Source organism: Labrus bergylta, chromosome 9, assembly GCF_963930695.1.
Source record: "Labrus bergylta chromosome 9, fLabBer1.1, whole genome shotgun sequence".
In the NCBI taxonomy this organism is placed as follows: Eukaryota; Metazoa; Chordata; class Actinopteri; order Labriformes; family Labridae; genus Labrus; species Labrus bergylta.
In genome coordinates this window covers 18692253-19267557 of record NC_089203.1, presented here as the reverse complement: position 1 = coordinate 19267557, position 575305 = coordinate 18692253, and the positions used below count along the sequence as shown (strand labels likewise).

Here is a 575305-nt window from a genome sequence, read left to right as displayed (position 1 = left end):
GAGGAGGGGGGGGGGGGGGGGGGTGCATGAAGGTTTACGATAATACCCAAACAGATGCTCTTGTTGAAAAGTCTTTGAATTGCAAGCAGGGCCGCCTGCCAGGAGTCCAGGAATCAAAATACCAGCTTATTAGGGGAAGTGGATGAAAGAAGGGAAGGTGTGAGATGAGGTTCATGCTTTTCCTGCTTTTGTATCTCCACCAGCTGTATGAACCTTTCTTCCTCACTCTATTCTTTACCCACTGCGGCTCTGGTAGGCCCCATCTAGGTAAAGGTGCGGCTTAAATCATTCCTGCTGTTTGAAGTTTCAGCCCGTTGACACTGGGAGTAACCGCAGGAAAAAACGTATCAGACTCTGCCCGATCGCAACGCTCAAACCGTTTGTTCCGACGCCCCTGGAGTCATTTGTTTTATTTTGTTACACACAGATTGTATTCTTTCCATGAACAAAGGCCGTAACATAATCACCACCCGGCAAGGCTATAAAATAAGACCGATTATTTATTTAATTTGTTTATCACACAATAAACAGGAAAGGTTGCATTTCTCGCAGTGAATTGTGAGAACTGTAAGCAGGCACAACAAGTTTCTTATCACGTGAAGCCACAGAGCGACATCAATGCGACGATTTCTACATCCCCTCTTGAGAAGATATTGTTGGAGGGCGATAAATTTTGTTTAAACTGCATGCATAAAAAAGAAGGAAACCATGAACTCCACCCTATTACGACATTTAATACTCAGCTCCAGTACAAGCAATCTATAGAACCAGTCCAACAATCCCTCGATGAATTAACAAATCAGCGAGAGTTTTGAAATGTAAGATAGTTCACTTTTTTTATTTAATCATTTTAAAGGTGTAAATTTCTTAAATGGCCTTAGTTCACTGTGGGCCCATAGAGTTGAGTCCCAAAAGAGCTGCAGTGACACATGATGAATGGACCGCCTTTGGTCACAACCTCCAGACACAAACCCCCCACTCCGCAGCCTTCCTCACACCCCCATTTCTATGTGTTGTCACTAAACAGTCACTTTAGTGGTGTAGACCTGAGAAGAGGGGCCCTGTGACCCTCAACTCCGCTGCTCCTTCTTCACACAGCCCGCCCATTGTCTCCCCAAGGCCCCGGGTCCCAGAGGGCAACATGTCTGTGCCACCCACTTGAGATCCAACAACAAGAGCAGCTTCCATTTTTACACGCAGCACTTGAAGCCTTCACTTCATGCAAAGCAATCCTCTCACCTTAGGGGTGGCCAAGCCCCTGCGGCTAAAGATGCTTATCCAAGCCTGTCCTTTTTTTAGCCGAAAGATAATTCTCCCAAGTGCCTTTAGAAGAATCCGTTCACAGTATTTTCTCAAAGGTGCTCACTGATCACTCACAGAAAGCATGACCGATTCTTTCCAATTGTACATAATGAGAGATAGTGGGGGTTATAGCGCCATTACCAACCCACTTAGTAATTAGGAGTAATTCAAAATTCGATTTAGTCCGACATTCAGGAATCATTTTAAAGCAATGTGGGATACTGCCTGCAGAGTTGTTTTAAATTAACTGCTAATGCGGATATCAAAACTCAAACTGAGGCCATATTCAGAATGAATCCAGGTGCTACCCATGATAATTTATGACTGTGGCGTTACCAGTCATTAAAATGTCCTTTGGACATGGATAAAACGTGTGAGACATTGTAAAGTTGGCAGTCCAGGCTCAAACATTTGCACTCTATTAGCTTTAATTGTCTTAGCTTGAAGCAAAGCCTGCAATGAAAATGTAACAGATGGTGTTTCCTCTGAGTGTATCAGTGGACCGAGTGTAAGCCGGTGGAGGATTGCCTTATTTCTTTTTTCACATCTAAGGATGTGGAGCAAGACCTGGCAACCTGACAACAGACAAGAGGACAGCAATACAGTCACATGTACCTCAACACGGGAAATACTCGGCTGTTTACAGGAAGTGTTTGATGAAGGAATGCGGTGTATGTCTGGATTTGGTCCCTGCTGACGACTTTTCCTGATATTCTTAATAAACAGGCAGGCATTCCTCAGATAAGCGTAACACAGATGATGGAAAAGGTATCTTTGCATTTCCTCTGAGCAACCTTTTCTCTTCAAATAAATGCAACCATTACTGCAGAAACTGTCAACAGGTGTCCTCTCAGCTGTGCTTAAATTAGTCCCCTGATCTCAGAACAGATTTGCTGCATTATTTACTGTATTCACAATTAATGTGCTTCCTGTTTATCATCCGCTTCTATATTAAGCTCCTGATTTCTAAAAATGCTAATGAAGTGTGCGGATGTTTGCTTGCATTGTTGTTTTGATGATTGAATGAGCAGCAGCAGGCAGCTCGTGTTGTTGTTGTTGTTGTTATACAAAAGTGAACTCCACATTTCTGTGTCTGCTTCCGTTTCCAGAGCATTCATCAGATACAGCGCAGCTTTATTAAAACGGTAAACAAATCAAACCTCTGTCAGGATAAGAACCACAGTCAACAGCCTGAGCAAATGCAGAATGTCAATGTGAGATCAGGTCATGCTTGCTAATTAGCTTCTCCGGAGAGATCGGCAATGAGAGAAGAAAGTGTGACATCTTCATTAGGACGTTTCAAAGCCGGAGATTCCGAGCTGTGTTTGCACTCGTCTGAGGCTTTAAACAAATGTGATTCTGCCCTCAGGCGCCCTTGTGCTTCATATCATGAAATGTCAAGAATCAGAGACTGTGTGGATTAACTTATCTGCCTTTAATCGTGACATTATCAGCCGCTCTGCAAATTCAGCTGAGAAGTGTTCTGTGCTCGCCAAAGCCCCCTGGAAGACAGGACAGCAATTGCCTTGGAGCAGCCACACACAGACGCACATTTTCTGCATTTTCATACTTACATGAATAGACTTCTAAGAAATAGCTAATAGACTGTAAAGATCTTCTGCTGCATGTAAATGCAGCATTTAACAATTATCCTGAAGCATTTCTACAATTTTTTATTTTTTTTTCATACAGATAACAAAGTGTCATTTTGGGAATCATTTATGAAAGTATTGAGGTCTGTTTACCCCGTCATTGGAACGCCAGCTTGGGTTTATCTTCTGATGTCGGACAGGCTCTGAACTCTAAAATAATCCGAAACTTTGGACGTCAGAGTCCCGCAGTTCACAGAGAAGAGCAGTTTACACAACAGTAATCATGTAAATACTCATTTATTTCTCATCTTCTTCCCTTTCTTCTTTCTACTTTGACAGATTCATGTTCAACAACTAGAAATGATGACATTTTTCATCATGAGCTTCCTAATTGTTTTCACTGCTGCTCCTCTCCTGAATCCACCAGACAAATGATCCTCTGGGATTCCATGCTGTAGTATAGCGTGACTCCCTTACAGTGGCCCTATAATCAGTCCAATATGCTGTATCATTCTTTGAAAACACAGCAGCCTGCAGATTGGAGAAAGAGATGCGCCGTGAGATGACAATTCACTTTACCTGCCAAGATAAAGAGGCTACTTTTTTTTATTTCCAGGGAGCTTTTCTTTTTCACCAGCAGGTTTATTAATCACAATATCCCTGTCAGGTGACTTCAATCTCAGTGGATTTGCAGGCACAGAGGACAGATTTTATCCTGTGATGTTGCACCTGGAGGACGTTTGAGTTCAAAAAAGTCTATTCACATCACGAAATAGGACTGCAAATCATGGAAGTTTGGTATTGTACCGAGCATTTGTCATTCTGGTTTGCAGGAAATGGGCAGGATCAAACTTAAATAGCGTGTAGAAAACACGCCGCACCCTCATAAGCCTGTCAACCCTTAGATTCCCCAACGATACTGTGCAACAACAAATGAGGGAAGTCTTTTGATTCGGTCTGTGCTCTCTCTGCGGCCCAATCAGAGATAAGAATCTTCTGAGGGTTTTTCTCCAGGTGGCAGGTGATACCAACACAGCTCCCTGACATCACCCTCAGAGCTCTGCGAGTGTTGAATGCATCTTCAGTGTTTGGAAACTTCCTTAAGTTTGACTCCTCACCTTTGACTTTGAGGCTAGTGGTGGCTTGTACGCTTTTTACATGCTCCTGTGCACTTAAAAATGACAATCATCTGGTCCCTGAGTGCACTATTCTCCAGGAGTGATGTTTAATTGTCAGTAAGCAGAAGATATGGAGACCATCCATTCCTCTTTTATTGTAGCAGAGGATCAGAAGGAGTCAAAACAAACTAAAAGGCATTGGTGTTAAATCGAAAGCGGGTATCTATTATCTCCCACTCTAATATTGTTGCAGTTATCAGGAGTTTGATCTGTCTGAGTATAGAGGCATGCAGTTTGGAAATGGCTGATTTGTTTCTTATGGACCTTTTTTTTTTTTTGTTAAACGCTACAGACTGAGCGTGCCAAGACTTGGTCTCACTGACATTAAGTCAGAAATGGGACTTGACAGATGAGAGATAAGGAAATGTTTTCAAGGGGAGAAGACAGACTCTGAAAAACAGACAAGGTGTCTTTGAAAGCTCACAAAGCCTGAGTGTGTGCTGTGAGGTGACTGAGCTGAAGATCAATGTCTGCCGGATACCAGCTCACTGAACCTTTCACTAAAATGTTTTCCGCCTTGATGAAAGTTTTGGGATGTTTTAAGGAGCAAGAGGAGTGCTCCTTGAAAAAAAATGCATCCCAGTTGTTATAAAAAGCAGATTTTTTTTGTTTACCTGTAAGAGAAGAATCTGAACTCCTGAAGAACTTTGCTGTAGAAGTAGGTTTTCATTTGTGCACCTCAATGTAAAACATTTGTATGTCGACACATTGCCTATAAGACGATAAATCAAAAACAAATCTCACACTTCCACCTATAGAGAAAATGCTCTGATTGCATTTTGGATCATAACCTTGCGCAGCTGTACATATTAACAGAGAAAATATGATCTTCTTGTCAGGCTGCAGACATGCTATACTTTTGTTATGCCCAACAAATCTTGGGTGTAGACCAAAACAAGCAATGCATAGGTTAGCAAACCTCAGCAAGCTTATTTGTATTTATTAAAGACCGTAATGAAATGAATGGGTCAAAAGTATACACTTTCTATTTGCAAAAGGCTCAGTTGATTCAGAAAGCAGTTATGCATTGTAATGTTTGATAAATATTACAAACATGAGTAAATAGTGCATTAATTGTGGCCTATTCTTTACTGGTTGAATAATAAACATTTGCTGCATAAGTCAGAATTAAGTCCAGTAAGTTGGTCCATGTGGGATGGATTCAAATAAACTAAAATGTTCAGGATGTAGCTCATTGGTGTGTTTTTTTTTTAAAGTTTTTGGAAAACAATGGAGGTCTATATCAGGCTTCAGCTACATTGGACATAGCCTTCTTGTTAGAAACATCAATTTATTGTTGATTTAACTCTGTTCAAGAGATTTGTTGATGATGAGGAAATGTAGTATATCAGTATCATCAGGGTTAGATTTGGTCACATCAGCATTAAATAAGTGATAGTTTGCAACACAATTGATCCGTCCTAGGGAAACTGATGTGTTAGCATGTTGTAGATTTTTCAACATATTGATGTAAATATGTGCAAACCTTTCACCTTGAGTTGAAGGATGGTTCACTATAGGACTTTAAAAAAATAAAGAACCCAAAAGTCAAAGATTGAAGATAGCGTATTAGCTGCTAAGCACCACTTACTTTATTTGAACTCCCTCACTAGTAGCCAGACTATGGGCTGCCACATATGAAGAATGGTGCATAGAGATAGAAGATGTTCTAAAAGAAAAGACTTCTAACACATAATTTAATGAAGTTTGGATGAAATGAGAAGATCACTTGGAACAAAATTCCAGGAGAAGTAAACAAACCAGGACAGGAAAACAAATATAGCAATCAGATTCAGAATCATAAATACTTTATTAATCCCAGAGGGAAATTCGGTAAGGAAATCTATTTTTATTGTAGCCTGGCTTGTTAATGTTGTGATGATCAGCTAACGGCTTCAGTCGATAACCAACTCTTCAAGTTGTTACAACACGAACAAGCTTCTGGGCACACCGATGAATTTCCCAGTAGTGTTGCTTCCAGCTGGGGCGGGGCTTCTATCACCACAGCCAAGGAAATTCAGTTTTTGTGCCATCTGTTTGTTTATCAGCAATATTGCAAAAATAAAAACTTCTAACTTGATCTTTTTGTAATTTGGTGCGTGAGTCAGTGAAAAGCCAGTTAAATTTGAGACTGAATCCTGTCTTCCTTGTGATTTTGATAACTAGCTGCCGCGTTCATGTCGTTATTTCAGTCCAAGCTTTCAATAATTATTCATGTGTGCATGATCATGAAGTGTCTTCAGTTTTTCTTGAAGTGCTTACTAAAATAGTGGCTGTTTTCCCATTGAATAAGACTTTATAAATGCACATCTCAAGCAAGGCACAACCATCGGTTTGGAAAAAACACTGCAGACAAAAGTGAACTGAATCTGTTTTATTTTGCCCCTATATGACTCAGATTTGGGGGTTTTTATGACAGTGTGAACAGCACAAGTCACGTGGAAAATCATCTTTTCAAATCTGATTTGGGCCACTTTCATATTTCATAGGAGTCTGATACAGAATTGATTTAAAAAAGCAAAGCAAAGATCTGAGCGTTAAGGCTTGCAGTGGGAACGCAGCCTAAGATTGCCATTACTGTCTTTCTATTCATTAATTGAGAGAATTAATCATAATACCACACATATAGAAAGCAACCACAGCATGTTAGCATGGGGATATCTGATTAATGCATTAAACAGCTTAATTGTCTGTATCATTAGTAGGATAGTTTGAAGCTCTCTATGCCTCTCGTTCCCACTGTGATCGATTTTTTTCACACTTCTAGACAGTATAATACAGTGTGCTGCGTCTTAAGGCTGTAAGACTTTGAAATGCCACTTCAAATAAATGGAAAAATAACTTCTTTTACGACTGACTCCTTCTATATAAAGTGAGCAAGTACAGAAAGCTGCGGGTTAAAGAACAAAGTGTAAAAACTCTGGCGATGTTTTGAAGTCACTGTTCTTTTACTGTCTTATCTATCTGTAAAATTTCTCTTTGATGTCTTTTCACCTTCTCTATTAAGAATTCTCTTTGCTCTTTCCGGGAAAGAAAAACCCCACAACCCTTCATTTAAAAAAAATGTCCCTTTTTATTTTTCCCCGATACGTGCAATCAAAGTAAATTATTCATGGCCGCATAGACTATAAAGTTTTAGCAGATCTGGTCACTATTTCCACAGCTGCTATTGTTATGAATAAAAGAGAAAAAGGGCAAGAAAAGTCAACTTCATTAATGACACATTATGTTTTATGGTGTACTTGGAACTTCAAGTATCCTGAGCATAATTTGTTTCTTTTTTATGTGAGTCAACCGCGGTCCCCACCTGCCTCGCTTGGGGTAGATGAAGGGCATTTCTCGACATGAGCTTTGAGACCCATTAAACAGGCTTTTATATGCACCTCAATGACGTGCAGACGGAGAGCACCTGACGTTTGAATGAAAGCTCATATTCCTTAAATTCTCTTTCAACAATACGGTGTGCTTACTTGACAAATCTTTGGACACATTATTTATGGGTGCTATGGAAACAGATTGGGAAAGTGAAAGAGTTAGTGATGCTTTTCCAATAACTTGCCATTCAAAAAAGAGAAAGAAATATCGTCGCTTCTTTGTGTTGCAGCCATTTAAAAGAAGTTAAATACGACTGAGAAAGGAGTTTAAAAGAAGAAAAGAGACAAGAAAGACGAACAAAAAGGGAAATGGAGCCAGCAAGGATATGCTGTCCTTTGTACTTTAAGCGTGTTGGCAGCACTTGATGAATGGACGTCTGTGAAGGAGCCGCGTCTCCTCACTGGGAACGCCTGACCTCTCTCAGTTACGTAGCAACTTGGTGTTAGGGAATTGTATTTCACATCATTTTTATCTATGAATGCACACTGCCATAAATCTAAAGCAGACATGAGTTCCATGAAAGAAGAAGGATAACGTTTTCTTAACTCCTTCTCTCTCAACTCTTAAGCTTGTGTTTAGGGTCAATTGAACAGTTCCTGCTATTTGGTTTCACTGACTGCCAGGCATTATTTTTTCTGGCTTAAGATCTGACAGAGTCCAACAAATGGTTAATGCCTCAGTATAAACTCTCCCCAAAAACACATGTACACACACAACCACTCTAGCATATCAACACTTGAAGGCTAGAGTCTTTAACGCCAGAGCCAAGCCTTTGTGCTGTGATGTCAACACATAGCTACATACAATTAACACATTTCCACTGTAACAAATCACTCAAACATTTGGTGATGCTTTATTCCGAGAAGAAGGAAGGACAGCCAAAAACGAAAATAAAAAGAAAATAGGCACATTATTTCAAATCACAGTTTGATTCAGTCGCTTCAGGGAACCATTGAAAGTAATTATGTGAAAATGTTTTGTGGTTGTTGCACAGCTCATTTCAGTCTCTTCTGACTTCTTGAAATATAATGAGAAAAAACTGATAAGGAAGATTAAATTTAAGAAAAAGGTTTGAGGAATACTTTATAAACAGCACATTGGGAAATATTTGGTGGTTAAATATTTGGATTAAAAATAAAGAAACGCACTCATACTATGAGCAATCTACTTTTAAATTGTCAATCATTGCTTAGATGTTAAAAAGTTAGGAGCGTGACTCTGATTACCAGGCTGGTATTCATAATGCCCCGTGAGGTGTTATGTTTCTGGCTGTACTTGTCTGTTGGCGTCTGTTTCTCCAGCTTCAGGTTTCAGATGTCAGAGACATTTACCATTCCTATCAAACCCTGTAAGCTCACTATTGGCAAGACAGATGAACCCAAACACACTTACCTCACCACCCTGATCACAGTCATTTGTGTCTGCAGTCTGGTTGGGCAGCAAATACACCTAGAAATTACATCTGTACTTGATGTTGTTGCAACCGTCAATTAACGTCCAATGAGAGATGGATGTGTGGTTCAGAGACTGTGGTGGCGATTGGGTGTGTAGCATGTCTGACTTCAAATTTCATGTTTGTGCTCTACTGTGACAAGCTAACCGTTGTAAGAGAGGTTTGGTTGTTTACCAGCAGTCATGTCTCCTGCTGTCCATACTGGCCATTAAGAGTTTCGTTTACGCAGCATTTCCAATGTCAGCAACGATAAGGAAATCCACAGACTTTGTAAGTTGTCCCTTTTTTGGGGAAATATTCCTTATATTCCTTTTCTCATGTGTTATTGCTGATGTGTGAGCAAACAACCTCAAGGCAGTTTCATCACAATAAATTTGAAGGATTCAATGTTCATTTTCTCTTAAGCTTGTGTCCAGTGCCAAGCATGTGTAACATTAGCACACTTTAAGTTATACTAATGCTGCTAACTGAATTGGCTGGTAAAATGGCTTGGTTGTGTTTGCATATTACTTGGTCAGCTAACGTTACTAACAACCAACTCATGGAGTTTAGCTTAGTTACAGCAAGCTTGCTAACCTAAACGAGCTAGCTTACGAATCTTATTGTTTGTAAAATATAATTGAGAGACATGTCAGTTGACTGCTTTGTGGATTACTTCACCATTAAGTGAAAATATTATAAAACAAATAACTAATTATACAGTTTATACACATACCTTCATGTAGTTTTGTATATATTTTATATTTTAGTTTCAGTATCATGTTATGATAAGGCAACAGTATTTTCCTTATAGTCTTTGAACAGGATTTGAGCAGATTAAACCTTCACCCAGTCGAGAACTTGTGATTTTATGACTGGGAATTAAACCCAGATCCCCTTGAGTTGAGGACAAGCAACCACCCACAACACCAGCACTTACAGTACAGTACATAAAATTATTTCTACCACCTGTGTACCAACTGTTTTTACTCAAATTTCACATAATCTGTTTCTCTTTAAAACATCTCCCTTCAGAAAAAAGTGCCACACATGCAACACCGGGTCTTACTTTTGAAATCTGTCATACGTTATAGAAACACAGATTTGCAGTACATTACTAGTTTAAAAAAACAATAAACCAGCTAAACATCCTGGAATCGTTGAGATTATATCAATATGTTTGCCCTCATTTTCTAAATCATTTCTTCTGGAGCTCTGTTTGTGGTTAGGTCTTTCAGTATTGTTGCATGTCTGGATTTCAGCACCAGCACCAGAGCTCTCTGACAGTCCTGCCTGTGTGAGTTACCCTGGGAAATACAGCACATGATGCTCAGTGCAGCACATTCCCCTCTATGATCACCACTTCAACCGCTTTAAATGATATGGAGATACTAAATGAGAGCAGTGAGGCTGAAGCATTTCTCCTCGCTTGTCCTGATGTGTTTGTGATCAAATGAGCGGTTGGGCCCCTCAATGCTCGCTCATTATCTGGACACTGAGCCTGCTCTGCGCTGTGTGAGGCTCTCCAGCTCAGATAAAGCTGGTGTGCTCAATGTTTGGTGTCACTTTAAAGCGTACAGTGCATTTAAAGTGGTGCTTCTGCTGTTTGAAAACGTTTGAAAACAACTCTGGGACATTATTATCTGCTTTGGGCAAGTTTTAATAATTTTGAGTTAGGATTAATCAAAGAGGATTATCATTATAAAGAATAATGTCTGTTATCATAAGAACACAAATCCTCATTATGAAATGTCTTTAAAAATGGTCCCTATCCTGTATCTTTCAACGGTGTGAAATGAGCTTTATTTTCTTGTTTTGTGACGCTTTTTCAACCCATATAAAGTGGTTTCACACTGTGCTTCCCTTGGCAGCGGTTGCATTGTGCCTCTGTGGGTTGCTGCAACGGTTTGTTTGTTTGTTGCACATGAAAGAAGCGAGTCTGTGCTGTTTTCTGCTGATGTTTATTCACCGTGGCACTGCTTCAGAAAATATCCACAGAGACGGCTCTCTCTGCAGTTTGGAAGTGTGTAAATTAATTGATTTATTTGGTTTGGGGGAAGATTGCACGCGTCACATATTTGGAGCAATCAAATCAGCAATTATGTGGTTTCAAATTTCATGTTTGCGCCCAGCTGTGACAAGCTCGACTGTCCTCAGAGATGTCTGGATGGATTTGATGTCTGTTGAAAAAGGCTGATTGCCTGGCATCATCATCATCACAACCGATAATGCAAAACAGTAATTTGTTGACAGGACAGAAACACATACTGGTATTGCAAAAATGCAGTGAAATCTCTTGCATATTTCATAAAAAAATCCTAGTATCTATACAGTTGAATCACTTATCATTATAGCTGGGCAGTCCTTCCAAAGTCAAGGCTGTACACTTCCCTAAAAATACATAGTGAGTGAGGAGAAAATATACTTTTAAAATTCATGAAGGAGAGGTATTGTATATATTTTCTTCTGTGCTGGTATGAGACATTAAGAAATAGAATCCCTTTTTTCTAATCTGTTTTTCTTGATGGAAGACTTGGTTCAGTATTGTTTAATGTAGTCTATAAAACCACTTCAATCGCCATGGTTCAAAAGGTTTGGGTCTATGTAAGCTGTAATACATGTAGAAAAAAAAGAACTGAGGAAGGTGAAACAAGATTGTTGCTGTGTTCTGCATGTCATACTTTGTGATTTTAATTATTGTACTTATTGCAGTAACTCTTGAAAAGCGTGTACTCTGCATGTTGTATACAAGCTATTGGGACATTTGACTTAGTCTTTAACATTGACCCTCTATCTCATACATCCTGTGCGGTCCATAGAGCAGAATCTGAAAATGCGTTGCACCATTTATTGAACTCTCTGTTAACCCTCTACTTTTTTGGTCAGAAAGTTAAAAACTAAAACAAAAAAAACCTGTGGCTTGAATATTTTCCGAATGCAACTTGATTTAGTAGCATATCCCGGTACTTTGGGCATTCTGCATGACATGAGGCCTAGGGCTGATACATTTGAACTCATATCTACTGCTGCCTGTTGTCTTATTCAAATCTTCTGCTCCTTTAATGCTCCAGCAGGTAGTAGTGCTTGCCTCTGCCCCAAGGGCAAACAACGATGGGGGTGGGTGGACAAAAGTTTGGTGTCGGCCATCTGTGTGCTATTTAGTCCAGTCTCGCAAGTCATGGCTGCTTAATTCAAAAACTGTCAGGGAGTGTCATTAGGTGCAGCCATTTAAAGGCTTCAGATTTCATTAGGCACAGGAAGGGCCACATTACCCTCAGGATTAATGTCAGGTTTAGCGGTCCAGTGCTACAGCAGTGGACTGCATTAATGTGACTGTGTTGACCATCTTCTTTAAATACACCCCAACCCATTAAGCATTATGCAGCCCTTAAATAGCCAGTGAGTTATGGACATTTTTTTTACATGCAGCATTGTTTTTACACCTCGAAAATCTAAAACAAAAACACCCACCTCTTCCTGCTTCAATCTAAATCTTCAGCCGAGAGGAGATATCTGCCATTCCTTTGCCAAATGTTTTGTTTATACTCTTTAAACCAGCATTGCTCCCAGTGTTGCATCATCACGACTGTTTCATAACAAGTTGTGCTCTTCAGTGTCTTAATGATGCAAGGTGGGCGGTGGCACAGGAACTGTCCTGTCAGGCAGCCTGAGCCACTATCTGGAGGAAGACATGGAGAGCTGAGTCACCCCATAGCGAGACGCCCAGTAACAATAATTTACAGAGGATGAGCCGAGTCATCACTTCCCCTTCTTTAATTAAGCGACATGGGCCCTTCAGCAGCCAATCGCATCATCTGCTTCCTTCCCTCCAAAGACCAGACACAGACGGGGAAAGCTTCTTGTATTTCAGCAGCTCAGTTGCATTTTTTTTGCAGTAGGTTTCAATATCATATTCAACCTCACTTGCTTAATAATGAACATGAATCTGTCAGCACCAGTGAAGTACCTAATCGCACAACGTGCTGCACTCTCTGCAGTTTTGCTTCATCATGTTGACTTCTTTCCAAGGCCAGGGGCTGTGAATATAATACATTTTGTCCTCCTGAGGGGTGGCAGCACTGTTTGTAAGGGGGTGGGGGTGGCGGGTCACAGAGCCTCTGTGTTTCATCACTTGCTCATTCATCACAGTGTCACCCAAGTGCCTGGGTGTCAGGACTCTCAGCATGCTTTACCAGGTGTGAGAGACATCTGAATTTTCAGTGCTCTTAATCAGGAAATGATCACAACCAGCCATGATTCATCGTGTGGTCTGGTTGTCATGCTTTATATGTTCAGCTCCAGAAGCAGCATTTTAAGGTTGAAACGTATACTCTCACTCCTGAGAGCTGTACCTGCACCGATGGGTACGGCTGAGCTCACTTCTCCCGAATTTTGACAGATCTCTAGAGGCTGAACAATATAAATGTTTGAAATGCACTTTGGACTGAATTCCCTTTCATCTTTTTTTTTCTCCTTCACATGAAACTTGCAGACTGTTTTCTGTGTCAGCCAGAGGGGGTTAGACCTGTATAGAGTAGCAGCAGTCCAGCCATACCGCTGACATGGCAGTGAATCCATTTTTGGCAATTAACACTTTTTTTGTGTTCGCACTTTGGTGCCAAATGAGCTCTGAAGTAAGCACATAATCTTTAAAGTGGTGGGGGGCATCACAGTTTAATGCCCTTTATTACTCAAGTGCAGCTCAGTCAATATCTCTGTCAAAGCAGAGAGTGTCACACAAATATGCAGTCAGCGTGTTCAAGATAAGTCTTAAAAGCGTCAAGACTAAACTCACTGTCAACCATAGACTGTTACCCAAGATTATTTAGCAAATCAAATGGAGTTTAAGTGCTGCCAGTAACATGAAGGGGTGTGTGTGTGTGTGTGTGCGAGTGTGTCTGAGGGGGCGGGGTTGTCTGTCTTTACAGACATGTGTAAGATGGTAAATTCTTTCTCTCATTTTGGTTTATCCATTCAAATTATGGAATGATGTCCATATAAATAAAGAAGCTAACAGCTTCAGGACATTTCAGACCAGTTCAGAGGTAGTATGAGCTGCCAGCGTTGGTGGCTTTGTGAATGTACCCCTCTTGTCAGTTTTAAGCATCACAGTTTGGTTATGTTGAGGGACTGAATCTACGAGGTTTGTTTGAGGAAAAAGAACATCGTTTGGGTTAAAAGTAATAAGACTTGTATATTGTAAGCATGCAAGGAAATATAATCGCTACCTCCCCACTTAAAATATTCAACATTCACAAATTGTTTCCCTTTGATTAAAGTTCTGTTTGTTTGACCCATCCATTGGATCCAGTTGCCCTTCCTAATGGACTTTAATGTTTTTATACAATGCCAAAGCAACAAGACAACGTCCACAGATTACTCTGTAATTTACCCTGCTGCATCATACTTTACAGATTTGGCCACTGATCAAGCTGCTGACATTTTGGAAGATAAAAATGGTCCGTCAGAAAATAGATTCCATTGGTAAATGGAATAATATACTCAACACATAGGATCCTGCAGTTTTTACTTGGACTCTTAATCCTATTTTTTTAAATTATTATTTTCAGGACTTTATGCCTTTATTGATTTGTATACATTAACAACGTCAATATTTCATTTTTAGTCTTCAAAGCAAGTTTTATTCACACGCAACTCCTTTGTTAAAACAGTAGAAAAATGGTGTATTGTGTTGTGAATGATTGTGTTCTGTGTGCTTTGATGTATTCTGAATGTCTGTGGATAGACTGGGAAAGGACAATGTTGTGAATGGTAAGGACCTTGACCCACTTTAAATAACAAAACGGTGCTGTGGGAAATGACTGAAGAACAGTTTAAAATAGAGGTGAGATGAAAGAAATACACTTGAGAAGCAAACAATGCTTCTATAGTCTTACTTTACTTTTACCTATTTATAGAAACCAACAAGTAGTGTACTGTTCACTACAGTGGAAAAATCATAATGATGACGACACTTAAGTGTGAAGAGCTTATTGAGTTTTCCTTTGGAAGCCTCCCCAGTGCATCGTTTGGAGCTGTGCTGTAGGCAGTCATTGCAGACTCCAATTACTTCCAGGTCCCAGCTGGCTGACTTCTAACTGTGACCAGCAAATTATAAAGTGAGAGGGAGCCTGAGAGAAAGGGGCAGAAAAAGCATTTAAAAAGCAAGACGAAAGTTTTGGTTGCAGTGCGATAGTGGCCAACAGGAAGCCAAAAAAGACAAACGTCATGCAGGGTTTAGTGCATTGCCTGAGCTGACGGGGAGATAGGCAGCTCTTTGTTCACGAGTTGGACACGCTCCAAACGCCTGCTTCATACGATGTTCTCCGATAATCCAGCAGTGAGCAGCTGATTTATGACCCGCATTAATTTTCAGACTAAACTTCCTGAACTGAATCTTTTACTATAACCAATCCAAAGGGACAGGGAGTGAGGAAAATATCCAGCAGAAATATAGGTTTCCTAGAAAGCACATGAACGGGATTTGTGTGGGCTGTAGCATTAGAGTCAGAACCAGAGCAAAGACATCATTATTTAGATATCTATACATGTACATATATTTATTTATACTTGTGCTTATCTTAACTGAAATGACCAAATATTAGATTTATTTTCAAAAGTCTTTTGATGGTGGTCTTCTCTGTGTGTGTTTCAGGTATAAAACTGTGACCTGCTGCTGCTGCTAACAAGTGTTATAATATTGAATCTTTTATAATTAACTGAAATGTGGAAGGTTTTTGATTGAAGCTTCATGGGATAATGAATGATCAGTTATCTAGCTAAAATAATCAAGTGGGCCACAAGTTCTGTTTTGACTTTTGCACAAAAAGAATAAATAAACACATTTTAAGAAGATGTATTGATGACAGTGGAACCTAGCTCTACTGCATCAGCAGTAAAAGAAGAAGCATGTCAGTGCAACATGTCATTCATAGAGTACGTGCAGATAAGCACATGCTCGTGTGGTGCTTTGCTAAAACTAAGGAACTGGTGAGATATTCTTCCCGCCTCTAAAACATTTGCGCAACATGTGTGACTCATAGTGTTGTAGTGACTCACTAAACCACGGTTGTGATGAAAAATCAGCTGAAAAAAATGTCTACCAAAACCAATTATGTGGAGATTCAAAGGCCGAGAGCAGCCGCCTGTTGTAAAAAAAGAAAACAACAACAGAGGACTGTCCTCTTTTTTTGTGTCACTGAACACTTCCAGTCAACTTTCAGCCCATAACTTTACTCTACTCTTCTGCTGTTTTGTCTCAATATCGTGTTTCTCATGACAGCAGCTCTTACTCTGGGGACGGGAGGTGGATGTGCCGCGTTTGACATTGAAGTAAGATTACTCTGTTCCCTCCAAGCAGACACATTAAACAAGAGGGAGATCTGGGAAGCAGGAAGGCAGATGAGAGGAATCCGTGCATGCGTGCGCTTCTTCCACATGGGGCTTGAGAGGCAGAAAGGACAGCTGGTTCACTCATCACTACCTTGCTGTGTCCTGGGCTTTTTAAATCCACAGGGACCGATTGTTTCTGTTGAAGGGAGATGCTCGCTGTATAGTGACTGCTTAACAAAAGACAACAGGATTTGTTTTTATGTAGCTCAAGGTGTTCTCTATTGTTCCACAGTAAAGATGGAATTTAACACAAAACATGTCTTTTTCTGTCTGCTTTCATCAGTTGAAGCCAGGTGTTAAAAAATTGTGATTCATTGACTTTTGAAAATCTGCGGCTGATTATTTGTAAGAAACGTAGAAAGAGGAACTTCAATATGGTCATGCTAAAAGATTGAGGTTAAAGCTGCATGTTGTTGGCAGGCGGTATGTATGAGTTTATGGTCCACGTGGAAATAATATAATTAAATATTATGAATTGTTCTTGTATTTCACTCTGGAGCTAATCAGTCCATACGTAAGGACTATATATGAAGGCTAAGTGATTAAGTCGGACGTTGGCTGGGGTTGTTTGAGTGTAAATATCTTAAAGGCCATTAAGGGCATAAAAAAGTTAGAACTAGCCTTTAACACAGAATTCAGGGGAAAGTTTCTGACCTCTGTTGGGTATCAGTCTATGGTTGACATTGCTTGTTTAGAGTGTGGTTTTTATTTATTTTTTCAAACAAATATAACAATTTCACACACAAAATCCGTTCACTGGTAAAATGTTTCCTGGTCTTGGGAGCAATACTGGTTTGGGTTACTAATGGGGTCTGTTAGCAAGTTACCTGAACATTAGGGGTGGTAGAAGAAATTGATTCTCTAAAGTATCTTAAGTTTTTATTAGACAATTTAATAAATAGATTTTTTTTCCCCTGGGATACATGCTTGTGAGCTGATGAGCTTCAGAATAAACATTCACTTATTTAAGGAAAAACCTGGAACATATGCTGCAATCCACCAAAAGCAGATCACAGTGTTTGGATCCAGTGAAGCGCTTCAGGTTATTGAAAGTGTTTGTAGCAGAGAGTTGCTGAGGTGGTCATTGATTAATGTTAGCCTGCTAGCGTTAGCCGGGTTTAGCTTGCACGTTATGTAAGTCTCAGAATCACATACTATTATTTTTTTTTCTGCTTATGGCTGCAAGAGGATTTTTATCATCAGCATTTCTATTGTTTGCAACTTGCTGTAAATAACAGACCAAGCTGAACACAGCTTAAATAAATGCAATAATTACATTTTAATAAAAAAAGATAATTGCTATTTTTGTCTTATTATTTGTTGTTTTTATACAAATTATTTAAAAAGCCTGTGATGTATTCTACAAGTTTTAGCTTCTGTCTCCGTCAGTGGAATGTGCCTCTAATTAATCATGATGAGAAAGTTTCATGTCAGTATCACTATCTCAGTGTGTGGGAACTTTTTTGGGGATGGATGAGACACATCTCCTGTTCTGACCTGATTTTTGCTTGCTTATCTTTGCCCAATCAACATCTGCACTTTGCACCAAACAAGAGCTGCAGTTTTTCACTCCCACAGGCTTCGGTGACACTTGGACACATTTTTTTGTCTTGTCGTCAAGTTTTTTTGTTTTTTTTTTAATCTCCTTAAAGGGATTAAACTGCTGTTCATCTTTTTTCGAACGACATATCTATAATTCCCATGTTTTTTTGTGCTACAAATTAGCTAAGAAGAGCATATTCAATTGTATGAGCTTTAAGTAGATTTAAGTAATTCCTGTGATGTGTACAACTTTGAAATATAATTCTTCTTCGGAACTGCTTATGCATTGTGAGTATAACTTAGGCAATCAAAAAAGAGTCTCCATGGTATCTATCACATTAAAAAACTGACAAGTATAGCTGGTGAGTCTGACTGACTTGTTGAGGTTACCACTCTGTCTGTTGTCAGTGCACCTCTCCTTGTGATGAAAACATCCAATTGGCTCCTCACGCATGGCTAACTCAGACCCATCACAACAAATCTGTCTCTGTGGGCTTTCTAGACATTGCGTGTGTGTGTGTGAGATGGCGTGTCAGACGAGGGACTGATGGACTAGAAGCGACATATGACCCCTGAAGCAGCCAAGGATTAATGGCTTCAATAGCCAGACTCCTCTGGAAGGATGTGGACTGGTAATAAGGACTTCCACCGACCACAGAGCATCCATCCATCCATCTGCTCCTCCGGATCCACACTCTACTGCAGCTGAAGCCTCCAGATGTGGAGCCGCCTGTGGAAAGAAAGGGACACTGGTTTCCTGCTACAGAAGCAAGACTCTTGCTAAAAAATAATTTAAACTCAATTCTACCCTGATGTTTGTGTACAGGGAACAACAATTTGAGTCAAGGGCACTCTTGGTGGTCTGAGTCTGAGAAGGTTTTCAGGTGAGGACAGCTTCACCGGTGGCGTGACAGTTAACACAGAAATAGGGGAGCCAAGGGATATAAGACTCTGCAGGGACTCCAGTCAAGGTCCACAGGAAAATGAAACGTGGAAAATGTCACCAGGGTATTCTGACATTTTGCACTCTGAGCAAGTCTGAAAAGATTCAAACGCCAACTGAGAAGTGAACGTGGCAGCCATAAACATGAGTCACCTGCATTAGAGGACATTTTACACTCATTTACCCCTTCTTGTGTAAAGGCGTTCATTTATACATGGAACCTAATCTGAGATATTGGTTGGAAGAATTAAATTGGACTGTGGGTGGCAGAGTGAATTTTCAGGAAAAAGGATTGTTTATAATCACGGGTTCTTGGTATTTTGTCTGATTTTGACCATAGGTGGGAGACATTTGGAAAATCCCTTATTTTAGTGATCACTGCACCCGCTTGATGTACAGTGTCTACAGGTTGATCAGACCACTCCTCAGCAATACTCAAAATTATTTAGTTGTAATGAAAAGGTCAGGTCAGCAAAAATCCCCCACAAAATGTTAGTACTCACCAGACGTTATATATACTTACAGGACCCTAAGCTACCTTTTCATATGAGAAATGATTGTGCTGCTGTGCATTCATTGGCTCCATTGGAAGTCGTACCGAGCTGTCATGTCAAAACATTTGCCTCTTCTTTAAACTTTAAAAATTTAGAATTATCGGCTCCACTTCCAATGCTGAACAGTGTTGTTCATCTGAGAGAGTCACAAAACTCTTCTGTTGATGCATTGACGTTTATGAAACATTTGGTACTTACAGGTAGTATTTGAATGATTAGCAACAATGGAAAAACAAATATTAATGTCAGTTTACAGGCAGATGCAAGGGAAGTGCAGGAGACATCCCAGCTCATAATAATAGCCTTTGCTTTAGGTTTTCAGACATTTTTGAGATGTCTGCTATCAATTAAACGCAATGGGTGAGGAGGATTCTTGTTTGTGCTGTTCAAAGTTTGACATTTAAAAGAATTGATGGCAATATGCATCTTTCTTGCAAATGCTAGTAGTTCTTAAAAACAATCAAAACTTCCAGTCCACTGATTGGGTCTTTCTGGAGGTTGTTAGCTTTGGTGAACTGCATTGAGTCAGCCTCAGAGTTTGCATGTCAGCCCTCTAATCGCCATGAAAAGTGATCAAATCCCATCCACCAGTGAAGACCATGTGATACATTCAAAGTTGTAGAGTTGTGTCCAAACAATAGAGCTCAGTGTGAATAGACTTTATGCCCATTATTTTTTGATAGAAAGTGGTTTCACTGAAAACAATGAGGATAGTGTCTGTTGTCCTTTTGGAATTTGGTCAAGCTGGCGAGATAATAAACATATTTATGAAGGGATTTGTTCTGGATTTATCACAATTACGGTATTATAATCTTAGTTGTGACGATCATTTTTTAAATCTGTGAAAATTAAGAGGTGATTTGCAGAAAAATCTTAAAAGAAGTTATACTTAGGAAATCCACCACAGAATGAGTTCCTGGAACAATTTTGTCTTTTTGCACATCATTTTTGTTATAATTGTGAACACACTGGTTTTCCAGTGTAATGGCAGATTATTGAAATCAATGGTCAGTAATTGATACTAACAAAGCTATAATGACTGCTTCTGTAGAGCCCATATGATGTTCTGCTAGCTTGTGAGGGAAAACGTTTAGAATATATAATAGAAATGGTGTCTGGATGACAAAAATAGGATCCCAGTTTGAAAATATTGGATTAATCCATTGATGAAACTGTTTGCAATAACTTGAGGCTTTCTCCTGCCCACAAAACTGACTTCCAGGAAAACATCCTGTCACTCTCTCCTTCAAGTCGCTGTGTTTGTCTGTTGCCTTTGCGGCCTCAGTTAGATGAAAGTGCTGCCATAGGACATCAAGGAGGCTAAAGCACCTGCTGTCACCATGTCCCACTCTCAAACCCAGCATGAACACACAAGGTCAAACACCAGCACTTCATGTCCCAATCTTTCCAATTTTCAGATGCTTCGCTTTTCACCAAGATCAAATCACTTCCTGCCGACCAGATTAGAGGTGCTGGTGGGGGGGGGGGGGACAGGGCTAGCAGGCTGATATTAAAAAGGACCCATGCTGCTGACAAGTCTTTGAACAGGAGGGAGTTTCAAAGAAAAATTGTTCCCAAAAATGCTCTGAGAAAATGTCCTTGTGACTTCAGTTACGTCTGTGTTTTATCTCCTTCGTGTTTGATTGGTGCATTTGCCGGCATATCTAAGTCATCTAGATTTTCATACTCCTGCACGCTTTGGAGAACTTCTGTTAGTAGTCACATGAAGAAAAGGTCAGATTCTGCCTAACATCCCTACGTCTAAATTAACCCTGAATACAACTACTTAAAAATGTGAAAGCAACGATTACCCGCAATCATTTGAAGAATATCTTTCTAGGGAACTTTTGCTCAAGTTAGAAATGCTCATTTGCGAATGTTCATTTTAATGTGACTGATAATACTGAAGCTAGGATAGCTCCAATTAAGAGGGCTATAGAGTCACAATGTTCAAAGCTCTTACTTCAGATTCCAATGGAACAGATCGTTTTTAATAAATGAATTCAAGATTATTTTTTTTATATAATTTGTCACATGCTCATACAGATGTGTAGTGAAATGTAAATCAATCGTCAATATTTTGTGTCAAATTTTCGGTTAGGTGAATTGCTGTTTAACAAGCATGACTTAATAATAGATAGATAGATAGACAGATACTTTATTGATCCCGAGGGAAATGAAAAAAAAAAAAAAGACTAACTCTTACAGATATATAGAAGAATAAATACATAACACTTGTAACTGTTGGGCTGAATATGGGCGTATTGTAGATGTTTATCACAAAACTATTTTGATTCCTCAGGAACTTTCAAAAAAGCCTATGAAACCAACACAATAAATCATAAACATGGACTACATAATAGGTAATATACATCTGAGCAAATGCTACTCTTAGGGAAAACGTGACCCTAAGTTGTAGCATTAGTATCAAATTTGAGCTTTGCGTGAGTGTAAGGAAGCTTATTTGGTTTAAATCAGTATTATTAGAACATTATGTTCCCTTTGTAATCTTATTCTAATCTAAAGTAATTCAGCATTTCCAATTGGTCTTAATCCCAGGACCAGTTGACCCCTCTTATCTAGTCAGTTAACTAATTGTTTAATCCAGACTCTGAATCTGGAGACATGTCTTCCTATTTGCGTTCTTTCGGGGCTCACAGGTCATCTGTCCCATTGTCCTTCCCCCTTAAAACAATGCCCACCCATCAGACCTGCCTTGGCCACTTAAAACGCTGCTATCAAACTGACTCATTGTAAAATGGGAGCGTATGTTTGGTTAATGAGGCTCAGCTGTCCAGTCAGTTTCACTCAGGTATACCTCCTAATCTGGGGATGGCTCTGCGCGGATAAAGAGGGGGGATTTCAGACGCGATACAAACAGACAGATAGCAAAGTGTGTGGCAGAGGCCTGGCCCAGGATGTCAGCGTTCAGGGTGGGTGACAGTGTTATTCTCTGCCATCTGTTTCCCAGGCGGCGGTCCAGCAGTGCTACGTTGAATGCACAGGCGTGAAGGAGTAAGGAGCAGCCCACCATACCGCACTATTGGCATGTAGCATTTCAAATTAACATAGCAGTTTGTAGGGGTGAAATGAGTTGGGATCAGGCTGAATTAAAAAAAGCTCTCTTACACTCAGACTTCCCATCTGTCTATCGTCTGTCTGTTTTTCATGTCTGTGGCACTCTCTCAAAGTACAAGGATTGGCACGGCCACAGATTGCTCCATATTTCAGAGCTATGAAGTTACAGAGTTCAGACAGAGAATGCAGAAAAGGGAGATTATTGAATTAGTGGAAGTACAACTGTTTGTTTTCTCTCTGCATTTCAGGATAAAAGCTCTCTGTCCGTGTGAATTTCCCATGAAAAAGCCACTTCTGCAGGATGCCGAGCAGCGTCAGTGTTTGGTGACATGGCAAATGCAATAAATGGCATATCATTTTCTGTTTGGGTATGTTACCCAAACAACAAAAGAATGTTATGAGAGCAGTGGGGTCTCATCACTCAACCTTTTATGAGAAGAGCGCTCACAAAGGGCCTGAATCACTCTTCCTCTCTGTCTCTGCTGTCACCCTTGAGAAAAGTGAGCGTGCCGTAAATCACCTTGGCAGCTCTGTGTTTTGGAGCGGCAGACTGCCTGTAGCCAGTGTCATTTTATAGCTTGTTATTTCACTCCATGTTGTAGAGCTTTAAAATCATGTTGCTTTAAAAGCTGAAGTGTTTTCTCGTGAAACAAAGTTGGGATGAATGGAGGGACATCTACAGAAAGAAGGCCAAAACACACTGGGGGAACCTCGATCCAACCTTTGTCCAAAATCTGAACCTGGAGGAATTCAGCTAATTCTTTTAGTATGGAAAGTGGAGGCTTTATTGCATTCTTAGAGGATGTGAACCTGAACGTCGAAGTGTTGACTTGAATTAACATGTGTTCTTTATGTACAATGAATCACTTTGTGTGAGGGCTCAGGGAAGCGGTTTAGAGAGGAAAACCATAGAGAGGTATGGTTTGGACCATTCCTACGGAGATCTGGGACATACTCTGGGTGTCAAAGTGCAATAATAAAGAAACCGAGAATAATAACCTCACTTGGAGTAGAACAGGATTCTATGCTCCAGAGGCCTAAATCAGTTTCTTTTTTTCTTTTGCATGTGCAGGTTAAGCTGTTTTGTTTGATGATGTCTCAAAACATTTAGACACCAAGGTGACGTGTCATAACTGACCATGCTTGCATGCATAAGTCTGCACAAATCCCCCAACAGTCTGTTCATAAGCTCCAGAGAGGGAGAGAGCTGGATTATTTCTCCCTGATGCTCTTTGTTTGAAGAAAAAGGTGTTGACTGACAGCCGAGCTCCTGGACCCCGACTCAGCCAGGGTTCAATGCGGATGCCTGGCTAATGAGGTCGACTACAGGGATTATAATCAGGCAGGGAATATTAGCCTTCTCATGTGTCAGTCAAGACAGGAAAACCTCCCAGTGTTGCAATGTCAAAATGAGCTTTTCAGCTTCTGATTGGTTCATATTTACCATACAACAACACAGAGCCATGTCACAGTGTCCCCAGGGCGGCTTTAAGGGCTCCAGGTCTTTGACAGTTAATGGTAGGAGTTATGGTGGGAAATCTCACCATGGGTCCAATTCCAAGTCCCCGGTGGACACTGAGGGCACTCCAAAACGTACAAATTATCTCCTGTCGACTTTTTGGCAGTAAAATGTGGTGGTTTTAACCTCACAGTCTTTAACCTCACAATAATCATTCAGCGTTAGGTAGACTTCAAGCTGGGACTGAATTCTGGCTTTATGCTGGAATATATTAATGGGCATCGTGTTTGACCCTCTACAACCTTAACAGCACTCACCTCTCCCTCCCTGCTTTGGTCATTTTTTAGAGAGCAAAACATAGAAAGAGATGAGAGATGGAAAGAAAAACAGTAAAAAAAAAAAAAAAGGCTCACAAGAACGATGTGACATATGGAAGCCATCACAGGCCTGGACTCCCATCTGTGTCGGCAGTCGTGGCCTGCTGGCACCCACCAGCCACTGCGCAGGATGGGAATAATCCAAGACAGAGGAATTGTGATAAGAGGAGTCCGAGAAGATTTTGAAGCGTTGGGGGAGGGGAGGGACGTGCTGCGAGTGGAGGGTGTTATTGTGAGGTGCAAAAGCTCGCTGCCGTTTGCAGAAAACAGGTGCCCGACAGCTCAGTGGGGTTCAGCTGGGTTTACTAGGGCTCAGTTTCTCATGTTCTTGTCTGCAACAAATACCCCAGACACGCCTGAAACTGCACTTCCTTGATTTGCATCAGCCTGTAAAAAACTGTAAATATAAGCGACACATTCCTTTGACGTGGAGCAGTTTGTAGTCTAAAGCAATTGTGTGTTTCCTGCCTCACAGTGGCCAACATAAATTTAATTTATTTCTGTTTGATTTGTGTTTGGATTCCAGCAGCACTTTTGGCAAGTGTAACACACTGGAATAAAACTCAGTAGAAAGGTGTAATTGGAAAAGGAAATCGGTGTCTCTTCTTAATTTACATGTTTGCATTGTTCATTTAGCCTAAAGGGGTGAAATTAAAGTGTGTTATTGTATGTCCCAGATTTGAACTGAGGGGTTAATAAGGAGTCTCCTGACCGCATTCTTCAAGCTAAATATCCTGCTTCACTGCCGATCTAATCAGCAAGTTGAATGATAGTCACTCCCTCCAGTCAGGTTTTATTCTGGTTCTTTAATCAAAGAAGGTAAGATTAAAGTTCAAACATGATGTTAACAATTTTGGTCGCAGATTATATTCACTTTGTGCTGTTTTTGAGGTTTCTGAAATGTGTCTTGATGTCTACGCCTTTGCTCGACTTGACCAACTGGCATGGTCCATTTTTTTTGTCAGTGAAAAATTTATTATAAAGTACTGCATATTTTATAATCCCTTTTCAGAAGTCCCTTGATGTTCAGCTGTTTCAATCTGGGATAGAATGCCCCTCAGCAAACATGCTCCGATACACACAAGATTCAGGGAACTAGAAAAACTAGCATCTTGTGTACTTTGAAAACTTAGCTTTCAAAGAAACAAATGAGCACCCCATCTTTGAAATCCAAGCAACAAAATAAATGCAACATCTGATCTTATGTGACAGAGAGCGGTCGGGTCTCTGGGGTCCTGCACCCTGTACAGCTCGTTGTAGCCCCCCAGGCCATAGAAGGCAGGACCCCTCAGATTTAGCACCTCACAGACACGAACAGCTGGGATTTATTAACAATCGAGCCCATGTGGCTGCATGCAGACAAAAAGTCTCGGCCAGTGTCTCCAGCAGAGAAGAAAAGTTGTTACTTTCAACCTGTTTCCTTTTATTCTTCTTTACCTGCATTTCATCCGCCTCCCTGGTGCTCGTCCATCTTCAGTGGTGTGTGGGGAGCAGGGGGAGTCTTTTCAAGCTTGACTAATGTGGTTCATATAGCGTGCAAGAAGACGGTGGGGGAGCTCCTCGATCTGGGCCATACCTTGTTTGCTGTGGCGGCTTTGCCTCAGACGATTCTACTCTTCTTTTTTTACACTTCATTGCTGCACTGCTTCAACAATTCATCAAATAAAACACAGCTTCCTGACCTCTTCTAAACCTGAAACCTTTGAAGCACCATGCCTAGGCATGTATGTGCAACAGGATGTAGGCCTTGTCATCATATGTAGCCCCTCACTTGAACAAGATCTCCTATCATACGATGAATTCCTGCGGAAGATAATTAGTTCTGTTTGTTGCTTTTGTGTTTCCTCCTTTGAAAACAATACAACAACATGAGGAGATCATGCAGGGGAGCATGCGGCTGATGCTTGCTGCTGGAGGTGACACAGCATGCTGAGGTACAGTAATGGAGTCATCCATCAACAGGCCCCATTAAAACACTTTGACAAGCCAGCTGAGGCCACTCCAGTGGCCATGGTGACCGGTCCAAAGGGTGATGTTTGTTCTCAAACCGTGGCTGCAGAAATACTCAGTGTAAAACAGCCACACTGACATGGAGCGGTTGTTTGCAGTGTTTATTGTTGTGTTTGGAAAACGTTCCATGAGTAATCTTTTCCTGTCGCTACAGTTTAAGGGAGTGTATTCACAAAGGACATGCATACCTGAACACAATATTGGGAGCAAGCTATCAGATTGTGAGTTAAAAGTAAATATTTCTTCATCAGAGATCTTTGTCATGCTTTGGTTAGAGGGGGTGAAACTACATCACTAGTTCCTCATGTTTTCAAACCGCCCATAGGGTGGTGGGACCCACTGAAGCTACAGACCTATTACAGATCAGTGGGTGAGACCTCACTCCCAGAATCTAAACGCATGCGTCCGCCATCTTGCTTGGAAGCTATGCTAACAGGCTCTGTGGAGAAAGCTGAGAAGAACCGACAATGGCAGAAAGTATGTTTCAACTTCAAACTGATATGGATGAAGGGGATTTTGAAGGTCTTGTGCTCGAATCGGATGTTCATGGCTATCTCTTCGAGCCGCAATATAGCGACGAGCAGTTGAGGCTGATGGAGGAACAGGAGGCGGCTGCTGTGCATTCTGGGAGTTGTTGTCTTTCATCCAAATGAGCCAAAAAGATAGTTTCTGCCTTATCTCGACCATGAAGGCACCGACTTCAAAATGTATTTCACATTTCTACTACATAAATGACCCAATTTCAATACAGATTCATGTTTCAACCGGTGAAGTATCCCTTTAAGTGTTTTCAAACTAGCAGGTCTTCATGGGGCATGAACACAATTAAAATAAAAAAATCACATTCATATTTAGAGAATTTACACGTTGAACAAAACATTTTTTTTTTCTTTTCTTGTTGCTGTTTAATCGCTTTCTTGTTCGTTCCCCTGCACTTTAATTCCTCTGAAAATTCACTCAAGCTGAGACTGAGCAATTATCTGCAATTTGAGCTCTCAAGCCCATCTCCAGCAATCTCCATGGAGATATTTTAAAATGTGGTTAGAGTCAGATGGCAAACACAGAGAGTGGTAATATGTTCCTTTTTCTGATCTCCCCTCTTTGTTCTCTTGAAGTTTAAACAATTCATAAACAAATACATCCTTCCTCTAATCCCCCTGGCAGATTTAAATTTTTCATCACGTAGGCAAATTGAGAAACAGTCACGACCGGATGGCTTTAATTTATTGTATTGTCTGTTTGGGATAAACAATAAATCCCAAATGCCCAGTACAGGAGTGTTATTCCTGAAGATTTTAGGTTTTATTTGTACTATAGGGAGCAGCTGAAAAAGTCCCAGCCATCCCTCAGTGTGTAAACTATCTTTGACCAGTGATCAGGATCCTATTCAGAGGAGCCTATCTCCTCCATCTGCGACATGTCGACTGGCATCCTCCTGCATTCCAGTTCTTTTGTTTGCAGAGGTAGGGGAAGGACATTAATGAGTCTTCCATTCACTTAACATCCTTGGAAAGTCCGCTTTGGCCTCACACCTGCCGCTTATAAGCCCTGGAATCTCTGGACCATCAGTGGTGAGGATGTGCTGCCTGGAAAATATGCGGGCTGCTTCAGGCTCTTGAGGTAGCTCAGCATGCGTCGAGGAAACGGTGAAGAATGACAAAACTGGACAGCGCTTCAGCGTCCACCAGGACAGCCAAGAATGCAGCCATTGTTTAGTGAAAACAGGCTCTTCATCTCTGATATTGAGCACCTGTAGACTTAATATACTTAAAGCCCCATTGTTTTTTTGTCCTTGTTCTTTGACTGGGTTGCTGAGGCCAGGGTCAAGAGGTACGATGACAGAAGAGTGATGAATTCTGGAAATATATCAACACAATGAAACTGATATGCTGGTGATGTTTTTAACACTCAGTTTAAAACAGTGGCATACACTCTATTTGAGATGTGTACAATGGCTAAAAAAGTGCAAAAAACAGCACACATGGATTTTGTTGGGCAAAGCCAGGCTAGCTATTTTCTTCTGTTTCAAGGTGTAAAACTATTTTAGCTAACTGGCTGATGTCTGTGTTTTTATCATTATGCTAGTCCACACCCGAACTAATGGTCAGTTAGATGTAATATTAAAGAGCCCATATTATACCCTTTTTGGGGTTCGTATATTTAATCTATGTACCTACTTTTGTACGGTCACAATAGCTAAAGTCCGAAAAAAAAGTGTCTGTTTTCATGTACTGCTCCTCCTTGCTCCCTCTACACTCTGAGTCCGTCAGCTACACTCTGTTGAGCCCACACTGTTAGACCCCACGTGGGCCAAGTCTGCTCTGATTGGTCTGCCGATCCGCTCTGTCGTTATTGGTCAGTTGCTCAGCACGCGTCTCGGAAATTTCAACATGAGCTGCTTGGCTTGCCACAATGAGCCAACGGGCTTAGATCAGTGATCTCACACTGACAATGACGCCGCACTGACACATTTTTATCGAGGGGGGCTAGAACTGAGCGTTACATGCGGCTAATGTTACAGCTAACAGGAGGAGGTAGGAGAAGCCGCGTTTCCACGGACTTTGAATTTTTGCACATAGATGTGCCTAAACATGCACAGGACACTTGGAAAACACACTGAAGAGCACATAAAACCAGAAAAAGCATAATATGGGACCTTTAATATTTTTTTTAATATAGGCCCAAAATGTTGTTGGGTCTAAGATTTCCACAGCTACCTGCCTTAAGCCGGAGCTACGGTTCATATCTGCCCCAATATAAACTAGCGCAATGGATGGATAGCATCTCTTAGCAGCTATGCAGGAAAACTGGCATATACTGTAACATGCATTGCCCCACTCAGCAAACCAGTTTGACATTGTGAACCTGCAGAGTAATGTGCTACACATTTCAATGACATTTAAAATACCAATTTTCAAGTCAATTTCATAATTGAAGACTGGGATGGATTGTTTCAAAAAGCAATTAAATAGACTTCAAGAAATGTTGTTTAGCCATGTTAAATAAGTTGTGCTCAATTATACTGTTGTCTGAGTGTTTTGCTAACTTCAGACCAGTCGACTTGTCTGAATTTAAATTTCTGTCTGTCCACAGGGAATCTAGGTAACATCGTTATTTGAGAAATGGTTTAAATACAAGCTTTTATAAAGACTCAAAAAAGGACAGAAAAAAGTCAGCGAGACTGTTTGAACCATCAAGTTTAAATATTTGATTGTGACTAGGTCTGTCAAACGTTCAACACAGTTAATCGCTAAATTTCAGTAGTTAATCTCGATTCTTCTCATTTTTTATCGCATGTTTGAAATTCCAATATATCGCATTTAAAAATAAGAATTGTTAGATTTCATCTTCAATTTTTGTCTTAACTGTCTTAAGCTGAGAGTGCTCTACTTGCTGTTTGAATTCAAACCTGCTTTTATTAAAAAATAAAGTAATGACCTTTTGGTAGATCAAAGGTTACGACATTCAGTTAACTAAGGAAGGAGAAACTCATTACTTGCCAAAAAAACAGCCAAAAAGGAACAGTAAAGATTATTATTACTGTTGACTCATCAGCTGAGCAGTCTGAGAGTTGTTTTAGAGTGACATGAGACACTTAAAGATGCAGCAGTGTCGTACTTTTCCAAGGAAGACACTGCAGAGTCTTATCCACGGTGCGCCTAAAGGGACAAAATACCTACAGTATATAGACCTTAGTTTATCCTGTTTTACTATAATGATGACAGCCCTAGTTGTAATCGTTTTGATCATGTGTCTCAAACACAGATATACATTTCTCTGCTTTGGCCCTGTATCTGTTTGAATATCTGTGGCATTGATACCCAACTGCATTTGACTTTGATATTTGAAGGCACCTTTCCTGATCCATGAATCACAGCTGGCATTTTACCTCTGACATTAAAGCTACTACTGTACATCTGATCATTGCTGTTACTGATCTACTTTGTCTTGGTGAAACAGGCTTAGGGGGGAAAAAACTCAAGACTCCCTATTAAGGTAATATGGAGCATCAAATCCAGAGCTATCAGCATTTAAAACTGTCGAAACAGTTATTTAATATGACATATATACAGGACTCACTTCCCCTTTAACTCTTAGTATCCACCACAATGTGTTAAGTCTGCAATATGATTTAAATGGCCGTAACAGCTCCACAGACACCTGTGAATTTTATGCTACTTGAACTGGTTTATTTTACGAGTCCTAACAGACGTAAAGCTCTCTTTGACAGCTCTACACAGCTCAGATAACACTATTTTCTGAAAACAGTGCCCTCAGATAGTAAAAGAGAAATATGTCTTATTGAGGTTTTGGGTTTTTCAAAATAAAATGGTATCGTTTTCTACTAAACATATCTTTCCTTCTCTTTGAACTGCACTGTCTGTAACATGAAAATACATCCCCTCCTCATGTTATGCACGGCAGGCCATCACAAAAATCGCTGAAAGGTTAGACTTACAATCAGGAAATTCGCCATGATGGGTTGCAGCAGCTCAGCAGGAGTACAGACTTCCCTGCTGTTACAGCGTGTCATGCCTTTCCCTTTCCCCCCTGACCCCCAGACCCAGAAAGTACCACACTGCTGTGCTGCAGCGATGGCCTGGAGGATCTCAGAGGGGCCTCTGGGAGATTTATGAGCACCATGCTTTTGTTTGGCTAAGGCGTCCAGCTTATTTTGGTTTCTCTGTTAGAGACTGCAACTCGAGATAATGAATCAAGGACTGAGGTTATATAGATCCACAGGGAGCAGCTTCACACTGGTCAACTGGTTTGACCATTTTGTTTAGTTGTGGTGGCTGTTACCTCTTATTTAATTCAGAAAGAATAGCTGTGTAGATAAAGCTCAAATACTTAACCAATATTCTAATATTCATTGTTAATGCAATAGGATATGGATCCAGCAGCCACTTAGAGAAGTATCCATGTTCTTACATTCAGATAGAAACATTTAGTTGGAATAAAAAAAGAATCCCCCAAAAAATGCATCAATTTACCTGCCCATCCTAAAGATCAAACATGTTTGAAATAAATCGGCAATCGCCGGGCAGATAAGAGACGTCAAGACTGGATCTTTGTACCACTCACACGACAAGATAATCTGGGCAGATAATCGGTTCCGAGCAGCCTTGAGTCGGGAGCGACCCTGTGATTGTCGGGAAGGAAGAATCGGAGCTCAAATTGGCCCGATTTTCCTGCAGTGTGAGCCAGGCTTAAGTCTGTAGCTTGACTCTTCTCTTCTGTCGCCTCACGGTGTTAAAATGTATTACCCACCTCCATTTCATCTGCAGAGTCATTTTCCACCTTTAAGAAAATGCGTAAGACCCAGCCCTTTCATGCACTTAATGATCTTGACGGGACTCATGATGGTATTGATGATGATGACGATGATGATATTGGTGAATGTGTTGATACTGATAAGAATACTCATGGGAAGCTGTAGATGTCATTGATGATAAGGACGATGTATTTAAAAATCAACTACTGTGCATTGCCTCAGCACACTTCCTGTCAGCGCCTGTGTCCCATCGGACTGAAAGCTGTTTGTTAGCTTTTACTGATGTTGTTTTGTCCTTTATAGATCCTTACTTGTGATGCACTTTTTCTCAGATGTATGCCGCTTTGGACAAAGGAATCTGCTAATTGAATTGTAGAATTGTAACAAAAGTCATTTTAACAGTGTTCTATCACGTTCAAATATGTGACACATTTTGCCAGACCAGGTGTTAATACACACACATTTGGTCAGCTTGCACTACTTATGTTCACCATGCAAAGCCAGTCATGTTGAATCAAAAGCAAATTGACTCAGAAGATAAAGATTGATTGTAGCCTGCTCAACAACGACAGTGCACCACTATGCAGCTTATTTGTACCTCTCTTACACCTCTTACAATAAAATAAATCATAACAACAGTGTTTTCCTTGTTCTGTTCTTTTCTCACGATTATACAATGATGTGCTTGGTTGTCAGACTGTCAAGAGTCGTCAGATTTGAAAGGCTACCATAACATTTGTTCCCAGTGATGAGCCTTGATAGGGGCTGGTTTAATCACTTTGAATTGTAGATAAGGGTACAGTGAAAGCTATCGCTCTGTAATAACACAGCTGAAATGGGCTATAAATAGAATTTGTCATCAGAGCTGGGGGAAGAAGGTGTTTGAACTAGCGGGCCGACTGGATGATATGTCGACTAAGGTCAGTGTGTGCGTGCCGACTGCAAGAGCCCCATTTTTCCATTGGTCACTGCTGACATCCATAAAAATCGTGCACATGACAGGGTTGCAGCAGCAGGGTCTAATCGCCCTGAGGTTTGCTTTAGTTCTCCTTCCAAGAGAGGCTTTAAAATCAGAGCCTCGAGCTGAATTCCTTATAAACTGTATTGTTTTCTCAGACAGCAGTGACGAGTTGAGCCAACTAAAAGTGTCCTTTTGATTCTAGTGCGCAGTATATGCCAGTCAGTATCAGACGTTTTGATGTTGGATTGATTTATTGACACATAGTAAGCATCCAAAATATAAAAGTATTTCTGTCTCCCATTTATTCTTAAAAGAATAACAGGTTATTTTTTCCAATCCAAAAAAAAAAGGTTTAATCCCCTGAAGGCTTCTCCATCAAGTTGTCTGCAGGTTCCCTCATTATTTTTTCATGACAGCTTGAATGCTGGATTTTGATGAGATTTCTACATTTTTACAAGCACAAAAATAAGGATTTATATTGAAGCTTCTCATCTAGATTTCCCCTGCTCCCCAAATTCTCTATATCTGCAACAAAAAAATCATCTCTCGGGCTTAATGCTTTCTGTGACAGCAGCTTCAGCTCTGTTTCACTGTTTGCTGGAGCACAGCTTAACCCCCAACCAGTGCATATAATGGGCCCACTTCACTGGCCGATTTTGACATGCAGTCCTCCCTTTGAACTTGGGGTCAGAGCCTGACTTGATGAAGCAGTTTAGAAGGGAAAAGGAATTTGTAAAGACAATACAAAAGCCCCTAAAACCGAGAGGTGGCTGCCTTTTTTCGTCTGCAGTCTGTTCCCAGCTGGCAGAAGCCTTATTTTGAAGGGTCGCGAGGTCAAGTTAGGCACCACACTAATCCATTCACAAGCTTATTATGAGCTCCTGAATATGCGGACACGAGCAGTGCAATACTTTAAGTCGTAAGTCGAACTAAAGCTCATCATATACTCTCATTGTTTCAGCAGCCGTATAGGAAACATGAGGCACTCGTGTTTTCGGTTGAGTTAAGAGTTCTTTGTATTTACTGCTTTGCATTGACTTGTGTATACACAACATATTTAATCCTGCAACAACTGATCTTTTTGTAATACTCATTGCTAGCTTAGGATTTCAATGTTAGTACAGTTGTGGTCACTATAATATACATTTTATTCACATTTGAGTTATTTTTACCCTTTATTGTTTTTTTTGTCTACAATTGAGTTATTAGTCTTTAAAAAAGTAATTAAATTAAAGTCATTATTTTTATTCAACACTTTTTCTCTTTATTAAAAGGAGAAAAAAGTCTGCCTCAACTAAAAGGACCATTTTGATTCTATGCAGCATATCTGTCTCCTGTTTGGTAGAGTGCAGTAAGTGTCCACTAAGTTTTTTTTGGGATCTTTAAAATCAGTGCTTAAGGACCTAATTGATGTTGATGAAAAAGCTTACAGTGAACCAAAATTAAAAGCTTAAGGCACTTAAAGAGCTGAGGAGCTGCAGTCCCAGTTTTAGAGTTCATCACTACATCTGATTCTTAAAGACATTAAACAGTTATTTGATACATTGTCGTCATAAAAGCTATTGTTTATAGCTGCTTTAAGCAGAATCAAGGCTCATTAACCTGATAGTCTGCAAATGTTACAATGATTGCTCATTATTTTTTTTACCCATTTGATTCCCACCTCCTGTTCCTAATTTACCTAAAACTTATCCATGATTAAGGATTAAAGGAAAAAGAAGAATATCCACGACTTATCAAGCTGCAGGAATGGTGTCTTGTAAAGTCTGTGTGGGACTTCAGGAGCACCCTTTTGTGTGTGATCCATTGGTCATCCATGGAGATTAGCGAGCACAATAACATTCCTTCAAATACAGTAATATCCTAGATAATTAAAACAGAGAAAATTCCAGAGTGCAATTAATGATACCAATTATAGATCGTTAAACAAACAAACTGACACAATGACAGATTCACTGACTCAGACGCACACATAAACACACACAGGATATCCGAAAATAAGGAAGCGCTGTGTGTCAATAGGAAACAACACAGCATGGGCCGGAGTGTGTCCCTTGTCCCTGAAGGCACCGTGCACTTGAGCCAGGTGCCTTCCTTTGTGAATTTTCCTGTTTACTGGCTCGCCTGCCTGCTTGTTTGGGTGTTTTCTTTTGGTCCCTTAAGTCAACATCTTCCTGTGGACTGTGCAGCTCCTGCCTGACTTCACTGCTCTTTTCTGGCCACCGGAGGTCATTAAACAGGCTCAGAATATCAGCCAGGGGAAGTCTGATGGAGTCCAGTGTGCTGTTCATTGTTTTGAAACCCTGCGGGTTTGGGCTTTGGCTATTTCTGGGGCCATAGAGCAGTCTGCTGCACATCAACTCTAGTCAACTGTATATTTATTTTCCACCTACAGTACACCTTTATTGCCAAATAAAACAATACAATTTCCAAGGACTTCCCTTACAGTAGGTATAAATGTATTTCCTTTCTCTGCTGTGACTTTTTTTTTTAATCAATAAATCATACAAAGGAATGTTTTTAATACTGTGTTGCATTTAAACAAAGCTACGAAACATGATATATTTGTTATCGCTTTCCAGTAAAACTTTTGATGAATTTATTGTTTTATTCTGACTACAAATGTATTTAATTAGTCCAAGAATTAAAATCTTGGGTAGATTCAACAGTTAGCCAATGTCCATCTGTAGTTGTTCCATACTATTCTCAACGAAAAGCGATTGGATGGATTGCATGTTGTGTTTTCCATACAATAATGTTTGTTGAATTTGCTGTAATGCTGTCTTGAGATAAACACTTGCGTTTTTTAGTAGATGTGTCTGCAACTACTAGATGTATTGTTAGGAAATTTGGTACATTTATACATCTACTGTCATCAAAAGGTCACATTTTGAATCTATTCAGTCCTACAAAATGCAGGTTTAACAATACCATACTAAATGAAGCTTATGACATTCCCATCAGCCTCAGCTGAACCAACCAGAGCTTCTTGTAACAAGATGCTGAACATGTTAAACATTGTGCATGCTGATCGTCAGCGTATGATCTTCACCAATGTGAGTAAATTGCTATTGAGAAACTTTGGCACAACACTACTACATCAACTTTAAGAATGATTTAAGCCCTGAAACCCCCAGACACAAAAATACACTTCCTCACACATTCTTAAAATGCTTTTTTAATGAGAATTAATTAACCAGGCAATAATCATTACTAACAATGATGGCCTGGGAAAAGGCAAAGCCACTTCGGGCAAGGCGGTAAAAGCTGAAAAATAGATTTACAAAGTTGAATGACAAAATCACTTACACCTCTACTGATATGAAGCAAGAACCAGTAACACATCTGCCAAAAAGCAGTGCTGAAAAGACTGCAAGTCTTGCACCCAAGCATCCACAGGGAGATAGCAGGCAAATAGACAACAAAAGAATAATAATGGAAAGTGTCAGGTGCATGTTTTTGCTCTGAAATGACTGCTAACTTTTTCATTCAAACTTTTACATTTGAGTATACACCAAATGTTCAGATAAATGATCTCATCCCTGACCCTCAGGCAGTGATGTTGCTCAGATTTGGCTCCCTTACACCCAGAATCTGTGTCACTGACTTCATAATGTGACCTTTGTTTTTGTTATCAGACACACCAAAAATCCCAGACAGCACAAATCACATGCTCACACTCAAATAAACAACTCTGCCTGTTTTTCCTACACACCCTAAACCTTTGCTGCTTTAATCATGACCTAAGATAACAAAGGATTAGTCGGTCTTGTTCAGAAAAACTCAACTGACTTTTTGCATATCATACACTCGCTCCAGCTTTTATCAGGCCTTTATCATTTCAAACCCACTACTCTAACACTCATCTACTGTACTCTTAACTGATACCGTCCTCCCCTCGCCTGCAGTGAGTCGGGTTATTCCCTCAGAGGTTTGGAATTTGACACTGATAAACAAATGGAGGCGTAACAAGTCTCTCGTTATGATGGTCCAGAGACCCGTAGGATTGGAACAAGACTCTGTCACCTTACACCAAGCACACACTGTTATCATGCAGCACTCTGAAAAACATGCCACCACTTCACCTGCTGCACTGGGATCAGCCAGCATTTTTTGAGCCTCCCTAATGAGAGCAGCCCGGACAGAATCACTGTTTAAGCTTTTTCGATAAAAGTCGAATCAAACACTGAAAGCGACTTCGGGACAGACACTTGTCTGACACTTGGCGAGGCTGGTAAATTGTATGCTGGCCTCAAAATGAGTCTATCAATGTGGGCATGATTACTGTCGAACAAATCTCAAATATTGTGTTTCCCGCCTCATCTTACAATGAGTTACACCACAGCCTTGAGCTGGAATGGTGTCTGCGGTTGGCAGTCTTTTGATATTTCATCACTGAAGCTTAGCTGTAAGTGGGAAGCAATTTTGGGGTTATCCCAGGATTGTTTCAGTTTTTCAAGGTTTTCTGAGGCCTCAATCATCAAATGAACCATTTAGAGCTATTAATTCTTTTCACAAAACCTTTACAGGGATCAGGAATTCCCACACCAAATATCTTCTGACACATTACACCACCATGCTTCTTCTCAACAGAACAGTATTTACACAGTAGGTATTCATGAGGGTCTTTGGTCTGTGGAAAGTAGCAGATTGCATGTGATGGTCTTGTTAAGGAACATAACTCAACCGTACCACAAAGTTCTGCAAATTGCCCTAGCTATGCTGTCTCATAACCTAAAAGTCGATTACATTATTGAAGACAGATTGGAGGAATTGCAGGCTCCGGCCATTTTTTTTCCCCAGAGCCCCACATGCTGTTTTACTGTAAAACGTGATACCTCTTCATTAATCCTGCTGATTGGAGCGCAGCCCGGTAGGATGTATGCCGTTTGAGATCTGACTGAAAAGTGTGTGTCGGTGTGCACACTTGTATGCACACATCTGTTTTATTGTGAGAAAGTGTGCATGTGTGTTAACAATCCAAACACATGTGCTCTCTGTATAATCGTCAGTGAAGCAATGGCGCCCCGGGACTCATACCCCTCCACCTCTGAGAGTGTGTGAGAGATTTGAGCGCCAAAGAAGTCTTGCATCCATCTCATCTGACAGCCCCCGACCTTCCAGTAATCCCAGTATTTCTAACTATCTCACTCCCCATTACCTCACACATGCATACACATTCACAGGGACAGCAGGCATGTGACCCGATGCAGCATCAAAGACAGCCGCCTCATTCATCTGCAGCTGAATTGACAGGCGATCACACCCAGAGCTCCATCATCAGCTACTGGCCAAAATCTGCTGTCGTCCTGTCCACATTCCTGCTTTAAGGTTTGCCAGCTCATGTTATATCGACTACACAGATTTCGTCAGAGTGGAATTCATTTGTTTTCAACCGCAGGAGAAATGGGAGACTCCTCATGATTGCATTTACTTGCAAGAGTGAATTTCCATTTCATAAGCCTTGCTAGCTGCATAGCTCGAAGGATGCAAACCTGATCTTTGTGTTGGCTAGTCCTTTTTTAGTGAATATGCATGTATGGTTCCTAAAGAATAAATCCAGATGAATTTTGATTCCCCGGTCTATGTTTTCACCTATTCCATAAAATGTATAAAAATCTACCTCTTTAATTAAAAGTAACCTTAGTTCTCTGGAGATCATTTGACTTTAAATTTTGCAACACCAGGAAATTGTCTTACAGTATATTGATCCTCTTCAGTTTACATATCAGCCTACCAGCGGTGTGGATGATGCCCTCACCTACACGCTGCAGAGAGCCTAAACACATCTGGAAACCTCTGATGCAACTGTAAGGATCATGTTTTTTAAAAACTTTTTTTAGCAACTTTAACACAATTCAGCCAAGGCTGCTTGGTGAAGATGAGGAGGATGGGTTATGGATTATCTTTCCTGTAGACCAGTATGTGCATCTTCAAAACTGTCTCTGGAAGAGTCCTCTGTAGTGCAGGTGCCTCACAAGGAACAGTGTTGTCTCCATTTCTGTTTACTCTTTACACGTCCAACTTCCATTACAAATCGGAACTGCCTTCTCCAGTAGTTTTCTGATGACTCAGCAGTTGTGGGATGTGTAAAGGGAGAACATGAAGAGGAGTACAGGAGCACTATTAGACCACAACCATCTCAAGCTTAACATCACAATGACTAAAGAGATGGTTGTAGATTTCAGAAGGAAGTGGCCAAAACCATCACCAGTTTATATCCAAGGTACCGAGGTGGAACTTGTTTCCAGCTACAGATTCAGAAGTACAGCTGGACAGTAAACTGGACTTGTCCATCATCATGGAGGTGCTGTACAAGAAGGGACAAAGCCGGTTCTATTTTATATGAAGGCTAAGGTCCTTTAACATCCATACAGTAGGACTCTTTTGTGCACCTTTTATCAGACTGTTCTGTTCAGTGCCATGTTCTTTGGTGTGGTGTGGAGAGGGAGATGGTGCTGGCACAGACGACAAAGAAAGAAAATGATCAGGCAAATAAATAGCATATCTTAGCTCTGTGATCATGGTTTACCTGCTAAACTGTTAACTTGGTATAGAGTGGCTAATCAACATATTCCCGTGGTGGAAAATAGGCCCAGTCTGGAATGATTACATTTTATTACACTGTTTAAATGTAAATACAATATCTGACAAACCCTGGAGGGACATGAGGCCACATTTTGAGGTAAACAACTATTTTTACAAGTCATTAGGTCCAAACTGCTCAGTCCCAACCTCTTGCACATGCTAGCATTCAACCAAATATAGCTACACTGTAATGTTAGCGAGGAAGCGATGAAATGCTAAATTGAGCTGTTTTCTCATGGTTACTAATAAAGATGTTGTTTTACCTTCAGAAATACCTTCAGATTTTGACTATTCACTGACAATTCAGATGATTTGTGATTTTTTTTCACCGTTTCAACAATTTGCAATCCTTAGATATAGCAGTTCACACATACTTCAGTTCATACTAGATATAAACGTCATACCCCCATATGAATGTGGTGAACAGACTCAAAATGTGGTTCATCTGCTGCGTACGTCATGATTAACCTTTGCATCAAAAACATTTGCACAACCTTTTAAACGGAGCATATTTTTACAGAAGCTATAACTCTCCTGGTTGTTGCTACCGCAGGAAGGTGTTACTCCTGTTCTATCTGTGAATCTCTGGCTGTGAACCTTTGTCTCCCCACTGTGTTTGATTTACCGCCTGTTATCTTCTGCTTCCTCTATCTCTGCGCACAATCTGGTTTCACTTGGACTCCTAGCTCTATTTAAGAGCACTTTGTCATCTCAATGAGAGGAGGAGATATTTTCCCCTGCCAAAGCACCCCAAATTATGTATTGTGTCGTAAAGGAAAAAAAGATGGCAAACTATTTTATACGGCTGGTGCTGAAATGTCCTAATTTCTTCAAGATGTTGGGATTCTTTACAGCAGAGATAAAAAGAAGTATGTTTTTTTTCCATATAAAGCTTGTATTTATAGATATCTGTCTTCAACTTGATGTAGAAAATCTTTGGTTATACATTTTCTAAATGTTCATTAGAAATGATTCTGTAACATCTATCGGACATTCATTTCTTTCTTTAGATCATATCTTAAAGCTCCTGTAGGGATCTTTTGGTTCAAGTCGATTCTTGGTGCCTCCAAGGATCTTTTCTGATATTTGTTCTGAACATGTGTAAGTAATGTTTTCCTATCGAAAACTTCATCCTGCTTTCCTTTAACGATGTTGTTTGCTTTTATTGCGGCCCATAGAGATATCAGTATTCATTTCAATCTGCTCCATTACCAATTTAAGATTCCTCACAGGAGCTTTAAAAGAAACCACTTAACTGTTAATAAGTGTGTAATAACAATGAAAAAACATTTATAAAGCAAGAATTAATCGTGCTTTTGAATGCTTATATAGTATACATTAGTTTCAAACTATTTTTATTTAACTCACTATTCAATTGAATCATTTTGTCGTTCTCTCTTTATTCGTCATTCATCTTTTCTCTGCTTTACTTTTAGTTTTTACATTTAACTGGACAACAAGTCTCACTGTCCATTTTATTTACTTTCATCCTTTGTTCCTGTGTGTAACTCTGTCTTCACACCTCTTTTAGCAGTGTGTGGTAATGAAAATGTAAACACACCGTATCACTCTGACACAACATAGCCTTTTGGTGCGAATATGAATTTAGAAAATCTGCCTCAAAGTGGTGCTAAAGTCTCCCTCTATTACGTCGCTGTAATCTGTGGAAGTGGTGAGATTTGTAATCAGCTTCTCTGGGCCTCTGCAGTGGCACAGCAAACAAAGGCAAGCTCGCAGATTGGAAGTGAGTGACCCCAACACGCCAGTTGTTGTTTACTTTATCCAGAGTCTGACGGCAGCATGCAGGACTGCACTGTGTATACGTGACTGTCTGCACAAAAGCTCCCAATACTGCCGCATAACGCAGCAGGACTGCAACAAGTAACAGTTTTTATTCCGACTATTTACAGTCTTTCTCTTTCTTAATTTGTTTTTTAAGTTTCCCCATTATCTCTCACTCTACACAAACTTTAGTATCTCTGTAGACCGCATTAGAAAGACTGGTCTGGCTCTGGAGGCTGGAGTCCAATGTATGCAGCAGTTTAGCTGATTTATATCCGGATAAACACCCAACAAATCCACAATAACCATTATGGTCAATTTAAAAATATCATACTCTCCTCAGAGACACATGAGAATGTGCATCCCAGCAATCCCACAGCAGCAGGGGGGAACCACCCATCTTTTATTCCCTGAACTGTTTACTGTACTTTCATCCTTTATGTTGTGCACTTATCATTTCATGTAATTGCTTCAGTGTACAGTGCAGTGGGTTTGATATTTGTTGACTTAAATACAAACAAATGTCTAATTGCTTATTTCCAAACTCCTCCAAATTGTTCCTTTACTGTAAGGTCTCTTTGATATAATTATTCCATGTTGATCTGATCATATTGAAACCAAGCCTCGGAGGTTAGTTTCTTCCAGAGAGCATCCATGTTCAGCCACCGTGCCCTGCCTTCCCCTCTGCTGAGCTCCTCTGACTCACACACTGCACACTGTTGCCAGGGCTACCATTTATTAATATTGGTCCATAACTTTGAGCCTCATCACCAGGAAACGGCATGGCCCATGGATGACACAGGCGCCAAGTCCATTGACCAAAACACAGACACAGACACACACACACACACACACACACACACACACACACACATACGGCTTTGTGTCTGGTTGATGCAGACTGTGAATGAGAGCACCTAAAGGAGCGAGGTTACTAAAGAACAGGGTGTTCAATGAGACTGGGGAGGGAATCAGAAGTAGCACAAGTTGGACCATAATGACCCCTTGTGGTCATGTTTGATAAATTGGTTTGGTCCTGTGTCTTTCCAAATCTACACACCATGCTCAATATAATCATATTCTAATTGTTCTTTTTACAATTAAAGGTGACCCCCAAAACTGTAACACTTGACAATGAAGAACAAAATCTCCATTAGAAAAGGAACTAATGCAGAGGAACCAATCAGGAATAATCTCATTATTGCCAAATGACTGAATATAGAATAAAGATAAACCTTCATTGATCCCACAACGGGGACATTTTGAGTTTTTACAACATCAATTAATTAGAAGAAGATGTACTTTATTGATCCAGGAGGGGAAATTCAATTTTACACTCTGTTGTTGTTCATGCTTCACACTCATAGGCTGAAACACACACACATGCACAAACAGGATCCTATGGACATGCACTGATGGAGAGATGTCAGAGTGAGGGGGCTGCACACAGCGAGCGCTCCTTAGCCTGTTTGGCTGGATTGTCAGAATGAAAGCTAATATGAAAAGGTATCAATTAGTTAAGAAAAAACTGTTACATAGGCAACTAAGACATTTCAGAACCAACTTTGGATGCAGCATTAATTAGAGGTTATGTCGTTATTACTTCAAGGATGTCTAATTCGACAATTACAGATGTTGAAAAACAGTTAGCTGGTGAGCTTTTACTGAGCAATTCAGAATAAGTTCCTTCTTATTCTGTTAGAATATGAAACAAACACAGCATCAAGTCCAATGATCTACACTCTATCATTAGTTAACCTTCTTATTTGCACAGGTAAAGGGGCTCCAATAATCTCACTAATGTTTCTTTTCACCTTTTGTTGTACAAATACTTTCCTTATGCAGGGTGGATAAAAAAAAGTGGAGTTAACGAGATATAGAAGCATGTTTTGATTGATTACTTTTTACAATTTGTGTTACCTTTACTTCACACAATTACCTAACTTTCTTCTGTTCAATTTAACTGAAAATTATTTTATCTACTGTGGTGTCCATGTTTGCGAATTTTACATTAAGATGCATATACTTCATTCAGAGGCATATTGTGATAAATGTAACTACTAGGTGTACTCTTCATTTGTGTGTATATGTGTTAAAACACACATATAGAGATTTGGCATGAAATTTCCTGTAATGGATTTTTCTCTGTTGATTCAGGAAATAACTATGGAGCTCTATCACCCCCAGCTGGTCACCTGGCGTACTACAAGTTTGATTATGCAGCAAAAAGTTTCAGTTGAAGCTTAACAATTTCAGTTTTGAAATTGAGACATAATGAAGCAAAGCATTAGATTTTAAATATTGTTTCTAATATATTCTTTTCAATTGATGGTCTTGTGCAGATAGTTTATTTCAACAAGTTGCCCTGCCTGAATATGCTCACACTCTTCTCTTCATTTACTTACTTTAAACTTGACTTAAGCATTGTTCATTTCAAACAACCTTTGAATTATAATTGCATTATGTATTTTACTGCTTGTCCATCTGCGTCTTGTTATTATGTGTTATCATAAAAGTATGCAAACTAAACAGGCTTTATGACTAATACTGGCTTTTATTGACCCACATGCAGTTCTCCATCCGCATGCACTATAACAGATGGTGGCCAAACATTCACAGCTGTGTATAGCAGTTCTCTGTTCCCTCTGTAATGCAGGTTTTGATCCAAGGTCAAAGCAATGGAGACAATTAAGTGAGATTGTTTAGTTTAGTCTGGTTTCAAATCAGAAAAGCAACTGAGACCTTTATTGTAGATGCTTTTCTGCTTTTCTGATGCTTTTGTCATTCTTTGACACTAAACCTTAGCTTTAAGATATTGGTAGATCATTGATCTGCATATCTAGTGATTGGTACACAGAAGGAAGTCAGTACATATTATTAATGCAATAACTTAGCTTATGTTAGTGCTGTTTTGTCAAACACTGTCAAAGCGTGAGCCAAGAATTGGAGACAGTTGAAGTTAAAAGGCCAATGAGCACAATTATTTTTTATTTACTGTCTGAAACATTCATTTACCAGACCTGAAGGGGGACCTGGCTTTTATTTGAAACCTGCTTATTGACAGGCTTGGACGTATGAAGTAACATGTTTCATACATACAGTGTAACAACCATATTCAAGTAAGAAGTTTCCTTGTAATCTGATTTCTGTCTTAATTTAAGTTTTGTACAAAATTAAAATAGCTTCAGCTTATGTTTATTTGTAATTCAAATTTCCATCCATCCATTATCTTCCGCTTGTTCGGGGCCGGGTCGAGCAAACTTAAAGTCGCCCAAGAGGTCCCTCTCCCCAGCAATGTTTTCCAGCTCCTCCTGGTGGACCCCAGGGCGTTCCCAGGCCAGAAGGGATATATAATCCCTCTAGCGAGCTCTGGGTCTACCCCTGGGTCTCCTCCCAGTTGGACATTTTGGTCAAGGGATTTTGTGCCTGTGTCATCCATCCTGGAAGACGCAGAAGCAGCGGCTCTACTCCGAGCTCCACATTTTTTCCCTAAGGCTGAGCTCCTCCTCCCAGCTGCGCTATGAGATTCTGTCCATGAAAATCACTAACAATGTTGGAGACATGGATCAGCCCTGGCGGAGGCCAGCATGCACAGGGAATGTGTCTGATTTTGTTTTGTGCTGAGAATACGGGCAAAGCTCTCACTTTGGTCAAACAGGGAAATGATGGCTTGCAGCAACAGCCCTGGGACCCCATACTTCCGCAGTACCCCCCACATGACTCATTCGGGACATGATCACAGGCCTTATCCAGTATTACAAAACACATGCAGATTGGATGAGCATACTCCCATGCCCCCCCCAAGAAGCCCTGCGAGGGACACCTCGCCCGGAAGTGGGAGACCACTCTCTGGAGCCAGACCTGGGAGGGGAGAGCTCGAAGGCAACACCTGCAGAGATGGTCATGGTGGTGGGCTGCAGTATAGACTGGGTGGCAGTCGAAGGCATTGGCCTTGGCGTGCTGATCCCCAGCAGTGAAGACTGGCTCTTGGTTGGTTCTTTGAGTTTCTCTCATGCTATTTTATTAGTCTATTAATGAATAGCTTTCTTTGAGCTGATTAAGTACAGAAAGGCTCAGCATCACTTTGCAGGTTTTCAACGATACATATTCATCCTGTTGGAAAGAGAACTGCCTGTACCTCATTTTATGGAAAGTTCAATATTGTTAAAATATTTTAAAGGCAATAGTCACGTGCCTGTCAAAAGAAGAAGTAAGCACTATAGGATGCAATAAAGAGGGTACTGAACACCAAATACAAAACTCTCATCCAACATCATTTCAGCACAGGAGGAAAACTGCTCTTGTAGTTTAGTTATACAAGAATGAGCCTTACATTGTTTTTTCCAGCTTTGGTCAAACAACACTGAAATCATACAACACAGTCATTATGCCCAAGATACAACATCTAACCATTGTAGATATTAAAAGAAAAGTTGCCCTTTTTCAAACCACTTTTTAAACAGGGAGTGCAATACAACTTGCTGCATATACATTTACATATCACAGGTTTTTGTTTAGTCTGTTTAAAGTGTCTTAATATCAACAGCTTTGTTAAAGGACTTGTGTGAATGTTTGAGGAATCACAGGCTGAAATTAAACAAGTTATTCATAAACATGTTTTTATTATAATCAACTGAAAATTTGTTTAGTTGTTTTTTCCCCGTTCAGAATGAACGATTAATATCTTCAAAGGTAGTTTGTTTCTTTCAAGAAGACAACAATGGTTCACTGCCATGTTGCTGAAGTATCAAAGAATTGACAACTCTGGCTCTTCTGAGTTGTATTTTCTGTGCAGGCTTGATGGCTCCAGTAGGTTCTCTTACACATTTGGAAAGAGAGGGTGAGGGGGCTGTTATCAGTTGATTGTGAAAAGCAACCTCACTGCTGCTAGTATATAAACACAGGGCTTCTTTTTATTGAATCAAGTACTGATATTTACTGGAGGTCGGTTCATCTCGCTCTCTTTGAGTTTGGTCATAATACATTAGTCCATCTCTGGTTTGATCAGCACCAAGGAAATATGACATGTTTATACTTCAGTTCTTTACTGCAATATATTTTTCAGAAAGATTTGCAGTTGGAAATGGAATATTCTTATAATGATAGATAATAAAGTAAGTCAGACTTAAGTGAAATTGTATGCAGAAAATCTGTCATGCTCTGTCACCTCCTCATGTCAGCAGCTACTGTACATCTGTCAGTCCACTGTGGCTGCTGCACATCAGAAGCTTGTATTAACAATGCAACAATAAGAACTACACATGCTTGCAAATGCTGAAATGCTTTTTTTAACCTCTCAGTGAAAACAAGATGTGATACTTCCTTTTTCAAAAGCAGCTCAAAGCCCATTATCAAATTCCTCAATCAAGTAAACCAGGCTAATTCTAATTATTATAAACAACAGGTCAAAATGTGACTTCCTCGTCTGTCTTCTTCAAATGAAAAGGTAAATTCTTTGTTTTTCTGTTGTTATGCTGTAAGGGCTTCTTATATATCAGCTACAGTTAGCCATGTCTAATTTAATTTGAAAAGCCTTGCAGATTTAAAATATGCGATTTTACTCTGTGCAGCTTTCACATAGATAAGAACGAAACAGATGATTTGCAAAGTGGCTTTTTTCTTAATGTGATAAAACATTTTCAGACTTAATATCTGGGTCACTTTATTTCTAAAAATACTTTTGTGGGCAAAACAAAGCAGACTCTATTAAATGAATTTCTTCAGTTTGACTCTTACAACAATTACATATTAATGCATGTAACAATATTTTACCATCAAATAAAACCATGCTTGGATTGGACTGATGAGCAATATTGTATGTAAGTGCATTAATTAATTAATTCTTCTTTTCTTTTTTTTACCTCAAACTTCATATATTTAGTCAAGCCTGACCAAATAATCAGCCAGCCTATAATATCAGTCGATATTAGCATATTCAGTGACTATCGGTATCAGCTAATTCTATCTCAGATATATGCCCATATTACTAGATTTTTCCATATTGGTCGGGTCCTAATATTTAGCTTTTCTGACGGCATGACTTAATGGGTAATGTCAAGTTTTTAGTCCACCATGGTAACGTTTTAATATCTCAAGACCTCTTACAGCACTTTAGTAAAATAACTCAGCAACCATTGGTTGGATTGCCATAAAAGTGTTACAGATATTCACTTTTCCATTTGTCTGTGTTTCGATAACTTTAGTGATTAATTTGTCTATAACCTAGCATCTTTATTGGTACTTCTATTCATGAATGATTCCTGTAAAAGCAATATTTCTTGCAGTGCAGTTTCACTTTGATCTTGAGCTAATGCGCAAAAGATTAGGATATGTTAAACAGAGATGTTAGCATGGCTGCAGACTAGTTGGGTATTTAATGTATTTTAAGTGAATCATAGATGATAACCTTAGGAATTATTTACAGTTATCTATTTCTCTATTAAAATGGTTTAAATCATCCTAAAGAGTGAAAAATTAGAAAATCACGATTTAAGGGACTCCTTAGTCTTAAACCTAACCAGCTTTACAGTTTCCTTTCATGTCCATTCATACTAAGCCTCTTTGTAACTTACTGAGATATATCGCAATTTATTCCTAATGGTTGAAGACAGCGCTGTGATCACTGTACATCACTCAAGTCTTATTTTAGCTCCACAGTCCTGGAGTCTGAAGCTCTGCCAGGTTTTGAAGTCATGATCAAAGCAGGTGGATCCCAATGCACCAAGAAGGTGTTAGCTTATAATAATGTAGTCACACCAGGGAGCTGCAATTTCAGTTTACACAAGCTGTATGTGCATAAAACTGCTGCGCTGGATTAATAAACCAGCAATGGTCATTTTAGGGTTTACAGTTGTTGACTTATTGACCCAGTGGTTGTTTTAAAGTCATGTCTGTTTATTTGATCTGAATAAGAATCTGGTTTAATGCCAAGGACATTTATACACATACAAGGACTTTATCTTGGTGTTTTTGGTGCGAAGTTAAAAAAGTTACTTAAAGTATCATATAAAAGATTAAATCTAGTTAAAATTAAATTATAAAATCTAATTCAAGCTTTAAACAATAGGAGTCAAGGATGAACATGTGCAGGAAGGTGCAGGATGATGTTTGGTGTAAATCTTATAGACAGTATAGAATGTTATACAATTAATCATAATGATAGTGAAATGTATTCTTATCTGCAGAGCACTTAAAGGTCACATGGAAAATACACTTTACCCTGTTTTTATAACACTAATATGTGTCCCTAATCTGTACAAAACCCCTTATTATGAAAAAAGTGCATCCTCTTCATCTTTTGCCTGCTTCACTTTTCAGAAAATGTGTTCTCAAACAGGCTGTTTAGAGATTTTCCCTTTGTGACATCACAAAGGGTGGTAACCCCTCCCCCAGGTGGTTGACACTCACAGCTAGGTGTTTGTTCTGCCCTCTGAGTCTGCCTTCTCACCATAAACAATGGAGCATGGTGCAAGAAAGCCACCCAAGCCCTTCCAGAGAGGGGCGTGGTCAAACACAGCTCATTTGTATTTAAAGCTACAGACACAGAAACAGCCTGTTCTGAGCAGGGCTGAAATAGAGGTTTTTTATAGGCATGGAAATTCAGGATCAGAGTGGATTTATTACAAGAAACTTCAAAGACATGTTTTGGGAGCTCTGACAAACTTGTTGAAAATGAGGATAATATCTGACCTTTAAGTAACAACGCAACAAAGCAAAGGGCTTTGGTGGCAACAAATACAACACAAATGATGAAAGGAAATGGAAGTAATTAGCAAACAAGTGATATCAATTTATATTTAAATGTAATATTATTGTGCCTGTTTGATAAATATAAAGCCACTGCTAGCAGTTGGTTAGTTTATCTTAGCATCAATAGCAATAACAATTTTATTTATATAGCACACAGATAAGCTCAATGTGCTTTACATTGAGGTTAAAAACTAAATCAAAACACAGCATACAAAAGAAAGATACACATACAAAAAATAACTATTCATATGCTTTGGAGAACAGGTAGGTTTTGAGTTTTGTTTTAAAAGTAGAAACAGTAATGATGGACCTTAGGTCAGCAGGGAGTTTGTTCCATAGAAAACGACCACAGTAACTAAAGTCCCCCTCTCAGACTTTGATCTGATTCTGGGTACGGTTAAAAGAATGGAGACGGGAGAAGACAGCTAGCCTGCATCTGTTCTGTCCAGAGGAAACAAAGAGAAATCCTGCAGCTCTTTCAACTTCACCTTGAGAATTATACTTAAGTAGTCAGCTCAAGAGGCAGAGCCAGGCTAGCCGAAGATGAAAGCCTCAATCTTTTGTATTTCTGATTTTAGCTGTAATGATGATTTCTTAAATATGAGCTACACTGAACCACAATACATTTCGTTCAAAAGCCTTCTATGTGACTTTTTACTGCTTGGCACACTGGCAAGAATTCAGCTATTATTAATACATCACTGCTAAAACAAATCTCCTGGTTATACAATCTCTTCCCGCTCTCTCTCCTCCTTCTTTTTGCTAAGTGGGATTATTCATTTGACTTTAACACAAGGATTTAGAAATAATGAAAGCACAACCGTTTTATGGAAATCTTTGCATGATTGCAATGTCTTCTCTATTGATCTGCAGATGCAGAAATGTAAAGATTGAAGGATCTACATTTATAAGCTCAATGTATATAAACACATATAATGATGTTTTAATGCAGGGTTGGTGTCTTTAATCGTATTGCAATGCTCAAGGAAAGGCTTTGTTTTTATTTCTATACACACATGCTAGATGATCCTGCATCCTAGAGGGAGTTTCCCTGAGACACAATTGTGTGTAAATTTTTTTTTTAAAAAGATAATAATAGAGAAGACTCAGTAAGATGTGCAGGAAGGAATTATGAATCAGGTGGGTGGTCATTGTGTTTTTGGTCAAGAAGAAAATAAATGTTTCTGGGAGCTGAAACTTCTTCGGAAAAGCCTCTGCACATGATTCCTGTCAAAGGTCCACGGGGAGAGGAAATAGTGAGCGGTGGCTGAGGAGGAGGAGGAGGAGGAGGAGGAGGAGAGAGAGAGAGAAAAGAGAGAGAGAGAGGACAGTCGTGCATTTACAAGCAGACACCCACACGTTATTTCTCAACAGACTCCCACACACACTTTCTCACATTTGACGCGTACACATCAGAGCACCTGGTTTGTAGCCACTCAGTGTTTGGTTCCTTTCCTGTCAACATGCTGTCCTGTGTCTGGCTGTTGGCTTTGTGGCTAACAGGTAAGAAGTTTATCTTTATCATGCATTCTTTATGTGTCCACTCAGTGTGAAGTCAAAGTGGTCAGTGTGTGAAGGCTTTCCTCCATCTGCTTTGATCGTCCTTCTATTTGTTCACAATCAGGGCAGCAGCTGTGCGGTGATTTCAAATGTAGAAACAGATGATGTGTAACAGTTTGTTTCAGTAGATCCAATCAGTTTGATTGTTTAACACTTAAAAAATCCCTCATAGCTAGAAGAGGAAGCATGATAAATTATCATCTGCTCTGAATTATCTGATACATTTCAACTTTAAAGGAGAGCGCGGCTCTGTTTCATGCTCTGCCTTTTTATTTGTATCAAATCTTTTTTTGAGCGTTGTCACAGTCTCTACTGAGTGTGTTACATCTCTTAGAGGAGACATGTTTCTGTAATTTATTTATTTTATTTTCTTGCACAGCTGCTTTGTGTGTCTTTGCACTTGTTTTTTTGGCCTCACTTTGATTGAGCAGACGTTTTTTTGTCCTCATCAATCCAAAGCTTGGAGATGAATTGATTCGGCTCTGACAGTCACTTTGTCTGAATGATATAAATCCCCGAACAGAAGAGCTTCGTTTTTTTCGGGATCTAAATATGTGCTTACATAGCTCAGCTCTAGTGTCACTTTCCAAGGTCTCTATGTCACTGTGCTCTTCTCATTTCAGGACACACTCTCGCTGTTGTGTTATCCGAGCAAACAGAGAGGAACTGCTCGCTGTCCCCACCGGTGAGAGAAATCAACATTGTGACTTTAATCAATACGGGGTTATCATTGAGATTTGGAGAAAAAAAATACAAATAAGTCTTAAAAGTGTCCTTGAAGACATAAGACAGTATTTTCTATGTTATAACATGTTGCATGAGTTATATAGTAAATGATTAAAGCAACCTCTCTGCGGTGAATGATTACAAGGGGAGATAAAGAAAGGGATGAATCAGCAGTTTAATTAAATCTCAAGACTTTTAACACTCTGTATCTCTCTCTCTCTCTCTCTCTCTCTCTCTCTCTCTCCTTTTTATTGTGTATGTGTGTGTGTCTGTAAAACAGTACCTCCCCAGCACAGCAGTAAATACCACCCTCCAGCTGCAGGAGTTACGAGAGCTAATGCGTCCCCTGAATATCTCTGCCTACATTATCCCTGGCACTGATGCCCACCTGGTACATCTGCTGTCCATCATACTTATTTCATCTGAGTTTAACTGGTTTGTGTGTGTGAGTGTGACACGTGAGAGAGAGAGAAAGGGATATTAACCTCTGTTTTTTTCCCAACAGAGTGAGTATATCGCACCACGTGATGCCAGGATGGCCTTCATGACCGGCTTTACAGGCTCCGCAGGTACAATCCTTTCCCACCTCCTCGTCTCCTTCATCCCCCTTCTCCTTTTCCTCCTCCTACTCCTCCTCCTCTTCCCCATGACTCAACTCCCCACGTCTGAGAAGCTGCGATCATGCAGCTTCTCTTCTTTCATCCCACATCCTCGCAAAACAGCCGTCCCCTCCTTGCTCACTTAGTTTTATTGCTTCCACTGGCTGCATCATTGCATCTGATCATCCATCAGCCTTATCCTTTTCCACATAGCTGGAAGATTAAATCATGGTGTCTATTTTCAGGCTGGAAATGATGATCAGAATTAATGATCGTGCATATTTCTGTACTAAGCTCTTGACTGAATCCAAGGAGAAAAAGACTTCAAGTAATGTTTACACCAAGCTTGACTCCACTGAGAAAAGTCTAATTTCTTGTATGTCTTGTAAAATGTATATTCAGGGATCTGCTCATGTTTTGCTACTAAAGAGTCTCATGTGAGGATGAAACCGGGGTATGACCATGTATTACCACCGCTTCTCCTGAGTGTTTTTTAACAATCCTGTTTCTCCCCATACACATATATTTCTGTGAAATTGCCTGTACCATCATGTATTGCTCTAAGTCAACATTGACATTTATAGGCATGATTTGCTGTCAATGCGGCTCTCTCCATATCACAGCTGCTCTCCTATTCCTCCCCAGGAACTGCCATAGTTACCCCGACCAAGGCAGCTCTGTGGACAGACAGCCGCTACTGGGTCCAAGCCGAGAGACAGCTGGACTGCAACTGGGAGCTGGAAAAAGACGGTAGGGGGGGGATAACATTTGGTCTACTTGTTTTGACAACGCAGGACAAATGGATGCCAATCAAATATTTGTGGATTTGACGGTCTCGTGTTAAAATATCCTGACAGGCTGCACCCACAATTACAGGATTCTCATGATAAAAATAGCACTCAAACAACAAAACCAAAAACACTCCATGTTTTGTCTTTGAAAAACACTTTGAACATGCAATGCTGACAGGATGTTGTGAAAATTGTCCACCAGCCACTCCAAAATAAAAGATGTCTCAATTTACCAGCGTTTAGATGATGCTAATTTCCCAACTGGATGCTGATGCTCACACACTTAAAAGACATTAAATATAAATTGAAAAACACAGCATCTGTCAAGGATGCACAAAGACGAAGGAAACTCACTCCACTGTAACTCGAAGTAAAATTCAGTACTGCGAAACGAAACGTGCTGAAAATACAGAAAAGGGAGAAAAAGAAACATGTCATTTCTAGCTCCATAAGCTGATGAATAATGATTAGATGGTGATATGGATGGTAGTTCACATTTGGTCCATTTCGGCTTTCTGAACGAGGAAAATGCATCGGCTCTTGAATTTTTATCTATCTAGTTCTGTCGCAGTGTTAAAATGACCCAGTTTGTACACCTAACAAAAATATTAAAGAAATGCCTCTGTTTCTTTTCCAAATTCATGAGTTAATTAAGATTTTTGTCTTTGCACACCAAAGGCTTGTTTTCTTAAAATGTTCTCAAAAAAGTAATTTAAAAGAAGTGTTAAGTAAGTAATCACTAAGTAATTCATCCACACGAGACGTGTGACGTGTCAAGATGCTTTTAAACAGCATCATGTTGCAAATCGCTGGGGGGGGATATCGACAAGTGTGCCGCTGAATAGAATTAAAATCTCACCACGATTAGTGGTTTCCTGAGTTTTTCCTGAGGATTTCTCTGGGTGTTTGCGTTTCCTCACATTTAAGATAGGCACCCCTCTGATACAAACAGTCAAATATTCTGTGCTCATTTTACTGCTCACGTTGACATGACATATTTGTCAAAAAATAATGACATATTTGGCTGTTTTGGGAAATAAGTACAGTTCAAAATGTAAAAAACAATGGTTTATATTTCAGCTTTAGTTCATCAGTGGGATCAAATGTAAGTGAGGTTGAGTGGCACAGACACAGGAGCATGTTACAATATAAAGAGTAGTTCTTGTGTCTTCATGTGATCTGTTCACAACAATAAAAACAGCACCTAGTGTTTTTTTTTATTTCAGGGCATTATATTTACTAATAACACAGCTTTGACACAACTTTACATTTTACTTGCACAACATATCTCTGGCAAAGTTGCACACTTCTTCACCTTCATTGCTGAGTTACTCATCATTGTTTTGTTGTCGCGTTCCGGGCTACCTGGTTGATCCTGCCAGTAGCATATGCTTGTCTCAAAGATTAAGTCATGCAAGTCTAAGTACACACGGCCGGTACAGTGAAACTGCGAATGGCTCAGGGGTCTGCCACAGGGGTCACTCCTTTCTGAACATTTAAAAGAAGACTATAATCTGATCTTTCACTGTCAGTAAATGAAATGGTTTGTATTTTAGTAATTTTGAGTCTCTATGTATTGTTTGATCTTCTCGTAATGATATTAATTACATTTGTTGGATTACTTTTTTCGTTGTTTTCTCGTGCAAATGATGAGAAGTTTAATCTCGTAATCCACAAATCCTCATAAAGCAAATTGTGCTGATTTGGACGGATAAACGTTTTGTTCTCAAAAAATAACATTTCTAAATTTTCAAATTGTCTAAAAAATATAACCCACTGTTAGATATATTGGATTTATTGTGTCACATCTTCCTATGTAAATAATATTTTGAATCTGTCATGTGTGATGTTCTCCAGTGTCCATCATCAGTATAGCAGAGTGGCTCATCTCCGAGGTTCCACCAGGCGGCGAGATCGGCTTTGACCCCTTCCTCTTCTCCCTTCGTAAGTCTCTTTTATCCGTCCCGCCTGTCAGTCCGCGTTAACATCAATAAAGCACACGCTCAAGTAGATGGAAAATAACTGATGGAGCCTGCAGTCGCCACACAGACTGTTTACTTGAGATTGATTTGCTCCTATGTGTGCAATCATCCTTTGTTTCCGCCATTAGAAACACAGGAGAACTACAACATGAATCTGGAGCCAAGCAATCGCAGTCTCAAGTCCATCCCTGTGAACCAGGTCGACAAAGTGTGGACTGCCCGACCGCCCCTCCCTCTTGACAACATCACCCGCCTGCCCGACAGAGTCATACGTAGGTTTGCTTACATGTGTTTGCGTCTCTAAACACACACCCTGCAGCCTGCTAGTCTGCCTGTTTGGTGCCCTTTAGCTCTTTATCAATGTGCTGATAAATACCTGCAAACTCCCAGTGATAAGCAGCTCCACAAACACAGCCATAAACAGCCTGTTCATGTTTGTATGACTTTATGGACGATCAGACATAGATCATGTTTAAGAGATAGAAAAGTCTCCTGAAAAGGAAGTTGTCTGGACACTCGTGTGTTTTATTGGTCTTTATGGTTGGAGAATAGACTAATGGAACTAATGGAGCATGTCATGAATCTAATGGTGTTTGTTTATGTTTGTGTGTGTTTACATTTGACTGTCGTCTGGATAAAGGGCTTCTGGTACAATGTTTTAGAGCTGCTGAAAAACCCGACCAACAGTAGCCAGCTATAAATAGGTTTAAATCTAAATTTACAATATTGTGTTAACATTCCTGATATTGGGTGTTGAGAGAACAATTCAAAAGAACAATCATGGGGCAGCTATTCCACTGTTTCCACCCTACGTCATTATCATGGTGAAAACGAGTTCCACAACCAATCCAATTATACGTTGAGTGTTTGTTGTCATGTGGATTCAAATAAAGATAATATGTGGGTGTTTGCAGAACGGTCCTGGCAAATAAAAGTGGAGGACATACGGGATCAGATGAGGGACAATCCATACGAACCGACAGCTGTTCTGTTCTCAGCACTGGACGAAACAGCCTGTAAGTTACTCACACTTTGTCGATTCAGCAGTTTCAGGTCATAATGTTGCTGATTTATAAATAATTATAGGGAATAACTTGTGAATTCACCGATATAAGCTGTTTATATCAGCACCTTAAATGTGCAATTCAGCTTATCCAAATCTCAATGACTTCTGTACAATTTGTGGTTAAATCTGTTTGTCTGTCCGCCTGTCTGTCCGCCTGTCTGTCTGTCTGTCTGTCTGTCCGCCTGTCTGTCTGTCTGTCTGTCTGTCTGTCTGTCTGTCTGTCTGTCCGCCTGTCTGTCTGTCTGTCTGTCTGTCTGTCTGTCTGTCTGTCCGCCTGTCTGTCTGTCTGTCTGTCTGTCCGCCTGTCTGTCTGTCTGTCTGTCCGCCTGTCTGTCTGTGTGTCTGTCTGTTTGTCTGTCCGCCTGTCTGTCTGTGTGTCTGTCTGTGTGTCTGTGTGTCTGTGTGTCTGTCTGTCTGTCTGTCTGTCTGTCTGTCTGTCTGTCTGTCTGTCCGCCCGTCTGTCTGTCTGTCTGTCTGTCTGTCTGATCTTTTCACTAAACTGAATCATCCTTTATTACAGAGATAATCATGTTTTTTGAACTTTGGATGTTTGGTGTAGCTCTCTGCCAGTTCTCATCAATAATTCAAAGCATCTTTCTTGTTAATAAATGACTCCTGAGCTGCAGACCCCGTCTGACTTCAGATATCTAAATGATTGAGCCTGTATTTAATGACAGGGACTCAGAACGAGTCACATCGAGTACTTCAGACACACGCTCAAGATGTAAACATCATTTCCTGGCATTGAGTCATGTAGCATATTATGTGAGTGACTGTAAAAGGTGCTGCGTAAAGTCAGGGGTTGTGTATATCTTTTCAGGGCTGTTTAATCTGCGGGGCAACGACATCCCATACAATCCCTTCTTCTACTCCTACACACTCCTCACAATGGATCACATCTGGTGAGTCCATTTTCAGTAATTACATGTTCAATTAGTATTCTTTCAATGTTTCTTTTCTTTGTCCCTTCCATAGCAGCTCCCATCACATATACTGAGATATAAGGACATACAGGATTAGTCCCATGAACCTCTCCTCTGTTTGACCCTTATCTTCGGCTTTCCATTTTACCACATCTACCCCAGGCTCTTTGTGCACACGCACAGAGTTTCAGAGGAGCTGAAGGTGTACCTGAACGCGTCCTGTGAGGGGTCGCTCTGTGTGCAGCTCAAAGAATACGACACTGTCAGAGACAATCTGAAGGAGTATGTGGCCCAGCCGGGCGTTAAAGTGTGGATCGGCACTGAATACACAAATTACGCACTATATGAGATCATTACACCAGAGGTACGACAATTCTACTGTTCATTAAGTGTGCGGCATAATTTTGCTTCAGTTAGCATGAGAATCTGATATTTTTGCATCTTAAATGTAAATCACTGGGCACATAGAGTATTAAGATCTGTTTTTACGGCTGTTATGTTGCTGCATTGGCTGCAGTGAGTCATGGCTGGGATGGACGTAATCCAAGATTCTACAGCTCAACTAATCAATATTTTTATATAAGCGAGGGATCAAATGAGTTTGTGAAATGTGAAAGTGGTCACTCTGGTGAAGAAACGTCTTCAAACTCAGACTTTTCTCAGCTCTGCACAGTCTGTGTCCATGTTTTTAGAGACTATATATTGAATATATATTTAATCCCCATGCTCCATAGTTAGTTTATAGAGTCAACATCGTCCAGTAACTAATAAGTACCGGTAACTATTTACACCCTATGGTATTAAACTATATGCAGTGTTTAGCAGTAAATGATAAGAAGAAACTGTATATACTGTTTGTTCTTCAGTATGTGTGTTTTGAAGGGGATTAAAGGAGCACAATGCTTCTCTCTGATTAACTGATATTGTATTTTTTGTGTAAATTGTTGTTCTTTGCATCGTTTAGGAAAAACTACTGACAAGCTCCTACTCTCCTGTGCTCACAACTAAAGCGGTGAAGGATGAGACAGAGCAGCGGATCCTAAGGGACGCTCATGTACGTTATCTGCACACAGACGTGAACATGCACACATGAGCACATGTGGCAACTTAGAAAGAGCACACCTGTTTTTTTTTTTGCTTTGTTTATGAAGTTAAATTAGCAGGAGACCAGATATGAGCCCAAACCATTTATGTTTGACTCTTACCATTCAGGGTATTCATTCATCAGTCTTCACTGTCAAACTGGTGGGACATTAATGAATGACGTTCAGTGAACACACACTCTGATATAGTTATTACACTGTCCACACTGTTCTGTACAGCATCTCAACATCAAGTGTAAATTGTCATCCTGTAGTTTTAGTGTTGCTGTGATTGATGCAGAGACTCTCCTGGTCAGTGTGTCTTTGTGACTCTGTGCAGGTGAGGGATGCAGTCGCAGTCATCCAGCTGCTGATGTGGCTGGAGAAGGCGGTGCCACAGGGGAAAGAGACCGAGCGGACGGCTGCAGAATACGTCAATAAATGTCGAAGGTGAGTGCACATGCAAGAGGAAGGAATTACAACATTTGCAGAGTCTTTTTTTCTATTTCGTTGACAAGCCAGAATATTAGAGCCTAGAAATGTTATTATGAAGCAAAAAGATAAGGAGGCTTAAGGACTCTGTTAATGACATGTTGATTTAAATACACTATGATTTGGAATAGTTGTGATAACAATTATTTTAAAGTTGATTTTTGAAGTTAATTACAAGATAATTTCAGCAAACAGAAGGACAGCAGAGGCCCGAGCTTTGAGACCATCTCTGCAAGTGGACCCAACGCTGCACTCGCCCATTACAGGTAAGATTGATTCAAATAATCCCCTCTTCTTTTGAAATCAAATAACACATCTTAATTACTGTATTTTATTTGTCTAAGTACTAAATTTTCTTTTAGGATAATGAGACACCTTTTTTTTTATTATATTTTTAAACTTTGATGCATTTATTTGATAGGACAGTGGACAGAGTAGGACACCAGGGAGGGAGTGGGTAATGACATGACGGAAACAAGCCACAGGTCAGATTTGCACCTGAGCCGCCCGCTTGGAGAATGATAGCCCCCCCTACATTGGCACACCCACTCTTTTTTTCTTTAGTTCTTAAAACTACTGCTATTTTTTTTTTTTAAAAGCATCCCATAAGATTTAAAGCAGCATGCATTTGTTTTTCTTAGCCACTCTGCATTTCCACAATTCCAGAGTGTTCTTCTCTCTCTCTCTCTCTCTGAGATTTTGTCTTTCTCTTAAAAATTTCCTCCAGCAACATCTTTAGTCTCTTAGCTTGTACCGTGTTGTTCCACTTGAGAATAGCATGTTCAACTAGCAAGAAGGAAATTTTACCTTCTGCCAAAACCCTCATTCTAACTTTCTCCTGTCCACTTAAATCAAAATACATTGTGCAAGAAGAAGCATAACGGGTTAAGAGTTGTAATAAAAGAGGTTAAAATCTTCTTATAACAAGTCACTGTACCACTGTAATGACTTCCAGGCTCTTCTTTTAAAGCTTACTTGTTTCATGATGCTTTTTAAACTGATATTTTTACTTTTGATTAGAGAGTGGAAATCATCGCATTTATGCTCACGAACAAAAAGCAAATGGTGACATGGAAAGCGTTAAAAAAAAGGTTAAATGTCTGATGTAGCTTTGCCCTGAGTACCAAGGGATTGATTCGCTCACAAATATAAAATATAAAACGAGACATGCTGTTGCACTCTGACATTTATATGGTTATGATTAACAACAGAACTCAATTTAAATGATTACATAGCCATTCACGCTTTCACAAGGTAACAGAAGCCACCTGGGGAATAAGAAAGAACTGTCTCCCCCTTCTGGTTGTTAGTGTAGTGACAAAAACACAAGTGCACATTACCTTCATAACATGCATAGTCTTGGAGAGTCCCAGGAATCACCAATATTTATCAGTCAAACATGCAGTCAATGGTTTTTCTGTTTTTATTTACTGTAATCCTCGCTCTGAACAATCTTTACTGGTTTACCTAAAACATCACTAGTGGGGCAAATGCTAGGAAGCAAGTTCATCATACCCAGAATGTCTTTCAGTTATCTGGTTTCACTGACTACACAGACTTTTTTGATCATAACATGCTCCAGGGCAGGCTAGGTGTTCAGCATAGTTACCATGGTGATCTACGCTGCGAAGAAGTGAACCACCTCTGTCGTCCTGAAAGCCCGGAGTTAATCCTTCTTTGTAGTTTGCCACCCTGGTTGGATAGCACAAGACGGTCAACACAGACAGCAGATTTGACCCACACAAAAAAAACCTCAGTCAAATTGTGAAATACAAGGGATCTACTTGATGGTAATAAGCTTATTCAGCATTATGTGAACTGGTTGGACAAGAGCTTGACTTTATAAGATATTTATTCATATGTAATAGTAAGCTAGTCCAGATTTGATGCATTAGAAAAATGTCCTTGTGATGTTAGGTGCCATCAGAAAGCTGTTTTCTGTGTTTAGTCCTCCACTAGAAGCAAGCCGGAGGTTGACAGTTGACGAGATGTATCTGATCGACTCAGGCGGGCAGTATCTGTGAGTCAAAACACACATTTTACTGAGAAACTCTCTGGTTTCACATCACATCAGAGGCATTTGAAATGAGTCAACCTCTCTCTCTCTCTCGCTCTCTCTCTCTCTCTACAATCAGAGACGGGACCACTGACATCACTCGGACAGTTCACTGGGGAACCCCTACATCCATGCAAAAGGTAACATACAGGCTATAACAATGAAAGTGTGAATGTTTCAAAGGATATTTACATTTTCTCTCTCAAAATACAAGACATGGCTAATCAACCACAGAGCTGTGGATTACTTTTCTTTCTTCAGCAGTGGGATATTGGATCCCTATAGAACTGAATCATTATAATGAAATTGAATGATATAAGCAAAAAACGTTTTTTGACTTATGGTTGTAAAAGAAGTTGCAGAAATATACTCTCACAACATTTATTATTCCAACATGAAACAAATACTCAGTTCTTGCTTCACAGGACGCCTACACTCGAGTGCTCATGGGAAACATTGAGCTATCACGAACCATCTTCCCCTCAGGAACAAGAGGTAGTAATGAAAAACAGTCATGCACGTTTGAAATCAACTTTTACGTCTACCCTGAAATACACGGTTGTACCACAAGAGAGCCCCATTTCCTCACTGGTCAGCGTTAGTATATTTTGTTTTTGATTCAAACACCTATCTGTTTTTTGTGTTTTTTTAATCAACAGGTGTAAATATGGAGATGCTTGGCCGCAGGGCATTGTGGGAGGTCGGCTTGAACTATGGCCATGGCACAGGACATGGTGTTGGAAACTACTTTGGAGTTCATGAGTGTATGTTCCTCTTTTTATTTTCCAGAGTTTACAACCCAGTATGAAACTGATCAAAACTGTACTTCCTTCCTCATCTCGAAAAACACGTTCTAAAGCACGAATCCATCCTCCTGACAGATTTCTTTTCTTAACGCATGACAGGCATCAAAGTGAGTGAGTCATTACACTGTGGCACTTTTAAATAAGCAGGTGCGATCATATTTACGAGCTGGATATACACTCACATGTTTGAGTGCTCCAAACGCACACATTTTATAAGAGTGGAGCAGGCAAAAGACAGAGAGGATGAACTTTTCTCATATTCAGGGGGTTGTTGACAGGCGAGGGACACATGTTAGTGTTAGAAAAACATGGTAAAGTATATCTCATAATGTGTGACCTTAAAACATTTAACAGAGTAACGTCTTTCAATGTCTTTATTTTTCTGGTACAGTAACTGATCAAATAACACTTAAGAAATTCCCTGTATAATTATCTTAAAGTGTGCCAAATTCTGATACTGCAGAAGGTTTTGAAAGTGTGGGGTTGTCCAAAGGCAGTCAATTGATCCTCCAACTATTTGCTGATAATTGCTAACTAATTATTAAATAACATATGGTTGTAGCGCTGAGTGTAAACATTTTGGTGTTTTCTGGCGTGATTTTTACTCTAAAATGTTTATTTTGTTTCAGGGCCAGTTGGCTTTCAGGGCAACAACATTCCCTTCAGGTCAGGCATGTTTACATCTATAGGTAAGGTTTTTTTTATTTTCAAAAGTAAACTGATACCAAGTAGCGATAACAAACAATATGATCTTTTTAGATAAATAAAGTTACATTTCATGTCTGACAAACTCTAAATTGGTGATGTCTCCCTTGAAGAACCTGGGTACTACAAGGAGAATGACTTTGGGATCAGAATTGAAGACGTTGTTGTTGTTGTTCCTGTTCAAACAAAGGTAAAAAAAAGAGCGAATCATCAGGGCCTTTATTTGATTTCTGGCATTTATTGCTTGATATAAAGATTGTCAATGTGTACTGTTTTTTCCCTTTAATGTGTACTTTAAATGTACTTTTGCTGCCCTCAGTACGGTCATAACTACATGACCTTTGACACCGTGTCGCTGGTCCCATACGACAGGAAACTGATCGACACCTCTCTCCTCAGCTCAGAACAGGTAATCAATTATATTTGACTACCTAACCGATAACCTATTTTAAAGTCTGCATACTGAGAAGTTTCTGGAAATTCATCATATTCTTAAGAAGGTCTTAAAACGTCCTGAACTAACACAGTCATCATCATTTAAATCCTCGGAAAACACCTTGAAGGAGAACCCTCATTTGTAATGTTGCCGAGGTATGGACAACAATATAAATCATCTTGTTACAAATAAAACAAGAGAACAGCAAGAATAAAACAGGAATTGCACACAGTTAAAAGGCAAGAAAATACAATGAAATGAGAGTAGAAATAATAAGTAAGAACAATTCAATTATTAAAAACAAAAAACAGTTCAAATCAATAAGAGCAGAAATCAAAACTTGGAATTGTTTCAGTAATATTAATGTGGATACCTTAAAGTGGTGCGTAGTAACTAAAAGAAGACCTTCCTAACTCTGAGTGGATTCTAGGATCCTGCAGGGTGAGCCATGACTGTGAGTGTGTGTTGTGGCTATACCATCTATCTATAGTTGATAGATACCTTTTACAGTTCATTTAAAATGGCTTCATAAAGAAATAAATGTGCTGCTCTCTTCTAAAAAGCAGGCAGGCCAGTTTTTTCTTTTTAATACAGAAGACAATGATGTGTCCCATACTTGTCTCCTGTAATGAATCCCAGTGAAACACTGCATCCAAAGGTTTGAAAGTAGTGCTGGCTGCAACCATGAATAACATCCCCATAATCAAGAAGAGAAAGGAAAACAGCCTCAATGTTTGAGGCCTGTTGATGGCCCGTTAGGCTGTTTGAAGTGTGAAAATCCCCTTTCACACTACAGGTCAAAGCAGCTCAGAGATCACAACAATCTTGAAGAAACAAAACCACCCGTGAAATCAACTTCTATATTTACTTTCTTTTTATCATAAGAGGAATAATTTCACAGAAACAGACGCACTCAACCTTTCTGTGCCTGTGAGACTTGAGATAGTAGTCTTTTGTCTGTGCAAACAGCAGATCTTAGATGAAAAGTTAGATAACAGAAACGAGTTGAAAATCAGTGATGGAGAAGTGACCAATCATATTTACTCTAGAGCTGCACAGTTTAGAGGTCGAATACTTCACTTGAGTATTTCCAATTTATCCTACTTAATACTTTATACTCGACTCTTCAGTTTAAACACGTTCACTTGTTGTTACTTTTAGATTGTGAAATTATATCCATTGTCAGATTTTGTTTTTTTGCATTTATCAATTATTTCATTACCCCTCTACGGACCTCCTGAAGTCCCAAAAAGTAAAAAATATATATATTTATATCTTGTGCTCACAAATAATTATTTTGTGCTCATAATATATACATATAATACATTTTCATTTATCTTTTTTTACGTCTAAATTAAAATAAAGTTCAAGTTTTATATCTGGACTCTTTTAATACCAGCTGCCTCTTTACCTTAACTCGTAGTGATCTTATTTCCCTCCAGCTTCGTTGGCTGAATAATTACTATGACACTATCCGGAGGCTGGTGGGTCCTGAGCTGGACAAACAAAAACTTCACGAGGAAAAGGACTGGATGCTGAAAAACACAGAGCCCTTCAGTGCATCTGGTTCCTCTGCCTCTGTGTGCTCCTCCTCGCTGACCCTCATAGCTCTGACCGTCACTTTTCTCCACAACATCAACTGAACATCTTCATCTCTGCTCCAACTCGCACACCAATGTTACCCCTATGCAGTCTCTGTTGAGCAGCTATACCAGGTTGAGAGTGCACTGCAATTTAGCCTTTTCAAAATAAAAAGGCTACACCTGTTTGATTATTTAAATTGTTTAATTATATGGAGAATATGCTGATATTGTATAAAAAGTTAGAAAATGATCGTTTGTGTGTGATTTTTTTACGTTTTAGCTTTGTGGTTTGTAATTGGATGTTTCTATCACCAGCTGATATAATTTCTATTTTATTAAAGTAACACTCCTTAAAACAATATTGTAGACTGAAGTCATCCTCATTTCAACATGAAAAGATGTAGATCAGTGTTGAGACATGATGTAAAGTTTATTTGTGTCCGTATTGTTCATTAGATCAGCCAATTATATTATTAAGCTAATATGAATACCATAAAGTGAACAAACCCACAGTTTCATAAAATCACTCAGTTCAAAGTGAATACCAATGATTGAAAATCTATGCTGCTCATTTTTCATACATCCTTAAAGTTCCTGTTCAGGCTCTCTTGAGTGAAACATTGATACCAGCTCGTATGTTTTTAGTGATTAATGAGGATTTGATTCCAAGTGACAGTCATCCTTTCTGAATTGTGAAATGATATACAAACAGTTTCAGGTATGTGTTCACAGAGTTTAAAACTGTCTTTATCGACAATAATTGTTCCACACTTGGTGTTTTCTGCACAGAGAAAACAGACGGTTTTCACTATGGCTATAAAATGCTAACCCCCAATACCGCCAATCTTTAGCGAAAGAAAAGACAGATTGTTGGGTCCAATGTAACAATAGATATTTAAATGTGTGGTCCTTTTGGGATAGGCGTTCTGTCAGCAAAATAAGTGAGAAAATAAGGTTATGATTTTAAAATAATTACAGTGACAATGTGGCTAAAGTTTATAATGTCATGGCAGAATCTGATGGGTCACAGAACATGTGTAGCACCCGCAATTGAACGTTTTAGTGCTAAGCTAAGCTAGCTGGCAGCTAGCGGTAGCTTCATATTTACAGGAGATAGATCCTTCTGTAAATCTGCTAATAAGGGGATAAAATATAAATTATGTTGATATTTTGAATTTTACTTCTTCATCATTTGGAGAGCTCGTGCCCACAAACGTTGATTGCCAGGGGACTGTTCTTACAGCTCATCTTGATGGTGTGAACATGTTGCCCCACACCCTGCCTCTGTGCACTCTCATCAGACACGTGCATCACTTAAATCACATGGCATCTCAGTTTATGTGGGACTGCTTTCAGAAAAAAAGGCATATTGGTCCATATCCGTTCTGCGTGTTTGGTTGTGGTAAGAGGCAGTAAAAAAAGAGGAACAATCAGCATGAGATCATTGTTTTCTATGAACAAAAGCCTCTTTTTCTGATAGCTCTGTAGCTAAGTTTCAACATCTTCACATGTTTTCATCTGTGTTGGTCAGCGTCCTCCTGGCACGATAGAAAGTAAACGAACATCACATGAGATGATGGTTAATAAGCAATGGTGCATTATGTTTATATGAAGGGTTACTGACCTACATTCATCTTGTGTCCAAAGAAACTGTATGAAGTTCTTTCCCTTTCATAAAGAATTTGCTGAGCAGATTTGAAGAATTGTCAATTCTGTAGTAACATACTTACCAGTGAGCAGTCTTCTTCTTAGTCCTATGTGCCTTAGTTTGTATTTCTCTGCCTTTCTACCAGCTGTCCATATAATAATACAATAAAACTGGCATGATGTGAACTGTGTGTGAACCGCAGAGTGCAAACAATACAATGGCCCACTTATCAGAACATTGCTCTATAGCACAACTAGTGGTTAAACAGTAATCAGGGCACCTTTAAGGGTTTATTACCAGTCTCATTACCCTTTACCTTACACTTATAGTTCACTGTTGAAGGAAATTTGGCATTCTTTTACTCAAAACCCATTTTTTTTATTGTTACTTTAATTATGAGTATATTTGCAGATGTTTTTCGGTTTATGAAAAACATCAAATTTGTATAAACACCATTGCCTAAAAACTACCCTCACAATATCTATACTCATAACAATAAAATGTATACATGTGTCTACAATGTTATGACATATGGTTATAAAAGTATTCTTAACATTCTGCATATTGATTACTTTTATCTTTAATGCTCTAAATGTTTGTTTTCCTTTTCAGATGTGTCATGTTTAGTTATAACACTTTGGTAGTGTGGTATTTCTACTTTTACTTCAGTAAAGAATATGAATTTTCTATTTCATGTGTTGCTTTTTTGTTTTTGACACACTGTATACGATGTGCAGACGGATCAGTGTTTCTTGCCAGTCTTGACTCGTGTGACAGGAAGCTTAAATAGGGCACCCTCTTCGTATCATGTGGTTTTCTTCTTCACCAAAATAACAAGCTAAACTTGACTTTAAGTTGTACTTCCCTCACTGCCAGTGTTTGACCTGTCCTACAGTCAGAGGCACACACATTTCTGTGACTCACTCATGTTGCTTATCTTTAGAGTCTACACTGTCGGAAGTGTTAGCTAGTCTCTCATTTGTCTGATAAAACACTGTTTAGCATTGATTGTCTCATCTCATCCCCCTCCCTTTACATTACTTCTCTGTTGTATTGTTCTCTTAGTTTTTGCTTTGTTTTTTTTGTTGTTGTTTCCTGTCACAGCGTCTTTGAGTATTTAGAAAGGTGCTATATAAATCTAATTTATTATTATTATTTTTACCTCTGTAAGCTGCAGCTAGCCTCGCACTGCAGCTGCAAAGCCCATACTGAGTTTCTTTCTGTCATCTTTAGATTTCTTTCACTTCCACACTTCAGCTGTGATGACAGATTCAGACTCATTTGACAACTATAGTTAACAAGTTAAAAAAAAAAACAATCACTACATGTTTGGCACTGGACATTGCAAACACACAGAGCTGGATGAAAAACTCAAAACCTGCTGTGTTGCATGATAGAGATCTTTTCTGTTAACAAATTTACTTCAGATTTCTGCTGAATTGTAAAACTGGTGTCAGTGGGAGTGTGGACGTTGTGCAAACTGTAGGATTTCATGCTCTTACTAATGCCAAAGGTAACATGCCTTAAATCATGCTCACGATATCCCTACACTGAGTTGACCTCAAACAGTTATTCATTTGATTAAAAAAATCAACTTTTTGTTTTTGTTTTTGTATTGGTTGGATCATTTATGTCTTGTTTTTCCTTTTTTTTTGCATTTGCTGGGTTTCCAGTGTGAAGATAACAAACTCTGTCCTGGTCTATGATGAAGTAACCACAGTGTTTTCTGATTTTTCGGCCAAATATCTTACTTAAAAACAGGAAAAAGGATTTTTATTATTTTAGTTTTTATGCTAAAAGTAATCAGTAGATCATTGGTTTCAGCTCTATCTGACAGAACCAGAGGTAAATAATATTTTTAAATGTGAGGCAAGTTTGAAAGCGAAAACGATTTACTGTAATTTTTAATCTAAACAGTCAAACTAATTTGCTTGGACATTTCCGTGTGCTGTTTTGTGATTGTCAGTTCTGTTTAGAGCAACAGAGACTTCTAGCTTGCAGAGCTGTGTGTAAACCTGTGCTCTAAAAACAGGGGTTGACGCTTCAGTTTCTGTGTGGCCATGTGACTTCCTCTCTGTGCTTCTGCACTTCTTTTAGCTGTTGCAGAGTGCCGCTCTACCTCCCGCTGTGTTTTCTTATCTGACAGCTCTGGAACTGACAGCTCGGCGATAGAAATCCTCTCTGATTGAGCCTGGTGTATCGTTCTTTTGGTCCAGAGAATTCTGAAGGACCACTGAAAAAGAAGATGTTGAGGCGACGGCCTTCCAATGCCTCTGAGAAGGAGCAGACGCAGAAGAAGAAGGTGAGTTCCTTTGTTTCATTTTAGACAGTAGGAAAGTTTAGAGGTTAAGCTCTCAAATTTAAAATTATTCATTAATGTAAATATTATTGAGTGATCCTGGAGAGGTCTTTGCCGTACCTTTGAAACACATCCAGCTGTCTCTATGTGCACATCTTTTCAACACAGGATGTCTGCTCAAGTTCCTGCAAACTTTGTGGTTAAGCAGAAACCCACACACATGAACACACAAACTTAAAGGATTAGACCCTTAGTACCTTTTTAAATTCTTGAATTTATTTGACAGCTAACTACATTCTTGCTTCAAAATAATCATTGTGCTCTTTTAGAAATGTAGAGTTCCTCTTCTTCTAGCAGGGTGAATCATTGCACTGCAGATGTTATTTGACTCACAGCAGACTTTGTGGCTTTCGTCTTTAGCAGCCATCACCATGAGCGTGGGCCTCCATATGCCCTTATTCCCATCCACATCTCCCCACATGTGGTTAATTTCACACACAATCTTTACACATCTTGGTTTTCTCTGCAATCATCTCCTAGCATATAAAAGTCACCGGTAATAACTAAGGCTGCAGTCTAGTCTCTGTCCTGCAGAAGATGGATTTTCTCAGAAAGCTTTGTGGCTTTAGAAACATTGTGGCAAGAAAACATGACATTCAAAACAAAACTCATAGAGGCCTTGTGGTAATAAAGGCCATTTGTCCCCTTCACTGCACTGTAGGTTTTAATTCTTCAGACGCAGAGACCTTCTGCTGCACTCACTAACTACACGTCTGCAGTGACTCGCTGTTGGCAGTTGCTTAAGCTTTGTCCGTTTCCTGTGGTTTCAAGCCAGACTCGAGAAGGATGATCAGCGATAAGATAATGCACAGTGACATGCGGTTAAGTGGAAAATAAGTCGGAGAATTTCCACTACAGATAAGAGAAACTCTCAAGAGGAGATAACCATGTCAAAGAGGAGGGAACTTCCCCTGTTTCGCTCATCTGAATTTGTCATTTTTGAGCATTATGTAGATGACAGTCTGATTTTTGTTCCATCGTCAGCTCTTTTGAAAATGATTCATTGTTGTGTGTTTCAATAAAAAATAAAAAAAATTCAACCCACACAAATTAGAGGCCTTTTAAATTAAATTAGACAATTGTTAGAATTATTTATCATTGAGGTGACCCAATTAATTGTTTTTGATTGATTGACAAAAACAATCAGAGGGTTAGGTCAAAAAGAAATAAGCTGAAGCTCCACAACATGATTTTATTTCAGATTAATGGTATCTTTGCTCTCATCTATCATTCTAGAAACCTGCATTTTCATACTGACTTTAACATACATTTAAATAATGAATTCACCTTCTTAAAAACATTAAATGTTCCTGTCTCCTTGCTAAGTTTAAATGTCAGAATTCTGAGTCACAACCATAGACTTTAAATATGAAGATCACAACTATCGATTACAGTTTCTATCAATTTGTATTTTTGTTTCAGAAGCAGCTATACAGGGACGTCTGCAACATGCAAATATTTAATGACCTAGATGATTTTATTTTGGATCACTTTGTGAAGGGAGGTTGTCATTTCTTCTGAGAAATCCCTCTGTGAATGTTAACAGTTCACATATTTTAAACAATAAAAAAAATGTGCAGAACTGTGAGATGAGTGTTATCAGTGTTAAACCCCCAAACAACAAACCAGTATCAATGTGCCTGTGCTGTTAGTAGTTGCCTGGTTATTAATTTTGTTCTTTTTAAATAATTGTAACTTTTTGTGTGTTTCCAGCTTTCCCTGCAGAGGTCCAGCAGCTTCAAGGATTTTATGAAGCACAAACCTGCATCTCCTGTTGCGTCAGACAAGGAGTTAAACTTTGAGGAGAATGTGAGTCGGACTGTTCCTCTTAAACACCTTCCTAAAACACACGAGCCAGTCATTATGAACATAAAACATCCTTGTTTCGAAAAATAGAAGTAGCTATTTTCTGAGCTCTTTGTTTTAAGTTCCTGCAGAAGAGACCAGAGTGCAAAAATGTTGATCCGTTACGGATGTTACAGAAGTCCACAGTTTGTACTTCCTGATTTATCAAGCGGCTGCACGTGTGGGTGGATGTTTTAACACAACTAAAATACTCACAGAACTTAAAAACCTTTCCAGTAAGTTATCTCTGTATGTGAGTGGAAGTTGGAAGAGAAAGAAGCGTAGAAGTGCAGAAGTAGAGAGGAAGTAAGCAGAAGAAGCGTTGCACAGAGCCAAGACGTCAGCAGCGGGCAGACAGGATGTCCTCTACACCATGAGCCAGTCAAGCACAGAGCCTCAGCATCAGGCAGACAGCAGAAGCAGCGAGCGCTTAACAAAGAGTCTGGTGGTCATACCCCAGTGAATTCAGACATTTTTGATCAAATGTCATGCATTTTTATTTCCATACTCAGCTGCTACATCCCCCCCGGTCTCTGTGGTGGTGAGACAGGTGTTTGTCATCTCAGTTATTCAGTTATTTACTGCATGTTTCACACTGCAGCTTCTCTCTTCACTGAAGTGTTTCACAGAAAATGTTACAAAAGTTTTGGGTTGCCAGTTATGATCTCTGTCTACAAGTGCAAAGAAAAACTTTAAAAAATGTTCAGTTTGAAATCAGGATTTGAATTCAAAGTACTTAAAAAGTCCTAGGGAGCCATCATCTCAAACTATCTCTCTAAATTAACTTTGTATTGTCTCTAAATCTAACGGTTCTGCTTCATTTTCCTTGCAAATTTAGTGGACTCGACCTCTATGTCTGTACCCTCATAAAGTATTGTTACATCGTTAGCTTTCAATACTGAGTCTACCACCCACAATAAAGCACAGGTGTGTGTGTGTGTGTGTGTGCCTGCCTCTGAGTGTGTGTTGTTACTTTGTGGTTGTCAGCAGTATGTGTGTAGTCAAAACATAACTACCACAGAGTCTGTGGGTTTTGTGAGCCTGGGAGTTGACTTGTAACAGTGGCAAAGTCGATGTTATACAAAATGTAAATACACTGAGTTTGTTTCACATGTGATCTAACCATCTGACATCTTTTGAGACTTTTGAAATAGTGATTTATTTGACTTTCGTCTCAGGTTTCAGACAGTGTAACAGCAGAAGAGGCAATGAAAAGTGGAAGCAAGTTGGGCAAGAAGTGGCGCAATGTCATTTCTCGCACAATGACCCGCAAAACATCCAAGATGGTGCAGAAGGCCCTGGCTGAGGAGGGGGTAAATCCTGTTCACAGTACCTTCAACACTAATCTGAATAACATATAATAACCACCGTATAAAAACAGTAACGATTTATACATCTAAAACTAGGATAAAATATCTGCAAGGTTTTTTAACTAAACAGCTTTATTAAAAAAACATAGCTTTTTAAGTTAGTACAGTGCTGTTGTTGTTTTTACAGAAATATGTAAATGTCTCCATCTAGTGGACAAATGTCTGTACTGTTATTTTGTGCTGTATTTCTTTTTAGACAAAGGTATCAGAATCAGATTCAGAAATACTTCATTAATCCCAGGGGAAAATTTCGTGTTACTATTTTGATCATAGCTTAATTGATTCAATGTTTTTTATTATTTATTTTTTACCAGATAAAGTGTCAGAAATCTCAGATTGCAGCTTGTTCAGTGTAAATATTTTTACCCTTCTACAGCAATAACGAGTATGGTTGGGATGTGGTTAAGGATGTAATCTTGAACTTTGGAAAAAAACTTGATTGTCAGATTTTACCTTACATCAATTGACCAAAACTTCTAATTGTTAAGTATCTTTTAGTAATAATTAAGAATATTTCTTTCAATCGACAACAAATAATAGAACGCTCTCACTGGGTGATATGTCAGTACAGTCATTGAGTTCATTTATTTTTCTTTATTCCGAGGTAGTTCATTTATATTTGGGCCAATTGTAGTTATCATTTTAATGTCTTTAAACCTTTTTAAAGTTTTACATTTCATAGCTCCGTGTCAAATGTGACATTAGTGTACAATAATGGCTTCTCAGGAAAGCTCTGACCTGCTCTGTTGTCCTCTCTCTCTCTGCAGGGTGAGAGTGGTGAGGAGTCGTCTCCCACATATTCAGATTTTCTTCCTGATCTGAGCGCAGGACAGAGGACGTCTGTGTGCTCATCGGGGTCTGAGGACACCACACCCAACCTCATCAGCCGCCAGCTCTCAGGAAGTAAGAGATCCTCAGTGTACTTATTAAGCAGACGGGTTCAAGAGCGAGTCAGGGACATGACCAAGTCCAATTAATTTATCTAATTCTTTAATGTGGATTGGGTTTCACAAACATTTCCACTTGTGGGATTAATAAAGGATAAATTATTATTATTATTATTATTATTATTATTATTAAATGGAATCGCCACGTTTTAATAAGTGATTCAGAATCAAACTTATCCAGTGACTATGTGTGTCCATTTATCCCAAATACAGTGTGCTAAAATTACGAGGAAGTTTTAGTACATCAGGATACATTTTTGCATTATGCAAGCCAGCTGCTTTTTTTTTTTTTTTTATGAGCTATTCTGACCTACTTTCTTCTGCCCGACGGAAGATTTGACTACGACTGAGACTGATGTAGGGAAAGCAAAGTTAAAGTTGCAATGGTATGACTAATCATATCCAAATAGTTTGCATAAAACAAACACAAAAATACACTTTTTGAATGCAGGGACTGACCACAGTATACTTCCTTTTGTCAAAAAGCATTAGCATCATGGACCACTAAGTATCATGGAAACTAAAGTACTAAAAATGTAGGACATGGTTGTCCACCAAATAGAGGCCACTGATAGAGGTGACACATTTTTGTTAAGAGTAATTATGTAACAAGAAAAGAAAAAAACATTTTGACGTACAAAATAATGTCCGGCAAGATACTCGTTATTTAGACACTTACATTCTCTTCTGTACATTTTCAAGCACATGTTTGCATTATGATTAATATCTGTTGAACTGTATCTAAAGGCTAAAAATGAATCTGACGCCGCTTCTCTTCCTCTTCAGGCAGTGACAGACAGAGCCTGGACAGCGGTTACTGTCAGAGAGACAGCATGAGGCTGGAGGAGAATGGCCTCTCTTATAACGGACCATTCTGTGGCCGTGCTTTGGTCCACACTGACTTCATTCCCAGCCCTTATGACGTGGAGTCGCTCAAACTTCAAGTGAGTCTCTGTTGCCCCTCAGCCTCTTCTGCTGTGTCACTGAGGCGTCCTCTGAGGAGCTTGTTAACTTAGAGTTAGAGGCGGATCGTTTGATTAGTATTCTTTATGTTGAAGTTAGACTACATGACCCTTTATTGACTGCTTGTAAAGTAACATACTACTGTAAAGTTTGTGTAACTGATTTATAAATGATACAGGAGTCCACAAAGAGAAAACGTCTGGAGTTATTGAAATGTTTGATTTTGAGTCATTCCGCCTTTATTCTCGTTTGCTTTCTTCTGAACAAGTTTGAATCATTTTGATAACCAAGAGATGTTTGTAAATCAAGCAGTCAGCTCAGAAGAGTATCAAGAGTTGTATTCCCTGTGCACCAAAGGATACCCGGTTCAAGGTTGGGTTTATTCAGCCTTTCATTATCATGATGACTAAACGTGGCGCTCGGCGTCATCTCTGTTACAGAAAGGTGACATCATCTACATCATTGAAAAGCCCCCTGTGGGGACCTGGACAGGGAAGCTCAACAACAAAGTGGGCTCCTTTAAGTTTATCTACGTCAACCTGCTGCCAGATGAGAGCCCCCCCAACAGGAGAAGACGCTGCAACAGCAAGACCAACCGAGGAAATTCCAGACCTAAAACCCTGGAGGAGGTGCTGGACGGCTTTGGTCTTAACGTGAGCTACACTCTGTTTGTATCATAAGACATGTTGGAGTCGTCATGCTCTTGGAAATCTGTTTAAAAGTTTCTATTGTTGTGTTTCAGGAGCTGAGTTCACTGCTGTCCATGCATGGTTTCCAGACTCTGGAGGACTTTGCAGGACTGAGGGACTCTCACCTCAATGAGCTGAACATCACTGACCCAGAGCAGCGCTTCAAGATCCTGAACGCCTCTGAGCTGCTAAGAGACTGTAGGTTAACACACAGTAAAGCTTTATTCATCTCAAATCATGAAAAGGCTAGATTCCCATTTAAAATATAATTCTTCTGAATTAGTATTTTTAATCTGAGCTGAATGTTCCAATAAAAAGTGGTTTCTTATTTCCATGTCACTTTTCACCACTCAGACGTCAGGTTTAAGCAGCTTAGAAAATGTCTCGTAAGGTTGAACTTTATGCTGTTGTATTTTTTTCCACCTCTGCTGCATAATTTTTAAACATTTAATGGCTCAGTTGCACGGTGTCACCTCTACTATGGGTTATGAAAAGCACTTCAACACCTGTAGTTCTTGAGTCCAATAATACCTCAAAGAGAAATAGAGAGTACACCAAGTATATTTATTTATTCTCTGAAGGTGCACAAGATGAAAGCATCTGTCAGAGTCCTGGATGAATAAAGAAGAGGTTTTATTTAAGCTTTCTGTTTAAAAAAAGTGATTCTCTTTGGCCCTTGTAGCTGAAGAGGAGTCAGAGCCAGAGGAGGAGGGCAGAAGTGGAGAGGTCTCCAAGGAGCCGAGGGATTCAGGCTGTTTCGAGAGCTCAGAGAACCTGGAAAATGGACCAAAAACAGAGGAGGAACTCCAGGCTGAAGCCGCAGAGGAGCAGACAAACCAGGAGGAGGACAAACATGAGCAGGAAGAGGAAGACCAAACAGAACAGCTGGATTCTGTGCAGGAGCAGCTGCAGGAGCTGACTGTGGATGAGGGATCATGAGCAGTGGAGGAAATATACCCAAAATCCTAAAACTCAAAAACTCTGTGGACTGAGGTTTAATGCCATGAAATGTCTCATCATTATAAGACGCCAAAGAAAAACAATGTAAGGTTGAAATAATGTAGAGCCATGATGTGGTTTTACTGAGTTTGCTGGCACTGTTGATCAGGCAGCAGAATCTGTTAGCATCTGCTACAGTTAAGTCAAATCATTTGATGTATGTTTTGATGGATTTAATGTTGTGGGAATTATGGAACTTTTTGTTGTTTCTGTTTTCATGTAAGGAACCAAAAAAGCATTTAATATTTTTTTTCTCCGTTCTTTGTGATCCTGTGGTAAATGTTTTCATGTTGTGCAGTCTTCAACAAATAGGATTTGAACTGAAACTGGATTGTGTGCTTGAACCTGTTTTAGGAGGTACATTGTGTCATAATGAGGAATGTTAACAGTGCTGTAAATAGATCTTGAATTAAACTTTATTCAGGTGTTTAAAATGTTATAATCTTATTATCTCAGCCAACAAGGTTTGGTGTTGTTTGGCTCTTTTTGCAACATAATTTCAACAAATTAAATTCTCACAGTTTGTATAATGTATAGTATTAGCAAGCAGGGCATGGACCTTTATTCTTTTTTTTTTTACACTATTCTTTTATGGTTTAATTGACAATCCAATCACATTGATTTGAATTAATCTATTAGTACTTTTATTGGACTGTAATCAACTGTAAAAACAGTTATATATATTTGGTTGTCATCTGCATACATAGAGAATCTGTTGTTCTGTGGGAACATGTAGATGATGAACTTAAGTGGCCTAGGTATGAAGCCTTGGGGAACTCCAAAGGTCATTGAACACAAACATTTGTAATTATCAATCAAATGAAAAGGGGTCACATTGCTTCAAACAGCATCCAAAACCAGTTTATGCCTGAGTGAGAAAGATCAACCCAGTATTTGAGTAATTTATGAGGTTGAGGTAAATGCAAACAGCAGTGTGCTACATGCATGACAATGTTGGTCTTCATTTAAGTTAAGCTTGTTAGCATACTAATATTGGCTAATTAGCTCTTAAGACAATCTACAACTGAAGCTAATTGAAAGCTACAACTAAAGTATTTGAAACATTTTAAAAACTCAATGATGGTTACCCTGGTTGAAGAGTGAAATAATTAAAAAAATGATACAGTTTAGTTTACACTGAAGGTATTTGATGCTGAGGGCTGCAATGCAAACTTCCACATTAAGAAATGTAGTGATCCCTAAAAAATAAAGACGAGGAAAGCTGTTCTGATTTCTCGCTTCCTTCAAGGGTTAGGGTAACCCCTAACCCTTAAAAAATAATATTTATGCCCGGTATAATGCTGTTTTTCAACATGAAGACCTCAGGAGGAGAATTAATTAATTAAACAGTTTGGGGAACATCTATATGTTTATAAATCAGTCCTTGAATATTCAATAATAATAAACCGAGAGAACAGAGAAGCATTAACGTCTACGAAAGAAAACATCCTTAATAACACAAGTAATAATAATAAGACAATATTGTTTATTTACCAGACACATTGATCATGTAAAAAGAAGTGAAGTAAATTGAATGAAATACATATAGTCACAGTGTCGATACTGAACAAAGTGAATATAAATAAAGAGTCCCATCATGTTATATTACTGTATCTGTATACATAATGTAATAGATTGATCAGAGCATTCAGATCTGACCACGTCATGGCATTTTAACACAAGATTCATACATACAGTACAAGAGCTACACTTTGGCTCTACAGTCTTTAGAGCTCAAACTCAAAGTTCAACCATCCCTCTAAGATCTGCTTTGTTACACATTTATCAACACAAACGGCCCTTCATTTATCGAATATCAATCACATACATTCTCTGTGGCAGCAAAGCAAAGTAACCAAATACACCAAACTGTCTCTAAATACTTCCACAGACGCTTCCACTGCTTCTTAGCTCAGCTTTAAAATATGATCTTTGTTACTCATTTGGAATTTTTTCTGGTCAAAAACTCTGTTTTCTTTTTACTTCAACCGAACAATAGTGCCACTATCAGAGATGTGTTAGTTCTCTCACCTTTTACCTCCAGTGTAGAGAAGTAAACACATCTAGAGCTCAAAATCGTGGATTCACCACTTGGTTGATTCACAAATACCTGATTGTCTCTTCAATTTTAATTGTCAGTAATTTGTTAACAATTTTATTAAGGAAAAAATAGATCTGAATTTGCATGTTCCAGATTTCATCATTTTTGGTAGTGAATTCGACTGTATTTTATCTGTCAACACATGGAGAAAACAGTTCATCAGATTATCAACAAAATCCTCCACTAATCAATTTTTTAAAAAGTTACCTTGAGAAAAGTTTTATTACCTTTAACTGTCTAATCTGGGTCTTGAGGTTTACATTGCTTCAACATACAATGAAAATCATTTCACAGCTTTCCACTACAGCATCTGCAGTATCCTACAATTCATTTCCTTCTCTCTGTTTGGCCTGAGTTTTTAAGAGTTCAGATTTTTAGGTCATCAGGAGAAACTGTGAGCAGTTTGAGTCATTTCTGCTGCACTGCTGTTGACACACTATAAATCCTACATAATTATATTTCACAAACACCGACTCTGTCTTGCATACAACACAATCACTTTTACAAACTCTCGCTATCAGCTAACATCATATAAATACTTAGAATATACTTCATTTCTTTCTCTCGCTTGTCCCCTCCAGTGATCTGTGACCAAAACGAAACAAAGTCTGAAGAAGCCACATTACAGGCTGTGATCTGTCTGAAACACACAGACGTGTCAAAATAAAAGCATTGGACGTCTTTCTCTCTGCCTCGGCTTTATTCTCGAGGATAATAAACCTGCCACAGACAGCTGCAGGGGCCTCAGGCGTACTGTAGGAGTGACTGTCACCGCAAAGATGTACAGAGAAGGAGTTAATACGAGGGAGATCTTTAAGGAATGAGGAGATGACAGGAGGAGAGAGGAGGCTGACGATGATCTGCTCAGGAGTGATTTACAGGAAGAGGTGCTCAAGCTCACAGGCAGCATCATTAACAGTGTCTGCACTTACACTTCAAACTAAATTAATTCAATTTAACTTTCCTCCTCTCAAGTTAGCTGAGAGGTTTCATGTCAGCATCACTTGATCAAACTATTTACAGTTAAAGAATGGCTTTGCTTAGTTTTTGCTTCATGAACTCTGATTCAGTGGTTCCCAACCTTTGGAGTCTTTGACCTCCGAAACTGAAGAAATATCTTTTTTCACAGGTCACAAGCTGTGATCAATTCAACAAATATAAATATACATTTATATAATGAGGAAAATGAACATTGTTGCATAATTGAAACAAATCATTTCTCTAATCAGATCAATTATTTTTATTTTCCTTTTTAAAAGAAATACCTAGACATTTGAGGAAATAAACCTTTTAACTTATTTCCTGTGTAGAGTTTAGATAAGAGCTAGCTTAGCATAAGGGCTAAAAAGGGGAAAGCAGCTAGCCTGGTTCTGTCCATAGTTCAGAAATACAGCTACCAGTAATAATAAAGATCGTTGATTTTGTCTTGTAAAAAAAAACAGAAGAAAGTTAGGAAGGAGTTCCAGACTTTCGTTAAAACTAAAAACAGCTTGTTATTTGTACACAACAGTGAATAAGTAGTACATAAGGCAGGCAGGCTCATTAAGGGGAAAAAAGACCGTGGAATAAATTTTTTCTTCTAACTCCTTGAAAAAAATAAAGCCAGTAAACTTTTTTTTTTAGTTTAAAAAAAATTAAAATCGTTATGGTTAGATGTGAAGCATTGCTGACGTCACATGTTCAAGTCCAATCTTTGACATCGACCGCACATCATCCCTAACTCTGTTCTTCCTGTCAGTCTTCACTGTCCTGTCATAAAGGCAAAATGGCCCAAAAAAATCGCTTTAAAAAAATCTTATGACAGCTTAGATTAGCTTCAACCTCTCATAGGGGTCTCAAACCCCAGGTTGGGAACCACTGGACTAAACATTAGCAATTCATATTTAACACTGTATCAGCGGTTAGAACAGATTTCAAGGGCTTCTCTGTTGGTCTGCTTTTGATAAGGCACTGGTAACACTAGTGTCTACTATCATCAGGAGTCCGGCTTTCTCAAACTCAAACACTTCAGCTCTGCTAAAGCGATGAAGCTATTTCATGTGTTTCAGAGCACCGACATCTCACTACATCCTTGATTATATAAAAATGGAAGGACTGGTCTGGATCATATCGCTTTGTGAAAAAAAAGAAAGATAAACCCAAGTAACAGTAGTGAATGCAGCAATATCAGAACACAAGGTAGGTCGAGACGTCACTGGAAGGATCAATCAGCTGAGAAATTGCATGTCCCTCCTTTCTGGAAATGCTCTGTACTCATAAACTCACATCGGTGACCCTTCTCATTAAAATGCTGCTTGTTTAGCCTTCTCATGGTTTGCATAGGGCATGTATGGGCATACAACAGAAAACTGACTGTATGAAGTTTTTACATGTCCAGGAGTTATATTGTCTTTGCCAGACACTTGCAAGGAGTATACTGAACGGGCCTTTTACAGTAAATGTTATTACGCAGTTTTTAAATAAAGAACAAAAACACTTAGAGCAGCCCACAGGGGACCTGTTGGGATGTCATTAGCATGAAGAGGTTTTTTTTCTCTGCAGTTCTTCCTCTGTGTGTCTTTCCCATGCAGTGTTCAGAAGACAGAGGAAGTTGCTGACTTTCCATTAAATCCCTCCTCCTGCTGCAGGAGCAAGTGTCAATCAAAAAGCTCTGCAGCGTCTGCCGCGAGGAGGAGGGGAGAGAGGAGGAGCTGCTGCAAAAGCTCCGCTCTCCTGGTGGAATGTAGGGCAGGAATAACAGAGTCACCTGCACAGTAATCACATGTTGATTATTAATGTTTCAGGATGCTGGAGGAGGGGCTAATGACAAGGACCCGCCCCCTAAATGCAGCTAATGGATCTTGTCCTTGGCGAGGGCGGTTTCAGCGTCGGTCTCAGGGGAAGCCAGGGGGGGGACCTTCTGAGCAGGGGGAAGCTCCTCTCTGGGGGAGGGGCTTTTCTCTGCTGAGTCAGCAATGCTCGGCTTGGCATCATCAGGTGTGTGCTCATTGGGGATGAGCGGAGCTGTGGTTTTCTGTAGGCAGAGGATAACATGATGAAAAGATGCAAATGCAGAAAAACAGTGCCACAGCACAGCTTCAAAGGAATAAATAAATTTATTGAGATTGTTTGTGGTTAGCTATATATAATTTACATTTTCTATTTTAGTTTTATAACACATAACAGAGCTTATTTAGCAATAATAAGAATTTAAAATGAACATTTGATCAAATAGCCCCTAAATACTGTTATAATATAAATATGTTTTTGTGACAGTTGTTTACAGTTTGACCAGTACATAACTACTTCATCTAGGGAATTTGCATGAATCATTTCAATGATCATGTTAAAAGGTAGAAGAAGAGGAATTCAGAGTTACTTTTCAGCATTAATAGATTCAATTCCATTCACAAATCTGCATGTATCGCACACTAATTGCTATAAATGTAATGCACATATCCAGGAGTTTAAAAACAGGTTTGAGTAAGTCCTAATCAGCAGCAGTCTGTTTATTTCTGCAGTCCTGATCAGGCAGGATTTAGATATCAGGCAGGGACGGTGACTTCTGCTTAGATTTGCTGTGCTTATATCGCAGAAGGATTATCTTAAAAAAAACATAGAGTCACTTTACACGTCTACAGGATTAAGTGTAATTAGGCACAACATCTTAAATAACTGGCTTTTTAAAAAAAGAAAAAAAGTAATAACACTGAGGTGAAGCTCAGTTTGTAGAGAAAATCAAATATTCACTCATTCAGTACTTGATAGATCCAAAACATTTGGGGAGGAAGAATCTCAGAAATGTCCATTTTAAAGAAAAGTACAATCATGTCTAAGAATCGATCTGTTCTATTAGCAGAAAAGCCACTAAATGGCTCCACATCCAGATCACAACATGGATTACAGAAAAGAGAAGTCCTCTTTGCCCTCCTATACTCACTGTCATCGCTATTCTGTGCTTTGCAGCCTCTATCCACTTTAATGGAAGTATGTGAAGGGGTTCTGTGTGTGTGTGTGTGTGTGCGTGTGTGATCGCACCGTGGTTTGTGGCACTGGGTTGCTGCTGCTCAAGGAGGAGGAGGAGGGTGCAGCAGGCGTTGCAGAAACAGGCATATCGTCCTGCATCAGTCCTCTTCTGTCCAAGACGCTGCAGAGGGAGACGAGGCAATCAGTCACTTACTTCAGCCTGATCGTTATTCACCAGAGCCATGCACAGGAGAGCGATAAATCTAAGAGTCTAATCTTTCACAGACACCGATACAGGACTTATTGATAACAGCAGGAAAACAGCAAAGACATAAACTTTAGCATGATGATGAATTAAACAACAATAGATGTGACATTCTGATTCAAGCCAGGTGTTTCATACAAAATAAGTCGCCCAGTTTCACGTGAGACCATGTTGAGCCTTGGATCTGACATTACCTCGGGTATGTTGGTCCACAGAGAACCTCACAGCAGTTTTTGAAGATGTTCTTGTGGCTATACGGGTTCTGGACTCTGTTTTTTCCCGACCATGATCCTTTAATCTGAGAAATACAAATTGAACACAACACTGGTCACCAGGGCATCAAACATTCAAAAACCATAAACCAACATCCCAAACACTTCCTGTATGTGTTACACACCCACTCTATTCACTTTTTAAAAAGATTTCCCCCTTGCTTATGTCTTATTCAAAAGCATAATTCCATTTTTAGATGTTATTCCCACAGGCTTGGCTTTGACCTACTAAAAAAGATTTCGTCAGAGATGTAATGATTCCTGGTTTAATTGGAACCCTGAGCCAACAGGTTCAAACGAGCAAGGCGACAAAAAAACACTAATAATTCATTGAAAAATCTGAAGATTAATTCAAAGGATTCCACCAGCTATGAAGAAAGTTATTTTACACTGTGAGGGGTTTAAAGTACAGCATGTAGTGGTAATTTAAAACTCCAAAACATCAACTCCTTCTTCCACACATTTTGCATTTTTAACATACTCTTATTACTGCCTGCATCAAGTGAAATAATTGAACACAAGACTTTATGCTTACAGTATTTAATCAAAGGTTAATTTTCTAGATTTTTTGCTTTATTTTATTAAAAAAAATTACACAAAACTCAGCGAGACATTTTTGCTCCCATTTTTGGGAGCAAAAAAAGCATCCCCAATTGTGGAAAATTCACAAAATACTTCCTACAAGGTCGTAAAGCCGTGCTCGGCATGGTTAAGAAGTCCAAATATAGCGGGGGTCCTAAAGGCAGAGTTGGAGGAGCGGCGAACAAACTCACAAGTGAAATTCCACATGAAATACCACACCCACGACATCGTTGGTGCAGAGCTGGTAGAAAGCATACCCCCCCTTTAAGATCTAAAGATTTTGAATGATTTCAGCTACATAGATGTGTTCCCTCTGAAGATGGGTGGAGACGCGCTGTGCCACTTTTCTAATATCACATTTCGTTCCGCTCATTATTGTTGTTAAATATGGATTTTCTGAACACTGACATCATACTGGTTGTGTGCTCAAGGTAATGAGCAGTTCAGGCAAACAGATTATTTTTGTCCCGCGCTTCATCTCAAGTTACAAACACAGCTTGAAATGAATACCTGCACAAAGGACGCAGGGCTAAAAAGAAATAAAACCCACCTCTTCCACATGTTTCTCAGATTAAAAAGGAAAAAATACCTTAAAACACATTTTTTTTAAAGTTAATAATCTCCCAAACAGATTTACTAGAATAAAACACCAAACACAGACAAGGCGCAGTGATGTTTGTAGTAAAAAGTAACAACTATATTTACCATTTCATTTGTGTCACCGCAACAGCAATACAGTCAAGGAGAACATATCTTTAAATGTGTCATCATCATGCTTTTCAGTTAAGTTATTTTCTCTTTAAATGTTCACAGAAATAAACGTCTGTAAAGTCCCTATTTTTCAATCAGGTAACACAAGTCATCAAGTCATCAAGCCAGTGGTGCTCTGCAGTTGGGTTGATGACTACAATACTAGAATACGCACGAGCAATGTATTGTTTTCCTGGTGTTGTGAGTGAACAACAGCTTCAGTTTCTGCTGTTGGTAATATATAGTCCGTAGTTATTTTGTGATGATTGTGCAAGACTGACTTAAGAGTTAGTGTAAGTAAAAGATTTACAAATAAGGTGACATACCATTTGACCTCGACAAACATCCAGAATTAGAGATAGTTTTCTGATATAAATAAAATAAAATAAAATAAAACGCATGTAGAACTGACCCCTACACTTAAGTTTGGCTGCAGAGCAGAGCTTGTACCGAGTGACCCTCCAGCAAGACAAAGACAACCGCTCTTTTTTTAGATGCAGTGGATATAGGTCAACAGTCTGCCCGTGAGGTACTTCAGTGCTGCATGCCTTTGTGTACGATGTGTCTATCTTAGTGTGTGTGTGTGTGTGTGTGTGTGTGTGTGTGTGTGTGTGTGTGTGTGTGTAGACAGGGCATGTGTCATCCTATGGGAGACCCGAGCAGCTACAACACTCAAGGTGCCTTCTCCTGTTCTCGCCCTTATTCCACCCCCTTCCCTCCTCACTCCCCTCTCTCACTTACTCTCCCCCCCTCCCTCCTCCACCTCTCTGCCACAGCAGTACTTTTTGGCAGCGTGCCTGGCCCCTGCAGGTATCGATGCATCTATTATTAGGCCAATCACAGATATTGAAACTGCAGGGTTGACAGCCATTTGTTTCAACTCGTGGAGCAACATCAGACTGTAGGTGCACACTGCAGAGCTTCAAAAAGAAAAACAAATGAGGCCAGACATCCCACAGGAAGGAAAAAAGGAGAATTATAAATTAATCATTACAACAAAGTACGAGTGCACTCTCTTGCTTTCAGCCATCTAGAACCTCCCACCACATGCACCATCTCTGCTGCTCTCTGTTTCACGTCACAGCGTCTGCAGGCAGATCTACGCTAACAATGCTCCAATATGGTATACACAGTGTTAACACTCCTATACACAGACAGGCGCAACATAAATGACTCCCTCTGTGGATTCATCTACAGCTCTTCACCTGCTTTACATCAGCCTGAATGTGTCTGTGTGCTCACTAAATAAAGCAATCAATTGTTTTTTTTTTCCTCATTTAGCCTCGCCAGCTCCCTCTAAAAGTAGCTGGCAGGTTCAGTCAGAAACCAAACGTTGTGTTTTGTTCTTGTTTCACAGTTTTTTGTTTTTTTAAAGAATATGTCGTGCATATTTTTAGAACATTACACTTTGTCGACTTTGTGCACAGTGAGGAGTCCAAGAAACGGCTGCCTCAAGCATTCAAAGCCTTAACAAACCAATTTGTAGAAAGAGAAGAATAAAAACTGTTCCTGCTGTACTGAACATATTTCCCTTTGTAAGGAGATTTCTGGTCTCAGTTATCTGTACTAAAAAAAAAGGACATATACAGGAAGATTGGCAATCTCTCCATGTGGTCCTTCTGCCTCATTTACTTATTAAAAGTACAAAGAAATGTGACATACAGCACAGAGACAGCCAGTTTAAGCTGCAGAAAGAGATTCTTTTTTCCTCTCAGTGTGCTGTTTTATTTGAGTTCACAACACTCTCTGTGTTTGCTTTACTACAGTTTACAATATAATAGTCTTACAAGCTGCAGTTTACCAGCCCTCTGTGAGGAGGTGTCGTTGTCAAGGAAACAGCACTGTAGTTTTAGAAATTGTAATGTTTACACGTCTGTGATGTACGTTTGTTTATCTTTCCACTCACATGAAGCCAAGCCGCCTGATCTCCCAAGATGTACCAACATGCTCCTAATAATCTGTACTCTCTAACTATTGAACTTTTTTAATTCCAAGCCAAAAGCATTTTGGGTAGTGAAGTATCTTTAAAATGATACTAATGGCTTTGATTTGGTCTCTTAATGATCTTTTTTATTGATGTATTTTATACAAGTGAAACGTCTTTTTCCAGCATCTCCCACAGTAACTGTTTCATAAGGATTCTAAGAAAACTGATTTCAAACCTTGTAAAAACAAGCGCTGTATCATGAATCACTTTATCTTGTCATTCTCTGCAAATACTGTCTCAATTCCCTGCATAGTTCACTTCATCATTCATTATATACTGTATATCCCCCTTGTTTTTATTTTTATTTATCTTATCTATTCTGTTTAAAGTGTATTTTTGAGCTTTTTTTGTCTGTGCTGCTGCAACGCCCGAATTTCCCCTCTGGGGATCAATAAAGTATTATCTTATCTTATCTTAAAATATGTAAGATCTACTCAGATATCTCAATTTGAGAGGATTTGATTTGTCTTCAAATGGGATGAGGCAAGACATTTGTCGAAGATGCTTTTTGGAACCTCTTTGAGTACATATTGATGAATGAGTTAATCCTATTGGTCCATTGGATCAAGGGTCAGAGATCATTTGCATCAAGACAGTGCGCTACATAAACAAACTAGATGCAAAGTACAGCACTGCCACTCAGTGAATGATTCAGAGTGTGAAAGCCCGATGGTTGTGACAACAGGATCTGTCTGTAGCTTTGTGCTATTTTAGTGAATTCATGGAGTTATTTTATGCTACATCATCATCATCATCATCTTTATTGACTGACTCAAGAGTCCATCGGAAAACATATTTTTTTCCAAACTAGATAAAGACAAACAAGGTTAAAAGACAAACAAACACCAATATGATATCAGACAGCTGTTCCAGTGTCTCCACAGGGATGACGGGAATCACACAGAAACATAATAATGGAGTTCTGACAATCCTTCAATTGGAAGACAATTTGTACATCATGTTTCTTATAAGAGCATGAACAGTGTTAACTCCTTCATTATAAAATACTTCACTTGCAATAGTCTATCTTTTTTTATTATAGTATCCTCATGGAGTCATTGCAAGCAAATTGAAGCTTTTGTAAGCTTGCCCTTTTATACCTGGCCCACAGGGGGGCAGTATGAAGAGCAGTGCAGTACTATAAGGAGCTTTATCTTGACATATTGGCCTGAGCATATAATATTCTGCACCGTCATCGTCATCTTAAAAAATAGAACTTAATGTGTTTAACAGTTGTTTTATTTCAACTCTAATGCACGTCAGATATCTCATAGTAAAATAACCTTTCTGATCCGTATTGAAGTCTCTAAATATTTTTTTTGCTGCTGACACTAAGCACCTGCCCTGACAGGTAAAACTTGGTCCTTGTCCCCTTTTGTTCTAAATATCAACATAGCACTCTTTTTAGCATTGTATTGCACGTCATATGTTCCTTCATAGAACAATTATTCAGCTGCTGACACCCAGAAACTGCTAGGGGGGGAAATTTGCCATATCATCAGCATACATAAGATGATTGATTGAATTGTTACCCAACACACAACCAGTTTTGCAACCACTCAGTTGTTACCAGTAAGCCAGAAGCCATACAATATTTTAAGGAACCCCTTTTTACTTAGTTACATAAACAGCTTTTGATGGTTGACACGGTCAAAGGCCTTTGAGGCGTCAATGTATCATATAGGGAACTGTTCCTTCTATAGAGCTCAACAGCTTCTTTCAAGGCACAAATACAACGATCATTACCATGTTTAGCTTTAAAGCCACACTGGTTATCAGTGGTACTGATATATTCAGATAACTAAACTATAAGAAATATCTTTAGGACCTTAGATACCACTCACTTGCTAGAGCAATAGGCCAATAATGATCTAGGCTCCCAACCTTGCCAGTGTTGTCCTTGATGACAGGCACCGCAGTAATGGATAACACAGAGTCTGGTGGCAGGCCGGGAGTCATTAGACCAGTAAAACAAATATCAAGAAGAATAGCAACATTTGTGCTCGCAAACTCTAGAAGCTCTGCAGTGATCTGATCTGAGCCACTTGCCTTATTTTTTAGCAAGCTGCAATATTGCTTGATAGACCTCAGTGGCTGTAAATGGCTCTATATCACTACTAGCAATGTTCCCCATTCAGGCCCCTGTTCGCACAATTAAATAAAGCATGGTAATGTTGCCTCCATAACCATAACTCCATTACCTCCAGAAACTCTCTCTGTTGTGCACGGTCGCACGATAGAGCATGTTTAGGGAACATGCAGAAAGATGTACTTACGTCCTCATTGGTGGTCTGGTTGAGGGAGATCAGGTAGGTGTGGAAGCCGGTCAGACCCACCACCGACCACAGAGTGAAGAAACACACCAACACCTCCAGTACAGTGGACACGAGTTAAGAAAACAGCAACAGAGGATTTTGACATGACACATTGTCACTGATGAACCAGTGGATAGAAGATAAACGCAAAATGGCAGATAATGCTGCAATATAGTTCATGACAGTGACGGAGACTACATTTATATTAAAAAGGTCAAGAGGTCGAAGTTCGCAGCCTTAATGATATAAACAAACAACTAGCATACGTTTCACACAATGCTGATGTTAGCTTTAACAATAAAAGTAGACAGGAACATCTTCCATTATGTAATTCATAAACAGGGAAATGGACGTTTCAAATGTAGCGTGAACGGTAAAAAAAAAAAAATGGTCATGGAACTGTGGAGATATGTATTGTCCATAAAATTACAGTAAGAAAGGTAGGTTTTGAGGACTATAAAAAAAAATCTGTGAGCTGTTAGAAAAATGCACTTAATATTTTGACAACAAAACCTTGCCGAGTACTGAAAAACCTTTAAAATGATCCCTAGTGCGACACGTTATTGAGCTGGGAAATATAGGACACAGAGAGGACATATTTGTCTCCATGAAATACAAAATGCTTCTGCTGGTTTTGAACAGCTTGTTTTGTACCATAAAACCCCTCAAGCTAATGAAGGTAGAGCATGTTGGTCTTCAAAGTAACACGAGGTTAATACTGTTGCTGTATACTCATTGCTGTACATGTTAAATACTGCATCTAGCTTTAGCACAGAACAGCTTGCATAAATTATTTATTACACTTTTGCACTTTTGTTCTTGTTTTCCAAAAGGCTAAATAAGGACACTTCTTCATCATGTGATCAAATCCAAAGCTTGACAGGTATACTGTGAGCAGAGGCTAGGCTGCTATTAAAAACGGAAATCGCTGTTCATGGAGAGGTTTAGGAAGAATCATAGCCTGCCTGTTATGCCTTAAAAGAAACTAGATTTTTTTAATGTTTTCTATTTTAGGAAATCTGGCTCACATGATGTATACTGCGGTCAGAGCTTAAAAGGATATGTTCCAGGTGTTTCCTTCAAAGTGTTCAGAAAGCCATTATCCACCGAACCTGTGAAAGGAGCAACACAGAGGAGAGTTGAGAAGGACACACTGTCTAGAAATCCTACTGCTTCATTATTCATTTTTCTCAAATGAAAATGCAAATTTTTCCACACTTTACTTAAGTATTAAGATAACAAGACAAGAGCTAATTATCCTGACTAGAAACACTCCTGTTTCCTCGTCTTCTTACTGAGTGTATTTTGTTGAACAAGGAAGCAGGAGAGACGAGGATAAAAGAGGAATCATGTCATGTTGTCTGTTCCTGTTGAATGTCATGTCATGCTCCAGGAAAAGCCTGGTCTGAACAAGGTCGTAGTTTCAGCACATTCACACAAGAAGCTGCAAGTGGGTCTGTAACACAGGTCGTTCTTCCTGCTTTTCCACATTCTTTAAACTCATCATGTATCATTCTGCACGTTGCACATGTCTGTTCCTTGAGATCAGACCGTCAGGATACTCACGCATGACAACGTGGACGATGTCGAAGGTGAAGATGTAAATGGTGAGCAGGGAAAGCGACGTGGTGAACAGGTAGAAGTATCGGTAGTTCCTCTTGCCCACGCAGTTGCCCACCCATGGACAGTGGTGATCGAAACGATCTGGAGAGTAAAGGAAACATCTCTGTTTACAAATGAACAGAGGCTGCATACAAACTTTTTTTTTTATAGAAAAGAGACTTTCAGAAATCAAACGCGAGTTAAAAATAAAAAAGGCCTCAGATGCAGGCTTATAGGCAGAAATAGCTTTGTGCATCAGCTTCTGTAAACCTGCAGTCTAAACATAGTGATCACTTCATCTTTGCCTCTCATTTTCTGTTATTTGGAGGCGATTCAGCTGAATGCAGTCAAGGGTCAGGAGGACAACAGGATACATGACGCTGCGCTCCCTGGATGGACTTTCACAACAGTTTACAGTAAACAATGAGACACATGTGTGAGACATAAAGAGGTCCATGGATCACTTTCTCTGACAAAGAAAAGTTTCAGTCCTGATTTTCAGTTTTGAGAGCGTTCACATACACTTTTGGTCAAGAGTATGGAACTCCCTAAAAACTATTCAGGAAGACAAGGTCTACTAGTGAACAAGTGTTTATGCAGTTATTGCCAGCTGGGATCATGGAGAGGTCGGCAGCTGCCACTGACTATATCACATACATGCCTTAACTAAACAACCAGTGAACGACCTCTATAGCTACATAAACTTGTATAAACAATGACGTTGTTCAGTGCTACCTTGCAGAAGTAAACATGCTGAACTAAGACAGTGACCTGTAAAAATGGAACCGGCTAAAATTCAGTGTTGTCATTTCCATCATGTAACAATGCTAACATTAACATGGAGCTCAAAGCAACGCAAAGTACAGTCTGACAGAGCTGCTAGCATTGATACAGACTACATGTCTTATTTGTACAGTATGGAGAACATTTTTTTTTCTCTATGCTCATGATATTAAAACTAAAATGCTCTAATTACCTTCTGCATCACTGAAAAAATATAACTAAATGTGTTCAGTAACTCTGCACAGAGCCAAATATATATTTTTTTTTTTACTTAAATTCTTTTGTACGTTAGTAATCTCATAGTATATAAACCTGAAAGGCCTCAGGCATAAACAAATAAAATCAGCAAGATGACTTTGGTGTTTTTTTTCTTATGCAGCTTATTCTGTGCAGGACTTTAACCTCTATAGAAGACGTCAAGATGAGCAGGAACAGATATGACTGCAGTAAAACAGGGACTGAGGCGTGCTGCCGTGTCATGTATGGACTGTGTGTGTGTGTGTGTGCATGTGTGTGCATGTGTGTGCGTGCGTGCCTGTGTGTGCATGTGTCTACAGCAGGTGGACACAGATGAACCAGTGTTCACAATGACTGAGCGTTTATTCCTTCACTGAGCCTCCACTGTCTCCTCTCATATCTCTTGAGTCTACGCTCTGCTCAGATGCTTTCCTCAATCATCAGAAGCCAAATCACTGTTAGTCTGCAGGGCTGACAGATGACACACATACACACACACACACATAGACACACACAGTTTCCACACATACATGCGCTCACACACAAACACACACACACGCATACTTCACCACTGTCAAATTATAAAGCAGGTTTCATAAAACAACTGTGAGGTTTTTTTTGTCTGATTTGTTCAGTATTTATTTTCTTTGCCTCCTGTCTTCTTGGTCCAACATGTATTTATAAAGCTGTGATTTTTTTTATGATTTAATCACTGTGACAAATGCATGTTGGGAGGTCATTTAGATCCAGGCTTTAATAAAAGAAAATCATCACAGTCAGCAAGCTATTTTTCCACACTCACCTTTCTATTCCTGAAAGCTGAAACAAACCGGCTTCAATGAGCCGTCCTGTCACGTCGTAAAGCTCGTGTTTGAACATCAGATAATAGGAGACGTCTTACCAACACAGTTGTCGCAGATGCTGCAGTGAGATGCTCGGGGTGGTCGGAAGATCTTGCACGTGTAGCAGTACTTCAGTTTGACGATCTGGTTGTTGATCTGAACGTTGCGGATTCGAGGCGGCGGTCTTTGCCCTGCGGGGACATTCCCATTGGCGGCCTCTGTGGGAACAAATAACATTCATTAGAAGGTGTTGGCAGTCCTGATCACTCTGGAAATTCCTCAAAAAAAAAGGTGTCGTTAAATTCCAATCCAACTTAACAACACTAAAATAAGATCTCACATTGGGAAAACAACGCATCCGACATTATTTTCACACATTTTAAACATTGTTAGCTTTACAGCAGGCACAGTTTATCCAAGCCTTATTCCATTACACGATATTGAGGGTCAGAATAGTGACTTTGCCAGCTCTATATTTTTTTCAGGCAGTGTAAAAATGTGAGCGTCAGTGACAAGGAAAGAGAAAAATGTCCCACAAATCTATGCACCTGACCCATGAGGGTGTCAGTGAACAAACATTGGCTCAATAGGGTATTGATAACTCTTGATTTATATGGGATCACTGATGAGCTGTAAATATCTTTTTTTTTTTAATCAGAAACGTTACATTGCAGAGTCCTGCTCTGTTTGGCAATCAGCTTAGCTTCCAAACACTGAAATGACAGTACTGCGCAGCCGTAACTTTGGTTTCTGCCTTGCAGTTATATCCTCATATATTCACATTTGCTGTCAGTCCAGATCTTTGTGATTATGTTGCACTGCAGGAGCCGAGAGGTTAGAGCGGCTGGCTAATGGTGCAGGAGAGGCTGTGTGTGTGCTGGCTGGAGTCTCAGAGGAGAGCAGCTGTTAGGGAGAAACTTTCCATTAACCTGCTGCAGTGGGAAGGCATGAATGTAGAGGTGACGGGAAAAAGAGGGAGCATGCTCATTAGACTTTCTGGGGACAAAATTAAGATAATAAATGTGGTGTTTGTGGAAATCTAATTATCTGGGCTGCATAAAGTGGTCAGAGTAAGAAATGTTTTTGCACATTTACAAGCTTGTATGTAAACCATAAAAAACATCTTCAGACATAAACAATATTTTGTCTGACAGGAGAAAAAAATGCTCTGTGCATTAATGCATTATGAATCTACAGAACGTAGGATTAGTGGCTTTCAGGATAAACCAGCGGAGGATAAATTAGTGAGTCATCACTCACAGGGAATGATGCCACTCCCTCGGGTAGCAAAGCTCTGTGTGTTAGTCGCATTATATATTCCAGGAGGAAGCTTCTACTCGTATTAGCATTCTCCCTCGGGACCGGTCTAACATGCTGAGGGGGACGGAGGATCGAGGCAGCAGGAGCTTCATCAACATGCCTGCCTCGGCCTCAGAATCAGATCACGCATCCACACCATTCATAATCGCAAACAGTTAGCCTAACACATTCAAAAAAACATACTTTGTTAAAGCTGCAAGTGTGGGATGGAAGTTGTTAAACCAAGTGCTACATTTAAGCTGCTGCGGTGCATATTCTTCACATGGGCGTGTTAGCATTTAGGTGAGAATATTTTGCTATTTCAGGGGAATATTCTGTAGTGTGAAATGAAAAAACATATAAACCAATGAAAGGATAAAGACGGAAAATAAGCATTGGAGGCATTAGGTGGCCAGTTCTGAACCAAATCATAGTAAACATGGACAATTTGCAAAATTTTTATGCTTGAATGTGAAACAGGACCAAAAACATCTAGAGACTTGGAGAGGTTATAGGTCAAGTTATCTTAGCGTAGCATAAGGAGAGGACACAAGAGGATTGACTTTGTCTAAGGTAGAGATATCCAAATCAATAGTTTTGGTGTCTAATAATATAAAACATGCTTTGCAGCAACCGGTTTGGCAAGAAAGCATTGTCGTACTGAAGGGTTTCAGTTGATGTCTTTTTAAAATCCCAACATGAATAAATTGTAACAGAATTTGTTTGTGCCCTTTGATTTACTTATGATAACATGTAAAATGATATGCAATGTTTGTCTATGAAAAAAACAAAGTATCCATTCGTTAAAAAACAGAAACAAACTGATTTATGTATGAGGGGGAAACTGCTGCCTAGTTTATTTTTAAGGAAACACAGCGACACCACTTCCAGAGGTCTGTGATCTAAAAGAGGGAGCCTTCACAGTAAAATGAGACGACGACAAAAAAAAAACACAGAAATCCAGAATAGCTGCCAAAACAAGACTGTTTTTCTCTCTGTCATGACAAAATTCAGTCATGTATCTTCACACATGTCCGCATTCAACAGCTCCCTTCCTGTTTTCTTTGTTTGATATCATTTAAATTAAATATATGTGGATTAACGACTGCTGGTTTGATAATATATCACTTGAAGATTTGGATTCTGATCACTTGTGAAGAGAACTTTTAACAATTATTGCCTATAAAAAGACAAATTAATCGGTTTGTAAAAAGATCAGCATATTGTAAAAATAATAATAGCTGCAGCTTTTTTGCCTCATGGGCTTTCATAATTTCCAGTGAGATTTTTAAATTTAAACTCCATGCAGGATTTGTACATCCTCCCCCAGGGTCATCATGAATAATGCTGGTAAGACCCCTGCTGTCATCCAGTATATGTGTGAGTCACTGTCATGATGAGAGAAGCGCTGCATGGCTGCCAGATAACCCATCCTCTGAGGAGAAAAGTGCCTCAGCCTCGCTTTTACACCACCCCTCTGTCCAGAGACAAGACCAGTCCCCCCCCCCCCAGGCCCACAGAGAGGAGAGAGAGTACGAGTGATGGCTGAAGGACACAGTGAATCTTTAACAGAGACAAAGGGTGAACACACAGCAGACACCCTCCCAGACAGGGAGGGTCAGGATGCCCTAAGCTCAGAAATGATGGGATAAAAGCTTATTCCTTCAGATAAAGAGGGTTTGGACAGCTCAATGCCATATTTGTTGTTCATTTTTGTTTGCAAAGGCTTTGTTATCATTATGCTGCAGGGTAGAGTTTGTTCAATGTAATGAGACAACAGAAGCTCTTGTAATGATGTGCCAGGCCGAGCTCCTGCATCCACACAAAACCTTCAGCATCATAAAGCACAACAAACATGAATAAACAAACAGCACTGAGTCTGTCTGCTTCCTGCTTGAAGTGCATATATATACTGAAGTATTTATGTCTTCAGAATGCTTTCACTTCAGCTGACTAATATTCAGTCTGTGGTTGTTATTCCATACAAAACACAACAACTAACATAATGGAGCTGTCACAGCATGTTCTCTCAATGTTCAACTTGATGTAGATAAAGAAGCCTGGTTACATCATCAGTTACTGATAGTGTCTAATATCTATGCACACTTCAGGGTGAGGAGGCGGACTGCAATCACTGTAGAAAAAGTGAGACTTTTTTAAACTGGACAACCTCGAAGTACTTCTGAAGAATATGAATATTTCATAGCCCTACACTGTCTGATTTCTATATAATTTCTTTATAAAATGTCTATCTTTAGCCACTTCTTCTTTTGACAGTATATATTGTCATTCATTTACCAAGACAGCAAAAATCCAGGTATGGAACATTTTGAGTCCTGCTGGGGCATTTGCTTTCCTTTTAGCTCCATTTTTGGTCTCCACCACTCCTGCGGGATATAGCCGCTTAATTTGCTTGTAAATGTTCTACATTGTTCACCAAATTATTTTCCAAATAATTTACTTAAATTATATCGGTGAGCAAGTAGTGTTATATGAATAGGCCAGTGTTTCCCCTACCATTATATTGGGGGGGGCGAAATCTTTTTAAAGATTTATTCTTGGGCTTTTTGTGCCTTTATTGTAGGGATAGGATAATGGATAGAGTCGGAAATCAGGGAAAGAAGTCATTTAAGGATACCTTTCCGATAGAAAAGGACAGCTGTCATTAAAAGTAACGCATGAACACAAAGATTCCTTCAAGTGTTTGTGTCGTTGTGTCGCCGTGTCGGCATGTCGGCTTGTCCCCCCCCCCCCAACGCTGTAAACCTAGGGGAAACACTGAATAGGCTATTACAGATTTTGAACTAACAGCTGCTCCCTGTGGTCCAAACATTTTGGTCACATTTAATACTTAAGAAAAAAAAGATAAAGCAAAGTTTTGAGAGGAAGACAAGAAGACAAACTTATTTTAAGACAAACTGCAAACTGTCCCTGTAACTCACCAATTTCCATCTCAATAAACGTGGCCTCTTCTGGTAGAGCCCGAGGCAGCACCCCAGGGTCACTGAAGCTCGTCCTCAGAAGCATGGCGATGACAAAGAGGAAGAGCAGGGCGGCAAAAAATGGGATGGTAGGGGACAGATGGATGGCCAGGTATGGACACCTGTTGAAAAAAGGAAATTAGTCCAGAGAAGTTTCTCATAAAGATGACAGGCAGTGAAATAAAAATTGTGTCTGCTTTTCTTTGTTGGCCTTTGTGAGGGGAAACATTTTGTGTCATCAACAAAAGCTGCAATTGAATTTGATTCATTCTTCACAAGCAAAATAAATGAGCAATTTGTATTTCATAGCTGAGAAAGTTTCTTTTCAGCTTCTCCAGTGTGCTTATTTAAACCATTATTTGTTTTACATCACAAGAAAAAAAAATCATATGAATATATGTTAACTGAAGGTTGGACAAAACAAGACTTGAATTATAATGTAAGGAAAAGTGAAATTAAGAAAAGTCCAGCCCTTGATGTCAGAGCAAAAATAAATACTCGATGAATAACTTTCTTTGTGTTTTCTTGAAAGCCACACACTGAAACACCCGCTTAAACTGAGCATGTGCAGAGAGGGCACGACAGGACAACACACATACTCTAAACTGTTGTCCATAGCAGAAGGTCATGAACTGTGAGCGCTGCCCTTACTCTGGACCATGCCGAAGTCATGACCGTGAACGAACAACGTCCCCTCACCTTCTGGAAGAAGGAAGAGAAATTAGCATAGATCAGTTCGAGATTAGAGCCAGAGGGGGCCTGCTGCTTAGTCTGATAACAGATGTGAGCTGCAGAGTGAAATACTGCAACAGAACAGAGCAGCCAAAAAGAGAAAGACTTCTATGTGCTGTTATTAATAGTTAAACTGGGCTGCTTCATCACCCTCCCATGAGGCAAGGATCATATATTCATAATGCAACACTGATGTTACACTACAGGACTGCAAGATGCCATACTGTTCCACATCCTGTACTTGACTAACTTTATTACTGCATGTTGTTAAAAATAGAAAACAAAACAGGCAAAACTCTCTGCTGTATTATATAAAGATTGAAGTCTGTATTTTTCCAACCTATATTTAGAAAGACAAATATTCAGAACTTTCCTCTAAATAGACGGATCCGTTCTTTAAAACCCTTGGGCTGCATTTCATCCACACATGATTCCCTTTTTGTTGATGCAAACTGAATGTATTTCACAGAATTAGACCTGGAATTTATCAAGCTTGCCAAAAAGTAAATCTGCAAATGTTTTTATTTCTTTTTCAAGCAAAAATCCTTCACGGTCTTTGTTTCCTGTAGTTCAAATGCATTCCTTTATTCCAGAAAAGTATCCTGATAAACTATATCTTGGGGTTTTGTCAAAACAAGACATTTGTGTTGTTACCCAGGACATGACCAGGCATAAAAATAGACAAATACATATACATATTAGCTGCATAATAATAATAATAATAATAATGAAAACATAATTTATCTGCACAATATAAGAAGGTGCAGCTGTGCTGAAAATATCAACCCATGACTAGAACCATTTATATGTATCAAATATCAGCTGCCTCTACTGTTACATAAATGAGGTTATCAATTATTTGGGTTCTCTAAACTGCTTTAAAGAAGCTCTAATGCTTGTTGATGTTTTTGTAACTTTGTTATTCCTTCTGGTTAAGTAAGGATTTGAGTTTTACCCTGAGAGCCATCTCTGTGATTCCATAGTACAAAACTGACTAAACAAATAGACGTTATCTGTCCAAATGCCTGTTCTCCTGCAACGTACGTCTAAAATATTATCTTTTTTAAAATGAGACATCCAGTAAGAACCAGAGCTCTCAAGTTAGTATCTTCGAGGATTTTCAACTTCTGCATGTTTTGTTTATTTTGAATTGAATATCTCTAAGTTTTGAACTGTGGGTCAGACAAAAGAAGTAGTTATTTAATCATACAGAGGAATCCATTGTTTTGTCTTGTCTTCTTCCATTTTCAACATACACACTAACACACACAGACCCTCACACACACACACACACACACACACACACACACACACACACACACACACAAAGAGCTGGGAGGAAGTTTAAAAGGCAAGGGATGTAACTGAGTAAACAACTGCCAGTCACCACAAACATGACAGAGAACAAAGTTCACCTGTTTATGGCTGCGTACAGTGGATAAACCAGGGACATCTGCATACCTGAGCACTGATGACAACACACATGACACACAAACACACACACACACGCACACGCACACACACCACCTGCTGGACTGGCCTGACCAGTTTCCCTGCAGAGTCTTTTTTCACACTAATGGAAACTGGGAGCAGAGATCAGATCAATAGAGATTTCCACCGGAGCGGGCCTGTGAAGTTGTTTGGCTCATTTGTTAGCCCAGAGAGCAGCCGCTGGATTCAGACTGAAGGGAGGCGATCCGTCGATGAAGCGTAATTCCAGTAATGATGACTGGTAGGTATTCGAGGCACACTCTATCATCGCTTCCCATCAAGCCCCCACGTCCTTCCTGGACGTGACTGTTTCCTGTGCTGCTGAGGAGCAGGGTGGTGCCGGCTCAGTGACGCTGAGTGCTCATCAGTCACCACAGAAACTGGACTTAATCAAAGCCTGTGTCCATGTGGGGAAAATGTTTTCATCAGCGAGCTGATCAATCAGACCAACAAATGACACCCACATGCCACCTACACGTTCTCCTTCTTTCTTAATCAACTTCCTGCTTCTCCTTTGAGGCTCCCAACAATGAACATGGTGGGGTAGCTAAGTGTATGTAGGAATTCATATCAATCATCTATTCAACACAGCATAGCTTGAGTTGCATTGTGGGTAATGTAGGACCTAACATTTTTTTTTTAAAAGGAGGTTTTCATGAAATAAAAAAGATGAAATTGTTGACTTCATGGACAGTTACTTAAAATAAATAAAATACTTTTGGTTATTTAAGCTAAACAAAATCTTAAACATAGCTCAACTAAGCATGTTTCCATGGTTACCCCCAAACAGCTCATACTTTGTATTCAAACCAGGAGATTTTCCATAAGCTATACTCTAATTTATTTACATAATGGGCCAGTAATAAAGTCATTAAAAAGTGTCCAACAGGCCGAGTTCTTAGAAAAGAAAAGAAAATCATTATTTTATGATATCAGGTGCCTTGCCTTTTAAACTTCCTCCCAGCTCTTGTGTGTGTGTGTGTGTGTGTGTGTGTGTGTGTGTGTGTGTGTGTGTGTGTGTGTGTGTGTGTGTGTGTGTGTTGGCTTTATATGCATTAGGGTGTGTCTGCTGCAGACTTTCATCCAGAGGATTTCCCCTCTAAGCTCAACACGACACGAGCTGAGCGATGAGAAGCTTTTTTAAAAAAAAAGAAACATCCCTGACTTAAATTTACTTACACCTTACACCAAAAAGAAACCCCTCCTGTACCAAGGATTAATAAGTCACCCTGTCACCCCACAGTGACTCATGACATTTTCAGCTTTGTTGAACATTTCCAGCCCTTCCTTTATTAATACTTAACAGTTGTAAGCTGTTGCAGATCTGCATGAATCATTCTACAAATAAATGATGCACTTGCTGTGCAGATGGATCCACAGTAGGACACAGACACAGCCCCTCTGTCATACTCACATCTGGAGACTGTGACTCTGCCTCTTTCTAGGGCACGGGCAAGAAACAAAGGCTCACAAACTCCACCTGCCCTCTCTGGTCTGTGTCACAAAGCTCGCTAGATAACGTTTTCAAAGTGGCTTTTTAAGTCTGCAGCACAAATCTCAGACAGCTTTTGCCCTTTTCCACAATTGTCGGCCACTCCAGTTTGTGCCTCTTGTCAATTTACATCACAAAGTAACGCAGGAAAGAACCTGTTTTTCCTGACAATCTTCAAAAGTCCAAATGGTCATTGAACAACACAAAGCAACACTCCAAAAGGGCTTCAAGAAACCTTCAAGTATTCTTTAACCATCAGAGAAAAATATTCAGTCTCTTGCATGATCAACACAGTTTTAAAACATGTCCAGTTAAAACTGTTCTCAGATCAGTTAGCCATAACTGACCAATATCCTTTTGATCACAGAGAATAATGATTTAATTATCAGTGCATTTATTGAAATACCCTGCTCAAACAAACAGGTTTAACATCAGTACAAACATCGTCCTCCAAAATGATTCATTTTATTAGATATATCGTTAAATAGAAACGTGACTGTCAAAAAGTTCTGTCATTAAAAATAAGTCATCACATACAGCGACGGAATATAGTTTTAACAAGTTTTACAAAATGTTCTATCAAACAACCTCCACATTTATCCCGATGGTTAAAAGACTCTTTAAGAACAGTTCCACAGTAACAGCTGCTAGCCTGAGGATCGTCACCGTTCTGATAAATTGACAACCTATTCTTGGCCTTTGGTGACCATCAGTCACAGCCACTGTTTCACATTTAGAGAGAGGGACACTTTTATCTGTGCTGCATTAGTAGTAAGGATTAGACGGGTGGGGGGGGGGGGGGGGGGGGGTGTTAGGTTCAACTTTAAAGGATCTGTGTAGAACATGAAAAAATCTGTACTGTACGGTTTATTTAAATACCAGGAATGAGAGGTGGATATTCATTCTGTGACGTTTATGGTTGAAGAACTGCACATTTTGTTCAGTTATTGCATTAAATTATCTAATTATTTTTATCCCATTTTTAGTATAAAGCTGATATACAACTGTATAGTTCATTAGATGTTCAACATGTAAGGTGGGTAAATAATGTATCTTCAGTTTTGGATACAAAAGAGCTGATGGCTGGAGACCAGCCTGCATAGCCTGACACCTCTATACCCCAGCACTATGTGTTGTCAAACAGCGTTTTATGTTTTTTTTTTTAATCATATATTATATCAGGTTTTTAGAATTTTTGTCTCCAGAAAATGAAACATTCAACTCTGTAACCTCAAATGTGATAGTGTAAGAAACATAAGAAGCTGTCTAGTTTAGACTTCTCTCTGGACTACAAACATCTGACCGGAACACATCCTTTTAAACTCTTTGAAATCCAATGAAAGAGGAAGTTTCAAAGAAGGTTACCCTAAAGCTTCAGAGGGTGCAATCTGTTGTGTGATTTAAATCAGTCCTCCTTGTTATGCAACACTTAAATACCATATGAGAGAGAGGAGACACAGAGGCCAGGGCCACGCTCCTCTTACAGGGATTAAAGCTAGGATTACTGATGTTGCATCACAGAATATGTACTAAGTGAAATGAAGAATAATCATACATTTGATGATTTAATTTTTGTCACATGATGCAACAATTCTAGTGATGAAGAGACATCTTGTTTTCTACACCACAGATGTGAAAAGTGGAAAAACGTGGAAAATATGAGGACGACACAAAGTGTGGGCAAATAAAAAGCAGCCCTCTCCTCCAGTCAGAGAAGCTTCCAGAGAACAAAGCGAGCGTATCACTGTCACTGCTAATGGTGCATCCACTCTGAGCAGGATATAAATCATGTTATTGCTCATTTAGCCAGGGCAGCTTCTTCCTGATTGGCTAACAGGGAGACAGGGTGGGGTCAGATGCTGAGGGAGACTCAGGGGTCGGTTACAAGATCTCCTCTGGCTGCAGCTGCTCGCTCCACAAGCTCGGCCCTGCACTTAAACTTATTACACCTTCACATTTTACAGAGTCAAGGATGGGCAGTCACTAAACGCCTCGATTCCTGCAGCATATGCAAGGAAGTAAATGGAAACACACACGCACACACACACGCACACACACATACAGGAAGAGAGGAAGAGTCAGGGCCGTTACAGCGACATATGCTTCTCTGGCCTCGCAGCCCAGCATCCTGCAGTGGACAGACAAGATGGCATACTGTCCTTGTGTCCGGTTTCTTTTTCTCTGTCATCCAAGCTCCATAGGTGGCTACGTACATGCACATAAGCACGCACGACACGCACACATTTACGCAAGCATATAGAAACAGGAACAGAAGCGTTGAACCTCAAACTGTGAGGAAGCCATTTGCGCATTTTAGGCAAAGGGACAACTGAAGCATTGTATGCATCTTGTACAAAAGCATCAGAAGAAAAAAGACATAAAGTCCTTAAAATGATTCCGCCTCTAAAGGATAAAACATACCGGCACACCTCTGCAGTGAATAATCTGTTTAGCTGTTCCTAATGGGTCTCTCCAATTATGTATTCAGCTGCTCATTTCCCAAATTTAGCCCAAATTAAAGCACAGAGACGTCTCCCTGCACAGGGGGCCTGTGGTGGCTGGTGGTAAAAGTGAGATGTCTGCTCGGCTGGCTCTGGTTATGAGCCAACCCACGCCAAGACACTGCCCTCTCTGTTCTCCCCAATAACACCACAGCATGCAAGGATCCAATCCTCTTATACAGGGAATCTACGTGTTAATAATAACAGAATGAGCACCTGCAAGTCACACCTTAGCTAGCTTACACAAAAGAGCTTTACTGCTAAAGAATATGATTTTAACTCTGCAGTGCTGTGAATGCTTTGTGTGTGCAGTAGACTGAAGTACAGTTTAAATCAATGTAAAGCCTGTTACAAATTGAGTTTTTGATCAGTTATGGCCACAACACAATGTTGGAAAGCTGGTATAAAACATAGGAAGAGCTGTGGCAATTGGTCAACTGAGTAGAAGTAGTTCATCGACAGAATCATAATGAGTAATGACCTGATAGTTTAAAGTCTCATAACTGGTTTCTCTCATCTTTAGCACATAATGAGTCAAACAAGGCACTCGGTGATTTTTGCTTAGACATGATGCTAACAGCTATGTGCGGCGGTAAAAATCTCAAATCTAACTGAATCACACTTGAATGCTAAAGAGGACAATGCTCACATGCTGGTTGGATGATACTTTTGAGTTAACTGTGTTAGCATGCCAACACTTTCTGATTCGAGCCACGCCAAGCAAAGTTGGGGCGGGGACAGAGTTAAGGTTTGGCTAACCCCGGCGACGTCATCAGCATTGTTGTTGTTTAATCATATCACATTTTTTTCGGGGCAGCTTGATGCATTTTTGGAAACAACCAATATAACTTCAGATAATGTGGAGATTTATGTTTCCCATCAACAGTTTATATAACAATCCTAAGTGTTGGCTGTTAATCATGTCATACCAAGCGTGAATTAAAAGCCATATTCAATATGATCTGGATAACAGAAGTATAGCTACCTAGCCTATAGACACACTATGTTGTTTTATTCTTTGCACTGATTGGCTGTAGCATCAAAAGCATTAAAGTATGCATCCCTTTGTGAAGCCCCATGGAGATCAAATATCACTGAGCGGTTCCAGACTTGCATCTCAGCCCAACATCCCTTTGTACAGTTTGCTGTTTTTGTTTGTTTTGCATGATGATGAGTATTTCTGTGTTGATTCCAATGCTCATGGGCAAAACAACATTTGAATGAAAAACCTCATTAGCGCTTTTTTATATAGAAAAAAAATAGAAAGAACCCATTTAATAAGCTGATAAACCTAACTGCAAGTATACTAATAGCAAGAAAGGCTTATTGTTCCAATGCTGATGCATGTAGCTGGGAATGGGTGGCTTGAATGTAGTAAACCTCAGAGCCTTTTCACAGCAAGCTATTACTCTGTCAGAGGTTTCAATCAGATATGGAGTTTGCCTCATAATAGCGAGTTTGAAATTTATCCCCACACAGTCAGGGTCCAATCTCCACGTTAATATCCACCCCACGAGAGATAATTATGTTCTGCTGTAATATGAACATGGCATGCTAACAACTCTTCAGCCATTAGTCACCACAATGCCTCCTCTGGGCTCTGGATGTCCACTGTGAGCAGTATCATCTCGGACAACAGCTGCTCCTGTCCGTTGTAAAAGGGAAAGCTGGAGGCCATTAAAGTGCAGAGAGGACAGTGAGAGGAAGGGCATGGCAAGATGTGACAGCAGCTCCTTCTCTCTTCTCTGCCATGCCACCAATCCATTTGGCTTGGTAGCTGCTGAATACACCCACAGTTATGAAAGGTTACAGTTTTACAGGGCAGGGTTTTCAGCTAAATATCATTCTCCCGGATTTGTAAGGCAAGAAAAGAGACAAACAGAGAATGAATGTGATCTAAAAAGAGAACCAGCAGTGCTTTATGATCATCATTCAGAGTCACGTACTTCATTTTAAAAACAAGCCTGTGCTGACAAGACTTGGGTGTACATGCGGGCAGTGTGTTTGCAGAGCTAATGAGTCCACTGGGCTGTCTGAGTAGTGACTGGTTGGGACAGAAACGCTGAGACTACAGAAAAAAAGAAAGCCTTCCTTTCTTGGAGCACGGGGGAAAGCAGGACAGCTATGGGTTATTAACTATTAAACACCTCAGTATGTGGTCAATCATAAACCTTTTCACGGACAGCGACTCAAACCTGAGCAACAAAAAAAAGGTGGATCCACAAAGTGTCTGTGAGAGCTTATCATAACAGAACCTCTTGATTGTTACAAATGAAGGCCAAGCACGAGACTATATGCATCAACTCACTATACCTTTAAGTAACTTTTAGAAGCTCCAAAACAACCAATACCATCTAAAACCTCTTGTGATTAAATAAGAATCTATTTGAGCCAGACTGACAATTGTCTTAATACAAAAATAAACATGATTATATCCTTGTTTTGTATGATAGTAATGAATTTGGTTTTATAAAAATAGATTTTTTTAACACACGACCTAGGTTCAGGGAAGGTATAATCTGCTTTTATGTGTTGCTTCATTCAGAATAAACCATCATTATTTTCAGCCCCCAAAAAAATCCCAAATTATTAGGGTTGCACTAATTAGCCTATTGATTAATAAACAGTAAGAGTTCAAAAAAAACTAAATGCAGGCCTATCACATCTTAAGTTCAAAGAGTCAAATATTCATTGGCCAGAAACAGAAATGTAATTCTTTTAAGTCACATAATACAAAGGAAATAGAAATGTATTTAGAATTTTAAATTGGGAAAATAAAACCTGACTGACAACTCACCTTCTAACTAGTTTTTCCAATTAACTAACCGACCAATCTTCGTCACCTTGGTTAAGGTAACTAGCCCACTAAATACGAGCTGCTGGAGGAATATTATGCATTTATGAATAAGGAAGAGTCAAAAGTGTCCTAGAAGAGACACTTCCTGGAGGAAAATAGCAATTTTCCTCATGTGTGTGAGGGTCGTTAGAAGCCACAGGGAGGAAGGTGTAGCCTACTTACTCGAAGGCGAAGAAGAGGGCGCAGGTCCCGACGATGAGGAAGAGGGTCAGGTAGAAGACTCCTTTCTGCCGGGCCATCATCACTCGACCATCACAGCAGAAAGTGTTCTTACCCGGGAGCTTCTCCCATTTCCGCACCTTCCGTGTTATCATCACCGCAGACATGGTGCCCTGTCTGCTCGGAAGGATCGGTCCTTCTTCCTTGGGTTGATATGAGCTGCTCTACTGTAAATCTGTTCACACAATAACCTGGTGGGTTTGAGGGGATCTTGTGCTCTTAAAGATGCGGTTCAGACAATGTGGCACAGTCCATTTGGGGGAAAAAACAAAACAAGCGAGTAACACCGAAATGTGAAAGACTGCTGCACAAGGCGGCGACTGTCAAGCATTTTCCTTTTTCATTCTGGAGAGTCGCACTCACATCATCAATGCTTCCTCATCCATATTGTTTTATAAATTCCACTTTTCCGTCTTTACTGCAGCATGTCAATCCCACTACGACGAAGGATCCCAAGCTTTCCCTACAACCTCAACCTTCCCTCACACAGGTAGTAAAATACTGCAAAAGAAAAGCAATTCATCCAAACGCTTGCGGCAGATGTTCACCATCGGAAGCCTGGAAATGCAGCCGTGGCTGTTGGATCAGGAGAGCGGACCATGACCGACTGAAATTCATATCATCTCGATAATAAATCATAAATGATAGTACAGTCGTGCTGCTCCAGATAGTAGACGGTGACCACGCTGCTGTAGCCTACGTGGACATTACAAAGCAAAACAAAACAAAAAAAATCCTGTTAAAAATGAGGAAATATTCGCCTGTATGGAGGCAAGCATGTAAAGCTGTTTGATGTGCTTTTTTTTCCCCGCAGGATGCCAGCCCTCGGTTTTAGTCAATGGCAGCAAGGAAACACGCCTAGATTGAACTGTCTAATCTTAAAGGGGCAGGACAGGTGAAACAAAGAGGAACAAAGGACGCATATAAAGGTCCTGTTCACATCACATTAGTATGCTCTCATCTGGAGTATTACCCCAGGGATGAGGCTGTGAAGGAACGTATTCATGACGATAATTGGTGAAAGACACCAGATGCATTAATCCCTCAAGTGTTGGAAGGCTCCACGGCAGCAGAGGTAAACACTGCAGAGGTCTTCGCAGGAAAATCACTTACACAGGGACAAAAGGAACTAGATTCGGACTTAATAGAAGTAACCACGGAGTAGAACTACTGTGGTTGCCTTCATTTAGGTATCACGCATTTCAAATTCCACCTGCATTCCAAATTAAGGATCAAAATGCCAAACACTGTCATTCTGGAGAAAGGTCCACTTGTGTATCTTTGTTTTATGAATCGAAATCTGCAAAAATAACTAATCATTTAAGTAATCAGACACATTTCAAATATTAAAATCAAAATTTTCCATTTAAAATAAAGTGACGTCGACGTATTAAGTAGCTGAAAAGGGAAATCATAACTGTGAAGAACTGAGATGAAATTAAGATGCCATAACTTTTACTGTTTATTATTCGATTGCTTCAATGGCACAGCATATTTCCAAGTTCCTAAGTACCATAGTTAAGCACAAAGATTAGTACATTCTGTGACATGAAAGTTAAACTTGAGTACTAAAAATATGAGTCCTTGAATTATTGTTACAGCGATATGATTAGCACATGATGATGTTAAAGAATATGATGCATTGCTGTAGATTAAAGTCCCCAAAAGCGTGTAGTGAAATAGACCCAACCCTCATGCAATGCTTTAAAACGAAACACACAATAAAAGAGGGATTTGAACAAAAACATAAATCTCATCTCTACGCTACAGAGTGACTTCAAGTGAATTATTCCACCCTATTTCTTCTTCACGAGAGCACATTTGGTTGTCTAACTTGTGGAGGAGCTCTTCACAGTGAGTATTATCATTTTTACATTGAACAGATTTCTTCTTGTGCGTCATGATATTTATAGTTAATTGGTTTGATGTCATTTCTCTTCTGTTGGCTCATACCCATATCCAATATCCTCCTTTGTGGGATGTGTTTTCTGGGCTTTGAATATCTGTTGTATTAAGAGCAGTGAAAAAAACAGTAGGCCTACACTTATGTGTATATTTAAAAAAAAGTGATTGACTGTGATTCATTATCCATCTCAGCAAGGACAATTATAGGATTATAATGTAGACAGTATATATGAGGGGTTGATTGTGGTTCTTGACCACAGAAGTCCCACACCAGTTTGTACTTTTGAACATATGAAACTGCATTGTCACTCTGAATTCAAGAGATTTATTTTTTTTAGAAAATGTTTCAGTAGGTTATTGAATATCATCTACAGAATGACAGGTGAAATCATCCATTTAAAAACAATTTATATAGTCAAAAAGATGAAAGAAAAGATAAGATGTGAACAGACTGTAACCCAATTTTAAAGCGTGTTGTGCATAATTGTTCGTCTATAGTATCAATGACATTTACACCAGCCATACAGGCTATAACAGCATGTGCTAAGTGTCTTTAGGTAAAGTCATAAACACACATATTATGATGGTTCAATATTTGCTTAGCTTAGTCATACAGCTATTATAGCCTGCTTGTAGCTACACATAAAGGGATGATAGGACTTTACAAGGCACACAGCCGGGGTGGACTGGATCATAAAAAGAGTGAACAACTCATCCTTTATCAAAGTCTTAAGTTATTGACAAGATATGACAATCTACATCGCCACCAGTCAGTATGCCTGCCTCTTTATATGAGGACATCACCTGACCTGTTAGAAGCTGCTTTGACTGACCTGTCAAATAAAGTTCAGATGTTCTCGTGACTGTTTGACAGATTCAAGTCAGAAATCGGACTTTTGTGGAGCCACCTTTCATTTCACAAGGAGATCAGACTTTTTATTCTAAATCTTAGGGCAGTATGACTGATCTCAATTGCTTTAAAAAAAAATGAAGAATGGTGTGACATTTAGCCTATACGTATACTCACTTACTTCACGTGCATCCTTTTCAAATCAAACACTGCATCACCTCAGACGGCTATAGTTTACCTTTATTTCATGTCTTTCTGTGTTCTTTTCTGGTTCATGTTTTGATAATTGACTTTTGAAGTAGCCAACCCGTTTAACTATTTTTTCTTATTAATGCACCAAAATACTCACTGGAATTCCTTCGGACCTAAACAGACAAGTAACTCTGATTTCACGTATTAAAATTAAAGCAGTCATTATTGAAATATGGCCTGAAATCTTACGAGACATGTGTAGGCCAAAGTAGACTATTTATCATTCTACACCCTGCACAGAGAGAATTAGAAAACCCAACATGTGTATTTTAGTAAAACTAGATTTTATAATTGACAAAGAGCTACCCCCCCCATGGGACTCCCATCGATTTAGTTCAAGATTAAGATATTGTACATAACTCTTGCTTTACTTTGTTTACCTTTCTGGGTTTGGTTTTGAGCCTTTTGTCTCCATCTGTCGGCAGAATGGTGAAACGTGTCCAAACCATAGACTGCAATGTCTTCCTTATAATCAAAACTACTACATTTTTTTATTTATTTAACGGTATCTATAAAATGTAGACCTCTCTTTATAGTGACCAGAAAAAAACGTCAAACCTTTACCCAAATTAAAACAGGTTTGTTTCTGAATAAAGTTTCATATTTTGAATTGACCGACTTGGAAACCGGAAACACGCGTTGTGTGTTGTGTTTCTGGTTGCGTTGTTATTAAACAACAACTTCCTGCTGCCTGTAATTTTCGTTTTGAGACGTAATTATCACAATTCTTGAACCACATGTGTTGATATGTTTCCTCGTAGATGGACGGGATCCCCTTTCTTCGTGTGTCGCAGTGTAACGCACAGAAATTAAGGTAACCCAGCCGCCTGTGCGTAAACAGCAAAAGCTAAGTGAGCTATCAGTTAGCATAGGAACTAAAGAAATGCAAAAGACAATAAACAGTGTGTGCACTGAAAAGATTGTGTGATAACTCGTTATTGTTTATTTTCTTCATCAAACTGGATTGAACTTTTTTTTTTTTTTTTTTTTTTTGGATGTTTCGTCGTGCAGAAAACGCCTCCAGTCCAAAGGAGCTCTGGACTTGAGTTTGTGTGTAATGAAAGACTCGGATGAGACTGTCCTTTTGCCCATTTCACCATCTTGTGTGTCACATGTTGATCTGCAATCTCTCAGGAGTATGGTGGCTTCAGACAATGCCTGTGAAGTCGTTTGGAGTCAGGTAATACAAGCAAATCTTCACTGGAATACCATCAGCAACACACTACACTGCAGTCCAGTACTATTATAAAGATCTCCTGCTTTCTCTCTCTTGTTTCTTTCCACAGTCTCCTCTGTTGCCTTATAAGAATAAAGGAAAGCCAAGTGGTAATAAACTAGAGAAAATCCTGCAGGAGCTGTTTCAATGTCATGGTGAAAGATGGTCGGAGGAGCTGCGGGCAGACCTCCCTCGTAGCTTCCAGAGGCATGGAGACCTAGTCCTGCTGGGAGACAACAGTTTCAACCTGCCACTGTGGAAGAAAATGGGTACTGTTACTGTTTTACCAGGAGTAAAAAAAAAAAAAAAAAGATCATTCATGAGGACTTTAATTGATCTTTTTTTTTTTTTTTTACTTTATGTAAGATCCACAGCTGTGGAGTGCAGTGGCCAAAGGACTGGGGGCTCAGCGCCTAGCCAAGATTAGTCGAATATCCGGTGATGGATTTAGGTCTCCCATGGTGACGATGCTGTTGGGAGAGCACAGCTGGGTCCAACATGTCGACAACAGAATTAGGTAAAGCTACGTTACAAACATTTAGAGCCATTTGTTTTTCTCCTTGAAAAGGTCTTAAGCAGCAGGGTTGACATATCTGTCCTTTCTACTTCTAGGTAATTTAGTTGGTATTACTTGAGCTTATTGGAAATTGAGCAAAACATTTTTTGAGAAAGTGTTCTGACCATAACCAAAAGAACAGCCTGCATCGTCACAGTTTTAACATCTCTTCTGGATGCTGGACAGGCACAGAATTGGGTTTTTTTTTTTACTCATTTCTAAATCTTAACAAAATGCTTTCAGGGACAAATCTAAGGTAGCTCTGTAAAAGTGATAGTAACACGAGTATCAACTGCAGCTTTAAATCCAGACTGAAGACATATTCTTATCAAACATTCAAGCTTAATATTCTAAAAACCAGAAGGCTCTATTATATTTTTTTATTTTTTTATTTTACTTCATTAAGACATATTCCTTTGGTTGGTTTTAATTTGTTTAAGTTTTTATTTCTCTATTGTTTTTAATTTCTCTTTAAAGCACAATGGATCAACCTTTTGCATATGGAACATTTTTTTTTTTTTTTTTGAATGAAGCTGCCTTGCTTTGCCTTCACTCTGACAAGAACCGGTGTTAACTTGTAAAGTTTTCCCTTTTTTGCTTTCAGCTACGAGTTTGATGTAACAAAATGCATGTTCTCAGCTGGAAACATAACAGAGAAGCTCCGAGTAGCAGCATTTGACTGCAGAGGGCAGACTGTGGTGGATTTGTATGCAGGTGGGATAACTATCATTCTGTAACAGATTTTTACACTCTGTAGGGGTTCAGAGAGAAAGATGGTGGATTAGATATCATCTGAGGTTAGTCTTTGAGGCCTGAATGAGGTGTAATCCCTTCTCTGAAACTGACCCATTGTGTTTATTTGTATTGTTTTACACACACTTTCTCTCTTTAGATGTAATGAATGGTTACCTGCCTTGTGTTAGGTATTGGATACTTCACCCTTCCATATCTGGTACACGCGGGGGCCCATCACGTTCACGCCTGTGAGTGGAACCCTGACGCAGTTGAAGCTTTAAAGAAAAACCTTGTGTCAAACAGGGTGTCTGACCGCTGCACTGTTCACCAAGGAGACAACAGACAAGTAATATTTGATGTGCATACCATCACACCTGTGGGACATGTATTGTTTTGCATTTTCACATACTACTATCCACAAAGTTCAGGACATTAGAGGCATCTTATTGTTCTCCATCACCTCATTTAAAACAGCACGATCTTCTTTGTTTTAAGATATCATCGTGCAACCTCTTTTTCTGTATCGCTGTTCCCGATGATCTAATATTTCACGGGTAAAATCATTGTAAGTCATTTGCCTTACTCACAAAACTTCCCCCCAAAAAATCTACGCTCAAAGTGTGGTCTCTGAAGAATGCCTTATTTAAGCTGTAAAAAGGATTACGAAAGTGTCAAAAAGATTTACAAAAAAATGTAGATGGCAATCTAAAATAGCTTGTTTTATTTTATTTTTCAGCTCCAGCTAAGTGACGTCGCTGACAGAGTGAATCTGGGTCTCATACCGAGCTCTGAGGACGGCTGGCCTGTCGCCTGCAGGCTGCTGAAGAAATCCACTGGTGGTATTTTGCACATTCACCAGAACGTCACCTCACCATTCTCGAACACAGCAAACTTTCCGGCAACTGATGACGCCACCACCCTGAGGATATCTGGAAGGACAAGTGACAGAGAGATTTGGCAGGCTTGGGCCGATGACACGGCAAACCGCATCCGCTGTCATTTAAAGGACATCAGTGGTACAACATGGATAACAAACATCCAGCACATCGAACACGTGAAGTCGTACGCACCTCATGTTAACCATGTAGTGCTGGACTTGGAATGCAGACCAGCTTAAGCTGTGACAGATCCTGAGTGGCATTAAATCGGAGACATTTTAAACTGTGTACAGAAGCTGAACAGTACACCAGCTAGTTTGTGTGATTATTTCATCTGTCAGATACCACAATGTTTTCATACACCTTTGTTTGTCATGGGCAGGTTCTCCAAGCTAAGATGCAGCCTGCCTCACTCCCCATGCTGTTATAATCCCATCGAGAACGTGCAATGCTTTACCACAACCACAGTCTTGTTTGTCACTGGACCGCTGCTCTGGAAAAGGAGCTCCTTAAGCGTCATGCTCAAGGGGCGCCGTAATGTTTTGACACTTTATCTCAACCCATTGTTAGATCACTAGACCCTCTTTGCAGGAAAAAAACTAAGCTGAACACTGAAAACTACCAGAGCATGAGTTAATCTATACGATTCTTAGGTTTGGTATTGTTGGTACTCAACAAGCAAGTTGTATTAAATTGATATGTAAATACATTACATCTTTTGGAGCTTGAATCTAGTGCAGGCATTAAAAAAAAAAAAAAAAAGCATTTCATATTTAAAACAACTCTCTGGGGACATAAGTCCAGTATCTGTTTCTGTCATAATTGAGAAAGGTGTGAAGTTAAGGGCAGAGTCTGAGTCAAAGAGTTGAGGAACAGAATGCAGATTCTTCCATACATGGAGGCTCACTGAATGTTTTCATGCATATGGAAGTGGTGTGAATCATATGATGTGGTCTTGACAGTCATCAGGTCTGAACACACAAAAACATCTGTGGCATAACTACGGACCCAAATAAGGGAGTATCTTCTGCATGAATGATGTTAATCCATCCAGTAGAAAGCCATCCCCAGGAGGATCACTGAAGCTGTTATGGCAGATCACAGTTGTTGTTTTTCCTCACCCATTTCCAATCTGCTGTAGAGTTAGCTATATGGCTACATTTTCATAGAGTGATGGCCAACATTAGTTTCCTCTTGTGTAGAAATCATCAACTCAGTCTTTAAGCCAGTAAGCTTGAGTGTAACTTGGAGGTGCGAGGGTTTAGTCAGGTCAGATTCACATGTTTTTAATATACCGTAGACTAATTAATTAATTGGATGATGCAATGGAAGACTTCATGAGAAATTCCCGTTTGGAAGTAAGAATTCATCACACTGATTTCATTGATACCAGAGATTTAGTAAAAGTCTCTCAGACTGTCAAGCTTTTATAATGAGGTTTTATAGGTCTAGTGACATTTTCATTTACAAGGTTTTTTTTTTTATCTACCATTAGGCCACTTCGCTCAAGCTCTGACATGAATAAAGGCGTGTAAACTCTTTATGGATTGCCATTTTCTTCTGAGTAGCTTTACAAAGCTTATCTACTGTACGAAGGAAAATGCAATTTGCAACAATTGCTGTCGACAATTAAAAACGGTAAGAGCCCTAAACTTCCTCTCAAGTGCTACGTATAAAATAAGTAAGGCTATTTTGTTGCTGTTTGCTTTAGGAGAACAGAGCTAATTATTAGACTGTTTCAATGGGTTAAATTTTTCCACAACCAGCCCTCTTTGGTAAATAGAGCTGAGGAAATGCACCTGTCATGGAAAAAGTGGAGACTCGCTCACTGCCTGCGATGTCTGCTGCAAACTTTCCCAATCTTCCGGTAGTCGGGACTCCTCCAGTTCACTAAGTCAATAAGTTTTGGAGACGGGAGACTAGAAGAAGTTGGAGGGTAGGGTTATGATTGTAGCTGATAAAGAAAGTGAGTAAACCTGTTTTGTTTTTTGTTTTTGTTTTTTTTAAACACGGAAATTTCAGCTGGCAATCTCGAAATGCAAAACTGGCTTGCGTGCTGCTTTTAACAACGTTAAGGGAGTTTTCTGGGTGGGTTTTCTGCCAGGATCTCGACGCTTGTTGCCCCGCACGACACGAGCCGTGGAGCAGGGTGAGGTCGACTTTTAACAACAGGTGCATTCAATTGTCTTTTTTTAATGAGCGAGATTTTTGTATTGTTGTCACACGGATTTTTTTTAGTCTCTTCAAAATCTTCCGGCTTCACCATTCCAGCTAGTCAAACCAAGAGTCTTAAAACACATCGAGTCAATTTTATGCCTGCTATCGCACAAGTACTTTTTTTTTGTTGTTGTTAAGGATAATCCCATGGATGCTATACAGAAACTTGAACAATGCTTATTCTGTCAAACTCTGTGTTGTGCTTAAAAAAAAGATTGCCCCTGCTAAGTACTGCAGTATCTCTGTCATCTGTTTCAGACGGATGCGCCATTTCCTTGAGGGTTAAGTATTAGCCAGACAAGTTGTCTTCAGTTGCAGGTATTATTAAACTCTTAGTAGTTATAGCTGCCCTCAGGCATTCAAACAATGAGGAATAAAGGGCCTTGGTTTTTGCAGGCAGTGTAGAATTTCAGTTTCCCCCACCTGTTAGTTCCTTAGGAGGCACAATTCCCTTAACTACAACTTCCTTTTGATGTAATTCAAATGAAGCATGAAGTTTTAGGTGGGAACCTTGACAGATGACAAGCTTGATGTAAAGCTTAAGTAAATGGTTAAGCTGCTGAACTCCACCCGGTTCTCTGTATCCTTAGAGGGTGGGAACCTGCGTGATAGCCAAGTTCATTTTGTTGTTTTTGTTGCCTGTCCTTTTCAAAACAAGCATTCACCCTGGCAGAGGCTTTCTGTGGGATTTTAAAATCCTCCAGCATCCTGGTCCCTATGAGTCATTTATCATTTAGGGAATGCAAAAGAGACGAGGTCTAATTCCTCTTCTCAGGTCACAGAAAACATGTCTAAAGCTCAATCTCTGTTTGCTTTGTGACTGTGTAGATTCCCCTGGGATATATTTTTTTGACTGATGGACTTGGGAGAAGGAGGCTGCTAGTCTTATCATTATAAACCATCCAGTCATCAAGTTGCTACACTGTGGCTTCACTGCAAGGAGGACAACAGGGGAGAATGAGGATACATGAGGATACACTGCTGTTTCTGCCGTTCTTTATTTTCATCACTCCATGGCATTGAGTGACGAAGTTCCTCTTTTTGCTTCAGAGTTCTGCTTTGGTTGCTGCTGGGAGAGAATAGAAAAACAAACATTTTGAAGTGAAGTAAAAATAAAAGTGCTGCTCATCTCTGTAAGCTTTCTAGATTTTGAGTCATTTTGTATTTTAATTAGTTTAGATTCAAGGTTTTTTTGTTGTTGCAGGAAACAAGAGTTTTTACCCTTTCCAGAAATCTTGTATGTTCTGTTTTGCTTTCAGGAGAGTTTCTTTATGCAACAACTACTGAGCTGAGCCAGTAAACCTGCGCTGAAAATTATTGGGTAAAGGAATAATGCCCCAGCCCACAGACATGATCAATGTTGGATTCCTGTCCGAGTCAGAGCAGGAGCTCATCCTGGAGGTGTTGCGACGGGATGAGGAACTGAGGCAGGCTGAGGAGCAGCGTGTGCGGTGAGTATGTAATATTAGACCTGTTGACTTTATTTTAACACATTGTCAAGATAGCAAAAGATGTAAGGTATTGCCAAGGTGTTCATTTCCAGATGAGGAGTCAAAGTCATGAGATTGTGATTTTTATTCCATGATTTATCTGAATACTTTTAATCTGATTTTGTTTTTAACCTCTAATCTCAAAACATTCCATTAGTAACCACATCGTTAGGTACATTTTGCAGAAACAACCACATAGACTGAATCGAATAGATTTCAACGGTCTTCTTGAGTTGGCGTCATAACTGAAAAATGTTTTTTGACCATGACTGATCAACTTAAAGGCTGATCACAACACAATTTCACAAAAATGTCTCATAAAATAAAATTATGAAGTCATGACATTTTAACCAAAAGGTCAGCGTCGACTTCCCTGTGACATCATAATGTCCTGGAAAATCGATGCCTCAGTGACGGATTAGTGGATAATCTACCCCTTGTACCCCCTCACATACCTCTTAGTTTGGCTGTAGAGAGGGGGGGGGGGGTCTACTGACAGTCACACGCTCTGTAGAAAAACAGTGAGGGAGAGGGATGTTCTCTCTGCTTTTGAGTGTAGGACTACTTAAGCTGTTGATTTGTTTTGGGGTAATGTTTTCTTTCAAATATTCAATGACATGTCTAAACTTTAATCTCATTTGTCTATTATGTTGTCAGAGAAAATGTCCTGCATTGCTGTTTTGTCAACACTAAGAATTGCAGATGTTTGGGGAATTGAGCTAAATTAGAAAAAAAGACAAAAAATAAAGTCGTGGGGGAAAAAAATCCAATTTGGTTTTAGTACTTATACCGTGGGTATTAACACAAGTATTAACCTTCAAAATGATACTCAACGCTTGTTTCTGTCAGCATGGACAAATTGAAAAGGTCTGGTTATACGCACAACATGTCGGTGTCGGACAATTCAATAAACAGCAGACAAGGAAAATTCACAGATACTCGCTCCAATGCAACACATTTTTTAATACAGTTTTTTTATTGAATCAGTGTTTCGAATTTGGAAAACGAGGGCCACACTTTAAAAAAAATGTTTTTTATTATATTCAAACAAACAATAAAGTTAATAAAAAAACAAACAAATATAAAATCTCAAATGTGGAATGAAAAGTAGCATAAATAAGACTAATCTTATCATATCTGCCCCTCTTTCACAAAGCATTAATTAAAAAAAAACACTTAATTCAAAAACAATTCAAAATAAAATAAATTGGCTGCAGGCAAACATAGCCACTGTCAGCCCCATCGTAGGTCCTTGTTAACAATTCATTTTAAACCATACAAAGCATATCACAAATACATTTGTGTCACAGCATCACGAAACAGAACAATACATCTCACATCCATTTATATCGATATGTAGATTTCTACACCAATAGGCTGATAGGAACTATGATGGCGGGCGTGGTACTATGAGGGCAAAAAAACAAAACAACTATGAATTGATCGCTTGTTCTAGGAAAATGTAAAAAAATATTCTGAATGTTATCAAGGGTGCTACAGGGAAATTAGATAAAAAAAAAATAATCAATCACAAGAGTTAGGGATTGAAACCAGAGAGAGAAAAAACAACTGAAGGTTAAAATGTTAAACATCTTGTAGGGGTGAGACAACTGAAAGGTTTCTTAAGGGATTATTTTCCACTTTTTATCAGTGTATTTTTTGTGTTTTGCTCTTTCTCAGGAAGTTGAAGGCAGAGCTGCTTGATATAAAGAGGAGGGGAGCCAAACGTGGCAGTGGAAGATACAGTCAGCACAGTTGTGGCAGATGCCAGACACCTTTGAGTCGACTGTCGATTTCCTCCAGCCAGTGTAAGATGTGCAACCACAAAGTGTGCAGCAGCTGCCGAATAGTCTTCCCGGACGGATCCTGGCTGTGCAGTGTGTGTGCCAAAGAGTCGTAAGAACCGTTTTTGTTCATTCTCTTCTTTCACTTCCATAATAATCATATTTTAGCAAATGTCTGCATCAAAACATTTTGACTGCTAGGATGATATAAATTTGAATTTAAACAAATACAATGAAAGGCTCTTAATCTATCCATGGCTTTTTGATTAGGTCTGCACGATGTGATGGAAAATATGCAATGTCCAGTAACACTGTTCAATATGCAATGATTGTAATTATATTTACTTACCTCTTCTTACTCAGCCATCACACAATCTCACCCCATGAGCAGTAATACGACCAGTTTAGATACATTTCCCATTAATGACCAAAAAAGGGGAAAATAACAACTGTTAAATATTAAAATAACATGGTTTGTCCCGCATAAAGGTAGAGTCAGAAGAAACGTTTGTTGCAGCTTGTAAACACATTTAAACTGCGTCCCTCCTCCTGGGCTCATTGCCACTACAAGCTGACGCCCACTGCAGGGTTAGCGTCTACATTTACTGCCTGTACCTTCACTTTAAGCTACTTAAAAAAATATTACGTTTGTTGTAATGGAAAAGCCGATAATTTAGCTAGCACCCAAGTTAACCACCTGCCTGTCCAACAGAAAGAATTGGTTTCTGATGCACGTCACTTTGGACAAAAGCGTCTGCTTAATTAATCGTAGAAGACAAGTAAGTAACTAATTAAAGGAAGAATATGTGATTTTTCACACTTAAATTTAGCAGAAATCAAATATATCCTCTGAAAATAACTCTGAGTGATGACTGTCTACAGTGATGTGACACCCGAGTCCCACTGTCTGTGATGCTTTCGGAGCCGTAGCTAAACTTTGTTTACATGGACGGGACAGCCTGCTGACTCCTCCCCTCACGAATAAAAGTTGTTTAATTGAGGGACTAGAGAAAAGAAGAATAACATACTGTACTCACTGCTTAACTGTGTTTCTAGATCACGCTCATTTCAGGTAAATTTACATGCAGTGTGAAGATACCAGCATAATAAAGATAAACTTTATTGATCCCCCCATGGGGGAAATTTGTGCATTACAGCAGCTCCAGAAAACAGGGGACGGGAATATACTTATTAAAAATAAAAATAGAAGTTAAAGTTAAATATCGCTAGCATTAGCATGCTAACACAACAATGCACCGCAAGTTGTTTTGGTTTCATGCTGGTGCTCAAGGGCGACATCTGCTGGATGAAAAAAATCGCATGTAAATCCTTTAAGTAAGACAACCTAAACAGCACACTTAGACCCAGAGTCATTCCTAGTTCTTGCAGAGGACGCATGATAACAGGAAGCTTGATCCTCCAACTGCTCATGCAGCCACAAATTAGTTCCCCCAGTCCCAAAAGACTAAATTTACAAAATAACAAACATACGTACATGTCTAAACATTAAACGTCACTCAAAATGTCCAACCATAGTATGTGGTGATCTTGTAGTAGATACAACATTTAAGGCAATAAAAATGCCTTCATTCTGGATTTCAGGGATATAAAGAAAATGACGGGTGACTGGTTCTTCGATCAAAGAGTGAACCGTTACTCCACAACGCCTGGACACGACTTAGTGAGAGTCTCCATGAAAAAGGACCCTCAGTGTGAGTACAGGAACAGGAAGTGGGTATCAACTCTTCAACAGGAATGTAAACAGCTCTCTTGTCTGGGCAGAATGAAATGACCACAATCAAAGGAATGTCGCTCAACAGCAGCAGCAGGAGTGTGATGATAACAGCTGCAGTGTTATGATAGCATTTTGTTTGACTCGTACAGGGGGGAGTTTTAAAACGATTTGTTCTGTGTTGTAGTGAAGAAGCGCGAGACAACAGGAGAGATGCTACTGAAAAATGCTGACATAAAACCAGACCAGCCCCACCCTGTGCCTCGAGCCAGACAGAAAAATCAGACGGATAGCAAAAGGTGTGATGTCATTATTCAAATCCAGTTTGTCACTTTTAGAAATGTTAACGCATATATATTCATGTCACTCAGATTAAGATTTGATCAACCTCTTTATCATATTTTATTTTGACAGTCATCAAAGTAATAACTCAGGATCGTTACCTGTAAGTGACTCATTTGAATCAAAGGAGGATGTCGCACCAAAGCAAACACGCAGTGACACAGAGTCTGCAGAAAATGGCAGCATAATAAGCAGTCAAACTGAGACCAAGTCCAGCCATGTGACTCCTGAGCCACCAAGGTAAGCTCACCTGTAGTAATGTCAAGTTACACACACTATGGGCAAACTCAAAGCAACAGAAAGTGCGTCTTCTAACAGCTGGTCAGGGTATTGCACAAGTCGAGTCTGTTAGTAGGGATGAAATTATGAACTTCATGTTTTCCCTTTAAAAAGATAGTGTTGCAGTGGGACATAATTTAGAATTCCAAAATATGGGATGTATAGGGCAGTATATTTAGGTTTCATTCAATCTTAACCTGAGAGGAGTTGAGTCTATTGTGAGTGTGACCTTGTACTTTGCGATTGTTCTGCTGAAATAGAAGAATGAATCACCATTGTAATGGAAAGCAACATTTCTAAATCATGAACACAACATCCCTCTGGTTCAATCATTAACCCATGCACGGGGCTCACTTTTACTATTGTTTCCTGTTTGCACATTTAGGAAGCTCATTTGTATCAGGCATGAATACTTATTGATTTAAGGTGCAGTATGTCACATCCCTGCATTAAAAATGTCCCAAAACTATTGTCCCTTTTTTTTTTACAAGTTTGATGGCAGACTTGTGATTTTGGGTAATTCATTAATTTTAGTTGTATCATCACACAGGAGGGAGATCCACTCACGGCATCCCAGCCCAGATGGAGCCAGTGTTTCCAGCCTGACCATCCCAGTGAAAACAAATCTAGTCAGCGATGACAGCTCCAGCACAGAAGCTAAGGCTGTACGATGCTTTCAAAGACACTTGTTTCTGTCTCAAGACTTTTATCCTTCATTCTCTGACTCTTGTCTTCTTACTGTAGGTCACCGAGGAAACATCCGTCAGTCAGAGCCCCGAGTTGGAAGTTGATCGACTCTTCAAAAAGAGCATCAGACGAGCCCAAGGGCCTTCTGGTTAGCATCTTTTTAAATCACTTTCTGTGATGTTTTTCTGACAGACTCTTATAAAAACATTGCATGAATTGCAGCTGAATTAAAGATCTACATTTTTAATTTTTGTAATAGAGTTTGTGTCAACACTGGACCTGCGTAATAGACCTGAGACACCAGAGGCCTCGATGGGAAACAGAAGCCGTTCTGTACCAGGTCTAGACATACAGGTAATATTGACTTTGATGTCAGGACACAAAAATGTGTTCAGTGGCACTTAACATTTACAGTCTATGGTTATGTCCTGTGTGATCGGTTGCATTTTTCTGCCAGAAGCAAGAATCTCAAAAGAAGCCCATCCTCTTCTAGCTCACACTTTCACTTTTGGTTAAGAAACCTTGATATTGTTAAATTGTTCAAATTAAGCTTAAATCTGTGTTTCTGATATTTTAGTTGGTTCTTCCTTCACACCATTTCGACTATTATTTTTCAGGATCTGTGAAAAGGCCGTGAAGCTGGTTACTTGGATTTTCACAAAGATATGCATTTCTAGGAAATCAGACCTGTTTTGTTTTGTTTTGAAACACAGTCCTTATTGTTGTTTACATGCAAGTCCCACTCTTGTGTGTATGAACATTGACCGAATGTGTATTTTAAACCACAGGAAGACCGAGAGGAGGATGAAGATATTGACAGCTTGGTTAACTTTCATAAAAGGACGCTGGCTTCGAGCTCCTCCAGCCTGCAAAGCTCGAAGGTAGAGTACTGAAATCTCTCACAGCCTGCGTTAGAATTTCTCACAGCCTGCGTTAGATCTCTAAATGCTCTTTGAAGAGACGCTCGTTACTTCTCTCGGAACGGAAGTGATTTATAAAAGTATCTGATCAAGCATCTACAACCTCAAGATTTCCTCCAGCAGTCTACCAAAGGGTTTCCATAGTTACCAAAGGCTCAATCCAGAGTGACAGTATGAAAGTTAGCTGGCTTTATCTGTGCTTTACCTTAAGAAACATCTTGATCTGTATCTTGTTTTGTTTTTTTTGGTTCTGGCTCATTTTCTTTTAACCCTCTTTTGTTCTACTTGTCATTTCAAGCTTTCAAAACTGTGACCCACTGCTTTAAACCATTAGATAATGTCTGTTTAAATATAAACTTTATGTCAATATTTGTTGTAAGTAACACTTAAACAAAAAGAAAATAAAACAATTACTTAAAGGAGGTGTCTGGTTTCTCCAGAGCACATTGGGCAGCCTGATGAGTATTTACAGTGAAGCCGGAGACTTTGACAGCGTGGAGGTGAGCGGAGACATCACTTTCTCCTTGAGCTACGATGAACAAATCCAGAGCCTCCAGGTCATCATCAAGGAGTGCCACGGGCTGGCTCACGGCGATACCACACGGCACCTTTCCAACCCGTAAATATCGAAAACTTTCCTTTTATGACTTCATGCAAAAGCTCCACTAAACAAACATAAACTCTGACATTTACTTTGAGCAGGTGTGCTGAGTATGGCTCGTTACACACCTTTCTCCTGCACACACACGCTCACATCCTTCTTGTGATGTTAACACAGCTTTGATCAGTTTAGATAAGAGGTTTCTGTGTTTACAAAGTCACCATAATCACATCCCACATGTTATTGCTTTAGCTTCACAGGAAATTGAATTTTTCTATAGAAATACAGCTCAAGCCATTCCCAGGAGAGCACTAATTTATAATTTTTTCTGTCCTTGTGTTCCAGTTATGTGAAGTGTTATCTACTTCCTGACAAATCTCGCCAGAGCAAGAGGAAGACCGGCATCAAGAGAAACAGTGTGAACCCGGTTTACAATGAAACGCTGAAGGTGAATGTTTGTAACGGATGTTTCTCTTCTAACTGTTACACCTGACATAATGCCTTAAAGACTTCCTTGTTAGTCACCTTGAGTCACGTCTGATGTAAATAATGACCACGCCTGCAGAGACCTTAAGATTGTTATTGACACTGAAGATTAGAATAGCCATTGTCAATATTGATTTTGGTCCTGGCCTTTGCATGTAGAGTGAGCTACATGCCCCCAAGGGATACAGCAACAACTCAAACTGAACGTTTGGACTGCTCCACCAATGTAACTGTACTGATACAGGCCTTTCATCCATCCCATCTTCTCTCCCTCACCTCCCTCCAACAGTACTCCATCGGTCGCTCCCAGCTCTTCACCCGCTCTATGCTCATATCAGTGTGGCATCATGGTCGCCTCAGCCGCAACACCTTCCTGGGGGAGGTGGAGATCCCTTTGGACAGCAGAGACCTTAGCTCCCCATACGAGGAGCGCATGGCTCTCATGGCGAAGGTAGGTCTGAGAAACTGGCGCCAAGACCAAAACAAATTACGTTTAAAATCAGAGGCCTAAAAACAATATTTTGACCCATAGCAGCATATTTTAGGGAGAATGGATTTATTTGTTTTTGTCTGTTTATCCATTATGTACAAAAATCTGATTCTGATTCTGAAAACAAACTACTCAAGGAAAAACACCAAAAGATGTTTCCCACACTTGTGTTTGTAGCCTCAAGTTACAACAACATGTAAGATATGTGACTGCAATGCTGGTTCATGTCCATAAGTTGTTGTTTTTTTGCTAAATTTGAGCGTAGTGATCACTGCTGATCAGATAACGTGAAACATTTTACTTACTGATGTTGATTGGCTGTGAGAGGAAGAGCTCAACTATTACAGACCTACCTAGTGGTTCTCATGTGGCCGTCGATGTGTTGCTCAGCAGATGTTGCAGCACATAGAAGTATGAAGATTGTGGTGTTTTGATTTCTTGCGTCCTAAATACATTGTACCTTTCTCTGTCAGGCCTCCTATGCTGTGCCAGCTTCTTCTTCTTTTGTTCAAAACAAAGGAGAGTTGGTGATCTCTCTGAAGTACGTCCAACCTAAAAAGCCAACAGCTGAGAGAGTAAAAGGTGAGACTACGCTAAGAAAACGGCATTTCTCCTCTGGCTGTTTTTGACTTTGCCTTTAATTTTTCTGTGTTGTTCTCTTCAGGAAAAAAGCAGCTGGCCGAGGAAGGAGGAGAACTGCATGTTCTAATTAAAGAGGCGAAGAATTTGATGGCAATGAAACCAGGAGGCACCTCAGACAGCTTTGTGAAGGGGTTAGTGATATTCCCTCCGAAGTCTCTGTTCATATTCAAGCTTTTTTTTTTTTCTGTTCAAGACTTGTGCTGTGTTTGTGGTATTGCAGGTACTTGTTCCCAACCAAGGCCAAGGCCACAAAGAGAAAGACTCCAGTTGTGAAGAAAAATCTGAACCCCCACTATGACCACACAATTGTGTACAAGGATCTGACTCTGGAGCAGCTGAAGGGGATGTGTCTGGAGCTGACAGTGTGGGACAGAGAGAGGCTGAGTAACGAATTCCTGGGAGGAGTTCGTCTCAGCTCTGGAAACGGTAAAAGTTACAATTTAATGAATCCAGAAATGTTCTCTTTATTTCACATGGCTCTCAGGGCGATTCAGTTTCGATTCTTGGGGTCATGATTCCATTCAGAATCTATTGTCGATTAAAAATGATTCTGGATTTATGATTCAAAGTCTGTTTTTGAATTAGTACATACTTCAGGATCTACTCCTGTCATCTGTGAGACTGGCTGAATTTCTTGCTGCTCCATTTTGCATTGACTGACCAAAATTTGTTTTTTGGAAGTTATGAATCCATTTAAAATCTCAGAAGATAAGAATCTCTATCTTTACATTAAACAAATGTTTTACCCACCTGTACTGTGAACTGATCTAAACCACTTGTGCAAAAGAACATTAGCCAAGACAACATATACAGCACCCTGTTCCTGTTGCTCATATAGGCTTTTGTTAACGGTTTCATTTATAAGTTGATGTGGAGCGGTAGCCTGTGAAGTCGTCAGCAGATTAGAAAAAAAAGATGAGGTGAAAAACAAGAAAGCAAGAGAAGAGAGTCTATAACCAGTCAATAACAGGTGATAGTCTCTGCACTAATTGTGTCTTCATTGTCTAATGTTCACTCCTGCAGCCACTGTCAAAATGGGAAAAGAGGAAGTTGAAATGGACTCATCTGGCGAGGAGGTCAGTCTTTGGTATAAGATGATGCAGTACCCCGACTCCTGGGCAGAGGGCACCCTTGTACTGCGCTCAACTATGGGAAAGGCTACGAGCAAATGAGGACAGCCCAGGCCCAGATCCATAGCCAAAAGGTGGACAAAAAGTGCCCAACAAACAGCTGATTGGCTGTATGCAGAAATGCAGTTCATTGGCCAGCTGGATACCAAACACCTGTACACACCGGTCTTGTTCTATGGGGTTAACTTTAGCCCGGACTGGTTAGAAATGTGCGTGATGTGTGTATTTATTTTAAGAGCAATTATGTTGTCATTTTATGTATATTTTTCAATAAAATTATTGATAAGTTATATAACATTAATCAAATGCCTGCACAGCACTTAGCATAGACTCACAATATGTTACCCCATTCTCTTTAACTGTGTACAGAATTATACTTATTAATTCTGAAAACTATTATACTGAAAACAAGTTACTGTTAACAGACATTGTTGTGCACTGTTTAATATACACAGTTATATTTTACATAAACACTCATGTCAAAAGATATATTTATACAAGTTTTACTTTTTATTATAAAATGTGTCTTTTTGCGGATATAAATGTACACTCAATAAAACCAGACAAATTAAAAACATGCTTGAATGTCTCAACTCTTTAACATTTGAATAACACTGAGGCTCCTTTCATCTGGTATCTAAAGCTCTTAATCGTTTTTTACAAAGTGTTTCTGCTTTATTATCTGTCACTGTTCTCTGGTCCCTGTGACTTCCAGCTGATTATTTGATACATAGTAAACAGTGCTAGTACTTCAGTGTAGTATAGTGATCACATTTAAACAAACCCAGTTCCCTCTGTCCTCTTTCAACCTCCTGATGTCCCTGTGGGCCTCTGGTGTCTGCTCGTTTGGCCTTTCTCATCTTGTGTTAGTAATGCTGATGTGTTTATCACCGTGGGAACCAGAGTCAGTAATTTAATGTTCGTCACAGAAGTCTCTGTGGAGCTCCAGCCTCTCCCTCTCCTCTTCGTCCATCACGAAGCTGTCGATGTAAGAGAACAGCTCATCTGACCCCAGCGGGGCAATGAAGCGTTCTCGGTCCAGTCCGAGCTCGTCCAGCAGGACCATGCTGAAGTAAGTTCTGGAGATTCTGAATATTTGTCTACAGATACACACAAATCAGCAGAGAGATTATTTAAAGTTATACTCCGCCATGCTTAATAACATTACAGAAGATATAACCATCGTTAGTAACAAGTTAATAACTCACTGGATAACATGATGTTGGGGCTATTTGTGATAAATTGAGAGATAATTATGCTTCTCAACAGTTCACCCCGATCTATAACCCTGTTTCGATGCTAAACAATGAGCTGACAACCTCAAACTGAAGGGAAAAACTAAACATCCACACAAGCCCTCTCTTTCATTATTCACATAGTCTCTTTATGACACATCATTTGAGAATATTCCTGACTTCAGGTCTTTGTTGATGTTCACTGCATGTTTTGTGGAAACACTTTGATGATGCTTGTTTGTTTACATTAGTGTTAAACCCTAAGGAATGTCTCTCTAAATAAATACTTTCCATGTATGTTTTCTACTGTCAGATTGCCTACATTTCCCAGAATGTGCTCCAGTATTTTGATGCTCAACCTCAGCAGTGGGATTTGTGTTCAGTGGAGAGTCTTACGTTTTAGAAAGAGACTTTCCAGTCTGGAAAAAGTGAGCCATACCCCTTCCTCAAATTACACAGAAGCTGGAAAAATCTATACACTGTATCTGCCGGTTCTATGATTAATGAATCCTTTTAAGCTCGTGTCTGTATCTGTTACAAAATGATGGACATTTATAGTGTCTGGTATCCATTGATTCCCCTTAGAAAAAAAGCCAGATGTTTACTATTGAATTTGTTCTTTCAGTCCTGTCAAAAAAAAAAAAACACATTACTGCAACCCTGGATTTAGTATTTCCTTTTAAAGCCAATCTCACAAAGGCTTCATTTTCACTAGGAGGCTCCTGACATTTAAATAGTAGAGGAGAAGCAAACGTACTTAATGAAAATGAAAGGTGCATGGAACCATTTCAGGAGGGACATTTCATTTGAGCTAAATCCTCCTCCAGAAAGAACCATAAAACTGCTGAGTAGCAAAGTGATTGCGCTTTTATAATACTATTACCTCAAACCCTCGATGACTTCAGGGCTGAGCATATTTTCTTTAATACGTCCTGTCTCGCGCGGCGGGGAGCCTAGGAGCTCGATCACAGTTACATGTCGCAGGTCCAATCCACAATCTGCTTTCTGTTTCAAAAAGAAGAAAAAAGGGATTGTGATTCAAACTTCCTTAAAGCTTAAAGGTTCATGTTGTGTCCGGAGCTGAACGTCTCCTCACTTGTATCATGAGGTTCTGCAGCTGGTAGTCTGTGTCTGATATGTTGGGCGCAGACATAATCAGCAACCTCCTCTTTTCATGAAACTGATCCAGAAGAGCAGAGACCGTCTTCACGTCTGATTTTATCTCCATCGCTGCAAACACACAAGGTCACAAACTGTAATTTTTAAACCACATTAAAAATGTAAACTATATGCAGGAAATGCCACTTTGATGCAGACTCACGAACACACTCAGCAGGGGCTCCGTCCCAGTTGCGGTTGAACTGACAGACTCGACTTGATTTCCCACTCAGCTCGTATCCTCCGTCACAGTGATATGCACACGTTGCACCGTAGTTATTTCCATCAGAGGAGCAGCTGAGGTAGCCGTGCATAGGTGGAGGCAAAACTGGACATCTTCTCACTGGAAGGGGGAGTGCAATAAGAAATCCAGAGCTGTGAGGGAATTCAGCTTTATGGGTCCATCAGCATCTAAACTCATTCAATAGACAAATGGCAGCTTACCTTCAACACGTACAATAAACTTGCATGCAGCTCTGTTCCTGGCTTGATCGTACACTTTGTAACGAATGATGTTTGCTCCCTCCTTAAAGTCAGTGCCTGGCTCCTGGCCTACTAATATTACACTGCAGACAGACAGTACAATATAACATTAACAATAGAATCATCTTTATTTATAGAGCACTTTTCAAAACCAGTGTTATAAGTTAAGAACAGAATTTAAAACAAAATCCAAAGTGAAATAAAAGTAAAATCAAGAAGCGAGCGACATACTCGAGGGATTTATCTGCAGTGTCAGTCGCAGCAGGCGGGTCCCAGGTCACCACAGCGGTTAGTTTTCCAGGCTCTGCGACCTTGAGTCTGGATGGGGGACACTTGATCTTTGGAGGATCAGTGTCTGAAATAAATAGTTGGGAATAAATCAACAAAGTCAGAGGTTCTCGATTACAGCCCAAAGCACAGAGGAGCAGGAAATAAACTTGTTTTAGTGTCACTGAAAGTCTGGATAGAATAATGAATAACTTGACAAAAGTACAGATGGTCTGAATTTAGGTCCATGTTATTGCAGTAAGCTCAATCTCTAGTTCAAAATATCAGGCGCAGGGTTTCAGAAAAGATATACCAAAGAACTTCAATTCATAGCCCGGGCTTTATTTACTTCAGTGTATGAGACCCTGTCTTTATTTGGGACTTAGGAGACAAGCCTCTAATTATTTTCAAACAAATATCAAAGATAAGAAAGAATATAACATTGTTAATTTACACCAGAAACTGTGCACAAAGTTAGGATATCAATGAACACATTAAGTTACAAATGAAGAATTTGATTTGACTTTTTTAGACAGTATGCTAACCTGGTGCCCGTCTAGTATACATACCAGCACTATTCTGTCTTTCTTGGACAAGATGTTAAAGTTCATCTTTATCTTTTGTGTCCAGCTGCTTTTTCTCCTTATCTTAAATCACAAACTAATCAGCACTAAATACACAGGGGCCTTTATTTGTCAAAAAATGCAGCTATACAGCAGGCAGGTTAAGTGGGCCGAGGCCAATGGCTTAAATTGGGATGGGCTTTTATTCAAAGTTTTACAGTATAAAAAAAAGACCTTTTAAAGTACCTGCACAAAGTGGCGGCACTCCGCTCCACGACCCCCCATGCTGACATGTGCGTGAGTGTTCCCCCTCGATGCGATAGCCTGGGTCACAGGTGAAGTCACACCTGGAGTCCACCACTAGGCCATGAGTACATGTGTATCTGCCGTGTGGGATGAGATTCAGGACATGGCAACGCATCTCTGAAGGAATATCGCCATGCAGACAGACAGACATCACAATGAATTTCAGGGGGAAAAAAGTAAATGAGAGTATAAACTGCTCAAAGGTTAAAGTTATTACATATCACATTCTTGACTAAATCCAACAATAGGTTATTTCTTCACTCAGTACTTTATAATATCTACAGAACCCTGCATTCAGGTGGTGTCAGAATATTCTGAAAATGAGTCCTCAGCTTAAAAAAATCACATGGAAACTGGGGAAAATAAAAACTTAGAAAGTCTGACTACATTTTGACATTACTACAACCTTGACCCAAACAGCATCCTGTCTGGTGGTTTGGAGTGTTTTTCTTCACCTGAGCATTGAAAATGTTGAAATCTTTTTAACTTGCATTGTTTGCAAAGACAGTTGACAACTTCTGCCTACAATTGAACCACCTCTGCTTGGTGTCAGATGCCGCTTGGGATGTTTGCCAGAAACGTCAATTTTCAACACCACAAAATATTTTTTAAACACTTAAAATGTTGTAAAAGCTGTATCACTATTTGATTATCAGAAGAAAAAAAACTTGTTAGTTGGGTCAATTGTAGATTTGGCGGGTTCATTAGATTGGCTTAATATTACCAGATTTATTCTCATATGTAAATCTAAAATCTCAGCGTCCACATACGGCGACAGAAAGCCGTCCCGGACCAGCGTCGGTTGGCGAGGCACTGGATTGAGCTCCTGCCCAGCAATCGGTATCCTCGATCGCAACTCATCTCACAGCGGGTGCCCAACGTGCTCCTGTAGGCCCCGCCTCGAGGTGAGTGACAGGTCACCTCCCCATTGGTCAGGCCAGGAGAATGACACCAGTGTGGGTCTGTGTTAAAAAGTGACAGAACACAAATATGTGTGAAGGACTCGTGGTGCAAAGCAGAGTTCTGAAGGGATACCTGTTATAGGTGATGTCACCTCAGACACTTCAAACATAAAAGTTTGAATTGAGGTCTTTAAAGCAGAGTAAATGTTTGGATACTGGCTCAAAATACACTCATTTCAGCAGGAGATTGTGTTGAGAATTTGTGTGTAGATGTGGGTGCAGATGTTAGTGCTGTGGTTAGATGTGAATGTGTAGTTGTCTGTATCTATATGTCAGCCATATGATTGACTGGCGACCAATCCGACTCTCGCCCAATGACTGCTGGGATCGGCTCCAGACAACAGCGACCTCGAACTGGAAAAAGCTGTATAGATAAAGGATGGATGTGTGTGTAGATAACAGCAAATCTGTGTTTTGTTGTATACAAACAGTCATCCACAGTGCGTTGCAAATATTTGTTAGTTTAAATGTAAATTCTGTGCAAACCAGATTCAATTGTATATAGCCTAACCATAAAAAAAGATAAAGGGAATGAAGTAAAAGAATCCCAATATAAAACCATTACAATCTGAGCAAACATTTACAATGAAGCCAGAGCTGTAAAGAAAAGGCCAGATCAATCATTTTAAGGAAAGTTTTTCTTTTTAGAATGAAAGTACTATCACAAAAAAAACACACAAAGTTAGCTTTTAGATTTTTGTCTCAGAAAGGCTTTAAGTCAACAAATGTGTTCATACTGTTTATCCTCCTGACTTAAATGTGTGCGACATTGCAGAAGTTGTTATACTGGGATGAGAGACCACAGTGTATAAGGTGATGTGAAAATGAAAACTCATAGACTGTACGTAACAGTCTGTGGTCTGATTGTTTAAAGAGACATTGCCCTCTCCTTTCCATACCTTTGTAGTCTAGTTGAGGAGTGTGGTATTCCTCTTCAAAGTCATTGTATACTGTGGTGCCAGAGAGGGCTGAAAAAAAAAAAACACATGTCAGAAGTCAAACATGGTTCTACAGTCAGTCAAACAATATGAATATAGGTCATTCAGAGACAGGCTGGCACAGACACAACTCTCTACACAATCCTTTACTTCCTCTCAGGTTTCCTCTAACACAAGCTCAATAACATTTCAGTGCACAGACACCTGGATTTACTATCAGTGATGCTAATGGAAACTCCAGCAGGGTTTGAAGAGTAGAGAAACATGGAAATCTCTCAAATGGAGTAGAGATTGTTATCGTGAGTTGAAGGGACAGAGCTTAAAGTAGATAAATGAAAAGAACAAGCGAGCTGAACTTGATATGGTGAAGTCTCCTGTAGCCTCATGGAAATAGCAGTAGTATCACCACAAACTAGGGCAGACAGCATATTTTAATTGCTCACTCAGAGAATTTCCCTCTTACTCATCCCACTTGTGTGCAATACTTTGGCCTTTATTCCTATTCCTTTTCTGTGAATTCATCACTTTGCACAGTATACACTATCTAGTATTATCCTCCTTTCTCAGAAGTTGAGGTTCAGTCACATTATCCCTTTTAAAAATCCCTTTTGAGAGTGACTCTGTGTTTAGAGCTGAGTGCCAAACTTTCCAAAGTTTCTGTCAACCTTCCAGCCCCTTCTTAAATCAGTTCCTGTTTTCTTGCACAGTTTCCCTTCAGCCTTACAAAGTTCACTTCAACACCTTTTCTAATAATAATAATGAGGCGTATTAAACTCCCCTCGCTGCTTCAGATTGTTCCAGCGGCGTGTGGATTACAACTATCGTCAGCGTTTTTCTCGTAACGATCCTGATGTTCCACTCAGTAACCTTTCCCCAGACTAATATTTCTCCAGTCTCCCTCACAGAGAATTAGTCACAGAAGAAATAAGCAAGCTCATCAGGCAGCTGCTCTGCACTGCAGGCTTTCAGGTAAAGATATGACCTCAGGTGACATGCATCATCATGCATATGGCAATTAAAAAAACTGTACTTTTCATTACTTCTAATGCAGTTCTTACTTCTGCAGCACTATGTCAGGCGTCTATTTTAGTGCCACTACATTAATGGACAGATATATAGCCTACATTTAGGCCACTTATTTGTTTTATGCCATCTTGGATAAAGCTTCTGTAACCAATTTAAGAAGGATTTTTAATCCAGGAATTTTACTTGTGATGTGTTGTATTTTCACATTCTTGCAGCATTTATTTACTCAATATAAGTAAGCTATCTGAACGCACCTTGAACACAACCTTAAGTATTTAGGTTGTAGAATACGAAGACACTGACACACACTGTGCGTCAGATCAGACATCACTCATGGCACACAGACGTGCAGATAGAAGCTGAGTCATACCAAAGTGATGTGTGTAGTTTGTCAAAAAGGCCTCATGTAGCTCAAATGACAGAGGGAAGGTAATGACCAGCAGCCTTTTCCCCACTCTGCTTTGTTAACCCCCTGAGGTTGTATGTGTGTCTGGGTGCTTACTTGGTCCCCGTCACCTCCCAGTAATTGGAAGTAATGTGTTATCAAAGCAGACAGAGTATCGCACCTGAAAAGAAACAACATCTTCTGACTGGGTTGTGGCCAGTTGCATGTTGGGAAATGTTGTGAGGGAACTTCATTCCCAACTTTTCATCCCCAGAGGGAAAGATTCCACTCAATTTGCATTCATCAAGTCGGCCTCAAATATTCAGCACATCTGCGTCTCATACAATTGTTGATCCTTCAGAGATGAAGGTATTTCCCAATCGCAGGAAAAGGATGTGGCTGTTTGAAGTCATGCATACAAAAAGCATTCGCATTAAAATACAGCCAGCTTTAAGAAGGCCTGAAAGTCTTGGGCAAAAGTCCCATTTGAGAACGGTATGCTTCTATATGACAGTTTTTGTTTTGTGTGCCACAGTCAAGAAAAGGTTACAATATTGCTTGAGCAATATTGAGCTTATTCTTGAGCCTATAATAAAAAAAAGTAAACTACCCAAGTAGAATAACTCAAAATGTAGGCTATAGGCAATAGTACCCTATTTAATACATTTTCCTATTTCTACCGCTTCTCAGAAGTGGCTTGACCGAGTTTTTTTTCCGACTTTTACTGTTCAGTCTTACCTGTGAAGTATAAAATGAACACAGCAACAAAGCAGCTGAGCGGCATGTCAGAGACACAAAGATGACTCTCCAGCAGGGAAAAAGTTTGCTGCGCAGGTCAGTTAAGATCCTACAATCCAACAAAACTAAAGTAGCATCAAATGTATGCGCAAGACAAAGTCAACAAACGAGATACAGGCTTAAAAAAAAAAAGTTGTATTCCATGTTGAAGACGAGAGGAATACAGTTTCCAGCAGAGTCTCCGCAGTTTTGAAGAGCGGGGATCCTTCTGGATCGTCAGCAAAGTCAAAAGCCGCTTGGTGTCGCTCTCGGGCTCTTCATGATCACTTGTTTCCTCCCACTGCTGCATTAAACATGATGACTGCCATCAAACCCAACCCCTCTCAAACACATGGAAAATATTCAAGACACAATGATCACAGGTTAAATGTAGTTGAAAAATAATCGCTCTTTCTAAATTGACAGAATTATTAGGCTAATGACTTTAAATTACTTTCATTACTTCCAGAGATTAGGCTACACACATTTTTAATTTCCCCTCATTTTAGCCTCATGGTTAGAATTCTATTTATATTTATTGGCTATATAAACCTCAAGTTTATCTAGTTTTTAAAATATAGCCTGCTTAATTTTTAAAAAAACAGCTTCACAGCCATGAAATAGGCCAGTCTCACACAATAAATTCAAAATGTCTAAATGGTAAGATCGTTTGAGTCACCTCAGTGCCATGTTATAGTGATTTACTTACACGGTTAACATAATTCAGTATAGCCTGTACTTGTTTCTTTGTGGTCTATCTGTGGCATATAAAAGTAACGTGTCACATCATGAAAAACACGATAGACTACATCTTATCATAAAATCAGACAGCATGTGGCAGAAAATGAAACGCCAAAGCCTTTTCTTTTTTCAAAATAAAGCATTCCGTTTCCAAAATAAAAGAAAGTTTCAGATTTCAAAATATGTGGGGGAAAGTAGACTACAGGCTACTTTCTGGTAGGCATGATTAGTATTCAAATAGCCTTTGTGTCAAATGTTGTCATTTTTTAAATAATGTAAAAATGGTTAGACTTTTAGGTCTATCCTATCTTAAAGCTGGATTTATGAATACCTATTTTTTTAAACTAATTAACTATTTAAATATACAAATTTAAATCCTGCACGCTGCATAGCCTACATATTTAACTGTAGACTGCGTATCAAGCACTTCATACAGTAACTGCACACACTTGTTAGAATACTTTTGGTTTATAGGCTATCAATAAAAATTATTATTATGCTTACAGAATAAAATGGAAAAGTAGCCTTCGGAAGTCTTTTATTTCCAGGGTCATGTATGAGCAGTGTGTATTACTGCTGACTTGACACAGCTCTGGATCATGGAGGAACCATAGGGAGGAAATCTGCCTTCAGGAAAGTGATGTGTGTTAGTGACGACACTTCCCCCCTCTTTCCTCTTCTTGGATTTTATCCCCGAAGTTTTTTTTTTTCTCGCCTCCAGGGCGCTGTGAAGTAAACTTTTCTCCCCTTTTTTTCCTCCAGTTTAAAGTTAGAAGAACACTAAAAACAATCACCAACATGTCGCCGCCGTCTCGACGGCTTCAAACGAAGCCAGTTATAACTTGCCTGAAGACTTTCCTCATCTCCTACAGCCTCATATTCTGGGTGAGTTGTTTGTAACATAATGGGGGACGACCAGCTACAGGAGCAACAATGGGCTAAAAGCGGCGCTGCTGCCAACAACACTAATAATGCTCAAACCACGACAGTGACACGAACAGGGCTCAATATGTTGAAAGACGGCTTACTTCCGTAGGATAAAAGCAGAGTTGTTTGTGTGTGTTGACATAAAGAGCCACTTGTTGAGACGTAAAGACCGTCGCTGTTGTTCAGATTTATCCACGATACGTTATTGTAACACGACACTGATTGAGAAATAAACATATTGTATCGAACTAGATCTTAGTTGTTACAAGTGTAACACTTTCAGCTGAAGGTCAGATTCAACACACAGATGTTGTTCAAATCGGTTTTTATCATAATTAAGCGTAAACGGCGATTCTTCGATATGTCGATTATTACGATTTAGTTTTGAATGTGTTTTTTCCCCTTGCAATGTTAATTCTTTAAAATTGGTGAATAAGAGTCAAATAGTAGGACTGCAACAAGCTGATTAATAATGCTTCTAAATGTTGGCTACACCAGTCCTTCAATCGGACCAAATTATAATCTAATAATAATTATCCTATACGATAATAATAATAATAATGATAATAATACAGAAATATTTTACTTCTACAATGATGCAGATTCGCCTTATTTTCTGTTGCTCGTCTTGTCGATTCATAATGGAGCTGAAGTTTCATAATGAATCTTATTCTTTCTTTGTTATGATGATTTTATAGAACACATGAGACTGCAGGACATATAGCCCACTTAAAGCTTTTTTTACTGTATTATTTTATTTTATAAACATAATTCTTAACAAATAGACTAAGTTTCATGTTCGCTATGCTGCAGCCCCGGTTGCTTATGGAAACTGTAAACTTGAGCATTCATGAGAAAATGAGTCCTTATCGTTGTTTTTCATCTTTGTACTGAACAAACAGCCATCTCATCCTGCTGCTGAAACAAAGTTCAGCTAAGTGCTTTTATCTGGCCATTTATTGCTCTCGCCTGGTTTAGCTGATGTTTTCCCTTCAGGCTAATGACATGTGTGGGAAGTCCTAAAGCAAAAGATGCAGTGCTGATGAAACCTCAGGCTGATAGTCAGGTAAACCAGGTGTGCTTACCGGGATATTTGCAGGTGAATAAAATGCGTCACCACATGAATCATCTACCCTTTTGATGAGAACAGAAGAAGAGTTTGTCAAGCCTATCGTGTTTTTCCCCTTTAAACCTTTCTGTTTCTCCTCATCAGCATTTCTTCCCCAGAGAACAGTCTACCTTTAATACGAGGAAATCAAAGAGGCAAATTGTGTTTGTGCTGGATTCAGCTCATCATGGTTCTTAATTAAAGGTGTCCTTGTGTATTTACCAGGTTCGCTGAAGATTCAATTCCTGTCGTAGCTTGTACAAAGTGACAACTTTTACTTGAACTGCTCTGTTAGGAGAAAAGAGTATTCCTAAGAAACATGATGAGAGAGGAGGACAGCTTGTTTTGAATGCAGGTTTTAATCATTTCAATATCCATAATTCTTTTATTGATATATTTCAGAATCAGAAATCCTTTATTAATCCCAGGGGGAAATTTATTGGGATGTCTTGATTTTGAAGTATTGTCTAAAAAACAAAGCAAAACAAACAAGTTCGACAAAGCCATCTCATGTTCCCAATAGAATAATAATACACAACAGAATAAAGGGATGATTTGTCTTTTCGCCGCTCTGCCACAGGCACACCTAGTGCTCAGTGGTATCACATTTATGTTTTATACGTCATGTCAGATAGTGTTACTCTGGGAATGATACCGTTAAGTATAATTAAAAGAGTCATTTCTGTAAAATACATGCACACTTATCAATCAAAGGTCAAAACATGACTGAATCTGTCTGATTGAATGAAGCCAGAATGATAAGACTGAAGAGACGCTGTGGCTCTTAGGACTGAGCTGAGTAAAGTGATCCAGATCACACACTGCTTTATGTTATCTTCTAAATGCTTGTTTTATACAAATGTTTTCTGCTTCACCTTATTACTACTTCACACTTGATTGTTTGTAGAGATATCATCAGAGAAACATTACGTGTGCAGAGGTGATGTTCCTGGAGCACAAAGTGTTATCTTCAAACTGCTTTTTTTGTTCAACCAACAACCTCAAAATATTCTGAAATGTGCTAAAGAAAAAAAAAGGTAGAAATTGAAGAAATCATCAAATCTTTATGATTCTTTGCTTTCACAGAAAAAAAAAGTCATGTTCAAAACTCCATTTGTTCATGTTTGGAATCTGATAACCATATTCTTTTCAATACCAGTTTGAAGTTTGTAAAAAAAAAATATATATATTGTGAAATGTTAATCTGTCAAATCCTGATTTGACCTGTTTGTTTTTAGAAACAGAAAAGAACGGACACAACATTCATGCAGTCGTTTAGATTTTTGTCACATTCGAGTGATATGGACATTTTGACATTTCTCCAAACCTGAGTAAACCTGAAGTTACTTTTTTGTTACTTAAAGTAATTAAAGGCAAAACCTAAAGAGTGAAGATCTGATTGAAAGGTGCCTATCTAGTGTAAATGGTGTTCTGTAATTAAGCTTTAAATCTTAGGTTTTGTGTCAGAAGCAGCTCTAAAAACCTGCTCATCTCTCTCTCTCTCTCTCTGGCCCTTTGATGCCGGAGCTTAACTCACCCTGCTGTCCTCCTCAGGTCACAGGGGTGATCCTGCTGGCCGTCGGGGTGTGGGGGAAAGTGAGCCTGGAGGACTATTTCTCCCTCTCCTCCAACGAGAGCAGCACCAATGCACCATATGTCCTCATCGGGACCGGAGCCACCATCGTTATTTTCGGATTGTTCGGCTGCTTCGCTACGTGCCGCGGCAGCCCATGGATGCTCAAACTGGTGAGTGAGGCTGCAGTAACTACCCTCACAAATTCTCTTCTTCACATGTGAGCCTGTATGACATTTGTTCTTCTTATTGCTTCCCTCAGTATGCCATGTTTCTGACCCTGGTGTTCCTTGCTGAGCTTGTGGCTGGTGTCTCAGGCTTTATCTTCAGACATGAGGTGGACTACTCTCCCAAAACATTACTGTAATAAAAACAAAACAAAAAGGATCACATCGGCTCACTAAAATGTTTCATCATCTTTTTTTTTTTGACTCACCAGATCAAGGCCAAGTTAGATGTTGCCTACAAGCACGCCGTTGTGTCCTACAACAGCACAGACAGCAGCAGCATTGCCGTTGACGCCATCCAGAGGAATGTGAGTGGGAGCTTTATCAGTACACTTGTGATGTCGCTCTTTTCTGACTTTGTTTGTGTCTCACTTTTAAAAAAAACAAAAAAAACAATACCTCCAGGTTATATAAACTCAAAACCAGACAACGGAGAGCAGTAAAATGTTCGGCACTGCTTTCTGTGGGTTTAAACTTTCAGTCATTCTGCTCTCGTGTACAAGAGCAGATGTTTTCTCTAAAAGTGACACTAAACATCTGCAGTGAGGTCACTCATATCGATAAAGTAATATCCAACTTTTCTGTTTGTTATTGAATCCCTTTCCCAGGTCGGGGAATTTCTCTAACTTTTGTTTCTATCTTTTTCCCCGTACAGTTGCATTGCTGTGGGGTGACAAATTACACTGACTGGGTTAAAACAAAATACTTTGCAGAGAAAGGAATCCCTGCCAGCTGCTGTAAAGACAGCAACAACTGTAAACCTGAGATCCTGAAGGACCTCGACAAGGTTCAGACCGAGGTGTACAACACGGTGAGCTCAGTGGTGTCACCAACAGCATGAGATTTGTGTCGTTTTAATCTAGCTAAATGGCTTTATGTTCTCACTCAATGCAACAACAACAGAAGTCATCATCATCCATCATTTGTCTGCTTCGTAGGGTTGCTTTGCACTGATGACCAATGTGATGGAGGCCAACCTGGGAATCATCGCAGGGATCTCTTTTGGAATAGCATTCTTTCAGGTACATAGCACCCTGTGCCCTCCTCTACATGTTTCTCCATACATGATATCATCTAATAACAGTGAATGATGTGCAAAAATAAACCTATAGAATGATTAAATCCCCAGTGTAAAATCGTTAAAGATGGCCTTTGCTGTTTTCTCTGTTTAAAAAAAACTGCTGAATGGGGCGCTGGTGGCACAGTGGTTAGTGCGCGCACGCCACATGTAGGCTGTAGTCCTTCAAGCGGGCGGCACAGGTTCGAATCGGACCTGTGGCTCCCTTCCCAACTCTCTCTTTTTACCTGATTTCCAGCCTCATCATATTTTCCTGTTTGGTTTTTTTTGTCTCTAACCAATCACATGCAGGGTTTTATGTTGACGTGTTTATTAATAACTGGGTATGGTGTCTTTGTGTTTCATGTATCAGCTCATTGGGATCTTCCTGTCGTGCTGCTTGTCTCGATACATAACCAACAACCAGTATGAAATGGTCTAACAGTGATATTTCCACAGGTGAGTTATTTTTCATGCTGCAGTGATTCCATGTCCAGTATTTTCACAATCGAAGGCGTCTCATGTGTTTTCTGGTCTCTCCACAGGTTTCTGATGAGCAGCTCTGAATGCAAACAGAGTTGAGAAAGAATCTCCTGTGATTTTCCTTTTTTTTTAAATGTGTATGTGTTAGTTGATATTCTTATTTTAGAGAGGGGAAAACACTCACTGCTTCTCCTTTTAATTCAGTGTCACCCATGAGAAATGAGCAGGAGGGAGTCAAAAAGGGATAGTTTGACCAAAAATCAAAAAAAGGGACCTGGACATTTCATATCATGTCACTTCAGGGATTAGAAGAGGGATTTCCATTTAGCATAGACAACCTCTACAGTCAACTTTTCCATTAGGTTGTGTCCTTTTTTAATGCAGCTGCCTTATTTAGTAACCGTTCTTAAATGAGTCTGTAGTCGTGCAGATTAAATCTAGAGAGTAAGCTTATAAATCTTTAACTTCTCTGCAACACTAAGTGATCTTCTGTGAGGGAAACCCTCGTAGCTTTAAAGATGGACGAGCGATAAAGAAAGGGATTTACAGTAAACCGAGCTTTACTGATTCTGTAGCCAGTATTGTTGACTGTTCAGTGTGTGCTGATACAGTCGTCCAGCCAACTTTATATTCTGTTTTCAGTGTTAAATTGTTATTCTTTTGTGGATGCATGTGAAATTCTTGAAAAATAAAGACAATATTTAGTGTCTTTAACTGTGTGTGCTACCAATAATTTTATTTTTTTGTTTGTTTAACATGGACATACAGTATCAATGGTGCTGTAACATTTAACCATGCACAAGTCCCAGATGCACTGCTTTTAGTGTTTTTAGCAAAATGCTAATTTACAACACCTGTTCACGGGAGGCTTTTAGAAATAAAGACAAATAAATAAAAAAGAGGAAAATGAAAACAGTTCAGTTATGAATGCAACAGGGATAAAATATGATAATGATGTGTCTCATAGCTAAACAAAAAGAAAGACAATGACTGCACAAGATTTAAGTTGGAGGAAATAATTTAGTCATTTTGGTTACGAGTATCCCTCACAAAATACAACATGTGAAAGGCATTTCATTTTTTTAATAAAACATGTTTTGTTTAACTTCTGCAAAATATTTAAGGATAAAAACAAAGTTAGCATGGTACTATGGTAAACTGATGTTTTCTATGTTGAAAATATAAGTTTATTTTATTTATAAGGGGACCATGTACACTGTCAAACATTAATGTTGCCACCTGATGCATTTGACCAGAGTTAGTTAGAAACTCATTTACATCAGCAGAATAACATCAGTTTTATGTATATAAACATCAGTTTTAAAAAAATCACTGAAAAACTTAAGACATCACAGAATCACAGAGCAGTAAAACACACATCAAGAATATATTATTCAGCAATGTTTCCGTTTGTTTTTAGAGCTGCAGACAGAATTACAGTTCTTCATGTCATTGTCAGAGTGTTTCAAAGAGTCGGGTCTTTCACAGAAGAAGCCAGCAGTGCGACCAAAGGGTACAGAATCATCCTCTGTTGAAGATTTTGTATTTTCTCTAGAAGATTTTGTAGATTCCTCTGAACGAAACTTACTCGACATAATAGAGGTTGGGCCAAGTCATTTAAAATCTTAAGCGTAAGACATCAACTTGGGGCGCTGGTGGCACAGTGGTTAGTGCGCGCGTCTCATGTATGGAGGCTATGCTCCTCCAAGCGGGCAGCCCGGGTTCAACTCTGGCCTGTGGCTCCTTTCCCGCATGTCATTCCCGACTCTCTCTCCCTGATTTCCATCTCTATCCACTGTCCTATCTCTCAATTAAAGGCACAAAAAGCCCAAAAATATATCTTTAAAAAAAAAAAAAGCATAAGACATCAATTTGAAAATAATCAAAACCCTCTAAACTCAGGAGATGATGCTTTTCAAGAATCCTATGATATTGAATACATCGTTTTTCTGGAGTTATTAAGGTTTGTGTATACAGACACTCCAGCTTGCCCCCCAACATTAAACACAGTATGAAATATAATCCTTTTATGCCCAAAGGTCTTCGCACTATCCATTGAAGGTCACTGTTTGAATTGAGTCTCTAACATTTGCTGTGTTGAACTTGATGACTTTCAACATTTAGGATTTGAATCTAGTATTATGCCAAGATAAAATACATTTTTCACATGGTTTGATATGCATTGACCAATTCATTCGTTTCAATAGACAACTATTTTACTAAATGCTCAGAGGAATTTTGATATAAAAAAAAATTAGTCAACAACATCTGAATAATTTTAATTGTTGGAGGCTTATGGATAATTTTCTCATTTAGGCCGTTAGTTGTCTAGTCCTTGGTTGACATCAATGCATGTCTTTTTTTGTTCACAGCTAAAATATGTCAAGTGTCATGGAAGGGAAATAAACTATAAAATATTCTCATTAAAGGTGCACTATGTAGATTTGGTAGTGACATTTGAAAGTTGGAGAAGTGAAACAATTGTATGCTTGTCTGAACTCATTACACAAACTTAATTCAAAGAAAAATAAAATGGGGTCTCTGGATCAAAGTTTGGAGCTAAAAAGTTACTGTTTCACTGTTGCGGACCCTCCACCATAATTTCTCACCTGGCATTTTATCTTCAAACATTGTTCCAGGGACCACATTTCCCCCTGAGGACAGTTTGTGTATAAAGTTATGTAACATATACCACAGAATCTGTACATTTCTCTACCAAAACTCCATAGTGCACCTTTTAACCTGGAATCAGATTACCTCCATGTTTTTTAATATGATAAATTAACCAATTGCACATATCTTCACAAAGCCTTTAGAGTTGCAGACAAACTGCTTAAATCCCCATGTGCACTTCGTTCTTTCTTCATGAGCTTCTAAATATGTCTTAAAGTGGCCTACTATCATCCTGTCCCACTGCACATACTCCCCACAGCAGGAAAAAAAAAAAACTAACCAGGTGTAGTCTGTAACATTAATGAAGCAGCCTCCTCATCATTAATTACCCTTATTAAAAACACCTGTGCAGTGCTCGCAGCCCATATCAAACCTGCAGGGACCTCGTTGTCACAGAGCAGCAAACAAATCCATCTGGTAAGACAACGACTTCTTCAAGAAAAGAAATCAAGGTTGTGGTGGAATGAAGAAGCATGATATACTTCAGGTGCAGCGATTGTTGTACATTTAGCAAAAAGGTCCACGGCAGAAAGATTTCCTAATCCGGCCACCAGATGGCAGCGCTGTGTAAAATATCTTTATAGCAGCTCTGTGAGCAGAAAAAAAGAAACTAAAACATAAAATCTTTTAAAATGTCAATAATGAATAATCATTTTTTAAAAGATGTGAAACGCACACCCGACACTTAACGTTGCTACTGTGCCAACTTGCATCACTTGTTGCCTTCAGGCTTCAAACCGCCTGGAAAACATGCAAAGGTGTCGCCAGTAACAGCCAAATTCGTTAGAGTGACATCTTCACTGGGGTTTGTCATTGGTGCGTTTCGGATCAGATGCTCTCAGAGTCCGCCCTCAACCTCCAGGCTGCCCAATTGACTCGCCTGAAATATACTAAGAGGGCGGGCTTTCTATTCTTTTTCAGCCCAACCCGGCTCATCGGTTATAAAACAAGGGTGCAGCTGCCAGTCGTTTAAGGAAATTTTCACTTTCCTTCACTGCTGGTAGTGCGAAGAGCCTGAGAAGACTTTGGTTAACTAAACCACACGCCAACTAAGCTTTTCCTCAGGTTACATCGTGCTTCAGGTCAGTCTGCATCCTCTGGTTTTGTTTTTATTTTTTTTATCTAATAGGCCTCTAAATGTAGTATTCAGCAGGGGTTTTAAACCAGGAAGTCAAGGTCATATTGATGTTATTTTAGCTTTAATGTTCACCTACTGTGACTGTTATTTATGCGGAAGTCGTGATGTATTCTGAGTTTTTTTTTTTTTTTTTTTGGGTGTGTGTGCAAGAAGTCCGGTTATGTTCAATGGATGAGATGAAGTACGAGCTGCCATCTGTTACATCAGATGTCCTGTAACCAAGCTGCACTCCTGTGTGGTGTGTACTTTTGCAGCCATCTTTATGGGGAACGATTACTTTTTGAGTGTAGACTTTTTTTTTTTTTTTTTTTTTTTTTTTTTGTTGCAAAGTTGAGACTTGATTTTTAAAGTTCAGGTTAACTTTGGTTTAATGCCCTCATGAGTAAATCGTGTGGAAGGAAATAATTGAATTGCTTTTGAAAATGTGTTTGAAGTAGGCTACTTAAATATGGGATTTTTCTTTTAATATTTAATGTATCTTTCCTGCTCTCTTCCTCCTTGCAGCTCATCCACCGTGTGAAACTCCCAACAAGCACCCCACCTGTCAATTTTATTCTTTAACCAAGCCAACCTAAAGCCTTAAAATGATGCAGATCAGCAGCGACTCGGCCAGCAACAAGCACTCTCTCATCAACGTCATGCACCGCTTCATAGCAGCAGCCAACAACATGGACGAGACCATCATGGTGCCCAACCTGCTGCGAGACGTGCCTCTGGAGGAGCAGGCCAACGCTGCTGAGGTGGAGACAAACAACAATCTTGAACTGTCCTGTCCAAACAAGCAGAGGGACATGTATGAGCACTACCTGCTCCTCAAGTCCATAAAGAATGACATGGAGTGGGGTTTGCTGAAGAGGGAGATGAGCAGCGGCGCCAGCTTCCTGGAGATGGCGGTGAAGCAGGAGGAACAGCAGCCGGTCACCGGAAACCTGCCCCTCGACAACAACTCAGACCTGGAGCATCAGTTTCACTATCACCTCAGGGGACTGTTTGGAGTGCTGTCCAAGCTCACGCTGCAAGCCGACCACCTCACCAACAGATACAAGAGAGAAATCGGAGGAGGAAACTTCATGAGATAGAAGTCGCTACTTTTCCTCCTTTTTTGACCTTGTTACTGTCCTTTTCCCTGCTTGACTTGCACATGGGCTGTGTTGAGAAGGGTCCAACATTTCTATCCAATAGATCTCAATGGACAGTAGACTGACCAGGCTAACCACTTTGTGACTTCTCTCACTCCTGATTAGCGACACTCCGACTTCCCTTTTTTTTTTTTTGTTCCCAAACTGACCTGAAGCCAGTGATACCTGCACAGGTGCCTCTGTCTCAGTGCAGAGGTCGACCCTCAGTGCACGGTGGAGGTTTTATTAAATCAAAGTCCAGATGAAGCGTAGCTCTGGTTAATTCAGAAACCTCCCCCCCCCCCCTCCTTTTTTGGTCTTTCATTTTCAAGTTTAGAGCTAAATTTGTCACCAGATTGTGGAGAAGAGAGGAAAAAAAAAAAAAAAAGGTCTCTGACTGTAGGAGAAATTGAATGCTGGTTATTCTGTCCCTCCTGTACATTTCTTATTTTAACGCTGAGCTGAAGGGCTCTCACCCTCAGAGGTTTTAAACGTTTCCACTATTACTGTAACATGGCGTGCCTTGACTTTTATATGCCCTGTTCAGTTACCCTGCCCAATGTTTGACTGCTTTAATTGTTCATCAAGGTGTTCATGATGAATTTTTTTTTTTTTTTTTGTCCTTGGGTATTTCAAAACCAATTTTATATTAAAATAAATAATTTGACTCTTGCTGTTGTCTTGGTTTGGTTTTGTGCATGACAGGTTTAAAGGTAAAACCCTAGCTGCCTTGTTCTGTTCTTCTGTAGGTGATCAGCTTTATGTAACGTTGGGATTTAAAGTGCTTTAAGGATTTACTTAAAGGAGGACATCTTAAAGCGGCGTTACAAAACAGGTCACAGCTCTGATGCATAATTGTTATCTAAAACACCTTCTCACACTAAAACACACCGCTCAGAGTCAAAACACCTTGAATGTGTTTGCAGCAAAATAGAATATCCTGCTCTTTATTTGCTCTCTAGGATACAGTGAAGCAGTTTTTGATGCTTGTTAACAAATAACTATAAAGGCAATCCAAATGAAAAAAGTTTAGCTTTTTTTCCCACGCAACCTTTTATGAAAGATAGACTTCACTCATATCGGTTTCACCAGCTTATATCAGCTGTAACAACAAAACATTTAGCACTCAAGACAATTTTTTTTTTTTTTTTTTCCTTGGCCCAGTAACAAGTCTGACTATTACAGACAATTGAGTCACCCTAAAGGGTGGGAATGATATGAGCACTGTCAAGTGTTTTGACCTATCAAAAGTGATAAGCCTATACCATTGAGACTATAAACTGGCTGAACAAATTGGGACCTGGTGGCATCAAGAACATGATCTTTGTAGAAGAGGTTTTCAATTACATACTTCTGCAGCTTTGTCAAGCTGAACATGATGTCGACAGTATGTAAGTGGACATTAAATTGATGTATTGGCGACGTTGCTCAAAACTGGTTTCACCCAACAGCTGCCACATCTATCCATCACAGGATGAAACCCTCCCCTTAGCAACAGTTCAGCCAGATCATCCAATCCGGTTGCAAAGGGTTTTTTTCCCCGCCCTCTCATAGGCACAGCAGTGATTAAGAGATTGCAGTGGGATGAAGGGCATCCAGGAAGAGAGTGGAGGGCAGGCATGGTCAGACAAAATGATGCTCCTCTGGCCAGCTTTAGCGAGCACGCCAGGGCAGGGAGTTTGCATAAAAAGTGCTGCGTGAGCCCTGCAGTGCACAGAGCTGCAGTCTCTTTCCACTCACAATGGTCCATACAAACGAACTGCATAACAAAATGGCTGTGCTGGTCAATGTGCCTCAGCCCACTCAGATAAAGTGGGTCAACCAAACTGGTGACAGCTGGCCAGACGGTATGTGTGAATGGAAAAGGAGTTTCGACCCATAGATTTAATTTGATCTGTTGTTAAATCTACAATCAGCTAAATTATTCTTCATGTTTCCAAATTATTTGAGATGCGGTTGAGTCCTAGCTTAGAGGACTCACCTACAATCCGGGCAAATTTGCTTTCTTGCTAAGAGTTAGAAGAGAGGATAAAACTTCCCTATGTTTCCCTCATGTTAATTTCAAGGTTAGACATCATAGTTTAACCTTAGCGTAGCTTAGCATAAACTCTTGGAACAAAAGTAAAAGATAGCCATTCGTAACAAAAATTACCCAAAGGCACTACAACCGCTTACCCATTTAAGCATGAGCCTACAAATTGTTATATACATTCAAAAACCTATGTGGGGTGAAAATAAACAGTTCTGCAGGGCTTTATGTGTTAAACCTTTTGTTGGCTCGGAGCACTTTGAAGTGCTGCGAAATCGTTGATTTTATTTTTTCAGGTTGTATATAGATTAAAGACAAGAAAAAACATTTCACCATTTCATATTTGGGCAGTGCAAACCAGTTTTTTTTCCTGGTTTTCAGTCTTTTGGCTACTCAAAGTGTACACAAGCTAAATGGTAATTATTAATCAGTGTCTATTTGCACTCAGGCAAGAAGAGTCAATCCAACCCTAGCTTAACAAAAAAAGTAAACATTATGTTGCATAACTAACCTAAGCAAAACATTGATTAGATAATATGAAATATAAAAAAAAGCCAAAGGGATATTTGATTATTTATCCAGACAGATATTTAGATGAGATTAGATGTTTATTTCCATTTGCACAGGTACAGGTCTTTACAGGTACTTGGTGTAAATTTGTTATATTTCTTAGGAGTCATGTTTTTTTCAGTTGTACTTTCTGTTGGACACTCGTGCCAGAGTATCAAAGGGCTTGCGCCATGACTGGGTTATTTTTGTAATACTGATCGGCCGGCCAGCTTGCACAAATCAAGCCAGACACATTCATGTCTTGTGAAACCTGAGATCAGATGATTGCAACCTTGCAGAACATTTCAGATTTGAAATGGCTACAGAGTTGCGAGGATGTGCCGTGCTATTACATGCATCAGCGGTTTATAGTGACAAAGTCCATACTCCAAAAAAAAAAGCTTTTGACATTTTATATACAGCAGGGACTCAGTTTATTTTGCAACACTCTGAAGGCTCTATAAAAAATATAGAAAGCCGAGGAAAAAAGGAGTCTTGATATTTTGACAGGGCTTGATTTTGTGAAGGCTTTTGGGTTCAGGTTAATGTAAATACAGATCTTTGGAAGTGGGTTAGGGTGACTGTTGGTGTTGAAAGGTGTCTTGAATCTCTGTAGGGTTGGCCAGTCTTTGTCCCAACCCGCCTGCCAGCACGACTCGGCTGCATGATCACTGACTTGGCAGAAAATGGAGGTGCCTGCCTTTTCTGGCCTCACCTCAGCAGCTCTGTCTGTTACCTAACAGCTGTAAATATAAAAAACCTGACTGGTTTAAAGCATCAGAACACCACATTGAGCCAGGTTATTACTTTATGATGAAGGTCAACCTGAGGAGCTGGAGGGAGGGGGGGGAGGGGGGTGATATGGTTGATAGCACAGTTCTAAAATAAGGTTTGTGTCTCCTTTGCAGCTACAGCGATATTGAATATCTGGCTTCTCCACCACACCTACACCCTGTTTGTTCTTATCACCTGGTGAACTTTCTATGGTAACAGCACTGCTCCCTGAGTAAACACCTTTGTGGATTCAATGTTTTACTGGCTTTGAAATCCTGACATGTTTCATTTAACCTTCGAGTTACCTGTGAAATCAAACGGAAAAAGTAAATATTGGATGAGCTTAAAACTGTAAGTGAATGAGAGTTGAGCGGATCAAATTGTTTAAGAGGCCTCTAGTTTGTTTTTTACAAACTTAAAATGATGGAAAAAGAAGTTTGATGATTTCAACCAAAGTAGTTTTATATAATAGATGTTCTTAAGTTGCATTACGTTTTTTCTCAAAGAGGTTTTCTTGAATTCGAGGAACGCTTCTTTCATCATGGTCACAACTGAACATGGCTGCTGTATTTACCATTAACTGTAAATAAAGATGGACGATAGGGATCCAACTCTTCTGTTTGAACAAAAGTGAAGCCAAAATACAATGGTAACCAAAACATACTTTAACTTAAACAGCAAAGATCCCTCATGTCAGTACAGTCCATTGCACAACAGAATCATTCATTGATTCGAAACAGACACACATGGACTGCTTCCCCTTATGTCAGATCTCGCTGTTTTCCTTCTGCTAATCTGATGCACACAAGTATTTGTCAAAAATGTGGTGGATGTACAAAGTTGCATAAAAACAACACGTGTGTCCACACTGTTGCAGTACTCGAGTGAATGTTAACTCATATTCTATTACCTAACTATGAAGGGGACGTGTCTCGTGTTTGTTTGACTTAGTCTCAAGGTGACTGTTGTTTGAGAATAAAGCAGCTTTGTTGTTGTGAAATGTGATGAAGGTTGCCCGAATGCAGCGGAGTTAGCGTTGCTTAGCATTACGATAGTTTAAAATCTTCTCAAGGGAAAGACGATGAAGCCCACATCGTTGTCTGCCAGTCAGATACACAATATGTTGTCTTGTGCTGCCAAAGTAATGAGAACCAGCACGCTCACTGATGACATTAAGATGTCTGTGTGTACAGGAGCTGCATGGTTGCAGAAAACCTGAGAGAAGATAACAGACCTCATTTGTGTGAGGATTTTATAAAACAAAGAAGTTTATCCTCTATGAAGAATATACTTTATGGCACATTATGTAAGATGTACAACTAGGAAAAGATGAACCACATACAAGGAAGTGAAACACTGTGCCTTGTTTTTGTGTATTTTCATGTGATCTTTCTACTGTGGTCGATTAGGATACTAATGTGTAACATCAAGTCTGAACACGTTTAGCTGCAGCACACAGAACTGGTTTCATTAGGGCCCAAAGTAAAGATCGAGAACAAAAAAGGTGAATTTATTTTTATGTGGTATACTAAATCAGGCACAGAGGCATCGGGCACATTTGTAAAATTACTGAACGTTTAGAAGTCGCTTTTGTTGTCTGAATCTAAATCGGAATCGGAAAAGTTAGAAGCCCTGGTTCTTCTTTAAATGACAGGCTCATGTCAAGGTAGGCTATATTTTAAAGAGTCATATAATAGCCCCCCCATCCCCTTATAGAGGGGAAAGATAACCACACTAAAAAATGATTATTTTGTCATCTTCTGTAGGAATTCCATGTGGTCGTTTTGAATGAACTATTTTGCTGATTTTCAATTCTTGCTGTGGTTTGATTGACCAACAATAACAGTTCACCTCAAACAGAGGTCTGATCTGTGGACACACAGGGGCCAAGCAGATTTCAGAGTCAGAGTTACCCTAAGCCCCCCCTCCCCAACGCCCCTTGCCCAGCTGCTGTCTGGCACAAATTCAGCAACATGTGATGGTTGGGCTCCTCAGCTAATAGATTGGATTTTGACTAGCTCTGGCAATATGTTAATGTTTCTTCTCTTGCTGTTTCCTGCCCCTCTTCATTGTCAGATGAAGGTGAACATGGCCTCGTAGAAAATGAATAATGTGGCAAACTACCGAGCACAACTAGTTTCTTACATGTCGAGTTTGTTTTTATCATTGCATAAATGTGATCAAATACTTTTGATTTTGTCAAAAAGTCCCAGGGATGCTTTAAACTCTGAAGATAATGATCAGATTATTTTTTTCAGAAAATGTTTGATGTTGAAACATTGATTTATTTAATACAAAGGACACATGTCGTGGTGGAAGGTGTTATCCCAGATTAGGTTGGGTACGTGGTGACTGATAATGCTGAGCTGTTTGTCCTGCAGTGATGTAATGGACATGAGTACTGAATCAGAGCACTCTTTCAGCTAAATGAACTTCACTCCAGTATTATTATTTTATTCTACCCCTGCTCCACTTTGTGACAGAGGCAAATTTTTAACTTTTATTACTCTACATTTTATATGACGGCTAGACTTACTGATGACTTTACAATTCAAGATATCACAAAATACAACATATTAACCTAATTAACCTGGATTAACCTGATTGCTATTATATAAGTAGGTAGGGTAATATTGCATTGACCAGCAGCAACATTCATTCTGTATTAATCTAAGTGCATCAATAAAAGAAAATCAATTGAGGAATAAATTGAAAAGTGATTTTGATTTATGTTTTATATGTTTTATAAAGCCCTAGATTTATTTCAAAAGGATTTTGAGTTCTTCTTGTTTTGCATGGCAACATTCATGCTGTTATTCTCTACAGACTGAATGTTTTGACTACAGATATTCCAACATATCATTATTTTGTCTTTAGCATGAGGCCTCTGTCTGTCTGGCACCTTGAATATGGCCCTAAAAAATTGAAACTGTAAAATTATGTGCACTCAGTGACTGGTTCCTGTCGTCTAGTGTCAGATCAGCCTTGGGTCTTTTGTCTTGTCAGGATGGAGAAGCAGATGTGAAATCGGGAACACCATGTTCTCTTTCAGGCTATTCCCACTGAACCCCCACAACACACAGGCACCACCCACCAGCTCCTTACTCCCTGCTTTCCCTCTCAGCTTAAGTATAAAACCAAGGTCTGACTGATATCTGTGTGCTCTCTGTTTTTTTTTTTTTTTGGAAAATAACCAATCCTTGTTTTGTCTGGGCTTCCTTGCTGGTGAAACCTGGCCCGCTCAGACAAGAGGAGAGAATACTAAATCCACTCAGAGCACAATGAGGCACTGAACAAACCCCGTCTACCCACAGTGTAACACGCCACTCTGCCATCATTGGTGAACACCACACCACAGTCAGTATGTGCGCTCTCCCATATAGAGGGAGGAATGCACGAGGTTATGTAAGAGAAGTGGGTGTGGAGTCCAGCTGGAGCAGCCTGACACAGACTGTCTCTGAGAGAGCTGCAGCTCTCTCCGCCCAGCCTCCTCTGCTGCTCACACACTTCTAACTCTGTGTTCTGATAATATAGGTTAAGACAAGCTCTGCCCTGCACAACACGCATATAGATGTGTACAGGATCACGTTTAAGACGCTGTGCATGCTAGATGAAATGTATACCTCTGTTTTTTTTTTCTCCAACTATTGCAGCTGTAAACATTTTTGCAGTGATGGAAAAATGCTTGAGAGCTTCTATAAAGGAGATATGAGCAAAAATAGCACTTCTGCTCTGAAAATGTAGTTCACAAATAATGTTACTTTGTAAAAGTTACTTAGTAAAAGGAAAATACACAAAATGCAGCTAAACACACTCAAACAATCAAATGCTAATTAGTCAGAACTGTGTTTAAAACAGTAGTGGGAAAGAGATACTCGGATATTTCACTCAGATAAGTTTCGCAATTAACTCTAGTTTGTAAACACAATATTTGAGTTGGCCGATCCTCCCGGGGTCAACGACCTGAATGTGTGCTTACGTGCTTAAGGGATGACTAGATTCTGTACACTGTTTGTATATAAACTGACCTTTGGGCCTTTTTGCCCTTAGTAGAGAGGACTGCTGAAGAGAGACTGTGTTGGAATGTTGGGAGGAGAGAGTGGAGGGTGACATGCAGCAAAGGTCAGAGGTCGGATTTGAACCCTCAGCCACTGTGACTTGGACTTGAGGCATGCAAACATAACCGCAAGGCTATTAGGAAAATGACAAATGAACTGAATCATAAATCTTAAATAAATCATAAATTTATTTTTCTGTAGCTTTGCATTTCTTAAAAAAGGAATCTCAAGTTTCTATTTATTTATCATAATGCATCATATTTTAGAAGGTTGATTGATTGTTTTGTGGTAAAATATGAATCTGCAAAGAAGCCCTGTGACTGTAGCTGTCAGATAATTGGAAGGAAGTAGAGGAGTAAAGAACATAAACATGTACTGTATGTTTTAAGGTGCAAAGTTCCCAAATTAAACTGGAAAATAAATGTCCTTGGTAACTCTCCTCCATTTTCCTTGTATCCATACAGTCATAGCACTTCTGTGTTAGTCGCTGAGATTACTGTGATTATCAGGTATGAAGGCGATAACATCAGAGTTGTCGCTCTCGGCTCTCTGTCAGCAGGTCGCACAGCGAGACAAAGAGACGAGGACTCTGCAGGTCAGCGCTTGTGTCCCACTCTGACCGGCTGCTGTGTTTAATCTGATCTGCAAGACAAGAGGGACAAGACAAAGGCATGGCTGTGTGTGTGTGTGTGTGTGTGTGTGTGTGTGTGTGTGTGTGTGTGTGTTCACTAAGAAGCCCTCTTTTGTCTGTGCAGCGATTGGGAACAAGAAAACCCCAGAGAAAACACAGGGATCAGATTTCCAACATCACAGTGCTTGATGCGGCACAAAAGATCTAGATGTATTTCTAACGACAGAGCTTTGTTGTTATAAAGTGTTTTATTTTATTAATTTTCTCGTACTTAAACTGCCATGAAATAAACTTTGACATGAGACAAAGAAGAGATAGAACTGTTGTGACAATTGGCCACAGATTCTTCAAAGTGAGGATTCTTCAGTTTCAGCCATGTCTTGTCTGGACAGTGGAGTTATGTAAGACATGTCCAGGCTGGCTGAAATACTGTCTGCAGCAAGTTCACAGACAGCACTAAGTGTTACAAGAAGATTGAAAAGGCAGCTGCTGTCATTCCATCGACAGTTTGAGTCTTTTATGGATTAGTTTTTTTGGCATTCCAACGATGCACAGAGAAACACAACAATGCAGGTGCAGAGGAAAAGCAGGAGAGTGATTCCATAGAAGTATGGTTGAAAACAACACACAGGTCAAATGTTAAGAAAAAAAGTTTTATAAGGAAGGAAGTGAGCTACCCACATTTAAGAGAGCCAGAGGATTTACACAATGCAGTTTGTTGAGAAACACATCTTCAACTTGTTCTTTCAAGCACGTAAGTACAAACTAGCCTTTCAACTTTCTGCAGCACATAAAATAAAACATATTCAGGTCTGTGGGCATCTCAGGTTTGTTTTCAGTGCCATCACTTTAACTAACACTTCCGCTCCTGTCAGTGCACACACCTTAGCACAGATATCTCTGCGCTTGAACTTGAACTGAATGATCTATTTCTTATTTATTTTTTAAGACCACTCATAACAATTATTTATGACCTATCATGCTTTTAATAGAGCCACTTGTATGTCTGTGTTTCTGCTGTTGTTTTTGTGTCTAGCTGTATACGTACTGATGCTCTTTTACACAAATGAAGTTCCTAACGGATAAATAAAGTTATTTGAATTGAATTTGAATTTGAACTCCAATCGTCCAATCATCATTAATCATTCCAAATTAAACAACACCTTTCATCTCCCGCTTTTCAACTTAAAAATTCAGATGCTCTCAGTACTGCTAACTTACAAACTGTCAACTAAACCACTTCCTACAACTACATATCAAGATGATGTCTGACTTCAATAGAAGTCAATGGGTTTCACTCAAACTTTCCAAATGACCCTAAACTCATTTTAGTGTTCATGTGTCAACCTCATTTAGAGCTTAAAATTAAATTACAACTACCATACAGTCCATAACTATACAGATGCAATAAATTACATTTGTTTTTAACTTTTTAACATCTTTGACTTCTCTTCCAACTTTGACTTCATAAACTGTTTAAGTGTTTTCAATGTCAACCGATATATCAGCTGTTTTCAGCTCTTACAATTCATCTGACAGCTTTTATTCTTCAATGTGTTTCAATTCAACTCACAAGTTTCACTTTTTGCGGCTCTCATCTCAAACACTTCACTAACAACTCGCCTCATTCCAGCGCCTCAACTTGATCTGGAAATGTAACTTTGTAAGAATTTAGAAGTTTCACTGTTACACTTACACCTCCATCACCAAACTCATGATGATTCAACTTCATGTCCGCGTATTTCATTCCTCACACATTTAGCTGACAGTTGAATTGCTAAATGCGCCAACTTTTTATTGGTGCCTCATAAACTTCCAGTGCGATAATAACATTAACCCACCAGACCGAATAAATACCTCGACATAAACGTCCAATCTCATACAATGCTTATCATGCGACTAACAATTCAAATGCTTAAAGTGCTTTCCTGTAAGCTGAGGTTTTAGTTGCTTTCATGTCCAAGAGATTTTGCCTTCAAGTCAAAATATTTCAACTGACTGCTCAACTCCTCTTATTTTTACAAATGTAACCTCCCAACAGATCAGCTAGTTTCTGATAACCGTATGTGCATCTTGGAGCGACGGCCAACTTTTCGGGGCTTCCTGTGAAGCCGGCAGGAAACGATAAAAGAATCAAAAGCAAACTTGCCTTTCTTACAGTCTGACTAGCAGTGAAAATGGAGTTTGAGTTGAGAGATCAAGATTCTGCATTGATGTGCAGTTTCTATGAATAGAGATTACTTAAAATAAAGTTGACACTTCACCCTGTAAAAAAGTGAAACCTCACGTGAAACTTCAACGTGCTGTCAATACAAAAAACATAACAAGTTTATAGAGTCTGCAATTTGGATAGTTTTAGGCCCTATTTTTACATCATGTTGCATTAGATAAAGTACGAAGATGTATTTTTTACCATAAACTTCATAAGAAGTGTACAAAACAACATAGGTCCTAACCACGTCTACTCCATGTTAACAGATGGGAAATTGATCCAACGCTAAAATTAAAAATTACACGTCAAAGAACTTTTTCTCCGACCCGTATTTTGTTATTATCGTTAGTTATTATCATTCTGATTTATGTCCAAGTGTTCGTTTTTCTGGGAAGTTTAGTTTGAATGAGTTATTTGATGTGGATATAATGTCATGATTGACAGCTCTGAAGGGGATGGAGACACATCGTCCATATTACAGTCAATGGTATGAACCATATTTTATTACTGTGTCTGCATGAGGGGGTTTCATGTTGCTGCATGCAGCACTCGCTGCAGTACATACTGAAGCTAACTCCCATGTCTGGGAGGACAAGGTCCTCTTTGCAAAATAGCGGAGGCTTTGCATGACAGTGTTATTTTCCAAGAGCTATATATATAGCTGCAGAGATGGAAACATTAAATCAAGGTTTCTTGACTTGGACCATGGATCTACAAGATCATGTCTTATCAACAAAAGCAAAGGGAGTTTATCACACCTCCTGGAGTGCTATATAAAGCTGGTATGATTTATCATATTGTTCAAATATAGAGCCAAAGGCTGACATAAAACAGACTCCTGCATAAAGAAAGAGCACATTTGTCTAGCTGATCCAGCTGATGATAACAAAACGAGAGCTCTGTTCAGTCTCAGGGGATGAAGCAGGTTTGATCTGTCTGAAACACTCAAACTTTCCTAAAACATTAAAAGCACAAATCAGACAGATTACAACCTTTTTTCTGGTATGTTTACGATTCTGGTCAGACGCACAGCAGGCTGTATTCAATGAGAACTGAGGAAAAAGGAAATGCCTCGTCTGAGCTTTAGATGCAATTGAAGTGAACAGGACTTCCCCTTTTGACTTTTTTTTTTCTTAAGAGGGCAGTTACATAACCTTATCCAAGCACCGTTAGCAACAGTCAACAGAGGCAACTTAAGAGCCATTTAGAGGAACTGGTTTTCATCACAGATGAAATGCAAATGGACACAAAATAATTATTAACAACCTGCAAAGCCTTATGTTGGACTGTGTTACTTTGTTAAGATTTAAAAGCAAGGGTTAAGTTTGGCAAACATAAAGATCTGAGGTGTTTTAATAATATAAAACACAAAGACATACTCCTCCACTTAGTGTGCAATCACTTGATTAGATTTATGGAACATCTGTTGTTCAAAATGTTGTTTTCCTATGCGTCCCTTTGTTTCCATGTAAGGCCCACTCTTCCTCTTTGCATGTCAGTCAGTCAGTAGGTCTTGTCCAGACTTGCCCTCGTTTTTAACCAATCAGATCCTCTTGCCCTACAACAGGCCGGCCAATCAGTTGCAAGGTAAGGCAGGGGCTTGGTGAGAGGGACGGGCCTTGGCATGCTCAGCTCCATGTGTGATGTAATAAGGCTTGATTTAGTTGACAGTTAAAATTCCCCAAGACTTCCCCCTTTGAAACATGTTCAATTAACTTGGAACAGCTTCAACAGTCTGGACAAAGTGTACCACCACAAATAAAGACCACAAAAACAGCAAACTTTAAGCTTTGTACGCCAAACTTCAAAACAGCTATTTGAAGTTTGGTGGACTATTTTGGGATCTGTTCTAATGTGTATTTATAAGTAGGTCCAGAGATGATTACACCTGATAAAAACAGTGTAAAATCATGCAGCAGACACATGCTATCAGTGTGGGGAGGTGACGCCCACCAGCAGCAGTGGCTGAACTCCAGTAACCCCACAGGGCATGTACAAACTGTGGTTGGGACCATCTGTACCATGAGGCCCTGTGAGAGGCAACGACTCCTATGTCAGGTCGCTGTACAATAAAAACAGTCTCGCCGCTTCAAGATCCCACTGAGATATCTAACAGACAAACATACGCTCAAAGGAAAATGTTGAAAATCAGAAAGTCAACGTTTTTCAGACTTTTGGTTTTATTTTAGGGCGAAACATGATCGTGTTCTGATGACTTCTGATTTGCCCTTGTTGTTGTGGATATTTATCATAAATGATCGTAGTTATGATACTGAAGGTAAATTCAGGATTAAAGTGATTAAATGGAAATTTAAAATATTTGTGTCCTCTCAAAGTGTAAATATTTCAAAGAAATTTGTGAATTTTAAATCTTTTACTCAAAATCTATTACATTATATGTGTCTTCTATCATGTTGCATTACTCTGTGCTTTTTCATCGCTCCTTTTATTGTAAGAGTGTGTATTTTTACATGTTTTATTCGTTACATTAATAAAGTATTTCTGATTCTGATCATCATTTTTGTCCCTTGAAGCGCCTTAGTGTGTGAAATGTGCTGCATAAATAAAGCTGCCTTGCCTGACCCTCACTACACCGTCTGTTCTGCTGTTTTAAATGATAGAAAAACAACATTTTGCATGGATTTACTTCTTTGAGGTGTTTAGTCCCTGCAGGGCAGATTTTCCCAAACATGAACGGCTGCACTTCATGCTGGAAGAAGTGAGTTGTCTCACATGATGTCTCCTCCTGTTGTTTGTCTCCGTTACATAACAGCATGAGGCTCCAACATGTCATGATCCTGCCATTTAAATGTCACTGATTTCACTAAATGCTTCTTTTATATTTCTGTTGGATGCTTGTTTGTTAGAAAGATGCTAGATAAATAACATATACAGTATTATGATTGTTGAAGAAGAATGTGAGAACAGAAAACACAAGATGAAGTATCTGAAGGGACTAAAAAAGTTGATTTGATTTTGGATGATCTCACACGCTCAAAGTTTTCTGCGCAGTTTAATACTTTAAAACAAACAAACATTAAAATAATGTCAAATCATCAAATCATGACTTTAAGCTCCCTAAAACCAGATGTAATAAGAGGAACAGGCAGCTGATTAGTCCTCACAGTTTAAAAATGAACTGAATCACTGTCATTGGTTCCCTCTAGTGGATAGAAATAAAGTCAAACTTTGAACTACTATGAAAATGTAAATCAAATCTTATCATGTTGTCTTAAAATAAGATTATGTTTTTGGAAACACCAGCCACAGATGAAATATTCTTTAGAAACAGTCTTACTAAATCATGGTGCCTGTCAGTACCTATGTGACCGATCAGACTTAAAGCTGTTTGTTTGCACTGAAGTCGTTTCATCTTCTCTAGATCAGTGCTTGTGTTGTTCTTACTCTCTGATGTACGTCTGATAAATACATTTTAGAAATGTAGATTTGTAGCATTGAAGGAGGGTCCTAAAGGGAGTGAACAGAAGAAGTAACATCAGTGACAAAAAAAACTTGTATGTTGACTTTTAACTTTTGACACATTTGTAAGAGTATGGCTGTATTATGTGAGAAGTTAAATATTCTCCCTTTAGAGGTGGAGCTGTAGGTAGTTTTAAAGAGCTATCTGGTGCCCCCCAAGTTCTTGTATTTTACCATAGAAGTGTGACTAATAATTCTAATACAAATAAGGACACAGCTTTATAAGAAAGTCTAAAATCCTCCTGGTTGACTTATCTAAAGGTCACTGTAAGATAAATATATTGCACTAATACTAATGACATCTGCAATAATGTTATTAAGTGTTCTACGGGTTATGAATATGGCCATGCCTCAAGGTGTCTGAAAAGCATTGTGAAAGTGCGAAAACATGAGAACCAGGAGAAGTGTCAGACAGTATGGGCTTTCTCTGCATTAAAGCATGGAGAGACTAAAGGTTTCAGAGGCAGTGCATGGAATATCAAACGCTCTGCAGGAACTGGAGGAGCTGTATCCAAAGCAAGATCAGCCAGAGCAGAAGTGATCACACCTTCATCAGATCAACACATGAAGTCAAGTTGAGGATGAACTTGTATTTCAGGGTGAATGAAAGGGAAAAAGTCTGATTTCCTGCTGAATCCAGGTTTGATATCTGAGGCAGTGATAGAAGGGAGAGTGGATTTGATGGTGTGTAACAAAACGACAGTGAATCATAGAGGTGGGAATAGTTGAGTCAGATGCAACAAAAAGACTGCAACCTAATACTGTTTGGTTTGTTTCTTTGTGGAGTTGATTCATACTGCAGCAGGACAATGACCCCGAACACACAGCAAAGCATTACAAGATTTACTCAAAGACTAAGACAGACCAACTTCACTCTTTCCAACGTGTTTGATCGCACTTGAGGGATAGAGGCAAAGTATTTCTTAAATATTCGAGTCAAACTTTTGCATGCACCCTTCCCCCATGCCTCTCCCTATGGGTGGTGGGCCTATAGGGAAGCAGCTCCATGTGGTTGTTTCAGGCTGAGCCCGATCGGGCCCCATGGAGGAGAGCGCGGCCACCAGACGCTCGCCTTCAAGCTCCCCCCCTGGGTCCAGGGGGGTGCCCCGGTTTCCCTCTTCTGGGCTAGGTGGCTTGCTCCAATGTATGCTGCTTCATAGGGGTATTTGTTGAACCGCTCTTAGTCTGGCTCTTCTCCTGGGACCACTTTGCCTTGGGAGACCCTACCAGGGGCTAGTACCCCCGACAACACAGCTCCCGGGTTCACCAGGACATGCAAACTCCTCCACCACGTTAAGGTGGCGATTCTTGGAGGAATCTGGACATTGTTGGGCTGTCGTGGCTGACACGCCTTTTCAATGTTGTGTGGAAATCTGGGACAGTGCCTGTGGAGTGGCAGATCGGTGTGGTGGTTCCCATTTTCAAAAAGGGGGACCAGAGGGTGTGCTCCAATTATCGGGGTATCATACTTCCAGGGAAAGCTTACTCTAGGGTGCTGGAAAGGAGGCTCCGGCCGATTGTCGAACCTCGGATACCAGAGGAACAATGTGGATTCCGTCCCGGCCGTGGGACAGTGGACCAGCTCTTTACCCTCGCAGGGCTTCTTGGGGGAGCATGGGAATTTGTTCATCCATTCTACATGTGTTTTGTGGATTTGGAGAAGGCTTTTGACCGTGTCCCTCGGGGGATCATGTGGGGGGTACTGCGGGAATATGGGGCCCTGGGGGTGATCTTCATGGACAGGATCTCAAGGAGCAGCTGGGGGGAGGAGGGTTTCCAGTCTGGGGACCTCAAAATCTCGTCTCTGCTTTTTACAGAAGATGTGGTTTTGTTGGCTTCCTCAAGCTGAAACCTCCAGCAGGCATTGGGGTGGTTTGCAGCCGAGTGCGAAGTGGCTGGGATGAGGGTTAGCACCTCCAAGTCCAAGGCCATGGTTCTCTGCCGGAAAAAGGTGGATTGCTCTCTCCGGGTGGGGAGTGAGTCCTTGCCCCAAGTGGAGGAGTTCAAGTATCTCGGGGTCTTGTTCACGAGTGAGGGTAGGATGGAGCTTGAGATTGACAGACGGATTGGCTCAGCGTCAGCAGTAATGCAGGCGTTGTGCCGGACTGTTGCCGGACGGCAAAGAGGGAGCTACGCCTGAAAGCAAAGCTCTCGATTTACAGGTCGATCTACGTTCCAACCTTCACCTATGGTCATGAACAATGGGTAGTGACCGAAAGAATGAGATCGCAGATACAAGCGGCCGAAATTAGCTTCCTCCGGAGGGTGGCTGGACTTAGAGATAGGGTGAGGAGCTCGGACATTCGGGGGGAACTCGGATCCTCCGCATCGAAAGGAGCCAGTTGAGGGTGGTTCAGGCATCTGTTAAGGATGCCTCCTGGACGTCTCCCTTTAGAGGTTTTCCAGGCACGACCAACCAGGAGGAGACCCTGGGTCAGACCCAGAATGCGCTGGAGGGATTATGTATCCCGACTAGCCTGGGAACGCCTCGGAATCCCCCAGGAGGAGCTGGAAAACGTTGCTTGGGAGAGTCTGGGTTGACTTACTGCGCCTGCTACCACCACGACCCAACCTCGGATAAGCGGAAGAAAATAGATGGATGGATGGACTTGCAACAGAACATCACAGGTTAGTAGACAAAGCGGAACATAAAACGGTTGACACTATATTAAGAAAAGGTAGAGCACAATCCTCATGAAGTCTGCTTTCTTTCCCACTTCAAAAAACAAAAAGCAATATTACTGCAGAAATGTTTGTTAAACAAACATTTCAGAAATGTTTGTTAAACATTTCTACTGGAAACATCTGTACTGGTATTAGCCTCAAAAGTCAAATCTACAATTCTACAATTCACTTAGCAGACGCTTTTATCCAAAGCGACGTACAACACAAGCAAGGATCTAGAAAAAAAGGGACCAATGTCAGTAAGAGCAAACGATCAGCTTTGAGTCCGATTGGACACACAGGTGCTGACAGGCATTGCACAGAGGCAAAGCACAACATTGACGGCAGTTCTTGAGAGCTCTAATCAGTATAGAAACCATCTTATAAGTCATTGTTATCAAACAAACATAATCGTCACAACCATCATCATCATCAATAATATCGAGACCATCATCATTAAGTAGGTATTCATGAAAGAGCTGGGTCTTTAGCTTTTTCTTAAAGGTGCAGAGGGACTCTGCAGATCGAATGGAGTTTGGAAGTTCATTCCACCACCGGCGGGCAACAGAGAAGAAGAGTCTAGTCAGAGACTTAGCACCCTGTTGTGAAGGTTGGATCAGACGCCTTTCATTGGCAGAGCGTAGCGAGCAGGAGGGAGTGTAGACCTGGATGAGAGAGTTAAAGTAAGGAGGAGCTGTTTTAGTCGCTATTTTGTAAGCGAGCAGTAGAGTTTTAAATTTGATGCGAGCAGTAACTGGGAGCCAGTGTTAGGAGAAATCTCTTTCTGTCTCCATCAGTCTACATGTATAGTGAAGAAAATATAGTATTTAATAATAATATATGTCTTGGTATCTATCTGGGTAGAGATTTTGGACTTTCTTTCACACATAACTCATAAAGTTGACAGTATGCCCTAATATATGTATCCTTGGAATTCTCCCTACAAACTATAAATTGAGCAATACGGATAAGAAATTTATTATTTTCTGTTTACTTAAAGTGAAACATACTATAGACACGTTTTGGAAAATCAGTTAATAGACCAAGCCTACAGAAGTAGCTCGAGGGATTATTGTAGTCTTGATTTAGAAAAACTCACTTTGATGATTAGGGGAAAATATTCTAAGTTTAAGAATATATAGGGTTCTTTTAAGGAATTTAAAAAAGGGAAAAGTATGTTTGCCTTGATTAAAATAATGTATGTGTTTTTCTTTCTTCAATATATTGCTGTCCTTGAGGAAACTAACTTGTATTTCAAAGCCTGGTATAGCACCTTGTCGTGAATGTTGCACCTTTATTGTTGGTTGGTCTGGATATCTCTGTAGCTTTTGTTATATTGAAAGTATAATATTGAAAATCACAATAAACACACTTTAATTAACTGGGGGATAAATCCAACTTTGATTTTAACAAATAATCTGTATCTTGTTAATCATTTAATCATTCAATTACATTCCTAAAACCAAAGGTGAATAAAAGCAGAGAAAAAGGCTCCGCCCTGAACATTCATGAAGCTCTTATAATGACTCTTCTGACACACGAGGGAGGAAATAACTATGATTCACAATCATGCTTTATTCTTGTTGATTTCTTATAAAAGAACCAAATAAAACTGTATCTTCTCGACCTCACACACTGCTCAGTCTCTCAGTCTTGATGTATCCCGTTGTCTTAAACCAAACTATACTTCTCTTTACACCTTAAGTCTCTTCATCTTAAATATCTTTTATTAGTTTGTGACTCAAACCAAAACATCATTGATTGTCAACACAAAAATCGGTCGTAGCACCAGTACAATAAAACTGTACTTTAGCTGTTTTGAAATACTGTTTTTGAATGAGGGAGGAAAATCTCTGAATAAAGGGATCCTAATAATAAGTACATTTTCAAAATGAAGCACCAACCATACAAAGCATTTTCTTTTCATAGATAAGCTTGTCAGATAAACAAGAGGTCAAATATATTAATGACTATAAATTAAGCACAACAAACAGTGTCAATCAAACACTGCAACACAAAGCACTCTGGGATCTGGAAACACTGTATCAGGACGTAAAGAAGAGGGGACCGCTGTGGCTGCAGTTTAGAGGGCCACACAGGATGGTAACTACTTTTCCTCTGAGAGAGATCCACAGGATTCTTTATCAGTTCAGGAGGAGTGCATCCTGGGAAATGGGGAACTCTACAATCTGTCCAGGTCTGTAAACAAACTCTAAATGTCAAGGTCTAAAATGACATGATTTCATCCTTTGACTTCGTGATCCTGCCTGCTTCTACTCTGTGAACTGAGGAGGAAAATTAATAAACAGAGGCTATCAGGTCTGTCCGGTAATGATCTGTTTAGTGAGTGATGAGAACATGTAAATGAGCCTCTGAGCAGGGCCGGGTGATTATGTGTGAACGTAATGTGCCATGGTCTTCTCTCTGCAGGTCCCCACGTCTCCCAGGTTGACATAGAAACCATCCGGGCCGGTGGCCTCCCTGACATAAGCGTCTGAGCTTCACGCAAGAGTTCCCCGAGATAAAAGACTCGGATTATCTCCCATTGAAAAAAAAAAAAAAAAAACTATTTTCCTCAGAAACAAACACAAAAACTCTTAAACATAATCCATCCTTTGCCACAAGAATACATTTATAGAACCAAATGTGTTAACCCTGATGGCAAGATAAACATTTACACTAACATGTACAGACATAATTGATAAAAAAAGGTTTTCTCAATAGTTCTCCTGTAATCAAATATACCTATAGATAGGAACCTGAAAGCTGCTTTGCAGCACCGACAACTCCTGTGTGCAGGTCCTTGTGATGACTTAATCACCTTCTGTCTGAGGTCAAACGTTAAAGGTGGAGTGTTGAGTCATTGCTGGAGTTCAAACTCGTGTTATGACGGACGGAGAGGTTTCCTTTCAGCTGCTGCTTGCAGGGAAGGACTCGGGCAAAAGGATGACATTTAAAAAGGGAGGCTATCGGCTGCGAGACTTCCCTGTGTTTGTCAGTGTCTCCTTCTCCTCCTCCTCCTCCTCCTCCTGCAGGATGTGGATGGAGGAGCCCAGTAGTCTCTGGAGCTCTGGTACACATCGCACCAGATCCACAAGTCCGTCTTCGGCCTCTTCCTCATCTGTCTCTGCCTTTTTCTTGCTTCTGTGGGATGGTGAAAAATCGGAGCTCAGCTGGCTAACTGACACCTGCTTCCAAAGCTCGGAGCGTGTCAGGTGAACCACCTCGAGGTGCGGGTATCTCGCCCGAAAGATCCGCTCCGACATCTTCAGACGCTTCAGGACGTCAGTCAGGAGGAACCAGTTGCAGAAACTGCAGGAGAGGAACAACATGATATAAGCTGTAGACTAGAGTTAAAAACTAAAGATTTATATATCTTTTCCATATTTTCAGTAAAAGTACTCTCAAACAAACACATAATCATCCCAATAGTTCACATTTTCTGTTTCCTATTTTCCCATAGTAAACAAGTCTACACCTTTCTAGTAAAGTTTAAAACAAGAAAATCTGTTTGGATAGTTTTGGCAATCACCTTCCATTATTTCTCTTTAATTATTTATTTGTGCATATTTGCATTTACTGGTAGGACAGCTGAAGTTAAGGGTAAATGTGGGGAAGAGAGAGTGTGGTAGACAAGCATCAAAAGGTCGTGGTCTGGACTCAAACATATGAATGATATGTTCAGGACAACAACCTCTGTTTGAGGGACACCTTCTCTACCGACTGGGCTTAATTGGTGCCTCACCTTCTATTGTCTTTTGCCAGCTATGTAAGTATGTGTGTACTCACCCCTGTGTTAATGACACCTGAACATGATAGCAGGCTAAGAGAGGCTCAGAGGAGAACTCAAACAGAAGGAAGTCTTTATCAGAGTCCGGCTCAGTCTTCCCCGTCGGTTCCTCCTCTAGATCCTGATTCTGCTCCGACAGCAAGAAGTCCCAGCACGGCTCCTGCTCCGTCTCTGTGGAGGAGAGTTCACCGAGGTCAGAAAAAGAGGGTGTCATTCAATACAGAGGGTGTGGACGCCCTCTAGTGGACAGATCATTAAAACAAAAGTCAATATTTCTTTCTGCGAGAGACTGAATGCTGTGAGCAGTTAAAGTAACACTAATAATGAGTGACAACTAGAACTAAACAACAGCCGACGTCCAGACAAATGGAGATAATAATAACTCAAAGACGGAATATTGAAGGATTTTAACGGAAAAATTATTCTACATATCTCCAGTGATTAGTAAATAATTTGATTCTTTCCTTAAATCAAACCTATTTAACAGAAGTATCTTTAATAATATATTTTTTTTTTAAAACAACAACAACAAACTGTCATCAGGACAAAGTGGAATCTCTAAAAAAACGATGATTAGAAATGTGTGAACACTAGGTGGTGAGGTGTTTTGATGTATTTCCTTTTTAATTCTGATCATTAAACTCTAAAATAGATTACATTTTTGTTTAATTTCAATTTCATTAAAAACAAAAAACAAAGATGAAGCTGTAAGAATGATTAAGGAAATACAGAAACTGTAAAATTCTGAATGTGATTGTACAAAAAACGATGTATAAAAGTCTTTAACTGGTTTAAAAATATCTTTTATCCGTGAGGACACAAACTGCACAAATCAACGATGAGTAGTTTATAAAATACGAGCAGATAGATGGAAGACAAAGTGATAACTCAAACTATTACAAACACAACTAAATGTATTTTTATTGAAACTCTTTTCTTCAACATTTAGATCGGAATGATTTTTAGATTTACGCTTCAAGATAAGCTTTGTAGCCGTAGGAAGAGAACATTAACACAAATATTTTTTCCTTGACGGTAGGACAAAGCAAAGGTAGTTTTGAAGCTCACCATTAAGCAACCTTGTGAGTCCTACAGTTTATCCAGAAAGCTGCATTCCACTTCCTGTTTAGTCTCCCTCAGTTCTTCCACTGAACTCTTAATCCTGTTCTTCCTCCGCTGGACAACTAGCTCCCTGTGGCTGTTTACAACACAACACTGCTGCTGGTACACAAGACTAACATCCATTTATGTCCCAACAGCAGAGCCTGAGCCCGGCCAACAAACTGATTTCCCTGCGGCTACCTGGTCGTTTGTCAAACAGGCCTCGACTCGACTTCCTCACAGCCAGCGCGGGAATGAGTTTCCTACCAACAACTGTTTACAAACTGAAATAACACGTGTGATTGATCAGTGGCCTGATGGATTGGCAGACAGAAACACAGATATTCAAATACTGTCCCAAGGAGTCTTACCAAACAGGGAGCTGCTGTAGAAATCCCAGGGTACACTGGGATCCTGGTCCTTGCGGCCTTCCAAGTCTGTGAAATATTCTGTGAAAAAATAAAGCATCATGTTTTACACATTGTGTCAAGTCAACAAGTCCTTACTGCTTGATTATGTTTAGATATATGAGAATATGAAGACAGGCTGCTTGTAATGTGTATCCCATTAATAGAACAAAATAATAACACTAGAGTTCAAGTCTGTCTTTATGGCACAGTCCTGTTGCAGCCGTCTGTGGACTTCCAATTCCAAAAGAAAACTGGGCATTGTTCCTGTATTAGCTACTGAGCCGTCATCTCTCTGTTTACCTGAGATTCAATGTGTTACACTAACACACTCAAGTAAACACTGACACTGCAGCCCAGTTGATAATGGAAAAGATACAGCAGCAGTGAAGGTCTAGCTCATGTTTCCTCACTCTACAAAACCAGGTGTTGGTTTGTGCTGCAGAACCGATCCTTACAACTGGTCGACATCATCATCGGTGATGTGAAAATAAATAACAAACTAAAGACACAGTGGGCCGTGTCTGTGTGCCAGGTGCAGGGGTCTTTCCTATTTTTCTCCTGATGCAGCTGTCATTTTAACGTCCAGTGCTCACTTTGTTAAAATGAAAAATGAACTTGCACCCCCGTTAGCACCCTGGGGTGTGTCTGTTTTAAAAAGGGGTGTGGTCAGGCAAAAATCTGGCGCGCCTTTCTTAAGGACGCAGAAAACAACTGCAATTTAGACCACCTAAAACCTGGTCTAAAGTCTAGAGTCTGATGAAGTATGTTCCTGATATTAAGAGGACGCATTAGAAAGACGGGCATACAAGTTCACAACGCACGCCCACTGAATTTAATCCACACACACACAGGATGCACACCAGCGCACCTATTCCACAGTTTGATATCAGTGCATTTGCTGATACAACTAAACTGAGTTTTTAATGTGACAAAGGACTCAGAGACGAAAAGCTTGTTTCCAAGTACTCCTCCATGCGTGCTCGCTCCGTGGTCTCCACGTCTGATATACACAGAAACACACACTCACACGCTCTCGTGCAACAGAGACTTGCATTCATAATAAATCTTACACATAACTGAGTGCCACAGACAACACAGCCCAGAGTTATTAATTCGGACTGTCCAGTGTCCATTTCCCACGCATTAAAGAGTGTAACCAAGGATTCCAGCAGAGAAAAGCAGGTAATGTTTACATCCTACCTTTATTTGATGTTAAAAGCACAAAAAGTTAGTTAACATAGATCCTGTCTGTTCTGTTTCTGATGTTGAGGGAAGGCTTCAGCAAACTGTAGCTTAAGTCTGCCATCAACACATTTTATAAAGTGTCATGTGTGTGTTCAGGTGCACGATGACAGCAGAGAAGTTAAATGAGATGGCATTGAATGTTTTTCAAATATTCATGTGCCTACATATCCCAGGATGCATTTCTTCAGGCGTAAACTCTCTCTTTAGATAATTGCCGTAACATTCAAGTCGAGCAAAAATCTGATCAACGTCACCGCATCAATAAATTCCGTTTGTTGTCATATTTTGGGATTGCATTTTTTTCGCTGCTTGGTTTTTAACTCGTCTGTAAACGACAACAGTAATGTCTCTAAGATCAACATAGCAGTTTAACTTAGCTGTCCTGCAGGGGCGAAGAGGACATGAGCAACCACTACAGCTGTGCCTCACACCATATGTGTGACTCAGAGAGATTGAAATATCAGCTATTTATTCCTTTTATAGTCCCGTGTTTCAACACACAAAGTGCCTGTTTTCATTCAATGAAAGCTTCATTTGAACTGCCATGGTTGTTTGGACACCATAGCCGTGTCCTCACAAGACTGTCAGATTTTTTTTTTTAGTAACAAGAGCACGCTGGCGTTGTCATGACTCATCTGCTTTCTCTCTCTTCTGTTACTTTTTACTTATAGAGATTCAGATGATCTTTCTTTAAAGGGTGGTCACTGCAAGGGGGAAATGGTAACAGAAGATCCAAAAAGGCATCAAGGTGAGCTTCACGTTTCACTGTGCTGCTCTTGTAATTCATTAAATCTGTATCTATTCTAAAACTGAACAGAAATGTAAAATAAACCAAACGAGCAGCTTAAACTCCACGCTGCACTGTACTGATGCTCCAAATGTTTAAGACAACATCTTCAGCTTTCAGACAACAAAACAGTCTGAGTCATAAGGATGTTTTTTAACTACTGAATCCATACATTGTCATTTTTATAAATCAGTGTGCCAAATGTAACATAGTGGAAGAAAGGTCTTATCAGTATGCGGACATGTTGTTTTAATCGGTGGCATTAGTCAAAGACAAGCTTTATTTATTATTTTTGTTTTTAGCATTTACCTTAGCTTCATGGTGGCTTCTTCACAGTGTTGTTTATTGAGTTTCAAGTACGGTGGATGTTGAGATGGGAGAATCAACTTCAGCCTGGAGTTAAACGGCACTCCTAAAAATGTGCTGAATTTAATTTGAAATAAACATATACTTGTGCCATAAGGATAAGTGCTCAGTGAAGAAGCCCCTCATTCCAATTAAGCCCCTATGTCCTACTGATAAGTTGCTTAAAATACAACACAGCTCTTAGTTGCCACTGCAACCCAAACAGCATTTCCAGCGTTAACAATAGGCTCAGTTTATGCAAACTAGACAGATAGTGGCAACGCCAATACCAACTACATGGCCCCTTACTGGTCACCACAACTCAACCCTGTAGACCGATGGGCAGTAAGAGCTAAGACATCACAGGGGGAATCTCTCTTCACCAGTGTTTCATAATGATAGTCCCACAACTCCTAAGGGAGGATGGACAGTGAGCTCAGGCGTCCCAGAGCCAACCTCCCTCCATGCAAGCTCTCACCGCCCACCAAACCTCCACACAGCACCCACTGCTATTTCTTACCCACGCCTAAAAACAAGGTTGTGCTTACCTGTGAGGAAGGTCTTCATGCTCGGGCTGTGGGCCAGTTTGACCGGGGTGTGTCCAGAGTATGTGGCCAGAGTTGGATCTGCACCGTGGTTCAGAAGCAACCAGACTATTGGAAGGTTATCGCTCGCCACGGCATCATGAAGGGGCCTAAAGAAAGTCCAAATAAAACACAAATGCCTTTTAAATGATTGTACAACTTCAGAGTCTGTTTGATAACTCTCTTTTTATCAAACAGCAAACATGTGGAATGAAATACAGAAAAATGGTTTTAAAATGAGATAAGACTTTAATACTCTCCGTTGTCTAATTCAGATTTATGTATCTGATTCCTAAACAGGCTCAACAGAAGAATACCATTAAAAAAAAACGATGAGCAGGACATGCAAACACAAAATGATCTTTTAAGACATCAAATACAATCAGTCAGTAGGATGTTCAGAACTGCTACTAACACATGTTGAGGCTGTTTTCGTAGAAGTTTTAAAAAGAAAATGCACACTGTAACAATAAATGATACATGAGGCCAACATCATATACAGAAGTCTCCAATGTGCTCGACCATATTTCAATATACGATAGTAAACCACATTTTCTTCTCTGTTCTCTCTCATGATATCCCCACCAAATTAATCTGAGGATAGCTAACAGCTTAATGGGGTCTCTTCTGATTGGACAAATAGTGGGAATGCAAACTTAATATTTTCTGAGCTCAGTGTGATTGGTCAAATCTTAACAAGTTGAGCATGATGTAATTCAGGCAGTCCTTTGCGATGTGTTTATCGTGCTAGTTTGATATATGTATTGTATTGATCTCTTTCTATTGTAGTGGTTAACATATTTTATCCATACCATGCTTTGGACATACCCTTATTGCTTACGGTCAAGCCAGTAGACCATGATCAGGGTATTTTGACATTTGGTTATCACCCTTTTTTTTTTAATCACAAGAAAATCAGGACACAGAAATTTAGCTAATTAGAAGCAAGGCTCTAAACCGTGTATCGAAAAATTCTCACCGTGTTCCATCCTGAGCGCTGCAGTTGACATCAGCTCCGTATTTCAGTAACATCTGGACAATCTGCGTCCAGCCTCGAGAGGACGCCTCGTGGAGGGCCGTGTAACCGGCATTATCACGCCGATTGACCTCCCTGATGTCCTTCTCCAGACAATACTGAACTACATCCTTTAAGAGTAAGGGCAGAGAATCTGTGTCAGTTAACATTATGAAAGGGCAGTATTCAAATCCATTTAAAAAGACAGGCAGACTCTACCTGATAGCCCAGACGTGCAGCACGTTGCAACAGGGTCTCCCCGGCATTTTTATTCACAATCAGCCGACGGACCTCTGGAGGAATGGGTCTTTTGGGCGGAGACTCTGAACTGATGCTTTTTCCTGATGAGGCTTTTTTATTGGTTGGAATTGATGGCACGCTTTTCGGAGCTGGTGGAGGGCCGTCTGTTCTTTTGACATCGGCCCCATCGTCATCTAGGGGAAGTGAGGCGCCACGCTTCCCTAAGCAGCTGCGTTTGGTTTTGACCTAATATAAAGATTTGTTGTTAAGACCTCTGTGTGAAATTGAATCACTTGTAATACATTGCCAAGTAAGAGCAATGGCTTCCACTTATCATGGACCTGAACAGTATAAAACCAGCTGCCCTCATAAATGTGACAAACATCTCATTTATCTAGCCACAGGGGGGCACTGTGAGCTAATATATTCATGGCACTATGTACTTCATTCCTATGAACCTTGTACGGGTTAAGATATACTGTGAGCCCACAGCAGCATCAGCAAGTGACTTACCTTCTGCTCATCATTGTCAGATAAGTGCTTGCTTTTGAACTTTCTCTTCCCTGAAGGCTTGTCGTTGCACTCTGGAGACAGATCACTGTCCTGGTAACGGACCGGCCCTGAGCGAGTGAACGAGGGTCTCCGTGGGGGTGGCTCTGGACTAGAGGCAGCTGGACTCAGACACTCCTGTTCCTGTGGATCTGTTATGACAAATTACATCTGAGGTTATGCCGACCGGTATCTAATAGGTGGACAAAAACAATCTTAGAATTTCTTCCATTTTGTCTGGGATGCACTGATTCGGCTCATTGTCAACTGCTTATCCAAACACAGAGCAGCACATGTTTTTGGTGCCTTTTTGAGAAATAAAAAAAAACGAACAACAAAATCACAGATAATAGAGTCTTTCAAACCAATGTTCTTTGGCTTACCCATGTTATATGCTAAAATGTGCTAAATGCTGTCTATGATATATTGCCCTCTGCTTTTTGCAGTCATGTACTCAGCATTCTGTAAATTCTCAACAGAAACATATTTGATAGATTTCTATCTGCGTCAAAGTATTTGCATACATGAAGCGACATAGGGACATTTGGTCATATAGCCTTAACTCTCAGATCTATCAGTGAAGTGTATGAAATCAACTGCAGTCTGGAGTCTGAGTTAAAAGAGACAAACGGTGACAGCTGTCTCATAACCTCTGCAGGTTGAACGTGCATTCAGACACCCATATTTTATATTTCAAATTCCAGAAACAATTACTGAGAGAGACAATTCAGAAGGAGCTGGATATTGAACAGAACATGTCCCTACTGCCCCTGCCCAATTCTAAGTCCTTGAATATAAGTTGCTAACTGAATGAATTCTATCTTTTTCTTTTGTTAGATTTTGGTTTTATCTCAACATTTTAATTGTGATTATTCTTCTTAATCTGGTCAGCAGCCACTAAAGGATTAAAGACACATTTTATTTGTTTATTTTGGGGAATGGTATTACTAGAAGAACTCATTCAGGCTTATTGGTGATGTTTTTATCAGCTCATGTTTTGTAGTCAAAGGACTTAAAAGCATTTGTATTATTAAAAACACATGATGTATTGTAGTTTTCATTATCACTGGGGTTGAACATGATTTTTTTTAAATACTGATTAATTCATAGTTTGCTTTATTAAAATGTAAGGAAACTGCATTCATATCTAAACAATCATCCTTATTTCCAATAGCGCTTGATAAAAGTTGATAAATGTGAATGTCTTTTTTTGTCTCAACAGTGGCTACAAATGTGAAGACATGCAATCTACACAACGTTCAATCAAAACCCTGAAGAAACTGAGAATTATTTGTGTACGTATCTTTGCTGGAAACTGCTTTGACTATTAATCCTTTACCAATGAAGTTGCATTTTTTTGTTAATTAACTTAATTGAATGATTTAAAATTGCAGCTCAGACAAAAAAATGTCTATCAATCAACGACTCACTCACATTTGAATTTTTTGGCCTGAATTGCAAAAGAATATTAAGAAACAGCAAGTCCTACTCAATCTGACTTTTCATGTTAATTAAAAAACGGACTGATCTCCAGATTCAAACTCTGTACCTGCTGGAGTTCCGCTGTCCTCTCTCATGGGGTCTTCGTGGTGCTTCCCGTCCTCCAGCTTGTCTCTCTCAGTGATGTAATCTCCCGTCTGGTACTTTTTACTACGACATCGCCGGCGTTTCTTATTAGCGGGCGTTTCACCCTCTGTACTGCCACTCTTGCCTTTGCCATGGGATGCTCGCTCTGGCAGAGGGTTGGACCGAGGCCTCCCTCTCGGACGGCGGGCTGGCTGGATGGGGGATTGAGGGGGCGACAGAGAAGCTGGGGGAGGAGGCATTGGCGGGGGTGGAGGGGAAGGCGTCGCAAAGCCCCAGAGGTCAAGTCGAGCCTCATCTGCTCGCCGTCGTCCTCTCCTTAGTCTCGGGAAGGAGTTCTCTGTGGCGTCGGCCTCCTTGCTGGATACAGCAGAACTGTTTAGAGACGCTTGTGTCTCAACACTCTGAGGACTGCTGCTGCAATCTGCAACTGATTAAAATCACATTTAATCGTTACACACACACACACACACCAGCTTCAATGCAAAGATATATGAGAGAGACATCAAAAAATGCCACAGAGACAAGATGTGTCACATTTTTTCTGTCTGCTTTATACACAATCTACTGTACTATTGAGGCTGACTGCAGGCTATTTATCTAACAAAGTAAAGCTGTGAGATCCCACTTTAATCTAACTGTAAGCACAATAAAAGACTTCATGTCTGACACAGCTGAAAGCATTACGGAGATTGTTACAGATGTCACAAATGTGTCCATGTCAGGGGAACAACTGTGACGTCTATTGCAAACAGACAGGACTGTTTATGTCAATGAAATATGCCAAACAAAACACTTTACCTGCTTTCTTGGGGGTTGGTTTGACCACCTTGTTGAGGCTGATCTTGTCCCTTCGAGTCGGCTCCTTACTCGGAGGAGAAGGTTTCCCAGCTAATAGATTCTGCTCCAGCACAGGTGCACATTGTTTCTTCTGCTGAAATACACAGGGGACAGTGTGAGCATGCTGTATCGGAGGTTATTGATCACAAAGCTTTCATGGTGATGAAGAACATGTTACAGACTCACAATAGGCCCTTGAAAGTTACATCATCAGTCATACAACTGTGGATTAATGTGATAAAAGTGAACTATATGTGACCATAGCTATCTTATTTATTTGTTTATTTATTTATTGCAACAAGGGGATTGTTTTTAAGAAAAATAAAAATTAATGACCTTCTTTTGGGGAGACGCTTTGGTTGGAGTGTTTTCTGTGTCTTGCTTCTTCTTTCCCGCAGTCTTCTTTGATGATCCTGTTAGTGACTTCTCTTTCGCTGGCTTCTTTGGGTTACTCTTCTTTTGTTTTATGGAGGCAGCTTTTGCTTTAGTAGGCGACTCCCCTTTGGTTCCGTTTGTTTTCTTCTCAAACTTATCGCCTCCCCCCTCGCCCTGGCCCGAAAGAATAGACGCGACCATGCCTTCCAATTTGTCACTGGGAGTAATATCTGATGCCCCACTTTCTGTTTTCGATATCTCCCCCTCTAACACCTGGGCTAGTTTGCTCTCCATCCTGTTCCCGTTTGTTGATGCATTGTTCCCAAAGAGATGAGAGCGGCCAGCAGGCTTTGAGGAGCCCTGCTTCGCTTTCAGTCCCTTGTGTTCTCTCTCAGTGGTGTTTAACTTAGTGTTATTCTCCAAAGACTCGGTCTCATGTCTCTTCAAAGCTTGAGTTAAATCTGGTTTTGATGGAACACCAGCCCATTTATCAATAGACCAGTGTGATGGATAGTCAAAGGAAGAAGTGTGTTTACATTGGGCGTCTTGGCTGCCAAGATTGTCAGCTTTTCTAGACCCAACGGGTGAGGTTTGTGGATTAGTCTCTCCCGTCAGTGCCGCTGTTTCGAAGGCTTGCTGCTTTACAATGGATGCAAGGTTCGACAGGGGCGACTTCAATTTCTCCCACTTTTCATCCTCAGGTTTGGACGGGCTATGATGTGCACTCTGAAACTTAGATCCTTCAGTAAGTGTGGTTCCCTTAGTTTTTGGAGATCCTTGTGAGATTTTCCTCTGAGCGGACGAGGCTTGGTGCGGGAGATGGGACGGCTGTTGCCAAGCTGGAGTGTTGGAGTACGGCACTGCTGTTGTTCCAGATATCTGAATCTGCGCATTAGCAGAGGCTGACAGGGCTGTTGTTAGAGCTCCTTTTGAGGGACTGTTCTTTGTTATGGCTGTGCTGGTGTTTTTAACAGGCTTGACCATGTGAGCATGCTGGTTGCCCTTCATCAGACAGGATGGCTTTTTTCCTCCTGAGGCCAGATGTTCACCTTGGTCAATTATAGATATAAACTCTTGCTTTGCAAAACTCTGAAACTCATCCACAAATGTCCCTTTCCCGTCTTTACCCCGTAGAGTGGAAGCCAGAATGGGGCTTGCCACACCTACATAAGTTCCAGGGATGTTTTTGATGTCTTGTGAAGGTCCCTTACCCCAGGTTGGTTTTGGATCTGGGCCCTGGTGATTCTGAGCCTTTTTTATTTGCTTTTGGTGAGATCCATTTCTGTGGGTGTAGGGTAAGTTAGGGTATTGCACAGTTGGGCTGTAAGTGGCAGAATGAGCCTTCTTGGAATTCAAAAAATCTCTCTGATTTGACTCGTTACTATGAGGCTCAACCGTTGGAACTGGAGGGTCATTTAGGCATTTTGGCCGTTTTGATTTGGCAGATAAATCAAGAGGTACATCTCTTGATTCCGCTGCGCAGAGAGTACTGTCCTCTGAAGAAGCGGGAGATGTTTTAAGAGAGCCCATGGAAGTCTTGTCTACGCTATTGCCTTTCTCCACATGGTTCAGCAGTCTGCTCTGAGAGGTGATGCTGGCCAATGCAGATCCACAGCAAATGGCAGCAGTGGGAGACAGCGTGTAGCAGGTGGGTGCAGCAGAAGTTAGTGATGGGTGCTGCAGTGGTAGGGCAATGGCTGGTGAGGCTACCACTGACGCTAAAGATTTATGCTCCACCACTGATTTAGCATTCTTACTGGATGAATGGTTGGGTTTCAGTTTTGAGGTTGATGTTCCTGCTTTTATCTCTGCGGCTGGAGTCCGGCCCACAGAGAACGGATAGGGATAGGTCCGTATGAGAGGTGTCCCTCCGACACCTGAGCTTTGAGGCTGGATTTCTTTCTGAAACTGGCTGGCTGAGGCTTCTCTCAACGCAGTAATCTTACCCAATGCTGGTGGAAGAGTAATTTTACAAAGTGGGGAGGGAAAATTAGTGGCAGGAAGGAAGGCAACAGGCTGTACTGGTTTAAACATGGCAGAGCACTGAAACCCAGGTGGAACACTTTGCACAGATGGTGTTTGCAGGAGAGATTTCTTACTGGTTGTCATGTTGCTTTGACAGGGGTTTAGTGAGTCCTCTCGGTTGACTTTTAAGCCACTTGACCACTGAGGAGCTGGGACTGCTACGTCAGTCTTGATTTTAGGAGCTTCTGCCCTTTTTTCTTCTCTCTTCTCTGGATTAGTGAGGGCCGCGCAGGATGTTGGCCCATTGATGGGCTGTTGAGGTGGAGAAAGCTCAGGGCTGTGGTTGTAATTGCTAGTGTCCAGGCTGGTTTTTGCTGTCTTACAGTCTGTTGTTGGAGTGCTCTTGTTTTGCTGACTGAGGGTAACATCTCCTCGAAACTCGAGGGGGAGCGTCTGGGGGGGATTTCCCACCATGCTAGCAGACGCTTTATTTGGAGCACTGATCTCTCTGCTCACCGTGCCTCCATCCCCTACATTCATTAGTGTAGGATCCACCTGAGTAATAAGAGAAGTTCATTAGGGCAGTGTTCATTTTATAAGAGGAAATAATGCTCTAATCTTAGTAATCAAACTGTAATAGGAGAAAAGATTACCTGCATAGGTGTTTCTTTAACACAACATGCCTCAGGGGTAGCTGAGTCCGTCAGGGGAGAGTTTTCCTTGAAATGAATGATGTGCTGTAGAACGACAACAAAAGAACACTTAATGTCATCACTGTAAATGCTGCTGAGACTTTCATTGAAGAGATTAGACCTGTTCTGTGCAACAGTAAATGATTTAGAGTAACAAACATTGGGAAATTGAAAGCTTCCTTTCTGTGGGCTTGGAGGCCAGATGTGTTACAATTTCCTACGAGCAGGGAGACAATTCAGCGTAGCAGAGAGAAATGTGGTAAACTGAGGAACGTTTTGTGTTGTTCCCTTTGATTTTATCTGTTTACACACAGGGAATACTAACAATTTATCTGCATCGATTGATCTGGAAAGTGAATAAGCATGAGTAAGATTGGTTAATCAGTGAGTGAAATGAAACACAATTCATTAGTTGCAAACGGTTGGATAATGAGCCAACAGGTTCCTTGCAGAAACACATAAGAGGCCTCTATTTCTTCATACAGTTTGCAGAGCAACTCCTCTGCACAGAGATCATACTCAATACTGTATCATACAGGAAACATTAGAGAATATTCAAAAAGACTGACGATGACGATGAGACTGCATCAAGAAAAAAAAAACAGGTTTTGAGTAAGCTGTCAGGCTTTTCAATTAGGAACACTTTTGACAGTCACACAGACCCTTGCGTTCGCCCTGTGACCCCCTGGGTCTGTGCCTAGTGGGCTGGATCATCGTCTCTCCATGAGGTAAATCATCTGCGACACTCAAGTGATCTTTTATTATTGAGCGGCTACCTAAATGTGTTATGTTCTGAGAGAGACATACACGCTGAGGTAAAGGAGATAATTATATTTAGTCGAAGGTTTCTTTACTTGCTTGAAGGAATATTTATCATTTGACATGATATCATTACAGTGATTACAACAGAGCGAAACCTATACCCCAGTTAAATGCATTTTAAATGGGTAGACCATGCAGTTTGAGTGCACCTCATTCAAATCTAAAATAAAGACATGAAAATCCTCATATATGAAAACTTACACACAACACATTCCTTCTTTCCCAGACATGCTAAGTATGCACACAACGATGATGTATAACACGCAAACATTTGAAATACTTTCATACACACAGGGCAGCACACACACACACACACACACACACACACACGCCAGAGCAGCTCCTGGTATGTTGAGAGAGTTGAGCGCAGGCGAGCGCATCTGCAAGTAAATGAGACGACTACAAACAGGGGATCAGGCAATGAACAATCTATGTCAAAGCTTCAAACCTGGGGTCAGTGAAACATAACGAATATGATGCACGTAATGACTGACACGCCAATCTCGGCTGCAATCTGCGAGCACGGCCACGCAGACAGTTGCAAGGAGGGTCTGAATTCATTACCGTGAACAACAGTTTGCTTACAGCTAGTTTGCCTTTGTGCAGCGATCATGCCGGCTCTACTCCACCGCTACGTGTAAAAACCATCCGCTCTGCTTTACGCCGATCAACAATAGTCAACAAACATTGTGGGCAACTTAGTGGACAAAAAAAAAACAAAGACGACAATGTATTCTGTTGGAGAACACTTAAACAATACGGTCAGCTCAATGTCCACAAAGGACACACGTCCCACATGTTTGCGATGGCAGTGAGGCACTCTCTAAACAATGTGCTTTTTCTGTGTTTGAAACATCAGCACGGAAAAACTCTGGAGAGCTCCAGGTCTCTCTCTCTCTCTCTCTCTGTCTCTCTCTCTCGCTGGAGATGGCGAGCAGTCACCTTCATGTGAGCACAGCAAGCTGGCTCTGCGATGATGCAGCCGGGCTTTTCTCTCAGAACTAAAACACAACACGTAGCATGGATTCACATTTTTCGGAGAGCAGATGTTGGGGCGTATTGGTGACAAGACCACCTCCACCATGAAAGCGGCTTGCAGGGGACACAATGTGGCAGTGTGTCACATCTCAGTCTGATAAGGTAAGTCAACATGAATGCAAAGCCACACAGGTAACACAAGGCAGAGTTAAAAAAAAAAAAAAAAAAAAAAAAGCAAACACAACTCATCAGCTTTACAAAAAAAAAAAAGGCTTCCACTGGATGTTTTTTTTTTTTTTTTCTTCAAACAAATAATCGATTTCACTGATAACGCACAAACCGGCTGCTCTGAGTTGAAAATAGTAAATGGAAAAAGTAACCTACCAAGGTTGGGAAATTAAGAGAGTGGGTGAGCTAACTTAATATGAAATTGCCCTGTTGGAGTGGCCACAAAAAAAAAAAAAAAAGGGGGCAACATCTAAAAACTCCACCGACCACCTCCAGCAGCTCTCAGCGCATCGGAGTCTCCGCGGAGCCCGTCTCGCAGCGCTCCGCTCCCGGTGGTTTAGCTTACATGGCGAGGCGGGCTGCTCTTATTTATCAACCGGCCGACTTGACGTGAAGTGCTCCAGTCTCTGATATCGGCCCTCTGCTTGAACTGACTAAACCACTCCGGCGTAGTATATAAAAATGACCCCACCGAGCCTCTCTTCTCCGTTTAAAAAAAAAAAAAAAAAAAAAAAAAAAGACTCCCTCAGTCTCTGTAAGGCTGGATAATTCCCGAGCTAATAAGCATGCGAGATAAAAAAATAAATAAAAAAAAAAGATGTCTAGTGACAGAAACACTTACTAACCAGCTCGAGATGGCACGTGAACGACGAACCAGGCACGGCTCGGATACGACCGTGTCCAGCCTTTCGCCTCTGCCGACCGCGGCTGCTCACTAATCTCGACGGTTTTCGGTTCTAAAAGTCCGGGGAGGGAGGGAGGAGGGGGGGGCGGGAGGGACATTGGGAGAGAGGAGGAGGAACAGGAGGGGAGGGGAGGAGGGGATGAGGGGGGTGGGGGGGGGTCGTCAAGACAAGTCCGTTTCGTATCGCCAGTCTCCAGTCTGGTGGGAGAGGGAGAGAGGGGCAGAAGGGTGACAGCATGGGAGATGTAGTGCTCGGCTATCCACGCCCAGGATTACACGCCGGAGAGGCTGGGAGGGGTGAGGACTGCAGGTACCGGCATGCAACGCGAACTCCAGCCGCTCAAGGGGAATAGGGAGGGAAGGGGAGAGTGAGGGGGTCGCGACCAAAGAGTGTAACGGTGCGCTAAACTGAAAGAAAAAAAAAAAGCGTATCGGGGTAACGAAGTAATAAAAGTGTATTTCTTTAAACCCAATGAAAGCTGGCAGTATCACTGAGCGGATATTTAGGTCTCAGGTCAATTAAAAGGGGCCGGTCACAAGCGCAAGGCTACTAAAAGGAATTAGGCCCACCAAAAATGTGCAAGAATAAATAAGAGAAAAGTGGGAGAGGTTTTGGGTCTGTTGCAGGAGAGTGAACAGGAGGAAGCGAGACTCGGGCTCTCCGTGTCAGGCTGTGGCTGCAGGCAGCAGCTTCAGGAAGAAGATGGGGGAAACACTAATCCCTACTGATGTAGAGGATTTTAAAACCCAAACCCTAGACATTTTGTCTTTCAATAGCCATGTTTTGGGTCATTTATGTGAATGCCAAGCACGTTGCTTCATTAACACCTGCAGAGGTTCAGTTATGTCACTTAGAAAGACCCAGAAATGCAAAAGACTGTTTCCATAAGGTTTCCAACTTTGTTTAAAAAAAAAAAAAAGAAAACCTACTCGTGTTTGTCAAACTGTATAGCAAAGCCCATTTCCACTTTACTGTTGAAACCACAAGGAATATGAGTCAGTGTTATTCATCTGCACAGTGCCCCCCAAAAACAACTGCATGCACTTCTCTGAATTCCCCCCATAACAACACACAATGCATCCACAAACCTCACGACACATGTAGGCTAACTTTGCATCCATGTTGAACACTTTTCCCAGATTCTCTGTGTTGTTCTGTCACACATTTACTCCACCCTTGCTGTACTGAGCTAAACAAAAGTGTAATTTTTTTTTTTACAGGATTTCCTTGGTTAGTTGAGTCTTGGGGTATAATGGTACATGATGACACTTTGTCAGCTGATGATCTCTGGTTATCAGTATAAAAAAAAGTGCCACTCTCTCGGCATTGTGCATCTTCTCTTCACTGTCACTCATTTCTTGCAGGTCAGTGTGTCAAAATCACACTTACTGATGGTATCAGGTTAGGTTTCATTCACATTATCCTCCGAGGACTGGGATTAAGCCAAGCTGCTCAAAATACTTCAATTAAGACTTAGAATTTAATTTTAATTTACCAATATTCTGTCAGAATTTACACAAAATCAAGATGACAAAAATCAACTTCAACCTATGCCTACTGAAATAATCTCAAAATGCTCATCACAGTTAACGTCATACTGGCTTTTTTTTTTATAAAGAAAACATGTTACAATAATTTCTATAAATAAGAAGCATTGACATAACATTTCTAATTTGAACCCACAAAGGAACCTATGGGTGTAAGATATTTACGTCACAACATCATTTCAAATACAAAATTTTACTTAAGCAGCTGACTTTCTCTTGAAAAAGTACTCCATGATCATTGCTCATGTTGAAAAACAAAGAGAAGAAGCTTAGAAAAAAAATCTAGGTTTTAACAGAAGTTTACATATTGAGTTTTGAGGTGAATGAAAACACATCAGCAACTTTCAGTCACACACACACACAGACCATAGTTCATACAGCATCAAATCAGTCTGTCGATGAGAGGACCTCTGCACTGTCTGATTCGCCCTCTGATAAACAGCTACAGGATATTTAGCTCTGTTATGCCATAATCACATTTCAGCACAGTGTTTAAGCAGTAAGGTTACCCTGTACTGTAATTAGGCCACTTGTCTTACCTGGATCATGAAAGCAGTGCAGGCCTGCTGTTTACGGTTGTATCTACTCCTCTAGGCCAACAAATTTCCTACTTTTCTCAACACTTGTGGTGGTGAGGAAATAACCGTACAGACACACAGTTACACACGCAGCGAGGCTGACATCGTCGTATGACTGAAAGAGTTTGTTTACTACCGTGCACGATCCGTGTTGGTGCAGGACAACGATCCTGACCGTCTTCAGAGAGCAGTCACTGCTTGAACGAGCTCAAACTATTTCGCTGCTTGTCTATCGCGGAGAGGATCGGTGTGTGTGTGTATGAGTGTGTGTGTGTGTGAGAGAGAGAGAGAGAGAGAGAGAGAGCCTCTAACATGCCCTTCGCCATTCGTTCAGTAATGGCTGCGTGCAGGCAGCCAAATCGTTGACAGATGGCCAAACGTGAAATTGGGAAACCAGAAAAACGCCGATCAGTTATGAAAAAGAGGAACGGTGTGGGGATCCGTGTCGGCATGAAGAAGCGGGAGTATCACAAAGTGGGCAGCTGACACATCGCATTGTGTCTGAGCCAGGGGTAACCCGGAGACCTCAACGACCGCGCAGGAGCTATCCCGGTAGTGACCGGCTGCTCGGGGCTTCACCAATTATAGAAGAGTTTGCTTCACAGGCTGCAGATCGGGTTTGTGAATATGTGGGGTTACACTAAAACTTGTTATGCGTGCATTTATAAACCCTCGCCAGCAGGGATGTGGTGCTCAGCACATGCACTATGACAACTGCGATAGCACACATGAAGGCACGTTGTTTATTTCGAGGCCTGATTTTTTTTTTTTTTTTTTAAAAGAGATGAATGTCGTCTCCAAAGTGAGCTTACATGGTCATCTGTCTTGGAGTCTTTGGAGATTATCGACACTGTTTAGGCCGCCATGGTTTACGGCGACGAGGATGTCCCGTCTAAGTTGGTGGTTCACCTGGTCAATACTGAATGTCGAGGCAGAGGAGGCGGTGGTGGTGGTGGTGGTGGTGGTGGTGGTGGGGGGGGTTGAACGCCAAAATGGAAAAATCAAGCGTATAATTCTTCCATCTTGGTGTAAGTAATGAATTATTCTGCAATAAATAAATGCAGGCGGGATGGCAGCCGATTTCGGGAACAGTGGAGGGTGATGTTCTTGTTTGTCAGGTTAATGGATGGCCCGATGTGCCCGTCCAACATGATGTTCAATGTGTCTGAAATGAAAACGCATCACTTCATGTATAGTTACCGTGTCAGCGTTTGGATGGTCTACCGCATCCACGGCAGCCACGCATGGACAGCAGCCCCCAAGTATGTCATCCTGATACACAACTTGGCTGTCCATACATGTGACACGATCCTACATAATGCCGACGGAGAACAGCGAGACACCGCCGCAACTACCGTGGCTCCTCCAAGACACCGACAACTCGAAAATACAGATTTCCAGGTCAAAGTTTGGCAGAGTTTTACTCGCCCTCAATAGCGTTGTGCAATGCCCCCTTTAATGCCCCCTGCTCGCCCGTAACGCCTTTGTTATTAGTAATCGCATGGTATTGCACCGTCTTACCTTGCGCTCCGAGCTGTCTACAGTCACAAAGCCAGCACACAGCGCAACAAGCTATTGTTGTCCGCACGGAGTCTTCCGTGTGGGGCCAGGGATGCTATTTTCAAGTAGAATGAATACAGTATGCAATTTTGGCTTGTCCTCGCGATCTTCGCTTATTGCCAGTTTTCGGTCTGCAGCAGCTGGAGATGAAAATCGCGCACCCTGGGTCCTAGCGCCGGGTAAAGCCCTACAGGTGAATAACAAACACGCTGCTGCTCGCTGGGATTCAATCTTTAATTGCAGGGGACCGCGCTGGAGTCAGATAAATATACATCGTACAGCAGACTGTCTCGCTTTTTACACCCTCACAAATTCAACATATGGGCGTTGAAGATATTTCCCCTAAAGGACACATCTGAAAGGTGTGAAATAATTGTTGAATGTCCGGTCACACTGATCAAACATGAGTGAAGAATATATCCTCTCTGATGTCAAACTAGAAACTATAGGCTGTTATTAGCTAATTGTTTAAATGCCACGTTTCAAACCCCTTCTTTACAATCCTGCACAGCCAGAATTTTCTTAGCTCACTGCAGACTATAATTTAATATCTGAGGGATCTAGCTGTGTTTAAAAAATAAAACGATAGGTGGGTAAACTGAGATGTTCAACAATAATTATGTAAAGACAGTTGTTCATTTATGCCAACATTCAGGTCAACATTTTTCATTATGCTTCACTACTGAAAAGAAGGCACAGATATAGGGGCTTACAAAGCTTCTATTTTGATTTTCCAAATTAATATTCCTTCTTTGAGAATCCAAAAGTATTTTCTATGAACATAGAGGCTCCACCCTCACCAAATATAACCTCGTGCATCTATTTATTAAGAGAAATCTGCACAGTCCAGACATGTAAAGGCTGTAGAGGGTCAAGTTTATCGAGGGGGATCAAAGTGTTTGTGACAACTTGTGTATTCAGGAATAAAAATACCTGCATCACCACAGTTATATCTTGGTATGTTTCCTATAGAACCTGCTAGATAAATCATTACTGTTAACATACCCCTGAAATGAATTCATTGCACACAGGGGCATATATCAGCTAAAACATTAGTGAAGAAGTGCCAGAGATGTAACACGAGCATGTTGCATCCGTAGAGTTTTCATCACAGACAGTTTATAAAAGTGAGTATAATCATGATATCATTCACTGATTTGCCTTGTCCGTTTCTGTTAAGTCAGATGTGACAATATTTGGATGAGGGATGGAGTCTGAGAGTAGCAAGGGGGGGGGGGGTTGGTAAATTTCATGTCATCAAAACTATACAAAAAACAGTCTACAAAACAATGGCTGTGGCTAATTTGTTAGGCAACATGTTTGAGGAACAAAGGAAGTTCTATGTTCATTACAACACACTGGTGTGGGAGAGCAAAGAGTGTCTGAAGGAACTTTAAGTAAACCTCCTGTAACTATACAGAGCAACATGTTTTCTGCAGGGGAAGCGAATAACAAAATTGACTCCCATGTACTGGCTGCCAAACAAAAAAATAAATGTATAACAAACGCACTGAACTAACTAAACAGCCTGGTATACGCATGGACACTGATACCTGCTTTTTAGTTCCTCAAAATAAAAAAAAAATCAGACAGTTTAACTCACCAAAACAATGTGGAACAGACTTCTTAGATGGTCTGTAAGTGCAAACAGACTGGAAGAAATATTATTTGATTTTCAAATAAAAACCTTCAAAGGAACAAACATGGCAGAGGGTTTGGTGACTAAGTTAGCATGTCATCTAGCTCGACAGCATCCAGTATTCACTGTCACTCAAAGTGGCCAAGCCCATAATTAATATTTAATATACTTTTAAGTCTTTATCAAAATTCAGCACACAGTTGCCATGAAACGTCTGTCTTTGTACCAGGCTAATGTTGAGCATTTTAACATGGGGCCTAATGAGGGTTGACTCCTTTTTGGAGCAAGCCTCAAGTGGCCATAAGAGGAATTCTTTTGTTTGGGACTTGTTCGTTTTATTTGTTTTACAGCCCTTTTTCAGGGGTTGTCACTTGTTTAATTTCAACCTAAGCAATAGGTGACACTGACGCTTCATTCAGATGCCGTTTAACCGTTGCAGAAGAAACAACAGCAAAGGGTGATTGTCCTTTAAAAAGTGATGCTGAAAACATCTGTAGAAAAACACGAGAGAGAATTAACAGTCATATTGTTTCATCAATTTGAAGATCAAGCCAAACACATCAGATTTTTGTCGTAAGGTCCTGACAGAAATTAGTAATTCATGTGCTCTGAAAAAGGAACATAGAGAATCAGTCATCTGTCCCAGTTGTAAGCATGTAAAAACTTTGAATAACGTCTACCACGACGAGGTACCAATCTTATGAACCAACCACGCCTCCCTGTCTCGCTGCTCGTTCTCTACCCCTCGCGTGCACCAGCCCACACTCAAAGCGTGTTATACTGTGAGTTTACTCTCCGCTGAATAAGACATGAGACGACGTAGTTTCTACACAATACAGGCGATGAGCTGAGGTCCGTAAGTGAGGGGCGTGGCTTTTGAGGGAGCACAGAGGGGAGGGGGTGGGTGTAGATGTAGCACTGAGGGAATGTTATACTTTCAAAATCATGCTAGTTTAAGATAATTACCAACCCTGCCTTTTACTAAATGCACATTAACATTGAACTTTGTTTAAAAAAATGACAATACCCCATTTGTTTCATCCTCCAAAACTTTACTAACACATATCTAATTTATTTCAAAACTTTGGGGCTTTCCATTCAAGTGATTCATTAGAATAGGAAAACAACCATCTATCCATTATCTCTGTTTCTTATACACACAATGTCGCTGTGCAGCTGCATGTGATCACAACTGAAACTGGGCAAAAGGTTCACCTGGTCAGGTCATCAGAGATGACAATAACCCATAATTTATCTTTATCAAATTCACCAAACATGCAAGTCTTGTAATTATGGGAGGAGGCTGGACTACCCAGAGAGAACCTACACATGCACTGGATGAACATGCAAACCCAAACACAGAAAGGCCCCTACTGCCGAAATCCACAGAAAAACAGTAGACTGAGCACCCCCTGAGGGTCACCATTTCAAAGTTTGACCATCAAAAAGTAGTGATATGTTTATTTTCCATCTTAGCCTGGACAAGTTTTGGTTTCTATTATTTCAAAAATCCTGTGTCAGTTGTGTAGTTGTTATAATGTATTGTGATGTGTCATACAGTGCTTTGCATAATATTCATGGAGAGGGGTGTAAGTGTGGATTTGCTGTGCAGGAAGCTTTAGACCTGAGTAAGGCAGCCTCTCTTTATTTCCTGTGTGAATAAAAATCTGAAGGTCAGGTGAAAAATACAAAATGACACTGCAGATGGAAAAATAGGCAAGGCAGAGATGAAGTCGTCATTCATTGGGGGCGTCTGTGTTTGTACCTATATGAACTCGTAATCAGTCTATGTTTAAAAACATAATTTAACACTTCAACTTTATGAACACGTGTACTGAGATGATGGTATTACTGTGCTAATGTACATTGAACAAATCAGAAACAGCTAGTCTTGTTCCAAACAAAATATGTGTAACTAAATCATAAATATAGAAGATGCAAAGACATTAGAGAACAAACAAGTCTTGAAAAAATACTTGAATGGTTGAATATTTTCGTTTTTTAACACTCAAATCTCTAACAGAGACACCGCAGCTAGATTTGAGGTCAGGACATCCTGGTAACTTGTTAGAGGCTTGTAAAATTAGCTTAAGTCAGTGAACAAATCGGGGCTGCTGCGAGTGAGTTCAAGGCCCATTTAAAGGCTCAAGACTTAACCAGTGGCTTGTGAGAATATATCAATAGAAAGCAGGCGATGGTTTAACCTGAGGAAGACCAATTTCCATTACAACAAGGGAAGATCACAGTGGGTCACTCTAAGGGTTAGATAGACCCACTGGTTAGAGAGGTTAGCTGCTCTGTCAAGGCAGAGTCTTGCTCCCTGTGACAATACAGGAGAAGTACACCTGACGTGGCCTCTAAAGATTTTGCACATATACTGTCAGAGACTGAACGGCTAACTACAGGCAGCAGCCACAGCTGCAGATCAGTGTTTAGGACACCTATCCCCACCATTACACTCAATGAGGTGGTGTTGAAGCCATGGCCCACTGAAGTGAGTGCACAAATTGATTCTGCAGCTTGATATTGCATATTGTGACTGTTTATGAGAAAGATCACAGTCACTGAACCTTGCATGGTCATTTAACTAGTGCACAAATAGATTCATAAACAGGTATAATTGTACCTGTGTGTGGTGCAGTCATGAAGTTTGCAGGCTTTCAGCTATCTGCTTCTGACATTTCAACCCACTCCAATACGATGATGTGAATTACAAAACACTAGCACATTGCTTCCAGTGACAATTTTCCTAAACTCCCTCTGGATAATCTATAGACTTCAATCTGAGCGATTATAATAGGAAATACTGCACTTCCTACAGGAACAGACCCAAAGAAACTGTTGACAGTGAGGTCTGGATTATCCTGAGTAACTGGGACACTGCAGCAGAGTTTTTCAAATTTGACTTTCAAACTTTCGAGCACCACAAAGAAACTCTTCTCATACTGATTCCATACAAGTGTTGTCAGAAGTGTCAGATCGGGATAGTTGAATACATTAACATTTAAATGAAATCATCAGCATGGTCAGAAAACACTTAAATTAATTGATAACATTTGTGTAAGTAATACCAGCCAGGTGTCTAAAAGGACAAGTTTGAGTAGTGCTGTTGCTGCCACTAGGGATGGCATGCTGTCTGTGTCTATAGAGGCTAAGCACACCAGCATTTCAGCAGGGTCCATACAGTTATTAGAATCCCAAGTGTGTGCAAGAAGAAGGCTATTAATATGGCCACAAGCTGTGAAACTGAGAAAGCAATGCACGGTCTGAAGTCCAACTGAAACATATATTCACCAATATTCATAAAGTATAAGCATTGTTTTCCTTCAGTGCATCAAATAAAATTCAATATTGGAATAAAATTAATCATTAAAAACATATCTGCATCCTCATATTTGACTTTTCATCGATGTAAATCATATTGTATATAAATATGAACTATCTAAATACATGCTAAAAATCTACAGGTTCATTTTGATGTTTGGGTTGCAGTGATTTGAAAGACATCCAAATGCCAAATAAGGCTTTTGTCTCTTTAGCTCCCACATCCGCCTTAGAGGGGCGACTTCAGAACAAAGCACTCAGGTTTCACTCATATGTAGTAAATGTTGTGGCTGAAATCAAAGTTCTATACTGAAAACAGAATTTTCATTTTTTATCTTGCTGCTATTCACAATGATCTGAATCAAATCAATTTGAAGAAACATGATTGCGCAGACGTGTCAATCACTGAGCAAAATAAGAACATGCAGCTTGGTGCTGAAAACATATATGTTTCCAACGCAGTATTTCTGCTATCAACAGAGACACTCAGACACTGGTATATCCACACAGAGTCGGCACTGCCCACTATTTGCATGGCAGTTAACACACTTTATGTTATAGTATAGATGAACGACTGAAGATCCCATTTTGCCAAAAACTCACAATTGCTTTGAACACCAGACTTTCCTGCTCTTGCTTCAACAGGCAAATGGACATATATGAATGGGATAATGTAGTTAGTCAGTCTAGACACAAATCTGAATTCCCCGTGATTGTGTCGAGTGGCAACCTCTGGTGTTGAAGAATTTAGCAAAGTTAAAAGTGCAAAAGCCTGCAGTTCCTTGAGTGTCCACTTGCGGCTGGATGCAGAAGCTCCAGAAGTCACATTGAAAAATGTCTGTTTTTACACCAGAAATTAACATGTTTAAAGCCTGGTCCAAAAAAACGAATTTGGTCTGATTAGCTATCAGCACACACTAAAGCTGAAATAACTCCCATGATTCCCCACCAGCCTGGACGTCATCCTTTTGTTATCGTTTTGATTGAGAGCCCCGTGGCGGCAGAATGTACATACTGTGCGTTTAAGACCCGTCCTCAGCTCCAGATCTTTGCCCCGTTTTTAAGTTCTCCGATGGATAGTTTGAGTCAGCATTTCCAAAAAAGGCTCTTTGGATTTGGATTTTGTACACCTGTCACTAAAGACCCACATTTAAATGAACAATGACTTGTGTTTTACCACAGGGAAATAAAACTGGACCTGGTCATAAAAATGAATAAAAAAAAAATCCCTTTGACATCTTTCGAACAAGAAACCACAGCAGGAGCTGAAGAAGGCAACAAGTTAAAACAGCTAGCCAATACTGATGGAAATATTCAAACTTTAAAAGGGTTTTCAAATTCACCTTTCTGAACAAGTTTAAACTTCAAGGACAAACAATGTGTTTTTGTTTAGAAATACTGACCACCAAAATAATCGTTAAAAGTAGGTGAAGAAACTGCTTACATTTTAAGTGTGCTGGTTAGACTGCTACTTAAAATTTCAAATAGGGATTTAGCAAAATGTGACTATTGTACTATTTTCTCAAACGGTCATTCTCAAACGATCAAGTGAGGAAATACTCATCAGATTTATGGCTAACAAAAGTAATACTACAAAACAGCTACTGAATGTTTGCTGATTCATCTTAAGTCTAAAAAAAATGTTTTTATTTTCACACTGACATGCTGAAATCAGTCAAACTCGGAGCCTGTGCTATGATTCTACCCAGCATGTTTAATTTGATCATGCCCACATATGAATCTGTCTATTGATTCTGGCATGCTGTGTTGGAGCCAGGATCAGTGAGGAAACTAGCCCTGGCTGCCTCTCAAGGTGTGCTATTGTACCCCACATGATAAACAGATGCAGCTGTCATCCCCACATTTTTCCAGCGCACGCCTTACTGCCCTTCCCTCACTGGCACCTAAGGAAGCCGGAGCGCTCTAGTCAAAGTGGCTAAAAATGGAAAGACAGTGCTGAGGAAGGAGAGGAAAGTCTTTGTCACTGATAACAAACCCCACATCAGTTTTATTTGGACAATTTGACATTTATGTAGAGACACTTTGAGGAGAATCTGAATGTTTCTTGTAATTAATTCTCATACAGTAACAACCACTCACAGCCAACAACTTCAGTGGAAGAGGAGTATGATTTCATGCAGAGGCTACAGCATGAAACACGTGCAGATACTAGATAGACAATTAAATAGGGTATTGTTAAATGAAAAGGCCAACTGCACCATGACTTTACAGTTTTATGCTTTTAGCTGGCTGATTTAATAATGACCATACCCGACCAATAAGGACCTAAATAAATGTACTTTGTGAGGCAGTTATTCTGCTTGAACACATGTCACACACAATGAGTGATGTGCAGTGTTTACATTTTTACGTTGAATAATATTAAACTAAAACTAAACCCTATTTTTGTCAAGCACTGTATGCTGTATATAGGATTTGATTTGATAAATTATACCGTATATTACAATGACAACAGTTGGACTAATCTATGCTCCGGAAATAAGGTGCAAAAATAAAATCCCAAACTATTTAAAATATATAGTTTTAAAGTAATGTTAAAAATGCAGCCTAGATATTCCTCTTTCTCAGTTGTATTTCTTATTAAAGTGTAAATGCTTTATATTTGGGGTATGGACTAATCTTTAAAGACACTAAAAAGATCCATGTGAAACTGGGATGGACACTTTTTTATTTATCAATAAAAGACAACATATTCCAGGAAATCATCTTCATCCAAATCGTTAATGAAAACATTTTTTAGACAACTTAATGTCAACTCTGATTTCTGACAGGTGAATATTTAAAGGCTAAAGGTGACTCAAGATGACAAGCAGATAATGAAATGTTTGAATACTGCTAGAAACAATTCTTTTTTGCTCCTCGCTATGTTGATAAGCCCCAAAAATAAAGCTTTTTAACTTAAAAAAAAGTGACTCTTGCTCTTTCCTAACCATGTCGGTCACAGCGCATGTAGGCTGCAGGCTGAAGACAAACACGGACAGATGTGGTTGACTCGGTCGGTTCAGAGCTGGCAGCTCACTTGCTGGATGTCTGAAGGATATCAGCTTCCGCACATAGTGCTCGACCACAACGACTCGCAAACGGAGAGAAAACACCAGCAGCTCAGGCGTCACGCAGGATCCGTACAAATGCCGGGAGACTGATCTGTCTGTGTTTCCGTACAACGCAGCCCAGACACAAGGAAGAGACCTCAGTGTAACTGTACAGGACGGATCTATTAAGGAGAGCTGACTGTCGACGACGAGATGTTTATCATATCAGTATAACGAATAGACATCTTATAGCGAACAGATTTTTATGATGTGAATTAATACCACAGTATTTTCAAACTACGTCAGCTGGTTCCATAGTGTAGCGGTTATCACGTCTGCTTTACACGCAGAAGGTCCTGGGTTCGAGCCCCAGTGGAACCAAGTCTTTTTTTTTTTTTTGCCCATTAAATCTTAATATCTTACAGAAAACAAATCCTAGTCATAGAAAGGACCTTCATGTATCACCACCAAAACGAAATAGGCTACATATTTGGTAAAGGTTGTAGTTTCATGTTTCTCATGGTAGGTATTGTCTGAAGTAATATAATTTTAAAGGATGTGATTTTTCACATAATCAATCAATCTATAAATCATTATTTGTATAGCGCCAATTCATTCAGTGTTATCTCAAAACATAATGGTTACTTTGGATAACCAGACATTATTGAAGGAGTAGTCTGCAAGTAGTGGACTACAATTTATTTACTTTTTTTTTTCTCTCACTATCTTTATTACAAAATTACCCAGACAAATACTATTTAAAATATTAATAAACCGGATTCTGACGTTAAGCAAACCCATTTACAACCCCTTAAACAGGTTATAATAATACAGTACAAAAGCCCTACCACAAAGTTTGATATAAAAATATGGACGAAAAACAACACTCTTTGTGAAATATAAGTTATATATTGGATTGCAATAAGCTGTACACTTGCCTGTCATGATAAAGGCCAGGTTCTTTATCGTTTTTTTGTCATGTATGAGATAGTAATATAAATGCCTTATCACATTATATTGCTTTTTCCAAGACGTATTCCTAGTTATAGACCTACGCTGAAATATTCTCACTGTTTTCCACGACACAGTTAATAGATTAATTTGATGAGTTGATCAACAAAACATGAATCTGTCAACAGGTCTACAACTTATGCACCATTTATATAAAGTGAAAAGTGTCTCACAGTCATAGACACAATTTGAATGAGTTATAACTTTAGTTATGTTTCGCACTGCCTACTGTTATCACAATATCAAGAAATGATGCATATTTTTCATATATCATGCAGGCCTTAAACCTATGCATTGCTGAACTACTACTGGTAAAATCAATGATGTGCCATGGTGCAAAACCTCACATCTCAACTTCTTGTAAGCCCAAATCTATCATTCATGTAACATTAATATTTCTGAGATTGTGATTTTGTTAGCATAACCCAAACTACTGTCTCTAACAGAGTCTGAATAATAGTTGGGTCCCATGTTTTTTGTTTTTTTTTCCCAGTCAAACAAAAACAACCAACTAACCAAGAGTCTCTGCAGAAGAAACAACAAGCAGGTACCCAGAACAAAGCCTATTAGTAAAGTCATGCTTAATACTGTTTCTTATGGATGTATCAACAAAAAAATGCAGTTTTTTTAACACTCAACCAATGTTAACATACAACTAAACAAAACCATATCCAAAAAGTCATTTAAAGACAAAACAATCATGCCTTTAACAATAAACAGGTGTGTCCAAGTGAAGCTAAGACATCATTATCTGATGTCTGCTTCACTGAATGCACTGACAATGTAGCACTAAAAATACATGGATAACCACTTCTTAAATCAAATGTGACATTAATGACCTCTTTACTTTAAGTCACTGGTTACAAACACGTGTGTTTCAGCAAGCTTTAGCAGTCGTATGCCGAGTAATGATAACACATTTTAAAGTTGTGTTAATAACACTGTGAGCCTCCAAACACATAAGTAATTAAGAGTTACTTACCAGGACTTCTGTTGTTGACAAATTGAGTCTTTGGCAACATATTGAACAAGTTTATTAACTTGTTTGACCTGCTAATAACCAGGTTCTAGCATTCCTAAAAAAAAAATTTAAAAAAAAAAAATAAAGAAAAGGAAAGTAAGCTAGTTTGGCTGATTTAACAACGTTTACACCGGGGGAACAGCGCCACCTATTTCCTGTCAAATTTAAACAACTTGTCTGATCTTCATCGAAACCCGCTTCCATTAATTACATTTACAACTATTAATTATTATAATATACTTGATATTAAAGCGACAACATATGTATTAACTATGAGTTAAGAGAAGATGGCAGTACCCGGTGTTTGAATGTGGCACATTTACCGGCACACGGATCTTGTGTCTTTTTGTAGTTTCCTGGTGTCACAAACATTTGTGTCCCCCCCCCAAAAAAAAAAAATGGCGAACGTAGCTGCCGCTGCGGCTGCAGCCGCCGCCGCCGCTGCCGCCGCTGCAAACAGAGACCCAGCCGTCGATCGCTCATTACGGTCGGTGTTTGGTAAGTTCGGTCACCGTTGTTTGTTCGGTTACCCGGTGTTTTATGACCGGTGTTGTTTTTGTTATAAGGCGCTAACATCCTGCTAGTGTTCCCGTTAGCTAGACAACGAGGGAGCAAAACTTAACCTGAGTGCCGCGAAAACATCGAGTGAGAGAGAGTTCATTTAATCTTTGTCGTGTTAACATTTCTCATTATTTGTTAGTGGGGAATATTCCTTACGAGGCCACTGAAGAACAGCTGAAAGACATCTTTTCTGAAGTCGGGCTTGTTGTCAGCTTCAGGTGAGTGAAAGACTTTCCATTCATTTTGTTTATGTGAAGTTAGAAAAACACAAGATGCTCCAGTCATGTTTTATCTCTTTCTCATCGTGTTTTCACGCCACACTCTCTCCTTTTTTCACAATGAAAGCTTGTAAATCTATCTTTTCTGTTCTCTATTTCTTTGTAAATTTTTGTTTGAACTTTTCTGTGCCCGTCTTGTTTTCAGGTTAGTGTATGATCGGGAGACCGGGAAGCCAAAGGGATATGGCTTCTGTGAATATCAAGACCAGGAGACAGCCCTCAGTGCCATGCGGAACCTGAACGGGAGAGAGTTCAGTGGTCGAGCTCTCCGTGTTGACAACGCAGCCAGCGAGAAAAACAAGGAAGAGCTTAAAAGTGAGGGCTTATTCCCTCTGGATGTCAATTCCAAATAGGGTGTTTATCTGATTTGATTGAAAGGTGTCGGTGCAAAAGCAGCTGTTTTCTGATGTTCTTTCTCTCACAGGTTTGGGAACTGGAGCTCCTATTATCGAGTCTCCTTATGGAGACACCATCCAGCCACAGGAGGCCCCCGAGTCCATCAGCAGAGCCGTGGCCAGTCTGCCTCCTGAGCAGATGTTTGAGCTGATGAAACAGATGAAGGTAGGCTAGTTGAATGCCTCAGGTTTTTTTTTTTTTTTTTATCTAACAAGCCGCTATTTCAGACCCGGACGGAAACAGAATCATCCCTAGAATGTTCTGATGAACTCCTTAACCGTTCTTTACTGGTTAAGAAAGGTCGAAAACCAATTGGTCCCGACTTCCTGTCAGTCAGTGCCAAAGGAATTCGGTCTCTTGTGTGTGTAGAATCTGTAGTAGATGAATGAAAAGGTAGAAAAGACACACACAAAAAAGTCTGACGTCAAAACTAATTCAGATCTACAAAACTACGCAATACCTGCACGCAATGTTCCCGTTTGAAATCCCGATCCACCTGGAAACGTGTGCATGTGGATCAGCATCATTATTTATTTAAATATAATTATTATTATTTTTTATGTTATTGATGCAAATACTTCATAGATGTCACTTAAAGGTTGAATCAGAGTTCTGAAATAATATTCAAAGAAACAGTGCAGATAAAAGCATTCGTCTTAAGTGGAGCTTGTTTTTACATTTTTAGATCATACATGTTCTTGTTTTATTTTCGGAGTTCTGATGACAAAAAAACAGTTGTTGGATGTGTACAGTCACGTGTAATGAATCAGTCCCTGAAACTGGTGCATCAATGGAAGATATGCATGCAGATGAGTTTATGCACCGGTCTTTTAAAAGGTAAATGAACATGAGCTTGTGTAGCACTTAAGCAGTCTTGTTTCTACACTGAAGGTCACACCTACACATTCACACACTGATGGCAGAGGTTGCTATGCAACGTGACCGTCAGAAGTAACTAATCCCATATTCATACGCATTCATACACCCACGCAGAAGCAGTGGGAGCAACTTGGGGTTTGGTGTCTTGCTCAAGGACACATCAGACGTGTTCTGCTTGTGCAACGGTACAATTCTAACTGAACGCAGCATTTCGATTTAGGGACGTGGTTGCTGCTTTAAAGGCAGCCACAATAACAAACATACTTGTTTTCAGCTTTAACATTTCAAATAGAATTTAAAAAAAGCATCAAAGCAAAACTTAAGACCAATAAAACAAATACCACTATTAAGTCATTATATTCAACAAGGATGTTTTGGAGTTTGTCCCGGAGGTCATGATCTCACACTTTATGTTCAATTCTTCTTTTATCTTTTTAAAACTCCATATACATTTCTCTTTAACTTCCTGGACATGATCTGTATGAAGATCGTCCTTCTTTCTTTTCATTAACAGAGAGGCTACAGTCTGTCTCTCTGTCCTGCTAAAGAAGCCTCATCTCTGCACATCTGGCTGTTTGCTTCATTAGGCTCAAAGAAACACCACACTGCAGACGTTTCCTCCCGACTGGAGGAGTGCTTTGTTGCACCAAAGCTGTTTTCAATACGACAGCTCCATATGATGCTGCAGATATCCTTGCATGCCTTTATTTGAATGTTCTGTGCAGATGGTTTGTTATGTTTCTGGGGAGTATAATCTACGACGCTAACGAGCTCTTTTGATGTAAATTATCTAAGAGTTTTTCCTTTTGCACTGCTTGCTTGTAAAAGACATGCATCAAATTTCTGATATCATTTTCTCTCTGTCCAGCTATGTGTGCAGAACAGTCCCCAGGAGGCGAGGAACATGCTGCTGCAGAACCCTCAGCTGGCCTATGCTCTTCTTCAAGCCCAAGTGGTCATGAGGATCGTGGACCCCGAGATAGCCTTGGTAAGAGAACAGTAGCTGAACCGAACATCATTTTGTATTTATTTTTGTACTGGGACCTTGTGATAAGTTAGAGAACCTGAAAGCTAGTTTGCACCATTAACCAGCATGTACATTTAAGTGATGATTTTCTGTGTGCTCCTCTTCAGAAAATGCTCCATCGTCAAACTGCAGTTCAGCCTCTGATTCCTGCCGGGCAGGGCGGAGGAGCACCACCCGCCAATCCTCCTGCTGCGCCGCCCAGCTTGCCTGTGTCTCAGCCTCCGCCTGGGGTAGGTGGAACAATCTTTCACTCTCTAAAGCTGAACATTGCCTCTCTATCCAGTAAAATCGCCCTGAAATAAGATGCAATGTTGCAGCTCTGATGCAGGCCATGAATATTGATGCAAACAATGTCTGCAATGCTACTCTTATAACCTGGCTGAAAGGTCAGTGTGAATTAGTGTATCTTGAGGACTGCAATTAAAAAGGAATATGAGATTGTGTGTAATATGTCTTTAGATCACATACTGAATGTTAAATTCCTTAATTTCAAACCCATCATGTCTCAATCCTCTCATTCATCTCAATTTCCCTAAAAATGAAATGAGCGGGTAAAATCACTTAAATGAGTAAATGATGAAGAAAACATCTTTTATGTACAGTCATGCTCCTAAGTTTACATACCCTGGCAGAATTTGTGATTTTTTTTTTTTTTTTTTTGGTCATTTTTCAGAGAATATGAATGATAATACAAAACCTTTTCTTTCACTCATGGTTAGTGGTTGGGTGAAGCCATTTATGATCAAACAATTGTGTTTGCTCTTTTTAAATCATAATGACAACAGAAACTATCCAAATGACACTCGTCAATAGTTTACATACCCTAGTTCTGACTACCGTGTATTGCCCTCTTTGACATCAGTTGCAGCTTGAAGTCTTTTGTGGTAGTTATGGATGAGGCACTTGATTTTCTCAGATGGTAAAGCTGCCCATTGTTCTTGGCAAAAAGCCTCCAGTTCCTGTAAATTCTTGGGCTGTCTTACATGAACTGCACGTTTGAGATCTCCCCAAAGTGGCTCAATGATATTGAGGTCAGGAGACTGAGATGGCCACTCCAGAAATTTAACTTCTTTCTGCTGTAGCCAATGACATGTCGACTTGGCCTTGTGTTTTGGATCATTGTCATGTTGGAACTTCCAAGTACGTCCCATGCTCATCTTCCGGGCTGATGAGCGCAAATTTTCCTCCAGTATTTTCTGATAACATGCTGCATTCTTCTTGCCATCACTTTTGACCTAGTTCCCTGTGCCTTTGTAGCTCACACATCCCCAAAACATCAGCGATCCACCTCCGTGTTTCACAGTAGGAATGGTGTGCTTTTCACCATAGGCCTTGTTGACTCCTCTCCAAATGTAGCGTTTATGGTTGTGGCCAAAAAGTTCCATTTTGGTCTCATCACTCCAAATAACTTTGTACCAGAATTTTTGAGGCTTGTCTCTGTGCTGTTTGGCGTATTGTAAGCGGGCTGCTTTGTGGCATTGGCGTAGTAATGGCTTTCTTCTGGCGACTCGACAATGCAGCCCATTTTTCTACAAGTGCCTCCTTATTGTGCATCTTGAAACAGCCACACCACTTTTTTTTCCAGAGAGTCCTGTATGTCAGCTGAAGTTATTTGTGGGGTTTTCTTTGCATCCCGAACAATTTTCCTGGCAGTTGTGGCTGTAATTTTTGTTGGTCTACCTGACCGTGGCTTGGTTTCAACAGAATCCCTAATTTTCCACTTCCTAATTAGAGTTTGAACACTGCTAATTGGCATTCTCAAATCCTTGGATATCTTTTTATATCCTTTCCCAGTTTTGTAAAGTTCAACTACCTTCTCCCGCAGATCCTTTAATAATTCTTTTGCTTTCCCCATGCCTCGGAATCCAGCAACGTCAGTGCAGCACTGGATGAAACATGCACTCACTGACTTTTTATACACACACACTGATTACAAGCAAACGGATCACAGGCGAGGCAGGTTACCTTCAGTAGCCATTTAGACCCGTGTGTGTCAACTTGTGTGTATGTTATCTGGCCAAAACCTTCAGGGTATGTAAACTTTTGATCAGGGTAATTTGGGTAGTTTCTGTTGTCATTATGATTTAAAAAGAGCAAACACAATTGTTTGATCATAAATGGTTTCACCCAACCACTAACCATGAGTGAAAGAAACATTTTTGTACTATCATTCATATTCTCTGAAAAATGACCAAAAAAATCACAAATTCTGCCAGGGTATGTAAACTCATGAGCACAACTGTATCTCACTGGCGTAAGATTAAATCATATTAGCTCATCTTGATGACCAAAGATGAGCTCTTAAAATGTGCTCTCCAAACTCGTATTTAGGTTGAAATCCTAATTCATCTTTCATTTCATTAGCCTGGAATGCACGTCAATGGAGCCCCTCAAATGATGCAGCCCCCCAGCATGGGTGTCGCCCCAGGACCAATGCCTGTACCGGGACCTGGACCCGGACCAGTGCAAGGACCAGGACCTGTGGGACCTCCAGGTAATCATCAAACTGCATGCATTCTTACATCTCAAGAGTGAACATCTTTAATGTTCATCATATCAATATTTAAGATCATTGATGGTAACATCATCAGCGCCCCCCCCCCCCCCCGGCAGGATTAACTAATCTGATCACAAACTGTATAACTAAATGTATTTCACATTTTAGTTTTAAAAGATTGCATGTATTCTTCAAGTGTCAAACCAGCCTAAGCAACACATGAGCATTCCCGAGCTTGTGTTGCCACACTTTGATGGCGGTGGTGAGAATAGCATTCAAGCTGATATATTTCTACAAGTGAATAAGTGATGAATCACAATCATTCATGAATCAGAAGCAAAAATAGACTACATTTACCCGCGATCTATGATGGTGACACAGAAAATAGATTTGTGTGGAAAACAACAAACATTAAGGGACCTCCTAGATACCACGCATCATGTTTTCACATCTTATTAAGAGGAGCTAGTTTCTCTCATAGTTGACGTCCTATTTGCCTTCTTTTCTTACTCATAAGATGAGCAAAGTTTTGAATGAGAATAAGAAAATGAATGCTGTTTCTTTTCTCTTTTTTTGTCAAATTGAGCCTGTTTCAGTTATATTTGAAAGCAGTGAAACATTTCATTTTACCTCAGTGTAAAAATGATTAAAAGTAATGCGTATTAATTTGTTGATGACTTTCTCAGTGGCAAACCTAAAACAAATGCAGCCTTTAGGCTTCCTTAATAACCTGACATGTGTAAAATATTCAGTTTTCCTACTTTAAATGCCTTTAAGTGTATCCTTAGTTTATTTTTAAGCTTGAGCACATGCCATGGCTCACTTGAATCACTAGGTGTCACCACAGCCTTGTAATTAGAGGAGGTGCTGTATGAGCGGCCCATTGTAATCGACTCCCCTGCAGCAGCCTCTGCCTCAATGTTTATGTATGTCTGTGTGTCTTCATCATACTGTAGTATTTACTAATGTCCGGTTTCTCAAAGTTCCCTCTTCACCCCTCTGTGTGTGTCTGTATGTGTGCATGTCACTGGCAAGCTTCAAACTGCTGTTAAAGTGCTGCTTTGCTCTCTTGAGTCTTGTGTCTCCTGTTCTCTTCACTTTAATGCTGGCTCAGGAAACCTTCAGCATTCTCCCACAGGAGCGTCTGGGCCAGCTGCTATCGAGCGGCCTCAAGGTATCACTGTACTCCTTCAGTTCTCCAGTCAGGTCATAGAAGTGCTATGGAGAGGTCACAGTCCAAGTGTATAATACCTCAGGGGTTAGGTTTTAGCACACTACAGTTTGGTAAACTGCACGTCCACTGTCGGGGAAAAAAAGACCTTTACACATTCAGCTGTTACGTTATTAGTTATTAGGCTTGTTTGTATGATTAAAAACTGATCTGTGATTATTATCTTAACAAAAGCAGAGTGTGATCGGTCATGAGGGTGGGAGGGTGGTGGTGAACCTGCATGTGAACAGATTTGGTTTTGGGGCAGCTGCCAAGAGTCAAAGTATTTTTTGCATGATTACTTTAAGCCCTGAACCAGATAGAGGGATGGAGGAAATAACCGAGAGACGCTGGTGGAGACAAACAAAACAGGGCGACAACAACAGAAGATAATAGAGACTGATGGCTACAGTGTCAGTGATAATGGTAGAATAAGTGCAAAATTAGCAGGGGATTAGTTGCGCTGACTATTATAATAGTGATTATATAAGTAAGAGTGATATTGAGAAGTGTAGAAGATGGAGTCAGGCAGTTCCACATCAGCTAGCTGTCTGCATCAACCAAAGGGAACTACAAGACAGGGGAGCTGAATTTCCCAGGAAGCGAAGTGGTTAGTGAAGTTAACGGGATGCAAGGATTTAAAGGTAGATGTGTGACATGAATGCATACATATGTTCACATGTTCACAGGAAGTGTAATGACGCTGTTTGTCTTTAGAAGAACACAGTTGTAGGATCCATCAAAGAAGAATTTTTTAAAGACGAAATTACCCAAACTGGCTTGATACACTTAGCGTGCTAAACTTTTATATGTGCGAAATGCACACTGTTTCATGATAATGTACCATTGTAAGAATATTTTGCACGTTTAAGTCAAAGCTAGGGAACAATAATACAAATTCAGCGGATGCCAGAATTGAAACAATGCAGGCTTGTCTCCTGCTGCGGTTGGACTGCATTGTTAAGCCTGATGGCTGCCAATAGAAAATGCATGCGTGAAACACTCGCATGTTACACTTTTAGATGGTGGGAGGGCACACCTGGCTGTCACTCCAAAGCATGTTGATTGTCTCATGTCAAGCAGCACTGTGTGACTACAAGTGCAGGTGCGACTGAGTCAGTCGTTGGAAACCTGACAAGTTTTTTAGACCTTTAATAACTTGGTTCACCTCACATGGCTGTTTTAGAAGTAAAAATTAATCCACAAACGTTTCTTCAAATGTGGAGAAACCACTAACATTATCCATGCAGACAGGTGCAATTGTTTATGGGTTGTGCTGTCAGCGTGACCTTTTGGATGTACCGTCAATGCACTTCCTGGCACCGTCTAGTCACTATTTTGACTCCGTGGTTGGGCTGTGTGTATAATTCCTTATTTCATTGTTATAGCCATATGAACATGGGGGAAAAAACACATTGCATATGTCGGGATTTTTCTAAATGAATAAGAAAGATTCATTAATGTGAACAAATAATACTCTCTCGCTTAGCTTGTGTATATTTTACCCATGAAGCTCAAACTGGCTGTCAGCTACCCTCAGATCAACAGGGGGCAATTAAATGGTGGAACAAAAGCGATTTGGATTCAGGAAGGACACGTTGCAAACAAAAGCAGGTTGTGTAAAACATGAACAGCAGGTAGACATTGAAACTGAGGGTTATTGCAAATGTGAACCATCTAACATTTATTGATTTATTGCACTTCTTATTGGTATTGTTAAATTATGAACTTAATTTCTCACTTCGTGCGCTCCGACTGGGTTTACTCTGCAGACTGCTATTTGTAGTTTCAGGAAGTCTGTGAGAGACTACAGGACATCACCAGGATGTAACATGTTGGCAGATGTTGTGGTGGATGCACTTTTTTTCCCCCCTAATAAAGGCCTTTTCATTCTCATATACACTGTTAATGTGCCTTTTTTTTTTTAGCCATGGTGTTGTTGCCAAGGCAGTGGGCAAATTGAGGCAGTCATCCATGGGCGAATACTTGTGTGCAGACATCACAGTCTACTGCACCTGACGAAATTCAACATTGCCTTCAGTTTGTCAGCAAATTAAAATGAGATGTATTGTTTGGAAATGTGAAAATGCAGGTATTAATATTCATACCTGGTAGGTTTTCAAAGATCTCCCACTCCTGCTCTGCATCATCAGTACAACATCATTTTATTTCAGCATGCAGGATTTGGCTTAAAAAAAAAAAGAAAAGCCCACCAGGAAAAGGAAAACGACTATAATGTCGAGTAAAAATAGAAAATTAGACGTCGAAATTAAAACGAGAGGTTGCTGCTTCTATCTTTCAGCTTTTTCAGTTTTAGTTGCAGCGATGTGATTAGTCATGATGTTGTCAGTAGAGATAAAGTTGCTACTACTCTCTGTTTATTAAAAAAAAGGCCTTGTTCAGACTGCAGATTTGTCCGAGATGTTTCTCAATCCGAACCTTCAGCACCACCGACTGTGCTCTGGTATGACAAGTGATTTAATCCCATATACGTGTCCAGGCTTTGCCAACCCTTCCCTATGGGTTGCCCTGGCAACAATGTAGGAGTCATTTCGTATATATCACTATGTGACTATCAAACGTTAGAGCATAGCAAATGGAGCGCTTTCATTTTGCCCACTAAGCATATGGCGGAGAACTCCTCTGTCACGCTGGAGAAACTGGGTGATGTCGTTTACCGTTCTGCTGCTGCGATGCACGTCCGCCTTTTCGTTGTTAATGTACATGTACATGTTAATGTAGAAGTCACTTTTGAGTTTTGGAAAAGTAAAGCCTTGGATTGATTTGTCAAACTCTTCAAGCAGCATGTAACCTTTTAGAAACTGGTCAATCCTGCTTTTGGTTGCAGTGCTTTCTCCTGCCCTTGTTCTTGTCAATACGATAAAGTTGGCTTAGCTTGTCCCAAATGTTTACCATTTATTCCACTGGCAACAAGAATCTAACCAGCCCAAAACGTCTTTTCACCTCATTACGTCTTCTAGATGCTCCTTTACATACCTGGACTCTCTTCAGTATAACTAAATGCAGTAAAACTTAAAAAAGCATCACCTCACGTTGTTTGTTAGATTTCTACCTCGCCTGCCCATCAGAAACTTGAATCAGTTGAGAATAAATTAACCAAACCCTGAGGACGGAAAAGAATACATGTAATATTATTAACCTGCATTGAAGTGAGACACATTAACTTCACTCCTAGCTGTCTTTTGACTTTAATTGTGTAAAGTTATCTATAAATGACTCAACTAGACTATTAAAGCTGTAAAGTGAATTAGATGATGAATAATTCTTGTGTGTGATTCTTGGAAAACTGCCCTATTAACCCAGGGCAGTTAGGCGTTGGTTAATTATTTGTGCTGTTAGACTCTTGGTTACCTCGTAAAGCTCTGACACACCCGCTGTACTTGAGTCTCTCTGCATGCCTCCCATTTTGATGTCCTTATGCTCACTAGAGTTACAACATACAAGTAGGAAGATGCTCTGAATTCCAGCCCTCCTTATCTGTGATGTTAATGTTTTTTCTGTGTGATTTGAACCTTCCTCTAAATGTTGTTCTGCTCCTCATCACACTCTTCACATCATCCCTGTGTGTTCCATGTGCATCAGACTGCTCCATTGTGTAGTTCATTGTGTGCTGTATCACCCAATCAGCTCTGTTTCCTCGTGTGTCTTCCTTGAGCAACCACACAGCGTGTAATATCAACATGTTTGTTTGGCAGCCTTTACCTGGAATTCAACCTAACCAGTTACAGTCTATTTTGTAATGGATTCGTCATGAATCATTTCCTCCTTCTAATGAATAGGATGAATAACTTTTTGTTGTTTTTTTGTTTTTTTTTAATGTTTGATTTTCTCCTTCCAGGACCTGGAGGTATCCCGCCCAGAGGCCTGTTGGGTGATGGTCCTAATGATCCCAGAGGAGGGTCTCTTCTGTCGGTCACTGGAGAGGTCATGGACCCCGGGTAAGATGTTCACAGAAATCCTATCACAGTAATTATACACTACATCTAACTGTTACATCACTACCAAAAAAAGTGTCATTACTGTGCACGTGAAGCTCATGAATTCAGCTCAGGGATGGTAGACTCAAAACTATCGTGTGAAGAGGTTGCACTGAATGCACAACATCAAATTGCTGTTGAAGAACAAAAGCAGACCTAGAAATAGCATGAGGACCTGATCAAGACTGTCAGGAATATAGATTTTATTGTGTTAATTTAATTTTCATGTTGGTACATTGTTGTTGTTAGAATTTTTGTTTTTTTTAATTCCAGGGTAGCTACACTTTAGCTGAAACTCTGGGAGATATTTACCGTTTCCAAATGTTTAAATTTTCTGTGTCTGTGTGTATGCAGCCGGCCTTACATGGGAGCTCCTCCACCTCACCAAGCCCCACCTGTACACATGGCCCAGATGGCAGGGGGACCCCCTCCAGATATGAGAGGACCTCAAATGGACATAAGAGGCCCCCCAATGGGTGAGCCTCGAAACATGATGGGTGACCCCAGAGGGCCCCCTATGATGGAGCCAAGGGGACCCCCCATGGAGACCAGAGGTAACTGCTCTAATAACTCATGAATTGAAAACCTGAGCTTTACTCTTACAAAGCTGAACATGTAACTGTGTTTGTAGCTTAGTTTGTAACAGATCTCCGTTCAGTTTCAGTCCCAGCCGGCAGAGAAACCAAATGTCACTGAAGCAAGTGTAATGACATTGTGAAATGTTTGTACGCAATATTTGTTATCACTATAAATGGAAAGATGGAAATGTGTGATTAAACCTTCCTTACTTTTTTTCTTTCTTTCTTTCTGCAGGGCGGGACCCAAGAGCGATGGACGCTCGCGGCCCAGTGACTGGGCAGAGGGTTCCCATGGCGACTGGAATGCCAGGCCCTGTTCCTCATAGCATGGGCCCCAACCCTCCTCCTCCTGCAAGACCGGTAACCGCTGCATCCGACATCTCTGACTTGAATTACATTTATTGAGTTTATTCCAAAGCAATTCACAATTAATGCATGCAACCTTTCAATAATCATCAATGTATTCATCAAATGAGAGTGCCACAATTAGACAAGAAGAATAGAGAGAGGTGTTTTTCTTGTATCTAGTTTAGAAATATATTTTTTCTCAAGAGAGCATCAAGCATCTAAATTTGAGTCTTGCCTACTTTGAATCATCAATTATAAGCATATAATTACCCATTCAATGTATCACTTAAAATTCTTAAGAGGACACATCACATCATCGTTACCCTGCTGATAAACAGAAAAATCTAACCGTGTGTTGGTTCTGCAGGGTCCTGGTATTTCGGGCGTTCCTCCATCTGGAGGAGGTTTCAGTCCTGGGCAGAGCCAGGTCTCTACACATGACCAGGAGAAGGTGGGTTTGAACAAACTGGACCTTGGGTCACTTTAAATGGATCTCTTTATGTCAAAAGAAACAAACAGCATTTCAATGCAGCTGTCAATCTGCAGGGAGATAAAAGTGCCTCTAAGCAAAACCACTCTGTCACTGATTGCAGTCATTATTTGCATGTGTGTCATGTATCACCCGAGGCAGAACAGCTTTTACGGCTACTGTAGAGATCGATTGACTTAAACAATAGCCAGTGATGTTCTAACACATTTTTAAGATTATCAGAGGGTTTAGGTTCCCTGTTACTAAAGAAAACCAGAGGAGATATCCATCTCGAAGTCAATTTAATTGATTGTTTTTTGGTTTTTTTGGGGTCTCTTTCTAGGCGGCCCTGATTATGCAGGTCCTGCAGCTGACCCCAGAACAGATCGCCATGTTGCCCCCAGAGCAGCGGCAGAGCATCCTTATCCTCAAAGAGCAGATTCAGAAGACTGCAGGAGGAGGACCTTGATGGTCTGACTGTGGAAAAGCCCTCAGAGAGCCTTTCAGGTAAGGAGAAAATGTTTTGTAATTTGATTCCATGTCAGACAATTTGAATGGATGAAAAAAAAAAAAGTGATTTGAAAGAATTCTGTAATCTCTGTGTTTAACTTTCTTCTTTTACCAATTTTCAGGACAGACTGGTCCAACCTGTCACCGTCAGCTTGAACCGGTCTGAGGACGTCTCACTAGTTTGGATTCATGTATAGTTTTTTAAAAATCTGTTGTCCATTTCCTGTATGAGAGAGTAAAGTTTGTGCTTGTGGGTTCAAAATTTAGCTAAGCTGTTGAGCAGATGATGAACGCACTACAGTTCACTACTGGATTGTCAAAAGGCTTCTTTCTATTCCTCTAAAGTCAGTTGACTTCTTTTTCTTTTTTCACCTTTGGCTCCAGAAAGTGTCTTGATATTGTTTTGTCAATAAAATAAACATAAAAACACATCCATTGTAGTGATTTGTTTATTCAAATGAGGTTAGAATTATTTACAAGAAAAGGGCTTAAAAAAGTAAAAAAAAAAAATACCAGAAGAAAATAATACCCAGAAGTCCTTTCACTCCTTGAGAAGATGATTAACCTCTGCCTACGTGACCTCATCACTTTTTGTAATGGTGATGTTGTAAGGTAACAATAAATCACAGGTGGTTTCCAAGAAGCATGTTATCTTAGCAATTGAAGCCACAGGGGAAAAAACTGACAAAGATTACACTTTCACAATTTTGGAGCTAAAAAAATGTCAATGCAAAACTACATGACATATTCAACAACATAACAGTGATTTACAGTACAACACATTTTGTCTTTGGTCCATTCTTTTGTGGAAAACATTTACTCAAAGATGAAATATTCCTCCTCTCTCTCTCAAGAAAAAAAAGAAAAATGTGATAATGGCAACACTCTCGGTTGCAGTCCTTGGTGGGCTGCTGTAAGAAAGTATAAATTTGTCTTTAAGACAAAATATTAAATATCTGTTCTGTTCTGATTTCATTTCATTTGTTTTATTTAGTTGAATCTGTCTTTAGAAGTACAATGTGGTCAATCTTTTCACTGCAGCATATACAAAGAAAGAAAAAGTGCTGGGATTTATTTTTTCATGTTAAATCAACAAATTTATTATAGACACAAACTCCTGGAGATGCTGATCTCTGTGTAACAATATTTCAAAGCTTGTTCAAGTCTTAGGAACTAAAAAAAAAAGGCTACACAAGACATACAGATTAAAATTAACAGTACAACTAATCTAGCAACGTCACTGTGACTCCACGTTTAAACCATGAGTCATTGTGAATTATCAGCTCACGCTTATTTATGGTTTCATCATAGTCGGAAAAATCTGAATGAAGAAAGAAAGTCCCTGAGCAATGCTAGAAGAACAACATGTCATGCTTTTTTGTTTTGTCTTCTTTTGAATGAGTGCATTATAGTCAAGTGTTTCCAAACACACCCAGCTCGAGTCACAGGCTGTCAGGCTGCTTTGTGTTTGTGCTAAGATACTGCATGAAGGAAATTCCCCAACAAGGGGAGTCCTCCAAACTAAAAAATAAATCAACAAAAAAACTTTCGGCTTTGCTGTCGAATTTGTCTCAGAAGTTTTCCTTGTTGAAGTAAAATTTAGTCTTCCGAGGATCCACGTCTGAGTATTTGGCACATTTCTTTTCCAAAACTTTAGCCAGAGCAGCAGGGCCACATAAGAAAGTGCCAACCACAGACCTGCAAAGAAAAATAAATACAACATATTTTAGGTTAAATAATTCTACACATTATTCAATCCTTTTACAGGTAAGCTAGAGACACTAGACTTTCAACCATGCTAGCAGGCACTTCACTAAAACACACCCTAGTTTAGGTAGCTACACCTTTGAAAACATCAGTTCAGGGGTGGGCAACTGGCGGCCCGGGGTCCACATGCAGCCCCCATCAACCCTCAACGTGGCCCTCAGGTCAATTTTTACATTGAAAACATGACAAAATCTGCCATGAAATCATGAAAACCAGAAATATGTCCATAATATTTGATCACTGGTATATGTTGAGTTAAATTTGAGACATTATTGACTGTAATCGTTTTTGCATGCTACAATTTGGCCCTCTGGCAGTGAGAATTAAATGAATGTGGCCCTTGCTGTGAACGAAGTTACCCATCCCTGGTTTAGTTAAAGTTAAACAGAAACCAGGTCAACAAGATTATCGAATCTCCTGCTACATGTAATTAAAAAAAGATTGCTCACCGTGCTGTCAGTGGGGCTGTACCAAGACAGCTTACTTAAGCTAGCTAAATCTTGAAAACAGTCACGAAAAAAAGAAGCTTTGTGCAAAGTTTGTTTGAATGGGGTTAAGATTTACATAAAAAAAAAAAAGGATTCAATCCTCTGGTAAAAGGAAGTAAACCACTTTAAGCTACATATTCAAGCTAATTCAACTCTTAACACAACATGCTAATGTGCTTACAGTGACAATGCTAAAGCGCTGAACTAATTGTTGTTAAGGTGATGTTTCATGAGAAATTAAAGCTGAGGAATGTCATTGATGTTGCAAGTTTTTTGGTCATAAAATTAACTGAGGGGGGTGCAAGTATAAAGGTGGGCAGAAATAAAATTAATGCAATTCATCCTGAGGGGGGAAATAAACAGAAATAAACTTCTGGATGAAGTTTCAATCAATGTCAATCAGGCAATCAATCTAATAGCTCTGAACAAATATTACCCATAACCCCAAATGGAGGTGCTATAGGAGTAGGGGTCAACAAATTTGGTCGGCATTAATTATTTGGGACCATGCATTTCTTGACTAAATATCACAGCTTGCATCTTGTACTTTTCCTTAAAAATCTCAAATGTGGAGCTCATGAAAGTTACGGCGGGAAAGTCAGTCAGGCCTCAATTCTTTGAGGACCACCAATTTCTGAACCAAATTCCAGGGCAGCTCACCAAACAGTTGTTGAGATTTTTTAGCCTGGACTAAAAAAGGGGTGAAATAAAAATGAATAAGCTAATAAAACTCCTTCAGGACTTTAACTTACGTGGGGTTCTCTTTACGGACTTGTTCAAACTCCTTGTCCCAGGCGGGTCTGCCATATTGCGTTTTCTGTTTGAGCCCAGTGACCACATCTGTGTTCTCGTCGAAGTGAACCCACGCATGATGAGCCTGCGACAGAATGTGGGGGGGGGGGGGGGAGAAGGGAAAACACACGAGTTTTAGATGAAACAAGCGCTTTCAGTTTATCTGAACTTTGGACTATGACTCGAGACGACGGATTAACACTCTCATACATGGCTTTGATCCCAGCCGGTCAGAAAGAGTTTGTAGGTGAGGAAATCAGCCATTCCTCTCTCCTCCATCTCCCTCTCCAGCACCTGAAGAAGGTCAGCGAACCATTCAAAGGCTTGTGTCTCCCGGCAGAGCCAATAGAAGTATATCTGAAACCAGGAAGCAGATGCAGTCGATTTGAACAATGATCCTTTTACGGAAGAGCTGCAGATGACTCGTCCTCTAACATTGCTGTGTTGTGAAATCACACATTGTTCTTTATTTCAGGGACAATAACAGGTCCTTTGTCAGAGTAGTGACATTGATTTAAAGGTTTAAATGTAAAAAACAGGCTGATTGTGAAACTGTGTGGACGTTTGAATTGTTACCTTTCTGGTGCGTAGTTTAGGGTTGGAGTCTTTGAACTTATACCAGATAGACTTGAGGATGGAGGCAAAGGGAGTGACTCCAATGCCGGCACCGACCAGCATGCTGACCTCATAGTCGAATACATCCTCACTGGCTGTGCCGAAGGGTCCGTCCACTCCCATTCTGCAGAAAAACAATACACACATTGTGTTATTAGGACAAATAAGTTACAGCCGACAAACAAAACATGAACAAGTTTTAAAAGCTACAACTGCAGTCACTGAACATTTACATTTTAAAAGATCAGTCTGGGTTAGATTGTGTTTTTTTTTAAATGCAATTCCACTTACGGTTAAACGTTATTACACAATTTGTAACTTCCTGTGTCACTGACAATCATTTAGAAAGTTGAATGATAACTATTTTTTAAATCTTAAGACGATATGCTTAAGATGCAAAATCCCATTAGGCCTATTTAAAATGAAACACTCACTTTGGTCCCTGTGCTCCCTCTGGCAGCTGCTGCATGATGCTGATGAGTTTGTCTGTCCAGTCCCCGGCCGAGCGGATGTGGACGCTGAAGAAGTCCTCCTCGGGGGCAGAAGTCATGGTGAACGGGTGCCACTCTAGCTGGGAGATGGCCGGGCAGTTGAGGAAGACATACTGACCCACCTCCATATTGAATCCGTTCTTCACCAGCTGCAGCTCCAGCACCTTCGACGGCCTCATCACGATCTAAAGAGCAAATCCAGGGGATTAAAGGTGAGTTAACATAACCTGCCGAGCAAGTCGTATACAAAAGATGAATCACGAATCAAACGTACCTTTCTGTAACTGACAGTCTGCATATAGCGAATAAAACGCAGCAGACGTTCACAAATGTACAGAATCATGGGGCCGATCACATACATCCAGGTCTGGAACAGACAGAATATACAGACAATTAAGTACACTTTTATTTATACAAGAAGCTGTAGTGAAGTAGTAGTTTAAATAAACATTTAACAGCTATACATTTTCCTGAGTATAAATATAAAAGAAGACAAACCTGTGGAAATCCTCCAGCAAACTGCGGGATGGGACACTCAGCAATCTGGCCCCACTGGTCACTGCGGTCCTTACAGTAGGTGAAGTTGTGTGGAGGAATTGTTGGCTGTTGGCTCCTCACAATGCGTCTGAACATGACAAACACAAGTTAAACCTGTCGGCCCTTTGATTCAACACAAACGTTCCATGCAAGATAAAGCTGATTCCTTATACCCTGCTCCATGGAAGACGAGACCAATGAAGAAGATGATGAAGAGGTGGTGGGTGTACCAGAAGACCTCGAAGTAGCTGCGTCTGATGAACTCCATGGAGGAGGTGATGATGAGGATGAGGGCCAAAGTGATGATGACGCCTGTGATGCCAGCGATGGTGGTGAAGACAAGGTAGGTCGGACTCTGCTGGGCATCCTGAAACACAGGGAAGAAGGAGCAGATAGTGACAATTTAGACGCGAGAGATGAAGGACAATGATTTAAAAGATAGAGCACTGGAGCTGATGGAGTTGGCGGGGGTCCTGAGTCTGGACCAGTTGAGAACCACTACTCCAACTTCCATTAAGTTAGACAAAAAGCATGAGAACAGCCCACATCCAGTTCTCCATATGTCACTGTGATACTTGGACTGAATTAAGTTGAAAAGACTTACGACATTTAAAGAGCGGATTGGGTTCAGGTAGGTGGTGTTGTCTGTGTCTTCCAGGTCGGACAGAGCCGTGCTGAGTTTGTCGTAAACTCCTCGTCTGCTGTTGTTGTACCACTCCACGTTCAACAAGTGGGCGATTAAATGAACGGCTATCAGCACACACACAGGAGACAGGTTACCACTGCAGGTTTACCACATTTTTTATTCATACTAACTACAAGGGTATGCAAACTGGGGAAAACAACTGCTGATTTCAATTCAAATATTTTCACATGATAGTTTAAAAAACAACAACTGTGTAATACTGTTTCAATTTTTTTTGAAAAATGTAAGATTTAAACATCTGCAGTGGCTGCACTAGAGGTCTATATATATATATATATAAAAAATATGTCTGATCTTGAAAGAATGAAGAAGAACTCTTTTAAATCCACTATTGGTAAATATTTATTTTAGACTTAGTTTACGTCCCTCTCCTCTTTCCATTCCCTGACATGACATGTTAATCTCTGACCTCTGCACTTGTCTGTCTGTCTGTCTGTCTGTCTGTCTCTTTTCAAGTTTTTAGCGGAAGGAGGAAGTACTCTGGGTTGGCAGAAACATTTTATGTTCCACTGAACCATCAGGAAGGAGTGATAACTTTGTCCTCCTTCAACAACTTATCTAAAAACACTGATAAGCGTCAGGTCACACCATTTCAAGGCTTAAGCACACCATTTCAAGGCTTAAATAAGATGATGTCACATTACTTTAATTGATTCCTTCTTTTCTTTATTCTGTCTTAAACACCCCTCACCCTCACACCTATAACACTGGTCAATTATGAACTCCGGGTGTGAACATAGCGAATTACAAATGTTCAAATTACTGTAATTAAGTCGTTTTTTGGGTACTTGTACTTCTATGAGTAGATTTCAAGTCTGTACTTAAGTACTCATTACATGATGTGATCTACTTAATTACTTTTAAAATCAAAATGGAGTACTGAATGCAATTTGAATTAAAGTTGTATTGTGTAATAATCATGGGGATTTGCTGTCAGAGAGGTGGATTATATGTCTTTTGGAGAATCTTTTTATTGGCTAAAATCCCCTGAGAAAAAGAATAGTTGTGTTTTTGTTACCTATAAGAATGAGAACTTTTATCTACAGAGGGAGAATGTCTATTGTGTGGCACCACCTTGTTTCTAAAGTCGCCCAGAGCGCACAAAGCAAACACTGGCTCTAGACAAAGCCTTTTGCAGTTTGGGAAAATTTCACAGCCACTGCAGGTTCCCCTCCACGCTTGGAATGAAAAGATGCAGAGACATGTATGCAACATGTGATTAACTCTGTGAAATGTTTCATGGGACATGAACCTCAGTCTCCTGAGTGAAGTCCATCAAACCACCTCCAGCTCCTCCACCTGTGGACTTTCTCACTCTTTATACTACGCCAACAGCCCGGGCAGTGTCATACAGTCACAATGGTTTTACATTGAAGTTCCTTAAAAAGCCCCCTGCGTTACATTCAGACTTGAATGAGTACCGTCTGTATGAGTTGCTAAGGGGTGATGACAAATTGTTGATATGTGAAATTGTGTGAAAAGTGTGAATTTGAGAAGACTGCTTTCTACTTTTATTTCAGTAGTTTCCTAGACCATTACCTCAACTTGTAACTGAGTAAAATTTGAGGAATCTAACAGTTTTTGTTCTTGAGTAACTATTTTCAGAACTCTTTACACCTCTGGCTCTGACATGAAACTCCAACCTCAACTGAGGTCATTGGCATTTCAGCATAGCGCAGGTGAACCACAACCATCACAGAACAATAGCTGAGAGTGAAAGAGGTGAGTTCACCTGTCATCAGAGCGATCATGTAAGCCACCAACTTGTGGAAACTCAGATTTTTGTCCAGCTGTTTCCTCATTGTTCTGCCGCAACACTGAAAAGATAACAAACAACAGAAAGAGAAAATGTGACACACGGGCAAACGAGTTCTTTTCAAGGCTGTGACAGAGAGTTTCCCAACATGAGTCTATTTCGAGAGGAGGGGGCCGCATGTAAGGGGCAGGGTGCAGATATGGAAAGACAAATTGTAGTATTTTTGGGCCATAGCATACACATGCAGCAACTATATTACTCACCTGTATAACTGGTTGTTTATATGGGGAAAACACACTATATCACCCTAAAAAAAGTTAAATTTTGGGAACAATTAGTTATAAGAACAACAATGTCCCATTTTTTAGAGATCATTTTTTGGGAGTTGCCTTACAGCACCAAACAGCATCTGGATCAGAAGTCCAGCCTGCAACCATTGGGAGGTCTGTAGCCTCTGCATATTGGATGCCTATACCGGCCCCCTATTGGTAAAGCATTATTGAAGCAGACAAATAGTTTAGAAGCAAAGAATATAAAAAAGAAATGCTGGACAACAATACAAACTCGTAAAAAAAAAAAAAGGCACAAAAAAAAAAAAGGCAAATGATGGCTAGTGGGAAAACGTTTCATGTGAAACTATCACAGATGAGTTACCTGCTCGTGCAGCAGTCAAACTAGTTTCTATTATTTGCATGCAAATACTCCACCTTAAAAGGATAATTGGCATGTATAGAGAGCACCTCGCCCTGTTTGGAAACGTGAGCATCACAATCTTACCACGAAGGAGCCGCGCAGCAGAGACAGCAGGTTTCTGCACACCGGCAGCAGGATCAGCAAGCAGTTAAAGTTGAGGACAGCAGCGGGAGCTCTGGCCCAGGGCAAGGCAGCCTGAAACATTTTTTTTTTTAATTCACATGAGTTCAAATGAGATTAAAGTTTCCGAGAAAACGTCAAGCTGACTTCCACGCTCTTTCTTACCCCTAAAAGATGACGCGTGTAATAGTATTCATCGTTCAAATCGTACAGGAGGTAAAACCGGACGAAGAGGAAGATGTTGATGCCCATCCAGACCACCTGCGAAACACGACAAGAAACATTTCCCCGTCACCGCATGGCTCTTTCATTAAACAAGTCATCATAATAAGTCTCATTTGATATGCTCCATATATCTTTAAAAAAAAAGAAGAAATGCTCAATGTTCTCTTATAATTCGTTTGTTTTACACTTTGTTATAGTAGTCCTGATGTCTTGTGTGAATCAATTGGAATAGCCTTGCTGCTAAAATGTGCTACTAACAAACTTGAACAGCCTCGCCGATTTGGGTTGAAAACGCACGTTTACGCATTTATGGTTCGGTTTCTACGCACAACACCTGTACGTAAATCTTACCCTCACCGTTATAAATTCCTACTGATATTAACATTTATCAACGTCAAACACTCACCAATATAAAGGCAGTAAGTCCATTGTTGATAATCCAGTTTGCCATGCTGATGACTTTATCTCGACCCGCAGCAATTTCCCTGCATTTTCCAGCTTTGCAACTCCTTTAAAAGCCTCCTGTCCGGGGCTCCTCCCTCCTCTACAGGTGACTCAATACACAAGGAAACAAAAACCTGGCGGCTTACGAAATGTCTCTGTTGATAAAAGTTTATAGAAGAGGTTTCCCTCTTGTAGTTGAATGACCACATTCCCTGCTCGCCGGAGAAAACAAGTGTGGACGTACAGGAATGAGGAAGTTTCACCATGCGGGAAATTTTACTCTGCTGGAAGTTGAGGCAATAATTGGAAGCGTACAGTTTTATTGTGTGTAAAAAGAAGGAGTGAGGAGTCATGTTTTATTTTTATTCATGAAAAGGTAAACTAAATAACATGAGGACATTCAATTCTTTTATGTATCTTTCAAGTAAACAGCAGTAGTCAAGGCACACAAACAAACGAGACAACACATTAAAACCTGTGAGAGCACTTTGATAAAGTTCATTCAGTGGCAGTTTGGTCGATGCATCATCAACTTTAAGGTTAACTATGAAAGACAAACACCTGATAGTCTGAACCAGGACCTTCTTAAAAAAAAAAAAAAAATCAAAAAAAAAAAATCAAGGCAGTCAGGCTGGACAGCGAACAACACAAGGCATTCATCACAGCAGGTCAGGGTATGAGGAAGATCAATTCTTTTTCTGACCTTTTCTCCCCTTCCTGCTTTGTTTAAAAGGAGTCTGTTTAGCGCTGATGCAAGCATGTGCAAAGGGGAGGGGGGGGGGGGATAAGGGGAGGGTAACCCTGAGAGGAGGAATACTGGGGGAGTCCTGCTCAGTCTTTCAAGACTCTTCGGACACACTTGGCACGTCTCCCTGCACACCTGGCTCAGTCCTCCTGAGCATGACCCCACTGCTGCTCTCTCTTAAGCTGGTCTTTGTGCATGGCTGCATATCTCAGCATGCTACATTCTTTTCGCATTCTGGGGCCCCGTGTTGCCCTGACTGTGTGTTTATCATGCTCCATAAAGACATCAGTAAGGACCTAAATCCAGTTCAGAACCAAAAATGTGTAAAGTTCTGCGCACTCAGGAGTAAAAATGCAAATCTTGGTTTTCATCATTTCATCATCAATTCATCATTTTGCTATCTCTGAAACACAAGGACGCCGTGGTTCGTGTGTTTAAAGACTCGTTCAGTGTTGCAACCAGCTTGGATGCACTTTTACATCAGAGCATTCAGTTAGTTTTATTCTCCATTAAGCCATCTTCACGCTGCTTCCATTATATCTTCAATAATAGCAGTCTCCCGCTCTCCCAGCTGACTGGTGAGGTCTGGGGGTTCGGAGTTTCTGGGGTCCAGCAGCTCCAGCGGCTCCTCCGGCACCAGCACCATAGTGCCCGTGGTCGAGTATGTGGGCTGTGGCTTTCGTTGTCTCCCCCCAGCCCCCTCCCTCCCTTTATGGCAGCAGACGCAGTGCAGGCAGTCGTGGACATTGTACTTGAAGAGGCGTCTGCAGGGGTGGCAGAACTGGTAGAAGAGCAGCATGAAGATCACGGCCAGGCTGTAGCCGATCAGCAGCTGCACCACCAGCAGCGGCGCACACACGTACTCGTAGAAGTCTGATTTGAATAAGTACCACAGCAGGATGAGGAGGAAGTTCTCCACAAAGCGCCCGCAGTAATAGAGAGCAAGGCGGCCCCAGTGCTGTTCCCTTTCGATGAGCTCCTTGTGTGTGAGGTCGAGCTGCACGGCCGACCAGCAGAAGACGTTGATGCAGGCGTAGAGCAGCGTGAACATGCACAGCACCACCGTAGTGCCCAGCTTGGAGAAGTTTTTCTCGACATCCTCCGTCAGCGAACCTTTTCTGGCCCAGAACTCGGTCCAGGGGAGGAAGAAGAAGAAGAGCAGGTTGACAAAGCCGACGAGGATCACCCACTCCGTGAGCGCCGTGCTGAAGAGGACGAGAGCTGTGATGCGCGTGGCGATCTCCAGGCCCCTCCACGCGATCATGCACAGGTACGCTGCAGGGCGCAGACGCACCTTGTATTCATCGTATCTGATCTGGATGGCCAGAACGCTGCACACAAGAGCCCCGTATGTGATGGAGATCAGGGTGATGATCATCAGGGCCACTGTGAAAACGAAACACAAGTGAACCGTCACAAAAAACATCCACATCGAAGTCCCATTGAAACTCGTCACTTTGATTGACGCTCTCAAGCTCGGAGAAGGCTTTGCATCCTGAACATGAAGTCCTCATTATTCAAAACAGAATATCTCCAGTGTTTCTTATATAAATCAAACATCAGTCTCTTTAAAAAATACATCTATTGTAACGCAGTGGTATGGAAATGTTTTAGAATGCATTTCTTAAAAACACACCATCAATACATCATTGAAGTATGTTACAATCATTACTTTATGGCATCACTTTTCCTCTAGGGGCATCTTCATGTCATATTACACTATACTGGAGACACTCCCGACAAAGCATCAACTGTACTGTGTTGACTGCTTAACTTGCAAGGCGTCCATGCTAACTCACTAAACTTTGATCATTAACACTGTAAACATTACAGAGTAGCATGCTACCATGCTGGATTAGCATTTACAGTGATGCTAGCAATGCTGAATACACTTAGTTGTAAGCCAATGGAAAGCTTGAATTTTTTTTCCTACTCGTATTTTAGATTGCTATCACTGAGCACTCCTCTTAAAAAAAAAAAAAAAAAAAAGGACTCATCTGCTTTAACATTCACTCATTTTGGTATTAACTTTTGATTTGACCTGTACAGTATTAACTCTCCAGGATGAGTCGCAGTCCTGAAGAGCTTCTAACCTCAAAAAGGTATTTCAACATAGCTAAGTTTGAAAGTAAGGATGCAACAGTGTGAACATGTTTCAAGATCTCCACGTGGGTTGCATGAACCGCTAACCCCTCTCACATGCTTACATCTTGCAGGGAGGAAGTACTTCTCCTGGATGGTGGCGTACAGCTGCAGCGTCAGTTGAGGCGTGGAGCCCAGAAAAGCCTGGATGACCGCCGTACGCTTGAAGGCGTTCCTATGTGTGGCCAGGGTCCTCTCCGATTGGCCAATTTCCAACTCCATAGGCAACCCCTGTCCCTTCTTCAGCTGGATCTTCCTGGAGATGGTGACGTAAGGCTCCTCCCTGTGCCCGGCCTTGAAATAGACCACCAGAGCCTCGAAACACCTGGGGAGGAAAGAAGAGGAGTGACTGAGAGTGAAGTTACATTTAAACACCAACAGAGGGCAGTGCAATGCCAGGTTTGAGTAACTATAATAGGGATTATATGTTTTCTGCTTTTATATCAAAATGTATTAATCATGGTGTGAATATGTGAAGCAATATGTAGCGATCAAAGCAATAAAGTAAAAAAAATAAATAAAATAAAATAAGAAAAGTATCAGGGGTGACATCTCTGAAATCTGTTGATTCAGCCTGATTTCAATGCAGTTAATTAGATTGGTATTAAAGTTACAGGCACAATATGATCTCAGAAATGTTCTACCTTTAAGAGAGCCGTCGTAAAGAGGCCTTTATTTGTAAATCACCGTTCAGCAAACAGGAGCACAACCCTCACCAGCCACCAGAGGGCAGCCACAAACACATGAAACACAGATCCCTGAGGCCTTAATGCACACTGTGAAAAACTCTGGGTGTGGTTCTTTTAAATGTTTGCAAGGTAAATGCTCCCCGTGTCCGGTCACCGGCGAAGAAATAAACACTATTCATAAAGATGGAAACATGTTTTTTTTTTTCTGTGAGCAGTTTCTGTGTAAGAAGTGTGTGACTGCTTCCTCCAAAGGGAAGTGTCTGAATATTTCAGGGGGGGATTAAAGGGGATTTGTGGCTAATCTAAGTTTTTCTACATTCAAATGATAACTGGAGTGTTCCCTGACTGTAAGCCAAAATGACACAAAAGGACAGCCAAATAATGTCAGAGCCATATACAGTAATCAAGTTGCAACACGAATGCTACCTTAACTGGAAGTGCAAGGTTTCCACCTGCCGACAAACAACATGTCGGCATGTTAATCCCTGAATGATACTTGTGAAATGACCCACACTGCTGCACATCTGGGCTTCACCAAAAAACACAAACCCCACCCTCTCTGAGGATTCCCACCCCAGCTCTAAAACTCACGTCACCGCGCTGGAATGTTAACTTTTCCTCTGAAATCTCCGACTTTAACACGGACAGAATCAAGACTCCCACATAAATCCACTCCTTTGCTGTATGACTGTGTGCAGCTCTGACACTCAGGAGTCGGCGGCGGTCTGACATTTTCACAATCTGTAGCTTCAGCTGCTGCTAGCGGGCGAAACTGTGCACTTTACTGATAGTGCAAACAGGGCACAGTGCCAGGCGTCCACACATGCCCCTGAACTGTGTTTGACCCAAATGTTGGAGCCTGGCTGGGGGAATGTTGTCGTTACTTGGACACACACTCCTATCTAAAGACCAGCACACACTATATTTATTTCTGTCTACATTACAGTTATAGCACAAAAAAAAAAACCTGATTAACTGACATCCTTTCCACAGAAATCTGGCAGCACAACAGGCTGAGGAGGCAGTAAGAACTGGAGCCAGCGTGCACTTAGGATTCTGTAAAGCAACCGAGAGGCAGACTGAATTTCACTTAGAGGGAAAGGAAAAGCAGCGCCGATGAATGCATTAGCCGAGAGAATCGATATGTGCTGACTTCCAAGGCATCAGCTTATGGATATTTAAAAAAAAAAAAAAAAAAAACACACTGGTTTCTGCTCTGTATTTGCAGTCTAAACATGCAATCTGCTCACCTCAAAGTGTGTGAACACAGCAGTGTGGTGCAACAATTGACACAGGAAAGAAAAGGAACGGCCTTTAAAAAGCAATTCAAAACAAAGTCAGTTCTTCTCTGGCAACTCTAATACTGAAACCTTCAGAGTGACGGGCAGCAGACTGAGCAGAGCATTCAGGAAATTCTTCCAATAGCTCTTTAGCAAGATGAGATGGTTTTGGTCACCTGAGGCTCATCGCGCTCACTAACAGATAGGTCTTGAGGAGTTTTACCTAATAGGAAAAGACACAAAACGAGAAAAGCTGCGTGCTCAGGCTGGTCCAAGCTGACAGAGTAATAATACAGTTTGTGTTGTTGCTGCTTCAGGATCAAACACTTAACAAGACATGTCAGGACAAGCCCCCCCCCCCCAAACCCCCTGTGGCAGAGAACCTGACCCCTTCCTCAAAGTTAGCATATTGACTATGTGGAAGACGCAACTTTTTCTTCTTGCAGACAAAACTAAACTAAACTAAAACGAGGCCCTTGATAAATACCAAATGTTGATCTACTGTTATTTGTAAAAGATAACAGGTTTTAATTGGTTAGTTTGAATGCACACCCACAAGATAGCCAGCCACATCCCTGAGTCACACAGGAAGCCTCCCATCTGAGCCAAGACGCAGCAGAGGTGATTTGTGTACAGAAGCACAGTGTGCAGTAAGACCAGCTTGAAATAAAACAGGAGGCAACAAAGAACAGAATGAAATGTTCTGTAATAAACAATCATAGTATTCGTTTCATGGCCCAACTACAGCATTTGGCATGTGTGTGTCAAAAGGTGTTAATCTCAGTGTTGTGTTCAGCAGCTGGCATAGCCATATTAAAATCTGTTTCATCTGGTATGGCTGTTTTAAATCACTCGCACCACGAAAGCATTCTTGGGTGGAAGATGTGTTTAGGATCATGGGAAAGGTGAGCGTGGCCGATAGATTACAGACGCTTTTGGTTTAAGAAGCTTCAGTGGAACAAGTCCTGGACAGTTTTAGCCATGCTAGCAATGTGGCTGGGTGTGGAAGTTAACGTCTGCATGGCCTTTATCTGCCCAAGGTGAAATATCTCAACATCTTTTGGGTGGATTGTCATAACATTTTGTTTACACTGATGTTCTCCAGAGGATGAATCCTACTTTGGAGGTCCTCTTACTTTAAAGCTTCGGCCGTATTTTGTGTTCAGTGTCAATATTAGAATGCTAACAATCTTTTCTTTGATGACCAACATGTACAACCGTTGCATTTCAGCATTTGACTTGAACATCATTTAGCTCTACTATTAACTGACCCTAAATTAGCAGCTAGCATGGCTGAAACTCCTTCTTGTTATATTCTCCCTTTTTTTCTTTTCTGGTTCTATCGTGGCTTCAAGTCCTTTCTCCATTAGCGAGTGACCGGCTCAGAACTATGACACTGTCAAATCGTGAAGAACAGAAGTGCCATTTTGGTCGGTCCACATATTTGCAGAGCTTCCTGTTCGGCTTTCCAATACCTAATTGCAATATTGGCGACATACAAATGTTGACACAAACCAAACATGGTCACTACAGGGAAGAAATAAGCTAGGACGTTGATCTGTAAGGAATAGCACCTAGCTTCTCTCTGTTGGAGTTTTCTATTGGACGTTGGTGGGCAAGTTTGCCTAACATGGGACGACACTCATTTTATTTGTTTATTTAATATGGACATACAGTAACATTGGTGCTCTAACATTCACAGGCTCCAGATGCACTGCTCTTGGTGTTTTTAGCAGAATGCTAATTTGCAACACCTGTCCACGGGAGGCTTTTAGAACTTTACCCTAATGTGACGCGTGTAATGTAAACGCTCGTTTGGTGACGTGTGACGTCAAAGGAAAAAGGTGTCCAATCCCTTCTTTTTATTCCAATTTTAAGCTCCTTGTCGTCTTCCACACTCACAAAGGATGTCTGAGGTCATGGATTCTGGTATCAGTCCATTTCAATGAACCATCTTCAAGGAAGTGTGTCAAACACTTGACTTCTTTATCCTTCAGAATAAAAGTAATTTCTGTTGCGACTTTCTAGGAAATTAAGTCACACATCTCTTATCGTCAAAATCTTTTTCTCTGCTAAGATTATTAATGAAGTACATCATAAAAACTTTGAAGCCATGAGGCAGCATCAAACCATGTGGATAAATACTAATAATCATAAATCATTCGTTCATCAACCAATGAATTCAGGCACACCTTCAAAGCTTTAAGGCTGAACCCCATCATGTTATACAAACCACCTTTCTGTGAACTGACTGAAAGTGCATATCAACACTACCTCTCTCACTACAGACTGAAATAGACTGTGGAGCTGCAGGTGGTCAATGACATGTGGGGCTTTATCACCAATGAGTAAGGATAAGTATAGAACAGTGACCTTGGTCCAGTTAACTGTGGGAACTCGGAATCTGCATGGAACAAGGCTGCATTAAACGAAGGATCCAGCCTCCTCACCATTACTGAAGCAAGTTTTGTTCTGTTTTCTGAAAGAGTTGTATCTGTGCTCATGCTCGACATTACACAGCGGATGAACTCAAATCAAAACTGTTAGCTCAGCGCTGACAATAAGATCATATCCTGAAATCTGAACGGCCAAAGAAAAGCATGTGTTTCATTTGAAGCTCTCATTGATCATTTCATCAAAATACCTCTGTCTTATACCTGCAGACCGCCGCTTTGAAATGTGTTTGACATCTTATGTTCAAGGCTGCTTCAAAATCGAGTCGTTTAAACGCCTGTAAGTGACACTTATCCTGCGAAGAGTTCTCCCTGCAGCATGTAACCTGCACAGAGCTGAAGGCAAAGTAGAATTTCTTGCCTTGTAAAAGAAACACTCCCTTAAATGAAACTCTTATTGTGCTATAAAAATAGAGGGCAGCACCTTAGGGCAAACTGCGGTATCAAAGTTCAGAGAGAGAGAGAGGGAAAGAGAGAAAGAGAAGTAGACTATTACGTTTACTTTTGAATTTCAGAAGAGTCTCCGCTTTCATCATGAGTCAACATTTGCCAAACAGGTCCCTCACCTGAGATTAACTGACACAGGAGAGCCAACTGGCTTCATTAAACAGAACACCTCCCTCAACAAAAACATTCAAAACAGCATCTTAATGTGTATCCTGACTAAAATGAGTTAGCTTCATTTGTAGTGCTCCGTCACATTTTTTTTTTTTTTTTTTGCTGCTTTGATTTTCTCCCAAGTCTTTTTGGAAAACGTCTCTCCCACCGTTTTCCTGTTCCTCTCTCACCTTTCAGGAGAGCAAGTGGTCTGACTAGTCTGCCACACCGAGGACCTTTGGGTGTCATAATACTGAGGATGAGGTCATACAACTGAGCAACTTCCTAAATGTGAAAGATGTGTAACTAGGGGGGTGGCGGCTCTGCAAAGTCATTTGACCGACTTGTTTACAGTCTAGACAGGAGCAGGTGGGGGTGCGGGCTGGAGGGGGGGGGGGTTCCCAGTGTGACCCAGAAAAGGTGAGCACACAGTAATGGAATACTTCAAATCAAAAGAAGCTGTGTAAAGTAAAAGCTTCTTGTGTCATTTTGAACATAATCTTTATGCAACACTTGAGATGACGTGTGAGGTTGTTATGTTCTGTCTCCTGTTCCTCACGCTGGACGTGCTCTCCATCTGGAGTGTGATTCAGTTCATGAATACTGAATCTGAAACTCTCATTCGATGGAAAAAAAACCCCAAAGACATAGAAATCATGATCATGCTTTAACATCTTATCGTATCATAAAATAATTCAATTAGCCAAGATACTTAAACATTGTAGACAAGGGTAAAAATGCTTCTTGAATTTCCCCTACCTTTAAAATGCTACACTAAATATTAAGTTTACAGGATGACAAGTATAACATCTAATCAGCACATTGGGAAGCAGATACCATGAAGACATTTGGCCTTTTTGCTCAAGAAATGAACAGTCTGTTAATTGAGATGAGTAGCACATCTATAGCTGATCTTGGGTGATGAGCATCTATGGGTACACAAAAAACGTTTCTCTAATGAAATAGTTTACAAAGACATGATTTTTGTGGGACTTCACAATCTAACAATCTTTTTGCATGTTTGCTCTGCAGATGTATCGCTGTCTGGTTGGATAAATATCCTCTAGTTTAAAAATAATGCTTTCAAGAGAAAAGTTGCGACTGTTAGAGAAGTGTCATTACCATACCAACCACCACCCCCCACCCCTCCACCTAACCCGCACCTACCTGATGACGGGGCCGAGCAGCAGCAGGTGCAGGAAGAGCACCAGAGGCCGGTCCGTGCCCAAGTCCCTGTGAATGAAGGTGAGCGTCAGCTGGATGAGCACGGCGGGAACCAGCATGAAGGTGATGGTGAAGGCCATCCACATGCCGTCGTTGGTTTTATGGTACATGCTGCACAGCACGGCGGCCGTGATGAACTCGGCGCAGTACAGCAGGGTGGCCAGCACCACGCTGAGGGGGGCACGGACGTGGCTGTGATTCACCACCAGCATGACCCCGTTCTCCGCCGCAGAGGGGCACTCCTGCGGGTCTACGTCGGAGATCTCCCTCTCCTGCTCCTCCACGGCCACTTCGCACATTGTTGTATCAAGTTTGATTTGTGTGCCACGCTGCGAGAAACGTCACAGGACGCTGAACCGAGCTCACGCCTTGTCGTGTCGTGCTCAAACAAAAACAAAAAGCATCAATTTTGTGAAGATTTCGTCTTCTCTCCCAACTTTCCACTGAGTCGATCATCCATGGCTTCACATTGCGTTTCACTTTACAACTCAGTAACTCAAGTCCTTAAAGCTTTTCGTTTAGTTGTCTTTTGTATCGTCCCGGCCGTACGTGGCGTTTACCACCCTGTTTTATTCAGTGGTAACCACCTCACTATTCCGCAGTGATATCAGCGCCTTTTCTGCACCGTCAGTGTGCGAGAGGATCGGGAAAGTTCAGCCTCTGTCATGCAATCCCGTTTTAAGATAAACTCAGACAACAACCACTGTCCAAACTCTGATGTTATCTGTAGTTTAAAAAAAACTCTTGTTCGTCGTCGAAAGCATAACCCTGTGGAGTCTGACTGCAGGCTGTAGGAGGTCCGGGTTTCTCTCTGTCGGCATATTTCTGTGCTTGCTTGTTGATCGTGTCGTTCCGATGCTGTCAGTGCCACAGCGGCGTAAAGTTACACATAAACACCAGGGGAGATACAGGAAATGATGGGCTGCGGCTTTCAAATTAAGAGCGATAAAGCGATATAGGATAGGAACCCATTTACAATTCCTTTTACACAGACATGTCTGTAAAAAGAAAGTAGGCCTGATGTGTAAATAAATAGACCAAGAAAATAAACTAAAATGCTGCCTCAATAAGAACTGAACAGAGCAAAAAATATCTGGAAGCCTAATAAATATTTGATCAAAATCTGACACTTCAAGCCATAATTAGCAGATTTTTTTTTTTTTTTTTTTTTTACATATTTAATGAAGTTAAATATACTACATGAACACTAAAATAAAACATGATATATTAATATAATAGTACAAATGAAATAAGGGGAGGTGCAATGTGAATGTAGTTAAAAAACATTGGGTATTAGTTACAATACTCAAGATTATAGTAAACTGTACAAAAAGGTGTATTTACTATGAAAAAAATCAAGCCAAGGGATACCTTATGGAATACAAATACCAGAGAAAACCTTTAGTTAGTAATAAATCAAAACAGCGCAGAACATAAATATATTTAGTATTAGTGGAATACAAAAAGAAAACACTGAAGGGGTCGATTGCACTTCATTCCACTGTTGTATTTTATGACTTACAGTATCCGTCCTGTCCAAATGAAAACACTGTAGAGGCAAAGCAAAGAGGGATCAGATTCTGTGCGCTTCCATTTTTAGTTTCCACCAGCAGGGCCGACTTGGCCGTGTTATGTTGACTTGTTTGTGAACAGGTGCAAAACACAGATTGAATAATAGTCTATTAAAACTTCCCACTGTCTTCTCAGGGATAATTTAATGAAGATTTAGTGATTCATCAAAAATGATACTGTTTGATAAAGACACCTATTAGACGAGACAACATTTTCAGTTTGTAAAAAAAAGGGTGTTTTGGGAGTCAGTTGGGTGTTTTCTCAACCACTTATGCAAACAAGGATAATCTGTTTCAAAGGTGCATGGGAATGTCAACAACTTGTATTGACATACAAATGCTTTAGACGGAAAAAACTATTCCCCTCACGTGACCCATCACCTAAAATAAGTCCCAATCTTGTTTTAACAGAAGTTTGAAAATGAATCCCTCAAAGACCATTTAGTTCCAGGATGGTACACAAAGCTGTTATTTCCTCTCCAACTAAAACAACAACAAAGGAAGTTGAACTGTGGTACAGTTTCAACACAGTCGACCCCAAACATGCTGACCTCTCCCTCCCTCCCAGAGCAAATCCAATCGAATTCTGTGACATCATTATTGACAGGTCACATGAATATGAAGGCTTGTCATTACTAATGCATGTGATTGGTGAAGCGGCGGTGTGGGTGACTGACTTCAGACTGCAGATTGCTGTGTGCTCTGTGGACGCTAAAGGGGAAATGGAAGATGGAAACATCATTAGCAGCAGACATGCTCTGTACACATTCAGTGATACCGGCCTTTCAGATCTGTGTTTGAAATTCTTTGCAGTAGTCCTTTGTTTCTTTAAAGCCAAGAGGGGATCACTTTCACTCATGTCTGTGTATTCAGTGTAACACTTTAGCTGGCAGCTTGTTAGCTTAGCATAGCAGAGAGAATAGAAAAGAGATGTATGGGGACACTGCAAGCTTATCTTTGATAAGAGGTAACAAATCCGCCTTCCAACACATCTAGAGCTTAAGTAACTCATTTGATCTGAACCAAATATTTAAAAAAACAATGGGATGATTTTACCACAGTTATGTGTTGGGCTTCTTCTTTTTTTTTTTATCAGGCACAGTCACTTCCTGAATTCTCTGCTTGTCACCTGGCTCATAACCGTTGATATAACTGCAATGATGTCTTTTATGCATGTTGCTGTTATAAAAGTGATGTGAAGCCGCACCCTTTTGTTGTCTGTAGGTATTGTCTCAAAGTTTGTAGCCTGCTTTCCTTTCTACCCCTTGGTTTAAGTACATTGAAAACACAAGGGAGTATCATTCTCATGTAAGCCTTGTCCTAACTGATTGCGAGTGCATGTGTGAGGATTTGTATTACTGTTGGACACAGACTCTTTTGATAGTCCTATCCTTTCCCCTTTCTGTCTGTATATTTAATTCACATGACAATTATACAAAGCTTCTAATCTAACTTTGGGAAAAACAATGAATATATGCATTTCCAAGAAGGTTGAACAATTCCCTCAGTGTTACCATTTGAAAGCAGAATCTCTGAAGTAGTCTGACAGTGACCCAGATGACAAATTCAAGCCTTTCGGAGGTCTTTAGAACATGTTTGCAATGTGGAGAGCAGGCAGGAGCAGATGGGGGCGCGGCCCTCAGCTGCTGCTGTTTTTGTACTGTGAATGTGTGTGTGTGTGTGTGTGTGTGTGTGTGTCCGTGTGTTTGTTGTGTGTGTAACAGCTGACACAGGGCTGTGGTCAGTCTGGGATGAGTCTACTCAGCAGAGCAGGGCAGCGCCTGATTGGATGTTGGTCTAAAGACATAATGAGATCAGGCATGCACACAAACCATTGCTCTAGGTCAAAATAATAATTTCATTTTATCAGACGATGCTCTACAATTTTGCCTACTGTCTTTATACTTTATACTAATCAAACAGTACACCGTGTAGGCAGAACATGATAGAAGAGATACATTCATAATTACAATACATTCATTGATGATTCAACAGAGATTTAAGCTTTAGTATAAGTTCCTCTCAGCTTGTCAAAGAATACAACATAGAGCTATTATGTTGTTTAGAGACTTTCAGATGCAGTCATTGAAAATACATCCTGTGAGTGTGACGCCATCTAGTGGTGAAGCATTTCAAGATGGGTGTGACCGGCTTAATTAGATGATTGTATTAAAGCGTTATGTAATGTGTTTACCTGCCCTTAAATGTTAGAGAGAACCAATGCTGCACCGAACATTTCAAATTTAAAGTCTGATCATTTGTTCCCCCCCCCCTTTAAACACATTTTATTTACTTGTGTATGAGATGAGATGAGATGGTTTTTATGAACACATTTGCTTCATGCTTCAACTCCAACATCATTATTATCCTGAAGGAAATTAGATCTGCAGCAGGCTTCAAGACACGACAGAAACACGAAAACAACAACACCTGGAATATTATCTGGTTTCCGTCATGATAATTGAAGTTAAACAGTATTGAATTTATTTACCGGTATGTGTATGCCTCTGCTCAATCTTTATTATTATTGATTCATTTTGTTGTTGTTGATGAATTATTTCAGCTTATTTTTTTGGTCTTACCTTAAACTGAGACGAGTTCACCTATGCTTACACACCTCTTATTTCATCAGTGTTTGGGTTAAAGGCTGTTTAATGTGTGTGAAAATTATAAGAATAAACATACATTTAGAGAAATAATAAAAAACAGTTATGGATTTACAGAAAAGAAGGTTAATTATCTTCTTATGTTGCATCATATAAATCCATAAATGTATTTATACAACACAGTAACAAAGTACATTATACATCCACCAACAAAGATAACTACAACATGATAGCATCTAAATTCCATGGTAACAAAGTTCTTCTCCAACCACCAAGGTGCATGAAGAGTGAAAGGCTAGAAGAGGTCAAAAAGCTCCAGCAACACTTGCAGTATTAAGATCAACTTTATTAACAAATTAGACCGATGCGTCATCCTGATGACAGTCTATGTTTATAGCTTCAGTTCAAATACAACTGCAAACATTGTCTCACACACATCAGTGTGACAACACCGGGCCATTACTAATGTGATGTTGTCATTATCCTCTTGTGTGACTAAAGTTGTCTAAATCTGTTTAAATTGTCTTTAGGTGACGCTTCAGAAGGAACAGAAGATCACGTCACACATCACTCCATGAGACAAATTTAGTTCTCCTGGACAGATATACACACCTTCGTTTTGGTCTCGTTAAAGAGGAACCACGCCGTCCAATAGGGTTAGTGATCGGCTCAGGGGACACTGCGATTGGCTGAAATACTAAAACACCACTTCCCAGTTTGTACCTCCCACATGGGGTGACTAAAAGCTTAGTGTGAGCCTGATTAGATTTGTAGCTGGTGGGAACAAGATGTTAACAGAGAGCAACACCCAAACAAATGCATGGACGTAGACTTGCTTCTGTAAGTATTCTTTATATATCTGCTCGTATTCTTTCTGTAAACTAAAGTAATCCTGCAAATATTCAGATTGGTTTAGTCTCTCAACAGTATGGTATTACTAGTTTAGTGTCCAGTGAGTTTGAACTACTTTGTCAGTTGATTCACTGTGTTTACCCACATGTGTGTATGTAGCTCATTGTATTTTTAAATTCACACTGGTGCACGGTTATTCAAAGTGTTTCTTAGAAATATGAACGAAACACATCCTTTCTACCAGTTATAATCACAATGTTATCGACTGTCAGACTGCTGTGGGTTAGATTTGGAGGATTCTCTGTGTTTTTACTCAAGCTTTTAATTATCAACACATATATCAACACATATATCTTTACGAGATGTAGACTAGAACCAAACTTGAAATTGAAACAAAAAAAGCTCAGTAACCCGCATCACTTCTAACATAGCACAACCACATGCATCTTTTAAATTCAAACTTTGACGCAGCTCACAATTTGCACGCTCATTCCTGTGGACGGTTGATATATCTTGTTCACGGCTAACAGCTTATACTTTCAGTTGTACTAACTTGCGACTTCATATGCCTTGTCAATCATGGGAAAAAAAGCATCCTTACTTAAACTTTAGGGACATGGTTACTTACATGATTACTTCACTGACTTCCTCAGTCAAAACAAAATGGGTCAGCTTGTTACCATCACTGAAAGCAGGCCATTCTTAAGCGACTTGAGCAGATTACGCAGCCTCAGCAGATGCTCTGTACGAAGGATTGAAGGATATGGAGGTGTTTTTTTTTTTTAGCACATGTCCTGACGCACCTGATGCATGTGTATTACAAAGCTAGAGCAGATAGTCATAATTCCCCAAACATGGTAGAAACTATGCCTGGACATCATCATCAGTGGCAGAGCAGATAATACTGAGATTTACGGAGAAAATTTTGAAAAAATGATCATAATTAAGATTGGCAGCAGATATATATATATTTGTAATTGAATGCTTCTGATTGATTATTGATAAGAGAAAGAACTTTGAAATTAAAGCATGTAACAGAATGATAGCTTATAGCTATTTTTAGATTCTAGGACTACAGAGAGGACAAAACTTGGCAGTCAAAGCGTTACCTAAATGTCCGACCATCTGACCATATAAAGCCTCCTCAGCCCACAGCAGACACATAGCATCTCTTGGTTGTAGCTGCGCTGTACTTTTGTGTGAATGTTTGTGAGTCATACCAGAGATGACTCTCTGTCTGCAGGTACCAGTTCCAGAGAAGATGGTGGCCGCTGTGCACACCTTTTTCACCGCGAGGAAACATGTTCAACTTATTGAGCAACTGCTGCACCTGGGTCTCCAAAATACAGGAGCCAGTCAGGTACAAATAATGCATGATCGATTGATTTACATACTCTTACAATACATTGGAGCATTCCTGGATGTGCTGTATATGTAAAAAAAAAAAAAAGAAATTAATGATTACATTTACAAGCTATTAGATGGGTCAGAGCCTCCAAACGTCTTATATGAATTTGTATGTTCTGAACAGTTCATTGATACCATCTGTTTCCTGTAATTTGCTTAAATTTGTCAAGCATAGCCTTATCCAAAGTTAAATTCTAAACTGCACAAACTTCTCTGCAGGAAGGCAACCATTCTGGTGGTTGGTCTTGACAAAGCAGGAAAAACCTCCTCCATCAGAGGGATGTTAAGAGGTAATTCAACAAATCAAAAGTATTTGTCTTTTTAAATGCTTATGGAGGAAAAACCACAATTTATTCTCTTGTCTTTCGCTTCAAGTCCCCCATGGTGTGGAAGCAGGACCCACCCAGGGCTGCATCAGACATGAGCTCAGAGTGGAGAACTACCTGGTCAACCTGTTGGATGTTGGAGGATCAGCAGAGGCGAGAGGGGCCTGGAGGGAGCTCTGCGGGGAGGCCCATGGGATCATTTTTGTGGTGGACTCCAGTGACAGGCAGAGGATAAAGGAGGTCAAGGAGGTCCTTGTTGAGCTGCTGAAGCAACCAAGAGTGGCAGGAAAACCTCTTTTAGTGTAATCATATTCAACTTTATACTTTCAACTTTCAAGTGTGATCTAGAATACTGTGCAAAATGTATGGCACCCTCTGGTGGCCGAGGAAGTAAACTTCAGGGACACTATCTATTTTTCAGGTTGGCAAACAAACAGGACAAAATGAACGCTTTGCTGGGAAGTGAGCTGATTGAGATTCTGTCACTGGAGAATCTGGTTAACCAAAGCCGCTCTCTTTGCCATATCGTGAGTGTTGCTCCAAAATTCCTACCTGAATTAATATAAATGTCATTATACAGGAACAGAACACAGATAAATACAGAATTTCCCCTCGCAGGATTAATAAAGTATAAATTATTATTATTATTATGGCTATTATTATAAAGACAGACAGATACGGAACTTGTTCCTTTCCCTCCCAGGAGCCTTGCTCAGCCTTAATGGACCTGCGGCGCTGGTCGGACAGAAAGACCCTACGAGGCCTTCGCTGGTTGCTGCGTGCTGTTTGTCTGGATTATCCCGAGCTGTGTACTCGCGTCGCCCAGGACAGCAGGAGGCCTCTGGATCCGAGGGAGACGGAAAATAAATGGAAAACAGAGAAAAATCGCAGAAAACCTAAAGGGGAACGGTAAGAGGTCTATTATTCACATCTTTCTGTCGCACAACTATTTTACAGAGCCACATTAACCTAAGCACACTATGTATTATTTGAATGATTTCTCACCATAGGATGCGATCCAGTAAGTCAGATCTTCGCAAAGTTCATCGGCCAAAAGAAAAGGAAAAAAATACAAAGGGTGAAGGAAAGATGCAACCCATTCGGAGCATGCTGCAGAAGGTTAGAAACACATCCTTTTTAAAAACAACACTCAGTTATCACTTCATTACCACTTTGAAGGGCTGCAACCAAAGGAAGTTGCATCATCACTTAATATGGTTTATTATTTCATTCATTCAAAATTTGTTCCCTTAATTTTATAAAATGTCAGGAAATAGTGAAAAGTAGTTGTCTGCATTATCATTCACAGGAAACCTCTCTGAAGAAGAAGCTGACCACAAAGAAGAAGAAGAGGCCGGTTAAGGTCAAGGAAAGTGAAAAAGAAACAGCGAATGATCCGGAGGAAGATGAGGGAGACAGCAATGAAGGAGAGCATGAAAACTTGGGTCACAGAGAGAAAGCCAGCAGTGCCCTGATCCCCCCCAAAAAAAGCAAACCCAAACGCAAAACAAAGGTGAAGGAGGAGACTCTGGACATGCCAGAATCACCTGGAAATGAAGAAAAGCCAATCAAAGGTTGACATAAATCATTAAGTTCTCTTGTTTGGGTTATTTGCTGTTCAAAAAGAAGAAGAAATGTAACATGTCTTTAATCTTGATTTCAGCCAAAGGGGAGAAGAAGAGGAAAAAGAAAGTTGTCAAAGTAAAGAGGAAAAACAAGATCAACACAGAGGAGATGTCTGGAGTTTACTCTCAACCAGTGGACCTGTCTGCTACCTTTGGTGAGCCTCATCCACTTCTTCCATCTCCAAATCAAACACACTAACCATGAAGTCACAGCTTTCATTTTTAAAAAGATTACCCTGTCTCCTAATAGATCTTTACCGAAAAGCAATACTGGCTCTGAAGGAACGCCAGGATCAGGGAAAGGGAGAGTGAGAACCTGGGTGAGGATGTGATCGACAGCAGAAATATACTGGTTTCACTACATCCCTGTACAAACTGTTGTATTACCTTTTATTATGAACCCCTTTTTTTTTTTTTTTACTGCTGCTTACTACTAGCCTACATGTCTTTATCACAGTCTATAGACTCTGGACCTGATTCCTGAACCTTTGGAACGAATGCAAATTCCACTGTGTAGTGAAGGGCACGCCTGCATAAACATGTAATGCCAGAAATGTTATTGACATAGAATAAAACAAAACATGTAAACCTAGGATTAATGTAGGCTATATATAAAGTATAGACATTTTATAAGCTAAATGTGGGACTGTGCACCTGGCCAAAATGTTAAAGAATATTTTGTTTGTATCATTCTATGTACATTTTAACTGTATTCCCTTTTTTATTATACATGTTTGGACATTTTCCAGCAATAGACAATGTCATAGTATGGGACATTGTTGAAGTAAGATTCATTAAATTATACAATAAAATTGTTTTTCACTGCTTGTTTTGCTTCTCCTAGGTGATTGCATTATAGTAGAAATAACAGCAAAGTGATTATTTGAGCAACAAGTTATTTAGATTGACACTGACAACAAAAAAAAGAACATGTCTCTAGTTTAAAGGTATAACCACATAGACAGGGTTGTGATGTTTTACTGGACTCGGTTGAAGGTCTCTAATTTGTGTCTTTTCCAAAACGCTTCTTCAGTTATGACCACAGACTGTACATATTAAGGTTAGGATTGCCTTTGGGATTCAACTTTTAAAATTCCTCTCTGCAATACGGTTTTCCACATGGCCCAAATTGCTGTGGTGTGTTGTCTCAGAGTCAACATCTTTCTCTTCTCTTTATCTTTAAAGTGAAAGATAAAGTATTTTCTTACTTCTCGAGAGTAAGATGAGATAGGCCTACACAATAACAATCATATTTGTTATGTTGGCCTAAAACAAGCAGTTAGCTTAATGAGCCTGGAAGAAAACAGAGGGAAATAGCTAGAACAGGGATGGGCAACTTTGGTCACAGCAAGGGCCACATTCATTTTATTCTCACTGCCAGGGGGCCAAATTGTAGAATACAAAAACAATTACAGTCAATTATGTCTCAAATATAACTCAACATATACCAGTGATCAAATATTATCATGGACATATTTCTGGTTTTCATGATTTCATGGCAGATTTTGTCATATTTTCTTCATGTTTCCAATTAATTGACGTGTAAAAATTGACATGGGGGCCACATTGAGGGTTGATGGGGGCCGCATGTGGCCCCCGGGCCGCCAGTTGCTCACCCCTGAGCTAGAACAATCAAAAACAATTACAATATTTAACTAACAGCAGCTCAAAAACTATCTTATCAACATTTATTCAAATGAATAATTAATATTTTGGAAGTAGAATCGCACATTTATGGTTCTATGACTAAACTGTAGGTGGCGCAGTGACTTTCTAGAGTCGTTGCTGGTTTCCTGGCAACCTCAAGATAGGCTAGAATTATTGAATTATCTAGCCTACGTAAGGCCCTTACGGTCTATGGCAGGGGTGGGCAACTGGCGGCCCGGGGGCCACATGCGGCCCCCATCAACTCTCAACGTGGCCCTCAGGTCAATTAATTGGGAACATGAAGAAAACATGACTAAATATGCCATGAAATCACGAAAACCAGAAATATGTCCATAATAATATTTGATCACCGGTATATGTTGAAGTTAAATTTGAGGAAAAAAATGACTGTAATCGTTTTTGTTCGTTTCGTTTTTGTATCCTACAATTTGGCCCCTCTGGCAGTGAGAATTAAATGAATGTGGCCCTTGCTGTGACCAAAGTTGCCCATCCCTGCTCTATGGAAAGGCCCTCGCATGGCCTAATCGGTTCGTATTTGATTTTTCCGATCAATAAAATACAATAATAAAAAAAAAAGGTCACTCATTCATTTTTAGACCTTCTGACTGCTGCCCCCCCCCCCCCCCCCCCCTCTTGACAGTTAAGCCTACTGGAGTATTTTTGTAGTAATAAAGTCTATATAAATCGCCTATGACGGTGAGGTTTTTGTCACCAATAAATGAAACGGCATTAAAGTAGGTGTGTTTAACTTTGTACATAAACTCCTGTCAGGCTACAGTTGTCTCCTGCTCTTGGATGCAGAACAGAAGGGGACCAGCGCGACGCCATCTTTGTCGTTCTTGCAGAAGCCCATCCCCCTGGTGCGTCTGCAACCCGTCCGACTTCCATTCATTGGGAAGCGCCAGCTGCCAACACTGTGGCGAGAAGATGCCCTCACCAAGGACAATAACCATCGTTGCCCTGTCTTTTGCTTTAGGTTTATTTTTTGTGTTCATGGGGACAATTAAGCTCACGCCGAGACTAAGCAAAGATGCATACAGTGAAATGGTGAGTAAACTCGTAACGACACCACTGTCCGCATCTTGTTTGGGGGGGGGGGGGGGGGGTGTAAAAGGCCATTGTTCTGTGAGTAGGTGCAGACACAGGCTCTCATGCTCAAATAATGTGTGCAGATGATGACCTCAATGGTTAAATATACGGGAAATGAATGCTTCCGTTAGAGTTTGGTCTTATTAGTCTGCCTCTGTAGAGTAATGTCACAGAGGAGAATCAGTAGTATAATAAAATGTGCTGTCCTGATAATAGTTACTGTCTGAAACATCACAGTTAGCAGATATGCTAAGGCTGCATGTTTAAATACCATGTAATCGTTTAAAAAAAAAAAAAGGTAGCGTCTATGAACCAGAAAACACTCACGCAACAGTCTGAATGTGTTTGCCATTTGCCCGAAAAAAAGCGGAAACGGATGATTACGGAACATTGAATTCACCCTGTTTTTTTTTTAAAGCATGTCATTATTTTTTGCTTAAAGGCGCTTAACACACAGTGTGTATTCGTCACACAATGCAAGTTTAAACTTTCTCGTTTTTTACGTGATAGCTTGCTTAGCTTCTCATTTATTACGAGTATGTTAAGCAATGGCGGCGTGTTCGAGCAAATTCTGTGGGATGCACCTGCAGGTGGTGATGCTGAAATATCCGGTGGGAAATTTGATAGCTTGCATGAATATAGGCTTTATGCGAACCACAAATTGCTTAGAAGATACTTTCCTATAATAATTGGGTTTGGACAAAGATGAATTGTGCTGAGCAACAAAGTGGTGAAATTTGCCCTAATAATGGTGACCCTACATGGACCTTTGCATGGCTTCACTATGACATCTGTGATGGTGTTCTGTGATCTGTGAGATTTAAAAACCATCAACAATTTTTTTCTTCTTTCAGAAAAGGGCATACAAGAGCTATGCCAAGGCATTGCCAGGCCTGAAGAAGATTGGGATCAGCTCAGTCCTGCTCCGTAAGATCATAGGCTCTCTGGAGGTGGGCTGTGGCGTGGTGCTCACCCTTGTGCCCGGCAGGCCAAAAGATGTGGCCAACTTTCTGCTGCTTCTGGTCATGCTAGCGGTCCTGTTCTTCCATCAGCTAGTTGGAGACCCCCTGAAACGATATGCCCACGCTCTAGTCTTTGGTATTCTGCTCACCTGCCGACTGCTTATTGCCCGCCAGAGCGATGACCGGCCAGAGAGGGAGGACAGCAGAGAGGAACAGCACGTCAACGACCAGGAAAAGAACAAGGTTAAGCAATCTTAAGGTCCTCTTCTACCTTGGTCTAAGCCACAACAAAAAGGACCCTTGTGCGCAAGTATGGATGGTAATAAATCAAGCTTTGAAGGAAACAGTCACTCCCAGTAATAACAACCCGCACACATCTACTTTTCCGTCCTGCTGGTTGAATGACTGATTACATGACTGATTAACTGTCATCTGCTCCTGTGCACTCTTAATGTGAAACTGGGTACTCTTAATCCATACATCCCTTATATAGCCATGGACAATCATACCAGTGGAAGCTTTGATGAGCTCAGCTCTTGTCAGAATAACCCATTTCCCCCTCCATGTATTTCAGCCCCTCACTGTGCAAGGTGTGTGTGTTTTTGTTGAAATGAAATGTGAATTTTCAGTTTTGTTACACAGGATGTTATGTTGATTTGAGAATGCTTTTCATGAGAAAGTCTTTGTAGCTTGTTTTTTTTCTAATTTGGTTTTTTTTATACTGTAGGTAGAAGTGACTTTTAATTTATGAATTTCAAATGTGAAGCATGCTTCATTTGGTTAGCAGTATAGAATATAAACCAAAATGAGCAGTGTTGAGATGTGTATGAATTATGGATTAACTCTTTTAACATATCCACATCTTATCTGATGCAGAAGGACATTTTCATAGGAAAAATATAGAAATCCAAGATAATTTAACATCCTCTTGTTACATTTTTAAAGAAGTACGCATGAAATATTTTCTCCCAAAGTAAGGTAAACAGGTTATCCTTTGTCTCCGCTCAGTTCAGTTAATTTTAAATTCAAATTGTTTGTTGGGAAGGGACAGTGTTTCCTGCCTCAGGTGTCTGATTCCAGCTTTTACAGCAGAATTGAACCAAATTTCTAATAAAATAATCTTTTGCCTGTTTAAAATGAATATTTACCTTTTGTAATTTACAGCTGTAGTCTTAAAACTCGTCATTGTCTTCTAAAGAGTCTGCTTATCTGTTTTTTTTTTTTAATTCCCTCAAAAGATATTAACAGTTCTTATCTGTGTTCTTGGTGGATGAAACCTGCTTTAAAATGATGTGAGTTAGTTTTGAGATTCACAGAATTTCTGTAAATGATGTACTTAAAAATAATAAAATTGGAGATAAGACTGACTAAATAATGTTTGTCTTATTAGCTCACTTTCACAAAGCCTACATTAAATTTGCCTAACTGGTTGCTGTTATGGGATTTTGTGTTGCTATCTTGTTGTTGTTAACAAAATCTTGTTATTATTAAACTTAAGTCATCTCAGGTGAACTCAAGTCAACAGTTAAACGCTGTTTTTTAATGCAGACAAAACAAATTGCAAATAAAAGCCGAATTCTAACAAAATTTGGGATTGTGCTGTAAAAAACTTAACTTAAACCTAAAGGCCTGAGCTCCAACCTATTTTTCAACCAAACAGTATCCCTCACTTATTCTAGTCCACCGCAGAGCGAACAGTGAGGGTGAGGAGACAAACTGTCTTTGAAAGGATTAATCCTTCCCTGGTTTTGAAGTTTTTTTTTCAGGTGAGCAGTGGTTGTTTTTTTAGATCACCAACATGTATTTAGATTGATTCCAGAGAAAACGTGTTTGTATTTGTAATCTTTATGTTAGTGAACTGAAAATGGCGTTTGACATTGTGATGCGTCAGACAAAGCCTGAATGTTTGAATGTCAGTATCTTCAGAGGAAACCATTATTTAATGCAATCTTCAGTCAATTAATTGATAATAAAAATGTCATAGGTGCCTCACAACAGAACCCCCTACCCTAACATACACACTCAAAAACTCAGATGGAGGTAAATTAAAGGACATTTATTTGATTGTTTACCGTTCAACCAACTTATGAAACTCACATGAAGGTAAATTAAATTAAATATTTTTTATTGTTCAACCAATTTATTTCCAGAGGCAGTGTCCCACTTATTCTCAAAAATTCATTGACCTTCTTGTGAAAAGTTTTGCAGCTACTTCCCAGTAGAGGGAGACTGAGAGCCTGTAACACGTTAGTAAAATCTTGTTATTCATGTCTTAGATATAGAAACACATGTCTTAAAGGAATTGACCTATTAATTTAAATGTCACCAAACAAATACCTTTGTTGTTGTTTTTCTCTCTGATTATTTTAGCAGTCTTTAAGCCAAATTTACATTTATTTTTTTGTCCTTCCCGGACACGGAAAGGATTGACAGATTGATAGCTCTTTCTCGAAGTGTTCCTGAAGTGTCTAAAAATGTAAATTCTGGTTGGAGTTTTTTTGTTTTGGATTTTGAAAATTAAAAAAAAAAAATCAGAGAATCGAAAAAGACCAAGTACTTTGAGTTTTTCTGTCGTAGCTTTCATCACTACACTGATTTACACAGGTGAGTAGTGTGTTTCTACTACTCTAGAAACACAGTATTGTGGTTTAATGCACAGTGTCAATCAATTTTCTGCAAATGACACATTTCAGTGCTGTGTGTGTGTGTGGTGTGAGTACCACTGCTAATTTAATCAAGATTTGCAAGTGTGTGCGTTCTGGCGAGTTAATTTTCATTAATTACTAATTAATGAATTACTAATTACTAATTCATTAGTTAATTAATTAGTAATCAGCGTTACTGAGCAGCGTTTAAAAACTTTAGTCGTGTTCTTTTCTCTTGAAGCATCGCGCTACACCCTTGACGGCATCACAAGCACTGTAGTCTTGGTAACGGTTGACTTTTCGGCGGTTGTAGGACGAAATGACTACATTTCCCTCGAGGCAACCGAGCGGAAAGACACTACTGCGCCTGCGCAGGACAAACGGTCGCGCGGAGGATTTGAGTTTTGTTTGAATGGCCGAAGCTGAACACAGACACAGCGGAGGACGGTGTTTTCAAGTTTTAGCAATGTAGAAATGGCAACAAAGCTAAACCTGTCGGAGCAGCCGGATTCGGAAACATCGTCTCTAAATGATCAAACGGTGTCCAGCCGAAGCAATAACAGGAGTTTGAGAGTCGCGGAAAAGGAGAGAAGGAAAATCGAGGCGGAGGACCCGTTTGTTCTGGCCCTGAAATACTTCACTGACGGTAGGACCCAGAAAGAAATGCGTCGATTGAATATGGTTTCATAGCTGTAGCCTCTTACCATCAGTTTTAGAGTAGTTAGCTGTCCCGAATTTACGTTACATTGAAGTTAGTGTTATACGTTAAGTGTTGCCGCAAAGAAAGACTGGATGACGTAAAAAAAAAACAAGGCCAGAAAAGAATCGCATAACTTTAACGTTCAACTTTAACGTTGAGATTGTAGCTCATCTCTGGCAACACTGATAGCAATTGGTTGCTTAATTGTTCACCAGGTCTCTGCCTAATGTCTGGGATACTTTGAAAATAACTTTTGAAATTGAGTCTGTTCTGTGACGTCATGTTACCCGTGTTTGTGTAGTCAAGCTCATGAAACACAGTCGTGACTGTTTCTGACCTAAAATGCGATATTGCTTAGATGTAATAGATTTCACATGTGTGCGTCTGTACTTCAATACACCAATCATGAACATTTTTTTTTTATAGTTTCTATACAGTTGTTCCTGTTTTCCTCTGTATTCTAAAGCCTAAGCAGGAACATTTACAGCTGTCTTCCCTTATGTAATGGTAATACTGAACAACATCTGTGAAGGTAGACTTTGTTTACTTTTACAGTTTACAGTACATTTCTTAGTTTAAACTAGTCCCCCACATTAGCAAGCATATAATAATTGTTTCAGGGTTTACTTTGCAAAACACTATCTCCATTAATTTATGTGGTTTGACCATCTTTGCTCAATTCAGTATTCAATAGTGTTGAAAGATGTTGCATGTACCTGAAAAAGATTAGTTTAACAGATTACCACAAGGTTACAGGTTACATTACTCCTATGTCCGTAAACAAGGAATCCAATCAAAACTCCTCAATAGTTTGTGATTGGTTTACACAAAACTACATTTTAAAAGTTACTAGTTTGCTGTACAATTGAGTAAGCGTTTACCTAAAACATGTTTTCTGTAAGAAAATAAAATGTATTCTAGCACCCAGATTTGTAAAGTCCCTTCTCATCTGTCTGATCCAACATCCACTTAAGTAAAAAAACATGTTTTATAACTCGTGTCTGTTTGAAAATACTGTGGTATTTACTGATTTTTAAAAACACATAAACTTTCTGATGTCCCGTCTCTCCTCTTTAGTTGAGGCAGGTACTCCTGTGACCGGAAACGATGAAGTGGAGAAACACCTGGTGCTGGTGGAGAAGGTGGCTTACAACAGAGGACTCTCCCCTGAGGCCATCTCCAATATGTTGGAGTTTGCTATGAGCCTCCGCATGGGTAAGATTGTAACATTAGCTATGGACTGGCAATTAAGCATAAGCCCTTTTCAACAAATTAGTAAAAGCGTTGTCACAAAGTTGTGCCTTCATTATGCCTTTGTAATTAGACATTGCATCTGCAAAGGCATAATATTGCTGTCCCAGTGTGTGATTTCAACATTGAGTTACAGTGTTGCAGGGTGGTGAGAGCCACGGCATGTAAACACACAGCAGGAGCTTCACATACACACAAACTCAGACATGCACACACACAGCCCTGTTCTGCTCTTACATCTCTGTTACACATTGCAAATGAGGCATAACAGGGGTGTAAGTGTCCCGCCTTAAACTGGCAATATGTAAGTGCCAATCATTTTATAGCAGAAGAAATATTCTCGTTTGGTGGGTACCCAGTTGTACGGGCTTGAGGTTGTCCCATCACACACAGCAAGCAGAAGCTCACCTTGTGTGGAGTTCATCACAGGACGACAACTGTCTAGTTATTAGTGTTCTTCACACCCCTGAGTCAATCTAAATTACTAGGAGAAACTTCCATTTTAATTTTAATCTAGCTGAACCCCGAGGACAAAGCTGTACTTCTCGCTCGGGACGGGAGCAGCAGTGTTTTCTGCGAAAAATGTTGTCCTGCTTTCTTTCAGCAATCGATCTTATCACTCACTCACCGTGAATCACTGTTGTGAAAAGTGTAAACAAAGACGGCATCTTGCAGTTTAAAGCCTTGTCTGACTGGTGGTTTTGGTAGGAGGCATCAGTATTATTTAAATCAGTTTTATAAGCAGTAAAAAACTTCTCACATGAGCTTAAACATAAAAAAAAAGAACATAACTTTAATTTCTATTCCATGTTGAATTTAAGATAAATTTGCACACAGGCTCAGACAGCCTTCACTGGGGATTGGCTGTTTAAACCACCAAACAGTTAAGCTCTCCAAAATGTAACACCATCTGGTAGTTGTGTTTAAGTGCAGCACTGGAGACAAACATTGCTTGTGTAATAGATGTCTTAAGAGTTAAACATGATCACATTTCTCAGATAACTTAAACACAAACATTGTTTTATTCTTCAAAAAAGTCAAGGACACTTGTTTAATACTGAAAGTGTTTGTAATGTAGAGAGCTTGCATGTTTCTCAGTCTTCAAGCTTACATTTTCTGATTCTATTTCTATTTCTAATTTCTCTTTGTAGGGACAACTCTGTGTGCACGGGTGCTCAAATGTCTAATCCCTGCCACTGCGGTGCCACAGGAGGCCGTTGTTCGAGCCGTGGTTTGGCTGGGTGTTGGAAAAATACCGATCACCACACAGGTAAGTGCAAATGTTCTTATCTTTGTATCTACAAACTTCTTACCATACTTGTCTTGCAGTTACTTCCTTAAGTCATGTGGTTTGGCTGTAAATAATTTCATGGTGCAAATAATTTTTATCTGTTTTCTATTCATAATCCCTCCAAGATGAATTCTGTTATTCTAATTAACAAGCATAAATGATGAGCCATTTTCAACAGAAATCCCTTTGACACTGCTTTTGATTCCTTCAAAAAAGGACATATTATACCCCTTTTCCACCTTTTCAAACGGTCCCCTGTGGTCTAAATGAAACATCTGTGCTGTGCTTTGGTCAAAATATAACATGAATCATAGACCTGAGGAGGTTTGTGACCCTGTATAAACCAGCTCTCTCAGAATGCTCCATTTTGGTGTGTGTTTCCCTTTAAATGTAACGAGCCCCCCTCTTGAGTTTTCCTGTTAGCCATCACTCCTTCACTAGCGAGAATAAAAATGGTGGACCTGCGCACAAGTTTTGTTCTAGGCTGGGGGTGGAGTCAATGGGTGGAGATATCAGGGGAGGGGAGGGGATTTTTTATCCCACTGTGATGTCACAAGGAGAGCAAATTTGAAACAGAGCATTTTTCTCTGTTTTGTAAGACTTATGCAGACCACAAACAAAGGACTGGATGTTTTTTTTTCCCATTTTGTGGGTCGGTAGACACTCGGGTTACTCAAATATATGTTCAAAAGTAAAAGTGGATTTTTCATAATATGTCCCCTTTAATGTTTCCATAAATATAATTAATTCAAGAAAAGCATTTAAGAAATAAGTGTCTTTGTTGAGATTGTACCATAGATAATGATTTAATGTGTGTACTTGCATGTTCATTGTATCAGGTTCTTTTCATAAAGTGGGTGTTGACCGTATTTGACATGATTGATGCAAAGGACCAACTTCGAGCAATCTACGGCTTCATCTTCAGCTTTCTCACAGACGAGAGTCTGGTAAGTCACATTTGTACAGAAAGAGTTTCTGAGCAACACTTTAAGGGTCCACTTAGAAATGAAACATTTCTTACTGGGAAATTATGAAGAGACTTGTTAATTTTATGTTATCTTTATTAATTTATATTTGAGAAGGGTGCTTACATCATAATTTCTGTTCATGGGCCAGTTTCAGCCCCTAAGGTAAATTGTCAGTTGTAGTTATTTGAAATGAACGAGTTGATGGGTACAATTTACAGACAAAAGCGACATGCCCTGAAGACAACAGTGGAAGCAAAGTAAGCACTCTGAATGCAGTGCATAACCCATAAAGAGCAACAGAAAGCAACTGTACATAGAGGAAAACTTGATGAAACAGTGCACTTACAACCTTGTAAAACAGTGATATCAAAACATAATCATATAAGCTATGTAGCACAGATGTTTTCCCAGTGTAATGAAATGACTTCATAACTGCAATATGACATTTGGCCTACTGAACTGCTGCTGATGTGAAGCTTTTTTTCTTTTGTGACATTTTTTTTAGTGTCCTTACATCTGTCATCTGTTGTACCTTTTGACCAGAAAGGAAAGTGGTAAGTCAAAGATTTTAGCACCTAATATGATCCACATCTTCTACACATTTGTTCCATGTTTTCCTGCATTTTTTTCCTCATCTGTTCTGTTATCTTCATTAACTGGTTTCATTTTTTTTTCCCTTCACATTTTAGTACGAGTCTTCAGAGTCAGAAAGCTACTGGAGCTTCAGTCTAAACTGGTAAACATCCTGTACCCTTTAAGCCATTTATCAAAGCCACTACATTATGTCCCTCCTCACCATGAACATCAATGATGAATTGCTGTTACCATTTCCATGTCATTGGTTATGGTTACATTCTCTATTATTAGAAGACATCAATCAAAAAGGGAGATCGTGTACGGAGATGTGCTGTGTGTTGAGCGTGCTGATATGCTTTTGTCTCCTTAGGGAAGGCAGCCATTCCTCCTGCACCTTCTGTCCCTTTATAAAGTGTTTTGCCCTGAACTGGTGACACTCTCCATTCCATCACGGATGAGGGTGCGTACATGGACCATTCAGTTAATCCTCATTCTACTGTTATAAGACCCTATGATTACCATCTCTAGAACACCCATTAAACTGTGTTTTTTCTTTTTGTTTATTTTTGCAGAGTGGGTTTAGGAATCACAACTCCCCATGGAAGTCAGTTCTGATTGGTGTCCAGAAGAGGAATGGGTCCCAGGTGGCCTCCAGCATTGCTCCATCAGCCTCCATGGTTAGAGATAAAACTAACTCCAGAAAACGGGTATGGAAGCCTATTTAAGTTTTCATTTGAAATGCTTACTGTGTCTGCAACCTCTCCCGCCACACTGCAGCTGCTGCTGTTTGCCAATTTATTTTCAGCTTTTTATTATCCTCACCCCCAACCTGGAATTAACCTGAAAGCTTAACCTGAAAGTTATCTTCAGGGGCCAGACTTATCACTTTGCACTTTTTAAAAGTCTAATCTTAATGGTTTTCCCTCCTGTGTTTTTGACTTAAGTATTGCAGATTCAAAGTGTTCGTCATGAGAATTTGTCTAAGTGCCTTATTTTTTTAATCTGTGAAAAAATAAAAACCAGGATGGTAGTTTTTTTAGTTCCCTTTTCCCTCATGGCTTAAACATGTTTTCAGAGATTAAAAAAAAAGTTTAACTGGGGAGATGTTTTAATAAAAAAAATGTCACAGACCAAGACAAGATTGGGCACCAAAGATAAAGTATCTTGGCGAATACCTTCATATGCTTTGAAACTTTGGAAAATTTTGATCAGAATGTTTTATTTTTCCACTTGCCTCTAAGATACAGATTACTTGGAGTGAGTGCAACATATTTAATAAATCAGTTTTATCACCTTTTTGTGCCTTCTTCCTTTTTCAGGAGATACATTTTATGCTAGTCTAGTGCTTTTATTTTATTCCCTGCTCTACTGTCCTCACTTTTTTTTAGAAATACCGCCACCTGGAGATACCTGCATTGAACTGTGTAGTCAATAAACCGGCTCAGACTGGGACGTCTTCCTGTAGAAAACTGGTCCCCGTGGTGCAGCTCAACTCTTTTGCCCAGCTTCTGGAAAATATGCACCATATAGAGGTAAATCCTGCCACTGTTCAATCTCTGTACTTCTCGGTCTTGAGCCATTTTTCTATATGCGCTCCTGATTATTTCTTGATAAAAATTCAGGGCTCTTAAATCTTCCTGACTTGCTTGTTCCACAGCAGCAGTTTCATTACATGGACCAGTCACAAGCAAACAGGAAAAAATCTGGTTAAAGCCAAAGTGAGAAATTCAGCCGTTTGTATTCACTTATGAAGCTCACCCAGAACATTTCAGGAAGTTTGGTTCATATGTGAAAGCACTATTGGAATCTTTTTTTAAATCTTCTCGGCTTCAACAGTTCGGCTGTTTGTCCCACCACAGTCCCGACACACCTGTAATAGGAACAGATTGAATGTCATTAACCCATTCAACCAATCATTTATCATTCAAGCAGCTAAATGAGTTGCGTTCCAGTTTCCTAATGACATTTGGAAACCTAACAAGTGTTTTAATTGTGATGTGCCCTTACAGCCCCTTGGTGGTGCTGTATCACTGTTATATTTCTTCCAATGACAGAAAACCCACAGCACACATGGCCTCAAACTTTGATTGGTTTATTAGATTACAGCGTAAACCAGCTTCATGGGCCCAGAGCTCATCATTTGTTTGTTTTTAGACAGGTTATTGCTCTTTAATCTATTATATGTTTAAGGCTCAGTCCCATTTCACTCCTTTCTTTATCCATCATATATGAGTAATGAAAGATGTGGGCTGGAGATGAGATTTACCTGATTGATGCACTGGAAGACGTTCCATAGCATTGGGTCATTTAAAGAGCAGGCCTCTCTCCATAAATGTCTTTTTGTCCTGCAGATTTAGTGTCCTGAAAAACTAATGTAAGTCATTTTAAGCGACTCGCAGACTTTTATTGGTCAAGCTACATAAATAAACACTTTCAGCACCAAAACAGCCAACACAGCTGACAGCCAAACAGCCAACAATTAAGACACATCCTGTGTCTTAATTGTTGTGAAACCTTCATTTTTCCCTGTGCTAGGAAAGACAGATGAGTACCGTCAATCACACTCATAAAACTATTCAGCAAAAGGCATTGACAAAACGATCATTGACTATTTCCCTCATTGCGCCGCACTCGAGTTGTCAAAGCTGAATGGAGCCTTCACTGTTTAATGATACAGTCTCTCCATAATTATCGAATAACTGAGCTGTGTCCATTCACATTCTGTCTTTTCCTCATTCTAATTTATTTATTATACTGACAGAGTCTCCATATTGTGAGGCAGCTGCTCACACACAATAAGGGACTGTATAAACTATTCAGTGGGAAGGGATTCATGTCCCAGAACGGGCATTATGGGGATTACTGGATGCTGAAGAATTAGTCCAGTGGTGATTTCTGGCCCACTCAGTCAACAGAAGGACATGAGCATCAGTTTATTTTTTGGCTGGTTAACATATTGATGTTTAACTGATTTGAGATAACTAATGCACCATGTTGTCGAGTTGGTGTGTGCAATTTTTGACCTTGTGTATCGTTACTTTGCAATATGATGTTTGTTTCTTATCTCTTCTCTCTGCTCATCACTTATTTAAGCTTCTCACTCATACTTTCTTGCATGTGTTTTCTATTTCTTCGTCTTACCTCCACCAGCTGCCTGCTCAGATGGGCTCATTGCTGGGCTCCAGTCTTGCTCTGCAGTACCTGGACTTTGTTCAGGATGAGTCCGCCCTCCTACGCCTCAACTTCTGGCTCGGTTATGCCCTCCATGAAGGTAAGGGAGGAGAGAAGAGACTACCAAACAGCTGTGGCATTGTCTCATTGGAGAGATTAGGACAGTGGATAGAGTCGGAAACCAGGGAGAGAGAGTGGGGAACGACATGCGGGAGGGAGGCCACAGGCGGGATGTGAACCCGGGCCGGGTTGAGACGACAGCCTCAATACATAGGGCACGCACCCTAACCATTGCGGCACCCGCGCCCCCTCAGACGAAGACTCATCTAAAGCAAACCTGACCTTGACTTGAACCCTAATATATAACCCAGTTGGCATATCAAAAGGGGTTCTTTGAGAGTAGGGTTTAAAAGAGACCAGGATGGGTGGGGCTGGGATGGGATGGGTTTTGATATTGCAAAAATCTTGTTTTCTTTTCATCCCTTTGCCTTTCTAAGTCTCTTAAATACTCTACTTTTTTTTTCTATTTCTGTTAAGAGCTTTTGTTCTGCAGTGATGGAGGCGCCTCTCAGAATTCAGAAGAAGCTGTGCAGTTTCTGAACAAGTTGCTGTCTACACAGCACTTTCTCCAGGTGAGTTTAACATTTCAGACCACTTCCACATGGACAGGTTCTGGTTTAAAAAAGAAATAAGTTATGTCTAGCGTCCACACAACTCTGGCAGTTCTTACCCCCCAACATGGAGGCAATCGAAAATTCTGCGTGTACGGGGCAAAACAGTGACTGTGACTCAGTGGCTCAGACGTGCACATTGCCCACCTGACATCAATCAGGACGGGCCCATTTCTGATTTAAACCAGTATTATGTGACCCTTTCCCAGAAGAAAACAAATGACATGAATTAGCAATTTTCTTCAACTTTAAAAGCAGATCATATGAATTGTGGACTTTGTTGTACATGCTAACAATATCATTATATATAGCAAATATGCTTTGTTGACAATCTGATTCCTGTTTTTGACATCATTTGCATTCCGAGTGTTTTGTAATGGTCAGATGAATTGTGAGGTGTGCAAGTATGGGCAGAGGTTATTTCTAATAGGGTGCTGAAATAGGATATTTTGTTTTAAAACAATTTCAAATGAAAACGTGTGAGTTTGGATGTTGCCTCAGGGCCTCTCTAACTCACATCTGTCATTCAATATTTCCTGTATTCATTTACATGCACCCACATGCTTAGCTGACACCAAGCACTGAATTTAGAATTTTTTAATTTTGACATATTTCCTAACCACAGGAGGGGTTCTCGAGTTCAGAGGCTTTTCTCTACAAGTTTCTCAACGTTTGGGACGGCTCGCTCTTTCGCCCTGAGATCCTCGGCCTGCTGAGCAACATCCCCGTCATCCCCAGCTCTCGTGAGTTCTGTCTGTCTCCATGTTTTTTTTTGGTGTAATATTCCAAAACGCACACACAAAACAGATATCCTCCTCAGGCTTACTCTACACAAAAACCCTCCTATGTTAGTGAGCCCTTCGTTATTTTTCCCCACATTGTAGGATATGCATCATGGCACGTTGAATTGTAAGGCTGAAAAAACTGTAACCTTCTGTCTTCTCGCTGCAGAAATAGGATGTCTTCTGTTTGAGCCCCTCAAGCAGCTCTTCTTCACATCCTCGCTGTTTTTCAAGGTAAGCCTTACTCTCTGCGGCACAAGTAGAATGAACTTGCTGCCGCTGCTCTACTTAAATTACAAAAACCTTCTGCTACGAGTTAATAGAGGAGATAAATAGTGTTTGCCTTGTATTATAAAGCAGTCATTAGGGGTCTTGTATTAGCTTAGTGTGTAAATTGGTGTACTTACTCATTTTCCCATTTGTTGTGTGTGTGCAGTGTGGACTTATGGAGTGTCTGAACAATATGCTGTTAAAGTGGCTGACCTGGCACTCTGTGTACGCTCTGGAGGATGACCTGGACATTAGCCTCAACAGCCACACCTCCATGTAAGTCTCACATCTACTCGCTGCTCCTTGTTTATGCCCTGAGCATAAACAAGCAATAGACCTGAAACACCAGGGTCATTGCTCTTTTAGCTTTTACTTTCAGTTGGAGAAATGCCTCCTCAACCCTAATCAGTTCTTACAGATTTAATGGAAGTGTTAAGATGTTGCCTGGGCTTTTTCCCCTGTGGGTTAGGGTAATGAAAACATACTAACCTTATTATCTAATCTTGTGACAAATCAGAGGCTTAACACATCTATTCATTTAAGTTATTGTCTCATTTTGTTTTGAGGCAAACATCCTGAACAGCATTTTGGACTTGTCCTGTTGTATTCCATTCTTTTCTCCTCATTACGGTCTATAGAGAAACTCTGTTTTTGCCGTCTGTTTAACACAAGCAACCGAAGCAACCCATCACGCCAGAATGGTGCAGAATATATTTACACATGTGGGTTAGCCCATTTATTCATCAAATCCTATAAATTTAAATTTGTTTGTAGACTAGAAACAGCACTATTATCAAGTTAAACCATTTTGAGCTTCTGCATAAAAGGGTGGAGTTAGTGTTGATTATGGTTTAATACCTGGTTTCATCACTATCGAGTCCTCGTTTGTGTTGTCGAACAATAAATTATCCAATTAGTGGAGAGAACTAATTGGATTGACTCCTCATTAAACTCACCTCTGATATTTGATTCAATACAACTCTGAGAGAAATCATTGATTGTGTTCCCTTAACAAACTACATTTTTGTATTCAGTGTTTGTCCTTTGGATTAGAATAAATTCTAATAAAACTAGAATAAAGTCTAATGCCTCACTTTGACAACGTTTATCCACCTCAAGGATGAAACAGCTGACTGGTGTGACAAGTTTCACTCAGCATCAATCCTTGAAGACTAGCCCTGAAATCCCTCCGATTTGGTTGTTCATATATGCACCTCACACTATCCCTGTCGGACGGGAAGGGCAAAAAGACGTAAAAAGAAAGAGCCAAAAGTGGAGGACGAAGCAACAGAGTCCACCATAGAAAGCTACAATGAGAATTCTTGCCTTAAGATGATTGTTATGTGTAGTTAGACAGATTCACAGTATCAACAAAAGAGAAATGAAGAACATACTGTAGAACAGAAAACAAAGTGGAGCAGTTTAATCACGTGCACAGAGATCGTAACTGTTACGTGTATACATTCTATGGTCACCACCCCCTCCCACTCGCTCGAGGTGAATTTTCCTGAAAGTATCCTGCTGCGTTCTCACATCAGCTCACCTGGACTTCATGTGGAAAAACACTAGGGGAATGGGAGGAAAAACCCCGGATAAAGTCAGAGTTTGCGTTCACAAATGCAGCTGAACCTGACCCTCACCAGTTTTCCAGGAGTTTTGTGAAAGCGTGAACAAGGTTCATGACTCCCTGCTCTTCTCTCTGTCGCAGAAACATGACTCTGTCGGGATTCAAGGATTCAGTAATGGAGCTGGTCCTCTTCGTGGGTCGGATAGCCTCTGTGGGCCTTCAGCTTGAAGGCTGCCACTCTCTCCTCCTCAGCTTCATTCTGGACTTCTACGAGACGGTAATTAAAATTTTCTTTAGAGAAAGACCCCCTCTACTCAGTCAGTTGTCATGGAAACTTCAATCCACCCGTCACCCCTAACAACTTCTTTCCCTCCTCCAGGTGTGCGACACGTTTCTGAAGTATGGCCTCCCCCTTGTGCTAATGCCTCCACCTGGTGTTTTTTACCCTGCCTTGTTTGCCACTGACCCTGTTAATGTGGACAGACTGGCCTACATCATGTATAGGTGGGGACTCTTCATATCTATGCAACAACCCGCATATCACCGTGCAAACACTATTAACCATCATAATGTAGAATGCCCTGTATATACATATTTGATGACTGAACATTCTACCTTTGTCTTTATATAATTTAGAATCATAGAATGGTACAAGGAAAACTACTGAATCCCTCTGCTCTTTTTATCTAGAATTCAAGAGTCGTTTATAATTATATCGTATATCATTTAATAACACAAATCATCACAGTGACAGTTAATTGTGTACACCCCAGGGTGCCGGAATAATTTGGCCTAAACTGAGTGTTAAAATGCCTTGGAAAAAGGAAATAAAACGTGATTGCTTGATATTTCTGAAATATATTTTTGCAGTAGTTCATGTTCACAGAGGCCACTTGTCTTTTCTGTTTTTTTTTAATTCAGGTTCAAAGTGAACTTGACGTCAGCCAAGAGTCAAGAAAAAATCACACAGGTAAAAACAAACTAACTTTCTATGACTATAGAAGAATCCAAATGAATCCTGCTGTAATTTGTGTTTCAATAGTTAGAATGTCAGAATAGTCCATTGCACAAAGTACTTGACAAACAATGCGGAGGAAATTGTTTTTTTTTTTATCAGCAGTGATACTTTTTAAGGGCTAATTTGTAAGTTAACTCGAGTCGTGGATTTGAATGCGTTTCTTGGTTTGTGCTCTCTTTCTAAGTGACCTTCTATTTATTTTCATTTTCTTTAGTTTTTATACATTTTACATCTCTCACTCCGGGTGTTTGAGAATTCACAAGCACCCAGCTACAAATGACCTTTCATACCCTCTTAGATTAGGGACCTGAAAGGTTGTTGATTTTCACACATCGCTCACTGAGAGCAGCGAATTTACGAGCCAATACCGATCCGCCAGAAATGCCAGTGTTACTTTTGACTTGAAGGAAAGAAAAGAAAAATGGCAGCTGACATTCAAATTAATCAACACAACAAACATCAGACCGCAAACTAGAGATATGAGATATGAATGTTGGCTTCATACCTACCCTTTTTTTTCTTCTTTTTTCTGATTCTGTTTTTTTTTTTCCCTTTACAGCAGGCCTTTCATATCAGCCGTCAGACGTTCCAGGAGTTCAACAACTATGTAGTTGTGATGGCAAACTGTCTGTTGAACTACAAAATGTTCCACCCGGGGATGGGTGTACAGCTGGGAGAGGAGCTGCTGCTGAAGAGCAATGTGCCGCAATACTGGGCGAGCTACGACCTCACCCGCCACCCCGCCTTCATGAGCTACGCCATCGACTTTCACCAGAAGGTGAGTGTGGGCCGTGAACGATGTTCTGATTTGTGAGCTTACACAGAAATAAGGTGCTGCAGAGATGATGGAGTTAGCATTGCCCTGTGCCTCTTGATGAAAAGTAAAAGGTAGGTCACTGTGATCTTTTTAGTGGCTGCAGCTCAAAAATCCATATGCTTATTATCAAACTATTTGACCAAATGGTTGTAGAGGTCTTAAAGGAAAAAAAAAAGATGAAATCTCTCCTAAAAGGTTATATTGCCACTTATCTGTAAAGTGTGTCTTCCTGAAAAAAAAATCCCCACATCTAAAGCAGATATTCCTGTCCTATTTTTGAGAATGTGATACCGCTGGACTTTCTGGAGGGGAGATCTGATTGTTACTTCTTTCGTATGCTGTTGCATGACCAGTCTACTGTTGGGATTGGAAGTCTAACATGCTAACTCATCTTTGTTTTTAAGACTCATTCCTGGAGCTTTGTGTTTCGGTTAAACAAACATTCTGTAGAGCAGATGCCAACAACATGCTCCTTTTATGTTCCTTTAAACCAAACCTGCTCCACAACTCATGATTATTCCAATCTGTTTCAAGTCAGTGATTTATCAGCACAGAGCCAGTCTTCAGAGTTTAGTTAATAGACTTGCAGACAAGACTGGAAGACAAATCTAGTATTAATGTCTCTTTCATAGAAGATACATGAATACAGGGGGACTTTAAAGTATTAATGGGTGCTGCATAAGACGTGGGTTTTATCATGTTTAATAATACACGCACCTCTTCTTGGTTTGGCCCAACCGCAACATCCAGCGGTGATCTTGTGACATTTAACAATGGGCTGACAATGAATATTAATGTTGTCTCTTTATCAGTGTTGGCCAGGGAGAAAGGACATGGACCTCAATTCCATAAAGGTATGACGGGTCTCCTTTTCATTCCTGCATTTATAATCCACCTCGCATGTTGTTTTGATGTTCATCAGTCAGACTTCAGAGATAAGCATAAATCACCTGGTTGATGAAGCAAATCTTCAGGTGTCTTAGATCTGTTTCTCTGTGTGTTTCAGCACCCCAAGCCGTGGAGCTGGTACCTGGAGTATCTGTTCACCCAGGGCTATGACGGCCTCAAACAGTTTTGTCAGGGCAACATCAGCCGGCAGCAGACGGCGGGTGATGGGCAGGGCGACAGTGTGTCCTCAAAGCAGAGGTAGTGGCTTTACTCAGTGGAGGGGAAAAAACAACCACTTGCTTCCTGCCAATTTTTAGACTTGTACATATTTCATGTCCTTCTCTCCTCAGAGCGAGCAACATGCAAGCGATCTGAGTATGTTTTAGTGTACAAAGATTTATATGTGTTTATTACGTTTTCTCTCTTGTACTGTTGTATTTTCCTGAATAATAGACCCAGATGCCCTGGCTGCTATTTGCCTAAAGCATTGTCAGTAGTCAACTAAACAAACATTTAACAAGAACGATTGTATGTTAATTGCCAAAAAGACAAACAAACGGGGATCATTGTAATCCACATCAACCTCTTGCGTCAGTGAGGAATATCTACATAAAAAAAAACCCTGTAACTTATTTTTTTTAGTGTTTTTTGGTTGTTGTTATTTTGCATGTCTGGAGCTTAATGTGTATCTTTTCTTGTACAGCTTTTTATCTGTAAACCCCAATGTTGGCACATTGTTGGAAATAAACAAGTGAGATTTTTTACTTAAGAAGCAAATAAAGTCCATGTCTTGTGTCTAAATAGCATTTAACTTCAGTATGTTACAGTCTGAGATAGGTAGGTAGATGATAGATATTTGTATTAATCTCTGGGGGGAAATGTGGCTGTTGTAGCAGTCACTTAAAGTTGCAATGTAGGACAACAAGAGGAAAAAACACTAAACACACATGAGGGTGAAAAGATACAAAGATCTACAACTAGGAGCAATAAGATGCAGACAGTAGAGAAAATAAAATAAACAGGCGAGTGAGCAGAGTAACGCAGTGGTGATGATATTAGCCAGTGACATACACCAACACATATCATTAATCTCATATTTTCCTGATTGAGGTTAATAAGAAAGACCTCCTGCATCTTTCTTTGGAGCAGCAGGAGTGGAGTGCTGATATTGCACTTCAGATTGTCCGGCATGTTTTTGAAGACGGTGGGAGACATTGTCTATTATTGTCAACAGTTTGGGGCAAGCAAGACACAAGGGAAGTGTCTAACTCGGTTTCTCTCTGAATCTGTTTTTGCCCCTCCATCTTATTGCATCAGTACATTAATTCATATTCTTAGAAATTGCACTTATTCATTCTGACATGTTGAGCACAGCATTTTGCTTCAAAGGCGGTTCTTATAGGCCCCTGGCTCCTCTGCTGCATTTGAAAACACTGCATACAATATTCTACACAATGATTCTGTACTATTCATGTTAAACAGCCTTCATATCTTTATCATTTGGCTATGACATGAAACAGGACGTTTTTGCTAATTTTAACTTCTTACAATATTTGTTTTCTATTGATCTGTTAGAACTTAGATTAGAGTGATCTGATTCAGCTCTACATTATCTCTCTAAACCTTTAACCTCTAAACCTCTAACCTCTAAAAAAGATGGATCCCTCCAAATGTTGCTGATGACAAACCGCACTCTTAGAAATTCCCCCTGTTAAAGAACGGTAAACAACTGGCAGTAGGGTTGCCAGGAAGTTACTGTAAAATTAACAGTATATTGCTGTTGCTGAGATTTACAGTTTTCTACCGTTTTTGTAAATACAGCAAAAAGCTGTTATTTTAAATGTTAACAGGAAAATACTGTTGAAAGGATTACCGTAACTGTTTAATGCTGTTATTTTACACTTAAAATGTTAAGACAAATAATCAAACTTCAAACTGTCTTCTCAACGCACATCTGTCTTTGTTGAAACTGAAAAAAACAAAGAAAATCCATTTTTAGAACATGAAGGTTAAATAGGCATAAAATATAGCACAAATATTTACATTAAGACATTTAGCAAAGGCCATTTCCAACGTATAAAAAGTGCATAAAAGAGTTTTGGTAGATACATTTTAAACAGAGAAGTGAAAAAAAATCTGTTATAGAGTCATAACTGAATAAACACCTGCACCTCCCTCTGATTGCTCCTTCCAGACTGAAACTGCCACAAGGATTCTGTAAAGGGAAAAAACATTAGAACAAAAGCAGCTCCAGCTGAACAGTGAACATTAACATATGGACAATCCTTTCTGAATATTCTCCATATACAAATAAATAAAGTAAAAGTATGAAGTAGAACTAGTATGACTAAAAATACATCCTGGAATTACTTTAAGTACATGAGTTCAGGATGTATGGCAGCAGCTTTATGTGTTAAAATAGAAAAAAACAAAAAACATGCTTCAGGCCCATTCTGAAAGTCTCACTAAAGTTTCCTTTTGTACATTTTCAAATACTGTATATTATATTATTTATACTATGGCCATATTGTCGAGTAGGCCCAGCTAATCATCATTTCTAATTCAATATTTAATCAATAGTCAGTGTCAGTTGAAGCTGAAAGAAAGAAAAAGTGACTGTTTTTGTTAGCTAACCTTACCATTCTAGTACAACCAGGCAAGCAAGTCAAGTTCATTATAGCCCAGCCACTTAGTTAACCACATTACAAGAAAATGTTTGGTTTTTTGTCCCATTTAGCAACTGTTAAGATCTGTATTTCAAGCTAATGTTAGCTGGCAAAGAATTCACTCACTTTGTGTGTGCCCGCCTGCAGTGTAACGTTATCTAACGTTAATCTTACAAATGACTTCAAACTTAGTAAGTGATGGTTTTTGCCTATTCTAACTATCAAAGCAGTAAGGCACTCACCTCTTAATTGTCAGGATGGAGATGGATGACAATCTGACAAAGCCAACTCCACTGTCCTTTCAACCATGTGGTCTCAACTTCTTTTTCCCAAATTGCATTGCAAAAACTACGGTAAATTACTGTTTTTTTTTTCCTTCAAGCAATAATACAGTAAAATATTGTTATAAACTGTTATAATACAGTAATGTCCTGTATTTAAACATAACAGGATCATACTGTTGAAATTTCCTTGTAAATTTACAGCAATTTCTAAGAGTGCAGTCTGTAAATGATGGTCACACATGGCTCTCATAACCATCCATACATTATGACAACTTTTAATTTAGCTAGTCTGATGATATCTGTTAAGGATGAACCGCAAATGTACATGTCACGTGACCACATGTTAAAGCTTTTTGGGGACAATGATAAAGCAGTGATTGCCTTGATTTTTTTTTTTTTCTTTTTAGTCGAGGCCCAAAGTCCTAGAGCTGAATTACCTCCTCATTGAAACCAGCTGTAATAATCCAAATGTGTTCACTTGCTGTCATTTCACACTTTAACCATTCAGATTCTAATGTTGTGAGTGAAGGTGCTTTTTATTGTACACTGGATGGTCAATGTCAGGTTAGGAAGTTGTGATCTAGTTTGCTTAAGTCTAATCACTATAATAGCTGGACATGTAAACCATTTTCTACCACATTGAGCGATATTTACAATAATTTTTACTATTAGTCACAAATAGTAAACCCTGCCCACAGACTGTTTACCCTCCTGCCCTCCGGTAGGCGCTTCAGAAGCCTCCGGACCAGAACCAGCAGACTGAGGAACAGCTTTTTCCCCAGAGCTGTCTCTCTACTGAACTCTACCCCCCCGAACTCTGAACTCTGTCTCTCTCTCTCTCTCCCTCTCTCTCTGCCCCCTGCTGACCCCCCTTTCCCCTGCATATCACCTCACACCCATCATCCCCCCACCACTCCTCCTGGTCACACACACACATCTCTCATCCATCTGTATTATTGTATTATAGTATGTTCATATCACCTCAATAAGTTATCGACCTGTACAATATGTCCATATTCTTTATATTATCTGTAAGCTAGTATAGCATGCTCACTGCACCTTAATCTGTATATTATAATCCTAAAAATACACTTATATTTATAGCATTTATTTATATTTATAGCATCCCATTAATCCAGCCATCCATATATACCTAATAATTCACTTTTTTTTAGTCTACATCTGTAAATTTTGTAATTACTGTACATAGCACAGACTCTTGCACTTTCTGCTTATTTGGACTTCTGGGGAGATGCCAAACCTCATTTCGTTACTCTATACTTGTATATGTGTAATGACAATAAAGTTGAATCTCATCTCAAATGGCTCTTTAATCGCAGGCACTTGTTATTTGTGTCAAAAGACTCATTTTGGCTGAACAACTTCAGTGTGTTGCAGGCTTTAGTCCACTGCTGGGAAAGGTGGAGAGTTACTCAAAGGATGTGTTCTCACAACCTTGAGCCAAATGTCCTCCTGACAGGTTTTTTTTTTTTTTTTTTTGGGACGCGTCCACGCTCAGCTACGTCTCCACACTCTCCCTTCCTCTCTCCTTGCGCACCGCGGAAGTTTCCCCGTTTTTCTTTTTCCTCCTTCAATTCAAACTCAAAAGCGGATAACACCACATTGCCGAGATGTTTCCCAACCAACAGGCGAGGCAACCCTCTGCGTGTGGCGTGCCTCTGGTGTGAGTGAGCGGGAACCACCTCACACAAAATCGTCACAGACCCACCGACCCCTCCGCCGTTCCAAATCTTCCTCTGCGCTGCTGCTGCTGCTGCTGCTCCTCTCACTTTTCTTCAGCTCATGTCTCGACTACACCCCCCCCCCCACACCCCCACCCCCCCGGAGTAGCGTATACTAGCCTCTTCACCAACACAATCAGCTGAGCTTTGCCAGCCTTACTCAAGCTCCATCCGTGCCTCGGGAAGAAAAAAAGGTAAGATTGTTCAAGGCTGCTGCTTTTTCTTTCTTTCTTTTTCTTTTTTTTAAATGTTTGCTGCAGGAGACGTGTTTTGAGATGCCGGGTAACCTTACAACACATGCAGGGCGCAGAGGGGAATGGTGGTGACAGTGTATATCAGGCTTCTTCTATCGCCTTTTAGTCACTCCTGTGCATGTTTGATGCTGTGTTGCTGTTGGGATGTGCTTGTTTTTGGTCACAGTTTGCTGCTGGATTTTCTCTTAAACAAGGCGACACCCGTGTGAAGGACGGGGCTTGCCTGACGAGCTTGAAACTGTTTGTGTGTGTGTGCGTGTGTTCTTTTGGTCGATGGTGAGGTTGACGAAACCATGGCTGCTCAGCTGGACGTTTTGCAAAAACATTTGGGAAAACTCGTACATTCAGAAGAAGAAGAAGAAGAAGGAGAACAAAAAATCAGCTCACTGGCCAGAGTGAAAGATGCAAAGAGTACAGCATCTCCATTCATTCATTTATAGCCATCCGCCTCAGAGGAAGTACAAATGCACCGACACTGATGAACTGTGCACTCCGCTAAGTGGCTGTGTTTTGGAGCAAGATCTTTCTCTGCAAGTTTCCTCACAAGTCTTGCTTTCTGTGCAAAAAAAAAAAAAAAGCCGCATATTAAAGGTTTTTTTTTCTCCCTCCCCTGCTTTACGAGTTGTATTGGTGGAGACTGGCGTGTGATGATGGCAGACTGAGGTGTTGAGCCGGATTTGAACTCTGGATGTCGCGAGTAATTATAGCTACTATACACGGTTTGCGTCTTAAGCCCCAGGGCGCATCACAGTTTGGCAGTATGGGATCATTTAGAGACATATTTGGAGGGAGGAGTTATCCTGCTTGTGTGGACCTGGCAGCAGTAGCCTGGGTTTAAATCCAAAATAAATAGCATACCCATTAAGGAACACACAAGGTCCCTGTGGAGTCTGATTGACAGGTGTCAAGAAAAGGAAACAAAGGGGGCTAGATGGAAGATTGTATGAGTCCTAGCCTGTTTGCAAACTTGTCTTTAAAGTGTCATATTTTCCTGTTTAGTAACTTCAAATGTTTGGATTTTCCTCATACTGATATCATTTCACTGGTGTAGTGATTTACTCAAAAGACTGGCTAAATATTTGCACTGTGTCTAAATAGGCTTTAATTGATATAAATACAGTTCATCAGTTCAACTTATCAGTTATGTGTTGGTCAGTGTATTTGATCGAGATGTAAGCCGTGTGTTCGTTTTAACAAATTGATCAAACGCAGTAACTCCATTCATAAAAATGTAATCATCTCGTTTCAAAAGATCAAAAGCGTTCCCTTTGTCTTGCCTAACAGGCTGCTTCTGCATTCTTTCATCTTTGATCATAAAGCCGGGTATTTCTTTGCGTTCATGGCTCTGTCCAAGATTAAATAAAAGCTCTCCAGAGGCATTAAATGGCTTGTTTTGTATTTAAAATAAATAAATAAAAGAGCTGAATAGTGTCATTCCCAAAGGGGAAGTGATGTGACATGCTGCCTCATAGAGCAGTTCCTCTGAAAAATGACTTGTGTTGTCATTCACAGACGCAGGACCTTTCAGCATTACCAATCTGCATTCATTTAAAATAGTTTCAAGTCCTTTCCACGGACAGCAATCTTTCTGTACCTTCACCGAGCAATCATTTTGTGCAGGAGAACCCAAAACCATCGGAGCACATTTGAATATTCTTCAGGCACTCCAATTAGATGTGATGATAGGATTGTGTGCCTTTTGATCTTGAATACTGCTGCATAAGAGCAAAGCAAAATCTCAAAAAAATCCAGACTTATAACACAGCAGATAGTGGGAATAATTGTAATCATGAAGAAATGTGAGGGCCATAGCAGCTTTGGCATTATGTATTGCTCTTTAAAAGCAGATTTGGTGGAGGGAAGCTGTTCTTCTTAAGGCTCCACACAGTACTGAACTACAATAGTGAAAGACGCTAAAAGGATTAGGAGGATGTTCTATTGTCACAGCATCTCTCCATCTACAAGCCTTCTGGTCATGTTTTATGTTATGCATTTTCAACACTCCCCCTCCAGCTGTGTTTTTGGAGGACGCAGATTAAACTGTACAGCATCATCACATTTTAAAGTCCTTTTTCTTACTCTTAAGATGGCAGCGCCACTGTCACTTGTATCAGATAATGTGCAGCGAGTGGTTCTTAATGTTTTTGTTTTCTTTTTTTGGTCTCGACTCCCACAGTCCTGTCAGAATAGCTAAACAACCACATCGCAGGCACCGCCTTTCAAGCTCCACGCGTGTTTGAATTCATGTCATACGTCAGGCTGCCGGATGTCATTTAACACCCTTTACTGCTTATCGATGAATTTGGATTCAAGTTTGCATTCTCCCTTTTCCTTAGTTAGTGAGTTACAGATGATAGACATTTAAACAGATCTCAACTTTAAGCTATCTTTGTTAATCATATTCTAAGTTAATTCCAATAAATGAATGAATATCTTATTGAATTAACCTATTATTAGCTAACTACTTTAACAAATTATAGATTTCTTTTAGCCCTTTCTTTCAGACATTCATTGTTTTAATGTGGCTGTAATTCAACCTTTTCATCTTCACATTCAGAAAAATATCGTGACTGTTTAGTCTTTATTTTTAGCAACTGTTAATCAATTACTTTAAACTAACTAACTCTGTCATCTGTGTTTAGCTGGCCATTTTGTTATTCAATACTTTTAATTAACACTTTTTATCTGCTGTGTTGAGCGAGAGAGTTCAACAGTTAAATCAACAGTTTATGCCATAGACTGTAAATTCAAATGGACAGCGTCCCTCAGTCTGCTCCCATTGAACAGGATGAAGCCAAAATTCAATGACTCTTGTGTTAGTGTTTGTTTTCTTTTCTCACAATGCTCATCTGGTGCACAGCGCCACGGGAGCCGCATTCGCCAACACAGCTCTCAATCGTGGCATTTTATACTATTTCATTGAATTGAATACAAGACTAAAAAGAAACTACTCTGGGGCACCAATAGTTAGGTCTAGCGGTAACGTCACACGCTCATGTGCTGACGTCCAACTTCCACCAGATGCTTGTTCGGTGCGTCTCCGCTCTGTTAGCGGAGCTGATCAATGTGTGTGCTTCCACTGGCTCCGCTGCATTGCATCTCAGCTCCGGCAGTCCGGTGCCCTCCGCATCTGATACGCAGGGCTTCTATTTTTGGCCAGATGCTGGAGCACGACGCGTCAATTTAATACAGAAAAGAACAAGCGGGACGGGAAGTCAGACACCCAAAAAAACATTAAAACATCCAGTTTATTTTCAGAATAAAACACTCCGTTTTGACGGTTCAGAAAAATGACGTTTGTGTGTTTGTTTATGTGTTTATAAGGTTTCTACAGAGTTTTATACACCATCCATTGTAATGTGTCGCGCTGTTGCGAGAGAATCTGTAAAATTACCGCAGGAATTCCTTTGTCTCAGCACTCCAGCTGCGCCGGAGGGTGCACAGAGCCGCAACGGACCGATACGACAATTCACACGTATCTGGTGGAAGTTTGATGTGAGGCTATAGTCCTCCAAATCTGACCTCTGCTCTTTGCTGCTTGTCATCCCCAACTCTCTCCTCCCAACATTTCCTGTCTCCCTTCAGCTGTCCTATCTTTTAAAGGCAAAAACGTGAGAAATATAACTTAAAAAAAAGAAACTTTTCAGAAAAAAACAAGACTTGAACACAACATGGGATGATAACTATCATGATGAAACTGAGTTTGAGAAACATTATTTTGACCCATGTCCCATCTGTTACCATAGAGGAAGTGGGTTTATGACCTATACAGGAGCCAGTCAGCAGGGGGAGCTCTAAATGTTTTGGCTGTTGCTCTCTCCGTTTAGTCTATAGTTTATGAGCTACTATTAGCTCGCAATTTCCTCTTTTAACCAAGTGTTTATCCTCTAAGCTTAGCCGGCTATTTCATCGTTCATTAGTTACTTTTTGAACCAACTCTTTGAATACCACGTTAAGCTTACATGTCAACCGCTCATTCATTGATTTTAGCTAACTATCTTATAAACAACTATGCTTAACTATTTGTTTTAAATGTTTTTAGCTTTTAGCTAACACACTGTTTATTCAGTACTTGAAGCTTTGTATTTTAACTGTTCATTTATTACTTTTGGCCTTTTTAAAATGTATATCTTTAGCTAACTATTTCAACTATATCTATTGAGAAACTTTTTAGCAAATCTTTTGAGCTGTTTTTAGCTTGTGATTTCAGCTGCTTAAATGTATGATAATAGTAAGTTTATCTTATCTTACTTTTCAGTGTTTCCCCTACCATTATATTCAGAATGTTTTAATAAAAAAATAAAAAATTCAAGATTTATTTTTGTAGGGATAGGATAGTGGATAGAGTCGGAAATCAGGGAAATAAGTCTTTTAAGGATACCTTTCTGATAGAACAGGACAGCCGTCATTAAAAGTAACGCATGAACACAAAGATTCCTTCAAGTGTTTGTGTTGGCATGCCCCCCCCCCCCCCCCCCAGTTAGTTTTAAATCAACACTTATGGATTTATTTATTTACACATGAGGAGTTTTAGCTTCTCTCTAGACTTCTCTACTTGTATGCAGACCAACGTTTACTCACTCCCAATGTGAAACTAATTAGTTGATTACTTGTTTTCTCTCAAGTTTTTCATTAAAAATGTTTGAGCTAGAATACCTCCAGCGCTGCAGAGCTATCATTTGGAATAAAAAATAAGCCAACCCTGGTTAGGATTCATTGTGTTAAGACTTTTTTTAATTTCCACATTTTTGGGTGCAGTTCTTTATGTCCGGGAGCTGGCTTCTTTCATGGTGTGTTTCATCACCTCTAATGAATAATAAACATGTACTTTGGGATATCATATTATATATCGTTATGGGTGGGAGCAAGCAGTGTTAAAGATTGTCTGGGGCATGTTTTTTTTCTTCCCTTTTTTTAAATTCAGGAGAGTGATCTGAAAATGTCATCCTCTGTTAAAGTCTGCCCGAGGTCTTTAGTAACTCTAGCGGAGCGTTAAGAATTAGCAACCTACCAACTGCTGCAGTGACATTACATGTTCTTACTGAGAAGATTTGTCTTTATTTACAATGAAAAGGTGACTGTGGGTCAGAGGCTGTAGTTAAATTTAACCATTGTGATCATGGATAATTATTCTGGTGTGTCTTTCTTTTTTCCACACAGTGTTAAACAGTGATGAGTTTACAGGTTGTGACCTCAGCTTGGCCTCACGCACTCAAACTGGTCAAACTAATTTCATTACAGCTGACCCATAGCTTGACCTTATTGATGTGACATGGCTCTCCAGTGAGGCAGATAAAGACCTCAATGATTTGTTTTTCCACATTGCCTTGTATTGCTGACTGAATATTCTCAGTAAAGGACCTCTATGACTCAACTTTTCTCTGTATTTCAAGGAAGTCTTTGGTTTGCAGCATTCATCTAGACTCCCCTTTTTCTTTACACAAGTGCAATTAGCAATATGGTACTGTATTCCCATTGGAGTCTGCCAACAGCATTGCATAGCTGCAGATATCAGGGCTCATTTCCCTCCCTTTAGAAGAAGCAATTTGTTGCTACTCACTCCTGCACAGTGTGAAAAACAACTTACAAAATGCTCAAAAATCCACTGAGCTTTTGTCCCATGAAGCGTTAATTAGGTTTAGTCGAGAGGTTCACGACTGTATTTCGTCTTGGTTTGATGTTTGAATTTCTAACCATGCATGCAGAGAGCTGAGAGCATGTCAGACTGTCTCACTGGATAAGTTAGCCAATGTGTGTGCCAGTAGGAGGAAGGCACACCAGATTAAGTGCTTGTGTATTTTGTGGTTGAATAAAATGAATGCCTGGCTGGTAATCAGCTGAATAATATGGAAGCATGGAAGTAAAAAAAAATGATATATAAATATATTTTGTCAAGAAATCCTTTGGAAAGACCATAAGCAAGAATTAATTGATCTGTCATCCACCCCCCAATAAAATGTGATACAGCATTTACCCCTTGTATTGCTGACCTCCATTGCTGTCCAGAATTATTCAGCACACCTCTATTAACCTTCATCTTAACAAATATGGACACCGTAGTTCACATTGAGTTGATCTCACACTTGTCCTGCTGCTGAAAATACCTTCTAAAGATCCAAAATCCATGCACAGCTGAAAATAGACCACAACAAACACATATTTGTGCAAGTTTCTAAAAAAAACAACAATGCCTGTTTCAAAGAAATATTAACATGAGGCCTGTTTCAAACTGTGCTCAAAAGGCCTTGATTCACTTTTCTCTCAGGTTGAACATTTCAGGTTATTTCGCGGCAGAGGTGTGCTCGCTTGTACTGCTCACCACACCGGGAGGTAATGTCAAAGGCTTGTGGTTTACACTCTTACATCAGTGAAGGAGGGTAATAAGTTAAACCTCAGAAGTAAAACAAGATATTGAGATGACGACGAGATTTCTGCCACAGTAAGCACAAAGAGACAGACTAGGCAGCCCCGGCTTTTTATTTTTCACATGTCTTAAGCACAGGTTTCCTTGAAAAATTAAGATAAATGAAATGCTTTTTTTGAAAATGTAATTACACATGGAGTTGCGAAATGACTTTAAAGTAATTAGCAGAACAAAAAGCTTCAAATTAACAGACAAGAACATTGCTCTGTGAGCTGTACAGCGGTTTCCATGCAACAAAAGCACCTTTTCAAGGTTTTGAGCTGTCATTTTCCATATATCCAGCCGTTTACAACCTATTTTAACATTTAGGACCACAGACCAGCTATTTCTTGTTCATCTACAACTTCTGTCCAAAAAAAGGTGCCACTGATCAAAACCAAACAGCCCCAGCCCTGCTGGAATAGAAATATCTCAGTGCCCTGTCAAGTGGCTTTCCCTCTAGAGACTCAGATGGACGGATAGTTGTTGTACACCTTGGAGCATCATCATCCGTAGCTTTGTGGCCATAGGACAGCTGTGCTCAGTCAAGCAGGCTGCGACAGTGCCATCATCTCCCTGCACCTCTCCATCATCCCAGACCTGAACTGAAAGATGGCAAAATGGACAAATGGGGGCAGAATGGGGATAGAAAAGCAATTTGCTAACTCCATAAATTCCTGTGCCTGCGGTACCTATCCTTGGCCACAGTGACTGCAAGCTATTATTTAGAATCTGGTAACCGATGCTTTCCTATTAACATTAAATGGGCTGGTGTCTGCGGGTTGTCTCACACGACACGTTTATAACGGTTATTTACTGCTTGACACTGCAGGCCTTGCTCTCAGAGCCGCTCTGAGGGGCGGATCACTATGTGGCCCCGTGTGGCAAGTCATCCTTAATATGGCTGGATGGGAGGAGAAGACACCAGTTGCTTAGTGTACACATGGAAACCAAGGACAGAGGGATGGTTGCCAGTGTGTTATTAAGGCGATATGTAAATGACACCGAAAGAGAATGCATGAGATTATGTGATGAATGTCATGAGTGTGTTTTGTCTTAGTTTTCTTCTTGAATTTTTGGCCACACCAGGTTCAAGTCTGTAAAACATCAAGCAGCATTGCTGTGGTGGGGGAGAGTCTGTGGTGTAACATTGTTAGTGGGGCAATGGTTTCATTACTTGTGCACAACATTTTCTTGTGTTTTTAAAGCATGGTATCCGTAAAGTTGGACAATTAACACTACAGTTCTCAACAGTACAGAATATAACCTGGAGCAATTTAAAGAGGCATAGTCGACCAAAAAGACCATGGCATAGGAGAAACAGTCAGTCCAATAGAGTGGTAGCAAATCATTATAGAGTCTTGATGTTGAGCCTAGTACATGCGATTCAATGATAAATATTGTTTGAGGAGAATGCAAAAAAAAAAAATTGTGGGCGTCAGTGCTGTTTACTGTTCAAGGTTGCCGCTGTGTCCTGCAGGCCTCACCTAAATGTACTCTCCGAAACCACTCAATGATATGATGAAGTTATGTCTGGTTTGCAGTCTATCACCTGTCTGAATCCTGATAAAGACAGCACACCATCCATACAAATATATCTTTAAAGACCTTCGTAATTCGTACCAGTTTGGAAATTTCCTGGAGAAGTTGTAGGCAACTACTTTGGTCCAGACAAAAATATCTGAACGATGATAGGATGTGTTTTGGGAAATTTTGTTCAGACATTTGGGATTTCCAAATAGCCTATAACTTTTCTCTAAGTGCTGAAACATTTTGTTGTCGTATTCTCAGGGATATCTTAATATCGACTTGGTACACAATTTGGTAGAAAAACTCATGATCCCCCTGACTTTTCTTGTAGCACAACCATGAGTCTGACCTCTGTGGGATTTTTATTGAAATGGCTCTGAAACTTTTGGTGGGTTTCCATTATTTTGTACACACGTTAAAGGACCACAAACTTTTTATTCATCACCAATTTTTGTACTACATTTTTATTTGCCCATTACTTCACAAGATAACTACAGGATGAATATAATTTCTGTCACTAAAGTGAAAATGAACAGAAGTTAGACCGCTATAAAAGATGGAAAAATTTTTAAACATTCAATATAATTAACATGAGCATTGTTACATTGCCATTGTGCTCATGTTAGCATGCTGAAAGCTCAAAGGGCAGCTGTGTCTCAAGTTCAGTCTCACTGATCCGCTTGCATGGCCGCACACTCTTTTAACATTTCTCTTGGTGAAGGGAAGATGAAAAGGCCCCACTTTAGAAGAGATCATACATTTTTCCCCAGTGCAACTATCAGGTGGCAGTGCAGTGAGCTACAGATGTGATGGTGATGGTATATCTTAATCCTGTCGTGCTCTGTGCCAGAAAACCGTGGCTTTGGCTGCTTTGCCTTTTTATCTGTGTTTGTCAGCATGTGGGCCGGCGCTTTGACGAAATATTCTTAAAAGAAAATGTGACTCAAATTTCTGTTATGCTGAGTAACACTCAATTGCACCTTCTGACAGCTACATCTAACAACAACTGAATGGTTTAACACGCAAAATAGTCAATAACGACCAATTGATGCACTTTAAGGTTAAAATCAGTTGTTTACAAAAATCGCTTCAGTTTCTAATCATTGCTAAGTGATTTCACTGCTGCTTTCGTGATCCAGTCTAGCTCAGTTAAAAACTACATTGCATCTTTTTAAATAGATTCTCATTTAAAGAACTTCTCAGGGTAGATCTTGACACTCTGCTCCATAACATTACACCAGTGGTCCTCCACAGCCCCTCCACTCTTACTGGAGCTTGTGGCTCCGACACTCAGTTCAACATACTTCTAATGGCTTCTGCTGAGATTGCTTCTTTGGTAACAACTGTTTTAGTGACAACCATGCTGAATAACTCAAGTGCTGCTCCACTGGCTTCCTGGAAAATTCCCCATTCGTAATTGAACAGGTCGTTCCTTATGTGTCGGGTCTGGTTAGGGTGACACAGCCTCTGCTCTCTCTACTGGTCACACCTCATCTTTTGCACATGCCCTAACATGCTCCAATTAAAGCTGACACTGTCTGAAGCTCTGATCACCCTGATGTCACATCTGGCAGTTTGACCTCAGGTCAGCATTCATAGCTCGCTTTCTTAACTCCATCTTTGTGTGTTTTGTTCCCCCAGCTCACTCCTTAAAATTCCTGCAGCACATAGTTGATATTCTGCAGCAGATGTGTGTTGTGGCTCTGGCCCACACCTCACACTAGTTAGAATTTATTTTCCCTTTTTGTTTTTCTTCTCCTATTTTTAGATTCAGGAATTGGGATGGACTTGTTTGGATAATTGCTGCGAGTCTTTCGAGACACAATGCAGTATTAATACCTATACAAGATGATGAACTCATTAGAAATGATGACTACCAATCTTTCCTCTCTCCGTTTTAACCTTCAGGCTATGAATAAGGAAAAAAATAACTTTTACAGAACTTTTTTTGGGAAGTAATGTTTCTCTATAATATTCTGATCATCATGCAGTCACTTTCATTTAATGTTTTTGCATTCAGTTAATGTGCTTATGCAGATTTTTTGTTTTAAGTTTCTGGTAAAAGGATCCTTGTTAAGTCCTTGTCTTGTTTCCTCTCGATTATTTTATCTAGTGTTATTTACTCATACTCTGCAGAGATGTGGTGACTCCAATAATGACAGTTTTGGCTCAGCATCCATTAGGGTGAGATACAAAAGCACAAGCCTGTGATTACAACAGTCATTGTGTTGCCATGGCTTGATTTCCATTCCTCACTATTGCATTGTCGTCAGGAGGGGGATTACCTTTCTGTGGCAGACTTCGAAGAAATAATACGTTTCTAATTAAGGTCAGTGTCCTCGGGTTCAGAATGTGATTCTGGCTGTGGTGGCTCAAACAGGGCTGGACAGGTCAAATATAGCAGCCAGGTGAAGTTATCGGGTAATAAGAGATTTGGACAATTGAGAGAGGTGTGCCTTCCTGTGAGTGGGTGTGGTTTCAGCACATTCAACAGACACGCCCACAGCGCCCGAGAGCAGAGATTACTGCATCCTTTTTCATCTTTTGAAACTTAATTTATATACTTTTCATCAGTTAAACTTGCCCTGGCTGATAACTAAACGGTCTTCTGTTGGATAACAAATTAAAATGCGTATATATTTGTATTGCTTTACGCTGACTTTAATGTTGCTTGCTCTTTGTTGACAGCATTAGAAAGCTTTGATTAATGGGGCATTTCTGAAATTGAATATTTAACAACTTATGATTTAAAAATCATCACATAAACAACCAAAACCAAGTTAAATAAAGCCCAATTTTAAATGAATGTTGTAGAATCCTTATTGAGAGTTTGAGTCCTTTTTAAAAAGTTAAACACATCTCGTCTCACAGTAAACTGTTAAAAGATTCTTCTCCCCTTTCTCCCATTCTGTTTGATCTCCCGAGTAGACAATCCTTTGTAATCTGTGCTCAAATATCTGTCCTTGTTTGTTTATCATACAAATTTAATAAGAGACGTTATGTTTGCTCTAACACATGGCAGAAATAATGAATCAAGTCAAAACAGTAAAGATCAACTCAGCTCTGACTGAACGCTTGTTTGTTGTTACCTTTTTTTATTTAAATTTGTTGGTTTGTAAAAATATATTTTCATTCTTCCAATTCAGTTTTTTGCTCTTTTAAAGAGCTGCGACACACATTCATGCTGAGTTCATGACCTTGTATTGTACACTACATAAAAAGATAATAAATACAAACTGCTTCATCATGAGGAAATCACTTTGGAATCACACTTGACTCTCTTATCATGTTTCACCTTGCAAATAATTCCTCCTCTCTAAATCTATGATCACCTTATTATGATTACTGTAATAGTCTTATGAGTTGTCCCTCTCCTGATCGTTCTGCATTCAGGAGCGGGACAACGCATGTGATTGTCGATGAAGAAGTCCTTGTCCTCCTGACATTGTTTCACAAAGCCAGTGCAGTAAGGTTTTCCCCTTAAAAAGAACCTGAACTGAACCTAATGATGGTCTACATTATTCACAGTCCAGGGAGCAGTGTGACTTCTCCTGTTGGAGCTTAATTGTGCACCACGGGAATGCTCCTCTTTTTCAGAATGATAAAGTAGGATTTTGACTTATGACCAAAAAGTGCTACATGTCGCTTTCACATTTCCAGCAGAAAAGGGTAGAATAATAAAATTGAATGCCTGCTTGGCTGTATATTTATATGTATACTGTATATATGTGTGTGTGTTTACATTATATTTCCTGCAACTATAAACTAGTCCTGTCGATTCTTAGATCTGAGATCATTTCTCAAAGCTGTGTATTTCCCCTCTGCTTACGACAGTCTCCGAGGCCTTATGATTTATCAAAGAGAAAAGGTCACTAAGCATGCTGCAATTAATTCTGCCTGCTTTTATTAAGTGCTGTTCAGGATGCTCGCTTCATTAACGACATGTGTTATTACGTGGCCTGTCTTCAATAGCGGTAGAATTCACATGAAATAATGCAGCGGTTGTATCACTCACAGCACAACATTATGTTTTTTTTTCCGAGAGGTGTTGAGTAAATTGTGATTCTTGCAAGAGCAGTATTGTCGCAGGTCATTGGTTTGAACAAACCAACCTTTGCTGCATGTCGTCCCCCACTCTCTCTCCTCCCAACATTTCCTGTTTTTCTTCAGCTGTCCTATCCATTAAAGGCAAAAATGGCCAAAAAATATCTTTTAAAAAAAGGTCATCAAAAGTTGTTGTTATATAAAAATATATTTCACAATAATAAAAGAAAATGAATGATTTGAATAGTATATAGATAAAGTTAGAATTTGTCAGTCAAAAGTGATTTGTTAGGGATCTTTTTTATGTATGTAAAGAATCACTTGACTTAACTACATTTTTATACACAAATGTCAAGTAAATTAAATGCTTGTAGTGAATTCCCCCTACAGCCAATACATCAGCCTCTTTTCATTTCACTAGCTCTCTTTTCTGATGGCGAAGACTTTCCTGTCTTAGATTAGGCAACTCGCCCCTCAGGCTATGTTTATTTTGGTGATGTTTGTGCTGTAGGAATAGCCTGCACGATGAAACATCTGACGTTATCTCAGTATATTTCATAAAGCTAGGTTGAAGCCCCTCTTTAATTAATGCCTAAATCATTTCCTGTGCCTTGTGGCTGTGTTTTGAACATAAATAGTCTCGCTTCTGCACTTTAAGCATCTCATCAATCTGTCTTTTGTGCTGATAGCTGCCTCATACTTTGTTCCTATGGAAACTGCAGTGTTAAGAGTTCAAACTTATTGCTATGCAGACCAATCCAACAGTCGTGAAATGTTACAAGACTGGAGAACTCCTTGCCCTGGCAGATGGCGTTTCTTCATGTTAAATCCTGTTTTTTGACACAGTGCAGCAGGTCACCACACTGAAGACAGCCAGTCTTAGCCAACAGCTTAAACTCCACGTTTATTCCCAAAGATTGAATCGCTGTGGAATAAACCTGGACTTGGCTGCTGTGTTTCAGATGTTTGATTATTTTACAGGCCTGACCTTTCAGATTCTCTCCCATCATGTTGACCTTTCCACATGCCAGAGGATGTGGCTCTTATCCTTCCTAGTTAACATGCCAAATCCAGGGCGCCGTTTTAGCTGAGTCAATAGAGCAGGCACCTACATGTACAGAGGCTAACGTCCTCATTGCTCTGATCACAGGTTTGACCCCCTGGTCCTGAAGCTCTTTTGTGCGTGTGATACCCAACTCTCCCTGCACACATTTCTCGTCTCTCTCAAGCTGTCGTACTCAATTAAAGCATAAAAGCCAAACAACAACAACAACAACAAACAAAAAGCATGTGAAATCCTTACATGCACTCCAGAAATCCTTGTTCATATCGGCACATTTGCACCCAAACCTTTGTGCGAGCATGTCAATGATCTATTCCTTGCCTCTGTGTAGCTCATACAAAGCCGGGCCTTTTTGAAATTCCAGTTTGATGGAGTGTTCTGACTGGTTCTTTGTGCTTGATGCTTCGGTACTGTGTCGGTACCAGGGCGAGATGTATAGTGTGTGAGAAAATGCTGATGGTGTCTGCCTGCTCTTTATTTTTAGAGTCAATCTCCTGTTGGTGTGAGGAGGCAGTGACTCATTTTAAAGCCAATGAATATGAAGTGCCAAAACCCATGATTTGATAGAAACCTGGCATCTCCAGACTGTATTTCGTGGTTGTATTAAAACCTCTCTTCATCTCGACAAGATACAATATGTCGCCTTGATTTGTAAACACAGAGCCAGCGGATTCTGCGGCGGCTTTGATTCATGTTGTTTTGCGATGACGTGACTCTGGGTAAGGACTACGTTCTTTGGCTCCATTTGGCTTTTTGCATCACAAATTAGTCGGAGCAGGATGATCGCTAAACATTTCATACGCCTACTCACTCATCAAGCAGTGCCTTCTTATTCCTCCTGTTGATGCATATTTGCTGCCTGCAAACCGAATGATGCACAAAGTAATGATGCGTTCAATGACATTTAGCATGAGAGGAGGTTTTTTTTAAATCAACATTTACCAATATTTTTATTGGGCTTTCAGATCTTGAATCAACTTTTCAATATAACAAGTCATTGCCAAAGTATGAAAATACTTTCCAGTTCCAATGTAATAGTATTTTTTTTGGCAGTTTTTGTATTCACCATGTTAGTTCAATCAAAGTTTTGGTTCTGCACTTTTCATGAAAGGGTGCGTGCTGTCAGGTACAAGTAGTTTCTATGCCAGTGATTCAGTGGGTAAGCTTTAAGCTCACATTTGACTCCCATTTATTTGACCTTTCTTTGTTTGTCTGTATGACAAATAGCAGAAGGCTGTTCAACAATGACGCTCGTGTAAGGTTTCTGCCTGTTAAAATGAAACGTTAGCTCATATAAATGAAAGCAGATTAACTGAAATCACAGCATTTCCACTTGTTAATTGCAAGCATTGTTTCCTCTATAGGACCACGTTTACGTTCCACTGACCGAAGCATCAGGGAGTTTTTTAATGATCTATTTTTAAACTCCAGTTACAGTTGAAACGCTTCTTGGAAAAAGAGAAATGGTAATTATGTAGCTGGTCATATCTTGAAGGCACCTGAGGAAAACAGCAGGTCTGTTATCAGTGTTCTTTCCTCTCATTGTGCTTACAGTGATGTTTGGTACTCAAGGCTTTCAGCTATCATAACTGGTTCCCTTTTTATGAGGGAACTTTTTTATTTTGGTCTTTAAGTCTTTTTCTTATTTCAAATCTTACCCCCCTCCCACTTTCATCACACTCTGGGTCCAGCCCTCTGTCAGCAACTCTCTCAGACACACACACACACACACACACACACACTTGAAGTGCGACATGTTTTCATGACAAACTTGTGACATGCAATTGTGTTACTTATACGTTATCAACCACCTTTAACGATGCTCCGTCACAATCACGGCATGATTGCCATTGCACGTCCTGCGATATGACTATTGCACATCGCAGTTGGGATGGTAAACAGAATATTGTTCTGCCCAAATGCAGAAAAATGCTACTACAGACACTTAAAACGTGATCAATATCAAAGTATTTTTCCTAAACTTTCTGAGTGGATTTACAAACATTAACATGTGATAAACAAATGATTACATGCCCATGTTGTGGGTTGTGTTGACTTAGATATTACTCATAAAAGTTTAATGTTTGAGAGACAGACAGTGGACCTGATGAGTCCTTCACAAAAACATTGACAGGGAAAGTTCCCCCCCCCCACACACACACACACACCTTGCCAAACAAAAAGTTTAAAAGCTGACTTCTTCTCTATTTCCTGGCAAGTGTATTTAAAACCACAGCTCTGGAGGACCCTCCACTGTAAGTCCACATGTCTTTTTGTCCGTGCAGGACGTAACTCCGCTGTGGGTTGTCAGTACGTCTGCTTACTGTAGCTTGTCTCTGTTATAGTGTCTTTACCAAACGATAAAAAGTCTTCCCTGAGGCGTCCTGCAGAGAGACATGAGGACAGTGGTCCAATGGGATACCTGCACAGTCTTTTAGATCCACAGTTAGCTGGATGGAGGGAAAGGGGGTCTTTGAGTCCAACAGTTCACGTATCATGTCGTGACGTCAAAACGTGATAATTTTCATCGACTGGTCCTCCACTGTGACTAGCCTTTGCCCTTTAGTCTGTTCTAAAACCCTTTTTATTTCAGCTGGAGAGAACAGACTGTGTGACTCCTCCTTTGAGAGGAGGACATAACTGTCCCCCTCCTGGCTCCTCTGTTGCTCTGACAGACTTTGGTGTTATTGTTACCAGACCCTTTTCTTTTCTGTGAGTTCTTCAGATCATCATCATCATCATCATCATCATCATCACTCAGCATCTCCACAGCCAAAGCCTCACACACAGACAGTGTCTCCTATGCTCTCATCATTTGTTCAAACGTTTCACTTCAGTGTCCTCAGTCACTTTATTTATGTCGTTAAGCCCTGCTGCCGCTTCACTCTTGTGACTGAGACACCTGCTCAGTCCGAGGCGGGCTGCGGATGTACCCCTCCGGCAGCAGCAGCCCCGGACCAAGCAGTCTGCGGAGGCTCCTCTCTGGAGGCAGCAGGAGAGGGGTTCAGCCGTCGGTTCGCTGCGCTCCGCTCTTCTCCGCGCAGGAACAGATCGCATGGCCCTCCGCTTCACAACCCAAACACTTCATAGTCTCATATCATCAACTCAAAGAAAAAAGGACATGTTCAGACCACTGGTGGAGTCTTATAAGATCATGTACACCTGTGTTCGGTGACATAGTACGTCTGACTTTGCCGAGTAAATTCATCTTTATTTGGGGGACTCGTTCCATGAGCATCTCATTCTTAATAAACGAGGGAGATTAGAAATGATCACTTTGGTTGGGCTGACGAAGGGGGAAAATAGGAGTAAAAGTGTTTTGTATCTCCACCAGCCCGCCAACCTGAGCTGTAGCATTCAGGAGCATGACAACAGCCCCCTTCATTCTAGAGGCCGTCTTCATGGACTCATAGCCGACCACTTTGCCCACAACCAGCCCGGCCTCCATCACCAAGGGCACCAGCGTTAGCAACTCACGCCACACACCACAAACCCTCTGACACGCACACACCTCCAAACTACACTTTCCCCAAACAAACAACAACCGGAGACAAAACAAAAATATCATCACAAAAAAAAGTAAGCTACTGTGAATTTTGCAATAAACTCCCTGGTATGGAGCCAGGACAGTGACAGCTAAATGTTAGCATCGAAAATAACATGTGGCATTGAAAACACACCTGAACTAAAATAAAGAAAGATTGACATTGAAACACTTGTATTGTAAAAATGTGTATTGGCACTGAAACAGATATTGGCGCTGAAAAAAGTTTCAATGAAGAGCAAAGAACATGCATTAAAAAAATATTACATTTTATTTTGATAGCTTTTGCATTCTTGTGAGTTTTTCAGTGACACTCTTCGGCTGTTTTCTCCATGACTTTTGTTTTCAATGACCGATTTTATTTTTTCAATGACAGATTTTTTAAGTTTAAGGGGAGGGGGCAATGAGAGCGTGATTTACATATAACCTGCATATCGACGACAGCCGACTCTGTCTATGCTCTGAACCCGCCGTCCGCTCTGATACCTCTGGCATGAATGCACTCTGACGACAGTGGCTTCTACGAGTTCACCTGGAGCTCCCAAACTACAGGTGTCAGGTGAGTCCTTTTCTCTCTGCTGTTGTCTCTTCACATAGAACCGAGAATGTACATTATGCTCTGTGGTTTACCGGAGGTCCGCTGGAACAAGCGCTAATGTCAATTTATAGGCGTAGCCATCTAACCTGTGGCCGACGCTAGTTAAGCCCCCAGCCCTGTGGGGACTTCTTTTTTTCTGCAGCCACAAGTAAACTTTAACCCTTCTTGGTTCTATATGAAGAGACAACAGCAGAGCAAAAGGGACTCACCTGACACCTGTGATTTGGGAGCTCCAGTTGAACTCGTAAAAAGCCATTGTCGTTCATTCTCCAGTCACTTCATGCTGTAGATATCAGAGCAGAAGGCTGGTTCAGGGTCAGTTCTCGTCGATATGCAGATTATATGTAAATCACGCTCTCATTGCCCCCTCCCCTCAAACCCTTCCCTCCACGCCAGGAAGGTGACAGAGAACTGAAACAGAAAACCGCACACAACATAAAAAATCTGTCATTGAAAACAAAGGTCATGGAGAAAACAGCCGAAGAGTGTCACTGAAAAACTCACAAGAATGCAAAAGCTATCAAAATAAAATGTGATATTTTTTTAATGCATGTTCTTTGCTCTTCATTGAAACTTTTTTCAGCGCCAATATCTGTTTCAGTGCCAATACACATTTTTACAATACAAGTGTTTCAATGCCAATCTTTCTTTATTTTAGTTCAGGTGTGTTTTCAATGTCAAATGTTATTTTCGATGCTAACATTTAGCTGTCACTGTCCTGGCTCCATATCCCTCGCGCTTGTAACATAACAATGAGTAAGGTCTTTTTTCCTGCTCTTTTGTAATGTTAACAGACAAAGAGTAAGGTATTTTACCTGCTTTTTGTAAAGTGTCTCGAGATAACACTTGTTATGAGTTGACGCTGTACAAATAAAAATTGATTGATCGATTGAATCCGCTCTCGGCTCCACGCTCAATCCGCCATCTCAGAGAGAAAGAGCGAGAGAGAGATTTGATAGTTTAAGTTTTAGTCAAGTTGTCAGCCTTTGGCCATAGAAGCTTGTTGAGTTTGAAGTTATAAAAGCTGTTCGTTATAAAAGCTAACTTTATTCTATTAAAAATACATGCACTTTCATCAGGCTTGAAGCTGCGAGTTTTGCAAGCAGAGAGTAACATATAGGGAGTGCTTTTGGTTAAACTGCAGTGATTTGCTTATTAATCTGAGCAAGCAATAATTTGTCATTGCTGATTGAACTTTCATGACTTTAAATACTTTAAATATATTCACTCTAGCTCGTTCTGAGGTTATTAAGACACTCGGCTTCTAAAGATTGGGCTAGTTTTTAAGAGTTGGCTGATTATACTGTAAGTACTGAAGTTAAACTTTTGGTGGAAACACTGTTAGTGAAAGCATTAGCCGCAAGGCTGCAAGTGGGAAAGGTCTCTTTGAAACGGTAAATGAAACTCTGAAAGCTTTTGCTGATTCATGATGATTCACATGTGGCCATAGTCACAAACCTGAATGCGATCTTAGAATGTAATTTAATTGATGCTTCACATTACCTTCATTTGAATGTAAGTTAAACTTCAGACCTCAGGTGTATAAAGCTTGACATCTTTGGGTACATGCTTCTATGCAATTTGGATAGTTAGAAAAAGATCACAACCACTCTCTTGTCTTCTGCTGTTAGAATGACTCAGGAGCCAGGCGGCAATGAGCCTGGTTTAGCGTAATCCTTGAACAAAGAGGAAACAGCAGCAATAGTTCATGTCTTTTTATTTGGCAATATTTCCCCCAAGTTAGTTCAGATAGATTTGAATCTGTAATGGTGGTTGTTAAACATTGATGGAAACAAATTCCCTTTATTCGATACTGCTTCTTACATCAGTAACTTTTGACAATGATCAGACTAAAATACTCCTTGTGGCTATGCAGAATTTTAAGCTAAGCTAATGACTTCTTGGTTTGAGTTACTTGAAGGACAGACATGGTGACAATCATGATCTACCTCTTAGCGAGCACTGTTTTTGGGATTATGAGATTTGCCCATTGGCACAAAGCCCCCCCCCACTTCTCTTACATCAGAGAAAGGCTCACAGTTATGTCATATGAGGGCATTTATTCATCAGTTTCTTGTCTTTTCGTATCTCTTTTGAGGTGTTTTATGTCTTTCGTCTCATAATATTTGGCATCCCTTGGGCATTTTGTTTGCCGTTACCCCCCTTGACCTGCTTGACCTGCTTGGCCTCTTGGCCTGTGTCCTGTAAACCCTTTCATTGAGAATTCAAATAAATACATATGCAAACAAGAACTGACACAGTTATTTGCCCTCTGCAGAAACTTAGAAAGGTATGGACTTAGTTTGTAACTCTTGTTTCGAAACAAAATCTGATATTCTTTCTCTTCAGTTGCTTGAAGAACTGAAACTGTCTTTTTTTTTTTCTCATGTCAAAAAAGGCTCTCAAACAACTGAGCTCAACACTCAGATAAAGTCTTTTCAATTCATTCCAGTCCTTCAGAGAATCCACCTTAAAATACAGCTCATCATTTATAAATCACTAATGGTTAGAGACCAAAATAAATCTCAAATGTCTGCGACAGTATCTACCAGCAAAGGCTGACTGAGACTGTTCTGATGATTGTTCCCACAATTACAGTGTTGGTCCAAACATTAGAACCCCCCCCCCACCCCCACCCCCCCATTATAAATGAAAGTCAAAGTTTAATATCTTTACTATATAATGTATTTTGGATTAAATTGTCACATTTGAATACATGTTCTAAAATACATTTATCATTTGTAGATTTTACTGTCACTGATTTCTCACCTTTCTTGTGTACAGGGTCAGATGTTGGTGGATCACAAAATGCAGGTGTTTAGTCAGCATTGTCGCTTTGATCTAGGAGGTCTGAGAGCTTTTTCTTGAAGATAATCTCATAGCGTTGGCATGACAGAAGCTCATCTTTAAGGCAGAGTACAGGTGCTGTGTACCTGAAGTTGTTGGTTTGTTTACGATGTCCTACTTTTGAGCCACTTTGTGTCTGGATGATCCCCATCTCCCTTCATCTTTCACCCCCCCTGCACCTGTAGTGGTTAGTATGCTGACCCCAATGAGTGTTACACTCGCTTTTCAGATAAGTGGTGACATCGACTATTTATGGGTTAGGGCGAGGATATTTGCATTTAAAAGTCTAGCACCTGAATATAAGACAATCTAACTTTTTTTGGCTGAATCTGAAGTAAAAAAAATCTGTTTTATATACGAACCAGTACGCAGACAAGAGAAAGCTGCCTCAAAGATCAGGGGCTCGTTTCAGTGTATCTTCTCGTGTTATTTCCACTGCTTTGAATCAAACTTTGGTCTGTTTTCAGATCTGGAACTTAGATGTTGTGCACTTGTCAAATGTTATGCTTTTTGAATTCTTGTTTTCTTGGCTTTGACTTCTTCATCTGAAGTTTGATGAATTTCATGCTTTTCCAGTCCGTTCTTTTGGTCTCACGTAATCAATTAAAATAGCCGTGTGATGAAGTATGCAGAGTTAGTATGCCTTGCCTTTCGAGAGAAGCAGCTAAAGGAAACCCAGACATACATTTGAGAAATGCTGAACCTCAACAGAGTTCAACCTAACTGACTAAAACTTGAGCTCCTTATTGTCTGGTTATTGTTTTAATAAAGGCAGCAGGCAGAAAGAAGACGAAGTATTCAAGGTTTCAACTCTACGTTCAAGAAATGCTTCAAAGAGTAATTTGTTCTTAGATCTCTGACTATGCAAATTAGTCTTCCATAAAAAAGACATGGACTGTAAGATTGCTGCTTAGATCAATCACTGACTTTGAATCAGCTGAGCAGCATACTGTTCAGGTCTGCAGATTGATAGATAGATGGAAAGGAGTAGATGACAGAGGGAAAGAGGTGCCGAACTAGAAAGACACTGACCTCGATTGCAGCTGGCTGTTTATGTAAAGCTTTCATGGCTGCCATTATTCTGATTGTCAGCCATGTCTTTGCTGCATACTCCAGAGTGCGATGGCATAGATGCAACCTCAACGTCAAAACTTATCTCTGGAATTGAGACTGGCAGTCCTTATCCCTGAACTCTTTCATGCTCTTATTCAAAACTCAAGAGGTTTGATTCACTCTAGCTCTTTAATATGGTCCTGAGAGAAGATTCAAAAGAAACCCGCAAGATTCCCTTTTTTGTTACTTTGAGTAAGGGTCACTTTGTGCTCGAGTGTGCATGATTTATAGAGAGAGAAGAAAGAAAAGAAGAGGGAAGAAATTAAAGAAAAGACAAAGGGGCAATCTGGAATCATACTGCCCCAGAGATGAGTATGTGTTGCTATCTTTATGTAGGACTGCATGAATCCTGTCTGCTTGAATTATAAGCAACTGTGTGCGTGTTGGTGTGTGTGTGTGTGTTGGTGTGATTGCGGCGTGAGGGAGCCTTGGGCTGTCCACGTGAATGATAAAGTTTTAGATTTAAGAGTTTAAGAAGTCTATGCGGGGTCAAGGTAAAAAGAGTCACAATGTTTAAGACATAGCTATTATCACACATTTCTGAAATACACTCACATACACAAGTTCGATTTTGATTACATTTTGAATACTTCTATTCAGAGAGTACAGCTTAAAAAACGCTAAGATTCTTGATTTTCGGTCTATTATTTGGATATTTGGATTCAACACTCTGCTATGGATTGTGTTTTTGAAGAGGGATGACGCAAGCAGAGGAAGACTTGGTTTGTATTCAGCTTCCAGTCTTTTGAGGACTCAATCTTTCTGAAATGTAGCAGTTTCAACCATCCATCGAGCACTTTTGTTGGCTTGTAATGACCACCTCTAAAGCTCATACTGACTCCGACATTTTCAGCGGTGCAATTCAAAAACATGCTCTCTGCAATCTGGATCCCAGTGGTGAGTTGTTTGATTTCTGTATTAGTCATGTATTGATCATGGTGAAGCAAAACATGCTTCCAGAGCACTTCAGAGTTTAGTCTATCTAGTGTACATGATCCCAATGCAGCGTGACAGACGTGGAGCAATTTTGTACGGAATGTAAGGAAAGGCAAAGAAACACTCAAGATTATATTCTGACATCAACTGTATGCTGACAGTGTTGCCTCTTTGAAAAATTGACATAAATGGAATGAACACTGGTACAAAAGATGTTGTTTTCTTTCATATTTGTACATCGTTAAAATCTGTTTGTGTGGATTTGTTTTCACTTCGATGCTGATTATCTTTTTTTGTTGGCCAATGTTAAAAAAAAAAACTTAAATTATCTACTATGTGTTAGTGTTGTGAAAACATGAAAAATGCAACAATAGAAAACAATACTTTTTTTTATAGACACAGTAAAGTATAAAAAAACATCCAAGAAAGAACTCTGCATGAGAAAAGTCAAAAAAAACAACTATAGAGAGAGCGTTTTAGAAATTCTGCAATTCATTACAATAAATGGAGCCCTCCTGTCACTGAAGTATTTGTTTACATGTTATGACTGGGTTTCTTGAAGGGCCTAAGCCAACCTACATATAAAGGAAGAACTGGGTTCTAATCAACTGTTCTTTTTGTTGAAAAAAGAACAGTTGATTATTTTCCCACCTGTAACAGATTATCATGAAGTCACTGAAAATATTTTTCTACAATAATTTTGAAATTGTAGCTTCACAGTTTCCCATAAATATCCAAGATAATCTGTGGGGCATCTTTTATGGGGTTAAGGGGCAAATCTGTGGTTTCCACACTGGAAGTATCCCTGTGTCCCATGTGTAGACAATAGAGTTTGGCGGTATCAACATTTTTATACTGTTAAACCTCGCCCACATTTTCCCAGGGTATACGGTATAAGCATTTTAATTAAAAATCATGTTGCAGGGCTTTAGGGGAGCCGCCTAATTTATTAATTTATATAGGCAGCATGCTGTCAACTTAATATTGAAACAATAACTGTATCTGCACCAACCTTTTTATCCATGTTACAATGTTTGGATAAAAGCAGATGCTTTTATCTAAAGCAACGTACATCAGAGAGTAAGTACAACACCATTCATACACCGCCACCGAAGCAATGTGGCCTGTCTTGCCCAAGGACACATGGGACATGTTATTCAGCTTCCGGTTGAGAGGCGACGACTCTACCAACTGACCCACAGCCGCCCGCTCTATCCATATAATAGAGAGAGAGAGCGAAGTCAGCTGGCACCCCCACCCCCCACAATTTTTGTTCACCGATCAAGGTGCAACACCTCATCACAAAACAGAAGCTTTTTGTGCCTTAGTTTTAATATTTTTCTGCAGCTGCTTGTTTTGGATGTCACTTTGTTTCTCTGCTCCTGTGTTTCAGAGACTTCTCGACTCTGACTTCTCTTTGTGAATCTGCATTATCTCACATACCGTGTTCAGTTGCAGTTTGGTTTTTGTTTTTACGGTTATGATATTGATACCTTTGCTATTTTAAAATGCCGATTGGATACTGTATGACCGCCCAAGCCTAGTATCCTGGGGCCGAAAAACCAAAGTAAAGCTGTTTGCAGATGAGACTGTTCTCTTCACTTCATCTGACCATGACCTTTGATGTTCAGTGAAAAAGTTTCAAGCTGAGGATGAAAATTATCACCACGGAGCAAAAGACTCTAATTCTGTCCTTGACAAAATAAGACTGGACTTACTTTTTTGTTATATTAAGAAATAAGAAAGGTTTGATGAGTCATTGGGGATTTCCTATTTAGAGCTTTGAAGTGAGTCGTGTCTTGAGACGTCTCTTTGTTGGTTTCCAGTTGCTGGTGAATTTGATTAGATCCTTCAGGGTACACCGAGGTCATGCTGGAGGTGCAACAGTACCTGCTTCAAGGTGTCCTATCAGTGGTCAAGCCAGGGGGCAGCCTGTGGTTGCCACACCTGGCCAAAGTATGCCTGACCTAGCACTGGCATACTTTGTGTTGTACCTCTCTGCTCAGAATGTACTCCCCACCAACAGTGAAGGGGTGTTTAACTCATTTCTCCTCTGGACCCCTCTTACTTTCTGCCACTGCACTTTTAGTTTTTCCTTAAATCTAAAGAACAACGTCACTATTCCTTTGCTATCATTCCTTCCTGTGATGAGTCAGGGATACACCACCAGAAGCTGTCGAAAATATCAGTGTGTAGGAGTATTTTCTTTGCCAAAACAAAACCTTTTGACGACAATAATGGTGACAAAAAGATTTTGATTTCTCCTGGCTGCGTCACAATAACAGCTTTCTAGTGTTTTGTATGATTGCATGCTGAAGTGAAGGATGAACAACAGGAAAGATTTGGTTTCATCTGACATTTGCCTTTAAGCATTTACAAATCCATTGTGTTGTAGAGCACTGACCCAGCTGTTGAACAAGAGCGACTTTTCTTATGTTATGAGTCTTTTAATAATCAGTCAAACTAAATGGAACAACAGCTGCTGTACATATAACCTAACATCTCTTTGACAGGAAGTTGAACTGAGCCAAGAGGGCTTCAGTTGGTTGACCATAAACATCTTTTACAAGATATACTGAAATCTGCTCATTATAATGTTAATTAAGAAATAAAATGTAATGACTCTCATTCTCTCTCATTACCTGAACATCTATTGGATTACCAGGGGCTTATCTTAAATGTACTCACTGCAAACATAATGTAACGTAGATGTAGATTTCTGTGGTGAGATCTTGGGGAGACGCATACTACGGTCACTCGTCTTTCCCTTTTGTCATGACAATTCTGACCAGCAGACATCACGTAAAATGAAACCATTGGCAGAAAATTTGTTTTCTTGCAGACATACTCCAATTAACCACTCCAATATAAAAGTAATGATATATTCCAACACTGTTATTACCAGAATGTTTGATGGATGATTTCTGCAGCTGAGGGCAACTTTCATCTTATTATATGGGATGCAAGACTCCCAAACGCTTTTCATGCACAGACACACTCGCTCTCCGGCTCCGGCTCCAGCTCCAGCTCCGGCTCTGTCTGACAACTACAATAGACCTGGCCAGCTTTGCTGACATCATGGCGTCTTATATAATGTAAAGGTCATCCCCGGCATTGTGGTTGCAAATTGAATTGAATTTAAAGGTGCCTGCCCTTTCCTCTGAGTTCTCCTTGCTGTCGTGTTTGTTGCGCATTTTTCCTTCTTGTATTCCCAGGATTTGAACTCTAAACTTTCACTTAGAGAGGTGCGTTTTATTCAAAGCGTATTGATGACAAAGTTTAAGAGAGCACAAAACAAATTCTGAGAGCTACTCAGTTTTTAAGTCAACATCTGAGAGGACACAGGCGCAGGTTGTTGGGAGCAGAATCAGACTGAAGCCTGTAATCCCAATCATGTTTCACTCCTTTCAGACTCTCTCATTACCCGCAGCTGTTCGGCAGCTTCTGAGCTCTTATGATTGCAAAAGGTCATCTGTCGACCATTTTAACCAGCACTCAGCAAAGACACGCCTTCTCCTAGGTGTCAGGGTCATGCCTTTTTCGAAGTTAGTCAGCACTACACAGGAAGAAAGAATTGTTTTGAACAAATTACTTTTCTCCAAGGAGAATGTGCAACGATGACCTGGCGAACAACCTTTTGGAATTTCTTTCTTTCCCACAAAAAAACAAGAAGTATTAAGACCAGGACTTCCAAGTTCAAGAACATCCCACCCCTTAAAACTGGCTGGCTCCATAGCATAAACAAAACACTGTAGGCCACTGAGCAGGTTGAAGGATTGTGGGACAGATGTTTTTAAAACACTTAAAGCACTTTTAATGCCAAATGAACAGAGGCATGTGCTTATGTTGAGTACTTATTGTTTTAGTTTGAAATAAACATGCTCTGTCTGTTTAAAAGAAAAATGTTGCTTACTGTTTTCTGACCCAGGACCAGTGGATACTTGGACTGCTATACAGACTCGTACACATTGTGTGCTGTCTTTTCAGTTGATTTTATGTTCTCATCATTCAAGTTGCTGCTATACTATCCATCCACAGAGCACTTTGTTGGATGCAACAGTGGGATTTGTAGATTTTATTAAGTGGGTTGTTTAATGTTTGAATTGCCCCCCGGGGACAAATAAAGTTTTTTGAATTTAATGTTGCCGCTAATTCATCAGTTTTTTGTATTTAATCTGTGGTTTCCTTGTGGTTGGTTTATTTTACCAATTAGTTTTTTTTTTTTATTATTAGATGTTTGTGTCCCTTTGTAATATAAATGTGTTATACTTGATTCATGTTCTACATGTTTCATGAGTGAATGGTTTTACTGTTTGTGTCTTTTACTTTTATTGTCTGCAGCTCATGATTTGATTTGGCAATAAAGGATTCAATCGTGAGTCTTTTCCTATAAACTGCTAGGCTTGCACTTCCACTGAGCTTGTTCCACACTCAGGATGCACAACAGCGCACTTTTACAGCCTACCTTTATTTGATGTTAAGCACACAGAATATTAGTTCACATAGATCTTTTGTGCCTCTAGGGTCTTTCTGATCCTTTCTGATGTTGTGGGAATGCTTCAGCATAAAATAACTTAAATCCGCCGTCAACATATTTCAAACAGTATCCTGTGTGTCCTGTGTGTGTTCAGGGGCACAATGAAAGGAGAGAAAGTTAAAAGAGTTGGCTGGAGTTCCGTCTATTTTAGAATAAAGACTGAATCTGCCTTGTAAATAGCCTGTAGGCACACTTGGCTGTTAAAGGGAATGAGAACTAACACTCTGATTTGTTTGATTCGCGTTAGGCCCCAAACACACCTACGTAGAGCCCGACCGATTAATCTGCCAGCCGATAGTATCGGCCGATATTAGCATATATGTATTGGCTAGTTTTTAACACAGAAATGTGCAGCTGTTACAAGATGTATTCACTAGTCAAATATCACTAATTTGAGTATCGTTATATTACACTGGCAGTTCATTTTTACCAGCAGAGGGCGCTATAATCATTACAACAACCATCATCACGCTCCGGAGTATCAAGCGGTGATGCACGTACATGTGCAGTTACTTTTCAGTTGTGTGACCATCTTGACTATACGTTGCAGTGTATATCTTTTCCACAGGTGTTTGATAAATGCATTAGAGGGATTAACGTAATAAATGTCTATATCTATCTCTACAGATTGAACAAAGCTCTAAGAAAGATATCGGCCGATACATTGGTATCAGATTTTTTTTTCCTCCCCAATATCAATATTGGTATCGGCCCCAAATATCTCACATTGGTACACCTGTCGTATTGGATCATCCATTGCTTCTTGGTCAAGTTTAACATAAAATCCTCTGCTTTCAACAAGCCAACAGGAAGTGTGCGAGGCTTCATAGATATTTTGACATATTGGCCAAATTGTGTAATAACAATTTCTGTGATGCTCACTGGCCCAAAACGATATGATTTTAACTACGTTATGAAAGAGGTGGCTGTTGTTCATCACTTAACTTATTTGAGGTACAGTACCTTGCTTTGTTTGTGGGGTGGCTGCGGCTCTGTAGGTGGAGTCGGTTGTCTCTCAACTGAGGGTTGGGGGTTTGATTCCCAGTTCCTGCAGCCACGTCTGATGTGTCCTTGGGCAAAACACTTAAACCCAAATTGCTCCCGCTGTATCGTATGGGATTAGTTAATACTGATGGACACTTTACATAACAGCTCTGCCATTAGTGTTTGAATGGTTGTGAATGGGAAGCTTTGACCTGCGGCTTGAGTAGTCAGAAGACTAGAACACACATGATAAAACACATTAACAGCCTTCATTATTGTAAAATTAATAAGCAAGGGCTATTTTCTTATCTGCACAAGTCACCAGAGCCAGAGATGCTGAGAGGCAGAGTCAAAGGATATTCTAGTGCTTGCTTTTGTGTGCTTACTCTACCATGCAGAAGCTATAAGATCCAGGAAACTAACATCTAACACTGTATCAAGTTTCGTTATGGATTCATGGTTTGCACAGGCCGCTTTGTTCATGACGAGTGGAAGTATCCGTGTTGTTTGCCCAAAAGTATGGACACAATGCCTTTTTGAATGCTCACTTCATCTGTTGCACCCACAAGTCTGTCCTCTGTTGCACACAAATCAAATCCTGCTCTCACAAAGCCGAGTTCTGTCAAAGGTTGGCTTCAGCTCAAAAGCTCTCACATTTGGTGTATACACTGAACTCTTCAGCATCTGTATACTTCCATTCTTTTTACTATGCTGTACCTGTCATTGAATACACTCCAGTTTGTTTTATTTGTTTGTTTGTAGTGCGGGGTAAAATGATGCATTTCACCTTTTTTTTTTAATGCTTGCACATACAGAGGAGCTGTAGCTCTGTGTACAATGGACGATTAATTGATCTGCTAGTCCCAGAGGGCAACGCATTCTGCTGCAGATGAAATGAAATTCGTCAGAGGGGTTGGTGTTATTGTAGGTGTTTGTATTTGTGGTGAATACAAGAGCAGTCTGAGTGAAGAAAGGTGAATTTGTGGGCTTTAATATTTAAGAATCGGGCACACAAAACCCATACCAAAGTTAAACCTTGTGATTTGTTTGCACTTACCTGTGGTACAAATTAAGGTAAACCCCCTCTATTACTTTTGAATGTGAATGAATGTTTCATCAGACCAACTTGTCACTTATATGGTTATATGTAACAACACAACCTTCAACCATTTTTATATTCTAAGATTTCGTAAACTGAATTTCAATCTCTTTCTGCCTTTCGCCGAGTCTCATTCTGAGTTCTCGTAGAGGCAGCTGGGTGTTATGAGGGAGGTGTTGAGAGTGTGCAGGCAAGAGGGAACAGAAGGAGGGTGACTCGGAGGTCTTAAGTGGGGTGTGTATGCCCTTATCAAAGTCCCGTCCTGGTGAGAAAGAAAGCAGTCAAGATGAAGCTCAAATGGTGCTGAGTGCCCCCTGTGTGGCCTTTTCATATTCCCCCCCTCCTTCTCTTATCCTTATTTCCTCCTCTCAGTGGTGTGTGAGTAATGAGCCTTAGGCAGGGCTGGCTAATTAGACCTGACATCACACCATAACTCGCACACTGCAGCTCCTCTGGACACTTTTTGACCTGTGAAGATATCCACAGAGACATACACACACATAGCCACAGCCGCCACACACACACACACACACACACACACACACACACACATACACACACACACACACACACAACTGTATTGTACGCGCAGGTATGCTAAAGCACACACACCCAAACAAATACTTCCTCAAGTTTCTTTGAGTCTGTCAGGCCCCCATGCTGCACAGAGGTGCTGCTCACATCTAAATGTTAAAGCTGTGAACTGAGCTGCATTCACCTATCTAGCTAATCTGTCTTAAATCTTAACATCCGTACAAGACACCCAGAGGGGACCGTGGGTGACAAAGAAGGGGGTTAATGTCAGAGCTCTAAGCTTAGAATTGGCACAGCATGTCTTAATAACGTCCCTGTCGCACACAGCACAATGCTGGATTCATACCTGACTGTACTCGCTTTGAAATGGTTCCTTCTTTACTTTGTTTTCCTCGTATCTGCAACCTAAACACTTTCTCTTAGAACATCAGTCAAGGTGATAACAATGAGGAAGTAACCCCCCCCCCCATAAAACAGATGGTTACAAGGGGCTGGAGTCATGTCTAGTTGTGCCATGCAGTTCAAAAGAAGCATAGTAGTTGGTCAGTCATGTCTGTAGTCAGAAGTGTTTTGGCTATAACCTTTCTTGACTGCCCACTTACTGTATAGGTAAAGACAGGACAAGGAGTGAGAAAGAAACCCATTTAAATATGTGAATAACGGAGCACACTCTGACACAGTCACACATGGATTGTTTTCACTGAGCCGAGCTTGTATGTTTACTCGTCAAATGACAGAAGTCGTGTAAAGAATAATAAAGGAAAGCTGTCAAACGCTGCTTTCTTTCTCACCTCCTCTCGTGTTCCCTGGGACCTCAGTGATCCCCTGACTTGACTTTCCAGTTTACACGTGTTATAAAACATCCTTAACATCGCACAGATGGACCTGCAGAGACCTTACAGATGATGTATCATGTAGTGCATAGTTTTGAGTGAAATGTGCTAATTGCCACATCATTTGTTTCAGACATTATTATTCTTCGATATTCACGACCTCCTAACTATATCTATACCATCAGCAGGTCAAAATGTAATAAGGCCCAGGCTTTGGTCAATACTGTTGTTGTTTTCATGAACCTCAGCCAGACCTTGTTTTTCGTTGTAATTAGTGCAAAGTATTGTAAACATGTAAGCAGGGGAATACACTTAATCTAGGAACACAGAATACATACCTCCTGATCTGAAAATGTTTAGTTGTCATTACCAGCATTAACATTACACACATTAGTATCTTTCTTAAAGCGCCACAATCCAGCCCCACAGACCCGCAGCTCTTTTAGAGTTGTAGGTGCCATTTGGAGTCAGAGACCAGCTGTGTTAGAAGCCAAGAGGACACTCGATTTAGCCCGCTCATCTATGGGTGGGAGGGGATGCAAATGTTCAGATTGTGTTGAGGAGGGCAGAATTGTTGTGACAGGTTGTGTGGTGCCCTGAAGTTTATTTGAATCAGCTGTTGCGAAAGCGAATTAGGTACATGTGATACAGCCAATCCACTGCATCTTCCCTCTATCCAGCTGTTAAGATGAGCTGATCAAAAGTAAGTCATGAGCATGTCCACTCATCTGTATTGCCACTTAAAACAATATACAAAAATCAAAAACCAAATGAAGTAGGCAAGAACAGCTGACAAAAGATGACCATGCTGATTCTTGTTCCCTACAAAACTATGGTTGTCGCCTGTGCACTGCTCCTCGCTGTCTTTCTGTAATTATGTTGTTTTCACACAGCCTTTTTTTATCTGCTGCGGATGTGTTTTTTAATTGGCGAAGATGTTTTTCGTAATTTGCTTGTGTTCTGTCCCTTATGCTTATGTTTTCATAAGCAGTGGTGTTTTAGGACCACAGTAGGATTTCAACGACACTGCGATCACATAAAACATCTACACACAGTCGCTCTAATTAGAGAGCGTCTCTGAAAACAATCTGCTTGGTTTTGAGGCTCATAGTAAAGCACTATACAATACCTTCATTTATGTTGGCCCTATAAGCAGCGATGAGCAGGTTTTATTTTATTCTTCTAGCATTTTTCACTTGTGATGCATGATCACACAAACGCTATAATGTATTCCTCTTTCATTCAGGCTGTTAGTCCAAATTATTATTTTTGCTTTGGGTTTTGTTGAACCTTTTTCATCTTCCCAAATGGAAAGCAACCATTTCTAACCCGAGCATTTATAAGAGGCTGAAGCATTATACTGTTCAACTTCATGACACAAAAACCCAGTCTCTGCAATATGTGTTACCTCTCCTCTGCTGCCTGCCAATCGCTGGTTATTACAGCTATTGATTTGTAAAGCAGAGAGTAAATCACTGGTATGACCAGTGAATCTCTCGGATTTTCTTCTCACTTCCAAGAGATCTTAAACGCACCACCAACTGGTCCCTGGAGGAATATTACAGTTTACAATAGCTACTACAGGAGGTTCCTGCTAATGGTGAGGGAAGGGCAAACGGGTCAGAGAATGAGGATGTGAGAGTACATGTCCCGTTGACTTTGTTCTTTGAGGGCTTCCAGAAAATTGATCCGTATTGGAAGGCTAGGAATGCAGTCTCTTCTTCCTTCAGAAAAGGGTTCATAATGACTTCGACAGTGGCCATCACATCGCCATTGATCTCTGCCGTGCTGCTTTCAAAGCCCCAATTGAGGCAGTGAGGGGGAGAGCTGTGAAGAAGACACCTACAGCAGCATCTGCAGCTCGAGGACGCAGAGAGGAATGGAAATAGGGGGGTGGGGGGGTCATGAGATGGATAGAGACAGAGGGAGGAGTGAAGATAGTTTTGTGCTCCCTGATCTGTGGTGGCTGTGCATCTTTGCAAAAGTCTGGCATATAATAGATAATGTATTTTGCTGCCTGGTGGCTTGCTGAGCTGCTAAGAATGTGTGTTGGTTTATGCATGTGTTTGCACATTTGCATGTATATGCACAAAATGATCGAGTGGTAGATTTTTCCTTGTACTTTTATAGTGGTTTTGTTTGCGCGAGTGCTCCATCTGTGTGTAAAGACTCACTGCTATGAAGGATTTCCAAGTAAAGTTCAGCCCTGGTCATCTCTATAGCAACTCTCTGTTCCTGTCAAGACTCAACGATATGCTGAATATAATTAAACTGTGGCATGTAGGAGGGAAGAAATTGCAGTGTTTCATAAATGAAACTAAATGTTCTAATTACATCTTAGGCTTTTTAAATACAACAGGGGGATTTAATTAGGGGGAGAAGGCGTCCCAGTCAGTGTCATCCAGAGGGAACACTCCGCACAACTTGAAAGCAATTTGTTCCTGCTCTTCCTTCATTCCTCAACCCTGAAACGGCTCTGATAGCGCAATGAAATTAATGTTTGGAATAAATGTTGGTGGAATTTAATAAAGGCAATTCCCCTATCCTAATCCCCCTCCCTCTGTCTTACACACTCTGTCCTTTTATACCCTTTGCTTTCACCACAACACACATTCACAAACGTTCCCAGTCATCCTTTTAGGAAAGCAAAGTCTCCTCCCCCCTAATACACCACCATTTGAATTTATTTCACTATAGTACTCAACGGCAGAGAATTACATGTTTTACCTGTTTGAATTGTCATCACTTACACATAAACATGTTTGCAAATTTAAAATATATATTTTCAATTTCTACAAAAGGTTAAGTTTTAAATTCATTGGAAATATAAGCAGCCAAGAAGTATCAGCTTCAAACCTGCTGGATAATGGTAGCTGTGCAGCCATCACACTTTGATTACTTTACAATCTAAAGCTCTGCATGACAACCATGAAGGTGATCACAACACAAAACAAAACAATTATTCCAAGTCACCAGCAGTCTTTGAATTTTCTATACCGTGCTTTAAAGGTGTGGTTGTTCATTAGTAAGCCTCATTGACTTACTAACAAACTAAACTTTCTTTGCTTAAACATCCAACTACATGCTTTGGAGCCTTCACAAAGGGCCTGAGCAAGTCCTGTTGAGTTGATTGGTTAGTTCTTGACACGTGCTGCGTTTAGCTTGCCACACTGAAAAAAGTGGAGGACGAAGTTCTCTGCAAATCTATAACAAATATGCACTGCAAGAGCTTCTTTTTTTGAGTGTGCTTGTGAAGTGTCTCCATAAAATATTATGACTTTGTATGAGCATAAGGCGAAACATCTGAGCGACCTACTTGACTGTGAAACACATATTTAATTAGTCTATTTATCTTAAAGGACCTACTTTGCTCATTTCTATTTATTTTTATTCTGGGAGACCATTAGAGAAGCTTTGCATGGTTCAGAGTTTCTGTGTGGATCCTCTTTGCAGCCCATCAGTTTAGCTTCTCTCTGAAACAGGTGGTTTTAGCTCCTGTCCCTTTAAGGCCTTTAAACCACTATTATGAGAGAAATGTTTGTAAAAGTGTGACAGGTCATCTCAAACTGAAAACACTCTCAACAATGTCTCTTTTTATTTTGTACATTTTTATCCCATGGAGGTTTTCTGTTTGTCAAACTTTTCTTGTGCTGAAAGAAGTGATTTAATCATCCATAGCTTTATCTGAAGTCAAGGGCTGAGCACAAACCTGAGGGAATCATCTGAGCAGGCTTGATTGCCAGAATTACAAAATGCTCTCAATTAAACTCTAAATTATGTGCTTTAGTTATTTTCAAACAGCTCCCTAATGAAGTTGTATTCAGCAATCACTAAAGGTGCTTCCTTAGGCAACCATCTAGCTCTAATCAGTAAAAAAATAAAATAATTCAGTGGACAGTTCAAACTGTATTAAAATTGATTAGTCTGTTGACATTGACTGCCTTGTATACATATATTTGAAATAAGGACCCATTGTGATGCTCTAGAAAGAAGGGCGGGGGGGGGGGGTGTAGCTCTCTATATCCCAATGATCTAAGGTTTGTTTATGCCTGATTCCCTTCACAGACTCGTCTTTCCGCTTAGTGAATATGACAAGGCATTGATTCTGTTTTTTTGGCCAGGGGGTGAGGAGGAGTTTGGAGTTCAATTTTCATAAGCACCAAACCCTGACATCTCACAGAGCTGTGAATGAGCAATAGATGCCTATGGGGAGTTGCCAGGCAATGAGGGGCTGCAGTCTGCTTGGTGCAGTGCTGTATGTTTACAATAAAACGCTTGCTCAGTGGTTTATTGAGACCTTTTGAAGTGAGATACACTGGCTCATCAAATATGAATGTCATACCCCTGCTGGGGTAGAATTGCATTTGTCATTAGGAAATTGAAGTTAATTTACAGCTTGTGTGTTTGCTCTGCCGGGATGTGACACTGGGATTTGCTCCAGGAGAAGCTGATCAACTGGCAAACACCTTGAACGGAGAAAGAAAAGAAACAAAAGATACTCTCCACATGGCTGCAGGGGCTTAACAGAAATACACAGCAAATAAAATGTTCTCGTAATCTTAATGCAATTACTTGCACTGACTTAATATTCCGCTCCATAGCTGAAGCTATCAGGGCCGAGTTCATTTCAGGTGCCCTACATTATACTTTCTCATCATATTACAAGGACAAATATATGAAAACACATTATCATCTTGTAATAGGAGAGGAGGAATAAATCCAACATTCATATCGTACCTCTTCTGGTGAAACTCAGCTGAAAAGACACCATTACAAAGGTTACACAACTTTAGGAATTCATTAGGATAAATTATATACCATAATTGTGATTATTTATCCGAGAATGACTCATAAAGTTTTCTTTAAACAGTTTGCCTCAACATTTTTCAAAGTTTTTAATTATTTCACAGTACCACATGATGATGCAATAGTGCTTTGATTAAAATTAATACTTTACTATATCTGGGGAAAACAGGTTCAAATAAATTGTGACTGTTGAAAGTTGTTTTTTTTAATTACAATTTTTTCTTCTAGGAAACTAGATAACACATGATCCTATTTGGGGCAAGCTCAGGACCAGATCCTTTGTCTGACATCTCCGTATGGTCTGTCATTGGTTACAGTTACATGTTATTTTTCCTGCACAAAGTGGTTCTTTGGTTTAGGTGATGAATCCCTCTCCTTTTAAAAAAAACTCCTTTGCTTGCGGCTCTAGCTAATTTGTCGGATGCCGTAAGCCGTAAATGTTCTGACTAAAAATGTCACCTTGAATGTTCTGGCTTTTTCCACCCCGCTTTACCCTTCCCAGCTCCTGTTAGGGCACTAGTGCCAAAGCTAACAAGCAATTCACTGCCCCATGCATGTTCAGTGTGCTGCAAAAAAAACAATAACAGAGGGGAAAGAGGGAAAAAGCAGTGCTGCCTGAAGCTGTGAAAATGTAAGTTAAGTGCTGACCTTGGTGGCCTAATGGCTCTAAATAGCGTCTGAATGTCAGCATGGACCAGAGAAGGGCAGCTCCTGCCCAAGGGTAATGGGTAAAGCAGCGCTTTGAAGTTGCGAAAGGGGGGGGGGGGGGGGAGGGGAGGGGCGAGGTGGTGGGAAGGGGCTGTTAGATGAATTAGAGAGGATGGAGCTGATAGTGGTGGGTGTGGAGACGGGAGGGTAAGGGAGGTGTGCTACAACTCTCATTTTCCATGAGAGGCTCTGCACCTCCACTTTCACTTCAGAGAAGAGCAGAAAGTCAGAGGACAGACATAAATAAAGTCTTTGTTGCTATAATTTCAAGTGGGCAACAAAATAACTTGTTCAACCCCCTTTTGTAGAAAAGTACAGGGCTCAGAGATGGGCAAGATACAGTTTGACAGATTTTCTTTTCTCACGCTACAAATTCAATCCTTCATGCTGCTGCAAAGATGTCATCAACTGGGGCTTGAAGAAGATTGATTTGAGATTGTTTGCTAACCCTTGTTTGTTTGTTTGTTTGCTTGTTACACCTGTTAAGTTTTCTTTTCTTACACGGACAGTTCACAGCTTGCAGTAGCAGACCTAGAAAATCTGTTGTCCTTTTGTGAACCAGACAGAGTTTGTACATTTCTAACCATCTATAGCACATAATGAATGAAATATCAAAAGCATTTGCTTGTTGAAAAAACTACTGTCGCTCACAGTTTTTATCAGCTGCTGCTGCTAGCTAATGTAGGGAATTGAACAAACGTTAGCTCCATGTGTTGATTGAAAATGCCGAGCTGCAAAAGGGGGTTTAAATATGGACTGATGGCTACATCGTGGGCATGTGTTCATGATAGAGAACGAAGACTTGTTAATGTAGCAAACTGACCTAATGCTTGTTTAGTGAAGGATTTTAAATATGCACTTAACGGCTACAAGAAATGCTAAAACAACTGAGGTCGAATCTGACAGTCAAGGCAAAAGTCTGTAAGTGAAGAAACAACTTTGATCCTGTGTTGCTTTGAAAATCTCTATAGCATCAACATAAGGCACCATTTTAACTTTTCTGGACTATCATGTACGCTATTTAAACCTTTTATTAACATATGTAATGGCTTTGTGAAATTAGGACTAATACATCTGGTTGGTAACTGTAGCTTTGGGTCGTTGTTCTGTCAACACCCAAAACAAAAGAAGGAAACAGAGTAGGACATGCTAATGTTAGCCTATGTGCCGTTGTAGCAAGACACAAAACATAACCACTATGAAGATGTACTATCTTTAAAACAAGACTATATGCTGCATTTCCTTCTAGGCTAATATTTAGTTATTTTCAAAGTTCCTGTTGTAAACTAGTTAGCAAAGTATGCTCATGTTAGAGCTAAACTTGAAGTGGATAAAGTTCTTGATGTTGCTTTAAAATAATTAAAAAATAAACCTTTTTTTTAACTCTATAAATGCGATTGTATGGCTTGTAGCTCCATGCATGAAACAAGCAAGCAAAAAACCTTGATCAAGTTGCAGTTTTGAAAGCTATGAGTGCAGATGGAAAACGTTAATGAAAATATTAAAAATCCAAAGGTAAAATAAAAATGTTATTTTTACTGAACGTACCTGTGCCTTTGTGGATTCTCTCAGCCTTTGGGTGCTGAGAGAATCCACAAAGTCACATGAGACGCAGTTAGGGCTTAGAGACGACTTCCCAAAGAGCCATTTCATTTTGAAATCCTTTCCTTTCAGTCTTAGGGCAGGCTACCAGGGGAAAAGGTCTACAGACCAGGGTGTGTGAGTTGATTCTGTGCTCCAGTGGTTCAGATGATGACACTGATACGCTGCGAGGCTGCCAGATGTGAAATCTTTATCATAACGAAGGCGGTCCCTCACAAGATCAGTAAAACCCAATGAGGTGGGTGCTTGATGTGATTTACGTTATTCTCACTCACTAATCCATCTCGTTTTATGTTGCAAGAGGCAATAAAAGCAATCTTTTATTCAGTGGCGATGTCTTTATATTCATCACTAAAGAGCTGGAGTGGGACATGGAAATGAAGTGAGCTCCATTCATTGACAAAAGTTGAGCGGGGCGTGGATGAGAGGCCGACAGGTGCAGGGTTCTCGTGCAATTGTGCCAGATACCCTTCACATGCCTAATAGGCCTAATTACAAATAAAAGCAGATCACTGAGAATCACACAGCTTGAGTTTTTATGAATCAGACTTTTATTGGGACGCCTTCAGCCACACAATCACGTAGGTGTTTGAAGTGATTGTGGGTGTTTGATGCAGCAGTTTTTGTCTGGTATTTCCGTACTGTTGCTCAGTTTGGCTTGGTTGTATTTAGGACGTTGATGAAAAGGACCGAGGACAAACGGGGCCTTTTCCCTCTCTGAAGGCATTGTCTGTGTCATTGGGCTTTCAAAGTGTTTTATCAGCAGAGCACAAAATGGTTGTGGGAAATTTGCTGTGCAGACTTTTACTGAATTGGCAGTGGAAGAAGTCTATTCTTCTCAAGATGTCTGGCTCAGGGGCGTGTGGAGTTTTCCCCATTTGTACTTTGCTTGCCATGTATTTCTTATTTAAATGAAAGAAGCCTATTGATGTGGATCTCATTGGGCCCTCAGTCACAGAAGGGTTATTTCGTGCTTTATGTCTATCTCACTGCTCAGTGATATCAGGGCACTTTGAAGTGTGACATTAATATGTAAATCTGCTACCAGGGTCTTTTCATGTGTCAGATATTTTGTCATGGTAAATAGGATGGATATATTATAGGCTAAATGTGTCACTAAGATAAACTTAACTGCTTTATTGAACTATATACAATGTCACTATAATTTAAAACCTATGGAAAAAACCCAACACTTAAGGAAACATTCTATTTGAATTAGATGGGAAAATTGATACAGCTCTCATATCTTTAAATATCGAGCTAGATGACGGTTGGCTGAGATAAGCATAAAGACTGAACAGCAGGCAGAAAATAGCTAGTCAGGGTCGCTCCAGTATTAACAAAACCAAAGTAAAGGCAAGTGTAAAGCTTAGAATCAACTTTGTTCTCTTTCAATCTTTGTAAACCCAAATTGTACAAGAGACAAGTTGTTGTTTTTTTCTTGGGGACGTGTCTTAGTGTTGTGGAGTTGGGAAGCCTTGAGTTCAACATTGGGGAGTAAGTCTTAGTTTGAGGCATACTGTATCTGCCTCCAACTAAGACATACCCCAAATGTAAAACTCCAGGCTCCCTAATTCCACAAACTGTCAGATGATGCTACTTATATCTAGCCTATAATAAAACCAGTTTAGGATTTTATAATGGTCTAAAAATGATAGGAATGGATTCCATGTCAGACTGTACATGAAGTAGTCTTAGGGCAAAGCAAGCAACAGGCTGGACAGCTGAACAATTTCTATTATTTTCCCGAGCATCAAGCTATCTGATTTTTTTTTTTTTTTTTTACAAATCCACCAGCTGTCATCTGGTCAATTCATCAGAATTGGATACAAAGCTTATCTTGCTCTTATCTAAACACAGGGTACAGTGGACGCAAAGTCTGACAAGAACAGGTAGTAATTTTCCAGTGGTTGGGTTTGTTCCTCACTAGGTGACAGTGAAAATTGTTTCTAGACAGAGGGAATGATGACTTAGTCATTCAAGTAAAACACTCTCTCACTCGCCAAAGGTACAACTAAACTGTGTGGAAATATTTGTATTTCTTAAACAGATAGGGCTGGAGACACCTTAGGTGTAATAAGGTTCATCCATCTAAACACTGCATTTCTGAACAATACAGGGACAGTGATGCTCTATTGTTGTAGAGCGCTGAGGCTGATAGCACTGCCCAGAGCTGTAAGCCCCTGTATTTATGGTCTTTCTTTATTGCTAGCAATCAATCCCTGCAAAGATGTTTTCTATGTGGAAATCAATGCCCTTGTTGGGTTTGTTTTTCTTTTCTTCTACCGTGGCTAATTTCATTCCTCAAAATAAAACTCCTGATTACCATCCGTCTTGAAATGTCACTGTGTGTTGTGGGGAGGTAGTGGGAGTGCTGTAGGCTGCAAAGGGAACAGAGAGAGCCATGTATCTGTCAACATAACTCAACCACATTTAGCTTAGCTGCGCCGTGCTTCCCAATGAACTCTGGCATTTCAAGGACTTGAGCGGAAAAGAAGAAGTGCTGGGAGACACATGACGGACATAGGGGGAAGATAACCTGGTGATTTGTGGAAGCCCACAGGAAGTCTTTTAACATCAGTGCATTTGGGGCAGCTACCGCAAGGACAAGGTTAGCTGGCATCTGTTTGTCCTCAGCCAGACTCCTCCTGACAGGTTCGTGTTGGAGGTGGTGAAAATCTGTGATAAGGAGAAGCTCATTTCAAATCCAAATGACAGCCATGGTTGGATTTAGACATTAGTAACTCAACACAAGACATGAACTGTAAATCGCACGAAGGAAAACAATGTTTTTATGGATTTGTAAGGATCTGGTAGGGGATCATGTGTGTGTGGGTGTCCAGTTCTGAATGTGTGCTAAATTGCCCCTCTTCCAAATTTGCTTCCTTTGTGAGAGAGCAGCAGGATTATATTTTTACGGTAATCTTTTTTTAAACTCTTAAATAGTCTTACTAAATCAAAAACCCAAACTATAATTACGTATTCAATGTATACACACCTGGAACAATAAATAATATGCTTGGTATTTATAATCATTTCCACTAACAACTAAGCTATATATTGTGTCAGTTTTATTATACATTAAATTTACATAGCTTTGTAAATAATCACATACAATGACCAATATGTGTCAGTTTCACTTTAGTGGTCACTCTATAGCAGTTAATTCTAAAGCGTGGGGCTTGAAGGGAGGGGCTGTGAAAGGAGATTGATTAATGATAAACTTTTTTTTTTTTTTTTGCGGTTCTACAATTCATAACATTACATAATTATTGGTACAAAAATATTGAATATAAATTGATTAATTGTATCCATGTATGTGTAGCATGGCCATAAGCCCTCTTTCATTGTTTCTGTGTATTAAAATAATCAGATTTCCAGAAATACTTATTTACCTCAGTACTGATTTTTCTTTTATTTCTGTTCATACAGACTACAAGACTGTATACCCAATTTTATCATATTAAACAACTAAAATTAACATTTCCAGAAAAACGAAAACTATGACATGAATCTGCATTATCAGATCTAGACAGAAAAAGTTTGGGAAACAATTATGAAGCATCTATTGTGATTTTCTGGTTTGTTCCATGTCTCTTCTGTTAACACGGAGGAGGCAGGCATTATGACTGAAACTGGTTAGTGGGCAGAGCTCCAAATGTTTTGGCTTCACTTTTGGGGAGCTGTCATGCTGTCCATCTGTTTGTTTTGTCTTTGCTGGGCAGTGGTACATGACTGAATGGAGGCTCTTACTGTCAAACATTTTGCTAATTGAAGCAAGAATACATTCAATACCTATTTACTTCATTTCACAATCCACTTATCAGAAATCACAAGTTATAATTGCTATGTGTGTTTGTGTGACTCTGAGTGGGACTTGTTAAACTGATTCATTATATCAGTTCAGAAAAAAAGCCCTTCAACATGTTTGGTCAATTGCATTTTAATTCTTGCTAAAAAATGTTCCAAACTTGTCAAGAGTGGGAGAAGAATTGCTCATTCTCTCTCTCTCTCTCTCTCTCTCTCTCTCTCTCTCACACACACTGGTTCCCAGGTTTGGTTAGCAAAGTGATCACAGTATATGCATCATTGCTCGTCCTTGTCCTCTGAGGAGGAGGTTGTTTCTTTTCTGCATTAGTCCAACACATACTGTAACAGCCCTCCTCTCTGGATTTTGTCCTGTGATTTTATTACGTGCCACGGAGGAGGGAGATGACTGATTTTCACCTACTAATTCCTGGAATCTGGACAAGAGCCTCACTCTTGCTTGCTTTCTCTGTGTGGTGATGAGAAGGCTGTTTGGGAAATGCCAAAATCTATCTCTGTTTTTTGTTATGTTGCAACTAAAAGAATATAAGAAGAGCTGTTGTATTGCAAACATGATCAATAGACACTGTGAGGCAGCGCTGTTCTGTTAAAATGGAAAATACTAGTAACAGTAAGTGGTTTACTGACATATTTCCCCTGCATATGTGGGTGATGTAGCTTTTAGCTACTGTGTGGAGGGGTGCTAAATCCAAGTGTGAAAATTAGGAAGAGTACAGATGGTTTGGCAGTGGCACTTGCTTGAATCTTTCCTTATAGTCATCCAGTGGCAACTCTTTGTAACTAATGGTTCAGATTGTAACACTGTCATTGTGGCAACATCTTATTTCATGTTGTTCTTATACATTTGTTTAGAACAGTGGTTCCCAACCCCGTAGGGGAGGCACCAGAGATCACAGGGAGGCTCTGTCTGCCCTGAGGTTGTCAAAATATGATATGAACTTATTTGCAAAACTCCTCATAAAATACTTAGTGGGAAGTCTATTCCACGGTCTTTATGTGTGTAGGCCTATTCTGATAATTTTTATAAATAAAAACGATTCAAATTGATGTTAATTTTTGACAACACTGAATTGTTTTATCCCTGTGTGGGTCCTGGGGAGGTTCAGCTTTTCTTAGATACAAGTATGGGGGGGCCCCCAAGGGAAAAAAGGTGGGAACCTTAACCTCTGGTTTAGAACGTGACACATTTCCTTTTGCTATTCAGGGTATACCTTATAACACAACCCCATTAGCAGACAGGAACAATGATATGGAAAGACTTTACAAAACCCTGATTATGATCAATAGCATGGTACTTATAATATTTTTAATTTACCCATTATGTATGCATGACCTCTGAAGTTACAATGACATTACTAATAATTGTGTTTATGATAAATAAAATATGGTTAATGTATAGAGTTAAACACTTGGTAAGACAAATACTATATTTATTTTTGCTAAACAAAAAGGGAAAGAACGTTTTTTTATCTTGTCCAGTTTTCACTTAACCTTTACCTCTGTTATGTCAAAAACTAAGGAGAAAGGTTTCTGGCTCTTACAACGTTAGATGCTCCTTTACTATAGTCACTTACTTTTTAGGCCAGCAACTTGGTAATGTACAGTCACCTAACCTGAACTTAGATGGAGTCTAAAAAGAAAAACAATGATCTAGAAAGGGCTAAAGGGCTTTTCAAAACATGTGGCTTAAAAGAGAAAATATATTTATTGCAAAACACCTGATCATATTCAGATACATCTTTTTTTACATTTCTAATGCCTGCATGCATACACTTCTGACTTTTGTTTTGAATAGTTCGAGGTGGTGGTTGTGCCAATTACAATTTGGTATGTTTAGTCTACAAAACATTTGGTTCAGGCTAGGGAGAGTTAGTTAAAAAAAGCACATTAACTGAAGACATGCACATAAAACTCTTCTCACTAGCATGAACATTGAACATGCTATAGTGTTGACATCTTACTTGAGCACCTTTACTTTTCATAACTCTGTACATTAGTCGAGTAATATTAGCAAATTGCATCAGGCACTGATGCCTGATTTTGTCCCACTATAGGCCTGGCAGATGGATACTGTGTAATTAATTGCTTGTTCCCTGTGCGTTTATCATAATGATCGGCTGTCTGACATTACACTTTGTCATCTTTCCCTTGCTAAGGTAAATAACATTAAGTTTAGCTTGAATTCTCTTAACCAGATTTGCCAAGGAAAGTATGTTAACCCATGGAGAAGAGTGTCATCATCTCCCTTCTTAAAACAGCAAAGGTGATTCAGGAAATACTTTTGTCTATTAGTTTTGCAGGGGACAACTTAATCTTCTTTAGTACTAAGGCTGATTTAACTCCTATGTTGTCCCTGTTTCCTTCACCCATGGCCATTGGTAGTAAACAGCTTTGATGTCACTATACACGTCTAACTGCAGCTCTTGGGTTTACTGTTTCAGCGGATCATAGTGAGGTCATTTGGACAATTATGATCCTATAGCATAAACCAGAAGTAATTTTAAGTTCATTGTTTCTAATTGATGTAAAAAGATCTATCCAACTCTGGGGTACATTGGTTTATAGCTCCTTTTCCTTGGTACAGCTGTCTTCGATTCAGAAAAGTAAAACCAAAATCAGCAATATCCCCATCCACACAGGTCAATATGATCATGTAGTCTTGTTGTAACCCATCAACTGGAGACAGATACCAATCTACCAGAGTCAACAAAAAAGCCCATTACAGCGGCACAGTGGGTGATTATCAGACCAGATAGGTGGTCTGAGTCCTCCAGTTTCTGAGTGCGATCATCAAGGTTTCAGTGTGCTGCTGACCTTCTGGGTAATAAACCTGGGTGACCTTCTTAAGGAGGGTGAGAAAGACTACCCCACACAAAGCCAGTGACCTCTTAAATACCAAAGCCTTTCCATAGATAAAACACTGCACACTTCTAAGGAACCTTCATAAAAAATGCAATCACATATAATTGCTTTTACAGTGCAGCTCTGAATAATGATAACAAGAAGAGGCAGGTCTGTACCTAGGTTGGTGTTGTTAGAACTCACCTGAAAAAAACCCTTTTCTTTAGCTCAATCGAGATGTATGTTGACTATGTCCATGTTTGCAGAGCACGGGCAAGACAGAAAAGAAGACCTAAAAACGGTCTTACTGATGTTTAATAGAGGGACGTAGGCAGGGTGAGCTGATACAACACAGCCTGAGGGCAACATCTTCCAGAAGCTTACAAGGAGAGGCAGATCGCTCATAGTTCAAAAAGTTGTACAAGAAAACCCATTCTTTAAGTGAAAATCCATAAGTAAGAGTTAAAAGAAGCGGCAACAAGGGGGGGCACACAAATAAAGCTTGGCATTCCTGACAAACTGTACCTTTGCTGCCCAGTTAAATTGTTATTCAATTGCTGTGTATCAGCGGCACAGTTAACGTGGGTGAAAACAGATTTAATGGTCATATTTATTGGCAATGATACCAAAGACGGACTATCAGCGGGTGCAATAACACAAGGTGGCATCATAATTATTCATAAGGAGCTGTAAAGTTTTGTGGTTTGCGTTCCCAAGTGGAAAAAGGCGATTTAAGATGAGTAATAAGTAAGAGGAAGCTTCCAGTGGCCACTGTGCCCCTTCAGCTACATCCTGGTACCGAGACAGGGTTCATTACCAGAGAAGATGGCCTGCAAGTAATCTCAACACTTAACCCTCCAGAGAGCCCCAGTTGCCAGACACTTAGGGGCAAAAAACGTCACGTCTGACTGGAGGCATGGAAAGCGTATAATGTCCTCCCATTTGGAAAGTGAAATTGTTCAAAGTTCAGGCAAAATATTGCAGCCGAGTTCGGGGCCAGTGCAATAAATTCCCAAAGGCACGCGAGATTGAGGTGACAACTGGAGCAGTAACTGCACAGAAGAAAAATTACAAGCTGTGCTGTGAGAGAGAAATTCTAAATGCCACGTACACAAACACACAACCCAAAACAATTATTTTTTCTTCTGTGGTCGGCAGTAGTACAATATTTTGGGTTTTATGTCCTTGGTTAGATTTTTGCTGAAAAGTTGATGTTTCGTTAAGATGAAATTAGGTGAAATCAGCTACTCGTCTGAAACAAAGATAAAACAAGGATGACTGGGCAAATCCTGCTTACCACATCAGTATCTTCTTTTAAATCCCCTTTTTAATACTGAGTTCATTTCTCATGTTTATAGATATACAAACAACATAAATAAAGACTATAGAAAAGATCACCTTGTTGGGGCATCGTAGCTTGGGAATAACGCTGATATGTCCAGTCAAAAGTCGACTTTGGAGTCCTTTTTTGTTTTCCCAAGAGGTTTTATGTATTGTTTTTTTTAAAACAACATTTTTTAATGAGGCGCCTTTTTCAATCCATATTCCTTGCGGTTTTATTCTTGATTTTGTTGGTATTTAATTGTTTCTTTTTGTAAAGTACTTTGGAACATGTTTTGCAAAGTGCTATACAAATATTCTTTATTTTAACTTTATGTGATGTTCTATTCTCGCTCAGCTGATTTTGTGACAATCTCTTTAATCAGAAAAGGCAAGTCATCTGTTAGCCACATGAATAACCTATGCTAAGGGAGGTGAAAGGTTGTGGTTAATTTAGAAAGTTGGCTTACAAACTTTTAAAAGTGGAAAAAAAACCAAGCGTCAGAGCAGAACATCATAACCAGCTCACAGGATCTGCAGGTGGGTGGTCATGTCTGCTCACATAATCCTTTCATCAATACTCTGCATGGAGCATGTTTTTACATTTTAACACTGAGCGCTCACATCAGACTGAACACCAGACTCACATTTTGTTCCAGTCACAGCTGCGTTAAACTTTCTGCTGGTGATCCCGTGGCTTAATGCGTTAAACACAACACTGAGACTGCAAGGGTTATGATTCTCATTCACACACTGGAGCCATCCATACTCAAGAGAGTGCATCGTCTAGCAGTTTTTCACCAGCCTCAGGACCCCCAGGGTTAGCCCCCACTGCGTCTATAAGGCCTCGGCAACAGAGAAACTCTGAAACTGTTTTCTCCCTTTGGCCCAGTCTCGACCATGCTTGGGTATGAATAATGGAGTGACGGCAATACAAGGGCAAGGTGGCAGCAAGGACACATACATGGAGAGGACGTTCACTTTGTGCAGCTCACCACAATTGCTGGGCACCAAGCTGTTACACTGGGTGGGCAGATATTTATTCAACTCTAAGTCAACAACCTAACTCTTATTGACAAGAAAGGTGAAGGAAACAGATGAGCCTCTCAAGGAAGATCTGTAGATATCTTCTGTGTGTGTTGAGGTGCTACATCATGCTTGTTTCACTCGTGGCAGTCCAGGATTTTCCATTTTATACTTTTAGTATGTTTTAGATAACATATTTTTCAGAAATGAGTGTGCATGTGGATTCTGTTCTGGGGTTTGGCTGAATACTCTGCTTTTCTCCTGCATGGCTGAGCAATTTAGTACAATTTTGTGACTTCAAAAATTTATTGAAGCTGCTTTTGGAAAGGTTGTTTTCACACTTCAGTTGACCAGAATTTAAAATCTCCAAACCAGGACTCTTAAAACTACTGGAAACACAAATCCTTAAAAGCCTTCTGATTAATTTACGATCTAGTAAGAATCTAAAAAGAATCAGTAGTAACCTTTAATCTAAATTAGAATAACAATTTTTTTTCAGTTAACCTTCTACAATTGGGTCTTAAATAGGCAGGGTTATTCTTTGAAATTCATAAATTAACTAACACAATTTCTATAACCTTTCATAATCCAATAAACCATCTTTTGCAGGTGAATTAAGTGTGGCATTCATTCCATTCTGAACAAATAGGGTAAACTCAGGTAAAATGGTTTGCTAACCACTCATTTCAAAGGAATAATTTCCAGGTGGCTGTCAATCTGATCCCTCCTCTGGTTCTTACTCATATGACTCAAATATCAAAAAGCTGCACTTGGCTGATTGTCACAATGTTATAATTGCTCTGCATGGAGCTAGAAAAATGTCAGTCAAGACACAGGAGAAGCAAAGTGTGATTTGCCAGGCCTTTGAAGTCAATTATTTCTGCACTTTGCACATAGTAGACCTGAAGGTGTTAAAGTTGAACTTTTGCTAAGGCAACTGTTAGCATGCTGACGCCATACTGCACGTGTGTCACTGTCACCATCTAGCAACAGCCTTGACTTAAAAACTTGCTTTCATCAGTCACACTTACCCAGAACCAACAGTAGAAATACAAATACTGATGCAGCTAGATTTTCATTTTTTTATTTTTAACAATTCATCTCATTTAGCCATTTCTTACTTTGTATGCACTTTATTTCACAAAGCTGTGACAACACTTCTGCTGTTGTGCATTAACTGTTAGAGCTGTAAAATATGACATCATATTAATTATAGAGGCCTATTTCCCAAAACATGACCGCAACCAAGCTTTAGAGTATATACTGTAAGAATTTGAACAATGTTGTGTATTATAATTTATTTAAATGTACTTTCATACTCTTTATAAGCTCATTGTGTTACTTCATTTTAATTAAGATTTTCGTGCCATGTGTCCTTCCCTTTGTACTTTTTAATAGTCATGTCGGGGATAAATGTTGTCATAGAATGTTACTGAATTGAACTTAAAAAGGACTTTAGAGAAACATTAATGTTCACAAGCCACCTGTTTAAAAACAAACCAGCACGTCTGGCTCTATTAAGGCGAGCTCAATACAACACAAACCAAAGTGCTAAGTGACAATAATTTTATCTCGACTGCCAAATTACAGTGAACCACCCTTCAATACACTTAAAGGTCAACTGCTGCAGCAGCTCACTTTCCATTGTTGGTGGCAGGTGAATCATATTGGCCAGCCATTGTGCTTTGCCACTCTGAAACACTGCTTTTTTGTCTTGTTAAGTGTTTGAGAAAATTGTAGTTTCAGTGCGACACATCTGCTGTATAATGGTAAATATAGATTTTAGACATGCAGTTGCTGCAGGGACCAGCTTCATTTCCTTTGACATACTTTTGAAATGAGTAAGAATGACAGCAAGACCTCCCAGCTTTTCACTGAACCTTTGCTTAATGGGAAGTATTGGACCAAGAGTTCTGCCATGTTTCTGGGATCTCTTATTGGATGAGCTCAGCAACTTCTCTTTCTCTTACTGCCTCTCTCCCATGAATATAAGATATCCAGCCAATGCATCTGTCACACTTTTATCACACATTCTTTATTCCCTATATCTGCTTTCCCATATTTCTTACCCCCCTGCCATGTCATGATTTTTTGTCTTGCTCTTTTCTTCTGCTTTTGTTACTGATCCAGATTGATTGATTCTCTTTCATTCTCTTTTGTGTTGCACCAATCTTTCCATGTAAACTGTAAACTAATCTGTTTCAGATAAATCTTTCATGCTGCTTTTTGTTAACTTTCCTGTCAAATGTTGCAGTTTTAATCAAAAATCTAAAAATCAACTGGTATGCTACCCTTCATAAAGTGCTTAAAAACGTTCACATGGAACACTTTTTAGTGATTTTAGAGACTTCTCTAGCATGACAGAAGGCCCCAATAGTATACAAAACTTTACCTTCTGTTATATATGTGTAGGTAAGTTGTTTACGCAGTTGTTTGGCAGTTAATGGGTTAAAATATTCAATAACTAAGCTATTTATTGAGTAGTTTATGAAACCTATTTGAAGGTAGGCCTACAGATTTACCCTACTGAACTAACTTAGGTAACCTGTCTATCTTCTCTATTTCTAATTATCTGTTTTGCAGGTATTTTCTTTTCCTTCTCCCTCTCCCACTTTAAGATGAATAGTGTCACTCCCCCTCTTCAGATTCTACATTATTCTCAGGGAATAGCCTGCAACCTTTTGAACTCCAGGTGTAAACATGTCTTCATTACTTGTGTGTGTCTTGGGTTTCTCTTGTGTGTAGATACTCTTTCCCTGTCAATAGAACAGCAGCTCTGATTTTAATCTGGAGTCTGTGCAGATAAGTTTGATTCAATTTAGTCAATGCAACCCGTAACGTACAACTCTCATCAAAAGCTATTTCATGCCCCTGGAACATAACTGAGACTTTTCTGAATGAGTGCACTCTCATTTCTAGTGACAAAATACTTCATTATCCGGCCAGCATGAACGTGATGGGGGGGAGGTTAACACTGTGGATGATGAATTGCGTATTGTGGTTGAAGTGCTCTTCAGTGTACTGTCCTATTTAAATTGACAAGCGGCCTCTGCTCCATATGACTAAACTGCTATGCTGGCAGGGGAAGCTGGCAGGAGGATGTGTGAGAATTGCTCAGGGCAATGAGTGGCCCTTATCCACCATGGAGAGTGATGCTTTGACAACCTGGTGTCCTCTGTAAAAGCCCGTACAGATTGGATCTCGTTTGAAATGTTGTTGTTTGAGGCGCCGTAACACTCAGGGTCAGTGGGTAGCCACGAGGGAAGTGAAGAAGAAACAGGAAGGGGATTGTTGGTATTCAGTGATACTTCATGTTAGTGTCAGTGTTGTGTTGTCTGCTTTAAAAGATGGAGCTGCAGATAAAATCTGACCATCATTGCGTCTTGCTGCCTTTTAGTCTAACCGCCTGTCAGTATATTTATATCATGGATATGATATGTTCGCTTATGGAAGCCCTAAGCCAACATGCATCCATTTTATTTAGGCCTACTCAATTTCCCTGTGATAATAAGTAGTCTAGTTTCTGTTTTCTTGAAATCTTGACTTATTTTTCCCGTTAATTTTGGAAAAATCAAAGCTGGTTTCCCCATTATAATGGATTAACCACATATTTTCCTGGGAGCTCTCGTAGATTCCTCGTTGTTGCTATGCTGGGTCTCTTGCGAAAACAAAATTATTTTCTGGTGATCTAGAAAACAAAATGATAAGCCAATTCTATGTTTGTTTGTGCTTTTGCAATGAAACGAGGTCAGGATTATGAAAAAAACCTAAAAAGAAATAACCTGTTATCACAGGAAACTGATTATATAGAATTTACATATGCCTACGTGGGGCTTCTATATGGGCTAGCTTAATCTCCTGAAGCATATGTTTGTTTGAAAAATAAATAATTACAACATAATTAAATAATACATGCAATCAGACAATGTCCACACATCATAAAATATCATATTTAGTTAAAGAGGTTGGTGTACTGTACATCATCAAGGGTCTTTTTTTATTTTGTCCAACATCATGATAATCATGGATGAAAGCCAACAGTCTGTCTGTGTCCCAATGGACAGTTTTAGACTGATCACTGTGGCCTAACCACTACTATGATAAAAGAATGATAGAGCCACCCGTGCAGGCTTTTCTGGCACACGACGAAAACTTACTGTACACATAAAAATGAGTTTGTGCCTAATAATTTCACAAGGTGCTTGAGGGTCCTCTTCTGGCTCTCCTGAGCTTTTGAACTATCAATTCATAATATCCAGCGCTGTGCTGCTGTCCCAGTTCCAAACAACAGTACAAAAAAAACATCTAACCAGGTTCTTTAATTATGCAGAGAAATGGAAAGACACTGTAAAATGCAACATTCACAAAAGGATGACATGAAGGCACGTTTAAATAAGATTTAACCCTGTTTGATGAAACACAGACAGGTTTCATGTTGAGTATTGTTAAGTTTAATTTTAAAAATACATCCCATAATATTAATGAATTACTCATTAAATACTGATGACATGATGCAGGTTTATATCTCAAACAACCTCCTTACTTGGGTTAGTAGGGTAGGCCTATTATGAATGAATGAAATACTCAACCACTTGGGGTTGTTTCCTACAACTGTGAGTAGCTGTTGAAAGCAACCACAGGTAAAAAGCTTAGAAAGCTTTATATGATAAATTCTTAACACATAGTGTTTAAGTCATGCTACATGTAGGTTAGCAGCTGTTCCACTAGCTTTGTGCACATAAAGCTAGGAGACCTTGTATCCATAGTTTCCATCTAAAGCAAGCTTCAGTTGGTCATATTTCTTTGGCTCATTCATTAAACACGTCAGGGCACAAAACCAGTCCTGAGCACATATACTAATAGGGTTTCATTTCTCATCATTATATTACCTTTCTCATCATTGTATTGATGACGACTTTCCTGCATGACTGTAGGAATGTATAGATTGGTTTGGAAAGCAGTCCTAATGCTTACACTTGAGTTAACTGTGTTGTTAATGGAATCAGTTGACATGCATTATTTGTTGTGACCGTTAGAAACAGGGTGGGGATTCATTTGCCTTGCAGTTTTTAAGCTAGCTTGCTACTCTAGAACAGGCCAAAAAGCCCCAGCAACACTTGCAGTATAAAGATCAACTTTAGCAACTTTATTAGACCAACACATTTTAGCTTGTGGCCTTCATCAGGCTCATCCAGGCCACAAGGCGAAATGCAGCGGTCAAATGGAGTTGATCTTTACACTACAAGTCTTTCATTCTCCATGCACCTTGGTAGTTGGTTAAGTTGTGCCCGAAAACTCTCCCGGCTACTGTAGAAAATGTGAAATATGTGTTCATGCGCCTAGTATTACGAGGCCTATATTTCACCTCCAGATAATTGAGAGCTTGAAGAAAACTATGCTTTGTCACGGCTACTGATCTCACTTGCGTCATCCGCCAGAACCTGACCAATTATGTCATTAGGTTTAATTTGCAACATTTTAAACCTTTATAGATCCAATTACAAAATGATCAGAGATTACCTTTGAACATTTCATTGTTCATTTTCATTCATAGAAAGTACACTGATGGAGCGGGCCACGTCATTAAACTTGCCTTGAACTCGCATAAACGTCTTCCACATGCAGCATTAGTGCTGTTTTCTGTCTCCAGTGCAGCAGTGAGCTCAGAGATTCTTTGTGGTTTAATGTCTAATTAGATAAAGAGGACATTTATTTTTAGGTCGCTGCTATTGCCCCAACTGTGGTTATGGCATAACAATCTCATGTGTGTTTCCATCAAGCTTAGCTGCTTGTATGAAATTACATTTGTTTCGGTCAAACACAGTTTAGTTTAAGTTCATTGACACATTTGGATCTGCATGTTGCAGCTTTCTACAAGTGTATCTGTAAAATGTAGTCATTTATTTATATGTTCTTGATTAACTTCTCTTTTCACTGTCTTAACAATGGATCAACATATATCAGTGTCATATTTGGGTTATGTAGTTTTGTGTTTCTCACATTGTCTGGCCTTTTGAGCACGTCAGTCTGTATTTTACGTTTTGTATCAGACTGTCTTATCCATTAATTCTTGTTCTCCTTTGCTCCCTGCTGTTTCCTCACTGTCGGTGGTCCAGCTAGAACTAATATAAATATCTATGGAAACCTTTGATCACATTTACTGCCCTCATAATATTACATCTTGTTATGAGCTGTGAACAGGCAGATTTCATTTAAAGAGTCTGAAATGTGTGTTGTGAAGGATTCTGCCTGTCTGTTTTGAAAACTGTCTCTTGCAGATGTCGGCGAAAACGACCTCGGGGTTCGTCTTGGTTTTATTTTGACATCTCGTGGGATGTCACACCGAAAGTTTGCATATTGAGTGCATTAAACCGGTGAAATATTCTGTCATTCACACAAACGTAAACAAACATACAGTCACACCTTTCAGAACGAGTCCACAGTGGCTGCAGCTCATCCAGAAATACTGTAAAAGTTTAACAGATAGGAAGATGAAGACAACAAGTATGAAAGAATCTTCTATTTCCTCATAAAAAACTATAATGTGAATTATGAATGCCACCTTCTTCTCTGAAAATAGTTCAGCCCATTCCCTTTTCTGTTGGCTGCTTGCTGCCAGCATGGCATTAAACTTTTATATCTGTTTTGAACTGTTAGGGATTGCTCTCTTTTTTCCTGCCAACCTCTGCACTGCATCTCGACTGGATTTATTGGAATTGTGACACACCTCTAAGCCAACCTGTTTGCTGACAAACTTATGCAAAATGTGTCCCTTTTATTTTTTGGAGCCCTCTTTTCCAAGCCGGGCTCTTCTCCGTCTTCACTGCAAGCTGCCTGCTTGGGCCGTATCAAAGCAGATTAATGCGGTTATAAGTGTTGGTTAATGCTCAGGATTTGAGGCTTGGAATCAGAGAAAAGGCTCTTGTAGCCGCTAACATTGCTATCAAACCTAAGGCCGGGATAGAGATGCTTTGCAGGGGAAGTGTTGTGCCAGTGTAGCATCTAAAATCTCAGGGAGGAGAGGGGACACTCATTGGCATTCCGCCTGCATCCCCTCTCTCCGTGTTCCTTCCCCGGCGGCCAGCACCCAGTGTCTCAGCAGTCCTATATTCCAGGCCCCGAGTGTGCTGTCTGCTGATAATAAACAGCCCGACAAGCAGGCCAGAGTCACAGAGGTTTGCTGAGTTAGAGCCTGGCCGCCCTACTTCGCTATCTCACTCAAAGGTTTGGTGAAACCTTTACTTTATGTCCGGTGTCACTGCGTTTTAAAACCCCTGCTGTTACCGCTTTGCTCAAAGGTCTGAATGTCATTGGGCTTGTAAGGAGAGGGGGGGCTGAGGAAGCACCAGGTCTCTGGCATTTAGCCCAGCGCCAATAAAAGATTAAGCTCCAAATAGACAGCTGTTAAACGGCGTGTGCCTTTTTTTTTTGTGCCTCTTATCGAATCTCCTTTGGTCCTCTAGGGAGGAGTTTCTGACCCTGTTTCCTGTGTTGTAGGTTTGCCTGCAGTGTGAGCTAGTGGCTATTACTGCTGCTGTTACTCCACATCCAGACCTCCCCCAACCCGTCTCCCCCTCCGCCAGCGCTGGGCAGCCACAGAAGCGTTGGCCCAATTCCAGGGAGGCTCCGATCCTGCAGCCACGTCAATCACGTCTTCACCGCTGGGTAACTATCAAACATGCAGACTACATCGGTTGATTTTTTTTTCAGGGATGAGAGTCCCAGTCTATTCCAGATCATGCTTAAGATGCTGCCTTGTTTTGGGATTTTTTTTTTTTTGGTGTGCTTATTGGTTACTTCTGGCGCCACTCATGTGTGCATTTTTCATGTAAAAGAGGCATATTCTCCAGCCGAGCATGCAGTACACTCGAACACACGCAGACACACAAAGCAGCAGAGATGCCAAAGGGCTCAGGAGGAATCTCCGGGGGTTTGATCAGAGCTGCAGTGTCTTTGTTTTTTAAACCCATTGACTAGAGTCATCTGGCTCCAGGTGTCACCTACTGAACTGTGTCAAACTCAGCCACTGCATTTCAAAGAACGCTCTCAGTCAGGCAAAAAAGCGGAGGATATCATTGTGTATGAAATGTTGCCTTGCGTGCAAAGAATAACAAGCCAGACACACATACTGATGAGCTGACAGACAAGCAGAATTCAAGGACAAATGTGTTTAAAGCTGCTCTGTCTAATCTTTATATTTGCAATATGTGTAAAAATCTGTTTCTCATGAAGATAAGCTAAAAAGAAAGGCTTAAAGGGATACTTCACCCATTGAAACATGAATCTTTATTGACATTGGGTCATATATGTAGTAGAAATCTGACGGCCTCGGCGGCCAACAATATAGCAATATAGCTGCGAGACGGTTGCAGCCGACAGTCTGGTTTTGTTTCTTGGCTTCTGCGGCCAGTGGTGCACAGTGGCGGCCCCGGCGGCCATTGGTCAGTGGCGGCTAGCAATATAGCCGCGAGACGGTTGCTGCCGACAGGGCAGCGGCGGCCAGCAGTCAGCAGCGGACAGCGGCGGCAGCAGCGAAGACACAAAAGCGGCCTGTCGGCAGCAGCCATCTCGCCGCTATATTTATAATTTTTCGCCATTATCAGCTTTCTCCATAGAGCCTGTTAGCATAGCTTCCAAGCAATATGGCGGACGTTAAGTTTCGAATCTGGGAGTGAGTTCCCACCCACTGATCTGTGATGGGTCTGTAGCTTCAGTGGTCGAAAATATGAGGAACTAGCGTTGTAGTTTCACGCCGCTAATCCCTTTGAGACTAAGAAACACAAAGATTTCCCATCTCAGGGGAAAATGGGTGAAGTATCCCTTTAACCTCCAGGTCTATGCAGCATGTTAGTTTCTTTAAGCACGTTGTTTTCTGTTTTCTGCCCTGCAACTTTGCTCTTTTTGGTTCACTGGACTTTCATCAACCTTGTTTTTTATCAATTGAGGCAGAAGGATTTAGAGGAAACCCACTGTGTGCTACCTCCACTACTGTAGTTAGTGTATAACTGGTGAATAAAGTAGAGCATGCACATAGAAATATTTCCCTAATAATGTGGTGAGACCAAAAAGGAGCTGAAAGTAGAGGTGAAAACTCTTAGCCACATTTGGAAAGATAATATAAAACCCATGGGAAATAAGACACTACGCTACAAGTTTCATTCCTGTATTTTAACCTAGTGCCAAGTTTGCATCCAATATTTCAAGAAAACCATCTTAAGAAACTAGAATATATGCCCTCTATACATTATTCAAATGTGAGGAGTTGTGTGCATGAGGATGAGCAGCTAATTCAAATGCTAATTCAAGTGGGTGCCTTTACCATTAAAGAGTATCAAAAGGAGTGGAAGTCAAAAACATAGATGAAAACTAAACACAGCATAAAAATTACATTATACTTAGTTCCCTGCAGTATTTTAAGAAAGTGTTTTCCATGTCACATGTCTCATATGCATCATGTTTCATTTGCTAATTTTGTTTCCATTGGATATTTTGCAGATTGTTTTATTGATGTAGCAGCTTTGGTGTATAAGCCTCAGCCAAGAGAAAGGAGACATTTAGGATGTTTCTATTCAGGTTGGTTTTTGTTCCAATTCAAAATGCACACATACAACAGGTTGAAAGAATAATTTAACAGCTCTCCTGTCATTCTAGTTTCTTTTCAGTATATTTCTCTGTTTTCAGTCCAATTTCAGTGTAGTTTTGTGTGTCCATTCCTTCACATAAATAAGGTTCAAATGATCAACAAGAGACATGCAAGCCTCGGCGTCCTTTAGTAATCCAGCCTGCTTTCCCCTGCAGCTCTGCTTCGAAGCATTTCATCATCGCTTCCGCCTACATTAAGCCACCATTTCAGGCCCCTTCGTTTGAGGCTACCCATGACTTAAATAAATGGATTCTGGGTTTCTGCCGAGTTGTCATTTAGGTGTGTTTGACCCTCTGGAGCCAATTCAATCACTGTCTACCCACAAGTAATATCCCCCGTCTGCCCTTATCTCTGACTCCAAATTACTGAGCCTCAGCCCTGTCTTCACAGCAGACTACTACAGAGGGTAGTGAGGGAACAAGGAGGAGGCTCAGAGAAGGTCATAAAAGGTAGCTGCTGTGCAGAAAAGAGGCAGAAGCTGGGTGTAGATTCTGGTATTAGCACTTTGCAGTGCTCACTCAGTCATCTGACAAGTGTTGCGCCAGCAAACATTTTTGTTTTTAGGGTTGCAGCTGTACCTTGTTACCTTACTCTTCGACACGTGTGAGGCTCTTCTACTGGACTCTGTTGAGAGGATTTGACCTTGTAGGTTTTCCTCTTCATTTGTCTGTTGGCTGCTGTGATACAGCGAGAGCAGATGATTGACAACCTGCACATTATATCCATACCTTTTTATTAGTTTAAAAGAAATAAATGTAACAACTTTTTTTTTTTTTAAACTTTGCATCTTGGAATTTCAACATTATCCAACATTTATAAAACAATTGCACTTAAACTTGTACATGTGTTATGTAGATTTAAACTGCAGATCAAGTATACGGAACTAATGAAACAAATAATAACCTAAAAAATAAAGACAAGTAAAATGAGACCATAAATATAATATAATAAAACCAAATAAATAAAAAAAAATAAAATAAAAAAAAAATCTAAATCTAGATTAAACCTTACATTTTCATCCACTTGAATACAATAATCTATAAAGGAATTAAATAATCCATGAAGTTGTTTGTATGCGTTCCCTGAAAGTCAAGTTTCAAGTTTTTAAAGGAAAGCAGAGAGCCATCTTGGCAGTATGTCTATATTGGTTGTGCTGCACACATACTTCAAAGCAGCCCTGGATGTTAGCTTCCAGTTAACAACACAGATGTTCTCCTTGGAAAAAGACGGAGCAGGTTTGACGATTTGCCATGTCATGTCCCAGGTCTGTAGGCAGCAGCCAGCTTTGACATCACCGATTCACACTTAAAGGGTATAGGTAAATATTTCCTATGAAAAAATTGGCACATGATTTGCTACAATCAGGACATTGTATAGTTTTTCAATGCACAATATTTGACTCAGTTAGCAGCAGCACAGGGTCACCTTCTCTCCTTCTCTCACAACCTGGAGAGTGTGGCAACCTCTCTGAACCGAAATGACAAAATAAAAACAAGAGTGTATCTGTATTACGCTACCTGTGTCACAGAAATGACGTCTTATTTCGATTAATGCTGAAGTGGTTTATTTAGCTTTTGTTGTTAGTTCCAAAAATGGAACTTAAGTATTTTCTGAGTAATTTATTATAAAATGACTTAATTACTCTACACACTTGCATACAGCTACGTACAGGCTTATAGAAAACACTGCAGTATCGATGTGATCACAAATGCACAAACACAGTGGTTACTTCTCAAAACAAACTCTTCCCTTTCAAACCACATGCCTTTTAGATACATTTTGAATATGTTGCTTTGGAACGGCAGGGGAAATGTATTTCCTTACCAATGAACCAACTTTACCATGGCCCCGTTTCCTGATGTGTGCATTTGCTCAACTGCTTAAATTAGCCTCTCCTCCTATTCCAGCTTATTATTGTGTCACAAAACATCCCAAGCCATGTGTGTATGACAATAAGCTGACATGGCAGCCCACACACCAGTGTATTGCCAACGCTAATCAACAAGGAAATAACATGAACCACAATCATCAACGTGTTTCCCAAAGGTTTATCCCCGCTAAAGCTCCCTGCCTCCTCTGTCTGTGCTGATTCCCACATATTCCCATATAACCTTTTTCTGCATAGTTTCCTCCTTTATATCCTAATCTGTGTGTTAATACACATATAATTACTTGCTACATCTACAGTAGAAGTCGCTTAATATCAACATTGTATTAGCGGGTAAGGTTTTTAAAACCCTCGGATGCACCACAGAAGCAACTCTGTGTTGTTAACATGGCTCACTGTTCCTTTGGCTCTGCACTAATCTATGTTCAAGGCAGCTTAGCCTGCTTGCCCACCCTGAATGTCCCTGCTTGTGTCACAGCATTAAAGACCCACCGCAATGGCTTCTGGGAGCATCATGTTCCACATCACGTTTTCTTCTTCTGCGATCCCTCACGCTGTAATTCCACTCCCTTGTCACAGTATGATCTTATTATCTCTTCTATCATTTAAATCTTCTAGCCTCCCTCTTTTTCATTTTTCTTTTTTACTCGGTCTTATCCCTCCCTTGTGGTGTTTTGTGTTGTGCCACCATGGACCAGAAGCTGCCATGCATGTGTGTTGTCCTCCAGAGGCCTGGCTCCTGGTGCGGGGCAACGAGCAAATGTGGCACTCCCCTATCATCTTCCTTCTCTTCTAACTAGTCTCCCTTTTTGCTGTCACATCTCCCACTCCTCGACTTCACTCCTTTATTTCCCGTTTCACTTAGCATGTATCTCTCCCTCACCCTCTTCGCCTGTCGCCTCTGAGAATGATGGGTAATGCTCGGGGAACGGGGGTGTTGAAGGAACAGAGATGCAGCTTCTTCGACAGAATCATCTCCAGTATTTGTTCTTCTGATGTGTGTGTGTATCTCTGTGTGTGTGTGTGTGTGTGTGTTGTTGTGTGTGTTGTTGTGTGTTTTATTGAATAGTACAAGGGTAAATGAGTAGTTGTTCGCCTTCACACTGCCGAGGGAATATGTGGGAGGTAAGGGTGCGTTGTTTATGTTTGCTGCATCTTGGTGGTGTTCTCATTTGAGGAACCTAGCATGTATGTGTGAGGTTGAGTGGTGAAGTGTGGGTCAGCAGTGTGTGAGGATTGTCTTTGCATACGTGTTTTTTAGCAGGGTGGCTTTGAGGTTAACAACAAAACGCTGTAGAAAACACGTAATCCCAAACACTTAAACTAAAATATTGAAAGGAATTCTAAAAGACATCAGAAAACCAATCATTTTACAGACACAACTAACTGAGAACTGTTCGGGTCTATTTTGTAAAATTCAAATCCAAAGCCCTCCCTAATAAGTTTTCCATTTCTATTACTCATTTAAAAATATATATTGTTCCCCTTTTCCTGCCCTTCCCAAATTAAAAACCCTTAAGTACCCCAAAACAATGCATTTTAGATTATCGTTAGCCTGCGGTGGAACTTTTTAAAACACCATGTCCACTCCTAGAGTTGGAATTGACGGAGAGACAACAGCCAAATCAACAGAAGAGTTATCCAAACAAGGAATGAAGTACTACACTTTGATTGCAACCATAAGAGGTCACTCATCCCCCTCGAAGCCTTGACAAAAAGAAAAAAAAGAACTAAGACACAACTATTTTTTTTTTTAAAAACAACAACAACACCATTTGGAAAAACATATATTGGAATATGGTGAACCTCAACTTCTCAAGGCGTCTGCACAACCAAAGAAGAAGAATCTTTTTGAGTTAGTCTTCACACAGCTTTTCATTTCTTTAACTGGAAAAAAAGACGTGTAATATACTACTGCCAGGGGCGGCAGTAGCTCAGTCTGTAGGGACTTGGGTTGGGAATCGGAGGGTCGCTGGTTCAGTGAGCCCCCTCACTCTGAAACCTCTCCATTAGTGCATGTCCATAGGATTCTGTTTGTGCATGTGTGTGTATTTCAGCCTATGTTTGTGTAGCATGTTAACTAGACAGAGTGTGAAAAACAAGTTTCCCCTCACGGGATCAATAAAGTATACATTATTATATTGTTTGATTTTAGTTTTTTTCCCCCAGTGAGCTTGTGTTTTGCATCAAAAAGGCCACCGTAGCCCTCCCTGCATATAGTGCATGTATGGCATGTGCATGTGAGTACGGTCTGTCTGGTTTGCAACTTAGCAGGCATCCACTTGTGTGAAATTAAATTCATGTCAGCTGGCAGCCATTCAGATAAGATTAACAGGAGCTGACATTTCCTTCGTTGAAGACAGATGCTTGCTCCAGTTCCCCCTCAGAACATTTCCCCCCTCTGCATTCTCCGACCAAATTACATTTCATCTCGGTTTGAGGGTATTTCTCCACACTTACCCTGCTTGCTCACACCAAGACTGGTTCTCAATATTAATTGAATCTCTGATTTTGCTATAATAGGGCAGTGTGATAAGAAGAGCTCAGGTTAGAGTAAAGGCTTTTATGCGATATTTAAGCCAATAAGCTACAAGTACGAGCCTTCACTTCTCCAGAGAGATCACCAAAAGTGATGATATTATGCATGAAGGCTATCTCACATGGACAGCAAATTGTTCCAGTAAAAGCCGTTGGGAAACTCAGTGTTCTGCCCTTATTTAAGTGCAATGTTTTTTATCATGAAGGTGGAATAAATTAAAAATGCATCAGGCTCATGTATGATGGATGTCCCTGGGAATCACATGCTGCTTTGTCAATTAACTTCTAAATGACAACTTCAGCCTTGCTTGAAGAAACAGCCTTGAACTGATTTGACAAATAGTTTTTATACATACCTAAGAGCCATAATGTGCATATGATTAAATAAAAAAATGGACCCATAAATTAAAATGAATGCCACTTTGAATAAACAGTATGCAGACATGTAATGTGCCGTACAGTGAAAGTAAAAAGCTTTATGTAAGAGCAACATGGGGCCATAATGTGCTGGTGAGTAACACTTAGATAGATGTGGACATCATTTATACATAAGCACAGTGGATGTCACAAGGATGTCACCCAGGGCTACAGTGAGGAAATGTGATTATCATTTATGCATAAGTACCATTATTGTGTGGAAACAGCTTGCCGAGAAAAGTAATAAAATCAGTGTCTGAAAGTGGCTCGAGAAGGTAGTGTTTCATTTCTCCCTCAGAAAAGCTGCTTTATAGGAAAACTACCTCAGAAGTCGTATCGTCTGTGTGATTATTCAGGAGAGAGAGGGATATAACTCAGGACTTTAAATCAAACGCTGTTCTTAAGGTACCGGTAATGACGAGACAGATTTTTTTTTTTTTATTTCACTCACTGAAACACTGACGACTAGTGCACAACAATTGTCCCTAAGCCTTAAACCCTCTCATCGAAGGACTTTCATTTGCAGTACAGCAATAAGGACGTGCCAACTGCCAAATTCAGGGTAAATGTTGGCTGTGGCAAGTAAGTAAGAATTTCTCTCAGTCTATCTCCATAGAAACAGGTATCTCTTATATTTAAAGATATTTTTTCATTCATCTGCCGCATTGGTAGAATAATTTGAAACCATCACACACTTGTACCCTTAAAAAAAGGATAAGCCCTCAGTGAAGACACCCCTCATCCCAATTACGCCTCTGCGTGTGGCCCTTAGTTGCCCCTTCAACCAAAACAGTATTTCCACCTTCAACAGACAACGAGCTCCGTTGATGCCAGCTCCAGGTAGTGACAAAGCCGATACGACCTACCCTACCACATGGCCCCTTATGGCCCCCTCAACTCAGTCACATAGACTGATGGGCATTAAGAGCCAGGACATCACAGGGGTTGTAAAGTGCAGAACCTCTAACTTCAATTACTGTGTATGGCCACGGGTGATGCTAAAATGAACCAAAAGATACTTTTTGCTTTGCTTCCACAAGTACACATTTGTAGTATTTTACTTCAGTATATATATTGTAGTTGTTACTGATTTTCCACTAACAATCAGTCAATCAAATTCACTTCATGAATGATACGTTGCAGGTTTAACAAAAAAAATACATTTTCCTTCAAACTCTGCGATGGTTTATTTTCAATAACAGCTCAAGGCTAAATTATGTAAATTGTCTTAATTGGTTTGCACCTGAGACAGGAGAGAATTAACAAGTTTCTCAGACAAGACGAAATATGATTACACTCAAGTGCCAAAGCTGGCATCTCGCAGCTGCAGTTATGGTCTGAGCCAAAGAGTCAGTCAGGGGATGTTGTAGAGTACCAGAGTCTGTGTGGGAAGAAAGGTCTGTGTAGATGGATGGTGCAACAACACATCATACCTTTACACAGAAAACCGCTGCTCATTTATGGCCTCTTACTAACAGTCAGTGTAAATGTGTAAATGTCTTTTTTTCATGTAGCGTAACCATAGTGACAACTGTGCATTACCATAACCAAGTCGTAATTCTACAAGTATGTTTCCTGCAACATAACTAAGTCATAAGACATGCTGTCTTATCCAAACTGAACTTTGGCTATAACATAAATACATTAAACATTAAATTAACTTTTCAATGAACAGAAAACTTTTCTGTGCAGAGTTATAAACAACCACGTCATGCTGTACTGTCCCACATTATACCATATAATACTGTATATATATATATATATTTTTATAGTACCATACCATATGGTACAGTTCTGACCTGTACTGTACTGTACTAGGGTTGTGCATTTCAAAGAAATGTGCTATTTTAAGTCACTGACAATGATTCCAATAAAATTAAAACTCAAGAAACAATCTACTTTAATGATCAATGTTAGATAGAGTTTTCAGATGCAATGCAACTACCTTCTGGCAGTAGTACCACATTACCTTCAAGCACCTTTAAAAATAATGATTTATTTTTTAAAACGAGATAAAAGTCACATGAACATTTCTATTTTATACAACTGTGAATCCTTATATAATAACAACTGTGAAACTACATTTGTAAGAACTGCAGCTCTGTTTTCGGCTCCTCAATTATTAAACTGTGCACTGTGTGCTCTTTTTGTTGACTGTCCTTGCTCTTTGTTGCTGTAACACTTTAAAATTCTCCATTGTAAGCTGAATGAAGCTGTATATTATCTTATCTCATTTAAAATGAAGTATCATGATACATATCATATCGTGACCCAAAGTATTGTGATAAGGATCTTATCATGAGGTCCCTACCAATACCCAGCCCTTATACTTCTATACCATTCCATACCGTACCTAAACCTACTCGTGCCATACCATACTGTACTGTATTGTACTGTACAATACCATACAACACCATACAGTACTACACAAAACAATACAATACCATAATGACCCATGTACCAAGTATCATGTTGTAGCATATCCTACATTACAATCATAGAACACCATATTTCCCCTGTAGGGAATTTTGTCTTTGACAGGAATGTTTCCCACATTAAGCTCAATGTTGGGGACCATTCAACAAAAACTTTAAGATAGGAATAAGATATTTAAAGTCTGTAACACTGTGTAAAAACTATACATATCATTGCAGTATAAAACAAATAATGTCAAATTGTAATTTGACATTATTCTGTCAATTATATATTAATTACAAGGGCCATTTTACTGCTTCACTATAATTATATAGGCTATATGCATGATTTTTTAAATTCTAATGGAATTTTCTTTATATCATTGAAGTGGTACTTTTTCTTCAAAGATTCCTCCACCACTGGGTAAGGTCAGTGTTAGCTCATGCTGCAAAACCACTTCTCTAAGACTTACCATTTTTATAGCCACAGCGGCAAGAATGAATGATGCTCTCTCATCATTTAGCCATACAGGGGGTAGAGAGGGATCATACACTGTGGCCTGCCTAGCGGACAAGGCAATAAACACGTGTGCTGGTGCATGAGTGGAGGTGACTGAGAAGCTGCGTATGTGATACTGCCACTCTTGCGTTATGAGCCATTAGTAAGGCTATGAAACAAGAGCTCAGGGGGAGAAGCCATTGATCGTTAGTGTATGCATGTGCATTTTATAGGTGCACGCATGAAAGCACATGCATACACTAAAGATCAATGGCTTCTCCCCCTGAGTTGTCTGAGTTGTTATTCAGTTGTCTGAACTTCTGCATATGTGGATGGTGGTATATAGAGTGTATGAGAGCACAGTCCCAGCCTGCATTAAAGATTCTCTAGGCTTTTTTCAAACCTTTAAGGCTGATCCTGGAGCACAGTAATTGTTAGGGTGGTGGACATAGGGTCAATTTGTTGGTATCCATTGGTCCTGATACCGGCACTGAATTGCCCTTCATTAGGGAGGAGTTAATCCCTGCTTAAAGTGGTGGAGGCAGATGCTAAATGCGCTATGCAGAACATTTATTACTCGGTAGCCCAGTGCTGGACATATTTCCACTGTTTTGTATTCCAGAGGCATGGCTCTTCTGCGTATGCATTTTTATAGTTTTTAATATCAATTTATTTCTATGAGCTCTGAAGTCTTTACTAATATAACCTCAGCAGTCAGAAGGAAAACACTCACTCATACTGTGGAAAACCAAGTTTTCCTGTACTGAACCTTTACACTTCAGACTTATTTTATGGTGAGAGACATATAAAGGTCATACAAGGGACACTGCATAAATATGTTGAATAGCTTGGACATTTTCTAATACTTGTCCTCCCCCCCCCCAAGAGCTTTTAAATGATGTTGAACTTTGGCAGAACCTATGCTTGTTTCTTGGCGTGATATAAGTCCAAATTCTCTTTCATCTTTATCAGTAACACAAGAGGGAGATTGGGTTTAAGACCCTTCCTATCTCTGTTTTTCTGTCACTGCATGGCTAAACAGGTCATAAAATCCCACTTTCAGCACATAAACAAGAAAGAACAAAAACTCAGCCAACCTTAAGATACTTAAAAAAGCTCTTGTGGTTTTGTGTTCCCTTTGTTTCGTCCTCTTGTGTGTTGATGTGCAGGTTTGTAGTGTAACATCTCCGCCTGCTCACCTAGCTGAACCCCTTTTACGTTCCAAAAATAGGCAACAAGAGAAGTGTGTCATTCCCATACCATTCATGTGGGGTGGCAGCCTACAACCCCAACACAACCCCTCCAAAAGAAAGGCACTAAATATTTATAAAATGTACGTTATTGATGTGTTCATTTTATTTGTTCAAAGCATGAGCGCCTTTTATTTGTTTCAGTGTCCAAAGCAATGCCTCTACTTTTCTTGTTTCTACCGAGGATGAGTGTCCATGGAGTGACATGTATCTTTTATGGTTTGTCTCAGACGCAGAGCCAGGATATTACTTTTGGCTGAGCCTCTTACCTTCTATTGTCTCTTTTGAAGGTATTTCTCTGAAACATTTACAAAACCTGCTTTTGGTCACCTGCCAACTTCTAAGATTTTAATTGACACTTCCGCATAAAGCACGCTTCTCTTATCGTGCCAAAACAGTATGAATGTTGTTGACCAAAACATACATTTTTTCACAACACTGATTTTGATTCTGTGTATTAAAATTATGATCTGGATTATTGGTTTGTTTTAAAGTGGAGGGAGGGAGAGATTGTCAATGGGCATTCACTCAAAAATGGCAGATTGCAGATGCTATTTCTGCGCAATTCATTTTGCAATAAGTGGGTGCAATCCATTCTGAGTGGATCTGGCCTTAGAGTTTAAAAAGCCCAGTAGGCTGAACAAGGCAGTGTTTATAAAGTGCTTGCTTTTTTTATCATCAAAGGTGAGCTTGCTCGGATCTCTTCTAACTGAAAGTATCTTCGTCCGTCACAGCTGTTCATGCATTGATGACTTGTTAGCTCCACTGCTGAATTGTTGAATAAGTACATAAAGATAATCAGCTGCTGACTCAATTATTGAAGTTGCAATCTATCATCTTACAGCCAGGCTGTTTAAAAAGTTCAAGTAAAAGTCATTATTTTCAGTCAAGAACACCAAGTGAAATGCCAAAGAAAGCTTGAATTGCCATAGATAACATGTTCTATCCAGGTTATCTATTAAAAAGCTTAAGATAACACAATGTTATCTCATTGAAATAACATATTTTGTGCTCTAAAACGCAGGTGTGATTGGCATTTAAGTATAATTAAAGAGGACACAAGCTTTTTCTTCAGAGTTATGTGTCTATGAATTTGCCAGCCTGTGAGATAAAGAGTTGATGATTTGACTGCAGTGAGGCGGTTCTACTGTGGTAAACCTTTCCCCACATCATTAGAGGGTCAAAGTCGTAAATAACAACACATTTTGCAGATGACAGCTCACCTTGACTCCCTCTAATGTCTGATTGAACGCTGGTTTCAAGCAGCAGGGCGGCAGTGAAACATCACACGCAAATGCGTCTATCAATTGCAGTAATATTAAGTAAATAGCCTCGCGGGCCACTCTTCAATTTATCAGAAGAAAGATGCAACACCGGAATTTACTCGTCGTCGTGAAGGATGACAGGACACATCTGAGCGGCAGAGCAGAAATGCACATCCTGGCTCGCAGGCTTTGCGCTGCTTCGAGATGTTCTGTCTTTGCATGTGTGATGGCAGTAGGAGTTATGTGGCTCTGTGAAATTGAACAAACAAGTTAATAAAATCCCCCGGCCATCTGTTACTCAGGAGTGCACTAAAGTTGACAAGCGTTGGCTTATAAGTGTGGTGAGGGTCGTTATTTGTGTGGCCGACGTCATAGACCCTCAGGCTTTCATCTCAAATACAGACAGGGCCCCCACTGACAGTCTTCAGATTACTCTGAATTACTTTGTGGAATGAGCGGTTTCAAGATTTTCAAGAGAGACCTGCTTTATACAACTTATATTGTTTGTTCTTTAAATATTTTATTTTTGTCTGTTTTTGGTCTTATTTAGATAGGACAGTGGATAGAGTAGGACACTGCAGAGAGAGAGAGAGAGAGAGAGAGCGAGAGAGTGTGGTATGACATGAGGGAAAGAAGCTGCAGTGGACTTGAACCTGGGCTGTCTACTTGGAGGACTTGAGGCTCCATCGTGGGGTGTGACCTAACCGCAAGGCCACTAGGGCCCCAATAGTTATTGTTTTGAACTTGTTCAGTGAATTTACATCTGTTGTACTCTGTAAGCAGGTCTTCCGGCTGAATTTGGCAAATGTACAGTAATGTTTATAATACCGATGTAGCTGAATAAAAATTAATTAATAATTAGTTTTCAATTAAATGTATTCACAGGTGAAGCTCTAATGATTTTTGTTAATTTAAAAATCGAATTGAATCACGGCCTTAAAATCACAAGACAAATTGAGTCAGGGATTTGGAGAATCATGACACCCCTCTATAAGCTGCAGGTCAGCTCCTTCCTGCTCTGGGTCTGATTCCGCAGCTAAACATAGTCGAACCCGGGGTTTTCCATGTCACGCTGGGGTCGCATGAGCAGACGGTATGGGCGCCTCTGATTGAAAGCTCTGTCACAGCACCTGCGGTCACAGCCTCTGATGAACTCCTCTGAGGGCATGAATAATGTACACTGTGGGCCTGAGTGATGGGTGGTGTAATAACGCCAGGCAGAATAGCGTGACCAGAAACTCCGGTGACGGCCAACGTCTTAACCAGCCTGCCAGCCAACAATTGCACACACACACACACACACACACACACACACACACACACACACACACACACACACACACACACACACACACACACACACACACACACACACACACACACACACACACAGCCACCATTTAGCTCTCAGTCTTTTACTGGATGGTCTCTCGTGCTGCAGTTAGAGTTAGGCTGGTTAGATTTCCTTAAACATCTGAAATGTTTATGTAGGAGCCTCGCTGATCTAGATCCGACAGACATTGTTTTATGAAGTTGAACTAAGAAAAACAAACAAACTGTGAGGAAGCAGATTGTGTAAAAAACAGGCTTTGCAAAGTGTTGATCTGCACAGTTAAACAAAGTGGAGGGTAATGGTGACATTATGTAGGGAAGGTAGTCCAGATTTCAGGTTAGACCACTACAAGGCAGCTTCACAAAAGACAGTTAACCTGGAGTAAAGACACTATATGTGTGGGTGTTCACAGTGTTTTTGTTTTTTTAGATTTTAAAATCGATCCTGCAAAAACAGAAAAGGACTGCAGTGAATCCTACTAAAGAGGACAAGGGTCAGACAGTCCCTCCTCAAAGGCATTGGTTGGGTTGTGCTGTGTTCACATTTCAGAATACAGGCGTGTTTGCAAGTTTGGACTGTTATAAAAGCTGTCAAACTTATGCCAACCAATTCTAATGGTAAAAGTGTAGGGAGGGCAGTTCAGTTACCGTTCAACTTTGACAGTAAGTCTTTTGGATGTGAAATACTAACCCCTCTGCAGCTCCTGTGAGGAACTTTTGATTTGTGTTGATTTTAGCCGTCCCTCTGGAGAGAGTCGAACATCTAATCGCTTTGCTGATCTTGTCCAAAACACATGTACGTTTTCTGATGAAAAATATCCTGCTGCCTTTTGACAGTCAAACAGATTCACTTTGAATCTTTTCCACAAATAGAAAATAAAAAGAGGTATTTTTTTAAATCTATAAAGAACTAATTATTTGTGTCCATGATGGTCTCATTTGCTTTTATTTTGAGGCATCAGAATTAACTTCAGTCTGTTCTGTCTTTCTTTTGGCAGATATATTTGAAGAAATGAAATGTATCAGATAGCATCATGAATTTAATTTATGTATAAGAAACTAAAAAATAAGAACTTAAAATTTTTTCCTATATATCTTGAAATAATTTGGCTGTATTGCATTTCTGTGTTTCAATGTTTGAAGGCATAAAAAACAACAACTGAGGCTGTGGGCCGATCAGTATAGGGACAGAACAGGCGTCTTAATAACCACAATGACTTTTATAAATATGATTTGAGAGATGTCAGAACAATAGTTTGAAGTATCACAGACACAAAGTTGTTTCAGGAAGACGTTGTAGTGTCAGTGTCGGAAACCTTTCTCTGGCTGGTTCCACGTTTGTGGCGAGTTTAGAAACAGCGCCTGTTTCCCATTGGACCACATTTTCAACAGTGTTTCTCCTTGTGTTGAATTTGCTTTCCCTCCATGTGGCATCTATTTGTTATCTCTGTCACCCTTCCCTCATCCTCCTTTTACACGTCCTTAAAAACACATTTCTCTAAGTGAGTAGTTTTCCTGAATTTGTTACTTCAGAGACTGTGCGTCCTCCAGTGGGGCTTGCCCTCATTGATTACTTCCTAGCTCTTTGTCGCTCTGATTCCCGTCAGTCATCGACTATTTTATTCTTGTTTTTCCTTTATCCTCGACTCTCCCTTTGTCCCTAATCACCAGTTTTCCTTGTCACTCAATGTCTCTCTATTACTTTGTCATTTTCTCCTGTGTTACGCTGGCATCAGGGTCTTTGGGAAAACTCGAGGCTAATGGGAATAGAAAAGGATATGAGACATGAGAAATCACCATCCCCCTTAACATCTCCCTCCCTCTGTGGCGGGAGTAAAGGAGCTGGAGGTAACGAGGGAGCAGAAGAAATGAAGAGGCTCAGATTACTGGAAAGAGAGCAGCTAGTGCTGGGGCACCAACACCAGCCTGCATGTGGCATCGCTGTGATCTTCAAAGCCTCTCTCCCACAGTCCCTTCTCTCTCCCTTTGCTCCCATGTTTTCATGAGCGCTGGTAGATCTCAGCTGTTGTTGCATTTCAAGTTTCAGTCTATTATCTCGCCAACAGAACGCCATATATCAGCTGTTTTTTGACAACAATATACATTTAATGTTATTGTCATTTTAAATGTAAATAATCACCGTCTATCATTTCTCTGATCATTGGAAGGCCAAAATCGTGATGGCGTTCAAAATTCAATTCATTGTGCAGGCCTAGCTTCTTTTACACATTCACAATTTCTTTTCTTTTTCCACAACTTTGAAGCAAAACATTTTTTTTTAAGGTGATACATTTTCTGTCAAAGGCATGATAGTGCCTGACAGTTTTTCAGACTTGATTCATTAAAGTTTCTGAGCCAACAGTCACAACACATCAATCTCTCACTATTTTCGTGGCTCATAACAGTCTCCCACAGGCCAAACCTAAAAAAATATATAACCCAGACATGTCACCATGTACTAGCTCTCCCTTCACTTCCTACCCATAAAAGCTGGGCGTGCCACTGTGGATAACGTTTTACATCTAAATCAAGGCTGCTGCCTTTATTTTTCAGAGAAAGTGAACTTGCTTTGAAGGGAGTTTGAAACATTTGTTTTCTGCTTATTCCTTTTGTTTCCAGTTTTCTGTTTTTTTTACAACCCTTTTTTATTTACTCCGGCTTTTTGCTCCGCCACAACATTTCTCATGGAGGTGTCGCTCAATATTTAGTTAATCAAGATGAAAAATTGTTCTGGGCCTGAAAATAAATGTTAATTACATGCACGTGGTAATATCTTAATTCAGGATTATGACGGAGTGATGGTATTGTTTTCCCAGGAAGGTGCCTAAGGGAGGCCTTTCAGGATGCTTTATGAGTCTGGTTAGAGACTTGATTAAGGACTTGCTTTCCACTGGGGCTCCATTCTCACTGGAGCACAAAAAGCTTTAAGTCTTTCCTCCATCATCTGTGGGTGGCAGTGTGTGTGGCGCTTCAAATATTTATGAGACTTAAATTAAGCTGAAAAGGTTACAAAACAAAAAATCAAGTTTTCAAGATATGTTTTGACAAGTGAGAAAACCATTTCTTCTCAATTGATTAAAGGGAGTTTTAGGTGTTATTGGGGAAACTGGCAGAAACACAGTGATGAAGTCAACTGTCGTACAGGGGGTGGTCTATGCTTTTGCTCTCTTGAAGACACTGATCAAACTGATAAACATCTCACCGATCGACTGTATAGAACATGAATGGAGCCTCAGTGACGTTCGTTTCTGATGAGGAATGATGGGGTGGCCATAAAAATGGATGTGGAAATTCAAGGAATTTTTATTTGTACTTCCATTTCTTAATTTTTCACCAATGCTCTGCTTGGTCTCACCTTTACAACTTGAGAAACTGTAGCAAGAACTTTTTGCTCAAAGTTGACCACAGAAATGAAGGATTTTCTGATAGTATTTTCCTTCTGCATACCACACTGTATGATGACATTTTGCTAGCTTGCCTCAAGTTATTCTCTCCACTAACATCCGAGTGTTATTTGTAATAATCAAAGGTTGATTTAACTGAAAAGAGGTAATGCTTGGTGGCTACAAAGTAGGGGTCTGCAGAGACCTCATTATCTTTATCGGTTTCTGTTTCTAACATTTTCCACAAAAACCACAGTTTAAGATTTATTTTGATGGATGTTGAGGTGTTTTGACTGAAATGAAGCCACAGTCTCATTGAATGAATGTAGATGACTGGAGCTGCAGAGATTTAGGCATGTTGCGTCAATGAAGGGCATAACATAAAAAAATACTTTAAAAAAATAATACGGATCCATGCCTTTTCTGAATGCATATTCGGATTGGGGATAATCTCTACAACAAAGTTATAGCGTCAGGTCAGTGGATTGACTGTCACTTGCCAATATCAAAACCTTATTTAAAACAGCTTAGAGGCCAATACCAACACATAACAACGTGCTATGTATCAGCATCAGTGTATCAATGCCCATCAGTATTGCAACAACTCTAGCTCAAATGGAAAACCCTGAACAATGCCACCTTATAGAATTTGTTTGCAGTGTTGTAGCTGTCACAATGAGCTGCACTGGATTCATTTGAAAATACCTGGATTGATGCCATGTCTCGTATGAGTTCTCTGTCAGGGTTTGGCTGGAAATAAGAAAATAATTATTTCATGAGATCTTGTCAACCCATATGCTCTTTAGTTGTGTTTTGATTTCACAGTTGTTGACACCAGGAGGGCAAAGTGTACTGCTCAGGGAAAAAGCAGCAAATGTAGTTTGACATTTTTGACAAATGATTGAGTTTTCACTGTCAGGCTGCAGATCAGATGGGTCCCTGTCACCTGTGAGCTTCAGACTGGTGGGAGTTCAGGTTTAAAGATGACCCTCCCACACTCCTGGGACCACTCCTTAGATACAATAAGCCTGAGAGTAATTACCTGACTATATTTATCAGCATGATTGAATCTTTAAACTGTTTTGCACTTCATTAACATGAAATCAGATTTCTGAATTTGAGAATTGTCTATCAACTATTACAGGTTTATACAAGTCCTGTTTAAGGACAGATTAGCTTCATAAATATGTTGGTTGTATATTTCCTCTGCTTTGGTCCAGACTGAAATACCAAAACAACTGTTGGATCAATTGCCGTTACATTTTCTTCATGCATTCATTGTCCCAAGAAAGAAAAAATACTATACTGAGTTTGCTTTTTCCAAACTTTTCGTCACACCAGATGGACTACATGTGAAATGTTTTGGAAACTATTTGATGGATTGCTTGGCTGTTTGACAAAGACTTTTTCTCCCTTATTGATTTATAATTTTGAGAAAACGCTAACAATCATCTACCACCGTCCTTTAAGAAACGTTTTTGTAAATAAGTTTTGTTAATGATCAAATAACTAGAGAGCTAGACGCTAGTCTGTTTAGTGCTGCTTTTGATTGGCAATTAAAAGAAACAATGTTGTTCACATATTAGACACAAAGTCAAAGTCTCCTGGACAAAAGTCATGTCGACTAAATGCCTATCCAGTGTTTGTTTGATTAAAAACTGATATTTGAAATGTAACAGGCTGATAACAGCAAAATGGACTATTTAACTTCCCATCAATACACAAAGAAACTTTTTGCTTTTACTAAATGGTTAAAATATTACCAAAATATTAAGACATTGGTAGAAATGATAGAGACAAATATAAGATGACACTTTGTAACTAAGCATAATAAATATAAGTGTGATATTACATAAAGCTCCTGTGAGGAGATTTTAACTGGTTATGAAACCGACTGAAATGAATTAATCAAAGAAGGGGAATACGCGCTTCAGCTGACGAACATTACAAACTAATGCGTCTCAAAACAGGGACAGATAATCACAGTATGAAGAAGAACTTCAGGTGCATGCAGTCAGTACAGCAGTTTTTACATGGTGCAAACAGACTGATGTTTTGACACAGCAGGTGTGTCTCCAGGTTGACTCTGAGAAAGACACATGCTGTGTTTGAGTCTGTTTGCACCATATTAAAAATGCTGAATTGACTGCATGCACCTGAAGTTGTCCTTCGTGCTGAAATGAATGAATCTTTATTTATTTTCTTATTTCTATTTCGATTGTTAATGGTTTATTTCATTGTTTTTTCTTAAATGTCCTCTTTTCTTCCCTTTCTCATGAGGCTTTTGTTATCTTGTGTGTAGCACTTTGAATCGCTTCGTTGCTGAAATGTGCCTTATAAATAATCTTGCCTTGCCTCATTCTGATGCCTCTGTATGACCTACTAAAAGCAAAAGAGAAAACCAGGGAGAAGATTGGTCCTTACATTGAAGTTTGATTTTTTTACGTATGTTAACACTGCCACTTGGTAGGTGTCAAATGAGTTGATTAACAGAACTTTGCCAAAACAGTTATCTTTTCTGATAATAAGATTCACAGTGTGTGATATGTGTGACATTAAAAAAAAAAGAAGGAGCAGCTTTTTCAACAGAAATTAGGTCAAAATTAACAGAGATAAAAGGTACTGCTTTGTCCACAAGGGTGGCCAAAATCAACGCAAACCAAAAGTTCCTCATAAGATCTCACAAGAAAAAGTTCTTCTCTAACGAGAATTCGAATATGCCTTCCCTGATATCTGCCATCCTGGTATCATTTCACTCAACATGTTATGTTTACCCAGCGGGATGGACTGAACATTATTTGTTGGTACTTAATGGACTAAAAGGTTTGAGATATTATCTGTTTCCTCCATTAGTGGGATCGAACATCCATCAGTATTTGGGGAAAACGCTGAAAAAGCATCTCTATTTGATACAATTTAATGACACATGGCTTTCATATCACATTTAGCATTTTCAAAATGTTCCATTACAAACTATGTTTTAGTCTCTCCTGACATCTGACACCTGTTTGGAAATGTTTTCTCTACAGGCTATATCTGAAATTGTTGGTTTTGTGTGTTGTTTGTCATTTATCAGCTTTCATCACTTTTATCATCCCTCGAAAACATTATCACGAGTCTCTCTGGAGTTTACCGTCATGCTCCACACTTTTTCCAAACTCAGGAGAAATGATTCATTCAGAGGTTTATAGGATGGTATATTCAGTTGCCTTAAATGTCAGGTCAGTTCTTTCCGTCCAGCTCTCTGCCTACCTTCCACTACTGAAAGGACGGTTTGTTTGCGACTGTGTATGCAAGGCCTACTCAACGTTTTTCCCTTCCAACCAGATTTGCAGTCCTGTCCCCCGTGTTATGATTTATGGCAAGCATTGTGTGCACCAAAGCAGGATTTTCTCTCTTTTGGGTTGAATAAATAACCCAATCAAAGGCAGTCCGTCTGAAACGACCTTGGATTGAGGGCACAAAGATGTGCAAAAAAGAAGTGAGTATGTAAATGCAGGTCTCAGAGTTTCATAGGCGATGAGTGCTACCTGAATATTTTAAACTCTCCTCTATCATTAGATGTTCATTAGTGCATTGAAATGCACCCTAGATTCATCAAATGGAAACAAATTATTCTCTCCTTTTCTTTTCCACCACTGCCACTAATCTATTTACAGCTAAACAGGAACAGTACAAAATAATTGACTTTCCTCACATATGACTAGCTAATGAGCTTATCTTTGAAAAGCTCAAGAAAACGTTTTCTTCTTATTGAGCCTAAGTTTTTGGTTCCTCTATCGGTGATCTTTTTCTTTTGTACCAATTCCAATTCCCCCCCCAGTTTTATCCAATTAGTCTGTGCTGTTTTTGCAAATCTGCATCACAACAGCAGAACACATAACATCATGGCCATTACTGGAGGTAGGAATAATGGCACGATGCACCATCGTCCTATTTGCCTTATCCATATCTCCAATTGGGTTTCTGCCCTTTCAATTATACACCAAAGGAGGGTGCCCACCTGATGATCTTACTGAAATAGTTTCCTATTCCTCACTCAACTCAACTGCATGCCAATTCAAATTCAACTCTCAAAACATTGTTTTTAACAGAATGACTTGTGTTTAATGAGTAGAAAGCCCATGTGACCCTGTTTACACAAACAGCTGCTTTCACTCTGGATTTGCGCCCCAATTAAATAGTTAGTATTCCACAGTTTATGTCCCAGGGTTTATATGACACAGGCAAATCATCAGTTTTGTATTTTCTATTTCTGTTGTAATCTTTGCTGAATCTGAAAGTCTCTGGTGTGTTTTGTGTCTCCTCCTCTCGCCGGCAGAGTGCAACTCTTTCTCGGTGAAACCCTGAGTTATGCGGTGACTTCAGCTTCACACTGCTGCAGATATTCTGTAGAATTCATTGTCACCTTTTTAATGGACAGCAAGCTGTCAACCGGATTCTAGTGTACTAGAAACTTTATGGCTCCCTCAGCAAATGGGAAGTGACAGGGTTGACAGGCCAGTGAGTGTGGACAGTTGAGCAGATAGCCGAATGTCACAGCATGCCCTGTCAAAAGCCTTTTCTCTCTCTTATAATGAGATTCCTGCTTTCAAATGAGTGCAGTGAGGAATCCATTAAAGCTCTTCCCCTGTTGATTTGTGCTTTCTGCAGCCTTTATAACTGCTGATGTTCATCATTAGCACATACCGTCACTCTATGCAGAGTTACTTTGAATATTCAGTAATTGTACTGTGTTCTCAGTTCAATACCAAAACCTCTTTCAGATGCACTTTGAGCGTGATGTTCCAAATTTCACAGTTTTGACTTGAAATGCGATGTTCTTTAAAATGTCACACGTTTTAAATCGGTCTCTTGTCAATCTCTCAGTCCTCTGCCCTAACTATGTGTGTAGGTGCTCAGCAATGCAGCCAGATAGACAGACTTTCCAAAAAACAATCACCCATAAAGTTTGACTGTACGCTGGTGGGAAACTGTGAAACAATTTTAAATTAAACTTGAAGTGATTAAAAATCAGAAAAGAAAGATAAGAAACCAAACAAATGGCTTGGACTTCATTGTAAAAATAAATACAAAGTAACAAAGAAACTCAATTCATTAAGATATAAACTAGCTTTGTCATTTAATTTGCTGATAAATGAAAAAAGATATGAAACCACAAGAGGCTAAGTCTGACAGACAGAACACAAATCTCTGCAATCACTTAAAATGAACAACGTCTTTCTTTAGCATATTAGATCAATTTATGATCACAATAATGTTCATTTTATTTTCCACAGGATCACTTTATATTGCCTTGTGGTGGGCAAAATATAGAAACAGTTAGTGTCCTTACTCTGGCAGAGATGGACTTCGCACGGTGCCTGTGCGATGTCTACATCTCTGTTGGGTTTCTCATCTTGGGAAATGATCAATGATCATCTTTCTTCTCGCATCAGGAGGCACATAAAAGTTTCGCCTTCTGTTGAGGGCAGCGGTCTTCCACACTCATATCCGCCTTTGTCTACACTTATTAGAAAAGTGCCAAAGAAGCCCGAAAGGACATGTGTATAATCCTGGGCTCCATTTTCTTTGAGTCTTTTCTGAAGAGACAAGCATTGATGAATAACGCTGTAACAGTTTGAAAACAAATGAACATGCGGCATCTTTGAGATGAACTCTTTCAAAAGTGGCTGGTCAGAAAATTGTACCTATTTTATGGATTTTATGGTCTTAGTATTTTACATTTCCACGGGTTTCAAGCCAACACAAGATCATGATGTCACAACTATGGAGGGTTTTTGGTCTTGTGACTAGCGGTCATGGCGGACGATCTTACTGTGTGGCAAAAAATAAGTGCTGAAAAAAGTTTGCTATGTAAGATACACTTTTCATTCATCCTGATTTTTTTATTTTTTTTCCCTTTTTGATTAATTTGATGCTGGCAAAGTTATTTTGTGGCAGTATGTATTAAGATATTAAAAATTAACAACTGTAACAGTATGTAGAAGAATAAAAGACTGCTAATACTTGGCTCAGAAGCTGAAAATGTTCAATACAGCTTCTTGTGTTGTTCTGCTACTTACGGGATGTTAATAGAAATCTGACAAGGGAACACTTGTCTGTTAAATTATGTTTTTGAGCTTGAGCCAAACTAAATTAAATCGAATAAACAAATTTGTTATTGGTGAAATGAGCAGTGATAATGCATTACTTGGAACCAAAGTAAGGTGAGTGGTGTGTGGTTTGACAAGCAGTTACTACCCTTGGAGAAAATAATTTAAAAGTGTATTATTACGCTTCGTTGTACGGCTCTTTCTGCTACTTTAATCATTCAAAACTTAGATTAGAAAAAGCATTGCTTTAGCTGGCTCAGTTCAAGAGGATGCCAGCTGTTTCATACATGCACTATTAATCCTAAATTCTACACAAGGCTGCAAGGAAACGTTAGCTCTCTATTTGCATTATTATAATGTCTTCCCCAGCGACTTTGCCATCAGTAAGCCAAATGACTTGCAATTTAGTCTCAGAGAGAGAGGCCTTGAATGAATGAATGATTGTTTTGCTTGCGGTGTTTCATCACAAAAAACTTGCAAGATTTTTTTTTGGCTAGGGTCAGCATTGTTTTTGTTCAGCGTGATTTGAAATGAGTCATGAACCAGAGACAGTCAGTGTTATTTTTTGAGCCGGAATTTAACAATCAAACAGAAAAGAGTGCCATCTTTCTGTTTCAACTTCATCTGACTTTATGGAAATGCATTCTCTCCCCACAGAGTATTTCATCTCTGCGTCTCTGCAGTGGAAAGACTCGTCTTAATTAGCAGGGATTTCAATTGGGGTTTTCTAAATTACCTCCTTTTCTAAACCAGACGTTCCCCCTCCACACATGGCTGTAAGTCGGGATGCAGCGACAGGGTTGACTTTTAATTAGCATTGCTTACACAGTCAATGTAAGTCGACATGTGCATTTCCTTGTGTTTATATTCTTTAATTAAGTTTAAACACAGGAGATTCATAAAATGTCTTTTTCAAACACAAGGGACTTTATAAATTCAAAGACTTCCTGGATTTCTATTTTCCTTTTTCACAGCACTCCAGAAACAGCAGCTGAATACACTCTATGAGCTCCTTTCATAAAGCTTTTCTTATGTCTTGGTAAATCCCTGAAATGCCTTTTGATATAATTATAAATGGCTGACTAAATAAGATACGGACTGGTATGTTTTAAATCCTCTTATGTTGTATATTGCGTGCATTATTTGCCAGTTGGCTTGTCGAGTACAGTATAACACCACAGTAGACTAAAAAGATTGCATATATCATAAACTGAGCATTTCACTTCTCAATGCAACAGGGTAGAATAGAGCGCTTTCTTTAAAGCTCCTCTGAGGAAGTTTCCGTTTGTATTGATTTTGGTTTCCTCTGTGGACAAAAACGATAACGACATCTTAGCTCTTTGCTAAAGTAGCTTTTCTGATAGATAAATCTTCTAACAGTCAAATGTATCACTGTGAATCAGTGCTGTGGAAAATAGACACAAAGACTATTTCAGCAATGGCCTCATCTGACACCTACCTACCTGATGGCAGCAGCTTCAAAACTCCTCAGTAGCTTTAACATGACATTTAGGGCTTTTCATTTAGATTTATAGTAATTAAGATATCAACAATTGGATCTGAACTCACAGCAGATTAGATTCTCTTCAACATCTGGCTGTTCAGTCTTAAAGCCATTGCACTGCTTTATTAGCCCATATATTTGTTTTTAGCATTTAGGCTGTCTTTGCCATGATTAAGGTCTGAAATCAAGTCTTTTTTTAAACACATTAATTGTGTGTTATTTTGTCCCTTTCCCATTTCCCAATATAATGACTTGCTATACTGTGAGCCTTGTTAATTAACTACTCAGTTCAATAAACGTTCAGTTATCATGTGCTAGAAATTGCTGGTGCTCTGTCTCTTTAAATCTGACTTACTTGATCTGAGCTAAAAAAAGTTGCATTATTTTGTTCCGTTGCTAACTTTGTTGCTTTTAGGCTTTTGGAGTTGTAAATATCTACAATTTTTTTCCACCATTGATTAGTTTCTAATACATCACAGCAAATGTCACTTGACCAGTAGAGGCATGCCGGTCAGACTGGCACATGCTGGAACAGTAAAAACTGGCATAATAAGCTGGACCAGTAATATCATCTGGACTGGAGGACAAAGAAGGACAGTACACAGACACTCAACCTCACAAGCTATCAGAGAATAATATTTCCGGGCTGTCACTTAATGCTGCCCCGCTGCCCCATAAGCACTTTACTCACCATGCATTTGAGGGAAAAGTATCACCATTACTCACCTGATGCGCGAATCAACAAAAGAGTGTCCTTTAGTGCTCAAATAAAACTTCCCCTCTTCCACCTCCAGCAATAATGAAGTTAATGCAGCCTGAGCTCTTATTTCACCGCTGAGCTTTCTCTTCAAAGACATCTTTTCCAAACCAGAAAACAAAAAAGCAATGACAGTATGCAAATATAAATTAGGGTGTGCATGCCATGTTTGCTCTGGAGGTAAAATACTTTGTCATTGAAAGGATAATAAAATAAGAAGGGTAATGAAATATTGGGTTGGAATGCAAAACACTGTGAGCGTTTATGGGAAAATACATACGAGGGAGACTGCAGTAGGCGGGCAGGTAAAAGACATTTTTACTCCTGCTGTTCTGTTGGGTGCCTCTAATCACAAATCACTGTGCCACATGTCTGCAGACAAAAGGAGTCAAGCTTGGGAGGAGTGCTGCGATGTTTCAGGGGGATACTGTAACAATTTGACAGCTGACTGTGCCCAGCAGGGGGGGTGGAGGGTACTGATGATGTCGATGAAAGTGTGTGTGTGTGTGTGTGTGTGTGTGTGTGTGTGTGTGTGTGTGTGTGCGCGCCTGCTATTTATTAGATTCAAAAGTGCCTGTGTGAATATGTGTGTTTGCTGTATCGTTGGAGCTCCTCCAGTCCCTCCAGCAGAGTGTGACAGCTGCAGCTGTGAGGGGAAGCTCAGCTCGCTCATCCTGCATCAGCAACAGAGAGCGAGGGACCCAGAGCTGGAGGGTGTGTGCACGTATGCATGTGCTCTTGTGTACCTTTCAAACAGGGGACTTTGGTGTTGTTACATATTCACCAAACAGGAACTACTTAACCAGCAGGGGTCACCTCTTTATTAATGCTTAAAAAAATGTTTTAATTAAAGACCACTTAATATAAGTTGTATGTTCTATTTAATTTTTTTAAATGACCAGAAAAAGTTAACATTTGGTCTGTGTAGCTATATGGTCAACTGTTTGTAAAGAAGGCATGTAAGTGTGTGTGTGTGTGTGTGTGTTTCCCCTTTGCCTTCTAACTGGTGGCTGTTGAGGGGCTGTGGGACAAAGCAGCAAAGAGGCAATGGTCCAGCCTTCACTAACCCCCATCAGGCACGATGCCAAGAGCATGCTACTCAAACAAGAACAGACACATGCACACGCACACATCAACATCCATCCATAAACATTCACACTATCAGCTTGAGTACACTTGCTTGCACAGCCTCATATTCACCTGCTATTCACCAGCAGGCCTCCTGGACACTGATTCTCTGACTCATTGTTGCCGTCTTGGCATTTATTTGCAGAAGTTAAATCCGTGTTCGGCACTTTCAATGAAGCCCAGCCGCTGAGTTCTGGGCGTCTGTATCAGTGCTCGCAAGTTCTGTTGGACAGTGCATAATGGCTTTATCACTTCTGTGAAGTGTTGTAATTGTGGGTGTAAAAGCATTACAAATCGTTGTTGGCTTGAGCTTGCTGACAGAAGGATGTGTTTGCAATTACAGTACGGAATTAGTTCCATTTCAGTACAATCGCTCCATCTGTCACAGCTGATGTATATTTTAAAATAAATGTCTAATCTCTGGGAAGGAAATGCCCCTGAGAAAACTTTATGACTTTATGAGGAAATGAGCTTCCTTACTTTTTCCTCCAAGCTTTATTTATTTTTTATGAATTGTGATCCTCGTCCTGAAGAAGATGAGTGCTTTTATGAACGGAAATTTTGGCTGTGGCTCAGTTGGTAGAGACCATCGTCTCTCAACTGGAAGGTTGAGGGTTCGATCTCCAGCTCCTGCAACAACACGTCCGATGTGTCCTTGGGCAAGACACTTTACCCCAAATTGGTCCCGCTGCTTCAACAGCGGTGTATGCATGTATATGAATGTGTATGAAGGTGTATGAATGGGATTATTTACTTCTTATGGTCACTTTACATTGTAACCTCTGCCATCAGTGTGTGAATGGGTTGGTGTGACCTGCAGTTTAAAAGCGCTTTGAGTTATTCAGAAGACTAGAAAAGCACTTTACAAGTCTACCTGTCGAGATAGACTGAATGTTTTTTTGGTGATACGACTCAAAAACTATGATGCAAAGAAATAAGAATTACTCACCAGTTCGCAGCATTACAAGCCCAGCGCTGGACTTACAGCCCACTGTTTCCCGAAGCTCTCTCCAACGTGTAAAAGTCTCTCCAATATTTCCTCTGGACAGCTTCTTGTTCGGTCACGCTCACTTTTTCTCTTCTAGCTTCATCCATCACCGTCCTCTTAGACGCACTGTATCAAACAGCACAGAGACGGGCTAAGTAACTTGCCGATTCACGGTCGAAAGTTACATGGTGGAGTATTGAGGCAGCGAGCCGCTGTGCGGATGTTGGAGAGACAACATTCTCCCTGTTGAAGCCGATTACGCTGTTAGATGGATTTACAAGCCACTGTTTTAGGGTGGTGGTAGGCCTTTAATTTAAATGAATGGATTTTAGTCCACTTGTGAGCCTTAGATAAAACTGAAATTATCTAAAAAAGGAAAGTCTTCCTCACTCAATTGGGAAAATTAGAAGGTGATTGTTCATAGAGAGAAGTCGTGGTTAAATTAAAAAGTTGACCTGATGATGGCGCTTACTCTGGGAATCACCAAAGTAATTAGAATTCATTCATCAGGGGAAGGCTGCAGGATGTTTGCACCAAATGTCATGACAATCCATTCTTTAATTTAGGGGACATTTTATTTGAAGTCACAAAAGGCATTATGAGTCTTCTGGGAGCACTCAACGTCATTACGGGATAGAATGGCAATATATTCAAAAGTGGTTGAGATTTTTCAGTCTGGTCTTGGAGGAACTCTGGAGTTTCACTTTACTATCCCCACAGCCATGCTGCTAGTGTGGTTAATACCACAAGCAAACAAAAGTAATACAAGCAAGTCGAATAATCAGCCTCCATATTTTTAAATCTGTAAACATGTGTCCTTGTTGTTCTGTATCTGTGCTGTTGCTTTGACCCCTGTGCTCCCCATCATTAATTGTGTGTACTGTGGGAACACGCTGTAGATGCAAGCATCTGCTGTTGGAAAAGTTTTTTTTCTGTCTATTTTCCACTGACTTCTTCTTGAACCATTTGTGCATTATTTGTGCTCTGGTCAGAGTCTGTGTGTGGGACGAAGGACATCAGGCAGATGGCCTTTTCTTCCCGATGGTCTTGGGGAGCGAGGAGGCTATGTAGGTGTGAGCAGGAATGTGCAAGGACAGAAAAGTCTTTGACCGCAAGAGCAAAGGCTTATTAGGTCACCCATCTCTCCCCATGCCTATTTCTCTTTCCCATCCAACCCCCTTCTTATTATTTGCCTCCATCTCTCCCTCTTTCTTGTATTCCTCTCTGCCTGCCCAACTTATCTCTGCTTCCTCTGCCAGGCCAATCAACAGACAAGGTAAATAATGTCAACACTCAGTTACCCTATGTTACGGCTTTAACAACCTGAGTCTGGGACTGGAATCTTAAAAGGCACATCTGTACCATTAAGGTAGGCACTGCACTGCTGAAACTTGCATTTAGCTGCAGCACTCCAGTAATGAGAAAGATATCTGAACTATCTTATTACTTCTCAAGGATATCTTAGCTACCGTCTTGATTCTTTCAGATTAATATCATCGTGTAGACATGGTGTAGCTGCAGAATGCTTTTGATCCTCTGAGGCTTTATCTGCACAGTTCAACTGTCTTTTCTTCTCTTGCTTCTGAAACGCAGTAGCTTGTGCACTATCTTTTATCATGTGCTTTGATTTGAAATTCACATGTTGTCTGGAAAATGTCCTTTTTGTGTTGCTCCGGCTCAAGTTGTCAAATACAAGAAAGGGAGATGGCTGGGTTTTTTTTTTTTTTATGTAATTGTGCAATTTCAAAAAGTGTGAAGCAATGATTTTTTTTTTTTTTTGTGAGAAACAGTCACATGGAGGTGAGAGCGAAATGGATATTGTCTGTGTCACTTTGCGGCATGTCAGTGGAATCTCTGCTGGTTTTTCAGTATCTGTGGAAAACACGCCGTGCACACGCTTGACTGAGCAACGCCACATCTGATCAAGGCCGTAAATAATTCATGTTTAAAGCTTGACTCATTTTTTTTGAAGCTTAAAGTGGGAGACAGACCAACCTAATGACTTGCACTGTGGGCTCATACATGCCTGCATCATGCAGATGTGTGCCCACAAGACAGAGATTATCGGGAAGTTTGCATAACTTGATTTCCTCCGCACTTTGATGTGTCTTGCAGCAAAAACAAGATACTCCATTAAATATTTAAACGCATTTCTAGATACATGTACCAGGTGCAGTGATGTATGAGTTCATGTCATTCTGTGAAACCCTGCCAGCAGCTATCAGAGAGAGATTTGAAGTGTTAGACGAGAGATTTAAGGTCACCGTTAGGGCTGTCTGTCACTCAATTCCCTCCTCACAAACAAACCTCTCTCAGAGCTATCTTTCACCTGCGGGGTAGTCCCTTAGTGTAAGCAGTGGTGTGGATGATGTTTGTCATTGTTCAACTCCATTTCACATCTCGAAAAGAGCATCAGTTTTTCAAAGCAAACAAACAGTCTGCCTGCTACTGCTCTTAAACTCCATTGTGTCATGTGGCCTCGTTTGCATGCTTGCACGTTTTCCATGTTTAATTCACACACACACAGCAGAGAAAAGAATCGTATCTCTTCACAGATTGTAAAAGGAGATGATTATTTTTCGAGGTATTTCTGCTCAGCTGAGGTTTTGGAAGCGCCAACAGTATGCAGAGCCACACGTGACCTCTGGTTATCAGCTAAGGGGAAGAGACAGTGAGAGCGGAGAGAGTGGGAGAGCTTGTGCAGGGTAGTGCTGATTCATACAACACTCACCTCCACTAACAGGAGCTGTCTGAGGAAGAACAGGAAGGGGAGGAAGAGGAGAGATAACGGGAGACAGGAGGTTTGACAAGATGGTGATGATTCATGTGAAATAGAAAAGCAAAAAAAAAAAAAAAAAATCTATCCGGCCAATCTGAAGCGAGATGGTCTGTAGAACAAAATAGAGAGGAGGGGAGATGAATAAATATGCAGAGGAAGAGATGGAGGAGGAGTAAGCAAGTTTCTTCTCTCCCTCTCAGTGGGGAGAGGAATGTTCGTTCAAATGTTGACATAGCAACAAAAGTACTTTCTTCCCTGTTCACTTCAGGCTTAATTTGTTTAAGACAAACCACCTGAGCAATTGAGAGAGATGCTTAAGAGAGGTGATGAGTCAGATTAACTTCCTTTTGGCAACAAAATAGAAAGTATTTTTCAAGTGTCTACACTATAATGAGCCTCCACCCTACCGTTGAGATGTCAGCGTTTGGTGAATGTGCATCTGCAACAAATTACAAAGATGCTAAACAGTTTTCATTTTCAACTTTCTCTATGATATCAAACACATTACAAATATGTATAACACTTGCAGTTTTGGTGACATTTCCAAAAAAGGTCTCACCATGGGAACGTATTTGGACCTCACATGCCTTCAACAGTGTCCTTGATGTGACTCTAACAGGGTGCATAAATAAAAAGGAATCCTATAAATGACCAAATCCCAAAAACATGGTAAAGGGCCTGACTTTGATAACTGTAGGCCTGTGTGTGTGTGTGTGTGTGTGTGTGTGTGTGTGTGTGCGCGCATGTGTGCATGTGTGTAGATGGATTGCTTACTGCTATTCTAAGGGTTGGAAGATTCAACCTCCAGCAGGGAAGAATTGCAATTGGCCAAACTATTTGATAAGAGCTTTCCCCTAGACACAAGAGAAGCTCCTGGTTGTAGTGTGTGTCTGTGTGTGTGTGTGTGTGTTTATGTGTGCTGGAGTATGTGTGTGTCTGTGTGTATGTCTGTTATGAGGGGATGCTAGCTGAGAGGCACAGCTGCAGCTAAGGTAGTGGTTGTGAAATGAACAGAGAGACCGGAAATCTCTGCCAGCCGAGTGACCAAACAAGAGATTCATCATGACCTGTGAACTAAGAAAAGTTCTTTTTCTGCTCTGAATATGTCTTATAATAGTTTGTGTGTGTGTGTGTGTGTGTGTGTGTGTGTGTGTGTGTGTGTGTGTGTGTGTGTGTGTGTGTGTGTGTGTGTGTGTGTGTGTGTGTGTGTGTGTGTGTGTGTGTTTTGGAGAGAGACAGTTGTTGTGTGCTTGTGTGCATTGGCTGCCTCCTTGATGTTTTTCCCCCACGGCTCCATCAAGGGGATTGCACCTCTTCAAATCTCGCCTCAGATGCCCCCTCACTCTAAAAGTCTTTAGAAAAGAGGCTTTTTGTCTGTGTTTGTTTCCTGGAGTTTAATGGAACGGAATAATGGGATAAAACTCACGCTGTCTCTTGATTCAGGTTTCCTAACTCACACACAGGACAAAGTTATTCAATTTGACTGTGATTTGTTGGCTAAATTTCTACGTGTGTGGCTCTGTACATCTCTGAGCCCTGCTACGCTGTGCACATGTATTGTGCTGTCTTTAACAAACTGTGTAATGTCAAGAAAAATATCTGGTGGCGGACATATTGCTTTGTTTATCTAGCAAAAGAGACTTTGTTCATTGTGTGCACAACCTACTTTCCACCTTCCTTGAAGTGATATTTAGTATTTTAAAGGTCAGAATGAGTTTACTGTGACACTCACCTCTCTTTATGTCTCTTTTAATGTGTGTCTGTAGCTGCGGGGCGGCCCTCGTGGCCAGGATGCCACTGTGTGCCGTGCCAGTCCACAGTGGACGGTGAGGGCCAGGAGGAGGGGACAGAGTGCAGGAGACTGAGAGGCGGCCCACACCAGACAGGAGAAATGAACCTCTGCTGGAACGAGATCAAACGAAAGTCACACAACATCCGGTAAGAGATCCATTCATTACTGGGATGACTGTAATCGTCTGAAGCAATGGAGGATTGTGAGCCAATTTCTGTATTTTCTGGCTGCATTAGGAGATCCTCAGTTTTATGATAGCAAAATATGTAAACTGCTGATTACATTTCTGCCAACTAGTTGGCAGTCTCATATAAAAAAATATAAAAAATAAAAATAAACTATCACAATATTTCTTTGACACTTTGTCAAGGTACCGATTTCTTTCAAGGGGAATGTCGAGTAATTTCAGCTTTATTCTGTTTGTTACCAGCTAGCCAACACTGTCCTTTCCTGACACTTTCTGGTTTATTGAGATTTACTGAGTTTTCTTAACATTTGACAAACATTTCTTAATCTACAACTCTACGCATTTCATTATAGATCAGCACATCAAAGACTCACCTTAACCACCTTTCCACCTCAGCCAAATTTGAAATCCCTCCTCATAGCCTTGTTGCTGTTAATTAGCTCGCACAGCTAGGTGTTTGTTCTGCCCTCTGAGTCTGCCTTCTCACCGTAAACAATGGGGCATGGAGCGAGAAAGCCAGAGACACCCAAGTCCTTCCAGAGAGGGGGCGTGGTCAGACACAGCTCATTTACATATTTAAAGGTACAGACACAGAAACAGCCTTTTCTGAGCAGGGCTGAAATAGAGGGGTTTATAGGCATGATCAAATACAGGATCAGAGTGGATTTAGAACAAGAAACTTCACACACATGTTTTGAGGCGCTCTGAGACTTATTTACACTGGTTGAAGAGGAGGAGAATATGTGACCTTTAAGTTTTGTGATAAATCGCCAACGTTTGGCTTCACACATTGATTGTGTATCATTTTATAAAGAATCTTAAATGCCAGAAAAGTAAACTTTTGTACAAACGCTGAGGTTGATCTAGCAACCCTAATAATCAGGCACAATTAAAACCATCAGCTTATAAAACCATTAAAACCTACTGTATGTTCCATACTCTTTAGAGGATATGTACTGTAGATAGTGATCTGTTTAAAAGTAGTTTGTAACTTGTTTATGGTACTTACTGCAGAGTGATGCAACTGGCAGCAGGTTGGAGTTTTTCCATTCAGGTGTTTCAGGGAGGTTTTCAACCTAATCTAAGTAAATGAATATGTCTGATCATCCTATCAGACAGAGCAGCAATCAGCATGGAGAGAGAGAGAGAGAGAGAGAGGGTGCAATTACGCTCACTCACTATCGCCGGGCAAGAAACAACAGCTTCATATTTAATTTGATCATCTGTGCTGATGTTACTCAGTTTACCTGTGAAGTTGTCTCTGTTAACAACAGACTGATGCTGTGCTCTTCGAGGTGTATGCATCTATGTCACCTAAACTGAATTTGTCCGCACCACTCTCTTTATTATTAACTTTGATTTGGTCATTTAGGCCACATCTGTGTGAACTTTTGGTGTGCAATTTGTAGTGTCAATTTGAATTCAAAACATGTAATTATGATCTGCTTTTAATACTTTGGGTATTAATTATTATTGGAACATTAAAATTAATTACAGTTGAATTAGTGCAGCAACCCCAACAATGACCGACTTCCAGCTCCCTTCTTTTGTAATTAAATAATATCCACAAACATCACTGTTTGTTACTGTGGCAGTCGTCTTTTTGTGATTGTATCTGATGGTAAATATTATTTACTGTGTTAGTTTCATTCCAGCAGACCACACAGGGGAATACAGCCCTAATGCTGTCTGACAGCTATATTGTCTCGATATACTGTCGCTTTGTTTTCCATATTCCTCCCATGATTCTTCTCGTTAACATTCAGTTTGTGTTCAGGCTATTAAAAAAGTATTGTCTAATAATGTGCTGTCACACAATAATGCATATTTCAGTACTGCTTCCAGTCAGCTTATTAATTATTGATATAACGTAGGTTAATGCTGCCATTGCACAAGTTACACTCGAGAGGTTTTCTAGTGCAAAACAATTAGAGGCAGTTCATTTTGTTCTTTAATGCTTAATTGGAAACCGTCCAGGCTTGCAGCATCATTTCTGTGTCTGCATGTCAACTGGCATCCTGTTAGGACAATTGGCCCCTTAATTGCTTACTTGACCCTGATGTATCTAGGAAAAAAGGGAGGGGGAGGTTAAGGAAGGATAGTTGTGAAATTGGTTAAGACAGTTTCCCCTGCAGTCTTGTGTAATGAGATGACTATGGATAGCCTGCAGTGGCTGTTTATACCCGAGCTGCACTCTGACTTCATCAGGCTTCAAGAGGAAGGGAGGAATATGGGGAGGAGTCGTTGGAGGGATACAGAGCAGGCGAAAGAACAGACAGCTGGCATTAAATCATCACAGAAGAGATATGGGGTGCAGGGGAGATGGGAGGGGCAGGGAGAAAGACTAGTAGAAGAATGAATGAATGAGGGAGAGCTATAACCTTGAGGGTGAGTGCTGTCCAGAGGAATCGTCTGACTGCGTTCAAAGCCAGCGGCTGGACAAGTGCAGACGACTGGCTTTGTAATGGCCTGTCTGGCACTGATTGACAGGTAGTGGAGGATTTGTTGAAATAAAAGTCACGGCTGCTTGCTGTTATCCTTTATACTGCTGTACATCACACCTCATGAGATACTGTACCGTCACTGGCATTAAATGAAAAATACTCTGTTGTAATGTGGTTCTTATTTCTCAACAAAGGTCTTTAGACACGGTAGTTGCTAATTTATTTGTTGATTTGCAAGTTGAATTCAGTAATCGACCAAACAATACAATCAAATACAAACATAAAATCCCATATCTTGAATGAAAAGCAGCTGAAAGAAGAATCATCTTATACAATCCGCCCTTCTTACACAAGACATTAATTAAAACAACACGTGATTTAAAAAAGATTTACATAAAATAAATTAGCTGCAGGCAAACACAGCCAGTCACAGCCCACGTTTAGGTCTCTGTAGCAATTCATTTTATACTCTTCAAAGCAGAGCACAAACTAAGTTTTGTGTTGCAACAACACAAAACAGAACAAAAACCTAATTAACACATTTCATCATATTTCTTCAACAAAATGGCTTTAATTAATCTTATACTCTCCTGCCCATTATGCTCTGCCAATGAAAGGTATCTGATCCAACCTTAACAACAGGGCCCTAAATCTCTTAACTAGAGTCTTCTCCTTTGTCGCCCCCCGGTGGTGAAATGAACTACCAAACTCCATTTCATCTGCAAAATTCCCTTTGCTGCTTTAAGAAAAAGCTAAAGACCCATCTCTTCCATGAACACCTACAATATGCGCTTTATGATAGTGATGATGATGATCAAGATATTGATGATGATGATGGTGGTTTTATTTGATAATGACGATGACGATATTAAGGATGGTCTTGATGCTGATTAGAACACATTACCTGTGTGTCCAATCACACTTAAAGCTGTTAGTTTGCACTTACCGACATTGATCCCCCTTTAGATCTTTGCTTGTGATGTACTTACTCTCTGATGTAGGTTGCTTTGGATAAAAGTACCCCATAACATGCTCAAAATTAAAAGACTAACATGCCAATGTAAGGTAGGTATATTGTTTGGCATGTTTTTAATTTAATTCTTATTCAGTCTGCCAGCCACATTTTATTTCAAATATGAAGATTGTATCCAGAGAAAGTCTGGATGGCAAAACTAAACATGTTATAGAGTTTTTGTAAAGCACATCCAATCCAAACATTGATTTTGCTGATGTGTCTCTGTCTCAGTACTTAGGCAGCTTACATCAGATTCCAACGTGTCTTTTATAGCGTCACTCACACTGCAACACACAACTGTGACCTCAAATCCAGAGTGATGCAAGTGAATATGTGCCGCTGCATCAGAAGAACCTTCTCTGTCTCTGACTCTGTCTGGTGCAATGGAGGAGTTAACACCGCCACATGACAGCAGATTGTTTTGAAGGGCAAGATCTCATGCTTTTGTGTTGTCAGCAGTGTCATCAGCGTACGTAGATTCCAAAAATTCCCTAATCACCACAGCAACCGATGCATAGCCCTTGTTGAAATCTAGACACTCCATTCCAATATTATGTCTTAAAGATATCGGTGTGGACAGTCTGTCATGCCTTCCTGAATTGAGAAATATATTTGATTTACCTGTAGTCTTAGCAAAGCCTAAATTGAGGTTGACCCCATGCCAAGAATTTTTGTTAAGACAAAGCACAACTTGGATATATAATGTAACCTATGTTCTTAGTTTTGAAGGCTTGACCCCCCGGTGGCTCCATTTAAAAAGTAAGGGGAATTACTCAAGGGAAGACTATTCTCTTTTTAAACATAAAAACTTTGAAATGATGGTGATCTGGAGAGAAGCCAGGGTGTGACCAAAGTTTGTAAGGTTCATCCTTAGGAGATCATTAATCTTAGGATATCTAATTAATCTGTCCTCTAGTAATTGAGATATTTCAGTCTGTTCTACTGTACCAAACAAACAAGCATTGCCACCTGTAGAGTCACTCCATTACATGATGCAAAAAATCAACAGATTTACAACATTTTCCGATGATATGAAAGCCCCCTTTAGCTTCCATTACTGAAAACATCCAGAGAATTTAACAAATTAAGATAAGAGGTAAACCGTTCAGAAAATGTGGTCTCTAACAGATGGCAGTGACACAAAGAATTTATCAGTGTGACACAGTGTTGCTCAGCTAATTGGACTGAGCTCTGATAACAGAATGTTAGAGGTTTGATCACTTTTTTGGCATGTTGTATGGAAAGTAGGCAAAATCCCTACACACTCACCAGCTGTGTAGCATGTGTAATTGACTGCTAAACAGCGGTTTGCTGCCATTGGCGAACAATGTCGACATGCTGTTCTTATGGCAGTGTGCTTTGTGTTAAATCAAGTGGCGATTTAATGTCTAACGCAGGATTGAGGTAATAGCCTCTAAACAAGTGGACCACAGCACTATACAGCTCTGTGTTTATCATAATCTCTGCTGAATGATTCTAAATATATACAAAAGAGACATTTAGTACCACAAGCACATTGCTGAGGCCATTTAGCCATCTGTAACTATTGTACAAGAAAATACAGTATGAGAGTGTAGGAGGATTCAGTCTATTTATGCAATTTGCTCTGAGGGGGCAGTGTTCAGGACAGGCGGAGTTATTATTTTTAAGGGTTGTTTAATTAACTGTACAGTAAGGGAGTTATTTCTCTATTTGAATTATAGACATTTTGAAAAGAGAAAACAAAACCTTTTTTTTTTTTTTGCTTGAAGCTGTAGTTTTATATTTACAGTAAATGGAAGTGACATTGAGCCTCTTGTCTAACTCTCGGCAAGAAAACAAATATTCACACATTTACCTGACCTGTATTTACTCCATTGAGCATAAAGTGGCAACCTTCTTCTACAGCAGCATCGATTACAAAAGCAATCAAGGAAAAACATTAAAAGGCAATCAGCTAAATTACAGGATGATAACATTTTTAGAATAGGTTCAATATTTTTATTTGAAAGTTGAGAGAATGAAAAGGTCAAATGTAATACAGTTCTTCAAACCTGTCAGCAAGGACACATCTATTGAGTTATCGTCATACAACCAGAAATCTGTTATTTAAAACATTTGCAATAGAAATTGAGAGTTGTAAAATCAAATGTGTAAAATATCCAAAAGGAAAAAGTGTGTTTATTTCAAGGAGCTGCTGTGTTTGTTCACAAAAGTAAGTACATAAAAAAAACACTTATAAGATGCAAACTTGTGGATTTCTTTCAATAGTGGATCAGATAAAGCCCATCTCAGTGTAAGGATGTTCTGAGAGACTTAGGAGGTATTTTTTTTTAATAAGAACTTCATAGATAATAATATTCCATTGAGAACGCCTAACTGTTTAAAATTGGATAAAATGATGTGTACCACACAGACATGGAAAGTAATAAAAGCCAAGACAAACAATTAAGTAGAAACACATATGATGTACTCAACAAAATAGGTTGTAGTCGTGTGTTTCAGTTACTGATCTCTTGCTTATAGCCTGTGTTAGCAATGGGATGAAGGCGTTTTTTTCCCAATGAGACCAGCTGCATTGCATCCTATTCTTGCATACTTTGGCACTCAAAGACACAACAGCTTGTTGTTGAATCATCACAAATCTTCTCAAGTTTACAACTACCAAAGAAGCCTTAGTCCTTTAAATGAATGACTCCTTGAGATACTGTACACTTAAAAAATGAAACTTAAGAGTCATTACACTGTCAGTCATACTGGTAACAATATCAGGCATTGTTAGGTTTCAGGCAGTGCCACATTACACACAGTAAGGTGCCCACTGCTCTGACTGCAGGGAATGCCCACTGGGGTTGGTGTTGGTGTCTCGGTGGTATGCTATGAATTTATTTGCCGCATGGCTCGGATATCTGCGGAGAGCCAGCCGCCAACGCTCAGCGTCTGTCTGAGGTCAGGGGAAGACCTCTGAGTCTGTTTTTGTCAAGGCACAATGCTCCTATCTGTATTCACCAGCAGAGCTATCGGTTCATACCCTTCTCATTTACTGGCTCTTTTATTCACTTTCCCATTGAGTCGCTACCTTTTTTTACTCTGTCTTCCGTTTACTGTTCTTGTCTACTTTTGCTTTATTTCCCTCCACTTATTTTTTCTTGATGTCCTCTATCATTGTAACTCCTTTGGACAGCTATAGCACAGTTCGAGCAACCACAATCAAATGGTGGCCATTTTATTCTGACGTCACATTTAGATTTAGAGGCTCAAAATGTCTATCATTGTTAAAAATCCAGAAAGTCTATTCATCCCATTCAATAAATCACATTAGCCTTTAGCTAGCTAGATTGCTCGCTTTACCTTTTGAAAGTAATGTATGATACAATAGGAAATGTGTATAAAGACTTAACTTTTTTAATACAACATGTTAAAACCATAATAATGGACAAAGCCTGAGTGACGTCATCCATTGGTTTCTAAAGAGCTGTTTTGGAAGCATATCCATGCGGTTGCCATATTGGAAATGCTGAATCTATCAAACTTTAGGTAAACCTAATGAAAGGCAAATAACTGGAGCTGGGGCAGACGTTAAGCCTTCTGACAAACCACTACAACGCGGCCGCTCTAAAACCTGACATTTTAATTTGGGCTATGTAAGGGACTTCTCCTGCAACCAGCCCCAAGCAGACACCGGAAACACTTCAGTTTTTTTGCATCTCTGTATTGGCTTCATTTTTCAACATCAGGTGTCACTGCTTGGTGATAAGCCATTAACAACAACAAGTCAACAACTAATGTTAGCATTTCACCACTTCCTAGCTAACAGTACTTTGCGCAAAAAGTTTACTACGCCTTTCTTATCCTGAAGCACAACACTGTCAAACGTTAACATACATGCACTTCCTTGCTAACACTTTAATTGTAGGTGGCTGAATGCTCAGCTGTTGCCTGACCATAACTAAAGAGTTATAAAATGTTTTGTTTAGACTTGAAATATGTCAGATGTCCATCTGAATGTTCTTCATCTGTGGTAGAGCAGCAGTGAGCTGTAACAATATGTATTTTCCTTATGTTTATACGATTTGTAAACCTGGGCCACAGCAGTATGACTTTATGACAGCATTTGAGCTTTCCACCCAGAGAGCAATGTCAGAGGAAAATAGCCGCCATGTGAATATGGTGAATAGCCTGTGGTTGTTCTGTGCTCTAATTTTGCTACATTGCTCTCAGGCATGCAATAGTACAATAGCTGCAATACTTACTGAGCTCCAATTACATGTTAATGATGTTTATATTTTTCCAGGTAAGAGCTGCATAATGTTGTACTGATAGAGGAGATGTGTGGTCCTCTGCCATTTATCAATCAGTCACTTGCGTTGAATGGATTTTTTTCCCCACCATTGTCTGAAGATCATTTTCAGATTCAGTGTTTTACTTCAAGGTGGTAAAGCAAGAATTTCCCAGGACGCAATATATATATTTGCTTAATCTCGCACTGATGGATGTTGATAGAGCTGCTGGGACAATTTTACCTGAAGTTCCATTCGTTAGAAACACTATTTAAATGTCTTCATCATTTAATCTAGCCATACAGTCATTAATTCAGACCTCACACAAAGCTCATTCTCTTTTCCTTGAGAGACTCCTATTGACGTCATGCTGAGTAAAGGCTGTTTAACCAGGGAGTAAAGATTTGACAAAGAAGGAGCTTTAAGACATTTGGGACAGACGCCATATCTAGTGGCAAGGCTGACGAAAACAAACTTTGATTCACTGTAAAGATAAGACAAACCAACGGGGAATTAGCAGTGCCATGAATAATTTGTTGAACTACCACCACTTTGTATGTGTGTGTCTGTGCGTGAGTAGAGCTTGAAATTAAACAGGAGTGAAGCAATGAGGAGGAGAGCACTGAACTGTTCATACCCATTATCTGGTGCAGAACAAATCAGAGGTGGGCTTTTTTTGGATTGTCACAGTGTCTGTCTTAGTTGCAGGAGAAGTTAATCAGGTTCTGTGCATTTATTGTACCCAGGCATGCTTTATGGTGTATATCAATGATAAGAAATCCCCCATGCAGTTAAAACAGAATATACAACTTGTACATCTGCTCTGTGTATTAAGATTAAGATGCAAGGATTTCAACAACAAAAAAAAAAACATATTTTCTGTGTTATTTCAACTAATTATAGTTTTCCTGTAGTTTCAGCATACTAAAACAACAATGTGGGTATCTTACCACTGCAACTAATATACACATACTTACAGCATAATAAAACAGAAACAGCAAAAAAGGAGCACACTCGACAATAAATAAAGTTCCAGGTGCACGACCGCAACAAGACTTAAAATGAGATTTAAAAAAAAAGTCAGCACACTAAATTTCTTTGAAGTTTCCTTTATCCGGGCAAGAGCAGAGTACAGAACAACAACCGCCGCGTTTCAGCACTAGGCATTCATCAGTGTTGAATGCGTTTGTTGTTGTTTTGTATGCTGCTCTTGCCCAGATAAAGGAAACTTGAAGGACATTTAGTGCTGACTTTTTTGTATAAAAGAATAAAACAGTAAGGTCATAATTCTGTGCTGCATTTCTTTGGGTTATAAACTGTTTAACACTTGGTAGTCTACAAAGTCTACATATTCAACTACACACAGATGGATGACCAATAATTCTGAAAATACTTTCCCCATATCAAACAAACATTTGCTCCTCTTTTATCTTGTGTTCATGCTGCCTTGCCAATTATGAATTTTGCAAACATAGGTCACTCAGATTATTATAGGCTACCTCTACTTGCCCACCGGTGGTTTAAGTGTTGTGTCTTAATTCCAGATCTCCATATTGTGTTTAAACACTGACTGAACCTTCCATAATCCTGCGCTAAGGGAACATTTCTTCATTTTCTTCTTTCTTTCTCATCTTTTCCTGAGTTTCTTTAACCTATAACAAATAATTTTGGGTGGCACTGAGCAATGGGTGCAGTGACAGTTCCCCTTGCAAAATATTATCAAGAAGGTACTATTGGCAATGCATGTGGGGAAGCAAGCCCTGCCATCAAAATGGCTAAATACTTATTAAAGGAATTGCTACTTGAACATTATGAAGACAAGTGTTGTAGAGATTTTTATTTGTTTTACTCACTTTGTGGTCAACAGTGAACTTGAAATCAGCAAGGTAAAGAAGGCCTTCTCTTCAGCAGCGTCGCTCAACACTTCCTCTCTCTGCCTTAGTCTCCTCTATTTATAGAGCGTTGTCACTGCAAACAACGAAGCATACTTTAGGAAGTAACATTAACCTTTTCAAACCACGGTCAACAGTCAACCTGTTTGTGTTGGTTTAAATGAAGGCTTGAAAGGAATGTGATGAAACACAACTGTTTCCATAGAGATGATATGTTCAAGGTTGAAGATGGTTAAACAAGGGCAAGACATATTTCTACGTTTTGTTCATTCACAGAGAAAGAAAAGAAAAAAAGAAGTATTGGCAACCCCAGGTGCCTCCTGAAAAACCTTAACGATTATTGGCTATTTTCCTTGCCAGAGGTGGGAATTATGTTGAAATCCACTATTCAGGCTGTGTTGCAACAGGCAGCTCATAGATTTCAGTGTGCAGATGTTTGTTTTAAATTGTGATTTTGGACGTACATATTGTTTTGTGTCCTTGAAGAATTAAGCTTGGAAGATGTTTATTTTGCCAGTTGATGTAAAAGTTGATGTAATAATTGCACACAGAAGGGGTAAATAAATGCTTTCTTAAAGATTTGTGCACACAAACTGGTGTGCGAGTAAAGTGCAACTCGATTCTGAGTCTGACACTTGATTCCCTATCTCTGACAAACACCTCACGTCAACGTCACCTACACGTCAATTTTTACAACATCACACTGCTTCTATTTTGCCTTAGACTGACAAGAAATATTACAATAAGGTGTGAACAATATTGATAATTATTCTTACTATAATTTCATACCAAACATGGAAAGGTCAATCTAATCAAGTCAAAAAGGAAGGTTCCTTGTTTACTGTCTGTGTGACATTTTTATTTCATAACTCCATATGTTACCACCATGTGAGAAGAACAACATTAGTACCATTATTCTACATATGCTATCAAACATAGCAATCGATAAAAATGCAGACCTATATCCCTACAAACATACACTCCCACATTTATTCAAGTGTGCAATAAAAGGCATACTGATTCAGATGGAAGGCACTCTTACACACAATACAAATAAACCTGAGCTACGCCATCAATGGTTTATCGACTACACACAGAAACACTCTCATTTATGAAACACACAGCCATGCAATTTAGAGGAGGAGGGTGGTCTATATTAACATTTTAGCGTGGGTCTCTCGTGTCTCTTATTAACCATTTTATATTTTTCCCTTGTTTCTGCTTTCATAACACTTCTCACACTCCTTTACAACCTGTCGCACTAACAACACTCTACATTTGTTAAATTATCCGCCCTTGACTGTGTGTCAGTGAACCAAGCCCTATATTTGCACATCTCTGTGTTTCTATTTGCATCTGACAGAACAATTAAAAGGGACAGGATTTCCTTACATGTTTATTTACCAGTGCAGAGGGTCTGACGCAAGTGCACAACAAATGAATGTTCTCAGCAGAACTTGCCCGTGTTCATTATAAAAAATGACTATATAGGTTACAGAAGCAATCAGGATTCTATATTTGTAGGCTGTTTTGTAAGTATGAGTAAGATGTGGAAATGCGCATGATTCACAGAGGGCATCATTCATTGTGGGTTATTATAGCTGTGAGTCATTATGATAGGAAAGAGGCTGAGCATTTTTTTTTTAATCAAGAAAAGCTTCCCTCTGTTCTTAAAGCTACACAGATCAAGATTTATTTTCTTAAAAGACAGTGGTCTTAATCTGAATGCAATGGAAAAACTATGTTTTGTTTTCAAAACTATGTTTTGTTTTAAATCAAATCAAAAGAATATATGAAGTAGTTTCAAAGAGGGGAATTGATGGTGTCACTTAGAATTCCATTTGAAAAAAGAAACATGTGTGCATTCATCATTTTCTACATCACATAATTTGAGGTTTAAATTGTTTACATGTGATATTTTATAAATGTATGTATTTATTCAGTTTCTCATATTTCATATATGTTGTTATTTAGAGGTAAACACGTGCACATTGTTGTGTATAGCTGTACAGACTTTGTTTCAGGAGTTGCTACCTGTTGGCATCATTGGCTGTAAGTCTTCAAACATCTACAGCATTTCCATTCTGGGGGGGGAAACAGCCCCAGTGGCTGATGTGTTTTTGTTACTCATCAAATGTGTATCCCACAAAACCCACTTAGATGCCTGTTTAGAAAAGATGCTTTAGGCAAGACACTTAAACTCTTCTACCATGAGAGGAGTCCCTGAATGCACCAGAGGAGACACATTCACCCCTACAGTGCAGGAAATCAAAAAGGGAAGCAGAAAGAAGGAGAAACCGGGGATAAGGCTGGTAAACATGAAAAAGCTGTTTGCAGTTTACAGCAATTACACCACATGATTTATTTATGCCCAAGTCAAAATATTTCCGTTACCTTCTGCTGCCATTTCAGACTTTCAGAGTATATGCAAAAGCCCTACAGTGTGCGCTGCAGTTGTCTGGGAAAAAAACAAGAACCTCAGAAGGTAAAAGACAGCTGACTTGAGAGACATTAATGGGGTCTCGGGGGTCCTATGCTGACTCTTCTGACTTCAGCTTGTATAAGTTTTGTATTGTGAGAAACTGTGATTTGAGCCTGTTATTTGGTCTCACGTTTGTGTGTCCAAACATCAAACAAACACCACAATATAAGGAAGTGGATGTAGTTCACCAAAATCTGGATTAAATTTGAGAAACAGTGAATGCAGTCTGTCTATTGGCTAAGAGGTCAAAAAAATAAAGAACTGTTTGAATTACAATTTCAATTTGTGTAATCATCCTATTTCAGTCATCTTGCAGTCAGGGCCGACCCTGGACATCTGTGGGCCCTAAGCAGGATCATTTTATGACTCTGCCTTGCACTGGATAGTGGAGTATTGCCTTCGTGAACCAGCAACTGTATGCAATCACGACCGTTATACATTTTATCTGTACCTCTTTAAACATGATGGGACACAATTATTTTACTGCTTATTAAGTACACTCACTGAAACAGTCAAAGTAAAGCTTACAGACTTGCCACATTTCTACTTCTACTTTGTTAGTGTTTGAATACTTCATAAAGCATACCTTTTGTACTGATTTTCAAATATTCTACAAAATATTCTAGTTTGAGTTTATATTTATTAAGAAAATGATAAATTCCACAACAACAAAAAGAATGCAACAAAATTATAACTTTAGTGAACAATAATTAGCCAAAAGTGCAAATACAAGGTTCAGTAGTAAAATACATACATCTAATAAAAATATATATTTAAAAAAAAAAAAGCAAACTTTAATTTTCACCTCATCCATTTTCATTATTAGTTCCTGTTAATGACCATGTCAGAGTGTTTGTCTTCTTGCTTTTTTGGATGCGAAGTCCTCTATAATGTCATCATATCTTGCTTCTGGTGTTAGCCTCCTGGTGTAAGAGTAAATTAAAGTAAATACAAGGTTAAATGCCGTAATTTACTTATTGATTTGTTTAACCCTTACATACTGTTCATGTAGTAACCATTCACAGCATGGAGCAGATCATTTTTCATCTTTTATAATTACACTTGTTACAATTTTGCATTCATAGATATCTTATTGATGCTCTATTGTGTGTGTTTTCTTTAGGTTTTACTATATATATATTTTTTTTTTCCCGACCATACCTAGTTTTAACATGTAACTACCTAACGTTAAATGTTATAAAAGAAAACACATTCATAGGAGCTGGGTCTGTCTGTACCCGGAGCTGGACCGTGCTGCTAGCTAAACAGCATTAGCAACAATGATTCGATTATCGACAGCTGAGCTAGCTAGCCTAACTTAAAGATAAGATAAAGACAATATCAAGGACAACATGTCCATTAAAACAATAAGGCCTACGTCCATAGTATTCAAACAATTAAATTTAATTTCTTTAAGATTAACAACTTTAATGCCAGTAGAATTTGAGGACTGATAATGTTAATAATAGTAGTTGGAGACAGGCAGCTCTAAGATTCACATAAACATTTCTAATAATGATCGTAGACTGGTTCTACTTGTTATTCCTCCAACACTGAACTCTCTCCATCATGTAGCTGAGAGTCTACCAGCACCTGAAGCCTATATTAACAACAAACAGAGTGTCAACATGACTCAGTCAATGTCTTAACATTTCAAGCTACTCTCCTTTACACAAAGCGTGGCATCCCATGAGATTTATATAAATGCATACAAAGATCTTTGAATTATACTCTTTTTAACAGAATGTAGTTCTGTATTGTCAACATGGCCCATCACACACCCTCGCACTTTCTTGCCGGCTTTTGCAACATGACTGCAATTGAGAGGGAGACAGATAAAGAGAGAGAGGAAGAAAGGAGGTAGAGTCAGGGCTGTGCTTAAAGCTTCTCCGTGCCCTGAGGCAACACAGTAGCTTGCTCGTCTCTCCTAAAAACAGCAGAAACACTGTTCCTATCTCCACTGCATTAATTAATAATCAAGCCGAGCACTAAGCCTCTCTCTGTAATCTTCCACACTGATGGGGGAGTTTGATTTCTATTTGACCGCGTTATTTACTTTGCATGGTAACTGTCAAGAAATGTGAGGCTACAACAGTTAATAGCATGCAACAGAAATCCCCAACTTAGTTATAACTGAATATGAAAGTATAGGTTTGCTAAACAGATGCACAATTAAATGTAAGTGTTTTTTAAAATTATTTTTTGGGCTTTTCATTCTGAACGGAGGACAGTTTATATAGTAGAAAGCTGGCATGAGAGAGTGAGGGATGACATGCGACAAAGTGCAGAGGGTCACACGTCCACCCACTTTAAGGACTATAGCTTTTCCCATGCTGAGCTTGCAATATAACTGCTAACATGAAACCCACAACATTGTGATTAGGATTTCTGTTCCCACTCAAGGACATATGGATGTTGATTCGTCCCTTGCATCTGTGTATTTACATTCATTACGGAGGTTGGTCTCTCTCATTTGAATCCTTTGATTGGGGCTAATCCAGGAAAGGTCTATGATCCTCATTTTGACAATACCTGTTATTTTGACAGCATGTCTCAGCTTAGATTTCATCACGTGTTCCCTGGAGAGATCCGCTGTGTTTCAGCCTGGAAGCTGTTTACTGGCACACCAACAGATCAATCTGTATGTTAAACGTGTCCTACATGTCAAACAATATGTCAGTAGCATAAAGCAGCTGTGGTAATCAAGCCTGTTGCCTGGTATGAAGAACCTGAGATAGGAAACCACAGCTCACCTCATCACATAACATAAAAATGCCATGGCTTTTACCCTTACATTACGTGTGCATATGCCAAAGTCCAGATCGCTTTTAGGTTATACACCAATTCCTACTGTTCCCATCTGGGGAAAGAGGATGCTTTGAAATAACTCACATGTCAGTAGATGTTGTTCAAAGAGCAAAATAGTCTGTGTATGGAGGAAGTCAGGGTAGATGGATGGGCAGATGGGTCAAACAAACTTGGGACTTCAGCAGAAAAAAGGCCTTCATGTCCTGTGAGAGAAGCACACAAGAAACATACCTGGACTAAACTTTACTTGATGTTATAAATAATCTTAACATCGTGTGCTTACAGTAATTTTACTGAATTAATGAATATACTTTTTGAATGCAAAACATGATGTGTTCTCTTAACTAAACCTCATCAGATCACATCAAACTCTGACCACTTCACCACAATAACCTCATATTTATTTAGATAAAAATGAACCTGTATTCAACCCACAATGGGAAAACTTACAGTTTTTAAGAGCAGCCAAAAAAGGAGAAAAAGAAAAATGCTCTTCACACAGTGCACAAATAATATACAAACCTATACCCTTTAAAGTGATGCATGGTATTTGGCCACATCAACTCTAACCAGGAGTTAATAGTAAGGACTGCATGCAAACATGACTTTAACATATGCACTTCACTTATATTGAATGTGAACAGTTGTGTTATTTGTATGCTCATTTGTGAGAGTGGGTGTTATAGGGACACACTCAAGGGTCAAATAAAAACACACCGTAAGCAGCTTTTTCTGGTAATTATGCCCTTTTGTGTTTCTCAGACAGCTTCATGTTCTTTAGTCAAGATGCTATCCACCAAAGAGCACTTAAGGTACACTCCGACTTCCCTAGAAAACTGAACATTTTAGGATGAGTCACTCTCTCAAAAAGACAACACACACGTTGTTTGTCTGGTAAATGGCAAATGGACTTGTATAACACTTTTTACACTGCATGTCACACTCACTTTTTCACACCACATTGTCACACTTAAGCCGAGGCTGCTATATAAAGTGTCCATCAGTATTAACTAATGAATTCATACACATTCACACACCGCTGACGTAGCATCAGCAGCAATTTGGGGTTCATTGTCTTGTCCAAGGACACTTGAAAATGTGACTGCAGGAGCTGGGGATTGAACCCTCACCTTCCGGTTGAGGGATGGACAACTCTACCACTGAGTCACAGCCGGTTGTAAACAGCTACTTTGACCGACTGCAATTCTTTAGCCCCTATAATTATCTTGTAAAATAATCTGCTGATCCGACCAACAATGATTTAATTTAGCGAATTTGAAAGCAGTTTGTGTATCCTAAGCTTGGATTAGCCTCTGCGGCTATTATAAGCACATCAGTGGGCCAACCATTTTGTTCTCACAGGTCTCTTTAGTGCTGTAAACATTTACATTGTTGTTTATTTTAAATCAACCACACGTACATAATCCTGCTCTGTTACATACACATCAACGCCTCAACCATGCAGCTTCAAATGATATGAAACGATACACTTTGAGGAGCAACAAGAAGAGTGACCAGAATTTAACAAGACATATAATGTGTTGCATATTCCTTTTGTTTGCCTTTGCAATCATTTAAAGCTTTTAGTATTAGTATTGCCAACCTTTAACCTTAAGCGTGTCACTTTATATGCTTTATTTCATCTTGTTTTTTTTAATTCAACCTGAAGGTAACTGTAAACCAACTTTAATTACAAAAAAGTAACTTAAATAATTTAAGACCGACTAAAATACCTTCATTCTAAAATGGGTACTATTGAAAATGTCTACTTAACAATGCCTCATAATGCTGGGAAGTGAGAATGGCAGCTCTGTTAAAAGTTGCATCATGCAGCTAATGAAAAAGCTCTTAAAACCCACTGCTCATTACATAGCTAGCAGAGGGAAGTTAGTAGCTACATAAACTAGCATTTTGCCGCTAAAGGGAGTAAAAGTGGAGACCAACATAAGAGTTATAAGAGATTGAAATGTTGCACTTACATTCACCAGTTGGCTAAAACACAATTATTAAAAACAGTTTGAGCTGTAGATTTGAAAGTGTTGTGTTTGGAGCTTGTTTTTCTGGTCCAAAGTGGAAAAAGAAATGTTCAGCAGAAGCTTATTTCCTGGAATTGATCTTTAAGAGCTAGTACACCCGGCCTGTTTTTGGTCCGCACAAAAACAAACTCATGATCCTTGGAATCTCTTTAATAAAATCTGCAGAACTTTGGTGTAAACTGATATCAAGATTCTTTCACTACAGAAATAAAAAAAACCTGTCTGTCTCTCATACTGGCAAACCTTTATCCTGGCTCCCCTACAGCTTAGCAGGGCAAGAGTTGTTCTTGGCAGCACCCACCATGTGACAACGATTCCATTACAGCTCAGGCAGCGCTCTATTTGTCTCGCCCTGTGTGTGTGTAATGGAAGCGCTCGTGATGGGTGAGTGTACTGTGAGATGTGTGTGTGTGTGTGTTTGGTTGTGCATGGTTCTGTATAAGTGTGTGAATAGGCGGGAGGTCGCTTTTGAGGTTCTGAAGCGTTTTGAAACTTCTCTGCAACATTGCCAGGTTCATCTTTTGATGGATGACATTACTTAGACACAGCCAAGGCCAGGTTTGGCTCTGATTTGAGTCAGATCTCTCTCTCTCTCTCTGTGTGTGTGTGTGTGTGTGTGTGTGTTTGTGTGTATTCCTGCCTGGTCTGGAGGTGCCAAAGAAAAAAAAAACATTTCCTCTTTGATTCAATTACCTCAACAGTCTGAGCTGGAGGGGCAACATGAGGCTAAAGGGACAGCACGGTCTTCCTGTCTCACACAAGTTTCCTGACTGCAGGTTTTAAAAGAGAGTGCTATCAGTTCTGAAATGTGCACTTACAAGCTTGATTTCACCTCCCCCCCTTAAGGTTTAAAAGCTTTTCCCACATGCCTTCCCGAAACTGTCATCTCTGAAGTGATATGTAATCCCTCATGTGTCACAACTCATCTTTGCCAAACTCAGTTTGAGGAAAATTGCTTCACAAGTCTTTTTCCAGCTGCTAACGTGCCATCGCTAATGTCAGCACGCTAACGGCGGAGGTCACGAGATAATGGCAGAGAATGTTGTTGCTGTATTTAACGGTGAATGTCTTATTAGGTTTGACCTCATCCTCCATGTACTTGTCCACATTTAACAATGTTACAACCTCAAAATAATCTAAAGGCAATTAGTTGCACCTGATCTGAGTCCAGGGGTTCACAACAAAGCAGCTCAAGCTTTTCATATTCTTATTTAGAAATCATTTAAAAAAAACCTTGAATATTTTCCTTTCACACCTCAAATTAGTGTGTTTTTGTGTTGTTCCAGTAGTATTTCACTTAAAACCCATTGAAATGTGCATGTTTTAAACTGAAAGTGTGTGGAAAAATTTGAGGAGGAAGATCGCTATGCCAGACACTGTGTGTTAACCCTAGCTGCAGAAATGCATCATTGTGAAAACTCTTTCTGACTGTAACTTTATTGTCTTCATTTCAACTCTGAAATCTTCTAGTGCTCCCCTGACTTCACATCAGCTTTAATAATATATATATTTGAGTGCTGGCTTCTGCTGTGTAATTGAAGCACTAAGATGCCCCCCCCAACTACTTAAGTACCAGCTGTGCCACTGATACACGAGCAGTGGTTCTTTCTGACATCTCTCGTGTTGCTGGCAGGTGGTGAGCAAATAGATTCTCCTTGTTATTTGTTCCTGATTCACTCCAGCAATCCTGCAGCAGAACTAACCTGTGACTGTGTGTGTGTTACCTTGTCTGACATGTGCCAAACATGCAGAGTTGCAGAGTATCTGCTGTGACTGGCAGAGCGATGATTTAAGGCTGTTGCTCTTTACTTTGCATCCTCACCAGTTGAGGATCAGCGTAGAAGACCTGAGAGTTAAGAATCAGCATTGCTAATGGTATTTCAGCATACACTCGGTAAGAGCTGGAAATAGAACTATGGTGTATATGGAAAAAGTCAGATAGATTGCTAAAAATGAATTCTAACACTACTTTGTTTAGCCACTTGCTTCATAAAACTACTCTCCATTTGTGTCAGAAAGAGTCTACTCATATCTAAACTTTTAAAATCGTCAAATTTGACCCATACACAAGATAGAGGTTGTTATTTACATTTTTAATGTTATATGTTCCATTTTTATGGCTCGAGTTTGGACCAACACATACAGCTTTGTTTTCTGTGTGTCAGCTTCTCATTATCCAATTAATGATCAAACAGAGCAGCTAAGCTTAACTTTGCATCGTGCGAGAGCAGTTTTATATTGTTTGTAGGATTTTTGATCTTTTTCGTTGGGTTTTTGAAGGAGAAATGGACAACTTAAGTCTCGATAGATCCATTGCATATATCGAGCAATTGATGCTAACAGTGTCTGGTTATGATTGCTGAGCTATGTCTTTATAATCTCTGTTTGGAGGAAAGGTTTAGCACACTGTTCATTTTAATACTTCCATAAAACAAAAACATTCAAATGTTACTTCTAGAATTATCAAAATACAATCCTTGTCAAAAAAATCAATGCTAAAATGCAGTTTCCATGCAGCACTTCCAAAAGTAACATGATCATCACAACATGAATAAACTTTAAGCATTGCATATAAATGCTTAAATACTAACTAAAGTTTTTACATATTATGATGACGTTTTGAAACTGTTGACATTATGCATGGTGAATAACCAAATAATCTGTTTGCCTAACCGAATGTGTGTTTATGTGTGTGCTTGCAGAGTGCGGCTAGAGGCCTTCTCCGACAACAGCGGGAAGCTGCAGCTCTCTCTGCAGGAGATCATCGAATGGCTGACAGCCAAGGACGAGGAGCTGTCAGAGCAGCTGCCCATAGGAGGTGATGTTGGGGCTGTGCAGCACCAGAGGGAGTTCCACCAGGTAATGTGGACAATGATACACCTCCAGTCCAAACATTGCACGTCCAGTACAAATAGTGATGAAATAGAGTCTTTATTGGGCCAAAGGGAAATCTCCAAGTACGTACTTCAGACAAAGAGATTTATGTGAACAGAAGCACACAGATAGATTGAGTCTATATCTGAGATACATACATTTTGTATGTGATGGTATTGAGTGCCCTTTCCATCTTTGAAGCCTCATATCTGCTTCTTTGTGGGAGGATTTTGAAAAAAAAATGGATAGTGAGTGTTACAAGGTTTATGTGCTCTGCTCTGTGGGATTTGTGTGACGACCCTGTCACTGAGATATGAGAGGCTGGGGGTTGGGAGGCTGAGCGCTTCTGACTACTCAAAGCATTTTTACACAGCAGGTCACACCTACTAATTCACACCCATTCAAACACTGGTGGCATATAAGTGTCCATCAGTATTAACTAATCCCATTCATACATATTCATTCATGCACCGCAGACTAAGCACTTGGGACGTATGAGTTTTACCTCGGACAAGTGTCTACAGAAACTGGGGATCAAACCCCCGACCATCCAGTTGAGAGAACACTCTTCTACAGTTGTCCCAGGTTCATTCATTCATCCTTTGGGCAGTGTTTGCAGAGTAAATGGGTGAATTTCTGATGCTGGGGACAGTTGACATAGTAGATAAATGTGTTTCAGCAGCAGTGAGGTATTATGAGTTTCATGGTCTTCCAGGGCAGCAGCAAAAGGTGAGAAACAGAATAGAGCATTTTGCAGATAACAGATAGTCTTTGTGGGCAGCTTGTGTAGAACTCACAGATATTGATCACGCTGAGTTTATTGTCCAGCCTGAGTCAATACGAGATAGTTGAAACTCTCTCGGAGTTCAGCTGTCATTGATACAATTGATGTAGGTGGGGCTTTGTGCAGTGTTGTTTATATGTGGAATGAAAAATCTTTTCTTGAAATCAGTGGTTTATTTGATGCTAAAACAATCATTGTTTTAAAGAAACTGGAGAGGGAATGCGCAGAGGAGGGACGGAGACATTTTCATTACTAGCTGAGATGCACACTGAGTTGGATGTAGAACTAGTTCATAACCCAACAGCCTCCTGTTGTCTCACACATTTTGTTCTCTGTTTGGAAGTAGCTTCTGTAGTCTTCTAATATCTCCCTTGTACATTTGAAACTAACTGGGAGGTGGAAGACTGATTCACATTACAATCAATCTGTGGAGTAAGCTTTTTCATCAAGAGTAAACTCATAAACTCACTGGACAGACCACAACTGATGCTGGCTTTTGAAATGAGCACTGATAACAAGCGAGATGGCACCTGTCCTCTTTAGCCCAGCGAACAGACTGTCCAGGATTTCCAAACAGGAAGTCAGATTTTGACTCATGAGACCTCAGGATATTTTTCAAACTTTGCCTCAGTCTTTTTTCGAATGAGCCTGAACCCAGAGAAGGAGAGAAGGTAGCAGTCTTTCTGGATCTGGTTTATATAAAGTTTTCCTTTTTGCATGGCAGAGAGTTAGGTAACATTTGTGAATACAGACAATTTGCTTTGAGGTGTTCTAGCACCCACACAGTGAGGTCCACTACAGAACCGTGTCTGTTTGTAATGCAGGGCTGTCTGACGGTCAGAAGATCAGACACACAATATTTTTTTTTTGGCCTGGTAGTCTGCATACAGATATGTATTCAGAGTCGAAGTACATTTTTCTTAAAGTGCTTGCTTACATTGTCTTTCAAAGAATAGTGAACCCCTCCCAATCTTTACCTCAGACAGACTCTGCCTCTCTGAGAGACTCTTATTTCCAACCTGATCAACCATCAATATATGACGAGTTGGGGATGAGATCGTGTTGCTTTTTCTACCCAATTATGTTTTCAACCTGTTACCAGCTAACTTTGAGATGTTCCATTATTTATTTCTTTAAGCATTTCACAACTTAACCAGTCTTTTGTTGCCACTGTCCCAACTATTTTAAACATATTGGACAATTCGCATTCAAATAGGACATAAAATGTCCCAAACACAAAGAGATCTCTAAGTTTGAACACCTTTTTCAATCAATCATGAGTCTCAATGTTTTGAAAATAATCACATTCTGTTTTTGTTTGTATAAACTTCTTTGAATTTGGGGTTGTAAAAATTAAGTGGTCTAATTCTGCATCTCTGGACTGCTGGAAAAAGCATAATAAGACAGTTTGTATTTGACATTACATTCATCTGAGCTCACAATTTTGCCGTCTTGAGATTTGTATAACCATGCATGCTGTTCCCTTTCTAATTCTCTGCTGTGGCCTGGGGGGATTTGTTTTAAAATGGCAAACTGTAACACAAACACACAATCTGCACATTATAAGCGTGATTTAAAAAAAAAAAAAAGTATTCATTCCCTCTGAGGTAAATAAGCATTTTGATTAACACTGAATCACATGAGGATTACCTGCTTCACCTCAGTTTCAATCTCTGTTTGACTTTCTGATGAAGTTCTGTCAGTAAATTATAATGAGAGTGCAAAGAAATAACTAGAAACCAAAAATTGTAGCATCTCAATGCGCTCAAAATACCAAACCCAGAGGTTATATTACCTTGTTGTCAGTATCCAGCACTAAGATGATAGCAATGGTAACGATTTTAACATTTCTTTTTAAATATCAAAGATTAAAGCTTAAGGGAACATCAGTTCTGGTTGCTGACAGCTAGCCTTGTTCTCCTCCTCCTCCTACTCCTCCTCCCCCTCCTCTTCCTCCTCTTCAGATAAGTCCTCCATGGTTCAGCGATTCAAACTGGCTATTTAAATCCCTTCAAGGGCTAGCATGGATAGAAGGACACACATCCACAGACCTTATTGATCATGGCCGAATCAGTGCTTTTTAAAATTCCCGACATACATCTTGCGTCTTTGATCTCATTTTTAAACCCTCACACTTCTTTCAGTTATTTTCTCTTATTTTCTCTTCCTACATCGTCTCAGGTCTGTGATGGCGGGTTCAAACTGTGCCTGATCGATTTCAGTTTGTCCACCATTAGAAAGCTCGTTTTGGATATATTCACCTTTTTAAGAGTGTAACAAAATAAAATGAAATTCTATTGATTTCCACAAGGTAAATTAACCTCTTAAGACCCAGACGATATGCTTTTTTGACTTCCTTGAGTTAGAACACCAGTACATGTAATATGCACTATCTTTAAAGAGAAAGCTGCAGGATGAGATGGTTTTACTGTAAGAAATAACTAAGTTATCAGTTTACTAGTTGTAGAAAGCAAATGCAGTATATGTTAAACCCTTATATTTATTCTTTTGGTAGACAGAAACTACATGTAAATTTGTCACATTACCAAAAATCAATACCAATGTAGACTTAAAGGTTACTATGGAAGCCCTAAGCAGACATGATTCTGCACATTTTATTAATCAGTTTTCCCATGATAACAAGTAATCGGATTTTTTTCTTAAGATTGTGACTTATTCATCCTGTAACCCCGGAGTTGCTAAAGCACAAAACAAAAACCTCATTGGTGTGTGCACTGACAGCACGGCATCCTGTGGTCAGGCTTATCACAATGAACACACAGCCTATTGTTTTGCTTTTTAGATCTCCTGAAAATTCTCATCATCATCAGGAAAACGAGCTTTGATATCTCGATTAAATGAGAAAATTAAGTCAAAATGTTGAGAAAACAACCAGAAATGACTCAGTATCATAGAAATGGACTACAATAAATATATGGATACATATATAGGGCTTCTGTAGATACTACATGCAAAGACTTGTTTCTTCTTTTTAATCAGTGTTGTAGCTTGTCACAAATTCTATATGAACATAAACTACAAACATTATGAAACGGTTTCAACTCTTTCATTTGTTGAGGTTTTGCATCTTGTTCTCTTTCTTCTTGGGTTTGGCTGTAGGTTGACTTGGCAGAGACAGCTGCCATCTTGTTTTTACCACTGTTGTAGTCGAGTCAACAAACCCTCGAGTCCCCAGTGCTCAAGTCCAAGTTGAGTCCGAGTCACCAAAGAAAAATCTGAGTCCAGTTGAGTCCCCACTACCTGATTCTGAGTCCAAGTCCGAGTCGTCAAAGTTGAGTATGAGCCGAGTTCCAAGATGGGCTTCAGTCCTCCACTTAAGCACATTGATGTGATTATTTGAATATGTTAAATGCTTCTAAAATGAGCTTTAACTTTCTATTATATGTGAGTCTTGTGTTTATACTGTGCCTCAGTCTTAGAGGGTAGTTTGTATGGTGTTAAAACACAGAGCCATCAAACGACATCAAACCACACGTGAAAATTGTTCTGTCTTCAGAGCTCAGAAAAGATTAATAACCAGCCAATGAATGAAAACTCTGTTTCGGTTGACCATATGCATGTACACACATAAACCAGTAACTCTCTGGTTCCTGATAGAAAACGATTTATATCTATCTATATACTCGTTTCTATCAGATTTCATGAATTGATCAAGCTTGTGACTTCAGAGGTTGCTCAAGCAGATCAAAAGAAATTAAATTTCTTTCCTGTTTGTTGTTTGTTGGTGGGACAATCATAATCTCAGGATGTCTTTTAGGGAGGAAGTCTCTCCACTGAAATCTTTATAAGTGACATGTTTTAAAGCCCAGAAGGTTGGTAGGACCCCAGGGACTGCTCAGCAGGCACATGTGTATGTCTCTGATGTTCTCTTAGAGTGTGGCATAAAGAAATTAAGAAAAAAAAAAAGATTATAATGCCAAAATAAACCATAGCTGAATTAGAAATATCTATATTTTTGTGAATAAACAATATTAAGTAAAGAATACTAGATTCAGATTAACACAAAATGTACTTGGATGTGTGTGTAAAGGATAGAACCACAAGAAGAAATGGTTTTCGATTACTTGTACGACTGAACTTCTTTGGAGAGACGTGACCTAAGATGCTCGGGATTTTCTTCCATTTCCTGTTATATCATCTAAACTGTGGATGATGTATCACAGGAAGTGGGACTATTGTGACGCACACACACACACACACGCAGACACACAAACACACGCAGACACACACACACACGCAGACACACACACACACACACACGCAGACACACACACACACGCAGACACACACACACACACACACACGCAGACACACACACACACGCAGACTCACGCACACACACACACACGCACACACACATACACACGCAGACACACACACACACACGCACACACGCACACACGCGCACACACACACACACACACACACGCACACACGCAGACACACACGCACACACGCGCACACACACACACACACACACACGCACACACGCAGACACACACACACACACGCACACACGCACACACACGCACACACACACACACACACACACACACACACACACACACACACACACACACACACACACACACCTGTAATTGGTTCTGTAAGTACACCAGAGTTTCCCTTTCCACCCTCTCTCCAATTTTCTGTGCTGTCAGTTTGTGCGGCGACTCTGAAAGAGGACTTGTATCGATGGTGATAGGTTTGTGGCTCCAATCGCACCTTGACTTGTGCTCTGTGAAATCAGCCCCACAATTAAACTTAACACTACCCTTAAGTTTCTCCTGACCCCCTTTTCCCCCCCCTAATCTTCTATTATCTGGCCCCCCCCCTCTCCACTCCTCCTTGTCTTGCACTCTGTGTGTTCGTCATCCCTCCAACAGTGATGGTGCTGCTTGATGATGCACAGCCCTCCAAAAACTCACTGAGTCATTTATAGTTCTCAGTGTTAAACATCTCTCCTCTCCCCTTCCTCTCCAAAATGTTCCATCTCCCGCACAGCGCGCCTTCATTATCTGAGATGCCGAGGCTTCCTGAGCGCCTGGTTGCTCTAAAACTTTTCTGACAAAGCAGAGGGGGAAATTGCATCCCAGTTTTCCATAGAGAATTAATGCGTTTTAAGAAATGTGAATTATTGATCTTAAGTGGATTATTCTGATGTCGGTTTTGTGTGCAGGATGAACGTCTTCTGCGCTACATTTGTGTGTGTGTGTGTGTGTGTGTGTGTGTGTGTGTGTGTGTTGGTTTGGGATTTTGTTGACTGTGTTTGGGTGGGGATGGAGGGGAGTTTGGGTGGGAAGATATGTTTTATGTGAGGCTCTGCTGTGTTGGGATAAGTGAGCATTTTGCCGTTTGGAGGGATTTTGTGGGACTGAAGCAACCGCTGAATCTCCTCTCTTGTTGCGAGCGACCGTCTGGCGGGAGGAGTAAAAGGCACACTATCAACATGTTTAGAAGTCAATGGAGTCTCTAATGAAGTCAACCCCCCCCCCCCCACACACACACACACACACACTTTTTTTTCCCTCCTCCATGCATTATGTATCTTAATCTGATCTGAAGGCTTCTCTCTTAATGTTCCTTCAACCAAAGATGAAGCCTCTGAGTGTGAAATTTAGCTGGAATTAAAGTTTTAACATGACAGCTGGCTCAGGGAATCCGTGGCTCAGCTCCTCTTTGGGGCAGCAAAGCAGCTAAAGAGAGGATGAAGAGAGGGTGCAGGGAAAGAACAGGAAGGAAGGAAGCAAGGAGGGTTGTGATTATCGAAAGAGTGTGCGAGGGAGGAAGAGAAGAGGACAGACTGCAGGTTTTCTTCATGACTGCTACACTGAGAATCTTATCTGCTGCCACAGCCTCCTACCGCTACACATTTCTGCATGTTTTCTCTGTTCTGCCTCATGTTTGCTGCTGTTTCTTACTGGGGGGGGGGGAAGCTTTCTGTTTAGCTCTCCTCCTCGCTCTGTGTTATCAGGCTTACCGGGCTCTGGTTCTGGGGTTTCTTAATAGTCACTGAAACAGTCACTGCTGCTGCACCAAATGATGCTGCTAATTCCAGCTGGTAATGTAGATTTTCAGCTGAAATCGTAATCTCTTCATAGCGTAAAAGGATTGAGAATGCTGTCTTCAACCTAAATAAATTACTTTGAAGAGAGGGCATGTCCCTGGCTTTAACTCGCATACCTGCAGTGTGTTATATAGAGAACAGAGATTAGTGTGTAGAAGAATGACACACTGGCTTTCTTCAAGGCCCCCGGGAGGCTCTGGGTATCTGCTCAGCGGTGGAGTAAAGTCCTGCATCTCTGTATGTGTGTGTCTTCTTTCACACTGAGCCCTGTCTGTTATTTACTTAGCAGTGCTGTTGAATGTTGACTCCAGGAGCACGGTTTTTTCCAGATAATTGGCTCCTCCTTGCAAAAGTCTGTAGCTGACCACTACTCCCTCTAGATTTGGTGTCCCATTGAGCCCCCGGGTTCTCAGCACATACGGTAACACGTAATCTCATGTTGTCCTACCATGTGGATCGCTGCTGGTGTATGTGTGTCTTCATTTCTCTTAGTGGTTACCAATGCATTGCAAAAAAAGATGCGTTTCCATGATTTTTTTTTCCTCCCATGTGTTTCTTTGTTGCATGTGTGTCTCTCTTCTTTCATCATAAAAGCACCTTTTTGTAACCTTTGACTGCAAAGTGACATCATACTTGCCTTACACAATAAAATATATTTCTCAGACTTAAATCAAAATGTATTCTTCTTTAATGCAATACTCTGCTGCAGCCTAATGAGTGTAGGTATGACCAGTAGATACATGACGCAACACTTCATCTAGCTACAGGATATTAAGAGACTCTGTTTTTTTTTTTACTTTCTAGTCTACTTGTTCTCTACTTATGTTGCGTCACATAAAATATACTCTAAATTAAAAATGCACCATATCCGAAAAAAAAAAATAGCCTACAACATTGTTCACTTTTGCAATACCGAAGTGTGATTAATAAACATAAATTAAAGAGTGAATGTTAGTTATACCTTGATTTCTATGTCTATCTGCTGCCCTTGTTTTTACACAATAACTGTGTTTGCAACATTTCCCTCCTGAATCCAAAATAAAACAGCAAACATTTTTTTTACCACTTCAATGTCACCAATTAATCTGAGGGGAGCTGATGAGCTCCATCTGAACATATCAAAATGTCATTAAAGCCAGGCGTCAATCCAGTAAGTAAAAGTATGCATTCTGAGTATGAAAGCGGTGCTTATTCATATTAAATCATTCATTGCTATAAATCCAGACTTTTGCGATGTATCTATTACAAGTGCTCATATAACAATATGGATGAAATTAAAATGAATTGCCCTGCTCCAAATTCTGCATTCATTGACTTCTCCTACTCTTCTCTTTTGCCCACATTTGATGTTCTGAACCTGTGTCAGCTTCCTGTTTTGTACCATGTGCTGGACAGTTACCTCATGTTGCATTTAGGCGATCTCACAGCCCACATTTAAGAAGTGGAAGTAGCCACTGTGAAATCACCCACTGGTTAATGCTCTATTTTCTTTTTACTTTCAAAATCCTGGTTTCAGTGTTTTCCACCTCTGGTTCTTGGAACCACAAGAAGAGATGATAGAAAAGCATTACTACACCTCTATCCTGCTGCCGCGGTATGGACTTGTCAAATGCAAGATTTCCCTAAAGTCTACCCGGCTTCGTCCTCTCCTTATGAAAATGAAGGCATCATTTACAAAATGAAAGTCATTACATTTTGAAGAAGACCAAAATTTGAGGAAATGAATAAAGTTGCAAGTAGGGGAGTTTTTCTGACTCAAATTAAATCCAACTCCATCTTGCAATAAATGAGTGTCTCACTGCTGGCCACATGGGGTTTAAGGCTCTTGTGTGTAAATTCTTCTTTGAGACCAAAAATATATATAACTATATTCTTATCATAGTCAATGGTCTGTCCTCGTGAACTCACAAAGACTATTTTTTAAACTCACCAAATTTATATTGCAGGTACTTCCTCTCATCGGTCACAGGCAATCCATCATTTGAAACTGGACCAATGAAAATGTCACAGCAGAATGTGAATAATGGAAGTCAGACATAAATCTACTGTTTGTTCTTGTTAGCTGCCTGGACATGTTGTGAATCACCGGGAATTAAATGGAAGCGAGGTCAAGTCAGTTTTATTTATTCCGCCCAAAAATACAATCTGTAGAGCAACGTCTGTCCTTACACCCTTGATCAAGTCGAATCAGCTCAAATATGGAGGTAAATCAAATAATATGAAACATGAGTTCATGCAAAATACTCTCTGCATCTTACCACTTGTCTTCTGACTGGCCAGTTCTGTTTGTCTCATATCCTCAGGAAGTCTCTTAAATGTCACGCGTCCAGGACTGAAATGTACATTGTTTCAATGTCTTTGTTCTTTTTTCACATAATGCATTGGTTTTTTCTCTTTGGCAGAGCCTCATTTTATCAGTGTCCTTGTGTTTAAAAGCTACGTACACCATTAGCATGTTATAATATTGGCTAGTTTCCCATCATGTGTTCATGAAACATCCTAACTTGTACTGGTGACGATAGAATTCAGCCATGTGGTGTTTTACAAAAAGTAAGCTTTAGTTTGAGGCGAGCTTTCTGGTGATAAACTTTCAAAGTTGACAATGGCTGCAAAAAGTTCCCTGAGCTAATAATGGTAACTTAGATTTACTTTTTTTTTTTCAGACCAAAAACCCAAAGACATGTAATTTATTATGGAGAAAAAGGATTAAAAAAAAAGGAACCAATGATTTGTCTTATTTGCTTGTATGTACCTTTTTTTATCATTGAACTTTGAACGTTCAAGCTCAAAACCTTTTGAACAAATGGTACAGCAGCAGCTGAAATAATAGCTTTACAGTGTTTGACAAATAAAACATAAAACCACTCATGTAAAAAAAAACATAGTAAAGGAGTAAAGGTAATCATATGACACAGGCGTGGTTAGAAATGTGCTGATGATATTTTAAAAAAGTTCTGCAATGGAAAGGCAATATGGTGGAAAGAGAATATATGACAGTCTTGGTCTATGTTAGAAATCACTGACATGTTCAGAAGTGAGCGATTGGTTCCCCCTTGCCTTCGTTCCTAGGCTTCATCCTTGACTGAGCCAGCCCTTTAGTCTGAGCACAGTTTATTTCTTTCGTTGTCTTCCTCTCAGAAACACTCTCCTCTCTCTGTTTGTCTCCTCGGCAGGCGTTCATGGAGGATGTGAAGTCTCGAGGGCCGTTCATCTACTCAGTCTTGGAGTCAGCCCAGGCCTTTCTGGCTCAGCACCCCTTCCAGGAACCAGAGGAGACCCTGACCGATGGAAAAGGTCTGTTCCCTTCTTACTTTGAGCCAACTGCTGTGCCAGCCAAAATATCATAGTAACATGCTCTCTCAGCTCAGCCCCATAGCAGCACCCATGCAGGGGAAACCTTCCATTAGTGGCTATTAGCTGTGAGCAGTGTGCTGATGTCACACTGAGTCTGTGAGCTGGGACTAGTTAGCTCTACCTCACTGTACCATCTCATCAGATAAGTAATACAGCAAATTCGGTTGTTTTTCCGCCTTGTGATATTTGGCACACTCACCTGGAGAAAGCTGTACACTTCTCGCCCCCTGCTCCGCCCCTTTACTTCATAACTTCACTTCTGCTCCATTTTTCATGCACGTTTATCCTTCTTATCCCTTTATGGCACGGCCTCACCTCCCCCTCTGCAGAGGTGTCTCCAAGTCGGAGGATCTTAAATGTGAGCCGCTCGGTGTGGAAGCAGGCAAACGTGGCCAGTGACCTGTGGGAAAAGCTGACAGCACGCTGTGTGGACCGCCACAGGTCAGCAACTTTTTATTTAACATTGGGTTCAACTTGTACAGTAAAAGTCTGGAAATGGGTCCTTTTTGAGTGGAATTTTGAGACACCTATAATTTTCTAGATGGCACTTTATACTTATAGTCCACTATAGGTCAGGGAAATATATTGTTCATTTATCTCTCTTACAGTGCCATGAAAGCTATAGAAGCAAGTTGGTTAAACAACACATTGTAAAATATTAAAACAATTTTTTGATTTGTTAACCGTCACAGAAGAGCTTCTAGCTGAGGTCATTTGCCACATCTTAGATACCCATGTCTGTGTTCCACCAAGAGGTGTTTCATCCTTGTATTATTTGATTAAAAAATACTGTAAGTCTCCGGGGTTTCAAATCAAAAGATGGGAATCAATATATCTTTGTAGCAGAACTTTTCATTTTCTTACATTTTCATTTATTGTCACCTCTGGCCTCCGCTCAATATTCAAACAACTGAACTTTATTTAAAGTTGTTAAATGTAGCTCCACCACGCTTAGCTACAGGAATATGCTGTACATGCACTGATGTATCAGCATTAACATTAATGTCAAATCTAATGGTCTATTGGTTAAATGCCCTAATAACTGACAACAGAAAACTTTGACAAGCATGGGCACTTTTATTCATTCCCTGCTTTGGGATAAATAAATTTCTTCCTTTCTTTTCTAAATATATTTAAATCAATCAATACCAGATTGATGCTGTGTGTGTGTGTTCGGAATGTAAAGTAGGGAGAGGTTGCTTTTCACGATAGGTGAAAAAGTCAAGTTAGTAAATAATTGAAGGATAATTCAAAAATAATTTTTATCATACAACTTTTCCTCGTTTTACTAAAAGGCCACAAGGACTTTAATTTCTCACAGTGAATGTTTGTGTGGTGATCCATATCAAGGTTATTCAGCAATACATTCAAAGTAACACAATTACCATAACCTAATTACAAAATGTGGCATATCCATTTTAGAAAACACATTTATCAAGTTCTGGATGGCTAAAAATTCCGAGCTTACTTTTCAGAATATTAGAACATGTTTTTGTAGAAAAATGCATTTAGATGGAGAAATGAATGATGGTATGAAATCCTTTTAATACAGCCCTGCAGAATATGACAGGCTGTACATTTGAATAGATGATGTGGTTGACCGCATGCTCTTTGGTTTCATAATTATTTTTTTTTAGGACATTTCTTGCATTTCTTGCTTTGTTTCAAACTTTAATGTTGCATTTAGTTGACATTTATGAACTATATTTCAACCTCAGACACATGGAGCGGACATTAGAGCGTCTACTTCAGATCCAGGCGGCGATGGAGGAGCTGGCTGTGGCCTTGGAGCAGGCGGAGGGGGTGCGAGACGCCTGGGAGCCTGTGGGAGACCTCTTCATCGACTCTCTGCAGGACCACATAGACGCCACCAAGGTAGATATACCCAGAGAGCACACATACAAGCTTTTCTATCTCTTACACATACTCACACAGGCTTGTAAATGCAGACACATTATAATGATGAGTCCCAGATATAAATTACTTTCACCTGCGGAGCAACTTAATTGTCCCCTTTGAGATAATCGCCTCTGGCTCATCTAGGAAAGCACTGATTGCAACAGGTCGTAAACAAACATCAAAACAGAAACATCTTGCTTTTTTTTTTTTTTTTTTTTCCATCTCAAAAACACAGCAGAGAAATGTTGCTCATGAATAAGTTAGAGATGTGTACCAGCCTTTAAATCATGTGTTGTTTGTTGCCTGTGTAAACATCCCTGTCAGAGGAGCCGTGATCTGACAGACGATGACAAGGACACCGCACTTCAAACTGACGCGCTGGCTGCATGGCCAGGGCTACAATCCTCCGCTGAATAGATGTTGTTAACGAATGACAGGTCATTGGTTTAGTCATTATGTGAGTGCCGAGTGCCGCTGCTGCCTGTAATTGTGCGGCACAATTCATTAGAAGTGAGGGCACTTCACAACAATCATGTCACTGTTTGGACTCCTGTCACAGCCAGCACATGTTCAGCTGGGTCTCTAGGGCAGGCCTGTCACTTGGCCTCATGTGTACTCCCTCACTCATTTACATTCACACTCAGACACATGAATGCATGCATGCAAATAGGACGCATCATAAAACCACGCTATGCATACACATGCATAGAGGTGCAACGAGGGCTGATTATAAATTGAACTAATCAACTGAACACTCTGTCTATAGATTCTTTACAACGTTACAACCCCTCTCTTAAACTGAAAGATTTGACTTGACGTTAGATGGGGCGGCTGTGGCTCAGTTGTTAAGAGTCATTCGTCTCTGAACCGGAAGGTTGGGGGTTCAATCCCCAGCTCCTGCAGCAACATGTCCGATTGGCAAGACACTTAACCCCAAGTTGCTCCCGCTGCTTCGTCAGAGGCCTATGAATGTGTATGAATGGAAATGAATGGGATTAGTTTCTTCTGATGGTAACTTTACATAGAGTGACATGTGGTGTAAAAGCGTTTTCAGTAGTCAGAAGACAAGAAAAGACCGATACAAGCTCAAGTTCATCAAGAATGAGAAAAGCAACAAATCCTGCCATTTCAGATATAGAACTCATCCTTTAATTTAATCTAATCATTGATTGGAAAAACTTTTCAAACACAATGGTGCCTGTGTATTTACTGTTGTTTGACTAATCTATGAGTCAATAATCTATTGATTATTTCAGCTCTACATTTATAAAGATGTATTTCATACACTCCTGCCTTTATTTCTCTGTTTAACAGTTCTCCTGCTGGCGTCTATTCACAGATGGCATACTTGCAGTTATCAGAGATCAATTTCAGGGTATTAAAAGAAGCCATTTTAATAAATATCATATCACAGTCTGCTTAAGGATTTGAGAATTGTAGAATATGAGGATCGGCTTCCACATGGTCACAAATTGCTCATGCTACAGGACATCCATCCGTTATTGTAGACAGAAGACCTCAATTCGATGTCTACAACATTTGAACTTTATTTAATAAATGTTTTCACATTAATTAACATAGCATCACTATGGAGGAATGCAGAGAAGTATCTCTAAAAAACATGTGACTCTGTCAGACATGAATCAGTCACAGCTAACAAATCCTGAAATGTTGCGTTGCAGCTTTGACTTCCAGTTTTCTTGTCTTTACTGTAAACTGTCAAATGAAGACACCAGTGCTCAGAGAATAAACGGCACACACTCGTGTTTTCTTGTCAGACATGTCTTCTTATCTATTTTGAGTGTCTTTGTTTCCTATTCTTTAGATGTAAGTTTTTAGTTAGGTTCCACACTGTGAGGTTGGTAAAAAGTTTTAAAACATCCACAGCGTAAGTTTTCAAAGACTTCAATTTTTGCTAAAATTGATTTCATATATTTTACAGAGAAGAATGAAAAGAAATCAGTTGATATGCACACAGAAACACAAACTTGTTTTTGACAGGGGATGTAAAAGAATAACAACATACACATGGGTGTCATGATATGCTGTTTTGTGAAACTGTATCAATATTCGACTGCTTTGTTTTCCATCCACCTCTCTGCTTCTCTCTGCTTCTCCTGCAGCTTTTTAAGGAGGAGCTGACGCAGGTGAAGGAGGGCATGAAGCACGTCAATGATCTGGCCCACCAGCTGGCTATCGCTGATGTCCATTTGTCGATGGAGAACGCCCGCGCCCTAGAGCATCTCAACAGCAGATGGAAAGTGCTTCAGGTAAAGTTCACTGCTGGGTCCACGTTGTCTGTCTGACATTGTCTGCAGCATCACAACCAACCAATCCACGTTCTGACCTAGTGCAGGCTGAGAGCATATATGCTCAATTGGTGCCACACTAGACTTCAGACAACCTTGTTTTTTTAGAGTGAAAAGGAAAGTGTCAGTTTTAGGACAAAAGTCAGCAAATATCCAGGAAGGGAAGAAGCAGCATTTTGAACTTTATTGGATTTTCCCTCACCTTTAAGATCCACACGATGCAATGTTGGTCATGTGGTTATTTAATATAATTTGTATCATCCAAATTCAATTCAATTAAAAAAAATAATAAAATCAATCAAGCTGTAGTCAGTGGGGGGAACTTTAAAAAAAAGGGGGATCCCCATCAATGAGGAAGTTCTAACTGTACAGTAGTTCCATGTCAATAAATCTTGTACATTTCACCTTTTTAAGAGGAGGCTGTACGCGTTTAAATAAAAACCTTGGGGCTTTTTTCCTCTATCATTAATAAAATTAATCTATGAGCAACACATCTTTCAGGTTAATCAATCTAATAGACTTCTGTTCAGTCGGTTTAATGAGAAGCTGTTTACTGTGAAATGTCTGGAGCAGTTTTGGGCTTTTGTTAATGAGTTAGACACCAAATTAATAAAGACTCATTGAACTAATATGGGCCCTCTTCTTGGACCACCTGTTGTTTTTAAGCAGCACTTCATTTCTGTTTTGAGTGGAGCTCAGTATCTTTTTAATGAACATGTGTTAAAGAGCAAGGAAACCATGTCTATGGTGTTCATTAGTTATGGAGTGTAATGAACTACATGTTGTACAGATAAGGATTTCTATATCTTGATGCATTGAGACTAAAAATGTGAAATGCAGTCGAAAGAATGAATGAATGATTGAAAGGAACAAATCAGGATGAAAACGTATGCACTCACACGGATGGGGTAATAGTTCATTGAATCTTAATCACTTCCTCTCCAGGGCTTTAAAAAATAACATGAAAAAAAGTGCTTTGGATTCAATGAACTGTATTTGTCCTCCCCTGGATGCTTAGCTGAATGTATGGATGCATTATCAAGGGAAGCATTGCTGTAACTCTACAGCACACAACTCTCAACCTTTAGGCTGCATTCCTCCATCAGCGACCTCTGCAGTGCTCCTCCAAGCACAACAAGACTCATTCAGCTTTCTCGGCACCCCATGTGAGAACACCCTGTTCCCACTTAGATAGCCTGTCATTTTGGCTTTGTCACGATGTATTAAAAGCCACTCTAGCCTCACCTCACCTCCTATCTGTGTCCCTGTCCTCCTCTGATGAGGATTTTAACATCTCTTCAGCATTTCGGGGAAATTAATTTCCAGTATCCACTTCACACAGTCCCGACTGACATGACTCTTTTAAGTCGCCTCTTTGGCCTTGAAATACTCCTGAAACTGCTCGTGAGGGAAAAAAATTAAAATGTTATTCAAACTGTTGCGTTTGGTTTCAGGAACTATTATTTTTTATCTGCTCCGAGTGAAGCAATTCAAGTCGATAGCCTCAACTTTGTCCCCCAAGTTGCAGGAAACAAACACAGCGACACAGAGTAACAACCAGACTTAGTAGCTTTTCATTGAAGGTTGAGTTAGTTTCCTTTTGATGAGAGTGAAGGTCTTAGCTTTGACCTTTCAACCACTTATGCACAGAATGAAAATCCCAGCAAATATTGGATAGATGCCTTTGACTTTTTGAACAGACATTCATGCTCCCCAGCTGCCATCTATTCACTGCATTTACTTTACATCTCCATGATGAGCAGCATTGTTTACAAGTAAAGCCAACAATGCTACAATTGAATATACTGCTTAAATAGGCTTTCAGAGAGAATGGCTTCCTGCTGTACAAATATAGGTACAACATTAAAGCATATTTCAAAATTCCATATACAACTCACTCAGTTGTTTTCTGGATAATTACATAACAACGTGTCTAACTTGTGAACACACAGAACTATTTACCTGGGTGTTAGCCAAACGTCCTGTGTGCAGGGGAACGTGATGAAGCACCAATTATTCTCTGGTGTCTATCTCTGATCAAACTCACAATAATCTTGTGTCTGCCTTGCACAAAACCCACCCAGGCCAGACGGTAAATCAGCGGATCTGTAGGCCGCTAAAAGTGACAAAGCTGCACCCAGATTTGATCAAAAAAATGTCAAAAAACCCCTGAGTTTGAGGAGATTCTGGTGATTCCCCCTGTCCTACCTACTTATGTGTCTGTAAAGGATGTCACTCGATTTGTGGTGCATTCAAGCACACCTAAATTAGTTTGTTTTAGTGAACACTCTCAAGAAAGAGCCTGCAACAGTTACAGAACCCAAAATAGTTTTTTTTTTAATCTGAGAGGGAACGCCGTTCTGCTCTACTTTTGCTCCCAGAACGGCGTTCCGGTGTGTTCCGCCCCATTTCCACCCCTGGTAGTATGTGATATACTGTATAGTATTAGTGTGGGTTTATGATAGAGCTTGTGTCTTGTGAAATGACACTTCTAATAGTTTCTGGTATTATTTTCTTCTTCTTTTTGACCTTTATTTTATCACGCAGGCCCCCAATGAGTTCAAAAAAACTATTTAGCAAAAGAGACCTGGCCAAGGTGGCAGCAGCATATCTACAGTATGTTGGTCCATTATTGGGACACTTGCTTGAACAGTCAAATAAAGTTGAAGTGCTCTTTATCCAACAGCCACTGAGGTACTTCATATCGTATATAAATGCTGCAGCAGTGCCTGGAAGGAAAGCTTTTTGTCTTATGTGTGGGATGAACTGCATACAAATAAGAACACCTGTCAGTCTAATTTTCTATCACCATCAGGAGCCCACTTCTTTCTGTTTGAATTACAGTTTTTCGTTCATGGAGGTCACAATGCATTGAAAGTTTAAACGATTGCTAGAAGCATTCAGTTGTGCATAAAATCAGAGGAGAACATTTTCCGGAGCCTGAAATATCAAGGAGACATCTTCCTCAGATTGTCACCACAGTTTGTGTGTTTCGGGACAGGATTGCTGTGGGAAGAGAAGCACAGAAAGAAAAGAAATTGGGACCCTTCTTGCCCCTCATTGACACACGATTGCGTTGGAGTTACAAAGAGCCAGCATGAAAAAAAGTTCTTTTACAGGACAATTTCTGCTAAATCTTTCATGCACTCTGCTACAGTAGGTAGTGTGTCCTCTGGTCTTTGAGTCAGGAAGAAAGTAAGGGCCTTGTAATCCTCCCTGGTGATAAAGCTTGTTAAAAAGGCTTTTAGTATCCAGCAGGTTTTCATCTCGGCTATCTTGGATTGTCTCTGACTTCCTCTATGATATTACCACAGCCCAAAATGACATAGAGACAGGTGTTGCATATAGTTTTAGATTAAAAAAAATACTCTGATGAGTATCTTTGAGATGCCTTTTATGAAGCCCCTTTAGGTCTGATATCTCTGCTCAGCTAATTTCAATGCAGTTAGATGTACTCACCTGATGCCTAGCTATTTTAAAGCAAACCAAATAGAGAAACCTTTCTTTTTTTTTGTTTCCCTCACTGTGTCCCATTTCTCTCTTAATTAAAATTCTAGATGCTCAATACCAGCAACATCGTGTGCCTGTTCATTTTGGCTTCTGTGATGCCAGCAAAAAATGTATTTCCAAATTTAATTAGCTAATATTTGTCGATCTGAGATAATTTAGTCATTTGTCTTCCTTATGGAAGCCCAAATTGCCTGTACTACAATTAGATTGCAGAGCGGCACACAGTTGGCAGTAACAGATCCACAGCACGTTGACAATAAGTTACAGCCAATTTGAGTCACAGTCCAGATTCTATTGTTTTATTCTCTGCAGAGAAATGCTAATTCAATATATCTAACTTTACACATTAGGACTCATTGCCTGCACTTCACTTTGAAGTTTAAAAGCTCCTCACATTTTCATCTGTCTCTTCTTGTCTTGATCTGTCTCTCTCCCTCAGCGCGAGTGGATTTACCTCCCATTGTTTGAGGACGTGTTTCAAACATCCAGCTGACACTGATTCATGTGTCATATCCAATACATTTCAAATAAACCAGGATTAGGCTGGCTAAATCCCATTTGTGGGAAACATAACTGATGTTGAGAGGCTTTTACAAAAGGCAATGGCAAACTTAATTTCACAAATATTCACGCAACACATTTCATCTTCTTTTTTTCCTCCAGCTCTCCTCCACACTGACATTGCAACCAGGAACCATTGTCCTCATTTCAACAAAGTATATAATTTCCTAATCTCTATCTTCATTTAATACCTGCCTCTTCAAAGGCTTTCAAAGCCCTTCAAGAGGGGCAGCAGAGGGAAAAAGGCATAATTTATATTCTGTAGTTAACTAATGGAAGAGAAGCAGGTGGTTTGGGTGCATGCATTTCTATTTTAGGGGATTTGTGGTGGAGAGGGATGGACAGCATGATTCCCTTTGATTTAACTCTGCTTGTGTGTGTGTGTGTGTGTGTGTGTGTGTGTGTGTGTGTGTGTGTGTGTGTGTGTGTGTGTGTGTGTGTGTGTGTGTGTGTGTGTGTGTATACATGTGTCCTCAGGGTTCCATAGAGGAGCGGCTGAAGCAGCTCCAGGATGCACATAGGGACTTTGGCCCTGGATCACAGCACTTCCTCTCCAGTAAGAGTCTTCTTCTGCTATCTGATGTTCTTACCTCTTGTTACAGCAGTCTGCACCACACTGTGTGAAGTCTTAGAGTGTGTAGGTTTGGAGGAAAAGAGTCTTGGTGTTTTACAGTTTTGTTTCAAGGCCATTAAACGCAGAATGTGTGCGTGTGTTTGTGTGCATATTTGGGTTAGAGGTGGAGCTTGCAGGCTTTTGTTTGTCTTTCTTCAGTTCCAGCACACTGTAGCGATAAACATCCCCAGTGATGCTCATCACAACAGTAATCGCTCTCATTCGAGCAGAGAAACATAGTTGTGAATTCTGTCTCTTCTTTCACCTGCTGTTCTTCAAAGGCTGCACAGAGCGAGCAGGGGGCCTGGAAATGTGATTTACTTTACCTAGTTTAAACTGATGAAGGGATGGAAAACTGTGATGCATGGCTCTGTGTGTGTCTGTGTGTTTCTGTTTGTGTGTGTTCAGTGTCCTCACCAGCCACATCCAGTACTGCTGCTGTCACGCTGGCTCAGAGACGCCACATTGGGGCTTAAAGAGCACCACTCTACTGCCAGCTCAGCTTGTTGCAGCCTTCACAAACTTCATTTTGAGATCTGTGCCTTTTTTTTCTGCCCCAACATACCTGTTTGTAAAGCAAAGCACATCATACATTTAGTGTGACGCAGTCACTGCTGTAACACGAAGAACCTTTAGCCAAGTTCTGTGCTTAAGTACAACTTTGAAGAGCTCAGTTAATGAATGATAAATAGTACTTTTATCTCTCACAGCTATGATCGAGAGTTACTGGAAAAAAAATCTGGAAAACCTTATGAAAGATGATACGTGGTCAAAGATTATACCAGATTATAACTGTGACCCTTCAACTACCCACGCCAAGATTTGGTATTTAAAATGTGCTCCATCTTATAAATCTGCAATATTTCATAGTTTTTATGTAATGATGCATCAATAAACAATCTTAAAACTAAATATTAGTGATTTAGTAGGACCTTGTTCTTCAGAATGTATAGTTTAACCTCTGTTACTGTATGTTTCTGGCTGTAAAACTGTGACTGTAGATGACTTAATTGTGTGTTTAACGCAGGTCTTTTCTGCATTTAATGAGTATTTTTACATTGAAGGATTGTTTTAACAATCCTTCAATTCATTTGTTTGTCATCTTGTTTGCTTGCTCATGTGTCTTCATTCACACATGCAGAGCCACAAGATTCAAGCATACATTGTGTTGCGTCATGATATAATAATGGACAATAGCATGGTGTGTGTGTGTTTTTGTGTGTGTGTGTCTGAGGCTGCGTGAAGGCTTCTCTATGAGCGCCTCTTCCTGTTCAGTCCGTCCTGTTTGATCCTCTGCTGAGCCCCCCGTGGTTCAGTTTGAAGGCCGGTTAAACTCCACAGTCACCTCGTCTCAGGACTCCTCTGCCTCCTGTATTCTATTTACCGTGCCAAACAAACCAACACTCTGAGGAAACCCATCACAATAGAACTGTCTCTTTGGCTTTTCTGCTCCTGTTGTACAGAGGAGCATCTCTGTTATGGAGGTCTGAACGGACACGCTATCTGGACACGCTGTCAGGGGCATTGTGCTCAATAGCTCTTCACGCCTGACATGCCTATTCTGTAATTGATTTGGTTTTTGTGTGTGTTTGTACAGGTTCAGTGCAGATCCCGTGGGAGCGTGCCATCTCCCCGAACAAAGTGCCCTACTACATCAAGTAAGTGCAACTTCACAGTCAATGTGTGCACTGTGGGACTGAGTGTGTGCTTTTTCAACGGTGGTTAGGGGGCAGAATTAAAGAGAGGCTGTTTTGCTGTTTTTGTGACAAATGGGCATGAATACTGTATGTCTGTGGAGCACATCAGTAACAGTTTTTCCACTGAGTTTAAGTTTGACCTAAATTGATTTGGTCACAGCTGCTCCACACCAAACACTTCTAAATTTAGCTCTTTGTGTTTCTTCAGTGCAAATGATGCAATCCATCATACCAAAAATACGTTGAAACAGTAAGGAGTACCCGCCTGGTTGGACGAGTTGCCTTTTTTAATTCAGTTTAATATCTGAGCTTTGCTTGGACGATGACCAATCATTGGTCACATATTTGTCCTTTCCATTTTCATTATCAGAATTCAGTCGATATGGGAATTGCAACATTTTAACACTTTACATTTGCTATGGCAATCACATAAATGTGCTTCTTAAAGATTGTTGTTTCTTTAGCCACTTATAGCAATGGCCATGCCCATTATGTTATATTCATGCCTTATATTCAGTTCATTGGTATTTTTTTTAACTGTTCCACATAAAAAAGTAAGAACTTCCAGATGTGACCTCCAAAATATATCTGCCTTTAAGAATTAAAAGGAAGTTCGACAACATGTTGGGTCATGTTTGGAGATCAGTGTCAGCTGGGTTGTGTTGTTTTATAATGGCACAGCTTGATATTCACTGAGTTTTTTGATGGGTGAAACATTTATCTGGGGCGCTGGTGGCGCATTGGTTAGTGCGCGCGCCCCATGTATGGCGGCTATGGTCTTCCAAGCGGGCGGACCATGTTCGAGTCCAGCCTGTGGCTCCTTTCCTGCATGTCATTCCCCACTCTCTCTCTCTCTCTTTCTCTCTCTCTCTCTCCCTGATTTGCATCTCTATCCACTGTCCTATCTCTCCATGAAAGCCCAAAAATAAATCTTTAAAAAAAAAAAAACATTTATCTGAGCCAGATTGTTTTTAGTTCTGTTTGTCAATCAGCAAGATTCTTTAGAAAAAACTATTGGCCAAATTTCAATGAATGTTGCTGAGAGTGTAAGCTGTAGGCCAAGGAGTAACCAATACAATTTAGGATTAGGTCAAATTTACTCACTAACAAGGAGTTAAATTAAACTGTTTAAAAAGGTTTTACAAATACAACCAAAATGGTTACGTTTTCAAATTGAAACATCATGTAAGGCAGGTCTGTTGGTTTTGGTTGAGGTTTGTGCTCTCCATATTCACTTTTATAAACTTTTGATAATAGCTAGCTATAGTCATTTTTTGGCAAATACCACCATGTACTCTTTACAGTCTCCCATCTGTTATGGAGGTCTGAACGGACACGCTCTCTGGACACACTGTCATGGACATTGTGCTCAATAGCTCTTCACACCTGACATGCCTGTTCTTTAATTGATTTGTTTTTTCTGTGTGTTGTACTGGTTGGTGTTGGTTGAGGTTTTTGCTCTCCATGTCGAATATTAATTGAATTATTATATACCTAGCTAGAGTCCATTTTTTTTGGCAAATACCACCATGTGCTCTTAAAATCAACCATCCAACATGTTTATTTATCTTGGAGACGGATTTGAATAGCTTTCTACCAATAAATAGGATGTGTAGGATACAAGCTTACTCAACAGCAGAGTATAAGTATAATAACTTCTTCTCGTCGTTATTATGAACACGGCTTACCTCACTTGTTCAAGCATTTGTACAGAGTTACTACAGGTAACTACTGAATGATTGCGGGAACTCTATTGAACTCTATTGAGCTACTCTGAGCTCTGTTTGCTTGGGCGCTCATCTGTTTATCCATTTACCTCATCAATACTATTTCACCTTTAGAGTGCTGCTGCTTTCATCAATGAACTGTGAAGGTGTGTGTGTTTATCTCTAGAGGATGGTATTTTGGGTTAAGGTATTTGTGCAACTGTTTAATACAGATCGTTCCTTTACAGATTTTGGGGAAATCTTTTTTGTCATTTGTAGAAGAGCCGTGTGGGGGTCTTGTATAAGTCTGCTTATTTATCCCATATGTGCAATGAATGGTTATCGATTGGTAATTGTACTGGTCAAACAAAGAGCGCTTCCTTAAAAGACCCCGGGGTCCTGGCAGATTTATTGCTGCAGGGTTCCTCGTTCATTATTGCTTCATTTGTCAATTTTTTTTTACTGGATGCTACATTTTCTGAATATGCAAACAGAGCTAGCAGTGGTGAAAGCAGTCTAAATGTATGTTCATGATGAATGCTGTTTGATATTCCTTGTAGTGTCTCTTAAGTGTAAGCCTTTTTACCTTAGGACAGTTTATTTCTGTAAACAATATTCGTTCTGTCCTGCCCTCTTGTTTTCTCCCTTTACTCCCGATCACTGCTCTTTGATCTCTATTCTTTTACTGTCTGCCACATCTGCCTGTCTCTGCTCCCTGTGCTCATTTTGACTCCACTTTTGCCTTGATCTTCCTGGCCTGATAATGTTCACCGCCGTTCTTGCCTGCTTTGTGAAATCCTTGTGCCTTTGTTTCCCTCTTTATTCCAGCCATCAGGCCCAGACGACGTGCTGGGACCATCCAAAGATGACAGAATTGTACCAAGCACTCGGTGAGTTTGGAGACAATTAAAGTGTCCTTCGAGTCGTGCTCGTTGGCCCAGGACCCCCGCTGGGCTTTGGCAGCTACAGCAGCACGGCACAAGTGTGCTTTTACTTTGAAGGCCCTGTCACACAGCTCATTAAAGGCCCTGTGTTTCGAACACCTCAGGGACTACATCACTACTGTCATTAACCTACGAGGCCCAATTTGCCACCGCTATGATTGCTTCTTGCTTAGCCTTTAATTAATTGTGATTAAACGACATCATGTGTTTTACTGTTAATCTGATCTGACACGGCAGCTTGCAGGGGAGATCGGAACACTGTCACACACACAAATGCCCAGCCACACACACACACACACACACACACACACACATAAACACACATACAGCATGTGCACACACACGTACACAGATAACATTAGCAATACAGCACGTCACTAATGACTTCTGCAGCAGTGTGATAAACATGAGGGAAGATAGTGATGTCTAATTTCTGGTTGGAAAGGTAGAGTGGTGCGGGATGGGTTTGTTTTCCCACAGCTCTTCATTTACTCTAATCTTTTTCTATCTCTCTCTCTCTCTCTCTTTCCTTCCATTAGCGGATCTGAACAACATCAAGTTCTCAGCATACAGAACAGCTATGAAGCTGCGGCGAGTTCAGAAGGCTTTGAGATGTACGTACATACAGCATTTCATCGATGGTATTTTCTGTCTGCAGCACCGAGATGGCTGCTTAAATAATATACTCTACCATTATCCTGCGGCATCAGTAATCCACTATGACAAGCTCTCTTCAGGATTGAGATATAGCGATTAGCTGTGGTACATTTCTCTATCGACCTTGTCGAAGGAATCATCGCTCCTCTCTACACCACTTGTAGTGGAAAATATTCTCTGCACTTCTCTACCGACTTTGAAATGCAGAAATCAAAAGAATTGATGAAAAAAGAGAGCCACTTGAAACACTCAATGAACCAGATTTATCTTTATCACCTCCCTGACTGTTAGCGTGTTACATAATTTGAGCAATTAATTGGTTCATTTGGCTTACAAAAAAAAAAAGGCAATTAGTTTTTACCGCATGGTTGAGGCTTGAATATGTGCCCCTCCAGGGTCACAACACTACTTGTATCCTACTCACGCCTGTCACTCACAATTTAGGCTTATTTTAGAAATATTCCTTATTCCTCCAAGTCATGGGTTTTCCCTTCGCTCTCTTGGTTTTTCACAACCACAAGTCTGGTCTGTCTCCCTCCTCCCGCTTGTGACCCCTTAACGTCATCTTTCGTCACCTGCAGATCTCTAACTCTCACTGACGATAGATGTAACAACATTTGATGCTGCAAGTGACCAATTTTGCATTCTTCCTTATTCATCTTGCTCACCGCCTCTCCTGCCATCTTCTCTCACTTCAACACCCCAAGTTGCTGTAACGAAACTCAAAGCTCAGACGACTGTGAAAACCTCTTTCCTTTCCTATCCTGCTCTCCCCCGTCCTCTAGACTTTTCGCTGATACGGTTACAGAATTTAATTGCCTGGCTGCCTTGATAACTGCAGAACTCTTTCTCTCGGCACACTTTGTAAATGATTGAGAAGTGCTGTATAAGAGCCTATCAGAAATACATTTTTAGGTGATTCCCTCCCAACCCCTGAGAATACTCCTGTTATCTCCTCTACCCCTTCTACCTCATTATTGTGCAATCCAATTATACCTGGCATCAACGGACACCCTTTTAGCTCCACTCCGAGGGATGGGCCTTGAAATTAGTTTAGAAGAGCAAGATCAAATTTGTGTCACTGCTCTTGAAACATCTGGTAAGGCTTAAGTGGGAAAAAATGGGTGACTAAGCACTGCTGTCGTCTGAGTGCTCATTTGCTGAGGCGAGGATGATGATCCTGCTCTGTCTTTGTGTGTATATGTGTGTGTGTGTGTGTGTGTGTGTGTGTGTGTATGCAAAAGAAGAAGGTCTGATAACATATGCACATATGCAGACTCCAGCAGGTGTATAGCATGCCTTTACCTTAATTTTTAGTTAATTATCTGTTACTTTATTTCAAACTACTTTCAAGTGTCAAAATGATTGTTATATAATTTGAATGACTTTCCAGCATGCACAATCATGAAGAAGTTATTTTTTAGGGTATATAATTTGCTTAAGATATATTTGTGTGTTTTTAGTGGATCTGGTGGCACTGAACGGCCTTGGGGAGGTGTTTCGGGAGCAGGAGCTGCAGCAGGGGGAGCATGTGATGGATGTGGTGGAAATGATCCACAGCCTGACGGCTCTGTACGAGAGGCTGGAAGAGGAGAGGTCTATCCTGGTCAACATTCCACTCTGCGTTGACATGTGCCTCAACTGGCTGCTCAACGTCTACGACAGGTGGGTGAGCTGAAGTAAGGTGCTTTAATCCTGAAAAAGTGTAGTCTTCATTAAAACCTACTGGAGTTGAAAGCTGCCTAACTTCATCTCTTAGCTTTACTGCTTCAAGAGTCAAAAGGAGGGCTGGAGCAAATCCCAGCTGGCATTTGGTGGGAGTCAGGGTCGATCCTGCTGCTGCACTTCGTTTTTTGTTGGATTTGATGTCTTTGTTGCAGGGGTGGATATGACAGCGTTGTAAGGGGTGTCAAGGGCCTCCCCATGAGATCTGATTGGCCATCTCTGGTGTCACCCAAAAATCCTAATTGGCTGTTTACCTTGTCAGAGGCCGGATTTATGTTTTGGGCTGTGTTGCAACAGGCTGCTAGTAGCTTTCTTTGCATTTTAATGCAACGCATTTCCTTTCATCAGATTTTCTAAATTTGAATTTGGCCATAAATCTTCTTTTTGAGTCTTACAAGAATTAGGCGTGGAAGATTTAAAAGTTGCCGTTCTGTTGTGCTACTTAAAGTGAAACAAAAAATACATATTGAATATGACATCTGTATGATACTTTATTTTTAGTATTTAAAGTAATTAGGATTGGTGGAGACAGAAAGGTTAACTAAATAGTTATTTTATAATGTATGTACACAGACTTCATGCTCCCCCTGCACATGTCAGTGCTATCCCAGTCAAACAGTCTAGACATGCCCCTGTGTTGAATTCAATTTACAGAATTCTGATTTTGTGTTGTTTTTTTGTTGCTGTTTCAAATAAATCTTGTTATGCCAGCAAACCAAAATTGGGCAAAAAGACAGACAAAACATCACCAATCCCATTCTCACCCATGGGTAATTTGGATGCACTAATGAGCCTAACCTGAATGTGTTTACACTGTGGGAGAACGTTGGACTACTTGGAGAAAACTGATGCACACAAGGAGAGAATATGCAAAGTCCAAACAGAGAAACCCCAGCCGGCTGGTGGGATGCAATCCAGAACCTTCCTGCTGTGAGGTGACAGAAATTAGACATTACATTACCATGCTGCATAAGCTGCTGCCCACCGTGCTGCGCGAGCTGCATCAATGAATGTATTGAACCACAAGGCTTTTATGTGAAAATGCCTTGGCTGAAGGTATTTTAAGGTAAACCAAAAAATAGGGTTAAGAAGAGGAGGGCAGTGTATTTTCAACATTTCTCACAGTATCCAATTACCTTTTCTACTATTCTTGTACAAACACTGACTGTATATATGTCAGTGTTTGGGTGAGGGAGACAAGAAGATAATTCATTGTTTCAATGGGGAAGTAGCATGGTTTGATGACTGAGAGTAATCTTACAATTACAGCAACTAGATTAGAAGCTTTAAAAGATTTATAGCGAGTTCGGCTTGGACTTACACAGGAAAAAGACGGCTGAGCGGGGGTTCTGTAGGAGAAGCCCCTAGCTGCAGGGCTAACTGAGCTCTTGTCAGCCCCCATAGGTGGAGCTGCTGTGTTGATGTCCTGCATCTTTGCTAACCAAAACACACATTTGCCTTAACCAAAGACTGGCAAATATCCCTTTGGTAATGTAGACACAAGTCTTTGGCAAGGAAGAGGAAGAGGAAGAAGAATGTGTAGAGTAAAAAAAAAATCACTACAGTGCTGCTTTAAATGACCAAATGTTGAGATATTTGTTTTTCATTGTTCCTTGTGTGTGCTTCTTTACATATGACAAACTTCGTAAATCTTCATAGTAGTCTGATAGCCTGTCTGCAGATTTACGTAATGGCTTCAATGGCTCATTGTTCTGACACCTCCAGTATAAAGAGCCACAGCATGGCTAAAGCTCCAATAACAATGTCCAGGCAAAGGGCCAATCATCCCTTCTGAGACACGGCAGAAACAAATCCTCTTTCACACCCACAGTCACCGTATCTTTGTCCCTGTTTGACTATTTTTTCCGCCGTGTTCAAAGAGAAAACACAGAAATAACCCTGCGAGTGCTGTAAATATCAGGCAGCTCTTACATCCTTTCTGCTAATGAAAGTCAATCAGACTTCAATCTCAGCATACATTTCTGTAATTGCCTTTTTTGATTTACAATAACCACTAGCAGTGAACCTGAATGATGTGTGGGTATGTTTTTGTGTCCTTTTTAATATTTGTGTTCATGCCAGGGAAATGTGCATTCACATCATGCATGTGTGTGCGCGCATGTTTTACGTGTGTGTCTTGCAGCGGCGTGTCACACGAGCAGGGTGTGCAGGAGTGACTTGTCCCCTAAGGTGTGACACTGGGGTGCATATTGAAGATGGCATGCGACACATAGCAGAAAGTGTGTGTAAAAGGTGCTGACAGCCAGTCGCCCCCATGCACTCTCAAGCTCCACTGGACAAACTCCAGTTAGGAGGAGATGCGGGAGGGGAGGAAATGGGGCTTTCTTATGACTACACACGTTTCTCCATGTGACTCTAATTTCTCTAATTTCTCCAGCATGATTGTTATTTTTCTGCAAGCAAAGTTTCTCCTCTTCCAAGCAACATCCACCACTATAAATCTTACTCCATCATTTATTCAATTCAAGTTAAGTCAAGTAAAAGTTTATTTATAGAGTACATTTAAAACAACCTCAATTTTCTCAATTTTGTACTTCATTGATCTGATGCTCTCTGATGAATGAGATATTCTAGATTTCTCACTTAACTTTTGGAATGTTAATTAGATACGCCTGTGGTTTTGAACCAATGCAGTCAATTCTTCCTGGCTGTGTTGGCTTCTGAGCTGTGAAATCTAAACATGCACACTAATCGTGAGCTTGCCTCTAAAATTCAGTCTTTCCACAGCAGCTTTGACACCCTCGCCCCATTTTTTTCTCTAATTTCAGGCTGAAAATGTGCTAATCTACCCCTTAAGTCTCAAGTGTGCATTGTTTTGGGGGTTGTTTATGGAATATGTATATCTGTAAGTGATATAGTGTTTGTGTATTGCTCTTCTGGGTATAAACCTATGTACACGATCCTTCATCAAGTCCCTGTAGAGCCTTTAGGGGCCGTGGATGAGCTCTAATTCAATTTCACACTGCTGCACTGACCTGTATTTTTCTCCTGACCCACGTAATTCCTCCAAACTCTGCCCCCCCTCCCAACAAGCTTCTACCAATGAATAAAATACAACTAATACACAACACATTGTGTTTTGAGTTGATGAAATATGACCATTTAAACATTTTTTTTTTTTTACAACCTCTTTTTTCTCCTCTCTTTTTTCCCTCACTAGTGCTCGGAATGGCAAAATGCGAGTCCTCAGTTTTAAGATGGGATTGGTGAGCTTGTGCAATGCAGACGTCCAGGAGAAGTACAAATGTGAGTCTCATGCTTGTTCATGTGCCTAATGCGTCTCTTCAACTGCAAACAATGAGCCAAAACAAAACAGTCCTGATTGCCAGTATTACATAAAGACATCCACTTAGTCTAATGGACGAAATGACTCTGCTGCCATAAAAGAGAAAGCCTTTTTTACTTCTCCAAAGTACAGCAGGGGCTTTAAAAGGATTGCTTGCCAAAGACACCATTCATGCACACTCTTCTTCTATAGCGCTCACTCCCATTTTTCTTCTCAAGTCAACTAGCAAAGAGCTAAGACCCACCCGTCCTCCTCTTTTCAGTTCTAAATTATGCTGCAATATTTTATGATAGCAGTGCTCCGCCTGATGTAAATTTTTACAGTCATAGTGTAAGACAGGTTATGAGTCATTCTGTAAATATAGGTAAATTAGAGAGTGAGCCTTTGAACTGATAAAAGGTAGGCCTGGAACAGCTTGTTGTTCATACATAATCTGAGACAACAGTGACAAACCCATGGCAGGGTTAGTCATGTTTGGCACACCACCATCTGTGTCAGCTCTTAAAGATTCAGCGTTAAACAGATTTGCCTTCAATTGAGAGTTCCCTGAGATGAGTCAGCTTTCTCTTTCTAGGTCCAGGTAGACACAACTCTGCCATTTCTGTGACTGATGAAGTTGTTAGCAGCTTCAGACGCACTGGGATAATATTAACAAATAAATCTGAGGCTTCTGCAACAAACTGCTTTTGGTTACAGATTAATCTAATTACTTTTTCAAACAAAGTTTAATTACTGGACTTTTTGGTAATACCCTTTTTTGGAAAGGCATCTTGAGTTGCAAGCTTTCATTCATGATATTGGCAATCTTTGAGATCTCAGCATGTTCAACTTTCACACCTAATTTGTCAGCATCACATCTTTTTTAGTCCCTTGCTTCTGCTTCTAATTATCATATTAGAAAATCATGGAAGCAATTTGAATATTATTTTCAGTCCTCTACAATTATCCAGCACAATCGATTTTGAATGCAATATTTGAAGAGAGAATTTTCTCAAAATGGTGTGCAGTATGACTCTATTAACATTGTTAACGATAATAATGATATCATTTATTATAGAGCAATTTAAAAAAGAAAGTGCTTTACAAGGACAGCAATAATAAAACAAACATATAAAATGTAGGTCATAAAATCATAAACAAAGGCAAAAAATAAGAAAGACCAACTTAATTAATAGAACTCTAGGAGACAGAAAAAGTCCAATTCAAATTCCTGATCTCCTCGGGGTAGATCATTCCACAGATCCCTCACAGACAACACTTTGTCCCCTTTAGTTGTGTTTTCATCATTCTAGGAGGTAGTGAATTTTCAAGCAAACCAAACAGACTGAAATCATGGAGTAAAAGTTAGCTAAGAAAGCCTATGCTAGTTAGCCCTACTATTGTTCCTCCTCATCGCTATAAATTAGACAAACTCAATTTACCTGCTCTTGTATTTTTTTGGCTCAGAGCTCAGGTTAGCAACATCTAAAAAATATTGAATAGTTTTCTTTGATTTTAATTGGTAAACAACAAAGTACTTTCAAAATCAATACCCTTAACGTGTGTTCAGTGCGAGTTAGAAAATATTAGCATACTAGCTAGCATCTGTTTTGTTTCTTGTCTCCTGCCCAGGGACTACAGATGTAAATTAGCTCATAGCTAACTCTGGTACAGCTAATAGGCTTTAGACCTACACTGTCCCTATCAAAAAATGAGGAAAAAAACGAAACAAATAAACAAACACGTAACACTAATGCTAACACAAGCTGTGGATGTGACCATGTTGAACATGTTATTTGGTAAACAACAGCATTTTATTGTTGTCAATAAGTGACTATTTTAGCATGTTGGGTTGAAAAAAGCTTACAACAGCTACAAAGAGTTGTTAGCATTGCTTAAGACATGACTATATTTCTTAAATCTAGATTTCAGGGTCTTATTTAGCTAATCTGTGAAGCTATACTAACATAGTGTCTTGTGTAAAACATTTGCAGTTTGCATGTTTTAGGTATACTGCAGGACAGTGTTTTCATAAAACTCATCTAGACCAAACAGCTCATCTAAATTGACAAATACAACTCAGCTCTGGTCAGGAGAACTAAAAGTATATAGAGTAGTCCACTTAGCATGCAGGTATGAAGCTGAACGTTGTCTCTGAAGGGGTTGAAAAACTACACAGAGAGAAAGGGGGGGAATACATGGGGTGCCCATAATGGTATTGTGCAGCCTCCTCCCAGGCCTGTCAGCATTCATCTCTTCAGTGACAGGCAGAGTCTAGGCTCGCTTGGTAAAGTCTTCATTCAAAACCTGACAAGACTCCGTTTTCATGCGTCTCTTTCATCTTCAAGCAGACCAGCCACCCCACTAATACTGATGCCTTCTCTTTAAATGTCACTGAAGAGAGTTTTATTCAACCAAAACTAAGTCACCTGTTGCCTGGGATTGGGGACTCGATGTTTGAAAAAGGAAGATACATAGATGTCTTGCTGTCCTATTGACATACTACACAATTTTTTATGTAAGACTGAAATTATGCTATTATCTTGCAGATAATGTACTACCCATTGTCAATTGGGAATGTTAGCCTTTGAAAGTAAATTGCCAAAGTCGCACTTAAAAAGAGCACTGGACAGAAGATACGCACAGATGCATTGCACTTATTGATGTTACACACTGTTTAATCAGATGATTCAGTATATTTTCTGGTGGATGCAGACTTATTCCGTCAGGTGTCGGGTTCTGGAGGTGTGACAGACCAGCGTCATCTCAGCCTGCTTCTCCATGAAGCGATCCAGATCCCCCGCCAGTTGGGTGAAGTCGCTGCTTTTGGAGGCAGCAACGTGGAGCCCAGCGTGCGTAGCTGCTTCCGCATGGTGAGGACTGAAGCCATGTAATGCATATCATAACCAAGCACACTCACAGAAAGGCGAGGATATGTTCAACATCAACACAATTACTATATACGATTAGAATAGATGTTACAATCTTCATTTAGAACATGTTATGATTTCACATTAATCCATTTGACCTGCTATTCCTCAGTTTATAATAGTCGTCATAGTCTATATATATTTTAGACACACGATTTTGCTGAGCTGTGAAAGTCCTAGGGTTTTGATTGGCCCATTGTCTCTGACAGATCAGCATATTCCCAATAGAGTCTGACAAAATCAAGCTTTAAGACCTACTTATTCATGATATTCCAGAATAGCGCTGTACCTTGAAAAAAAAGAAAAGGAATGAATGACTTCCAGGTAGTCGAAACAGAACATGTTGGTACCAAGACATTATGACAGAAACAGAAACAGACTGCAAAGGCAGAAACTGCGGAAATGAAAGTCAAAAACATTATTTTTTTCCTTTGAAAAAATAAAAAAGTCAGCATGAAATAATCATGATGTCACACCAGGAAGCTGCCATCTACTGTATGAGATGCCCATTGTGTTCAGTGAGCTTCAGCCTGGTCCAACTTTCCTTCAGAAGAAATGCAAGTTATATTCATAGAAAAGGAGAGGCTAAAAAAAGATCTATAAGTTCCAGCTGCAACAGAGAGACTCTGAATGTTGCCTTACAAACATTACATCTCATTAATATTGCATTATTATATGTTTGTAATGCTCATTAAATCACTGAGCCTGTTATGCATGATGTTTCTAAACATAAATGTACTGCAGGTAAGATTGAAGAAGTTTAAATGGCAAAGTTGCCAATAGAAGCTGATCTATTGGAATATTGATATGATGAAGCGAGGTCACAGAGTCCAGTAGCCCACAGAGGGAAATCTTATGAGGAGACACATGTTCAAAGCATGAATTAATCTGTCTTTCCCTCCTTCCCTTTGCTTTCCCTGAAGAAGTCTGATTGTGCACACTTTGCTCATGTTGCAGACACTTAGCCATCTGACATTTACTTTGGGACATCAGATAATTAGGGAGTGGTCAGGAACAGACTGCGGCTTTTTGGATGGTGGCCTATGGCTAACCTTTTAATTCATTTTCAGGTCAGATGCTAATTATTAACTCCTTATTCTTGTCCATACTTGCTGTGTCAGCTTTGGCTACTAAGAATCAATTCCTTTCTGGGTTTGGTCTACATCAGGGTGTTAAGTTGTAGACAGAATATTCATGTTATATGAAATGGGTGGTGACCTATTTTCCTGTTAATCACTGGACCTCAGTTTGTGGAGACCACATTGCTGTGATCTCACATCAGCTAGACTTTTTGACCCTGTTGACAAAGAAGCAGATGGATAAGCTTTGGGAAGAAAAATTGCAAAGAAAGAAGGCGATGGGATTTTGCTGAGGGTTTCTTTGTCTGCAGAGGTTATGAGGTCCAATACAACACAATTGTATTACTTTTGTCCTTTTGAAAATAGTAATGTTGATTTGTTGCATGCCATTTAGTTGATTTATATCGGCGACAGCATTTAGTTTTGATGGATGACTAAACGTTTATTACCCCACTTTTCCAATGATCTTTAAAGCATCCCATCTGCTCAGCGTGCTGCTCTGAGATGTAGCGGTGTGCTCAGCATAGACAGAGCCCCTTCCAGGTGTCAGGTACATGCTGTTTGACCTCCCAAGAGCGAAGCCGGCTACTCCTCTTCCAGAGAGAAGCTCCTTCTTTCCAGGAAGACTCTACACATCCTTATATCTCACACACACACACACACACACACACACACACACACACACACATACATATATTATGCTACTTTGCATGGGCGATGGAGGAAGCCCCAGGGAAATCATCCCCTTAATGCATCTCTGATGCAGACTTAATGAGAATTTAGCACATCACGGATTTTCAGCGCTTGGCAAGTCATTCTTTTATTAGGTTGACTTCCTTTTTATCCCGCTTTCTGGAATTCTCAGCAAGGTTAGTCTGCAAACAAACATACACTTTTCACTCAGACACATTATACATGTCTGATGTGTTAGCTTTAAAATCATTCAAGTGGTGGCAAAGACAAGATGCCCCTTAGGTAGAACATCTTCTTTTGCCCTCTCCTTCCTCTTCTTGTCTTTTGAACTTGCTTTGAATCCTTTCTTTTTACAACAATAGCTCACTGCTTGACAGCCTTTAGAAAGGAAGCACAGCTTCTCCTCTCATTACTTTCTGTTGCTGCCCTGCTGTTTGTCTATATTTGGATTGTTTACAGGCCCTTCCCTTCTTTCCTCCCCCCCCTCCACCTTCCTTTTCCAGGCCCCAGGGAAACCTGCCATCGAGGTGTCTCACTTCCTGGAGTGGATGAGCCTGGAGCCCCAGTCGATGGTTTGGCTGCCTGTCCTGCATCGTGTGGCTGCAGCAGAGTCGACCAAGCACCAGGCCAAATGTTACATCTGCAAACAGTGTCCTATCAAGGGCTTCAGGTAAGCATGCCAGTGTGGCTAAATAGACACAAAGACACACCCAAATACAATGTATTCACATTAATGAGAAAAGATGAATTTTCTAGGTAGCTATTAACACATACAAGTGTTTGTAAAGGCGGGTCATATTCACTCAATAATTTAAAATTGCATGGATGATACATTAGGAGCATGAATGAGAGAAAATAGTTTGAAAAGGAACAGGGTAGCTTAGTTGGTATAGATGAGACAAAAGTGTAAAGAAGACATATTTTATCTTGTTAATTGGAACTAAATATTACGTGTGGAATTTTAGCTGGTTTTTTTTTACATTCATTTTGGGTTTTTTTTATGCCTTAATCAGACAGACAGGACAGTGGACAGCATCGGAAGTCAGAGGTCTGATTCCAACCCAGGCTTTCAGCTTGAGAGCTGTAGCCTCTGTTCATGGGGCAGCGAACTAACCAACCACTAGTAGGGAACAGGCACCCCTTTGATTTTAATATATAGTTACTTTACACAGATGCAGATGCAGTTCCTGTTATAAAGTAATTTTATTCATCTTCATAAGAGCTGGCAAAGAAAATATTTGATGCATGTGTGTAAATCTATCTTCTTTTATCTGAATTTCATAATTACATTTAAATTCATATAGTTATAATAGAATCATGATTGCTAGGTGGCTGTAATGGACATGTCAGCCTCAAGCAGACGGATGTTTGATAAAAGTACACACACACTCTCTCACACACATGCACACACACACACTCACACACACACACACATACTCACACACATGCACACACACGCGCTCACACACACACACACACACACACACACACACACACACACACACACACACACACACACACACACAGTCCTCTTACCTCTGCCAGTTCTCTCTAAAGCATCAGTTCAGCCTCTGTGTTTTATTGATCTTGACAGGTATCGCAGTCTGAAGCAGTTCAATGTGGACATCTGCCAGACGTGTTTTCTAACCGGCCGCACTACCAAGGGAAAGAAGCTGCACTACCCCATCATGGAGTACTACACACCAGTAAGACAAACATTATATGCTGCTTTAAGTGAAGACAAATTCAACTCCCCAGGGACAAATTAAACCCAGTTGAACTGCACAAAAAATGCTACTACTCCTGATTCCTGCTGCCAAATACAGATTAGCTCCATCTACACTGCGAGCTCTCTATCATCTCTGAGTGTGTACTGTTGTATATACTTATACTGCCATCGCCATATCTACTGTATGCAGAGATTGAGTACCACTCAGCAATAAGATCCTTTCTGGCTCACATAGTGAACACATAAAGTGCTATTTGGAGCACACACTCTGCTCTAACCCCCAATAAAATCACAGTCTTCATGCACAGTCTTGGAAGTGGAGTTAATTCCATAGGAGTAGCTGTAGCAATATAGCCCGAGTGGCGGAGGGATCTGATATAGTGCCAGATTTAATCTCAGATCAGTTCTCAGCTGTGAAAGATGGCAAAAGGCCATCTTTAAAATTATTATTTTTCAATGGACAATACATTATATTAACCAGTGACATTTTTTCACAGTGTCGAGGCAAGCCTGCAATCATAGATTTCTGCTCTGATAGAGGGGGAATGAAAAGGAGAGCTAGAGAGAGGGAGAGAAAAAATGGAGGGTGGAGTTTTAAAGGGAAGAGCAGCTGAAACTGAAAGAGAAAGCAGATGGAGGAATAAGTCTTCTAAAGCTGAGACCGAGTGGTCACATTTCAGATGAGGTCATTTTGGATAAAGCAACATTTTGGAGAGTTCTTAAGCTCTGTAATTTGTCTCCTTCTTCTTCCACCATCCACCAACCACCTCTCGTCCCTCCTCCAACCCCTCGTCTCCTAAATCACTCTCCAGACAACCTCGGGAGAGAAGATGAGGGACTTTGCCAAGACTCTGAAGAATAAGTTCAGATCAAAGCAGTACTTCTCCAAACACCCTCAGAGAGGTTACCTGCCCGTGCAATCTGTGCTGGAAGCTGAGAGCTCTGAGACGTGAGTCTGACACGTAAACAAGAACACACACATTTTGTTCTGGTGTTTTTTTTCCATCATCAGTCTCTGTCCTCGCCCTGCTGATGGAGCTAATCATCACGCTCTGCCAATTTAGGGCTCTCTGACTCCCTGCCATGGGTTAAAGGTGCAGCTCTGTGTTCAGCATTAACATAATGTTATTCCTGTGATCTCAGTCTGGTCAGACGCTCTGTTCACATGAGCGAGCTTCACCCGGAGGGAAATAAAGCAGAGATAAGACTAAAATCCATGAGATCATCAAGAAGCTTAGCTCAGGGCTAAACAGCAACCAGGAAGATTTAGCATGATAGGGTCACCTTTCATAACCTCAAACATTAAATGAGTTCATGGGTCCATCCAACTAATGCAGAACACAGATAAGACTGAAGTGGTGGAAGCCAATTAGAGACAAGTACAAAAAGTAAATGCCCTACTTATCCCTCAAATTATGTTACAACATACTTTTGATGTATTTCTTATAACAGGGCACTACTGATTATACTATGGTGTTATTATAACAGATGCATGCAATTATGTAGAAGCCATTATTTTGTATCTTGCTTTCAAGGAGCTAATCTTGACCTTTTATACATCTTGTGGGATCTCTAAATCAATCTAAAGGATACATCTGAGATTTTGCAGGATAATTAAAAAGATAAAGAATGTACATGTCTGCAATGCAAAATAGGATCTTTAAAAAAAAATTATTCAATGTTTTCTTTGTGAAATGTTGGATAACTGTACCTTTAAGAGGCTTAAACAGTCTGGAAAAATAAGTAATCTAAGAAAAGAACGTCACTCTGAATAACAATGAAGACACTCACATCAGTGACTTAACAGAGAGGAGAACTCATGCTGGCTTTTGGGTGGAGGAGTTTTTTCAGCTCACAGTTATAATAAGATTTTTTTTTTTGTGACTTTAGGTGTTTCTTCATCAGAGTAAGGCAAGGTAGTGGCAAAGTAGTGCTTCCAAATAGCTCTATCTGTCTCTTATTGGATGGAAATGGTTTGGTCATTCCCATATTACCACAGTTTATTTGAATGTTATCCTAAAACAAATATTTAAGCTCATGAGAACAGGGTCAGATTGTTTACATTTTTAATTAGTCCATTTTCCTGTGAATTTAAAGAGGACATATTATACCCCTTTTCCACCTTTTTAAACAGTCCTCAGGGTAGGGGAGGGTATTTTTTTAACCATAATCCCACTGTGACATCATCAGGAGAGCAAATTTGAAACGGAGCACTTGTCTCTGTGTTTTACGACTTATGCAGACCACAAACACAGAATTGAATTGGTTTATTTTACATTTTGTGGGTCGGTAGACACTCAGGTTCCCCAAATATATTTTCAAAAACTCTGTTAAAGTGGATTTTTCATAATATGTCCACTTTAATGTGGAAATTCAGCTGCTTCAGAGCATCAGGTGTGTATTTCTCCTCCACCAAGGCAGCAGGGAAATCTTAATAATTCCCCAGTATGTCAGGGTGGAAGCTATTCTATGACTTGTATTAACATATTGATGTTCCACTGCATATTTAAAGTCCTTGGTGTGAATTGCTGACTCCTAAGAAGTGTTCTGTCCTAAGAATAAAATGATTTCCAAAGATGCATACATCAGAAACCTCATAGATATATGAAACATGTACTGAATGGTCATGAGTAACATTGTAACCCTGTAGTTCAATCAATATCAGGGCTTCATATTTAAAACCATCATCTGATCTGATTAAAAACACATTAACATGCAATGCCTTAAATAAATAGAGTAAAAGTATAACATAGAAATACCTAAGCCAAGTACAAGTACTCAATCCTGGGCTATGATACTTGCTGCATCAACAAAACATTTTTATATTTCAAATTCCATCAAGAAAAAGGTTTTCAGGTTCATGAATAAAATGTTCAACTGCTGGGTTATTGCAACATATGTGAATTAAAGTGAGTTTGACCTTTCTTCAGCCATACAGTCACATTTGCAGAATGTTAAAACACAGAAGTCATTGTAAGCTATTGACATTGGCTGTTGTTGTTCCCAGACCGTGCTCGTCACCCAAGCTGCCCCATGCAGACACGCACAGCAGGATCGAACATTATGCCAGCAGGTATGTGACCCACTGTTGCTGTGCTGTACATCAAATCATTACAGCAAAGAGTCCCCTTCGCTCACATTCCTTTCTTCTAATCAACCTCCCCCTCCTCCTTCTTTATATTCACTCTGTCTCTCCTCCTCCCCCCGCCTCGTCTGCTCCCTCACCTTTTAGTATTCTCCACACACTGATTGAAGTATTGATTTGAGCGTGCTGTGCACTCTGCTCCAGCCAGCGCAGAGACCCAACTGCCCAGCAGTGTCCTGCCCGCCTGCTCTGCACACAAACACAAGCCGGTGTACAAAAGCAGAGCAGTTGGTGTTTGTTGTTTGTGTGTGCATGTGTGTATGTGTGTGTGTGTGTGTGGAGGTCAGCGGGGCTTAACGTGCCTTGCAGCTTGTCACTTGCAAGGGCAGTGGGCCCATTGGTCACCTGGGAGCTGTTGGTGTGGATTAGTGTCTGTGTGACAGGTTATAAACAGGGCACAGCGCTGGACTCCCACACTCCTGGCAGCTCTGCCCACAGTGAGCTGGACACACACACCTTTCCTCTGAGCCTTGCAGAGTGTGTAGGGTACTGTGTCTGTCTCTGTGTGTGTGCCACTTGTATTGGTCCCCACAGGCTCTTACACACGTAAACACACACACTGCCTTAGACCCTGCCAAAGCGCAGGGAACACACACCAACAAGAGAGCAGGCACAGTTGTCCTCTTTACCCCTCTTATCTCTCCCTCTCTCCCTTTCGTTTGTTTTCTTTGTTTTTTTTTCTTCTTATCTTTGATCCCTCTCTTCCATTGTCTACCACCCACACATTTATTCTTCCTTTTTTAATCTCTCCTCTCTCTCTCTCTTCTAGACCTTTCTTTTTCTTCGTTCTGCCACATCTTGTCTGTTAGATTTTCTTACATTTACCAATGTGTTTCTACATGTAGTACAATTTGCTTTAAACTGATGTGAAATAAAAGTTGTTGGTGGTATTGAGAATAATACTAGCATAACTACCGTAATAATGAAGCTGCTGACCGACTAAACAAAAATAAAGTAAAAGAACAGAAATGGAAAAGTGGTCATATCGTGAACCAGTCTCAGAATGAGACACATTCACACTGAAAGTTTGCTTGCCGAGGAAAAGCTGGAAAAACTGAAATATTTTAATGAAGATTTGCGTTCAGAGTCCATTGTATTGACAGCGTAGCTAAACTTTAAAGCTTAAACTTTTCACATTATAAGCAATCTTTTTTTGTGCATAGGAAACCATCACTCATTTTGTTTTGTAAAGACAATAACCTTTGACTCATTCATGGTGTAGAAACAGTCCATGGGCATACTGAAGCCTTTTTTAAAGTAAGTAAAGACATGAATCTTTAAGAAGCAGGCCATGAATATAGAGTACACTTTTATTGCTGCCCTTAAATGAATGGGCTTGGTTTTGACAAGTAGTTATTTTCTTGTGAGTTAGCAGGTAAACTGTTAGTTTGTATTAAAAACAAGTCGTGCTGTGCAAGGGTTTGGATCATGGCTGCAGTTTAAGAAACTTTGGACATTAATGGAGCTCTATGGAACAAAGTCACTAATAAGCTGTAAAAAGTCTGGTTTTTAGTCTTTACATGATGTTTATCGACATAAAAAATATATATCGAAAAGCATCTTTACCATCTCTTATTCACTGCTTATTTTTCTAGTTATATTTCTCACACATGATTGAAGCTCGATGCAGTAAGGATTCTTTATCTCTGTTCAATAAGCAGTTTGTTTTTGTTACATATACATAAGCAAAAAAAAAAAAGAAGACAGGTGTTACTTTGATTCTGCATATTGCTAAACGTGCTGCAAGACTACAGCAACACAAAAACCTGAGCAATTCAGTATACTGTAATATGCTATTAATATCCCCTCATAATAACCACATGTAGGTATTTGTATTCACTTCAATGGTACATTAAGCTCTTAGCTAACTGGAAATAAATGTTTTTTTAGGATAGCAGCTTATCACAGGGTCAGTGATCCAAGGTTCCTCGTGTTAACATGACAGAACTGCTCCTATTGGTGAGGTCTGTGCCTGGCTTGATGGTATGTCCAAAGTGAGGCAGAAAGATGAGAGGCACTTTTAAAAACTTTCCCACTGCTTTTATCCCAGTTGCATTAAAATGAATGAGAATGGGCGTTTGTGGACTCAGACACTAAAGAGAAGTGTGAGGACACTGATCTGAGAACAGTCATAATAAGAAGAGACAGTCCTTATTAAAGGAATGGGCGAGTGTTTTATCTTCTGTCTGGCAGCATGGCGAATTGACTTCAATCGTCTTTTTTCCCCTTTCTTTCTATCTCTTTCTGCCACCTGTCAGCTGATGAAGAATATAAAGGGAAAAAAAATCCCTTTTTTATTTGAATTAATTCCCTGCATTAATCGTACCTCACCATTCATTTTGAACACTAATGGAAAGTCAAGCGGATATCAAAATACTAGATGTCATCACAGGCAGGTCAGTGTCTGAAAATCTCCCCCTTGGGATGACACACAGACAGGTGTGTGCCGGAGTCTCTGCGTGTGTGTGTGTGTATGTGTGTGTGTGTGTGTTTTTGTCAAAGTGCCCTTCAGTTTGTGAGGGGTGTACTTGTTAAACCATGGCAGTAATGTAGCTCCAGTCATCTCAAGGGAGATAAAGTTTTTGATGTTTGGTGTGAGTAAAGACAGATCTGTAGGCTTGTCAAACATAGAGACGACTTCTCTCTCCCTCTATTTCTCTCTCTCCCTCTCCATCTCTCTCTCACACACACCCCTCCCAAGTATTACAAGAAGTTTTCATATCTTCACCATTTTACAGTGGGTAGATGAGAAGACTGCTACATCTGTGTTGGCATATCTCCCCTGTTCCTCTCACACTCTCTTTCAAATTTTTCATTTCCTTTCACATCTATTGACACGCCATCAAGCAGCTCACCACACATGTTTGCACAAGACACCCACACACTCCCACACATAGAGAACTACTATTTCTTTCCACTCACTGCCCCTTCTCTTCTCATTTGCTGAAAGAGACTCATGTTTTTTTAGAGGCTTTCTGACGAATAGAGTCACAGATTGAATTACAAGGGGTCTGGTTCACAGGCCGGGGCCCTACAGTAAGAGGACATGAGGACATGAATGAATCCTAAAATTTCTCAGTGTTGCGGTCCCATTTGACACTGCAGAGAAAGATGTAATGTGGATGTCTCTGACAGCCTCTACATCACCCCCTCCCTGACTCTCCTCGTCCTCACATCCCTCACTCCTCCAGCTGACGACACTCTGTGAAAGATGACAGCATGGGGTGTGTGGAGTGTGTATTGCAGCTTATATACAAGGCTAAGACTTTCATGTGGCGAGTGTTATATATAGGTGGCTAGCACAAGGCTCTTTGCACACATCAGGTGGCTTCTTCATGTTGTCTAATTGCCTCACATGAGTGAGAAAATCTCCCTTTTTTATCATCTAACACATCTATCAGGAGCATGTGATATTAAGTGGACTGAAGCAACATGTGGTCAACCCAATAATAGTCAATTTGTCTCAAACTGAACTTACATTAGGTTGTCTCCTAACACTTTGAATAGGTGTCAGAGTGGGTGGTCTTGTGCATTCAAAGTGAAAGCCACATCTGTCTAATGAGGAGGCCGAGGTGATAGTAAAGGAGACCAAAGGGTGCTAAACACTGCTCCTGAAACAGATGTATTATACTTCAATAAATTAGGTAGCGTATATTATGATTTTGTTTGTTATAAACACACAAAGAAACCATGACTATTATTGGTGTAAAGAGTGTTTTACTGGGTATTATTATACTAAATGATTATTAGTTTAGATGCTATGAAACAGCAAACATTGCGTCTGCTCATTCAAGTGACTCAATCGAAGTGCAAACTCTAATGAAAGGAAAGTAGTTCCACGGTTTAAGAGTGTGAATAGGCTCACTGAATAATTGAATAACATTGGAGTACTTAAAGTGTGTGACTGTTTCTCTTTATTAGAGCTGGTATATAAGCCATAACAGTCACTTTAATATGAATTAGCCAAAATATGCTCTTTAATATGCAGCCTTTCATTATGTTTTATTAAGTAAACAGACTTTGTTTATACAGCCTTTTGTGCAAAACACTTTACAACTTGCCTATCATTCACACACACACACACACACACACACACACACACACACACACACTTACCTAGAGCTCACCTCTGTGCTAACCATTGGGAGCAATTTGGGTTGAGTGTCTTGCACAAGGACGATGACCTTTAAAAAAAACAAACAAACTTAAAACACACACAATCTTGTCTTTTCACGCACTGATGTGAATTTTTTGGCTCTGATTTTCATTATTCATGCCAATAGATCTAAACCAGCGTAAGCACCATGTATTTTTAACAAGCTTTAAACAATTTTGCCCCTCTGCAGCGTTTTGTATTTGTTATAGTGGTGAAACAGTTTACGGAGCAGCATGAGAGCAGCTGTCCACTGACAGTCAGCAGGGTATGAAGCAGGAGTCGAAGAGCTGTCCTTGGTCCTGAAATCTACACAGGAGCTCACTTGCTGCCTCCTTGCACACACACAGCCGCAGTCCATGGTGCTGGACAGCAGCACATTTCTGAAGGGCTTTTTTTATTGGTTGCATGCTGGCAGACAGTATTTTATCAAAATGTTATCCTCTCTCCTCTTGGACACTTTTATAGCTTGTACGAGTAGAATTTCTGCCACTCTGCAGTCTTGTCAGTTGTATGTTTGTGGACAGCTTGCTGTTTAGTTTCAGTCCATAAAAACTAAAAGGCCACACACATTTTTATTCACAATACTTAAAAGCTAAACTCTACTGTTTGTTGGTTTATCTTGCGTTTAAAGAAGCATATTCTCACTGTGTATTTTCCTATTTGCTCTGATTCTCATACACTGTCGTGTCTGTATGCATACATGCATTTATTTGTGTCATATGCTGTCCTTGTGTGTGTGTGTGTGTGTGTGTGTGTGTGTGTGTGTGTGTGTGTGTGTGTTTATATTTATAGGTTGGCAGAAATGGAGAGCCAGAATTGTTCATTCTTCACGGACAGCCTGTCTCCTGATGAAAGTCTGTAAGTATGCTGCCACCTCATTACAAGCACAGCCTTTCTCTGGGATTGTGTGTGTGTGTGTGTGTGTGTGTGTGTGTGTGTCTTTTATGTGTGAGTATGTACACTCCAACCCCCTCGAACACTTGATTGTTTCTGTGTGTAAGTGCGTTTTCTCTGGCATGTGCATGCATGTTCAACTGTTCGGCAAACAGTGGGTAATCACATAAGTAATCAAGCACATAATGAAAATGACCCACGGCGAGCAGTGTGCAGATTTAAGTCTTTTACTGTGGTCTCTAGTAGATACAAGAAAAGCCCCATTGTGTGTTTGTTTATTGAAGCTGGCTGAGTGCTGGTGGTTACATCAGTGAGAGGAATAGGGATGTTTGATGAAAATGAGGCAGCCAATAAGGTGAGGCTTCTTTGTTGACAATCGAGGACGTGCTAGGTTGGACAGTGGAGACTATGTGTTTGTTCTTGTCTGTGTCTTTTTTTGTTGACATCTATGTGAGCTTGTAGCTGTTTCCCTCTTCTCTGAGAAGTTTTTGTCTTCTTTTAAAGCCAAGATTGCATGCCCAGCAGCTCTGTACACAGTGTCTGCTCTTTTAGGGCTCCAGGTGTGTGTCTGTATGTGTGTGTGTATTGAGAAGATTGCTCATTATTTCTTGTCAGATGTGTTTTATGTCGGTCGGTGTGTGTCTTTGTGTTTTGAGAGAAGGCTGTGATTGACACCACAAGAAAAGATTTGACAAAAAAATCCACAAAACCACACTACTCGTCTGCAGTGCCACACTTTTTCCTGCTGACACTTTAGTGTTGCATGCATCCCGAGTGTTCCTTTGATGGAGCTTAGCCACAAAAATGTTTGTATAGCAGTGCTTGTACATATAGTTTTGCATCTGTGTTTGTCTATACCGCTATGCCTGGGAGGGTGTTTGTATGCATGACACACCGCTTCTGCCCCTTGTGTGTAGCCGTGTTTTTTTTTTTTTTTTTTGCTCTTGTGCCCTCGTTTCCTGTTGTACCTATTCGTCAAATGCGTCCTTTTGTCTGTCAGCTCCTCTCTGTGTTTCCTGCTGCATGGCCCTGTACATGTCGCTGTGCTATCTGTGCCTCCAGCTGGTGTTTGGCTGGCGTCGTACTGTTCCCTGTCCTGAACCATGCCGCCTGTGTGTGCAGCTTTTCACCTTCCTACTCTATGTGCTGGTCTGATATCGCTGTTGCTCCTTCCTACATGTCATTTGACATGAAAGTTCTTTAACCATGACGCATAGACCAAAGTAACCTAAGCTTCTCCTCCATACATTAGTTTAATACAAATCCCAATTAAAATAGTGTTTTTTTTTCTGAATAATATATACAGTATATGCCATGTTCAAAATTAGAATTTAAGCCTTTTAATGTTTATTTGAATAATCTATAGACAACATTTGCTAAAACGTATAATTATCCCTATTAGATTTTTTTCTCTTTCTATTAACCACTAAGTCACAGAACAATTTCCTCCTCACTGATAATACTGTTGGCAGCTGGCTTTGAAAAAAGTTAATTACATAATAAAAGTCGAGGCTATTTCATATATCTGTAATTAAAATGTAATTGCTTTCATATTCTCTGTTTAATTAAGTTATATTTATATTTCTCAGGTGTAAATATAAAGGTAACTCTCCATATGGAAGTAATGGAATGTAAAAGTGTCTTTTCAAATGACGAGGATGGGAGGAGATGTGTTTAACAGTTGCAAGGAGAAGAAAAATATTCCTCTATTTACATATTAAATTAATTTTGTTTAACTTAAACAAGTATGGCCATTTGTTTAACTGACCCTAAACTTCTTAAAGTAAATGCCTAAGCAAGACCGAAGTAGGACCTCCTAAATAACAGATCTCAGTGCTCAATCTTAAATAAATCTGGCTATCTCTAGTCTGTTCAAGCTAGATCTATAAATTCTACATTTAATGTATAGTTAAGGATTACACCTCAAGGTCTATAACTCGACTCTGAAAAATAGATTGTGTTGTGTCCTGAAGCAGTAAAGCAAGACTACATTGGCAAAAAGATTTCTTTCCATTACAATAATTGCCAAACATTTAACAAATGCAGTTATTGGTTTACTGCCATAGGTCTGACTGATGTTCGACACATTATGTTTTCTGTTCTGCTGACAATAAAGTTGTTATTATTCGGGCAATGTATAGCTAACGAGCCACCTCCCATTTTCAATAAATGTGTCTTGCAGTGAGCCAAGTTTATTACAGAAAAAGTGAGTATTTGTGAACCCGGGGCAGTTCTTTTGTCATAGCGTCCCATCACATTGTGTCCAGTCTTTTTCGTTGTGTCCTACCTTGAGAGACCTTCCATCACCCTGCTTGCCTTGCCATGGCCTATGTTCTGTCCCAAGCTGTCCCTGGCTCTGCTTTGTGCTGCTGTTGGCTGTGTGCTGGTGGCTCAGTGTGCTGTCTCCTGTGTGGGGGACTCAGGGATGAAGATCAGTACCTCCTGCGTCACTCCAGCCCTGCCCTGGACAATGACTCACCCTGCGGACAGCACATGCTGTTGGCCCACCTGGAGCACCAGGACAAGGAGCAGCTCCAATGCACCCTCGCCCGCCTGGAGAACGAGAACAGGTCCTTAAAAAACACATCATAGAACATGGTACATTTGTTGTGTGGTGCAGTCACAAAAACATCTTTCTGAACCAGGTTGACTGCACAAACTATAACACATCAGCAGAGTCAGCTTCTATCACAAGCATCAGACTTTTTGTTAGCATTGAGAACTGGGTTAAATTTGATGTTGCTATTAGGTTTGTTTTTGGGATAAGGGGGGAGGATTTCTTTCAGTAAAGCTTCCCAGAAAGCACGCTATCTGAAATGTATGTCTTTATTTGGAAGACTTACTTTCTATTTAGTGCATCTGCTGAATTTTCACACCGTCTGTAGATTAAAACCTTCCAAACCATATTGAAACACGCAGCATGCTGAAATATTTTCTCTACATCACACACTATATTGCCCTTTGCTGGTGTCCCTCAGAAGTCTAAATGACATTCTTTTCCGACCCACTTCAGTTCAGATGTTTTGCATCCTGGTAGCTGAGAGGTTTTGGCATTCAATAAAGGAAGCAAATTCATTTCTCCTGTCCACTTAATTGGTAACTAGAGGCAACTTTTATGTGAATGATTCATGTGAATAATTTTCCCTTTTTTTTCCAATTGTGTTGCAACCTTTTTTGCGCACACAGTGACACACACACACACACACACACACACACACACACACACACACACACACGCACACTCACACACATGCACACTCACACGTATGCCAGTGCCCTGTGGGTGGTTAAAACCTTGACCCAGTTCAGTTTTTCTCTACTAAATATTCTCCCTGTTATGGCAATTCAGTGGGCTCCATTGTCCCAATTTATGAACACACATTAGTTTATATCCACTTCTGTGCCTCATAGTTGAACAATGTAGGATAAACTAACACACACTTTTTTTTATTTAAATGACTTTCAAGCAATAAAGGATATTTGCTCATTTGTAGCCCAAGTGAATTCATATGACTTTATTTGTGTAATAAATTGCTCATTTAGATATAATAGTTTGGCCTTCATCAAAAGTGTATTCTGCTCCAAAGGGGATGGATACCATTTTAATACTTCACACTATGTATTGGATTTTAACATAAGAAAAAAATCTCTCTAAAGAAGAATATTGTATTACTCCATTAGCTCTTTTTTGCGGTTTCTGTTTGTCCTAAATAGAAGGCTCACTTATTCACCACTTAAGTAGAGCAACATGATTTTTTTCAGCAGCCAAATAAATTAAAACACGTTTAGTGATGCTTCACAGCACAGTGCACAGTTAGTTAATGGCTTTAACGTCACACACATGTCAGCGATAGATGATGGTTTTAATGCAGCTTATATTCAAAATGGGGGTGACTCAGCTCCAGGCTCCAACACGCTGCTTTGTTTTTACGTGTTGCAGTAATTCCACCACAGTATGCCAAGATTATTTTGTGGAGACACATATCTGTCTGTAAAAACAGAATGAAAGGATTTGGTTGTATATGTGTGCTTTGCATGCTGCAGCATCAATTGACTGTTTTTCGCTCCATGTGTCCTCATCTGTGGGTCCTCAGGGTGCTACAGGGCGAGTACAGGAGGCTGAAGTGGAAGCACGAAGAGGCAGCATCGGTTCCCATGCTGACTGAGGCTGGAGAGGGAGGTCCAGGTTCACCCACAGCAGAGGGGCAGCAGGATGAGGAGCTGCTGGCTGAGGCACGGGTCCTCCGGCAACACAAAACGCGTCTGGAGACACGAATGCAGATCCTGGAGGACCACAACAAACAGCTGGAGTCCCAGCTGCGCAGGCTCAGGGAGCTACTGCTACAGGTAGATGTCTGTAAGAGGCAGACGTGGGGTGTCATAAAGGACAGGATGTGTTTTTTTAGAGAAACGTACTTCAGCACAGATTGGGATTTGCTTTTCTATCCACTACATGTGGAGAGCAATAAAGCACTTTTGCTCCCTGCCATTTATTTTTCCACGTGTTAACATACAGTCGCATCTCAGCACTTTCATGAATGAAATATTGTGCAATGTTGTAATTGTTTCCAAGTTTTCATTGTTTTTACTTTCTTCTTTTAAATGTCAGTTTATTATTATTATTGTTTTAAACGATGGCTTGTTAGTTTATTGAAGTTTTTCACTTAATTTCAAGTTGATTTTAACTAGCTTTGGTGTTAGTTTTAGTTTGTATAAAATATGATACCTGTCAGGGGAGAGAACTCAAAGGTGTGCATTACAAACCCAAGTCATTACATCATCTAAATACAAAAGATAGACAACCACAACTCTGCACTGGAGACAAACCATGTTTCATTGGGCCATAAGCATAGGGACCCAGATAGAAGAGGGTCGGGCCGCCCCAGGGCGACACTCATTAGTCCCCTCACCGTGGGGCTAATACTAGAAGTGTAGAATTTCATAAGTACTAGAACTGCCGTCAGCACGTCACTGATGTCAGAGAGTTCTCAACCATCAGAATCCCTGTGGCTCATCTCCTGGATCTTTGCCAAAGCCTCATCTTGTCTCCTCTTTTCATTGTTTTGTTTGGCAACACGTCTTTCTGTGTGTGTGTGTGTGTGTGTGTGTGTGTGTGTGTGTGTGTGTGTGTGTGTGTGTGTGTGTGTGTGTGTGTGTGTGTGTGTGTGTGTGCTTATGTCAGTGTGTGCACATGTGTGCATGTCTCTCTCTCTGTCTGTCTGTCATTGTTCAGATAGTACCCACGCATAAATATAGAATACATCCATAGACACACAGACTCATTAAGAACTATTTGTGCTTGTGCATGGATGAGGCCAGACTGTCAAACCTCACATTGCTATGTGTTTAGGGAGACATAAACATTGACAAGCACAAGATGGTTGGAAGATTTGCCAGCATGAAGAAGAGGAGGATGCAATTTTTAAAAGGGGATGGAATATTTATAGTTTTCAGAAGTTTCTGAAATACACTAACTAAACTACACTACAGCTGACAGAGCAGGGACATTTGGGACAGGAGCAGAGCAATAAATAAATCCTAGGCTTTCTGCCTAAAGGGCAGAGACAAATTCAAGTCCAATGGTTTGCAACCACAGTGCCTCACATACATTCTTTAAGTACAACAAGACATAGATGATCCATGTAAAAAATGTAAAAATGACAACTAGTGTGAAAATGTGAAATTTGAACTTTGAATATATGACATTGCAAGATGGAACGACCAGTAGTGGGAGCACAAAAAAGTGCAGTATAGAAAGAGTTAAGGTAGAGGATAAGCTTTAAGACACCCTGAAGTGTAATAGAAGGGATTTACTGCAGTCTGAAGGAAAGTTGTGAAAAAAAGATGGGCAGGAGAGTAGGAGCTGACACATGCGGTTGCTGGGTTACTATAAAATAAAAGTGTAAATTGTTTGCAACGGGAATACGGTGGCAAATTATGCATGCAGGTCGCAGACTAAAGAAAAAGCAAAGGGAGAGGGCTGCAACAGGAGAAAAGACACATCGAAAGAGAGTAGGGGTGCTTCCTCTTCAGGTCAAAGAGTTGGAAATTCAGAGTGAATAGAAAAGATTGTGTGGCAGGAGAAAAAATGCAGTTCAATTCCTTTTCTCCCGGGACCAATATCACAGTTTCATTTCCTCAAAACATAAAATCTGCAAAATCTGCCTTTGTTGTCAGTGGAAGTGTATGTATGAGTTCCTTCTAGTCCCTGCAGACACCTCAGTTTTGACTACTGCACTTACTCACCTCATGAGTATTGCTACACTGCTGCTATAAACAATACAAAAGATGCTGGGTTGCATGTATGTGGTATTTGGGAATACCCTAAAGGCTTACATTATGCATCTTTGATTGTGATTTAAGGCCTCCCCCCACCTTCTTGAATGAATACCTTTCTTTTAATCTGTCTATCACAGCACAAATCACAGTAACCTGATGGTTTTGTGTAACAGATGTCGGGCTAAATTGGCTTTTTTTTAAATGATTCTGCTCTGTGATGACTGCTGGCTGACTGCCATCAACTATCACATTCTCATTACTATGTGAGAGGCTAAACAGCTCTGTAGGCTGAAACATTGAGCAATTATCTGTCTTTCCAAAAAAACAGCCCAAAGATGATTCAGAGGCCAATGGATCAGAACCGTCAACTTTGTCATCTCCTGTGTCCGGAGGGGGACACCACGGGGAGCCGGCCAGCAGGGAGACCACTGATACTGAAGCAGCAGGTCAGCAACGTGCAGCCAGGCTCAGATGTGGGCTTCACACATGCATGCTCATTGAATGTGAAATCAAGCAGCCGCTCCAATCCCACTCCTAACCACTCATAAAGGGGTAACAATCAGTGTTTTTTTTGTGCTTGTGTGTTAGGAGATTATATGGAGCACGAACAGGACACGGTGCTGCAGCTCCAGGAGGTAATCGAGCAGCTGAGAAATGTCTTCCCCTCTGAACCGGGTGAGTTCATCCTAGCTGCAAGGATCGTAGCAGCCATAGCATCCCAGAGCTTCGGAGTCTGACTTCTTAAACTCCTCCATCACCCGCGGGAGAATGAGAGATGGAGAGGAGAGCAAATATGTACTGCTATGGGTCGATAGTAGGGGGGGAGGGACGGGGAGATTAAGTGGCAAGAGAGGAGGAGTAAGATAAAGGGGAGACAGTAGCACAGAGAGAAAAAGAGAGCGTTAGCGTCACACTGTGAAAACTGTCCCGTTGCATTTAAAATGCAATTTGCTGGGCAGTTTAAAGCCTGTAACTTGAACAAAGAAAGGGATTATCATAATTACAGCCGTCTTAGTTATAACCAAGAACATTCTGTCAGTCTTGTGAGTGTTTAATGGAAATTGTAAAAGCTTTTCCTTTTTGCTCTTCCTCTCTTTTCTAATTTCAGGCACCACCTCACACATCTAACCCTGAGTGGGCCTAAAGGGGCAGGGAGAAAGCCCGTAAGGACGCTTGACGGCCGAGGGAGGAGCTCCATATGGCTCAGGTCGGCCACAATCCACCGGGCGCTGTGACCACTGCAGCAGCTATGATACCCAGAGCTTAACCCTCCACTGGAACTCTGTGCACTAAAAGCCTTTTTCATGCAAACTGCTAAAGGCTCACGCTGATGTCCGTTTGGCCAGGTCGTGCTTTAAAACTTGCAGTGGCGCAGCCTGACACCATGTTAACCAGCCAAAGGAAACTAAAGTAAGCAGCAGGTCAGGGAGACTTTGAAGTAAAAGGAAAATGCTCAGCCAAGACACTGTGTTCTACCAGTATCTGTGTAGTCATTCGAGGGTGTGAAGCTTTATATCAGTCCACAGCACAAATTGGACCAATGATTTAAAGGACTCTTAAAAAAAAATGCAAAAAGGAATGAGAAGAAAATACCCTTGTTTGGTCGGAATGCCTCTATCTTCAGTGTTTGTGTGCGTGTTTTTTTTTTCCATGAATGTCTTATCATGGTTTGTATTTTTGTTTTTGAAGGGAGGTGGTGCGTTAAAGCTCGCTAGCGTAAACTAGATCAGGGTTGGGTGAGTCCATTTCATGTGGCTGCGTGGTGCGGATTGTCAGGGAGTTGACAGCAACCACAACAAGCTTAATTACTTTGTGAGAATGACACATCATGAGTTAAATCCATGTTTATTTAAGACAGCCAAAGTGCCCGCTAGCACAGCGCCTCTGTATGCACACACTGTGTTTCTCTTATCCTCCCTAAATGCTTGTTGCTGTCACTGCTTGCCTCTCCTAAGTGAGCCCCTTACGCACATGCAAAACCACTTGCACCCGCTGTATGTGCACACACACATGTATGCTGCTACATCCATACTAATGCACCTGTCCCTCATTGTGCACAGCTACACAAACTGCTCCCTGCTCGATCGCTTACACGTGCTGAACTGCATCCCAGGAATACCGACCTCCATGAAAATTGAGCGTCATTCATCTCGTTGTCTCGCAGGATTCAGACAAGCTTTCAGTTTGTATTGTGACTGAAATTGGGGGTTTTTGTTGAGGAAATGTCTTCTGATAAATGTCAGACCTCCTCTCTGTAATCTTTGTCTTCTCCTGCTGTGTGCAAAGAAAGAAGAGGAGGGAGCTCTAGGCAGAATAGCGTCAGGCTGAAGCTCTCTCTCTCTCTCTCTCTCTCTCTCTCTCTGTCTGCAAGGCCAATTCTAGACACTACAGGGAGTGATGCAAGGCCGCCATGACATGATATTCCACTGACTTCTTCTTTAATGATCCCCTCTCTTCATGTAGATTCGCAAAGAACAGTCACTATTGACCCACACGCCCAATTTTCAGTGCTAATGCAGACTTAATTGCTTTTAGATTTACAAGAAGACAAGTAGCTGAAATGGCTTTGCCCTCACGGTATCAAGGTCATTGGGCGCATTCTGTTTAGACACAGCACAGTCAGTTAACGCCTTAAAACCAAACTAAATCCATATAAAGTAAGGGTTTATGGCCTTCCCCCCCCCCCCCCTTGTGTGCTATATTTTCAAGGAAGGAGGTTGCATCAGCTGCCTATTTGTGAGTCTGCTTCTGTCACACCCTAGACAGGCTGTAGTTCATTTGAGGAAAATTAGACAAGTGTGCGTGAGCATCCATTCATTGAAAACCAACTAAATAGTGCTTTTATAGGTTAACCTATGTTGCCGGGCTGATGCTTGGAGGGACAAAAGATCTGAGAGATAAGAGGAAAGGTGGTAGAGAGGGAAGAAAAATACAATCCATTTATTGCTCGAGGGCTGGTGGGAGAGATCCACTTTGATGTGCCTGCCACAGCGAGAAATCTCCAGAAGCAAGACAAGAGATTGCCTGAAACCAGTAAGCTGTGGCTCCGTGTGTTTCTCCGCAATCACACCACTTGATTCTCACAGAAAAGACGGAGATTTACACAGAAAGGAACTCATCTTTATTCTTAAAAAAAAAAAAATAAATAAAAAATAAACACGCTATGACCTCATATACATGAGTTTGAAACCCATGTTCCTGCACTCATTACCCCTCCAGGCACACAGCGCTCACATTTTGACATCATCCTCCCTTCTCAGCACTCAGCCTACCTGTACGTTTATGATTCTGTTGCTTGGGAACTGTCCCCCAAGCATGCAGAAACACAGGTTTGTGAGTCGGTAGTGTGATAAGCTGTTCTTAATACAAATGCTTGTAGCCTTAAGGGAAGCGAAAGTCAGCGCTGCTCCCCTCTTCTCCACTTCCGCTTCCACTGTTAAAGACGAGTCATTATCATCTGTTGAATCCATCTCCACTTTAAGTGCATCTCTCACAAGTCAGAACAAAGGGCAGCAGAATAAACTCGACAAGCAATGTTTACTCGTTTTATTTATTGGTAGTCACAGATCTCATTTCTCATTGATGATCACCCGGCAGCCTCGCACTCCATTCTGCGGTATGTGGGCGCACATAATGATGTAACAGTGACGCGTGAATAAACAGCAGAGGAGGGATTCCCCATAGGGCCGCGTGTCAACATTTGTCATGTTTGTTTTCAGACAATAATGAGGAGGCAGTCTGAAATGAATATATTTTGTGGTCCCATGACAGATTATTATACATCAGTTTTTCCACGTGCTAAACAGACTTTTGTGGTCCTCCAGTTGCACGAGAGTCACACATCTCATCGACTTATCTGATCCATGCGCAAGTTCCTTTACCAGTAGCAGCTCCCTATATTCCTAACACATACTAAAACTCGCCCTGCTCTCTCTTTATCGCTCTCTGCGGTGCAACTGAAGTTGTTTGATTGAAGAAGAAGGCTCTCCACGGAGGCAAGAGTCACCCAGAGGACACAGCCATTTCGCTCCAGTCGTCATGTAGCCGGCCGACCCGGTAATGGCTCCAATCATTACCCTCCATGTCTACTGTCATGTATCCAAAGCTTAGAATAAGGACACATGCGCTTCTCATGACAGGGCAATGAATCACCTAACCTCAAACACCATGGTGTTTAAAACACTAACACATATACACACACACTCATAACTCACTGGTGGACTGAGGTTACTCATTTGTTTTTTTAAATCACCATTAATATACCTCATTAATCATTCAACTGTTTATTTTTTAACGGGTTTTGATTTGATGTTTTTGTCCAGCACTCAAACACTTCTTGCTGTCTTTTCTCTGGAGTTTTTAATCTGTGAAAAAAAGAAAAAAAGGTTTTCTGAAGAAAGGCTTTTTACTGTAATAACAAGTGGGTTACTGGCTGCTTTCTACTCTTTGTGTACAGAAATAAAAAAAACTTTGTATTTGCCAAACTTCTGTGCTTTTTTTTTTTTTTCCATGTCCCTGCAGTTATCCCTCCGAGAACTGAATAATGAAACCTAATGCGGGTTTATGTTTACATTAATTTTTCTTCTTGTGTTTATATTCGGCTCTGTGTGTGGCAGAATCAATATTTCCAGTTGAGACTTGGGGCTTTGGCTGTTTATCACTTGTCTTTCTCTCACTTTTTGTAATTATATTCCTGCCCCCCTCCCCCCTGATTTAGGTCAAATCCTTTCTGCACACAGCTTCCACGAGTTCCTTTGGCCCTGCACGAGACATTTCCAGCCTGTTGGTCTACTCTGATTGAGTGTCACCACTTCCTGCCTCATCACTGCTGCCTTTGTTCCCCTGGCTTGTTCTGCTCGGGCCTATTGCAGCACTTGATTGGCATTTGACCTTCTTCCTGCCCTTATCGAGTGCTGATCTCTTGCTCACTACATTATCTCCGCCTGTGCCGCTGGCCTCGGGATCACTATCTTCCTCTGCTGCTCGGTGATCCGGTGCACCTTGCCTGTCCTCGTGTACCATGACCCTCTCTATATTTTTATTATCTAACCCCTCTCCACTCGCTCTCCCGCTCTCTGGGCCCGGCTCTTCATTACTCTGCTCTGCTTTTGCATCTGGATTTTTCTCTGCCTCTGCGTCATCTCCTGCCTTCGTCTCAGCAGGGGCAGGTTTCTCTGTGCTTTCCTTGTCTTCTATTTCTCTGTTTTCTGTCTTCTTGTCAGCTTCAGTTTTTTCTTCAGGGGCTTTCTGTGAAGTTGGATCTTTCTTCTTTCTTGCAGCACTCTTTGTCTTGCTGCCACCAGGCCCCCACTTCTCCTGCGTCGTATCCCAGTAAGTCTTTTTCTGGCGGGCATGCATGGTGCGTAAGCTCTCGCCCATCTTTTTTAGTTCCTGTCGCACGAAAGATTTAAACTGTGGGTCTAATTTCTCCACCATTTCAAAGTCCCGCCTCGCTTCACGCTCGTTGCACAAAGCGGCATGTGCTCGTGCTCTCTGGTACACCGCCTTAAAGTTACCTATGGAATATGAGAAAAGTCAGTGAAGTGACTCACATAAATGACTGAAATACTGAAAACAGACTGGGTTAGCAAGATTAACAGGTCAGAAAGAATAAAACTAGTAAGCAGTAAAGTAAACTTGTGAGAATAACGGCGCTGAACGCCAGCGGTGAGAAATGAAAAAGACAAAGTTTTAGGCAAAGTTGGAGAGAAATAAATGAAGGAAAAAGGAACGCATACGAACAACCATTTCACATCAGCCTACATTATAAATAATTCAGACATAGTCAAAACAAAAGAAAACAATGAATTTCTTTTTTTTTGACTCTGATGTCCATGGGTGGGTGCCAAGGGGAGAGAAAGAGAGACTCTGCAATGCGGTTGTGAATGTTTGGTTCCTTCTTTCTGGTAAACTCAGAGATCAAGGATTGTTGCTCTGCTGATGCAGGCATTTGCTGAGGGCCCGGCCTTTGTACCAACAACACCTTGATACTTTTTAAGTTTAAATATGACAACGTGTTTGGAAAACTAAGCATGTTAAATACTCATGTGCCTAGTCTTGTATAAAAAAAAAAACAACGTTTTTTCTAACTTTAAAACAAAAAATTACCTTTATGCGTCTTCAGCAGCTTGGTGTTGAGCTCCACCACCTGCTGGTAACGTTTGAGCTCCAGCATGCACTGGCTGAGGTTGAGAGTCAGCGGAAGGCGCACGTTCTCCAATAACTCCCAGTCTTCACTCTGTCGATCCACCTGCTGAGTAAACACAGAGAGCACAAGCTGAGTGTGTGTGTGTGTGTGTGTGTGTGTGTGTGTGTGTGTTGGGGGGGGGGGGGGGGGGTCATGGTGATGGATGACACACAAAATGTTCAAAAGATGAAACAAGAATAAAAGTTGGACGACCAAAATAGAGATGAAAAACGGGAGAAGGTTGGGGGAATGATGGAGCAGACAGATGCTGAAAATGATGGGTTAAAGAGTGGACAGTTGTAAGAATAGAAGGGAGAGAAATGAAGACGGAGGAGGGCAGGTTGACGGGAAGGAGGCGTGAGGGAGCTAGACAGCGCCGTGTGCCATGGGTGAGGCTGTTTAAAAAAAAGAAAAAGAGGAGAGACAAAGCACAGGTGAGTGCTGTCACAGTGATATCTCTGTGGATAGCTGTTATTTTTAGCCTTCTTTTCCCTGCTCTTCACTTCGCTAGCATACCTACAATGCCACAGCTGCTCGTCAGTAGAAGAAAAACAATGACAGCTGATTACATTTTACGAGGCACAATGCTTTTCATGAGACAACAGTTTGGCACAAACAATCCCTTCATCCCTCTGAACGGCTCAGACTGGAGGCTGTTAATAATGTCAATCCTGTTGTCCATCTGTGCATTCATTGTCCTCACAAAAGGTTTTATTTGACACTGGATTTTCCAGCCCAATACATATTCTTACATTTGTGCATGCTTCTCCTAACCTGGCAGGGTCAGACCAATTTGCAAAGTCTGATACTGTTGAGTTGAAATGTGATTTGTTATGACAACCAATCAGAGAACAAGGTTATGTACCAAAGGATGCTCGGCTAGGTAGCTAGTTATTGTGCCTTTTTTTCAACATTATTGACAGAGAGCATCAGTTTGTTCAGTGCTGAGGCCACAGTAGATTCAAAACATCCATGACAGCAGTCATATTGGGTTTTACAAAAAAAAAAGAGAGTTAAAACAAGCTACAGCTAGTATTAATAATAACAAAATAATAATTTAGTTTTATTCTGTCATTTTCAGGAAATTGTTGTTGATGTCACATTTTAGTCTCTGTTTTCTGTTTTGGTCAAGATTGATTCATTTTTTCATTTCAGTCTGATTTTAGTCAGATTTTTATTTTAGTTGTATTGTAGTCAATGTTTTAGTTACAATTGTCAGACAGTTTCATCAAACTTAAATGGGTTTTGCTGGAAGATATTTCTCATGGCTGTAGATGTCCTTAAGAAGTAAGAACACCATACATTATTTAGTCATCTCGAATAACTCAAACTGACACACAGGATCTGATTCATAAAAGGATTGTGTGGCACATTATCTATTTGAGGACAGAACTGAGCTCTGTCAGGATCAGGGGTGGCCCGACTGGGGCGCTGACTAATGCAGGGTAAGCTTGTGAGCATGAGTGAAAGAAAAGCATTTTTGACCCTCTCTGTTTCCACTTCTCATTTCTACTTGATCTATCAATCTATATATAAATCTAAAAAAATGCTATATTCATGTGTATTTGTAAAAAACGAAACAAAAAAAAAAACCAGAGTGCAAACATTACAATCGTCTTAGTTTAATTCTTCAAGAAACCATAAAGGAGATTAAAAAAAAGTTGAAGAACGAACTAAAGGAAAAGTGTCACACCAGAATTCAAAGGAGGCCACAAGCAGCCTCCAACACAGCCCGGATACTTGATTTTAACACAAGTCCTGCCTCTGTCGAGGAAAAATCTTTGTTAAGGATTTTGGGGTGGCAACTAAACAGACTTCATGGCCGGCCTGACAACCCCTGGCTGCCCCCTGGATCTGCCCCTGTTCATGATGGAAACACAGCTGAGAGAAGCGATGACTGCAACAACAACTAAAAAGTACCTCCAAAAAAGTGGAAGCTATTTTTGTCGTTCACAGAGATACCACCCAAAAAGAAGAGAAGAAGCAGCCATCTTGGTTGTTTGTGGAGAAGAAACCTCAAAGTGGCAGCCATCTGATTGATTACAACACAGCTCAAACCCACTCCATGCATATATTGTCTATATGAAGGCCTGACCGGAATCAGGTCAGACGGAAATGTGTGTATACATGAGGAGGACCAGACACATCTACCTGAATAAATAAACTACGAGTTTGAAGATGAATCTATCCTCTAGGCTGTGCTTAAACCCTCTGTCTGTTACACTTACCTTATTCTGAAGGAAGTCCACATATTCTAATGCCTCCTTTAGTTTTACAGACGCCTCTTCAAATGTTTTTTCCTTAATGAGGAAGTTTCCTTCTTTTTGCAGCAACATGACCAATCTTAACATCTGCTGCCAGTCCTTCCCGTCTGTTACATTGGAGGTAGCCTCAGAGGTGTTTGCTTCCTCTTTGTCTCCTGTGCCCTCAGTGAGTGTGATCTTATTTCCCCTGAGCTCCTTGTTATGGACCTCTGTACATTCTGATGGAGATCCTTCTTTTTCTTCCTCCACTTGGTCTTTGCCCTCGATGTTGACGCTTTCACTGTCTTTTTGTTTTCCTTCGTCCTCCACCTCTTCGTCCTCCTCATTACGCTCTCTCTCTTCCTCGTCTTCCTTTTTGTTCTCCGTTTTCTCCAGCATGTTCCAGTATGTCTCCTTCTCCTCCCAATACTTCTCCTTCATGCGTTCTGACAGGGCCTTCAGCTCTCGGTGGACAAGAGAGGCCAGAGTGACGTCCAGGTGGGACACCATGTGGAAGTCTCTCCGGGCTTCCTTTTCATTCCACACGGCAGCGTGAGCCTTTGCTCTCTTGTAGTAGCCCTTCACACAGTCTGAGACACAGAAAACACACACAAATACAAAAGGAGAGAGTTATTAATGTCTAACAGATAAATATTCAAACTATAACCTGCTCTGTGAAGCTGAATCTGATGTGGAGATTTATCAATGCAACCTGTGTGTGTATTTATTTCTTACCAGCACTGAGTTTGCAAAAGAAACAGTTCACCAAAAACACATAGCCTACATGCTACAGCTCCTTTCCTCACTCAAACATTACTCAGAGAATAACAAATTATTGCTACTAAATTATTTCCTTTGTCTCCTCAGACATATCTTTCTATTATTAATTGAATTCTGATGTCTTTTAATACAGTCTATGGTTTCTTCCAGACTTAAACTAGCAGAAGAAGACAAATGAACCATATGGAGAAATAAATAGAAAAATGAGAGAAACAATGTTTGCATGATTCAGTTCTTAATACTGACTAAACATTAATTATACATTTTGATGTCTAAAAAATGTTTCAAGGCTATAATTTAAGAAACACTTGAGTTAATGATGGGAGTAATTTATGCAGATTGAAGAAAAAGATACCATTATGCACGATTGTTTGTTGGACAGAAAAAAAATATGTGTTAAGAATCCCTCCAAACCAGATGTGTACTGTGAAGGGACCTCACTGTAGTGCCCCTCTTCTCAAAGGCTATTAGCAAGAAACTGGAGACATGCCAAAATAGAAATAGTTTGGTATCAGTGGTAGGAACTGTTTCTAAAAATCTGGCAGTCACTATCAAAATGTTTGTGTTGATCACTGGACAATGTGAAGGGTGAATTGATGACACAGAGGGTTTGAGCTTGTGTTTTTCTAAGGACCTTGTATTCAACAATGTGTCCGTCAGCAGCAAGATCCCAAGCAGAATATTCTTTAAAATATATTTATTTGGCATAACAAGCTTAAAGAGGATTTTAAATGTTGAATGTTTTTTGTGATGAATAGTGAGAAACTAACATTGGTGTCAACCGTTCTATTTTTAATCTTTATTTCTAACTATATCAGTCACCAATTTGAAAAACTGTGAAAAAAGAACTGATACCGGGGATTCTCATTTAAAAGCAAATCAAGGCTTCGCATGTTATGTGAAAAGTTTAGAATGTAGCCTAAGACAAAAAAAGTTTGGTGCTGTGAGAGAGAGAAAAAAGATCCCACATCAGGACTTGACTGAAACAAGGGGAGCTTTGTTTAGTAGAGTCAGAATCTCATATCGAGGGTAAACTGAGCTCAGTTTGTGACATTGACTTAATAAAGGTGGGATTTTATAACAAATTGTCCTCGTATTATTACAAAAACTTTGCCTATTTGCTTTGGATGAAGATTTTCTATTTGTTAAATGCTAGCAGCCTGTTAGTTTAACAGCTACCCCACTCTACCAAATATTAAAAATATCACATTAATCAACATATTTGATTTGGTTTCTATTTAAAAAGGTCCAAAAAAAGAACATCTTGCTAGCTTTACTGAGTCTGGCTAAAATGAATAGTCCAGGATGAGTCCCTGTAAAACCGTTCATTGTTCTCTACAGATACCGATTGAACTGGTGTCATTGAAGATGCTGGCATGTGGACTTAGTTCATTTAGACAGAATAAGACTTACTGTTCCCTCATAGTGTAAATGACAGATATGAAAATGTCATCAGTGTTCTCATCTTACTCTCCGTCAAAAGTGATTAAGTGTATTTCCCAGAATGCACACATAAATCCACACCGTACTGCCTCTGTTTCAGCAGAACAGACTCATGGGCTTTGTTAGGTACTCACTGATGGCTCTGATTTTCTATTCCTGCAAATTCAATTTCCCTCTACGATAAATCTCCATTCAGCCAACACTTAAACACATTTCTCTGTCGCCTCTGGCAGAACAGACACTGCAATGGGAGCTTTTCTGAAGAATAACTGGGTTAAAATAAAAGGAAGAAACAAGTGGAGTGACTTCAACAGAAATAGACAACATGACATTGAAATGCTCATGAAGTGGATAAGAAAAACATGTGAAAAGGGTCCAAATAAAACTTTATGTACAGCTAAAAGGGATTGGAAAAAGGGAGCTAGAGAGGGTTAAAAAAAGAAGAAGAGAAAGAGGTAAAGATAGACTGATGCGGGTGTTGGGTGGATCTTTTGTCATAAGCCTTTTCAAGAGGACTGCACCTTGAGCTGGGCTAGTGGAGCTCACAAACTGCTGCTCATCATTTCAACGCTGCCCTTCTCTCACAGGCGGGGTTTAAATCCTTCATCCTCCTGCTCAGAAACCACACACATCATATAAAGGCACATTCTCGCAGCTGTATACACACATATAATAAAACTGGGAATAGCATAAAGGCTGCCTCTGTGGGCCCCATCCCTGTGAGAGGGACATGATTCAGAAGGCTCTGAAGTGGATATTGTGCCAGCATGTGAGCTCCTCCAGGATTATATGAGTAGCCATGGGTATGACAGAACAATTCCCAGGATGGCTTCAGCCATAAAGCCCTCCCACATACTTTCAAAGAATACACAACATGCAAGAACCACTGCAATAAAGCCAGCCAAAGGCACCGAACACTGACCTGTGAAGTTTTCTTTTTACAACATTTGAAATAGTTGTTTGTTAATGTGTTCAGGCCAGGCGGTTGAAGAAACTCAGTAGCTACAGGTCACTCTTTTTACTCATCACAGAGCAGCTTTTCCTGTACTTTATTACAAAAAAAAGAAGGTTTGACATATTCAGAAATACTCTTCTTTGCTTCCTTGCTGATCTGCCTGTTAAGTTTCATGCTAAAGCAACGCCACAGTGTGCTTTGTTTAGCATGATGACGGACAGTTTTAGGAATTAGCTAGCTGCTGAGGCTAGTAAAATTTCACCTACAATATTTTTTACATTGTTTTTATTTTTTAACCTTTACAAAAATGCGGGCCCATTTCATCTGAAACAGAGTCAGGATCTACAGCCATGAGACAGTGTTCTTAGATTAGCATAAACGTAAAGCTAACAGGGGTTAACAGCTAGCAAGGAAGATTTATGTTACCTTTGATCAAAGCTTACCATCATCTTTAAAGATAAAAAAGACTATCTGTCAAGAGTATCTAAGTTAATTCATCTTAAGACAACAACATGTTCATGGTTTATTTATCATGTAATACAGAAACCATGTAAATGTATTGATATAATGAATTATCTATTTCCTCCAGATCGTGGTACGATCATAAAACATTAGAATAATGGGTATCTGGTTGATTTGATAGAAGATGTCAGCCTTTAAGCTCATTAAAACACAATGGAGTCTCTGTGTTAGACTTTGATTGAAGTAGAGGCTGATGCTTTGATCAATAATGGGTTCACTCGTTGATCTGACCTTTTCAACTTCAGTGAGCTTCTACAGAGCAGTCGTCAGAAGCCATTTATGTGTGCAGGTATATTACGACTACCGGTCTCAGAAAAGCAACATGAGTAATAAGAATAGATGTTTTTAACAGGTTTATCTTCTCATTATCTTGAAAGACTAAAATAAGTAGTGACTGTGATCTCAAGACAGTAGCATTAAAAAAAAGACTTGTCTGTCCTTAGCTGACTAAGGACAGACATGGACACAGGACACACGTTATTAGGTCGGACAGGCATGCCTACTATACTGACCAGGCCAGTTTGTGTCTGATATATGCCTGATTAAGTGAACAATCCTGGCTCCTTCCCAGGTTTTTTTTTAAGTATATATACATAGCCTACTTCGGAAAATTACAAATTTCAAGTCACGGTTCAACATTTTAATTCCTATCTTGCAAAGCAGTGTTTCACAATCCATTTTCAGATTCTATCTCCTTGTAATAGCCAAATCCCCTTTAGCATAGAGACTGGAAGCACAAACAGCTAACCTAGCTCTATCTTAATATCCCTGTACCTTACCAATTTCTCATTCAGGGAGGGCCAAGTAGCTGCTTCAGGTCTGTAAGGACCAGATCAATAAAAGATTTTTGGGACCGACGCCGATATTGATATAAGGGATAAAGAAAATCAGATTTCGATATATATTGGCCAATACTTTCTTAGATCTATCTTTGATCCGTAGAGATAAATAGATATAAATATACACATTTTTTGCGGTCATCCCTAAAACGCAGTTATCAAACACTTGTGGAAAAGGTATACAATCAAGACAAGATGGTCACTCAACTGGAAAGTAACTGATGTTGTATCACCGCTTGACAGACTGGAGGGGGAAAATGCTTGTTGTAATCCATATAGCACACTCTGCTGGTGATAGCCAAAAATGTAAATGCTATTGTAATTCAATGATACTCAAATGAATGCTATTTGACTGGTGAATGAATCTAGGAATATCAGTGCATATCTCAGATACATTTAGCTGATACGATAGTAACTTGGTATCGGCCGATATTATTGGCTGGCAGATTAATCGGTCGGGCTTTAGTGTCTATGTGCTAAGATAAGCTTTACATCACCTGGCTTTGCTTCATATTAAAACTAGAGGCATGGTGTGGGTGTTAATGCGCTTCTTTCTCTCTGCACTTTTTTGTATAAACAGATTTTTCTAAATTATGAAACTGTGTGAATGTACTTGACACTAAAAAAATAGAGTCAACTCTCCCTTGAAAAGGTACATTAGTAATGTGTTTTAGCATAAAAAAAGAAAACATAATCATCTATCTAAAGATTTTTATACAACAACACTTTACCTTTGTGTTTCTCCAACAGTTCAGTGGTGTGCTCAATAACTTCATAATACTCCTCCAGCTCCAACATACACTGGCAGTAGTTCAACTCCAGGGGGATGATCATTCGACCTATATTAATGTAGTCCACATCACCTGGCATCTCCTACACACACAGACACACGCACAGATGGGATAACAAGAATATGATCAGCGCTGCTATGTTCCTTGGCATCCCCTACACATATTTGAATAAATTATGCGAATTCTGTAGGTTTAAATATTGTCAGACAGATTCAAACATGTCACTGGGACACCAATCTCTGCCTGACAGCGCTTTACAAGCTGTTTGCACACAGGCCAGGTATCTGAAGGCCTCTAACATCAAACTTGTTAACATGTCTAAAGCTGCCAACAATCCATTTCCAACACACAGAAAGAATGCTTAACTCTCTCATATCAGTACATCTCATAAACAACATGTTCTCCCCCCCAGTATACTTCCGGCGGTCTATTCCCCTCTCATCCTAGACAGACTTCCACAGCTCCCCTTCCTCTGTTCTTTCTAGCCCTCCCACCCTGCTGCCTGTAATCAGGGACACAGTGAAGCAGAGCAAAACAACAGACAAGGAATTTCCCAAAGGAAAGAGAGGAAGTTGCATGTCCCAAAAACCTTAAAAATCCTGAGACAACCTCACAATTCACAATCCGGTTGCCTCCCTCATTTACTCACTCTCGACTGGATCGTTTTGAGCAGCAGGACGGCCTCTTTGTACTTGCTGGCAGCCTCTCTGAATTGTCTCTGAGTGACCAGCGCATTGCCCTGCATGTGGAGACTTGGCACGGCCTGCAGCTTCTCATCCTTGTCCATCATCCACGACTCTCTGTAGTAGGACATGCTGTCTCCCACCTGGATGCAGCAGGGGAATGAGGAGAGTGCGAAGGATCAGAATTGTCGTGAAGAAACAGGTTTAGGTGGCTTACAGAAGGGTAAAGAAACCATGAACCTTTATAAATGGAATTGTGCTACAGTTTTGTAATATGTTGTTTTTAAATGATACTACTTTGTAATTTATGGTTATGATTAGGTCTCGGGTAAGGGTTAGGGTCAGTGTTTGGATAAGGTTTAGATTGTTAAGGTTAGGGTGATTTATGCAGGGTCCATTGGGGGAAATGTTAAGGGTTAAACTTGTGAAAGGGTTATTGTATTTGACTATTTATGCAGAATACCTATTATTTATTACCACAGTAACAAATACTCTTCCCGGATAAAACAACAGACTACATCTGAAAAAGTAAAACAAAAGAAAAATAAAAGAAGTCTAAGTCAAGTTTAACATCAGCTAATTTAGCCCTTCAAATATACCAGGGATTAGAGTTAAAGTGTTAAGGTTAGTATGATTTGTGTGACATATTTGGTTATCAATTCCTGAGATTTTACAACAAAAGTTTAATGAAACAGTAAATCATGAGGCGTAATTACATAGAGAAGGGCCTGCATTACCACACAGTTATTTTCTGTCTATTGCTCATTAAACCTGCTCAGGTTAGAGTGATGCAAAGCTATGATGGCATTTATTAAAAAATCATCAATAAGAATGATTTACTTTTAATTTCTACTGAAACAAACAAAACAAACAAGAAAGTCCCCCCAGTCTTGAAAAATGATTGTAATTATATTTTTGAAAAGAACAATAACTTGTTAACAAAATCATTCATCAAAGGCAAGCAAGTTCCAAAATGTCACACTCGGAAAGGGTTCATTAAGCATCTAGGGTATATTCACTTTGGCTACTTGAAGCACTTCAACACTTCTTGAAGTATAACTTCAAATATACTCAGATTGCAACCACATGCAGTATATTATTACAATTGGCCAGTGCTGCTTTCATTCTAAAAAGATCTGAATGTTCTTCCACCGTTGAAGATTTGTCAACATGTGAAGCTGTCAGCAACAAGAGGAACTGTAAATCACTTCTACAGCTTCTGGACCCCTGGTGAGTGTTAAGCTAGTTCTGGATAATATATTATTTCAAAGTGTTATGTTCTCGGCTTAGTGGGAATTTCCTTTTGTCATTTCTGTCAGTGGATCAAAAACCATGTGGTATGTAGGAGTGACATTAAAGGCAATTAACTGTCAGCCATTGTTTACACACGCTACATTTTGAGAGCGCTGAATGTTGGGGAAAAAAAAGAAGACAGCAGAGTGTTTGTATTTTTGGGCTATTTATACCTTAATTGTAGAGATAGAACAGTGGATAGTGTTGAGAGAGCTAGAGAGAGAATGTAGAATGACACGAGGGACAGGAGCCACAGGTCGTATATTTGAACCCGGGCCCCCCCCTCTTTGATGGCTACAGCCTCTGTACAAGGGGTGCAAAGTAATCGCTAGGCAACTGGTGCCCCACACAAGTAGTTTCTTGCCACTAATGCTTACCTGTAACAGCTCCATGATAAATATAAGCGGTTGTGGAGTTCTCATTAGCTCATCCAGCTCTGGGAAACCAGTGGTGTGATAGTGAAACATGTTTCCCATGCCGCACATGTGTCTCTGGCCCTCGAGAGGGTCTTTCCCTTGAGCGATCAGCCTCATTCCCTTGGAAACGATGGGGTATAGACCTGTGTGCTGCAAAAAGAACACATCAACAAGAACACAAACAACAAGTCACCAACTATGAATAAAAACACTTAATCAAAATATAAAAACCCTGGTGCCGCCAGCTTGTGCCAGTCAGCTCTACAGAGGAAACACAAGAAATGGCCACAGTACTACTTACAATTGACAACTTCTCATGAAGAAAAAATACCATTTCCCCTAGAGGACTTCTCCGTTTATGAGTATGTGTCACACTGGACATGAAGAAAGCTTCTACAGGTGCATTAGTATGCATCATAATGAGGAACAGAGGAACAGTTTCCCCTCTTAGTACTAATCAACTATTGAGACTCATTTTCTTATATCCGTGTAAACGTGAAGTTTGTGGTTCAACTCACAACGGCATCACACCAGAACTCAGACACCTCGCCGATCCTCATGGACATCAGCAGGGTCTCCCAGACTTCCATCTTGAACATCTTTCCCACAAAGATCTCTGCTGGCCTGCATGCCAATCGACTGTCATCAATTACAGTTCGTTCAAAGTCGTCCAGCAGTGTCTGGAAATGGAAAACCAGCTGGAATGGAAGGAGGAGTCCGGGGGCAGGGAGGGTTAAGAGGGATGTGAAGGATGACTGAAACTACTCATACAAACTATTCATAAAACAATAAAATAAATGGTATCATGTTGCACAGTTTCTCAATCATTTACGCAGGAATTTGTTCTTTCTTTATACCGATTTCAGTTCTTGTTTTAATGAATATCTCTTGATATATTTCTTCACTACACTTGATGTTACACATCTTTTTACCATAAATTGAAATATTATTTCAGGCATGCATTTTCCTGGACCTATTTTCCAGTGTCTAACGGATGGTGTGTTTTTTGGCCACAAAAAAATTATAGTTAATTAAGTAATTATCCTATTTTTTCAAAAGTTGAATTGGAAGGAATACTTTCATTATTTTCTTGTGTGAATAAAACATTCTGGTTTTCATTAGTTGATCCATCTGTTTGTGTGCATGTGATAGACCTACAAAGCCTTAACCATCACGCTTTAAAATTACATCGCCCCCTTGAAACCCTACTAATTATAGCTTAACAGATTGTGTATTATGGACTGATTATGCGTAAGCAAGTGGGAATCATTCACCCAAGGGGACACACACCAAACACAGAGGTAAATGGAAATTCAAGCTGACATGGTCATGGAAAATGTTTGTCACAGTGTCCAGGACCGGTGCCATATGGCTGGATTTGACTAGGACAGAAAAAAAAAAAGTCTGTGACCAGCGGATCAGTGGCCGAACAGAAACAAAGATACAATGCCAAAAAACATGTTGCAATTTGGTTGAGCAAATGTTTTCTCTGTGTGGAAGTGCCAGACACAGAATAAATTCCCTGACTTCATGAATAATTCAACAGAACCTAATAGAAGTGGGCAGAGCAACACACGGCTAAAAATACAGTTTTAGTGGAACATTGATTACAGTAAAATAGCAATTATGCAAAGATCCATTTTCTATCACACTCAGTTTAAATCTCATTTAATTTGGGTTATGGGGTGAAGTGTGACTTGCTACCTTTGCCCCAGGTGGAAAGTGTGGCAGCGGTCCCTTTCCTCCTGCCAGAATCTTCTTCTTGACTCCTGGATGGTTGAGCAGGTACGTCTCCTCCATCGTCCCTCTGCCTTCAGCAGTTTCAGACAGTAAAGTGTGTGTACTTTGGAGATGTCTTTTTTCCTCTTTAGGTTTTCTGGCTTTCTAATTAGTCTAGTAGAAGGAGTCTTGGCTGGGTTAGCTGCTCTCTGACAGATGGCAGGATTAGGCAGGGTTTGGAGGTGAACACCATAATCTCAGGAGCTAATCTCTCGCCTTCCCCTGTGATTGGTGGGACAATCCCTGCAGAAGGACCAGGAGACGTGGAAATGACCATCGTCCCTAGAAACAGGTTGACTAGAAAGTTCTAGATCACTCTCACCTGGGCTCAGATCATTCTGGAAGAGGGAAATCTGATGACGTAGATGATGATTTAGTGACGCAGCTGTGCAGCTATAAAGGGAGTTGTTATTTTCACACAGGAGAGGAGACGTCCATGCCCTTTAACCTTTAAACTACAGCTGCATCTTTTTTTTATTAATTTGATCCTTTATTTATTTCTTTAGATGTTTGCTACCAATTATCAGAAAATGACATCAGACCTGAAACTCCATGTTGCCAAATGGTTTAAGTCAAACCAACAGTATAACATGGGTTAGGGTTAATAATGCTTACAAAAGACAAAGTAACAAATCTTCACATTGCATTGGGAAACAATTAAATCGTAAGCAATGAACTTGCATAAATTAGAATTGTTGGTTCTACAAACTCATCAACAAGTTAAAGCGTCACTATCACAATGATGTTAACCTTGTTTTAAGAGGGGAAAAACAAGTTTATATTTTGCGTCAGTTGATTTTAACATTAGAATTTTATGCCTAAAAAACTGAGCACTTAAAAAAAAAAAGAATGCGTCCACATTCTCTTTATTTTGATGACTTCTTAAACTAAGGGGAAGTTACATCAGTGCAAGAAATCAAATGTGATTTGGGTAAACTAGATAACCAGGGAATCACTCCAAACCACCCTTTTTTAAGAAGCTAGCAGAACTATTAAGAAGATGTTACTTTACAGTTTAACTGATAGAGGGTAAACTGTGGTTGGGTGGGAATTTGTCCTTTTTAACCCTCCAGGATGCAGGTGAGGAAGGGAATATAGAGATGAAGTCTTTCCCCTTCAAGGAGACCCCTGGGGACCTTAAATATATGTGGTAAATTATGGCTAGAGTTAAATATGTTTTATCCTGTTAAAAAAATCAACACATGAAAAAAACGGTTGTACAATATTAAGCATAAAAAAGTAATATAATTTAGTTTAACAACAGCTCACATAATTTGACCATTTTTTAAACATTGAAATTGAATCTATCTTGCTGCATAAACTCACAATCTCACACTTACTGCTTTGTGACAAACTAAGACTTGCAAAATGATCAATTAGCTGTAACTTGAACGTCATCCACAGAAGAGAGAAATGAATGACAAGAATTCAACTGCCAACATGTATAAAACTGCAAAGGTTCAATAACACTTCTTGAGTTTCCGATTCTTGAACATTTGTGTTTCGTGATTTATTCTTCTTGAAGGTGATGAAATTTAACCTCACACATTATTAATGAAAACATAGACAGTGTTTGCAGTTGAAGCCAACATAAGGCTTTAATCAGAACAACTAACAACATGTGTTCCACTTCATAAAACACTGATGTTTGATACAGAAATGAGTATGCTGTAAAATAATGCATAGAAATGACCAACTAAAAGGAATGACACAGCAAGTCAGCTCATAAAAACTTGAAACTGGATGATGGCTCTTCTTCTCCTCCTCCTCCTCCTCTTCACGTTTGCTAACTAGTGGCTGAGGATGACATGATGCTGCCCCCTGGTTGTCACTTCTCTATCAGAGAGTCCAGCTGCTCCTGCAGAGAGGCCAGCTGTTGGAGCAGAAAATAGAAGGCTTGATTGATATCCCCAAAGTCCCAGGGTGTAATTGAAGGGTAAGTGGACGATGATTAACATGTCTTTCCAAATTAATTCACTGCCTTCATTTGTCAATACAAACAACGACCCCAGACATTGGGTGGTCACTGTGTTAGAGCTGCAAAAAAAAGCACTCCGCTGCTAGCTGCTGACATGTTAAATATCACATCATCTAGTGTGATCTTTGCTGGTTAGTCAGTCAACTGTATACAAAGGTCAGGGAGAACAGAATCGTCTACAGTATTTTACACTCACACAAGATAAATTCATGCAAAGTGCTGAACGCTGTAGAAAGCTCACAGCACACCACTGATCCCCCGTTTTCAAGAAAAAAAAAGATTCTTACCTGCTCCATCTCTCTCTCCTCCTGCTGAACAATCTCGTCCAACAAAGCTTGGAAGCGGTTCTGTGCGAGGAGAGAGACAAACACGATTTGTTCTGAGTCGACATGCTGAGCCTCATTAAATTGTGACGGCTTTAAATGGGTGTCTGCTTTGGCCGCTCGTGTCCCTATCTCCTCTCTGACAGAAAGGCCACTTGGAATGCCAGTCAGAGACAGCTGACCTTTTCCCTGCGACTGTGATAATAACGACGGGAGAAGGGGCTCTGACGCTGCCAAAAAGCCGGCTACATGAAAGCTCTAAATAACAACGTAAAAGGGCCGTGTCTGCTTATGTTTTCGCTTATTGTAGTCCCAGCTAAAGAGCGCTTGGCGGAGCAATGCATTTTCATGCGATTTTTCTGCATAATCATGCTTATACAGCGAAAGAGCTGACAGGGGGAATATGCAAAGATTTAAATTTACTAAAAAAAAAAAACCCCTACATAATGGCCTCCAACACTGAGTAATCAGTTGTTTTTTATGCTTTCACATCACCGTTGAGAGCACTTACGCTGCATGAAGACTTCTGCCCCCAAGCTCATCTGCATGTTCTTGTTTATGTTTCTGTACATGCAGACCTACTTTCTGAACAACTGTGAAAAAGCATTTGTGTGTTTGTTTACTGCTTACTTTGAGGGCCTGGTTTTCCACTTTCATGATGAGCTCCTCCTGCTGTTTCTTGCGGGCACGGGTTTCCTGAAGCTTGCCCTTGACGCTGTTGATTTGCACCTGATACTCCATAACTGCAGGGAACAGCAAGAGGTGCATATGTTATGATAAAAAAAAAAGCATAAATGTAATTTACGTTTCTGCTTTCTTGTGCATGCGGAGTACACAGCCAAAGAGAGAGAGGGACAGAAAGAGAGATTACGATGTGACATAATGAAGAGCCAAGCACTATACTAACAAAGCCATGAGGACAAGATATACGCCTTCACTTGCTGAACCACCAGGATGCTTCCATTTCAATTTGACAAATTGCAGTTAATGGGAACAACAAATCCATTTGAAAAGGACGTGAGCCAGCAGGCCAAAGCACTAAAAGACAACTAAATCAGTCTGCTCTGCGTTCCACCTAGGGTTCTCATCGAATGCAGCTAAAGTGAGATAAGCAACAACCTGTGGCTTCATTGCCATTAACTATCCAATTGTTTCCATCCTCTATTCAGCCAACTGACTCTCAATCCTCTGATACAGACCATCTAACAAGCAATCTATCAAGTGAGGAAGATCCCCGCAGGTCAATTTCATACAGCTTCACAGCTATTCCAACCACACGCACAGCCTGACCTCAACACATCTGGAAAGGCTTTGGCGGGCAGCTCCGTTGGAGATGACCACTACTGTTGCTGACTGACTGCTCTGTGTATGTAGATAAGGAGGCATTGAGCTGTCAGACTGGACAGCTGTCTGAGCTGAACGCTGAGCCACAACACCTGTCGGGCGGGTTAGGAGAAGAGGAGAGCTGTCAGTTTTTGCATCTCAGCAGGCCAGAGTAACATGTGAATTAAAGGGCTACTCATTTGATTTTGTGTATATGTGTGTATGTGTGTGATGTCTGACCCAGAAAACTCAGCTCTGATTACAAGTTCAGACACCTGGCTGAGGCTATTTGCATGAAATTAAATCACCTGCAGAGGTTTGATTTAATTATTTGTTGAACTGTGTCCCTCTAGAAACCGACATGTCAGGTTCCTCAGGTCTGTTTGCACTGCCACTGTAAACACAGGTTAGTCTGCATTCACAGTGAAGTATTGTGCTAATTGCAAGCTTAACAGGAGAGATTGCATAATTCTCATGCTGTTCTTACTTCATCCTCATAGGTATACTACAGAGATGCCACTGTCAGGAAATTTCCCTCTTAATACATTTTTGACAACAGCGTTGTTACTGATTTCAGTGAAGAATCTAACAAGAAATACATTTGCAGATTCCACTCACTCAACTCCCCTGCACAGCGCCAACTTACTTTTACTTTATATTATCCAGAATTAGGGCAGCTGTGGATCAGTGGTAGACCTGGTCGTCTCTCAACTGGGAGGTCGGGGATCGATCGCGAGCTACTGCACATGTCGATGTGTCCTTGGGCCAGACACTTGACGCCAAGTAGCTCCTGCTGCTATGTCGTTTGAATGTGTATGAATTGATTAATTAATACTGATGGACACTTTCCATATCAGCCTCTGCCGTCAGTGTTTGAATGGGTAAGCGTAAAAAGCACTTTGAGTCGTCAGAAGCTTAGGAATATGCTCTACAAGCTCAAGTCCAGATACCATTCAACAATCGTCTCTTCTTCCTCTCCTCATAGGATAAGTAAACTCTGACTCCTACTCTATAATGTGGCTTGTAAATGTGTATAGATGGAATAAAATAATACTAATGGGCACCTTACATAGCAACCTCTGCCATCAGTGTGTGAATTGGTGAATATGACCTGAAGTGTAAAAGCAGCTTTTTGTAGTCTAGTAGACTAGAGAGCGCTATACAAGTCCAAGTCCATTTGCCAAAAAAACAGCAAAACAACTGTAGGGTGTCAGCCAAGTCATGTTATATGTGCAATCCCAGAGTCCTGGTTAAACTGACCACTGCTGCAAGCTCAATATCTACATTGAGACACATTTTCCAGGAGACATTATGCATGTACACTCTCAGTTTTAGTGCAGATGACACAAACATGTGTCTTTCACCATTTGCATTGTGCACAGATATCATGCATGTCATTATAATTGTTCACCGCCTTTGAGAGCAACCATCCCCATTTCCAGAACCTAAAACATTTTCCAGAACAACTGTTCCAAACTTTTATGCGCTCACCGAAGTCTGTTGTTCCTAAACTTCTTCTCTCCACTCACCTATCTGGTTGTTCCTGTCGCTTTCATTCTGTGCAGGATCAGACTCGTTGAGTTTTTCTTGAAGCTGTCGGACCAGATCATCCTCTGTGTCCATGATGTTCAGGTCCTCGTCCTCGTGACGGTCCCCTTCGTCTTCCTCGTCCTCACTGGAGCTGCTGATGTCGTTGAAGATCTCCCTCAGTTCGTCGCGCTGGGCTGGTCATGCGGAAAACACATTAGTGTTATTAAGAAGATGCACAGAGATGGAACCAGCGAGGCTGTCGGACACTTTCTTGAGTTTGACAAAGGTTACATAAACAAGAGTGTAGAGGGAAAAAAAAGATGATGGTTGAATAAGAAACCTATCAGGAAAAATGAATGTGGACAACATTGCTACTCATGATGCCTATCTTACACTACACATTTTCCTCTTTTTTTTTTTACTGTGCCAACACATATTTTTAGAAATATTACTCATGCTGCTCATGCACACCAGTCTCTGAGTGCAACAGCAGTCCAGCACAATTGCACTGTGCACCAGGAGCTACAAAGGTCCTCTGGTGAATTTAAAGGCAAAAATAATTAAGTCCAAAGAGTAACTAATGCTTGAGTGAACTCTATTTCTATTTCAATCCACTGGGGCAGAGGGCAGCAAGAGTGACAAAGGGGGGGGGGGAAAGAAACCTTCACTGGTGAGGGGAGGAGGGTATAAAAGAAATCATTGCGCATTTTAAAGAAGCCGCACACGAATAGCTTCACCAATAAATCAACTGTTTTAGGCATATTGAAGGTTTATCAGTATTAATATTTATGTCAGCCAATAAGGGACAAGAAAATCCACAACACAAATGCAATCCATACCTTTAAAGAGTGTTAGTAATGTGAAGAGGTTTTTATTTCATTTTAAAATGTACCACATTTGACAGATTTCTGCTGGCTATTGTTATTCTCGTTATGACAAAAGATGTAGTTTAAAGACGTGGTGCAGTAGTGAGGGATCATCATGAATGACGTTATGTATAAAGTCTAATGCAGGTAAGATTATGTTTTTTTTTTGTTTTTTTTTTAAGATTTATTTTGGGCTTTTCGTGCCTTTAATGCAGAGAGAGGACAGTGGATAGAGTCGGAAACCAGGGAGAGAGAGCGGGGAATGACATGCGGAAAGGGGCCACGGGTGGAAGTGAACCCGGGCCTACCGCTCGAGACGAGAGTCTCAATACATGGGACGCGCGCCCTTACCATTGCGCCACCAGCGCACCCCAAGACTATGTTTTTTAATTGACGTTTTTGTTTAGTCACTCTGATGACTAGGCTACAAAAACAACTACCGTTAAGTTTCCAGACTTCATTCCTCACTCTCCAAAGAAAGAAGGTGTTTCTTGTTCAGCTGACAGGTGACCAAATGAAACACAAAGTATCCTGCTTCAAATGCATAGTTCTCCGTGTTTAAACTTTGTTGGAAACATTAGGGATTATATAACTACAGGCATGGTAGTTGTTAGATATTTGTAAATGTAATTGTAACGTCTATCTCTTAGGAATCCGTCTAAAAAAATCTTCTTTCCTGGTCATGAGACAAGTACTATTGTTATGAACTTTTTAAACTATCAAAAATAAATCGCTGAGAGCTTCAGGAATACAGAATGTATGTTTTTTTTACTTACCAGAAGAACCGTGACCCATCTTATGTCCTGAGGTGCCCGGTGACGAGTCCAGGTTGGCCAGAGAGCCGTGCTGATCAGCTTCCTTGGACTCATCTTCTGCTATGATCTCCCACCCTGAACATATTTAATTAAGGTCAACATCCCCTCTGTGGATTCTTCTCCACTCTCAGAAGTCCCACTCTGAAAAAGACTTGTGATCTACCAAAACTCTCACTCCCCCCAAATTCCTCTTTGAAGTCTACTTGAAAGGTAAAATCCACATGATGCTCCACAGGAACTTCCTTCATTACAGTGTCATGCCCATGTGTGCTGCTGTATGCAATGCTTAAACTATAATTAGAATCTAGCTTCACCGTGACCAACTAAGCAATGATAATGAACAGTCTATCTAAATTAACACACAGCAAGCAGCCACTCAACGTGGCCCTGCTGTGCTCTTATTCTGTCAGGCGAGTTTAGACTTTCATTAGAGCGCTAATAGCTTCTTCGCAAAGTGCATCTCTCTCACAAAGGCATCGGACAGAGTCAAGTCAGGTGAGCCAGAGAGGAGTCAGGACTCCTGCTAAGGCCCTAAATCTATCTATTTGGGTTGTTGGATGGGAGTGAGGTTTTTTTTTTATCAAAGAGGACAGAGGAGTAATAAAGCTAATAACACAGCAAAGGGGTTTTAGTGTTGTTTTGTTTGGCTTTGGTACAAAGCCGGTTGGTTAGCTTTTAAGGCTTTGTAAAATAGACGTGCAGAGAAATCATAGGTGTCTTAGAAGGATACGGACACTGACAGCCTCCGCATCTGTGCTCAACAATCTCTTCACTTCCTTTTCCACGTCCGGAGATTCAATGTACTGTGAGTGAGAGAGAGAGAGAGAGAGACAGAGAGAGAGAGATTGTGTTACATGTAGCGTTAGCAGCATCTCTCTACACACAAGCACGAAGGCAGCAGCTGGCCACATGCCAGGAAGCACATTAGCGATTAAAAACAGAAGGGGGCCAAATCAATATGGCCCGGCACTGCATCCTCATGAAGATTTATTCTGAAGACAAAGAAGACATGAAGTGCTCAAGCACATTTTCTTTCACTTTGATCAAAGCAATAGTGAGATCGCTATTTTTTTTTTGCACTCCTTTGGGGGCAAACTAAGATGGAAAGGCTTTATTTATATGCAAATCTTCCGACTTCACTTTCACCACAGTTCCTTATTTATGAAATGTAAATGTCTTGTTGGAAGTGAGCTTTGGAATGAGATGGATGCCGAGACACGATACTAAAAGAGAGAGATGGGAAAGGGGAGGGGAGTGCACGCTAAGGAGGGCGAGGAATGTCAAAACCTTTTTTTTCGCAGTCTTCCGAAATCTTCTCTTGCGCGTGTTCTTCAGAGGGCAGGTAACTGGAGACCAGAACAACAGGATTAGTGGAGTGAAAATACCTCAATAAGCTATGGTGGGCAGAACATGCACCCCGAATTGCTGATGTGCCAACTTGTTATCACTAACAGCTCAGAGGGCTGTTGTGTGTAGATTTTTCTTTTTTTCTACTTACTGCCGTGGTTCCAAACGAATTTCTTGTCCTTGTCTTTGTCTTTCTTCTTGCTCTTTGGGTCGGTGCCAGTTGGCTCCTCTAAAGGAGGGTAAAGGTCTCCATCTAGTGTACACACCAGCATCTAACCCAGGGATTGAAGCAGGAATCATAAATTACTTTGCATTCTGCTGAATAATGTGGATGTGCTTGTGTTATAAAGGACAAGGAAACGCTGCAACAAAATAAAAAGGATGTGCCACGTACTTTTCAGTCCCACTTGTCATCCTTAACGTGAACAAGAAATTTATCCAATGAAGTTGACGAACCTTAATGCAGAGTCAATGCAGTGGTTTACCTGGCAAACATCAGCAGTCTTGTAAAATGTCTTCTTGTCCACCGTTTTCAGAGACTCAATCATACAGGGCAGATCGACCAGCTTGCAGGCCAAAGGGACACGGTCTACTCTCACTATGCCATGTCGACCATCAGCTACAAATAAGAGAAACAACTTGATTGATTACAATGAGATGTGGTGTGTAAGATTAAAGTAGCGATTAGCTCTAAGACACTGCAGTCACTTTTAATCTTAACCACGGGGAGTTCAAATGTAGGCACAAAACACAATTTTTTCGATGTGTAGCACATTGTTTATTTGGTAGTGGAGGCGTAACATTTGACTTTTGTTGTCAAATTCCAGTAGACGTTTTCCAACGAAACTCAAGTCACATTTCTAAAAATTGGCCATATAACTGCAGTTAAAATGATGCTAAAACTTAAAATGTTTGTGAATTCAAATAGTCCAGAAGAGCCGGTATCAACATACATCAGTCAACCGGAATTACAAATTAAAGGGCAGAAATATTGAAGCTGCGGTTTCAAATGTATAATCAGACAGCTTCTTTATGATAAATATTGGCATATAAACTAAATTGGACTAATTGAAAGCGATGACACACAGGTAAGATATAAATAATAAGACTAGTGATAAACCAGCTTACGGTGCAATTCAATGGTGAGTCTGTCTTTCATGTTCATACTGCTAGACTGGGCAATCCGTCTTACCGTTGAGGCATACTCCTGTTAAAAAAAAAGAAAGAAAGAAAGAGGAATCCACGTTTGTTTCAGCAGCAATCGCATAAAAGTCGTATAGAATAATCAATTTCATCCTGTTCACCAGTCTTACCGAAGGAAGCCTCAGGACAAACTGGCTCTCCAGCTCATAAGGAGCATCCTCCTTACTCTTGGAGCCGACCTTCCCAGCTACAATGAAAAACAACAACAAAACAGTGAACAAAGTGATCAAATAACGTCTGTTAAATAAAACACACCATGAGCTGTTTAGTTCAATCTATGTGGTTTCAATATTAAACATGGTTATCATATTGCTTAGTAAAACATTTAGATGTACAGCTGTAAGTTAAGACATTGCCTTTTTTTTTTTCCCTGTTTTACTTTTGAGTACTTTCACTCAGATTCCTCAAATGGATCTCTACACAGAGCTAACCATCTAATGAAGAGCGTTTTTTTTAACTTAACCTCACATACAATTTACATTTTCTTTTAATTCTTTAGATATCTTAAGTGTTTTTAGAGATTTCATATGAAGGTTTTGCAGATTAGTTGATAGGAAGTAAATAAAATCTATACACAAGGACTAGCTGAGTAACCTGCAAAGCAATTAATACTTAGCACTGGTTAATACATATTCCTACTAAATGTTAATCCTAGAATAATGTATATTTAAATCAAACAGGTTTATAAACTCTAAATAGATTGTAATAGTTCAGTTTATGTAACATTAAGAAAGTGTAGCAGAGTCACTCAAACAAGCTTGAAATGACTCTAATGTATGTATAGTGGAACGACCGATATATCATAAGTCTGATCTGTTATTAATGGTATATACAATAACTTAAACAAACATTGCATTATCACAATAGACATGTTGACAAAAGAGAGGGCTAGCCATCGTTAGCTTAGCAGGTAACGCTAGACTAAATTATTGGCATAGGATTTGAACGTACCTTTCTGTTTAGATGTCATCTTTGTCTATGTTTCAGGACAGCACTGCTGCATAAATGTGCAGGAATGACACAATAAAAGACAAATAGGCTGTAGTTGATTAACAATTTAGTTTAAAGCCCAAAAGCTAAAAACGCGAAGCAGACATGGCTGAGACGATGCTCCTGAACTCGTGCTGCATTCAGGTCCTCCTCGGATTTTTTTTTTTTTCACTTTTTGGTATTTTTCTAAAAGCACCCATGTCGAAGGTACAGGGTGACGCACTTACAGACCAAAAACAATTCCAACATTACTCAATTGAACAAAAGCTTCTGATATAGTGGTTAATTTTTCTGTACCTAATTTTTGATTGTGATTTTGTTTATCATGCTATCGGATGCTGCGCAATACAGCAAACAGTCAAACGTCTCTTGTTTTGTTTTAGTCTGACAGTCGTCAAAAATACAAGGAAAAGACGGTAAATAGTGGAGAAATAGGCAGAAGATTACAAAAAGTATGATAAATAAACCAAACGAGATTTGATAACAGAGACGTTGTCGTATAGTTCTTTCACGCTGATTACATATAATTAATTTCCGATAAACCTGAACGACACATTACTTTGATGTTTTTATAGCGCGAGACTTTAGACTAGCGAGTTTCGGATTTTATTATTAAATAAATATTTACTATTAAATCTAAAAAAAAATAAAAAATAGACGATGCTCGAATATCACATTTTAAGCAACATTCTAAACTGACGTGAGATATTATTAAAATATATCCATGAGTTTTGCTTAATGGTTGTACGATTGCAATTGTTTGTGTGGCAACCCCTTTTGAAATACAAAACAGGAATCTTTATATACTTTTATATACCGTTTATTAATCTTAAATTTTAAAACTGGTATGTCACATGGAAACCAAGCTGGTCAAAATAACAGAACTATATCAAATGAGCCAGCTTTTATCTCACTTCCTGTTCGGAATGCTGAGGAGATTTCACAATAAGAGTCTTCATTTAGAACTAGTATCATCATCTCTGGGAATAATCAGAGACAAAAAACAACCAATTCTTTATCTCTTTTTTTAGTGACAAATGATATGAATTACATCCAATATGACGGGCTCATATCTGTCGATTAGGATTTGATTAAACAAACAATATCCCACCACCGTGCATTTATCTCGAAGTAAACATTGCACACTTTCTGGAAGAAAAAAAAAAATAGCTTTCACTTCCGGGCCAGAATCGATTCCTCTGTTTGCAGTCGTCTTTCTTGCTCCTTACTCCCGTCAGAATAATATTTTCTCCAACGTTTTGCTTTCTTCTACGACGACGTTACAGCATTAGAGAGCTGCACCGCCAACATGGTGTTTAAAGTGACTGTCACCAGAGCCTGGAGGGCCACAAGGACGCTGTGGCTGCCCATGCTAGTGAGCCTCTCTGTGTGCGTCTGTGTTTGCAGAGCATCATCACCTCAGGAGGACAGTGCCATGGAGAACATCGTTACCGAGAAAAAGGCTGAGGAGAGCCACAGGCAGGACAGCGCAGATCTGCTCATCTTCATCATGCTGCTCACTCTCACCATCCTCACCATCTGGTTGTTCAAACACCGGCGCTTCAGGTTTCTGCACGAAACTGGACTGGCGATGATATATGGTGAGATGCTCTAAGCGTGACTGAGAGGACGTCATCACTTTAATGACAGTCAATTTGTATTTACGATTATCTTTGCATTTTTTGCACTGTGGAAGTGTAGTCTGGCTTTAATCTGCCAATAAACAAACAAAATGTCATTTTAGTACACGCATGCACCAGCCATGTTTCCAGATAGATGAGTTTAGTTACAACAGTATAACCCCCCCATGTGTCCTGCATACCCTGCTCGGTTTTTAAAATAACACATATTAACATATTGAATCTTTTTCTGAGAACAACAGTTGCACTAATCTCCCACCTCTAAATTTCACTTCTCTACACTTTTCGCCACATTGGTTTCGATCAGGCTGGGAAACAGGTGCTTTGACTGTTTCCTCCTTCCCTCAGACATTCAACCATCTTAAACAGATTACTGGGCTCCCCTTTGTCTTTGCCAGTGATGGAAAGTAGAGATACAAAATGAGCTGAAACAAACAAGTACTCCGTCTGTTCAGCTTTATGTTTGTTGTTGTTGTTTTTTTTTAAAACCCATTTACAACTTTTAGGTATTTACAAAACATGTTTTCCCTCTTAACATGGCAGATGATGTAATTTGTACGACTGTTTGAGGCAAAGAAAAGCAAGATTATCTGATGATTTATGAATGCGAGTAAAAAAATAATCTCAGGACCCTTCAGATTTATTTTCTGACCCAGCTCATAGTTTCAGAGGCACACGACTTAACTACATGTTGCTGCAAATAGATAAACACTTTAGATACCTTTCAGATAATACTCCATTGAGGGAAGCTATGGAGGCAAAATAGTGTTGGCTTTATGAACAATCCTATAATTTTATTTAGAACAGTATATTTTATACAACAAAGTATTTGAAAACTTTAATGGTATAGGATTGGTATCAGTAATTGCTCCAACCTCCAGGAGAACCAAAGTCTACTTACAGATGTGTTTTCACACAACACCTACCATACCATATGTTGGACATGTCTTAATATGAATGACCAAACTGTTGACAATAATAATACATCACATTTAAAATAGTTGCATCCAGCCTTCAGGTGTACTGCGCGTCCCGGATAGCCGACCTAGCTTGTCTTTTTGGAGTACTTAAAAAGAACAGAGTTAATATTAACATTGTGATTCATTGACTCCTACGCTCTCCTGCACTGTTTCCGTGACATGTAATTCCCAGATTAGCACAAACCATCTTTCCTCTGACTAACTGACCAGTTTGCTTCTCCCTCAGAGGAACATCAGACACACATGCCGGGCCTTTAATAAACTTGGGGTGTCATTTTCTAAACAAACATATCTAAAAAGGGCAGGTTGTGTTCAAACGTATGATTTTCAGACTTTGTTTTTAGAGCTCCACTTATGTCCTTCCCCCTTGCTTTGTCAGGCCAATTTGACTCACTCTCCATCCATTCATTTGTCTCCAGCAAAACAATCAGCCTTAAATATTTGATGACGCTCTACAACTTTTGGCAGCCCAAGAATCCTCATCAGTTTCGCCATCTTGCATCTGGTCCTCCTTTGACAGTTTACAATGTTCTGTCTTAATTGACATTAATTGAATTAATCTTTAAGTTTGAGGAACAGTATTTTCAAAGCATTAAGCACAATATGATCAATTCATCATCTCTTCATTTATATCGACCTCCTTCGATAGATATTTCATAATATAATTCCACTCCGCCGTCTGTGTCCTGTGTGTCTCATCTTGTCTTCCAGGCTTACTTGTTGGAGTGGTCTTGCGTTATGGCATCCATGTTCCTCGGGACATGGGAAACGTCACGCTGAGCTGCCACGTTAATGCCAGCCCCGCCACTCTGCTGGTCAACATCAGTGGTAAATACTACGAGTACACGCTTAAAGGAGAGATCGGTGCCAATGAGGTGAACGATGTGCAGGATAATGAGATGCTGCGAAAGGTACAGGCCTTCATGCTACTATTATATAATTTATTAGTATTATGTAACATTATTATTATTCTACATGAAATGTATCTTTTACCACTTCAGATGTTTAAAACCGCTTTACTGTTCATGTTGCAAGATTGTAATCAATCAGTGCATGAATAACAGACAGATTTATCAATCCCCAGGCAAAAAAAAAGTAAAGCTTTTTTGCAACACAACAGTTTATGGAAAACAAGCAAGCAGTTTGAAGGCATTACCTCGGGTTCAGGGAAAAATGAACTACATTTTTAACTTCTGACATCATTTAGGTAACCTTAAGTTGCATCATGATTTGATATTTTCAACATAACATAACATACATGAATGGCCAAACAAAAAAAAACTCTACAGGACATTAAGACATGCTGTCCAGTAAATGGCAAGTTAAAGAGACATGGTATAAGATAATGGTACAGGTTGTGAGATATTGGGACATGGTATGAGATAATGAGACATGGTATGAGATAATGGTACAGGTTGTGAGATAATGGGACAGGTTGTGAGATAATGGTACAGGTTGTGAGATAATGGGACAGGTTGTGAGATAATGGTACAGGTTGTGAGATAATGGTACAGGTTGTGAGATAATGGTGCAGGTTGTGAGATATTGGGACATGGTATGAGATAATGGTACAGGTTGTGAGATAATGGGACATGGTATGAGATAATGAGACATGGTATGAGATAATGGTACAGGTTGTGAGATAATGGGACATGGTATGAGATAATGAGACATGGTATGAGATAATGATACAGGTTGTGAGATAATGGGACATGGTATGAGATAATGAGACATGGTATGAGATAATGGTACAGGTTGTGAGATAATGGGACAGGTTGTGAGATAATGGTACAGGTTGTGAGATAATGGGACAGGTTGTGAGATAATGGTACAGGTTGTGAGATAATGGTGCAGGTTGTGAGATATTGGGACATGGTATGAGATAATGAGACATGGTATGAGATAATGGGACATGGTATGAGATAATGGTACAGGTTGTGAGATATTGGTACAGGTTGTGAGATAATGGGACATGGTATGAGATAATGAGACATGGTATGAGATAATGGGACATGGTATGAGATAATGGTACAGGTTGTGAGATAATGGTACAGGTTGTGAGATAATGGTACAGGTTATGAGAGAATGAGACATGGTATGAGATAATGGGACATGGTATGAGATAATGAGACATGGTATGAGATAATGGTACAGGTTGTGAGATAATGGGACATGGTATGAGATAATGAGACATGGTATGAGATAATGGTACAGGTTGTGAGATAATGGGACATGGTATGAGATAATGAGACATGGTATGAGATAATGGTACAGGTTGTGAGATAATGGGACAGGTTGTGAGATAATGGTACAGGTTGTGAGATAATGGGACAGGTTGTGAGATAATGGTACAGGTTGTGAGATAATGGTGCAGGTTGTGAGATATTGGGACATGGTATGAGATAATGAGACATGGTATGAGATAATGGGACATGGTATGAGATAATGGTACAGGTTGTGAGATAATGGTACAGGTTGTGAGATAATGGGACATGGTATGAGATAATGAGACATGGTATGAGATAATGGGACATGGTATGAGATAATGGTACAGGTTGTGAGATAATGGTACAGGTTGTGAGATAATGGTACAGGTTGTGAGAGAATGGTACAGGTTATGAGAGAATGAGACATGGTATGAGATAATGGGACATGGTATGAGATAATGGGACATGGTATGAGATAATGGTACAGGTTGTGAGATAATGGGACATGGTATGAGATAATGAGACATGGTATGAGATAATGGGACATGGTATGAGATAATGGTACAGGTTGTGAGATAATAGGAAAACTTCAAAAGGCTGAATAGTTGAGGCAGAATAAGGTCAGGCAGCTGTTCTCTGAGAGACTTCCTCATAAAGATGTTGCAGATACATTTCAGTGAAATACAATGGAGGGTCAGTTGGAAACTTTGGAGTATGTATGTGCTGGTTTTTATTTCAGACATCTGGGACTAATAGGCTCTAAAATGAAATGCTGCCTTCATCAGAACATACACAATATATATCAAGATACTGCAGGTTGTAATTCTTTAATTTGTCACTGGTTCAGTAATGTTTACCATCAGATGTACTCTCTTATGAATTAACTTATAAATAACATAATAAATAACAAAATCACATACAGTACTCTATTTTGTTGTTGTTGTTCTGCCTGTGTACTGATGCTGCCCCATTTTGTAATTTCCTGTTATTACATGTTTTTCAGTTGTTGATTATCCTGGAGGCGACTTAACGCTGTCCCAGATGTGTCACTTGCGATTCATGTATTAATTCAATAGTGCTACAGCCTGGAAGTGGGGGGGAAATCCACCAAAAATACATAATTCTAAGTGATAATATTCCCTTTTCTAGCGATTCAGAACTTTAATATGATAATCTTTGTTGTGTGTGACTCAGGTGACTTTTGATCCTGAGGTTTTCTTCAACATTCTCCTGCCGCCCATCATCTTCCATGCTGGCTACAGCTTAAAAAGGGTAAAACACACATAATTAACAATAATAACACACATTTTCCATATAAAATTTTTAAATCCACATATTCCCTCTTCCCTTTGGAGACGAGTGAGGCTGATGATTATACTTCGCTGATTGTTGACATCTGTTATTATTTTGGCTTTCAGAGACACTTTTTTCGTAACATGGGATCCATCCTGGCTTATGCCTTTCTGGGAACAGTTATTTCCTGTTTTGTTATTGGGTAAGACATTCATTTCCTAGAAAAGCATCCAAAATGTGGTTCGGTGGTGGTGTATGAATGGATTAGTGTTGTACTTACTCTCTGATGTACGTCACTTTGGATAAAAGCGTCTCCTAAGTGAATTGTAACATTGTAACAAATGTGTTAATGCCAGCTGTTGTTGTTTTTTTTGTCAGGTTACTGATGTATGGATGTGTGACGTTAATGAAGCAGCTGAAACAGCTGGATGGAGACTTCTTCTTCACCGATTGCCTCTTCTTTGGAGCAATTGTTTCTGCAACAGATCCCGGTACTTGCCGTGTCGATGTTCTTAGAAAAAGAGAAAAGCTCAGAAAACCCAAACATTATTTCATAAATGCCTAAAAGTTGTGCTTATAATTTCCTTTCACTTCAGAATTGCAGATTGTTTATCATGTGTAACCAGATACTTTCTTGATTTCATTCAAATGATTTTAAAGTGCTGAGATAGAGGTTAGGGGGTCACTAATATATAAGATAGCATCGTCTGCTTACAGAGAAATGTAATATGTTCCACCTCTGTCTGACATTCAAAGTATTTTGGGTTCTCCCTCATCATAGTGTTCTACTTATTAGAAAAAATATTAAATAAGCATCCCCTGACCTTTTCCCATTTACTTGTATTCTGTACATGAGTCCTTAAAACAACAGTTATATCCAATTATTACAATCCAAATAAAATCAACATATTTCGAGTGTATGTTTCAAATATCACCATTCAGGAAAATATGTTAATCAATGGCTTTTCATTTATAGTATAACATATAGAATCAAAATATAGCTCTTTAAAGCCTCATTGTGTGTCAGTATTAACATGCAGGATCACTAAAGGGTCTTTATTGTTATTCTCTTTGTTCACAGTGACGGTACTGGCGATCTTCAACGAGCTGCAGGTAGACGTAGATCTGTATGCTCTGCTGTTTGGAGAGAGCGTGCTCAATGATGCTGTGGCCGTCATTCTGTCCTCGTAAGTTGCTCAAATCACGACTCTACGTCTGTTTCTAAACATGTTGTTTAACACTTGTTAAATTAAATTGCAAGTCATGTGCTCTGTATTGATCAGCTGCTGACCTTTAAGTAACCAAATATCAGCCTCTCGTTAACGCTGTGCCAAACAAGAAGTGGTCTATAAGCTAACACTGAGCTTTTCTCCTCTTCCACATGGGACTGTTATTATTTTCACAGAATTGTAAATTATAATAGCAGGCACAGAGGAGAGACCGGGGCCTGTGGAGAGACTCTGACCAGCCCACTGAACGGGTGTACTAAGTAGAGCGTGGCATTGTGTGCTTTTGCAGTGCCTCTGGACAGACATGACAAATCACCGGCTATTTATTTTTGAACCAGAGAAACATCTCATTATTTATTCATCCATTTTTGCTTTTTTTGGAAAACAGTGTTGTTGTGAGTCAGCAAAGAGCCCTCCTCTGTTATCTTTAAAGAAATTGTATTTTAAAAAGCAGAGAAGAAGAGAGGGCAGAGAGCCAGGAGTTCTTATAGACAAATTGCCTGGTGATTTGTTTTGTGTGTGAATATAAAGGGTGAATCTATCACTTTCTGTGTGTTTTATTGCTAAAGACCCTCAGAAAATATCTAAACAAGTTTTCTATAATTGCTTTCTATATCTGGCACCTACCCTGCTTTATTCAAAATATTGCTGCTGTGAGGACATCCCTCCAGGGGCGTGTCCAGATGGGTGCCGAAATCCTTTACAATGATTGGCTATTTGCCTTGCGGTGGAGTTTATGTTAAAATTTAGTCTGTGTTGCAACAGGCGGCTCATAGTTTTGAGTATGCAGATGTTTGTTTTAAATTGTGACATTGGAGATACATATTTGTTTGAGTTGATATGTCGCTATCATCTTATACTTGAAGTCGATGTGATTAGTGCAGACAGAAGGGGTAAATAAATCCTCTTCATTCATGTGTGTGCACACAAACTTCAGGCCACCCCTGCACAAGTCAGTGTCCCAGTTGGGCCACCCCACTACAAAAAGTCTGGACACACCCCTGCATCCCCTCTCGGACTCCAGTTTAAGAGAAAATACCTAAGTATCTTTTAAAGCTATTTGACCCAATGTTCTCTTCTTTCAGAGAACGACTTTAGGATGAGACAGTTCAGTGTTGAAACTCAGCTTCCTGGCAGCACAAAGTTATTGTATGAAGTGACAATTTTTCATTCAGATGCTTGTTACAGTAGATGGTAGCTGCAGCAGAGATGTATTTATGAGATTGTTGTGTTACTACCTGGAATATTTCCATCTCAATTCAAATTGTTAGCCTACAACACTTTCAAAAACAAAGTAATAATCTGGAAGATTTCCAGTTAAACTAAAATGTCTATTTAGTCACTATCTAAAGCCAAATGGGTCAACACAATGATAATTCAGCCTTTGGCCCAGTGATGAAGTCCTACATTTACTAGACTACCAATTATCTAACTGAGGGTCCAAGTGATTCCCAATTCACAAAAAAATCAAGCGGTGCACAGGGAGTGGTGTGTTTTTCATCCCCCAGCAGGGTTTCGTCTGCTAGACTGGGAAAGTTTCAATAAGAAAACAAACTAGCTTTTCAACTCACTTGTAAGTCAAGCCAAGTGTGTCTTGATTTGGTAGTCTGCCAACGTTTTGAGTCAACCAACATGACCTGAGAGTAAACTGGGTTTTTATCATCGATGCGTCTGGCGGTTGACATCACACAGGGGACACTGTTGTGATCACTGGGAATAAAAGTCTAGTGAGGTCCTAGACATACCTACAATCACTGCCTTTTGCAGAGTGGTCTTAAAAGAGAAGGAGCTGCAAATCTTTGCACTCGTAACAAAAATACTACCCGTTTATTTGGGCTAGTTTCTCTTGTCGTGTCTGTTTCCTTTTCCATTTGGTTTTCCTGCATGCACTCTGCTAAAACATGGTGATTATGTTCGATGTTTGGGGAACACAGTAAGGTGTCTTCATTTTACAACAACAGCTTTAGAGTTATGTTATTGATTTATGTTATCAACTGGTTTATAGGAACATGTACAATGTCCCTGCACAAGAAATATTGACTAAACTGTTACCACCCCATTTAAATTAGACTTTAAAGCAAAACTGGGTTGGAAATTGAGTAGCAACACTGAACTATGCCAGGAGTCAGATATACTTTCTCTGATCTAAACATGACTCTGCATTTCTCTTTCTCTCAAGTGCCCCAGATTAGATAAGTGAACGCTTACTCTGCAGCTCTTAAAACAAATATTTTACTAAAAAGTGCCCTCTGCAAGGAGACCTGTCATAGTGGTGAAATGTGCAGTTATTGATAATAAAGATGATAAAAAAGATTTGAATAGAATGAATAAAGATTTATTTTGGGCTTTTTCGTGCCTTTTTAATGCAGAGGGAGGACAGTGGATAGAGTTGGAAACCAGGGAGAGAGAGTGGGGAATGACATGCGGAAAGGGGAGGCGGAGGTGGAGGCGAACCCGGGCCTACCGCTCGAGACGAGAGTCTCAATACATGGGACGCGCGCCCTAACCATTGCGCCACCAGCGCGCTCCACAGATGCATTCTTTAGATAATCAGTATCAGAATCAGGTTATATTGCCAAGTACATTTACACATACAAGGAATTTGGTGTATTGGTGCTAAACAATTAACAAGGAAATAAAGCAGAACTAGCAACAACTTAAATACAGTATAAGAAACTATTACAATATATAAAATATAATTAAAAAATGTAAAATATAAAATGTAAAAAATAAAAAACACAAAATGTACAAAAGGTGCAATGTAGGAGCTGTGCAGTGGACTATTAGAAAAAAAGCGGGCTTTAGCTTAATTAGTCCTGATGTATAAATATAAGTTGACAAACTTTCAGTGTGCAGTTATTTATCTTCATCTTTCTCATGATTGAACTCTCAGTGTACAAATTACACATGTAACTGGCATTAAATTATTCTTTTTTTTTCTGTGACTTTAGGTCAATAGTAGCATACCAGCCACAAGGAGACAACAGTCACACGTTTGAGGTCATGGCGATGCTGAAGTCTTTCGGTGTTTTCCTCGGAGTCTTCAGCGGCTCCTTTGCTCTGGGAGTGGCCACAGGAGTTTTCACTGCTCTCATATCCTTTCTGCTTCAGTTCCTAAAGAAAAAGGCTGAATAAGAGATTTAAAAACACAAGCACAGTAAAATGTAGGATTAAATGGAAAAGTCAAAATAGATAGAAATGTGAAGATCATTTAACCTGTTCAGTATGTATGATTTTGTCCCAAGTTTCTCGTGGTTTTGTTCAAACTCCTTGACTTTAATCCGTACGTGACTAAGTTCACTAAGCTGAGAGATTTCCAGCTGTTGGAGACGGCTCTGTTCTTCCTCATGTCATGGAGCACATTCCTGCTGGCCGAGGCCTGTGGCTTCACAGGTAACACACACACACACACACACATTAGGTTATACAAGGTTATTTATGAGGTATACTGTAGTGTAATTTGTTTTCATTACATAAAGAAAGTGATCATTCTGTTACAGAGGCCTAGACAAGCACACTATGAAAATGCCCTTGAGTAGACAGAAAACCTCTTTGAGCAAACAAGTCATAGTTTTCCCTTTTTTGCTTTTCCAAACGGTCCATGTTTACTGATCTTGTAACTCCTCTGTTCCTGTATCTCTGTCCCCTCCTGGTGTGTTTCAGGTGTGGTCGCTGTGCTGTTCTGTGGAATCACTCAGGCTCACTACACCTTCAACAACCTGTCCCCTGAGTCCCAAGACAGGACCAAACAGGTCAGACCTGGACTATAAACACACAGCTGATCATTGTGTACTTTTACAAGTGTCAAAAATTGAGGTTGAGTTCCTACATTTGCTTTGATTAAAGAATGAAGTTCAACTTTATCAGTGATTTTGTCAAACCGCTAAAGCTACAGATCTTTTAAATGTGACCATTTCACACAACTAAAGTGCAAATTTATTGTTTATTGTTACAGAAATCTACAGTGGTAATGTGTTTGTTGGCAAAGCACAGATCTGAAGATATTCCAGCTCAGTAATGCATTCAGCCACCATTACTAGTCAAAAAAGATGCAATATTTTAACTGTTTTATTGAAATCCCTGCTGGACAAAAAGTGATGCGTAAAGAGAGAGGAGCATTATAAAACCAAAAGAGAATGATGACACATAACTACACTTACTAGTGCACTGAGAAAGTTAAATATCTCATTTATAACAGCTGTGTTTCTTAATGAATGTACTGCTCTGTCTTTCTTTCCATGTGTACTTACACTGATGTTGCAGTCATCTAAGGCGGTCATTGTTTTCTTGTGTTGTAGCTATTCGAGCTGCTCAATTTCCTGGCAGAAAACTTCATTTTCTCCTACATGGGTCTGACCCTGTTCACCTTCCAGAACCACATCTTTAACCCCATGTTCATCGTTGGAGCTTTTGTATCTTTTGTTTAAAAAAAAAACGAACCGTTACAATTTAGAGTCTCAGCTTGATTATGGAGGTGCCAGAACAAAGTTCACAAACTATTACAACTAACCAGTAAGAAGCAAGCAGTGATGTATTAAAGGGGGGCAGTAAATAACCTCTGCACAGAGGGAAGAAGCTGTTTTGTCGTTCTCTCCTTAACCTCCTTCCCGCTCAGCTGGCAGTGTTTGTGGGGAGAGCTGCAAACATCTACCCCCTTTCATTCCTTCTCAATCTGGGCCGACGCAACAAGATCAGATCTAACTTCCAGCACATGATGATGTTTGCAGGTGAGTGGTATAAAGATGGAGTTAGAATTACACTTCACAGGATATGTAGGCTTTAAAACCTCTTCCCCCTTTGCATGTACTGCAACATTCAACACACTGCATCATCTTAAGGAATGACGTTTTTCCATTGAGAAACACAATAAATAAATAAATATGTAATTTGATGAATAGAGATGAGGATTTGGGGTTTGGGTTTAGGGTGGGGTCAATACCAAAGATAACCATCACAGGCCTGTAAACACGATCACCTGATTGGTCTTACATAGGAACCTGCATACTTGTTTTTAAAAAAACATTCCTCTTACTACACTCCTCAGGACTGCGAGGAGCAATGACATTTGCCCTGTCAATCAGAGACACAGCGACATACGCCCGTCAGATGATGTTCACCACCACTCTGCTCGTGGTCTTCTTCACTGTTTGGATCTGTGGAGGTGGCACCACTCAGATGCTGTCCTGCCAGCGCATAAGGTACACCTCCCCTTCACCTTTAGATCCAGGTCAAACTGAAGTTAGCAGACTTTTTTTGAGGGGTTTGACAGTGCAGGGTATTTAGAGTATTGACTCATCATGTCTCACAGTACTCACAGTGCTCATATTTGTTGAAAATAGCTCTTCAGGAAGTTGTCTAACGGGAAACACGCTTCACAACACTGTTCTACTCTGACAGTTGATTTACATGTGTTTATTTTCTCTTTAACAGAGTGGGGGTGGACTCTGATCAAGACAACTCTGTAAGTGAGACGTGTAAAAAACGTATTGCTATGACGTGACAGCTTTCCAATGATTGTTTGTGACTAAACCCAAACCACATTTTCTGTGTTTGTACAGATTAGTATCACTGACGGGTCAGAGAGGAGAAGCACAAAACATGAAAGTGCCTGGCTTTTCAGGATTTGGTACAACTTTGACCACAAGTATCCTTTGTGAAAAATGTACACCTTACATTTGTAAAACGTTTTGAATGCTTTAAAACGTTTGTGTACATTTTGGTTCAACTATTATCAGAACTAGACTAATGCATGGCCTCTAATATCTCTGGTTTAGAAACTTAAACAAATACCAAAAGATATACAAAAAACACCATAAGTTATACCACAGTACACAGACTGTAAAACTTTGCACTACATAAGAAGCGTTCAGAGTGTTCAAACATTGCATTACAAACAAAGTTGAAGATGAGGAAAAACAGCGACCACCTGACAAGTGGCTCGTGACTTTGAACATGTTCCAGTTGAGTCTTTATGACTGTGTTTCTTCTTGTCAGACAGCAGAGGGAGCAGCATGTGCAGACTAAGAGACGTATCATCTCTTTTATCGACTGTGTAGTATGAAGGTCGTCACTTTGACTGCATGTCTTTGTACATTATCTCTTTGAATTACTTTAAATTGGTCCATTTTGACCTTGGACTTAAACAAGATTTCCAACCTTATTTATCCACCGAGACAGGATTATTTCATCACATTTAACAGTATACTTGTTTTCTGTGTTATATGTCCTTTACTCAAACCTTTCCCCCAGCTACCTGAAGCCCATCCTGACTCACAGCGGCCCCCCTCTCACGGCCACGCTGCCTCCCTGCTGCGGCCCCCTCGCCCGCTTCCTCACCAGCCCTCAGGCCTATGAGGTCAGACGCTGATTCTTACAGGAGCTATTTTTAGCTGTTTTATCCTCTTTTTTTTTTTTTTTAAATAAACCAATGAAAGAAAGTTATTTCAGTGATTCACAAAGAATAGAGGATCAGTTTGAAACTAAAGATTTTGTTTTGCATGGCAGATGAGGAAACAGAATAAACAGTTACCAAAGTTAGAACATAATGAGGTTAAAACTTTGTCCTCGTTTGTGTAAGTACCTGACACCACCCCCGCTCCCTCTCTCCTCAGAACGAGTGCCAGCTGAAGGATGACGACTCTGACCTCATCCTGACAGACGGTGACATGAACTTGACCTATGGCGACATGACCGTCAGCACGGACGCCACAGGAGCCCACATGAGTGGCGGCGCGGCCTTTGCCGGAGCCGCCACCTGCGACGACTTGGACAGAGAGCTAACATACGGAGATCACGAGCTGGTGATGAGGGGCACGCGACTGGTGCTGCCCATGGATGACTCAGAGCCCCCCTTTACGGACCCCTACCAACGCTTACGGATGTGAAGACAGACCTCCGGAGCATAAAACCCCAGACAACCGTCCGACTCAAACTCACCCGAGCCATCGAGCAAGAGACGAGTACCTGACACTCCTCTCACTTTTTTTTGGTCTGGCACCTTGCCTCGTTCTTTTTGCTTCTTCTTTTTTTCCCCGCTCATAGCTACACTCATTTCCTCTAGTGGCAAATCACTGTCTCTACCTCATTCTCTTTCTGCTTGTTCCTGCACCTTTTTTGGCGTCGGCCATTATTGTAAAATGATCTGGTTTATTTGCCGGATTTTTCAGTATTCAATTTTCTCAGTTTCTCTTAGTTTGGCTTTAGGTCTTGTGTCAGTCACCTTACTACTGTAGCATTGCACAGAGGTCCAGCAGCATGTGTTAGTGTGTAAATGCAAATACCAACTGATAGCTCATTTGTCCATGTACAGTATATAACAAGAGTACTATAACTTTGATATGCATGCTGAGGATGCTTGTCGTTTTCTTTGTACAGGAGGGTGCGGGCTTTTGTGTTTGGGGTCTGACGTTGAATGTTGCTGCCTTCTCTCTGTGCACCAGAGGCATGCTGACCCGGTGGATAACTGAACTGTACATTTTGTTAAAATCAAGTGCCTGGGAATTGTAGTTTTTAAGCCTGGTAGCCCACACTGGACTAGCTCCAGGATGGGCAGTCATGCAGTGACATTTTTTCTTTGTAAAAAGAGAAAGTATACACAAAGGTGAAGCGACACCTCCGTCCATAAGGTAGCAATATACTCAGTGTGTGTTTGGCCTGTGAGTTTGTGCTACTGGCCTGTAAATAGTGTTTCATGTGATGCCATTGATTCAGTGTAACCTTGGCAGTGAAAGTTGTGGATCTCTCCCGATGACCTCTGACTGTGACATAGAGAGGGACTTATCTTAGAAGCCGACGTCGCTCACAGTAGAACGAAGGGCTCCTGTTGGGGTCAACCGGAGGAAGCTTTGTGCCATGTCTGTCCTGCATTTCAACATTTTGTGAGCGCTGAATGCAGATGACCTTTAAGTGTTTTGTATAAATTTTTTGCGAGAGGGCTTAAGACCTTTAAGATGAATCACAGATTTCATACACATTTTGCCGTGTGTGCGTTTTTTTACATTACAATTATGGATTAACGTCATGACTTTTGATGGAATTTCTCGTTAAACCTCCCGATAAACATGTTTCAAAAGCTGAATTTGACACTGAAGGAACTTAGTACTGTACCATGTTATTAGTTAGCACACAAGCTCATTATTTTGGCAATTCAAAGAACCGATTGTGTTTCTTTGTTATTGTGTGAGGGCTGCGACCGATGATTTATCAAATGAAGGATTAATCTGCCAAATGTTTTCACTACGCCCGGTCTCAGAGTTACATTTACATTTTCAACTATCTGCATCAGTCTGATCAACAGTGAGAACCCAAAGATATTCACTTTATTATCCCAAAAACAACAAAGATTTTATTTTCCATTTCAGAAGCTGGACGTGAATTTGAGGAAAATGTTTTTCTAAAATAATCTAGAATGATAAATCAGACTGCATATTTGCAGCTAAAAGTATTGTGTGTTGACTCTAAATGTAATTGTCTCCTTGTTGCTGTCTTAGATTTATAACAGTGCTCTTGATACAGTTGAGACAGTATATTTGTATTCCCTGATATCCCTGATATGAGCATATGTTTGGGTTCTGTAGCAGTTCATCTTCAGGAGGATAGCTGGAATAGAACAATTATTGTTACAGTATATGCTGAGTGTTCCCCTCTGCTGTACATTAAAGGCTTCTGGAGGATTGATGGCGTGATGGTTTAACATGACTTTATTAAATTAAAGTCATAAAAACACGCAGCATCAAAGGTTACTCATGGACGTCTGTTACATGAACGAGACCAAACGGGAGGTTCAGTGATCTCCTTTGGGTTGCTTGTCGAGGACACCAGCTGTTAATGCGGGTTTAACAGGAAGTGTTGAGAGGGCGTAACCGTGGAAACGCATGTTGACATGGACAGAAGCCAGAACAACATTGGTGAGCAGTGCAACAGTTTAGTGGTCGAGCAGAAGAAGAAAATGAACTTGGATGTAAATAATGGATGCCAGGGGATGATGGAAGAGTGAAAGGAAATCAAAAGAGAGACAAGAAGGGGTTAATTTGTTGTTTTTGTTTGTTTGTTGGGGATGATACAGAGTTTGAAGGAAGAGCACGCTTTTAGATACCACCTCTTCCTTCAGCGGTTATCTTCTGCTGTGCAGGAACTTCTAATTTTTTTTTTTTTTTTAATCAGACACCATCCAGGAAATTATTCTCTGACTACCATTTTATACTTTTCATTTGAGTTGGTAGAGAATTCTGTTTTGTAGAAGGGAAACAAAGGTGTGAAAGAAAGTTTAAAAAGGTTTGCACTCCTCCATTGAGAATGTATTATTCTTTAGCTTTGAGGTTTGTCTTATCTAACCGCTGCTTTTATTATTATTATTATTATTATTATTATTATTATTATTTACCTTTATGTTTTTGGAAGCTTGTGAGAAAAAAAAAAGCAAAGTCCCGTCAGATGAATGAATCTTGATCGAATGTTCAGTGGAAGTGAAGTTGTGTCACTGATGTTACTGTGAACAAACGTCACACTGTAGGCACAGATAAGAAGGTTCACGATGATTTCATGCTGTTGCTCCATCTGATCACTTTGCCGTTCAGGTAAATTGTGTGTATGTTTGCTGCAAACTGCTGTTTGAATGCTGTAACCATGACTGCTACAGAGCAGGAATTATTTATATCTTCTGCTGCTGGTGGGAAGAAAAACAATATATATATATGAAGAAGCTCAGATGTGTGCAGCTTTTCTTGAAATGACACTTTAACTAATGTGAACTCTGCAAAAGCTGATGTAGGTTTTGATGTTTGCCTACTGCCCTGTCAGTATGTGCTCTCTCTCTCTCTCTTTGTTCTCTGAATGCTGACTTGTGATTGGCTTTGATCATTGGAAGTCCCGTCTGAAGTAGCTGACCAAAGAGGCCTGCTGTGCTTTGTGTTTCCAGACAGTCCACTCTATCTTTATACCTGCAAATTCTCTGTGTGTGAGCGAAAGTGTGTGTGTGTAAGTAAATGCCTGGTAGCCTATATGGACGTGTTACCTTGTATGTTTGTGTGTGTGTGTGTGTGTGTGTGTGTGTGTGTGTGTGTGTGTACGAGGGGGGTTTGGGGGGGGGAGAGCCATCGTGTCCTGTCTCGCCTCCTCTGTGTTGCAGGTACTGATTGTTTACATCTGTGTAAATATACTCTCACCTGTTCATGTGCGTGCAACGGTCAATAAACAGAAGCCTGTGCTTTTGGTTAAAGCCCTCGCTGTGATGGCCTCATTTATCTCCTTTCCTGTTTATTGGCTGTCTGTGTGTTTTGTGAGAATGTAGCTGCACAGCCCCTGAGATCATCCCATCCACAAGAAGTATGAAAGAAGATTAGTGCCAGAAGTGATTCGATTTGAGTTGAACAAATCTAAGCAGGGATTTTCACATTATGCTAAGAAATGAAATATGGCAAGCGCCCCAGGCCTACGTATCAAAGAGTGTCAAATATTCCGGAGGGATCAAGTCAACGTTAGGCTTGTCAAGCAGGGTTAACCTTAAAAAATGTAGGGTGCTGTGTTTCCCATCATGAACCACAAGCCTCACCAAATGGTCAGACGATAATGGGAAAATAATAAGACATTAAAATGACTTTATTAAGTTTTGATACGGTTACAAATGCTGGGGCTTTGTGTTTCAGCTGAACACTTACTCCTGAGATGTGTTGGAGACTTGGATCATTCTTTTCCAATTTCAAAAAAAAAAAATCAAGATTTGCTTTTAGAACTTTGTAGAAGAAATGCTACAATAACAACAATACAATAAGGATTTAGGTCAGCTTCCTTTAAGCGAACATGGACGTCGCCCCTTTTGCGGATGCATCACATAGTTTGGAACGAGTATAGGTGCAAACATAACATTTAATTGAGTCGATTGGCTCAGTAACTTCCCCAAAGTCGCAGATACACAACTCAGCTATTTGTTTTAAAAAAAATGTTTCAGTAATGTAGCTGTAAGGAAAGTACAGTCAGGAAGCCTATATTCTGCATGCTGGTTTTATTGTTTATACTGTGTCACGACACTCCTCTGAGCATGCTCACTCATTTTGTTGTAATGATGAGATAACATCATCCGCTTACGCCTCCACCACCAGTGTCTGGACTCCATGGGGGGGGGATAGATCTTGCTGCCACTCAGGGCAGACATCTTGGATCTCCCTATCTACCCTGTAGAGTTCAGGCGCCAAAGATTCTGTGACAATCATTCAATATCACATGCGTAAAATGAATATTTATCTTTGATTCATTAACTCGTCTCTCCTGATTGAACTGCTACTGATACAACCCCGTGTAAGAGCTCGACAGGGGAGGAGCAGGAAATAAAACAAATAAATTCAGTGTCTGAACTCGTCATTTTTCAGACTCTTCGTTGCTTTTTGTTAAAAAAATACGGGATTTTCTCATCTTTTCAGGCTCCTAATTATTAAAATGATAACTGTCCGAGAAGGAAAAATAAACAGATTGTGGTTGAATTTTTCATAACAAAAAAAAAAGCTGAAGATGTTTTTCATCACCCATAAGTCTTATCAAGTCTTAAATAAAAGTCTAAACCTGTTGTTATACATGGATTAGTCCTTTTTGGTTCAGCATTACATATTGTTTTGACCCTGAAGTATTACAAGTGTGATTTGTGGTCTATATAACTCTTTCTCAGGCTGTGTAATTACTGAACAAAACCTGTTTATCAGTAGTTAATTTAAAGACACCTTGTTAAATATACACATGGCTCCTCTTCTCATCTTATATTTAAACCTTCTTACTGATTAGAAAACACCCGAAAGCTTAAAATTCACACATTCACAGCAACTTTTTTTTTTTTAATAACAACTGAACTAAAAAACCAGATGATATTCTCTAACTCTCACCCCCTAAAAATGATAATGTGACATATGTGTGATCATTTCTCCAAGATAAAGGGGGCTGGAATGGTATTATAAGAGAGCCGCACCCTGCACAGCAAAGACGGATGGCATTTTATTCTCCCAGGAACGATTTGTGCCAGATATCAGGTAACATGTTCCTAATATGGGCACATCTCCCTCCAGTCTGCTCAAGAATGTCTGTACAGTGAAGTTGCAGTCCGGGCAGGAAATAGTAGTTTTAAAGGGCCACTTAACTCCGGCTGAGTTCCTGAATTCCTTTCTCTCCGCACAATAATGTTGATGTGTTTGATAATGACAAATTCCTCAAATATTGTTCCATCTGGTTCTGAGATTTTTTTCCACTTGTGTAATGGTATTAAATGACCCAAAAGGTCTCAAAATCCAAGAAGAAAACATGTTATTAGAAAATCAGATTTCTCTACTCTATGATGTGGTTTACAATTTGCTTGTGCATTTGAATCCATCTCGAGAAAAAACTGCCTTATTGGGGAGCTTACAAATCTAAAACCTCTCCTTGTGCATTGTACTATAGTAAAACATCTCGTCCATATGTGGCTCTTATGAACATTCGTATTTTGTTGCAACAGTCTGGATGATATTTGTTGTTTTTTTTAGTCTTGCAGAGTCATTTGAGGACTCACACACAAAAAAACAATGAGCCCAGCATGTTCAGCATTGGATATAGGATAGCCAACATGGTAATTTTGTTGCATGAAAATGTAGATGTTTTCAGAGGCTATCCTTTTGTCTCAATTACAAACTCAGCAGACATCCTCCCTTCATGTCTTTACCCTGATTGTACACACATTAGGACATCCTCGTTCTCAGCTCTTTCCTGAAGTAAGACATGTATTTGCTGATCAATGTGGTTCAAGGTGCAGATAACTGTTTAGCCGAAATGACAGTGTTGGCATCTAAATAAAGGAACATATTTTTGGCATCATGCATTATGATTGTAATGGATTGATAATGCTAGTTGAGTTTACAGGTTGCGTGTATTTACTTCGGGTTAAGAATGAGTCATCTTGATGTTGCCTAATTCTTCTATTCATTACCAAAAAAGGAGACACGAGAGGCTGAAGAAGGAGAAAAATGTGTCAACTTAACAAGTCTGACCATCTTTTGTAAATATGTCTGACGTTTATTATTGTGAGGATAATTATTTTCACAAGTGGGGATCCCGCCATGGCAGACCATGGCTGTACACACAAAAAGGTGATTGTTTCGTTCTGCGCTCATTACGCAGGAAAGCTATGACTCCTATTCCTCACGATGTCGTTTTTTTAGGGGTGCAGGGGAAATGAGAAGTTTGCTAAGAGAGCTTATGAATTCCTGGTTGAGGTCATTGTTTATAATCGCGTACAGAGGTTTGGCTCATGTCCTGAAGTTTTTTTGTTTTTTTCTCTGGTCCTTCTGTCTTTTAAAGCTGCGTTGCCTCCGCAGATTTCACCTCTCGGCCAAACCCTCCGGACGCACCGCTGCTGAGGAGTGAAACACATTCATCTGTTCGCTTTGGAGAGGTGAGTCCAAACCCACAGCTGTGTTCAGCTCAGATCGTCAGCCAGCAGCTCAGTCCACTTCAGGTGATCTTAAACAGGCAGAGTGACAGAAAAAGTAAATCAGACGACTGTTATTTGGCCCGTTTAAGCGCAGTTGTGCCAAATGCGTAACTGCAAAGATTTCTATGCAGATGGCGGTCTAAGTTACTATTTAAGTCAGTGACTTTCTCTGTGGGAACTTTCTAAAAATCACTGATATGTTCGAAGGATTTCTTTTAAACTTTTTTTTTTACCACTTGACCAATTTGCGCGCATCGCAACAGGTGACGTAAACTGTAATTGCACGTATTGTGCAGCGTCTATCTGCCTACATCTCCGTTAATCATCTGATTGTAATATTTGGAGCAGGTCGACTGTACTTTTAATTTCAATGTCAATCCGTTTTTCTGTCTTAATTTAGAGCTACTGGAGTTGAAGGTGTCAGTATTGATTATTTATAGTCAACCTCTGTTCAAGTACGCCTGAGAATATATCATGTTATGACTGCTTTATAAATTTGACACTTTTTCAGCAACAAAAAAACCCCAAAAGTGTATCAAGCAGTAACAATGTGCTTATGTCTTAATGTTCTTATCATTGTGATACAATCATACGTGTAAGTTTATACAAAAAATACACGTTTTAGATGTAGGAATTTAGCCTGCAATGAAGCGTTAACGGTGCAGCATTTCTACTATATCTCAACGCTAAATACTGATTACATATAACAAACAGATTATAATCTTAAAGAAAAAGAAAAAAAAAGAAAAATGGATAAAAAATGTGAAAAGAACCACTGAGAAGATTTTCTGTGCATGCAGAAGTTAAAGACACAGTATGTAATAACTCGATGCAGCTCTGCAATAGAAGATCTGCTCTGCGGCTTAGCCTAAAGCCCAGTTTATAAAGTGTCAGAATAATGTTGGACTGTCATTATTGAGCACATTGTTAAAGAAATTGCATTAAAATGAATGTTAATGTTGAGAGTCTGTCTGTTGTGTCAGATCTTTATCTAATTAAATCAAATGTTATGAATTCATATTAGTGTTACACTTATGTCTGAATAATGAACATTAGAGCCTAAAGGTACTAGTAGTAGCTTGAAACTGTTAAAACATCCATCAGCTTTCCTTCTCCTCCCTTCTGGTCTGGACAGCAGCCAAACCAAATGCATGATGTCATCACAGAGACCTGCAGATTTCAGTCCTCTCTCTGGCACACTGGACCTCCCTGTGGCTCCAGTATGACTTCATCATCATTCCCAACTCATAAAAACATTGCACTTCAACGAGCCATGAGTTAAACCACTCTAAACATCAAACAAAAGCGGTCTCTCTGGAGTTTTTAAAAAAAAATATATAACTTATTTATAGGCGGCAATTTATAAATCACTTTTTAGTCTGTGATCTCAGAAGTCTCTTTATTTTAAAAATGTCATGTAATACCAGCACAAAAGCAGTGGACAAATCCAACAAGGCCATTGCAGCTTATTCATTTATAAATCCTGCAATGTAATGTGTTATTTATATCTATCTTCAAACACTCTGTTGTGTGTCAGTGCCTGGAGCTTTGCAGTTTGTACAGACAGAGACTTTTGAAGAGAAGACAGTTTCATCACCTCTAGATCTGGGAGACAGGGGGTGGGGCTGCGGGGGCAGTGAAACCATCACCAGGGCTGAGTTAGATGAGCCAGCGGAGGTTCTCTCTCATGGATGAAAAGTGGGCTGAAATTGCACATGATTACTGCGTAGAAAAAAAGAGGATGTTTAGTGATAATGAATGAGGACAGATCTTAGTTTCTTGGTTTATTTATTTATTTATTTTTTAAGATTTATTTTTGGGCCTTTAATGGAGAGATAGGAAAATGGATGGAGATGGAAATCAGGGAGAGATAGAGAGAGTGGGGAATGACATGCAGGAAAGGAGCCACAGGTGGGATTCAAATCTGGGCCGCCCGCTTAGAGGAACGAAGCATGGCGTGCTTGCACTAACCACTGCACTGGTTTCTAGTTTTAAATGGGATTGGGATAACTTTGATTAAAAAAAAAAAAAAAAATTGCCAGGAATATCCTGATCCCAGCAGAGGGCTGGATTCAGATTGGGCAAAAAAAGTGGATTTAAATTCTAGATAATTATTTTGAACAACTGGACCTAGAAAATCTGTAACTCATCCCAACTATGTGTGCTCAAAGAAGTCTACCACTGTGTCATGGCATAACTGTCGAATATTGTCTTTAAGCCACCGATAGGAGGGTTGAGGAGGTGATATTTATGAAACACCTTTTCTGAGATCTTTACTCCCTAACATGTGTCAAAAATTGACATTCACTGTCCACATAAAACTAAATGTGTATTGTCCCGGGAAAACATTTTAGCCATTCTCATGTTACGATTAAGTGTCTTCTTCTCTAAAAGTTATTGCTGCTCAAGTCAGCAGGAGACCCTGACTTTATTCTGTACTTAGAGGCCTGAGTCATGTGAGGGCCGAAGTGCTTGGTGTCCTACAGTGAAGGCTTTATCTCAAAGTGTGTATGTGTGTGTGCGGGTGTGTGTGTGTGTGTTTTAGCAACACTGAGTCATATCCCTTGGAGGGAAGTGTTAGTGTGTTGATAGAGCTCCCCTTTTGCCCTTTTGTTCGCACGTATTTGACCTCCAAGTGTCTGGGTCCACAGCCACGCCCCCTGATTTCTGAAGCAACTCACTGACCTTTCGCTCTCTTGTGATCCAGCTCCATGTGTTTACAAATGAGAGTGTTTGTGTGTGGCTTGTTGTCTTGACACTGTGTTTTTTTTTTGTATGTACATGGTGAGTCACCGAGTCCCCTGACAGAGATAGTGTGGCTGCATCTGTTTGCCCGCTAACCAGATCTGGAGGGTTACTGAGACACATGGACGTGCAGGGCGAGGGGTCATGCTGAGAAATGAGCTCTCACACACAAACACATAAGGCCTTTGTTGCCATTGGTAACAGTGAGGAGCGAGTGCTTGCTTGTTTCAGTCACACGGAATGACTTCCTTTAATTTCCTTTAACAGGCCAGATTTCCTGTTTCTGCTTTCAAAACACAGACACATAATAATTTGTAATTTGTACCCAGGTTTCCATTATTTGAAAACAAAAACAATATTTACAGCCCAGTTAGTTGTTCCAGTTGATCAGTAGTTGTTTCTTCTCTTTAAGTGGTGACGTTTTAGAGACAACAGGTGGAAGGGGGGTACTGCGTTTCAGCTGTAATGGTCTTTTTGGATGGTAGTCACCGGGGAGAATTAATACCAAAAATTCACAGGGGGCCCCTCCAACCAGCATCTGTCACCGTTATGTTACAAATAATCTGACACCGTCTAAACAAAAAATGCAAAATGTCTGTTTCTAAAGTTCAAATTAGTATTATTTTCAAAACATAAATATAAACAACAATTTCAAAGAATGTCATTTCCAAATATGAATATGAAATGTGAAACAAACACCATCATGTTAAAAAAAAAAAAGTATCTATCCCCCATATTTAGGGCTAGACTACAACATTCAGTCATTTGCTATTCTATGAACGAGTGTTGTCAGAAGGGGGCCCCCTTAGGGAGGTTTCCAACTGTCATTTCAAACTTTGCCCCTGCTGTGGTTTAAACATTTGTCAGCCCTTGGGGCCCCCCTACTGGCCCGGGGCCCCAAGCAGTTGCCATGCTTTGCCTGTTAACAAGCAGCACCTCTGGTCCTATAGCTGTACTTTACCTGAGCAGCTTTTTACATAATGGAAAAACAGATTGGATAACCACGGAGTTGGGGTAGTTTCTGATTATCTTCAAGAACTTTATGAAGAAATGCAGAATACTTAGTCCAATAATATTTGCCCTATGATGTGTTCAAGACTTACTCGCCATTATCCTAATGATCATTTTTCTGTTCAACACCATCATCATCATTATTCCATTTGTCCCCAGTCAGATTAAATATAACTTTCATCACCTGTTCTGTCCTGTCATTGGGCAGCAAATCCACATCACATCAATACTGCAAATAATAGAAGAAGAGAGAGAAAACATCTGAAACCAGAACAGTCTTCATGTTGATGTAAGTGAAGAAACAGAGTAGGAGGGACGGATAGAAGGAGGTGGGGAACAGAGCAGGAGGCAGTTTTATTGGACCGGGAATCATGGCGCCTTCCTGCTCATTAATTAGTCTTTGTGGGTTTGGAGTAATTGGATGACAGATTATAAAAGGACAAAGTAATGCTCTGCTCTACGGTAACGGACCAAATCAAATCTGTAATTACAACCAGCTGCCCTTTAAAAAAACCAGGCACACACACACACACACACACACACACACACACACACACACACACACACACACACACACACACACACACAAACAACCTCACCAACTGCATTGTTATGTTTTTTCTCTGATTGATGGACACATTATTCAACATAGTAAAAAAAAAAAGACGAGTGGTACCCAGTTTAATGAATCGTGCTCTAACTAACTAATTAACTAATTTATTCTAATTTATTTTCTCTTAGTCAGTCTCTCGAGGCTTTAACTATCTTCTCATTTCCATTTGGTACTTAAGACCAAAATCAAATAAATAAAGGTTCCAATATCATTTGCTCTATTGCAGAACAGACTGATGGTGGTCCAGGAAGATCTTTGTTATAATTATGAAGATCAGTTATAAAAATAGTACATTTTAATCCACTTAAAAAGCAGCTCGAGTCCATGATTTAGAATAACAAATTGGTCAAATGAAAACATTGACCGTAAAATAGCTGAAAGACGAATCCACAGTGAGTTGTTGTCAAACTCAGCAAAATGTTTTAGCATCTTTGAGCTCATTATGTTGGTTTTTCCATCCCACAGCTCTACTATCCACTCTACTCAAACTCAAACGTATCACTTGAGCACGGGGAGAGTGGATTGTATGTAGGATAAGATATATCAGTGTCCAGGCAAAAATACAAGTTACCAAGTTCTATCAAAGTATAAACTAAATAGAAACTCAAACATAATAAATATAAATGCCATCAAACGTAACTAAACTCAATAACAAATGGTACCCTTTAAATTAATTTCATAAGCTGTAGCAGTGTGAGTAATTGAAGTTTGGATGGATGCGGACATTTTTCCACTGTTAGAGAGTTACCTTTGAGTTGAGAGGATTCATGTTGTCTTTTGGCTGTTTTATCAGGAAGCACTGGATGTTTCCTGGAGCTTTACAGGAGATCAACTGTGTGCGCAAAATAATCTCTGAGATAATTGAACAAAAAAAGTCAGCGATGTGTTTTCATCCCATTCTAAAATATTCGACTCTGGCATATCAAAATATCTCATGGAAAATAAGATATCAATATACAATATACACTTAGTATAAACATACACAGACATGCTGATAATAGAAGAGATACTTACTTAACACACTATGTCTCTCCTCAGCTCCGTCAGTTACTCCTCCTGTGGGTCATCCCTTTGACTTATGATGATCCAACATGTCATCGGTTCAATTTTTGGACACATTTGAACAAAATGTTCTACGTCGTGGCAGTGGGAGTATCTGTTATCTCTCATGGTGATCATTCAAAACCTCCAGACTGTGTTTCCTTTTTTAAAATTTTTTTTTTACCTTCTGATGTTACAGCCATGGAATCCAGCCTCCATCAGCCCCAATCTATCCCCTCTGCATCGTATCATCCGCTCTATCCTTTAATGCATACCCTAAAAAGGAGTGCAGGGCCGCAGGTTGGATTAGGATGTTGGGTCGGGGGTGTGTGCGGGTCACAGAGGGGTATATACAGACCCCCATAACTTGATGAGGTGTGTGGGTTCTGGGTTTGACCCTCTGTGGATGCTTACCGTCTCCTCCATTGTCTTTCTTGTTTTCTTCCTCTTGTTTTCGTCCTGATTGGAAGCAAACATGACTTTCTACAAACACTCAGGTAATACAAACTAAGACAGAAATGTGTGCTAATTCTGGATGCTAAATAGGTTATTAAATGTTTTGGATTTTTAACCAATAATCAGGTACAAAAGTGTGCTGATATTTAAAGTTCAGAAATACATTTTCCCCAATGACGACTTTTTATGAGAATAGAAAACGAACACTCAGCTTGCAACAACAATTAAACATATATATTTTGTTAAGATTGTAATCACTTTTCAACGTTTCGTATGAAAATCATAAACGATGTGAAGATTATTTTTTTTCTCAGTAACAATATGTTCTTAACTCAAAAATGTACTTTTTGGGGCTTTTGTTGATTTTGTTGCTGTTGTGTTACATTTGAAGACAGTCTTCCCTAACAAAATAATAAATGGCTATAATCCTTAAAACGTTGATAAATAAAAGATAAAATCTTCCCCTTCTCTTAAAGAGGTTTTCATTTCTTCCACTCAAATCTTCTGTGTAGTTTGACCTGTACAGATTCAGACACTACATTTGGATTAAAAAAAAAAAAAAATCATGATTAGGCTTTTTTTAGATTAAGCTCATTTGAATTCAAACACAACTTTAAGTGCAAATTCTCAAATGCCTTTTTATGTATTGTAAGAATTAATTATTTTAATTATGATGGCTTTTGATTCATTGTTGCTTTCTTAACGCCGAAGCCCCATGAGATTGATTTAGTATGCCAAAATCCAATTGTTTGATTTAGTTGGAGCTGTATACCATCATTATCCACGGGAGTCTGGACCATGATGCTGTGTTTTTGGCTGACAAACTCTCGATCACTCTGTCTTTGATCCCTCTCTCTCTCTCTCTCTCTCTCTCTCCCTCTCTCACTCGAAACGGTCTTATGTTGACCTTTCAGCTCCCCAAAGGGACCACAGTGGTTTACTCTTCTCCCTCCACAGCTGAGTGTCGGCACATACCACGCCTGTTTGACAGGGGTCAGCTGTCATGATGTTACTTTCAAAAGATTAAAGTACTGGAACCACAATAGCTGTTTGGTCCCAGTAGTCATCACTCTTTATCCTTCTCCCATTTGTCCCCCCGTGGAAGGTCAAAGTACTTTAAATAGAAAGTACATGTCTGAAATAGACTTCAGGCTCAGTAATGAGACCCCAGCATTGTGTGTTTGTGATATGATCAGATTTACTATGTTGGACTTGATGTGTTTGTCCTGTTTTAGCACCGTGAAATCTACAAGTACAGGCTGAGTGGACATCTGAGGGCTCAGTCCTGATTCCAGTCTTTATGCCAGAAGCACAGCTGCAGATACTGTAGCTCTCATCCATCCACACACACACCACGCTCCGAGAGGCTCATCTGTTTTTTTTTACAGCTGATTACCGAACCCCTCTTAAATAGCTGCATTCCCCTTTTGTAAATATTTCCCTTGCTCTATGGTTACTCGGACAAAATGCCATTCCAGCCATTGTGTCCTCCATCGCCTCCCCTGTTGTGCCCACCAGATTAAAATGATATCTGACGCCCTGGATATTCCACTTAGGCTGACACACTGGTCAGCTGCTCTCCCTGACGTCCTGTGTGTGTGTGTGAGAAAGAGAGAGGCTTTAAAGTGATGTAGATAAAAACATAAAATGTCCTCAAACTCCACCCAAAAGCCCAGCTGTTCCAGGAAACTCCTCAGTCTGCTCCCAGTGGACGCCGCCTGTGATGGGAGTGCAGGAATGTTGCTGAATGAAGAATGGAAGCAACCCAGCTTACAGCGTTTTCTCTAACAGCCAATAAAATGACCGAGCCAGAATGCAGACAAAGGAGACAGGGGGTGGGGCAGTGCACTAAAAATATGACCTAAACTCTCCTGGGGGAGCTTGATAAAAAAAAAAAAAAAAAAAGTCTGCTGGACAAGAAGCAGACATGTGTGTGCTGCTCTTGTACCTCGCTCTTCTCTCAGCAGTTTGGTATGCTGCTGTCTGAGCTTTGTCTTACATTTTATTTCTAATATTACATTATTTTAAGATTTTAGGTTTACAGTAGTTGTCTTGGAAATCATTGTGTTGATCACAAGCTTGGGTTATTTTATAATTTCTTTGCCTATATTAAACTTCTTATTTTCTTCTTTTTGTTCCTAAATTCTTATTTCCCTTTCCCCTTACTGGAAACACATTTTTTTTTAAAGTTATTTTTAAATAAATGCGCCATGGTTACTTCTATTTTTTTTACTTGTATGCTTTAGAGAACCATGCAGATGTTAGAAAAGGGAAACACTGCCCCCCTCTGGTGTCCAAAGGTAACATCCATTCATGTAGCGTGGATAGAAGTTGCCTGACAGTTTGTTGTGTGTCTCCTCAGGTCCCAGGAGCTATCTCACCTCCACCATGACTGAGCGCTTCGACTGCTACTACTGCCGCGACAACCTGCACGGGAAGAAGTATGTGAAGAAGGACGACAAGCACGTGTGCACCAAGTGCTTCGATAAACTCTGTGCCAACACCTGCGCAGAGTGCAGACGCCCCATTGGTGCTGACGCCAAGGTGACCCAAACTGGGATCACTCCCCTGCTCTTTACAGATAAATTACATTTTGTTTATCCAATTAAAAATGTCAAGCAATATTTAAATTTAAATATACAGCATATTTAATATACACATCAAGAGGGTGTGACGCTTTATCATACTTTGTTTTTAACTTAGATATTAATCTGACATTGTTGAATCATTCACTAGGTACCCAAAACTGTATTTGTAGAATATAGCATATTCATAAACACTTAATCCAAAAATATTAAGACAAATTATATAAACAATTTGATATTTAAAACGTATGAGCAGTCTTTTAAGTTGTTACCCAAAGTACATGTTGTGATCTTCTTTCCCCCCTCATGTATACACCCACACTTACAGCTGATTTGGCTGATTTTGATTTAGGTTTTTTTTTTTCCTAAACTAAATCACACCAGAAGAAAAAGGGCAAGTTTAACACTTTTAGTCCAGTCAATCAAGAAACAGGAGACTTTTCTTGACCCATGAAGGAGCACTATTGTTTTTTTTTTTAAATTGTGCTTAAAAAAGCCATTATTAAGATATTAACCTTTTGGTTAGAAATCACGATTAAAGACGTTTCAAATAACTTACACTAAGAGAAAGATAAATTACAGCTTTTATTTTGAAGTAAAATGCACATGGATTTATTTGTGTAACTTTGGCTTGCATTGAAACCAAGCCAATAAGAGAGCAGGAAATCCTTTATACAGTTAATTATGTTGTGACTTCGAGAGAAACAAATCCAATCAATCATATACTTATTCCAGGCTTGATAAGGGCTCCTGCCTGCACTGGGGTCCAGATAGTCAGTCCCACTTTTCCCCCACACTATGTCGCCCATGACTGAAGCATTTCTTAGATCTGTGCTTCAGGTGAACTTCCTGTGTTCTTTGTGTCTCTTCAAGAGGCCTATATGTCATCCAGTAGTGACCTCTGCTTCCCATATTTGTCTCAGTCACAGATGGTTAAAGTCTGAAAAAGACGCGTCATTACTACTGATGGAGCTTAAATACTTCATATCACATTTGCACCATCTAAATCCTCTAACTCCTTCATGCCTCGCCACACCCCATTCCACCTCATCTCCACCGTAATGCCTGACACATGGGCTGCTTCTGTCCTCTGGCTGTGGTCCACATGACGAGTAAACAAGGTCTACTTTAATGAGTTCTGCATGAGGATTAAGTGCTCATAATGCTCCTCCTCTCTCTGTGTTCAGGAGCTGCACCACAAGAACCGTTACTGGCATGAGGACTGTTTCCGCTGTGCCAAGTGCTACAAGCCGCTGGCCAGTGAGCAGTTCAGCGCCCGCGATGACGGCAAGATAATGTGCGGCAAGTGCAACTCCATCACCGATGGCAACCGCTGCCAGGGCTGCTACAAGGTCGTCTTGCCAGGTGGGTATTATACTATTACCTAGGTATACCTATATACCTATTAAAGGCCCTGAAGACACATTTTCTTTATAGGTTCTTACCATAAAACTAATCTCTGTGCCAAAGTTAGATCAAAAAGTAACATAGGTAAGAAGAGCACAAAGAAACCCCTGAACCTTATATTTTAAAGATAAAAGATTTCAATCCAAATCCAGGGATAATTGTGGTCTTTTTGGCTTATGTTCCCAAACTCAGAAGTTAAATCTTATCAAAACATACCCCACATAGTCCTGGTGTAAGAGATCACCAGTTTGAAAGTTGGAAACTTAAACATTTTAAGTTTGTGTTTCTCAAAAATGTAAATCAGATTTTTACTTATTTTATCGTAAATATTTTATGTAGCAGAAGAATACCATTTAAAACTATTTGCAGGAGGTTTAAAGACATTAACATTCAACTCTCAGTTCTGAGGAGTAACGTTTTTTTTATCTCATCTGCGTCTTTGTTTCTGCGATGTTCCTACATAGCCTCTATTTTAACCTTTGTTTGTTTTTGCTTTGTATGAAGTATTGTGTGATTAAATCAATCAAGTGCTGTAAGAAGTTATCAGCTGCTACCTTTAAGGTCCGACAATAAACAGCCAATCATTTTGCCTCCAAGTATCCTATAGATCATAAACAAGCCTGACTATTGTCAAACATTACATTCTGATTTTAAAGTGCAGAACATTCAGTCAATGACATTTGAATACCAACATGTATGGGTTTTTAATTCAAAGACATTTGTGAAAACATTTATGCAAAAGAAATGTCGATTATTTGGAGGAACTTCTAGAAACATGGAGTTTTTGGTTTTCAAATGTTGGTGAAGTAGACATCATAATGCTTTTTTTTTGTCAAATATATTGATGTGAAAACTAAACTGGATGATGAGGAGCTAAAATCCATCAATTTTCAGCCCAAATAATTGGAAGTACTTCATGTTTTTTTTTTTTTGTAGGATCCAAGAACGTGGAGTACAAGAACAAGGTGTGGCACGAGGAATGTTTCACCTGCTTTGAGTGCAAGCAGCCAATCCACACGCAGAGCTTCTTGACCAAAGGTGATGACATCTACTGCGCTCCCTGCCATGACAAGAAGTTTGCCAAGAAGTGCTTCCACTGCAAACAGGTACAAACAATACTTTAATGATGTTATGTTCTGTATGAGAAACAGTCAAATGTTAGCTTCCTTCACTGACTGATGTGGTAGTGTTCGAGGCTCTGATAAGACTGTTTCTGGTGTCCCTCTCAGCCCATCACCTCTGGAGGGATCAGCTACCAGGACCAGCCCTGGCACTCTGAGTGCTTCGTGTGCCACACCTGCCGTAAAGCTCTGGCCGGAGCTCGCTTCACCTCCCACGAGAACAATGTTTACTGCGTGGACTGCTTCAAGACTGACGTGGCCAAGAAGTGCCACGGCTGCAAGAACCCCATCACAGGTCAGGGCAGAATACACAGATACTCGCATGTGTTTGCAGTAGGTTGCAAACACATGCATGCTAGCATCCATGGAAGATACTGTTCAATGACTTTTGTAGTTCTTAGTCATGTCTTCTAATGAATGTTTCCTGCATAATTATAATGAAACCAACCTCTTATATATATTGTAATCCACTGACACAGCACTCAGCAAAAGATCAGTTTCAACTACCGCAGTCAAAAAAAATCTGTTAAGAAGTAGTTTGTACAGGGAAATAAGAGATTGTATTAAATTGGTGTATTTCAAACTTCATGGATGTTTGTTTGACTATAGTTTTGATAGCAGGGTACTAAAGGTTAGCTGTACATGCACACATTTGAAATGTTTTCAGGTTATTCAGTTCAATAATTAAGAGTTTTAAGTTTCTAGAAGTGAGAAATATTTATTTGTTTGGCTTTAAGTGTGAGCTTAGGTCCCTGTTTTAGAACCAACTTTCCAGTTGTTATGAAGAAAGCACCTCGGTCATTCAAAGGATGTTACAGGCAGCTTTATAGATGGATTTTTCACACTCCTTTTCCCTGCTTGTTTTGAATTTATTTTGCACTCCGATGTGCAAAAAGTGAACTGATTGAAGGTAAACCTGAGTACTGTATCATACATAGCCATTTCTTCTAGACTTACAGAATTGTCTAATTACAGCAAAATGCAGAAGGGGTTTACAGACACACACTGATACAAACACTTCTTAGTTTAAATACGAAACCAACAAAGGTTGCTTTAATATCAGGGCTTAAATATAATTTAAAAACATTTTTTTACTCAGTGTCAGGACAAACAACAAAAAATGATATTCTGAGTGTTGGTTCTGTTACCTGGATGTGTCATTACCCTTCTTGTGTTGACTGATGGATTTCCGTGTGCCTCTGCAGGGTTCGGCCATGGCACCAATGTGGTGAACTACGAGGGATACTCCTGGCATGAGTACTGCTTCAACTGCAAGAGGTGCAGCCTCTCATTGGCCAACAAGCGCTTTGTCATCAATGGAGATCACATCCACTGCCCCGACTGTGCCAAGAAGCTGTGAGCTGCTGCACAGACGGCTCAGCAGAGGATCACTGTTTAAAGGAGATTAAACCCACAACTACATGTAGACAGTTTGTAAAAGAATCTTTTTTTTTTTTCTCATAGATATTGAGAGTTTTTGATTTGGCCTTAAAATGAAAACAGTTGGTGTAACTTCTTTGTGAGGATAAGAGTGAAGGGTTTTACAATTAAATGTGCACTTAGCTTGGCTCATTTATCTACATATACATTAATGCAACTTGTTTAGCTGCTACAGCTAAGATACTAACTCGGCAGAAGAATTACTTTTGATGGTTTGTGAAGAGTCGAACGAGGATTCTGTGCAGCATTATGACACAGAAGCATCGTCAGTGCCTTACTGGAATCTAGCAGAGAATTGAATGCTTTTTACATGCTGCTGCTGCTGCTCAGTCATACCAGCTTTGATCACTGATCTATGATGTCTCTGAATGATTGAGGGGATTAATGAGAATGTTTAGAGTGGATATCAATTTAGAGCTTTGAGATTGAAGTTTAAATGTAAACCCGCTCGTTTAACCAAGACGTGTGAGTGTGAATATTAAACAAGAATAAAGGAGGAAGAAGTGATTTGAAGTCTCAATTCTCTACAGCAAGAAATCAAAAACATGCAAAGGAGTATTTTAGCAAGACTTTCATTTTTTTTGACGGGTTGTCTCATCTCAGTACACTTTAGATATATGTACAGTACACATCGAATTAGCAGACAGGGGGTTATAAGGTTTAGTAATCTTCCAGAGAAAATATTTGTATTCACAAAGCCCCCTCAGGTCGGGTGGGCTGATTGTCGAGGCTGAGGTAAGGACAAGCTTTCTCAGTTAACTGTGATACATTTAAAAATACTAAATCTCAATCTAAGGCACCGGTCTATCCTATTGTTAAAGACAACATTGAGGACAGTGAGCTCTGTCTTGTAGCCCTCTAAGATGCAGCAGGACCTGGAATAGATACAGTATCGGTTTAAGCAGCAGCTACAACAGTCCCCTTCAACAGGTGGAGGAGAGGATAAGGAGGGAAGGTTTTTTTTTTTTTTTTGGGGGGGGGGGGGGGGGGGTTTCTGCGTATAATTGCAACTTTTTTTTTTTCCATTGAGAACATCACACCACTCTTCTTTGAGTCTGTACAGTAAAGCTACACGTGGTAACCAGTCTTTAAATATAGTGAGTAATATGGGGCAGTGCAATGAGTCTCTTCTTTCTAGATGAATAATGTGAGAAAGCTTAAAGCCGGGGGGGGGGTAGCTTCTAGACACAGGGTAAGTGATGAGGGACGGACTCTGTAGTCTGGCGTTACATTCATTGAGCTTATTAATCACAGCTAACACCTAAAGCCCCTAGTTTTTATTTACAAGAGGATTTTTGTTAGAAAGAGGGTCTGAAAGCCAGCGGAGAACAAGGCAAAATTCAAGGTCCCCAAACCTCATGCTTTTACTGTTAGAGCAAAAGCAAAATTAGACAAACTAACAAAATCCACGACATACCCTGAACTGAAATGGAAAACAAGTCTGACCCATGTCTTTTTTGTATACAATGGGCCCTGGCTCATCTTTCAAAGTATAAAAGTTGCGACCTGAGCTGATTTGCCTACCATTACTATCCAACATCTACATATCCTCAGACATAATGTAAAACATCTGTTGATGACATTAAAAGCATCATGAAGAGGCACAGCCATGACTTGCAGTGTATCCTGTCAGATGTGTTGCTAAGGGCTGCAACAACTCTACCAAAACCTGTGAAGTCCCTGTGATGATCAGAACTACGGTTTGTGCATGTTAAGCTAAAAGACCATAAACTTGAAAACAAAGAAACACAAAAGGGGGGGGGGGGGGGGGGGATGTGAACTCTGGGTTTCCAGGCTGCCACAGGGTTTGAGTCAAACAGAAACCTAACTTATAGCATAGTCACATACACATAGAGACTTCAATAATCCACATCCTGAAGCCACTCCCTCCTAAACATGGCTTTGTTTGCCTAATACTGATTCTATACACAATAACACTTAAATATATGTAGAAATGTATTTCCTTATATAAACAAACAGCCAAATTGTATCTTGTAAAAATATTTGAAATGCAATTTGTCAGATGTAGCAGCTATTCTGTTGGAAAGATGAGGGAAATCATTTGAATTACTGAAGTAGTCTTGCAGACCGAACTGTGAAAGGAAAGGTGTGTGTGTGTGTGTGTGTGTGTGTGTGTGTGTGTGTGTGTTGATGTGTTGATGAAGCTCAATTAAGACCAGATAAATGTAAACCTTACTTTCAGTTCAGGAAAGGTGAACTTGAGACAGAACAGCCGAACATTCAAGTTAAGTTTGGTTATAAATGCATACAGGAAACTATTGGGCTTCATCTGTATATTAAGTGAGCTTGTTACAGTTACAGATGTTCAAACAGCTGTTCGGTCCAACTGTCATCACTTGGGCTTAAACTAATGAAACTCTGAATCTGATTTAAATTGCAAAAATGTTAGTAAACATGAATTCTATGTACATATATAAAAAAGAAAAGTAAACTAAATGGACCATGAGCAAATATCAAACTTTTTAACTCTATTGGAACATGTAAATTAAACTACTGTGTATTCATGAATCTCAACATTTGTCATCTCTAAATGTAACAGCTGGAGCTGTGCTTCCCGAAGCCCTCTATTAGTCAAAAAGGGAACACATGGTGAGGAAAGCTGGGAGACAAGACGTGTGCTTTCATCAAAAATATCCGGCTGAAGGACACAACCCTGGGAATTGAAGTGAAGTATAAATACAGAATTCACCCCCAAGTGCATGTGCATGACATATCACTGATTAACTGTCAATGTGTCGACCTCAGCACAAGCAAATTCACATTAGAAATTAGAAGTTGGGAAATAGTAGTAAGGCCATATTGCTGGATGCTGCAAAAAGCAGCCAGTCAAGTAAATTTAGATATCAAACAGAATGCATTAACTCTCCTTCCTTCAACTCACAATATTAACATATATTCAATTCACACAGCCTAATGTACAAGAGTCATAGAATATTTTCATACAAGAGAAAAAAAAAGAAAAGACTAAACATAGAACAATAATTACGGTAAAGAAGCCAAAAATTAATAAATTACAACAATGCACCCCTCACGAGACAAAACTCTTATAAAACATCGTCAAAATTGGACACAACATAGAAGAAAAAAAAAAAAACATCTGGAAAGAACAAACACGGAGGGGAAGGAAAATTTAAGCAAGAACACTGAAGGAATATATGGAATTTCCCTGAAGCATAACCTTTATATACCAGTACGTATAATATTTATATATCTGTTTGCTCATCATTCAGGGTGCAAATGTAGCACTTGGGGTGGTAGTTCTGCTTCACCTTGTACTCCTCCCTCTGGCAGAAGAGAAGAGAGAGGAAGAAGCTGTCTGGAACTTGTGGAGGATATTTTTGTAAAGGAGCTCAGCTGGACAGGAACTTCACGAGTGCAACAGAAAGAGGCTTCTCAGAGACGTCTGTAGCATCAAATCTCTACAGAGAAAAGAGGAGAAATAGTTAGTTTTTCTTTAAGAAAAGTACATAAAAAGAGGGAAATTCCCATTAGATGAAGAGGTGTAACTCACCTGACATGGTTTCTAAGGGTTGACTAGAGGAATGCAGGTTGTTGACCGGGGTTCCCTTGTCCTCTAAGGCTACCCTTGGCCCTTCTGAGCTCCCATCACAGTTGATCAAGACCTGGTTACTGTCCTCAGCCTCCATTATGGGCCGGGTCTTGGAGTGGACGTTCAGATCATTGAGCTCCTCAAAGCTCCACTGGGTAGATTTACCATTAACACCTGACACCACCTTGGCAGAGTCCTGCTCATTCAAGAACTCCGAGCCTTCAACGAGGCGACTCTTAGGGATCGGACTGCAGAGGAGAGGTGAGAGAACGATTTGATCAAAACAAAACACAGGTTTAGTTTATTGCTGAGCGAGAGGTTGAGAAGTGAGTGCAATACTGAGAGAAATCTACTCCTTTTCAACGGATTCCTACTGAGAGAAACATCCCCTGGTAAACAAATACATTGTTCAATTTTTTAAAAAGATACTTGTCTCAAACAGCTGGGCATGAAATTATTTGACAACCGGTTTTTCCTGTTATTTAGTCTGACTCACAGGATATGCACTAAAGCCTGCCATTTGCCACCAAATTCAGTTGGAATTGTCCTCTACATCTAATATTAAGCATGCAATGTTTTCTTCTCTGTGTACAACAACAACCTCTGAGCTACAAGAAATAGATTGTGAAATAACGGAGGCCTCATTCCTCTCCTGACACAATTCAAGCCAATTGTTATACTGCAGAGTCACTTCCCCTTATCAGAGTTCTGATGGGTTCAGGTATTGGCCTTGAGGTACTGGCACAGTATGAGTACTGGTTGAGAGACAACATGCAGCAGTTGATGTTAGAGATGTTAATATAGAAGCAGAGAGCTGTGGGTGCTCTAATCTACTAGAAGGGCCCATATTTTTCATTCTAAGTGGTAAATTTCCCTTCTTCTGTGAATCAGAAATCAGCCGTCAACAATCAAAGCATTGTGAGCACAACTCTGAGCCGTGTGTATGTGGGTTTCATTATCTTTTTGCAAGTCATACCTTACAGCCTGAGTCTCATCTGTGCTCATGCCGTTGTTATTCTCCTTGTCGTCTGTCTCTGGTTTCCCATTCACACTGCCCAGGGGCTCCTCTCGTTGGTTCCCCAGGTCTCCACAGGACAGACCACACTCTTCTGTATCTTCCTCCAGTGGGATGTCATCTGACTGGCCTACAGTAACACAGGGGAAATAAGTTGATGAGTCACTATGAGTAATGTAAATTCACACAAACAAACTTAATGTAAAGCATATGAAAACTAACACAAAGAGAGGAAACACACCTTCAGTGGAAAATACTAAATTAATTTAAAAAAATGCATGTATAAATCTTTATGTTGTCTGACATCCTGAACATCATCAGTGTGAAAACAAGAGGAGGAAAACACTTACTCAGGGTGTCAGAGTTGATCTGGTCCATTCCCTCATCTCCATCCTCCTGTGAACATTTATCGTCATCATCGTCTTCTCTCTATCCAGGAGACACAAACAACATGTGATCACACACACAGTGTAGATGATCTTTGACACATGTGAGATGAATGAATGTGAGCTCACCCTCAAGTCATTTTGTTCCCCTTTTCTTGTCCTCTTCATTATCTCTTCAATTCTCTGAAATGGGAAAAAATACATTTTGTGTTATTTGGATCTACATGAGGCACATTAAGAATGTACTCTGTTAAACTGTTGTCTTACATGTTTTTAATCTAAGTCGTTAAGGCAGGAAATGACATTCAATTTGTCTGTTACCTCTTTTGATGCAGCATAAGCCTCGAGTGCTTTACGACACTATTTGATCTTACTACTTAAAGGCTTAATATGCGATTTTTCACACTTAAATGTAAAAGAAATCAAGTATATCCTCTGAAAATAACTCTGAGTCATGACTGTCTACAATGGGTGTAACACCCGAGTCCCACTGTCTGTGATGCTTTCCGGGTCCTATCTTGTTTACATCGCCAGGACGCCGGCCAACTCATCCCCTCACGTATAAAAATTGTGTAATTGAGGGACTAGAGAAAAGAAGAATAACATACTGTACTCACTGCTTATTTGGATGTCACGTAAGCGTTTCTAGATCACAGTCATTTCAGGTAAATTTACATGCAGTGAGAAGATACGAGCATAATAAAGATCGCTAGCATTAGCATGCTAAAACAACAATGCAGCACAAGTTTTTTGGGTTTCATGCTGGTGCTCAAGGATGACATCTGCTGGATCAAAAAATCGCATATGAAGCCTTTAAGAGAAAGCAAGGCCCAAATAACTGATCAAAATCTCCCCTTCATTAAGCTCTCCATACCTTCTTCCTCTCCATTCGTTCTTGCTGGTTCTGCTGCATGATGCGGTCTCTCTCCTGACGGACTCTCTCGGCCTCCTCCAGGGCTTTGGCCTCAGCCTCCTCACGTTCCTTTTGGAGCTCAGCCTGTTTCACGGCCTCCTCCTCTGCCAGTCTCACCCGGTCCTCCTCTGCCAGGCGAGCGTCTTCCTCTTCTTGAATTTTTCTCACCTCTGCGAGCTTCTCCTCCTCCTCCAGGCGTTTCAGTCGAGCCTCCTCCGCCAAACGTGCCTCCTCTTCCTTTCTTAACCTGGAGTAGTAGGAAAAAAAAAAACAGAAGCAAATGGTTTAAAAGCTTATAGTGTGTGAGTGTTTAGTTTCTGGTAAGTTTTAAAAAAAATACATGTAAGGGGTTGTTTATGACAGTTTCAGTAGACAGAAAAAGAGAGCATAATATTCCTTTAAACCATGTGTTTAACCAGGACTATGTTATTTGACATTATTTAATATTCATTCACAAACAAACCACACATTTGATTTGACTTAATAACAATTACACTTTTTTTTAAGAAATCTTTTAGCAACTAGAAGTGTTGTGGGGGAAAAGGGTGCTGTCCAATAACCTTACTTTTCCTCTTCTTCCTTCTGTAGCCTGAGCTGCTCCTCTTTCTCCTTCTGCTCTCTCATCAGTCTGCGGTTCTCAGCCAGAATCTTGGCCGCCTCAGCAGCTGAGTTGGTGCCTGTAGAGGCTTCAGATTCAGGTGGAAATACAAACACAGAACATACATTTAGCTTTTAAAAAGGCGAGAGGATTAGAGGACGAGTATTGACAGTAAAAGAAGAAAGCTAGATTTGTGTTGGAGGTTATACCAACAAAGAATAAGGCTTCATACTCAGTTGTGTAACCATCACATGATCTTCTCTTTTCTCTCTGTGAGACCTCAATTCATCTCTGTAGGAATAGAGCATGTGTGCTTAAGCAACATGATAATAAAGAATATGAAATAAATGTTTCTACCGTCATTGTATTAGGCTATAGAAGGCCGTGAGCAGGACAGCTAGATGTGCAGAATCTTTTCGGTTTGTTCAGTTAATATGTAAATAATTATGCTATGGCAATATATTGAGACTGACATTCATGCCAATGAGGATACTAAACTGACTAGAAAATCTGTTTTTCTCTGCTTGCATGAGGTGTTATATCATTTTAAAGCTGTATCAGTGTGCAGAACAAGCTTCTCTCCAATAGGTGGCAGCAACAACAACCCAGATTCTGTGACAGGATGTGACTCCAGCTGGAACGATATTAGTCTCTGGCTCCACTGAGATTTACAGCCAACTGAGCTGCTGCCACGTCCGTTTGCAGCACAAAATAACACACACATGTAGTATTGTAGATTGACTTTTGAAGCAGATGGTCATATTCTACAGCTTTTAAACCAAAATGACTCTCCTTGAAGCGGTATTACACCATGATCACAGAGGGTTTCTGCTTCGAGTAAAGTGGCTGCTGCAAGCACAGCTGACAACAGAGAGATAAGAGGGGGGGGTGGTCAGAAGTTGTTTCCATGCATCAGTGCAAACATCCTGGTTTCCAGTAGAACCATCAGTCTTGGCAAATATTAGTACTGACTAATTAAAATCTTTCATCTGCCTGTTGTATTAAAGCCTGCCTTCTAAAACATTATTACATGTGCTTCCATGATGCACAATCAAACATTTAAAGTGAAATGCTTTCATAAGACTAAACTGCTCACCATCTTTCTCTTTGGATTTGCTAGAGTCAGGGGACTGCAGAGCTACACCGGGGACAGGACACAGATCCTTGGACTTAGAGTCCCTCTTTCGCAGGGTTGGGGGTCCTGTTGGAGTGAGAGCTGGTTTCTGTATAGGTGGTGGTTTAGATGCAGGCTGGGGGGATGGCGGGCGTTGTTTCATTGCACCCGGTGAGGGTGGACGTGTTTTGGAATTTTGCCTGGAAATAGAAAGTTCAATCTAAATTAAATGTATTCAAACTCTCAAAAACGTTAGTAGTATCATCACCAAATCTGTTTTTAGAAAGGCTGTAGTTTTACTTGGCAGCTGATGGAGAAGGTGTCCTCTTTGGGGCTGGAATGGGAGCTGGAGATGGTGAACGGTTGCGTACCAGAGTAGAAGATGGGGAGGGGGGGCGTTGCCTGCCAGGTGATGGTAACTGCTTGTCCTTCTGTGGTTCAGCAGAGATGGGAAAAGAAGTGACACAGTTTTTCATAACCATCAATAAACTACGACCATGAAAATTACTCACAAGTGAAATAATGCACAACAACACTTATTTTTAAATGTTAATGTTTATCTTATTCTGTGTGGCTGAAAATAATTTAGCAAAGTATAACTGAAATCAAACAAGTTCAGTTCACACAGCCATAATAACTTCTCACTGGAACATTTATAAATACATCTCTCTTTCCAGTCTTTGTCTATTAAAACATTAGGTGGCCCCCAGACAGCCTGTCATTAAAAACAGACACGATTCTGTAGTGGACATCACTGCATGGGCTCAGGAACACTTTAAAAAAACACAGTCTGTGAAAACAATTTATCACTGCTTTCACAACTGCTAGCTGAAACTCATCCGTAATGGTAGTGCACATGGCCTAGGAAACCTGCACATTTGTGAAGGAACCATAAATGCTGAACAATATATACAGGTTTTGGAGCCACATATATCTCTTCTCTTTCAGATATGGCCTTGCTTGTTGCAAAGCACAATCACATATTACAACAGAATGGCTCCATAGAGTCCAGGTGCTAAACTGGTTTGCCTACAGTACCAACGTGTCACCCATTGAACATTTTTGGTGCATTATGAAGCACAGAATGACACAAAAAGAGACCCTGATGAACATGACCCTGTCTCAACTTTTTTGAAACGTGTTGCAGGCAACAAACTCAAATTGGGCATACAATTTCACAAAAACAATTTCTAATTTTCAACATATCCGTGCTTAGTCATAGTCACTGTCTCAAGCTGTACAATCAAATAACTTTATGGCTTTAATGATCTAAGAGTCCTTGAAGAGCGCATAGCATAATTCCTAATTTTACTAAACCTGCATCCAGTAGTTCCACTGGGGATTCAGCAGTGACACAATGTTTGTGTGGGAGAGGCCGTGGGTCACGTTTGAATTCATCTATTTTTAATGCTCATGTGCTCTGTTTGTCACCTGTAAACCTGATGACAGAGGGGCATGAGCAAGGCTGGCCATGTGACCCACGGCCGAACCCAGATAAAAAGCTCTTGACCACCCGAAACCTTTAACACTGATTGCTAAGTGAAGAAAAATAATTTATTTGTATTTTATGCATCTTTGTTAGAAGTTTTCATCCTTACTCCTTTTCATAATATCCTTTCATAAGCAAAGAATAGATGCATGGAATTCACAGAAAACCTATGTAGATAAATCTTGTATTATAAATGGTATCTTATTTACCTTTTGGTAATTTGTTTATATTAATATCCCCACTTAAAGATAACCTTGATAATCTGTTTCAACTGCCCAACTTGACCCAAGGGTCACACAGTTTAAATTATCTTTACACAAATCTGTGCATGTGGGGTAGAGAGACAACAATGAAATGGTAGGGACAGTCAAAAGCTTTGACATCTAGCCCCAGGCTCAGGGTGTGGTCCGCTTTGCATGGGCTGATATGTCCCTAATAAGGCTACTGTGGATCCCTTTGTCTCAAGCTATGACAATGATGTCCTTCACAGCCATGGAGGAGGAGGAGGAGGGGAGGAGGAGGGGAGGAGGAGGATGGAAGGAAGGTTTAGAGAGAGAGCAAGACACTTCAGTGCATCAATTGACACTGTCCGAGACATCTCTTATACCATGCATGACATGTTGTATGTAAAGCAGCAAGCCGGAGAACATTAAGGGAATGTGTAAAGCAGCAAAGGTCAACGAACAGCTGGAGGAACATTTCCCTATGGTTAGCATCCTGCAGAAGTACTTTGTAAGGCAAATTCAGCAGGATATGAGCATATAAATAAGTCTCTAGTGGCATGCATGTATCGTATATGCTGTTTAAATGCAAAAATAAAAATAATTAATTTGATGCAACTACTGAAGACACTGTTTAAGTCTAACAGGTGTCATGTAACAACAAGGTTTTCTATGGAAACTATTATTTGGTAGATAATCCATACCCCAATTTTTCAAAAGTATGAGAAACTCGACAAACTACATAAAACAACCAGACAGACCTCCTCTGGTAATAATACCATGTCGGTCAGCTACATTGTGCATTTTAGTTCTTATGTATGCTATGTATCAAGAATCAAAGAATCAGAATGAAATTAGATAATGCTCGTTCAATGAGGAGGCGAAACTGCAGGAGGAAAAAGAGGGAGGACCCATAAGGAAATCAGTTAATTCTCAACATAACACTTTCCTTTATGTAACTGTTCAATATAAACAGTTCTCTTTGCTGAACAGTGGTGTTAGTACCACAAACATAAAGAGGAGCTCTCACCAGTGAGGGGTCTAGGGCTCCATCTGCAGAAACAGAGGTGGTCATGCCGCTCTTCTGCCGGTCAATGCTGCGGCTTCGAACGGGTCCACGAGATGGGTTCAGGGAACTGGCAGAGGCTGAGCGAGGACACAGGTGACACTCTGGTAAAGGACACAGTCATCGCATGGCCAGAGGAGCACAACCGATGCGAGGCGCGACAAGCAGGCAAGTTGGGCAGAAAGCAGTAAAGAGCAAATACAGGGAAGAATAAAGTGAGTGGAGGGAGAGTGGAGAAAGGGAAAGAAGGAGGGGAAGAAAGAGCGATGGAAGGCAGATGGTGGTTGAATGGAGAGCAGGAGAGTGATTTTATAAGGGGACAAGAGCACAAAAAAAGCAATTTGTTAGATTAAGCCCTTTAGGCAGGGAACAGCTTGATTTTTGAAGCTTTGATTGGGCTGCAGATTACAGGAGACTTAAGAAGCAGAGAGCAATAATCCCCAAAACAAGCAGAATACTCAACAGGTACCAGTCTTTGAACCCAACATAAACAAACCTGAACACAAAGCATCACAGCACTGCACAGCGTAGAACAGACTACAAAAAACCTACCACCAACACGGCACAACACACACCGACACAGAACACACGAAGCACACAGAATTATTAGTACAATAAACACACAATGAGTGTTGTGTTGTTGTGTTTTGTTACAGTAACACAAAAATGTGGGGGTAATATTTAGTTTTTCTATTCTTCTTGCCATCATGCCATAACTCATCAGACTCTACATCAGACACTAAATGCAACATTTGTAGTGCAGGTCTAGAATTGTAAGGCAATGCTTTGACACAGGTATTAATCTAATTTGTGTGTAATCTGAACCAACCGATTTAAAATGTTCACAACTTTAAAACTTGTAGTGGCAAAGGGTAAAAAGCACTGTCCTTGGCACTGAGTGTAGCTTGTAGTTGGTAAGGAGAGTGAATACTGTTGTCCACTGGCTATGAGCTTGCTGTGTCAGATTGAGGGATTAGCCATGATAATCCTGAGGCCTGGAGAACTCTCCCTGCTACAGCATGCTAACAACAAATGTTTTTTGATATTCTTTCTGATTGCAGATTGTGCAACAATGGCGACTATGAAATCTACCCAGCCATGAGCTATCACTGCTGCTGCTGCTGCTAATGCAGTTGTGTCATGTTTCTACTGGGACTATACTTAGCAGGAGATCGATAGCCGCTAATGGCTTTGTAATGGCTGGTCAATAAACACCAAAACCTAATACCAACATGGGGAATGCAGTTGCAGCTTTGTGAGTCAGTACTTTACAGTATGGTTCTTTCAAACTTGCAAAAAAAAGTCAACAAGAAATCATTATGACTGTCTATGCTATATATGATCAAATGCTGTACTGTAAACCACTTACAGTAAAACAGTCAAAGAAACAACAAACCCATAAACCTCCCCATTCAAGGCTTCAGGGCATTTTAACAACATGTCAGCCCAAATCAAATGCCAGAATAATAGCATACTGTTTTTTTATTAGTGTGATTCCAATTCAATATATTCTTTAGATATGCTTGATATAATTATTTCAGCACTGTGTACAGGAGTCCTGTGCACTCTGATCACACTACCTGCATACATGCAACAGCAAAACAGTCTGATTCTGATGTAACAAGAACCAACAGGTAAGCAGCTTAGAGTAAATCTCCCAGCATGGACTCCAAGGCTCCTCAAATGCAGGGAAGTGCTCCCAGCCAAGTCAGCCCTGCTCAGCTGGGCTCAACACACAACAGTCAATTGTTTCTGTCCTTAGAATACATGTGAGCTAGACCCGTGTGTGTGTCAATATTAACCAAGTAACTCTGCTCGCTCACATGAGCATACCAAAAATGATTACTATATAGACATAACATAAATAACTGATTCTTACAATCCAAGCTATTATTTTGGAGCTGTGCAGTAACTTCTAAAATTCCATCACCAAAAGGTCACCATTCACTGTGAAGGATTGATCAAAAAGCATGAGTCTGCAACAGGGGTGGGGTGGGTTCAGTTCTAGTTAAGTTATACCGCACAGACGTTCTACTGATAAATAAAGGTAAGTAGAGAGGACCAGCATCTGTGTCTAGCCATCCCTCCTCTCCTGCAGGGTCTCCTAACGGAGGTTACCTGGAGTTTCTTTTCCTTCGGCTGACAGGGCGGCGGCGCTCTTGCTCCTAGCTAGTGAGGCCTGGGTGGGGGTGAGCAGGCGACTAAGGACCCCTCCGTCCACAGTGCTGGCCGTTGGCCTGTGAGCTACACGGCCGAAAAACCCCACCCGAAGACAGAGAAGAACAAAAAGGCCAAGAAGGAAGGAGTGGGTGAGAATGAGGGATCAATAAAGTATAGAAAGGTCACCATGTGATTAGACCAACAGGATAGAATCAACATCAACAACCAAAGGTTACGTCCCAATAATCTTACATGGCCTCATTGTCAACTGTCTTTATCTTGTTAACTTTTAGAGATAATCAATCACATGAGGATAGACAGTATAAGACAGTAAGGAAAGGATGCCATGGAAGCCTGCTGGGACAGACCAAAGACTGATTGTCAGGTAGCTGGAGCAGTTTAAAAAGTAATCAAGGTAAACAATTAGGTCAAATCAATGGTTCCTTGTGGCAGAGGGAGGTGTGCTGATGGGTAAAAACAAAGTATTAGTAAACTTCATAGAAAACAGAGGAATGCTATTGGGTAGAAAGATGAGAAGTGAAAGAAGCCAGAAGACTTATGCACGAAATGGCTATGAAAAGGCTCAGCTCGACTTATTTGGAACTTTTATGTTGGATTTGGTAAATTAACCTGAACTTGTATAGAGCTTTTCTTCTGACCAATCAAAACACTTTTTACATTATATGACACATTCACCCATTCACACCACTTTCACACACTTATCCCATCAGTACTATTCCATTCACAAGCATTCACACGCATCAGGCAGAGCAGCGGGAGCAATTTGGGGTACAGTGTCTTACCTAAGGATATTTGACATGTGACTACCGGAGCTGAAGATCGAACTAACAACCTTTTGGTTAAGAGTCGACCGATTCTACCACTGAGCCACAGCTTCAAATGGAAAAAGTTTTGGATAAAACCTAGTGCTTTTTTTATCATCTCAGCTGAGGTTACGAATGAGATGTTCAAGTCCATGACAGATGGCTAAGTGTTACACAGCAGAAGCTACTTTGCAAAGAATGAAGTTCTAAAAACACATTCAAAGCATAGAAATGTAAATATATGAGATAACACAGGAAGCCTAATTTCTTTATTATATCATTAACATTACAGAATGCACAGGTCCTGCCTTTTTGTTATGGTAGAACAGACAATACATGGTATTGCTGATGTCCAGCTAAGATCCCCCCAAAATAGTAAACAGGTACTATCTTCTGTGGAAAACTCATTGTTGACAGTTCTAGTACCAGTTCCAAGCAAGTAGAGTTGAACAGAGCAAATACTGTGCATTGGACAGTGGTTAAAGACTTACAGTGATAGATAAAGTGACCGTGATGAATAAAAAATAAATAAATAAAATGACAAAAAATAAATGATAATAGAGGAAGAATTCAAAAGTGGACAGGTTGGTCTCTGTACCTTAATCCTGGCTTCATAAGGAGAGTGCAGAGTCACTTCCTTTTGAAACCCCTTACTGAGAAGACATCTGTTTTGGACAGACTTGTTTTTTGTAAGCAGTTGAGTGACAGCCCTTGCAACACGGCAGCATGGCTCACTACTTGGCACACATTTATTAAAGAGAGATTTTTTTTTTTGTAGGGATGTATGAGATACTCGTCAATTGCAAGTGTTTTGCCAACAGGAGATGCTGATCAGCCCGGCCCTTTTTATTTAGAAGCCAAAGTGCTTGATAATATCAAACTCTACAGTCATTACTGGGCTGTGCTAGATACATTTCAAACATTTGTTGATTCAATTTAAAATCAAATTGGGATGTAGTTATATCAAAATTCACAATATAAATATCAGTGTAGGCAAAATTAAATTTCACTTGGTCACTATAGACCCTTATTCTGCAGGCAGAGGAAGATGTGGTGCGCCGAAGTAGTGCAGAAACAAAGTGGCTTGCTGATGGCTAGTACAGCGCTGAACATTTTCTCAACCAAGGGGCCGACCTGCATCTCCTGCAGGTTATACACTAACTGATACTACTGACAACTACCACATACAAACCCATGCCGAAAACTCGAACTATCCATTTAAGAATCTAGGTTATTAGAGCTAAGGTTATGGATTTGTTTTAAGAATCTTGTGTTTATGAATGATGTTGTATTATTTCCTAAGCTAATCACATACATTAACGAACATGTACACAGAACAAGAGGATGATTAGAACTCGTGATATGCATGAAGAGACTGACAACAACTATTGGACAGACAAAAGAATTGGTGGTTAATGGGATGGCACTGGCATACACCACACTGAAGCACAAGCCCAGTGACTTAAATCCTTCTGGGGGGGAGAAAACAATCAACACTTTGTGACAACAAAAAACAATACACTGTGTTAGAGCAAACATTGTACACCACAAACCATTCCTAGATTGGAAAACAAAAGGTTAAGGCAGTCAAGCTGCCAGTGAGAAACATGGCACAGTACAGGCTCTGGTGGTTAAAGACAGCAGGTTAAGCAATACAGGACGAACACAGTGTTCCCGTTAAATCGCAGATAAAAGACAGTGTGGAGGTGCTTAGCAGCAGCCTTGGGGTGACTGAGTAGTTTGTGAGTAAGACTTCATTGAAGGATAGCATGGATTGAAAGAAGGCATACATAGCAACAAGAGCTGGTCAGTTGAAAAGTCCCATTTAGCGGATGACAAAGACTTAAGCCAAATGAGAGTGTTATCACCAAAACCTCGTCGTAACAGACAGTTGTGGTTTAAAAACCCCGCACAAACTCAGAATGTTCAAGCTGTTAACATCACAGCAACATGCTTGTTATTCATAAAGGAAGGCCTGAGATGCAGATAGAGGGCATGACAAAAAAAGAGATTCCTGACTGTTCATGCTAGCCACCTTGATCATCCGATGTCCCTTTATCAGGCCTGGCAGGGGTTTTTTCTCTGCCCACACTTACTCGTGTAAGGGAGGAACTTCTCTTCTTCAAGGAATGGCCTATGGACATGAAAGTGGAGTTATAGCCAAGTAGGCACTGGGAGTGAACAAGGAATCCCAGGACATAGTTTACAAGTCATGTGCACTTCATTTGGCTTTCATGTGAATCACCAGGCTACAGCATACAGCAGCTGATGTCCAAGTTTAACAGTCCTTAAGCTAACAGAGGATAGTTGAACTGCTCCCTCTGATCATAACAAGAGGGGTCCTGCTGAAATATAAATAACTAATTATTGCCATACTATAGTCATAGCTGCGACTGCACTTGAGTCATGCTGAAACTTACTGTATCTTTTCCCTATAAACTGTGGAAGTGTAGCAAATGGACTCTACATGATCTTTGTTATGAGAGCATAGTGTGGGATGGAGAGGGGGTCTTTTGCACCTGTCTGTTCCACCTGAAGCTTTTTGCCGTCTTCCTTACTGGCCTGAGCAGCATTGCCATTGCTAGACAACCGGTTACATGACGAACTCCTCTGCTTAACACCTGAGAGACAATGATGAAACACCAAGTGGTGAATTTACACTGCGGTCTCCTGTGAATGGAACAATGGCCCTTTAGGAACATGATTATAAAACCTGAGAAGGAAATAGCATAAATATGAAACCCAAATAATCAGCAATTTCACAAAGTAGAAATGGCACTGGCAACCCATAGAAGCTGTGGAGAGATATAAAACTACAGATTGTAATGATTATTTTTTTGTTTAAATCAAATATACTTGATGTCAATCAATTGTTTGTAATATTGTAACACACTTCCATACTACTATGAGGAATTATATTACAGAATCATACTTTGCTGCCAGGAATCCCTTCTGATTCTGAAAATTTGATTGATTACATCATAGGGGTGAATTGTGTTTATATGCGGCCGATTTGGAAGCTCATGCTAATTTATCATTAGTAGGAACCAGAGACAGAGAGCTAAAGCATCCTTTACCAGTCTGTCTGTGCTTCAGTAAGCCTGTGTGTAAAACCCTGGATCACAAGAGAGCAAAATGTTTAGAGTTCACTCCAGGCTAAAGGGTTGGAGTAAAGTTGGGTCTGCTCAAGATTAGTACATTGATGATCAGTGAAAAATAATTACCTCACTGATAATAGACTATTTGGCAAATAATACAATGGTTGAGACATAGTACAGGAATTCACAGAGGGGAGGGAGCAAAGAGAAGGGGGGAAGGAGGAGGGAGGGACTTACTTTTGTCGGGAGATTTGATGAGGGTAGCAGAGGAGGAGGATAGGCGTCTGCTGATTGCAGCCTCAGACGGCTGTTTCAGGTTCATGGTGGATGTGGAGCGTTTGTCCACTAAAAAGGGAGGAGGAAAGACAGACGAGGGAGGCGGGGTTTAAACTAGAGGTTTGCCAAAGGGGAAGGGCAACTGGGTTAACACAAGGGAGTACAGGGTTCTGCAAGATCCGAATATCCCTTATATTTGACAGTTGATATGTTGCTTTATCAAAATACCTCAAATATATCCACTGTATCCCCACTGACCTGTTGATATAATAGGCTACTAATGCAATGGATGTTAAACAAAACACATAAAACTTGACTCTGCTGGTACATAGTATGTTTAACATTACAATCTAAGTTTTAAAGCAACCATAACAAATGTGCTGTGCTTTTAGAGGCAGGCATAGTGGTTAATTTACAACATATGTTAACTTTTGACCTCTCCAAACAAGCATCGAGCATCAATACAATGTCCATACCAAAGAACCCACAGCTGTTATCCTGTTATCCTTTTTGTACTGGGCTTCCATGCAAAGTAACCCACATGATCTGGAAGAGCTAGGCAGTGTGAGTGAGTGAATGTTGGAGTGTCACCATCCTCTGTTTACCCAGTATAAGACACATTTGGAATACAGGCCCCATACAAGAAAGTGTTAGTGACAAACTGCCAGTTAGTGGTTGGTGGGGTGAGGGGTGGTGCTGGGAGAGAGGTATAGAAGATGGGCAAAGAAGCTATCATGAGTGCCAGTGCCAATCCATGCTGTGTTGCTACATTAGGGAGCAAATTATCAACACACAAAACCTTGTCGACTCCTTGGTGGCTTTTCTGGTGAGGCAGGGGAAATAACTACTGTTACGGGAGATGAGGCGCTGGCATCAGAGTCTCCTGTGGGAAAAGACAGCTCTCAGAGAGGAGCAGTAAAATAAGAGATGCTGAGGCACACCATACACAAGAGGGAAGAGTGAAGGTAAAATCTGGCTGGTTGATTGCTTTAAAGACCCAGGTATTGGAAGATACCAAGTTCCAAAGACGTTTACAGAATAATGTTCATTGAGAGTCAAACTGTTGGAGTGGTTGTGCACAGGAACATGTATTGTTGAGAGCGTGATAGCCTACAGTTGCAATTGTCATTTACATGAACTTGTTTACTCAGTAACTAAGAAGGATTGTATAAGTTTGTTTTTAGCACAACAACACTGGAATTAAGAATTCCTGACAGCTAATAGAATAGGAAAGTACTATTACCAAGTCTGTATTACCAGTCTGTATTATCAATCATTACCAAGTCAATATAGAATGAGAAGTAGCTCTGATGCAGGGTTCACAAAGTGGTTAAATCTTCTGTTGAAACATACAAACAACAAACAAACAAACAAACAAACAAAGCCCTGTCCATCCATAGAACAAGGATTTTGGAGAAAATGATACACTGTCGTTTGTTTCAATATGCCTTTTAATATTAGTATAAGAATATGAGTTCAAATGTTAACTTAAGTATGACATGATCACATCGAACATTTCACATCTTGTTCGGAAGGAAGGCTCAGGGTATCCTAGTTGTTTCTTTGGTGCAATATGGACAGTGGATTATGAACTTTAATTGAATTTAGGGGCAAAAAAAGAAAGGATTACATTTTTGTGGAATAGAAAGGTTTTCTACCTGTTCGTCCATCTGAGTCTGTGGAAAGTCCTCCCCAGGACCATCTTTTCTGCCTCTGCTCCACTCGTTGACTCCGCTCCAATGTCCGCCGCATCACCGCCTCATAGTGCTCCTGCAGCATAACAGGAGAAGAGAATCAAATATAAGTAAGTTAAAGCAAGAAACAATCATATCTTAAGTAGAAGTTGAGAGGACAAGACTAGCTAATCTGCTGTAATACCTTAAACACTGCTTAATTTAAAATAAATAATCTAAATTTTTATTAAAAAGTAGTCAATATGAAAATTGCAACAAAAAAAAAAACAGTTTCTACATGAATTTAAATGTTTTAGTCAAATCAGCTGAGCAAGCACTACTCTGAGGATCCCACAAATCTTCCACCAGTGCATATACCTTTTCCTCTTCCTGTTTCTGCTTCCTCTTCTCCTCCACAGCCAGTCGTTTCTGCTCCTCCTTTTTTCGCTGTTCGTCAACTTTTTTCTGACGCTCCTCCATCTGACGCTCTACTTGTAGCTTGGCCTTACGCTCCCTTTCCATGATCTGAGACTCTCGCAAAGCTAACCACACATACAGTGTGTCCGTGATGGAACGTTAGTGAATACAGGAAGAAAAGGAGAATGTTAGTATGCCGTCTTCTTCTTCTTCTGTATCTTTATAAGGACTGAGTTGCTTATGACAGCAGAAACAGGAGCACACACAAACAGTTACAAATCCTCAGTTGTACGACATCAGAAAGTATGACAAGAAAACAGAAAAATCAGCAAGCAGCAAACACACCATTGATAATGACTATTACTGAGTTGATCAAGACAAATTACTTATGTGGCAATGCTGCTAATCAGGGAATCTTTGACCGAACTTCAACAGCATCACACATAATTATAGAAGTCAGAGGCTAAAATATTGTTAGATTGTCCTCTTACCGTGTTGTTTGTCTGCTTCCTCTCGTCTCTCTTTCGCCACTCGCAGTCGGTCGTCTATTCTCAGTGCAGCACCGTCAATGACTGCAAACATATTCATGTGTTTATATACAGTTAAAAAGCAAACACGCGCAGCAATATGCACATTCAGAGAACAAAAGGGGTTATTGCAATGTGTCTTAGTGTTACAAAGACTTTGCATCAGTCAGGCAGATGAATGCATGTGGCTGTCATTTGTGAGCTTTGTCAACTGTTACAATAAAGGAGGATGACTAAGGTTTACCTGCAGTCGGTATTGAGGGTGGTGGAAGTGGATAGTGTTGCATCTAATGGTTCAGATTATAGAGGACAATGCGGCAGTACCTGTGAGAAACAATGTCAAGGTGTGGTTTCATTTACCTGGCCTACACCCCTGAGGTTTAGCTGGTACGTTGGTGGTAGGTCCTGGACTGTTCCCTGCCAGGCTGCGCCGCTCCTCGGCTTGTGCCTGTGCAGCTGCAGCTGTAAATCGGAAAACACGCATTAGACACAGAAAACAAGAGTTGAATCATGTCATATCGGTCATACCGAGTTTTTACCTGAAATTGGCCATTTTCTCTGTGCTTTGTTTGCTCTCCAGAGGAATTTTAGTTCTAGAGAGATCCAACAGATTTCAAGGCGCAGAACAATCCAGCTATTCAGCCGATTAACATGGCCCCTCGCTCATGGTCAATCGTGCAGCCTGCCCTAAACTTCTTTCTGTGACAAGCCTAGACCTTGGAGTCATAGCTCCTGTAAGAGACATGTCTGGAATCAACCCCTGTGAGCTTCCAAATAAACAGCAACAATCCCAAGTGGTTTTAAGCATCACACCCCAAAAAACTGCTCACTTAAATATTCAGATGTATTATATTTCCAGCAATAACTTTTGCAATAGTTTATCTATCATGAGAAACCAGAACGTCAGCATGCTATACAGCACTTGCAGCAAAAAAAGAAGAAATGTCATCTCCATAAAAAACATTTTGTTTTGAAGACCCATAGATTCCTCTCAAGATTTTTTAGATGCAGGCTGATATACTTCAAGGTAAGTACATCAGCACTCCCACCAAGACCACCAACTGCTCAGTATCACTTTCTTCAGCGCAAAACTATAACAGGAAAATCACATTTGGAGATACTGAAGCAGGAAGAAAGGAAACAGAGAGGACATGATTAAGCTTTATGAGCCCTGGTATCAGACATTCAGCTCTCCTCTTTCCTCTTGTTGGTCTGTATTCAGCATTTAAGAACTGCTGACAAAGCGGGAATGATAGTCATGTTCTACTTACATTATTGATGAGTTCTTCGATCAACTTCTTAAAAGTCTTTCATTGTCTATGATGAAATAAAACTCTATAGTTTCTGTAACCTTCAAAACTTACTGATATGTGTCCATAAAGTTATAGACAGAACTTTCTTCTGACCAACTGCTACCATCCTTACATCTATACTTACATACTCCTTTATCTTTAAAAGATCAGTCTGCCTGAAGTTCAAATATCTTTATGGTTACAATAGATTAAAAGTACATATTAACTACCTATGTAAGTTTTTGTATCATTAAAGTTAAAATCCATCTTATTTTTGAGAGTAAGCAAATCAATGCAGCCTAAGGGCTTCCATGTCATGCATTTACACTCAGCATGCAAACATTGACCAATCAAATGCATTTCACGATGCATGGCCTATGCTTTCACACCATTTGGCCATGAGACAAAGCACCAGCCAGTCATGAGCTACACTAAAATTAATCACTAGCAACTGCCAGGTTAGTCTCTAAGACATGAGGAAATATTCTGATATTTGCAATCATTTGGATTCAGAACAGAAAATATATCCAAACTTTAAAATAAGCTCATATCTCAACAATGAGCTAGATTTTGGTATATTCATTGCACGTCTTTTTGTCATCAAAATACTGAACATTTGAATTTTTTTTCCCTTTTTCACACGCTAAGAAGCCATTCAGACGTTACATTAATACAGTATATAACCTACATCAATGAACTCAATCAATGTCTTGAAGGAAGCCTAACAAGAATGAAAAGATGTATTACTATTGAATAGCTTTTCCCTCACCTTTCAGAGGGTAGACAAGATAAGAAAATAATAATAATAATTGTTTACCTTGGTTATTATATGCTTGTGACAACATGACCAAGGCTAGGATAGGAGCTATCAAAGCAGGCGATACCTGCTGAAAATATTCTGGTCCTGCTTGAGAGCAACACAAAAGAGCTGTGTTTTTGAACTTAACTACACTGTAATTGGCTCACTGCAGCTAAAGCTAACTGTTGAGGGAGTTACTATGTTCAGTCTTTAGCACTGCAGAGGCTCCAGTGTTACAAAGTCTCATAAAGATGCTGAACATTATAGAGATGTGTGGGTCTTTTTTAATGCTAACGAAAAACAAAATGTTTTTTGCTACTTCACATCAAACTCTCACTCAAAATTCAGCCAGAGAAAGTGCTGTGTCGGTTTTGCTCCGAGTAAGATAAGGACATCTGTCTTTAAAAAGAGCCGCAAAAGTGAACTGGAATGGTCATATGATAGTGGTTATAGGACATTATCCAAGTTAGCAACACCTTTTAATTTTGTTGTCTTTACGTATGGAAAAAAATCCTGCTGTGCACACCACAGGCACTGATTATGGTTTCACACAGAACAGCATAGCGTGTATGTCCTGTCAACATGTAAATGACTCCACTACCTCTCCATTCTGAAATCGACCAAAATGAAGATTAATAAAAACATTTAAACTATAACACAATAGACATGTAAAGGCTAGTTACAATACTTGAAACATGCATCAGTAGTACCAGGAGCTGGCCAGAGGACAGAGAGCTGACAGGATAAGTGGCAGTCAATCATCCTCTGATTATCTGTATTATGCAGAAGCATCATTGCTCTCTAGTCAAAGCAGCTTATAAGGGTCAAAGTCTGCAGTTAATGCCCAGGGGAAATTAACAGGTCATCTCAGTTTCCCCTTAAGACTTCCAACTTCAACCACTCTGGCTGAACCAGGGGTAAATGAAGCACACATGACTGTGATTTTACAGCAATTTGATCCACAAGAGAAACTTTTCACTAACAAGGAAAGTTGCACAAACTCAAAGCAATACACTGCTTACATTTATTTAACTGGCTATAATATATGCAAATAGGGCTACATTGTATGTTTGACAGGCAGTATGGATTTGCATGTAATTAGGGTCACAGAGGATATGACTAGAAACCTTATAGCATCACAAATGGGTTTAATGAAATGATCAACACTCAGAAAAAGCAAACTAGTACAAAGGCATGAATAAATCACACACAAATTTAAAACATATTAACCCTCCATTTATCAAGATAAAAAAAAATATAGACTAAGTATTCAACTATGGTGATACATTTTTCAGGTTATTTAATAGAAATGTCGTGCCTTTTATATACTCAGTTACCTTTTTGTTACATCATATCTCACAAGTCACAGCCTCCCTGTTTTTCTCCCATTTTTAATGAAGGCAACTATAACACACCAGGCACTCTGTGTCACTTGGTTACTGTTGCTAAGTGACGGTCACAGCAGCTTGGGATGGATGAAGTGCTTCTCAATCATGCCTCTAAACCAGGCTCGGATCTGTAAGTTAACGTTAACTCTGAAATGAGACGATTCATTGCTTACTAAAGGGAAGTGAATGGTAAAAACTTTGAAGGTCGAGACATTTCTGTCAACACTGACTTCATATATGAGCTGTGCAGCACTGAATAAAACAAGTTTCAGGTTACATAATTTACATATTAAGCAATACTGATGATGCAACCCATTATTATCGATGTAAGATAAAACTGAATCATCTCACCCAAGTATAAGGTTTTGGTATCATAACCTCAAGTAACGACATGACAGGTTTTAGACTTCAAGCGAAGTGACAGTTGAAAACTTTAGAGGGAAGTGAAAACAGACTTGAAAGCACACAGACATACAAGGTAACACTGTGCAGACTTTAGTAGTGCAGTGTTTCCCCTAGGTTTAGAGCTCGAAGGCGGGGCGGGGGACACTGACTGGTGTAAATCTTCTTATTAGAGATGCACCTTTTTTATCTGGTGTGACATGCAAATACTGATTTTCTTTCTTTAAAGCACTATGATTTACAGCTAAAAGAAATGATTTTTGGAACTTTTATTTAACTGAAATAAATTGTATATTCATAATAACACAGTGACTGTTAAGTAACTGTTTATTACAAAATATCTTAAAAACTGCCTCAGGCTACATGACCATCTCTCATTCTCACTTAACCTAATCACTGGAACATTTTGAGTGTATTTTAACCTGTATTCTTCTTTATTTACATGCTGTATTTTAATGGTAGAAGTGTCTTTATAAAGTAAAACCAAAAAAAGGTATTTAATTATATTTTAAAATAATACATGAATTGATCACCCATTGATGTATTGTTTCACACTTAAATGCAGAAAATTACTGTGTTTAGTTTACTGGTAGTTTTTTTTTTTTATTTGACAGCGGCCATGCCCATTACATTTGTTGAGCCAGACTTAGCTAACAAGCTAATAACGTGGCCCTTTATCCAGTTTCCACTTTAATAAGACTTATGGAAGATGGGAGGAAGGTACTGTTTTCTCAACAGACCTCAAGAGGACCAGGTTTACTCATAGAAAGGCAAAAGAGCCAACCAGAACAAGTGTTGCTCATCACTCCATCTCTATGGAGATTTGCACATTGTAACATACATCATTGTTGCTGGCTGCATCAACTGACTCAGCTAAATACTTCAAAAGATTAAAAGGAACAAAAAGTCATTAACTGAAAATACACTTCACTGTTGAACTATATAATCAAATGTTCATGCAAGTGCATTTTAGTCAAGCGGCAACCTTCAGTGTTGAAAAATGAAGCCAACAGGGGAGTGCAAAATCCCACAGTTCATTGAGTGACTGCTTGAGGCTGGCTGCAAGAACCAGAAGTGACATACACACCCATACAACAAAGCATTAGCTCATGTCTCTATTGGCACACACTGTACAAGTGATGAATATATTGATAACTCAACAGTTTAGATTTCATGACGATTAAGTGTTATTCACAATAAGGTGCGCAGTTGACCTGACGGACGATGGGCGTGGTGTAGCTGTTTGTCATGAGCCTTAAGACCCCCCTCAGCTCCAGCTCTTAGTCTGTCTTTAGGTTGACTGAAAGTTATGGTGAGACAACATTTCATAAGCCCCCTGCAGTAACAGACTGGTGAAGTCACTCAGGCTTTGTCATTAATATTTACAGTCTATGGTATTAGTTTTGGATTGAATGTAATTGTTTAAGAGCAGTCTGCAAGGGTGTGACATTTTAAATAATAATCCAAACATAATATATCATGTAGGTTAATGTGATGGATTTATGCCTGTGATTATTCATGTAAGCCATACACGATATATAAAATCTGCAACTGTGACACTTATTTCAGGATCATCCAACAGGTTTAGGCAGCAGGAGATGCTTATAAAAAACAGGAAAAGATTCTGTGTAAGGCACATATACATATTGATTGCATGTGGTCTGACTTTCCAGCTACTGAGTTAATATGGAGGTGGTAAAGACCACCAGGGGGGCTGCTGATGACCCCACTCTACAGCCCAGACAAAAACACCAAACAGGAAACTGGCCAGCCTGTATTACATCATAACACTTCTGGTTGAATGCTAACACGGATCAAAAGCCAGTTATAAAACAAGCAAGATCTTTAGACAATGTTTGCTGTCTCTGTCACAAAAACAATGTAGTTACAGTGCAAGAGCAGGTTAGGTATCTTCTCTGTGCCTACTTCCAACTGCAGCATTTACTGTGCACTGCTGCATGGTATAATTAAGCAGCTTGTTGCACCGGAAGTGTCTGCAGGACTTAATGACAGGGTAGCTTTGAGGGCCGCAGGGATTTCTTCCTCAACTCAAACACAGGTTAACAGGCTGATTCATTGTAACAAATATTGGTCAAAATATTCTCAAAAGAGGCCTTTGTTGTATGTGTCTAATCACTGGCTCAAGATTTCAGGTCCTCAGATAACACTGCTGATGCATGCTCGTGCACACACCAGACCTTCCATGGGATTACACGACCTGTTCATGCAAAGGTAAGCCTAGGCTATTTGCAGTACTTGCAGGATCATGATGACACAAGAGTCTCTTCTTACAGGTGGACCACAGTATCTTTGAAGGTGGACATTTTAGAGATGTGATCATATCCAGATCCATTATTAAATCTAATCATTAATGCATTGCTGCAATAATCTTTTGATTAACCGATTGAAGGCAAATATTACAAATATTATCTGTAATATACACGTACAGATAAATTTAATTCCATTTTCAGAAGTATCTTTGAAGATTTAAAAATTAATTGATTCATTCAATTGAGATAGATTGTAGATTCATCAGTAATTAAATAACTCTTAGTGGCAGCGAGGCTGTCTTGGCTCTTTCCTATTTGTATATGATAAAGCATTGGGTTACGGTGATTAAACAGATTATACAATAAAGGTTTTAATGTAAATCGACTAATCTGTTAGTCACTTCTCTTTACCAGAACAGCAGAAACTATGGGTACCTCTTGTAAAAAAATATACTTAAAAGTATTCTGGAATTAGAGTTACATGCCAAAAGGCAGAGTGTTAGTAGACCTCACAATCAAATCTCCTATTATTTGGTTTGTAGGACTTACTAAACCAAAACAAGTTAGGACAAGAGTGCTGAACCAAAAATAAAATACATATCTCACATACACAAATCAGAGAAAATATATCAAATGCAAGTATTTTGTAAGTAGGAAATAAAGATAAACCCCCAAAAAACAAGATCTTATTTTGATAACTGATTGATTCCTTATCTCATGGACATAACTCCTCTGAAGATAGAAAGGCAGACTTTAGTTGTAGTTTACACAAATTCACATGTTTTGCTATTCAAATGTCTGGTTCGTGTGTGTATGTGTATGCACGCACAGACTGCAAAACATCCAATCAGTCGATTTTAAAGGTTAAAAGAGAAGAGTTGAGTGAAACACACAGAACCATATCTGGGATCTGAGTCAAATTAAGGCTGGCCCATTTCCTCCGTTGGTTAAATCCAAGCAGCTCAGAAATACTTCTCATGCTTTTAATTCTGCAGCAGCAGTTGCTGAGCCAGGATCAGGATAACCTTGTAGTGTGACTTGCAATGGTGTGATCTCCCTTTATAATAATGGGGGTACATTTTCTGCTTGCTCACATTCTTGTGTAAATAACTGCACAGGAGCTAGATTCCTAACATTATTTTTATCATTATCAGCCTTCACGCTCTGCCTGGAGGCCGAGCACAAATTGACATCCAGAATTCCAACATTTCACATCGCTGTAAAGCTTTTGGATATTTTCATAAAAACCACAGGATTGGGTGGATGTTAAATTCCAGATTGAAAATACTGAATGGAAAAGTCAAGGGAAACAGGAAGAAGATGAGGACTAAATATGGTCCAGTTATTGCCAGGAGTAAAACATGCCTACACCCACATTAAGTATGCAGAAAACTCCCTTTACCCTAAAAAACCCCCCCCAAAAAAGTCAGCCAGGCTGCAGCTCAAGTCATAACAAACTGTGCATTCATGCCCACAGAAGCAGACACAGTAAACATCCATTTTCTGAGAGACCCATTGATTGAGATTTTGCAGCAGTTGGCTTACATAGTGCTATTTACAAAAAATGCAATGTGCTTTTTTTTTTACTTGACAGGCCTGTTTGTGACACCAGGCCTTGTCAAACCCCAAACTCCTCTCTATCGCTTCATCTACTAGAACACGCTGCTTTATTCTCTTCACAGAGCTCAACTTGTGATACTGTCTGACACCCCAGCATTATGTGAAATTCAGGTCAGACATTGTTATAGTCACCCTCCCTGGTGAGTGGTGGGGGTTATGCCATATGTCAACAAATACGAACAAGCAAATTGGTATAAGCGAGAAAGTAGCATTTTGGATTACAACATGATATAGTTTGGGTTTTTTTACATCATGAAGAAAAGACAAAACTGCCGAGGAAATGGTTTGGTATAATGTGTCTTTTTGGACAGCGACTCAACCCGCTGTCAAATTTCAATACAACAGAAGAAGAAGAGAGAAAACACTTCCTGCACTCTTCCTGATAGAGATAGCAGATGATCACTTCAGACGATAATCCCCAAGTGATGTAGCCCCCCCCTTAACGACGAGAATACCACTCACAAAACAACTTTAGTTACCTTCGTTTACCCAACCAATTGCTGTTTGTTTATCCACCCAAATATATTCACAAAGCACTTTCAGGTATTGTGATTAAAAATGCATTAAAGCAAACACAGCTAAGCAGAATGCTAAGTAAGCTAGGCGCCAGACAAGTAAAGTCGTCATGTGTCAACCGGCTCTAACAAAATATAACTTTAGTCGCTCGGTCGCTAAAGCACATGCACTTAACTTTAAGTAAGTTAACCCCGTCCCTTTCGCTATTACACATTCAGAAGTGTGTTAAATTCTGCAAGTACAGTTTTTCAAAGCGTCAATGCGGGAAGAAGTTGCAGATTTTCCGCATCCATTGTGAGCAGATAACCGGACAAGAGAGCTAACGTTACTAGCCGGAGAAGCTGGCCGCCGTTCAAACAGCCCGGTTGGTTTCCAAGCCAACGTTACAAAGTGAAACAACATTGTAAGACACAGCTGAGTTGAATAAACCAAAAGTAGGATTAAATATCTCACCTATTTGGGCTCGCAAGCCTTTGAGAGTCGTACTACCCTCCGCCATTTCTCTGAAGTTTTCCTTCTCTGTTTTTTTTTTTTTTTTTTTTTTCTAAAGCAGGGGCGCGTAACACATCGCAGCCGGTAGGACTCGGACACCGCGGGGACGTGGACATCAAAGATATGGTGAAAGAGAGGAGGTCTAACTCGGACAGTTTCTCGGACCAAGAATAAAGCGGATGAACAGCATGCAATATGCTTCACTTTGAATGTAAAGCTTTTCATTTCTTTTTGGGTATGGCCAGTTGTTGTAATCTTTATTACAAAAGAAAAATCATCTTTAAAAGTAATTCTATGCCGCAGCCAAAACATAATTCTTATTTGAATTGTTTAAAATTCTGCCACGAAAAATCTTATATTGTTTAGTTAAATTTATTTTAAGATATGTACAAAAAAATATATCCTTAATAAAACACTTAAATTAAGAAAATACATTTATTAGACAACAATGCTGCAGGATGATGTCGCTGCTGTACTAACTGCAAAACCTCGCAACTGCGGTGAGATGTTAACTGCTCTTCGTTCGCTTTCAAGAAAGCTGCATGCCTCCAGGAGGTTGCAGGATTTTGGAGATTACTTCTGTCTGCGTAAGGCTTTTAGAATCAGAGCGCTTGTATAAAGCTGTGCAAAACGCATGGCGTGCCATTATCAAGCCATAATGTTAGAATAGTAGTGGTCCATTCAATTTAATTGACGATCTATGCGGGTAAAGAAAACCCATGTTCATCTCCCCCTGAAGTTCAATTGCGCCCTCTGGCGTTTATATGGATGTTTTGTATGTCGGTACACTGACAGTCTATCCACCAGAGGAAGCCTACTGACAACACCAGCAATTATGACTCAGAACCAGTTATTAAAACCAGCATTATGGACTCTAATGAAGCAAGGCGGCTAAGCTGAACAAAAAGAATAATAACATATAATAAATAAATAAAAATAAATAATATAACATATCTTTGATTAGGCCTTTAACATCCAAAGGTTTTCAGAATGAAGAGAACTAGACAGAGAATATAATTATCCATACTGAGATTGTTTAAAACAAGTAATTGTAAAAGAAAAAAATCAAATCTTACCAGTGTGAGTCTGCTGAAGGATCCTTACCGTTAAAGATCAAGTTAAATGGTCTGTAAGCAAGCTTCTCCCAATGAGAGACTATCACACTTTCTCATGGTTCTCTGTTCTTTCTCTTGACCTGAACACTGTATCCTCTGTCTCAGTCAGTCTCACATGCTTTAGCCAGAGGGCCTCTCATCTATTTTACATGGTAAACAGGAAGTAACACAGCATGCAGGGTTAAGTTGCAATGGCCTGGATTGGATCTGGGGTTATTTAACACTCAAAGCACAACCACTCCTTCACCCTATCAATAACGTGCCATCTTCAAGTAATATGATTCAGAAATGTATCTCAGGTTTAATATTCATTCGTTTAAAATGAAATTGATTTCTGACGGGAGAAACTTCTGTAAGAGCAAAAATGTTTTGGTGATCCATCCACTGTGTTGAAGCTGGCGCCATGGTAACACATCCTTGGGTCTAAGTGGCCCACTTGTTCACCACAGCTCTGCGTATCCGAGCAACAACCTGAGGATTAGGCAGGAGTGCTGCAGCCTGGGCTGTGTGTAGGTGGAGGTGCGCAGGTACTGAAAAAAAGGTCCTCAAAGTCACAGAGATGAACAGTGACCTAAGGTGGGATGCCCAAAGACTGATCAAGTGTCCTCAACATGTCCTTGTTATTGGCAGGGTCAAGCAGCAGGGAGAAGTGCTGGACTGAGTCATCGTCAAGCCTTTTTAATTCTTTGATCTGGACAGAGTTAGAAAATAATCACCATAATAATCTTCAGAAAGGAATTGTAACTGATGTATTAACCTGGTAGGTGGCCACGCACTTAAGCCAAAGGAAAACATATCCTGGTCCCTGAGCCCGATCCCAGACTGTCTGAAGTTGTCACTCCATCTGAGATTGACATAGAAAACTAGAAAAGGTAGTGCAGGTCTCATCTTCATTCTTCAAGGAAAACGATTGTTTTCATACAGTATATAATTGGTATTTTTTTAAATTGTTAACTGTGGGCAGTTGTTGGTGGTGATCTTCTTCTGTAGATTAATAGAAAAGAAAGAAACCAACACTCAGTTAGGAACTACAGTAAATTAATAATATACTGTTTATGTGCACTTGCTGGCATAATGTATCAAATCTTTTAACGTCATGTGGAATTACATGTAAAGTACAAGTACTCAATTCTGTACTTAGTGCCATCCCTATAATAATAATAACAATGATGATTATTTGGAACTAGATTAGACAGTCAACCCTTAAGAATTATGTAAGAAAGAAAACAGCTTAAGTAAGACCTGCCATGAGCGAAGCAGCGTAACGATGACCTCATTTGGGGAGATTTTGTGGAGTGTGTCATCCTTCTTTTGTTCAATTTATTCCCTAAAAAAAAAATGTGTTCTTTCACAAACTCAAGAACTTCCTTTGTCAAGGAACATATACTGGACTGTATATGAAATATGACACATACCAGAGGCACACCAAAGAAAGGAAAAATACATTTACTTGCCAAGTTTAAAATGCATATAGCTCAATAAGTGCATAATCACGAATAAGTCTGGTTTGCTTCCATACAAACTGGTGCTCATTTAGCAGAGGTAAATTATTGGGAGTTATTTTTGAGAAATTACCTAATGCTACATCATTTGTGACGCAAGAAAGGTTCCCAACAAAACTATCAACCAGTGGACCAATAAATATTAGATGTTTAGGTCCCCCCACCAGGGCTCCTCATGTCACAAGCAGTCATATCATATTCTCCCTTGGGAACTCCCTTGTTCTCGCTCAAGCATCTTGGACTGGGCGGCAGAGGAGTAGGGAAATGAATAAAAATGTATGAATGAGATCTTTCTTAGAGAATGTGTTTCAAAGAAACGTCTGTGCATGTGAGAGTGTATTTGCTAGCTTGAAACATATCTTAAACTCTACGCCCAGATTCTAGTAATCGAGGTTTCAACTGGCTGAAGACTCATGTTATATAAGCCATAGTCTGAAATCGTACAGTTGCAATAAACTGTTTGTCCACACTGTGGTAGTATGGAGCCATCAAACTGCCAACCAAATCCCCATTCTGATGCCATATAATGGGCATAAAAAGAAGAGTCACTGACTATATTGGTAGTTTAATGTTTCTCCGGCTTAACAGAAGGATGTATACTGGCTTTTCAATAACTCTTTAGAGTACAACTGTAAAGAAGACACACAAGGCCAGCAGATGTCACACAGTAAAGCCAATTACATTTGTTTGAGCAGTTATCACTGGAGGTTCATTGTAAAGCTTTTGAGTGTTTGAAGAAAATTAACAGTGACCCAAAGAGCAGAGACACACACACACACACACACACACACACACACACACACACACACACACACACACACACACACACACACACACACACACACACACACACATGCAAACCTGCTCTCTAAGTCAACATAATCATGACTAGTGAAGATTGTTGACATCATTGTTAAGGAAACATTCAGAAGATGTTGGATTGAGACCGACCATGTTTTTTTTTTATCTGCAGATCAGAACACATAACATGTAAGAAGACATTTTAAAAATAAGTGTATGTAACAACCCTAAATATGAAAATACAAACAGACAAACTGGGAAAACTGTGATAAATCTGTCATTAACAACAATACACAGAAGGTTGAGCACTGTAGTCTTCAACATACTGGAGTCTGGAGTTAAACTTTAAGCCTTGTTAAGATAATTATTACAAACTCAAACTGTCACTTAGCCACTGGAACTCTAACAACTCAGCCATGTGCTTAGTAATACTGGACGCAAATGCTTAATAAATATGTTAATGTGAGTATTTCTTTGGCAAAGGTTTCATGAAGGTTTAAATGGCATTTTTCTTGTCAGTTATATTTATGGCCATTGATTAATGAGTAACTCTGGGAACTAAACGGAAAGGGCGTGGAGGTCTACTTATAGACAATTAAAGTGACGCTTAGGAGCAGACTCGTGGCTGAGCCAGCTTCTTATGAGCTAATTTGATCTCTTAATTTCTCACAAAATTACAATACAGATCTGTCCATTCATAGGACATTATGGTAAGTCAAAGTCACATTTTTTTAGTATGAATACATTATTATTTATTGTATTTTTCTCACCTGTGTGACTGCAAATAACAACGTCTAATTGTGTAAACATTTGGCAGATGATCACTTGACTGACACTTAAACTCCTGCGTTGTTGATGTGGCCATGAAGTCCGTCAGAAACCTGTCTTGTCTCGCCTTCTGTCTGAGTATACTGCTGGCAGTGTGTCTACTCGGCTCAGGTAGGATTTCTTAATCATTTGAAAGCCTTGGCAATATTTTAGTAGTCAGGAAATATCACACAAATATCCTCAGGTACCTTACTGTGTTTGGTACCAGCTCTTTTATCTCTGGGATTACTCTATTGTGTCTTTATTGTGTTTGCATTCTTTTATCGTGGCTTGATAAGATCTGAACTGAGCTGAGAACTAATGATTGTTTTGTCTAATCTACTTGCCTCTTTTCCTTTTATGTGTTTTATCTTCAGCTGCCTCTGACAGTAACAGTCTGTGGGGTAAGAAACTGAAGTTCATAGGTCGTCCTTGTTTGTGGCAGCTACACCCAAACACTGCCGTACCAGCCCTTAATGAGCTGACTGTATGCATACTTTTACGCCTTGAGCTTTTAACAGAATGGACAGGTTTTGACTACAAAGCACCAGGGCAAAGAAGCATAGAGCTGGGACTTCAGGGCAAAGGTCAAAAGGGATCAGTATGGCTGTTTGGAAGAAAAGTACCCTTGACAAAGGAACTCAAATCAGACAAATGGTACTCTGTTTGTGTCACCTGGTCTGGACGAGCTCAGAGGCTACGAGTCTACATCGATGGAGACAAGGAGCTTGAGGTTTCTGTGGCTCCCCTCTCGCCCCAACATCTGGCCCCAAATGGCACTCTCACTCTGGGGGTGTCTCATTATGTATTAAACAGTGAGGTGCAGGAGGAGGATGGGAAGGGTCTGTTTGGCGACATTGGTCTGTTCAGGATGTGGGCGAGAGAACGGAGCGCCGAGGAAATTAAAGAAAATAATTGTTCTGATGGAGATGTGGTGAGCTGGGACTTGCGACAATGGAAATACAACTGCCCTCCAGAGCCGGACAGCCATCTACACTGTGGTAAATACAGTTTGACCTTTTTCAATTGCATTTCATGGTCAATCAGGTTAGAAAAATAAATCACTTCCAGTTTTCCCCGCCTGTTCACACAGCAAGGCAATCTGCTGTAAGTGAAAGTTGAATGAGTTGGCAGATAATACACTTTGCTGTAAAAGTGCAAGGTCAAAGAAAGGGCGAACAACACATTCCTAAGTTCATAAAACACCTTGGTGTTAGGTCTAACATTTTTCTTTCTTATTGTTTTTTTTAGCATGGTCACTGTACAAAATCAAAATGTGGACATTCTTGGATACCTCTCTGAAGGCTGGAAAATGTCCTATGTCGCTGGAGGAAGTCGCGAGAAACTGGGTATGAAAAATATCAAGAAGATATGGATTGGATTTTCCAACCAATGACACTGAACAAACAGCCAGAATAAAATGATTTACCTTTGTTGTCGTCTCTTATCAGCTGGAGAACATTTTCCCTCCAAGGATTTCTGTCCGTGAAGTCTTTGTGTCATCTCCAAGGTAACACAACTTCAGTTTGAAAAACACTCCTGTACATTTATCAATTCTGCCATACAACAAAAAAAATAAACAACAGTTAATAAAAGATTGCACACCAATTACACCTATGAGCCAATTACAACAATGCCAAAAGTGTTAGTGAGATGTAACGGTTGTTATTGGTCAACTAGAACACATTTAAAACATATATGCAGTTTAGATTTGTTTGGGATAAGTGAATTGTGTTTTATGAATGTATGCAATTAGATGTATTTTTTTTTTTTTTTAATTGGAAAGCTGGCAGAACAATGATGATTATTTGGAACTAGATTAGACAGTCAACCCTTAAGAAGAATTATGTAAGAAAGAAAACAGCTTAAGTAAGACCTACCATGAGCGAAGCAGCGTAACGATGACCTCATTTGGGGAGATTTTATGGAGTGTGTCATCCTTCTTTTGTTCAACTTATTCCCTCTCACAAACTCAAAGAACTTCCAATTACATTTGTTTGAGCAGTTATCACTGGAGGTTCATTGTAAAGCCTAACCTAAAGCAAAGTGACAAGTTCGACATTTCCCTGGAATCGTATTGGTGTAAATTTAAACACAGCACTATGTATTCATAATAAAAAGTGTGAATTTGTAGTGCAATGCTTGAGGAATGAACAGAGTTACTTTTCACTTCTGTTGGCTGGTGTTTCATCAAGATCCAGAAGCTCTGGGAATGTATTGGCAGTGAATTACAGGGATGACTGGTGCATTATTAGTTTAGACTCTGATCATAGTGTTGCCCCCCAACTATAACTCCTGTCTGTAATTTCTATATCTGTGTTCCCATACAGCAGAAGCTGCCATGGGGTTAATAATTTTTCAGCTCTGCATGTGCAACGACCTCAGGTACACCACTATAAGTGCTCAGTTTGATTTTCCATGGAAAAAAGAAGCAATATCCTCAAAGAGCGATTAGAGAACAGATGAAGTGCTTGAGACAGTTTTCTTTTCTGAGGAAATGACTACCGGTAATACAGCTTTAGTAAATATATAACACAGCTTTGTGTTTCTAGGCATCATTGGCATCCTCCGCCTGTGATAACTGGTAAGTCCCACAGTTTACAAGAAGGACGCATGACACAAGATGGACGTAAGAGCCAGATCATTTCCAAACTTAGGTAAAGATAACATGAGGAGTTCTTCCATGTCATTGTGATTCATCTCAAGTTTCAGCTGTGAAGTCTATGTGAACGTGGATCCTGCTGTTAATGTGGACGTGGTTCAGGCAAACATCACTGCTCTGCTGAGTGGGAACTACTCTTCTGACTTCCTCAACCTGACAGCTGACCCTTATAGCATCAGCGTCCTACCTGTAGGTACGTTTAGTCTCTAGAGTACACATCTCTTCCTCTCATGAAAGCCAGCAAAATGTAGTCAGAGTTGTGTGTGAGTGGACTTCTGCCAAAGATTAACCAGACATAGATTTTTATGACCTTTGAAATTGTCCTGAAAAAGGATGTATGTTGGTGTCACGTGTAAGTACATACATAATTATGCAATGTTTGTTTAGTTCTGTGTTTTATAGACACAAAGAAGTCTCTGGCTCTAATTGGAAATGTTTACCTGAAGCAAGAATATAAAAAATATCAATTTGAGTAATTCAATTAACCTAACACTTTCGCTGATATTGTTTAGTTACCGAATTAAAAGGATGGTGCATTCTGCAGATACATGCATAACAAGGATAAATGATATCAGCACCTGCAGAAATACATATAATTAATGCACATCAGATATAGGACATGTTTGTGTTACTTAAAATACTTTCAGATGTTTTAATCAGTCTAAGAAAAAAACCTTAATTAATATTCCCATATTCAGCTATTTTCAACTTTTTTTTTTACATGTTGGTTTTTTTAATATTAGTGAGTCATATAATTTAATTCAATTTCAGAGTCTTTCCCTGAAGTGACAAAACCAACTCCGACTGTCATCACTGAATTACCTACATCAGGTGAACCAACTCCGACTGTCATCACTGAATTAACTACATCAGGTGAACCAACTCCGACTGTCACTGAATTCATCACTGAATTAACTACATCAGGTGAACCAACTCCGACTGTCATCACTGAATTAACTACATCAGGTGAACCAACTCCGACTGTCACTGAATTAACTACATCAGGTGAACCAACTCCGACTGTCATCACTGAATTAACTACATCAGGTGAACCAACTCCGACTGCCATCAATGAATTAACTACATCAGGTGAACCAACTCCGACTGTCATCACTGAATTAACTACATCAGGTGAACCAACTCCGACTGCCATCAATGAATTAACTACATCAGGTGAACCAACTCCGACTGTCATCAATGAATTAACTACATCAGGTGAACCAACTCCGACTGCCATCAATGAATTAACTACATCAGGTGAACCAACTCCGACTGTCATCACTGAATTAACTACATCAGGTGAACCAACTCCGACTGTCATCAATGAATTAACTACATCAGGTGAACCAACTCCGACTGTCATCAATGAATTAACTACATCAGGTGAACCAACTCCGACTGTCATCACTGAATTAACTACATCAGGTGAACCAACTCCGACTGTCACTGAATTAACTACATCAGGTGAACCAACTCCGACTGTCACTGAATTCATCACTGAATTAACTACATCAGGTGAACCAACTCCGACTGTCATCAATGAATTAACTACATCAGGTGAACCAACTCCGACTGTCATCACTGAATTAACTACATCAGGTGAACCAACTCCGACTGTCATCACTGAATTAACTACATCAGGTGAACCAACTCCGACTGCCATCAATGAATTAACTACATCAGGTGAACCAACTCCGACTGTCATCACTGAATTAACTACATCAGGTGAACCAACTCCGACTGTCATCAATGAATTAACTACATCAGGTGAACCAACTCCGACTGTCATCAATGAATTAACTACATCAGGTGAACCAACTCCGACTGTCATCACTGAATTAACTACATCAGGTGAACCAACTCCGACTGTCACTGAATTAACTACATCAGGTGAATCAACTCCGACTGTCATCACTGAATTAACTACATCAGGTGAACCAACTCCGACTGTCATCAATGAATTAACTACATCAGGTGAACCAACTCCGACTGTCATCAATGAATTAACTACATCAGGTGAACCAACTCCGACTGTCATCAGTGAATTAACTACATCAGGTGAACCAACTCCGACTGTCATCAATGAATTAACTACATCAGGTGAACCAACTCCGACTGTCATCAATGAATTAACTACATCAGGTGAACCAACTCCGACTGTCACCACTGAATTAGCTACATCAGGTGAGCTCGCAAGAGAGGATAAAGAATCAATTTCTTAGAGCATGTTTGCAGATTTTAATATTAAATTCAAAAAGTCTCTAAAAGGCACATTGTTTTCTTATGTTTGAAGGCTATTCTTGTAAACTTTGTCCTTTGATTAACAAAAACAGGTCCAACTGAAAGCCTGCCAGCTCGACCTGGCAACATGTCAACGACTAGAGAGCCTCTAGATCTCAATGAAACCATCGGCCAGTTTTTAGAAAAAAAATGCGATACATAATTTTCCATCCACTGTAATTTCTTCTTCACAATGTTTAAGAACTTTGTCCAACGAGAGAACACTTTTTTTTAAGGCAAAATTTTGGGCTTTTGTGGCCTTATTTAGATAATAGTACAGTGAATAGAGTAGGACACTGGGGTGGAGTGACATGGGGGAAAAGAGCTGAGGGCCTGATTGAACTCAAGCTGTCTGCTTCAAGGACTACAGCTTTTGTACAGATGGCGCAAACTTAGTCTACTGCTATGCCAACAGGCATCCCAGAAAACGTTTTTAATTGGAGACAGCATTGAAACAGTCACAATACATGTTAAAAATCACAAAAAGGTCAATTATAATATACGTATAAGTGCAACAGAAAAGTGGATAGTAGACCTACCGACAAACACAGCAAAGTAAATATTAATGCCATTAAGGCTATGTGCTGATTCAAGAGGGAATTGCTTTTTATTTCAAAGTGAAGGTTTTAATTGCAAACTTGAAAACTTGAACTAGCTTTGAAATTCTGTGTTTTAAAACCTGAAAGTCTATCAAAAGGAATCCTGATCAGTGTGGCTAAACTTTTGGGGATTTTGGAATTATTCTACTTGCTTATTTGATTGTTCCCTGTCTTAAGCACCACATTTAAATGTTGTTTCAACAAATCTGCAAATGTATGCCTGATTGGAAATATCTCATTCAATATGCTTCCCTGAATGGTGCATTGTCTGCCTTCTTGTTTTTGCAGTTGGGCCAGATTTGTTCTTCAGAGTTGATCTGAACTTGAATATTACAGGCAGTCCTACAAATCCAAAGGGTGACATAACGACATGGGTAAGAGACCCACACAAAAACACTTTGTCATTTTCTCCAATGAAAACAAGCTTACACTGAGTTATTCTCTTGGGTCTAAAGGTGAAAAATCAGCTGGAGGTGAATAACAGTATGATTGTACTGAACCTCATCATAGAAGAGGTTAATGGCAGGTGGGCACTGGATTTATTAGTTATGACATACCTAGCATTCAGGTTATATCAATATATGTCACATGAAGCTCTTTAAAGATGAAATCTCTTTTTTCTACTGCATAGGTACATGGAGCAGTACAATGGACACATGGTGAGTATATATATGTCATTGTTATCGCATCCAACTTAAATAAAAGAAGACAAACAAAACTAATAAGTGCAATTTATTTTATATTTCAAACTATTTTCCACAGAAGTTGAGTCATCAAATAAGAATTCATATTGAAGTCATTACAGTACATCTCTCTGATTCCTTTCTTTTAGATTTTGAACGGCCAACAAACACAGTAGGTGACTGAACAATGAAAACCATAATGATGCTGAAAGCTGAAGCCTCCCTGTTTTCTTCTGTAACACAGCTTGATTTGTACTGAACTCTGGATTGACTGTATCAAAGCCTTGAAGTTAATACTCATGTTGTGTTTTTCATCTACAGATATAACTGTACCTTCCATGTTCAGGAATTCAACATGAACAGTGTGGAAAATAATAAAGCTCTAATCCATGCCGCACTGACGTCAAAGTATGAAAATGGATCATTTACTATACAAACTATTCACTTAGTGATCAAGCATATAGGTGAGACCATTTTCTCAACACCATTTGGAAAGAGAACTTACCAGTAGTCTAGTTAAATTAAACTTGGCTGCGCATATTTTTTTTTTTTAGTGCCAGAAAACTGCTTAGAGGAAACCACTTTCACAATCTTTGGAGAATATATTTGGCCTGAAGCATTTCCAGAAGTTACCCAGGAAATGGGATGCAAGAAGCCAAAATCAGAAAGAGCCTCCAGGCTTTGGTAAGACATTAACTTAAACCATACCCAATGTGTTTCCACTGTATAGTCAGATTGCTGGTTTATGACAAGGTTCAAATCTATTTTATCTTTTTCATCAGAGTCTGTTTCCATGCAGACAGCTGAGCGGTACAAGATAATTCCCTCAATAACAATGTCCTGTTTCAATCAATCATCCCATTTACTGCACATATAAGCTGATAGATCACTGCCAGTGTTTAACAGATGCAAAAATCAATTTCCTATAAGTGAAGTATTATTAGTGCAATAAAGGGCTTCCATCTCCCTTGTGTTATTTTTGCTTAATTAAATATCACTGAAGGGACAGGGACTTGGTAATAATCAGGTTTATGGTCTGTTAGTGTTAATGGCACTCTGCTTTGATAGTTATTAAGTCCAAACACAGTCATCAAGAGAGGACAGGTGGTTTTATATACTTACCACCACCACAGGCTGAAATATACACATGCACAAACAGGATCCTATGGACATGCAGTAATGGAGAGATGTCAGAGTGAGGGAGTTTACAAACCAGTTAAGTTACCAGTTAGTTCACCACCTTAAGGTGGATTCAGGGCGGACTTGGGCTGACCTGCTACCATTTGTTTGTACCCTAAAGTCACTGAAAAGAATACAATTATTTGTGGATTATCAGATGAAAAGAAGGTGTTTGTTTACTTTTCCTTTTGTCATATTCACTCTGATTTTCTACTCCCTACAGCAAGTTAGACATTGAAACTGACCGGACCAGCTGGTCTGTTCCTGATATGACAAATTGTAAACCAATTGTAACCATATCAGACTTGGAAAATATCAATGTCACTACTGGTAAGAGGATCAGCCGTACAGAAATCGTTTTATATTTCATTGCTTTTCATTTTATAGAAAAATAAAATATTGCCACTTTAGAAGCCCAATAAATAAAGAAATACCCTTTCTTGATCATTCTTTTTTCCTTATCAAACTAAAAACTTGCAAAACATGTTTAAAAACAACAATGAACTCATTGGTTTTCAGGTAACGCGGAGCAGGTGGTGGACATGATTCAGGACCTTGTAAGTAATCAGTTAGAAAACAATACAGAGCTATTTTCCGCTGATCTGGATACAGTTGTGGACAAGCTCGGTGAAGTGGTTGATGCCAGTGTCGTCATACCCGCTGTTGGTGCAGATATTGTCAATATTGTTGCTGATATCCTGCTTTCCAAAACTGACATCACTCCTGTGGCTAGCATGTAAGTGGAGAGAGAAGTGGGTCATCTCAGAAAGTGATATCCCATCTAAAATCTTGTTTGTATTAATCTTAACTTTCTTTTGATATGTGTGGCTTCCTCTCTTTGGAAATAGTGTCCTAAATCTAACAGAGAGAATGGGTAACAAAATGGATTTCCAAGATGAATCTGTCAATGTAACAGCACCTTCACTGGCCCTGTCCATGGTCAATGTAGACCCAGGTGACTTCAGAGGCCTCACCTTTGGTGTGTCCTGCACTTCTCCAATCCTAAACCCAAAGGTGAGTTGCTATAATATGCTCCAAAATGTGTTACAGGCAAGGTAGATTTCTGTGGCATCCTTAAGCAAATGTGAAATGTAAAAAATGTGTTGAAGCAAACTTTGATGTTTTAGGCAGTCATGCCACATTTACTTTTAGCAAGGTAGAGCAAATAAAAAAAACTGGTTGTCAGGAGGAGTTTGATTTAGATTAGCAAGTGATGAGAAATACTGCTGTACCAACCCTGCAATATAATGTGATTGTTTCTATTCAGATTTTTGTCAACCAGAACTTTGTGAGTGAACCACTCCCTGACACAGATGCGACTATCGCTTTGCCCCCTGCCCTCCACGACCTTTTTCTTCCTGGAAAGGATAATAAAACTCGTATTCAGTTTCAGTTCTATGGCACAGAAAAACTTTTTCAGGTACTTCCATTTAAAAAAAAAAAAAGATTGGTAGCATGTTTTGCTGTTGTTTCTGTTGTTTTATCATCTACGTTAAGACAGAGAATTTCACGTTTACTGGAAAACGCACATAATATAATCTTGAACCCACTCGGAAATAATATTTACCACTGGTGTATAAGAATGTGTTTTCCAAAATGTCAAACTTTTACGTAAGGAAAAACAAAGATAGTAGAATATGAATATTTTGCCAATATTAATGAATACTTCTATTTATTACTCCTTTTGTTACCATGAGTTTTTAATTGACCATTTAATTAAAACTTCAATTATATACATTCAATTATAGTCCTGCAAACCTTTTTTCTATTTTCAATAGGATCCAGACCTCAACAATGGAGCACAGAGTAGCTTGGCATTGAATTCATACATAGTGTCTGCCAGCGTCAATGGCAGCCATGTACACAACTTAAAGGATAAGGTGGTTGTGACCTTGAACCATCAAAAACCCAAACAGGTGAGGAATTTTACCTTCATTGATCAATTAGATGAGTATTTGACTCTACAACTAAATCACTTCCCTGTTTATTTTTGTTTTGTTTTGTCACAGCAAGAGTTTGAGGTACGGTGTGTGTTTTGGGATTTCCAGAAAAATGGTAAGTTTGTCATTATTATTATTTTTTATGTTTACAGATGAGATGATTTATAGAAATTAGACTTAATAGTGCTAACAAAGGTCCCTTAACATGCACATCTGTGTGATTATTGATAAGTGATGTGTGTGTTTTGGTGGTGGTGGTGTGTGTGTGTGTGTGTGTGTGTGTGTGTGTGTGTGTGTGTGTGTGTGTGTGTGTGTGTGTGTGTGTGTGTGTGTGTGTGTGTGTGTGTGTGTGTGTGTGTGTGTGTGTGAGTCAGCCGGGCAGGGAGGTTGGAACAGCGGAGGTTGTGAGACTCAGAGTATCTCTTCTAATCAGACCAGCTGCCTGTGTGATCACCTCACTCATTTTGCTGTGCTGCTGGTGAGTCATTGGTTTGCCTTATATAAATAAAACCGGGGGAACAGAAAACTCCCACAAACCCCAGCCTGCTGTGTGCAATCTGGCCACTTGCTAACTGCCTACATCTATTTCTGCCAATGACACAAGATGCTGACGTAAAGGCCACAATGTGGATTTTTTTTTCTTGAATTCAGTTTTGATTATGATGTGTTTTAACAGCTGGCACTGACCCTTGCCAGAATGTCCTTTCATGTGTCACCACTAGAGGGCAATTCCCTCAGTGACATCTTCCATTGCTTTCTGAAGCGTATAGTTTTGAAGCTCAGTGATTGTAGCCATGCCTCAAACAAACTTTTGGTCAACCTTCTCCTGGGCCTTTAGCCTCATGGCAAACAGCTAGAGTGATCGGATCAGCCATGCCCCTATAATTAACTCTTTATATCATCAAAAAGGACTACAAAAAAAAAATCACCCTCTGTACAGTGTATGCCAATAGCTATTTAGACCAAATTTCTCACTGAACAACATGTTTATTCGTGCTGTAAAAATAAGCATTTTAATATGGGTGTGTTTGGGACTTACATGGCTTTTGCAGCCAGCCTCAAGTGGACACTCGAGGAACTGAAGTGTTTGGCTTAATTTTTCAACAGCCACTTGATCTTTTTCTTCTAATGAATAAAATGTTTGTTCTGCTTTTTATCCAGGATGTATCCAGGAGGGATCTCAGCGATACTGACAGTCAGATCCTGACAGTGATTTCATATCTTGGTTGTGGTATATCATCCATCTTTTTGGGCATCACTCTTCTCACCTACCTTGCTTTTGAGTGAGTCCCTTTGAGCAACACTAACTTAGTTATCGCAGTCTGGCAGACAGAGACTGCATCAAGTCAGAACATTAACTTAAATAAGTTATTGGAATAATAATAGAATCACTCCCCCTCTCTTTTTCCCCGCATTTCCTGTTTATCTTCTTCCAGTGTCCTATCAAATTCATGTAAAAAGGCCATAGAAAAATCCCCCAAAATATGAATGAAATAAAAAACACACACATTTTGGGAAGATCTTATTAAGTATTAAACCTAATCCATAAAGGCTAAATCTTGAAGTCTTATAAGGAGCAACTTTGTCACCCAAGAATTTATATCTTAATAATATTCAAGGATTATTTAATTATCAAATAAAGTACATTTATTGTATCAAATAGTGGCAAAGAAAACCAGTTTTGTCTATCTCTGCTTGTGTTTATCTCATTTCAGAAAGCTGCGTCGAGACAACCCATCTAAGATACTCATCAACCTGTCAGCTGCCCTGCTGGGGTTGAGCATGCTCTTCCTTCTCAACTCCTGGCTGTCATCTTTCTCCAACTACGGCCTGTGCATTGCGACTGGTGCGTCGCTGCACTACTTCCTGCTGGCTTCTTTCACCTGGATGGGCTTGGAGGCTGTGCACATGTACCTCGCACTTGTCAAGGTCTTCAACATCTACATTCCTTCCTACATCCTCAAGTTCTGTGCCGCAGGATGGGGTAAGACAAGACCCCTCAAAGCTCCTCACTGCAGTGGAACACGTCGAGGATCATATCCATATGAGTAATGAATCAGCTATGATTGAACCACATAAACCAGATTCTTTTTTCTCAAAGGTATTCCTCTGGTAATAGTCAGCATAGTGTTGGCCATAGATAAAGATGCGTACGGAAATGCTACACCTGAAGAGGCTAAAGTGGCGCTTCAGTTCACTGACCAATTGTAAGTAAAAGAACAGTGTGAGTCATCTCCTTCTCTGGCGCATGTTGTCTAAAGACATAGTGCGATCAGTCATATAAGTGCATGATAACATACATTAATTTATTGATCACATAGATAAAACTGCACCAAAAAAGGTCAACACTAAGCAGCATATTAGACTATAAATAAAGGCGGTCATTGACATGAGTGACAAATCCCAGTGTAAATGTCATAATGAGGAACTTTCTCCCTCCTTCCAGCTGCTGGCTGCAGAATGACGTCTTCTTCTACGTGACGGTGGTGGCTTTTTTTCTTCTGATCCTGTTGTGCAACATCTTCGTATTTATCAAGGTTCTGGTTCAGATCAGACAGATGAGGTTCAATAAGTCATCAGCAAACAGCCGCACGTCTCTGCAGGACCTGAGGGCGGTGGCCAGTCTTACTGTCCTGTTGGGCCTGACCTGGTTAATGGGCTTCTTTTCATTTGGCCCAGGAAGAGTGGCCATGCTGTACCTGTTCTGCATCTTCAACACTTCACAGGGTAACAAAAGGGGCTCTAGCTCTAGGGTGAATAGCGAAAAAATAAAACAAGAGTGGGCCATTTTCAACCAATCTGAATTGTGTTAGTGTTAAGCAGCATTGAGGTATTTTGCACATTTCAAACAAGGGATTGTTTGGACATTTAGCATCATTCATTTCCTAGTTTATCTTGTGGTTTGGCTGTTTTCTTTTGGAAGTTATAATAAGACTTAATGGCAGAGAAAGAATGAATATGACGCAGAAACAAAGAAACACCACTATGTCTTTACAATGTTATAATAAAAGAGGAGGGAGTTTATTATCTCTTCTCTTTGTTCCAGGTTTCTTCATTTTTTTGTTTCACTGTCTGATGAAGGAGAATGTGAGGACGCAGTGGAGAATTCACTTGTGTTGTGGACGTTTCAGACCCAATAATTACTCAGGTACGCATTGAAAAGCCCAACAATGCTTAAATGTGAAGGGAATGTTAAAGTATAATGGCAAGAATTTGAGCAATTTCGATTTATCTTTCTTGTCTCCTGTGTTCAGACTGGAGCCGCTCTGCCACAGGTGGCACTGGTGGTCGCCCCAAAAAGAACATTCTGGTTAACACTGTCTCAGTGGCTTCTGATAACACCACCACCAGGAAGGTGTCAGATTCCTCGACAGGATCAGCACCAAACCACCACCAGAGGGCGTGAGTGGGCCTCCGTGAATGTCTTGTTTTAAAACGCTGCATTGTTCAAAGAAGAAAATAAAATCACTTGTTTTTTTCTAATACAGTTCATGCGAGGTTTGCTACCAACTGTCCCTGCAGCAGCTCTTATATGCTGTGGCACTGTGCTTGTAATTTAAGTGTATCTGCAATTTCAATGATAATAAAAGCATTATTGTTGAAACTTTTTGTGTGTTTTAATTGTCCACATCGCTACATTCCCAAACCACACAATGTCTGAAAACTGATTTTTCTTTTTTTTTTGTGAGTAAAGATTGAAATGCATTCAGACAACATATATCTCTTGTCTGTAAAATTAAGAGTTTTAGCACAATAATATTTTTCTTGACTATTGTTGCAACTGAAATAGCAACAATAGTTATCTTCAATTAAAGGCTAACAATAAATCTTCACAAATAGCAAAAACTGCAGCTCTTGTGACATTACTAATTAATTCCTTACTAAATAAGAGTATGTGATTTTTGTTGATAAAATTTTTCTTAGGACATTTTTTGCATAGAATTAAGTTTATCAGTAAAAACAAAACATCAGAAATGTCACCGCTCCTCTGAGCAGCACTATTTGTTCTGTTAACACTGAGTGTTAAAAAAATAAATAGAAGAACCTCAAATCAATCATTGAATACATGATGGCCCTTCTTTTTATTTAAAGGTTTATTTTTGGGCTTTATTTATACATCGGACAGTGGAGAGAGAGAGAGAGAGAGAGAGAGAGTGGGGGAATGACATGCAGGAAAAGAGCCACAGGTTGGATTTGAACCTGGAACGTCCGCTTAGAAGACGACAGCCTCCTTATATGGGGCGTGCACTAACCACTAGGCTACTGGTACCGCATGAATCCCCCCTTAAGATATGGTGATCCATTCAAAATGAACAAAGAATCTCTTTTATTTGCACTATTTACCCTGTTAAAGAGGTTTAACTTCATGTTGTCTCCATTATGTTAAAACTTTAATAATAACATACAGAATCATCTCAGCCAGTAAATGACATCAGAAGTGCAATCAACTTGTGTTGAAGTTTAGGACAGCGGTGGTAGGAATGTTTTTCAGATGTCTTTCAGGTTTTCGTGAAACTGGATAGATGACATTCTAGTCATAGCTGTCTGCATTCACACACCCTCCCAGTCTAACGCACCAAGAACCTTCTGAGGCTCAGTATGCAAAATGCTGTTTTTTCTGTAGAGGAAGAGAAGAAACAAGGACACCTCCTGTAGCGTCCTTAAATCTGGTTATTGAGTCTGATCTTTAAACTCGAGCTAAGAGGTACTTTTTTTTTTACGACAACACTGGCTGCGGCCAATGTGGATGAACACTTCAGCTTTATTCGAGCAGTCAATGAAAGGACACACTCACTGTTCATCTTTGGTCAATCATCAGGTCAGGTAAGAGAAGAAAGTTATTTACAATATCCAACAAAGTGGTTTAAATGATCAATTCAGCTAAGTATGTAAGTTTATTTTGGTTCGCACTATGGGATGGATGTGCTCTAATTATTTGCACTTCAGTCAGAATGGTTCAAAGGTTTTCCCAAAATAGGACACATTCAGTATGCCTTTCATCCCTTTTTTAAACTTTTTTTTTGTATGCCGTGAAAAATAACACAAAAAGCTATTCTTATTTTCTTTATTTTGTCCTTTTGGAACATCCAACCACAATTACCTTTTTTTTTTTGGTAAAAGAGTTCCAGTTACGAAGATTTCCCAGTATTGATCTTGGTTGCTGGATTTATTATTTTTTCCATCATGTTTTCTGAGTTTGTATGATTAAAGACACAATTTCTGAGTCATAAAATGTATTGAATTTACGTTTACTTTATCCACTTGCTGTTTGCGTTCCTGTTTGTGTGCTGTTATCAGTTTCAAAGAGATGCCAGTGATTTATGACATGAGTCCTCCAGGGCAAGTCCAGATTAAACTGCTTCAGATGTGCAGATAAAGAGAGACGCTACACCTCTGGAGAAGAGTTTGATTTCACTTGTAATCATTTGCGATTCATCCTTTTTTTGATTAATATATTGCCAAAAACTTTTTGGGCAATTTTGACAAAACTGAAAAGGAAAAACTTTTATTTAACAGACAGACATCCCGAGCAGAACTATATTCACTGGTTAACATTGATCTTTATATTGTACATTTTATAACTGTTGCATTAAACCTGTGGAATAATGCATGGTCAATTACAAAAATACTGGTATGGTTTGGGCAGCTTCTTATGATCCTGTATTTGTCTCTGTTTTCAGTGACAGCCGGCCCAATGGAGGACAGAACAGACACTCAAATGGCTGTGAAGGTGGAGAAGCATTCTCAGTATGTCATCCTGACTTACTTCCAGGGAGACATCAACAGCATGGTAGATGCTCACTTCACTCGTGCACTCAGCAAAGTCTACAAGTCCAAGGCACAGGCAGCAAAAACAAAGAAAATACGTAAAACTATTAAACTGGGTAAGCAAAAAAAAAAAGTCATCACTGTATTATCCTAACTGATTATAAACAGCGCAATCAATCCAAATTATCCTGAATACATGTCCTCTTTTCTTATACCTGGCAGAAGATAGCATCCCCTGTCAGGGGAGTGCTGACCCTTACTCAGAGTCACAGGTCCCTCCTGTAGCAGGACATCTCCTGACCTTCAGTCCTGCAGACAACGTTCCTGACTCATGGCACTCGTTCACTGGCAGGGCAGGAGAGGGTCCAGGGTTGCCATACTCCATGTCACAAGATGGTTTGAGTGTAACCGGACAGCAATACGCCACATCCTTGCTCAACCTACTGCATAATGACCGGGGTGAAATGGGACCCAGCACGGCCTCCAACTCAAAGCCAGAGGGGCTCCCAAGCTGGACGGTGCCACAAGGATTCAGAGAGTCTGTAGACCCTGCTTTGGGCTATGAAACTGGTAAGCCTTTAAAATAACATATTTGAAAAAAGGAATTGTAACCATTTAAAAAATGGCTTTGATAGAAAACAGATAACATTTATCCATTCCTCTATCTTAATATGGTACATCAGACATATAAGCAACCTCATAGTTAATTATCAATATATCAATACAATAAAAATGGGACATTTAGGTGTTTGTAAAGCTGCAATCTGACTTAATTCTCTGTTATTTAATGTCTGAGCAATTCATTTTTTTGTTTCAATTCTTGAAGAAGCTGAAACTGATGATTAAGAGCAAAAACTCATTGTCATCTGGTTTAATACAATTGGATTTTGAAACCAGTGGAGTCTCCCCCTACTGGCTATTAGAGAAAAAAGCAGGCACGCAGTAGGCACACAAAATGCACGCACGAGGCACTTGGCTTGACTATTGGCTTCACTTATGAAACCAGAGCAAAATTACTTCCTTGGTCTTTTGTGGCCCTGAAGGAGTTTTTCAAAGTTGACAAAACTGCTTTTTGTGATTGTATGATTTTATCACTGCACTTTAGTGTTGGAATCTTTAAAGGTACAGTATGGAGTATTGGTAGTGAAATTTGAAAGTTGGAGAAGTGAAACAATTCTATGCTATATTTTGTGAAATGAATACACACAAAAAAAACGGGTCCCTGAGCACTGTTTAAAGCATAAAAGCTACAAGGAGAGGTAAGGTTTAACTGTTGCAAGCCCACCACCATAACTTCTTGGGTAGCATTTTATCTACAAACTGTGTTACAGGGACCACACAGTTTGTTTCTCCAACTTCAAAATTTCTCTTCCAAAACTCCATGGTGCACTTTTAAGTTGACAAGAAAAAGCCGGCATAACACAGTGGAGATTTGCATTTATAACTAGACATGAAATGTCTTTAAAAAAGAAAGAACTGAGTTGCATTGTGGGTGGGGAAAATAAAATGGAAAATCCTGCGTATGTGTTGTTGTTTTTATCATCTATATCTTGCAACTGCCCCAACTGAAAGAAACTTAATACACTTTTTAACCATGAATGGAAAAAGCTTTTAAACTTTAATGAACATAACGCCTCTATTACTAGAATTTAGGTGTTTCCCTTTAGGAAAAGTGGACACATCAGGTGCTTTTCACTTCGTTTTCAGAGAAGAGCATTAGTAGTTACAATAGCTATCTTTTAGTTGAAAATGATGCATTCCTACAGCAGAAACAGTGATGCACCACAAAGCATGTAGGGCTCCTAAAAAGTGTTCATTTCTGAATAAATTCACACTTTGTTCAGAGTTAATGAGGAATGATTAATTAAGAATGAGGTCAGTATGCTGGTTCACAGAAATGAAGAGAGTAGTCATCAGAAAACTGGCAACCTATAATTATGTTATTCTATTAATAGCACTTGTTAGGTATGTGGTAGTTCTGTACTTCCTTACAGGTGTTATCTCAGGAATCTGTTTCTTACTCTAAGAAATGCTAATGTGTTAAAAAATAATTCACTCAGTCGGCTTGTTTACAAAGCTGACCTTGTGAATCCATGAGAGCTGCTTATCATTATTGCTGTCTTTGTCGCCTCTCTGTCAGGACGCCATCTGGAAAAGAAAGACCTGTACTGGTATTGAAGCATGAGCGGCTGGAGCAGAAGAAACAGAGAACAATCTCAGCTACACCTGTGGCTCGAGAAAGCCACCCGGCTTTCTGTTCACCTAGTAGCAATCAAATATATCCTAGTCAAACAAGACTCTTGAGCATTATCAGAGTACACAGTGACGAAACAGCCGTGCTTCCATTCTCTCTCCCGCTCTTTCCATTTCTCAGTCAGATGACCTCAGTACCTCAGTATGTAATAACTGGAACAGCCTTTTTCTGAAAGGGAACAGTCTCTGACAAACCTGTTCTTCAACTCTGTCAGTACTCCTGTAGAGCTAAGAGCTCAGTATATGTCGTTGCTTCCTTTGCAGGTTATTTGAATGAAGGTCATTTTCTTTTGTGCTTTTAATCAGGCACTTCTCTTTGTGGGCCTACACAAGTAAATAGACCAGTATTAAGTTAAAGTGTTTGAATATTGATGTTAATAACTGCGTACAGCTCATAAAGATGTGTTTTAGTAGTGGTAGAATATTTTATCTATCAAAACAAACAAACAAAAAAATGAAGGATAATGATGTTATTTTATGACTTTCTTTGAACGTGAGGGAATCTTCAAATATTGTTGTGTGCTGTCCTTAATGCAATGATGTAGAAATAAACATATATGGCAGAAAAAGGAAAATTGAACATTTATCCACACTCCACAGAGACGTTGGAAATGAACCAAGTTGGAAAATGAATTCACTGAGAAAGTGCTCACCTCACTGTAATGTAGATGGAATGGAAAATGTCTGTCACAAAATTTAGCTGATATTCTGGGACAGGTTTGTAATCAAATCAACATTTTAATTTCACCTCTTAAATATGGGGTTAGTTCTGTATCTTTTGAGCAAACTGGACACCGGCCTCAAGGAGATCTTTTTGAGGGACTACTATATTTTTTTAAATTATAGTGTATATGCAATTGTTAATGACATTTTCAATGGATTTTCTGGGACAGACTGGAACCCAACCAAGCTGTAACATTCAACCTTTTTACACGAGGTGAGTTCTAAATCCAATGGGCTAACTTGATGGCCTTGAGGGGTTGCTATAAGTTTAGAAATTATTCTCGTTTTTTAATTTTTGAAATGCAAATGGTGGAACAAGCTTAATGTAGATTGAGTTCCAACCCAGCCGTCAGTAATAATTACCAGATCACCAAACCGTGTTGCCTTGATTATTTACATGTTATGGTATATATTTTTTTTATTACATTCAAAAGTGTGGTGCAGACTCCAGTGTGAAGGAGCCAGATCATCCCAAGCACCACTGTACCAGCAAGCCCCCATCAGAGCTGAAGTAAAAAACAAAACACAACAGGGTTCAGTCATATATAAGCCAATTAATGAGCTGGGCTACTTGTGCCTGCAATCTGAATGCTGCCTTACATCTATTTGTATGTAAAATAAGATGATTCATTTACAACACGTTTAATCAACAGTCTTGCATGTTTAGCGTTGGCTCACCAACTGGTCCTGTCGTTGTCAGAGAGACATGATGACAGTATTCACATTTCACTGCCGACAACATTCATGGGAACAGATGGAGGAGTTGCCATCTCCACTTGAAGAGGGAGCATTATTGATGTTAATTTGCTAATATTAGTTTCTTACCATCTGGAACCGCATGAACAGTGGTTACCAAACTGGGCACTGGTCCAGTGGATTAATGGACTCCCAAGTCATGTTCAGGCTTATGTGAAATAAGATGCCTTTTAAGTGACGGTCCAAGGCATTTAAAAAAAACTGAGTTTCAAAAAGGGATCATGCAGGAGCAGAGAGTACCTCTGTGCTGTAATTAGACATGAAAACGCAAAAGACATCTTTGCTTTCAAGGCATAGGTCTGCAAAGGAAACTCTGGGACCCATGAAAAGCCCAATGTGGGCTCCACCACTACAGCCCAAGAAAACCTCGCACAATATAACCACACCTCCATCATACTTATTTAAGCAGCTTAAAAGAACAATAATTCTGTGTTACACCCTGAACATTTGTAATCAATAACCAGAAGGGAGAAAGCCTGATATTTTCTCAGTAGGCTACATCAGCCTTGACTTAACTTGTTAGTAAAGGTTTACATGCTAAGATGCTAATTGAGATGCTAAATACAGTGAATGTTATACATGTCAGTAATTTAGCATTTTCATTGTAGTAGTTAGTGCAAACGGTCACTGTCTTGAACATCTTAACACAGTGGCTAGTATGAGTGGAGATTTGTTGTACTTGTTTTTTTAAAAATCAAAGACTTAACGTCCACCCCTTAGTCACCATTAATTAACAAACAAAACAACATAACAGACAAAGAAGGACCCATATCGAGATTTTCGATGTTTGGTTCAACATTTTTCTTTTGCTCTTTCCCTGCCCTCTTTCATTTATGATACTACCTTGTTTTGCTTTTTCCTGCTTTGCGATCAAATGCTGTTTTTCAATTCTAAAATGATACAATGTGCGGTTGCTCGAAAAAAAAAAAGTCTTGACCGTAGGCTGAATTTCTCAAAAAAATGATTCACTTGATATTTTCTTGCCTTTTAATGCCTCTTCCATTCGAACCATATTATATAATATGACGGTGGAACAATAGGTGACAAAAATATGGTAATGCAAGCTAACCCTGAGTTTCAATTATGTCAGCATTCATATGGAAATTTATCATTTGACAGCACTGGAAACTTACTGAACATGGTATTTAACATGATGTGTTCATTGAGAGACTATAATTAACTGTCCTTCAAAGCGGGCTTGTTGCTTCTCTGAATCCATCGCACCATTATCATTCCAAGGCATTTCAGAGCCGGTTCATGCTATATATGCCAGAAGAAGTAATCCAGCGTCCAATTTGTATTTGTATGAATTTTCTTAATTCCAACAGTTCGTAAAATATGATTGTATTCCTCCACACAAGATTTTGCCATTGGTTTGCTAACTATGAACACCTTGTTGAAAATATTTCATGTGGATAGTACAACCATTGTAAAGGAGCTTAAAATAACAATTAACTTTTCGGATATATGCATGAGATGTCAGAGGATTTCGACTTCAAAATAGTGTTAAACAAAACCCAGAATAGAGATGCATAAACATATCTTCATAATTCTGAATATTCTTTTTATCCTTTGTTGTTTCAAGAACACAGCACGTGTTATTGCAACATTGACTTATAAAACATAAAGTTTTAGATAAAAGGAGCCAATAGTAAATGCGCAGAAACAGTAAAAATGAAAATAAAAATAAAAATGCACGGGGTACATCAGAGAAAGCGCCATTAAGACTTCTTACTCAGGAATAAAATATTAAAGCATGCTACCTTTTTCAGCACACGTTTTATTACATTTTTTCATATAAGTCTCTCAACAAGTAAGTGATGTAAAAAGAATGATAGAAACAGAAGCAACAGACACTGCAGCAGCTATGGATTGGAAAGTCTTTCTGTTATTTTTTCTCAGAAAAAGTAGGAAAAACAATAACAGTGTGGTAAAGAAAATAATAAACTGTAGTCCTGCCAGGAGGCAGGCATGAATTCAACATCCACGCAGACTTGATACCATAATCCCCCTTTTCCCCTTGTGTCAAGCATAATCAGACTGATCTGAGGCCAAAATTGGAAAGGGAGGGGGTTGGTTCTGCAGTAACGATTACCTATCGAGCTTCCAACAAGCCAATTATACTGCTTGTAGAGCATGAAGAGGGGGCATTAGAAGTCCATGGATGCTGTCTGTGGGTTTGAGCTGACTCCATTGACCAGAGCAATGGAGATTTACAGAGCTCTCCCCTAGGGTTGCGGCATCAAATAGCAATTTTATGCCAGTCCTCAAGTCATATATCCACTGCAATCATTAGATTTTACATCTTTTTGATCACAAAAGTCATCGTCAGATAAGAAAAGTAAAGATTCCTATAACCTGTTATCAGTGGTTGTGTCTCTTGCATTTGGCCTACTTTGTTCCGTGAAAAAAAAAATCCTTTTCTTGGTATTAACGAACCAAACAGAATTTATTTTGGTCTTTTCGTGCCTTATTTTAATGCAGAGAGAGGAAGGTGGAAAGAGTCGGAAACCAGGGAGAGAGAGTGGGGAATGACATGCGGAAGGGGGCCACGGGTGGAAGTGAACCCGGGCCTACTGCTCGAGACGAGAGTCTCAATACATGGGATGCACTAAATACACTTAACAAACGAGCAGTATACCTTACTCCATCATGACCATAGCACTAAGATTGCTATAGCACCAACATTTAGCAAAGTTACAGTGACAGGGGAAAACTGCCTTTGAGAGGCTGATACCTTGAGCAAAACCAGACTCATGTTGAACAGCCATCTGCAAAAACTTTGTTTTAACTGGGCTTGGAAAACAGGATCGAGAGAGATACAGAAAGAAAGGGGTGGCAGTAGCTCAGTCTGTACCAAGCATGGTCAGATCACCTCTTGTGCACTGCTGAGGTGCCCCTGAGCAAGGCACCAAACCCCCGCCCCACCACCAGCTCAGGTGCGCCCACTGTGGGCAGTGACATCTCTCCCTTAGTGCATGTCCATAGAATCCTGTTTGTGTGCATGTGTGTATATATACTTCAGCCTATGTGTGTGTTGCATGACTACAGAGTGTAAAAACTGAAATTTCCCCTTGTGGGGATCAATAAAGTAAATCTTCTTCTAAAGAGAAGGATAGAGACAAACAGCGCAACAATAGCATCGATGCATAGAATGAGCAGGCCTGCATTCTGGGAGTGTAATGTTCTAGATGGGTAATACAGCACTATTATCTTTTTAAGATAAGATGGTGCTTGGCCATTACGAGCTTTGTAAGTGAGAAGAAAGATTTCAAATTATATTATAGATTCTGTAGGGAGCCAGAGCAGAGAAGCCAATACAGTAGTTCTAGTTAGAACACGAGCTGCTGCATTTTAAGCTCCAGGAGGGTCCTTGGTGGGGTAACCCTTGATTTTGAATTACTGGGGCTGTTGTTATGATCCATGTGCTCCTCATATATTTATCGGTTATGGCCTTGATCAGAGTTGTATACCTTGGCACCAAATCTGTGTTGTTGTTTTTTAATGGATCTCAAAGTGCAGCCTTGGAGAGGAAAGAGTTTAGTTTGGGGAAGTAAAATTGTATGCAGATGATGAGTTTCTGTTGGCTTCATTAAACTGTGACCTCCAGTAGGCACAGGGGTGGTTTTCAGTCGAGTGTGACAGATGGGATGAGAGTAAGCACCTCCTTGCCTTAGAGCATGGCTCTCTGCTGGAAGTGAGTTCTGCCTCAAGAGATGAAGTTCATGTGTGGCGGTGAAATGGCTGATGGGATTAACAGATTGGTTGATGCAGTGTCAGGAGCTATGCAGTTGTTGTACCAAGGCATTGTGGAGAGGAGTGAGCAGATCTGCCTTTAGATTTACTAGTTGATCCATGTTCCAACATTCACCTATGAACATGAGCTTTGCTGACGGAGATGAGATCACAGATACAAAGGGGGGAAACTTAAAGGAGCCTGGTGGTTAAGGCATGTGATTGGAATCTCTTTATCATGCCTGCTTGGTTGGTGGTTTACTTTCCCATCTGACATATTAAGTTAAGTACTCCATTTCTTTGTTTGCTTTCCCCATCTGCAATAAAAAAAAAAAATCCTAAAATCCAAAGGAGGTAAATATTACTTTTCTAAAAGACCTCAATTAAACGCATTGAAAGCCAAGTCAAGTCAACCAGCAAGCAAACAATCGATTTGGAAGAATTGTTGTGTTTACCAACACAATTGTGAGCAACTGACTTATAATAAAAGGGAAGATTCTAAGAAATAGAATATATGTAAGAGCTGCAGAAAAAAAAAAAGGGGTGGAGATAATACCTTACATTATGGGGTACACGTAGTGCACTGGGAACACTGACTGCTCTCCCCACACTCTAATAATTGTGTTATATTGGCCCTCACAGCAGTGTGTGTCCAGCTCCTCTTGCGCCCTCTGCTCTCTCCTCTCTCTCTCTCTCTCTCTCTTTCTCTCTCTCTCTCTGCTATGGTCCTCCACACGCGCGGGTCCAACATCAGCACCACAGACAGCTCTCTCTCCGGCTCCAGCATCACCATCGACTCCACCCTGCGGGACAACGCCGCACCCCAAGCCTTCCCCGGCGGGCTGAGCCGGAGCGGTCACACGGTGGTGGCAGTATGTCTCGGCTTCATTTTAGTGGCGGGAATTCTCGGCAACTTCCTCGCTCTTCTTGTCTTCGCGAAGTTTCGTTCCCTCTGGACGCCCATCAATCTCATCCTGTTGAACATCAGTTTGAGCGACATCCTTGTGTGCGTTTTCGGGACACCGTTTAGTTTCGCTGCGAGCCTGCAGGGTAGATGGCTCATTGGAGAGTGCGGCTGCAAGTGGTATGGCTTTGCAAATTCGCTCTTTGGTGAGTTGTGTAGCCCATGTAGGCTTTTTTTTTTTCAAAAACATTTGTGCCAAGATTAGGAATTTGTTTGATAAATTCAAAAGGATACTAGGTTACTTAACACTGAGAAGGTTTTTGTTTTGCAGGCTTTGGACCAATGCATTACTGTTGGCGGGGAGTCACTCTTTTCTGATTCTTGTGAAATCAGAAAATAATGTGAAAAGTGAAATAAAGAAAAATGAAAAATCCGGGATTCATCCCTTTTTACAACTCATCTTCTTAAATGTCTGTCCTAAATTTCATAGTGGTCCTCCTCCAACATATTGAGACATTTCATCTGGAAACCACAAAATGTGTATCCTTATAGACCTACTGGTGCTAAAAGTGTCATTTAGGTCCACTGTGTGAACTGTAGGCTAATCACTTTGCAAAATGTCATGACAATCCATCTAGCTGGGATCAATAGCGTTAGAAAGCCATCCCTTGTATGTCTTAATGAAGACAAACGTTCAACTTGATTTCTTCATTTCTTTGGAGGTATCTGGGCTTGAAGTTTAAATTCTTTATAGAAGAGGAAAGCCCTACACGGGGATTAGAGTGAATGGCAAGTCATTTCTATACCTACTATTCAGTGAGGTTCAATCACGATTTAGTGCCATATTGGATTTGAAGAAAGGAGGAACATACTCTTACTCAAACATGCTCATATACAGGATCATGCTGTTTTTTTCTGACATATATAAAGGAATACTTTTTTGAATTAAAGTAAGAAAGTAAAAAGAATAATCAGATTGGGCTGCTGTCATTATAAATAGTTTTACAAATATTACATAATATATCATACAAAAGGTTAAAAAAACAACATATATACATTTAAAAAAATCTAAATATATATTTTTATTTCACTCAATCGGTTTAAATTGTATTTAAATATAAGAATTGTTTGAGAAACTCAAAGCCGCTTTCTTTCCAGCTATCATTTCACTGAATAGTTTCCAGACTTTGAATAGATTTGATTTAGTCTCAGTAGAGCAGGTGGGCTGACAAACCCGTGTTGAAAGAATCATTGTTTTACTTGCGTTCTGAACTTGTGATGATATACTTTTCTGTCTTCTTCTCTCTTGCTCTCCAAGGGATTGTGTCCCTGGTGTCCCTGTCTATCCTCTCCTATGAACGTTACACCACCGTGCTGCGTTCCTCAAAGGTGGACATCTCAGACTTCAGGAAAGCCTGGATCTGTATCGGGGGCTCCTGGCTCTACTCTCTCCTCTGGACCCTGCCACCCCTACTGGGCTGGAGCACCTACGGGCCTGAGGGACCTGGGACCACATGCTCCGTCCAGTGGCACCTCCGCTCCCCCACCAGCATCTCTTACGTGCTGTGTCTCTTCATCTTCTGTCTGCTGCTGCCCCTCCTGCTCATGATCTACTCTTATGGACGAATCCTGGTGGCAATCAGGAGGGTGAGTTTTTGCTAATCTGCAGCAATACCAGATACTTTTTTGTCATTAAAAAAAAAAAAATGCAACTATTTTATATATATGAATACGGAAAGAAATACAAAAATAAAGATTTTATGATTAAAGTTAACTTCCTAATTTGCTGCTTATACTGAATATATATGTGTTTATTGAAGAGTATTCTAAACAAGTTTTTTTCCAGGGTGATTCCTTGGGGACACAAATTCAGGTGACACAACTAACACAAGATAAAAACGCATATTACATAAACTAAAACACACCATGCTATTTGTGTCTGAGATCAGAATTCATATTTAAGAACGTTTAGTCACTTTTAATTGAAAATGTAGCCTCAAGTGCTGAAAAATAAAGCCGATGCAGAAGTGTAAAAACCTGCAGGTCCTCAAGTGTCTACTAGAATCCATGTTAGAGGCCATATTAAAATGCACATCTTTACAGCAGAAATAATCATGCTTACATCCTTTTTAGTCTCTATAGCTCATTCCCTTATTGGCAAAAAACATGTATGATGGGGAAGTTTTTATACAAATCATCATTTTTAACTACATTAGAAGAAGAAGATATTATTAATCCCATGAGGAGAAATTACTTTTACAGTCTGTTATTGAGAAATGCTACACACACATAGGCTGAAACACACACACACATAGGCTGAAACAGGATCCTATGGACATAGGACAACAGGCAACAATGGAGAGAGAGTGAGGGGCTGCACATGAAAGAGCACCTGAGCAGTTGGGGGTTTTGTGCCTTGGCAGTACTGGATTTTTTAATCCCTAGTTACCAGACCAATGTCCAGACTGTGTCGGCACTGGGACTTGAACCCAGAACACCCTTTGTTTCTTAACCCAAGTCCCTACAGACTGAGCTACTGCTTTCATTAAGACTATGAGTCAATCATAATTAGGCAACGAGAAGAAGAAGAAGAAGAAGAAGAAGGGACTGATTTGACTGACAGTCAGGTACCCATTTGCAAACTGACAGGCAAGACAAATCTGATGGATGTGTTTCAGCAATTAAGGTATTCATTTGGTCTGCCTCAACTCCATCTCTTTGCCTGCAGACTTAAAGTAACATAAACCTAAATCTAAATACCTGTGACTTATTTTTGTGAACAATTAAGAAACATGTTTTCAATCATGTGTTCATGCTCTTACTACAACAACCTGAAAGACGCAGAGATGCTTCATATTCTGTGTACCATTAGAGTCCATATTTCCCCCTTTTTAAGTAACCAGTTATCTGTGTTTGTCTGTATCATAATTATCAGAATGTAGTAATTGAATATAAGATGTCTCAGAGGTTAAGTGATGGCTGTCAGACTCCAACTATCTCTTGGTCATGTGTCTACAAGGTCATTTCAAGTAGCATCAAGAAAAAAAAAATCCTTCAAGCTGCAGCTCTGTGTTTAAAATCTTAACAACAATTTCTCCGGAAGTGGGTAGGAATAGAGCTCAACATTGATGGCCCACTTTTTCAACGGCTCTGATTCTGGAAGTAAATTTCCCCAATAAAATACTACAATTCAATTTCAGAAAATCTTTATATCAAGATATTGAAGCTGGAAACCAAGCCAACCAGCTCCTGGAATACTTGTGACTATAAAACATTTGATTCAGGGCAAGAAAATGATTGGAAAAGGCAGATGTACAAGACTGTGTACATTCATTTTTCTGGAGTCAAGTAAATGGACATGAGATTGCAGTCAGAAGACTAGAAAAGCACTTACACACTGATGGCAGAGGTTTCTATGTAAAGTCTCCATCAGCTGTAGCTAATCCCATTCGTACACATTCATACGCCACTGACGAGAAAAACTTGGTGTTTAGTATCTTGCCAAAGGACACATCGAACATGTAGTTACAGGAACTGGGGATGATCGAACCCCCGATCTTTCCAACTGGAAGACGACCAACTGAGCCACAGACACCCCATAACAAAGATAGTAATACAATTTGTGTTAGCTATCTAACCTGATGGCGGAACTATCCGTTCGCATCCGGTGCTGGGGGGGCAGGAAACATTTCCATGGTAACAGTGGTATCCACCAATTACAAACACAGCTGTTACACTCACATTTTTCTTAAAACAGGGGTGAAATCATATGAACTTGTGTCTGCTAGTGGAGCATATACCTTTGCTTGACACTCTTGTGGTAAGTCTACCTTGGATGGCTTTGACGTTATCTCTAATAATCAAATCCACTATGGAGAAAATGAATGGGATTTTCACTTTCGGAGCTACACTGTTAAGCCCTATTTGGCTGACGTCTTCAGGGGAGTGTGTGAGGCTCTTGCTGCCCCCTTTAGGGCAACAACTCCTTCTTAGTTTCCAGTGACTCATCCTTGCCTTGGTGGCGCTTACGTAAACCTGCCGGGCAATAAAATAATTGACAATTAAGGACTTTGGATTGGTGTTGGGTCCATTTAATGCACTCTTTACTACTCTGATCCATGAATCAACTAGAAGATATTATTAGACATGGAAGCAACCTGTTACTATTGGATACCTGATATTGTAGAAGCACCTCTATTTTTTTTTTTTACACCATCCACCCCAGGGAGTCAAAGATAAGAAGGGCTTTCAGATTTGATTACCGTACCGGTGATTAAGGGCTCAGCGGTGTTCACCCATCGCCTTCCAGCCAAGAGCCCCGCCTTATGCTTTTCTTAGAAACCCAGCAATCAGTGTGTGAGCCTTTTGCCAGCCTCCCATAGGTGGCTTAAACCAACACGTCAGAGGGAAAGATGACATTTATAACAACAGCATCAGTCTGGCTCAAGCTTGGATTTGTTTTCTACCAACTTTGCCTTCACACCTTCTCTCTATTGATTGTCGAAACACTCAATTTTTATCAGAGCATTAGAGTCCAATTAGTAAAGAAAGGATGGTTCAATAGTGAAGAAAATAAGTCCTACGTTTGGTTTTGCTCCTGAAGCTGTGTTTCCTGTCTGTAATGTTCAAACTAAAAGTCTGCCACGCAGAAATCCCAGCTGGTGTAAGGGTGTCAGGATAGTTTTTACATTTAAGGCGATCGAGGAGAAAGGCTACAGAGGTCATGACTTGAAACAAGGTGAAGTGTAATCGAGTGTCTAAGCAATGTGAACTTATTCGATAAATTCATTTTGAAAAATGGATTTTCACTGCTGTGGAGGGCCACAGCAGACAGAGGCAAAGTGGTAATCACATGAGACAGGGACCACAGGGGTATTTCATCAACGCGGAAGAGTTGTCAATGATTTTGATGAGATGCTTCTGTATCCACTTGGCTTATGACAAAATGTCTACAAGCAGATTTTAGTCCAGCAGAGCTTTATATCCGAGTACACCAGGAGGAGCCACTGAGACTAATCGTGAAAAACCATGTGTTGTGAAATGTTATATCTAAAAGTCTGCACAGTATTGCAGCATTTTGTTGCAACCTTGATAGAAACCAAATAATACTTTGTAAGATTAACAGTTTTGATAAGTAAATGTGTGCTGGCAGTTATTTCTTGTTAAAAGCCAACAGTCTAAACTATATAACAATGATGCTGTTGTTAAAGCCAGTGTTACTCAGTGGTTTAGACAAACTAGGGTTATTAATACATTGTGGGGGAGTGGAATCCTTGCCGCAGCAACCAGGGTTTGATTCTAATCTAGACCCACTGAGATGTGCCATGTATACAATTGTGTTGAATGTGTGCCTATAAATGTGCCTATTTAATATGTTGACATATGTGGGTTCAACTTTTGTTTAGAAGAATTAAAAAGATTCTTAGTAAAGATCTGTTGTATAAAGCACATTCATTCCTCTCAGAGTCCCCCGGCCAAGTTTGACTAATGAGGGTAGAGGGAGGAGTGTATCAGCATGCGTTGCCGTGTGTCAAAGTGTCTAGTTTGTCTTTGACCACTGGATGGCACCATTAAGAGAAATGTTTCACCTCTCTTACACGTAAGAGGTGTAAGTTATCAGTCAAGCCACGGTTGCAACAAACACAGACAGAAGAAAACACAGAAATGCCTGTTCACAAGTACAATCATTGAAAACTTTGTCAAGTCAAGTCAAATTCATTATTAGACCACTTTTAAAACAGTTAAATATTTCCAAATATGAAAAAAAAAATCTATAAAAAGACAAAACTACGTAAATATATCAGACAAATATTGAGATATAATCAGTTAGTATGCAAACAATAAGTTTATAATTGGAAAGCTAAAGATAAGAGATGGGCTTAAGTTGTACTTTGAATGACTGAGTTGAGGGCACAGCTCTGATCTTGAGGGGGGTTGTTTTTTCCACACATGTAGGCCCACAACCGAAAACCACAGCCAAGGCCAAATCCTTTAGCTCTAACTAGCTCAGACCCTCAGAGAGTCTGCGCCTCGGCTTCGATGACAGTAGTTTAGTCAGGGTATAGGTCAAAATAAATTTCATGACAGATTTATAACCTCTGTAACTTTTCTCTCCTCCTTTATGCCTTCAGGTGGGTAAGATCAATCTTCTGTCGGCTCAGCGCAGAGAGCAGCATATTTTGGTGATGGTGTTGTCCATGGTGTCCTGCTTCATGCTGTGCTGGATGCCCTACGGTGTCATGGCACTGATGGCCACTTTCGGTAGATCTGGACTGGTGACTCCCATGGCGAGCATGGTGCCCTCTGTGCTGGCAAAGTTCAGCACTGTGGTCAACCCCGTCATCTACGTGTTCTTCAACAACCAGGTGATCTACTACATCTGTCTACATCTCATGTATTCACAGATTGAAGCATGTTGTGTATGTCCTGTTGGCTAAAGTCCATATAACATCAGCTGGATACTAAAAATAAAGAATTGGAAGAGAATAGCGGGCCAGTTTTCCTTCTACAGAGGAGACCCCGATGGCTCTCTGTGACATTGAGGGTGCAGCTCAGTCTAATTTAATTTTTTGTCTATCTCAGTGTCATTTAAGTACCTCTTCCTTGTTTTATATGCAACATACTTGGTGGTTGATTGCTACTATTTGTATCCATGAAAGCTCTCCTTCCTGCACAGCTGTATTTATACAAGCTTCTGATTGGGCTTCTGCGTTTCTTTGTGTAGTAATAGGAGCTATTTGATTGTTTTCAGATGCTGTTGAAGTTGTTCTCGAGGCCATTAATCTCAGTTTTACTATGATGCTTTGGCGTTTTATCCCCTGAAATGCATGCAAACTGAAAAAAATCAACAGTCTTGTTCTGCTTCTACACAGTTCCACAGGTGCTTTGTGGCCTTAGTGAAGTGCAGCGGGGAACCAGAGTCCGTTCAAACAGAGGAGCTCCAAACTGCGAGGACAACGTTCACAAGCGTCCTCCCCATTCACAGACAAACTTCCCTCAGCTCCTCACAACCTCAGATCCCCAGAAACACCTCCCTATGCAGCCGGCACAATGGCCGCCAGACGCTGGTTGTCCACTACACTCCATAACAGTTCTTCATCTTTTACAGCTGACCAAATATGGAATTTACAACAAGTGTTTAATCAGAACTCTCCTCATTCAGTGTTCATTTCTCCTAACTCACAACACTCATTATTGATTGATGATAAAGTGAAAATATATGTCCATTTGTGTACTCTGTACCATTTGAATGTAACTTAGAAACATATAGTCCTGCCATGTGGCCACGTGTCAACCTTCAATATGTATATGTGCCGATGTAAAAAAAGCTCTCGGCTCTCTGAGAGACTCTGAGAATCTACATCCAGATGCACATCACAACTTTCAAGTCAATGAATCTATCGTGGTTTACATAAAAATAAAATACAACTGCACGTATCAGTTGGAATTAAAAACCAAATCATAAATGTGTTTACATATATTTCATGACCTTCAAATCATAAATGTCATATCGTGCTATATGATAATTATGGTGGAGAAAAAGTAGTCATTTATCATAAAAGATAGTGATGCAACAACAACAATACTATCTTTATATTATATATCATACAATGATCACACATTGTGATAGTGGAAAAAATTAAATAAAAAAAATACAGAATTACCGTATTGGTCCAAATATAAGACGACCCTGATTATAAGACGACCCCCGTTTTTCAACACTCATATTTAGAAAAAAAAGATTTGCAGACCAGATCTTGTTTTTATTAAGAACACAGCTCGAACTTCATTTTATTTGAAAATAACAATATTAAAAACACATTGAATTAAACACCTGTTGTATTAATAATTATAATAATAATTAACATACTGTATTTATCGGTATAGGTATACGGCACTTTTCAAAACAAAGTGTTTCACAAGGGCGAACTATGTACAGTATGATTCAACATTAAAATCGATTAACAATCAAACAATATTATCAACATGTTTTTAACATTTTTAAATAACAGAGGAAATACAGGCAACGTTTTTAACTAAACTACCGCTAAACTAAAACTCTCCAAACTTCTCCTCCGATGTCTCCTATTCCTCACACACACGTCCTCCCCCCCGCTGTGCTCTCTCTCACTGTCATCGCTCCCCTGCTCCTCCCAGAGCGCGTCATGCGTGTTGACATTTAAAGGGACAGGCGAACAATTAGAGCTGCGCTCTGAATACTAGACCCCGAATATAAGACGACCCGACTTTTTCGGACCTATTTCGATGGGGGAAAAGGCCGTGTTATATTCGGACCAATACGGTAATTTATCGGGATTATGGGATTATTTTATTTGAAATGGAATATATATTCCTGGTATTAATATACTATATTTATAAACTCTATAATTTCTCTGTCTGTGTAAATAAAAATAAACTATTGAGAATATGTTTAACCACAAAGGGAAGCTTGAAGTCATTGAAGGGTTTTTCTTTGTGCCATTTAAACTAACAGCTATCTTCATAGCATGTGCATTCCTATAATAATTTTCATCCAAAGTTACAAAGTACATTGTAAATGGCTTTTACAATGACCAAATGATATACTTTAATTGGCCAATGCTGAGCTCTCTCTCTCTCTCTCTACATTATTTGACAAGAACATAGTTGGCCAGTTCCTGCAGCCCCATGTGTCCTTTTGTGAAAATATTGTTCATACTTTTTCCCCCTTCAAATTTGGCTAAGTGGATAGGATGGAAAAAATTAGATCTCATTTCAGCAGAATGTGGCATGACATCAAGCACTCTGTGGTAGACTGAATACCTCTGCATGTATCAATATAGAAACTTAACATACCAGCATGTATTAAACTTAGAATGTTACACTAGACTGCAAATGAGTCATAATTGCAGGCCAGTGTTTTTGAGGCTGTCTTGGATGGCAGATTGCTCTCCTGCAATCATATAAAGTAACCATTTAATATCCTTTCATTTATGGAAAGTTGTGGTCTATATGTGTTAATTCCTGCTTCTGTTATGACTCCTTAAATGACTTCTATTTGAAGCGTTGCTACAGCTGCTGTGGTCATTTGTGTTAACTAGCTCCCACTGTATCAAAATGTGTATAAATAATAATAATGTCTCGAATATTGACTACTTCAGCCTACTAAAAACACTATTATAGTGCATCATGTCATACTACATTGCCACCAAAACTCACTTGATGTGTTTTTTGTTGTTGTCCATAAATAGAACCACATTGACATATAAATACAGATTTCAAGCTGCATGACAGAAGAAAAAAAATGCAAAGAGGACTTGTAGAAAACACACAGACACATGCACGCAAAGGTCACATCTCTCACAGATCATCAAGTCGAAAAGCTTCCAGGAAGTAGAGTAAAGAAAAACTCAGCTGCTTGAGAGAGCGGTAGTCAGAAGGTGCATGGGATGTCACAGGTCTTGGGCCTCTCAAGGTTTCACCACTTCTCTTCACCACCATGATCAACACCTACCAGACCAGCCTGGCTCCACCGCCCATACCTCCACGCCACAATGGGTCCCACTCGGTCTTCATCCCAGCTCCAGCTCCATCCAAGGGCCACAGCAAGGTTCTCCTCCAGTTTGTGCTCGGTGTGGTGCTGCTGCAGTTATTTCTGTCCATCGTAGGATTCATCTTCTTGTCCTCCAATGTCAAAAAGGTAAATTTAAAAAAAAAAAGAGTTCACTTCATAAGAGATTTCTAATATTGCAGTGAACATGACAAAATAATAAGCTGCATATATAAACTCTACAGTTACATTGTACATTTTGAAATCCTAGATTTAAATTAGCCATGAATTTGCTGATGATGAATGTGATGCCTTTAAGAAAGAAAAAATTGGCTTTAACCATTTATTCCTGTTTCACTGCCATATTAACTTATTTCAAAACATGAAGCAAATGCATAATCTCCTGCATTTACGCAAAATAGATTAGTTCAATCTGATGGTTTACCTTTTTTTCTTTTCTTTTTTTTTATCTCCGTGCAATAAGAGTTCAGTTGAGTTCAGTTCAGTTTATTGCCATTTGTAGCATGAAAACCACATTGGAAAACATTTGCAAGAGGAGACAGTGAGTTTAAAAAACAGGCAATATAAATATAAATAAAAAGGAAGAAGAAATAAAAACTGAAGGCCACATGAGAGACATGAGTTAGGCCAATGTAGCACAGGAAATGCTCTTTATACACACAGGTGAGATGTGATGTTTTGCAGCATAGGGTGTTGTTGAGATGATCATGATGTGAACACAGTTAGGATGATATTTCATTATAGACATTATTAATTCAAACAAAGGAGAATTACCGTACTCATTCCTGATGATTTGCTTTTTTTTTTTCCCCTCACAGGAACATTTTTCCTCAGCTGAAGTAAATCCAAAAAGTAAATCTTTTTCATTTTATTTCTTAAAAGTATTTTACATGAGAACTTTTATACAAACATTGAATCACAACACTGTCTCTGACCACATATTCCTTCTCGTCTCTAGTGTCCTTGCTTTTATCAGAACAGAAGAAAGGTCCTTCATCAGAAAGGACCGACAAAGCTTTAGCAAGCATGGTAGTTAGTCAGAAAGCACGCACACAGACATCTACAGGTAAGAAACAATTAACTTATTTTCATTTTTAAAAAAAATAAAAAAAATGTGATGATGAGTACACAACCATCTATGTAACTATCTCTAGTATTTCTATTTATTTAGACTTATAACAATCTTAATATTGTCTCTTCAGCGGGTTATCTCCAGTGGGACGAAAAACACTCAGATTTGAGGAACATCAGCCTTTTCTCCCCAACCCAGTTGGCAATCCAGAAGTCTGGGAAGTACTATGTCTACTCCAAGGTGACCTTCTCCAAGGGTGACCCAGGGCGCCCGCTGACCAGCTGGATCATGCTGAGGAAGAGCATGACGGACAAAGATGAGGTTGCTATGAAGGCGTACTGCAATCTGGACAGCCACAGGGGGTCGGTCCCCAACCTGTGCACGGCCACGCAGGGGGGGGTAGTTACACTGGAGAGTGGTAACCAACTCAGTGTCTGGGTACAAGACTGTTCACTGGTGGACTACGAAGAGGGAGCCACAGCCTTTGGGATGTATGAGCTGTAAGACTCCTTTATGAGCACATGGACCTCAAATGGATGGAAGCTATATTCTTTAATACGCTGGATGGATAATCAAACTAAAAATGTCCTCGCTTTTTCTTGGGATGCAGAGCCAAAGACCACATTACTTAACAATAATTTATTTAATCTGATATCATTGTGTAACATGTTTTTTTATTTCAATCATATTTGTTGTATCTTTTGTATTTATTCGTTTTAAATGAAACTGGTAATTAACCTAAAACATCTGTTCGCCCCTCTTGTCTGGTTTCTTCTTCACATCAGGAGGTAATTGGAAGTTAAGGACATCGGCACATTAGTCTTAAACGCAGCTAAATTGGTTTTAAGTTTCCAGAGAACGAACATATAAACACAACATTTTCTCAATTGAAGTAAAAGGATGATGCTTTTCTCTAGCTGTTCACCAAAATAGTTGGCGTTGAAAGTTGCTGAAATTCTTCATGAGGGAACATTTTTAAGGTGAATTATGAAAAACTTTAAAAAAGTCAAACAATTCAGATTGATCACATTGATTAATAGATACATTCATACTATGATATACATGAAATCAGAAATTATTCTGCATAGTTTGAAGAGGTTTCAAACCATCCCATTGGCTGTATAACTAGGTCTTGTGCATTCAAGCTCAGCCCTCTGGTGTTTTTATTTCTAGTACACAGGAAACCACACAAGAATTGCACACTCTCAAGATGCTGGGTAAAAAAGAAACAGGACCACAAAAGGATGTTTGTAGTTTACCACTCCAAAAATGCATCTCCACTCAGAAGTTGATGCTGTTTCGAGTGAAACAAGACAGAATGCTTCTTGGTCAACATTAAATGATCAACTTCAAGCATGTCTTGAAATGTTTACATTTCTGAAAGGAAGCTGCAGAATTACAACTTTGATGATGCATTTTCCTCCTTTCAGCAGCCTTTAGTTCCCATTAATTTACATATCATTTGTGATCAATCTGTTGAAGGTTATCCCAACTGTGTGATCCATGTCCTTTATTGTCTAGTAGGGGATCATCTAAAATGCTGAAGGATTTTATATTTGCTCCAAAACACGCACTTCAAAAAAACAACAACGGCTTCTTACAGGCAGACTAAAAATGTAAACACCTCAAACTTAGAAACATGTTATGTCAAGTTTTAAGGTTTTGTAGTAAAAGGGTTAAAAGACGAGATGCTGTTCTCCTGTTTAAATAGAACTTAAGCTACTTTTTGTTTGAGTTACTGTAACCTGTTTGTTACTGTAACCTATATGAGAAACTGTCTGGTGAGTAATACGAGGTGTAAAAAGTTTTTTTATCAAGAATGCAAAATGCAACCCAGAGCAGGCTTGAAGTTAACACCTCATACAGCATGGAAAGTGTGAATCTCAATGGAGGTGTACTTAGATGCAGAGGCAGAACACGCTCACAGGATGTTAAGTCAATCCTTCCGTCCTATGAAGGCTGACATGCCACCAAAACGTAGCTCACAGATTCCTGAATGGCACATGTGCTGAAGGCGGCATGGAAAAGCAGTCCTTTGTGATTTTCCAGTTAGAATGAAGGTGAATGGCGTGTTTTTTTTTTTTACTGTATGGTTTTCCATTTCTCACTAAAATGAATGTCCAAGGCGAAAACTCCAATTCTTATATTAAATCTTTAATAAAAGAATGACCATACCAAACACAAAGTACAGAGTTTCTAGAAAAAAAGCATTTCAATACTTGCATAGAACAACCTTTCAATAGAACACAAACACACACACACACACACACACACACACACACACACACACACACACAGTGGGTCTGGAGACGTCATTTCAGATCAACAAACCGGTGCTCAACCCACTCCCACCAGAAAGTGCTCACTGAGGCTGCTGGGAATTGAAAAACTACAGTTTGTGGTACTCGATGAAAACAATTGAGAATACCAATACATCGATAATGTTAATCTCCATGGATAACTTATAATGAGACAGTCTCACATCTGTACAGGAAGCACACATCTGTACAGATTGAACAGAAATAGTGATTAAAAATCAGCTCTAGCAGCTTAAGACATTTTTTTTCCTTTGTTGAAGTGCCTTTAAGCAACAAACAAAAAAGGGAAGAAGAAAAGATTGTTGCAGATGTACCTGTGCTGCCTTGTACCCTGCACTATACAGATGTGCACTTCCTAATATGGATTGTCCATAATGATGTTACATATCAAACATTTCTAATGGAAGCTTGGCCCTGAACAAAGATACTTAAAACTATCATCAATACCAGATGACAAAGAACAATAAAGGCAAATGGACAGAAAAAAAAAAAATACAAGGCCAAACTGGCCACGTGGCTCGGCCCTATTTGGTTAATAAATCGGGTTAATTCATTATTAAGATTATTATTACAATATCTCCAAAGCTGGCTTTCCATGCTGGGTCAAACCCAGACTTGAGCCAGTAAAACAGTCACTTATTGCATTTCAATAACATCCACTGCTGCTTTACAGCACAGAAAGAGTACACAACAGTGTCGACAGTGCACACACAATTAACCTCATGAGGAAATGTACCGGTGTGGGTTCTTTTTGCATCTAGATTAGCAACAAAGCCCTGTATATTTTTCAGACTCAAAGATTGAGCCGTTCCTATTGAAATACTATGACAAACCAACCGCGACAAATAAATCCTCCATGTTCAGTCCCTGTATGGTCTCAAACTCTCTTGACAATTTACTTACCCTTTCGGTGAGGCACTTAAAACAGCCAAACTCCACTTTACATCCACAAATATATCCCTCTGTCTGACTCCATATACTCTGCATGAAACTGCTGGGAGGCTGCTAACAAAAAAAAAATCTATATTAAAGTCATTTTCTTCCTATTCTGCGATGACAAAATACATTTTTTTCCCTTGGCCAAAACCTTGATGTTTTTTCTACACACCAGTATAGCTTAGTAATAAAACAGACACCTCAATAAATGCTTGGGTGTAAAATAAATAAAGAATATCTTTATGAACCCAAAAGGCTACGCATTTTATGTTAAACTATTACATGAGTACATTTTAGTAAGAAAAGAAGGGGTCACTTCTTGCGCCCTCTTGTATCATAAATGATAAATCGTTGAGCCTTTTCTATTCTATGTTGAGGAGTCATCCCTGAAAGCTTTGGACTAGTTATACCTGTTCATCTTGATGATCATATTTCTGATGCAGAATTCATCCTGTAGGAACGCTGTACATTCATGCAGTTTTTAAATAAACCGTAAAGGTGTTTTTTTTTTTTAGTTTTTTTTTTAATGAAACGATTGAATGGTACATGATGGTCTAATCTGATTTGACGTGCCTACAAAAAAAGGTCCTGGAAAGTTGAAATATGAATGTCTTGAGTGTTGCAGAAAGCTCATCATCACACATGCTCATGAAAGCTCAAAGAATTCTCTTCTCACTGGGAGGTTTTGTGAAGTACAAAATGAAAATGATGAAGGAAAAAAAAAAAAAAAGAGTCAAGGTGTTAAGGGAAGTCAAATCCACTCTCCTCTGGTAACAGAAGTGCATGCAGGAGAACATGTGGTGGACTCGATGGCTTTGTACTCCTTTTCTTTTTTTCCAACTGAAGCAAAAAGAAGGAGCAGAGAACACTGCCTGTCCTCGTTCTGAATAGCTCCATTAGCTGGGGTTTTCACAGTGCCAGCAAGCCAGGAGGCAGTAATGTTTGAAAACTGAATACTTGCATCAGTCTGGGTTCTGCTAGGCTGGTAATTGAAGAGGCATGTTTGCAGTCTCAAAGTGAGAAGCTGGATCAGGAAGACGGATTAGATGTCATCAAAGTGTCACAGCTCGCTCCAGCATTCGCAGCGAGAAAAAAACCTGGAGCATATTCGCTGAGGAAGCGAGTCCAACTAAGCGTACGTTGATGTTAAAATTTAGAGACACGAAATCGACAGACACACACTCACGCGCACACACAAACCGAAATCTGTTTCTCCCCAAGCATGCTTGCATAATTTTACCGATACACTCTCTCGCACACTGACACACCAGGATGAGTATGATTGAACGGATGTGTTCAGTGGCCGCCGTCTTCCCAAGAACAGTCATTCTTCTGCTTGGCCAGTTTTCGAACAACTCTCTCCAGGTCTTTGCGAGACTTCTGCTCCTCCTCCAGGAACTGTTTCATCCACTTGTTCTCCTGTGAAACATACAGACAAAGACAGCTTTGAAAGTGTGGGTGAGACTGATCAGCATCCAATATTACTTCGCTTTATTCCATCTGTAACAGCAGCCAGGATGGCATGGCAAAATAGTAAAGGTTTTATACAGGGCTAAAATTATTATTATTTTTATTATAATTTTTATTCATTAAGTTGTAGTTCCTTATTTTCTAAATCAACAGTTATTGTTTGACTATGACTGTAGGTTTCTGGTTAAATTGGAAATAAGTCAGGCAGGCTTCCATCCGTCGATCCGTTATCTGTAGAGCTTAACCTGTTCGAGGTCGCGGGTGACTGGAGACAGACTACCAAAAACACTTACATTCACACCTACGGGCTATTTTAGAGTCACCATTTAACCATTACCAGACTGTGGGAGGAAGCCGGAGTACCCATGCATGCACGGGGAGAACATGCAGACTCCACACAGAAAGACACCTGTCCGACGGGCATTAGAACCAGGAACCTTCTCGCTGTGAGGTAACAGCCCTTACCACCTCAGGCAGGCTTATTTTATCAAGAAATAAATGAAGTGTAAATGGGGAGTTTTAGCCATATCATTTCAATATGCTGTTGAAAATAAGTTATGGAGTAAGGCAAATGCTTGTTGAACATTTTAAGAGTAAAAAAACATATATATATGGACCTATGGGTCTGAAATAAAGCATAAAGTTAAGTATATAATCAGTTAAGCCGTCGTCGTATTTCAGAATTAAAAAAGGACACATAAACATGTTTCTGAGAGAGGTACACCATAGTCAATATAAAAACTGTGACTGAAACGTTCCCCAACTCACACTTACCTTTTTCAGCTCGTGAACCTCATCCTTTAAAGCATAAACAGCATCAACCAGGCTCCTGAAAGAAACCAAAAGAAAGCACAGTCAACTCTCCTGGACACCTATATTGAGCGTGTTCATTTGAAACACCTCATCAAATCAGAAGGTAAAAGCAATATTTGCCAACTCAGTCGTAAATCCAGGTTATTCTGGCTTCTAGTTCAAGGTCATATTGTGTGAAGATTACAGCCTAGACAGGATCAATAACACATTTCTGAACCTCATCACAGAGAAGCTGGATCCAAATAGAAAGAAGCACAAAGCCAGCTGTATCACAGTTAGAACAATAAGACGATGAAAGCTTATCTTCCAAAAGGAATGATCCACATACTTTTCCTCAATAACAGTCTGCCCGTTGCTCTTCATCTCCTCCACGATGATCTTCTCCTCCTCTGGCAGGAGCACCTGAGGAACACACTCTTTCCTCACCGCTGCAAACAAGAAGACACATTAATTGGACGACTTGAATCATGGCTCTATCAGCTGCTCAACATGTAGCGTACTCAAACACAGACCTGTGGTGGTCTGGTGCAGGCTTGCTCCTGTGCAGTACGCCTCGATCACCCTCAGTATCTGAGCGTCCTCTTCCAGGGCGACCGTGCCTGATAAAAGCAGAGATTCAGAGAACATCAGAGGGACTCTTGCGATTCATCCACTCTTCTTTACTAACCTGTAAAACGACATCTTTCTAAATATCTCAGATTTATTTTCAATATCGAAGCAACTGAAGCAATACAAGCGTTCTATGAAGACAAACATCAGCTGTAAAACCCCAGTGAAATGCATTTATGAATTCAACCAACCCTGTATTCCTCTCTTATTCCTCCCCTACACATTTGATAGATGAGATTGATGAAATAGAGTTCCTACTTTTCCTCGTCTGTATGTCGTCATCAGACGGCTTCCGCTCCTTCTTCCTGTTGCCTGGCAGGAACTTCTTTATGGGCCGTGGGCTCTTACTGGAGTCCTGCAGGAGTGCAACATTCAAAATTGAGATGATCCCTCTCTCTACAAAACACACACACACGCACACACACGCACACACACTGCTACACACACCTTTAAAGCAGAGGCTCCAGACCAAACAGTGCAAGCTTATGAGAAGGCACATCGATGAACAAAACTGCGTCAACAAACAAGGCAGCAGGCATGTGTGATCCAGACTGTGAACGCTACATAAAACAGCCTAAAGACATCCAAAAAATGGTTTCGTTTCTCCAAAAGGCTAATTTCACATAAAAATACGGCCACTGACTACTGGAAGGGAAGGAGACAATCTGCTTTATATTCAAGCTTTACCTGTGACATACAATTAAGTGGATATCATCAGCTTTTTTTTTTTTTTTTTTTTTTTACAAGTCTATCAAACCACAATGATGTGGTTTAAGGAGTGAGAGATTTTCTCTGTTCGCTGATGACTTGAGTTTTGCTTTTGAAAGTCGGGAGCTGTTTCCTCTCATTTAGCGCGTGAAATACTGAGGTGTGATGAATAATTAACGTACTAAAAATAACAGTTTACGGCTGCTCATGTGCTCGTACCGAAGCAGATGGGAAGCGAAACCTGTGACCTATAAATGTCATTTTCTTATAATATTTATATGATGTTAGCCAGCCCTGACGTGGGGATGGAAAGGAAAAACTTGGTCAAATAAGCAAAGGGAGCATAGACATTCATGGGCATGGGGTATCTTTCAACTCCACCGCAGACTGCCTTAAGCTCCTGCATCGCTGCATTTTCTTTTCCTCTCTAGAAAAGCACATCTGAAGAGTTTATTCTAACGTCATGAAAATGCAACTATTCTTCATGTCTGGCTATGAAAGTAAAATTAAACTTATATTCCATAACTGTCATTAACTCTGCGAGTAGATCTTCAGCTTGTACACACTTGTTTTACACAGACCTGGATATTTACTTCCAAGAGCAGCAGAACACAACAGAGGAGGCCTGTACACACAAAGCTGCCAACACATCCAGCAGTCACAGAAGAGAGATTTAGAATCTATTCAGAGTTTGACTTAAAACATGGCTCAAGAGTTACTCCCCTTTCAATGTTATGGTGTTCTCTAGTCCCCGATTGCAGATTCTTATGTTCCCAATGGACACAGATTCACCTTCAGGTCTTGCCTAACAGAAACAAGTTCTGTGTAACAATCCACCCTAGATCATCTTCTCAAGTATTTAGGCTCACACTTAATATCTGTCTATGTTCTGCTTGCCGTATATAATATTAGTCAAATATTCAGAGAGGCCAAAACCATTATTGGGTTGCCGTGATATTTGGGCCCTCAGACAGCCCATCATTTTAAAACAGACGATTCTGCAGTGGACATCACTGCATGGTCTCAGGTAAACTTCCATAAGCCATTGTCTGGAGATATAGTTCATCACTGCACTCACAAAAGCTAGCAGAAACTCTATAGATCGAAGTGGAAACTGTATATAAACTAGATCCAGAATGACCACTGCCTTCTCAGGGTCCAGGCTTATTGAAAATCTAAATGTCCTGAGGTGTCATGAGTCAAACATTGACTTTCTGTTTGGAAATCCTGGACGCCCCTGATCTCTGAGCTAAAGAGAAGAGGGAAACATCTGGCTTGCTATCAGTGTTCAGGTTAAAAGCCAGCAGCAGTGATGGTATGGTGGGTGCATTAGTGAACATGTAATGGGTTACCTGCAGTTACCTGAAGACAACATCAATGCTGAACCATAGAAACAGGTTTTAGAGCAACATGTGCAGCCAAATAGAAAACTTCTTTATCATATAGGGTCTTGCTTATTTTAGCAAGACAACATCCAAACACTTTGGATGTATTACAACAGCATGGCTCCGCAGTGAAAGAGCCTAGGTGATAAACGTACCTGCCTGCCATCCCGACTTGTCACACATTGAAAATAAATTAAGACAAAGGTGAACCGAACGGTTGAACAGCTGACATTCTACATTTAGCAAGAAGGGTAAAACATTCCACTTTCAAAATTACAAAAATTAGCCTCCTCAGTAAACTTAAAAAAGACTCAAAAAGTGTTGTTAAAAGAAAAAGTGTTGATACCACAGAGCGGTAAATGACTGTATAAACTTTTTGAAATGTGTTCCTGGCATTAAATTCAGAATGGGCCGTTACATTTCCCAAAACGACGACATTTCTCAGTGTCAACATTTGATTGTCGTCTTTGAGCTTCTTTCAATGAAATATGAGTTTTTAATTTTTTGAGAATCATCACATGATTCAGTTATAATTTAGAGTTAGACGAAACGTCCCAACTTTTTTAAGAATTGGGGCTTTAGAATTGAGTTGATTGCAGATAAAATTAATCTTTCAGTTTTGGCAAACAAAGCTGATACAGAGTCATCAGCCTAGACGCAACTTAAAATATAATGAGGGTTGAGTCCTGAAGCCTTTGTACAAACTAAAAATAGATCATTGTCATATCTGATGAATTTGCATGGACTTTCCACAATCATGGAACCCCCTGAAAGAGAGACACCATCTAACCCATGACAGTGTCATACAATGGCAAAACCTTTCAGAGCGGAGTGACAGAAACCCTGACTGCACTTTGAACTGTGTGCAGATTTACAAAAATAACATCACCTCTAGAAACTATGGTTACATCAGACGGTTGTTTCATCAAATAACTGAGAACATACTATAAACCATAGTAAGAAAAAAAAAAAAGAGCGAGACACGCAGAGCCACTGAGAACAGGAAACCCAGCATAAGACGATGAGGGAGGAGTGAAGCAAACAGAGCACAACATGCGAGCTCAACACTGGGGTAAACACACACAGACACACAGACACACAGACACACAGGCACCCCCCCCCCCCCCCCCACCAAGCCTACCAACTCCCTTTCCCTCCCCACGCACACAGAAACCTTACCTTCATGATATAAGACATCCTCTACAGAAAGCAGGACAGGAAAGAAAGAAAAAGGGGAAATGTGCATGAAAATTATGGTGAGAAGAATTTGATTTGAGTCAACGGTGAACATTTTAACACCCCAGATGGAATTCACCTGCTCTTTATCCGTGTGGAATCGGAGGGTTACTTCATGTAAAAAAAAAAAAATATATATATATATATATATATATATGGGCAAATTGTGAAAGAGAAAGATATTCATTCAGAGGACTGATTGTTGATAACCTCACAGCGTACAGGAGTGTGTTTGTTTAGAAGTATGCGTGATTCAAAAACAGGTTATATTCAGATCATCACTACACTGTCCATCATTACAGAAAAGTTTGATGACTGTGTGAAAGTGTCTACCTGACACTTTGACCACAGAGTGGGCGTCATCATCACAACCCGTGAAAGAGAAGCAGCTCATACCCCACTCAGGTGTTCTCTAATGCTAGTCAGACACAGTGACCCTGATGCTGTTACTGGAAATGATAAAAACCCTTGCTCTTCATTTTCCCAGACAGGCTACACTTACAGTATATTTTAATATGTCAGTCTATACACCAATCCGCCAAGTGTCATTTATAATCCTTTAAAGATTATTTATGTTCTGACAGGAATGTTTTCTTTACTAGGCAGTGGTCAACACAGCTACACTGTTGGACTGATTTTCTCACTGTGGATATGTTATGGCAGCCTTAAAGAGGACATATTATACCCCTTTTCAAACGGTCCTCTGTGGTCTAAATGAAACGTCTGTGCTGTACTTTGGTCAAAATATAACATGAATCAAGCACCAGAAGAGGTTTGTGACCCTGTATAAACCAGCTCTCTCAGAACGCTCTGTTTTGGTGTGTGTGTCTCTTTAAATGCAATGAGCCCCCTCCTAGCCCCCTCCTGAGTTTTTCCGATAGATATCACTCCTCTGTAGCAAGAATAAAAACAGCGGACATGCGCAAAAGCTTTGTTCTAGGCTTGGGGTGGACATATCAGGGGAGGGGACGGTATTTATTATTATTATTTTTTTACCAAAATCCCACTGTGATGTCACAAGTTGAGCAAATTTGAAACAGAGCATTTTTCTTGGTATTGTAAGACTCATGCAGACCACAAACAAGGGACTGGATGGGTTTATTTCACATTTTGTGGGGCAGTAGACACTCAGGTTACCCAAATATATGTTCATAATATGTTCCCTTTAAAAGTAACTTAAGTGTTCTAGAGAGACGATGGATGGAGAACGGATTTCAGGCAATTGATCACTGGATATGTAACATCCATTTTGCAATATTACAAAAGGATTTTTCTAAGGCGGTGTTTGCACATCCAGCTATCTCATAAAAGAGGTGCGTAGGGAGGGCGACAAACTATTACTTGAAAAGAAAAAAAAATCCCTCATACTACTTTTGCTAAGTATCACCAATTAATTAGAAAAGAGTAGGTTGTGGGATTTTTTTTTCTTTTCAAATATTACAAAAAGGAAAATCCCACCAGTAAGAAGACGATGTGTACACCCTGCAGAATTTAATCATGATGGGTAGCACAGCTGCTGACATACAAAGTTCATAGTAAAGGCTTTCAGATGTCAAATAATTTGGTCATTTGTTTACCGCAATTTAATCTGATCTTTATTTGTATTGGCTGATATAAAAAGTTCAGGTATCAGGGAGGATCAAATGTATCGACATGCGCGGTACTACAAGTACAAGAACTATACATGCAAACACTTCTTCTGTCACTCTTCACCACAGAGCAGTATAAGTCTGTGTCTACCTGTGATAAAAAAAGAAAACATGATAAACATGTCAAACATCATCAGTAGAGTAGGTTACAAAAGGTTCTGATGTCTTGATAAAAAGTTCTTCAAACATCCGTCTTGAAATCAGAGTAATAGTGAATTTTGTGAAGTCAAACAGGAGTGATCAGCAATGAAAGAAAAGCTACTAATCCATTACAGATTTAAAAAGGCTTGCTTGATACGACGGCCTATTTAACAACAGGATACAATAATAGAGGTAATCGTTTGGTTTCGGATCACAGAATAATTAGATCAGAAAGGACCACAACATCTATGCTCACTGACTCTTACTTTCACTGCTGAATTTGTGTCAACACTAGCAGATTAAAGGTGTTTTTTCTCACTTCATTGGTGATATTTGTGGGTTCAGCGGAAATAATGGTGTCAAACAGGACTGTGTGGGTCAGAGTTAAATAGAGACGGAACAGACGGGGGTTGGAAGGTGAGTTTCTGACTAAAAGTAACACAGTTGTGTAAGTTTGTTGGTGCAACTCCACAGGCCTCTTACCTCTTTGTAACCCAGGGCAGCAGAAGGTTTGAGGGGGGGCGCTGGGCGTAGGCAACTGAGCGACCACGGCTTGCTGATCTTTGGCGGTTCAAGGGGGCCGCGACTGACAGCGCTGAAGCTGCCCAGGTGGGACAGGTGAGAGGGGGTGCCGACCATACTCAGTGGCTTTCCTTCTACAGTCTTCATGGGAGAGTCAAAGGAATGATGACAAGCAGAGATGTAAGAACCACAGAAAGATGACTATGCACATCATCACAAGGTGTGAATTTGGAGCACAGTGCAGGCTGCAATTCTGGTCTTGGTTTGACTGTACACAGTAAATGTGTGTGTGTGTGGGTGTGTGTGTTTCCTAACCTTTGAGATGGTGCCTGAAGGGCTGCCTCCTTTGGTAAATGGCTGAAGGTGCTCTAGCCACTCCTGTAGCTCCTGGGCACTACTGCAGAACACTGTGATACGATCGATCAAGCTTCCTGCAGCACCAAAAAAAACACACATCATAATTCCCATAGTGAAAGTTACATTGCCTTAAAATGTAGCTATTCATGTACTTACTGCAATAAAACAAACCTTATATGATACAAAGTAAACATTGTTGTCTTGGCTCACACAGACTCTCCAAACATTTAGATATGGTTTGTCAAACAAAAAAATCTTCTTCTAAATTTGTGTATGAAGTGAATTGTTTTCTTTGTAGGGCACATTAGATACCCTTTGTCCGACCGCCTACAGAAGATCCTACAGAAGCGTTCAGCTGAAGATGACATTTCAAGAGACTCCGGATAGGAGTGTAAAACTCTAAGAACTGAAGGACGAAGCTGTCTTACAGCTGTGCGTTTGCTAATGCCTGATCCATGATGCTTTATTTGGGTTACAACTAGCTTAAGATGCAAACCTGCGATGTCAAAGGCATAGTGTGCATTTTCTGCATCCTCAGCATGTCTTGTTACCATGGTACCGGTCAGCGCCAGTCTTCCCTGGATGAGTCAATCACAGGGAGACGGAATAAGACACAAGATCACAGGTAGGGGATAGCATTTGAAATAAGATATGACTCACAGAGGGCACAGTTCAAACCCTATTAAGCTCATTTTATAGCATACAGAATAAACATTACCTGATATATAAAGCCGCTCATTCTGGGACTGGCGGAAAGCATGACCAACACATTAGGAAAAAGCATTAGATAGCGCTCCTCTTTTTCCTGCAAAGGAGACAAAAAGATTTGGTTGCAATGTTAAAAAAAAAAAAGTCAATGCTTGCATGCAATACGACAGGGTAAAAGGGTTTCCTTCAACTGCCTTCCTTTTCCTTCATATTTGTCAGTGCACAGAATGTTGCTAAGGCTGAAGCTGTTCATTATGCTGTTTGTCAAAAACAAAAAAAGCATGGCAGTTTATGTCACACTTTCTGATGTGGAATCATAATTATAACCGACAACAGGCGTATTGAAGATCTGAAGTTACAAACGAGATACTGGGATTGGAAAAGCTGTTGCTCATTATCTGAATGGAACATAAAATTTGTTCAGATCTAATAATTGCTCATCTTGAGACCAGAATAGTGGTTGGCAAAGATATGACGTGGGAGAATCTACATGTCTAGTTTGGGCTACTTCCAACCACCAACTCAAAGTCGACCCCCACAGAGAAACCACACAAGAGAGAGATAGTGGCATTTCAGTCTGCATATGCCCTAGATAGGTTTCTGTTTTCTCGCTGCAGAGAGGATATTATGTTAGCAGAAAAGGAGGCAGGAAATTAGCATTCAACTTTGTATTCATTTTATATATTGACGTACTTCATGGTTGTGGAATCTGAGTTACTCTCAGTGCCCATAAAAGTGAGACTTTGCATGAGTCAAATACATTTTGAGAACCTAACCTAATTCTCACTCTTCCTCCTTTTTGTTTATCTGTAGCCCAAACCATGTTTCCTCAATCTTGCACAGAATATATATCATCAATAAAATAAAATACATGTTTATTCAAATTTAGACTATGAAGTGAATGAAAAAAATGTTTTTGAATACTGAACTGGTCACTGCAGCTGTCTTGAATTCAGGTTAAAACTGAATTAAAACGGGCGCCCTATCGCCTAGCGGTTATTTTGCAAGCCCATGTACAGAGGCTATGGTCAAAATAGTGTCTGAACGTATATGCCTCGTAGTCCTCAACCCAGGGGCCCTCTGCTGCATGTCATCCCCACTCTCTCCCTCCAACAGTTCCTGTCTCTCTTCAGCTGTCCCATCTAGTAAAGCCCCCCCCCCCCTTACTAATATGACAAATACATGTCTTACTGTTTGCATGTGTTAAGAGAAAGCAGGAAAGGTAAACAATAGGGTGCCAGGAGAAATGGAAAATATTATTTAAATGACTCCAGTAAATCTTTTCAGTCGTCAAGATATGGAAAAGGAAGCACATTGATGTTCTCCCGAACAACTAAGCAATAAATCAGTGAACATTTTTCTTTATTTGATGAACTTGAATCAATCCTCTTTGACAGAACGGGACCCAGAGGAGTCTAATCTGAAGCTTTCACTATCCCAGATAAATCCTTAAACAATTAGATGGAACAAAATTGACAATTGATTTGAGCTCTGGTTCTCCTGGTCTCTCACCTCACTGGACCCATTTTTCACATGGACCTGGGACATGTAGGCCACGTGACCCAGGCTCTTCATGCTGTCTCCCTCCCAGGCCCTCACCGGCTCTGACAAGATCTGGAGCTCCAGATTCTTGCGCTTCCGCAGGTCTTGACACTGAGTCTGATTTAAATAAAACACACACAATATACACCAGACAATGAAGAGTACATTCAAACAGTGATATACTCATATGATTGTGAACAGACAAGAATTTCCCTCACTTATGATAGGATTAAGAAAATGTAATTTTTTGCTTATTTTGTATACAAGTTGTGGATGTGATATTTTTTAACTTCCTATTCAGACGTATACAGAGTTACCTGTAACATAAAGTAGCACATTTTCAGATGCATAGCAGGGATTCTCCCTCTTCATACAGAAAAGAAAATGACAGTGCAACATCAGTCATTTTCCACTGCACATAAAATCAAAAAAGAAGATTCTGTAGATGTAGACCTGCAGAGGTGTAACTAGGATTTCTAAAGCACGCACCCACCCACCCAACCACACAAAAAAAGAGTGCACATTACAAAAGTCAGAGTTTTGAGATGCTTTTCCCCCTGCTTTCCTGTGAAGCTCTCTGTAGACACACGTGTGAGTAACCTCAGCTATATTTACGAGGAACTCAGAGCTCTACCAAGGAAACTGTGTCTAAGGGCGATGTTCACTCAGGTGGTGCGGTTGCTTGTTCCTAAATCAACACTTTTTGTGATTGCATTTGGGTTTACACCCACTCAAGGAACGACATAATCACTTGAAAGTCGGCAGGGAAAAAGCTCAGACGCTTTTATTACATTTGCCTAATTTCATTTGAATGTTTTAGACCGTTAAATTGCACAAGAGAAAAGAATAAGCACAAACATCCTGGAGGATAGCATACATTTAAAAAGTCTTTCACACGAAATAGTGTCCAGTCTTATCTTGGGTAATTACATTGGTTAATGGAAGGAAGGGGGAAAAAAAAGGAAAGTGAGTAAATTTACAATCCAATAATGAAGAATTGACATGCAGGGCTTGCTGGTTGCTTTACTCACCTTTCATCTGAAGAGATAAAAAGTCAAAGCTCTGCAGGAGATTAACAAGGAGGATAACTTTTAAAGATAGTTCTAGCATGCAGAGCTCCGCGGGCATCCCACACTTACCACTAGGTTCCTAAATGCTGCAGTGGCCTTTACAATGTCTGCATAGTCCGGGTGGGCTTCCTGTCGTAGAAATGAGACGGCAAATCAGATCAGAAATAGAAGCTTATATCACACCGTGAAGTCCTCTTAATACTAAAGCAAGAAAAGAGTACATGCTAGCTGCATTGTGATTATGAATACATGTCATTTAATGATGTAAAAAATAAATGTTTTTATATCAACATATACTTTGACACTTTCTCCTGTACCTCCACATGTCTCTCCAGCTCCTGCAGCAGGGTGGGATACTTGTCGAGCCTCATGAAGGGCTTACTGAGACTGGTGGTGAGGGTCAGGATCCCTGGAGCACTGGCTCCCTGGCTCTCCATGAACTTCTCCAGCTCCTCACTGTTAAAAGAACAGAATCAAAAACACACTTTTATATACACAACTACTGAGACGTCTGTCTAGATCGGGAAGTCTGCAGGGGTGTCCAAAGTGTGGCCCGCGGGCCATTTGTGGCCCTTGAGGGGATTTTTTGCTGCCCTGATTCTTCAATAGCCCGAGGCCTCATTTAGATTGGCATATTTTTTATTATTTTTTCTTTCTCATGTTAGCAAGGGCTGGAAAATATTCCCAAAATAAAAAATGTTCAGTACAATGTATGTTTTTTTTTAATTTTTTTCTACAGCTTTTACTATTTTCCACTTTTTTTTTTATTAACTATGAAAATAAACCTATGCACAACAAGCGAATTGTTGTTTAACCATTTAATAACCTGAGCTAAATACATAAAAAGCTTGTACAACAAAAATGATCCACATTACAGGCTTGATTCTGAGAAAAAAACAAATAAAGTAGAAAGAAGAAGTTGTGAAGTATTTGATTTCCTTTCATTAAAGGGTTTCTTTTGCGAGCCTTTTGATTCTGATCTACAAAACCTTACTATTTAAAAAAAAAGAGAATACAATAGTTTCTCACTGTAATTTGTTATTGTGTATTTACGGTATTTTTGAAGAGGTCAAAATACAAAAAGTATACAAAATGATTTTAAATATTTTAAAAAACAAAACCTGTTACCCGCGAGCAATTCTAACACGACAATTTTGGCATGCAGGAAAAAAAGTAAGGACACCACTGGGATAGAATAATGGTTTTACCAAACAGTCAACTGTGTGAATATTCCACGAGAGAGACATTTATAAAACATTTGAGGAGTTAGAATATAATATGTATATTAACTACTCCTCCCGCCTGTCACACAGGGAGGTAAGTAAAGTAAATTAAAGATAAAGATTAGATTATACATTTTAGTTTTCAACAACAGACGAGGCTGTTTTAACAAAGCTACCGCCTCCCATCTTTAAGAAAGTATTCAACCAGAGAAATCTCAGAGTCACTTCCTCCAGAGATCAGAGACGTTCTCTGCCTCACTTCTGGTGCAGCAGGAAGTGTCCACAGGACGAGGGGGAGAGAAGCTCAGCACATTACTCTACACCGCTCGTACTCTACCAAACTATCTTTCTGTCTGCCGTTCTTGTGAAACTTGGCACTGACTTTAGTTTGGGGAAGAGTAACAGAATGTGCAGAATGAAGATTTACAGCCAGGATGTACAGAGAATATCAAATTCTACAAAAAAAAAAAAAAAAGCTTTTAAAATCAGTTGATTACCCTGGCTTCAGATAAAATAAGATTCACTAAAGCTAAACTATTGAACCGCTCGCAAGGTTAGAAGCATGTTGCTACAAAGAAGAGCGTTTCCATGATAACACATAGAGAAAATAAGTGTTTTTGGAAAATAAATGATTGATTGATGATTAAATCAGATTTTGTGACAACAAACCGTGGAATTCAAAACACACTTTCTCATGAGGCCTTGAAAAAAGTGGGCTAGTCACTTCTTAAAGTTTCCATTTGTTTTCCAACACTGTTAAAACCACCAACTATTAGAAAACACCAAACATATCACACCCGATCTGCATGCAGGGTTGGCACAAAGCAATGCAATGGTGCTACAGTTTCAAAGGAACAACAGATTCACTTCACCGCAATCCTGAAAAAGTGCTTTGAAAGTCATGCAATTCACGATTATAACGACAGGCTGTGATCGTAAAACGTCTAGTAACAACATTGGGTAAACATTGGGTAAATGTCATTGTCATAATAAGGCTCCTGCAACTGAAATGTAAATGTGCTTACATTGAAAAATAATGCCTTGCTTGCCTGTCAACATGACCACAACCTAAAATATCCTGTCAACAGTCAGCTTCCTGTGTGAAAAATGACTTATCTGCAGATCACATTGCAGAAGCTGTAAAAGCACTTCTACTTCAAACAAGATTCTACCATTAAAACTGTGGCCATGGCCACTGTGATGCATCACTGTGACTGGGATCTCTTAAATACAGATTCAACACACCAGATCCCACTCAATGAGCATGATGCATATTTACAGCCTCTGTGCTGAGGGAAACTTTCAGAACAAACATTTGTTAGAAACACACAAATCCAGGTAGCGAGGGTGGGGGTTCATCTACACAGGGAAAGCCTGACACCTTGTGGTTCATCAGCGAAACACAACATGCAGTAGATACACACATTACACAGCAGTGACCCGGGTCCACTTTTCATACACGAGGCTAATTACAGTAAAACAAATGTGTTCATTTGGTAATGTTAACTTGTAAAAAGGCACTAGATTTGTTTTCTTTGAAAATGAGGCTTTAGGTTTACAACCCCAATTCATACATTGAATACAGTAGCCTGGAACGTTCATCATTTTAAATATTAATCTAATTATCATTGCAGTATGTCAGTGTGCTATATAATGATGAATATAGGCTGTTTTATTTGTTAATGATTAGGCACCTGACTCCTCTTTGTTGTTCTAAGATAAGATAAGATAAGATACTCCTTTATTCATCCCACAACGGAGACATTGATATTGTCGCAGCAGCAAAGCGCAAGGATTGCCAACAAAAGAAGCACACATTGCACAATTAAATAGAATAAGTCAAATGTCAAAAATATAGATTAAAAAAACCAGCTGAGCTGCAGTTGTAACAAAATGCAATCAGAATGTTCAGTAGTACACTATCATGCACACACATATAGTGGAACATGTTATTGCACAGGTATTTTGATAACATGATATAATAGTATTATTGCGCAAGGTTGGAGTGAATTGTCCGTTTTGTGTGTGTGTGTGTGTGTGTGTGTGTGTGTGTGTGTGTGTGTGTGTGTGTGTGTGTGTGTGTGTGTGTGTGTGTGTGTGTGTGTGTGTGTGTGTGTGTGTGTGTGTGTGTGTGTGTGTGTGTGTGTGTGTTTTCTGATCTACTGGGTACAACCCTAAAACACTGCTTTCTTTCATTGTTGACGTAGAATTCATAAAAGCATAAAACTGTTGTGTTTTCTCACAGACGAACTAAAGGTTGGAAATAATTCATGACACAGCCTTGAAGAAGTTCTCAGGGAGGATAAGAGGGACTCCTCATTCCGTCCAGGACGTCCGAGGCAGTGAAGCAAGGACTCTCTATACCATCAAATGTTAAGAAACTGCACCACGGGGTGCCTGTCAAGATAATGATTCTGAATATACTCCTTGCTATCCTGTGTTACTTCCGCCAGACTTCACAGTCACTGTAACTGTGACTCTGCACTGTCCGTCCGACAGCCGAACACTCTGACATTAATCTACTAAGACAGACTTCTTGGGTTTACTTCTTTAACTGAATTTTGCCTCCACGTTCATTTCTGGTTTAAAACAATAAATGTCTTTGTTTGCCTGAGAACATCCGCTGTGTATTATCCTGGTCCCTAACCGGTTTGTTATGGCAGCTCAATTGGCTATAAAGATAGTACCAACTCTTTTTTTCCCTGAATCTTTAAACCTGTCAAATGATCAAACAGAGCATGTTCAAGTTGTTAGCAATTCAATCAAATTATTTTTCCTTCTCAGCCTTCTTTAAATACTCAGTTCAAAACTCTCCAGCTTTTATAAGATAAATACAAACAAACATCATCAGTGGACTCACAAGGATTGGAAAAACTGTTGATGTCATTCAGTTTCAATTCAATTCAATTTATTTTGTATAGCGTCAACTTATAACAAGTGTTATCTCAAGACACTTTACAAAAAGCAGGTAAAATACCTTACTCTTCGTCTGTTAACATTACAAAAGAGCAGGTAAAAAGACCTTACTCATTGTTATGTTACAAAAAGCAGGTAAAAGACCGTACTTATTGCTATATTACAAAGACCCAGCCTATCCATCATGAGCACTTTAGCAAAGCAGCAAAAGTTACAGTGGTAAGAAAAAACTGCCTTATTAAAAGGCAGAAATCTTCGGCCGGATCCCCGGCTCATATAGTGCCGGGCAAACCTTAGTTATAGTTTGGAAAACCTTGTGTGAAGTTGTATTGTCCATCATCTTAGTGAGACTTTGTGTTATTATTACATTTGTGGTTTTCATTCCAATTCCCACATTACCTTCATGATTAAAAGTCAGACTGGAATTCGTAGTTGCAGTGAACGTCTGTGTGATTGTGTTTCATGTGTGCAGGTGGCTGACCTGTGATCAGTGAGGATGCAGACTGCGGAGGGGTGGCTGGAACAGTAAGCCTGGTACAGAGTCTTGATCTGACACATCATGTTTAAGTAGCAGCCCGCCACTCGCTGCTGGCCCTCTGGGACTCTGCAGAGTCACACAAACATGGATAAGGTCAGAGAGGGGAAGAGATGAAGAAAGAAGAAATTGGTTTGAGTATAAAGAGAGACATGGAAAGAAAGAAACATTTTCCTCAGTATTTACTGATGTCAGAGTTTCCATAGCAGACAGCAATGCACCACAACACATGCAGAATTTTTAAAACCAATGTGCGCAAAGATAGTCACTTAGAGAAAAACGACAGATTGAGCTGCATGATCCCTGTGATTATCTGCATCATGCAATACTTTCATTAGTTCTGCAGAACACTTGGACACAGTAACTTATATTTTCTGTGCAGTGTTGTACATGAGCTGCAATAAAACCTCCATAAAAACTACCATTGCATAGGAAGGGGTCCAAACATTGTTCGCCACTGAGACAGTCAGCAGAGAAGCTGACTGTAGGTGACAACCAGGATTTCACGGAGGTCTCTGTAAAGCATGACTTACTTGGTGCATTCTTCCAAAGCTACACATAGCCCCTGCTGGAAGGTGAGGATCTCCTCCAGGTTTCCACACAGGGTGGTCCCGTCTGCACTGCTCAGCCTGAATATAAACAAGTTGAACGTGAGCAGAGGAAAAAAAAAGGTCTGTGCTGCAGCATGCATGATGGAAAAAAGTGAACACTGACGTAGTATTGCATTCTTTTAACTTCAGTAAATCCAAGAGAAATGACTGATGAAGTCTTATCCCCAGTTAATTGATCAAAATGTTTTTATTTCTCTTACTTGTCGCTGGCTTGTAGGGGTCGTAGATAACTACTGAGCACTGTCTGTAATTCTTTGACAAACTCCCGCTCATGATCCAAGATGTCCTGCACAACCTGCAACAACCACAAGATCCATTCATGTTGATAAACAGCAAAGCACAGGGATTCCAATGAGTAACATTTTCATGTAAAACTGGTTCATTATCTAGAAGTTCACAAGACCCCATCAGTACTTTAACTAGTTCACTAAGGGTGAGAAAAGAGAGTCATCCTGATTTAATAACAAGAAAACTTCTGAAAAGATAACGCTCATTAAAAAAGCAGACACACACTGATTACATACTTTGTATTTTTTGGTCATGTGTCAGTTACAAAAGAAGCTGTTAAGATCACTATGGAATTCAGTAAGTGGTGAAATCCACTACTTTTCACATCTTAGCTTATTTACTCTGATCATTTTTTTGTTTTCATTTTTTAGCAAGAACACATGGCTCTAAATAAAATCCAATAAACAGTAACATCATACAAAAGACCTCAGTATTTTTCCTTTAATATATTCTGACATCTATTATGATTAGCATAAAGCAAAAAAAAAATCTGTCATGGATCATTTGGACTCACCACACTGTAGTAGTTCTTGGTCAGCTGTGTTCCTTTAGGAGACGCTGGTTTCTCTGCGGAGGAGAGTAAAAAGGATTAGAGAGCTACTCAGAATGATTCATTAAAAAATACAAAGAATAAAGTACTCATAATAAATATCAAGTCAACAGCCACCATCTTAGAATTCCTTTGAGGATTTTTAACATCACATTTAAGTCAATTTAGTATTGAAATGGCAATATCTTTAGGGCGCGCTCACACTAGGCAAACCGTATCATGTTACAACATGTTTGACAAGCGTGCTTAGGCAAATTACAAAGCAACTTTGCCTAGTGGGAGTGCGTCATAGTGGCCTACACAAACTAAAGGGAACAACTGAAAACTTTTTTTTCCGACAAATGACACCTCGGCATTCTTATCTGTTTTTTAACACAGCTTCTTTCTTTTTTTATAACGGAACAAGGCCACAGCACCATTTTACTTCATCATAACACTTTCACAATAATGTGTTAAATGCAAGTTTAAAAAAGAATAAACAAACAATATGTCCGTACTAAGCTCCTTTTTAAACTGATTAACACCTTTCATAACTTCGTGATCATTCATGCGCGGCTTAACTCACCGCAAGGTTTGATTTCCCTGACATAGTTACTGGGGAACCAGCCCGTCTTGCCGTTGAGTGAGCCCTCCCACCATCCTCCGTCCTCCTGCCGCGACACAAGGATAAGGTCCCCTTTATTGAACGACAGCTCGTCCTCGTTGTTCTGCTTGAAGTTGAAGCGGGCCTTCACCAACGACTGCCCACCTCCTCCGTTCTCAGACATCTCCTGGTTGTGAGGGAAGTGGTCAGAGAGGGTCAGCAACAGAAGCACAACACTCATGATGTGGTTCAGCAAAGATCTATGTGTGTGTACTATGTGGGGGTCATTTAACTAAGCAACAGGTTTTAATGAAATGTTAGTGCTCCTTTTGATTTCATTCTAATTTAACTGCAGAGGGAGATGAAATGTCGTCTGGGGTAAACAGCTACTAATAAGTGATCTGACAGGTTTAAAGTTCTAATGTGAAAAATAAAACAGAGTTTTCATGAATGTGAAAAGGTGGACCGGAAAGAAAAACAATACAGGAAATATATTTGCATGTAGAAAACACATACCACTGATTTGGATTGTCTGCGCAGAGAACCTTTGGATTTGGCCGAGGAAAGTGGATGTGAGGATGTCGACTGACTAGGAGAGGGGGCGCCGGACTGCTGACATGACCTCTCAGCAGCACAGTCTATGAACACAAACACACACACATACAGGAAACATGAACTCTGTTAATAGAATAACATCAATGTTTGAACTTATGGCATCCATCCTGGTGTTGTTCCTGTCAGGGTAACAACATTACTTCAGCTGTAAATGTCACACACACACACACACACACACACACACACACACACACACACACACACACACACACACACACACACACACACACACACACACACACACACACACACACACACACACACACACACACACACACACACACACACACACACACACACACACACACACACACACGTCTGTCTTTATGCTTTTATGAGGACTCACTCTGACATAGAGAATTCCCTAACAGCAGACGAAAACGATCCCAGCTAAATGCCTGACCCTGACTCAAACCAAGCCTTAATCTTCATACACTGCAGTCGTGGTGAGGCTGTCAAAAATGTCCTCGTAATTCCTCATGGAGGCGATTTAAAACTGAAACTGGTCCTCAAAAAGATACAAATACCAGCCCCACACACACACACACACGTCATGGTCATCAAAGATGATGTAGGATGACAAATTAGGAGGCTGACAACTTGGTAATTCATTTGAGTATGCTCCAGTACAATTCTTAGCCGCAGGACTGTAAACACATTAATTTATCATGGCCAAAAGGAAACAACTGATTTCAGCTAAAATGGCACACTGCTCCAAAATAAGATCAGCAGATACAAAAAGGAAGGTAACGTGCAGTCTCATGATGGTCATGTCTATGCGATCACTCGTGCACTCTATGCGATGGTTCAATCAGACTAATTGACACGTATAGAACCGTGCCCCCCCCCCCCCCACAGCTCTGTCGCTTATTTAAATTACAGTTTGAGTTGTTGCTTGTGAAGCACATAAAAATCTACTTGATGTCACAGACACACACACACACCCTTCTCTCTGATGTCATCACTCAGCCACCGCAGCAGAAGAGCAGTGATTTAGGGTCGGTAGCTGCCAGCTGTCTCACAGTTTGAGTGCAGGCCTCGGGGATGCACCGACAGAGGTATCAATTTGGTTGCCAGTTATCACTTGAACTGTGACACATGGCAGCCCTGCAACCTCTTCCAGGCTGACAAGCTGAAACACACTCACTGAAGACTCACTAACAGATGCCAAACTGGATGAAAGTCAAGGTTTAGTACGTGTGCATATTACAGAAGACTAAAAAAATATAGCCGTATAGGAATAAATAAGGATTGAAAATGCTGTGATTTAGGTTCACTTACAGTCAGAAACATTTTGGTCAGCAATCTTGTTTTATCAGACGTGAACTGGGAGCTTAATGTCAGTATGGGAAAAGGCTGCAGATTCCCAACTGCCTTCCATATGCTGAGACGTCAGGGAGGCCTTACTTATGTGCTGAAAAAGGTCCCTGAAGGCAGCGGGACAGTGAAAACACAGTGCAGGAGCGTCCCATGGATCCCACATGCCACATGCCTTCCGTCTCCAAACACACAGACAGAGCAGCCTTACAAGCACTTCTGTCAGCGTAGCAGACCTTTGCTTACTTACAAATGCTGTCTGTATATACAGTCAAATGTACCAAAGCATTTACGCTGAACTAAGATAAATAAGGCTGAGCAAAGAAGCACTTGTGGTAAATGCAAAGTTGAGCTCACAAGAGGATCATGAGTTACAAAAAACTCAGAGGTCTCGTATGTTTGATTGTGCATAGGTAGCATAGTCCACCACAAATAAGATTATTATCAGCTGCAGTATCTATTCTCTACTTCAGTATCTCTATTGTCATATAGTCAAAATGGGAAGAACATATCCTACGACATTATTTACTTACAGGATGTCAAACATGTGTTTCCAAATAGCTGAAGCCTAAAACATGTATAGCAAAGCATGGAAAGGTCTTATATACACGTCCAAAAAGGCGGACTACATATCTGTAAGGCTGCCTCCAAACATCGACTCAGAAGATAAGTCACAATCTGTAATGTGAACACCTTTGCATGCAGAATGGTTTTGGTAAGAAATGTACTTGAAAAGAAAGGGGGTGTATGTGTGTCGAAAAGCGACAGAATCATTTTAATTCCATATAAGCTTAATCTAAAATGTGAAAAAGTAAGTACTGGTAAATGAACGAAAGAGAATATGATTCTATGTGTGGATGCACATGAGTGAATAAGCTGCCCAGCATGACACAAACACACACTGCCATGCAAGCTGCCCATGAGTATCACACCCAATAATGATCTAGAATGGCAGCATGGAGAAAGTCTGTGAAAAATGACCATGAACATAGAACATACCAGGTTTAACCAGGTTAAAAAAAAAAAGAGTCACCTGGGCACTGCTAATGTTTACTTCTTTAAGTGTGTGTAGCAAAGAGTAGAGGGGAGTGTAAGAGGGGAGGTATGAAATCATTTTGTGCAGGAAAAGGAGCAATACATAGAATGCTTTTAAATTGCTTCATTTTTTTTGGATAGTCTCCCATCTCACATGAGGTGCTCTTCACCATAAACACTTTAAATCAAATGTAACATTTGCTCTTGCTGATAGTTTACTGCGGTGTTAAAAACACAACAGCTATGTACATTTTCTATTGGCCTCTTGCACTTAACACTGTTTTTTTATTTTGAAATGTATTTTCTTGCGTTGCCTTTTAAAACACAGATTTTGATTGTATCACTGTACATGTGTTGGCTTGTGTTTGTGTCTTATTTGATTTGATTTCATAATGTGTTATTGCCTTGCGGTGTATCTTTCCTTTCACACACGTATTGAGGCCATTGACTCTATGCGTTGTGCATCCACTGTAAAGCCGTTTGAGTGGACTCCTCTCTGATCTGGGGGTCCAGAAAGAGTGTAGAGCTCTTACCTTGTGTGGCGAAGTTAACTGCCAGCAGAGTTGTCAGCACCTTGCCAAAGTTCTCGCCAGAGTACAGCCACTCCGGTTCAAATCCCTGGATAGATAAAGGCATAGAGAAGATGCTATTAGATGACAAACCCCATCACTAGAATCAATCAAATGAGGAAAGGAAAGGGGAGAAAATACATGTAAATATACAGACAGAGAGAGAGAGAGAGAGAGAGAACAGGACACTAACTCCTGGCTGAAACAATAGCACCCCCCCCCCCCCCCCACACACACACACACACACACACACACACACACACACACACACACATAATGGTAACACACAGAGGGATTTGAATAAGCCTGTAACAAGCGAGAGATAAAAACTGATATGTTGAGTGTGACCCATATTCTGTGACTTACTGGTTTGTAATAAAAAAAAAGACAGTGCCAGACTCAATTGTGATTGGCCGTGCACTCACACTCAGACAGTCACACTGCTTGCTCTGGTTCATACAGCTATCATCTTTCCTCCAGCGGATTAGGTGTCACATTTTAAATAAAACATCTTAAATATAGAGTTTGAGTAGTACTGCCTCAGTCCTGAATTGTTATACAACCTCATTCAGACTTTAAGCAAGTGTGACCTCTGCACCTGTGGGCGAGGGCTCATCCAAAAGGGTCTTCATGATTTTGAAACATTTACTCGAACACACAATGTTCCTGCCAGTCCAAACATGATCAGAAGCTATTATTTTACATCTTGGAAGACAAGTGTATTTGTTATTTCTAGCCCTAAACAGAAGCCTGCACAAAATAATATAGGCTGGCAATATAAACTACAGTTCAGGTCAACAAAGCAGAACTGTTTAGGTAAATTATCGCTTGACTATATTTAACAACAACAGTTCCCTACTAGCAAAGAGTGTAATGTTTGTCCTGCAAAATCTCAGTAATCAGTGTTTTCATACTTCTGTTTTGCACAACTATCAGAGAGGTACTCCTTACTGGTAAAAGGTCAAGTCAAGGTATCGGTGTTGATATGTGGAAGGAAAATTTGTTATTGAAAAAAAACTGAAAACCCAGTTTGCATTTAGAGAATGATGAGAAGCCAAGTCTTACATCACAGTATTGATATTAATCATTGGTAGGTGTTGTCAGTATTGATGTCTTGGCCATGGTTAGGACCAGTATAGTTGCAATGAGTCATCGTATGAATTCACGATACTCTGAATAACTGTGTTAAAGTACAAGATCAATCCCATGCATTTTAGAACATGTCTAAAAAAGGACGAGGCCTGGGCAGTGAACGGCGCTTCCTCTTTCAGCATCCGAGTGCAGAAGTGAAAGCAGAATGACTGTTCTCTCTGTGCAGTAACACAAAAACAAGCACTATATTCTGAGGCAAAAAAAGAGAGAGAGAGGAAAGAAAAAAAAAAATCCTCCTAACCATGATCACATCACTGGCCAAAGGATGGGTAGGGCCAGCTGTGGCACCAAAGACGTCCATTGGCTGATACATTACAAAACTTTCTGCCCCATGAGCAACTGGCTGGCCACAAAAGGTCTAATTATGGGCTAAGGCAAGGTTGGTGGATGAAAGCAAACGGGACCTCCCAGACATAACAAGCCAGCTGGGCAGAACTACTGAGCCATTTGACTTTGCAGTAAGCCAGCCTTGCTGACTCAATTAGCCATTTAAAGAAACCAACTGATGTGATTCAAGACCAGAGGGGAGTATTTATAACGCTGGAGGAGAAATGACTGTCCAGTGTGGGAGTCACAAACAGGCTGGGGCACAAAGACACAGAGAACTCCCAACATCTGGAAATGATTTCTGTTCCAATATTAGGACAATCTTCTTTTTTTTTTTGGTACAGCGTGTGCCACGGGGGGAGACCTGAAGCAACAGACACATGTCAGCACTGCAGGCTATAGAGGACATTTAATAAGAAGCAAACACTGTTTTAAACTGTGGCAAATTAACTGAGGTCGATTCTCATTAAGGTCAACAAATAGGCAACCTTCCTACATCTAGTGAGAGAGAGAGAGAGAGAGAGAGAGAGAGAGAGTGAGTGACAGCATGGACAGCGAGATAAGCAGATGACAACACAAGCAGGACTGTGTTTCAGTCTTTTTTGCTGCAGTGGGCTAAGAGTGCTCATAAGGAGATAATGAAAGAGAAAGGTCAGGATAAGACAAAACGTCGCAAATTTGATGATGAAACTTATCGGGTTACTTACCTCCACTTTCAAGGACGAGCATCCTCTTAGAAACTCCCTGATGTTTGAAATGCATTCAGCTTCAGTTCTCGGGTCCTGGCAATACTAGGCACGCACACACGAGATAAATAAATTAACACATATACACCTCTTTGAATGACAGATAAAAAAAGACACGAGTGTTCACAAGACCGATGCTAGAGACACATTGTTCGCGTTTTTAAAAAAAATTAAGTGACATTGTTAAAGCAGAGTTAGGTAACATACAGGTGAAGAATTAACTGTGGATTCTTCCTGAGTCTCCTTCATGCACGCATAACCATTAACGCCACACACACACACACACACACGTCAAAGCAGACGAAGTAAAGCAAAACATCCGCTCACTTTGTGAACTTTCAAAATAAAAGTCCCATAATTGTCACGGTGCTGCTTATTAAATGTGAAGGATACATTGTACGTTTACATTGTATCCTCAGGTGAGTAGAGTATAAGCTGTTCATTGCAGGGTAGCACATGATAACCTGGCAGACAGAGCATCAAGATAGGACGGGAAATCACATCAAAGAGAAGTCGCTACTACCGGTTTTATTCACGATTTGACGCCGCTTTCTTTTTTTTTTTTTTTTTTTCAAAGGGGAGGTCTGCAACGGGAAGAAGAGCCTTTCAAGAGGAAGTGACGAAAAAGTCTTTGCAACTGTTGTTTATCTTTATCAACTTTGTCACCTCAACAATTAAATCAAGCATGTTTAATAACGACGATTTGTCAAGTTGATAAAGAAGTTGTTGTAACCCCCGTTGCTCAATCATGTGTGTGTGATCCTACCAGATGAGTCCTGTTTTTTTTTTCTTTTGGGGAGGGGGGGGTGGTGTTCACATAGTCGTATCAAGAATGCGGAACATTGTCTTCGCCTCACAGGAAACCACATATTGAAAATTTGGCGTGAAAAAAACTCACATAACGGATCAGTGTTCAAATCACTAGGCATGAAACGGGACCAAAGTCTTGACTACACTTCTCGGTGTTTGAACCAGTGAGCTACAATAAAAAAAAAAAAAATGAAGGCCTGCAGCTGCTGGGAGAAGTTCCTGTCGGTATCTTTTTTTTTTTTTAATCAAACCCCCTCCCTTTATTTAATCAGGAGCAGTCGATCATTTAATGTTTCGTTTACTTGACTTAACTTAAACTAATAACTCACCTTGGGATTGCAGGCAGGTATGAGCCTCTCCGTGAGCTTGCACAAGACCACCCCATCCTTCAACGATGTTTTCAAAAACTCCTCCGGGTCCGCTATGTTCTTTTTAGGTGAGCTGAGCACTCCCAGTGATATTAACCACGTTACAGTCTGCTCCTCTGGATTCATAGCTCCACAAAATGAGCATCGCCTAAGCACGCATTGCTAAAACAAACACAAAAAAAAGTGGCGACGGCTTGTTCCGTATCAATATACAACTCACATCCGCACTTGAGCTAGAAGTTAAAAAAGAGGCGGTGGGGGGAAGGACGACGCTGTCTCTATCCGCATAACTGATGATCCCCCCTACTGGCAAATAACACACTCAACAACAGACAGGAGTGTTGTTCCTCCGCGAAGTTTCACATGCTGGCAAGAGGACATTTTTCACTTATTATATACGTTAAATTAAACTTGGGTGTCAGGAAACGCAACTAAAGGAACTGACATGAATCAGCTTATTTCGCTACTGTAAGAATAATCCTTAATGTGAAACATCCTTATGCAGGGTTATTTGATAATCAGGCAATGGCATTTACAGTGTAGTTAGATAATGTCATTAGGTCAAGATAGGCCTTGTTTTCTTACAGCATTAAAAATTGTTTTACCATTATACACACACATATATATATATAAAAACCCTTACTAGACGAAATTGAGATACTTTTCGATTATGTAATCTCTAATTGCATTAAGTTAAAAATGCTAATTAACCACCTTTCAGATAATTAAAAAAAAAATGATTGAAATAAAAATTCCTATAACAGTTAGATACCACAAACTCCTAACTCACTATAGAAGTGCTACAGCTACTTAATAGATTTCAAGAGTATAAGTGTGCTTCTGAAATCATTACTTCATGATTTAAGAAGAAAACACTAAAACACACACAAAAAAAAAGCTCTTTTAAAAAATCTTTATTGAAGATCACCAGAAACACTAAACTTGAGCAAGTCCCCACTTGTGTTCTCGCCAACTCCTGCCATGCATTTCCGCTTGGAGCAAAGATTCTACGAGCACTCTCAACAGACTCCTGTGCCAGAACCTGGAAGACAGTAAAAATTAAAATGATTGATAGCATACTGGTCAACAGTTCAATTTTACAATAAAACACATCAAAACCACAGCTATCTGATAAACAATGTTGTATACAATAAAGAACAAATTGTGCTTATAACAATGTATCATATTGTTACCATCATTTTTCTAAATTAGCATGAAGTTACAGGAAAGGTCCACTGAACACACCTGCACTTTTGTGTTGCAGTTTAATTGGTCCAACAACTTGAGGACACAATTCAGGTAAGTTCCAAGGTCAGTTGCCTTGGAGGGTTGGTTATCCTGCAATGAGAACATAATATTAACTTTTTGCCCTTCACTAAATTTTGTATTCATTATACATTGATAATGTTTATATATTGTGTGGTCCTTGGTCCGACTTAATTCGCGTCAGTGATCGTTTCCAGTTCGGTTGTACGGATGGCGTTCTTCCAGAGGTCTCCATTGTTTGAAATGGCATGCTTGAAGGATGTATTTTGGTACTCAAAAGATGGCTCTCAATTAAACAGATGTCTTTCAATTTACCAATAAAAAAGGCTTACAAAAATCTAGTAATATTAAGTTGTGATGTAAAAAAAGTCACCGTTTCCTTCATCCCTTTACTGAGTTTGGACGACTGGTAAGGCAAAGGGTCAATGCTGCAAGGGCTCATTTGCAAAATGGCTGTTAAGACCCTTTCTTGAAAATGGACGAAACTTCTTGGGAGGTTGGCGCCGTTTTAAAATGATTAGCTCATTAAACGCTCTACAATGAAAGTCACATTCAGTTGACATCCTTTTTTTTTGTCCTTCTGAGGCAACAGTTGTCTTGAATGTCACCCTTTGAAGGGAGACTGCAATACAGGTCAATGAGAAACTCATTTACAGATGAGAAACAAAGAGGTTTGCTTTGCTTACCAGCTGCTGACTACCAGTCGAGTTGCATTTGGTTGTTGTTGCCTTTGGTTTTGACGTTGCATGCCATCAAATGGCTCTAGGATGATGGATCCATTTCCAAGGAACTACATCGGAACATTTTGACAGTAACATTTGCCTGACCCTTGAAGCGTCCAAGCGATGGCACATTTGTGTTAAGCATGAACAGAGGTCACTCGTCTATTTTTAATAGCACGAGCAGAGTCACCTAAGCTTTACAGGAAACATCAAGTCGTTACTCAACATTCATATTGCGGCCCCTCTTGGTGTTTGATAATTGATGAGCATTGGTTAAAGTTCAACTAAAAGCTTTATTTGAGTAGGAAATCCAGACTTGTAGTTCACTGCAGATTCCAACAGCACTGAACGTAAAAACTAACACTCACTTGGTAACTGTACTGTTACATGAGCAATAGAAATACTAAAAAAAAAATAAACAAACTTTACACAAAAACTTGGGAAGTCAAGACACATATTCAAAGCTAAGCTTCATACTCCACAGATTTAGACAAAGCTAGTTTGTGTTGTTAGATTTCTTCTAAAACACTTGTTAAATGTGCACGGAGAGAACGTCTGCTTTCATGTGGTTTTCAAGTCCAGTTCAGTATCTGCTGCGAGACATTCCTCTATCGGGTCGATTGCCACCGCGGCCACCACGTGGCCCTCCACGACTTGAGCTGCTGTATGAATCACGAGGAGGGTAGCCTCTCTCAACAGGGGGAGCTGGGCCCCTTTCCTGCCTGCCCATTCGCTCACCACGACTAGGTGGATATGGGTCACTCCGACTGCTGGGGTAACTGTCACGACTGCCATAGCCTTCCCGGGAACTGCTGCCATAGTCATCGTAACGACTGCTTCCACTGCTCCCACCATAGGATGGTGGGGGGGCCCTTGAAGGTGGGGCGCTGCGAGAGTTACCTGCAGGGTCAATGGGTCAGGTAATTGGCAAAGTTCCATTTATACATTTTTGCACTGTCAAGTGCTAATTCTTTTTTTTTTGCCAACAGAATTGATTCTGTGACGGATAAAGATTTAACTGAGGTAATGTTGAAATGTCCAATTGGGTAAATTATCTTTAAGTTTTAGTTCATATGAGCAGTAACATATCCCAGCGCAGGGAATATATGGGCACTGATAACCACTTCTGCATGCCATTGATTTGAGAAGCCATTTTTCCTTTTGAGCTCCACGTGTTAGAACTGAAGGTTAGGACGAGGTTGTCATTGTTGTCTTCAGGTTTTTCTGAATTTTACTCCTTGAGGGAGTGCTTTGATAGGTAACTCATACAGAGTCAACAGATATTTCCACAGACTTAGGAGTTCCTTACGGTTGCAAACTCTCCGGGCCAAATATTCTGCATGACATTGTGACAGTTTTTCTTTATCCCCTGATTGCAGGGACACTAAGGCTGATAGTTGCTGAGCTTTTGATAGCATTTGTTCGTTTTTTCAAATTTGCCAATCGTTATATTTTCAAACACAAAAAAGTATGGAACTTGTATTGCTGTGTAGAGGGATGCCGCCAAGGGAAAGAAAACCTTTTAGATAGAGTGCCTGAGTTGCTGTTCTTCTGGAGAGTGAGCGTCGTATAAACGGAGATTGTTGTAGTCAATGCTGGGATTTTGTGGATTCTTTTGTGCAGCTCTTCTTTGCGCCACAGTGGACATAGGCTGTCATTACACTTATGGAGTCATATCTTACCGTAACCATCATATGATTCTCTGTAGGAGCCACTGCTGGGACGGTCCATATATCTGGGTTCTCGGCTTCCCCCATAACTGTCACGTTCACTGCATTGTACACATACGTTAGTTGTAGATTAAATTAAGTCTAAACGTGCATCTTCATTCTCTTAGTTACCAATACTTATACCTGTATCCTCTAGACATTGACCCATAGTCATCCCGGGAGCTGGAATTGGAGTAATCTCTGTATGAATAATCTCGGGGTGGAGGTCCATAGTCCCTGGAATCTCTAGAATTATAATCCCGACTGGAGTAGCTGTAGAAGAGAACAACGTGTTACTACTGCACTGAAAATAGTGTTTCATGGTATTTGAAAATCATAATACAAAGACCTAGATGTAACTACATTTGCAATGTCCTACCTATCTTTTGAGTTGTAATGGTCATCTCTTGGTGATGGATAGTCATCCCTCCTGGACATCATGGAGTCTCTGCGAGGTGGGGGTGGACCATAGGGATCCCTGTCTCTTGACATGGTGGCTGGAACACACATATGATTTGTAAACTGGCTATTCAATCATAAAATAACACTGAGCAGGCAACTTGAAGAGCGAGATAAGTGAAAAGTGAATGCTATAAATTTGCTGACATGTCGGTTTAGGCGAGTACTTTGTTAATATAACTTGCACCTGCCTATTATTAGTTTTAGGTAAGATAAGACACAACACATTTCCCGGTACTTACGTCTGTTCATGGGGCCAGATGGGGCAGACCTCTTTGGTGGGGGACCTCCATTACGAACAGGGGGTCCTCTCTTCATTGGGGGTCCTCTGGATGACATTCCTTTAAAGAAGGGTTCTACATTCCCTGAATTATCATAGTAATCTCCACAGACAAGAAATGCAAATATTAATATTATAAATTAAGTTCAAAAGGGAGAATTTGTTAGAAAATTAAATGACAAAATTATACCATTACATCTTTTTTTTTTACAATCTCAACAATAAATTTTATAATCACCTCTTGGTGGAGGGCTTCTCATACCGCTATGACCTCCCCGAGACCCACGGGGGCCTCTGGGTGGACCACGGCTACGGGAGTGCATGGGTGGGGGTCCTCGCCTGCCAGAACTCTCAAACTGGGGTTTTGTAGCCTGCTCCACTTTGATTGGCTTGCCATCAAGAGACTGTGGTGAAAGAGTTAGAATTACAACCATGACAGCAGTTTGATGATGATGATGAAAGGTGGTGGCTTCACAAGAAAGAGTACGTTTACCTTTCCATTCATCTCACGAGCTGCATCCTTTGCATCGGCTGGAGTGTCAAAAGTAACAAAAGCAAAGCCTCTTGATTTGTTTGTTTCACGGTCCTTCATCAGAAGAACTTAAAAGAAGGAAATAAGAGTGTGCGAGTAAAATCATTAATAATTCAATTCAAAGTTCATTGTTTCTAAACATTTAACGAATGTATCAAATCAGGATTGTCGATTCCTGATCACAAATACCCAATGCTGCTATTGTATGTAAATGTGAGCGTAGACCAGGGGTGGGCAACTGGCGGCCCCCCCCCCATCAACCCTCAATGTGGCCCTCGGGTCAATTTTTACAGAAACATGAAGAAAAACATGACAAAATCTGCCATGAAATCATGAAAACCAGAAATATGTCCATACTCATATTTAATCACTGGTATATGTTGAAGTTAAATTTGAGACATTATTGACTGTAATCGTTTTTGTATCCTACAATTTGGCCCCTCTGGCAGTGAGAATTAAATGAATGTGGCCCTTGCTGTGATCAAACTTGCCCATCCCCTGGCCTAGACCAATGTGAAACAACAACAATAATGTGATGCCTTTGCAGTCACACACATCTGGTACTCATTACAAGCGCGAAACAGCAAATATTCAGCCTTTTTAAGCACAGCTGCATTTTCATTTCTTCAAGGTTTAAGCAATGGTAAAAAGTGGGGGGAAGGGAAAAAAAAGGCAAAGAGTGGTTGTAAGCGCACCTTCCACAATCCTGCCATACTTGCTGAAGTACTGCTCCAGGGCCTTCTCGGTGGTCTCGGTGTTCAGTCCACCGATGAAGAGCTTTCCTGGACGGTCTGCCTCTGCCATGCCGCCAAGTCACAAACCTGCAAAAACAAAACGTGGCGTATCGTCTCAGTGCATAAGCAACTGCCTATCTTTTGCTTGCAAGTTCACTCTTGTTTGGTGTGTAGTCAGTCATTCATGTTGCGTTTACCTTCAGCTGAAAGTCTTGAGCTTGTTGAACGCGCAAAATGGCGATGAACGTGCCAGCAGCTGCAGCTCGTTACTTTGCTGACGGTCGCTAAAAAAAAAAGAGGTCACGCTACTTGCGGTAATAATAATAAAAAAATATATATACAAGAGCCCACAAGCTGCTGTTAAAATGTAAAAGGACGACTAACATGCAATTTGTTTTATGCAAGCTTACAACACTATGTAGCGGCTTTGTGTATGCTCTGGCGTACAACGGGTTAGTCTTGTTATTCCCCTCCCTTCCTTTATTTCGCCTGCTTCCGGTTGTAGGCGGGTCGTCGTCGTCGTTACGTCTTCTTCGTCGTTTTTATTCTGACGTCTAAGCGCAAGCTTTTATCCTTTGTGTAGCATTATCACCATCTTCTGGAGTGAGTGAATAACGATAAAGATAAAGATAAACTTTATTGAAATTTTTGTGTTACAACAGCTCTAGAAAACAGGAAGCAGGAATATAATTATTAAAAATGACAAGAAGTTAAAAATCAAACATATTTACATCAGTTAAATAAAGGGTGAAAAAATACAATAATACAAGGTATTTACACTTCCACTTGTGGAAAGAGTTATTGTTATTAAAATGAAAAACACACACAGTGTGTAACATTATTGATGAGTGGTGATGCTGTTAAAGAGTCTGATTAAACAGTCTGATGGCAGATGGGATGAACGACCTGTGGTAGCGCTCTGTCTTGCAGGGTGGGTGTCTCAGTCTGCTGCTGAAGGAGTTGCTCAGAGCCCCCACAGTGTCATGTAGGGGGTGAGAGGGGTTGTCCATGATGGATGTCAGCTTCACTAACATCCTCCTCTCACCCACCTCCTCTACAGAGTCCAGAGGACAGTCCAAGACAGAACTGGCCCTCCTAACCAGTCTGTTCAGTCTCTTGCTGTCTCTCTCTGTGCTCACTCCTCCCCAGCAGAGCACGGCATAGAAAAGTGCAGACGCCACCACAGTGTCATAAAATGTCCGTAACAGAGTGCTGCACACTCCAAAGGACCTCAGTCGCCTCAGCAGGCGAAGTCGACATTGGCCCTTCTGGTACAGGACGTCGGTGTTGTGTGACCAGTCCAGTTTATTGTTGAGGTGAACACCCAGGTATTTGTACGTCTCCACCCTCTCGATGTCCAAGCCCTGGATGTTCACCGGTGCAGTCTGGGGTTCCTAACAGTAAAAGTTTATTTTCTGTCTATTTTGTCCATTTACACCACACAATGATGTATGATAAGCTATTTGCTGTTTTCATTCACTCCATCATGTAATTTCAGTCTGAGAGTTATATTGATAGCCTATGTTCAGCTCTTTCTGGTTCCTGAAAACGGTCAATGGAAAGTCCAAATCAGGTCAGTCCTACCTACCTCCTCTCCAAACCCAATCTATTGCATGCACATTATTTTCCATTATCCTGTTATTGATTCTCCTTCATGATATACTCTCTCCCTCTGATTTTGATAGTCCTAGTTGAAATATGTGTTCTATTATTTTCCAGCTGGGTTAACCAGTTGTCCACTTTCTCAATACCCATGTGTTGGAATGAAGGCCATGTGACCACGTTTAGAATGGGCCTAGATAAAATGTGAATGATACGGGGGCCGGTAGGGGTCACACGCTCAGCAACTGATGAAAAACGCGCAGCATAAACGCTGCACATGAAGTGTCAGTGTTTGGTGACTGGGAGAATGTTAAACTGAATGTTAAAAGAGATGAGCAGCAAGTTCAACACGGGGACAGCGAAAGCACGAGATGTCAGGCTGGGAGAGCGGGTGCAGAGGAATGAGTTGGAGCTGGCGTTCATAGCCAAAGAGCTAGCACTAGCTCCAGGCATCCCGGGGCTGCAGCCACGGATCCACACTCGGCTCTCGTCCCCGATGTCAAAATCCCAGTCGGACTCGCTTTATCTCCGCGTTTCGGTAAAACTGATGTTATCCTGTCTCTCTTACTTTCTCCCGTAAATAAACAGATCCACAGCGCCCCTACAGGCCTGGAGCACTTCCATTTAAGGCTGAACTTGCAGCATTTCTGTGTTTGCAGT

The 575305-nt window shown here is 40.0% G+C and overlaps 27 protein-coding genes, 1 long non-coding RNA gene and 1 other non-coding gene across 71 annotated transcripts; 18 read left to right on the top strand and 11 right to left on the bottom strand.

Annotated features, from left to right (window-relative positions):
• Positions 1-49935: 49935 nt before the first annotated feature.
• Positions 49936-63646, top strand: xpnpep2 (X-prolyl aminopeptidase (aminopeptidase P) 2, membrane-bound). Its single transcript, XM_020645436.3, has 21 exons — positions 49936-50092; positions 50773-50834; positions 51156-51266; positions 51381-51444; positions 52120-52224; positions 54123-54209; positions 54376-54519; positions 55162-55263; positions 56134-56215; positions 56399-56600; positions 57201-57290; positions 57659-57768; positions 57999-58076; positions 59759-59830; positions 59946-60006; positions 60292-60361; positions 60526-60630; positions 61302-61361; positions 61491-61567; positions 61697-61786; positions 63256-63646. The coding sequence occupies exons 1-21, from the start codon at positions 50053-50055 to the stop codon at positions 63454-63456; spliced, it is 2013 nt and encodes a 670-aa protein (XP_020501092.2). The 5' UTR covers positions 49936-50052; the 3' UTR covers positions 63457-63646.
• A 3477-nt stretch (positions 63647-67123) lies between these two features.
• sash3 (SAM and SH3 domain containing 3) lies at positions 67124-74650 on the top strand. Its single transcript, XM_020645401.3, has 8 exons — positions 67124-67346; positions 69117-69212; positions 70427-70561; positions 71386-71521; positions 72352-72509; positions 72969-73181; positions 73271-73415; positions 73900-74650. Exons 1-8 carry the CDS (start codon positions 67290-67292, stop codon positions 74154-74156), a joined length of 1197 nt encoding a protein of 398 aa, XP_020501057.1. The 5' UTR covers positions 67124-67289; the 3' UTR covers positions 74157-74650.
• Positions 74651-75679: 1029 nt separating this feature from the next.
• Positions 75680-104306, bottom strand: zdhhc9 (zinc finger DHHC-type palmitoyltransferase 9). The gene is made up of 9 exons (XM_020645403.3): positions 103413-104306; positions 94139-94299; positions 89957-90115; positions 88000-88137; positions 87497-87545; positions 86395-86497; positions 80722-80825; positions 80335-80443; positions 75680-79330 (listed from the first exon to the last, which is right to left on the bottom strand). The coding sequence occupies exons 1-9, from the start codon at positions 103574-103576 to the stop codon at positions 79148-79150; spliced, it is 1170 nt and encodes a 389-aa protein (XP_020501059.1). The 5' UTR covers positions 103577-104306; the 3' UTR covers positions 75680-79147.
• A 2800-nt stretch (positions 104307-107106) lies between these two features.
• On the top strand, positions 107107-111402 carry trmt12 (tRNA methyltransferase 12 homolog). The gene is made up of 7 exons (XM_065958592.1): positions 107107-107290; positions 107488-107656; positions 107763-107961; positions 108059-108209; positions 108853-108962; positions 109172-109329; positions 109720-111402. Exons 1-7 carry the CDS (start codon positions 107238-107240, stop codon positions 110098-110100), a joined length of 1221 nt encoding a protein of 406 aa, XP_065814664.1. The 5' UTR covers positions 107107-107237; the 3' UTR covers positions 110101-111402.
• Positions 111364-123319, top strand: sytl4 (synaptotagmin-like 4). Of its 9 annotated transcripts, XM_065958588.1 has the most exons (19): positions 111666-112033; positions 112337-112396; positions 112907-113211; positions 113338-113529; positions 115249-115464; positions 116955-117064; positions 117272-117383; positions 117499-117666; positions 118256-118370; positions 118450-118540; positions 118652-118746; positions 119181-119273; positions 119753-119931; positions 120259-120361; positions 120689-120850; positions 121363-121471; positions 121554-121662; positions 121752-121957; positions 122555-123319. In XM_065958588.1, the coding sequence occupies exons 4-19, from the start codon at positions 113411-113413 to the stop codon at positions 122701-122703; spliced, it is 2136 nt and encodes a 711-aa protein (XP_065814660.1). In that variant the 5' UTR covers positions 111666-112033; positions 112337-112396; positions 112907-113211; positions 113338-113410; the 3' UTR covers positions 122704-123319. The 9 variants fall into 9 exon arrangements, with proteins under 9 accessions (XP_029135434.2, XP_065814660.1, XP_065814661.1 ...); XM_065958589.1 differs by lacking the exon at positions 112337-112396 and having other exon boundaries at positions 111666-112010; XM_065958586.1 differs by lacking the exon at positions 112337-112396.
• Positions 123149-131019, bottom strand: srpx2 (sushi-repeat containing protein X-linked 2). Its single transcript, XM_020645428.3, has 10 exons — positions 130723-131019; positions 128535-128603; positions 127444-127635; positions 126614-126790; positions 125769-125892; positions 125499-125620; positions 125218-125397; positions 124993-125126; positions 124780-124901; positions 123149-123761 (listed from the first exon to the last, which is right to left on the bottom strand). The coding sequence occupies exons 1-10, from the start codon at positions 130766-130768 to the stop codon at positions 123575-123577; spliced, it is 1353 nt and encodes a 450-aa protein (XP_020501084.1). The 5' UTR covers positions 130769-131019; the 3' UTR covers positions 123149-123574.
• Positions 131020-132125: 1106 nt separating this feature from the next.
• tspan6 (tetraspanin 6) lies at positions 132126-137591 on the top strand. Its single transcript, XM_020645452.3, has 8 exons — positions 132126-132387; positions 135092-135283; positions 135373-135447; positions 135550-135645; positions 135993-136148; positions 136276-136359; positions 136768-136853; positions 136940-137591. Exons 1-7 carry the CDS (start codon positions 132301-132303, stop codon positions 136834-136836), a joined length of 759 nt encoding a protein of 252 aa, XP_020501108.2. The 5' UTR covers positions 132126-132300; the 3' UTR covers positions 136837-136853; positions 136940-137591.
• A 2881-nt stretch (positions 137592-140472) lies between these two features.
• Positions 140473-142478, top strand: mid1ip1l (MID1 interacting protein 1, like). The gene is made up of 2 exons (XM_020645397.3): positions 140473-140632; positions 141193-142478. The coding sequence occupies exon 2, from the start codon at positions 141273-141275 to the stop codon at positions 141765-141767; it is 495 nt and encodes a 164-aa protein (XP_020501053.1). The 5' UTR covers positions 140473-140632; positions 141193-141272; the 3' UTR covers positions 141768-142478.
• A 17280-nt stretch (positions 142479-159758) lies between these two features.
• bcorl1 (BCL6 corepressor-like 1) lies at positions 159759-180271 on the bottom strand. Of its 5 annotated transcripts, none has more exons than XM_020645457.3 (12): positions 180086-180271; positions 173687-173770; positions 171030-173588; positions 170655-170787; positions 169819-170283; positions 168234-168421; positions 167700-167966; positions 167445-167611; positions 166430-166575; positions 163466-163543; positions 161993-162164; positions 159759-161515 (listed from the first exon to the last, which is right to left on the bottom strand). In XM_020645457.3, the coding sequence occupies exons 2-12, from the start codon at positions 173690-173692 to the stop codon at positions 161170-161172; spliced, it is 4527 nt and encodes a 1508-aa protein (XP_020501113.2). In that variant the 5' UTR covers positions 173693-173770; positions 180086-180271; the 3' UTR covers positions 159759-161169. The 5 variants fall into 5 exon arrangements, with proteins under 5 accessions (XP_020501113.2, XP_065815151.1, XP_065815149.1 ...); XM_065959079.1 differs by lacking the exon at positions 180086-180271 and adding an exon at positions 178526-179499 and having other exon boundaries at positions 169819-170277; XM_065959077.1 differs by lacking the exon at positions 180086-180271 and adding an exon at positions 178526-179498.
• An 8177-nt stretch (positions 180272-188448) lies between these two features.
• On the top strand, positions 188449-188521 carry trnav-uac (transfer RNA valine (anticodon UAC)). Its single transcript has one exon. It is a non-coding gene; the product is annotated as a tRNA-Val (tRNA).
• Positions 188522-190534: 2013 nt separating this feature from the next.
• On the top strand, positions 190535-203354 carry cstf2 (cleavage stimulation factor, 3' pre-RNA, subunit 2). Of its 2 annotated transcripts, XM_065959081.1 has the most exons (14): positions 190535-190670; positions 190873-190951; positions 191157-191326; positions 191436-191572; positions 193155-193274; positions 193421-193543; positions 195678-195807; positions 196925-196984; positions 200880-200979; positions 201373-201572; positions 201832-201956; positions 202312-202395; positions 202757-202920; positions 203046-203354. In XM_065959081.1, exons 1-13 carry the CDS (start codon positions 190571-190573, stop codon positions 202880-202882), a joined length of 1554 nt encoding a protein of 517 aa, XP_065815153.1. In that variant the 5' UTR covers positions 190535-190570; the 3' UTR covers positions 202883-202920; positions 203046-203354. The 2 variants fall into 2 exon arrangements, with proteins under 2 accessions (XP_065815153.1, XP_029135436.2); XM_029279603.2 differs by lacking the exon at positions 196925-196984 and having other exon boundaries at positions 190536-190670.
• A 2-nt stretch (positions 203355-203356) lies between these two features.
• nox1 (NADPH oxidase 1) lies at positions 203357-211668 on the bottom strand. Its single transcript, XM_020645424.3, has 13 exons — positions 211520-211668; positions 211054-211149; positions 210853-210963; positions 210052-210136; positions 208218-208363; positions 207787-207980; positions 207575-207701; positions 207351-207443; positions 207020-207261; positions 206547-206709; positions 206181-206327; positions 205931-206055; positions 203357-204621 (listed from the first exon to the last, which is right to left on the bottom strand). The coding sequence occupies exons 1-13, from the start codon at positions 211562-211564 to the stop codon at positions 204495-204497; spliced, it is 1701 nt and encodes a 566-aa protein (XP_020501080.2). The 5' UTR covers positions 211565-211668; the 3' UTR covers positions 203357-204494.
• A 238-nt stretch (positions 211669-211906) lies between these two features.
• Positions 211907-221555, bottom strand: xkrx (XK related X-linked). The gene is made up of 3 exons (XM_020645450.3): positions 220631-221555; positions 214510-214769; positions 211907-213688 (listed from the first exon to the last, which is right to left on the bottom strand). Exons 1-3 carry the CDS (start codon positions 220984-220986, stop codon positions 212823-212825), a joined length of 1482 nt encoding a protein of 493 aa, XP_020501106.1. The 5' UTR covers positions 220987-221555; the 3' UTR covers positions 211907-212822.
• A 3998-nt stretch (positions 221556-225553) lies between these two features.
• On the top strand, positions 225554-229901 carry arl13a (ADP-ribosylation factor-like 13A). Its single transcript, XM_020645440.3, has 10 exons — positions 225554-225704; positions 226960-227076; positions 227343-227413; positions 227499-227751; positions 227871-227976; positions 228153-228358; positions 228460-228568; positions 228759-229023; positions 229113-229229; positions 229325-229901. The coding sequence occupies exons 1-10, from the start codon at positions 225685-225687 to the stop codon at positions 229384-229386; spliced, it is 1326 nt and encodes a 441-aa protein (XP_020501096.1). The 5' UTR covers positions 225554-225684; the 3' UTR covers positions 229387-229901.
• A 1684-nt stretch (positions 229902-231585) lies between these two features.
• tmem35 (transmembrane protein 35) lies at positions 231586-234156 on the top strand. The gene is made up of 2 exons (XM_020645431.3): positions 231586-231789; positions 232686-234156. The coding sequence occupies exons 1-2, from the start codon at positions 231670-231672 to the stop codon at positions 233049-233051; spliced, it is 486 nt and encodes a 161-aa protein (XP_020501087.1). The 5' UTR covers positions 231586-231669; the 3' UTR covers positions 233052-234156.
• A 1654-nt stretch (positions 234157-235810) lies between these two features.
• cenpi (centromere protein I) lies at positions 235811-250209 on the top strand. Its single transcript, XM_020645433.3, has 20 exons — positions 235811-236084; positions 237216-237353; positions 238541-238659; positions 239520-239627; positions 240154-240202; positions 240338-240384; positions 240595-240684; positions 240797-240931; positions 241613-241756; positions 243375-243495; positions 243933-244027; positions 244692-244809; positions 245018-245082; positions 245285-245394; positions 246827-246962; positions 247065-247189; positions 247607-247655; positions 248263-248481; positions 249333-249374; positions 249527-250209. The coding sequence occupies exons 1-20, from the start codon at positions 235913-235915 to the stop codon at positions 249668-249670; spliced, it is 2226 nt and encodes a 741-aa protein (XP_020501089.1). The 5' UTR covers positions 235811-235912; the 3' UTR covers positions 249671-250209.
• A 3690-nt stretch (positions 250210-253899) lies between these two features.
• drp2 (dystrophin related protein 2) lies at positions 253900-413424 on the top strand. 2 transcript variants are annotated; one of them, XM_065958492.1, is made up of 25 exons: positions 253900-254294; positions 308048-308215; positions 340197-340368; positions 360048-360204; positions 370265-370385; positions 370775-370886; positions 372164-372320; positions 374468-374614; positions 379202-379280; positions 380935-380995; positions 383569-383630; positions 384224-384298; positions 385805-386006; positions 389248-389333; positions 392068-392225; positions 394558-394724; positions 395649-395760; positions 396596-396732; positions 398791-398856; positions 403877-403942; positions 406402-406548; positions 408073-408325; positions 410586-410703; positions 410846-410932; positions 411366-413424. In XM_065958492.1, exons 3-25 carry the CDS (start codon positions 340322-340324, stop codon positions 411383-411385), a joined length of 2637 nt encoding a protein of 878 aa, XP_065814564.1. In that variant the 5' UTR covers positions 253900-254294; positions 308048-308215; positions 340197-340321; the 3' UTR covers positions 411386-413424. The 2 variants fall into 2 exon arrangements, with proteins under 2 accessions (XP_065814564.1, XP_065814563.1); XM_065958491.1 differs by lacking the exons at positions 253900-254294; positions 308048-308215 and adding an exon at positions 336724-336927.
• A 1128-nt stretch (positions 413425-414552) lies between these two features.
• Positions 414553-428461, bottom strand: LOC109985405 (aryl-hydrocarbon-interacting protein-like 1). Its single transcript, XM_065958501.1, has 8 exons — positions 428114-428461; positions 426928-427107; positions 426371-426559; positions 424667-424843; positions 423958-424099; positions 418673-419277; positions 416366-416510; positions 414553-415773 (listed from the first exon to the last, which is right to left on the bottom strand). Exons 1-8 carry the CDS (start codon positions 428207-428209, stop codon positions 415046-415048), a joined length of 2262 nt encoding a protein of 753 aa, XP_065814573.1. The 5' UTR covers positions 428210-428461; the 3' UTR covers positions 414553-415045.
• A 952-nt stretch (positions 428462-429413) lies between these two features.
• taf7 (TAF7 RNA polymerase II, TATA box binding protein (TBP)-associated factor) lies at positions 429414-438712 on the bottom strand. The gene is made up of 12 exons (XM_020635739.3): positions 438525-438712; positions 437684-437760; positions 437499-437577; positions 436856-436989; positions 436522-436642; positions 436311-436369; positions 435754-435826; positions 434985-435098; positions 433342-433536; positions 431120-431232; positions 430454-430513; positions 429414-430061 (listed from the first exon to the last, which is right to left on the bottom strand). The coding sequence occupies exons 1-12, from the start codon at positions 438541-438543 to the stop codon at positions 430017-430019; spliced, it is 1089 nt and encodes a 362-aa protein (XP_020491395.1). The 5' UTR covers positions 438544-438712; the 3' UTR covers positions 429414-430016.
• A 1048-nt stretch (positions 438713-439760) lies between these two features.
• On the top strand, positions 439761-456131 carry slc9a6a (solute carrier family 9 member A6a). The gene is made up of 16 exons (XM_020635738.3): positions 439761-440164; positions 441895-442094; positions 444585-444662; positions 444809-444885; positions 445062-445174; positions 445765-445870; positions 448864-449005; positions 449200-449305; positions 449576-449664; positions 450211-450324; positions 450528-450639; positions 450957-451110; positions 451343-451373; positions 451471-451556; positions 452162-452267; positions 452524-456131. Exons 1-16 carry the CDS (start codon positions 439873-439875, stop codon positions 452794-452796), a joined length of 2079 nt encoding a protein of 692 aa, XP_020491394.1. The 5' UTR covers positions 439761-439872; the 3' UTR covers positions 452797-456131.
• A 2976-nt stretch (positions 456132-459107) lies between these two features.
• On the top strand, positions 459108-472282 carry fhl1a (four and a half LIM domains 1a). 2 transcript variants are annotated; one of them, XM_020635741.3, is made up of 6 exons: positions 459108-459317; positions 467585-467766; positions 468995-469172; positions 470151-470320; positions 470444-470630; positions 471541-472282. In XM_020635741.3, the coding sequence occupies exons 2-6, from the start codon at positions 467611-467613 to the stop codon at positions 471693-471695; spliced, it is 846 nt and encodes a 281-aa protein (XP_020491397.1). In that variant the 5' UTR covers positions 459108-459317; positions 467585-467610; the 3' UTR covers positions 471696-472282. The 2 variants fall into 2 exon arrangements, with proteins under 2 accessions (XP_020491397.1, XP_020491396.1); XM_020635740.3 differs by lacking the exon at positions 459108-459317 and adding an exon at positions 465106-465263.
• LOC136179923 (uncharacterized) lies at positions 459258-464867 on the bottom strand. 2 transcript variants are annotated; one of them, XR_010666845.1, is made up of 5 exons: positions 464740-464867; positions 464474-464557; positions 463297-463341; positions 460954-461078; positions 459258-459385 (listed from the first exon to the last, which is right to left on the bottom strand). It is a non-coding gene; the product is annotated as an uncharacterized lncRNA (long non-coding RNA). The 2 variants fall into 2 exon arrangements; XR_010666844.1 differs by lacking the exon at positions 464740-464867 and having other exon boundaries at positions 464474-464576.
• Positions 472283-472331: 49 nt separating the features above from the next.
• On the bottom strand, positions 472332-499999 carry map7d3 (MAP7 domain containing 3). Of its 16 annotated transcripts, none has more exons than XM_029277732.2 (20): positions 499864-499999; positions 491484-491585; positions 491088-491168; positions 490558-490721; positions 490165-490276; positions 489306-489389; positions 488468-488575; positions 487652-487753; positions 487168-487266; positions 484267-484392; positions 482113-482252; positions 479673-479803; positions 479355-479572; positions 478226-478346; positions 477622-477907; positions 476877-476930; positions 476712-476790; positions 476323-476491; positions 475308-475594; positions 472332-475215 (listed from the first exon to the last, which is right to left on the bottom strand). In XM_029277732.2, exons 1-20 carry the CDS (start codon positions 499907-499909, stop codon positions 475208-475210), a joined length of 2517 nt encoding a protein of 838 aa, XP_029133565.1. In that variant the 5' UTR covers positions 499910-499999; the 3' UTR covers positions 472332-475207. The 16 variants fall into 16 exon arrangements, with proteins under 16 accessions (XP_029133565.1, XP_029133559.1, XP_065814566.1 ...); XM_029277726.2 differs by having other exon boundaries at positions 482113-482228; XM_065958494.1 differs by lacking the exon at positions 484267-484392.
• Positions 500000-503892: 3893 nt separating this feature from the next.
• Positions 503893-517077, top strand: adgrg4a (adhesion G protein-coupled receptor G4a). Of its 5 annotated transcripts, none has more exons than XM_065958893.1 (30): positions 503893-504030; positions 504138-504259; positions 504505-505128; positions 505379-505476; positions 505579-505637; positions 506458-506512; positions 506680-506711; positions 506834-506982; positions 507561-507662; positions 507714-508430; positions 509123-509200; positions 509957-510042; positions 510124-510194; positions 510300-510327; positions 510501-510523; positions 510673-510815; positions 510906-511035; positions 511754-511860; positions 512050-512266; positions 512379-512544; positions 512798-512950; positions 513309-513446; positions 513540-513585; positions 513845-513948; positions 514632-514753; positions 515186-515454; positions 515572-515677; positions 515917-516197; positions 516517-516618; positions 516725-517077. In XM_065958893.1, the coding sequence occupies exons 2-30, from the start codon at positions 504184-504186 to the stop codon at positions 516874-516876; spliced, it is 4434 nt and encodes a 1477-aa protein (XP_065814965.1). In that variant the 5' UTR covers positions 503893-504030; positions 504138-504183; the 3' UTR covers positions 516877-517077. The 5 variants fall into 5 exon arrangements, with proteins under 5 accessions (XP_065814965.1, XP_065814964.1, XP_065814962.1 ...); XM_065958894.1 differs by lacking the exon at positions 507714-508430 and adding an exon at positions 508932-508973 and having other exon boundaries at positions 503894-504030; positions 507561-507620; XM_065958892.1 differs by having other exon boundaries at positions 506461-506512; positions 507561-508430.
• Positions 517078-518051: 974 nt separating this feature from the next.
• Positions 518052-522067, top strand: vgll1 (vestigial like family member 1). 2 transcript variants are annotated; one of them, XM_065958724.1, is made up of 4 exons: positions 518052-518294; positions 519152-519355; positions 519465-519809; positions 521380-522067. In XM_065958724.1, exons 2-4 carry the CDS (start codon positions 519166-519168, stop codon positions 521415-521417), a joined length of 573 nt encoding a protein of 190 aa, XP_065814796.1. In that variant the 5' UTR covers positions 518052-518294; positions 519152-519165; the 3' UTR covers positions 521418-522067. The 2 variants fall into 2 exon arrangements, with proteins under 2 accessions (XP_065814796.1, XP_020491377.1); XM_020635721.3 differs by having other exon boundaries at positions 518057-518294; positions 519462-519809.
• A 4678-nt stretch (positions 522068-526745) lies between these two features.
• Positions 526746-535522, top strand: tmtops3a (teleost multiple tissue opsin 3a). The gene is made up of 4 exons (XM_065958437.1): positions 526746-527816; positions 528929-529257; positions 533742-533975; positions 534483-535522. The coding sequence occupies exons 1-4, from the start codon at positions 527429-527431 to the stop codon at positions 534696-534698; spliced, it is 1167 nt and encodes a 388-aa protein (XP_065814509.1). The 5' UTR covers positions 526746-527428; the 3' UTR covers positions 534699-535522.
• Positions 535523-536946: 1424 nt separating this feature from the next.
• Positions 536947-538980, top strand: cd40lg (CD40 ligand). The gene is made up of 4 exons (XM_020635851.3): positions 536947-537289; positions 537979-538012; positions 538119-538226; positions 538363-538980. Exons 1-4 carry the CDS (start codon positions 537089-537091, stop codon positions 538734-538736), a joined length of 717 nt encoding a protein of 238 aa, XP_020491507.1. The 5' UTR covers positions 536947-537088; the 3' UTR covers positions 538737-538980.
• Positions 538981-540365: 1385 nt separating this feature from the next.
• On the bottom strand, positions 540366-567597 carry arhgef6 (Rac/Cdc42 guanine nucleotide exchange factor (GEF) 6). 4 transcript variants are annotated; one of them, XM_029277715.2, is made up of 22 exons: positions 567303-567597; positions 566125-566208; positions 563903-563987; positions 560919-561040; positions 560385-560589; positions 559784-559836; positions 559182-559276; positions 558904-558999; positions 558317-558439; positions 554014-554152; positions 553766-553825; positions 552597-552743; positions 551095-551181; positions 550873-550954; positions 550335-550450; positions 549981-550160; positions 547651-547671; positions 544637-544733; positions 544282-544368; positions 544098-544197; positions 543731-543785; positions 540366-542930 (listed from the first exon to the last, which is right to left on the bottom strand). In XM_029277715.2, the coding sequence occupies exons 1-22, from the start codon at positions 567465-567467 to the stop codon at positions 542811-542813; spliced, it is 2319 nt and encodes a 772-aa protein (XP_029133548.1). In that variant the 5' UTR covers positions 567468-567597; the 3' UTR covers positions 540366-542810. The 4 variants fall into 4 exon arrangements, with proteins under 4 accessions (XP_029133548.1, XP_020491504.1, XP_065814508.1 ...); XM_020635848.3 differs by having other exon boundaries at positions 540366-542905; positions 567303-567595; XM_065958436.1 differs by lacking the exon at positions 567303-567597 and adding an exon at positions 566371-566438 and having other exon boundaries at positions 540366-542905.
• A 642-nt stretch (positions 567598-568239) lies between these two features.
• On the bottom strand, positions 568240-573534 carry rbmx (RNA binding motif protein X-linked). Of its 4 annotated transcripts, XM_020635797.3 has the most exons (11): positions 573454-573522; positions 573241-573327; positions 573005-573130; positions 572271-572377; positions 572016-572181; positions 571740-571880; positions 571418-571535; positions 571183-571311; positions 571012-571100; positions 568587-570229; positions 568240-568383 (listed from the first exon to the last, which is right to left on the bottom strand). In XM_020635797.3, the coding sequence occupies exons 3-10, from the start codon at positions 573111-573113 to the stop codon at positions 569913-569915; spliced, it is 1176 nt and encodes a 391-aa protein (XP_020491453.1). In that variant the 5' UTR covers positions 573114-573130; positions 573241-573327; positions 573454-573522; the 3' UTR covers positions 568240-568383; positions 568587-569912. The 4 variants fall into 4 exon arrangements, with proteins under 4 accessions (XP_020491453.1, XP_065814795.1, XP_065814793.1 ...); XM_065958723.1 differs by having other exon boundaries at positions 568587-568679; positions 573241-573534; XM_065958721.1 differs by having other exon boundaries at positions 571740-571853; positions 573241-573532.
• Between the last annotated feature and the right edge of the window lie 1771 nt (positions 573535-575305).

Bases quoted from the DNA above. Each gene is read 5' to 3' on its own strand.
- rbmx (XM_020635797.3), bottom strand. From the start codon at position 573,113: ATGGCAGAGGCAGACCGTCCAGGAAAGCTCTTCATCGGTGGACTGAAC. The intron at 571,312-571,417 runs GTAGGACATTGC...TCTCTTCTACAG, and splicing joins CATTACAACTCAAAAGATAG to CTACTCCAGTCGGGATTATA. The intron at 570,230-571,011 runs GTAAGATATGAC...TTGACCCTGCAG, and splicing joins AGAATCATATGATGGTTACG to GTAACTCTCGCAGCGCCCCA.
- LOC109985405 (XM_065958501.1), bottom strand. From the start codon at position 428,209: ATGGAGGAGACGTACCTGCTCAACCATCCAGGAGTCAAGAAGAAGATT. The intron at 419,278-423,957 runs GTAAAGTGTTGT...TCTGTGTCTCAG, and splicing joins ACTGTTGGAGAAACACAAAG to ACTGTGTGAAGGGCTACTAC. The intron at 416,511-418,672 runs GTAAGTGTAACA...GTGTTTACTCAG, and splicing joins TGGACTTCCTTCAGAATAAG to CAGGTGGATCGACAGAGTGA.
- adgrg4a (XM_065958890.1), top strand. From the start codon at position 504,184: ATGAAGTCCGTCAGAAACCTGTCTTGTCTCGCCTTCTGTCTGAGTATA. The intron at 512,267-512,378 runs GTAAGTGGAGAG...CTTTGGAAATAG, and splicing joins ATCACTCCTGTGGCTAGCAT to TGTCCTAAATCTAACAGAGA. The intron at 513,949-514,631 runs GTGAGTCATTGG...CTTTTTATCCAG, and splicing joins CTCATTTTGCTGTGCTGCTG to GATGTATCCAGGAGGGATCT.
- slc9a6a (XM_020635738.3), top strand. From the start codon at position 439,873: ATGGTGTTTAAAGTGACTGTCACCAGAGCCTGGAGGGCCACAAGGACG. The intron at 451,557-452,161 runs GTATCCTTTGTG...CCTTTCCCCCAG, and splicing joins TGGTACAACTTTGACCACAA to CTACCTGAAGCCCATCCTGA. The intron at 452,268-452,523 runs GTCAGACGCTGA...CTCTCTCCTCAG, and splicing joins CCAGCCCTCAGGCCTATGAG to AACGAGTGCCAGCTGAAGGA.
- map7d3 (XM_029277732.2), bottom strand. From the start codon at position 499,909: ATGGCGGAGGGTAGTACGACTCTCAAAGGCTTGCGAGCCCAAATAG. The intron at 491,169-491,483 runs GTAAATGAAACC...ATATGTTTGCAG, and splicing joins ACCTCAGGGGTGTAGGCCAG to TCATTGACGGTGCTGCACTG. The intron at 490,722-491,087 runs GTAAGAGGACAA...ATGTGTGGTTAG, and splicing joins GGAAGCAGACAAACAACACG to CTTTGCGAGAGTCTCAGATC.
- trmt12 (XM_065958592.1), top strand. From the start codon at position 107,238: ATGGACGGGATCCCCTTTCTTCGTGTGTCGCAGTGTAACGCACAGAAA. The intron at 107,657-107,762 runs GTAATACAAGCA...TTCTTTCCACAG, and splicing joins GTGAAGTCGTTTGGAGTCAG to TCTCCTCTGTTGCCTTATAA. The intron at 108,963-109,171 runs GTGGGATAACTA...GCCTTGTGTTAG, and splicing joins TGTGGTGGATTTGTATGCAG to GTATTGGATACTTCACCCTT.
- arl13a (XM_020645440.3), top strand. From the start codon at position 225,685: ATGGACGTAGACTTGCTTCT. The intron at 227,414-227,498 runs GTAATTCAACAA...TTTCGCTTCAAG, and splicing joins CATCAGAGGGATGTTAAGAG to TCCCCCATGGTGTGGAAGCA. The intron at 227,752-227,870 runs GTAATCATATTC...TCTATTTTTCAG, and splicing joins GCAGGAAAACCTCTTTTAGT to GTTGGCAAACAAACAGGACA.
- zdhhc9 (XM_020645403.3), bottom strand. From the start codon at position 103,576: ATGTCTGCGGTGATGATAACACGGAAGGTGCGGAAATGGGAGAAGCTC. The intron at 88,138-89,956 runs GTAAGACGTCTC...TTTACTCTCCAG, and splicing joins CATCTGCGACAACTGTGTTG to ATCGTTTCGATCACCACTGT. The intron at 87,546-87,999 runs GTGAGTATCCTG...CTCCTTTCACAG, and splicing joins CATCGTCCACGTTGTCATGC to GTTCGGTGGATAATGGCTTT.
- cenpi (XM_020645433.3), top strand. From the start codon at position 235,913: ATGGCAACAAAGCTAAACCTGTCGGAGCAGCCGGATTCGGAAACATCG. The intron at 239,628-240,153 runs GTAAGTCACATT...CATTTTTTTTAG, and splicing joins TTCTCACAGACGAGAGTCTG to TGTCCTTACATCTGTCATCT. The intron at 244,810-245,017 runs GTGAGTTCTGTC...TTCTCGCTGCAG, and splicing joins CCCCGTCATCCCCAGCTCTC to AAATAGGATGTCTTCTGTTT.
- xkrx (XM_020645450.3), bottom strand. From the start codon at position 220,986: ATGTGCGAAGTGGCCGTGGAGGAGCAGGAGAGGGAGATCTCCGACGTA. The intron at 214,770-220,630 runs GTAGGTGCGGGT...TTTCCTCCCCAG, and splicing joins CTGCTCGGCCCCGTCATCAG to GTGTTTCGAGGCTCTGGTGG. The intron at 213,689-214,509 runs GTAAGCATGTGA...TCGTTTTCACAG, and splicing joins GTACTTCCTCCCTGCAAGAT to TGGCCCTGATGATCATCACC.
- tmtops3a (XM_065958437.1), top strand. From the start codon at position 527,429: ATGGTCCTCCACACGCGCGGGTCCAACATCAGCACCACAGACAGCTCT. The intron at 529,258-533,741 runs GTGAGTTTTTGC...TTATGCCTTCAG, and splicing joins TCCTGGTGGCAATCAGGAGG to GTGGGTAAGATCAATCTTCT. The intron at 533,976-534,482 runs GTGATCTACTAC...GCTTCTACACAG, and splicing joins ACGTGTTCTTCAACAACCAG to TTCCACAGGTGCTTTGTGGC.
- sash3 (XM_020645401.3), top strand. From the start codon at position 67,290: ATGTTGAGGCGACGGCCTTCCAATGCCTCTGAGAAGGAGCAGACGCAG. The intron at 69,213-70,426 runs GTGAGTCGGACT...CTTTCGTCTCAG, and splicing joins AGTTAAACTTTGAGGAGAAT to GTTTCAGACAGTGTAACAGC. The intron at 72,510-72,968 runs GTGAGTCTCTGT...TCTCTGTTACAG, and splicing joins TGGAGTCGCTCAAACTTCAA to AAAGGTGACATCATCTACAT.
- sytl4 (XM_029279601.2), top strand. From the start codon at position 113,411: ATGCCCCAGCCCACAGACATGATCAATGTTGGATTCCTGTCCGAGTCA. The intron at 117,065-117,271 runs GTGAGTACAGGA...TCTGTGTTGTAG, and splicing joins CATGAAAAAGGACCCTCAGT to TGAAGAAGCGCGAGACAACA. The intron at 117,667-118,255 runs GTAAGCTCACCT...ATCATCACACAG, and splicing joins GTGACTCCTGAGCCACCAAG to GAGGGAGATCCACTCACGGC.
- vgll1 (XM_020635721.3), top strand. From the start codon at position 519,166: ATGGAGGACAGAACAGACACTCAAATGGCTGTGAAGGTGGAGAAGCAT. The intron at 519,356-519,461 runs GTAAGCAAAAAA...TATACCTGGCAG, and splicing joins ACGTAAAACTATTAAACTGG to AAGATAGCATCCCCTGTCAG. The intron at 519,810-521,379 runs GTAAGCCTTTAA...CCTCTCTGTCAG, and splicing joins TGCTTTGGGCTATGAAACTG to GACGCCATCTGGAAAAGAAA.
- cstf2 (XM_065959081.1), top strand. From the start codon at position 190,571: ATGGCGAACGTAGCTGCCGCTGCGGCTGCAGCCGCCGCCGCCGCTGCC. The intron at 191,327-191,435 runs GTGAGGGCTTAT...TTTCTCTCACAG, and splicing joins AAACAAGGAAGAGCTTAAAA to GTTTGGGAACTGGAGCTCCT. The intron at 193,275-193,420 runs GTAAGAGAACAG...GCTCCTCTTCAG, and splicing joins TGGACCCCGAGATAGCCTTG to AAAATGCTCCATCGTCAAAC.
- cd40lg (XM_020635851.3), top strand. From the start codon at position 537,089: ATGATCAACACCTACCAGACCAGCCTGGCTCCACCGCCCATACCTCCA. The intron at 537,290-537,978 runs GTAAATTTAAAA...TTCCCCTCACAG, and splicing joins TGTCCTCCAATGTCAAAAAG to GAACATTTTTCCTCAGCTGA. The intron at 538,227-538,362 runs GTAAGAAACAAT...TTGTCTCTTCAG, and splicing joins ACGCACACAGACATCTACAG to CGGGTTATCTCCAGTGGGAC.
- drp2 (XM_065958491.1), top strand. From the start codon at position 336,735: ATGTGCAAGGACAGAAAAGTCTTTGACCGCAAGAGCAAAGGCTTATTA. The intron at 340,369-360,047 runs GTAAGAGATCCA...GTGTGCTTGCAG, and splicing joins CGAAAGTCACACAACATCCG to AGTGCGGCTAGAGGCCTTCT. The intron at 360,205-370,264 runs GTAATGTGGACA...TCTCCTCGGCAG, and splicing joins ACCAGAGGGAGTTCCACCAG to GCGTTCATGGAGGATGTGAA.
- fhl1a (XM_020635740.3), top strand. From the start codon at position 465,242: ATGACTTTCTACAAACACTCAG. The intron at 465,264-467,584 runs GTAATACAAACT...GTGTCTCCTCAG, and splicing joins GACTTTCTACAAACACTCAG to GTCCCAGGAGCTATCTCACC. The intron at 470,321-470,443 runs GTACAAACAATA...TGTCCCTCTCAG, and splicing joins AGTGCTTCCACTGCAAACAG to CCCATCACCTCTGGAGGGAT.
- nox1 (XM_020645424.3), bottom strand. From the start codon at position 211,564: ATGGCAAACTGGATTATCAACAATGGACTTACTGCCTTTATATTG. The intron at 207,702-207,786 runs GTATAAGGAATC...TGTCATGTTCAG, and splicing joins CTCGTCTTCCATGGAGCAGG to ACGCATTGTGAGGAGCCAAC. The intron at 206,328-206,546 runs GTAACAATTCAA...TCCTGGTTTCAG, and splicing joins CTAAACTACGCACCAGAAAG to ATATACTTCTATTGGCTCTG.
- mid1ip1l (XM_020645397.3), top strand. From the start codon at position 141,273: ATGATGCAGATCAGCAGCGACTCGGCCAGCAACAAGCACTCTCTCATC.
- xpnpep2 (XM_020645436.3), top strand. From the start codon at position 50,053: ATGCTGTCCTGTGTCTGGCTGTTGGCTTTGTGGCTAACAG. The intron at 57,291-57,658 runs GTACGTTATCTG...GACTCTGTGCAG, and splicing joins GGATCCTAAGGGACGCTCAT to GTGAGGGATGCAGTCGCAGT. The intron at 60,362-60,525 runs GTAGTAATGAAA...TTTAATCAACAG, and splicing joins CTTCCCCTCAGGAACAAGAG to GTGTAAATATGGAGATGCTT.
- bcorl1 (XM_065959077.1), bottom strand. The intron at 170,284-170,654 runs GTAAAGTGTTTT...GATTTTAATCAG, and splicing joins ACCAACCCCCAAGAAAGCAG to TTGCAGATTGCAGCAGCAGT. The intron at 168,422-169,818 runs GTACAGAGTTTG...TTGTCATAACAG, and splicing joins GGACAGCGGAACTCCAGCAG to ATCCACAGGAACAGGAGTGT.
- srpx2 (XM_020645428.3), bottom strand. From the start codon at position 130,768: ATGCCGCTCAGCTGCTTTGTTGCTGTGTTCATTTTATACTTCACAG. The intron at 126,791-127,443 runs GTATGTGGACGC...ATATTCCTTCAG, and splicing joins CGGGACGGCTTTCTGTCGCC to AGATGCGTTGCCATGTCCTG. The intron at 124,902-124,992 runs GTGAGGAGACGT...TTTTTGAAACAG, and splicing joins TGCAGAACCTCATGATACAA to AAAGCAGATTGTGGATTGGA.
- taf7 (XM_020635739.3), bottom strand. The intron at 433,537-434,984 runs GTAAGTAAAAAA...CCGCATGACCAG, and splicing joins GATGGGTCACGGTTCTTCTG to CCCAGCGCGACGAACTGAGG. The intron at 430,514-431,119 runs GTAAGCAGTAAA...CTCCTCGCACAG, and splicing joins TGGAAAACCAGGCCCTCAAA to AACCGCTTCCAAGCTTTGTT.
- tmem35 (XM_020645431.3), top strand. From the start codon at position 231,670: ATGCCCTCACCAAGGACAATAACCATCGTTGCCCTGTCTTTTGCTTTA. The intron at 231,790-232,685 runs GTGAGTAAACTC...TTCTTCTTTCAG, and splicing joins AAGATGCATACAGTGAAATG to AAAAGGGCATACAAGAGCTA.
- arhgef6 (XM_020635848.3), bottom strand. From the start codon at position 567,467: ATGAATCCAGAGGAGCAGACTGTAACGTGGTTAATATCACTGGGAGTG. The intron at 559,277-559,783 runs GTGAGTCCAAAT...TGGTTGTTGCAG, and splicing joins CCAAGAACTACTACAGTGTG to GTTGTGCAGGACATCTTGGA. The intron at 550,955-551,094 runs GTAATGTTTATT...TGACTCATCCAG, and splicing joins TGAGCGGCTTTATATATCAG to GGAAGACTGGCGCTGACCGG.
- tspan6 (XM_020645452.3), top strand. From the start codon at position 132,301: ATGTCGCCGCCGTCTCGACGGCTTCAAACGAAGCCAGTTATAACTTGC. The intron at 135,284-135,372 runs GTGAGTGAGGCT...TGCTTCCCTCAG, and splicing joins GCCCATGGATGCTCAAACTG to TATGCCATGTTTCTGACCCT. The intron at 135,448-135,549 runs GTGGACTACTCT...TTGACTCACCAG, and splicing joins GCTTTATCTTCAGACATGAG to ATCAAGGCCAAGTTAGATGT.